Here is a 512751-nt window from a genome sequence, read left to right as displayed (position 1 = left end):
TTCCAGAACATTTTTCTTAAAAAGAGATTTTATCTATTTATTTGACAGAGAGAGATCACAAGTAGGCAGAGAGGCAGGCAGAGAGAGAGAGGAAGGGAAGCAGGCCCCCTGCCGAGCAGAGAGCCCAATGCGGGACTCGATCCCAGGACTCCAAGGTCATGACCCGAGCCGAAGGCAGTGGCTCAACCCACTGAGCCACCCAGGTGCCCTAATTCCAGAACATTTTTATCACCCCAAAAGAAAACCCTGCTCTCAGGAAACAGTCTGAATGCCATAACCAGAACCCCTATAGGTATAGGGGTTCCCCGAAGGTGTTGTATGCATAGGGTTGGGGTTGCATCTTTTGCCATGCCCTAATACTACTACTCAACTTTGCTTTTCTCCCACTTCTCACTTAGGTGCAAACTGAGCAAGTAATTAATTAAATTACCCATTCATTTGTTTGTGGACAGTCATTTATTTTGCACAGGCAGTGGACCAGATGGTGAAGACACAGGGATGGAAAAACTTGCCCTTGCCCTCAAGGTAGTTACACTTGATAGAGGAAACAGATGAAGCAATTAAAACATGGTATATACCAGAGGCCGGCTAACTGTAGCTCTAGGGCCAAAATTGGCCCCCCACCTATGCTTGTAAATAAAGTTTTATTGGAACACAGCCATGTTCATTTATTTATGTATTGTCTGGTTACTTTCACACTGCAAGGGCAGAGTTGAAACACTGTGACAGAGACCATCTGGCTCCAAAAGCTGAAAATATTTACTCCCAGGACCTTTAAAGAAAAAGACTTGCCAACTCTTGGTATATATATAACTATGGCAAATTTGAAGTGTGGACAGAAAGCCTTGGAGACTGAGAAGGGGCAGTTAGCTGGAGGTGGGAAGAACTGCAGGGGTAGGAAAAGCTTTCAGTGCTAAAACTTAGGTCCATAAATACATAAGTCTGAAGTATACCTCTTGATGAATTTTTACACATGTACATACCCATGTAATCACCACCAAGATCAAAACAGAGGATTATCTGCAGCCCCCAGGAGGCTCTCGAAACCTTTCGTGTAAGCCACATTCTGCTTAAGTCATGCGTTTCATCCAGTATTTCACTCTCAGGCTGCTGCTGTGTCGTCCCAGTTTGCCTGCCCTCCTGCTGCCTGGAATCGCACTGGTGGAAAGGATGCTCTCGCCTGCAAAGGCTCAGAGGCCCTGCGGTTCTCACCACGCAAACTCAGAGCCGTGCTGGGACTCCAGCGCAAGGCGCCCACAGGAGGGCACAGGAGATCTGTCCTGGTTGCCGGATTTTCAGCCGCTGCTTCAGGAGGAAAACTGACTTACCCCTTCCTTCCAATTGGCTCCAGGAGTGTGAATTTCTTCACCACCCTTACCTGGATGACCACGAGGATGATGATGGTGATGATGATTTTACATTTTGTTTGGAAGTAATCTCAGACTTACGAAGACATTGCAAAAATAGTGCAAGGAGTTCCATTCATGGGCATATACCCCACAAAGTTGGAAACAAGTATATTGGAAAGAAAAACGGGTACATAAATGTTCACAGCAGCGTTATTCACCATAGCTGAAAGGTGGGAATGCCCATCAATGAACGAACAAAATGTAGGAGATCATAGAATGGAGCGGAATGTTATTCAGCCATGGACACAGGCTATAATGTGAATGGATCTTGAAAACACTGGGGGGGGGTTTGGTGAAAGAAGTCAGACTCGAGGATTCTCTTTATAAGAAATGTCTAAAGTAGGAAAATCTACTGAGACAGAGTAGAAATAGTGGTTGCCAGGGGCCGGGGGAGGTGGGGATGGGGAGTGACCGCTTCATGGATCCAGGTCTTCTTTTGGGATGATGGAAATGTCCTGGAACTAGATAGAGACAATGATTGCACAACATTGTGCATGTACTACATGACTTGTGCACTCGGAACTGGTTAATTTTGTTATGTGAGTTTCCCCTCAGTAAGATAAAAAAGATAGCATGAAGAATTCCCATATATTGTTTACCTCCATTTCCCAAATGGTAACCTCCTATAAAACTAAACTATGATACTCAGAATCAGGAAATTAATATTGATGAGATACTCATATCTAGTGGACAGACTGGTTCAATCCCAGTATTGTCTAAGAAAACTTGGCTAAGGTGGTGTCTACTAGGTCTCTCCACTGTGAAGTTTGTAATATACTGATGGTCTTGCAGAGAAGGAGAGATGCTTTGAGATTTTGCAAATATCCCATTTCTCATTAAACTTCTGATCGCTAATTTTAGCATCTACTGATGGTTCTTGCCTGAAACAATGTTTCCTTTCTACCGTTTTTTTTTTTTTAAGAGATTTATTTATTTATTTGAGAGAGAGAGAGAGCAAGTGAGAGGGCGAGCATGAGCTGGGGAGGGGTAGAGGGAGAGAATCCCAGACTCTCAGCTGAGCACGGAGCTGACTCTGGGGTCCACCCATCACTCTGAGATCACGGCCAGAGCAGAAATAGGAGTCGGATGCCCAACCGACTGAGCCACTCAGGTGCCCCTGTTTTTTCTTTACTCCTCCTCCTCCTCCTCCTCCTCCTCCTCCCCCTCCTCCCCCTCCTCCCCCTCCTCCCCCCCCTCCTCCTCCTCCTTTCTTTTTTTTTATTGTGGTAAAATTTACATAACATAGAATAAACCACTGAAAACCATTTTTAGGGTATAGTTCAGTGGCATGAAGTACACTCATGTCGTCACGTAGCCATTACCACTATCCATTCCCCAGAGCTTTGCCATCTTCCAGATCTAAAGCGCTGTTCTTGTGAAATGCTGACTTCCCTTCCTGGCTCCCTCCCCCTGGCATCCGCAGTTCTCCCTCCTGGCTGTATGAATTTGACTCCTCTAGGGACCTCATGTAGGTGGTATCATGCAACGTTTGTCCTTTTGTGTCTGGCTTATTTTACTTATACCTGGATTTAAATTTATTATTATTTTTTTAAGCAGAGAAATTATATTTTTATTCCCTTGGAATGAACACAGGTGGGATGGGTTGGCCCCTAGGTATGAATTCATATTATGAAGATTTCTCATATTTTTTCCGTGTCTCCTTAGCAACTCTGTTCTCTTCATTATCTCCAATCCCTCTACCCACATGCTGGAAGAACAGAAAAGACAGGTAGAAATAGAGGGAGCCCATTTATATGCTCTCTCTGTAAATTTGAATTAGCTCACTATTTTCAGAATAGAACTAAACGCTTCTCCTTTTGCCCTGGGAAGGGATTTGAAATGGCTTTCGTGGGCACCTGACTGGCTCAGTCGGTTATGTGACTGGCTTCTGCTCGGGTCATGATCTCAGGGTCCTGGGATCAAGCCCCACATCGGGCTCCCTGCTCAGTGGGAAGCCTGCTTCTCCCTCTGCCTCTGCTGCTCCCCCTGCTTATGCTCTGTCTCTCTCTCCAATAAGTAAATAAAAAATCTTAAAAAAAATGAAATGGCATTCTTTCCCCCAAATACCTTTTTATTTGCTTGTCTCATTATGATGGTTACTTGTGATCTTTCCATGGCATTTGACGTTATGATCACTCCTTACCTTTAAAAGTATTCTTTTCTTTCTTTCTTTCTTTTTTAAGATTTTATTTATTTATTTGACAGACAGAGATCACAAGTAGGCAGAGAGGCAGGCAGAGAGAGAAGGGGAAGCAGGCTCCCTGCCAAGCAGAGAGCCTGATGTGGGGCTTGATCCCAGGGCCCTGGATCATGACCTGAGCCAAAGGCAGACACTTTAACCCACTGAGCCACCCAGGCACCCCTAAAGTGTTCTTTTCAAAGGACAAATCAGATAAAGGGTATCCTTTATCTATATTCAAGTATCCTTTATCTATACCTAGTATCCAAAATCTATAAAGAACTTATCAGACTCGACACCCAAAGAACAAATAATCCAATCAAGGAATGGGAAGAGGACATGAACAGACATTTCTGCAAAGAAGACATCCAGATGGCCAACAGACACATGAAAAAGTGCTCCACATCACTCGGCATCAGGGAAATACAAATCAAAACCACAAAGAGATACCACTCACATCAGTCAGAATGGCTAAAATTAACAAGCAGGAAATGACAGATGCTGGCGAGGATGCGGAGAAAGGGGAACCCTCCTACACTGTTGCTGGGAATGCAAGCTGGTGCAACCACTCTGGAAAACAGCATGGAGGTTCCTCAAAAAGTTGAAAATAGACCCAGCAATCGCACTACTGAGTTTTTACCCTAAAGATACAAATATAGTGATCTGAAGGGGCACATGCACCTGAATGTTTATAGCAGCAATGTCCACAATAGCCAAACCATGGAAAGAACCTAGATGTCATCAACAGATGAATAGGTAAAGAAGATGTGGTATATATACCACATCTTGGAATATATACAATGGAATACTATGCAGCCATCAAAAGAAATGAAATCTTGCCATTTGTGATGATGTGGATGGAACTAGAGGGTATTATGTTAAGTGAAATAAGTCAATCAGAGAAAGACAATTATCATATGTTGTCCCTGATATGAGGAAGTTGAAAGGCAACGTGGAGGGTTTCGGGGGTAGGAAAGGAATAAATGATACAAGACGGGATTGGGAGGGAGACAAACCATAAGAGACTCAATCTCACAGAACAAACTGAGGGTTGCCAGGGGGAGAAGGGTAGGGAGAGGGTGGTTGGGTTATGGACATTAGGGAGGGTATGTGCTATGGTGAGTGCTGTGAAATGCGTAAACCTGGCGATTCACAGACCTGTACCCCTGGGGCTAATAATACACTATATGTTAATTAAAAAATTAAAAAAATAATTTAAAATATTATAATTTTAAAATAATGAATGTGAACCAAATTTATAAAAACATATTTTTTATAAAAAATTATTAAAAAATAAAAAAAGTATTCTTTTTCCACCGTGGAGGTCCCTCAAAAAATTAATAATAGAACTACTTTCCAATCAAGTAATCACACTACTGCTCATTTAACCAAATAATACAAAAATATTAAATTGAAGAGATACATGCACCCGTATATTTATGCAGCATTACTTAAAATAGCCAAACTCTGCAGTCAGCCCAACTGTCCATCAACTGATGAACAGATAAAGAAGATGTGGTATAGATACCCAATGGACCATTACTCAGCCATAAAAAAGAATGAAATCTGCCGTTTGCAACAACAACGTTGTTGGATGGGCCTAGAACGTCTAATGTCAGCCAGAGAAAGACACTCACCCATATGTGGAATTTAAGAAACAAGACAAATGAACAAGGGGGAAAAAAAGAGAGAGAGAGAGAGAGAACCCAAAACCAAACTCTTAGCTCTAGAGAACACAGTGGTGGTTACCAGATGGGAGATTGGTGGGGATGCGTGATCCGGTGGAGGGGATTCTGAGTGCAGTTACCATGGTGAGCACTGGGTGTTGCATAGAAGTGATGAATCACTGTACTGTACCCCTGAAACCAATATTGCCCTGTATGTTACCCACACGGGAATTAAAATAAAAAATACAAAAATAAAACAAAAGCATTCTCTTCTATTATGTCTTAGTTTCCCTTTGCTGACAGTTTATTTGGCAAGTGGTTTCAGGAAGCAGTAGGGGAGTTGACAGAGGGAGGCAGGTTGGGAGGGAAAGTTAATATGGGGAGTATTATTGAGTCAGTTCCCACTGGGGGTACCTGGTAAGGACACATTCACCATGGCCATCGGCAGGATGGGGCAGAGTCTCATTCACTGACTCTTCTCTCTCTCTCTCTCTCTTTTTTTTTTTTAAGATTTTATTTATTTATCTGACAGAGTTAGAGAGAGAGAGGGAGAGTCCAAGTGGGGTGAAGGGCAGAGAGAGAAGCAGACTCCCCACTGAGCAGAGAGCCCCATGCGGGACTCGATCCTGGGACTCCTGGATCACGGCCTGAGCCACAGGCAGACGCTTAACCAACTGAACCAGGGGGCAAACTCATTCACTGACTCATTCTCCACTGGCTCTGTGTTCCCACAGGGGGCCTGGATCCCCTCTTGCCTCTGGCCACACCTACATGGAGAGTAGGCTTCCGAGGCTTCAGAAAAGCTTTGAGGCAGAAACAGGAGCTGTCTCAGAGTGCCCTGAGGCGGGAGGCATGGCGGACTCGCAGAACTTCTGCACGGTGATGTTCTGCCATTTCTGGGCTGAAATCGGAGGTGAGCCAAGAGGCCAGGACATGGGGCCAAAAAGGGCCTGGCTCAGCATTTCAACCTACTATCTGTGCAGGGTTGAAGAGCGTCTCCTCATAAGTTGTGTGCCCCTGGAATCTCAGTATGTGACCTTACAAACAAGGTCTTTGCATATGTGATTCATTAAGAGGAAGCCATTGTGAATCAGGATGAGCCTTTATTTGTGACAGTTCTCCGGAGAAACAATTCATAGGCCCCAGTCCATAGCTGTCTCCACTTCTCTCTCTCTCTACGAATAGAGAGAAATCTATCAACAAATATCTGCATCTATATAGGAAGACATATATTATAAGGTGTTGTCTCACATGGTTATGGAGGCTGAGAAGTCCATGATCCGCCATCTGCAAGGAGACCCAGGAGCTCCCCATGTGGCGTTGGTCAAATTCCTGAGACCCCGACAGCCAACGTGTGTGTTCCAGTCTGGGGCTGAAGTCCTGAGAACGAGGAGCACAGAGGGCCGATGTCCCAGCTCAAATGGTCAGGCAGAGAGAGGGAAAGAGCAAATGAATCCCCCACTTACTCCAATTTTTGCAGTTGGGACTTGGTTGCTGCTGGTGGGGGTCCGCTGGGTGGCCTTGACTCACCCTCAAGATTCTCTCTGCAGTTGGGTTCAGCTCTATTCTACCTGTGTCTATTCTAGGGCCTGGGCCAAAGAAGTAGCTCTCGCCAAGATGGTAATGGACAGGAGAGGGCAGTTGGAAACTCTCTCTAGAGGTCTAGGCTGAAACTGACACAGGGATTCCTTTACTATATTTCATTGACTGAAGCTGGTCGTGTGACCCAAGGTCAGGGTGTACTAACCATGTCTTTTTTTTTTTTTTTTTTTTAATTTATTTGACAGAGATTACAGGTAGGCAGAAAGGCAGACAGAGAGAGAGGAAGGAAAGCAGGCTCCTTGCTGAGCAGCGAGCCCGATGCAGGGCTCGATTCCAGGACCCTGGGATTATGACCCAAGCGGAAAGCAGAGGCTTTAACCCACTGAGCCACCCAGGCGCCCCTAACCATGTCTTTTATTGTCTGTATTGTGATGCTCTGACATCTGGGGTCTTGCTGACCTGGGAGGGACTGTGCCTTCCAGGCTTAGCCTATTCCTGGAGATAGTAAACAGTTTGCACCTAAATGCACCTTTCATAGGCAAACCAACCAACCCAGAGCTCACATCCCAGCTCCCCTGCTCTGACCACCAGCCCTAATCACCACCTCAGGGGCAGGTATCAGACCAGAAGGGGCAGCCCCAATGTCCCTCAACCTGCTGAAATTATTCAAACCTGCCAATCCCCAACCTTGCCTCACCTGTTTCTTCCCAGAAAAATCACAAGAAAGGTGCCTGACCTGCTTATACTCTCCATGCCTCTGCCTCCTGGCTGACCCTGGGGCCTCCCCTCAACCCCCTGGTGCCTCCACCCGCACCCAATGCCTTGTGTGGCCCTGCTTGGCAGGTGTGCCCTCTCTTCCTGGAATCTTCAAGTCATAATTGTCTTGTCAGCAGGAATCATCTGATCTATCGGCCTTACTATACGTTAAGCTTTTTTTACAAAGATTTTTTATTTATTTTATTAGGAAGAGAGGGACTCTGCATGAGCAGATGGGAGGGGCAGAGGAAGAGGGAGAATCAGACTCTCTCCTCTGAGCAGGGAATCCTGGATCCTGAGATCACGACCTGAGCTGAAGGCAGACCCTTAATGGACTGAGCTACCCAAGCGTCCCTAAGCTTCCTCTTAATATGCAATATTTGAAAACACAGGGGGCAGGGCCTCTGCCTCCAGTGAGGGACAACGGAAGCCCATGATTCAGGGTGTGGGTCGGGGGGAGGGATGAAGAAGTGAGACTAACAATTTAACCCACCAGTTCTCTTTCCCTCGCTGGACAGGAACGGGCAGAATCCTCTGTGATTTCCAAAGCTTAGCCTAACACCCAGAACACAAGCACCCTACCACGTAGGCCAAAAAAATCAATTAATAATAGGAAGCCCGACCATCTCATGCCCTGGGAGACGTGGATCAGATGCCATAACTTCGCAGACAGCTGAGAAAATGGGCTTGGTCCCCCAGCTGGGTGTTTTGACCCAGATACGGCAAGAGAGGAAAGGGTATATTTTCTTGCGTAGCTTCTGCTCCCTCTTGTCTTCCGTCTGCACTTGACATTCAATCACTCCAGGACATTATAGTCCCCAGCCGACATTTGTCTGGAATGCTGTGAAAGGGCCTTCTGAACAGCTGTCTTTTGGGATGTTGGCTGCGTTGCCTCCGCACCCCTCAACTCCCTCCATTCGATATGTTCTCACAAGGCAGAGAAATGTCTACCTATTGCCAGTGTTGTCTGGGGCTCCTGTTGCAGACGCCTCCACGTGGACATCCCTTTTGCTTCCTTTCCCCCACCCCACCGCCCATCCTGACCCTCTTCCACTCCCCTCCCCTCCACTTGACTCGGCTCTGTCCCAGGACCCTGGAATCATGACCTGAGACAAGGCAGACGCTTTAACCCACGGAACCACCCAGGCGCCCCGACATTGATTCTCTTGAACAGTTACGGTCAAGTATTTTGTAGACAACCCCTGGGTATGGGTTTGTCTGATGTTTCCTCCTGATATACGAGAAGGCACGTTTTGGGCAGGAACGTAGTGGGAGTGGTTCTGTGCTTGCCTCTGGGCTTGATTGGAGGCTTGTTGGCTACTGTGTGTTCTTGGGTTTTGTCTGAAATGGGTATCAGTGAAGATAGTGCTAGTTTAACTATGAATCCAAAGAGCCCGATCTGGGAAGTTTACTGGAATGGGGGTTTGGTAACCTGCCAGGGACATTTAACTCAGTTGCTCTCAGCCTGGGGTGGCCTTTGGCCCCTGGGGACATTAGGCAAAGTGTGGAGACATTTTTAAATGTCAGGAATGGGGGTAAGGGGGAGGCGCTGGCATCTGGTGAGTGGAGGCCAGGGATGCTGTGAAAGTCCTATAAGGGGCGGGCTGGCCCCCGCTGCAGAGAATGATCTGGAACCCCTAAGTGTTGAGGCTGAGAAACCCTGGTCTCTGATTATGTGAAATCTGCAGAGCTGTTTTTCCCCAGGAAGGCCCAGGTGTGAATACTATTCCTTGATATTCCGGTTTAGTAAAAATACAGAAAGTTGGAGACTGAGGCCTATAAGGTCTGAGAGGGAGAGAATTCTAGAGGGTGGAGGAATGGGGTTTGGGCTCCAACAGGATACAACAGAGAGGAAAAAAAAGAAATGAAAACCTATTCAAAGTAAAAAAGCCAACTTCGAGGTATTCCAAAGTTAGATATTCCAAACCAGGTCTTTAATTCATTGGTTCACTCATTCCTTCAACTAATGTGAGCCTAGCATGGGCCAGGTATTTTCCAGGAGACTGAGATACAGGGGTACGTAAACAAAGCTCCTAATCTCACAGGGCTTCAATTTAAGTGAGGCGAGGGATGGACAATAAATACAAAAAAATACACAGTGTCGGGACGCCTGGGTGGCTCAGTTGGTTAAGCAGCTGCCTTCGGCTCAGGTCATGATCCCAGGGTCCTGGGATCGAGTCCCACATCGGGCTCCTTGCTCGGCAGGGAGCCTGCTTCTCCCTCTGCCTCTGCCTGCCTCTCTGTCTGCCTGTGCTCGCTCGCGCTCTCTCCCTCTGTCTCTGAAAAATAAATAAAATCTTAAAAAAAAAAAAAATACACAGTGTCTATGTATGCTAAAGAGGTGGTGAGTGCTATGGGAAAAAGAATCTTGAACTGGGTAAAGGGATCAGGGTGTGTTGGGGTGTATGTTGCAGCTTGGGTAGTGAGACTTCATTGAGAATGTGAGAACTGAGTAAATTTGATGCACGTGAGGGAGGAAGCTGGGAGGAAGAGCTTTCTAGGTAGTGGGGACAGCAAGTGCAAAGGCCCTGAGGCAGGACCATGCCAGGCAGGTTTGGGCAACAGGGAGGCCACCATGGCTGGATGGGATGAGCCTGGAGAGAAGGAGGAGATAAGGGCAGGACGGTGACAGGAGCAGATGGTACAGGAGCTTGTGAACCGTGGGTATGACTTTACACTTTACTCCAAGCGAAGTGGGAGCCATGGAAAATTCTGAGCAGAGGAGGGATGTGCCCTGACTCAGGTGTTTACCAGCATCCTCTGGCTGCTGCAGGGGGAGCACGCTAGGGGGCAAGGGAGGAAGCCAGGAGACCTGGGCCAGGTACCAGCCCAGGGGGACATGATGGACACTCAGACCAGGGTGTTAGCATTTGTTTGGATTATTTTCGATTTCACAGTTTAGTATAATAGCTGCATTTTTATGTACCACATATTTATTGGACTGATCTGGGCAAATGTAATCACATATGCAGAGAAAGTCAGATAATTAAAATGAAGTCCAGTGTTGCTAAATGTAATATATGTACAACTTTAGGACCTGTGACTGAGCTGTTATAATTATTTTTCTTTTGAAAAAAAAAATTTTTTTTCTTGTCCTGCCTCAGGCACTTAGGCATTTACATGAAATGTTTGCATGACAACCTCTCCTATTCTAATGTGATGAATGTGACCTTTCAAACTGAGGATACAACAGCAGACAGGAGAGAAAAAACTCCAAGTAAATTTGGATATAATCAGTTATGTGCACGGAACCATTCCCTTACTGAGGACAGACCAAACATAAGCAAACAGGCCATTTGTTAATTTCAATGAGTTTGTTGGCAGAAAGAGGCATGAGGGTGTTGCCAAAACCTCTGCCAAGTTTAAATTTAGGACAGCAGGTTCCCTAGGAGTGGAGAAGTTTTTAGAAACCTTGCTCCCGTTCACACTATAACCTTTTTGTGATCTTCAGGGATTGTTACTTGAAAGGAAATTATTCCCAAATTTCCTTCCTGCTCTCCTTTCCCAAACTATCCAGAGAGAAATTATAATCAAAGTTTTTGTTTTGTTGTTGTTGTTGTTGTTTTGATAAGAGAATGGATTGCAGAGACTTTTCCATCCAGTCTTCCAGATGGGGAAACTGAAGGCCAGAATGGCGAAGTGACTTATGTGTATCACTCCTGGGAGAGGTTCTTGGCTACATCCCCCTTTAAAGAGACCACTTGGTGGTCACTGTAATAAATGATTTTTCCTCTCTCATGAAAACAAATGGGATCAGCAAAGTGCTGCCGACTGATCTTGGTCCTTCACTAAGTTCCGAAGGTTCTTCTTGCAAAATGAATTACACAAATTGTAGCTGCGGAAAATGAAACGTAACGTCTGTAAAATGTCCCCAAGAATGCTTCCTTTTTCCAGAAAGCAGGCTCGTGAGTCAGTGTGAGGCTTCGTTCAGTGGCAATAACAAACAAATTGGAAACTTCAGTGGCTTCCCTCAGAACAAGCCTGCTTCTCGTTTCTGTAAAGCTGGTTAGCAGGGCTTGCCTCCACGCAGTAACTCAGAGAGCCAGCCTTCCTGCCCCGAGCATCAGCCCCACCTCTCACCTGCCTCTCCTAGCCCCTCCGGACAGGTGCATCGGCTCTTCACTACTTCTGCCCCAGTCGTGATCATCTATTGGCTAGACTGAGTCACGTGGGCCTGTCCCAACTGCAAGGGAGTCTGGGAAATGTAGGAGAACATAGGTGGCGAGGACCAAACACGGCTTATTCTGTCTGTTCTAGAAAAGAGAGACCTGCCTTTTAGTACCATGAATATGGCAAGAGAATGGTATTTGGATATCTCCAGAGTAATGAAAAGGGTCAGAACACTTTCTCTTTTTGAAAAGCAGACATCTAAAGATACCATTGCTCTTAACTGTCCGTAGCAGGCAAACCCTGCCTATCTCCTAAGACCAAGTAAATCATATTTGTTTGAGGCCAGTGTTCTGCTCAGATATCTGAAACCACAGATTTGAGCAGAGGGTGAACACAGTGAGGGCAGGTCTGTCAGGATAGGCTAAATCTTAGGGGCTTTAAAACAACCGTTTGTCTCTCTCCTATACTATCTGTTTGAGAGTTAGCTATAGCTGAGTAAGGATTTGTCTTCCAACGCAGTGGCTTAGAACAATTGCGATTGTAATTTCTCACGATTCTGTGGTTGACCAGGCTCAGCCAGGCAAGGAAATTATATGGAGTGAGAAAAGCCAATCACAGAGGGATACATATTGCATGACTCCATTTATGTAACATTTGTGATAAAATTACAGAGATGGAGGACATGTTAGTGGCTTGAGAGTAGCAAGACAGAGTCTTATAGTGCCGGTACAGTCCAGTTTCTTAATTGTGCTAGTGGTCATACAAGGCTGTGCATGACAAAATTGCATAGAGCTACACACACCCCAGACACACACAAGACACAGGCACACACACAGTCATGAATGCATATTAACCGATGAGATCCGAATAAGCTCTGCCAATTGTAGAATGATACCAGTGATGTCAATTTCTGGTTTGATGTTGTATTATAGTTATGCAAGATGTTGCCCTTGGGAGACGGTGGGTGAAGGGTGCATAGACCCTCCCTGTACACTTCGTTGCAACTTCCTGGGCATCTGTGATTATTTCACAATCAAAAGGTTAAAAATGTAGGCAGTGGGTTTCTAGAGCTTGTCCTGTTCTACAATGATTTAATCACAAGAGCCCCATCTCTATCACCAGCACCACAAAAACAAACAGAGCACGCTGAAGAATGTAGCAGACAGAGTGCAGTGACTGGAAGAAAGTTCCTCTGAAAAAAAGTTGCAATGTTAGTGTAAAAGGATTATGGATATTTTTCTTTTACATTTTTTTCTTCTCCTTTTTCTCCCTCCAGCTCAAGTTCCTCCAAAAGCCGATTCCAAGACGAGGATTGGATCAAGTAGTTTATTTCGGGTGAAGGAGAGAAGACAAGGAAAGGTTTGCGTCAAGGAATTACCTGTGGAGCAAATGAAGCTTCGTCCTGCTGGGGACCTCTGGGAGCCAGCATAGGGCACATGCCTCAGGGCTGTCTCCACTGGTGTGCGAGAGAGCTGGGGTATTTACCCACGCACTTTGGCTTTGTCAGTTACTGCTAGAGAGCTGCTCCCCGGGAGCATTAATTCCGTCGCCTGTGTGTGGCAAAGCAGGATTCGGCAGCAAACAAAAGCCTTCAGTTTGGGCAGTTGGAAGACAGGCCGGTGTGCACTGAAGGGTAAGGACAGGTGCATGGGATAGAATCCCTGTGCAGGAAATAAAAACCAGAAGAAAAATGCAACATGCTTAATGTGTAGACTGCTTGCTTATTACATCCTCAATATCCGTCCTTTATTCTTTGTTCCAGCAGAAACAATCTCATCCCAGGCAAGCATTTGTTGGGGATGACAAGAAGCACTGTGGCCAGGCAGGAGGCAGAGAGAGCAAAGAGAGACATGGGCGGGAGCCTTTATTGTGATTCCTGCAGATGGGAACATGTGAGACAGGACAGGCAGGCTCAGAATTGACTAGTCTGAATAATTTCAGTGGGTTCTGAAGCATAAGAACTGTCCCTACTGGTCTGCTCTTTCACCCTGTGGTTAATAAGGCAGGTAGAGAGTGGCCCAGAGTGGGAGACCCAGGAACAGAGTCGGTTGGGATGTGGAATCTGGGTTGGAGCCCTTTACTAACTCTAGGAATAACCCTGCAAGGGGCAGTCTTTCCAGGCTCAGCCAGGCCCTCAGGGTCAGAGTATCAGAAATGTGGTCCATCCAAAGCCCTTCCCCAGGGACCACCCATGCACCTTCCTGCACTATTTTTCACCATACCAGTTAACAATAGCCAGCAGACCGCATAGTTTACTTCCTTATTATATTGTCGGAGTCCCCGACTGGGGTGCCAGCCCCATAAAGGCAGGAATGTTTGTCTGCTTCAGTCTCTGTGGAAGTCCAGAACCTAGAACAGCGCCTGGGACAATGAACTGAATGAATGAATTGATCCGTATATTCCTCAAGTTAAAGATTGACCGTTCTTCAGCAGTTTGTAGTCAAAGTTCAGAGCCTCCATAGAATTTTAGAATTTTAGTGGCCTCTCCGATGGACCCTGGGGCACTGTGGTTTTTTGCAAACCCAACAGAGCAGGAAATCTGTGTGGCATTCAGAATCCAATATTGAGTGAAACCATGTTGCGTGGCCATCTACTTCTGACTTGAACCATTCACAGGAGTGGGCATCTCTGAGCAGTGGGCGAGGCCCCTGGTCCTGAGTGAGTGAAAGGGGATACTTCTCCCTGGAGGTGACTCTTGGTCACATTTTTCCTTCACCCCCTCCTCTGTCCTAAAATTAGCCAGGATCCTGGGAGCGGTTGAGGCTGCCTTGAGCTATTTTTAACAGATCCAGGAGTTGTGACTAGACTGGGCTTAGCTATGGGGAAGGGATGACAGTGGGAGGTCTCACTTCAGAGAGGATTGCGAGCCTCCCTAAAATGTGCAAGTTCCAATTTCTGACTTGAGAGATGATGTAAACTGAAAATTATGGGGGGGGGCATAGCTGACTCAGTTGGAGGAATGTGCCCCTCTTGATCTTAGGGGTGTGAGTTCGAATCCCATGTGGGATATAGGGATTATTTAAATAAATAAAATTTTTTTTTTCTTTTCTTTTTTTTTTTTTAAGATTTTATTTATTTATTTGACAGAGATCACAAGTAGGCAGAGAGGCAGGCAGAGAGAGAGGAAAGGAAACAACAGGCTCTCTGCTGAGCAGAGAGCCCGATGTGGGGCTCGATCCCAAGACCCTGAGATCATGACCTGAGCTGAAGGCAGAGGCTTTAACCCACTGAGCCACCCAGGCGCCCCATAAATAAAAATTTTTAAAAAGAAAGTTATTAGGAGAGAAGCAGAGGAATGAGTAAAACACAATCATTCATTCATTCATTCATTCAGTGTCAGGCTCTGTTCTGGGCACTGGGAATAGAGGAAGTAACAAAGACAAACAAAGAACCTCTGTGCCCTGGAAAAAAAGAAGAGGTTAGAGTATCTACTCATATCAGAAAGCAAGGAAAGGGCTTTCAGAACTAAAGAATTTTATCAAAAGAATACATGAACTAGATTGATGGGATTCCCACTTGTCACAATTCAGGTACCATTGTACTCTGTTAGTCAAAAACCAGTGTCATTAAAAACCTTGCTTATAGAGTTAAATGCAATTTATTTATTTATTTTTAAAAAGATTTTATTTATTTATTTGTCAGGCAGACAGAGTGGCAGGCAGAGGTAGAGGGAGAAGCAGGCTCCCTGCTGAGCAAGAAGCCTGATGTGGGACTCGATCCCAGGACGCTGGGATCATGACCTGAACCGAAGGCAGCCTCTTAACCAACCTAGCCACCCAGGTGTCCCGTTAAATGCAATTTTCGTTTGCAGGCTGCAGAAATGGGTTTGGTGAGTCTTACATTTAAAGATTTTTATTTATTTATTTGACAGTATATGGAGAGGCAGGCAGAGAGAGAGGGTGGGGGGAGAAGGCTCCCTGATGAGCAGAGAGCCCGATGCGGGACTCGATCCCAGGACCCTGAGATCATGACCTGAGCCAAAGACAGCAGCTTAACCCACTGAGCCACCCAGGCGCCCGAGTCTTACATTTAAAGGATGGGTTAGGGGTGCCTGGGTGGCTCAGTGGGTTAAAGCCTCTGCCTTCACTCAGGTCATGATCCCAGAGTCCTGGGACCGAGCCCCGCATCCCATCGGGCTCTCTGCTCAGCAGGGAGCCTGCTTCCTCCTCTCTCTCTGCCTGCTTTTCTGCCTACTTGTGATCTCCGTCTGCCAAATAAACAGATAAAATCTTTAAAAAAAAAAAAAGATGGGTTATATAGAAATAATATCAGAGTTGCTCAGCATTGAGTGGAAACTGGAGAAATAGGGTTGGAGAAAGGAGAGAAACGGAAGGAGGAGCTCTGGGAGTCTAATGGGCACTAGGAGGGTTGTGCATTGCCGATGATAATAATGCATGGCTGTAACCCTCAGCAGATAGTCCTGGTCCGCATCTGCTTGCCCAACGGCCTTGCCTAAAGTTGCCAAAGGCTGCACAGCAGGCTGGAAGTGCCTGTGAATGAGCAGCTACATCCCACTCCTGCCAACGTCAGCAGCCTTCAGCCCATGACTGATAGCAGCTGGTGAGTCACTGCCCCGACTCCCTTGGGCTCAGGTGGGATGATTCTGAGGGGTGTGTACTGCCTTATCCCACAACATTCCCCAGCAGAACTGGGCCCCAGGGGCCTGTGGGGTCACCTTTTTATCGGTGCACCTGTATGGGCTGCTCTTCTCTTTCTGTTTCACATCCTCAATCCCAAACTGGCATTTCCTGGAGTCACCTCCCAAATAGACGATTTACCCACAAGCCCTTGGGTCAGTGCCAACTTCTGGGGGGGACCCAAGTGAAGACAACTGCATTCCATGGCAGAATTCCCCAGATCCAGGAATTTAGAATCCACTTTGAGAGGAAAGGGCTGAGAAGTGGTGTCAATATCAGCATCTAGAAGTTTCTCCCAAGTTTCCTAGTTGCCTGGAGACAGCAGCCCCTGATATAGGACTTGGGCACAGTGGGTTTCCTCAGGACTGGGAGCACAGCTCTGCTCTGAGTTCCCCTTCTTTCTGTTAGTACTCAGCTACCACTGGACACCCTGAGGAGTGGTTAGGGAGCTCCCAGCCAGGGTCCAGTGCATCCCTTCTCCTGGTCACTTATGTATTATCACAGGATGCCTGTGCCCATTCAGGCTGGATAAAAAGTTTATAGGAAGTTTATCCTCAGCATGTCTATGTTTGATGAGCCTTCCTCCTTGGGGGCCAGCGAGAGGATTCAGAGCCAAGGTCACACAGAAGACAGCTCTCGACACGTGCTACCCTTTCAGACATCCCCAAGTGACTGTGGGCCACTCACCCTGGAGCCAAAGCAAGGAACAGGGACAGGGGTTGGTCAAGCATGGATCTCTTGTCTGCCCCAGGAGGGGCCACTGGTGTTGGAACAGCTCTTATGCAAAGACTACTCTCAGAGGAGAATTTCCTGCCACCACCCCCACACCCACTATCCCCCGATGAAAGGGAAAAGGGGTGCTGATAGGAAAGTAGAAGGTTAGATGCTGGATAGTCAGAAATACAGTCGACATCAGCTCTCCAGAGGGAATGAGGTGCTGTCACCTTTGTGATTTCTTTGTTGCATTTACAACAGTTTTACAGAGATTAAAAACAAACAAACAACCCTTCCCCCAAATCCACAAAAATCATATCTTGCTCCAGCAGATGTCATGGGATCTCCTCCCACCTTGGACCGCCTTGGAATTCACGTGCAAGCCATTCCCTTCTACACCGACAACTGCCTTTGGCCCTCTGGACTGGCTTCCTAGGGCTACTGTAAAAATCGACCGCAAGCTGTGGCTTTATAAACAGAAATCTCTAAGTTCTGGAGGTGCAGTCCAAAATGAATGTGTTAGCAATATTGGTTCTTTCTGGATGCTCTGAGGGAGAGCTCATCCCATGCCTCTGTCCTGGCTCTTCGTGGTTCCCCCAAATCCTTGGCATTTCTTGGCTTATGGCCATATCATTCCAGCCTCTGCCCCTGTCATCACATGGCTTTCTTCTCTGTACCCATCTCTGTGTGTTACCTCCTCTTCTTCGGAGGATGTCAATCACTGCTTTTAGGGTTCACCCGAAATCTAGGATGATCTCATCCTGAGATCCTCAATTACATCCTGAAAGGTCCTTTTTTCAAACGAGGTCATATTCACAGGTTCTGGGGTTTGGGGTGTGGACATTAAGGCCCTGGTTCTCAGACTGTGTGGATATGACAGTCTGAATGCTTGTGTCCCTCCAAAGTTCATATGTTGAAATCCTAGTCCCCAGTGGGATGGCATTTGGAAGTGAGACCCCTGGGGTGGAATTAGGTCTTGAGGGTAGAGCCCTTTCTAATGGAATCAGTACCCTTATGAAAGGACCCCCAGCGACCTCTTTCTTTGGCACCAACAGCCCCTCTTTATACCAACAACTCCCTTCAGCTCTCTGACTGTGTTAGTCCATGTGAAGACAGAACAGGGAGTCAGCTGTCTGCAACCTGGAAGAGGCTGTCACCGAACCTGACCATGCTGGCATTCTGAGCTTGGACTTCCAGACTCCAGAACTCTGAGAGACAAACTTCTCTTGTTTTCAAGCCACCCAGTTTATGGCAATTTGTTGTATCAGCTCAAATGACTTAAAGAGTAGGCAAGTCAGAAGGGCTGTAAAATGAATACCCCCAGAGTGGCCCTCAAACAATGTGGGACCAGCGCTGATGGAAAGATGTTCCTTACGTCTCAGTGGGACAGCCCTGGGGGCATCTCTCAGAGCATCCTGGTGGGATTGAGTCCTCCTTGCTAAGAGAGAGAATGTGCCCGGGACTCATAGACTTTAAGATGGTCCCTAATGGTGCTTGCTTCCTGGTACTCACATCTCATGTCATCCCCTGCCCTATAGGGTGGTTGTATTGGTTTCTAATCAACAGACTGTGGCAACTATGATGGTATGTCAGTTCCCTGGTTATGGTCCATAGATAGTCCCTTCGCTAGCAGGTTCTCTCTTGCCGGCTTTGGTGAAATATTCACTATGGTGGGGATAGCTGTGTGGCAAAGAATGAAGGACCATGCTAGTCAACCACTGGGAAGGAACTGAAATCCCAAGTCTAACAACCCGCAAAGAACCAAATCTGGCCAACAACCTTATGATCTTAGAAGTGGATCCTTTGTCAATCAAGGCTTTGGTTGAGACTGGAGTGCTGGCTGACATCTTGGCAGCCTATTAGAGTCCCTGCCACGGAGGGTCCACTCAAGACATCCCTGGATTTGTGACCTTCAGAAACTGTTGGACAACAAAGTGTGCTGTTTTATTATTTTTTAAAAAGATTTTGTTTATTTATTTTAGAGAGAGAGAGAGAGTGGGGGGTAGAGGGAGGGGGAGAGAGAATCCCAAGCAGACTCTGAGCTGAGCATGGAGCCCAATGTAGGGCTCAATCCCATGACCCTGAGATCATGTCCTGAGCCAAAACCAAGAGTCAGACGCTTAACCAACTGAGCCACCCGGGTGACCCTGAAGTGTGTTGTTTTAAATTGCTAGGTTTGGGGTAATTTTTTATACAACAATAGCTAACCAATATCATGCCCATCATCACACCTTTTATTGACTTTCCTTCTCTATCTTGCTTCACCGCTCCTTTACCCAGCTTCCTGGGATCGCTCCCTAGTAAACTACTTGCACTGAAGTATTTATCTCTAGGGCTGCTCTTGAGGACATTCAGACTAAGACACCTGTCATTAGGACTATGGGCTATCTACTTTTGTTTATAAAGAAGTCAGTGGCATGTTGGAAAATGTCAAAGAACAGAAAGTGTCCTAAAGGTTTTGCTAGTGTTCAGTGTAGGTGGATTCGCACCCAGCATCCATCCCAATGTCCTGATCTGTTTTCTTGTAATGCAGAGGCTGGGCAGCAAAACATGGCACTTCAAAGAATCCCTTGCAGGTAGAATGCTGGAGGCGAATCATGTCCAACCAACTGGAAGCCCACTAGGTTTGGAAAGTATGGTGAGTTGGAGGCCATCTTTTCACGGCTTCGGCTGTTAGCACTGCTATGGATGACTGGAGATATCTTGGCTTTCCATTTTTATTTCCTAGCAGAATTCCAATGCCCAGGGCCTAACTTTGGGAGTTTCAAGAGAAGTTTTGGTCCAGCTTCCTGGTCTCTGAATCATGACCCAGGATTATGGTTTTGCAGTTAACATTTTGGGAAGTGACCTCCAATAGATACCCTTCTGTGTTAATTAAGGTAATAATAGTTGCTGTAACAGCTGTGTTTTAGGGCATCAGAAGGATGATCTTTGCTTATGTGGAGTCAGTGGAGTGTTTGACAAATGGTTTCCCTTGTGAATCTGAAACATCCAAGATGTGGAGGTCAGGATGAGACAAGCTATGTGAGAGATTTGTTAGGGGTGGTGAGGATGTGGGGAATTGAGTGAACAGTGACCTTTCTTTTGCTGGGAGCTTCCCTTGCAGCCAGAGTCTGTTTTGCCCACACTGTGGCAGTTGGAAATGCTGGGGAACCAAAGTCCCCTGAGAGAAGACTTTTAGTAATGACTGACAGAAGGTGGTGGGTCAATACCCCAGTTCCTCGCTCCTCAGGGGGCCATACTCTCAGGGGCATGTTCTACACTGGCTCCCAGACTTCCCCAGAGGGATTAAGCACTAGTTACCCGCTAGTAGTAAGTAGGATACCAACACATCCTTTACTATATGCCTTCTCTCTCTCCATCCTACTTCCCTGTTTTCTAGCGATGCTTCCCAGGGACTGCTTCTTAAACACTTGACTTATCCTCAAATCCTGTCTCAGGGTTGAACTTCTGGGGGAATTCAAATGAAGACACTCTCAAAATAGACTGAATATGTTAAGTCTATCCAACCTGAACTTGGGTATGTGTGTGTGTGTGTGTGTGTGTGTGTGTGTGAAGAAAGCACAATTTGGAAAGGCAAACACCTTACGGAGAGTTGGTACTGCCCCTGCACAAGACTTTGTTTTGATGTCTCCTCTAGCTCCTGGAACAGAATCCCCAGTAAAGCCATGTGTCCTAGAAATGGTTGAGTTGATTTGTGACTTGAAACGGGGAAAGAAAACAAAAGAACTGCATTTGTTATCAACTCAGAATTGCTCACCGTTCTGTTTATATTCTGAAGTGGGTTGAGGAGGATTTGGCAGCTCCTTTGTTTCCCCTTAGCATGCAGCCAGATAGCACTGCAGAATTTTCTGGTGCAAAGAGCAAATGCATACCCATTATGTGCCCAGTGACACCATCCAAGAATTTCCCTCTTCTGACCCTACTTGGAAAATGACAAAGCTGTCAATATCTGTAAGAGTCTGAACAATTTTTTTTTGCTAAACACAACTTCAACTGGAAGAAAACCATTGATTTTCTTCCAGCTCAGAAGCACCTGCAGTTCTTGGCACCACACCTGGCGTGGCTGCTCTGGGGGATAATGGAGTACTGCCTGCCCTCCTGAGTCACAGCCTCTCTGTAGGCACACACCATTGTCAGAGACTGCCAGTCTGCTGATAGGAGTCTCATTGCCTCTGTGCCAACCACTGACTTCCACAGAGCCCAAGACCTGAATCATTGCTTCTTCATGGGGGATGGTCAAGAAATAGAAGCAGAAAATGGATTCTTTTTTATTGTACAGAAGTTGGCTGGCTTTCAAGGCAAATGCTCTTAAGACAAATGCTTAACTGGGCTTTGGGCAGAACTTTCGCGCGTTTTTGCTCACTCTCAGAAATCAAGCAGGGGAACAATCTGGGAGATCAACCAGGTGCTGGCAGTATTTGGGGACCATCTGAATGAAGGTAAGTCAAAGCCCTGTGGTTACCGTTATGGATTTTGTGAAAAATCTGAGAACTCTTTTGGTCCAATGGCCACACTGTGAGAGATCAGAGACTAACTCTGTGGAAATTTTTGACTCTAGCAGAAGACTTCTGCAGCCTGGTATGGAGTGACAGAAATCTGCAAATACACAATTAAAATTTATTTCCCTCAGGGGCACCTGGGTGGCTCAGTAAGTTAGGCATCAGCTTTTGGCTCAGGTCATGATCTGAGGGACGTGGGATAGAGCCCTGACTCAGGCTTCCTGCTCAGTACGGTGTCTGTTTCTTCTCCCTCTGCCTGCTTGTGCTGATTCTCTCTCTCTCTCTCTCAAATAAATAAACAAACAAATAAATAAATAAAATCTTTCAAAAATTTACTTCTCCTGTTAAAAGAGATTCATAAGCTGTTTCTCACTGATACAACACCAAAGTATTAGGAAGTACTTGACCCCAGCTCTGTGTGCCCATCCCCCAGCTTCTTCAAGCTTACCTGCTATCTGTTCACACCTGTGACCTTCAGAGGGTCCCTTATGGGCACTGGAGCCAATCCGAGGGCCAGAAGTGCCTGGGAGTTTATTTTACCTTGCCCCCGCATCCTAGGTGGCCAATTGCTATTGGGTTTAGGAGGCTGTTACGGACTGTGTCCCTGCAAAATTCACGTGTTGAAGCCCTATCCCCAATGGGACTATATCTGGAGATAGAAACTTTATGAGACAATTAAGATTAAATGAGGTATTAAGGGTGAGGCCCTGGTTAGATAGGGTCAGTGTCCTTCTAAGAAGAGAAAGAGAAACTAGAGCTCTCTTCATGCATGCACCAAGGAAAGGTCATGTGCGCACACAGTGGGAAAGCAACCATGCACAACCCAAGATGGGAGCCCTTGCTAGGCTTCCACCCTCCTGGTACCTTGATCATGGACTTCCAGTCTCTGGAACTGTGAGAAAATACAAATTTCTGTTGTTTAATCCCCCCAGTCCCTGGTACTTTATTATAGCAGCCCTAACAGATGAATACAGGTTTCCAAAGCCAAGCTCACTTGCCTGAGGCATAATTTATGCCCTAGAGCTCTCTGTTGGATCAGTCTGAAGTCAGAACTGCACTTGGCATTGCGTATTTGTGTGGCTTCCTCCCTTTGCCTGTCCTGATGCCCCAAACCCTTATTAGTTACCTGGGAGTGCTTTCTTTTCTTTCTTTCTTTCTTTCTTTTTTTTTTTTTTTTTATGCGGGAGGTGCAGGTGCAGAGGAAAGGGCAGAGGGAGAGGGAGAGAGAGAGTCTTAAGCAGGCTCCACACCCAGCTCAGAACCTGATGCAGGGCTTGATCTCAGGAATCTGAGATTATGACCTGAACCTAAATCAGGAGTTGGCACTTAACTGACTGTGCCACTCAGGTGCTCCGAGCACTTCTTAATAAATCACTTGCACTTGAGTTCTTGTCTCCAGTTCTGCTTCTGGGAATATCTGACCTAAGAAATTAGTGATGCAGAACATCGCCAAAGGTAACCTGAGTACTGAGTTGAGGACACAGAAACTGCTTGGAAATGAATTTCACATGCAGAGATTTGGTAGTTTCTATTAGTGGGAGTTCCTTGGGTCAGATTAAGCAATGTCAGCTGCTATGGTACGCAATTCCTGAAATCTCAGGGGCTTTACACAACAAAGGTTTGTTTATCACTCACAGGCACTCTGAGGTAGGTTGGGCAGCCCATCTTCCACCTTCTATCAGCACCAAATGCAAACACATGGTTTCTGAAGTTGTTGGACAGAGGAGAGACCCTAGTTCTTAACCACCTCAGTCTGGAAACAGCATGAATCATTGCTGCTCACAGTTCTTTGCTTGAAACAAGCCATCGGATCCTAATAAAAATGCAAGGGGTAGGGGGCAACTGATTAGCTCAGTTGGTTAAGTGTCTGACTCTTGGTTTTGGTTCAGATCATGATCTCAAGGTTGTGGGATCAAGTCCTAAGGCAGGCTCCCTGCTGAGTGCGGTGTCTGCTTGAGATTCTCTCCCTCTGCTCCTCCTTCTGCATGCATGCTCTCGCTCTCAATAAAATCTTTTTAAAAATTTACAGGGTATTGGGAAATGTAGAGGAGCACATGGGTTGTTTGGGGAATGATAGTGAAAGTGAGAGCAAGAGAGCATGAGCAGGGGGAGGGCAGAGGGAGAGGGAGAAGCAGACACCCTGCTGATCAGGGAGTCCAGTTCAAGACTTGATCCCAATATTCTGGGATCATGACCTGCACCAAAGGCAGCCAGTTAGCTGATTGAGCCACCCAGGAGCCCCTATGGTTTTTCTTACAGTGGAGTTGCACCTTATGTGATGATTTGGTTTCTGAAGGCAATGAAAAAGGCAAAAGCTGCATGTGACCCAAATTGCCTTCCAAAATCTTTTAGGAAGGCAACATCAAAATGATTTGTAGGCTCATATTGTCTTTCATTACCGAAAATAATAACAGAACATGTCTTTATTCTGCATTTGCAGGCAAAAATTAATAAATGCTCCTGAAGTTTTTGAAATTTTGCTAATTAAAGTGAACTAAAATTTGAATATACTTTGTGAATTTCAATGACAAAGCATATGGTTTTGCTTGAATAAGAAGCTGAATTAAACCCCAAATACATGAACTGTAAAATATTGACAAAGTTAGACTTCATCAAGATTAAGAAATTTTCTGGGGCACCTGGGTGGCTCAATTGGTTAAGTATCTGCCTTCAGCTCAGGTCATGATCTCAGGGTCCTGGGATCAAGCCCTGCATAGGGCTCTCTTAGTGGAGATCCTGCTTCTTTTTCTCCATCTGCCCTTCCCCTCATTCACTCTATCTCTCTCAAGTAAATAAATAAAATCTTTAAAAAAAGGATTAAGAAATTTCCTTCATCAAAAGAGCCCATTGAGAGAACATAAAGTCAAGTCATGGAATTGAAGAAGATAATCTAGATGGCTTATTCTCAAAGGACTCATATTCAGAGTATATAAAGAACTCCCACAAACCAGTAAGACAAATACATGAAAACAAAATGGGCAAAACCTTGAACAGGCTGGGTCATTTTGCTTCAGGCTATGGATTGTCTGAACCACAAGTTTAGCTGGTGCCAAATTGAGGACTGGGTTTACTTTTCTCCATGTCTGTTAACTCTGTGCCCCAAGATAAAGGGGAAGCAACTCCCTAGGCCATGCTCTTTTCCTAACAAAAGAATGGCGTGCAAGAGCTAAATTAAATCATACAGGAACATTTAAAAGCTTTGTTCACATCTGCTAAGATCCATTGGCCAAAGCAAGTCATCTGATCAAACCTAGCGTCAGTGAGTTGGGGATATACACTCCACCTACAGTGGAAGGGCACTGTATGGTCACATGAAAAGGGTGTGGATGTATTGCATTTCTAGAAGTGCAATCCCATCTACCTTGGCAGTCATGGTTAGGTTATGGGAAGGAGGGAATTCCTTACCCAATGGACAACAGATGTGAGAGATAGTATGAGTTCCAATGACATCTTTGGCAGCTCTGGCTCTAGTAATTCTTAAAGCTGGATTTAACTTTGGCCTTCCCAGAGTCACCAACCAATACATCCCCCTGCTGCTTCCCTTTATGATAAAGCTATTTTGAATCAGGATCCTGTCACCTACAAACACATGATTCCTAATGTACACTCTCCCTCATGGTAAATTAGAGTGCTCATTTCTTCTCACCAACAACAGCACTGGGTGTTAATATTCTTTTTTGGTTTTTGCCTATTTTCCAGGTGAAGAATGGCACCTTGTTTAAACTTCAATTATTTGCCAGTAATATAAAATCTCTTCCTACACCTATTGACCATTTGTATTTCTCCTCTGTGAAATGAATTTGGCTTACTATTGGAATGTGCTGATTTTTCAGGCTGGAGTTGGGTTTGCAACAGGGATACATTTTCTAAGTGTTTGGGGGTGCTGAAATGGTTTTGCTATTGATTATAATATCCCTCCAGGCTGAGAATGTTTCTACTTTTATGTAGCCAATGTTTCTCGTTGAAATGAGCACAGAATGACTTGTGTCAACTTTTTTATAAAGCCTCAATGAATATTATTTTGGGTTAGAGAGCAAGAATAAGACAGAGGGCGAGACAGCTGTCGCAGTCTCCTGGAAAGTGGTATCATATATCACAATTTTATGGTTACTGTTCTTTGGAAGTGTGGCACCTTCCTGGGAGAAATCTAATCCTTGAAAAAGAATCTGCCTATTAAAAAAAAAAAAACCCTGAATATAAGAATCCAACTAATTTCCAGAAAAGGGGTATGGTACAGAAAGAGGAACATTTTTTAGGAAACAATTATTGTCATGTGTGAGATCTCAGACTAGAATTCGGGCATCTGGACACTTAGCTCCTAATTCTTAGGGAGAGACAGGGGCATGAACTGGTTGAAATCCTTGCTCGGTAAAGTGTGTTTTGTGGCTTAGCAACATCAGCAACACCTGGGAACCTTCTAGAACTGCAAATCTCCACCTCTGTCCTGGATTACTGAATCTGAACTTCCTGGATAGACTCTGGAGCATGATAAACCTCAATGAATTTCAGCCTCTGTTACACATCACTTTTACTGTGATATTTCTCAGTCCAGAGACACTCTCAACGTGCAACCTGGCCACACAGACTGTGGTAGATCACAGGTGCGACATATCATTGCCTCTGCTGTTTGGCTAAGGTGGTTATCCTGTTCTTTGTAATTGGTCAGGAGGGAGACGGATAATATCGCTGTCACCATGGGATTTAGCAGCAGTGGTGAATTTAGAACACTTCCCCATGTGTGGGAGGCTGATTAGCTACATTTGCTAAGTACCTAACAGCTGCTATTAGCCTTTAATGATCTTAATTCCCAAAGTAGCTTGGTGGCAAAGAGAGCCATTGTCAGATTTTTCTGTGCCAAGGTTCCCAAGGGACAGACATTTGCGTTTAGCATCTGTGTGTTAGAGACCCAAAAGGAATGTTTTCTGGGTCCTGAAGATTTCTAACCAAGGGGGTTAGTAACAAAACCCATATTTGGCAGGAGGATTAAACCCTGAGATTGAAATTGCTCTGAATGTATCTCATGGGCAAACAGACTATGTTCTCTCAAAGCGTTTGCCTTTAGAGATGAAGCAAGGAGAAGGCTTTTGTTCTATGTTCAAAAGCAGTGTGCCTTCTTTGTACTAAATTCCAGTCCGCTGCTTTGTGAGCTTTCTTTTTCTTTTTTTTTTTTTTTAAAGATTTTATTTATTTATTTGACAGAGAGAGATCACAAATAGGCAAAGAGGCAGGCAGAGAGAGAGAGGAGGAAGCAGGCTCCCTGCTGAGCAGAGAGCCCGATGTGGGACTTGATCCCAGGACCCTGAGATCATGACCTGAGCCGAAGGCAGCAGCCTAACCCACTGAGCCACCCAGGCGCCCCCTTTGTGAGCTTTCTTGTCCACAGTTCGAGGAATACCCTTAGCATCCCTCCACATAATTGCTTTGCAGGTGAACGCAAAGTTACCTTTTTGAAAATGGATTTTCTTAAGATTTTCGGCCAAAGTTTTAAAACTCCAGCTGTACTTCCTGGCTGTGTGTCACTGGTTACATCACTTAGCCTTTCTAGATCTTAATTTTCCTCTTTTACAAAATGAGATTAATACGAGTAACTAACAATAATAGGATTGAATGGGTTAAAGCAAATAAAATACTTAGAATAGTGCCTGACATATCATATGCAAACATTAGCCGGTATGATTTTACTATTAGTGCGAACAATTTTAAGTCACCGCATGCTTGCCTCTGCCCTCCACGGCAGGATTTGCCATCCACCCCAGGAATCCCTCCCCACTTCATACTTTTGGTAATAGGACTCACTTGAATTTTGGTAGAGGACGTGGTTATGCAGCTTCTCTTACAACTACATAAGGACCATGTGATCAAGGTCCTAGCAACAATAGAATATAGTAGAAGCAATACATAAACTTCTGTGTTGCTTCCAGAAGAGGAAATGCTTGTCCTCCACTTTTTCTCCATACCCCTACCCCATGACAGCTGGAACAAGGACATGGGGATAGGCCAGGCTGGGCATGTGGATAAAGACAGACTCTAGAGATGGCAGAGCTATGAGGTAGAAGGAACTGGTCCCTTGGTGATCTTGTACAGTGAAACTTTGCCTGTGTCAGACCTCCTTCCCATGTCTGGAGTCCTAAGTAAGAGAGAATGAAATTTCTTTGTTTTCCTGGGTCTCTTGGCTTCTATATCTTGTTTCTGTGCTCAATAACACATCACTTACAATCTGTGCATTAGACTGTATCTTAGGGAAATGGATTTAGTGCTGAACATGAGTCAAAGTTTGTTTTAAAAAATTCAGAGCTCATTGCTCACCTAGCAGACCCTAGAAGCAAGTGGGTCAGTCCCAGCTCACCTACGAATACAGATGAGGCCACATTAACATGAATGCTTAAATTTCAACTACTCTTTTATTCTCTGCCCTTGGACCTCACCACTCTTCCACACTGTGTTGCAGAATTCCGAGGGACTGTTTCATTTGTGTCCAGGCAAAAGTTTGCTCACAACAGGTTTGCTGCTCTTACCATCCCAATGGCAGCCATCTTGTTACCTTCTCTTCTGTTTTCCATGGGCACACTGCTCTTTTGGACAACAGGGCCCCGTGATCCTTCCTGATGGTCTTCTCAGCGCTCATGGCCCCCAAGCTGCCAAGGGTCTTTGAGGAGGGGACTGGCTTTTCCTCCAAAGCTGTCAAGATTACATTTCACTGCAATCTGCCTTTCATCACTGCTGTTGGAAAGTCTGTTCATTAACGCTGACCTGCCTTTGTTCGTAGATGATGTGTACTTTCTCTCTGGCTGTTGTAACGATCTCTCTGTCTTTGGTGTTTACAGCTTCACCAAGATGCATCTAGGTTTTCATTTATTTGTTTTATCCCGCTTGGGATCGGTTATGCTTCTTGAACCAGTGGACGTCCTTTTTTCCTAAATTTTCAAAAAATTTGCAGTGAACTCTAAGTGTTGCCTTTCCTCTGTTTTTTCTACTTGACCTTCCTGGGTCTTTGATTAGATGCACCCAAATCAGATGAAGTTTCAACCACCCCACGGAATGGGGGTTTGAACCAGCAATAAAATTGTTACCAAAAAAAAAAAAAAAATTACCGTCTTCCCTTAAGTATCTACTTCAGCATCTGAAATTCACACTTGCAACATTCTCAGGGGTTCAACAGAAGGAAGTCCAGACTCTGAAACCAGGGGTTGACAAACTGTGGCCCACCAGCCAGATTTGCTGACTGCCTGTGTTTGTGATTAAAGTTTTGTTGGCCACACCCACTCACCTACCTACGATGTGGGGCTTTTCAGTGTTACAACACCAGAGTTGCAATGGAGATGGGACAGCCTGAAAAAAAAAAAAAACAACCCAAAATGGTTTATTATCTGGTCCTTATAGTAGTTTGCCAACTGCTGTGTAGATCAAGCTTTTAGTCCTTCCACAATTTAAGACCAGTTTTTCAAATACATACTCCACTGCTTTACCACATAAACTTTCCAGAAAATTCCCACTGGTATGTATAAAGTCCACTGAGCCATTAGCACTAATGTTTTTTTGGTCCCCAATACAATTAGGGGGGAATGAAGACCCCACCTGTTCCCACCTTCCAGTGGAAAACAACTGGGTGGAAAAATGGAGTGTCATCCTAAAAGTTGGGGAATTGTGGGTACATCTGCTTTAGCAATACAAGGGTAGATGATTCCTATTTTCACTCAATGCATACATGACTTAAAGTCTACTTATTGAAAAATTATAGACCAAACATACTGCTGATGCAAATAAGTGTTATTAAGCCCTGTAGGATTTGCCAAACACCCCACAACAAATTACATTGACAATAACAAGCTAAACCCACAATGATTTACCATTAGCTAAGTAAAAAAACCAGCATTTGAAAACCATGGCTGAGGTGCCTGAGTGGTTCAGTAAGTTAAGTGTCTGCCTTCCTGCCTTCGGCTGAGGTCAGGATCTCAGGGTTCTGGAACTGATCCCTGCCTAGGGTTCCCTGCTCAGCCCGAAACCTGCTTCTCCCTCTCCCTCTGCCTGCCACTCGCCCTTCTTGTACTCTCTCCTTCTCTTTCTCTCCCCACTGCTCTCTGTCAAATACATACATACATACATACATAAATAATATTAAAAAAAAAAAAAGAAGAAGAAGGAGAAAAGAAAACCCTGGCCAACTCGGGGCACCTGCGTGGTTCAGTCCATTAATTGTCAGACTCTTGATCTCAGCTCAGGTCATGATATCAGGTCATGAGAGTGAAAGACCAAAAGAACCCCCCTGGCTAGAAGTGCATTTTTATCCTGTTAACCAGCTAGTTTCGCTTCTGCACGAACGCTTGCTTTTTTCGCGCGCGCCGGCTAACGGGCCAGTTCTGCTTCTATAAGACTGCTTTGCTTGTTTCCCGCGCGCGGGCCCCCTGAACCAATCCGCTGGCGCCAAGTATGCCTGTTCAAACTGTCAACCAATCAGCTCAGCCCCACCCAAAACTTGTTTGTGTCTGTCTATAAAAACCCTGCGCCAACCCAGCTCTGGACCTCTCTGCGTTATGGGCAACCAGCGGTGCAGAGGTCCAGGTTCGAACCTGCAATAAACGACCCTTGCTGCTTGGCTTTGACTCACGTCTCTGGTGGTCTTTTAAGGTGGGAGTAATACTCTGTTGGCATTTCAAGAGCAAGACTAGGGTTGGACTCTACCCTAAGTATGGAGACTGCTTAAGATTCTCTTGCCCTGTCTTTCTGCCTCCCCATAAAAAAAAATGGTCTGAAGCTTTTTTTTTTTTTTTTTTTTAAAGTAGGCTCTACACCCAGCATGGAGTCCAACTGGGGGCTCTATCTCACCACCTGAGATCATGACCTGAGCTGAGATCAAGAGTGGGACACTCAACTGACTAAGCCACTCAGGCACCCCACTACCACCACCTCCAAAAGAAAGAAAACCATGGCCAACTCAAGAGAACACAAAGATGAAAAGTTCCTTTAGAACATTATGGGAATTCCTACACATGTTGGTGTAACATGTGTGTATAATGCAGTGAGGTAATATTTGGCAGCCAGAATTTTAGGTGAAATACCAAATTTAAGTGCTCAGTAAACAATAAGGTGTTTCTTTTTTCCTTTTTTTTTTTTTTTTTTACAGATTTATTTATTTGAGAGAGAGAGAGACTGCAAGCAATGGGAAGGGCGGAAGGAGAGGGGAGAATCCCAAGAAGACTCTAGGCTGAGTACAGAGCCTGATGCAGGGCTCAACCCCACAACCCCAAGACCACCACCACAGCCAAAATCAAGAGTCGGAAGCCCAGCTGAATGAGTCACCCAAATGTCCCTGAAGGTCTATGTTTTGAGAGGTAAGTTGACAATGATTCCAATTGTTCAAAACTCTTCCAGACAGTTTCTAGATAGCCCTTGGCAAACATACTTTCCATTCCTTGGGTGTTTGTGTTTGTTTGTTACCTCAGGATACTGTAATAAATACCACAAACTCGAAGGCTAAACAGTTCCTTGGCAGTCAGACTTAGTAGGAAAACCAAATTTGGGGTAGGAGGGATTTGTCCCATGTCTCTTTCCTAACTTTTGGTGATTTATGGGTGATCTTTGCCATTCCTTGGCTTGTAGAAGCAGGATCCCAATCTCTGCCTTCATCTTCATGTGGCTTTCTCCTTGAGTGTGTGGGTCCAAATCTCCCCTTTTCCTAAGGACGCTAGTCCTATTGGAATGGGAACCCACCCTAGTCCAGTATGACTTCATCCAACCTTTACTAATTACATCTGTACCAACGCTATTTCCAAATTAAGATTCCATTCTGAGGTGCAGGGAGGTTAGGACTCCAATATTTTTCTTTTTGCCAGGGGGTACACAATTTAACCCAGAACAGTGCTGCCATGGGAAAAACATGGCAATTCTCATTCACAACTCTCAATTCCATTTTTTTTTTTTTAAAGTAGGCTCCATGCCCAGGGTGGGGGAGCCCAGGGCATGGTTTGAACTCACAACCCTAAGATCAAGACTTGAGCTGAGATCAAGAGTTGGATGCCTAACTGATTGAGCCATCCAGGTGCCCCATTAATTCTCAACTCCATTAAAAAAAAGAAAGTCATCCAAATAGCTGTGGTGCCTCCAGGACACATTTGAGAAAGGGGTCTTCTTTTGGGCAAAGCTTGAATCTCTCACCCACTGTTTTCTCTGACCTCCCAAGTTTGCCTGAAAGCCCTGTCTACCTTCCATTGATGTGGTTCAGTGTTAGCATATTTCTCCTCAGATGGGCAGGAGCCCACTAGATTCCTCCAGGATGCCCCTCCGAGAGCCAGAAATTTAAGCCCAGGTGATGGGGAGAGATTCCTCGGCTGAGCATCCAAGTCGCTCATGGAGGTTTTAATCTTTTTTTTTTTTTTAAAGATTTTATTTATTTATTTGACAGACAGAGACCACAAGTAGGCAGAGAGGCAGGCAGAGTGAGAGGAAGGGAAGCAGGCTCCCCGCTGAGCAAAGAGCCTGACGAGGGACTTGATTCCAGGATCCTGAGATCATGACCACTGAGCCACCCAGGTGGCCTGGTTTTAATTTTTTTTTTTTAAGATTTTATTTATTTATTTGACAGACAGATCACAAGTAGGCAGAGAGGCTGACAGAGAGAGAGGTGGAGGCAGGCTCCCTGCGGAGCAGAGAGCCTGATGCGGGGCTCGATCCCAGGACCCTGGGATCATGACCTGAGCTGAAGGCAGAGGTTTAACCCACTGAGCCACCCAGGTGCCCCTGGTTTTAAATTTTTGATCGTGGTAAAACACACATAACATACAGTTTACCATTTTAACCATTTTATAGTATATGCAATTCAGCGGCCTTTTGTAGATGCACAGTGTTAGGTAATCACTACTTCTGTCTAGCTCTAGAACATGTTCATCATCCCAAAAGGAAACTTGACCTATTAATACTCACTCCCCCAGCCCCTGGCAACCACCTATCTGCTTTCTGTGTCTACGGATTTCCTATTCTGGACATTTCGTCTGCATGAAGTCAATCACTGTGCAGCTTTGCGTGACTGGCTTCTTTCACTCAGCACGCTTTTGCGTTTCATCCCCACTGTACCAGGTGTTAGTACCTTGTTCCTTTTTACTTGCAGAGGTTTTTAAAGACATGCTTGCCTGGCTGTGCTAATCTAGGCGAGTGTTCATCAGAAAATTCATCTGTGGATGGATGAACACTTAGGTTGTTTTCAAGACCTGGCTCTTGTCAATTACGCTGCCCTGAACATGGGGGTACAGACAGGTCTTTGAGACACTGATTTCGTTTCCTATGACTATATACCCAGAAGTGGGATTGCTGGTAGATTCTATTTTTAATATTTTGCCCCAAAGATTTTATTATTTATTTGACAGAGAGAGAGAGAGAGAGAGAGATCACAAGTAGGCAGAGAGGCAATAAGGGAGAGAGAGGAGGAAGCAGGCTCCCCGCTGAGCGGAGAGCCCCATGCGGGGCTTGATCCCAGGACCTTGGGATCGTGACCTGAGCCGAAGGCAGAAGCTTTAACCCACTGAGCCACCCAGGCACCCCTATTTTTAATATTTTGAGGAATCACTAGCCTGCTTTCTATAGGGGCTGCCCCAACTTACCTTCCCAAGTTATTTTCCACATCCTCACCAACATGTTATCTCTTGTCCTTTTCATAAAAGCCAGGCACTTTTCCTTGCTCTCAAACAATTTCAGAATTGCTAGGGATGCCGCCCCTGCTCTCCCCGGAGATCTCAATTATATGAGTCATAAGCCCTCTTTTTTTTAATACCCCCCTGGCCTGTGGGCGCTCCACCTTCACCAGCTTCAAGATCAAGATCAAACTTGGAGCAAGTTTGATCTCTAGGTGACCATCTGCTCTCTAGGTGACCATCACGTATGGTGAAGGAAAGCTGGAACTTTTCTGAGGAAGCTGTGCTCCCAAGGGTGTAGATAGAAAACAAAAAAAGAAAGATAATTAATCCACATAAAAAATCAAAACACAAAATAGAAGTTTCCCATCCTTGGATTTTACCGGAGTTGAGCTGAGACTAGTTGGCACCTCCCCACATGGGTGCAAACCCCTGCCTGGGGTTTCTTACCATTCATCGTCTCCTGGATGAGGGGCCCTGAGTGCCTCGTGCCACATAGCTCTGCACTTGGGCTTCAGGCTTTCGTGGGAGGGAGAGAGAGGCTGTTGGTGCCCACAGATCTGAGAGGCAGGGAGGAAAAGGAGGAGTGGCATGGGTGCTAGTCCCAGGAGGGTCCTTGAACAGGTTCTGAGGCTACATGGATGAAGGGAAAGCTGCTTTCCTGAGACTTTGGGAGACCCAAAGGGCCCAGGCCACACTGCTCCAGGACAAGATGACACAGAGCAATCACAATGTTGGGGAGGTGCCTCCTGTTATAGAAACAGACCTGGGCAGGGATGCATTTTTTTTTTAAGATTTTATTTATTTATTTGACAGAGAGAGGTCACAAGCAGGCAGAGAGGCAGGCAGAGAGAGAGGGGGAAGCAGGCTTCCTGCTGAGTAGAGAGCCCAATGCAGACCTTGATCCCAAGACACTGTGATCATGACCTGAGCCAAAGGCAGAGGCTTAACCCATTGAGCCACCCAGGTGCCCTGGGAAGGATGCATTCTTAGGAACATTGTTGGTCCTACAAGATGTAAAGGACTTCCAAGGATTTCCCCTTGTAGGATAAAGAAGAAGCATGAACTGGGGCAGAAGAGGTCACTCATGGATGTAGATGCCACCAGCATCCCTGCTCTTGGGAAATTGAGCGTGATAGGGATTGGGAGGTCTGGGACTCTCTCTCAGAGGTAAGAGGCTTGAAGGGAGGCCGAGTGGTCCCAGGTCAGTGGTGGTCTTGGCTCCTGGCAGAAGCACAGGCAAACCCACTCTGGAAGGATGCTTCCCCAATCTCAGATTTAGAGCCCCAAAACTCCCACTCAACAAGAGTGAAGGATGGGACTTGTTAATAGGGTAACGAACTGACTACCCAAGGAAGGTTCCATGGCTGCATGGAGATCACTCTGGGAAAGCAGTGGGTGAGCCTTTCGGGAAGCATATCTTCTGGGTTAGGAACAAGGCTTGGGTGAGTTACTCTTTTGTCATTTAGTGCCTTACGATAGGGTAAGCCATCATCCTGAGTTGTCATGGACTTTTCTGGTGTTGGCACTGCAAGCTGAGTGTGCTAGGAGCTCCTTTGGCTCAGGGCAAACCAGAATGGTTGGTTACTTTCTTCCTTAATGATTTCCTCAAATCAGAAACCACAGCAAGTTAGTAAGTGCATATAAATTAGTGAGTTCATTTGTTATATAAATATGTATTGGTTCTTGGTATATTCTATTGGGGACACAGCAATGAACAAAGACCACATGCTTTCTGACTCATGATGCTCACCTCAGGGAGGACACAAGTGGTGTGTAATTGACAATGGTGAGTTTCTCTGATGGAGATGCTGCAGGAGTAGAACCAAGGGGCCTGGTTCAGAATGAGGAGATAGAGAAGGCTTCTCTCCAAAGAAATGTTTTGATCCTGATGATTCTGATACCAATATCCTTGATTTTGTGTGGTTTCCCCCATATCACCAAGCAATTCTGCACACCAGCTGGGTGTCCTACAATTCAACGCAATTCTGACACTGTCTGCCTGAAGACAGCATTAGATTCCTCAGATTAAGGGTTTGGGGTTGTAAGATTGTGCCCACCTCAGACACCAATTGTGACCTCAGGTTCGTATCTGTGCTTCTGATCTACTGGGTATAAATCAGGGGTTCCCATGACCCCCTTCTTTGATGCATTGGCTAGAGTGTCTCACACCATTCAGGAAACTAGTTTACTCATCAGATTACTGGTTATTACAAAGAATACTCAAGGGTATGAATCAACAGCTGGATGACAATGGTTCCATAGGGTGAGGTCCCAAATTAAGAAGCTTCTGACCCTTGGAGTCTGCAAGCATGGTGGTGGTTCACTAACACGGAAGCTCTCTGAACCCCATTCTTTTGTGTTTATGGACGCTGCATCCACAGACCTGATTCCATAAATCATTACCCATTGGTGATTGAGCTCAACTTCCTGCCTCTACCGTCTGCGGAGGTTAGAGGGTGGGACTGAACGTTCAACCCTCTCTGATCACATGGTTGGCTGCCCTGGCAACCAGCCCTCAGCCTTAGGAGCGTTCCAAAAGTCAACCATTTACATAACAAAAGACACCTTGATCATGCTTATCACAGGAAATTCCAAGGGATTTAGGAGCTCTACACCAGGAACTGGGATAGAGACCAAATATGTATTTCTTCTTATAAATCACAGATCCCAAGAGTCCCTCTCTGTCAATCCCAGGAAATTCCCAGCATTTCCTGGCTGTTGATCAAGTACGTGGAATCGTCGATGGCCAGGTGCCTTATTGCCTCAGGAAATCCTCCTGTAAACTCCCCTTTTCCCCACGAGTGAGAAAAGTGGTCTCCGCGGCAGCAAGGCTGAAGTTCTCTATGACTGTAGATCACTGGGTCTTAGTTCGCAGGACAAGGGAAGAAAAAAAAAACCCGACACCTTATACTGATTTCTGTGCAACTCCCAACAATTATGAATGGAGCCCCTCAGGGAAATGTTACTGCTCTATAATAAATCCTCAAAAATATTTCCCTGAAGCAGTGTGGTATAATACCTAAAATTAAAGCTCAAGATTATGGGCAGCCTTATCATCTGGCGAAACTGGGAGGGGCCTAGATGGCCTGATCGCAGTTCTTCCCCGACCTGACTCCCATGCTGAAGGGTTATGGGCCAAGCAAGCCTCCTTATGATGAAGTTCTAGAACCTAGGTGAGGTTCGGTGGGCTAAGGTCCGGAGCCGATGACCAAGAAAGAATTCTTGAGACATCTTTGGTGCCAAATGGTGGTTTATTAAAGCAAGGGGACAGGACCCGTGGGCAGGAAGAGCTGCTGCCCCGGGTTTTGAGGGATGGCAGGTTATGTACCTTGCCTTTGGGGGGGGTGTGAAGGGAAGGGAGATTCTTGGTGGGGTGTTAGGATCCTGCTATCATTTACATTCCCTTCTACCTCAGCCTCCTCCAGTTTATGGTAGGGAGGGAGACATTAGGGCTTCAGGAACTGAAAGTTATTTGCCTCTGGAAATTTGTGCTATTGGTAAGGTAACTTCTTTGTTTGTAGATCTCTAGGACATCTGCAGAGCAAGGGAGATTCCAGTTCTGCAGGATTGTGATCTCTGCAAGTTAACTATTTATCGTTTTATGGCAGTCAGGGGTGCCTGAGGAATGCCACACATATTACGGAGGGGAGCAGGTGGAGAGGGGGTGCAAGGCGCCAGCTTTTGCTCTGTCCTCAGCCAGCCTCTTGCTCCCTCATCACTTATAAACCAGCCCACCCTTGGAATTATTGAAACTAGCCAATCACACCCTCCTGTGGGCAGCAAGGGCCACCTGCACCTCTTGGTACTACAAAACTTGTCCTCCACAGTGCCCGTTGTTTGCTCTGTTCCCTAAGGCAACCCCCCTAGTGCCCCCCCCCCCCCCCCCCCGCAACGTGGCCCTGCATGGCCCATGGTGCCCATCTTTTCCCATGAGTATGAGTGTAAAGTTTTTCCGGCGAGATAAACACAACACCAGGCAAAGTGAGTGCAAGGCAAGATTTATTAAAAACACTCTCTGGCGAAGTTTCAGGGCTCAGGAGAAGGGGAGCCAGGAAAGTTGTGCCGGGAGGAGGTGGGCACCCTCGGGCGAGGTTCCGCAACTCTGGAAAGCAGAGTGGCAGAAGTCGTGCCCAAGGCAGGGAGGAGGGGGCTTTTAAGGGGTCTCGGAGGAAGCTCAGGGGTCTTTTGGAAGTTTCCCTTATTCGGATATTTCGCCTGCTCGTTGGGATCCTATTGGTCCACAGGAGCCTGGGGCGGGGGGGGGGGGGGGTCTCAGATTCCTGCTTGTCAGGGTCCCATTGGTCCATGGGAGCCCGGGGCGGGAGGGTTTTCAGATTCCTGCTTGGGTCTTTGTTCTCCTGTCCGAGCTCAGGTCTTGTGGTGGGAATTTTCGCCATCTTAAGTGGCCCTTTCCACCAGCCCAACAATGAGTATATGAGCTATGAGTATATATGACTAATAAGTCATATACTCCCATGAGCTATGAGTATATATGACTAATAATCTATGTGGGTCTCGCTGGTCCAGTATCGGGGGTTGTGTGCTCGGCCATTCCCCTACCCTAGGGCCAGAACCCCATCCCTCTGTCACTGAGGGCATGAAGTTGATGAAGTTCTAGAACCTAGTTGAGGTTCGGTAAGCTAAGGTCCAGAGCCGATGACCAAGAAAGAATTCTTGAGACATCTTTGGTGCAAAATGGTGGTTTATTAAAGCAAGGGGACAGGACCCGTGGGCAGAAAGAGCTGCTGCCCCTGGTTGTGAGGGATGGCGGGTTCTGTACTCTGCGGTTGGGGGAAGGTGAGGGGAAGGGAGGTTTCAATGGAGTTTTCATATGCTAAAGAGGGCCTACAAGGTGCCGGAGGTCTTGTGGCTTGATCAATGTGGTCTTTTCCCTTTTGGCAAGCCATTAACATCAAGATAGTTGGGAGATTCCTGGTGGGATGTCATATTCCTGCTATCGAGCATCTTTGTCAGCGAGATTTAGGTTCAGAAGAGATTTAACTTTATTTATATTTCCTTCTACCTCAGCCTTCTTCAGTTTTGTTTATGGGGGGGGTGATACTAGAGCTTGAGAAACTGAGTTATTTGCCTCTGGAAATTGTGCTATTGATAAGGTAACTTCTTTGTTTGTAGATCTCTAGGATATATGTAAACCAAGGGAGACTCCTGTCTTGCAGGATTGTGATCTCTGCAAGTTAACGATTTGTTTCTCGTTTATGGCAGTCGGGGTGCCTGAGGAATGTCACACATATTACCAAGGGGAGCGGGTGGAGAGGGGGTGCAAGGTGCCAGCTTTTGCTTTGTCCTCAGGCAGCCTCCTGCTCCCTCATCCAAGTGGCGGTGATTAAAACAACAAACCACTGGGTTTTGTCCCTCCCTCCTCCCGGCCCTTCACCACCCAGCAGACGGAAGGGATAGGACATAGCACTGTTAGAAACACTGTAGTTGTAGGCTAACTGTTTAAAAGGGATTGGTTTGCTCCATGCAGGGTGCATAGTCTTTGTGAGCTTGTGCCTGTAGGATTAAAATGCTCCCCCTGCCCCCCAGGTGGAATCCTATTAGGCCGTAAAAAGGAACAAACCATGAACCCTCGAAAGAACTTGGCAGGATTTCAAGGCATTATGCTGAGTGACAAAAGCCAATCTCAAAAGACCACGTGTGGTGTGGCTTCATTCATAGAACTGGACTCGAGGTGACAAAATTATAGAGATGGAGAACAGATTAGTGGTTGCCAAGGGTAAAGAAAGGGAAGTTTGTGATCACGAAGGGTTAGCCCGTGGGAGTTCTTGTGGGGAGATGGAACGGTTCATATCATGATTGTGACGGTGATTCTACAAATTCACACAGGGGATAAAATCACATGAAACACACACACACACACACACACACACGGCTTCCCAGGCCATGTGCTTCCACACCCCCAACCTGCAGAGCTTCTAACTTCTCAGCTGCCTGGTGTAGGATTGATTATACTTTTACTGATTTTGATTGAAAAAAATCTGTGGCTGTATTGTTTCTAACTGTTATGTCCCAATAATGGGTCTGTGATTAAAGGAGCGAGACTGATACAAAGCGAAGGTCAAGCAAAGCTTTATTTCGCACCAAGCATCAAGAATCTAACCGAATGTTCGGGGCTGCACCTCTTACAAGACAGGGCAACCCTTCTCTGTTTCACAGACTAGTTTTTAAGGGCAAAGGCCATGCGGTCAGGCCTGGCCACGCACAGGTGGCCAATGAGATTGTAACACACACAGGAAACTCCACAGTGATGCTAGGTGACCAATTGAGTTACAACTTACCCTAGTAGACATTTGAACCAGCCTATTACACCTTGATTGAGATTGGCGCCAAAAAGGCTCCCAAAGGGCGGGACCCATACTCCTTGGTAACCAGGGAGACAGTATGCGTCCCCTGCACTGATCCATGTCTCCACCTGTCCTGACCCACCTTTGTATCTGGGCTTTGTTACCTGAAGCTGGTTTCCCGGACTTGTCTCCAAGTAAATCCCCTGGGGGAAGGGGATCAGGGTCAGTTTCTAAATAGGTCCTTACACTAACATCATTGTGGCTCTGCACTTTTACAAGGATCAAAGAAGTTCCATGTGATTAGCCCCTCAGTAAACAAATATTTATTGAGTACTGATGTAGTAGGTGGATAGGTTGACTGTCTGTACTATCTCCTTGGCTTTCAACTTTCTTATACACATCAAAGCCTTTTTGCTGTCCGCAGCTCTGACTCAGCCTGAGGGCTTTCTCGGGCTGCAGGAATTCATGCTGATCACAAATGGGATTAGTTAGATGTGGGAGGAAGTAAATACCCGCATGAGCAGCCCACACCCAGTGATGCATGGAGCTGGAGGATAAATACCCCAGCTCCCTCACCCCTCTGGTGCAATAACTCTGAGGTGCATTTGCCTGGATGTGGACTGGAGGCATGAAGCTCTGGGGCAGCTGCAGCCATCTTGTCACCCTGAGGATGGATGATCAACCTTGAAGCTAACACCATGGAGGGCAGAGCAGAGCAATGGGAAAAAATGAGGCTCTTATTGACATTGCTGTGCTGGAACATCATGCCTGTCTTAGAAACCTACCCTACTTTTCATTTATTATGTCTGCTTGGGCTGCTATAACTCAATACCATTGATTGGGTGATTTCAACAATAGAAATCTACTTATTTTTTTATGTATTCTTATTTTATTTTTTTAATTAAAATTTTTTTATTTTTTTATAGACATATAATGTATTTTTATCCCCAGGGGTACAGGTCTGTGAATCGCCAGGTTTACACACTTTACAGCACATACCCTCCCCAATGTCCATAACCCCACCCTCCTCTCTCGACCCCCCTCCCCTCAGCAACCCTCAGTATGTATTTTTATTTTTAATTTTTTTTAGTAATCTCTACACCAACATGGGGCTTGAACTCATGATCCCGAGATCAAGAGTCACATGCTCCTCTTGGCTGGGAGAACCAGATGTTCCATGAAATTTATTTCTTATATTGCTGGAAGCTAGAAGTCCAAGATCAAGGTCCTAGCAGATTCAGTTTCTTTTTTTTCTTCAAGGCTGTCTTCCTGGCTCATGGGTGACTGTATTTTCACTCTGCCCTCACAATGGCCTTCCCTCAGTGCACGCATGAGACAGAGAGATCTGTATTTGTTTCTTTTCTTACAAGGACACCAGTCTTATTGGATTAGGGCCCCACCCTTATGATCTAATTTAACTTTTTTACCTCCTCAAAGCTCTTCCTCTGAATACAATCATATCAGGGGTTAGGACTTTAACCTGTGAATTTTAGGGGAGCATAATTCAATGTATAGCATCTAATAATTCTCTTTCATGTTCAATTCAGTTTGAGATTTTAGTTATTCCCAATGAGAAGCCTCCTAAATGATGTACTGGAAACTTAAGTGATTTTTAATAAGCCTGTCTCATTTTCTTCATCTGTTAAATGCTTAAGACACAGGAGGTCCCTGCTGGCCTCCTACTGTTACAATGCAGAGTAAGTAAAATAATGTAGTTGTGAATATTTGGGAAATTATGAGGTCCATGGAAGATATTTACGAAAATCAATATACACAAGAAAGCTGCCAGATGAGAGTCAGAGGTAGGCACAGCAAGCCAGGAGAAAAAAGGGAAAGTGACACTCTGTTTTCCCACAGAGACAGATAAATTGCAACACGAACACGCATACTTGGGATATGCATGCCTGACTCACCGATCCAAAAATAGACCTTCAGACCCTATATGGAGGGAGGCTAAATATAGCAATACTAGCCGTGAGTGACAAGCCCAATTAGAGGACAGAGAGATGATTTAGAAGGTCTTCATGCAAAACATCTTGAGTAGCTATAAAAATATTGGATGTTTACAGTTCAAGAAAGGGATGAAAATGCAGGGGAAGGTAGTTCACGATCTGTCTATCAGTTTGGTCACAAGTGCTGTCAGTCCCTAGTACATCTCCTCTGGTTCACAATCATCACACCCTGGTCCAACTTCCAACGGTCAGCACCTGCTTTCATTAGCCTGAGGACTTTTTCTAGCCTTTGAGGTGCACACTGTGATCTACGCAGTTAGGTGGGAAATGCTAGGGAAAGAATGCCTTCCATGAGTGGCCGTCAAGCTGTGGCTGGTGAGAGGTGGTGGATAAATGCCCCAGCTGTCTCATGCACAGCTGGACAATACTGAGGTCTGTATTCTCTGCTGCCTCCTAGAGGTCACCAGTGGGACTGATTTCTAGTTGTCCTCTGCGGGAATTCGCTTATCACACACTGTGCACTGGCTGCCTTCCTCCCCTGCCTCATTTGCCATTCCCCTCCTGGGTCGCCTGTTCCCTAAAAAGAACAACTTCTAGGGTGCCTGGCTGGCTCAGTCAGAAAAGCATGTGACTCTTAATCTTGGGGTCATGAGTTTGAGCTCCACATTGGGTGTAGAGATTACTTAAATAAATAAAACTTACAAAAAATGAAAATGAACAACTTTTCACTGAACAGTGTCTAAGAATTTGTCTTTGAGGGAGCCCAAACTAAGACACTCATCCTGCCACCTCATGCATATATTTTGCCCAGAATAGTAAGTCCCTACGATTTTCTATAGAGTTTCACACTGTTCAAGCTGTCTTCACATACAATGGGACATTATTCAGCAATGAAAAAGAATAAAATACTGAAAGATACAACAGGGATGAATTTCAAACACATTATGCTGGGTAAAAGAAGCCAGACTCAAATGACCACATACTGTATACTTCCATTTATAGGACCTCCTGGGGATGGGAAAAATCATAGGGACAGAAAACAGATCAATGACTGCTAGGAGCTGGGGGTACAAGAAGGTGTTAATTACAAAGGGTCACAAAGGAGCCATTTAGGGGGGTGGAACTGTTCTATATCTTGATCCTGGCGATGGCTTATTGACTATGGACACTTGTCAAAACTTACAAGACTACATAACAAAGGTTGAATTTGGCTGTAGATAAATTATAGTTCAATAAAAAATTATGTATATATACCTCCTTTAAGAACAGAGCATTCACCATCATTGTCTTATTCGGTTGCCATGACAACCCTGGAGCCATCAGGCTTGCTTACTCATTTTTCAGCCAACTGTTTTGAGAGGTGCCTGTACTTTGAAACTCTGCTTCCTCCTCTCTGTTCACTCCAAGCCTTGCCTCCCAACCCACCATTCCTCTCAAATTGTTCTTGTCAAGGTCACTGGTGACCTCATCTTTTGCTCAAGCCCATGGTTAGTTTTCAGTCCTAACTTCCTTGTCCATTTTTACCACTTAGCACCGTAGATCGCTCCCACCTTGGAACTCAGCCAGCCCATGGCTTTCAAGTTGCAGCTCCATCCCGCTTACCTTGGCTGTCCTTGGTGGCTTTGTTTTCTTCTTCCCCATCTGCCTGCCTTTCCTCTACTCTTATTTCTTCCCAAACTCCCTAGGGGGAGCTCATCCAGCCTTTTGGCACCAACTCTCACTCATGATTTCTGAACCTGTTTATATCTTCGCTCCTTCTTGTTCTCCTGGATTTCCAGTATATTGCTCAGAAGTTGATTTTGAAGACTACAGAAATGAGATTAAACCAGGGAATCTTTTTTAAAGTTTCCAAAACAAAACTTATAGTTCTGTGCTATTGCCATAGGTTTCATCCCACTAACTTAACTTCATATTTTTTATTTTTTCATATTTTTTTATAAAAAAATCTACTCACCAGTTGACAGACACATGGTAGTTTCCATGTTGTGGCTATCATAAATAATGCTGCAATGGACATGGGAGCAGAGACATCTCTTCAAGATCCAAATTTCCTTTGCTTCGGGTGTATACCCAGAAGCAAGATTGCTGGATCATATGGTGGTTCTATTTTTAATTTTTTGAGAAACCTCCATGCTATTTTCCATAATACTATGAAACTTTTCTACCAATTTATATTCCTACCAGCAGTGTATAAGTGTTCTCCTTTTTCCACACCCTTGCCAACATTTGGTTGGCATCTTTTGTCTTTTTGGTAATAGTGAAGGCTCATCATCTTGGCCTCCCATGGCTAAAGACACATTGAAGTTCTACTGGGTTCTGATGGCTTCAGGATGACCGGTCCTAGTTCCTCTGATCTTGCATTATCTTCCATTATTTCCCCTTTATCATCATAATTACCCACCACCATTTTGCTCAGACTACCTTTAGTTAATTTCTGTTACATACTTCCAAAAATCCCAAATGGATATAAGCAAGAGTGTTTAGATTTTTTTTTAAGTGTGTTTAGATTTTAAGATAATATTTAATATTTAATTATTACTTGGCTCTCTCCAAAGTTTATAACAATGTATCTAGTTAACAGAGTAAATTAATGTCCATTTTTCCACATCCTAGCCCACACTGGCTTTTATTTTTTATATCTTTTAATGTGCAGGGAAGAGACAATCTTCCTTGTGATTCTCCTAGGCTGGTAAACAAGATTTTCCTGGCACCCACTCCCTAGGGTGTGATCCCACCAGCATCCCAGCTCTCTACAAGGAATGTCAATTCCTATTCACCACCCACTCACCAGGGACATGAGGCCTCGTCCCTCATCCCACAGGGTGAGTAAAACCCCCCAACTCCTATACTTTACAAGTTTTTTGTGTTGCCATCTTGCATCCTTACCCCCTGGCTCTTGGCTGTCTCTTCTCTGATTTCTGGGCAACCCTTTATTTCTTTAGAGCTCATTCATGCATGTGTCTGTGTACGACATCATTAACCATTAGGGAAATGAAAATGAAAACCTCCATGAAATATGAGTATACACCCCCGCTAGAATGGCTATTATCAAAAAGGCAGGCAGTACCATGTGTGAATGAGGATGGGGAGACATGCCCAAGGCTCGTGGAACAGTCTGGTAGCTTCTCCTGGAGTTAAATTTACACTCACCAGATGACCCGGCAATTCCACTCCTGGGTATTTACCCAGGGTAAATGAAAACACATGTCCACACAAAGGCTTCTATGCGCACGTTCATAGCAGTTTTATTCATAATAGCCAAACACCGGCAGCAAGCCAAATGTCTACCAACAGGTGAGCGGACAAACCGTGGGTCCGGCCATAAAACAGAGCACAATAAAAAGGAACAGATACTGATAAACAGACCAATATAGATGAGTCTCAAAAGCATTGAGTCAGAGCAGTGAGATACAAAAGAGGACATATTGTATGTGTCCATTTAGATAAGATTATTGACTAGTTGAGTTTAAGCCGTAGTGACAGAAAACAGATCAGTGGTTGTCTGGGGACAGGAATGGGAGCCTTGACCACAAAGGAGCAGCAGGGAACTTCTGGAGTGACATTAATGTTCCCAGTCTTGGTGGTGTCGATGGTTACATGGTGTATACATTAGTCAAAACTCATCAGACTGGACACTTGAGATAGGTGCCTGGCGTTGTAGGTAATTTGCACCTCAAGGAAGTCGATTACGATGTGTTTTGTGTTACTGAGGATCCTTATCTGATACAACGAGAGGCTTTTCTCCACATCCTGTCCAATGGTTGGCCTCCACCTGCAAGCGTATGTCTTTTGCTAACCTAATATTTTCTTTCTCTTTCTTTTTCTTTTTTTTTTAGATTTTATTTATTTATTTGACATAGAGAGAGAGGGAGAGAGCGAGAGCAAGAGCCTAAGCAGGGCAGAGGGAGAGGGACAAGCAGACTCCCTATTGGGCAGGGAGCCTGGTTCAGGGCTTGATCCCAGGCATCCTGGGATCATGAACTGAGCTCAAAGGCAGACGCTGAACTGACTGAGACACCCAGGCATCCCACCCCATTTGAGATTCTTAACCTATTTTATAAAGAGGAAACTGAGATTCGGATTAAATAACACTTAGGGGTTGAATTTTGTCTCCCCCTTCGTAATCTGTTGGAACTGTTATCACAGAATGTGCAGACTGCCACAGACATTTATTTCCCACAGTTCTGGAGGCTGCAAAGTCTAAGATCAAGGTGCTATCAGATTCCATGTGCAGTGAAGACCGGCTTCCATCCGTGGTCCATCTGTGGCTGCCTTCTTCCTGTGGCCTCATACAGAGGAAGGGCTGAGGGAGCTCTCTCTCTCTCAGAGGTCTCCTTTACAAGGGCACTAATCCCATTCACGAGGGCCCTGCTTCAGGACCTTATCATCCTCAAAGGCCCCATCTTCTCATCCTACCACCTTGGGGGTGAGGCTCTCAGTAAATGAATATTGGGGAAACATTCATTCTATAGCACCTTCCAAGGTCATAGATACTGAAGTCCTAACTCTCAGTCCCTTAGAATGTGACCTTATTTGGAAATGGGGTCACTGCAGATGTAATTAGTTAAAATGAGGTGATTAGGATGAACCCTAATCCAGTATGACCAGTTTCCTTATGAAAAAAGGGGGCATTTTGGAGAGGACACCATGTGAGCCTGAAGGCTGCCATCTGCAGGCCAAGGCAAGAGGTCTGGAGCGGATCTCCCACACACGCCTTGGAAGGAACCAGCCCAGCAGACACCTTGATTCTGGGCTTCTAGCCTCCAGCGCGGTGAGCAGATACATTTTGTCAGTTAAGCCAACCAGTCTGTGGTATTGAGTTCTGGCTGCCCTCGCAAACAAAACAGCAGCTTAGAAATCATGCAAGTAGGAAGTGGCAGAGCACAGGTCTGCACACAGTCGGGGTCAATGTCAGAGTTTGAACATGTCACTGTGCCCTTCCTTGGTTTTAATGATTGGCTCATGCAGGCAAGGAATGAAGACATTTTATTTCGAATTTTGGTCTCTTGTTTTCCTCTCTCTTGATTGCTCTTCCCTCTCTGTTACTTGCCACTGGACTCTGCCCAGGATAGATAAGCAGCCGTTCTCTGGCCTGGGCAGATGGCAGAGGCATTCACTGTGCTGATGGAGGATCATGTCATACGTCCCATCATTGCCGTGCGTGTGCAGCATCAGCTGTTGGATTGAGAGAGACCTCTGCCACCTTGGCATTATAAGTTTGGCCAGCTGTCTGCTCTTTTGACTGAGAGAATATGATCAGGAGAACATAAATAGTGTAGTAATGACCCTTCTTTCTTAGGAGGGCTGGCTCAAAACCAGATGTCATGATGGATGTACACGTGTTAGGTCGACAAGCCCTAAGATTTATTGGGGGTTCCTTGGAGAATCTAATCTTCTCTTTTGTATCTGTTTCCTTGGTGGCTGGAGAAGAAAGAAAATCAGGTCAAGTAGGCTGCTGAGAAAAATGACCCAAATTGCAGGGATTCAGAAAGTAACTGATGATGAACTGATGACTGAACGTTGGTTAAAGAAGAAAGAGATGATGATGATAATGATGGTCGCAGAAGTTAACATACAATGCATCCTCGCTGTTATGTTATGTTCTTAATCTGAATTTTTATTTTTATTTATTTTTTGAATAGATTTTATTTATTTATTTGACAGACAGAGATCACAAGTAGGCAGAGGGTCGGGGGGAAGCAGGCTCCCCACTGAGCAGAGAGCCTGATGTGGGGCTCAATCCCAGGAGCCTGAGATCATCACCTGAGCCAAAGGCAGAGGCTTAACCTACTGAGCCAACCAGGTGCCCCTCCATTAAAAAAAAAAAGATTTTATTTATTTATTTTAGAGAGAGAGAGAGAGCACATGAAGGAACAGAGGGTGAGGGACAAGCAGACTCTATGCTGAGCAGGGAGCCTGATGCAGGGCTTGATTCCAGGACCCTTGAGATCATGACCCGAGCCAAAATCAAGAGTTGGCCACCCAACCAACTGAGCCACCCAGGCATTCCTCAATCTGCACTTTTGATTTTTTTTTTTAAAGATTTTATTTATTTGGGGCGCCTGGGTAGCTCAGTGGGTTAAATCCTCTGCCTTTGGCTCAGGTCATGATCCCAGGGTTCTGGGATGGAGTGCTGCATCAGGCTCTCTGCTCGGCAGCAAGCATGCTTCCCTTCCTCTCTCTCTGCCTGTCTCTCTGCCTCTCTCTGCCTGCCTACTTGTGATCTCTGTCTATCAAATAAATAATAAATAAAATCTTAAAAAAAAGATTTTATTTATTTATTTAACGGAGAGATAGAGTGAGAGCACAAGAGGGAAGGAGTGGGAGAGGGAGAAGCAGACTCCTTGCTGAGCAGGGAACTCAATACAGGGCTTGATCCCAGGACCCTGGAGTCATGACCTGAGCCGAGGGCAGATGCTTAACTGACTGAGCCACCCAGGGGCCCCTGCGTTTTTAATGTAATCTTTGCCATAACTTTCCATGTTAGGCACTGTTATCATCCGCAGTTTATAGCAGAGTCCACTGAGGACCAGAAAGGTAAGTGAGTTGGTGTACTAGCACGAGGTCAAATGAGGATTCAGACTGGCATTTGGAGGATTGCGGATGCCATGCTCAGAATTTTGCCACCCCCAATGTTTCTGCAGATATATCCGGATTTCAATATCTGATTCAGATACATATGGTCAGAGTGTATATAGGATATATTGGCACTGGAACAAAAGTTTAGTATCCACAAACAATGATACAGAAACATTGAGCAGGACAAAAAGTCAAAATATTCACTTCAAACACAGGTCCTCCAAAGAACAGTATGCTTTGGGGTAGATATTAAAAACAATAATTATAGACACTCTGTGTTATAATAGTGAGCACACAGGTTCAGCTGCTGTAACAAAAAGAGCCAAAATACAATGACTCATACTAGATAGAAATTCCTTTTTCCATGACCCCTGGGTGGCTAGTTCGTTAAGTGTCTGCCTTCAGCTCAGGTCATGATCCTGGGGTGCTGGGATCGAGCCCCGCATTGGGCTTCCTGCTCAGTGAGACGCTTGCTTCTCCTCTGCCTGCTGCTCCCCCCTGGCTTGTGTTCTCTCTCAAATAAATAAATAAATAAATAAATAAAATCTTTTTTATGAGAAAAAATTTCTTTTTCTAGCCACCAAAATACCTTCTGGAACTAGAAGGTATTATGCTCAGTGAAATAAGTCAAGCAAAGAAATACCATATGATTTCACTCAAATGTGGAATTTAAGACCAAAACAGAGGATCATAGGGGAAAGGAGGGAAAAATCAAAGAAGATGAAATCAGAGAGGGAGCCAAACTGTAAGAAACTCTTGACTCTAGGAAACAAGCTGAGGGTTACTGGAGGGGAGGTGGATGGGGGGATGGGCCTTAAGGAGGGCACTAGATGTAATTAATGAGCACTGGGTGTTATATGCAGCTGATAAATCTCTAAACTCTACCTCTGAAACTAGTAATGCACTATATGTCAATTGAATTTAAATTAAAAAAAATAAATTTCGTTTTCATGTAATAGCTTGGAGGTAAGTAGATATCTTGAATAAGTAGATGGTTCTGCTCCTTTGAGATCATCCAAGACCCAGCTTCCTTCCATCTTATGGTTTTGTCATCACCCAGGGTATTGTCCTCATATGCGTGGTTAAAGCTGGTCACCAGTACATCCATAATGTAGTCCAGGGGAATGTGGAAAGATCAGGACCAGTGGATTCTCTTTAAGTAGGTCACCTGGTAGTTACAAACATCACTTCTGCTCATGTTCCGTTGGTGAGAATGTAGCGACACCAAGCTGCAAGGGATGCTGGGAAATGCTGTCCTTTGCCATGTGCCCAGCTAAAACTGTTTTACTGTGGAAAGTGGGGAAAATGGAATTTGAGAGACAGCTAGTAGTCTGCCTCAACTGTTCAGTTGGGGACTAATCTCTAGGTAATTCCCAGTGGCCAAAAACGTTGTATATATTCAGGGGTATATATGGAATGTACATGGATATACATAGAGCTAATCTATAGGGCTGGTCTACTGGAGGCTGAAATACCACATGGAGCAGAAATGAGCTGTCCCAGCTAAGCACCCGAGACTATCCTGCCAATGAGATGTGAATGGGCTACATCCCCCAGCCCAGCTCTTCTGGAGCCTCAAATGAAACATGAGTGAGAGGTGGAAGAAAGTTCATACATCTTCTCAAGTTTCAACGAACTTGATGTCAGGAGACTAGCTTGAGGAAATAGGACTTTTCAACATTCAGGTGTCCTGCTTTCTTTTTATTCTTTGGTTTGGACATGACTCTCAAATGTTCTTGGCTGAAATCCAGAGTACATGGGTTCTCAGAGTGGTTTTGAGTTATACAAATAGGACTTTGGACTATAACCCCCATCTGACCTCAATGAGCTTCTCTCCTCACAGCTTCTCAAATCCTGAGAAAGAAATTTTATATAGAGGGGCACCTGGGTGGCTCAGTGGGTTAAAGCCTCTGCCTTTGGCTCAGGTCATGATCCCAGGGTCCTGGGATCAAGTCCCGCATCGGTCTCTCTGCTTGGCAGGGAGTCTGCTTCCTCCTCTCTCTCTCTCTCTCTCTGCCTATTTGTGATCTCTGTCAAATAAATAAATTAAATCTTAAAAAAAAAAGAAAAAAGAAATTGTGTGTATATATATTACAGTGTTGAGTAACTTGTCTTCTTTGAAGAGGCAAATGCTTTCTTGAAATCTGAGTCAAGAAGTTCCCTTGAGACAGATTTTGAGGGTACTTGGATATTCAGCATAACCACATGTGTTTCTCGCCCATTATAAGAAATGACTGGATGTTTAGTTGGTGGGATGAGTCAGAAATAGATGTACTGGGGGCGCCTGGGTGGCTCAGTGGGTTAAGGCCTCTGCCTTTGGCTCGGGTCGTGATCCCAGGGTCCTGGGATCGAGCCCCGCATCGCGCTCTCTGCTTGGTGAGGATCCTGCTTCCCCCTCCCTCTCTGCCTTTCTCTCTGCCTACTTGTGATCTCTGTCTGTCAAATAAATAAGTAAAATCTTTAAAAAAAAAAAAAGAAATATATATACTGGAGAGAAGGAGTGAGAGGGAGAGACAGACAGACAGAGAGAATATAAAAGAGAAAGAATCAGGTAGGGGTGAAAGGAAGCCCAAACTTCTGATACATTGCTTTTTTGGACCAGGACCTGTGAAAGCTCTTGATACAGGACATTTGATAGTTCTAGGTTCAGAGCCATGCATTCACATACTCACACTCACACACTTACACTTTTCTGGAGGTGGATAAAATAATGGGGCAGGGGATACTGACTGGCTATCTTGTATTGGTTGTATGGGTTGTGCACTACACAAATCTAGGGCCTACCCTAGCAGTATACAGCAGACCTGGTGTAATGCCAATCTCTTTCCTGTCTGATTCTAGTTGCCTCATATCCTGGAATAGAGATCTCCAAACAGCGGTTATGGAGAAACTCATTGGAGTATCACATGATCATCTTGGGAGTGATACATTATTGCCATTCTGAATTTTTGGTTGTTTTCTACTTCCAGACTATATGGCTACAAATAGCCACACATTATTTGCACATTTTCCCATCATGAAGTGGAGCCTATTTCCTGATGGCCATGAAGAAATGGGTTGCATCACGTGGCATGCTTTGAACAATTGAATATGGCAAAAATGATGGCATGAGTGTTTCAAGTCAAGGCCTCAAGAGGACTTGCAGCTTCTGTTCTTGCTTTCTTACAACTCTTCTGCCACTGTGTAAATGCTGGGCTAGTCTCCTAGGGGATAAGATACCACATGGAGCAGAGATGAGTTTTCCCAGCTAAGAACCCAACCACTAGACATGTCAACCACTAGACATAAATGAGAACATAATAGATCACCTAGTCCCAGCCAAACTACCAGCAGACTATAGAGATCAGCTGACCTGGCCACAATCAGATGAACCACTGAGTTAACCTAAAAAATTGGGACAAATAATACATTTTTAAATTGTTCTAAATCACTAATTATGGGATAGTTTGTTACACAGCAAAAGCTAGCTGATACATGGACATGGAGGGAGACCATTCTTGTCTATGCTCTGCATGTTGAATGTGATGTCTGACTTGCTTTGGCCAATGACAAATGAGCAGAAGTGGTAGGAGTCATTTCTACGAGGAAGATTTTAAGAGCCAGGGCACAATTCTCCATCTTCCTCTTCATTGCCATGGTGACCAACAGTGTTCTAGAGGGTGGGAACTTCAACAGTCTGGGACCTTGAATGACAATGATGTGGAGCAGAATATGCCATGCAGGGTATTTCACATGAGTGCAAATGCACTTCTACCATTTTGGCCACTGAGATTCTGGAGATATTTGTTATCATGGAATCACCTGCCCTATACTGATTAATACATCTCAGTCCAAAAGCCTGAGATGTCCTTCTCTGTTCCAGATGTGTGGCAATTTGCACAGATCCTGGGCCTGGAGGGAGCTTTACACCATCTTCTCTTTCCTCTTAGAAATTACACGTTCTTCATTTCTATCCTCCCTCAGAAATAAACTTAATCTTCTCTCAGCAAAACCCTTCTGCCTTTCCTCAAGGAGGAAGGAGAGGAAACTTTTTTCGTTATTTAAAGAGATGTAGAACAAAGGAAGGTATTCATTCATTGCTCACTCGCTTGTTCATTTGACAAACATTTTAGAGGAGCTGGTTTTACTCATTCATTTACCCACTCCTGTATTCATTCAGTAAATCCTTATTGAGCACCTACTATGTGATAGCACCTACTATGTGCTACAAACAATTGTGGGTGCTGGAAGTGCAGCTGTGTATGAAACAAAGCTCCTGTCCTCACGGAGCTTCCGTTCTGCTCAGGGGGTACTAAGCATAAACAGATAGCTATATAGTCTAATATCAAGGAGTGAAAGATGCACAAAAGAAAGGACAACAGAGGGAAGCAGGGTAAGGAGGTAGAGAGTGACTGGGGCTGTTTTTCAGATAAGGTCAATAGAAATGTCTTCTCTGAATGGGTAACGTTTCAGCAGAGGCCTGGACAAAGTGATGAAGTAAGCTGGAGAACTAGCCAAGGGAAGGGAATTCCAGGCAGAGGGAACAGCAGTATGAAGACCCTGAGGCCTCGTTTTGTTACTGCAAGTTCAGTGGGGAGAGAAGAGAGAAGTATATTTAGTGAACATCTCCCATCTCCTGGAGACGTTATTGTGTGAGCTCACCACACTTCAAATCATGGTGGCATTGTGCTGAGTGTTCACCAAAATCCACATGTCCTGGCCACCCTTGCTGTCGGGAGCAGCCAGTCCAGTGAGAGCTAAGTGTGGAGCACTTTATGTACTCCTACTGGACCAGCCACCCTCTGTCCTTCCAATTCCTCGATTGGATCAGCCTGTCCCGCTGCCTTCTGAAATGTTTCTCTTCGGGCATCATTTTTGTGAGCAGAATTAGAAAATTAAGTGGAATGGTGGAGAAGGTGTCCAGACTTCAGCTACTGGGCTGACTTCATTCCCTTTTTACTTTGAATTCAGTCTGATTCTGCTTACAACTCACAAGCTGTGTGCTCCCTCCCTGGGTCAGTGACTCAGTGGATTGTCAACAATTATGTTGCTTTATAAATAAGTCAAAGCTCTGTAGTTTAAAGCAATGGTTATAGATCCCCGTGCACCTGTGAGTCAGCCGGAGTTGGCTAATCTGAAAAAGACTCAGCTGGATGACTCTGCTCCATGTGTCTCTCATCCTCCTCCCGGGGCATTTGCTGTCACAGCAAGAATAGAGGTGCTAAAGGGCAGGTGGGAGTCCTTGAGGCCTCTTAAGACCCAGGCTTGCAACTGGTTCATTGCTGCCTCTGCCCACGTGCCATTGATCGAAGCAAGTCCAAAGCCAAGGGTTGGGAAGGTACGCACCACCCACAGTGAGAACATGGCAAAGATAGGGATACAGTGGGGAGTGAATAATTGGGGTCAATTGTTCAATCCATTCAAGATCACAACTCTTGCAAAAGACACAAGAGTTTTAAACGACGGTTGACTCAGGATGGTCTCATTTGCCTAAGGGAAAAAGCAAAACTTTTTGACATTTTCAAAGGACTTCAAAGGAAACCAGAATGGTTATTTATGTTCATCATGACGTGACTCATACAAGTTGTGTGATTTTAAAAATAGGAAAATTCAATGCTAATTACACAGACTTATGGCTTCCGGCATAACAATAATAATATCTTACATTGCACAGCATTTTAGAGTACACAATGCACTTAAATATTGGATGTCTCAGTATACACTCAAAACAACTCCCTCAAGTATTATTATCCTAGTTTTGAACAGGAGGCAATGGAATCTTCCGTGACTTGCCCAAGGCCACACAGCTTACCAGTGGCAGTTACCAATGCTTACCAGTGGCATTTCCAATACTGGAATTGAGAAAAACAATCGATATGTGGCAGAAGCTAAGGAATTTCCATATCAGAGGTCAGCAAACTACAGCCCAGGGCCCAAATTCAGTCTGTAACCCGTCTTTAAAATAAAGTTTTATTAGTACACAGCCTTGCCCATTTATTTACACATTGTGGTACTTCTATAGGCCAAATCGTGTGTATGTCACAGGGATCAAAGGACTGACAAAACCAAACATGTTTATCTCGTCCTTTATAGAGAAAGTGACATACACAATCTTGACATACACAATCTCACTTCTTTTTTTTTTTTTTTTAAGTATTTATTTATTTATTTATTTGACAGAGAGAGCGAGATCACAAGTAGGCAGAGAGGCAGGCAGAGAGAGAGAGGAGGAAGCAGGCTTCCCACCGAGCAGAGAGCCTGACAGGGGGCTTGATCCCAGGACCCTGAGATCACGACCTGAGCCGCGGGCAGAGGCTTTAACCCACTGAGCCACCCAGGCACCCCTACAGTCTCACTTCTTAACTTAATGTTTTAATCTGTACTCACATGTTGCAAAATCCCCTAAATATAAAAACGTAAGCCGAGAAAGCCACCTCCGTCCCTGTCCTCTCGGGCAGGGTCCCCACCCCCATGAGAGCCCCTGTGATTAGTCCTCAGGTGTCTTTCCAGAGATGGATTTAGAAGCCAAAATTCTTCCCACTTTTCAACAGGATTTCACATAATTCTCACAAAATCCCCAGAAGGTGAGACAGATTAGCCCCCTTTTACTGACGAGGAGACTGAGGCTTGTCTGGGGGTGGTGGGCTGGCAAGATGGCATGGGGGCTGTTTGCTGTCCCAGACCACAGGACCCCACGGCCTGTGATTCCCCTTTGCAGGCCAGGGGCTCACCTGAACTGGGGGTCGCACTCACTTGCAGGGGAGCCCCCCGCCTCCTTCAGTTGGTCCGGACCAGGTCCCAGGGCTGCTTTCTCCCTATTCTACCCCACCCCTTCTCTTTAAAAGTGAAAATATCAGGCATACACACGGCAGGGAGAAGACAATGAAAAATACAGTGGGCTTCCTGTCCCCATCAGCATCTTCCTCAGCATCGCTCTGCTTTTTGTGTTTCTCTTTCCCTCCCCTTTTTGGTGGAGTTTTTTTTTTTTTTTTTTGAAATTCCTATCACAGCAAATTAACCATTTTAAAGCAAACAAGCCTGCAGAGGTTAGGACACTGATAGCCATGCCACCACCGCCCCTGTCTAGTTTCAGAGCAAAAGAGATCTTGTGTCCATGACAGTCACTCCCCATCCCCCCCTCCCCCAACCAGAAATTCACTTACCACCTCCATGGGTTTGCCTGTTCTGGCTGTTTCATATAAATGGGATCATATACCAGGTGACCTTTTGGTGTCTGGCTTCTCTCACAACATCCCATTTTCAAGGTTCATCTGTATTCTAGCGTGAGTCAGCCCTTCAATCTTTTTTTTTTTTTTTTTACAGCTGAATAATATTCCGTTTGTATGGATATACCATATTGTCTTCATCCATTTGTCCCTTGATGGATGTTCTGGTGGTTTCCTGGAAACATCTTCTTCTCTCACCCATAAATACTTCAATATGAATCTCTAACCAGTAAGGATCTAAAAAAACCAACACAATGAAAATACCATCAACAGATTTTGAAAAATGAACACTGTTTCCTTAGGATTCCAGAACACCCAGCCTGAGTTCCATTTTCCGTCTAAACCACGCCACTTTCTTAGATATAGATGGTGATCATTTCACGGTGTGTACAAATATCGAATCATTAGGTTGCCCACCTGAAACTGATAAAATGTTCTGCGTCAATTAGACCTCAATTAAAAAAAAAAAAAAAGCAACAACAGTGCTTTCCCCAGTAAGATAGATATCCCTACTTCGGAAAAATATGGGGTCTCTCTGTGCCCCCAGAAGCCTCTTAGAGGAAAAACATTACCCTCTCTAAGAGGGCCCCTTTAAACAGAATCACAGGAGGGTCGGCTCAGTTATAAGTCCTTGCCTGTGGCAGGAAACCCCGGAACTTGCAATCAATTGCCTTTTTTTTTTTTTTTTTTTTTGCTTGGAAGTGCTGTTTTCCTTTTTTTCTGCTTTTCTGTTTAAATAATACAGCCCCTCGGGCTAAGGAGAGGTGGGGGGTGGGTAAGGGAAAGCTGTTTGGAGAATGAACAGAAAGGACTCCGGGAGGGGGTTAGCAGCTGTCTGCTAATGATTGTTTTTTTCGTACGAGCATCAATAATTTAGGTTGCGATTGGCGGAGGGGAGACAGTTAAATTCTAAGCGTGATTCCACAGACTGCTGCTCACGCGTGTTCTACACGCCCCCTCCGCAGACCCCCCGAGTGGAAGAGAGAGAGCCCTCATGTTACCATCTTTCCTCTGCTCCTTAAGAGAAGCCCATCCGAAGGGAGGGGGGGCTGGAGAATAAACAGCATCCTTCTAGGAACTAGGGTCCTGCCCCGTGCTTGCTGGGAGGTCGCCGTGCGGTGCTCAGGGGCTCAGAGAAAACAGCAGCAAATTCATTTTCCCCTGAGGAGCAATGGGGGGACACGTCTTTGGTTGGATCCACCTCCCCGAGCTGGGTCCCGGCGGAGCACTTCGCTGGAAATGATCAGTTGCTGCTGAGCTGTCGGTCCTCCCCACCCCTCCTCCCAGAATCAGGGAAACCTCCTCCTCCTCTTTTTCCCCCTGGCAGCTGGCACAGCAGCCCCACTTGGCGCTTGCCTTTGTGGGGAGCCCTCAGCTCAGAACACGGCTGCTCCTGGCGTCCCCCCTTCTTTCTCTTCTTCTCCTTTCCATTGGATGGGCAATGGGTGCGTGGGCTTCGGCCGGCTCGGCTCTCCAGGCGTTGGCAAGGTGGGACCCTCAGGACAGCTGGAGGACCCGCTGCGCTGTCCACTAGCCTTGCCGCGGGAGGAGCCCCGGAGCTCATGAGATACAGGTGAGTGAGTGGGGGCTTCCAGGGCTGGGGACGCCGGGGCTGGGTCCTTCGGGAGAATCTAGTTCTTACTTCCTTGCTGCAACATTACCTCCACCTGCAAAGGTGGAAACGCGATGACCTCCCTCATCCCCTTCCTGAGAATAGTATTTGGGGGTGGGGTGGGGTGGGGAGAGAGCGTTTATTTCCAGATTTTACTTGTTTCTGTCTCAAAAACAGCTTCCCCTTTCTGAACAGTTTCTCTGCGCAGGAAGTAGGGGGCAGACCCCTCGTCTCCAGTGAGTACTGGTTTCTTAAAAATCCAGTCTCTTTGAACCGCTCTTAGCCACCTTGCCGCGCCTCTGTCTTTGCCACTTGCCCTGGGCTTGTGCTCTTTCCCCAGTGATTAGTTTCTGATCGAAGCCAAATTGTACTTTTTGTGTGTCCTCCGCTCTCATCCCGCCTTCACTCAAGTCTACATGAGCGGCTCTCTGCTTTGAGATCCAAGCAGGCTCTACAAGGGACGGGGCTCGGGATCATGCGCGCCTCCCCTCCCCCATCGCTTCTGCCTTTGGCGGGGGGGGGGGGGGGTCCCTCCAAGCAAAAGTTGCCTCCGCCTGGTGTGGCCCGGCCTTGTTTTCTGTGCTCAAGTTTGCGTGAATGCGTTGGAAAACGGGAGATGGCAGATGGAGTTTAGGCTGTTGAGAATAATTACATCGTCTTAGCAAACCGCTTGCTCCGCTTAATATTTAATATTCTCCCCTCCCTTGCGCCAAATGACAAGCAGCGACAGCGCTTGTCACCCCTCTAGGCCAATCCCTCCCTTTTATTTTGGACACACTTGACTCTCGGGGTGGTTTTTGTTCCTTCAGGAGTGAGAGAGACTGGCAGCGGGATCCTTCTCTCTTCCCTCTTGCTCTAGCGGCCGGACAGCGACAGCCTTGCAGGACACGTGCCCAGGCGGAGACCGCAAGGGGCTGGAGGGGGGAGGCTGGCGGCTAGGTTCCTCCTGGGTTCTCGGGGGCTCCTGCTTGGGAGGCCTGGGAGACTGAGCCTCGAGAAGGAACCTGAATAGATTGTAAACAGGAGGAATGAGCACCTTTCCGGAGGCGGCAGCCTCGCTAGGGCTGAACCAACAGGAAGGGGAGCCCCCGCTGGCGCCCCCTCACTCTTTAGCTGTGAGCCAGGGTCCTGGGGATGGCTTCCACCGGTCGCTTTTCCTGTTCAGAGTTCAGGACTTCAGACCATCCTTGCCATTTCCCACGCAGACTCTTCCAGGGACAGTCTTGGGCCCCTGGCGGGGTGGGGGCGGGGGTGGGGGTGGGGGAGGGTGTTAGGATGGGGAATGAATGGAGGCCAGGGGTCTGTATTGGCTGCTGGTCCCTCCTGTCCTACTTGGTCTCTAGGCCCTAGGATACCCCAAACCTAGGCTGCAGGAAGCCCCCACAACTCCAAACATCTTGAGTAGCTGGGTTTATCCCTGTTGGTATGTTTTTCCTCCAGAGATTTGCAGAAAGGCCTACAGATGTCCCTTAGGGCTAAATGCCATCCTACCTCTTGGAGGGTTTAATAAGTGAGATTTAACTCTGTTCTGCTGTGTGTCTACCGCCTTCTCCCCCCCCCCCCCCCATAAACAGAAAGATCAAGACCAAGATTCCAGAGACAAAGGGTGGATTTGACATTGAACAAAGTACTGGGCAAATGACCCACAAAGTAATGCCCAGGGCAGCTCTGGGACGTCAGAAACTCTGGCCAAGGGTTTTACTTATTTATTTTATGATTCTTTTTGAAATGTTAGCTTACAAGACCAGAGGGCCCTAATGACCTGGGGCAAGAGAGGGGAAATTCTGTTCTAGGATCTTTCAACCCTCTCTGTCTCCACTGTGACAGGCAAGGACTCTTGGGTTGTTCTACCCCCTCTGGCAAGGCTAACTAAGCCTGTCTGAAGGAGGAGGCTGACTGACTTCGCTGCTCATCAGAATCCCCAGACCTTCCCTCTGAAAGAGCCAGCAGCACCCTAGAGGAATGCAGAGTCTTAGGTCCCACACAGCCCTGCCGATTGCAGAGCTGGTAGGAGCATCACAGGACCCTCAGTGTGTCACTGTTCTTGGCTGACCACCGGGTGAATCCTGGTGCCCTCCTCCTAGAGTTCCTGGAAGGCCTGGCTAGCTGACTTTTTTTTTTTTAAAGATTTTATTTATTTATTTGACAGAGAGAGAGATCACAAGCAGGCAGAGAGGCAGGCAGAGAGAGAGGGGGAGGCAGGCCCACCGCTGAGCAGAGAGCCCGACGCGGGGCTCGATCCCAGGACCCTGAGATCATGACCTGAGCGGAAGGCAGAGGCTTAACCCACTGAGCCACCCAGGCGCCCCTTGGCTACTTTTTTAATAAGCAAATTTTTTCTTTTTAAATTCACTTTTAAAATTTGTTTCTTTAAAAAAAAACTTATTTTTATTATTTATTTATTTAAAAAAAAAAGATTTTATTCACTTGACAGAGAACACAGGCAGGGGGAGTGGCCGGCAGAGGGAGAGGGACCTTGATGGTGGGGCTCGATCCCAGGACCCTGGGATCATGACTTGAGCGAAAGGCAGCCCCTTAACTGACGGAGCCACCCAGGCGCCCCTGTTTCTTTTTTTCAAAATGAAAAAAAAAGTTACATTATTTTAGAAAGAGGACATGTCACTGGATGTAGTTACGGTGAGTTTTAAAAGAAAGGCCAAGGACGTTAGGCTTTTGATAAATTGGCTACTTTTAAAGTACTCTCCAGAACGAGGGCGTATGTCCAATTTCTTCTTTTCTTTTTAAATTATAAAATACAGGGGCGCCTGAGTGGCTCATTGGGTTAAAGCCTCTGCCTTTGGTTCAGGTCATGATACCAGGGTCCTGGGATCGAGCCCCACATCCGGCTCTCTGCTCTTCAGAGAGCCTGCTTCCTCCTCTTTCTCTCTCTGCCTGCCTCTCTGCCTACTTGTGATCTCTGTCTGTCAAATAAATAAATAAAATCTTTAAAAATAATTATACACATAATGCACAATTTACCATTTTAAAGTGCATAATTTGGGGGGAAGATTTATTTTTTAAAGTAATCTCTACATCCGACGTGGGTCTCGAACTCACAAGCCCAGGATCAAGAGTTGCATGCTCCCGCTGAGCTAGCCCGGCGCCCCTTAAGGTGTATACTTTAATGGGATTTAGTACATTCACAATATTGTGCAACCGTTCCCTCTCTCTTGTTCCAGAATATTTCCATCACCCTGAAGGGGAGTTTCCTATTGATGAAGCAGGCACTCTGCCTTCCCCCTCCCTGGCAACCGCCAATCTGTGTTCTGTCTCCGTGGGTCTCCCTATTCTCCATATTTCCTATAAATGGAATCATACAGGGGCACACAGTCATTGGAGTGCATGACTTTGCATCTTGAGGTTGTGAGTTCGAGCCCCATATCGGGTGTAGCGATTACTTAAAAATAAGATCTTAAAAAATAGTAAATGGCATTATAAAATGGACTTTCTTTCACTTCTAATTTGTTTTTTTTGTAGTTCACATTTCCCTCTTTCCTGCCTTTCACACGATCCACCTACCCCTGCCCTGAATCGTGCAGGTCCGATAGGAGGTACAGAACCGCATCACTGGACCTACTAATCGCATGTTCATTAGTTACTACGAACAAAGTGGAGGGGGGCGCAGTCTTCAAACGTTTTTTTAAGACTGGGTGCGAGGGCTAACCATCTTTTTCTAAAGTGGCTCCAACTTTTGTATCCAGTTCTGTCTCTCCAGCAAATATCACCACTGAAGTTTCTTGCAGCCTTAAAGGGTGATAGTTCTAGATGATTTTGAGAGTTTTAAGATCCCAGGGCACATGTTAGCTGAATCATGGTGGCGTCCAGTGAGCATTCAGTAAATATTTGTTGAGAGAAAAAAGCCCATCTGCACGAATAATTACCATCATAATGAATCAATGTCATAACATATTAACACACTCATACCACACACAGCCAATGACTGGCCGAAGGGGCAGAATGAGCTAGGGAGACAGTGAAACCCTCACCCGAGGTCGGAAACATGTATTGAACAGGGGGGGAAAAAATCCAAAGATGCAGAGTATGGGCCAAACTACCCTCCTACTCCTGCCGAGGACATTAGAGAGAACAGATGTAGGTTGGTTTAGTTTAAGAAACAACATTGGAGGAACACTCGTCCCTGGGAGAAATTCCCATCCCCGCCCCCACCCTGGCAGTCTGTCCTTTTTACTTTTATTTATTTTTTTTTAAAAAGATTTTATTTATTTCTTTGACAGAGAGAGAGAGATCACAAGTAGGCAGAGAAGCAGGCAGAGAGAGAGGGAAGCAGGCTCCCTGCTGAGCAGAGAACCGGGTGCAGGGCTCGATCCCAGGACCCCGAGATCATGACCTGAGCCAAAGGCAGAGGCTTTAACCCACTGAGCCACCCAGGTGCCCCTTACTTTTATTTTTAAAAAAAGATTGTCTAGGGGTGCCTGGGTGGCTCAGTGGGTTAAGCCTCTGCCTTTGGCTCAGGTCATGATCCCAGGGTCCTGGGATGGAGCCCCATATCGGGTTCTGTGGTCGACAGGGAACCTGCTTCCCCCACCCCCCGCCTGCCTCTCTGCCTACTTGTGATCTCTTGTTGTCAAATAGATAAATAAATATCTTTTAAAAATAATTTTAAAAGTTGTTTGAAGGAGAGAGCGAGCACATGAGCAAGGGCAGAAGGAGAGGGAGAAACAGACTGCCCCACAGCACAGGGAGCCTGAGATGGGTTGAATCCCAGGACCCCAGGATCATGACCCGATCTGAAAGCAGACGCCTAACCGACTGAGCCACCCAGGCGCCCTTGACCTTTTTACTTTTAAACCGTCCAGCACAGATAGAGTCAAGCAAGTTTAAGAGCAAGAGTGAGAGTGAGAGAGAGAAAGAATGATAAATGACAGCGTCTGGATTTTTGGTCTGGCTGCCCTATTCCCCAGCCTGGACAAGAGCAATCACTGATCTACCTTTCGACAAGTACTACCTGTGTCTTTCTTGCAGGCCAGGCACTGAAGTAGATTTGGAGGATTCAGCAGAGAAGGGAATTGCACTGGTAGCCATAGGTGTGAAAATGACAGTATATCTAGGGCTTACCATGAACAGGACACTGTTCTAAGCATGTTACATAGAAAGAAATTATTTTATCGTTTCAACTCTGCCCAGAGAGCTGAAGTGGTTTTCCCAAGGTCACACAGCAGGAAGTGGCAGATCCAAGATCCAATCCCAGGCTGGCTAGCTGCAAAGTTGAGGGCATTTCTCCACCAACTCCCATCAATCACTGGTTGAGGGCTATCCAAGGGTTTCGACTCCCCAGGGCCCCTGGCCCATTCCTCAGTCCTGTGGCCAGGATGAGCCCCAGGCAGGGAGTGACAGGTGTTGGAGGTAGGTAACCATGGGCATGTGTGGACAGATGTGGAGTGTGGGCACTGGCTAATTGAATTCCCTTGGAGGCTTCCTAGCAGAGGCATCTTTTGAACTGGAGTTGGGGTGGGGAGAGGGAAGGGCATTCAGGATGGAGACAGAGAGTGTGGAAGTCTGGGGTGCTCTTAGGATCGGCACAGGGGGAGTCTTTTTGGAAATATCCAATGGGTGACCTGTCTATTCAGTCAATGATGAATTAGGGGGAGGAGATACTCAGGGAGATATGAGTATGGAGGAAGGCATTACAGTTCATCTGAGTGGGCAAATGAGGGCCCAAACCATGGCCAGTGGGATAGGAAGTACTAGGTAGAGTCATCAGCCCTGATGATGAGTAAAATATGAGGTGAAGGAAGGGGAGAGGGGGCCCCACAGCGGTTGGGAGGATGAATTCCATTGCATTTTGAATTTCTTGCAAATTTGACGACCAGAGGGCCCTTGTGAACACGCGAGTCTGGGCATCTGCCTTCTCTGCATAGAATCCGGCATGGCTCCCACCTCACTCAGCAAAGACCCACAAAGCCCTGCACCCTCTGTCCCTGTCACCTCTCTGTCCTCACCTCCTTCCATTTGTCCTCACTCGCTCCACCACTCCAGCCACACAGGCCTCTATGCTGCTCCTTGAGGACACTAGGCCTGCTGCAGCCACAGGCCCTTTGCACTGGCTCTTCCCTCTGCCTGGAATGCTTTTCTCCACCCAGACAACCTCATGCCTCCCCCTACGCCTGTTTTAGGTCTTTACTCCAAGGTTTCTTCCTCAATGGAGCCTCTTCTGGCCATCTTCTCTAAGTGACATGCCACTTCCCCTTCCTTTCTCCTCGCCCGGTTTCTTTCTTTCTTTCTTTCTTTTTTTTTTTTTTTTTTTAAGATTTTTTAATTTATTTGACAGACAGAGATCACAAGCAGGCAGAGAGGCAGGCAGAGAGAGAGGGGGAAGCAGGCTCCCTGCTGAGCAGAAAGCCCAATGCAGGGCTCAATCCCAGGACCTTGAGATCATGACCTGAGCTGAAGGCAGAGGCTTCACCCACTGAGCCACCCAGGCACCCCCTCCTCACCTGGCTTCTTTTCTCTATCTGACATTCTGGATATTTTACTTGTTTATCTTGTTTCTTGTCTGACTCCCCCACTGGAATCTCAGCTCTGCGAGGGCAGGGATTGAGTCCCTTTTGTTCACTGCTGGGTTCCTAGTGTCCAGAACAGGGCCTGGCACACAGTAGGAGCCCAATAAATACTGCTGGGTTAGTGAATAAATATGTGAGTGAACGAACGAGCGATGGGAACATAACAAAGTCATGACCTGAATGAAACTGGGAGAAAGAATTCAGTCTGAGATTCAGTGGCAGAATCTGAGATTCAGATTCTCTCCTTCAGTCCTAGCCAATGTCCTGGGGCTGCCCATGAAATCCAGCCATCCCCAGGCGATCTGTCCATGCCAGTGGGAGGGAGTACGCATGTCCCAGCTGTGCTGTGATCCGCCAGCAAGGGAGAAAGCAGGTGAAAACAGACAGTAACTGTGTTGTGGCTTCTTCTCACCAGGGGACGGACCTTTGCAGCCGTGCTCAGAGTCGCGCTGGCAGTCTGGTCTCAGCTCAGCCTTCAGCCTCCGCCATCTGGCCTGGCATTTTATTCAGCTCTTTTCTCATGTATTTGGGACAGTTCTGGAGTTTTGCTCCAAGCAATGAGAGTTCTTGCTGGCCCTGGCTTTACTTTTCATGTCACCTTGCTCTTTGCGTCTCTGTGCAAAGGTGGGGTGTGGGGTGAGTCCACACTGCTGGAATCGGGGAGCCTTTGTAGATGTCTGTCTCTGCTTATTGTGCCCTACGTGAGTGGGTGTCAGGACCAGAGGCCAGAAGGTTGATACACTGGGGCCACTGGGAATATGTAAGGACCTTTATAAAGATGTGTGGGTGGGCACCTGGGTGGCTCAGTTGGTTAAGCAACTGCCTTCAGCTCAGGTCATGATCCTGGAATCCAGGGATCGAGTCCCACATTGGGCTCCCAGCTCCATGGGGAGTCGCTTCTCCCTCTGGCCTTCTCACCCCTTATGCTCTCTCTCACTGAATAAATAAATAAAATCTTAAAAAAAAAAAAGATGTGTGGGTGTTTTTGGAACACCTCTTAGGATTTTCTTTTCACGCACATAGAAAATTTTAACAGAATACACATAACATAAAAATTTATCATTTTAGCCAGTTTTCAAGCATACCGTTCAGTGGCATTAAGGACACTCATGTTGTTGTGCAATCATTCTTGCCATCTGTCTCCAGAACCTTTCCATCTTCTCAAACGGAAACTCTGTCCCCATGAAACATGGACTCCCCATACCCTCCTCCCTCCCCGGCTCAGCCCCTGGCTCCCAGCACCCTACTGTCTGTCTCTCTGCATTTGACTCCTCTGGGGACCTCATGAAATTGGAATCAGACAGGATTTGTCCTTTTGTGACTGGCTTATTTCGCTCAGCACAATGTCCTCAACGTTCACGCGTGTTGCAGCAGGTATTAGAATCTCCTTCCTTTTTGGGGGGCCACTGGCTGCCTCGGTCGGTGGAAGCGTAGGACTCTTGATTTCGGAGTTGTGGGTTCGAGCCCCACGTTGGGTACAGAGATTACTTAAAAACAAAATCCTTAAAAAAATACTTTCCTTCCTTTTTAAGGGATGAATAATATTCCACTGTCCTATATACCACATTGGGTTTATCCATTTATCTCTGGGTAGACATCTGGGTTGTTTGCTTGTTACTGGTTTTCGTTCCCACCAATGGTGCACAGGCTTGCCTCTTCCATTCACCCTTGCCAACACATGTTATCTCTTGACCTTTCGATAATAACCATCCTAATGGTGTGAATATTTCCGTGTGGTTTTGATTTGCATTTCCCTGATGATTCGTGACACCTTTTTACTTGGCACCTTTTTACTCTCTTGGTAGCCGTTTGGATGTCTTCTTTGGAAAAAGTCTAATTAGTTCATCTGCCCATGAATTTTTTTTTTAAAGATTTTATTTATTTATTTGACAGACAAGAGATCACAAGTAGGCAGAGAGGCAGGCAGAGAGAGACAGAGAAGCAGGCTCCCTGCCGAGCAGAGAGCCCGATGCAGGACTCGATCCCAGGACCCTGAGATCATGACCTGAGCCGAAGGCAGAGGCTTTAACCCACTGAGCCACCCAGGTGTCCCCCCTTTTTTTTTTTTTTTTTTTAATACCGAGTTGTATGAGTTCTTGGCATGCCGACTCCTTATCAGATCTATGATTTGTAGGCATTTTCTTCCATTCAGTCAGTTGCTTTTTCATTTCTCTGACGGCTTCCTTTGCTGAACAGAAGCTTTTCAGTTTGATGTCGTCCCACGTGTTGATTTTTGCTTTTGTTCCTCCCCGTTGTAAGTTTTTACTTCTAGGCAGATCCTTGACACTCGCCCCAAACCTGGCTACCTGCTCTGCAGACTGTTTGTTCAAGGCCTGGAAATTACTTTTACTATCAGCCAAATAAAACATCATCCGGGAGGTGACAAATGCGTTTGAAGGTCGGTTAAAAATGACATTTGGATTATCGTCCTCCTGGCTGTTCAAATCCACAGTCCGCTGAATTTCACACTCGTCAGCCTGGACCTCTGGAGGGGATATGATTTCTGTGGGACTAAGCAACCTTTCTTTGTGCAGGGTGAGATTAAGATGCTTTATTGACTGAGGTTTAAGCACACAGACGAGACAGGAAGGAGTGAAACTGCCCGAGAGAGCCTCAAACAAGAGGAGGAAAAAGAGGAAAGGTCGAGAGAGAACAAGAGAGAAGAGGTGGGGGGGGGTGATTTCACATGGAGATGTTATTTCTTAGCTCGACCTCCCTCTTTCAAAAAAAAAGATTTTATATTTGAGAGAGAGAGGGAGGGAAAGAGAACGAGCAGGGGGAAGAGCAGAGGAAGAGGGAGAGGGAATTTCAAGCAGACTCCCCTCTGAGCATGGGGGCTTGATCCCAGGACTCTGAGATCATGACCTGAGCAGAAATGAAGAGTCAGACACTGAACTGACTGAGTCACCCAGGCGCCCCTCCTGGCTCTTTTTCTTTCTTTCTTTCTTTCTTTCTTTCTTTCTTTGACAGAGAGAGAGAGAGATCATAGGTAGGCAGAGAGGCAGGCAGAGAGAGGGGGAAGCAGGCTCCCTGCTGAGCAGAGAGCCCGACGCGGGGCTCGATCTCAGGACCCTGACATCATGACCTGAGCTGAAGGCAGAGGCTTAACCCACTGAGCCACCCAGGCTCCCCCAGCTCTCTTTTTAATGAACACTTTGGTGTTCCGGACAGGACTCCACACTTGCGTGTGCTCTTCTTGAATGCAAAGCCTTGAGAGCACAAGGAAAACATGCGCTGAATGGAACCAGTGTTGCTTCTCTCAAGTAGTGTATCAGTTAGCGAATGTTGTGGGCTGAGTTGTGTACCCCACCTCCCCCTGGTTCATATGATGAAGCCCTAACCCCACGTGTTGATGGCTTTGGAGGTGGGGCCTCTCCTGGTGGGATTAGTGCCCTTCCAGCAACCTTCCAGCAACCCTGGAAGGCTTGCTCTTTCTGTCTCCTCCATGTGAGGACGACACAGCAAGAAGGTGGCGACTGCAAGCTAAGGAAGAGTTCTCCCCAGGAACTGACTGTGCTGGTCTCAGACTTCCAGCTTCTAGAAGTGTGAGGAAATACATTTCTGTTGCTTAAGCCGCTCAATCTCTGACTTGGTCTGGCAGCCCGAGCTGACTCAGACAAGGGTGTTGCTATAAAAAAAGACCCCTAAGGGACGGCAGTTTAATAAGCACCATGAAATTTTGTTTCTAACACACCTGATAGCCCTGGGAGTGTGTTCCTGGCCAGCAGATGGCTCTCCTTCTCTGCACCATGCCTCAAGATCATGGGGGGCAAAATCCTGACTGCCATGGATTGTTTATGTTTCAGGAGACGTGGGCCTTGCAAGAAAATTGCTCAGGGCCGGACTCTGGGTTGGACCTCAGAGAAAGGTCTTGGGAGTCCCATATCCCTGGTCCATAACCCAGGTCCCATATCCCTGGCCTGTCTGCTCTGTGCTCTGGGAACTTGGGTAAGCCACTGTACCTCACTGCCTCACTGAAGCTCAGTCTTTTTTTTTTTTTTTCTTTAAAGATTTTATTTATTTATTTGACAGACAGAGATCACAAGTAGGCAGAGAGGCAAGCAGAGAGGTTGGGGGACGCTGAGCAGAGAGCCGGATGCAGGGCTTGATCCCAGGACCCTGGGATCATGACCTGAGCCGAAGGCAGAGGCTTTAAACCACTGAGCCACCCAGGAGCCCCTGAAGCTCAGTCTTATCTGTTACACGAGGGAGTAGATTTCTCATCTCCTCTGGGACTTGTATTTAGGAGGGGAGACCCGACCTCTGGCCCTTTTCCTGCCCAACTCAAAACTTAGCTGTTAAGAGGTGGGGCACGTCTAATCCTTCTTAATGAACTTCCTATGCTTCTTTCAACTTTAAAAAATTTTTATGATGTAACATGCAGGAAAATGCTCAAATGATTTTTTACACATGCATATATACTGGGTCCCCACCAGGTCAAGAGTCAAGGAACTTCTATCCACCCCTGCCCCGCCCCCGACCCAGTGGCTTGCCAGGTTAAGCAGATAAAAAATTTTAGAACACCTGGTTGAAATCAAATTTCAGAGAAGCAGTGAAATGCTTTTTCGTTTAAGTATATCCCATGCAACTGGGCATTCTGTATTTTATCTGGAAGTCTCACCAGCAGGCTCCCTTGTGTTCCATCCCAGTCCATAGCTCCCCACCCCCAAGGTCAAAAGCATTCCTCTGATTCTCATCACTGTAGATTCATTCCGCCTGTTTTTGAACTTCATGACAATGAAATGATGCAGTGGGGTCTGCTCTGTGCCTGTCTGTGAGTTTCCTCCACATATTGACTTTAGCACATTCTTTTTTTTTAAAGGATTTTTATTTATTTGAGAGAGAGACTGAGGGAGAGTACGAGCTGGGGAAGGGGAGGGCAAAGGCAGAGGGGAAGCAGGCTCCCCATGCTGAGCAGAGAGCCCGAATTGGGCCTCCATCCCAGGACCCTGAGATCATGACCTGAGTTGAAGGAGGATCCTTAGCCAACAGAACCACACAGGCACCCCGCACATTCTTTTTCATTGCTGCATAGTATTCCCTTAGATGGCTATGTTGTTGTTTATTTCCCCTTTTCTTGTTGATGGACCTTTGGGTTGCTTCCGGTTTGGAGCTACTATAATTTTTTTTAAAGATTTTATTTATTTATCTGACAGACAGAGATTACAAGTAGGCAGAGAGGCAGTCAGAGAGAGGAGGAAGCAGGCTCTCTGCTGAGCAGAGAGCCCGATGTGGGGCTCGATCCCAAGACCCTGGGATCATGACCTGAGCTGAAGGCAGAGGCCTCAACCCACTGAGCCACCCAGGCGCCCCTGGAGCTACTATAAATAGAGCTTTATGATTATGACTTTTGGCAGCTTTATGCATTCAGGAATGCAACTACCTGACTGTTTTAAGTTGTTCCGTTTTGCTTCCAGACATGGGGGAAAGACATCCACTGGCACCGGGGAATCCTATGTCCTTCCAATGTGTAGGACGAGCCTGAGAAGTTTTACAGAACGGTTTTCCTTAGCTTTTTCGCTTCATTGCCATACTTCCACTAATTTTCACAGGAGCTAAAGCTGCTTTACCAGTAATTAGTGCTCGTTTCGCTCATGGGTGGTGACTCCTGGGCCCTAGCACAGCTGTGTAAATGTTCCTGTCCACGTGCAGGGGGCCACAGCAGGCCTCCAGACTTCCCTATGGTCGCCTCCCTCCCCACTTCTTCCCCAGAGCTCTGGCACCAGCCCATATTAATCACAGCATCTCCAGGCGCCATCCGGTTGCCATGGAAACTCAGGCTGGTCCAGGCATGGCAGTGGGGGGTCAGTCCCCCACCACAGGTGCGGCTTCAATTTGGATTCGGAAAGTGGTGAATACAGTGATACCTGGTGCTTTGTAGAATTCTGTTCTTAAAGCATTAACAGTAGAGCTCTCTGTGGCCTCAGGCTTCATGTGGCTTATGTTCTCCTATTGGCTTTTCCCCATTGTCTCCTCTTTGCACCGTCTGTTCGTGGAACCCCACATGCTTTGCCATTTCCTCTGCGCTGTGGTTGGGCAAACAGAGAGAGGGAACAGCACACCTGGCCACGGGGCCCAGCTGGTGCCAGGGACGGACACCCGGCTGGGAAGTGCCCATTGGCTGGGGAGGTGTTTATTTCTCGTGTGTACACATGGGACAGCTGGGGCTCCATTGGAACCGCTCCCCGGAGCATGCTGGATGGTGTGGCTGGAGCAGCTGTCCCCCATCCCCACGGCTGCCAGGCTCTGCCTGCCACAGAATCAACAGGAAAGCCAGTGTTGACTACTACGTGTTTTTCATGGGCTAGTGCAGTGCTCAGGATGTTGCCTTCCCACAGGCTGGCTCGCCGACCCCTCATGATGGCTCTCTCTGGCTCCTATCACCATCTCCGTGTTATGCAGGAGGGAACAGACTTGGAGGGTTCCGTAATTTGCTGGGGACGACACGGCGAGTTAGCTGATCATGGTCTGGGGTCAGACCTGGCATCTTCTTTCCCGCCACCCTTCTTCATCTCTTTCCTACTCAGAAGTCCCGGACCCCAGGCAGTGGCAAGGTGGTTCAGGATGTTTTCCTGGGTTAACCCATTCTTGAGATCATTCATTCAGGCAAGAAATATTTCAGGCACCAGGGACCCAGGAGCAACAAGGCAGATCAAGATCCTTGCCCTGGCAGTGCTGACTTCCTTTGGGGGAGGCAGATGTTATCCAAGGCTGCTCGTAAGTGCCAGTCCTAGAGAGGGACCAGCGCCAGGAGGAAGACCGGTTGGAGGATGTGATGGGGAGTGCCTGGATTTGATCAGAGCCCCAAATGATAAAAGGGAGATGGCCTGCTGGAGATGCAGGGAACAGCATTCTAGGAAGAGGGAACAGCAGTGGCAGAGGTGGAGCTAAGAAGGCAAAGGGGAGAAGAGAAAGGGATGAGTTCAAGGAGAGGGGACAGCCCTGTAGGGTGTGGCTTTTAGTCCTGTAACAGGGGAAGTGCTGACCACAGACTTTCAGGACCCACTGGCTGCAAAGCAGTGTGCAGGGTGGGAGGTGGGAGTGGGAATGGGGAAGCCCACTGCCCGGGAGAGGCAGCTAGAGTTGTCCAGATGAGTGTTGTGGTGGGGGGCATGCAGTGGCCAGAAGTGATCAGATTCAGGATATATTTTGGAGGCGAGTGGTTGGGACACAATGCATCTGATGCAGGGAGTGGAGGCAAGTGAGCCAGGAGTGACCGTTCATTTTGTGGTTTGGGCATCAGGGTAAATTGGGAAACCCACATCGAAATGGGGAGCCCAGGAGTGTGTGCAGTAGGGCAGGGTGGGGAACGGAACATCCTGGCTTGGGGCTGTGGGACAAGCAGGTGGAGGTCTCAGATGTCACCTGGGGTGTATGCCTTAGGTCTCATCTTTCCTGTTCCTCCTCCCAGCTTCCTGGGTATAAATACACCTTCTGCAGACGTGCAGAACTTTCTCCATCAAGGTGCTTCAACTGTGCCTGGTCTCTAGGGTTTTAGCAAAGTGATAGGTAATACACAACACACCCAAACTGTCAGCTAGATTCTTTTTTTTTTTTTTTTTTAATACAGATGCAGTAATAATTTTTTTTTTCTTTGGCAAGAAGGGTCAACCCCTGCAGGTAGAAAAGGAACCTGATAGCAAGGCACGTGAATCTACCTTCTGTCCTCAGCTTTATTTCTGTAAAATGGGAAGGAAAATGCCTTCCGTGTGTGTGCTTATAAAAGGAATAACAGAATTTGTTTTCCACACAAAGAAAACGTACGCAGAAAAACACGAAGACTTTAGAAATACACAATTGCAGATGTTTTAGAGTAAGGTTTCATGAGAGTAAATTGGAGAGGCATCGTGAAGGATAGATCTATTAAACTCCACCATTTGGAAGATTTGGAAAAAACCAGAGGGTAACTCTTGTCATTAAACTGATAATGAACTGATCTGCTTAGAAGGGGCTAGGAGAGCACTTTGGATGCCTCCAGCAGGATGAGAGGAGATAATTGGGGGTTGGGGGAGATAAGCTTCCATCCCCACACCTATTTTATTTATCTGTTTATTTTGGCAATCCAGAGGTGGCCTGAACCCATCTCCTTACACCTCTGGGTGTTAAGGTGACTTATACAACATTTGTGCATGAGATTCAGCCTCCTAGCATTTCATTCATGCTAGCCTTCCAGTGGGTTTGCTTTTCTTGGACAGATGCAGAGTGGCTAGTGGTGGGGACTTTTCAAGTGGCACAAATAAGTCCGAGATTGAAAATATGATGCTGGGTGAGGTGGGCATTCCAAAAGTCATGGACTGTCTCACTCCAGGAGGAAGCAAGTAGAGTCACCCCCGTGGTCCCCAAGGTCCCATAAGCTCTGCCCCATTGCCTCCCCACCCTCATCTCCTCTACCCTCTCCTCAGTCCCTAACAACTGCTAGGGCCTCTGCATTGCTCCTTGAGCAAGTCACACATTGTCTGGCCTCAGGACCTTTGCACCTGCTCTTCTTTCTACCTAGAAAACTCCTCCCTTCAGATACACACATGACTCCTGCATGACTTTCTTATGACCTCTGCTCACATGTCATTCCCTCAGTGGGCCATCTCTGACCTCCTATTTAGTACAATAACCAGCTCACCCAACACTTCCTTTATTATGGACTCAATTAGGTCCCCCATTCTTATATTGGAACACCAATCCCCCAATACCTCAGAATGTGGCCGTATTTGGAAAGAGAACCTTTAGAGAAGTAATTAGAATAAAATGAGGTCATACAGGTGGGCTGTAATCAAGTGTGACTGGTGTCCTTGTAAGAAGAGGTTAAGACAGAGACATACACTGAAGAAAGACCATGTGGAGGCACAAGGAGAAGATAGCCACCTATAAGCCAAAGAGAGGGCTCCAAAGAAATCAGAGCTGCCAACACCTTGATCTTGGACTTGCAAGCCTCCAGAATTGTGGGGAAGTAAATTTCTGTTCCTTAAGCCACCCACTCTGTGATACTCTATTATGACATCTCCCGCAAACAAACACACCTTTCCTGATTAATTACCACCATACTTTGAGCCCCTAATCTCTACATAATGTACTTTTTTTTTTTTTAAATTCAGCATACATCTGCCCCCCAGTAGAACATCTGTTCCACGACAGGAGGATATTTGTCTCATTCTGGGCTGTGTCCCCAGCTCCCAGCAAGGGCTCTTCCACAGCGGCTGCCTCCCTAGCGTTTGTTGAGTGAATAAGTGAGTGAAAAATGGAGAAAAAGATCTAGGGACTCTGAGTTCCTCCAAGTGCTCTCTGGTGCTCAGTAGCCACCTGCTACATTTGTGAGTTTTGGGAACCCTGTTCCTTTTTTCAAAAACCCAGCCAGGTGACAAAGAGTAGGCACACCAGATAGATAGCCACGCCCCACGTGGATTTTTTTTTTTTTTTAATAAACATATAATGTATTTTTATCCCCAGGGGTCAGGTCTGTGAATCGCCAGGTTTACATACTTCACAGCATGCACCATAGCACATACCCTCCTCAATGTCCATAACCCCACCTCCCTCTCCCAGACCCCCTCCCCCCAACAACCCTCAGTTTGTTTTGTGAGATTAAGAGTCACTTATGGTTTGTCTCCCTCTCAATCCCATCTTGCTTCATTCATTCTTCTCCTACCCCCTTAACCCTCCATGTTGCATCTCCACTTCCTCATATCAGGGAGATCATATGATAGTTGTCTTTCTCTGATTGACTTATTTCGCTAAGCATGATACCCTCTAGTCGTCCCACGTGGATTTTAAAGCCGACCCTTGACTTCGCCCTTTCGGTTTTCTAAGTCACTCTGTGACGCTCACAGGCCCGGGAACTGGAGAGCCGTGAACAAACAGGCTCCCGATGACCCATTTTCCAGAGGGGAACACTGAGGGGCCCAGCCATCCACCGTCCCGCCCTCTGTGGTGTGTCCCTCCATCAGGGTGCGGCGGTTGCCGGGCAGCTCCCGAGAACCGGCTTCCCGCCCGAGTTGCCAAGGAAATGCTAAACTCCGCTCAGCCCGCCCGGGGGCAGCGTGAGTGGCCACCCCCGGGCTCCCTTCCCTTCTGTCCCCGTGCACTGCGCGCCGCGCTAACCCTCCGCCCGCCCTCTGCTCTCTCCTCTAGCTGCGCACTGTGCTGGAGGCCGAAGACCCTGCGAGTTCTGAGCGAGGTCCATGGATGTGGAAGGCCTCCCGGGTCCCGGACCCCATGTTCTCCCCGCGCAATTATGACGCTCTGCACGACGGCGGCTCGGGGCCCCCGGGTGTGGACCGCACGGCCAGAGCCCCACAGGACGCGCGGGTCCCCTGGATGAGCGGCGGCTTCCAGGGCCCCCCTCTGAAGCGGCGGGGCGGTGTCGTGGACCACCGGGATGTCATCTTGGCCCACCAGGCGCACAAAGTCCACAGCACCCCCCAGGCCAGAAGGAAAGAATGGGAGTGAGTACGCGGGGCAGACGGGCTGGGACACGGGCGGGGGGCGGCACACCCCAGGGACTGCCGTAAGCCCTTGCGAACCCCTGCGCAGCCCAGCGCGCAGCAACACGGGTGTTGGGGTAGGCGCCCCAGGCCGTCCGCGGAGGTCCCTGCGCCGGGGTCTGCGGCGGTCCCCTCGGACGGGATGGCCAGTAGTTCCGATGGGAGGCATTCCTGAAACCGGCTGAGAAATGCTGTTTTCAGGGAGTGGGAGGGGTGGGGAGCGGGAGTCGCATTCCAACCTCAAGCGCTGAGACCAAACCCGAGGGTTTGCAGGCTGGAGATGAAGTTTATAGTGCCGGAGAGAGGGGGGCTGGGGAAATGTGCTGGCTCTGGGGACTCCCGTCCTAGGCCCTCTCCCTCTTTGTCAGTGACCCCGAAAGCGGATCTTGTCCTAGGAGTCGCCATAGGGAGGAAGGGTGGGCATTGAGCCGGCTCTGTTCTTGTGATCTTGGGCAAGTGGCCTCCCTGGGTTCTTACCCTCACCGTGAAATCGCTCTTTCTAGGAGGACATGGAAGCAGTGGGTGTGAACCTTTCAGTCCCAGGTACAGAAGGAAAGCTGGTGCTTTTTTCCTTTTTCTTCTTCTCAAGAGCTTCTTTGGCAAAGGCTCAGAACTGGGGTGGACTCCTGGACAGACAGACCTTAAGAAGGTGGGATTCTGAATACAATTTCAGGGCGACTGGAAACTGAGGCTGGCCTGGACGCTAATCACTCCTGGGGACCCTGAAATCCCGCCTCCCACCCTCTCTGGGCTCCATCCAGTCTGACCTCTGGGAAATTAGCAACACGGTCTCCAGCGCCACACAGGGCTCTCCACCAGCCTTCCCTGGAGTTTTTGTCTGCTGGGAGGAAGAGCTGCGTTATAAATGCCAGTTGGGTTTGGGGATGTGTTGGTGAGGGATGTGTAAATAGAGAGTGCGATGAAAACTCATAGAAAGGGGGTGTAAGTTGGCCTCTGAGGCAGTTTCCTGAGGTTAGGCTGACATCTGGTGGCATACTGGGGCATCATGTAGAAAGGCCATGTGAAAAAGCTTTATTTTCCCACAGTGTGTTCCTTCTGATTTTCTCCTCCCCACTCACCTATCTAGCCTCCTACCCACCCTCCTATCCTTCTATCCAACCATCCATCCATCCATCCATCCATCCATTCACCTGTCCGTATTTCTATCCATCCACCCACCTACCCATCCGTCTTTCCATCTGGCTATCTGTCCGTCCACCCTTCCTTAAATAACTAGGGTGCATTTAATGTCTGCAGCTGTGATGTCCAACACCCACCTTCTATCATTCCCTCTCCAGAACTTGCTTCTATCCTGTATCTTCCCTCCTGAGTCTCTGTTTATTTCCATTCTCCCAATTCCTTTTATTTTCCTTTTGAAAAGAAATTTGATTCATTCTCCCAGAACCAGGGAGGCTGCTTTAAGGGTTTAAAGTGAGTTATTTCTGCAGACCGCTGAAAAGACACTTGTAGAGAAAGGAAAAGTGTCAGTGAATTAAAGAAGTTAAAAAAAAAAACAGTCCCTTTTGGCCAAGGAAAATGATCATTATAACTTATAATAATAATGGCAGCTACTGCTTGACAGACATTTTATGATTTGTTGCCTCCTCCGGTTCTGCCACGTAGTGGATTGCCTAATTCATGGGTGAGAACCAAGAAGCTGGGAGAAGTAAAGTTATGTGCCGGGGGCCTCCCAGCTAGAAAGTGCAGACCCAGGGTTCGGACCCTAGGGTTGTTGGCCTCTAAAACTCAAGTTTTTTTTTTTTTTTTTTAACCTTTTATTTATCTATTTGAGAGAGGAGAGAGGGAGAGAGAGCACAAGTGGGGAAGGGGGGGCAGAGGGAGAGGGGAAAGCAGATTCCTCACTGAACAGGAAGCCAGATGCAGGGTTTGATCCCAGGACCCGGAGACCATGATCTGTGCTGAAGGCAGACGTTTAACCAACTGAGTCCCCCAGATGCCCCCAGAACCCAAGCTCTTACCTATTGGCCAAAATGGAAGTGGTGGAGATTTACTTTCAAATCACTCAGAAAGAAAGTCATTCGTATCAAGGAGAAAGAGAGAAGCAGCGGAAGGAGGGGTCTTCAGATCAGGAGACATTGGTTACCCTGTCACTTCCACCACCACCTCCTTGAATGGCCAACTCATGCCTCAATCTCCCATTGCTATTGTTTCTAGGACCATATGAAGATTCGCAATCTTTATAGCCACGAGCTCCAAACTGAACTCCTACCCCACCAGTAAAACAAACATGCTTTCAGCACATCATAACATATATATTTTCATTTATTTGTCAATTATGTAAGTATCCTGCTATATTTATCATATGCCCTATACAATTATGTACATAAAATAGAAATGTTGAAAGAATGACACATCAGTGGGAGACATTATTTTTAAGAGGGTTTTTTTTTGGTAATTTTATTTATTTATTTTTAAGATTTTATTTATTTATTTGACAGAGATCACAAGTAGGCAGAGAGGCAGGCAGAGAGAGAGAGGGGGGCACACAGGCTCCCTGCTGAACAGAGAACCTGATGCGGGGCTCGATTCCAGGACCCTGGGATCATGACCTGAGCCGAAGGCAGAGGCTTAACCCACTGAGCCACCCAGGCGCCCCTTTTTAAGAGGTTTTAATTTTTAGAATTTAATTGTACAAAAGCTCCCCTGCTCTTGAAGTTTACTTTCACCTTTTGAATACTGTGTTTGTCAGAGTTCTTTCTTCTGAACATGTTCAAACACGCTAAATAGAACAGTGAACCCCATGTACTCATCACCCAAATTTAATAAGTATCAGAATTTTTCCAGACTTACATCATAAATCCATTTTTGCCTTTCTTATTCTCTGAGCTATTTTAAAGCCAATCCCCGACCTTGTATGATTTCACAAGCTTCAGACGACATCCCTAAACCACACAGACATTCTCATACTCATATCCCATTGGCAGAATTAACAGTGACTTTTAAAAATATCCCCTAATTTCCACTCCCCATTTAAATACCTCCACTTGTCTTTTTACAGCCAATTTCTTTGCATCAGGAAGGTCTGTGTGTTGCATTCAGTCATTATATCTTTTAAAAATATTTTGTATTATTTATTAGAGAGAAAGCATGAGCACAGGGAGGGGCAGAGGGAAAAGGAAACTCTCTGCTGAGCAGGGAGCCTGTTACAAGGCTCGATCCTCGGACCCTGAGATCATGAGCCAAAGGCAGACACTTAATGGACTGAACCACCCAGGTGTCCCTACTTTTTTCTTTTACCAATATTTAGGACACCCTCTCTGTGCTCAGCTCCATGGGGGATCTTGGGGACACATCAGTCAACAGTCTGCTCTGACCATAATGATGCTGTCCACCTGCAGGAAAACCCAACAGGAAACAAATAGTGACCAACAAGAAGAGCACGGAAGAGGGTCTCCCTGGGGAGCATTTCCAGGCCAGATCTCATCCTGTGCCAGCGAACCCCTACAGGGCCTCCTGAGATGCAGGTTCCCATCCAGCAGGGCTGCAGGGGGGGCCCTGGGACTCTCCATTTCTTTTTAACAGGCTCCCACGTGAGGCAGGAGGATGGTCTCAACAGCTAGGTTCTGAGTCATCACCACTGTCATGGTCATTGTCAAAGAACAGAGGGCCCGGGTGGGAGAATGGGGGGCAAGGAGAGGAGAGCCCAACAAACTGCAATGAAAACTGCGAATGATACTTATTATGCTGTGAGGATAGCGACCATAACCAGTATCTGTGGAGCACTTACTATCTGCAGGGCATGGCCCCAAGCGCTTTCTATACATTAACTCATTTAATCCACATCACCACTGTTCTAAATAGAAGGTGCAGAGTGGCATGATTTTCCATGATTTTCTGTGCTCCGCAACTCATCCCGGGCACACAGCAAGCTTGTGAAGCCGTGAGTTGGTGGTGGTATTTCTGTGCCATTAGGTCGCTCCTTATGCAAATGGGCAAGCAGGTCCCCAGGGTTACTGAGGCATCTGGGACCTGTCGGGACAGGGTGACAGGATCTGGGCTCTTAGGCCAGAACTGGCTGTTTCTAGGACGTTGGGATTCAGGCTCAGCCATCCTGCTGGGGCTGGGGTGGGCAACCTGCATCGTCCCGGTCCCCGGAGCCTGAGCTGAGATGAGGGGCCGTGCCCAGTGAGGAAGAAGGCAACGCCAGTTCTTCTAATTCTTCTTTTTTTAAAAAAAGATTTTATTTATTTATTTGACAGACAGAGATCACAAATAGGCAGAGAGGCAGGCAGAGAGAGAGAGGGAGGGGGAAGCTCCCTGCTGAACAGAGAGCCCAATGTGGGGCTCGATCCCAGGACCCTGGGATCGTGACCTGAGCCGAAGGCAGAGGCTTTACCCCACTGAGCCACCCAGGTGCCCCAACGCCAGTTCTTCTAGTGAATCCATTTTCTCATTTATTCTCCACCCTTGCCCCCATCTCTTTCATCTTCAGTACACAATAAGCTAGTTCCAGGGTTTTCGGCGGACAAATTAGGATTATTTAGGATTATAGGAGACTGTTGGTAAAATGACTAGTGCCACTGGACCCCAAGGTGGCATGTTTAACCCACATGTGACCTCAAGGGTTGCTAAGATGGATCTGGGTTTTCTGCGGCTCATAACTCACTTGGGTCAAAACCGAAGTCCTCCCTAAGGCCATCATGGTCCTATGTGATCTGCCTGTCACTTCCCTGCTGTCACCCCTTCCCACCCTCCTCCTTATTCACGCTGCTTCAGCCACCGGGGTCTCTTCACTATTCCTCAAACATATCAGGGCAGGCCTGTCTCAGGACCTTTGCACTGGCTGTTCCCTCTGATTGGAATAGCTTTTCCTTCCACACCCATATGGCTCCTTCCTTACCTCCTTCTAGCCTTTACTTAAAGGTTACCTCCTCAGCGAGTTTTTCCTCACCACCCTGTTTAAAATCAGCCTCTATATGTACCTCCTCCTTCCGACTTACTTTATTTTTCTGATGAGCGCTGTTAACCAGCTCATAGTTATTACACCTTTGGCTTTTTATCTTGTTGATTATTTGTATTTCTCCACTAGTTCCCCGAGGGCAAGAATTTTTGCCTGGTGTGTTCTTTGCCGGGTCCCTAGCTCACAGTGAGGGAGCCCAATCTGACCAGACACCTATTGTATGGCCCAAGGGCTATGAAAGGTTTTCATATGTTTAAAGGGTTGAAAAATTTTCAAAAGAAGAGTAACATTTCTTGATATGTGAAATTGTATGAAATTCAAAATTCAGCGTGCGTTAAGTTTTTTTTGGAACGCACCTTGGTTGGTTTATACACCTGTGGTCCTGAGGCTACTTCAGCATCACAGGGATGGAGTTGAGTCTGTAACACTCTGGGCTGCAAAGCTGAAAATAGGCCATTTTCAGGAGTCTGTGGGCCCCTGGGCTGGAACAGTCGGCCTTGGTGGTGGCCTGGGCGATAGGCCAGGGGAGCTGGGTTCTCCCAGGCAGTCACCCCGCTCGCTTGCTGATGCCACGACTAGCCACCAGGTGGCGCTGTGGTTCCCAAGCAGAGCGTAAGCGAGCAGCCCAGAGTGGGAGGCGGTCCGCTCACCTTCCCAGGTACTCACCTCCTGGGCTCATTCTTCCTTCTCGGTGTTCTTTTTTATTTTCTTTTCTTTTCTTTTTTTTCTTTTCTGTTGTTTCTTTCTTTCTTTCTTTCTTTCTTTCTGTCCTTCCTTCCTTCCTTCCTTTTAAAAAGATTTTATTTATTTATTTGACAGACAGAGAGGGAACATAAGCAGGGGGAATGGGAGAGGGAGAAGCAGGCTGATGCAGGGCTTAATCCCAGGATCCTGGGATCATGACCTGAGCTAAAGGCAGACACTTAACGACTGAGCCACCCCAGCACCCCCCTTCTCAGTGTTCTAAGAAATGGAAGGAAGCCCCAAAGCGTGAATCCAATTTTCATCAGATGATACTTCATCATTACATATATGGCAGTGTCTTTTTTCTTGCAGAAAGGGGCTGGTAAAGATGAATGGGGGGAAGGGATCTTGGGGTTTGAAGGGTTCCCAGAGGGCTGAGGGCTTCTGGTGGGTCCTGGGGTCAAGTGTGGAGCCCATCTGGCCTTGGGCTGGGGTGTGGTTGGCTACCTGGACTGGGAGCCAGATGGCAAGAGTCCACATCCTAGCTCTGCCCTCACCGACTCTGTCACTCGAGAGGAGGGTCATTCTTCTCCCTGTGCCTCAATTTCTTCGTCTGTAAAATGGGGATAATCACGCTTGTTTCTGGAATTCCTACAAAGATGAAATTTAATGTATCATTATATGACGTTTAAAAGCGTTTAAAACAATGCAGGCACGCAGTGAGCCTTGATACCAGTTTGCTATAGTCCCAGGAAGGGTAAACAGTTAAGCACTCAGAGGCCACAGTTTAATAGTTAAAAAAAAAAAAAAAAAAAAGAATAGCAGGTTGTTTAGACATCACAATTAAACCAAATTTGACCTTTATAGACCTGCCTGGAAAAACGGAGCATTTTTTTTTTTTTCCTTCTTTTTAAGGGAGGCAGCTGGACAGTTCTAGCCTACTTGATATTTAAAAAAATATAGGTCTGGTCCCAGGGAGTTTCTTTTTCAGTGCGACTGGCTGGTTTTTAGTGCAGTAAGACCCTCTTTTTGTCCTCTGAAGCAATAGCAGCTTTGGCTGTAGTTAGCCATGGAGGGCCTGGGGAGCATCCCTGCCCCATGGTGCTGTCCCACTCCCCCACGTTGCCCCCCCCCATCCTTTATGATCTATGATCTACCAGGTTTTCCATGCTCATTTTTGGAGCCCAAGCAGCTTGTGAACAAATGACCCTCGAGTTACCTTCTTGTCTATGGTCGATTCCAGTCTTCTTTCCTGCTTCCAACCCTCTAGAAGTCTGTCCTTTTGACACCCCAAGGTTCTCTCAATAGTGTCTGCACCTGTGCTCTCCAGATTGTCTGCACTTCTTCCCCCTACTTCTCATGCCCCCTGCTCCAGGGAGGGGAACCATCGGTTTCGTCTTTGAATAAACTTCCACCACGACTCTTCTCACTTCAGTCTAGTCTCGCTGGCCTATCTTCTATTCCTGGCATTTTCAAGTAGTGTTTGTACCTCAGGGCCTTTCCACTTGCTGTTGCTTCTGTCTGGAATGTCCTTGGCATGGCTGCCTCCTTCTTGCATTCCAATCTCAGCACAGATGTCTCAGCACAGGCCCACACTGTGGATCCCATCAGTCTGTTCATTGCCCGCCATTGGGTGTTTCCATCTAAGCTGGACTGCCAGTGACATGAAGGCAGGACTTTTGTCTTCCTTGTCCACTGTAGTGCCCCCATTGCATAGAAGGTACCCGTATTTGTTGAGTAAATTGATCCCTGGGAACCTGAACATCTATAGTGATGACCTCTCTTTGTCTCTGGCTTTGAGATCTGCAATCTCTTTGAGCCAGTGAACATCTTTTTCTCTTCAGTTCTCAATCCAGGGTATCCTTTAATTCCAAGTCCTGTGTGATGTACCCAGGGGGTTTTACCTAATGGAGGAGGCAGACATGCAGACAAGCGACTGTACACATCACCCAGGGGGTACACAGAGACCAGTCTTCATTTATCCCACAATCACCGTGGGCCTGGCCCTGGGCTAAAGGGCTTTGGCATCATCATCTCTCCAGAAAGAACCACATCAAGTATCTTCTCTTTGTCCCCACTAACCTCTCTCTATGGTTTGCAGCAGGAGTCAGCAAGCTACTCCATCTCTCAGGCCAGATATGGCCCACCACTTCTTTCTGTAAGTAAAGTTTTATTGGTACATGGTCATTCACTTACACACGTTCTGTGGCTTCTCTCACATTCCAAAGGCAGAGCTGAGTCATTGCTGCAGAGACTGTACGACCACATGAACCCCAAAGCTGAAAGCATTCACTCTCTGGCCCTTTATATTAGCTTGCATCCCAGATTTTGAGGTTAGATTTTCATCTCTTAGCCACGAACTCATTTCAGTCTCATATGCTGCTTGAAGACATTGGGGTGTGTATTTATTTTTGTTATTTATTAACAAATTTTGTTATTTATTAAGCAGATGCAATGGGCATCCTTGTAATAGGCATTCTGATACTTTCCTTTAACTTTAAGAAAACCTTAGTGAGTTCTTTAATTACCCTTTCCTTCTTTTTAAATCAGGAAACTAGAGCCTAGAGTGGTTAAGAAACTTTCCCAAAGTCACACAGCTCAGAAATGACTTTCTGGCTCCATTGGGTTCATTTCCAAAAATCGGGAGGCCTTTCCCTCCAAGGCCAGAGAAGGGCTGGGACCTTCTTTCAGTCATTTAAATGTTCACAGCTGTCCCCAAATGCCTCCCCAAATGGGGAAGCATCTGAAGGAGTAACACAAATATGTGGGATTTTTCAGCAGACATGTGTGACTGAAATTCTTTACAAACTGACACGGTGCCCGTGTATTGGGTCTGTTGGCGAGCCCCCTGGAACATTGTGGAACTCTTCTGTTCCTTCTTAGAATGTAGATGCTCCATTTCAAAGAGGCTTCATCAAATAAAGCCAGGCTGGAGAGCTCCTTGGGTTTCTCCGTCACAGAATTCGGACCCTTTCTTGTGTGTTTTCTTTCCTGGCCTTTACCTGACATGCCAGCTTGGCTGGTTCCCACAAGGTCAGCCAATGGGCTGACCCATTCTCTTCAGATCCATGTTCATGATCTCCAGTCCTGAGTCAGGCCTGTGTGCTAGACTCTGGCTGACCACCGCAGGTTAGCAGCATGGTGGAATCTTGGATTTCTTTGCAGGGGGCAGGGTTTTTGGTGACGGTATGGCCATGTGGCTTTGGCTGTCCTACAGGATAATCAGCAGCAGATTTTTTGATTCTGCCACCCCTCATGGCCTTGGCACCCATCATCACCCCTGCTAGAGCATGGATATCACTGGACTCACCAGAGTTTCTCATTTGGCAGCCTGGAGTGGGGCCTGAGAATCTGTATTTCTCAAAAGCTCGCCAGGACGCTGCTTCTGGTGGTCCAGCGTCCACACTTTGAGAAGCATGGCTTTGGGTCAGTGGTTCCCAACTTCCGCTGCACATCAGGATCGCCTGGGAAATTGTAAAAACCCCGATGCCCAGGCCATCTGTACCCCCCATTAAATCCCTCTCTGGGGCTTGGCATTTTCAAGGTTTCCAGGTGATTCTAACATGGAATCCTGCTTGAGAACCAAGGCCCCAAGGTCATCGATTCTCATTTTACTTACGATATACTCCGAGGAGGTTTCTAGGTTTATACACAACTTGGAAACATAAAATCCACTGGGGGATTAAAAAAATAATGTCTAATCCATTCCTAAGCCAACACAGAATTATGCTCATATGATTCACGGTTTGGATTCTTATTCTTTTGGCTTCAATGATCTCTTCTCTGTGTATTCAGATATTCAGCTGGGACACATTGGTACAGCTTATTGTTAAAATATTAACATATTTCCATACCAGTTAGTAAATAGCCTTGAGTTTCCCTCCCCCACCCACCAGGTCCCTTCCTGGGTCTTCCCACACCTCCTGATGATCCACGTTCCAGCGATGGTGCCTCTTGCTGGTTGTTAAGTATTTTAAAATTTTGTCCAGTGCATTTGACCTGCTTGCCTGTATGGGTACCTCGAAGGCAGACAGGGGTCTAGAATAGGTCGGAAACCTCTGAGCCATCAGTCCACATTGGCTACCTTTGAGACCCTCCCTTGCCCTGCAGGATCCCTCCAGCTGGTGATTGTGTCTGAGACACATTTGGGACCCAGGAATCTTTGGGGAGGACTAGAACCTAGAACCCCAGATGCCCCGTGCATCCTTCCACTCTTGGGGGAACAGTCAGTCTGGGATTTGTATTTGGGGGACCGCCCCCTCCACATCCTCCCATTTGCTACTCTCAAAGGCACCTTCCCCCCACCGCCATCTTTGGGCACCTCTGGTATCATTTCCTGATTGAGTTCTGGATTTCCTAAGAGACAAGAGAGGTGTTGACTTCAAGGAATGTTTCTTCTGAGGCAGGGAACCACAGCTTCCTGTAACAGAGAAGGCTGTGTTGGAAGAGAGGGGTGAGCAGAGTTATGGGGGTGCATGGGTAGGAGAAATCATCTGGGGAGTCAGGGGTGGGTCGTAGAGATGGTGAGGAGGGTTTCCTGTGGGTTGAGGATGGGAAGCGGGGCTGGAGAAGCATACCACAGGGGAGGATCAGCAAAGACACACCCACAAGGAACCCTTTGCAGACTGAGGAAGTGCAGGGACCCCTTTTCAGAATTTTAATTTTAAACGCATAAAATCTGGGGTGCCTGGGTGGCTCCGTGGGTTAAGCGTCTGACTTGATTTTAGCTTAGGTCAAGATCTTGGGGTCCTGGGATGGAGCCCACCTTGGGATCCCCATTCAGTGTGGGGGTCTGCTTGAGTTTCTCTCCCTCTCCCACTCTATCTCTTTAAAATATATAAATGTTTAAAAATAAATGCATAAAATCAAACACAAAGAAGACTAATTATAGTGAAAATTAGTAACCAAAATACCTGAACCAGTGGTTTGTCATACTCTTACAAATATGCCTCTTTAATAACACGTGAAAACCGTGATCTAGTGACAGGCCTTACAATTTTGGGTAGTGATGGGAGTAAATGGTATTTCAAGATCTCTGCAGTCATTGTAATGTGACATGGAAGTGTGTTTGCTGTTGATGACAAAGTCACAGGAGTTGTTAACACTGTTAATACTACTGCAATTTTTTGCCTCCGTTCATAATTTCAGCTAGAGGTAGTGACAACTAGGATGTGACTTTTTTCACCAAAGTCACAGACTCCCTGAATTAAAAACAAGTTAAGTCTGGGGTCCTGGGATCGAGCCCCAAGTCAGGCTCACTGATCAGTGGGGAGTCTGCTTCCTCCCTCTCCCTCTGTGTTCCCTGCCCCCATCCTGCCGCAAATAAATAAATAAATAAACTCTTAAAAAAAAAACAAACAACCTACAAAGCAAGTTAAGTCCAACTTCATCTAGGGAACAAAGGAAGAGGTGGTTTCAGAGGGAACTCTGGAGTTTCTTATTTGGGGATGGTTACCCAGGAGGCTGTCAGAAGTTAGAGGATAGAACAGAGCAGGGAAGAAGGAGGTAGAAGTAGGGACTGGAGGAATTGTAACACGGAGCAGAGTGGTTAAGCCTTTGGACTTGGGAGCCAGGGTGCTTGGGTTCAAATCCTGGCCCAACTTCTTACCAGCTTTGTAATTGTAGTGTGTCAACAGCACCCCACTTCTGGTACCAAATCTAGGCTCCTTCAGTTACTGGACCAATATTATGTACCCCGGTTGACACATTTGTAGAATGAGGATGACAAGTGCGTTATCCAGTGTGATGGAATAATGTGTGATGGGACAGGAGTATCTTAGAAAAGGTGGTCAGGGATGGCCCATCTGGTGAGGTGACGTTTGAGTCAAGTCCTGAATGAGGGAGATGAGCCACCCATGCAAAGTTCTTGGGAGAAGGAAGTTTCAGGTAGTGAGAACAGCAAGTGCAAAGGCCCTGAGGCGGGAGCATGCCTGGTATGTCTGAGGACCAGCAAAGCAACCGGTGTGGCAGGAGCAAGGTGAGTGAGGCGGAGAGTGGTGAGAAACGCAGCTGAAGGAGTTGGTGGGCGTCAGCTCCTGTGTTATATGTCAGAGATATGAGGCTGAATACTTCCCCGTTGGTGCCCTCAGTGAAATCCAAGACATAGCCATAAGCTGGTCCAGTGAGGTAAATACTTTAAGAGATGTATAAACAGAGGGATTAGCTACAGCTTTCTAAAGGTCTCCTGAGCTGAGACCTAAGGATAAGCAGGAGGTCATTCCAGAACAGAACAAGAACAAGGAGGCATGATCCTTGGAGCTGCCTGGAAGAACCAGCTAAGGAGGTTATAACCGCATCATGAAGAGCAAGAGAAGCTAGTGTTCCCAGAAGGAGAACGGGGTCCACAGCGTCAGACCCAACTGAGAGATCAAGTGGACAGAGATAGGGAGCTCCAGGGGAGCAGCGGCTGAAGAGCCAGATCCTGGGTCATGTGGTGTGGAGTGGGGATGGGGGTGGGTGGGGGGGCAGCTCCTCTGTTCTCCTAGTCCTGGAGGCCACGTCATCAGGACATGGGAGTCACGTTTTGACTCCTCTCGGTGTGTCACCGAGCATTTTCCATTCTTGCTTTGAAGTGTCTTGCTCATCCTGCATTGGCGGGGATCTAACAAGCCTGGTTCTGACGCTGAGTTCTGGTCTTCCTCAGTCTCCGTGCCCACGGCCAGACCAACGTCCTGGCCATTTTCTCAGACTGTTGCCACCTCTTAGGAGTTCCATTCTTTTTTATTTTATTATATTTATTTATTTTAAAGTTAACCTATAATGTATTATTTGTTTCAGGGGTGCCGGTCTGTGAATCATCAGTCTTACACAATTCACAGCACTCACCATAGCACAAACCCTCCCCAGTGCCCATCACCCAGCCACCCTATCCCTCCCCGCCACCCCCCAGCAACCCTCAGTTTGTTTCCTGAGATTAGGAGTCTCTTACGGTTTGTCTCCCTCTCTGGTTTCCTCTTGTTTCATTTTCCCCTCCCTTCCCCTGTGATCCTCTGTCTTGTTTATCAAATTCCTCCGATCAGTGAGATCATACGATAATTGTCTTTCTCTGATTGACTGACTTCGCTCAGCATAATCCCCTCTAGTTCCATCCACGACGAGTTCCGTTCAATGCTGCCAAGCCTTCCCATCTGAGTTTTCATCAGACATTGACTCTGCTCCTGTGTTGTCCCAAGCACCGAGAGAGCAAGGGGTCCGATGGCGAGTGTGAACTATTTTGCAACAGTTTTGCAAAGTCAGCTTGGCGGAGGTGTTTCCTCTTGGGGAGTTTACAGTCTAATGGGAAGAGCAGTTAGGAAGTGGAGATCATCATAGGCACCGGTGATATTGAACACTGCTGATACGGCTGGCCCTCTGCCTCCTCCACCTCGAGGATAAGCCATTTCTAAGTGGAGTCTTGAAAGTCCATGTGGGTCATGCCATGATCCCTACTTCCTGCTGTGACAAGATGGACTTCTGTCAACCTGGGTCCAGATCCCAGCTTCCTGCTCCCATCTTGAACATGCAGCCGGAACCAGACATGAACGTTGGTTCTGTTAAGCCACCAGGGCTGGGGGGCGTCTGTTAGGGCGGCACCGCTGGGCCATTCTGACTCTGATCGCCGCCTTCCTGACTGCCCCAGATACTGCGCGCTGGTCTCTCTTCTGCTGTGTGTGATCACATTCTTCCCTTCCCTTCTAATTCCTTCCCAAATACTATCGATTCTTTCTATTTATTTATTTATTTATTTATTTATTTGACAGAGAGAGATCACAAGTATATGGAGAGGCAGGCAGAGAGAGAGAGGGAAGCAGGCTCCCTGCTGAGCAGAGAGCCCGATGCGGGACTCGATCCCAGGACCCTGAGATCATGACCAGAGCCGAAGGCAGTGGCTTAACCCACTGAGCCACCCAGGCGCCCCTCGATTCTTTAAAAATAGCTTCCGCAAAGCCTTCTTGAAACTTCCATAACATTTACAGTCCCTGCATCACTATTTAACACCTAGTCCTTCGCTGTGGTTATTTTATTGCTTGTTTCTCTCCACCTGTATCCCAGGACAGCAGCCCTCCGCAGGCAAAACTTTGATCCGTCTGTTGTATCCCAGCATCTAGAACTTCCAGGGAATCCGTAGGTGTTCAACAAATTTTTTTTAGAGATTTTATTTATTTATTTGCGAGTTGGGGGTAGGGAGAGAATCTGAAGCAGATTTCATACTGAGCACAGAGCCCCCATGCAGGGCTCGATCCCACAACCGAGAGACTGTGACCTGAGCCGAAACCCACAGTCAGATGCTCAACTGACTGAGCCACCCTGGCACCCCCTTTAGCAAATATTTTTGAATGAATGAATGGTTAGAGGAATAAATGAATGAGAACTTTTATGGAGTTGTGTTTGAATCCTTGCTATGGCCGTGCGCAGTGCAAAGCCTGTAGTAGTTGCTGAATAAACATGGCTGATTAAATGAGTTGACCTCATGGCTTTCCCCAGCACTGTAGATTCTTGAGCAAAGACTTTTGTTCAGAATTTTAGGCAGAGATTTGTTTGTTTATTTGTTTTTAAGATTTTATTTATTTATTTAACAGAGAGAGAGGGAGAGAGAGATCACAAGTAGGAAAAGCAGCAGGCAGAAAGAGAGGGGGAAGCAGACTCCCCGCTGAACAGAGAGCCCAATGAAGGGCTTGATCCCAGGACCCTGGGATCATTAGCTGAGCTGAAGGCAGATTCTTAACCCACTGAGCCACCAGCCGCCCCGTAGGCAGAGACTTGTTATTAAATGGTGAGATGATTTGGGATCGTATAAAGGAAGCATGGTCTGCAAGGGCGTATTGTGAGTGAATCTGAGAATTATGGATATAGAAAATGGTGTCCAGAGGATTTGGGGTGGGGAGTGGAAAAGCCACTGCTTTGGAATCAGAGGTAATGATTAAGAAGCTTTTGGCTGCAAGTAACAGAAAACCCAACTCACACTTTAAAAACTGAAGTATAATTCACATAACATAAAATTAAGCGCTAACCATCTTCATATGAAAACTCAGGGGCGTTTAGCACATTTACAATATTGCGCTACCATCCTCTCTGTCTAGTTTTAAGAGGTTTTCATCATCCCAGAAGGAAACCCTATTCTCATTATTGGTTTTACTAGAGACATATGGGCTTCAAGCACAGTTAGATCAAGGATCCAGCTTTCTTTGTAATTCTCGTAGCGTTCTCCTCTGGAGTTGGTTTTGTTTTCAGGCTGGCTTCTCTGTAGACGGTTGTAGATGGTTGTTACCCCAGTTAATGTCTAGGAAGAGGAAAAGACAGCTTCCAGCGATGCTCTCTCTTGAGAGCAAGATGCTTTCTTCCCAGAAGACCCTGGTGAACTTCTCCCTGGGTCATACTGACCCAGGGTGGCCGATGCCAGCCCATCCTGGAAGGAGTAGCTAATGATGAGATTAAGGCTGACGGTAATCCAACTAGATTAACCAACTGGGTGACTCCGCCCTGGCCCACTGCCAGAGATGAACCTAGGAGTGCATCCCTACTCCATCATTTCCCAGCTGTGTGATTATGCATCAGTGTTCCAACCTCTCTGAGCCTCAGTTTCCCCAGCTGTAAAAAGGGATCATAATGATACCTGTTCATAGAGTTCTTAGGAGGGCGAAGTGATGGATGGATATAAAGCACCCAGCACAGTCCTTCCCACAACAGACAGCTCAGTGGATAAAAGCATTAATAACAGCTGTCAGCTGCTGCTTTGGAAAACTCTAGGGGTGCCATTTACATAGACGATGTATGTGCTTGTGCCTTCTGGAGTTGTTCTGCATGGCAGATTTGCAAAATGCTTTCAAGGATTAACTCAAGTCACCTTACAACATGCCTGTGAGTTAGGCATTATCCTCGTCCCCATTTTGTCCACGGGGAAACTGAGGGACAGAGAGGTTAGATCACTTACCGTGGGTCCCACAGAGCACAAGTGGCATTTGACTCCTAGCATCCTGACCTCAGATCTTGTTCCATTGGCACCACCGAGCTGTTGGTCTCTGGCATTTTCCGGCCACCAAGCCCGGCCCCCAGCATTTCATGTCGTCTGTTACAGAAACCCAAGGGGGCAGAGATCACTGAGTCTGTTGACAGGAGCCTTGATGAGTCACCCCACAGACCCCAGCAGGTCAGTTGCAAGCATTGGGACTGAGCCCATGTCTGCCTGATGCCAGCGTGTAGTCTCCTAACTAACCCCCATGCCAGGTGGCTCTGGAAGTCCCCGCACCCACCTGAGCTCCTGAGAGACATCTGAAATGGGAATCCGACTCATTATTGTGATGGTTGCAAAATATTGTAGTGAGTGGGTTTCAAACACTGTAAACAGGTTTAGTCCTCTTCCGTTCTTCTGCAAAGAGGCAATTTACTAAGAGCTGAGGAACCTAAGCTAAATTTAACTAACCAAAGCTGGTGAGCTCCTGCAGAGCCTTGAGGACGTGCTGCCTTGGCCGCATCAGATCAGACAGCTGGGAACTCTGGGGACCCTCCTGGAGGCCCCCTCCCTCCCGCCGGTGGGTGAGGGTCCCGAGGCAGGTCTCCGGGTGCCCCAAGTGAAGCAGGATCAGAGGACAGAGATATCCTGGTTGGGGTCTTTACTAGCAGAGCGGGTGCGGCTCAATAGTAGAAGGGGCTTCTTCTTGCTCTGTCTGTCTCTATGAATTTGTATTTTCTTTCTTCCTCCTTCCCTCCCCCTCTCTCTGGTCTTCTGTTTCTCTATCTGAATTCTTCTTCTCCCTGGTTGTCCCCCTGTCTCTGGGTCTCTCTGTCTCTGTCTCTGTTTCCCTGCATCCCGCTCTCACACAGGCGCATCCTTCCTCTCCTGCCCGCTTCAGCCACCCCCGGTTTCGCTGCTCCGTCTACACGACCAAGGCACTGTCCCGTCTGTGAGTTGGGCAGAGGCATGGAAGAGAAATTCTCCGCACCCTCAGTGACAGATCTTGCCCACTGTAAGGGCGTATTCTGCCAAAAGCATGTATCTTGACTCAGGTTCCCTGAAAGCAGAGTCTGAGATGGGGAATCTTGGGCAAGGGATTTCTTGAGGGGGTGTGACCTCTGAGGCAGTGCTTCTCAAGGTTGGCTGCACGTTATAATCTCCTGGGGAGGTTCTTAAAAACCCTGATGGGGCGCCTGGGTGGCTCAGTGGGTAAGCTGCTGCCTTTGCCTCGGGTCATGGTCTCAGGGTCCTGGGATCAAGCCCCGCATTGGGCTCTCTGCTCGGCGGGGAGTCTGCTTCCCCCTCTCTCTCTGCCTACTTGTGATCTCTGTCAAATAAGTAAATGAAATCTTTTTAAAAATAATTTTAAAAATAAATAAAAAATAAAAAATCCTGATAGCTGGGCTTCCCTCCTTATCTATTAAGGCAGAACCTCTGGGGGTGTTTCCAGTTTGAGAACCAGTGGCTATAGAAAATGAGGGATACAGGAAAGGGCAGGGGAGGAAGCGGAATAAGAATGTGGGTTCAGCCCAAGTTCAGTCCCTGCTTGATGCCTGTGGAGAGGGATGGGGTGGGAGCCTGGAGCAGAATCCACCTGGGGCTGGGCACTGGGCTGGGAGCCGCTGGCAGTCCAGCCCAGAGGAGCCTCGGGATGGATGCCCCAGCCCAGTAAAGAGGTGCCAGGAGCCTCCTCTCAGAATCCAAAAACAGGATCCTGGATATCCCAAGGCTAACATTTCTGCATAGGATTCCATGTCTTTTAACCCTCTAAATGATACAGTATTGGGTTATGATCACAATCAAACTAGTAATGATTAGCGTTAGATGTCCATACTGATTAATATTATCATTATTAGAAGAAACAGTGATATTATAATAGCAATGATAAGAATAGAGACAGCTGTAACCTACACGTTAAAGAATGGACAGTGTCTCCAAATGTCTGGGTTTGAGTTCTGACTCTGCTACGTACTAGCTGTGTGACCTTGGGCAAGTCACTTCACCTCTCTGGGCCTTGGTTCCCTCATCTGTAAAATGAGATAATGATCATATCTGTGTCATCAGGTGAGAGAAATGCCTGGCGTGCAGGGGGTGCCTTGAATTATTTCCTATTTATTCTTATTCCTATTCTTGTCACTACTACGAGATCTGTCAAGTTTGAACCTTCCCCGTAATTTGAGATGTATTCTTTGTGCATAAAAGTGGGTAATATATTAATGAATTAAAATAGCTCTCTCAGAATTGCCTTGTTGGATCGTGCCTACACCCCTGAATGGTTTTCCTCCCCTTCTCTTCCTCTCCTGTAGCGCTCCCAGCTCCTCCCCCGGTTCTTAGAAAGATGGTGGTGGTGGTTATTTTTTATTTTTTTTTTTAAATTATTATTATTTTTTTAAAGATTTTTATTTATTTATTTGATAAACAGAGAGAGATCACAAGTAGGCAGAGAGAGAGGGGGAAGCAGGCTCCCCGCTGAGCAGAGAGCCCGATGTGGGACTCGATCCCAGGACCCTGAGATCATGACCTGAGCTGAAGGCAGAGGCTTAAACCACTGAGCCACCCAGGCGCCCCTTAAATTATTTTTTAAAAGATTTTATTTATTTATTAGACAGAGATCACAAGTAGGCAGAGAGGCAGGCAGAGAGAGAGGGGGACAGGAGGGCCCGTGGAAGGCTAGAGCTGAATCTTTCTAATCAAATCTTAGAACACCGAACCCTGCCACAGGTTTGCATCCACACGGGTGGTGGGCCAGGAGGACTTGTGTGTGTTTTGAAATGGTCCAAGTAAATGTCACCGAATCACGGCATCTCAAGACCCCGGACGTCATGCTTCCCGCATATCACTGGCCAAGCAGAAAGACTTGCTTCCAGAAGGTTTTTTTTTCACAAACTGGAAGGACACAGGAAGTAGAGGAACAAGGCAGAGCTGGATTGGCTGAGGGGTCGACTTGAGAACTGTTAGAGAGGGGGTTGAGCCTGGCCATTGGCTGCTTTGCTCCCAGGGCAAGAAGACATCTCCTTGCCTGGGTGGACAGCCTGACTGGCTTGGCTAAGTGAAGCCCAGGATGGCAGGAGGCACAGATTAGAAGGGTCCAGCTCCCTTTACTTCCTAGGCCTGAACAAGCCCACGGGAGGGCAGACAGAGATTTTGCAGACGTGGTTGGGGAACCACTGGCTGCAAACTTGGAATCATGGAGAATGCTAGACAAGGCCAGGACTGGGTGTGGCAAATAAAGCATTTACTTTGCGTACAGAATTTAAGGGGCACCAAAAAACTCGGTCATCAAGGTAAATATTTTAATGCAGTATTGTAAAAAATCAAAAGTCAATGCGAACAGCTTAATGAGCAAAACACTAAAATTTTATTTATATTTTTTCTTAAAGATTTTATTTATTTGTTTGACAGACAGAGATCACAAGTAGGCAGAGACGCAGGCAGAGAGAGAGCAGGGGAGGCAGGCTCCCCGCTGAGCAGAGAGCCCAAAGGGGGGCTCCATCCCAGGACCCCAGGATCATGACCTGAGCCGAAGGCAGAGGCTTTAACCCACTGAGCCACCCAGGCGCCCCAACACCAAAATTTTAAACAGGAGCAAGATCAGTGTTTCTGATTTTTCCTTTGACCTCTGGCTCCAATATGGCTCGGTGTGTGTTATGCGTTGAATTGTGTCACCCCCTGAAGTTCCTACATCCTGAAGGCCTAACTCCCAGGACCTCAGAATGTGCCCTCATTTGGAATAGGGTTGTTGCCAATGTGATTAGTTAAGATGAGGCAGACTGGAATTGGGTGGGTCCTGGTCCAATGTAACTGGTGTCCTTAGAAAAGGGGTAAATTTGGACCCAGAGATGTGTACTGAGGGAGAACACCATGTCATGACTGACTTATGTTGCCCCAGGCCAGAGAACTACCAGAAGGGAGGAGGGAGGCCTGGAACAGAGACCTCCGAAGGGTTTTCAGAGGGAGCCTGGCCCTGCCAGTACTTTGATCTTGGGCTTTCGGCCTCCAGAACTGGGAAACAATACATTGCTGGTGTTGAAGTTGCTTAGTTTCTACATCGTGTCGTGGCAGCCCCAGCCGCCTGTGACCTGGCGGGGCAGCTGTCAAATTCTGGCCCCAAAGTGAGTGGCTTACTCGCCTCCCCTTTTGGCCCTAGTTTTGTCTCCTTCCTCCCTCTATCCCCTGCCCTCCCCTCCCCTCCCCTGCCCTCCCCTCCCCTCTTAGGTCTTAGACCCCAGTCTCCTCCTATGTCACCTGGGATGACTTTTCTGTTTCCCGGTATGTAAGTTGGAAGTGATAATAGTCCAAGTCTTGGCTTGGGTCTCTGAGGCAGATCCTGGGATCAGAGTTCAAGTCCAGATAGTTTCCTGGGAGGTGGTCTAGGGAACACCGGAGGGAATGACGGAGTGAGGTGAGGGAAGGGAAGACGGGTTGTTAATGGACGCTCTCAAGCCAGCGGGCAGCTGAGGCTCACTTCCACCACAGGCCTCTGGGAGGCAGCAGAGAGCATGATTTTTAGAGTCCCCCCCACCCGCCCCCCCCCCCAACAGCCGTCGCTGGGGGGTGGCGGGGAGAGGGAGGGCTGGGTTCTCATCAGTTAGTTGAGGATATTAGTTGCTTCTGAGGATGTTACACTCCAGCATTTCTGGCTGTCCTCCCTCGAAATGGGGGACATTGTGGGTGGAACACCAGTAGTATCTGGCGTAGGGTTTCTGTGAATATTCACTGAAATAATGTATGAAGACCGCAGGTGTTATTATGTCTGGAGCTGTAGCTCCCAAGTTCAGGGGAAAGAAAGAAGGCGGATGTACTCATTAGGGGAAGCCTAGGCTGCTATAACAAGAAGCCCAATACAAATTCAATGTCTTCATGAGGGTAGGAGTTTCTTTCTTTCATTTGTTAAATCTCGTTTGTTGCAGTGATGGGTTGGTTCTGTTTCAGGCAATTGTCCAGGTTCCTCTGTCACATAGCTCTGTCATTGCTGCAGACACTGCCCTGTTCCACACAGATCCTCTGGCACTTTCCATTTCTGGACCTGCCTGCCCCATTCTCAAAAGACAGCACCTGCCTCTCTCAGCCTCAGAGCCTTTCCTGGCAGCCAGAGTTCCCTGTGTGTACAAACAAGGCAAGCCTGAAGTGTTGGGGGAGATTGTCCCCTCCAGGGAGCATCCCCAACCAATGACTGCCGAGTCATGGGATGAATACCCCAGTTCCCTCCCCCTTGGGTAGGATGCTCTGGCGGGGTGCATGTCCTCTGCTGCCTTCGAGAACTCTCCAGCAGGATTGAATCCCAGAAGTCCATGGTGGTACCTGGCTACTTTCCCTACTCTGTCTCACCTCCCCATTCCCCAGCTGGTGTTTTCTGGGGTCACTTTGCAAATAAATACACTAGAATCCTTGTTTCAGGGTCTCCTTTTGGGGAACACAGACGAAGATACCATCCTCTGGGTATCACCATTCACTGGCTCACCAAGGTTTACACCAAAATATGAAGAGACGTCCCTTGTCCCTTTCCTTAAGGTCCAGAATAAGCCCCTAAAACTTCTGCTTGTGAATCACTGGTCACATGACCACGCAGAATGACAGGGGCTTCTGGGAAATGTAGTCCTTCCTCCCGCCAGGATGCTGGTGGACACCAGTGATCTCTTCCAGGAAGGTAATTCCTGGGGATCAGAACTTGACAACCTTTATTCATGAAGTGTGCAGTTCACTTGTGGATAACGTTGTGTTCACAATCATGTCTTTGTCCCTGGGTTAACTTAAAATTTCCTTTTTGGCTCATTCCCAGGAGCAAAGCCAATTCCCAGCCCTGAAATCTTAGTATTTGAAAAGTAATGGAGCACAGATAAATCTTCTGGGTTTTTTTTTTTTTTTCTGCTAGATGGCACATCTATGGATTAAGCATCTGGACCCTGAGATATATGCCCCCACCAAAGACTGCTGACCAGTCACAGAGCCCAAATAGATGCATGCATTTCTTGAGTTAGAGTGACCTAGTATTTGTACCCAATTTTCTTGGGAACACTTTCTGACTAAATATTTTTTAGAGGGTTTAAAAAAATACTTTAAAAGTGAGTTCTATTTTCTTTCCTTCTTTCTTTTTTCTTTTCTTTTCTTTCTTTCTTTCTTTTTCTTTTTTTTTTCTTTTTTTGATGGGGAGGGTAGGTTGTTGGTGAAGCTTAAACATCACGCCTTCTCTTTTCTCTAGAGGAGGCAGGAATGGGTGGGAATGTCTCCAGCTTGCCAGGCAATGCATCCAGAGCCCAGAAGAGCTGGTTCTTAATCCTTTTTGCCTTGGAAGCATTTTTTTCCACCACCCCAGCATCTTGCCAGCCAGTTCTTCTCTGCTCTCCTCTTCCTCCCCCGACTCAGAGCCTTTTTCCAGAGCTCTCAGATTAAAAAGTGCTGAGGCCAGTGTCTCTAAGTGCTCTGGCCTCCTGTTGTCATGGCAAAGGGAGCTGGCGAAGATGTACTAACTCCTTCCTCCTCAGGGACACCAGGACCTGGGGCCATGGTTCATCCTGGGGCTTTGTCCACTTCCACTTCCAACAGCAGCTCTCTACCAGCTAAGCTCATGGCGCTTTTTTAGAATTATTATTTTTTAACATGTTAAAAGTTTTTAAAAATTGAAGCATAAGAAGCACTGGGCAAGATGTGTAACATGTATCTGCTTTCAATTCATAGTGCCATGAATTTTTTCCGAGCTGTACAACTATGTGAACATCGCTCGCATCCAGATGTGGAACAGTCCTGCCCTTCACAAGGTTGCTCAGTGCTCCTGCCCAGACTGTATTCCAATTTCCTATCACTATTGGTTGGGTTTACCTATTCTTGAACTTCCAATAAACAGAAACCCCATTGATTTCTTATTCTTTGTCATAGACAGTTGCCATTTGCCTAGTTGTAAGTGTGAATAAGACATCTTTAGGAAACCTTGCTATTTTTATTGATGTGTGACTTGTGACAGCCATAGCCCGCATTTACGTGGTGCTTACTGTGTGCCAGACACTGGTCTGAGTGCCTTGCTTATATTAACTCTTTTAATCCCTATACAACCTTGCTCAGTAGGTACTAGTACCATGCCCACTTTCTAGATGAGGAAACTAAGGTACAAGGGGTCTACGTAACTTGCTCAAGGTCACATAGCTGGAGTTGGCAGAGCTGGGATTCAAACCCAGGCAGTCCGGCTGTGGGATTGACCATTAAGCCAGTGGCCTCTCAATTCAACTGTGGGGAACTCTGAGATGGTCCCAATGATCCCACCTCCTGATCTCCATGCCCTTGACTATACACTGGACTAACAATTCACTTCTAACAACTAGAATGTAGCAGAGTGGTAGGCTCCACTTCCCAACTAGGCTACAAGAAGCCTGTGGCTTTTGTCTTGCTCTGGTTGGTTCTTTCTTGCTTGCTGGCTTTGATGGAGTGGCTTTCAGCCAACAGCCTGGGAGGAGCTGAATCTTGCCAACAACCATGTGAGTGAGCTTGGAATTGGACCCTTCCTCAGCTGAGCTCTCAGATGAGACCACAGCTCTGGATGCTAACATCTCGACAGCAGTCTCATGACAGAGCTTAAGACAGAGGCACCCGATAAATCCTGCCAGAAACTGTGAAGTCAAGTTTTTTGGTTTTGGCTGTGAAGTTTTGGGGTAATTAGTTACACAACATTTGACAACTATTCAACCAAGTAGAAGCAGTAGTTTTGTTCTGCAAACATGACTTCAAGGCAATATCCCCAGGCCAATCCTGCCAATACCCCTAAGCCTTTTCAGAGTTAAACTTCCAGAGTCTCTTAACTTTCAAGGCCACGTTTAACAAAAAAGCCCCCAAAAAAGCCTCAGCCCCAGTCACTTCATCCAAAATTGTTAAAAGTCTATATGTGGTGGTCTCACACTAAGGGCAATGGGGAGTATTGTATGTGTTATCTTTCTCCCCAAAATATGTTTTACTGTGAAATCAGTGGGTTCTTATTTTTAAGAACTCAATGTTTTAAAAAATGTTTTAAAAACTGAATTTACCCCCCATACCTCTCCCCTCACCTCCAAGAGAATTCCCATTAATGGTGGGGCTGGGCCCACTTGCGTAAAAAGCAAAATTAGCAACCTACATCCCTATTGCTTTGGGGTGTGTCTTTCCTACAAAATAGGGGATGATGATGAGTCCTTATGATGGGGGCTAAGATTTGTTATCAAGCTTCATTTCACATTGCTTAATGAGCACCTACTATGTGCTAATCTGTGTTTCAGGGCTTGGGATCCATCAATGCCTTCATTTGAATATGTTTTTTTTTTAAATTCCTGCTTTGGGGTGCCTGGGTGGCTCAGTCGGTTGTGCATCCGACTCTTAATTTCAACTCAGGTCACAATCCCAGGGTCCTGGATTGGAACAGTGTGTCTGGCTATGTGCTCAGTGGGGAGTCTGCTCGAGGTTCTCTTTCTCTTTCCCTCTGCTCCTCCTTCTCTCTTTCTCCCTCTCTCAAATAATTAAATAATTAAATCCTTAAATGAAAAGACAAACAAAAATAAAATCTCTTCTTTGTCTTCTCCAATATTCTTCCTCTCTCTTTTCATCTGTAAAATGGGGATAATGACACAACCTGCCTCATACATTTTGAAGAGGGTCAATTGAGTTATGCCACGTCAAGCTTTCAGCCAAGCGCCTGACGTGCAGCAAGAGCTATATTTACTAGCCATTGCTGGAGTTATTCCTCCTTTAGACTTTCCCTTCCTTTCTTCTGTCGTGCATTTCTCTGTTTTGCATGCCTTCTCGCTTTTCCTTTCTCATCGGGAGGGAGGGTGGTTGAATGCTGACAGTGTTCTGTGTGGGTCCATTACCAGTGTCTGGGAAGAGAAGAATGAACTAAATTAGAAGATGCGTTTGGCCCACTCGGGGAGCAGTAGTGGAGGCTGGAGCCAGCTGGAAGGAGACGGGCACATCTTCCTCCCTTTCCCCCATCGCATTTCCCCTGCCCCCCTCCTCGGACAAATGATTTCTCATTATTTCCGGGGGATCCAGAGGAGTTTAGCCTGGCAGGTGGGCACTGGAGGCTGGGGCTGGCCACACAGTACAAGATGGAAGGAAGGTCTGTGCTGGCAAGCGCCACCCACTCCTTTATCTGCCTGTCTCCGAGGTCCCTCTGTTCTCTTCCCACACACCTTGCCTGCTATTTAATCAGAGGAGAGAATGCATGCGTCGCTGCCATCCATTAGAGGCAGAGTCTTTTGTTTTCCTTCTTTTAAAAAATAAAACCATTGTCAGAGGAAGGCGACACTTTACTATTTAATCATTCACTTACTCGTTCATTCAACCCAACAGCTATTTGCTGGATGCTGCTGGGGTCAGTGTTTGGAACACAAACATGAAAAGGCCGTAGTGCTCCCTCCCTGGGAAGAGCAGTCTAGTGCGGCTGACAGAGATCAACAGTCACCACAGCGTCACAGGAATGCTGCAGGCAGGCACATTAGGGTGCGTTGGGAGCTCCTGGGTTCGCTCTGTGGAACCAGGGAAGCCTTCTCAGTGGAGGAAGCATTGAGCCAGGGTATGGGTGACGAGCTGAAGTTTGTCAGGGTAATAACTGTGTTGGTGGGGGCGGTGGTTGGAATTCCAGATGGATAGGATAACCCAGGGGGATCAGTCAACATCCTCTTAGTTGTGAGAGATAGAAACACAATGCAAATAGACTCAGGTTAAAAACAAAAAGCGGTGTGTGTGTGTATTGACACAAGTAATTTAACAAGTTTGTTTCAGGAATGGCTGCATCCAGGGCTTGAAATAAGATCAGATTTCAGGAATGGCTGCCCTCAGGTACTGGAATGAGGTCATTAGCTTGTATTATAATAAAAAAAATATTTGGGCTTTGCCTCAGCCCCTAGACAGCTCCTGAAGCTCTTGGAATTTCTGAGTGTCTTAAGTGTGCTAATGAGATGACTCTTGGCCAAGGGCTCCATGTTGCCAGCAACTGTTCTATATTGGGGGGAGTAAAGATTAAGATGCGATCCTTCTTTTCAAAGGGCTTATGTTCTAGAGAGGGGAGGAAGCCCTGGTAAGATGGGGATACCCAGGGACACCATGAGGGACTGGTTGATTCTCTTGAAAAATATTAGAAAAGAATTTATGAAGTGTATGATTCTTGATGTGGGCTGGTGTGGGTCAAACAGTTGAGGAAGGAAATGGCTTCCAGATTCCAGGGTGGAGGGAGCTTGGTACCCGAAGGCTTAGAGGTATGGAGTAACTTAGGTGTTGGAGGAACAGAAAGATTGAAAACAGACACCCACCTGTGCTTCTCCAAGCAGCCTGCCCACGTGACACCAACACCAGGGTCATACCCAAGACCAAGTGAAACAGTCTCTCTGAGGGTAGCAATTTTAAAAGCTGCCCTTCTCTCGGGGATTCTAATAGGCAACCAGTATCTCTGGGCTAGAGTTTGTGGTTCAAGGATGCAATAAGATATGAATCTGGTAGACAGAAGTCAAATCAGAGCTTTTGACTTTACCCAATGGACAGAGGACAGTCTCTGGCAACCGGGTGGATGCTGGGAGGGAGGCAGAGTCCTACAGCAGAGGACTTTAATGTAGAAGCAAAAGTTAGTCATGGACATAATTGCCATATGATCCAGCAATTCCATGTCTGGGTATAGATCCAAAAGAATGGAAAGCAGGGTCCTGAAGAGGTATGCATACCCCATGTTCATAGCAGCATTATCCGCAGGAGCCAAAAGGTGGACGCAACCTAGGTGTTTGTCATTGGGTGGATGGGTAAGCAAAAGGCAATACAGACATACAATGGAGTAGTTATTCAGCCTTAAAAAGGAAGAAAAGTCAGACATAAGCCACAACATAGGTGACCTTTGAGGACATTACGCCAACTGAAAGAAACCAGTCACAAAAGGGCAAATACCATAGGATTCCACTTCCGTGAGCTCCCTAGAGGAGTGGGATTCATAGAGGCAGAAAGTACATGGTGGGGGCCAGGTGCTGGGGGAGGGGGATGAGAAGCTAGCGTTTTATGGGGACAGAGTGTCAGTTTTTGTTTGTTTGTTTTAAGATTTTTATTTATTTATTTATTTATTTGACACAGAGAGAGAGAGAGAGAGAGAGAGAGATCACAAGTAGGCAGAGAGGCAGGCAGAGAAAAAGGGGGAAGCAGGCTCCTCGTTGAGCAAAAGAGCCCGATGCGGGGCTCGATCCCAGTACCCTGATATCATGACCTAAGCTGAAGGCAGAGGCCCAACCCTCTGAGCCACACAGGCGCCCCCAGAGTATCAGTTTGGAGAGGAAAAAGAATCCTGGAGATGCACAGCGGTGAGAATTGCTCAGCAACACGGATGCACTTCTTGCCACAGAGCTGTACACTTAAACACGGTCAAGGTGGTAAATGTCCTGTGATGTGTATTTTGCTACAATTTAACAAAATAGAGAAAGAGAGTCATTGAAGAATTTTGAGCCAGGGAATTTTTTTGATCGGCTGTGTGAGTTGGAAAGAGCCCTCCTCGGGCAGTGTGAGGGATGACTGAAGGGAAATGATACTGAAGGCAGGGGAGTCAAGAGGAAGCATCTTGCAACAGTACAGGCAAGCAGCGATGGAGGCCTGGACGGAGCCGTTGTGGGATGGAGAGGAAGGGATGGGCTAGGGGGGATTTGACGAGTGACTGGTTTGATTAACTAAAGAGGGTGGTAAAGAGAGCTTTGAATCTGGTTAGACCTATGACTAATGCCCGAAAAAACTTGAATCATCTCAACTGGGATTCAGAGTTTGATGCTTTCAAATGCACGGTTGTACTCGTGGCCCTCCTTACTGGCAAACCTGCATGGGTTTGAATTAACAGATAGACATGGGCCTCTGTGAAGAGGGCTTGATGTGAGCAGACCAGGGTAGGGTGTTGGGCTGCAAGTCACAATGAACTCAGGCAGACTGAATGGCAAAGGAAAGCATTATCTTTCATGACCAGAAGGACAGAGGTGGTATGGGCTTCAGGATGGGATTGATCTAGCATTGTTTTAATTTCTCAAGGATCCTAGGTCTTAGGATGGCTGCTATTGTAATTGGGGCTATCTGCTTCCCTGTTCATGCCCAGTGGAAAAAAGGCAGTTTCCCATGGCTCTTGTAAGAGACTTTCATTCTTTGCTGATGTCCCCAGGAAATGTTCTTATGGGCTTTATTGTCCAAATTTACATGGGTGAGGGCAAGGTGAGATATTTTGCTGTCACTGCTCGTGTAACATGGCTTGAGGCAGATTCCACAATGTTACATGGAGGTGGTTAAGAGTTCAGGGGAACTCAGCAGCCCCAGAGGTCAAACACACACATCGTCTCATCACTTCATGGAAAGCTGTGCCAAGGCCTGGGTATCCTGATGAACTGCAGTTGGGGGAGTGTGCAATTCAGGGGGAGTGTGCAATTCAGGACATGTGACCTGACTAGTGGAGAGTGCCTTTAGGTGAAATTGAGGTGCCCCTTCTTCCAGGAGTATACAGTCTACCTCAAAGAGCATCTTTAAGGCCATGTAGATCTAATCTCTTAAATTTTCTCTTTCTTTCTTTCTTTTCTTTTTTTTTTAAGATTTTACTTATTTATTAGAGAGAGAGAACACGAGTGGAGGGGAGGGGCAGAGGAAGAGGGAGAAGCAGGCTCCCCACTGGACAGGGAGTGTGATGCTGGGCTCCATCCCACGGCCCTGAGATCATGATCTGAATTAAGGGCAGATGCTTAATGGACTGAGCCACCCAGGTGCCCCTCCAGTCTTTGTAATTTTCAAAAAATCTTTTTACCATGAAAAGCTTCAAACTTACACCAAATTGGAGAGGATTGTGAAAACGACCTTAGAAATGAATGCATTTCTTAACTTTAATCATTGTCAACATGTGGCTTAGTCTGGTTTCTCTTTACCCCCCACCTACGATCTACACTTTGCTGGATTACTTTAAAACAAATTCTAGACATTCTATCATTCATCTGTTAAACTTACAGCCTCTATCTCTAAGAGATAAAGAGTCTATTAAAAACTACAATGACAATGTCATTGTTTCAAAATAATCTTTGTGTTTTGGAATAATTTTAGATTTACAGAAAAATTGCCGAGATAACAGGGAATTCCTGGATGCCCCTCATCTAGTTTCCACTAATGTCATTATCTTACATTAGTGTGATCCATTACCATGGTACATTACTATTAATTAAACCACAGATTTTATTTAGAATTTACCAGTTTTTTCATTAACGTCCTGTTTGCTGTTTCAGGATCTAACACTAAGTACCACTGCATTTAGCACAAGGCCATTTTCACATCTACCAAAAATGACTAATTCCTTAATATTGTCAAATACCCATTCATGATCCCCATTTCCCTGTTGGCTGATATGTCTTGCAAGCCTCTGGGAATCTACACCAGTTCTGCCCCCTTTTTGTTTTCTTGTCACTTATTTATGGAAGGAACTGGATTGTTTGTCCTAAGACCATTCCAACTTTGGGTTTTGCTGATTGCATTCCCCATGGTGTTGGTTTAACGTGCTCCTCTGTCCTCCGTATTTCCTGTGAACCAGTGCCTCAACCTAGCACAAGGGTTGGTGAAATTTTTCTCTGAAAGTCTCGATAATAAATATTCTAGTCTTTGCAATTGATTTGCTTTCAACTCTGTCATTGTGCTGGGAAAATGACCATAGACAGTAGGGAAACAAGTGGGTGTGGCTGAGTCTCAATGAAACTTTATTTGTAAAATCAGGTGGAGAACTGGATTTGCGTGGGAAATCATAATTTGATGATGCCCGAACTAGAGGATCAGTCAGATTCAGTTTTGGTGGTTTGGTTTTGTTTTTGCAAGAATGAGTTTTTGACAGTGCTAGGTATTTCCTGTTGCCTCATCAGGTGGCACGTCACATCTGGCTGCCTCTTTTAGTGATGTTGAATTTGATAGGGATACCAGCATGGTCCATCTATCATGAAGGTCTCCATCAGTGGACTGTATTTCAGCATTCCTCTTTCTTCTGTGGCTAGGGGCACTTGTGCAGTGCATGCCTTGAGCAACTATACATGGCGGCCTCTCTCCAGCATATGTTATTGCCTCTTGGAATCTCTGTTCTCATACCACACATAAAATAGTTGCCCTGAAGTTTCTTAAAGTACCACAAACACTGCCATTCATCAAGAAAATGTTTCCAGAAGATTTCCCAAGGAGGCACAGAGTCTGCATTTCTCTAGATCAGAGGTTGTGTACAGATTGTAGTTTTCACTTTCCAAAAAAAAAAGAAGCCTCTGCCAACTTTTAAAATCTGGAAGATTTTATGGAAAAATCTGTCCTGTCCATGTCTCTTAGAAAATGAGGGAATCTGGCCACTTTGGACCCACATTCAGGTGTGGCAACAGCCTGCTGGCACTGAGAGACATACCCCCTTTAGATGAGGCCTCTATATCAGGCAGATATTAGGGAATGGTGGGGACTGTGGCAAACTGCAAGGCACATGTTCTGTCATTTACCTGGTGACAGAAGCATTTCCTGAGTACCTATGAGCCTCTCTAGCCATTCGAAATTAATTGCTAATGTTTCAGTAGTTAATACATTTACCTGTCCTACCCCTCCCCAAGTGGGGCCATTCCATCTCCTGTGCCTTGAATGTTCTTGGTTTTGTACATGCCTTTCCAGAGCTACTTCATGCAAGCACATGAAGTGTGTGCAAATACACTTATTTAATTTCCCCTCCTCTCTTACATAAAAGACCATGTGCTTCACGTGTAGCTCAGTGTTTTGCTTTTTCCCCCCACCTAACCGTATGTTCTCAGAGATGTTTCCAGATTAGTTTGGTAGGAGTGTCTTTATTCTTAGAGAGACAGTGTTGCCCGGTTGAGAGAGCAGGGGTAGCTAAGGGAGAGAGAGAAACTGAGGCTCCTTCTTCCATCTCAACCTTGAGTATCTCCTTGGGGGCCTGAGTGTGACCTGAAGGCGATCTGACAACATCCTGCTCCCCTACCATTGCCATACTTTTGGGGTTTTGCCCTTGCAGGAGAGGGAAAATGGCATCTCGGTGCAGTTTTAATTGCTTTCTCTTATTAGGAGTGAAAATGGGCCCCTTGTCATCTGTTTCAGGGCTGTTGTATTTCCTCGGGCACCCAGGAAAGTGATTACTGAAGCAGAGGCAGGACATGCAAAATAGGTGGCGGGTCTATTTTTAAACCCGAGCCACCGCTGCCAGTCAACACACTCTGATGATCATTTGCTTTGATTTTTGGCATGGAATTGGCATTCTCACCTGTTTCATTTTAATTTCAAATGTCTGCGGTCTCGGGTTCAAATGTCACCTCCCCTCCCCTCCCCTCCCCCGAGCCCATGTTGAGTTGTCTTCTTTGTGTTGTATGGTTCTTGCTCCCTTGCCATTATTGCTCACCAACACCTCCCACCTCCCACCCAAGAGAATGCAAGGTCCTTGAAAACAAAGATGAGCAGAATGTGGCCCCATGGTTGTAGGGTTGTTGAAAGGACTGGTTTTCTTGGGACTCAGATTCACAAGCATCATCTTGAGAGAGAAAGTCCTTCATCCATCCATCCGATTATTTACTCAGTGACATCTTCCCAAGCACCTGCTCTGTGTCCTGCCGCAAGCTAGACCCTGCAAACACAGGAGTGAGCAGCACTCAGATGTGGTCTCTGCTGACCAGCATCCCAGTCTGGCAAATACCTGGAGGGCTCTCAATGAAGAGCAAAGCTTCTAATTGCAGAGAGGAGGGAAGAGGTCTTTTGGCTACTTAGACAGTGTCACAAAGGTGTGGAGGTGGGAAAGAAGATGGTGCATTTAAAGAATTGAAAGGAATCTGGGTCAGCTAGAATGGAGAGCATGAAAGAGAGGAGGGCAGGGTTGGGGCAGGGACAAGATTGTGCAGGGCCTCTGGGCCACATTCATGGACCTGGACTTCACCCTGAGATGATGGTGGCCTGGAATTTGAAGGAAGCAGTGGTGATGGGGAGAAGTGGATGGATTTGGGAGGTCTTTGAATATAGAATCAGTACATCCTGGTGACCGGTCAAATAGTGGGAAAAGGGAGAGGGAGGAGTAAAAAATAAATCCCAGTTCTCTGCTTCAGGAACTGGGTTGTCTTAAAAACTTCCATGCTTAGTTTGTCTAGTGGCTAGAAAGCGGTATCACCAAGGTCAAAGTCAGGGGTGTGATACTTCCAATAGCTTTTCAGTCTGTCCCACAGCAGCAGACAGAACTTCTGTCCATGTAGACCAAAACACAGGCATCATTTGCCACGTCTCCTTGACATTCCAGGTGGGGGTTAGCGTAAAACAAGAGCAAGGAGGCAAGAAACAGTTTGCGGGGGACCTGGGTGGGGGGAGGGACAAGAGATGGGGTTGTCCAGGAATTGATGGAGATGCTACATGGGTGGTCTGAGTCCCAAAGGAAGGTGGGACTTTTCCCTCAAGGGCAGGAAAGTAAAGGTTTCATAGCAGAATTGGAGAAAATGTCAACTTTCCTCAAAACGTGTTGGCTACACACACCATTACTGAAAGGGTGTGTTCAACAGGATGAGCAATGCTAGCTGCTGTAACAGATAATCAACCCTGAACACTCAGGGCCTGAACACAGTGCAAGTTTCCTTCTTGCTCACTTTGCTATCCGAGGTGGTGGTGTATTAGATAGGATAAGTAATGCTAGCTGTTTTAACAAATATGCCTTGAATGCTCCACGATTGAACACATTGAAAGTGACCTTGCTCATTCAGCTGTCCAAGATGGATGGTTCCCCTGGCAGGTTTTTTTCCAGATGGTGACTTGGATATCCAGGGTCCTTCTGTCTTATGGTGCTTTTGAATTTGGTTGGGTTAAGGAAAGAAAGACGAGAAGAACAGGGGGACCAGTCTTTATTTTTTATTTATTTATTTTTTTTAAAGACACACAGAGAGAGTGCATGAGCAGGTAGGGGCAGAGGGGGAGAAGAAAAGAGAGAATCCCAAGCAGGCTCCATGCTCAATGAGGAGCCTGACCTGGGGCTTGATCTCAAGACCCTAAGATCATGACCTGAGCCGAAACCAAGAGTCAGATGCTTAGCCAACTGAGACACCCAGGTGCCCTGGGACCAGACATTTTTTATGGGTCAGGCTTGTAAGTGGCTCACACGTCCTTGAACAGAATGCAGTTCCAGAGCCCCAGGCAACTGCAGGGAAAGCTAAGGCATGTCTCCTTGCCATATGCCTAGGAGGAAGAAGAGGTAGGATGGGCCAGATCTGTTTCATTGTCTGTATCACAAATAGCACCAGAAAGACAGGGCAGTTGGATAAACAAAATCCATCTCCATGATTTAAGGTAACTGAAAGAAAACACCCATATGAGAGGGTGTGGCTTCGGTGGTGAAGGATCAGGAACATCATCAGGGAAGACAGAGTTTTAGAGTCAAGTCTTTCCAGTTCATTTTACCAAGATCCCGGTGAACATCAAGACCTACACGAGAAGGGTGCCTGGGTGGCTCAGTCATTAAGCATCTGCCTCCAGCTCAGGTCATTGACCCCAGGGTCCTAGGATCAAGCCCCACATCAAGCTCCCTTCTCAGCAGGAAGCCTGCTTTTCCCTCGCCCACTGCCCTTGTTTGTGGGCCCTCTCTTGCTGTCTCTCTCTCTGGGTCAAAGAAAGAAATAAAATCTTGGAGGGTATGTGCTTTGGTGAGTGCTGTAAAGTGTGTAAACCTGGTGATTCACAGACCTGTACCCCTGGGGATAAAAATATATGTTTATAAAAAATAAAAAAAAAATAAAAAAAAAAAAGAAATAAATAAAATCTTGAAAAAAGAATACCTACATAGGAAGGAACTTTCTTTCTCTCTCTCTCTCTTTCTTTCCCTTTCTTTCTTCTTTCTTCTTTCTCTTTCTTTCTTTCTTTTTCTTTTTTTCTTCTTTCTCTTTCTCACACTCCTACCTTCTTCCTGACCCCAGGGTATCTGTATGTTGCCAGAATCTTCAGACTGTTTTTCTCCAATGCGTGACTTCTAGGCTGATTTTTCTTTCAAATGTCTCCTTAAGTCCTTGGTCCCTTCTCCAGAACAAGTGGTTATTTTCTCTGCCAGCCCCAGGCAAGAGAGAGACTGAGCTGCTGTATACTAATTACTAGGCTATTACTGTTATTATTCAGCTGTGGAAAAGAGCCTTCAGAAAACCCCAAATATAATTCACCTTACTGACATCTCTCTCTGTCTCTGCCTCTGTCTCTCTCTCCATTCTCTTTCTCTGCCATCTGTCTCTGTCTCTCTCCTTCCGCCCCTGTTTTATTGCATCCCGCGCTTTGCTTTCATGGTCCTTGTCAACATCATCATTTAGCTTTTGTTGATGTCATTATTTGATTAATAAAAAGATAAGGGCTCTCTGTCCAGTTTTTCTTTTTTCTTTCTTTTTTAGTTTTTTCTTTTAACGCACCCCTCATCCAGAGCAGGACCTCAAAGATATGTACTAATCAATGTCCAGCTATTAATACCTAATTATTAACATTCCTTTTAGGGCTTTCTCATTCCTCTGGCTCATTCCTGCTTGGCTCCTCCCTTCACCTCCTTCAGGTGTTTGGTCCCTTCCCTGACCACGCCCCCCCCCCCCCCGCCCCCCGCAACCCTGGCAAAGCGGCAATTACACCACCGGCACCAACTCTTAACCGCCCCAGTTTCCCCTTGTTTCTTTTCTCCTGGCACCTTTAAATTTTATTTATTTATTTATTTACATCTTTAAAATATTATTTATTTATTTGTTATTTTTTAAGAGTTTATTTATTTATTTAACAGAGAGATACACAGCGAGAGAAGGAACACAAGCAGGGAGAGTGGGAGAGGGAAAAACAGGCTTCCCGCCGAGCAGGGAGCCCAGCGTGGGGCTCGATCCCAGGACCCTGGGATCCTGACCCGAGCCTAAGGCAGACGCTTAATGACTGAGCCACCCAGGCACCCCATTTGTTTATTATTTTTCAAGATTTTATTTATTTATTTGTTAGAGGGAGAGCGGGAGGCATTGGGCAGAAACAGGCTCCCTGCTGAACAAGGAGCCTGATGCAAGACTCGATCCCCGGACCCTGGGATCATAACCTGAGCTGAAGGCAGACTTGTAACTGACTGAGCCAACCAGGTGTCCCTATTTATTTATTTGAGAGAGAGAAAGAGAGCACACCTGTGAGCATGAGCTGGGGGAGGGGCAGAGGGAGAGTCAGAGAGTCCCAAGCTGACTCTGAGCTAAGTGTGGAGCCTGAGGCAGGGCTTGATCTCATGACCCTGAGACCATGACCTCAGCTGAAATAAAGAGCTGAAATCAAATGATCTGGCTCAACCAACTGAGCCACCCAGGTAGGTGCCCCAGTCCTTTTTTATTTTTTAATCTGGGCTACCACATAGCCGAGTTCACAAATATTAACCTTATGCCTCAGTAGATTTTTGGCTCGTGGATAGCTGTGGAACCATAGTTGGTTCGAGATAAGGAACACTTCCATCCTCCCCGCCCACCCCCACACCCCCCACACCTGGAATATTCCCTCATGCCCCATCCCAGGCCAGTACCCCCACCCCTGAGGCAACTGCTGGTTCCTATCGTCAGGGATTGGTTTTGCGCGAGCCGACGTGTGGGTCGGAAGTTAGGGCTTTTCCACTGCTGTGTAATATCCCACTGCATGGAAACTCCCCAGTTCATTCATAAGCAGAGATCAGTTGTGCTTGCTTTGAACTTCACATATGAGCTGGCTGTTTTACCTTTGTCCTGAGCAATTGCCACCATCGGACATGTATACATTTTACTTATTCATCCTGTTTGTGTTTTTCTTCTCTTTAGAAAGTCAGCCCCCTGAGGGCAGGGATCTTGTTAGTCATGTTTACTGATAGGCACCCAGCATGGTGTATTTGATTCTCACTGTATGATCCAACCAGGGAAGGAACTTTTACTAAAATAAATCGGATTATGCATCACATTTTCATTCTATCATTTTAATGGCCATATAATTTTTTTTCCCTCTAGAACCTACTTAATTTCCCTATCGTTGGACATATTTAAACATTATACAAAAATGCTACCATAAAATCTTCATATACCTTTTCCTTTCTTTGGATTATTTCCTTTGTATAGATTGCCAGAAGTATTTTATTGGGTTAAAAAAAATGGGACCCATTTTTAAAGATTTCTGATACATATGGCTAAATGACTTCTCCGAAGGGTTGTGCCAATTTGCACATTTACCAGCAATGCCTAAGTCCCCATTTGAATGCACACTAACCTGTATCTAGTATTATGTTTTAAACTATTTTTGTTGGTTTAATGGACAAAAATAGTGATGCCTTATTATTTTAGAATTCTGATTCTTTTAAAATGGGAACTGACATTAGTTATTCCACCAATATTTATTTATTTATTTATTTATTTAAAAAAGTTTTTTAATTTGACAGACAGATCACAAGTAGGCAGAGAGGCAGGCCGGGCAGGGGGCTGGGGGCGGTGGGAAGCAGGATCCCTGCTGAGCAGAGAGCCTCATGCGGGGCTCGATCCCAGGATGCTGGGATCAAGACCTGAGCCGAAGGCAGAGGCTATATATAACCCACTGAGCCACCCAGGCGCCCCTCCACCAATGTTTATTAAACACCTTCTCCACACTAGGCTGTGTGCTGGGTCCGCTGCACTGGTGAGTACAGCAGATGTGTGTTTTGTGCCCACGGGGAGTTTAACCACCAGGTGGGAGGTGTCGCTCAAGTTCCAAAGAGGAGACAGAATTCACCCCCTCACCCCACAGTTGATATGAAGAGGCTCGAGAGAGGGAGTGGCTTGAAGAAGTGTGGACAGAGGTAAGGGAGCCCACAAGGGTTGGGGCCACTTGAGAGCTGGCAGTAGCAGTGAGACTTGACCACCCTTGAATTGAAGCAAAGGCAGCGCCAGAGCCAGGGAGAGCTGGAATGAGGGAGGAGGGGCTGCCTGGTAGGAGCCATCATGGCAGACGATGGAGGAGGAGCTGCTTGGAAGGAACGAACCATCATGGTGGAGGGATGCCGCCACTCACCAGAGATGTGACACCAAAGCAGAGAGGGAGTGGGAAAGAAGTACCCACCCCGGCTTCTCCCTGCTCTGGGTTCCAGCAGGTGCCTCCCATTGACAGCAACAGGAATCCAGGGGGCCTGGGAACTGGGTGATATTCAGAGGAGAGAAGGGTAGAGAATGGGTCTGGCGGGGATAGAGTGGGCAGATGGAGAACCACGTTCTCAGGAGGAGATGCTCATTAAATAAATAAACAAGCAACAGATAGTTGTGAAGAGCGCTCTGAAGGAGACCAAGGAGGTACAGGAGCAGACTAGCCACGATGTGGGGAGATGGGATCTGCTTTAGCTCAGGAAGTCAGGACATGATAGCAATGTAAACAGTTCCCAGAACAGGCCAGGTATCATTCTGGATCCTTTAGCTGCAGTCACTAACTTGATCCTCGCAAAAAGCCCCCAGTAGATACTGTGATTACTCCCATTCTGCTGAGGAGGTTTTCCAAGGCTGTAGGAGTTCATTGTGGACAACTGTGGTGGTGGTGGTGGGGTCTCAGATGGTCCCCGCCATGCATTTTGTGGGGACCTTAAATCTGGCCCACTGGTTTTCAGTTGTGAAAGTAGAGCTACTTCACTCATTTGTTAATTCATCTGACATTTCTTGAGGGCTTACAAAGCTAAATAAAACTGGTCTTTGTACTCGAGCAGTCTTGTGTGAAGAAACAGGTAAAGAAAGACCGCTTGTTCAGACCATTTCCACGTAGCAGTCAAGAATTTTATTTGGCTGTATATAAAATAAAATGTGGCCCAAGGACTCCCCACACCCATTATCAGTCTCAAAATGGCTGCTGCAGCCTCAGACATCACATCTGCCTTTCAGGCAAGAAGAAGGTCAAAGGACAAAGGTCATTTGAGGCCAGTGCCCTTATGTTTCACTGGTCAGCATTGTTCACATGGCCATACCTCCCTGTAGAGGAACCCAGGAAATGTAGTTCTGAAAGCTAGAGAAGAAGGCACCAGTGGATAGTGGGTAGGCAACCAGCTGTCTCTGAAACACTTTCTCAGGTGTCTGTTACAGTGTCTGGAATGTAACAGACGCTTCATAATTCGTTGTTAAATGAATAAGTAAACAAGCTACAATATGGCGAACCATTCCACGAACAACAGTGAAAGTAGGAATGAGGACCCTAATCCAGTGTTGGCAGAGGGCAGGGGGCAAAGAGGGAGAAGAGGGGGGCTGCCCGTGGGAGGAGGTGGTTACATTTAGTCTTCTGGTAGACTGAGGAGTCCTCATGCAATCTCTCCTGAAATTGTCAAATACCCTATTCCCGCAATTACTTTGTTTTCTGGACTCCAATCCTTCAGTTTCCTTATGTTTATCTTTATGTTCAGATGATCCCCGGGCTTATAGAAGGGTAGGTGAAGGAATGATAATGTTAGATTAAATAGATTCTCACACAAGGCAGAGACTTCGCCTTTCTCCGTATTCTCCCTGATGGCATTTTATTGGCTTTGATAGCTGTAGAAGCTTAGTTCGGGATTTTTCTGGCAAAATTCCCAGAGAGCAGGGTTTATCTAAACTACCTAATGTGCAGCATTTGCAAATAATTATTAATAGATGTTTGCATTTTCATTCTTTATGAATGCTGCTGTGGGGTGATTCTGTAATTCAAGAGGGACGTGGTAATGTGGCTCGCTCTCCCTTCCCACACCACCCCTCCCTTGGTCTCCTCCATCTCAGCCGATGGCAGCTCTGTCCTTAGGCTGTTTGTGTCAAAATCCCTAAGGCGTCCTTGACTCCTGCCCTTCGCTGCCACCCCATGTCCAATCCATAAACAACACCTGTTTGCTCTGCCTTTAAATTATAAGCAGAATTAACTCTCCACAGCACTCACCTGGTCATGGCTCCCATCGTGTCTCACCTGGACTAAGGCAATTGCCTCTTCTCTGGTCTCCCAGCTTCTCGAGAATTCTTGTCTCTGCTCAGGCAGTCAGAAGAGACTTTGAATACTGGAGTCAGTCCTCCTCTTCTCAGCACCTTCATGGTCTCCAGCTTACTCAGAATAAAAGCCAAAATTCTCAGTGCAATCCGCGGGGCTCTGCACGGTCTGCTCTCACCTACTTATCTGTACACACTGAGCGCATTCCTGAGGGAACTTGCTGTTCCCTCAACCTGGAATGCTTCTCCACAGACTTTTGATAGCTCCTTTCTTTACTTCCTTCAAGTTTCTGCTTGAGTGTTACCTGACTGAGGAGGTTTCCTTGGTCATCCTTTGATGACCATACTTTGGTTCCCGTGCCTGATTTCAAGTTTCTATGCTACATCTGCCATATTAAATAATTCTTTATTTATTGGCCCTTTTCCCCAGTTAGAATGTCAGCTCAGTGAGGACAGGAATTTGAGACCATGTGGTTCTGCGCTGTGTCCCGGGTGCCCAGAACAGCTCCAGGCATACAGTAGGTCCTCAACAAATATTTAATAGATGAGGCGGAGGATATTTGTATGTTCACTCTGGAAAGATACTTGGAAATATGTATCAAGGATCTTGCAAATGCAATAATTCTACATTTGACCCAGTAATTCCACACACCGGACGAGAGGACAATATCTTTGCCTTCAAAACACCAAGACACAGTGTTACTCATTGCCCTACTACTTTTTAATTTTATTTATTTATTTTTAAAGATTTTATTCATTTATTTGAAAGAGAGAGAGAGAGGGAGCGTTTGAGCCAGGGGAGGGGGAAGGCAGACTCCCCTGCCAAGCTGGGAGCCCAGTGAAGGGCTCAATCCCAGGGTCTTGGGATCATGACCCGAGCTGAAGGCAGTTGCTTAACGACTAAGCCACCCAGGCACCCCTGCCCTATTATTTTTAAAAGCATCTAGTTGGAAACATTATTAAAAGTTTGTCAAAGGGAAATAAGTAAGTAGATGTGGCCTTTAAGAGGATGGTTATAATATGATGCCAAGTGAGAAGGTGGTAGAGGAAACCTTCTCTGTTCCAGAATACTTAGTACTAGGAGGAGCTGCTCAGAATGAACCCATTGAAACTCAGAATCCAGGTAGGACTTTGTCCTGTGAAATGAATCCAAACTTCATAAACATAAGTTTGTCTTTCAATCGTGTTGAACAAAGCATAAACAATGATTGCAAATTTGCTCTCATTCTTTTTTTTTTTTTTAAGATTTACTTATTTATTTTAAAGAGGGGGAAGGGGCAAAGGGAGAGAGAGCATCTCCAGCAGACTGCACACTGAGCACGGAGCCCAACGCAGGGCTCCAACCTAGGACCCTGAGATCATGACCCGAACTGAAACAAAGAGTCAGACACTTAACCGACTGAGCCGCCCAGGTACCCCTGCTCCCATTCCTTGAATTAACAAAGAATGAGAGTCAACAGTCAACACATTTTTACATGTGCATCATTTCCCGTTGAAATCGTGTGGTTGGACAATAGACCATCTTTCAGCTCATCTTTGATTTTTGTCATGTGATCATGTAGGGAGTAGTTTTGCACACTGATGCAAGGTCTTCCTCAGTTTCCCCAGAGGGCCTTTAAAATCATGTACACATTAGTTCATTCTTGTTTGAAGCCTTCCTCACTGTCATCCAATTATTTTCTGCTTTGCGGTTGTTGACCTGCTTCCCAGGTTTCTCCTTTGGCAGCGGGACCCTCTACGCTGCAAGTGGCTTTCCTACATCACTTGCATTGACTTCATGAAATCTTGCTGTCTTTTGCAAAGATTTCCAGTTTTCACGTTGCAGTCAATTCACATCATTTCAAGATATATCACTGGATTTCAGACAACCATCAACAGTCTGAGATAAACATTGGCAAACACATCGATCCGATGGGTTCCAAAGCGGTGTTTGTGCTAGTCTCTGGAATGGATAATTGTGAAGTTATTGGTTCATTAGTGAATGTGTTTATGTTAGGATGACTTTTGCTTCCCTAAGCTCATAGCTGTGTGGATATCTGGATAATGAGCCATGTAATGAATACTCAGATGAAGAGGAACTATTATATATAAAACATCTTTATGCTATAATGACCTCTGTCTATGAAATAAAAACACAGTGCTGGGGTGGGGGGTGGGGGAACACCAGGCAGAAATACAACAGAATACCCTTGGGGTTTATATTGGGGTAGTCATAGGACAATGGCTTAAAATATTTTTTTTAACCATGGAAATTACTTTACTTTTGAAAAACATTTTTAAAAAAAATTTTTTTAAAAGGTTTTTTTTTTTTTAAAGATTTTATTTATTTATTTGACAGACAGAGATTACAAGTAGGCAGAGAGGCATTCAGAGAGAGGAGGAAGCAGGCTCCCTGCTGAGCAGAGAGCCCGATGCGGGGCTCGATCCCAGGACCCTGGGATCATGACCTGAGCCGAAAGCAGAGGATTTAACCCACTGAGCCACCCAGGCGCCCCTAAAAGGTTTTATTTATTTATTTGACAGAGAGAGTGAGAACACAAGCAGTGGGAACAGCAGGCAGGGGGAGAAGCAGGCTACCCACAGAGCTAGGAGCCTGATGCGGGGCTCAATCCTAGGACCCCAGGATCATGACCTGAGCCAAAGGCAGCTGCCTAACTGTTGAGCCACCCAAGGACGCCTGAAAAACACTTTAAAGCAAATTATAGAAAGTTTAAAGAAAAGGTTTACGCTTATCTGAAGGGACAGGAATATCTTTGGTAACGAACATGAGTCTAGGTTGGAGGCAGGGAGAGTTAACAGCACCAAGACCCAGGCTCTGAGTCTGTCTGACGGGCTGTGTGGATTATCTCATTTAATTCTCACAACCACCAATTAAGTGTAATTTCCCTGTTTTACAAGTGAACGCTGAAGCCAGAGAGGTTGAGCAACTTGCCCAAAGCCACATAGTTCGACCACACATCATGCTGTCTTATAACACATCTGTGAGCCCAAGTAAATCTCTTTCTTATGATGACGGGATTTTTCTTGATTTGGGAGTTCATGACACCTTTTGACACGTTCCTGAGCCAGCGTCTCAGGTAGGAGAGTAAGTGATTTCTGTCAGCCTAGAATGAAAGCATTTCCTGTGACAAAAGACACAGGCAATGCCAGGGGAATGAATAAAAACGACATAGAAGAGGGGCGCCTGGGTGGCTCAGTGGGTTAAATCCTCTGCCTCCGGCTCAGGTCGTGATCTCAGGGTCCTGGGATCAAGTCCCGCATCGGGCTCTCTGCTCAGCGGGGAGCCTGCTTCCTCCTCTCTCTCTGCCTGCCTCTCTGCCTACTTGTGATCTCTGTCAAATAAATAAATAAAATCTTAAAAAAAAAAAAAACATAGAAGAGAGTTTTAATGTTCTGTCAAGTGAACCCGGATGGTCTCTCTGTTGGACCACATGTGTCTGAGCAACCTGAACATAAATGCATTCTTGTTTCTCTCTGCACGTAATTCTGAGACGGAACTTTTCTTTTTTTTGGATGTATATTTCACTTTTAAAAAATTTTAATTAATTAATTATTTATTTTTAAAATAAACATATAATGTATTTTTATCCCCGGGGTACAGTCTGTGAATCACCAGGTTTACACACTTCACAGCATCTGAGATGGAACTTTTATTCTCTTCGGATGAGTGTTGTTGAGATCTCTTTGCTGCTTCCTTTGTCTGTGTCTCTGATGGGTCCCTGCCTCTGCCTTCCTTATTTTTGGAGCGCTGGATGCCTCCTTTGGACATGAGATGCAATTTCACCCGACATGCAGTAAATATCATCAAGGAAGCCAAAACTCATTTTTTTACTCCCCTGTGCCTGGTGCAACCCAGACCGGTGTCATTTACTCCTGCTGTAATTCCCCAGCATGCATCCTGCTCTCATCCCCATTTGGCAGAAAAGGAAACTGAAGCTCAGAGACAATAAGTGATAGTTCCTCATAATGTATGGAGGAAGGGTATTATTACTGTTGCTGTGTCGTTCCTGAGCAAGGAAGCCATCTTCACGGTGGGGAAAGTCATGGAACTTGGAAGTGCAGAGCTGGGTGGTCACCCAGGCTGACCCTCTTCAACAGAAAAACAACAGCAGTCACAAGTGTAACTTTAAATGTTCAAGTAGCCACATTAGAAGAGGTAAAAAGAGACATATAAAGTTAGTTTTAATATATTTTATTTAACCTAACACATTGAAAATGTCATCATTTCCACCTGTGTGGAATATAAATATTATTAATGAGATATTTTGAATTTTGTTTCTTGTACTAAGTCTTCGAAATCTGGTATGTATTCTTATACTTATGTCTCAACGTCAATCGGTCAAGTGCTCAAGTGGCCACATGAGGCTTGTGGCTACATTGTAAAGACAGCGACTTCAAATCTTTTGACAAGTAATTTTGAGATTTTTCTTTTTTAAGATGTTCTTTCTTGGGGATGCCTGGGTGGCTCAGTCAGTTAAGCTGCTGCCTTCGGCTCCGGTCACGATCCCAGGGTCCTGGAATCGAGTCCTGCATCGGGCTCCTTGCTCTGCAGGAAGCCTGCTTCTCTCTGCCTCTGCCTGCCACTCTGCCGCACGCTCGCTCTCTCTCTCTGACGAAAAAATAAATAAAATCTTTTAAAAAAAGATGTTCTTTATTTTAGAGAGCAAGAGAGCACGAGCAGAGGTTGGGAGGGAGGAGTAGAGGGAGAAGGAAAGAATCTCGAGCAGACCCCACACAGAGTGGAATCCCAATGTGGGGATCGACCTCACAACCCTGAGATCATGACCTGAGCCAAAACCGAGAGTCAGATGCTTAACCAACCGAGTCACCCAGGTGCCCCGGTTCTGGGAGTTTTGTATTATACAGTGGGTCTGGGCAGTACATTTTATCAGGGGTTCCTGATTTATATTTAACTTCTATCCTACAAGCCCCTTAAATATTTTTTGTAGAAAGAAATAGGAAGAGAGAGAGAGAGAGAGGAGAAGGGGAATAAGGGGGAGGAGAGGAAGGAAGGAAAGAAAGAAGAGAGAGTAGGAGGAAGGAAAATAGGAAGGAAGGGAGGAGGGAAGGAACTTCATTTGGCCCCAAAATTTTGAAAGAGGTAACAGACTCTGTCCAACTCCGTTGTCTTAGTTTGGGTCCCCGCCCCCCCCCCCCCCGAAGCAGATCTGGAAGCAGAGATTCAACTGCTTTGGGGGTAGATCCCAGGACACACTGACAGAGGAGCAGAGAAGGGAAGAACCAGTAATGGGTTTGCCATTAGGCAAATCACCAGGAGCAACTGATACTCAGTTACCAGTGGGGACCTCTAGTGGGCGACAGAGAGCACATTTCTCAGAGCGACGCAAAATCTAGGACCAAGGGAGCTGGGGTATTTATTCACCAGCTTCCATCAGTCATGGGTTGAAGGATGCTCCCAGGAACGTTCATCTCCCAGCATCCTAGCCTGCTGTGTGCACACCGCGGTGGCCAGAAAGAGCCTCCCCTAATCCCCCACTAATTGGGGGACTGGCAGTAGAAAGTCAGACCTGCGTGCACTGAAGTGGTCAGGTTCAGGCTGGACGGTGCCCGCCACACCCATGACACACCTACCTTCTCATAATTCAGAAGCTCTTCTTTTTCATCACAAACCCTCCTTAACATGAAGCATGTTAACTTGGTGACAGTCGGGGTGCCATATGGGACGTGAGATTATTTAGCTGTTGTCATCTCTGTAACAGAAAAGGCTGAACAGCCATGGAAGGACATCACAGATATATGCACATATTTCTGTGTAACCCTGTAGGCACGTGTGTGCTCCTGTTCATGTTGTCGCCAAGTTTAACTCTTACCACATTCTTCGTTGTTGTTGTTGTTGTGTGCGTGCTTCCTGCTCTCTTTTTCCGTCACTGGTCCAAAAAGAAGAAAATAAAAGGGGTAAGTCCATGTTGCCCAGGCAAGTAATGCTGCTGTGATTCTAACCAGATGTGAGCACCGGGTTTCTCCCATCTCTGTCCCTGGCCCCCGTCCCTCTCGCTCTCTCTTATGACATTGTTTGTATTTGGTCTGTGGTTTATCCTTTGCTGCTTCTTTAAAAAATCCCAGCAACTGTTTTTAAAATTTCATGTATTCTGTCTCTCTTTTAGAAAGATGGTTCACATTCTGCACTTTTCTGAAACTCGCTCTGTTCCCTTTTTGAGGCAACGGGGTCCTATTTTGACTTTTCTTGGTTGCTGGGGCAGGAGCAGTGAACAGGTTAGGCAGGACCTTGGGGTCCCAGAACTCAAAACATTTTAAGGGACATGCTGTGACTTTATGGGAGGAAAAGTCTCTCAGGTGAGTTAAAAGTATAAGCTGTGTGTTTCGGGAACTTTGACTGTCAGTCGCAGAGATGGCTGATCATTTGAAAGAGTAAAAGTCTCACCAGGGAGCTTTTGTTTCAAATACAAACCCACCAATCCAGAGCCCACACCCCCCACCTCCTTGGGGGGCTCTCACACTCAGGGCCACCATCCACCAGCCCTGATCACTCCAGGGCCAGGTTCCACACAACCAGGGATAGCCTCCCATCCCAGAGCCCTGAAGTTATTCGAACTGGCCAGTCCTAAGACTGTTTACCCCACTCTGTCTCTCCTTCCTGAGGAAACCCCAGTAGAGGTTCTTGCCCACATTTTGCTTTTGCTCTTTTCCCCTCTGAGCAACCTGGTGCTTCCCTCTGTGGCCCTGAGTGACACGGCAACATGGCTTCCCCCCTTCTCTTGGCATCTGTGAGCAGAATGAGCTCTCTATCCGATGGCAGTCAGCTCCTGATCAGTTGGCCTCACCATATCTGAATAGCAATAAAACCTATATTTTATTCTTATTTTTTAAAAGCCAGATGCTTTAAAGAAGGTACATATGAAATACAGTGAGAGCATTTTTTAAAAAAAGATTTTGTTTATTTATTTGAGAGAGAAAGTGTGTGTGTGCACGAGAGAGCGCAGGGGTTGGGGGTTGCAGAGCAGCAGAGGGAAAGAGAGAAACCAGGGCTCAATCTCATGACCCTGGCACCATGACCTGAGCCAAAAGCAGACACTTTATTTAACTGACTGAGCCACCCAGATGCCCTAGTGGGGCATTTTTCTTTAATTAATCTATTTATTTTAAAGTAGGCTCCACACCCAAGGTGGGGTTTGAACTCACAACCCTGAGATCAAGGGTTGCATGGTTCACCTAAAACCTGTATTTGAAAACAGTACATGTTTTTTACATGGGATTACAGCCCTGTTCGCCCCGTCACCTCCCTTAGTTCATTCTTGTCCCCCTCCACTGCCATCTGCTGCAGTCACCACCATCACAGACCTTTGCTGCTGGGGTTCCCTCAGCCTGGCCCCCTCTCCTGATGTCTGCACCTCTGTTCTTCTCTTTCCAAGGGTCTCAGCTTAAATGCCACCTTCTCAGAGCTCTCTTTCTGAAATAACTCCCCTCCTCTTCTGTCTGACACCCTCTCTGCTCCAATTTTTCTTCTAAAGACGATCTCTACCTGACATTTGCTAGATCTACCCAAGTTCACTCATTTTTTTTTTTTTCGGGTTTCTCTGCCGTAGAACATGAATTTCATATTTGTTCTATTCATGGCTGTACGTCTCCTTGCTGCCTGGCAGAGGGCCTGATATAGAAGAGATGCTCAGTAAACATTTGTTGCATGCAACATTTGTTGCAAGGATGAATAATCAAAGGAGTGGACCATTTTTCTTGAGTGTTGCAAATGAAGTAGCATGTTTGGCTCTGTTTTCTTTGTCTTTATCTCCAGATGTGACAGAACTTATTTTTTTTCAAGTTGAGGGGACCTAGCTCAGCTCTCAGTCCAGAAAAACCAAGACGGGGTTTCCCTAAGCAGATGTGGTTCGTTTGATTAAATTTCCCTTTGCTAATGTCTCAGGATACACATGAATATATAAGTAAGCATTTAATCAAGCTCCTGACTTACAGAAGGGTTAGATGCTGAATATAATTTGTAATTGCCTGAGAATATAGTAAGCTTGAGTACTTTTGTTTCTATAATTAAGTGCGAGGTTTCCGTTGCAATGCGAATCAAGAATAATTCAAGTAGTTGACAAGAGTATTTTTCCTTTTGGAAAAGTTCAAACAAATACAAAAGAAGAGAGACTAGAATGATAGCCTACCATATCCGTCTTTCGTTATTTGGTTATTATCCACTCATAGCTCATCTTATGATACTGTATTTAAACTTTTAACATAACCTTACTTTGCAAATAAAAGCAAACCTTTAATTTGCTCTAACATAACCCAGGGTTCTGTTAAAGCAAACCTCAGACATCACATGATCTCACCTGTAAATATTTTAATATGCACTTCTAAAAAGCGAAGGACTCTTGAGTCGCTGGGGAAAGCAGTATGGCAATTCTTCAAAATATGAAACATAAAATTAGCATATGCACCAGCATCCCACTTTGGGACGGAGAATATACCCCAAAGAGTTGAGAAGAGGGACCCAAAGAGTTTCGCATACCCATGTTCCTAGAAGAGTTGTTCACAATAACTGAAAGGTAGAAGGCAGCCCAAGGGTCCACTGACAGATGAGCGGATAAACAGAAATGATACAACCATATGGTGGGATATTATTCAGTCTTCAAAAGGAAAGAAATTCTGGGGCATCGGGGTGGCTCAGTGGGTTAAAGTCTCTGCCTTCAGCTCAGGTCATGATCTTAGGGTCCTGGGATGGAACCCCGCATCGGGTTCTCTGCTCGGCGGGGAGCCTGTGCCCTACCCCCACCTCCGCCGCCTGCCTCTCTGCCTACTTGTGATCTCTGTCTCTCTCAAATAAATAAATAAATAAATAAATAAATAAATAAATAAAATCTTTAAAAAAAAAAAAGGAAAGAAATTCTGGCATATGCCATAACATGGACAAACCTTGAGAATATTATGCTAAGTAAAATAAGTGAGTCATAGAAGGACGAATACTGTATGATCCCACTTTATAGGAGGTCCCTAGAGGAGTCAAATCCATTGAGACAGAAACTAGAATGGCAGGTGCCAGGGGCTGTGGGAGGGGGATGGGAGTCCATGTTCAGTGGGGATGAGTTTCTGTTTGGGGGGATGGAAGAGTTCTAGAGAAGGATGGTGGGGTTGGTAGCACAAGAGTGTGAAGATATCCAGTGCCACTGACCTGTGCACTTAAAAATGGTTCAGATGGTCAATTTTATGCGATGCATATTTTACCATCAAAAAAGAATGGTTCATTTGAAAAGCTGTGACTTTAATGCCATTATCATATGTGTGGCAGAACGAGGGTGGTATTTTCAGTCCTTATCTGGCTTTATGTTTGGCAGCATTTGACACCAGATCCCCCATCCCTGGGGCTTCTTGTGGCATCACCCACAACATTTTCCTCCAACCTCCTTGATGGTACCTTCTCAGCCTGCACTAGAGGCTTCTGCTTCTCTGCTCTGCCTTTAAATGTCAGCCCTTCCCAGGACTCCTTCCTAAGGCCTCAGCCCTCTCTGGGTCCGTGGTCCAAAATTATTCCGCCCACTTCCAAGACCTTCATAGCGATGGTCCCCATGCTGGTTTGCTGGAGCTGCCGTATTTACTACAAACTAGGTCACTTAAAGCAATGAAAAGTTATTCTCTCACCATTTGGGAGTCAGCAGGGCCATAAACCCTCCACGAGCTCTGGGGAGAATCTGTTCCTTGCCTCTCTCTATCAGCTTCTGGTGTTTCTGGCAACCTTTGGGATTCCTCAGCTTATGGAGGCTTCACGCCACCCTCTGCCTCTGCCTCTGTCTCTGTCTCTGTCTCCATGTGCTGTTTCCTCTGTGTCTGTCTTCTCTTTCTCTGGGTCTCTTATAATAGGGACACTTGTCCTCGGATTTAGGGCCCACCCGGATAATCCAGCATAAGCTCCTCTCCAAAATCCTTTGACTTGATCGCATCTGCGGAGATCACTTTCTCCAAATAAGATTACGTTTTCAGGTTTTGGAAATCAGGATGTGGAAATCTCTTAAGGGCTGCCCCCCAAACGTGTCCCTGTTGCAAATTCTCTCCTGAGTCCAGAGCCATATAGACAGCAGGCAACTGTCTCCCAATGAGTCTCCAGTCTAATCATGAGCAAAGAGCAGATAAACCGAAACCAAGGGGCATCTACAAAATCCATGACCAGGTACTCCCACAAATTATCAAGATTGTGAGAGACACGGAAAGAAACGATCACAAAGAAAGGGAAGTAGGGAGACCAGATGACTCAATAGCATGTGGCATCCCAGCTGGGATCTCCAAACAGGAAAAGGTTATTGGTGGGAAAACTAATGAAATTTGAATAAAGTTAGGGCTAAGTTAATAAACTACCTGGGCGCCTGGGTGGCTCAGTCAGTTAAGTGTCTGACCTCAGCTCTGGGCATGATCTCAGGGTCTTGGGATTGAGTCCTGCAGCCATCCAGCTCCTCGCTCAGCTGGGAGTCTGCTTCTCCATCTCTGTGCTCCCCCACACTGTGTTCATATACAAGTGCACTCGCTCACGCTCTCTCTCTCTCTCTCTCTTTCTCCCATTGTACCAGTGCTGGTTTCTTAGTTATGGGTTATATAGGATGTTAACATGAGGGGAAGCTGGATGAAGAGCACAGGGTAACTCTCTTGTACTATCTCTTAAAGTTTTTGGTAGATCCAAAATTCTTCCAAAATAAAAAGTTTGTTTAAAAAAATAAAAATTCTCCAATATTGAAATCAGTCTGGGTCAATGACATACACAGACTCAGATCCCAGGTATGGAAAAGTGACTTACAGTGATTTTTAAAAATAAACTTTATTTTTTGGAGCAGTTTTAGATTCACAGCCAAAGGGAGTGGAAGGTACAGAGATTTCCCATATACCCCACTCCCTGCACACACACAGCCTCCTGCATCATCGACATCCTCAGTAGAAGGTACACTTGTTCCAACTGATGAACCTTCACAGACTCACCATTATCCCCCAAAGTCCATAGTTTACATTAGGGCTCACTCTTGGTATTGTACGTTCTGTGGATTTTGAGAAATGTGTAATGACGTGATCCATTATTGTAGTCTCAGAGTAGTTTCACTGCCCTAAAAATCCTCTGCACTCCATCTGTCTATTACCTAACCCTGGTGACCAGTGATCTTTATACTGTCTCTGTCATTTTGCCTCTTCCAGAATGTCATACGGGTGCAATCATGCAGTGTCCATCTTTTTCATATTGGCTCCTTGAACTTAATAATACACATTAAAGATTCCCCCATGCCTTCTAATTTCTCAAGAGCTCATTTCTTTTTAGCACTGAATAGTATTTCATCATCTGGATGTCCCACAGTTTATCCATTTACCTATGGAAGGACACCTTGGGTTTCCAAGTATTGGCGATTATGAATAAAGCTGCTTATTGGCATCTGTGTGCAAGGTTTTGTGTAGAAGTCTTCAACTCCTTTGGGTAAATGCCAATGAGTGCCATTGCTGGATCCTATGGTAAGAGTAAGTTGAATTTTGTAAGAAACCACTAAACTGTCCTCCAGAGTGGCTGTACCAATTTGCATTCCCAGCCAGCTGTGAGTGAGAGTCCTGTTGCTCCACATTCTCGCCAGCATTTGGTGTTGTCAGTGTTCTGGATTTGGGCCACTCTAACGGGTGTGTAGGGGTATATCCTTGTTTTAATTTGTATTTCCCTGATGACATGTGATGCAGGGAATCTTTTCATGTGCTTGTTTGCCATCTGTGTATCGTTGTCAAGGTGTCTGTTAAGGTCTTTGGTTCATTTAAATATCAGGTTCACATTCTTATTGTTGAGTTTTAAGAATTCTTTGTATATTTTAGTTAACAGTCTGTTATCATACATATCTTTGCAAATTATTTCTCCCTGTCTGTGGATTGTCTTCTCTTCTCTTGACAGTGTCTTTTGCAGAGCAGAGACTTTTAATTTTAATGAAGTTCAACTTTTTAATTCATTCCAAGGTCATCTAGATTTTCTCCTATGTCATCGTTTAGGAGTTTTATAGTTTTGCTTTTATATTTAATCTGTGATCCATTTAAATGTATATGAAAAGCACAAGATCTGTTCAGACTTCTTTCATTTTATGGATGTGTATGTCCAGTAATTCCAGTGCTATTCATTGAAAAGACAGGTTTGCTTTGTATTTCCTTTGGTCCTTTGTCAAAGATCAGTTGGCCTATTTCTGAGCTCTCTCTTCTGCTTCATTGATCTATTTGTCTATTCTTTTGCCAATATTATGCTTTCTTGATTACTGTGGCTTTATAGTAAGTCTTGAAGTTGAATAGTGTCTGTCTTCTAACTTTGTTTTCCTCCCCTCAACATTGTTCATGTTGGCTATTCTGGGTCTTTTGCCTCTCTGGATAAACTTTAGAATGATTTTGTCAATATATACAAGATAACTTGCTGCCATTTAAAAAAAATACTTTATTTGCAGGGGCAGAGGGAGAGGGAGAGAGAGAATCCTTAAGCAGATTTCCCACTGAGCTTGACTTGCTGCAATTTTGATTGAGATTGCAGGGAATCTATAGATCAAGCTGGTAAGGACTGGCATCTTGATTATATTGAGTCTTCCTATCCATGAACATGGAATATCTTTCCAGATGGTGGTGATTTAAACATCTATTTACCATTTCTTGGTTATTAATTGTGTGCTAATTGTGTTATTAATTCATTGTGCTAAGCTTAATCTTAATTAATCCTTTCAGCAACCTGTGGAGTAAGGATATTTGTCTCCTTTTTACACATGAGGAAGTTTTAGTTCAGAGAGGCTAAGAGCTTTTCCAAAAACACACAGCTAGGAAGCACTATAGCTAGGATTTGAATCCAGGTCTGCACGCAGAATGAGGCTCTGCCTCATTTCTTTTTAGAAATTTGTAGGGCATGTACTGCTCTGTAATGTCATGTCTGGAGTGACGGCCACATTCCATCTCTGGATTCACTATTACTGCTACATCATGACCCACAAATGTCTGGATTATAAGATTTGTTTTTTGTCATTTATATTCTCTGTCTCCCAAAGATCTTCGTACTCATTCCCAGACTGGTATCCAGACCAGAAGGCAGAGACCAAATGTCTTTTGGCTGATCCATTTTTGCAACTCAACATGACTGGATTAGCTGGTAATTGTTTTAACAGCCAAATGAATGCGATTTGCAGTTTTTTATTTGGAGAACTTATTTCAGAGATGCTAGCCCTATTCAATTGAATAACATTCTCAAAGCCAGTATGGTAATGCTGCTGCTGATTGATAAATTAAACCTCCAGCTGGCAGATGTGTTAGATTAGAACCAATGGCTGAGACTCATTCCTGGAGGCCTGCTGTTAAACTGCTTCTATCTATGATGCTAATGAGGTTCTATACCATTCTAACTGGTCAACATTAGTAATTTGGATTAATGGGATGCAAGATACTACCTACTAAAGTTATTTGAGGGGCTATGAAGATTTCTTGCCCATCCATCCCATTTCCTAGGTGATATTAAGATTCTAACATTAGGGATTCATTCCTTTGGCTACGTGATTTTTTTGTTTTGTTTTGTTTTTGTAAAGTGAATCTATAAGGATAATGTACTTGGAGCCCTGTCACACTTTAGGGGGCCTGAGTTAAGTTCTTTTCAGAAAAGGCTGATTGAGCAGTTGAGGGGGTTGGAGGTCTTAGGAAGATTCTGAGGAAGAAGAGGTATACTCAGATATTTCGAACTTCATAATCAGACACACTTTGGGAATGCCATTTGGTGAGAGGAAAGGGTAGACTTTCTGCCACTTTGGTGGGGAGAATTTGGAATTGTGTATGGATATCTTTGTTTGGCACAAGATTGGGGTACCATTGACACTTAGTGGGCATGTGCCAGGCATACCAAACAGCCCACAATGCACAGGACAGACCCAAACAACAAGAATTTTTCCACCAAAAATGCCAACAATGCCCCCTTGATAAATCTAGAGAATGCCAAGATAGGGATGGTAAGTTTGCCTTTCAGAGTAGTGATTGCCAAACCTAGCTATACCCCCAAGGACTTGCTGAATGGGAATTTGGGTAGAGGGGAGGGCCCAGGAGTCTGAATTATACAACACTTTGTCAGTGGTTCTGATATATAGTCAACTTGTCTGCTGTCAAGCCATGGATTAGAGCATTCCAGAGGAATGTTGTCTTCCAGTTTAAAATAAATAAATAAATAAAAACCAGTGTTTGTTGTAGGGACTTCACAGTCAAAGTGCACAATGAGAATTACAGGTCACCATGCCAAGTGATGCCACTTGGGACCTACATTCAGAAGCAGGACAAGCATTTTCTTTTGAAGAATAGCACACACAGAAAACTGCGTAACTCATAGAAGTATAGTTCCAGTGTGTGTCTGTGTGTGTGTGTACATTGTGCGTGTATATATATACCACCTCCTCTTTATCCATTTATCTATTTATGGACACTTGTTTGCTTCCATATCTTGGCTATTGTAAATAACATTGCAATGAGCATAGAGGTGCCTATATATCTTTTCATTTGCCCTTGTATGAACAACATATAATAGGAATTATATACTATGTTCTACTATGTGTCTGGCTTTTTTGGCTTAGCATAATGGTTGTGAGATTGGTCCATGCATTTGTATATAGCTGGGGATCCTCTGTTCTCACCTGCATGTATGAACATTCATAAATACCTTATCAAGGAGATGTCACTCTTTCCTGAAAGACTTTGGGGTCTTTGGAAATCTGTGTAGGTAACACTTGTGCTATGAAACTCCACTGTCTTCTCAGGAAAGTCCATAAAAACAAGTTATTGTAAGTTTGCTTTGCACAACATGATCTTCTTACATGACTGGCCTTTGGCATCCACGCACCTGGGATTACTTCTTGTTTTCCACTGGCTATCATTTGCCCTTGAGATATGAAGTAACAGGAAATACAAAAATCATTACTATTTGTCGAGAATCCTATATGCTCCATCTCCTTGCAACTCTAGTTAGTCTTGGTTTTATCATTTTGTCCATACTTTGACAAGTTAGAAAATCTTGAAAATGCTGTAAGCAACCTGTAAAGGATGACTCATAGCACAGAATGGGGAATTTATATAAAGATGTATCTTTTCTAGAATGTTCCAAAGAACTCAAATACTCATGGGGGTGATCAACTCAAATTCAACTAGCTAAGGCTTAAAATATATATATATTTGCCTTCTTCATCCTGTTTCTTAACCCTTACCCTCACTCCTGCCCTCTAAGCCTATACATGGATTCCTAAAAATTCAGTGGTTTCTTGGTACATCCACGTTGGAAGACAGTTTGGTGACATTTTACAAACCTGAAGGTAGGCATACTCTGGGACCCAGAAATTCCATTCCCAAGGCTATTCCTACAGAAATGCATGCTCACAGGCACAGAGTATTTGAGACAGGAATGTCTAAAGCCCCAACTGGGAACGGTCCAAATGTCCATCAGTGGGATAATGGGTAAACAAATTGTGACATACTCGTTCAATGGAATACTATGTAGCAGTGAAAGTGAATCAATCACAGCTACACATGACAACAGATGAGTCTTAAAGACATTATGTTGGACCAAAGAAGCCAGACATCACAGGATATATACTGTATGTATGATTCCATTTATGTAAGAATCCAAAAAGATGCCAAGTAGAACTGTACTATTTGGGAATGCACAATAAGGTAAAAGTATAAAGAAAAGCAAGGTTATTAATAGTATAAAGTCAGAACAGTGATTATGGCTGGGGGAAGACCTGTGTGTGTGTTTCTGGGAAGCTGGCAATGTCCCACTGGTAGCCCTGGACCTGCGTGTTAGTTTCAAGAGCATTGGTTTCACAACCAAGTCTTCAACTGTACTTATGCTGTAGGCATTTTTCTGTGTGTTTATTCAACTTCACAATACAAAAAGGGGAATGGGAAATAAACTGCAGTGGTTCTGGAGGGAAGTGAACACGATGCCCAATATTAGGACCTGGTTTAGTTATCTGCCTCAAGCAGTTAAGATTTGCCACCTCTGGAGTTTTCTCAAAGAGGAGCTGAGCCTTTTATTCCAGCTTGCCCGGGCTCAGTGACTTGAAACTTTGACAGCAGTGCCCCCAAATCGTTTTCCTCAAAAAGTGTGTTTTGCTCAACGGACCAGATTTGTTTAGAGACGGACTAATTGCATCCCTGGACACGAATCTCCTTCTCTTTTTATCATTAAGTTTCTTCCTCTTAACCTCCTCCTTGCAAGATGCTGAGAGCGTCCGGTTGTCTGCAACCGAAATGAAACCCTTTGGAAAACAAGGTCTCCTCCCAGGGGAGGAGGAATCTGTCGTCCCAACTTCCCCCCTGCCTCCCGACCATCCGGCTCTCCCCACTTCTCCCCCACAAACTCCGCTGAGCCGGGTCCCCTCGCGCCTCCGCGATTGGTCGTGGGCCATCATGTGTCGACATTCTGGGTGGGTCTTTCTCCCGTTAAACTCATCAATCGCTCCTCTTTGGAGCTTCGCTGGCCAGTGGTTTAGACCTTTGAGCCCATTTTCCCTCTTCCTTTCTCTTCCCCCACCCCTCCACACCCGTCTTATTTTAGCAAAACCTAGAGGAGGAGGAGGAGGAGGCATTGGGGGGGTGGGGGGGAACGCCAGGCATTGCAGCATCCGGGAGCAGCTACTGAGTGGCTAAGCGAACGGCGCATACCTCTCTCTCTCCCTCTCTCTCTTTTTCCCCTGTTGGGAATTTTCAGGATTTCATTGCTGCAATTTAACCCCAAGATGAGGCACGGTTGAGCGAAAGGCTGCGCGCACACGCACACTCACACTCCTTCGTGAACAGAAGAGGCAGCCGCTGGTGATTCAGGAAGAAAAAAAAAAAAAAAATCACCCGGACCTTGCGGCTTCAAGACTCCTTAAGAGCCCACCGGAGCGTTTCCCTCCCCCTCCCCTTCTTTCCCTTCCCGTTAATATTTTTTTCTTTTCATTTCATTTATTTATTTATTTATTTTGGCTACAGATCTTTCAGCCTTTTTAAGGTCTAGGAACTCAAGCAAGCAGAAAGAGGGATTTTTTTTTTTTTAAATTTTGGGGGCTGCCCTCCCCCCCGCAAGGACCTGGTTTTTATTTTTATTTTTTTAATCAATTTTTTTTCTAATGGGCCGAGCGCACTCCTTTTGCAAGATGCCAGCCTGACCCGGACCTCGGAGGAATTTGAAGCTTCCACCGCGTCCCGGGGGGGCGTCCTTTGCAAACCGTTCGCGTCTTAAAGGGGGTGTGGGTTTTTTTTTTTTTTTTTTTTAAACTGTCTTTTTTTTTTTTTTTTTTTTTTTTCCTCCGGAGTGGGTGGACTGGGGATTGCCTGGATTCCTTCCTCGGTTATTTTTTGCCTCGCTTCCCTCTCCCCTCCCCCTCCCCGGCCCCCGCGCCCCGCCCCCGCACCCTCCTCCGCCCCTCCTTCTCCGGGGTCAGCCAGGAAGATGTCCCGAGCCGCTATCCCCGGCTGGGGCCGGGCAGCCGCCTTGTGAGCCCCCGACCCGAGGCGCCGAGCCGCCGCCGCCCGATGGGCTGGGCCGTGGAGCGTCTCCGCAGTCGCAGCTCCAGCCGCCGTCTTCACAGCCCCGGCAGCATCGGCAGCGGCAGCGGCGGCGGCGGCGTCTTCCGCATCGTTCGCCGCAGCGTAACCCGGAGCCCTTTGCTCTTTGCAGAATGGCCCGCTTCGGAGACGAGATGCCGGCCCGCTACGGGGGAGGAGGCTCCGGGGCAGCCGCCGGGGTGGTCGTGGGCGCCGGAGGCGGGCGAGGAGCCGGGGGCAGCCGGCAGGGCGGGCAGCCCGGGGCGCAAAGGATGTACAAGCAGTCAATGGCGCAGAGAGCGCGGACCATGGCCCTCTACAACCCCATCCCCGTCCGACAGAACTGCCTCACGGTCAACCGGTCTCTATTCCTCTTCAGCGAGGACAACGTGGTGAGAAAATACGCCAAAAAGATCACCGAATGGCCATATCCTTTGCCCGAACCCGGCAGCGAACCCCGGCAGCTGCGCCTCCCCCTCCTCCCTCCGCTTCCCCTCTTCCAGGCTGGGAGAGAGACCCGGGGGTTGATGGGAGGTGGGGGGGTCTTCCAGGGGCTGGGAGAGGGGGCACCGGGGAGGGGTGTGGAGAATCTCTCCACCCCGAGCTGGGTTGAGCTACCGTGGAGGCTTGGGGTGGGGGAACCGGGGAAGTGGATTCCAGAACGAGTGCTGGGCCCTGGGGTCGTAATAGGGGCCTGGGTGGGAGCTTCAGAGCCAGTTCTGGATGGGTCAGAGTTTTCCCAAATGATCATGGACCCGGCCGGGGCCTGGGCCTGGGCTCTCTGGCCAGGGCAGGAGAACCACGGGGGCTTTGGTTGGGTTTCCTTAGGTGGCCCTCGCTGGAATCCACGGGAGCTTCCAGAGCCGGAGACCGAACCCAGCTCACTGGCTTCTCCACCCCTGCCTTCCCCGGAAGAGGGGACTGCTCTCGTAGGGCAGGGCGGTTAGGGGTTCCCAGGGCCAAGAGCTGGTGGAAGAACATGTGGCCTTCACACGGAGGGGCCAGCACTTGCCCGAGCTCATATCCCGGTCTGGGCCTTTGGTCCCCATCTGAAAAAGGCAGTGGTGGGTTGGAGGGCACTTCTTCTCCCCTATGTCTGCTGGTCCCACTTCCTTCAGCCACTGCCCAGGGACCTCATCATCGTTTGGGGTACAGAAAACATCCCATGTGCCCTCTCTGGGGCCCTGACCTGGAAGACCTAGATGGACTATTTCAATAAGAAAGACAGGGCAAGAGGAAATGAGGTGGCAGGTCCTTCCTAGGGTCCGGTGTCAGGCCTTGGGCTGGATTTGCCTTCTCCCATCCTAGGGAACCGGGAGGGGACACCAGGAGAATCAGCCTCCATGTGGACACCTCTGGGCAGGTAAATGCCTTTTTTTTTTTTTTTCCTTTAAATCAAAGATCCAGAGGAAGAAGGTTAAGACCACATTTTCCTCCATTGAGATGCTCTCAAAATGCAGATCCCCCTTGTGTTTCTTTAAATCTGTGCCTGCTTGAAATAAACCTTGAGGAGGGCTTAACATCTGTTGAGATGTAGGCAGGCAAGGATGGGTAATTAGTCGGGCTTTCTAGCAGTTATCTAAGCATGACCCAGATTCCAAGTGGGGGGACGCACCCTGCTCCCCAGGCTGACTGGCCACTGTGCCATGCCCAAATGTGCTGCTCCTTGGCTTGGTTCCAACTGGCTTCCCTCCGTGTACAAATGAACGGGGCTGGATGGGCCCCTGGGGCTCAGCAATGAGCCCCCATTCTGTTGTGTTTGGTTTCAACTGTTATATACTCAACAGGGCTGGGCCCCGGGTGGTCCTGGGGTTGCTTATTTGAGGAGCTCTGTGGCTGGTGGATTCATTTTTAGGGGAACTCAAAATTGAGCAAGCTTTTGGCTTCTGGGTGCTGAAATTGTAAGAGGGCTCTGAGGTGTTGGTGTGAACAGTCTACTTTGAGGGTGGTCAAAATTAGGAGGTTCAGCTGGGGTCTTTCTGGAGGGGCAAATAAGCACGATGTCATCTGGATTGGTGCACAAACCGGGAGCCCGGACTTTGCCTCCCAAGTTCCAACCTTGTGAAGACCCACTGAAATGCTCAGGGGTCTTGTGATCACTCTGCCTGCCTCCCCACCCTCTGCCTCAGGAGTGGTGGGGGCTTGGAGGGTGGCATGATGTTAATGTGTGCGTGCTCAAATAACTCCAGGGGGTGTCCAGGAGGGAATCACTGGGCTGACAGGTTTCCATGTTGAAAATGGCTTTAGATCGCCTTCTGGAGCCTGGATTTGGAGTCTTCTAAGAGGAAAGAAAGGAAGGAGGTGGGAGTCCTAATGTTGTGTCCTCAGCTCACCCCGTCCAGACTGAATCCTGCAGATCAGAGAGCTGTTGGGGAGAGAGAGGATTGCCAGGGACCTCTCAGAAGGAAGAATCTCTGGGGAGGGATGCAGGTGAATCGGGAGCATTCTGCTGGTACTTTAGGTTTTCTTTGGTTTTCTTGCTTTGTGAGTTTGTGCATTTTGTTCTCTGCAGACAGTTTTTATTCTCTTTTTGGCCCGAGGCAGCAAACACATTATACAGCCCCACTCTGGAAGGGAAAGCTCTCCATCCCCCCCAATCTGTCACCCAGCAGGGTAATCCAGGTCTAAGCCTTCTGGGGGTTGGGGGGATGAGAGGAGAGAGGACAGAGAGCTGGGGGCAGGGGCGCTGGATGAGGGACTCGGGGGCCAGCACAAAGAGACGGACTGGAGAAACGCCGACGAGCCAGGGTACCAGGGCAGACGCTGGCTTCTGTATCCAAACGCTTCTGCCATTTAAGATAATGTCTTTCGGTACTTATTCTGAACTTTTAGAATAAAGGCTAATATATGTATGCAAAAGTACTCAAGTCAAGTCCAGTTTAATGTGTGTTCGCAAAGTGACCACAACCACTGCAACCAGTGCCAGGACAAGAAAGAGGCTGGGACCAGCTCCCCAGATGCCCCCCTCAGGCCCCCTCCGCTCCCTCCCTCCCCCCCACCACTCACGCCACAGGGTTAACCACTACTCTGACTTCTAAGCCCACAGGTTCATTCTCCTCCATTTGGACTTCCGGTCAGGGGAGGCACAGGCTGTGTTCCTTTGTGTTTGGTTTCTTTTTCCTCAATAGGATGCCTGTGAGAATCATCGAGATTCCCGCAAGTGGTTGGAGGTGGCTCCTTCTCGTGGCTCTGGGCATTTTACTGTGTGACTCTACCACAGTGTACTTGTTCCCACTACTTGTGAGTTGGTCAGTCTCCAGATTGTGTTGTTAGGAACATTCTTGTACACGTCTTGGGTTGAACATTTCTCTTGGGTCTGCGCCTGGGAATGAAACTGCCCTGCCATTCTTTGATGCATGTGTAGCTGGGTGTGTATTTGGAAATGACATCCACTAAGGGTGCAGAGGACTATGGAAAGGACCTTCTTCACTGTCTCGGGAGGAGCAGGCGAACGTTCCGTGAACTTGGCTATACACTCCATAGGTCCCAAGGGTGTTACTTGCATGTGCAAATTCCAGCATGGCTCACTGGTGGAGGGGGCCGCCTTCTAGTCTCCATGCCTTCCGGCACTTGGCCACAGCAGTGCCTTACCCTTCTGTACCCTACTCTCTTGGCCCCTCCAAGCTTGAAGCCAGAAGTGAGAATTAAGGGTTCTCCTTCATTTTAGTTTTCTCTTCTGAAGCAAGAACACCCAAATGGAAATCTTTGATGTTCAGATTCACACTGCTGCCTTCTTCTTTCGGAGTATGCTGGGCAGCAGGCCGTCTTGACCACACACCTTGGTTCCATGTTTTTGGTGATCAGGAGTCTCATTTCAGTGCGGCCATGATGGGGTCTGGTGCTGGCTTCTAAGGAGCGCAAATCTGTCAGCTTAATAGGGTGCATCTGTCAACCTTACCAGAGCCCCTACTTAATGCCACTCATTCCTTCTGATGTGCTACCAAACGCCAGTGTGAATGTCATCTTCCCCCAGTCCTGCTGATGCCAGCAGATTTCCCACTGAGCACGATGTAAGAACTGGGGCTATTGCAGGAGCCGCGGCCCAGGTCTGTGTGCTGTCCCACTCGGTCTCCCGATTTGGCCGCAAGATTCCAGCTTTTCATCCATGTTTCTGGCCATCTCCATAAGGAGTCGAGTCCCATCACATCAGGTAACCTATGGACATTGGCCGCTTGGTGTTCCCTAGTTTTTTAAAAGAGGAATGTTCTGTATGGGAACCAGAGGGAGCCCTGGGAGAAGTTGGAGCATGTTATCAGCCCTCTGCTCATCCTGAAAAGTAGAATGTGCTAGAAGATACTACTATAGAAGGCAAGACAGTGTGACCCCTATGAAACTTCTACTAGACCTGCACGGCTGGTAATTCCAGAAAAGCAGAATTCTGGGAAGTAAGAATTAGCATGGCTTTTCCATTGGGATTTTTTCTTCCCCACAAAGGTGCGATCCCTCCTCTGTAATCCCCAAACCCCAAAAGCTCTGGAACCCAAAACATCAGATCATGCAGGGGTAAAATCCTACCTGGAACTGACCTGAGTTTATAGTCTTTACATACAGTCTTGACTGATCCCCCATGATGTACGTTTTGGGGTGTTCTGATGCAGAAATGTTTGATATGTTCTGTTATGTATGCCTTGTAGTGTCTCCCAAACTTTCATGTGTGTGAGGACTGGCTCGTTCAGATAGTGATTCTGGCCCAGCAGGTTTGGGGTGGGGCCCAGAGTTTTGCTTTTCCAGCAGGATTCTAGGGATTGCCCCTGCCGTGATCTGTGGGTTCCACTGAGAGTAGCCAGGTCATATCATAGATACATCCTAGGGTCTTTCTCTTCTTGTTCTTGTTCTTCTTTTTTTTCTTCCCCAAGATGAGGTTTATTGAGGTATAAATTAGTTAGCAGACTTCACCCTTTTTTGCATACAGCACTGTGAGTTTTTGACAGACGCATGCAGTCACGGAGCCACCACCAAAACAAAGATAGCAAATGGTTTCAGGGAGCCTAGCCAGCTGTCGGTGGAGTGTGCGACTCTTGATCTTGGGGTTGTGGATTCGAGCCCCATGTTGGATGGAGAGATGACTTAAAAGTAAAATCTCAAACAGTTTCATCATCCCAGGAGATCCCGTAATGCTTTCTGAGTCCGCATTACCCAAGACCCCTGCAAGCACGGATCTGTTCTCCATCTTTATGTTTCTGCCTGTTCCAGGAGGTCATAGAAATAGAATCCCTGTGTATGTAGCCTTTGAAGCCTTGCTGCTTTCATGAAGCCATTTGAGATCTATTCCTTTTGTTGTGCATAGGAGTAGTTCGTTTCTTTTTAGTGCTGAGTAGTATTCCATGGGATGACTGGACCACAGTCTGTTTATCCATTTCCCAGTTGAGTGACATTTGGGATGTGTCCAGCTTGGGCAGTTGTGACTAGGGTCACTATAAACATCGGCAGATGGGTTTTAGTGGGAACATTGGGAATGTATGTTCCATTTCTCTTGGGTAAGTAAATACCCAAGAGTCAGATTGCTGGGGTGTGCGGTTAAGTATACCTTTAACTTTATAAGAGACTGCCAAACTATTTTTTCCAAGTGGCTGTGCCCATTTTACGTTCATGTTCTCATTATCCCTTTAAAAGCACCAAATTCTAAACTCCAAAGCACGTCTGGCATCTAGGGTTTAGGTAAAGGATTGTGGGAGTGTATAGACAGTGCTGGATATGGTAGTATTATGTACCCATCAGAGAAATGGGGAAGAGGGAAGAAGGGGGTCTCCAGTGTGGGGAAAGGGACTCTCTTACTTGGAGTGCGCTGGTTCCACCATTCATGGTAAAAAGTCAGGCTCTGAGGCTGTGAGGCTCCGACCTGTCCATGCCTGTCACCCTTGTCCCTGAAGCCCCACCACAGCTGGCACGAAGTAAGTACTCCGTAAATGTTCTTACAGTGAGTGAAAAAGCCTCTTACCACCCATTTGCACACCCTATAGATCTGCTCTGCCCTTAGTCCAACCTTTGAGGTTTTCAGTGGGTTTTAGGTACAGGGGACCAGTGGGGTAGGGAATCAGAAAGGGGATGTGTACATGAGGTTATCAAACCAAAGAAGGTCTCTGAAGTTACAGTGCTCGAGAAGTTGGGGGACAGTGGCTCTTGAGAGTGAAGTCCTTCTTCAGGGACGTGGAGGGATGTCTCGTGGGTGCTTGGGGCTTATGTACCCCCTCTCCTCCCCGTTCCTCAGTAGCAAGGCACATAAGCCCTCCATCAACAGTGGAAGGCGGCACCGCGAAAGTGGGTTCTATCCAGATATCGTCAAAGTCCCAAAGCCCCACAGTTAATACATTTTGGGGAATGCTAACTCGGCTCTTTGGGAAGGATCGGTGTGGTACCCCAAAATATGACAGAGGAGAGGGAAAGCATCCTGTGCTGTGGGATGGCCAGGCCCAAGTTCGAGCAGCTCCCCGGCCAGGCTGTTTTGGGCATCAAAGCCTCAGTGTCCGCGATGAGGTTAGTGTCTCCCCTTGGAGAACTGGGGAGGTTAAGTGGGTTCACACGTGCTAAATGCTCACTCCAGTTGTGTCAGGCATGAAGAAGCTCCAAAATACATAAGCTGTAATGTTAGAGAGCACTTTTCCCCCTAATGGTCTTTTCTGGAAACTTTGGCTGGAAATCGGGTTCTCTGGGTACGAGTGGCTCCGTGACTGGCCAGGTTGGATTTCTTAATCTGAGTGTGGCACTCTTTAAAGCAACCCTCAGATGTTCTGTATTCGCTGTTCTTTCTGGAAGGTTTAAAGGGGGAAGATTCGTGCCCACTTGACCTATTTTTCTATTCCCTTCGGTCTAAGATACAATTAATTGTCTTCTTGTCCCTTGATCCCTCCCTTTGTGGGTGACAAGGTGAGGGAGTTTTAAAGTATGTAATTAGCTTCCTTGTTCTCTCTCACACCTCATCTCCTTCTTCGGAGCTGGCCAAGAGTCCAGCCCAGGATGGAGACCAAATGCCTTAGGACAGTTGCCGAGGTCACCCCAGGCAACCAGTGGTGGGGTTTAACAGCAGACCCCTGCTCATTTGGGGTTAGAATGTACTTCCTCCCCACCAATTTCCGTCTTTCTTATTTCTCACTTGTCCCTTACCTCCTCGAGAATAGAGAAGCCAAAGAACATTGCAGGAGAGGGAACCAGGAACCAGGGGGTGGGCTCCACAACTTGGGTTTCCAAAACCACTGGGCATTAGTCCTTGTCTGGATAGGATGACCAGATGTCCCAGTTTGCCTAGGACTGTCCTGGTTTTGCCATCTCAGGAAACCCAGTAGTTCTGGGCAAAGCAGGACACCGGTCACCCTCCTGGTGAGTCCTTAACACCCAAGAAGGGAGAGAATAGGGGAATAAGAGGTGGTGCTAGTATGCGGGAAAGAAGAAGATAGGTGGCTTTTCCCCTCTGAAAAGCTGGGGCTTTTTATTGGAATGAACTGTGCTTTCGGAAGCTGCCTGTTTAAGGCAGCTAATGCGAGAGAGATCCCAGCTCTGTAGTGAAATTTCTGAGTTAAGTCCAGATCAAGTTTTGTCGTCTCTCTTGGGTCAGAGATGACTTTTATCTTCTGTTCAGACTGGGAACATCCTCTGGTCTTTCATGGAAGTACTCAGGGCTCAGGTCGGACTTGGAATTCAGAATTAGCGGTCCCTCCCCAGAATGACATTATTGCAGAGGCTGGGCCCTGTGTCCAGAGCTGTGAGGGAAACTCAGCTTTGTCGCCCACCTGCCAGTAAATAATGTTCATGCTGTTAAGCACTGTTCTCCTTTTAGGTCTGTGTGTAAAATATATATGTATAATTTTAAATCAATTTCTAAAGTATTTTTATGCAAGTACTTTTGCACAAGAGCTAAGTCTGATTTCAAGAGTAAGTTGACAGATGCGTCTCAGAGGAACACAGAGGCAGACCTAGAACTTGTCAGTGGGGGGGAAGGGAGGGTAACATGGCTTCTGACCTTCTAGAACATGCCATGCTCTTTTATCTCATTGACCTTTATTATTTTCCTTATTAAAGATAACAGGCATGGGAGGCTATGCCAGCTTTCCTTTGCTCCCGTGAAATGTTTGGCAAGTCGTGGAGTCCGTGTAGGAATGTTTCTCTCTGAGCAATAGCACTAAGGAGTGGAGGAGAAGAGGCAGGACAGGGGAGGTAACTTAGGGTGGAGGCAAAGCATACAGAGCTTCAGGATAGGTGACCCCCCATGCGCAATTCTGCTCCATCCCCTATTAGTGGCGCCTCAGTCTCCTCATCTGTAAAATGGGCAGAGCGACCCTATACCCAGGGAATTCTGGGAGATACTGTAAAAGATACTGTACCCAGAAACCATGTGGTTTATATGATTATGCTGTCAAAAGGATGGCCTTCGGACCCCACAACAGTGAGGGCTACATTCATGGGGCCACCACACTGGCCATGAGCCCAGCGCCTACAGGGGCTGAATAAATATCCGTGGGGTGTTTTCTCGTGCTTTCCATTATGAGCCTGTTGCTTTAATCCTGTTAGAGCTTCACCATACGCTCTCAGTATTATCTGTCCTTCCACTTGTTTTTCCTTATTTATTGTGCTAGGATATGGACATGCTGGTGGACCAGCTACATATGTCACAGACTGGAGTGGTGGTCCTCCAGGGGTGGTCCCCAGCCCTCTAGGGCTTACAACATCATCTGTTGTAAGAGACGGAGGTGCTCACCCTTGAGCATGCATCAGCATCACCTGGAGGGCTCTTTAGACACAGGGGGCCAGACCTCACCCCCAGAGTTTCTGATTTAGGAGGTTTGGGGTGGAGCCTGAGAACCCACATTTCTAGCAAGTTCCCAGGCGGTGCTGCTACTGCTGGTCTGGGAGTGGGCTTTGAGAAACCCTGAACTAAACATATCAGTAACCTAATTCCATTTGTGGTCTCCGACCTCCCTTTTCCTCCTGCTCCTCCCCCACTGCGTTCCCCAAAGCCAGCCCCTGTCTCTTGGATGCTGTCTCTTGGACTGTGTGTGTGTCTTCCTCTCTCCTTCTCCTTCTTCCTCTCTTACAGGTTTTATCACATGCACCTTCACATAAATTTAGTTTTCCTGGTTTCTGAACTTTGTAGCCTTCTGGACCTTGTACTTTTCCACCCAATTGTATGTTTCTAAGATTCATCTGCTGTTGAGTGTAGCTGTAGGTCATTTCTTTTCTCTGCCTAATATTGCATTCTGTGATGATACAACAATGTATCCCCTTCCCTGGGTGATGGACATTTGGGATGTTTCCAGTTTGCATGTGTGTATGAGTGCCTGTGCGTGCGTGTATGTTTGCTATTTTGAACAGTGCTGCCGTGAGGAATAAATAATTTTTGAATGAATGAATTCAAGGTGTTAATTTTAGTCTGTGTACTTGGGAACCTAGCTTCAGCTAGAATCAACTGAGATTCACCAGCGTTTAAGGAACACCAGCCATTTGACAGGCCCTGGCTAAGCTGGTTCTCCGTTTCCTCCTCATTCTAAGGGCTGGCTCAGCCAGATGGCCCCTGTTCCTGCCTGGAGAGTTGGGGTCTTGAACTAATTGAAATAGTCAAAAACATTTATAGACTTGACTTCCCTTTGGAAGAGTTGTTTGAATGCAAAAAAAATTTAAGCGTCTGGCCTGTTCCTAGCCACAGTGCAGCCTTTTAAGTTATGCATCACGGATGGATGTTTCCGGTCTGTAGGGGAGAAGGGTCATCCCATGCAGTCAGTATGGGATGAGTGGATGGATGGATGGATGGATGGATGGATCTGTGGGTGGTTGGACAGATGGATGGAGGGAGGGGGTGAAGGAAGGAAGGAAGGAAAAGAGGGAGAGAGGGAGAAGAAAATGAATGGTGTTGGGTAGGTGGGTGATCAGATGAGTAAGTGGATGGGTTATAGATGAGAGGTTGAGTAGTAGACTGTTGGGTGACCGATGGGTGAGTATTTAGGTGGATGAGTAGATGGGCAGATGACTGCACTGGACTGAAGGGTAAGAAGATGGATGCGTGGAGTGATGGGTGAGTGTGGCGGGGGGATGTTGAAGACAAGGGTGTGTCTGGCAGGGTGGTTGTCCATGTTGGGTGTCTGTGATAGTTGGTGTTCTGATTGGGTTGTTGATGACGAAGTCCCTCCACTTGCCGCCTTCGTTGTACTTTTCTCAGCATCAAATGACTCTTGCATGCTTTTTGTGACAATCAGTGAAAGTGTGTGTTTAGGGCTTGCTTCCCTAATTAGAAGGCTCCTTGAGGGTAGGGGAGAGAACTTCGCCTTCCTCACACCCCCCCAGCAGTGCCGGTGCTGTATCATGCATAAATGTTAGTTAACTGAGTAATGATGAGGAAAATAAACCGTGTTGTTGGCAAAGATGATGAAAATTCTGGGACCACCTGGTTTTATTTATTTCCTCACTGGGACTGGAAGTGGAATTCCTTGGAATTTACCCCATCAGTGGATAGTGGCAGATTGGATAAATGCCCTCGATTCCTACTCACTGACCAGAGATTACAGATTACAGACTACAGATGCATCACTGTCCTATAAAGCCCCACACGATCTAGTCACTGTCTTCTCTTTGTCTCATCTATTCTCTGCCAGTTCAGCTCTGTCTCAGCTTCACTGACCATTTTTGCACACACCCAGCTCACTTGCATCCGAAGGCGAAGGCGTTTGTGCTGGCTCTTCTCTCCACCTGTCTCCCCGGGGTTGACTCCCCTTACTTAGGTCTCAATGCAAGGCTTGCATCCTCCAAGAGGTCTCTCCTCTTCATTTATTGGACATCTGAAGTACAAAGAATATTGAAAATATGTATAGTCTCCTATCTAGAGGGAATATCTAGAGATGTTTTAATGTATTTCATTCTGTCCCTTTTTATAAGTTTTTGTGAACACATTTCCATGCCACTAGATATCCTTGGAAAGCATCAGAGCTCCCATGTACCGTTGCACAGGCTGTACATTGCACAAGGGTATCGTATCTCATAGACATCATGGAGCTGTACATTTATTATTTCAATTTCCCAGCTGATGAAAGCTTAGTATCTTATTCTAGAAAAATGAAGATATTATGACAACTTTCTGACAGATGGACCTAACAACTTGAAAAAGGGGTGTCTTATTTAAATTCACACAGTGGTGCTGTATGGGTTGGCAACAACCCCAGAAAAGACTGCTGTTAATATCTGACAGTCTCCGTTTTATGGATGTATCCTACTTCATGAAACCACCTTCAGTTGTATGTTTGTTTTCCTTATAAACAACAGTGCAGCGAACATCTTGGTGCCTCTTTGTGCATGGCTCTGATTATTTTCGGAATAAAATCCTGCTCTAGATAAGGTGCTGAAGTTTGAAAACTGTCACCTGCACTGTCTTTGAATCTGTAAAAGAGATTTCGAGACCAGGTGACTCAAAGTTCGGAAAGTTGATGGGGAGGGGCAGGGAAAGAACTGCTGTTTGGTTTGGAGTTTTTCCTGGGCTGCATGGAAAGAGTGCTTTCGAACTGGGGGTGATTTCTCCTGCCAAGGGACTTTTGGCAATGTCTGGAGATGTTTCTGGTTGTCGTGACCGTGGAGGGCAAGGTGCTACTGGCATGTAGTGGGCAGAAGCCAGGGCTGCTGCTGAGTGTCCTAAAATGCACAGGACAGCCCCATCTGTTCCCCCCCACCCCACCCCACCCCAGGAAAGAATCATCCAGCCCAAGGTGTCAGTAGAGTTGAGATTGAGAGATCCTGATGTAAAAGATATCACAGATTTCCTGGAGGGGAGTGGGTGGATTTCGGGTTTTTGGGTGACTTAAATTGAATTTACAGTTTCTCTTCCTAGCTGGGTGTCTAAGCCAGCTTTCTGTGAACTTTAGATCTCACACGATCAGCAACAGGCTTGCTACCGACAGATTCGTTGATGTAAATATAGATGAGTATATAGAAGGAAATCTCAGCCGGAGTTGGAAAATGTTGGAATGAAAGCTGCTGCGGCCTTTCCTTCTCTTTCCTTCTCCTTCTGTTGCCCAGTTTTTAAATCGTGTCTCACTTCTCTGGGCTCCTGGTGTGGTGGGTGCTGTTGGTGTAGACCGTGGTTCTCTATTCCTTTAGTCCCAGCATCCCAGGCTGGCCTTGTGCATGAGCAAGAGACAGTGCCCGGGGCAGGTTAGTTTAGAGATGGGAGCGGAGAGAGAAGTGCATTCATTCATTCACAGTGAATTCATTTACTTATAAATGTTTATTGAGCACCTACTATGTGGCAGGCGAGAGGGGGCAGATGAGGTCAGGAAGGTGACAAGATATGACTATTTCCTTAGGACAGAGTCCTGGAAATGGCAGCGCTGGGTCATATGTCAGGCTTTGGGGCCAAATGGCAAGGAGCAGGAAATCCATGTTCTTTCAGACGTGGAGGTCCCCTTTCCTTGGTTCTGTGAACCAATTGGCTTGCCCTTGATTTTCATTTCTACCAGAGACATAAGCGAAAAGTGGGATCCCCTTGGGGTACAATGTGTACTTTCAGGAACTGAAGAAGTAGAACATTTTCTGGGTCTGCGTGGGCCATCTGCATTTCCTTCATGATGTCCCTGGTCATGTCTTTGCTCTGTCTTCTCTAGAGATATTCTGCAGGTATCTTCTGGGGAAATGCACCAAATGTAGACACTCAGGGGTTCTGTGACTCTCTGTTGGGTCTGAGTCAGCCCAGCGCGGTGGTTAAGAGGGAGGGCTGTAGAGCCAGTCTGCCTGGGTTCGAATCTCGACATTTCTTTATAGTTTCATCATCCTGGGTGAGTTGCCTAACCTGCTGGGCATCTTCTTCCTCGTCTGCGAGATGCATATAACATCAGTGTCTACCTCGCGGGTTGTCGTAAGTCTCAAGCAGCACCTAGAACAGTGCTTGGCACCCAGCGGACGATGAATAAGTTAGGCTGCGCTATTGTTCAAGGGGCTAGGCGTTAGCGTTCCCCCTCATCAGTGCAATAGTTTGTGTTTCCGTGGACCCCCGTTGGTGTCTCAGGGCGCAGTAGCCACCATGTGATTTAGAGCAAGCTGTCCAAGCTTGTGTGCCAGCCATGGCTCTTCTAAATGACCAAACAGGATCCTTCATTCGCCCCAAAACTTGATGAGAAGCACCTGGACCATTCTCCACATTCATGATGAATTTGCTGCTCCTCTGCTCATTCATGTCCTGGATTTCATGAGCCCTGGCAAAGAAGTGCCTTATTCTGGGAGGATGTGGGAACCCTGGGTGCTTTTGGACAATGGTTAATAGCTCCTCTTTCTGCAGAGCTTATGACTCTCAGGCTGTGTGAAGACTACTTTGGCTGACTTAATCTTTATACCTGCCCTAAGAGTTCAGTGGGTTTATTTTTGGCCCCATTTTACAGATGAGCACACTGAGGTTCAGAGAGCCAAAGTCACTTGCCGAGATCACATATCTAGAGAGTGGGGAAACCTCACTGGACAGGTATCAGCACAGCAGGGGACAAAGTCCCAGAGGGGCAAAAGCTCAGGTTGTGTCTGGGAAGGCATTCATGCTCCAGAGAAGTTGGAGTGCCCGTGGGCAAGAGCTGGCACAAGGGAGTAGTTAAGGGACAGAGTTTGAGGTCACTCAGGACTGGGTGGTTTCCCTCTGTCAGGGCTGTGACCTTTGGGATGCTACCTAACTTCAGAGATCCTCAGTTTTTTTCATCTGTACAATGTCTGTGAGTAAAATAGTATTTAAGTCCTAGGGAGGCCAGAAGGATGAAATCGATGGTGAATGTCAAAAATCATGCTTGGCACAGAGTACATGCTTTAGCAAGTGGCAGAAGCTCTTTATTCCCTCTTTGGTCTGGGCACTGACACAGACAGTCACAGACAGACACAGGCGGCTGCCCTGATGTGGCTGACATTCTAGCTGGGAAGACAGACCAAGGACCTGTTTGAGTGTAGTAAATGCTATGGTACAAAAGTAAAGTAGGGATAGGAAATACAGCAGGACGGTGAGGGCAGAGACTGCTGGCGCTGAGCCAAGACAAGAGGATACCCAAGACGGGGGTGGGCATGATTCTGGAGGAGGGAAGGTGAGAAGCTGGTGGGGTGAGCCTAGAGGTCTGTTTCATAGGTGGCTTTGTCTAGGGAGTGAAAGGGGTTGGATGGAGAGACCCAAGGGAAGGCTGGTGAAGGGGGCTGGTCAGGGGCCCTGAGCTGGTGGGCAGTGCTGGAGAAGGAAAGATGGAGAAGACCCAAGAGATTCTCTCATTTCTTCCTTTCTTGGAAGAGTGTTTCTCATTCTTAAAGGTGCAGGCAAGGGGATCACACTCCAGGTTATTTTTGTCTCTAGGTTCTTTAGGAAGGTTTTAAGGCACCATTTTCTTCCTAACCGTTTGAGATCCCATTTTTTCCTTTCCTTGGAGATTGTATAGACCCGTGCTGCCCAGTAGAATAGCTAGTAGCCAGGTGTGGCTGTATTGCCTTAAAATTAATTTAAAGTAAACAAGAAGAAGAATTCAGGCCTTCAGTTTTAAGAGCCACATTTCAGGTGCTAGATTGTCACATGTGGCTGGTGGCTACTGAATGACACAGATCTAGAACATTCCATTGCTGTAGAATATAGGATATGCTGTTTAGAACATGCAAGAGCCGCATCTCCTGGGAACTTGTTGGAAATACAAAATCTCAGTCCCCACCCCTAGCCCTCTATCTGTTCAGTCCCAATCTGCATTTCAAGGAGATCCTCAGGTTGGCTAGACTTGGAATCACCTAGACGTTTTAGAAATGCTGATGCCCTGAGCCTCACCCCACAGGTGCTGGTGAGATTGGTCCAGGGCTGCCCCTGGACCTGGTGATCTTAAAAATCCCCAGGTGGTTCTAAAGTTCAGCTAGGATTGGCAGAGAGCCCATCAGGTGGTTAAGAACTCTTGGAAGGCAGGTAGATTGGAGTTGGAGCTGTGTGACTTTGGGCAAGTCACTTACCCTCTCTGATCCTCAAGTTCCAGGACATGCTGGCATCTCCCTCCCTCATTTGGTCCTGTGAGTTCAAAGCACTGAGCAGGGGGCCTGGGATGCACATAATGAGTGCTCCCTACATAAATGTGTTAATTTCTTAAAATTGAGGTCAGCAGCCTTAGAGCTAATAGTTGGAGTGCAGGAAATGAGACCCTTTTTTTTTTTAACCGTTTTTAAAAATTGAGTTAAAATTCACCTAACATAAAATTAACCACTAACCATTCTGAAGCACACCGCTGCGTGATACTTAGCACGTTCACAGAGTTGTGTGGCCATCATCTCTGTCTTGTTCCAAGATATTTTCATCATCCCCCAAAGGAAATTCCAGTCCTCATTAGGCTACTCCCCATCCCCTGCCTTCTCCTACCCCTTGCCCCACCCTTGGCTCTGGCTCCTCTGGTCCTGTCTCTTGGATTGACCTATTCTGGTTTTGGAGTTTGGGTAGTTCCCCCTTCGCCCCCCCTTCAACCTGGGGGGTTGAAGCATCCAAGGGAAACTGTGAGCTCTCTTGGTGTCAGAGTCTTCCTGGCCCCCACCTGTGGCCCCCTTGGGCACCGAGGGCCTGCCATCATCCCAAGTGAATGCCAGCAGCAGGCCCATGTTCTGCTCTCCTGGCGCCGCCACAAATGAGAGGTTTCCTCCCAGCTGGATTTCTCCTAGTTAAATATTTCATAAAGAAGACCTACAACTTGTGACGCCAGGAGTGTTTGATAGTGAAGTTAATGAGGGAGAGAGAGTCGCAGGTGGCCCCCAGGTCCCTGTCTGAGCCCCACCGTCCCTTGTCCCCCAGCTGTGGCCTCCCTCTGTCTTTAGCACTGTGTCTGGCACAGAGCAACCACTTGACAAGTGAATGTTCAAAGGGCATGTGGAGGGGGGCAGGGGTGGCGGAGGAAGAAGAGGAGGGGGAAAGAAATGAGGGGGAAAGGAAAGCAGGGGCAGGATGGGGTGGGGGGAGGGATCTGAGAAGCAGAGACTGAACTGGAGGGAGGCCACGGAGGGTGGTGCTGGGGTGAGGCGGGGGGGGGGGGGGGGGGGTGGGGGAGACGGCTTGCCGATGGGGAGGCAGAGGAATGGGAAATCCAGTAAAAGCGAAGAAAGAAACAAGAGGGAGAATATTGTGTCTTGTATCTCTTCCCCTCCCCATTACCCTTGACAGTCTTTTCCTCCCTCTGTCTCTCCATTTCTCATTTCCTGACTCTTGCTGTCTTGCCCGGTCGTCATCCTTTTTCATTTCCTGTGTCCCTCTTATCTTTTCATTTTCTCTTTGGGTTTTTTGTCCCCTTTCCCTTTCTCTTCATAAACCATCCCTTGGTGTACGTGTCTCATTGTGTCTCGTCAGTCTTTGGCTGAGTGTGTGAGTGTGTGAGAGTGTGTGTGTGTGTGTGTGTGTCCGTGTGCGCGCCTGAGAGAGAGAGACCAAACCTGGGGAAGAATACAGGAACACAGATGGACATTTTAAAGACCAACCATGAAGCAAATGTCCATTTTGCGTGGCTCAAGAGCCAGAGCCACTAACCCCTCAGATTCTCCCATAGGCCCATTCTGGCTCACAAAGCACTGGTGAAGACTGTATGGGAACCATTAGCTTGCTCTTCTTTGTGGTTTCACCACCTAGGTGTGCATCCCTAAGCGATGTAGTTAAACGTTCTGTGGTTTTGAACTTAGTATAAATAATCTTCGGTGATATGAATGGTTTCGTGTTTTGCTTCATTGGTCTGCAATTATATTTGTAAAATTCATCCTTATTGTGGTCTCTGTGGCTCCTTCGTGGTCATATTTGTTCACTGATGATGAACATGTGAGTTTGTTTTCCTTTTGGGCACCGTCAGGAGCCACATTGCTTGCTTTTTATGGATTTTGCTGCATGGGTGCAGTAGTCTCTTGAGGATAGAGGCCTTGGTGCAAAATTTCTGGATATTAAAATTAGTGCATCTTTGATTTGACTAAATATATAAAACTGTGTTGCGAAGTGTTTGTACTGATTTACACTCATGCTGGGAGTGAGTGAATGTTCAAGTTGTTCCACATCCTAACCAACACTTGCTATTGTCAGACTTTAGCTGCAGCCCTTCTAGTAGATGTGTGATTTCTGGTTGTGATTTGCCTGTGCTCCCCGATTACAAAATGGCTGAACGCATTTTACTATATTTATTGGGCATTCAAGTTCCTTCTTTCATGAAGCACCCTACATACCATGTCCACTTTTTTTATTGGGTTGATTTTTTTTTTTTTCCGTTATTGATCTGTAGATGACCCCAGTCTATTCTGGAAATAGGTCATTCATCATTATAGGATGTGCAGTATCTTCTCTTGGCTTGCCTTTTGATCCTTTTTTACGATGTCTTTTGACAACAGTGGTTCTTAATTTTAATGTGGTTGAACTTAGAAATCTTTTTCTTTACAGTTTATGGGTTTTATATGTTATATAAGAAAACCATCCCTATTCTGAGGTCATGGAGATGTTGTATGCTATTTCTAAAAGTTTTATAGTTTTTCTCACCTTCTGTCTTCAATCAACTTGGAATTGATTTTTGCGTATAGTATGCAGTAGAACTCCAATGTCCATAAGAGTTGTCCCAGCACCATTTATTCCAATGACTTGCCTCATGATCTATGAGACAACCTCTCTGACTGTTTAACTCCTACTTCCTTTGGTCTGATCTGTTTTTGTACTCAACGGGTCAGCCACAAATACTTTTTGAGTACTGACTATGTACTAGACACTGGTTTACAGCAATAAACACAACAGATGTGGACAGTGCTCTCATGGAGGTTACAGTTCAGCAAGGATGACAGATAAATAGTTGTAGCTCCTTAGTTTACAGTCACAAATGCTGTAAGCCCTATAAGAGACCACTCGAGCTTGCTCTGTGAGGAGCATGTAAAACCACCATCTGCCCCACCCAAGGAAGTGTGATAAACTGAGTCCTTAGTGCAACTCTGCTAGAGTCAGGGCAGGAGTAATATGAAAGATGTTCTGACCAGAGGAAGCAGCATGTGAAAAGTCCTGGGGCAGATGTTTAGATTAGGAAGGTGGTATCTATCTTAAAGGCACCATCTGGCCACTGAAGCCGTAATATAATGCAATTGTGTCTGTGAATGGCCCCAACTGGCTACTGTGTGGAGAATGGATTGGGCCCTAGGCGAGAACAAAAAGCCAGGAGACCAGTGAGGAACTGGCTGTAGTCCTTCAAGGAAGAGGCCATGTGCCTTGGAATGGAATGGTGGCTGTGGAGATAGAAATCGTGGCTCGGATTGAAAGTTGTTTGAGCTGGCGTGATCTTTTCCCCCTTCCTCTCCCCGCTCTCTATCTCTCTTCCTTTTCTGGTTGAGTTTTCTGGGTGAGAAAAGCAGTTTGTGTTCATGCCAAGGGTATGTGCTCTGGAGGATGTATTTGCCACAGATGGTCTTTGGAATTCTAGCCAAGAGAGTAGCTGGACAGCCCCCGGCCCCCAGGGTTTTCTGGAAGCAATTCAACAATGGCCATTTATTAATAACAATGACAACAATGAGTTTTGATGGTCTTTCCTTCAAAATGCCTTTCATTATTGCTTCATATTTCACCCCCCAGCCCACCCTAGGAGGTGCGTGGTGGAGAGAGACAAGGATTTTAATCTGTTTTATTATAGAATGAGGGGAAGTTAATTGGCACCCCAGAGATCATACAAAAGATGTTGGTTTGGGGATTGGAATCCAGTCCTTGACTTTCAGGCCCCATCTGGTTAATAGGAGGTCACCACCAGCTCCCCATGCAGGTGCTTGCAGACCACTTCCTCTTGGGTGCACCTGAGTAGCTTACAAGACCTCAGTTTCCTGGACTGTAAAGGGAGAATGAAAATAAAATACCTGGTCTGAACTTTAGACCTGACACACAGTGAGGACTCGTCACATTTTCCTACTAAATCCATTAGTGCCTTTCTGTTGCCAGGGGCAGAAAAGTCAAAGGGGCTTAAGCAACAAGAAAAGAATTTAATAGATCAGGGACGGAAGAGTCCAGGGAGTGATAGTGTCCAGCATGTCTGGATCCAGGGATCAGATGACATCATTAGGCCTTGGTTTCCGGGCCCTGCTTTCTGAAGCTAGCTCCATTCTCCCTTTGGCCAGGACATGACTGCCGTTCCAACGGTTTGGTCCTCCCAAAATATCCAAATTAATTCTCTTTCTCAGCCATTTTTACCAGCATTCTCAGCAAATGACTTACTGCTTTTGATTGGCTGTGCTGGGATCAGGTGCTCATGCCTGAACCAATCTCTTCTGGGAATTGGGAGGTGGGAAAGGGATGCTCTGATTGGCTTAGATTTGAGTCACATGATGGGCTGGTATTGGGGGTGGAGCCAACCTCAGGGACTGGGTAGGAGTCATCTCTTTAAAGGTATATCCAGAGGCGCCTGGGTGCCTCAGTGGGTTAAGCCTCTGCCTTGAGCTCAGGCCATGATCTCAGGATCCTGGAATCAAGCCCTGTACCCCTCTCTTTGCTTGGCGGGAGCCTGCTTCCCCCCACCCCCGCCTGCCTCTCTGCCTACTTGTGATCTCTCTCTGTCAAATAAATAAATAAAATCTTAAAAAAAAGAAAAGGTATATCCATGTATGTTAAGGGTTGGAGCAGAAGTAGTAAACCTCTCTTCCTCTTTCTGCCAGCATTCTGTTGGCTAGAAATTCATCCCATGGTGTATCGGTAGGAAACAGAAGACGCTCTTCAGGAATTGAATTAAGAGATGTGGGCAGGGGTGCCTGGGTGGGGCAATTGGCTAAGCATCCGACTCTTGGTTTCTGCTCAGGTCCTGGTCTAAGAGTCAGGAAATCACGCCGCCTAGGGACACTGCACTCAGCCTGGAGTCTTCTTGAGATTCTCTTTCCCTCTCCCCACCCTCCAATGAGTGAATTAATTAATTTTTAAAAAGGGAGAGAGGTGTGGGAAATTAACGAAAACAGAGAGGAAGGAGGGTGGGAGATGGGATGAGAGAGAGCACAAAAGCTGTCTGACTCAAGCTGCAACCTCAGAAAATTGGCAGAATACCCCAGCTTCATGCACTCCCCGCATCTCCTGCCATGGCTCCCCGTTGTCTAAACCCAACTGGAAGCCAGAAGGTAGGGAGTTCAATGAGGCCATCTACGCAGTTCAGCCTCCCCAGGCATAGCAGAAAGAACAGGGGTGGTGGATTCTGGGTAGCTAAAGACAGCCAGCACCTGAAGCCCACTTAACTGCAGGGAACACTGGGACATTTAGTCCATGTGTGCATCTAGGAGGACGAGGCTCAGTGAACACATCACATTGTCTTTTTCACAAAGAGAAATCTAGTTCCTGGGTGTCAAAAGTCTGCTTTGTTGTTTTGTTATTGTTGTTATTAGTGGTGGTAGTGATTACTGGGTGCTATGTGCCCTCCTAGATAATTTTCTTTTCTCTCCCTCATTATTTTCTCACTCTGTGTGGAAATCTTTTAATCTTTGAAAGGAGTTCCTTTCTATGCCAGGAAGTGTGGGGCCCTCTGCTTAGAGAGCTGGTAGTTGGGGTCTTAGAGGGCAGTCTATACCTCTAGCAAGGTCCTCAGGTTAACCTGAGGCTGGGGTGGAGGGAAGTGCCTGAATGGGGCAGCAAGGGAAGCTTCCTGCCTAAAGCAAGTGGCCGTGTTGTGGGAGGTGAAGCCTAGGAGAGGGCCCTCAGCCTGAGCCCAGGAAGGTGGACTCAGGTCCCATGGGCAGGAAGCAATTGGAGGAGTTGCTTCCTGCCCTCCCTCTCTTTGGAGCCTGTCTTGGCAGCCAGAAGTAGGTGCACAAATGAAATTGTAGTCTGGACATGCTAACAATGGCTCTTGTCCACCTATCCCATCCAGCCCAGCTGTGTTAGCAGTGTTCCCGGTATCCAGTCCCCTCCAGGATCAGCCCAGTGGCTGTAACAATGGCCTGTCCCCTCCCAGCCTTGCCCACTTATTTGAACCCTTGTGATGCTAGGGCTGTCACTGGCCTGCCTTCCTCTATTCAACTTTAACTGACCTGTCCTCCCCTCCACAGAGAGCGGAAGAGCAGGTTCATTGTTTCTGGCAGCCAACCTACCAGGTCCCAACCTTCAAACCACCCCACCCTGCACTGAGGAGTGTGGCAGATAGACCCATGTCCCCTAGGCCCAGGTGCTCTGCTCCCTCTGCTCTCATGAGCTCTTGGTTCTGGGTTTTCATCACCTTCCCACTTCTGCTGCATCCCTGCTTCCGGTAGTGATGGCTGCATGGGTTCACATCCCAGCTCAACCACTTGGGCTTGGCCACACAGGCAAGTGACTTCACCTCCCAGTGCCTCTGTTCGAAAGTTCTGGACGATGTGCCAAGTGCCTCACTTGCATCAAATAAGTTTGTCCTCTCAGTGCCTTGAGGGGTAGGTGGCATTGTCATCATTCCAGGTGACAAAGGAGAGAACCAGGACAGAGAGTGGTTTAGTAACTCTTCTGGGGTCTCACACTCCACGAATGACAGAGGTGGGATTTGAACCCAAGCTCTTTGGCTCCAGGGTCTGTTCTTAATCGGTAAGAAACATAATGATAATGTCCTAATTCAGCGAGCTGTTAAACAGATTTAATGCAATAATGGAGGCAAAAAATCTTAGTCCACTGCCCCACATAGAATAAGCATTCAATGTAGTTGTTATATTAGTGATTTTATTATCTTATGTTATAGAGTTGTATGTTAATATATGCTATAAAGACTTAGTGTAGTAATATGTAGTTCTGTCTTTTTGTTATAGTACAGGGGCCAGCAAACTTTTTCGGCAAAGAGCTAAATATTAAAGATCTGAAGCTTTGTGGGCCACAGATCTTTATTGGGGCCACTCAGTTCTGCTGTTGTAGCAAAGGCACCTATGGACAATAAGTAAATGAACAAGTGTGGCCGTTTTCCAATAAAATTTTATTTTAAAAACATGCCACAGGCCATAGTTTGCCAGGGCCTAATCTAGTATGTGTTATTATGTATCAGTGATTTTTCCATATTTCTCTGTTTATATTATTTTCTTACAAAACCAGCTTTTCTTTCCCTCCTTGGCTCCTCCTGTCTTTCAGCAAAGCATGTCAGGCCGCTGGGCTGTTCTAATACTAGGCTTATTTGTCTGATAAGACATGGGGAGTGAGGGTGGCAGATTTTCTAAGCTCAGGCAGGCCTCTCTCCACCCTCTCCCCCTCCCTTATTCCTTTAATTAGTTATTTTTTTTAAGATTTTATTTATTTATTTGACAGACAGAGATCACAAGTAGGCAGAGAGGCAGGCAGGAGAGAGGAAGGGAAATAGGCTCCCCGCTGAGCGGAGAGCCCAGCTCGGGACTCGATCCCAGGACCCTGAGATCATGGCCTGAGCCAAAGGCAGAGGCTTTAACTCACTGAGCCACCTAGGCACCCCATTTAGTTATTTTTAAATTTGTTTATTATTGGGTGCCTAGATGGCTCAGTCAGTTAAGCATCTACCTTCAGCTCAGGTCATGTTCCCGGGGTCCTGGGATTGAGCCCCACGTCGGGCTCCCTGCTCAGCAAGGAGTCTGCTTCTCCTTCTCCCTCTTCCCTTCCCCTCACCCGCTTATGCTTTTGCTCATTCTCTCCCCCTCAAATAAATAAATAAAATCTTTAAAAAATCTGTTTATTATTATTTTAGAGAGAGAAAGGGTGAGAGTGAGTGAGGGGGACGTGGACAGAAAGGGAGAGAGAATTGTAAGCAGGCTCCATGCCCAATGTGTAGCCCAACACGGGACTCGATCTCACAACCCTGAGATCATGAAAATCAAGAGTTGGACACCTAGCTGACTGAGCCACACAGGTGCACCATCCCTCCCTTATTTCTGAGCTCTGGAACTTACCACTCTCCTTGCCCATGGCTGATTTTCCTTGGGGAAACCCATGAGGATCTCTGAGCTCCTCTCCCCGTAGTGTCCCCTCACCCTCCCTGCTACCCCAGCCTCTTTTCTCTGACCCAAACACACCAGGCACAGTCTTATCTCAGTGTCTTCACACGGGCTTTTCCCTCTGCTTGCATCCATCCTACTTTGTGGCTCTTCCCTCTTCTCCTCTAGAACAGCACCTGCACATAAATGTGTTGAGAGAGTGTGCCATATATCTTCATTCATTTTTATTGCTGATTAGCATTCAGTGGTATGGAAAAGCCCACACTTGGCTTATCCAGTTACCTGTTGATGGGTGTTTGGGTTCATTCTCATTTTGGCCATTGCTAATAAAGCTGCTGTGAAATTCTTGGACCTTCCCCCAACTCTTCACTTGGTGAACCCTTAAATATCCCTTGGGTTTTGCATGAAATAGTGCATCTTCAGTGCCTTTCCTGACCCATTCCCCCCTCCCTGGTTTCTTTCAGCATTCCTCATAGCACTTGTCACAACATACAATGATGTGTGTGTGTTACAGGGGTGCAGGTGGCATTCCGGCCAGAACTGTCTGCTTCCAGAGTGAAGAAACGAGGACAAAAATAAATAAATAAATAAATATAATAAAGAATGAAAGGAAAAAATCTATAAAACAGCTCAAGGGAGGAGCTTAGTTCTCTAGTTTCCAAGGACAGAGCGATGAGGATTTGTCTGGGGAGTGGTTTAGGAGTTCCTCATGGACAACGGGGCTCTTGGGTCCTCATTCATCCATAAATCTGCAAACATGGGATGGAAAGAAAACCATCATGAGGTTTCTAAGCCCATGGAGCCCCCTGTCCATTGTGAAGACAGTGGGGCTGACAAGTTGTCAAACGATGTCATGTGATGTCATAGGATGACAAATTGTCATAAAATCTGGCTAGCCTATGGGGAGGTGGCTTAGATCGCATGCCCCCATCAGCTCTACTTAGACTCACATTTCATCCCCCAGAAAGAAATGTTATACAGGGTAGTAGTCATTCCCCCTCCCTCCTTCCAGTTCTTGGCAACCACCAATTCTGGATATAATCTGAAGGTTGACCAGTAGGATTTCTGGACAGATAGGCGGTGAAGGCTTATTGAGTTCATGTGCAAACAGCACTTGGGTGACACATAGTGGGTTCTCATAACTGAAATGGCCATGACTCATTGGCAGCAACGGCAAGTTCTTTCCAGAAGCCTTGCTCTAAAACTAAATGGGCTACCCATCTATTTGGAATTCCCGAATACTGGCTGGCTGTGTTGCAGTCAGAATCTGTCCTATTTCCAGTTCGGCCCTGGGGTTGGGGTGGGCGAGGAGTAGTCAGAAGGGCCAAGCCATCCGTTCTGGAACACCATCAAGCTCTGGTCCAGGTTTCCCAGAACTGTGCAGGAACATGTCTAGGGAGGGACAGTGCATCTGATGGGAGTCCTGGCAAGCCCTGGCCTTGGCTTTCTGGGGCCGCTGTAACACCAACCAGCATTTGTCAGACCTTTGACCTGAGCCAAGATGGCGGCTTTGGGGAACAAAGCAAGAAGCATTCAGGTTCTCTTCATGGTTGTGCCCCCATTTCCCTATGTGGCTTCAGATAAATCTCCTCTCCATTCTCTGTTACTGTTGACCTCTCTGAAAATGGTATGAAACTCCCCCACCCCTCTCCTGATGTTTGTGATGTGTTGTAGTTTCTAAAGATGAGACATCTCTACTTAGGCTCTGGTGTTCACTTTCTGGCTTCTTTTAGCTTTCCCTTCCTCTGCCTCCACTTATCCACTGATCAGCTTCTGTTTTTCTCCACTGCTCTCCCCACTGCCTCCACTGTAAGTCTTATTCTCAGCTTCTGTCATGGGCAAGACCATAGCATCTAAAGAGCATGGGGCCTTGTAGTCCTGACCTCTGATCGCACATCTGCCACCCTTGATGTTGCTCGACTTTGGGCATGTCATTTTGTCTACCTGAGTGGAAATCCTTCACCTTCCTCAGCTAATAATTCTAGTTCTTCTCTGGTTTCACAGTAGAGTGTTCTTTCTCCTACCTCTTTGAAGTCAGGTGTGGCTCTATAACTTGCTTTGGCCAATGAAATGTGAGGACGAGTGACTTGTGTTGCTTCTGGACGGAAGCTTGAAGAATCAGTGTATGTTTCACTGTGTTTCCTTTTGCTGCCTCCACCATCATGCATGCACAGAGATGGAGCCTCCCTCAGACTAGGCACTGGAGAGGGGGCAGCATAGAACAGAGTCCCCATCCCACCGGCAGTGGGCACATAGCATGAACAAGAAAATAGTCCCATGGTGCTTTCAGCCACTGAGATTTGGGAGATGTTTGACTACAGCAGGTTGTAGAATACTGGGGCTAGAATACCTCCTCATCTGGGCTCTGGGACTAAAGTTGAAACACAGTGTTCTTGTGAGAGTTATGTATACTTAACATGCATTTAATTTTTTTAAATTTTAATTTTTTTTAGAGAGGGAGCAGGGAGGGACAGAGGGAGAGGGAGAGAGAGAATCTTAAGCAGGCTTCATACCCAACACAGAGCCTAATTCAGGCCTCAGTCCTATGACCCTGAGATCATGACCTGAGCTGAAATTAAGAGTCAATTGCTTAACTGCCTGAGCTATCCTGGCACCCCAATGTGCATTTAAACTAGCCAACAAGTATTCCCCTTTGCCTGCTTTCTATGGGGCCTGTGATTCCACTCCCTGTTTTTCAGTCTTGAAAAAAGTTAGTGAAAGGAATTGTTTGACTTTTCCTTCAAGCAGATGAATGGTTTCTAAAGCCCTGGGCACTGATTAGGTTACCGTCAACCTTCTTCTTCTTATGACCTTCTCTCTCTCCTTCCCTGATCATTTAGTATCTGCTGAGGGGGTGAAGGAATTCCTGTTTTAACTTAATCCAAGTTTGAATTTTTTTTAAAGATTTTATTTATGTATTTGACAGACAGAGATCACAAGTAGGCAGAGAGGCAAGCAGAGAGAGAGAGGAGAAAGCAGGCTCCCTGCTGAGCAGAGAGCCCGATGCGGGGCTCGATCCCAGGACCCTGAGATCATGACCCGAGCCGAAGACAGAGGCTTAACCCACTGAGCCACCCAGGTGCCCCCCAAGTTTGAATTTTTGCACACTTCTTCTTCCTTTTCCCCACCTTCTCTTTGCCAGTTCTACTCCTGCTCTTTATACCCGAGTTCTAGAACCTGCAGTGTTTCTCTGTTCTCTTTGATTTCTTGCTTTCTTCCCACCCCCCGCCCCCATGGAATCAACCATAGTGCAAATTAACAAATAGTTCTAAGTGCCTTGAGCTTGAAGACATTTTCTTCTGCTCACCTAAGCAGGATCCTGGAGCAATTGCAAATGTCCCGTGCCCTACTGTAAATCTTGCAGTTGCAAGAGATTCAGTCAGGGTCAGTGAAGACCCAAGCAGAAGGTTTTGGCCAAGGCTCCCTGATGTCCCGGCTGTGCTGGGTGTTGTCGTATTGATTAAGCTCCTAGGACTGCTGCCAGCAGCCTCTAGGATTAAATCAATAGAGTTTGCAAAAGTAAAAGCTTCTTTTGGAGGCACAGAATATGTTGCTTTATTTTTTTTTAAGATAAAGCTTCAAGGAGAATCTTCATAGATGGTGGGGCCAGCAGAAGAAAGGGCCAGATAGACCCAAATATTTGGGGATGTGTCCAGGGAACATGTGAAGGAGCTGCAATGGGGGCTTGGGACATTCTGGAAAGTCTGTTTGACTTGGCTTGGCAGTACAACAGCGGAGAGAGCTGGAAAACAGGGTGGAAGGTGCAGAAAAAATTGCTGTTGAGAGGTAAAGAGAAATAAAACAGATGTGGATTCATTTGCTTGTTCAACAGACATTGATTGGCATCCTGCTAGGTGCCTGGTACTGGAAGGGGCGCTGGGAATGTAATGGTGAGCCATTGCTATGGCAAGTGTTCCTAGGAGGGAAGAGAAGGGGAGAGACACAAGAAAGGTCATGTGAAGACAGAGGCAGAGGATGGAGTGATGTGACCACAAATTGGAGAACACCCAGGGCCTCTAGTAGCTGAAAGAGGAGGGGAAGGATCCTACCCTAGAGCCTTCAGAGGGGGCTCTTATACCTTAATTATGGGGTTCTGGCCTGTGTAACTGTGAAAGATGAGATTTCTGTTCTTTCAACCACCCAGTTTGTGGTAATTCACCATGGCAGCCCTAGGGAATGAAAGTAAACACTTCTATGAGGTCAGAAGTGCCTGTCAGAAGGCACAATAAGACACAGCCATCAACAGAACCTGACACTGTAGTGGGGAGCATATGGGATAAAGAAATACCCCAAGTCTTCCTTCTTCCCTCCAATCTCCTGCTGGCGCTTCCCATTGAACAAACCTTCCCAGAAGGTAGGAGATGAGACAGGAGCCAACCTTGTCTCTCCCAGGACACCAAGCAGAATGATGAGTGGATATGTTGGGGGAAGGGCACTCAGGAGAGTGGCAAAACACATCCCAATACATGAGGCCTTTAGACAGTGGATATGGGTAGAGAATAGATTACCTAGGGTTAAGCCCCAGAGAAGACCAATGTTGAGAGATTGAGTAAGAAAGGAGCAAGAAAGAGAGACAATAAGGTAGTAGAAAAAGATAAAAAGAAGCTGTAGCCAAGAAATCTGAGCCTGAAAAGGTCCTGGGATTTGGCAGCCTTGAGGTCCTTGGTGAACCTCACTAGGAGAGTTTTGGTTAAGTGACGGAGCTGGAAGACAGCCTGGAGGAGCAGGCAGAAGAAAAAGAAATCAAAGTGGAGAAGTGAAAGCAATACATGCAGTCAACTTCTTCATGAAGGGTAACAGAGAAATGGATTTGTGTCTGGGGGGACATTTGGAGACAAGGGTGGGGTTTCTAATGATGGGAGAATATTAACTTCCCTAAAGTGGGTCATTCCTAGCAGTACACCAGTACGCACTGACTGGTATCTTCTCCCATCTAGGATGCTAGAATTCTCAAATGCCCATTTTGAGATTTAGGATAATGAATTTAACATCATCAGCCCAGATCATTGATCTCATTCAGGAATGTACCTCTGTACAAGCATGAAAAAGGCAACTGGTTGGGTTCACCAGGGATGGGCTCTCTCCAGAAGCAAAGGAAATGCAAGGAAGTGATATATAGCCAACCTTTGTAAGGTTGACAAGGAAGGAAATGAAGTGAGGAGAGGGTGCTGAGAAATGGTGGAGTCAGTGAGTGGCAGGGTTTCCTGGGAAGGATGTTCATTTGCATTTAGGAGAGCTAGTAAGCTGGGAGGAGGAGAGTAGCGGCTAAAGAGAAGGATGCTGGGAAAGGGTATTTTGAAGATGGCCGGTGTTGCTCCTAGGCATGCATGGCTGGAGTGCCTTGAAGTTCATAAGGGTCATTGATGAAGAGGTAAGGATCTCTTCCAGTGATTAAGAAGGAAGGGGCCAGCATAGGCAGTAGTCTTCCCATGGAAATTGAAGGTCATAGGGAGTAACCGGCTCTACCAGTCTGACTCTCAGCTTTTATTTTCCCGTGGGCCTTAGTATCTTGGCTGCTGGGACTTCCTTTAACTTTGGACTTCCTGCTGAGTCCAGTGACACTGGGAAAGACTTTCATGGCTTCTCTGGTCAGAAGAGGGGGAATTTCTTGGCTTGTTTATACCCTATCTTGGGGGCCTTCTTGTTGGCTGCAACTAGTTTAGAGAGGGCCTTCTTCACCTCTCCTGGCTTCTTGGGTAGTCTTACCATACTTAGATTGAGAGGGTCCTTTTTTTTTCACTTGCTTTCCTGGGGCCCTTCTCCTTGGCCTCACTGGGTTTCCTTGGGGCAATCATGGCAGATATCTGCCTCGGTTTGATTTTCTCTTTGTTCTCGGGGACTAATTTGAAGCTGCCAGTGATCTCCTTGGCCTTGGAGTTGATGGCCCTCATGGAATTTCCAGGTTTGAGTTTAAGCTAAGAGGTTGATGAAATGCTCAGAGAAGATGCCAAGGACATGGAAGATTTCACTGATCACTGCACAGGTTGACAGTACCACACAAGGGGAGAAGGACTTGCCTGGACAGAGGGAACATCTCAGGGAATGTGATTGTGTGAGCAGGTTACTCATCACAGCTTTGTAATAGAGACAAACTGGAAGCATATAAGAAAATGTGAAATGATGATGCATTAACTCACAAGAATACTGCACAGCCTTTTAAAAGAAGGAGATCCAATGTGTCAATATGAGAAAATGGGTCCAGTGCTGTGAGGGGTACAGCAGAGGTCAGAACATTGCATAACACAATGGCATTTTTATAAAAGGAAAATATGATTTCGTATGTTTGTCTTCACTCATTTGGTGGTATTTATCGAGCACTTGCTATGTGTTGGGCAGTAAATCCTGGGGACATAGCTGAGAACAAGCCCCAGATGGGGCTGACATTCCACTAGGAGATCAACGTAATAAAGTAAATAAGTAAAATGCATAGTTTGATGTGATAAGTTGCTAAAATAATTAACAAAAAGCAAGCAGGGAGGGGGATGGCAGTATTGGTGGGGCTGAGACTTTAGACCTGGTAGCCAGGAAGGTCTCACTGGGAAGATAATGTTTTGGTATCTCCTGATGGACGCAAGGGAATGAGCCCTGCCCATATTTAGGGGAAGAGTAACTCAAGAAGACACAGCAGCCAGGGTAAAGAACATGTGTAGGGAAAAATCTGAAAAATAGACAGCAAACTGCTAATGGTGGTTATCCCTGGGCTGTGGGCTGGGGTAAGGGCTTTTCATTTTTTAAATAATACAATATAAATTTTAAAACTAAAAAGAATACAATAAACATGTATTCTTTTTATAACTAAAAGCAGTTATTTAAAAAGAAAGATCTTGAGAGCTGCCTGGGTGGTGTTTCTGTTCGTGGTTCATGGCTCAGAGGAAAGTCAGTGAGTAACAGCATATAATAGGAACTATGAGAATCAAGGAGAAAGAAAAGCACAACCAACAACAATTTTTTAGAAATTGAAGATTTTTTTAAGAGATTCTCCATATCATAATATAATTAGCCATCTTAAAGTGAACAATTCAGTGGCATTTAGAATATTCACATCATCTGGTGACCACCACCTCCATCTAGCTCCAAAACATTTCCTACCCCCAAAAGGAAATCCTGCCTCATGAAGCAGTTGCTCCTGATTTCCTCCTGCCCCTCACCTCCTGGCAAACGTGACTCTGTATTTTGTCTCTATTGAGTCACAGATCCTGGATAGCCAAAAAGGTCGAGATACCCATCTGTGGATGAGTGGATAAATAAATTGAAGTACACCCACACACACATCCATAAAATGGAATGCATTCCACACAATGAAATACTACACAGCCATGAAAAGGAACAAAGTACGTGTACACACCCCTACATGGATGGCCCCCAAATCATTATGCTGAATGAAAGATGCCAGACAAAAAAAAATCACATGTTGTATAATCCCACTTATATGGGATACCTGCTGGAGATTTTTGCAACTTTTTTTTTTTCTTTAAAGATTTATTTATTTATTTATTTGACAGAGATCACAAGTAGGCAGAGAGGCAGGCAGAGAGAGAGGAGGAAGCAGGCTCCCTGCAGAGCAGAGAGCCTGATGCGGGGCTCGATCCCAAGACCCTGGGATCATGACCTGAGCCGAAGGCAGAGGCTTCAACCCACTGTGCCACCCAGGCACCCTGCAACTTTTATTTTGAGCCCAGTATTTGTGGAGTGGATTGCCTAACTTCACTGCCTCCTGTTTGGGGAATGATTTCAGATTTGAGAGAAGGCTTGGTCAGCCCTGATGGGAGTGCATGTTGAAAGCTTCCAGTGAAGGGAAGGGACTGAGACTTGGATGGCAAAAAAGGCATAGGATAGGTTAATAATACTGGTAGCTGTCATTGTCATAAACATAATAATATAAGCACTGATTGCATGATCACAAGGAGATGAACCCTATCTTATGCTTTTATAAGCATGTTAAGTTTCTTTTTTATATAAACATGTTAAGTTTTCTTAATATTAAGATCCAATGCAGGAACCAGAGTAAATAATAGTTAAATACATATGTATTGAGTGCACACTATATCCCAGGTCCTGTTCTAAATGTATTGTGGGTGTCCATTCATTCTATTCACAGCCCTGCAATGTAAGCATGACTTTTTTATTTTATGTATGAGGAAACAGGCTCAGAAAAGGAAATTTTTTTGGCCAACATCAGAACCATGCCTGACCCCCAAACCCTTTTAACTACTTTCTCTATGACTTCTCACGTAGTATTTCCAGTTTTCTGAGCATAAGCTTGATCCAGATGCCCTGGGTAGACTTCTCTCTATAGAACCAAAGTGTTGAAATTTCTTTGATTATATTAAAAAACAAATGACACATCACATCTATTTGGTGTTGGGTTTTTAATTTTTTCTTCATTTGATTTTCCTGGTGACGTAATAAATTTTTTTTTTCTCTACCCTAGATGTGAAATGTAGGTCTTTACAAATGTCTAGAGTGTGTTAATCTTTGACGCTGGTTGCTTGCCCTGCCCCAGGCTTGCTATGTCTGGATGGATGTGAAATTAAGTGTCTCCGCTTGCCGCTGGCCATGGTGCTGAAAAGTTCCCAGGCTGCACCCAGAGTTGCCCTGAGTCGTGTTGTCACCACTAGTCTCTAGCTAATGGGCTGGTGGAAAGCTCTTTTGTAGGCTTGGCTTTTGGCTGTTCTATGCATTGGAGAGTTCAAACTCCATGTCTGAGAACTGGACACTCTCTGGAGTATTGGAAGGTAAAATTTTCGTTAACGTAGCCCGCTTGGGATGGGTTTATGAGGGCATGGATTAGCCTGCGGTTGTTGATCGTGATTACAACTACATTCAGTTGTGGTAGTTGGGATTCAGTTGAGGTCTAATCCATTTGGTTTCATCCATATGGTTAAGGTTCCAGGTGTACCCTAACTCCAATTTTTAAATAAAGAAAAAACTATCCACCTTCTAATAAGAGTAAGCTGCTGGATGGTCTTTGGTTTGCAAGCATGGATGTTGGGGTGAGTGAATGCTCTTCCAGTATTTCCTCTGTGGTCGTGAGCAATTCTCTTAACCTCTCTAAGCCTTGATCTCCTTATCTGGAAAATGGAGCTTGCAACTTACCTTGTAGAACTGTTGCAAGAAATTAACTGAAACGAGTGTAAAATGCTTAGCACGGTGTCTGCCCAATGAAGCAGTTGATAAACACAGCTGTAATTAGGTTGTTGTGCCTGTTAATGGGCCCATAATAGTCTATCATATTGCCAAGTTAAATGCTGGCATTTGTTTAGCGAAGCAAAGAATATGTCCTAAACTCATACATCTAGGACCCTGGTACCCCCCGCTCTTTTCCTGGTAATTGTGAAGAGCATGGAACTAACATGAAAATAAGGTCTGTTTGGCTTCTCTCTACAAGTTCAACTGCCTGGTTGACTCACTGAAGTATCTGTTTCCTCAGAACATCAGGCAGCCCCTATATTAGAGGAAAGGTCTTGATGAGTTAAAAAACATGATTTGATTTTTACAACAATCACAGGAAGTTGGGAACGAGGTAGGGATGGGAGATCATAAGGAGAAGGATGAATTACTTAGACATTCTACAAGGTCTTGCTAAGGAGCTGGAACCATCAGCCATGCCTACTTTGCAAACTGATTTTCTTTGATGTTCTGGATCCCAAGAGCAGATCCTGTTAGCAGATACAGCTCTTCTTCCCTGGGAAGAATCACTTGGTCATTTCCAGTGTCACACACAACCCCTTTCTGGGGCCTCTGTGGTCCTGATCAATCTAATTTGGAGGCGGGGAGCTTTGTGTGTCTGCGCTTGCCTGCAGGGCTGTTTGCTATCCTGACTTCCACAAGCCATTTCAGGAGCCAGCTTTTCCTCCCATCAGGGATGCTTCTCCCCTTTCATCTCTTCTCCCCGCACTCCCTCCCCTTGGCCTCTCGGCTGGCTGATTATTCTGGATCCCGCTGACACAGGTGCTTTCTCCCTGAACCAATCGGGGAGCAGGAAAGCTCAGCTCAGCTAGCAGAAGCATTGCTCACCGCAGCTGTGAGTTAGAACCCAGGATTTCTAAATTGGGAGGAACAGGCACGACTCAGGGTTGGGCTGAGAAAGCCTCACCTCCCCCTGCCTGGACTACCTTTGACTTCTGCCTGGGGTGAGGCATCTCTTCCCATGCCAAGAACACAGTACCCCATCTCTGTGTCCATGTGCCTACCACTTCAATGCATATTTTAAGAAGCTATGTTCTTGACATGGCCACCAAGACTTGGCATACAACAGAGTGGGGAGAGAAGATGCACTAACCAGGACCCACCCACCTTTCCTTCCTTATTCAGGTGTTTATTGAGCACCTACTATAAAAACAGATGCTCTCTTAGGTGCAGAGAACAAAGCAGTGAACAAAGTAGACAAAAATCCCTGCTTGCATGGAGCTTATAGTCTATTAGCGAAGACAAACAGTGAACAAGATAAAGAAGAAAAATAGAGCATATATTTGACCAGGGACGGGGCTGAGGAAAAAAATAAGCAGGGCAAGAGGTAAGGTCTTATGGGGTTGTGACCTTTGAGTAAAGACCTAAAGGGAGTGAGGGAGGGAACCATGTGGGTCTGTGGGGAAAAAATATTACAGGAGAGAGAACAGCAGGTACAAAGGCCCTGGTGTGGGACATGCCTCGTGTTTGGGGAATGTGGAGGAGGCCAGTGTGGCTGCAGCTGAGCCAACACAGGGAGACAGAGGTCATGAGAGCAGGGAGGTCATGCTGGGTCTTGCTGGCTGCCAGGAAGACTGGCTTTTCTTCTGAGTGACATGGGAGTCATGGGAAGGCTGTGACTCCTTCCATGTCAGCTGGAATTTTCTTTTCTGCATATTTGTCTCATGCCAGTTTACTCTTATTTCATCAAGATCTTGGGTTTCTTACCAGCCCCTTTACCTGTGTGCAGCCAGAAGACTGGTCTGGGGCTCCCAAAGTCTCCTCCTAGGGTCAGAATGTGGAGGAGAGAGGGGAGCCCCCACCTCTCTTGAGATGACTCAAAGCCACAATTACCTGGTCTCCTCCTACCCTTGAAATAGATCTAAGGCAAACTTCACTGTGCACACAGATCCCCTGAAGATCTTGCTAAAATGCAGATTCTGACTCAGCAGGTCAGCGAGGGGGGAGGGGGGCTAAGACTTTGCATTTCTAAAGGATGCAGCTGATGCTCTTCTGCGGCCATTCAGTAGCAAGGGTATGAGGTCAATGTTGCCAGTTCCCATGGAGGGGGCAGATCTGTGGACATTGGCGGGGTCCGTGTGTGCATGGAGAGAGAAGGGTTAATATTTGATAGCCAGTATTGCCATGTTTGACAAGAAAAAAGCAGTAAGGTAGGAGTGGGCAGCCTCTTTCCGTTCTCCCCCATGCTGTGGCTTCATTCCTCTATCCGGAGAGCTCTGGGCCTGAAATCCGGTGACACTGGACAATTGAAATCCTGATAATGCAACCCTGAAAGTGCTGCTTGCTGCCAGTCTTCTGGGACTCTTCCTGGAACCTCAGCTCAAGTCTGATGGAGAGGAAGTCACATCCCAGCTGTTTAGGGGCAGGAGGCCACACACCCCCTCTACCCCAGGAGTGAGCCAGCAGCTCCACACAGAAGTGAGCAAGGAGCTAGTTGGCAGGGAAGGGAAGTGAAATCATCAGATTCAAATCATGGCTTCAGAAGCCTCGGCAAGGGGAGGCCAGGGAAGGGCTTGGCGTTGCTTCTCTGTATACAAATATTGTCTCTTATTTTCTGGGCTGCAGGGTGAGGCAGAATGGAATATTTGTGCAACATAGCCCAGCTTTGTTCTCTGTGCTCCTAATGACTGTCAGCTTGGAGGCAGGAAGCCAATCAGAGGCACTCGTCGGCAGGGCCGGCTTTTGTTGGCTCCCCAAATTGCCCTGAGTGTCAGATTTGCTTTTCAGAGTGTGCACGAAGCGCAGCTCAGCCGCTTTCAGCTGGAGGCAAAGGCCGAAGCCGGTGACAAAGGCCTGGTTTTCCTGGTTTACTTAGGCTCTTACCCCCAAGGTTTTCCATTCCAGACTTTCTTTTCCCACCTGGAAAGTGCGTATATACTCTCACTCCACCAGCCTATAAGATCCTTTGGTTTTATGGAGCTTCCAAAAGGCCCAACCTAACTCTAGGGCCAAAGGACAGAACAAGGCAAGTTAGGCTTCCAAGGGAGAAAGCTGGGAGGAGGCCAGGGGTTTCACATGGCCAAGTTCACCAGGGCATGCTCTTTGATCCTTCCACAGAACAGTGGACCCCGGTGTTCCTAGGGGACACTTGGCAATATCTGGATGTCGTTAAGTTTTGGCTGTCGGAACTGGAGAGAAGGAGATGCTGATGTTCATCACTCCCACCACAGGGAATGACCTGCCCCCAGATGTCAGTAGTGCCAAGGTGGAGAAGCTCTACTCCAGACTGACCAGTACCCTGTGGCTTTCCCTTTTGACACTCACTTCTCTACACCCAGATTGACTGGACAGTGCCTGTGTGGGTCTGGCAGGGGGACAGGGGACATTCTGGTTCACCAGCTGATCAGCAGATCAGGTCCTAATGTAAAGTGAGCAGGGATGGCCCTCCCCAAGTAGAGACCCTCCAGCAGGTCACCAGGCCTTGTCCGCCCAGAGCAGTTTTCCCAGGATGCAAGAAGGAGTTTGTGCCTGGAGGGAGAGAGAATGCCACATCTGGAAATAACCACACAGACTACCCTTTCCCTCCATCAGATCTTGAAAGGTCAGCTTCTCAGAGGCCTACCCTGACCACCATATTATTTTCTACTTATTGAGGTAAAATTCTTGTAACAATATTAACCATTCTTAAGTGACTAATTCAGTGGCATTTAGTACATTCAGAGTGTTTGTTGTACATTATCTGTCTAGTTCCAAAACATTAAGCAGTCACTTCCCAACCCCCTCCCCCGGCCCTTGGCAACCACCCATCTGCTTTCTGACTCTGTGGATTTGCCTGTTCTAGACATTTTACACACACAGAATCATACAGTATGTGGCCTTTTATGCACGGCTTCTTTCACTCTGCACAATGTTTCTGAGGTTCCTCCACACTGTGCTGTGTATTAGCACTTCATTTTTATGGCCAAGGATGGTTCCGTTGTCCGGATAGACCAGTTTTTGTTCATCTGTGCATCCAACCTTTTGGCTGTTGCAGTGGTGTTGCTATGAACATGTGTTTCGGTACCTGCTTTTCAGTTCTCTGGGGTGTACACCTAGGATATGCATTGCGGGATCATATAGTAATTCTGTGGGCTTTTTGAGGAATCACCAAACTATTTTCCACAGAGGCTGCACCATTCCACCAGCAAAACACAAAAGTTCTAATTTCTCACATCCTTGCCAATGCTTACTCTTTTCTGTGGGTTTTTTTTGTTTGTTTTGTTTTTGCTCTGTTTTGTTTTGTTTTAGCTCTAGTGGATGGGGAGTGGTACCTCATGTGGTTTTGATTTGCAGTTCCCTAATGGTTGATGAAGTTGAACATGTTTGCTTGTGTTGATTGGCTATTTGAATATCTTCTTTGGAGATATATCTACTCAGGCCATTTGCTCATTATTTATTGGGACTACCTTTTGTTGTTGAGTGACAAATGTTCCTTATATATTCTGGATGCCAGATTTACCAGATACATGATTTGCAAATATTTTCTCTTGTTCTGTTGGTTGTCTTTTCACTTTCTTGATGATGCTCTTTGATGTACAAAAGTTTTTAATTTTGGTGACATCTAGTTTGCCTATTTTTTCTTTTGTCGATTGTGCTTTGGGCGTCAGATCGGAACACTGTACTGCACTTATTTTATAAAAAGATTTACTTAAAAAAAAGGTTTACTTATTTATTATTTGAGAGTGAGAGAGAGAGAGAGAGAGAGCATGAGGAGGGGGAGGAGCAGAGAGAGAGGGAGAGAGAGAATCTCAAGCAGACTCCCTGCCACGCTCAGAGCCTGATGTGGGGATTGATCTCACAACCCTGAGATCATGACCTAAGCCGAAATCAAGACTTGGATGCTTACCTAACTGAGCCACCTAGGCACGCCGACTACCGTACTTTAATGGCAACCCCCAACCTCCTTTCCTGCTTTTTCTCTGTGTAGCATTCACCACCTTGTAATGCTCTATATGTGTGGTTGTCTCACACACTCACTTATTCTCCATGAGGGCAGAGATTTTTGTTTCTTTTACTGTAAGCTGTGTCCCCAGTGCCCTGAACAGGGCCCGGCACCCAGTATGTGCTGAATTAATATTTGCTCTGTGGATGTTGGAGGTGAGATGGAGAATAACATCTACATTTTCCTTAAAAAGTCATCTGCTGGGTCTTTAGAGCAATGATGCTACTTCACAGGACACTCTCGTTGTGGGTGCATGTTATTGTCCAGACTTCTCAGTGTGCAACACCAAGAGTGAGCCATGATGTAAGCCGTGGACTTTGGGTGATAATGTTGTGTTGGTGTAAGTCTGTTGATTATAACAATGCACCATTTGGTTGGGGGGGGGGATGTTGATAATAGGGGGGAGTTGTGCATGTATGGGGGCAGAGGGAGAATGGGGAATCTCTCTACCTTCTGCTGAGTTTTGCTGGGAGCCTAAACAAGCTGGAAAGATTTTCCTTAATTCCTCCATACTCCCTTTGAATATATGATTTTAGCCACCATCATAGCAAACTGCATTGTCCTTGCTCTGGAACAACACCTACCCGATGATGACAAGACCCCAATGTCTGAACGACTGGTAAGTGATATCTCTCTTGAGGGGGTCTCTCTTTTGCTTTAGAGGCAAGTTGTCATGGCTGGGGGTGGTGGGGACAGAGGGCAGAGTGCACTCTCAGTCTTGGAGCCAAGAGCTGGATCATGGATCATGAGCCCCCCCACCTGGGAAGCTTAAATTTCATGAATACCAATAATCTGGAGAGAGAGAGGCCTTCATGACTCATCCCTCCAGACCTGGCAAACCCAATGCCGACCAGGATGACAGTGTTTGACAAGTGTTTATGTGGTCCATAGAAACATCCTATTAGAAACAAAATTCTTGTGAAAGATGTTGAGTATACATGGAAATGGAGAGGATAATACAATGAACCCCTCCACGAACCCCTCAGCTAGATTCAACTGTTTTTCAAGACGTTGCCCTGTTTGCTTTGCTTGTCCCCTTGGATTTCACTGGTTTGTCTTTTCCTGGGCAAAATCGTTGAAGGCAAATCCCAGACAACTTGTCAGTTCTTTGCCATGTAATTACTTAACTCTGCATCACTAAAAATATGGGCATTTTTCTTCCATTACCACAGTGACATTTTTACACCCAACACGACTTGCAGTGGTTTCTTAGAACCATGTCACACCCAGTCAGAAATCAGATTTTCGTGTTTGTCTCAGAAATAGCATTTTTTGGTCAGTTTGGTCAAACCAGGATCCAAGCAGGGCCTAGATTTTGTTATGTTGCTTAAACCTTCTATTTTTTTTTTTAAGGTTTTATTTGTTTATTTTTGAGAGAGAGAGAGAGTACATAAGCACAAGCAGGGTGAGGGGCAGAAGGAGAAGCAGAATCCCTACTGAACAAGGAGCCTGATGTGGGCCTTGATCCAGGGACACTGAGATCATGACCTGAGGCGAAGACAGATGCCCAATGAACTGAGCTACCCAGGCATTCCTGCATAAGCCCTTTAAACTAAAGTAACTGTTTTTACTCCTGCCCTTGACTTATGGCAGAAACCAGTCCCATAGCCCTAAGACATGTCCCACATTCTGATGTTAGCTTGGTTCCTTGCATCTGGTGTCATTTGGCTTGTTCTTCTATCTTCTGTGTCTCCTGTCATGGATATCAGCTCTGGGGGACGTTCACAGTCCTCATTCAAAGTTACTCATTTGGTGAAACTCAGCAGAGCTATAAACTAGCACTAAGATTTTTCTCAATTCCCCTACCCATCCCTAAGCCCCCTGGTTCCTCTCCTGGCATTCTGACAGTGCAAAGAAGGAGACTTCTTTTCCTTTCTATCACCTTTTCAGATCCAGCTACCTCAAGGGTAGGTAGAGGGGGGTGTAAGAATCCACTCATTCCTAATCCACAAAATATAGATGGTTCTCAAGGCACCTAAATGTTAATAGGTATGAATTATAATATGTATTCTAAAACATATCACTAACCTATTAAACTTATGATTTCAAGACTTTTTGTTTTTGTTTTTGTTTAAGGTGAAGGTAAGAGAGTCAGCTGGAAAAATAGAAAGCAAATAGTAGTGTCATGGCAAGCTGATAGGAAAAGAATCATGAAGGCAGAAAGGATTGAAGCTTGAGAAACTTCATAACAGATTGGAAAACATCCATGTAGGGGCTCTGATGGAGTGGAGCTTACAGCTTAATTTAAAATATTATAGACTAGCAGCTGGAAGCCAGAAACTCACGGGAGGTTCAGTGAGGGTCTGGGGACCAGGACACTGGCCATTTGCCAGCAAATGCAGAAGTATCACTCCAGTATTTTAGCAACCTGAAGAGCTGTGCTGGTGCATGCCAGCTGAGACCCTTCACGAGTGTCAGATCCAGGGGTGAGGTTGGTATACAGGGTCTAACCTCAAAGGCCTTGAGTGATCTGTGTGACAGACATAATGAACAAGTGCTTTCCAGTAGAATTTTCTGCAGTGATGGGAATGCTCTCCATCTGCACTGTCTGATATAATAGTCACTGGAATGTGGCTTCTGTGTCTGAGGAACTGAATTCTTATTGTATTTCACTTGAATTAACTTACAGTTAAATAGCTACATGTGACCAGTGGCTGCTATACTAGACATCATGGATCCAAACAAACAATTCTGTTTGACCAAGCAATATGTGAGATTGGCCAAAAGGAAAGAAGGAGGGTACTTTCTCCATGCTTCTGCCTCTCTTGCAAAAGCAAGAGAACTCTGGGAAGGATGCGTTGGGGGGAAATGGGTGCTGGAGGGTAGGAGAGGTGAGAAAAAATGGGTAGAGATGTCTGGGTGGGCAAGGTCCCCAATTATGCCACCCTCTGCCCAGCCAAAGATCTTGACCTTACCTTCTCTCCCTTCCAGGATGATACAGAACCATACTTCATTGGAATTTTTTGTTTCGAGGCTGGCATTAAAATCATCGCCCTGGGGTTTGCCTTCCATAAAGGCTCTTACTTAAGGAATGGTTGGAACGTGATGGACTTTGTGGTGGTGCTAACAGGGTAAGTGTCAGATGCTGTGCTTCTTAGAATTATTTCGAACTATAAAGACTTTGGAAACATCGTGGTTGGTGTGTACAGGCTGGGCTCGGGAAGGCTGAGTCCCCATGTTCTTCACCATGCCTCTGCATCTTGCACCCATCTCCATACTCTGGCTGCATGTTGCAGCAGATGCTTTGGGTTACAATTAGAATAACGGCTTATTAGTGTTGACTGCTTCCAGAGAGCTTTCTGTGCATTCTCTCATTTAATCCTCACAGCAACCCAATGAATTAGGAAATATTAATATTCCTGTGGGACCACGGAGAGATCTGAAGCACAGATATGAACTTGCCTAAGATCACCCTGCTAGTGGAATTGGAATTTGAACCTAATATTATTATGTGATTCCAGAAATCAAGTTTTTAACTGTTGTGTGTATGTGGTCCTTTTGTCTCACTTGGGGATGCCTTTATTCCAAGTTGGTCTTGATTACTAGCTGGTAAATGTTTGTTGAGGACTTCTGAGTGTAATGGTTTATGGAAGGACTATGGAGAAAACCAAGCTAGATAAGGTACAGTGACCGTCTTAGAAGAGGTTTTGGATCTGTATATAGCATGCCACAGTTGAAAGGTGAGTGTGTATACACTTTCCATGAAGGACCCTCTGTATAAGGTAACACTAGCTGTTATGACAACAATAGAAGAAACTGGGTAATATTTTACACATAACAGAAATTTATTTCTCACTCATTGAAAATCCAAAACAGTTGTTCCTTGTTGGCAGGGCTCTCTCCTTCAAGCAGTGATTGAGGGAACCCAGGCCCTTGCCACATTGTGACTCCTCATTGTTGACTCATAGCTTCCAAGAACTCTGTGCTTGTCTACACCAAACCATGGAAGAGAAATGAGCACACAAAGTGATACTAGGAAGGTTTTATGGGCCTGGCACAGGCCTCTTCCTTTCCTGTTCTTTTGGCTAGAATTTATTCACATGACACACATCACTGCAGGGGAAGCTGAGAAACATTTGACTGTGCTTAGAAGAAAGGAAGGTGGATTTGCTGAGTAGTGAGTCAGGCTCTTTCAGGGACCCCAAAGTTCTGTAACAGATGTCAGCATAGACATTACCATTTTGTGCTCATTTCTGGCTCCTCTGCCCACCCACTCTTCTCCTCCAAGATAAGACTGGCTTGTCTTCCAAGACCCCTATTCATTGCTCATAGTTCCCCTCTGTGGGGGTCATAGCTGTCTTCTGTGGTGTCACAGTTCTCTGTGAGGTCAGAGCTGTCCTCTCTGGGATTACAGCTGTTCTCTGTGGGGTCACAGTTCTCCTTGGGGGTCACAGCTGTCCTCTGTGGAGTTCCAGCTCCCCTCTGTGGGGTCACAGCTCCCTTGTATGGGGTCACAGCTCTCCTCTGTGGGGTCACAGCCATCCTCTTTGGGGTTGTAATTCTCTTCGAGGATCAAATTTCTCCTCTAGGCTCTGTTCCAGAGCCCGTCTCTCCTGGCAGATGTCATGGGTCTTAGCACCCATGCTGTGGTGGCTGGGCTCCTGCAATTCAGGTTTTGAGCACATTTGTTGTTTCAGAGCAATGTTGCTTTTCCCAAAAAGAGCTTTGTCATATTGGGCTGTTTTGGTAGAGGCATTCAGATTTGAGTAGTCTGTTGTGGGTACCCTGGGCTAGCTCTAGTGGGCTTGAGTGCTCCCTGAGGGTCCTCTGTTTCTTGTTCCCATAGTTCTGTGGCTTGGGACCTTGGCAAGTTCCAAGAACATGTTGTGATATTGGGCATCTTTTTCTTACCTTAGTAGGAAACTTGTCTGTGAAACATCCTAATAGCTGACTTTGTTATTGTTGTTGTTAAAAGTACGTAACAAAGGGGTGCCTGGGTGCCTCTGGCCATTAAGCATCTGACTCTGGATTTGGGCTTGGATCCTGATCTCAGGGTTATGGGATCAGGCTCCACATTCAGTGTGGAGTTGGCTTGAGATGCACTCTTTCTCCCTCTCCCTTTGCTCCACCCTACCACAGTCATGCTCCCCTCTCTTGCGTGAAGCATTGAGTGTTATATACAAACAATGAATCATGGAACACTACATCAAAAACTAATGATGTACTGTATGGTGACTAACATAATATAATAAAAAATTAAAATAAATCTTTTTTTTTTAAGTGCAAAACAAAGTATTCAGACATTCAAAAAATAGAGAATAATATAACAAATATTCATGTATACAAATACCCATTCAGTGAATATTTTTTGCACACTTATGTGCCAGGTTCTGAGACACAGCAGTGAACAAAACAGATAAAAGTCCCTCCTTTTGTGCAACAGATAGTCAAGTGGTGAAGAAAAACTAAATGAATGAATGAGTGAATGAATAAATATCTAGTGTGTTAGGTGGCAGTGAGGGCTACAGAGAAACAATCAACAGAGAAGACATGCTATGAGCAGGAGGACTGTAAATCAGGGAAGACTTTATTGGGAAGGCAGTATTTGAATGAAAACCTGAAGGAGGTGAATGAATGAGCCTTCGGGATAGCTAAAGGAGGAAAGTGCCACGCAGAGGGAATAGCACATTCAAAGGTGCTGAGGCTGGACTGTGTCTGATATGTTTGATGAACAGTGAGGAAGCCAGAGTGGCTGGAACAGAGTGAGGGAGAGAGTGGAAGAGGTGAGGACAGGTAGGTGATGGAACAACAGCCTACCGTCGGAATGAAAACTTTCTTTTTCATTTTCTTTTCTTTAAAGATTTGTTTATTTACTTGGTGTGAGGGGGGGTGGAGGGGCAGAGGGAGAGGGAGAGAGAAACTCAAGCAGACTCCACGCTGAGTGTGGAGGCTGACACAGGGCTCTATCCAACAATCCTGAGATCATGACCTGAGCTAAAATCAAGAGTTGGACATCCGCTCAATCAACTGAGCCACCCAGGTGCCCCCAAATGAAATCTTTCTCTTACAGTGTAAGTCCCCTGTGTTCTCTTCCCTGTCCTTGTTTCTTTCTCTTCCTGGTGCAGAAACACTTCCTGAGTTTTGTGTTTAGTATTTCCAGTTATGTATTTGCCCTTTTATATATGTGTAAATAAGGGTATAGGAAATATGTAGTATCTTCTTTATATTTTGACAACATAAATATATGAGAAATATAAATAGTGCACTCTTACACAGTTTTAGGTTTCTGTGTAAACATTTCCTTCTACAGCCTTCCTTCTGCACTCACCACGAGATTAATGTGATTGACAAGACTAGGTCTCATTCATCCATTTTCCCTGCTGCATCGTATTCTGCAGTATGAGTATTCTACCATGTATTTATCTTTTTGGGTTGTTTCCAGCTTTGGGCTATTTTGAACCAAGCTGTCCCCTCACTCTTGCCAGTGGATTTCTCTAGGGCAATCTACCTGGGATTGGAACTGCTGAGTTGTGTACTCTGTGCATCCTTGGCTTCATGAGGCATTGCCAAATAGCTCTGCAAAGTGGTTGTGCCAATTTATACTCCCTGGGGGCTGACTTTTGCTGGCAGGGGCTGGCTTGACCTTGCTGGCAGGAAGAAGCCTTAAAATCCTTGTGTTTTTTGTTTTTTGTTTTTTATAACATGGTTCTTGGAATATCAGAGAAGCTCGTATGCCATTCAGCATATCACGAGTCTCAATCAATGGTCATTAAGTTGAAAGGCGGATGTGTGATAAATTAGTTAGCCACTTGGGTATTTGCATTTGCTTTTTGGTTACAACAACGTGGTCTTTTCCCTAGTTTTTTGACATCTGATGAGGCCCTAGAGGAGAAATTTTTTATCGGAGATAGGTCCTGAGGATGAGAGCATTAGAATTAATGGGATTCCTGGATCCTCTGAAATTGCATGCAAAAATTATGTGTGTATGTATATTTTTCTGGTTTGTAGTTTTCATTAGATTCTTAGGGGGTCCTGCTCCTAACACCACAAGGAGCCGCCATTCTGTTCCTTTCTTACCCCTTTTCCTTTCCCTCTGCATTTTTCCTGCCTTCCTTTCTCCTGCTTGGCTCCCTGTTGCTTCTCCCATAATTGGCCACCCTTCTTTATTGTCTAGTGGTTCTATATCCTTCAAATCAAGCACATAACTCAAATTTCATTACTTCAAATTCCAGTGGGCTGTTTGGTCTCCCATTGGGCTGCAAGCAAGGAACAGAGAGTAGGGACTGCAAGCCCTGCAAACTCAGCTTTCTGTGCAATGGCACTGCCAAGCAAAGGCGGTACACTCTTAGTTCTGCATTCCAGGGGGAGGGGATGTGAGGGTATTAATCTGACCTGAGACAACATGGCCCTAATGAGCACTTTTTGATTAACTCATTGTCTTCTCACATTTCTAAGCAAGCAGCAGCATTAAAACACCATTCATTTTTTCATGGATTAATAGGGTTCTTGCCTTCTTCTTTTGTAAAATTTGGCAGGAAATATCATACCAATGGAGTCTGGTTTGCTCTGTGTAGTTCAAGGCCTCAGAGAAATTCTAACTTTGCAATTTTATGAAACCCCTTTGAAGTGGGCTTCTATTGTATTTGAAGGTCTGATCATTAAATTGAAATCGTGTAAGAGGAGGATTTCAGAAGCTTGGCTGTATTTCTGAGATGACAGAGCTTTGACTGTAGTGCTCAAATATATATATGAACATCTGGGAGGTCAAATAATGCAATTGTGCGTGTTAACAAAGGAGATTGTGGACATGACCAGGGTAGGGATGAATACAGTTGTTTTTGTGCTCATAGGCTTAGCCCTGTACCTGGCATAGTTGCTCAGTAAAATAAGTGGCTGCAAAGCTGTAATACTTCTGAGATACAGAGTGTTCAGGAAAATGTACTAAGCTGTTTATGGAAATGGGGATCATTGCATCGATATAGCTAAATAGCCTGGGAGTCTATGACAGATACTCTGATACTCAGGTAAGGCATGGGACAGATGAACTCTCGGTCCTTGCCAACTCTGACATTTCATGACTCTGTAAAAATTATTCCATTTTGGAAGGTCCTACCAGCTACTCCAGGCTTTGGACAGTTTTGTTGAGGATCAGAACTGAAGAAAATACCCAACTACTGGGGGACCATCAGGAAAGGACGGCTTTGCTTTCATAGCATCACTGAATTTTAGGACTCAATGGACTCTGGCAGGTACAAACCCTTTATTTCACTCACAAGAGAGTTAAGACACAGAGAGGCTAAGTTATCTGCCCAAAGTCAAGTTACACTGAGATAGTGGCAAATCAGGAAACTTCTGAATCAGAATCTGTGTTCATGTCAAGGAACCTAGAACCCCAGTTTGGGGGCAGTGAGAGTGGTATAATATAATGCCCTGCTGAGTTTCTGCCATCAGAGCCTTGCATTTTCCTTCCTTCTGTCCAAGTATCCAGCTATAGCCTCTTTCCAGAGAGAGAGAAAGGGAGTCTCAGATAGTAATCCCAGTTCCCCCTTACACAGCTGAAGAAACTGGGGTCCAACAGGGTCAGAATGACTTGACCAGAGTCACACACCTCACACTGTCTTCCCTTTGATCAATTTAACAAACACATATCACCACTCTTCACTCTCTCCTCCTTCCTTCACCTCCATGTTGCTGTTCTGAGTTGCCTGAAAATAAAAACAGCATTCTAAGCACAACAACAACAACAAAACCCAATTGGCACTCTAACTCAGGAGACCAACTAACAGCTCCTGTAAACACCAGCTGCATTTTATTTTAACTTCTGTCTGCATTAATTCCCCCCTGCCCTGCGTTCCACCGTGGATCAGTCATCCTGGGTATCCTAAGAATTCCCTACCATGGCACAAATGCTTCTTATCATTCAGAGTTTTATCATTGAGAGAGCATTGATATTGTTATTGTTCAAAAGTGTTTGGTGTCATGATATTTGCTGAACTGTGTTCCACCAGGAGCAGCCTCACTTCCCAACAGCAGGAGGTAGCTTCTCCATCTTGTAATATGGTGATGGTGATAATAATGCTGTTGGCTGCCATGCTTGTTATTCCCATTATTTATTAAGCATTTACTATGTGCCAGCACTATATTAACAATTTTATGTGTATTATCACATTTCAGTTCCGCAGGCCTTTTGTAGAGATGAATCTGAGGCTCAGAGAGCCTCAGGGATCCTCCAGCTAATAAAGGGTGGATCAGGATCTCAACCACTCTACTGGGACCATGCCCTAAAACTAGGTTAACCCGAGGCCCAAGTTAAATTCAAAGAGCCATATTCACCCCATTATCCCTATGAACATAATACCTGCTACTAGTAGCAGTGGCAACATTGACAAATTAGAACTTAGAAGGCACTTTATATGTTCAGGTGATCTTTATAGCCCTCTGAATTAAGTACCACTATTACTCCCACTTTATAGTTGAAGAAACCAAGGTTCAAAGAGACTAAACACCTTGCCCAATGTCATCTACCTCATAAGTGGTAGATCTAGGATTTGAACTCATTAGATCTGGAGCTAGAATCCATATTCTTGAGTCCTACACCATTTCTTTAAAATGAAGTTTTTCAGGAAAGTCAGGAGGATCTTTATTTTGCTTTCCCATCTTGGACTCTATGATAGCAGGGGGAAAAAATGGGCAGAAGAGATGTCCACACATGGAAGACTGGCCCAGACTAATGGTTAAGACTTGGGCTTCAGAGTTGGAAGGATCTCTGCCAGTGATGAACTTGAGAATGTGCATGTATCCCTCCAAACCTCAGTTTTCTCACCTGGAAAAAGGGATAGCATCTGCCTCTTTGGGCTGTGGTAGGGATTAGAAAGGCAACATTGTAGCCAACACCGTGAACTGAGCCCCTGGACCGTTCCGAGTTCTTCATAAATGGGAGTTGGTGAATTGAAGGGAAAGCAATTAGAACATACTTCTTTGGAGGTGTGTGGTAGATCCTGCAAATGTCCTACTCCATATTCATCCTGCTCACCTCTGAGTTTACCTCTCCTGGGTAGTTCCCATGCAAGCTAACCTCCATGTACCTCCAGGACCAAAGGAGGTACCTCCTTGTACCTTGTAACCTCCAGTACCTCCTTGTACCTCTCATTTTTCTGCATCTGTGCTGGAGGGTCTTCTCCAGACTTGCAGGAATTTGTTCAGCCACATGACAGACATTTAACACCCCCAGGAGCAGCCCCTTAACCAGTGAGAAAGGGAGTCCATGTGTAAATAGGCCTGGCTTCCCTGTTCCTCGGTGAGACTTGGAGGTGTGTTCTACCTCTCAAAGGGCCTTCCACAGGATTGAATACTAGTTGCTCACAATGATACCCATTCATCAGCGCTCCCTTTACCGACTTCATGCTTTCTAGTTTATCCCTGTTAATTCCATGGATCATCTCCCAAAAGTGCTTGTCTTGGAGCCATAATAGGTTGAAGCCTAGCGGGTCAGAGATTTCAGCACCCCGGACAGCGCACAGCGCACTTCACCAGATAAAGACGTTCTCCTTTCTCCCTCCGACCCTGATTGGAGTGGGGAGGGACTGAGTGCGGACCAGATGGCCAGGTGACATTGCTCCATACTGCGCTTCTTGGCCAGTTTCCTTGTGTGGCTGGAGAAGACCTTGCCATCCATCTCTCAGCAGGTTTAGGGGCTGATCGAGGTCTTGTCCTCTTGAATTGCTATGACAAACACCAGCCTGCCTCCAGAGAGACATCTGGCCACTGCCTCTACAGTTTGCAGGGCTAAATGACTCCTCTCTTCGCACCAGGGCAGGGAGGCGGCTGCCTGGCGGGCAGAGGAAATCTCAGCGGAACGGGAAGCAAGTGGGTGCCTGGGGCTGAGAAAGAGGCTGCCAAATGAGAGACACTGTGCTTTGCTTTATGCAGGAGGAGCTACAGGCATTGGAGATGCTCTGTTGTTACAGAGGTTGTAGAAAGTGGACAGTCTCCTCTCTGGGCAGGACCTGGGCCTAACCCAGAGATGACAAGTTCTCACCTTCAATGGGGTCATGTAATAGAATGGTAAAACTGAGGCTTGGGGGGCGGAGTATAGGAATATCAAAGCCCCATTTTTCTTTATTTCTCTGGCTATGATGAGCTTTTTGGTTTTGTCTGCCAATCTAAAAGGTTTAAATACCTTCAGTACCGATGTTCCCCAAACTTAAGTCTTCTGCCCAGAGCTCTCTTGCAGTCTCCACATGGGGAGGAGTCCACAGACATCTCACAGTCAAGATGTCCAAAACTGAACTCCTGGGCATCCTTCTCATATTTCCCTTCCTGACTTTTTACATCATTGGATGGCAGCTCCATCCTTCCAGGGGCTCTGGCTAAAAATCTTGCCACCTTCTCCCTTGTGGTCAATCCTTTTGCAAATTCTGTAGGTTCTGTCTTTTTCTACCTCCCCTGCCACTACCTGAGCTGAGCCATCATCATCTCTCAGCCTTGATGGAGCAGGCTGTACCTAGGTCTCTTTGCTTCTGCCCTCCTCCCCCACAGCCTGTTATCAGCACACGCAGCCAGAAGGATCCTTTTAACACATAAATTAGATCAAATCACTCTTCTGCTCACATCTTTCTCATGGTTCCTGTCTCACTCAGTGTAAAAGCCAAAGTCCTCAGCACAGCCCACAAGGACCTGCATGATCTACCCCATCACCTCCCACCCTCATCAGTAGCCACCCTCAATCACTTGGCACCAGCGGCTCTGGGCTCCTCACTGCTCCTTGAACACTTCAGACATGTTTCCACCTCAGGGCCCTTGCACTTGCAGTGCCCTATACCTGGTATGCTTTTCTCAATCCATTTCCTCATCTTTAAGACTTTACACCAATGTCCCCTGGCTCCTTATCTACAATTCCAACACTTTTGACACTTCCTGTCCTCTTTCTTCTATTTAGATTTTTTTTCTGTGTTCTTACCACTTTCCGACAAACTATGTATTTTACTTCATTTTCTGCCAGTCTCCTCCACTAGGTAAGTTCCCTGCAGACAGGGATTTGGTTTCTTCTGCTCTTGGTGCTATTCCCCCATGCCTAGAATAGCACCTGGCACACAGGAGGTGCTCAATAGATGTTTTTGACAGAACAACTGAATTGATGGTACCTATAACCTGCCAATATGGAGGGAAGTCTCAGTGTCCAATAAACTAAGGCACAGAAGCCCCTTCCCAAGTGCCCCTGCATTTCGCCTGGTCTAGATCAGATGGTGCAGTTTTGGAGGGCAGTTGGAAGTGTCAACTTAACTATCATATGTACTGTGGCTATGATAAGTCTGCCCATTTGCTGTCATCCTGCCCTAGGAATTATGGCGTGTCTTATGCGTTGAGTTCTCAATGGACTAAAACTCCTCTAGAATCAACTTTGTTAGCTACCTTGCAATAACAAAGTGGCACAAGAATGAACAGGATTGTGTGGAAGGGGGTGTGGTCTGAGTAGGGTCTGAGCATTCTCAGGCCTACTGTATAAAGTTGTGCAGGTTGCACACTGAACCAGACAGCTGGAGTGTATTTTCTAAGTGTTTAACTTGTCTACATGTAAACTTCTTTCGGAGACATCACAGACAAAAAAGTATCAAATAATTCATGCCCGGGAGTCCCTTCCACCCTAAGAAGCTTTGATTTTAGGAGTCACTTTTTTTGTGTGGTGCTGAAGAGACATGGTTGGTGTCGAAGGTTATGGGTTGTTTTGTTTTCACTGTTCACAGGCATATTTGGAGGCCACCCACAGAATTTTAGGACATGAAACAGGCAGTAGAAACAGGCAGAAAGGAAACTGAAAACTCTTAAGTCCTGCTCTGGGCGCTAAAATGTGGCTGGTGCTTCTTTCCTTTGCTTTACATTAGTATGCCAGGGATGTGAAGTTGAATCATTATAATATGGAGTGGACAGGAGGAATCAGACTGAGAGGTCTTTGTAAATTAGACCGATGAGTTTTGATTCATAGGAAATAGCCCTGGATGTTTTCAAAGCAGAAACTGCAAAGTGTGTAGCAGAACTGCATTCTATGCACATCTGACTTATACAAAATCATTGTTATGTAATTGGCACCCATAGAAAAAGAAAAAAGATGAATATAATAATTAAATTGTGAGGTCATTTCTACCTGCCATTGCATTTAGTGAGGTTTTTTTCCCAAGGAATGAGTATGATTCATGTTCTTCCTAGAGCCTAGTACCTCAGCTAGGAATGTTTTCTCTTCAAGTAAAAGAAGAGACATCTAGAAGGGGCTTTAGCATGAAGGAGATGTTTTTGTTACCTGATTTAGAAATCCACAAATCTGTAGGCCAGGATTAATTGAATGGCTCAGTGATGTCTTCCTACCCGCCTCAGTGAGTTGAATTTTTACCTCATGATTTGTTGCCCCAAGGTGGCAAAATGGCTGCCACATCTCATCCTCTCATGGCTCATTCAAAAGCAGGAAAATAATGACAAGGAGAGAAAACTCTCACTGGAGGCTTTTCATTTTTATCTAGGAGAAACAAATCTTGCCCAGAAGTTCCCCAGAAGGTTTCCCTCCACATCTGATTGGCTATACCCGGGGCACAAGACCATTTCCAGCTTCAGGGCAGACCAGAAACATGCATGTCTGGTATATTTGCCATTTTCTGGAAGGCTAGTTCTGCTTGTAAGAAAGATGGGGGAGAAGGAAATGGCTGTTGGGACAGTTAGAGGTATCTGTCAAATAAAGCATACTATTCACATTCTTTTATATCACATATTACTGTCCACATTATACATGCTTATTACTGCCCAGGCTTAAATATGCAAAACTATCCATATTGTACTTTATGGATGATTTAAAGTTTTGTCAAAGGTGTTTTTTGAGTCTGCAATTTTTTCTTTGCGCACTTACTTCAGAATCAGAACTTAACTCTCCCACGTAAGACAGAACATCACTTTGTGGATGTGAATTCACATTCCTGGTTCTCATGCTCAGAGGATGTGTGACTTCTGGCACATGATTTACTCTTCATCTTTATTTTACTCATCTGTTAGATGAGACTCATATTAATACTTACCTCATTGGGTTGAGGTGAAGATCAGATGGATAATTTTTAGCAATAAAATGTAGTCAAGAGGAGGGAGAGGGGAAGGAGGATTCCTGTGGTGGAGCTAGTCCTAGAATAGAGGTGATTCCATGTCTGGGATGATTTTGGATGATAATGGAAATAGGAAGGGAAGGATGGATTTAAGGACACTTTCCCAGAAAAAAAAAAACATTCCAGAGCATGATAATCAATGGACTGTTGACTGGTATACTGGTAGTGCCGTTGCAAGAGCACAGGGTGCTTCTAGGGAGAACTTATTTCAGTCATGTTGAGGTTCCTGTAAGACATCAAAGTAGAAAAGTCATTTAGACAGATATAGGTAACAGTTAAAGTCTTCCTGGACTGCCTGGTCTTGAGAGTCATCCACAAAGAGGTTGGTTAAGCCTGGAAAGTGCCTGAGTTCTAAAGGTGTGGTGGTATAAGGGACAGGAACAGGGGGGTCAGGGGAGGGCCAGCACTGAGGGACCAGAGAGGAAGAGGATCAGGGAAAAGGAAACAGAAGGTTCAGGGGACAGGTAGTTAGGAAGAGGCAAGCCACAGTCAGCCACATCAGTTGCAGCTAAAGAGAGGAGAAAGTTTACATTAGGAGGAAAAGAGTGACTCTAAAGAGTTGTCCTAGGGGGAATGGGGACACATGACATCTTGGTGGCAAAGGTCTGATTGAAAAGCGAAGGAAGGAGGAAAAGCTTTGGTAGTTTCTACCATCTGCACCGGGGTTTGAGGATTGAGTGAACTCATTTGGGAACTAGCTTGATTTCCTTAGTCTTTTTCCTCTCCTTTACAAAAGTTTTTTTGTTTTGTTGTTGTTGTTGTTGTTGCTGTTGTTGTTGTTTTATTAGGGGAGTGAAATGCTGGGCATGTTTAGAAAGATGAAGAAAATGGGTATCACATATTGTTATGTATCTCTTGCCAAATAAAATTCTAGTTACATCATACTGGAACATCCAGACAGATCTTCATGAAATGGGGAGGGTACATTTGGGGTGGTTTCACTTGGTGACATATAGGAAATTCGCTTGAGAGGCTCTGTCCTGTAGAACTAGGATATGATGCACCAGGGCAGCAGAAATTGAGGTTCAACCTGGTGTGACTTCTCAGTAGTGATATGTCTGGTGAATTTTGGTTTTGGAGGTGAGTCCTACATCAAAAAGGACTTGGGTAGTAGAGGGCTCAAGTTGCAACCTTGCTCTGCCAGTCAGCTCCTCCTTGTGCGGGCAACTCTAGAAGAGAGGGCAGCCAGTACATACACACACATAGTTAGGACTGTGGGCTCAGGAGTTTGAACAGATTCAACACACAGCTCCATTCCCAAGTCATGTGACCTTGGGCAGGTGGCTCTGCCACCCTGAGATCTTAGCTCATTCACCTGGAAAACAGAGTATCATGCCCTATCTTGTAGAGTTATTTGAAAGGTTTAATGAGCTTGTGTCTGACATGTGGTAGGGTGGGTTTATGGATGGTATTTATGGAAGGATGGTTTGAAGAGAAAGGAAGAAGGGGTTTGGTGCTTCTGTGGGCCTCAGCTTCCTCATCTGTGAAATGGGAAGAAGAGCTGTACCTACCACAAAAGGTAGGATTCCACGAGATAATACATGTAAAACACTTAAAAACTGGCACAGAATAAGTGCTCAGTGCTGTTAGCTATTCTAACACTAATAACTGTAATTATAATGATGATAATAATTATGAGTGCTTCTCCAGGCCCAGCTCCACAGACCGGTTAGTCTGCTGTAGAGAACATTGGCTCCTGATAATTTGGCATGCAACATCTAACCCCCTCTTCCAATCTGGGGAGAGCACCCCTTTGTGCGTAGTACTCCTGGATCACACTTGCTCACAAACCAAAGGTTTCAGGAAGAGGGAGTCGTCCTCTCTCCAGACCTTGGTAATCAGGGCGTGTGATTCAAACTCAACCAATCACACACTCCCTGACCAAGGAACTGGAAAGCAGAATGTTTGAAACACGAAGGGATGGTCTGGGTTCCTTCCTAGCAGCCTGCTGCCGTGGGGATTGTTGGTCTGGCTGCATTGCTCTGGCCCACTTTCCAAGTCCCCTCCTCTGGATTCCAGCTGATTATCTGAGCTTCCTAAAAAATTTTTGGTGTTTGCAATACAGAACTCAAATTGATGCTGGGACAAAGATTTGAAGGCAAGTAGCCTGTTTGTAGATCCCAGGAGACACAGATGGAGACTAGAGGGGTGAGATAGTGAAGAGAAGACAGTCAATAAAGTTTACACTAGGCAATGAGTTAGTGCCACTTGCAACTGGTGCTTGCTTTATCTCTCTGGAGAACTTTGGGAGGCAGGTAGCACACACCCCTCAGAGTCAGCTCACATATGGAGTGATGGCACTGGGCTGGGAGATCCTCCTGGGGCATGGGCTCCCTTGCTCTCCTGTTTTGCCCTGCACTCAGACTGAGCATGCTTCTGTGGCCAGAACATCCTAGATGTTCAGAATGAGCGATGTGGGACACAGGCATAGCACCCACAGTGTCTGTCTTGATGGCTACTCTTAGCTGGTTCTGCCGTGAGTTGTCGCTCAACTCCTTGGCTTTCCTGGTGAAGCATTTTGGGGGTCAGTTCATCTTTAGTCTGCATCAATGAAAGGAAAACAAATCTCACCCTCTTGGCCCCATATGGGGAGTGAGAACAGCGGCTCTGTAGGGAAGGGATAAAGGAAGGGCAGCTGAAAGCCAGACCCTCAACCTTTGGGGAGTTTGGGCTTCAGTGATACTCTAGAGACAGAGGACTCTCTCCCTGGCGTGATGGGCACGGGACTTCTGTGCAGAGAAGAATAGAGATCAGAGTGAATAATAGGAATAGAATGTTGAAGCAGAGGAGCCAAATAGGATCCAGGTGGGATCCAGGGTCCGGGACTAGGGATGAGTTAGCAACATTTTGCATTGTCTTTAGCTGGCAGCAATGAGTAGAATTTGTTCCAGAAAGGCACAAATGAACAAACTGGTCTTCTCTCACTATGAGGTGAGAATTGCATTAGCAGGGTAATCTCGCCACTGAGGATGGCACAGCAACGCATGTGTTCACACCTGAATAAAGAAAAAGTGCGGTTCCTATGTTCCTATTGTGGAGTCTTGCGTGGCTCAGAAATGGCGAGTAACAGAAGATCCAACCTGTGGTGGCTTAAACAAATGGGGGCTTATTTTTTGTCATGTTACAAAAAGTTGGCAGTGGGTGTGGGCTGGTGTGGGCTGGCATCTATTGGCTTTCTCTTGGCCTTTGTCTCATGGTTGCAAAATGGTTGCTGGAGCTTTTAGCATCATGTCCACTTTCTAGGCAGGAAGAAGCAAGGACAAGATGACCCCACCCAGCTCTGCCAACTTTTGCATCACGCAGAGCAAAATCTTTCCCAGAAACCATCCACCAGGCTTCTACTTATATCTCATGGCCAGCAGTATGCTCATGGCCACATCTAGCTCTGAGAGAGCCTGGGAAAGCATATCACTTTTCTAACCATTCTAGAGACTGTTCTAACTTTTGATTTTGTATATGGCTAAAGGGTATATTTAAAGTCAGAGTATTTTATTTTAAAACTGTCTTCATTCACCTTATAATCATCTCTTCTGTGTGCTTCTGCGTATCAGTTATATATTGTCGTGATAGTGCCGTGTAACAAACAGTACCAAAAGCCAGTGGCTTAAAGTGACAGCATTTATTTAGTTTATGGCTCTGAGGGTTGGCAGTTCCTCAGGGTGCTTTATCCGATCTCAGATCAGCACATTCATGCAGCTGTGGCCAGCTGTGAGGCAGCTGGGTGGCTCTCCTGTTTGCGTGTTGGCTGTCTATAGGCTGGTCTACGATGGCCTTGGCTGGGACCACTGTGCTCTGCTGCGCATGGCCTCATCCTCCAGCAGGCTAATGTGGGCCTGTTCATATGGCAGAAGCAATGTTCTTCGAGTAAGAGGGAGTACACAGGACCCTGGAGGGCTAGTCCCAGGAATGTAGTGTCCTCACTTTGGCGACTGATGGCCAAAGTATGCAGTGAGGCCAGTCCAGATTCAAGGGATGGGGCAATAAATCCCATCTTTTGGTGGGAGGAGTGTTACATCATATTGCAAAGGGTGTGTGTCTAAGAAGTTATTCAGTGGGAACACTGAGACCTGATTTCTGTCCCCTGAGGACTTCTGCCCTGACTTCTGTTAGTCATTGGTGCCACACCTTCCCCTTCCTTTTACTTTCTGACTTGTAGCAAGAAACAAGGATGACGTGTTATTATTACCATGTCAGTCATACAGTGGAAAGGAGAGAAAGTGTCAGTAAAGGCTCTGTTGAGAGCCCAGGGCCCATCATATGGCCCCCTGGGAACTAAAGGTGGAGAAGACCACACAACCTTTATCAAATCTCAACTTGATACCTGAGTTCTGAGTCCTCATGGGCAGTTGAAGCATGAGAACAGATTTCTTACCTGCTATGTAAACCCAGCACAGTTCATAGCCATACAGCCTGGCGCCTTATGTCAGCTGGGCTTTTGATTTCTTTCTTTCTTTCCTTTTTTTTTTTTTTTTGAAATGTCATCTGCTCGTAATCAGAGCTGAATGGAAACCTCCTCCAATTCTATCAGCTCATGAGGATAGAAACCAGACTGGCAGGCATCTGTACAGAGACCTTTTCTCCAGCCCTTTTTCATGCCCTAACTCTGTTTTGCATCTGCCTTATTTTTATGCATTCCCTCCACCCCGCCTTCCCTCCCAAAACTCCAGCTTTCTGAGAATGCATGCCAACAGGGGAGGTCAACCTCAGAGAAAGGAAATTGGCATTAGTTGAGCACCTGCCATGGGCCACACCCCTTATACACCCTCATTGCCCTCCAGCTTCCCCATAGCTCCATGAATAGTATCACAGTTGAGGAAAACTAGATCCAGAGAGGAAGAGTCACTTGTCCAAAGTCACACAGATGGGAAGTTCTAGACCAGGACTTGGATGCAGATCCACCCCTCTGTAGAACCAGTTGCATTTTAGAGGGAGAAAATAGGGAGAGGGATGCCAGCTTCCTCCATCAGCAGCATCTGCCCACTCACCCCAGGACCTTTGCAGATGCTGTTGCCTGTATCTAGAATATGCTCTCTGTGTCTAGCTAATTCTGATTCAGATACGATAATTAAAGTATGTAACAACTGGAGTGACACGAGCACTGACCAGTTAGAAAGGAATCTCTCCTTTTGTGCCAAGTGTAGACCTTTAGTTTGCTGTACATAGGAAGGTCCAGGGGACCTAGAGGGGGACAAAGGTGCCAGGGGGTGCATTCATGGGACTCAAGGCAGTATGTATTTATTGATATTAACTATCTCTTCCTCCAGAAAGCCTTCCTGACCTCCCTACACCATGCTTAGTATCAGGCCAGGGTAGGTCCCTTCTTTATGGGATCTGGTGTCATCTCTATACTGGGTTAGTCACCTGTCTTTTTTCTCTGGAGGACAAAGACTGAACTCAGAGCCTAGTGCAGAACCTGAAAGTGGTGCTCAGTAAATATCTACTGAATGAATGAATGAATGAATGAATGAATTCGTAGTTGGCGGTGGAAAGAGCCGTGCCCTTTGGCAGGGTTGCCCAGGCGTTGCTGAGGGATGGACAGTAGGAAGCATGGGATATCCTTAATTTCAGTAATGTCGCTCTGAAGCCTGAGCGAATGCTGCAGACACAGGAGCAGCAAAGTTTCCACTCTCCGTCTGGCCTCACTTGGGGGGCTGTGCCGGCCAAGGGGCATCCTGGGAAGCCAAGAGCAATGGGGTCTTTGGGAACACAAGGGATTGGGGGAACAGCCTCTAATTTTACATTTCCTAGTCCTTTATAAAGGAACAGGTAAGGCTTGCATATTTTTGAGCTGTAGGTTCAACAGCAGAGCTGCGATCAAGAGCTGGACCCTGGAGTCATACCAACGTGAGCTTCCTCAGTGTCTGGTTTAGGGACCTGGGGGCATTACGGATCAGCACTGACAGTCACTGAGAGCTTACCATGTGCCCAGTGCTGTCCTCAAGATCAAGTAGATTATCTCATTTAATCCTCCAAGTATATCCCTCTCCCTTAGGGGAGTATAAGTATACCCCTTAGAGGCTGCCTTTGTCCCTATTATACATCTGGGAAAACAAGAACAGTCCCGAGGAGGGTGCGTGCCGGTCAGGAGGCCGGGTGAATCTGGACAGCTGGGTCCTTTGCACTCTCCTCCACTGCTCTGTTGGCCTCTGGTGAACCTTCTCGTCTCTCTGAAACTCAGCTTCCTCATCTGTGAAATGGGGCTTGTCATACCTCATTTGCAGGGCAAGTAAATGTGTCAGTTATAATGGTGACCACAGGTGAAGAACTGGCTATGGCCGTGTTCTCTGCAGCCAGGACCTTTACAAGGACCATTCCCTTCAGTCCCCGCCTCCCGTGGGTGCAAGATGTCATCCCCATTTTACAGATGAGACAACAGAGGCTCAGAAAAGCTAGAGCATTTGTCTCAGGCCACATGACTAGGAAGTGGAAGAATTGGGATTTCAAGGATGAAGCCTGACTCTTAAAGGCACAGGCAATAAATGGAGCAGACGATGCTGATTCCAGGATTATCAGACCCTGGAATCAGGGATGTGAAGACTGCTTCCAGCCTGCCTGACTTAGCTCCAAGAGGTCACAGCTGGTGGACCTGCCAGGGAGAGTTTAGCTAGATACATGGCAATGTTTTTCTTGCTAATAGTAATAATTCTTCTTATTTACTATGCACATGCTCTGTGCCAGGGGTTGCCTGAGTCCTCTGCATCAGGCCTGTTTGCTCCCCTGTTTCAGGAGGAGACAGCAAGAGCCAGGTGGACACTCTGATCTGCACCCTCAGCCAGACCAAGGCCCGCCTTATCCCAGCACAGGTCCTTGATCCAAGGCTCTTGGTACAAATCAGTTTCCATGTCTCTAAGGATCCATCTCCAGCTGACACATGAGATGCTGAATCAAATATCCCTCCTACAAAAAGCTTTTGTTGTTGTCACCTAGACCTGCCACTGTTTGTCTCAGAATTATCTGTCCAGGGGCATCTGGGTGGCTCAGTCAGTTAAGAGTCTGCCTTTGGCTCGGGTCATGATCCCAGAGTCCCAGGAGTGAGCCCCACGTCGGGTTCCTTGCTCAGCAGGGAGCCTGCTTCTCCCTCTCCCTCTGCCTGTCATACCTCCTGCTTGTGCGCTCTCTCTCTCTCTCTCTATCTGTGTCACATAAATAAATAAAATCTTGGAAGGAAGGAAAGAAGGGAGGGAGGGAGGAAGAAAAGAAAAGAGAAGAGAATAAGAAAGAAAAAAGAAAAGGAATGAAAGAAAGAAAGAAAGAAAGAAAGAAAGAAAGAAAGAAAGAAAGAGAAAGATCCATTCAAGTGCTAGGGTGCAAGCCTCAGGGTCTCTCCATTCCTCTTTTTCTCAAGCCCCCCCACCTAGTCTGTTAGCAAATCTTGTTGGATCCATCTTCAGAATCTACCCAGAAATCCACCCACTTCTCACCACCTTCCTGGCCCCCTCTGGTCGGGCTCCCATCATTGTTCTCCCTGTACTCTGGTCTCTTAACTTCCCCCCTCACCCTCTCCCCACAGTCTGTCCCCCTGACAGTAGCCAGAGGGCACCTGTGAGGACCTGAGGACAGCTGTGTCTGGCCTCTGCTCTTAACACTCCATGGCTCCCACTTCACTTGGAGAAAAAACCCTAAGTCCTCCCTGTAGCCCACAAGGCCCCACAAGCTCTGGCCTATCCCCTGCCCGCCCCCATCTCCCCCTACCCCGCGGTCCTCCTCACTCACTGTGCTCCAGCCACATGAGCTTCCTTGTTGTCCCTTTTTAAAAAATATTTTTAAAATTTCTTTATTTGAGAGAGAAAGAGAGAGCACAAGTGGGGGGAAGAGTGGAGAGAGAGAGGGAGACGCCGACTCCCCGCTGAGCAGGGAGCCTGGCACGAAGCTCAGTTCCAGGATCCCGAGATCACGACCCAAGCCGAAGGCAGACATTTAACCAAATGAGCCACCCAGGGGCCCTTCCTTGTTGTCCCTTAAACACATCAGGCACAGTCCAGCCTCAGCCTTTGCACAGGCTGTTCCTTCTGCCTGGAATGCCCTTCCCCCACGTCTTTGCCTAACTCCGCCCCCATTTGCTTTGCTCAAATATTCTTCAGGATTATAACTTACTCATCTCTCTCCTGACATTCCCACTCCCCATTCTGTGCTTTATTTCCCTCCACAGTCCTGATGAGCTGCTACCAGACCACATTTACTTATCATTGGTTGGTGATTGTCCAACTCCACCACCGGAATCTCAGCCCTATGAGGGCAGGGGCTTCTGTTTCTTGTGCTCAGCGCTGTATCCCAGAGCTAGAACTGGACTTGGCAGGTGCTCAGTAGAAGTTTAATTGTGGTGAAATAGAGCTAACATAAAACAGACCCTTTTAAGCATTTTTTTAATTTTTAATTTTTTATAAACCTATTTTTATCCCCAGGGGTACAGGTCTGTGAATCACCAGGTTTACACACTTCACAGCACTCACCAAAGCACATACCCTCCCCAGTGTCCATAATCCCACCCCTCTTCTCCCAACCCCCCTCCCCCCAGCAACCCTCAGTTTGTTTTGTGAGATTAAGAGTCACTTATGGTTTGTCTCCCTCCCAATCTTTTAAGCATTTTTTTTTTAATTTTCTTTTTTTAAAGATTATTTATTTATTTATTTATTTATTTGACAGAGAGAGATTACAAGTAGGCAGAGAGGCAGGCAGAGAGAGAGAGAGAGAGAGAGAGAGAGAGAGAGAGAGAAGCAGGCTGCCTGCCGAGCAGGAGCCCGATGCGGGACTCGATCCCAGGACCCTGAGATCATGACCTGAGCTGAAGGCAGCGGCTTAACCCACTGAGCCACCCAGGTGCCCCTCTTTTAAGCATTTTTAAGTTTCCAGCTCAGTGGCATTAAGTCCGTTCATACTGTCCTGCAGTCATGCCCACTCTCCATCTCCCAGACATTCTCATCTTCCCAAACTGAACCTGTATCACCACGAAACACCAACTCCCTCCTCCCTCTCCCAGTGCCTGGCGTCCACCATTTACTTCCCATGCCTATGGTTCTGACTTCTCTAGGGACCTCCTGTGAGTGGAATCACACAGTATCTGTCCTTTTGTGACTGGCTTCCTTCACTCAGGATGATGTCCTCCAGATTCACTGACATTGGAGCAAGTGTCAGCGTTTCCCTCCTTTTGAAGGCTGAATCGTATTCTATTGTATGGGCATACCACATTCTGTTTGTTCATTCATCCAGCAGTGGATAGCTGGGCTGCTTCTATCTTCTGGCTACCATGAGTAAGGCTGCTCTGATATTTGCATGAGTGTGCAAGTAGCTCTTTGAGTCTTTGCTTCCGGCTCTTTGGGGTGCAGACCGGAAGTAGACTTGCTGGATCATTCTTCCATTGTTTAAAAATCAAGATTTAACTCACTGGGGCCCTGGAGGTTTCACTGGCTAAAGCTTTTCTTCGACCTTTTGGAGCTAGACATAGGGGTGGGGAGCAGGCAGCTCGTGCATCAGCTGTTTTTCAACACATGGGGAGGCAGATGGGTGAAATGTCTTCCTTCCCACCCTACCTGCTCTGGTATCTCAGGATACCCCTTGTTTGGGGAAGTGGCTGTGGCATCAGAGAGACAACGTGTGGCATCTGAGACACAGTACCGCAAGTGGCTGGGAGCCCAGAGAAACCAGGACAGGCACGCTGGGGATGTGGACTGGAGATGGAGCTAATTTTAGTGGCTGGAGAGGCTGCAAGAAGAGAGCGAGCGAGAGAGAGAGTGTGTGTGTGTGTATGCACGCATGCGCGTGCACCCGCACACACGGTGACAGAGGCCTCATGGGGGAGGAGTTGCTAGATAAGTCAGTTTGGACAAAGTAAAATACTGGGGAGGAGACCCAGCCCCAGCCCAGAGGGTGGTCAGCCTGTTTAAAGGCACAAGTGCCAGGATCAAGGCGAGGAGGGGTAGTGTTAGCCGACACTTGGATTATAGAGACAGTTGTGGTTATGGAGCCTTGATCTACATGAGGCACTGTTCACCCATGTCATTCTGGCAGCCATTCTAGGGGAAAGATATTGTTCCTGTCTCTTTTATGAGCAGGCAAACTGAGGCATGGAACTAAATACCTTCCCCCATCAGAAGCAAGGAATGAGCCAACCAGAGAAGTGAAAATACAGAATCAGGGGAAAAACAAAGATATATAAGCAAGAAGGCTCTCAGGGCAGAGGAGTTAGCTCTGAATTCCTTGAGGATGGCCAGGTTGAAGAGAAGAATGCAGGTGGCAGAAAGTGGCCAAGCACTGGATTTGGGAATCAGGATAGAAGTGGATGAAAATTCTGACTCTTCCACTCACTGGCTGTGGGGCCACTCTGACCCTCAGCTTCCTTATCTGTGAAACAGGATGATGCCACCTATTTTTCAGCATTGTTGTGAGGATGGGCAGTAGGGGGCCTGCTCCAGGATAAATTCTCAGTGTATGGTAGTCATGGTTTTCCTTGTGTTTGGGGACAATATTGTCAGGTAAAGGGGAATTTTTTTTAGGGGGTGGGGGGCAGTGGGAGAGAGAAAGAGAGAATCACAACCAGGCCCCACGTCTAGCGCAGAGCCTGACACAGGGCTCAGTCTCACAAACCTGAGATTATGACCTGAGCCAAACTCAAGAGTTGAACACTTAACTGACTGAGCCACCCATGCACCCCAGAGGGGAAATTTCTTATCAATTCAAAAATTGCTTAAGTTCCTACTTGCTTGAGTTCCTACTGTACACCAGGCCCTCAGGATATAGTGGTCAACAGGACAAGCCTGGTTCCTGCCCTTGTAGAGTCTCAGGATAGCCACACTGCACTCCTCAGCTTAATCATTCTCTGAAATTATAATAAGAATACCAGCCACTGGCACTTACTATGAGCCAGGCACTATTCTGGACCCTTTTAAAATAGTAGCTCATTTAATCTTGACGGAAGAGCCTGTAATCTAAGAGCTGTTATTATCCACATTTTATACAGTAGGGAACTGAGGCACAGAGAGGTTAAGTAACTTGCCAAAGGCCACACAGCGAACCAGCAGGTGGTGGAGCTGAGATTCACATGCAGGAGTATGGTCCCAGAGTCTGTGTTCTCTACCACCGTGCTTTCCTGCCCCTCTGATAGCAATAATCATTGGTCACATTGACCAATGGCTATGTTGCCGTGTCCTTCACACACACTTGATTGGGCCTTTGCAGCAATCCAGTGAGGCTGATTTTTAGTGATCCCCATTTGATGGAGAGAGAAACTGAAACACAGGCTGTATAAGTCCCTTGTTGGGATCCTGCAGTGAGAACTCAGGGTTGCAAATTCGGGGTGGCCTTGGACCCCACACCCCAGCCTCCAGTGGCTCATAGAGGGAAGGCTTTCCTTGGTGCCTTTTTTCTGTTTTCTCTGCTTCTGTGTGAAGATAAACACCCTAAGCCCGTTTGCTGTAAACTGGGATATAATAGAGATGGAAATTGCGGGGCTTTTTTTTTTTTCCTCCCTCATCATTGTTGCCTGCATGCTAATACAGCACCGTGTGTCTTCTGTCAGACATTTTAGACAAATTCTAGTTTCCTCAAAATATTTTGCCAAAGAAAGTATCAAGCGGGAAAGAGACACAGGCAGGGAGAGGAAATCCTCTGTCGGGTTTAAACAGAACAGCAGAGTGGTTCAGAGTACCCGATCTCAAGTTTGGCAGAGGCTAGTTGGGGACTGACTTCTCAGCAGGCTGGGTGCCTCGGTTTACCTATTCATCAAAGGAGCAGGATCACGGGACCCTCTTCTCACAGGCTTCCCGACTGTCTCGCTAGCTCTGTCTGATCTGCCATTAACCCTGCCCATTAGGTTTTTCATCTTGGGCATTAGATTTTTCATCTCCACGAGTTCTACCTGGTCCTTTGAAACCAGCTTCATCTTTTATAGGGGATTGTGTTCCTACAGCAGAATTTCTCCACCTCAGTGCTGTTGACATTTTGGGCTGACAATCCTTGGCTGCGAGGGGCTGTCCTCTGTGCTGTGGGACATTGAAGAACGTCCCTGGTCCCCACCCAGGAGATGGCCAGGAGCACTGCCTGTCTCTCCCAAGTGGTGACAACCAAAAATGTCTCCAGATTGCCAAATGTCCCCTGGGGGTCAGAGTCCCCGCTGGCTGAGAATCGCTTTATAGATATTTTCAGGCATTATTTTATATTTTCTTAAATGTAACATGCAAAGAATTCTTTCATAATGAGGGTCTGATAACTTAAATATTTAAATTCCTTAACGGCTTTTCTTCCCATCTCTTGTTGCTTTGAGTGTTTTCCTATTCTTGTTTATGAAGCTCATTCTCCTTGAGACAGTGTTAGGGGGAATTCTCTGGGGCCTGAGATAAAGGTATATCCTTCCTGGAAAATATGCATTTATTTGCTTCCAGGTGTCTGGGGTGCTCCCATTCCAAGGCCTGCTTCAACTTTTGGACCACCCACATGTTGAGAATTTAGGGCACCAGTGTTTCCAAAAAACCATGCCAGCTTGTGGTTATAATTTCGCAAAGACTTATTTTTCTCCTCTGCTGAATGCCAGAGCAACTTTCTTGAAAATCTCTGGGGAAGAGAGGATGGAGTAAATTGGCTCCAGGTTTCTTACCCTAAAGCAGTAGCTCCTTGGAGCCCTATCCCAATTCGAGGTGGGGAGGTTTCCTTTTAGATTTCTCAGTCTTCGTAGGCCTTGGGCTTTGCTTTTCCGCTCCTGATCCCCAAGAGGCCGTGAACCTCGAGGCAGCTGTTTTCTGGGTTAGGCAAATGTCCTTGGAGCAGAAGTGGGTTTGATGCTTTGCCTGCTTCCTGGAGGCTCCTGGTTTCACTTAAATTTGAAGCCGATAATTATCTACTTACATTGTTGGGCTTTCCATGCTTCAACATGAGGGTCTTTAGCTTTTATGCAGGATTTGTGATTGCTTTCAGCAAGAGGTCCAGTCTGATTACCCAGCCTCCTTTTACCAGAAACAGAGGTCTGTGGATTATATAAATGAGCAGAGCATCAAGCGCAGTACTTGGCATGTGTTGGCTGTTTTGATTGTTACTGAGAGTGTAGTTGAAAGGGAAGGCAGAGCAGTGAAGTCTTGGTTAGGGGCATTTCCTGCAGGGCAGGGCAAAACGGCTGTGGGATGGAGAAGTCAGGGTGGGGGATATAGGTTTTCTTGGGTGGTATTTTAGATTTTAGCCAATATTGGTCCAAAGCCTTATTTATTTCTTGGGGTAGCTCTGAGTACCCAAAACTCCACATTGCTCCAAGAGTTTCTAAAAGAAAATTCTCTTTGGGACTCAGTGCTGGTCCACGATGAAGCACTGACTGCTCCATTTTCCCTCCTCCCCCGTCCCTACCCCTAAGGTATACATTGTGTGTACACACACACACACAGCCCCATCAACTTGGTGTATGAGTTTAGGTGCTACAACTTCTCCCCATTCCTGGCCAGACAGTAAAGAAATGAACTCACTAACCTTCCATCACACATTCTGCCATTCAAGTATGAAGCATACTGACTTGATCTCCTTTCTATCTTGTCCTCCATTCTCTGAGCTCTTTGGAGACAGGGACCAGCTTTGTCTGTTTCTGAATTCGCTAAAGCCTTGTGCCTGACAAGCAGGCAGGACTTCTGAAAATGCGTTGAATGGAGTTGCCTCCTCTTGAGATGCACCTAGAACAGGAATCTTATTGGCCTAAAGCAAATTTAAGGTTGTAAGTCTATATATCAGGGGTTCCCAAGACCACCTTCAGATCTGATGATTTGCTAGAAGGGCTGCCGGGACCCGGAAGAGCTGCAGTTCTCACAGTCACAGTTTATTACAGGGAAAGGATACAGATTAAAATCTTCAAAGCAAAAAGAGCTAAGGAAGCATCTAGGAGAGACCAGGCAGGGCTTTCTGTTTCCCTGTTCCCAGGGGAATCTGAGTGCTCATCAGCAATGACAGGTGACAACATGTGTGGTGTACTGCCAACTGGGGACCCTCACTCCAGCCTTGGTGTCCAAGGTTTTTACTGGGCTCAGTCACAGAGGTGTGGAACACCCATGTGACTGTCTTTAACTGCCCCAGCACCCCCGGGGATCAAAAAGGCACAGCATGCCCCACGGCCCCAGATGAACACAAGCAGACATTCACCATAAATCACACTGTCAGCGTGGACTACCTCACGTGGCCCAAGGCCCCAAATATACAAAGACACTCTCAGCAGGCAGGATATTCCAAGATTATCCCCCAGGAGCCAGTCAAGGGCTGGTCCCTTGGAATATGTATGGTTTGGATTATGGAATGTAAATCTCACCAAGTCATTTCACCTCATAAAGTCCTCCAGAGGGGATCGGTGCTCTTAGCAGAGCACCTGAGACCCTGTGTTCTGTGGCCTTTGTCCATTTTGCCAGTGTCATCTCTCCTCTCTAACACTACCAAACTTCTTTAAGATCCTCTAGCATCCTGTGCTTTCTCTCACTGGGCAGCCTCAGGGGTATTCATCCTTCTCTGTGAAATACTTCCTCCTCTTCCTCTCACTCTCTTGCCTTCAGGTCCCAGAATTGGTATCATTTCGTCCAAAAATCCTTCCCTGAGCCTCCAAAGTCCATAGTCAGAAGCCTCCTTTTTCTCTGAGAATACCTTTCTACCAGATTTCTTATCCTGTTATATTATCTTTGAGATTTTAATGATCTCCTTTCTTCCCATGAGACTGTGGGTTCCATGAGAGCAGGGTCCTACCTGATCAGTCCATTGTCACATCTCCAGTGCTTGCAACATCCTAGGTACACAATCAGTGTTTGTTATATTGTATGGCAAGACTATGTTGTAACAAGAGTTCTCAAAAGAACAGTGGTTTGAAACAATAAAGAATGTTACTTCTTCCAGAATAGCTCTGAGTTGAGCCATACAGATTGGCAGGGGTGCCCCAATCCACAAAGTCATTCAGGGATCAAGGTTTCTACCCTCTTTTTGCTCTACAATCATCAGGGGTGTTTGGCATCATTTGCACAAAGTTGACTGGCAGAAGAAAGGGTAGAGGGGTATCCCCGTCTCTGAAGTCTCAGACCTGAAAGGGGTCTGTGTCGCTTCTGCTCACAGACCATTGCTGGAAACTTAGTCATGTGATCATACCTAGCTGTGAGGGATGCTGGGAAATGTAGTTTTCTTTGGGCAGCCACAGGCTTGGTTGACGTAGAAGGCAGAGGGGGAGGGGTGGGTTTTGATGGGTATTCAGTAGTTAATACCATATTTATTTAATCACCCTGTCAAACAGGATGTCTCTTATATGGAGTTGCTATAAAATGAATGGGCAGAATTGAGAGCAGAGGCACATCACCTCATTTTTGCCTACCTATATTAGTTTCCTCAAGCTGATGCAAAAAGTACCACAAATCTGGTGGCTTAAACAACAGAAATTTATTTTCACAGAGTTCTGGAGGCTGGAAATCTGAAATCAAGATACTAGCAGGGCCATGCTTCCTCTGAAGGCTCCAAGTTTTGTCTCCTCCAGCTTCTGATGGCTGCAGGCCGTCCTTGGCTTCTGGTCACATCATTCCAGTCTCTTTCACTGTGGTCACATGACCCCCTTCTCTTCCCTTCCAAAACTCTCTCTGTCTCTTATAAGTATACATGTGGCTGCATTTCGGGGCCTCCCCCCAATAATTCAAGAAGAAGCTTCTCCTTTGGAAGCCTTTAACTTAATCACACTTGCAAAAATCCTTTCTTTTCCCCAGTGAGGCCGCGCTTACAGTTTCTGGGGATTAGGATATGGAACTTTTTTTTTTTTTAAGATTTTATTTATTTATTTGATAGACAGAGATCACAAGTAGGCAGAGAGGCAGGCAGAGAGGCGGGGGAGGGGGAAGCAGGTTCCCTGCTGAGCCGAGAGCCTGATGATCCCAGTACCCTGAGATCATGACCTGAGCTGAAGGCAGAGGCTTAACCCACTGAGCCACCCAGGTGCCCCTGGACCTGTCTTTTGAGGGGTCACCATTCAGCCTGCTTTGCCTAGAATGCTCTTTGGAATTCAGCTTCTGACCTCTGGGTGTCCTGCCTTCCTGCCCCCAACATTTGCTATACTACCTGGGAAAGGTGACTTTCCTGAGGCTTCATTCTACTTGCAAGGTGCCAGTCACTGTTTTTTGGACTTTACAAGAATTAACTAATTTCATTCCACAGAGAAGTTGAAACACAGGGGTTAAGTAACTCACCCAAGGACACACAGTAATCGACAGAGTCCGGATTTGAACGTGTGTGATCTAACTCTACATATGTGTTCTAACCCCCTCACGAGTGTTGTCCCAAATACTTTCTGAGCTTCCGCTGTGCTAAGTGCCAGGAAGGAAAAGAACATGGGACTAGGAAAGCCCACAACAGAGTGGGGTAGGGGGTCTGCAGCTTGATCTAAGATGCCCTGTGTCTTATTTAACTCCTTTTGCTAAATTGGCTAGAGAAGTCCAAGCCAAGTGCAGTCCCAGAAGACCAGGCATTTGCAGGCAGAGCCGAATAGAAACAGAGATTCTGCTCCTGGTTGTGTGGAACCTGCCTTACTGCCTCCAGAATGGACTGTGGGTGGGCTCTTCCAGTTGGGAAGCCAGGTGCCTCCATTCTTAGCCCTCGGCCACTCTCTCCTGCTGTCGCCACAGCTACTGGGCATGCAGAAACTCGAGCGTGACAGCTTTCCTTCCCTGTCCCTGCCCAGTGGAGTGGAAACCCCCCGGGACCCGGACACCGAGCGTGTGCAGGCAGCACAGAGCAGCACAGCTAATGCACGGCTTCTCTCTAGCCCTCCGGATGCAAGCTGACAGATTGGCATCTGGCTGCCTGCCAATGTCCAGCGCATTCTTGGCAGTTGCTTTCTGACCTGGACAAGTGGCTGCCCACTCGGGTAGGGAAACGCTGGTTTCTTTCGAAAGACCGTGAGTTTTGAGGTGGTCGTTGGAAACATCCTTGGAACCGTTCTTAGCGTTGCCCTGTCCAATTCAGTCACCACTAGCCATATGCGGCTATTCAAATTTTTCTTAATTGTGGTGAAATGTACATAACACAAAATTTCACATTTCAACCATGTCTAGATTAACAGTTCAGTGGCATCAAGTACATTCATTCTGTTGTAAGCCATCACCACCATCCATCTCCAGAACTCTTTTTGTTTTGCAAAACTAAAATTCTGTCCCCGTTAAGTATTAGGTCCCCATTTGCCCCTCCCCCAGGCCCTGGCACCCTCCCTTCTACTTTCTGTTTCTATGAATCTGACAACTCTAGGGATCTCATGTAAGTGGAATTATACAGTATTTGTTCTTTTGCCAAGGGCTTCTTTCCCCTAGCATTATGTCCTCAAGGTTCATGCATGCTGTGGCAGGTGTCTGAATTTCCTTCCTTTAAAGGCTGACTAATATTCCATTTTACGGTTACACCACATTTTTGCTTATCCATTCCTCTACTGATAGGCATCTGGCTTGCTTTCGCCTTTTGGCTACTGCAAACAATGCTGCTATGAACACGGATGTATGGGTGTTCAAGTCCCAGTGTTCAGTTCTTTGGGATATCTACCCGGAAGTGGGACTTTCAGATCATATGGTGATTCCGTGTTTCAGTTTGGTGGTGGTGGTGTTGTTGTTTGAGGAACCACCATCCTAAAATTTTAATCAACTAAAATCAAGTTAAATTTAAAGTTTGATTTCTCAGGGTACCTAGGTGGCTCAGTCAGTTAGGCATCTGCTTTCTGCTCAGGTCATGATCCCGGGGTCCAGGGATCGAGCCCTGCATCAGGCTCCCTGCTCAGTGGGCAGCCGGCTTCTTCCCTCACCTTCTGCCCCTCCCCCCCCCCAACTCATGTTCTCTCTCGCTTGCTCTGCTCTCTGTCAAATAAATAATCTTTAAATAAAATACGGTTCAGTTTCTCACGCACACTAGCCACATTTCTAGTGCCCAGTAGCCACGCATAGTGGGTGGCTACTGGATTGCACAGTGCAGATAGAGAGCAGTTCCACCCCTGCCGGTGGCTCTCTCCGCCCTGCTCCCACGTCCCGTGGGAACCAGCACAAGCAGGAGAAAGTCACAAGCCAGACTCCTCGCACCTGCCAGGATGGCTATTACGGCAAAAACAAAAGACAACAAGTGCCAGCGTGGATGTGGAGAATTTGGAGCCCTTGCCCACGGCTGGTGGGGATGCAGAATGGTGCACCCGCTACGGAAAACAGTGTGAAAGTTCCTCAAAAACTTAAAAATAGAACTATCATATGATCCAACGATCCCACTTCTGGGTATTTATCCAAAAGAATTGAGATCAGGATCTTAAAGGGATATTAACACCCAGTGTTCATTGCTGCACTATGCGCAGTAGCCAAGGTCTGAAACAACAGAGGTGACTGTTGGCAGATGAGTGGGTCAAGGAAACGTGATCCACGCATACAACAGAATATTACTCCGCCTGAAAAAAAAAAAAAGAAGGAAAATCTGCAATATGCAGTCACTCTGATGAATCTTGAGGGTACTGTGCTGAGAGTAATAAGCCTCTGTAGGGTGGTTGCCAGGGGCTGGGGGTGGGGGATGGGGAATGGCTAATCAACATGCCTGAAGTTTCAGCCAAGCAAGATGAATGAGCTCCAGAGATTTGCTATATAACACTGTACCTAGAGTCAACAACAATGCTCTGTGCACTTAAAAATTGGTTAAGAAGGTAGCTCTTGTGTTGTGTTTTTACACCAATAAAAATAAAATAATGGGGCACCTGGGTGGCTCAGTGGGTTAAGCCTCTGCCTTCGGCTCAGGTCATGATCCCAGGGTCCTGGGATTGAGCCCTGCATTGGGCTCTCTGCTCAGCAGGGAGCCTGCTTCCCTTCCTCTCTCTGCCTGCCTCTCTGCCTATTTGTGATCTCTGTCTGTCAAATAAATAAATTAAAAAATCTTTCAAAAATAATAAAAAAATAACAACCACAACAAAAAGAATTCCTAGAGCCAACAGAAGGACATGGGCCAAGCTGATGAGAGACTCATCTTCTAGCTCCAGATCTGTCGTGCACTTGCTAGGCGACCTGGGACAGGTTTCTCAGCTACTCTGTAACTTTTTCCTCATCAGTAAAATCAGGAGACTGGGCTCCAAGTGATGAGACCCTGTCTGGTTCTAAATGTATCACTCACCAGCTCTGGACACAGAAAGGAGAACCTTGTCAGCCCAGCTCTGACATGTGGGCACCTCTGTCTTCACCTTGGGGTAATAAAGCCGGCATATGGAGAATTCAGAGGGAGCTCACAGGGGCTTTCTGGGATTGTGTCCAGTGCCATTCCTTACACACCTTTTAATGTCTGTACCACTCCCTCCACTCCACACCTCACCCTGTCTCTGTCTCAGAGAAAGACAGGATTTTCCATGGCCCCAATTCTGTCCTTACCTCTGCCCCCCTCTCAAGTCACTGCCCTGTCGCTCTCCAGCTTCCTCAGAATGTGGCCCACATTCCACGTCCGTGTCATCCCAGCAGCCTGTGTTCCCACACTCCCCAAGACACTTTGGGAAGGAGAAAAGTCCCCCGTGTGTAGGCCAGTTGTCTTATTCAGGCATCTCAGAACTTCTCGTTCTTGAAGATTTAGAGGCATGCTGACACTCTCTTTTTTCAGCTCACTGATGCTTCTTGGCTTGCATTTCTTCTTTCCTAATGACTCTTTCCCAGTTCCTTTTATGGGGTCATGAGGGTCTTCTGTCCACCTAGCAGACACCCTTCTCAGTCCACACATGATTCCCAAGCCATGTCTGACAGTCCAAGTGTTTAAACCCTTCATTGCCTTCAAGGTACAATCCACAGATTCCTTAGCATGGCTCCCAGATTCAGCCTTACCTGGTGGTCTCCCCCTGCTCCGCTGTCTCCCCCCACCCCACTCACTTCTCCTGTTCTCTCCCAACCCCCATCCACGCAGCCTTTTCATACCTCCAGGCGTGTGCTCATACTGTGCTAGCCCCCTACGTCACCCTCCTCCCTTCTTCATTCAGGGGTTATCTCCACTCCCCAGAGCTGAGCTCTGTTCCCTTTGTCATGTCCCAGAGCAAGTGCTGCATACATAGAGCAGAAGTTAAGAGCCCATACTCTGAAACCCGGCTACCTGGGTTCGAATCCCAGCTCTGCCACTTACCACCTGTGTGTCTTTCAGCAAGTTACAAGCCTCTTTGGGCCTTAGTTTCCTCATCTGTAGAATGGAGGTCAATAAGAGTAGCTTCTTCATAAAGTTCTTTTGAAGATGAAATGAAACAATATGTGGAATAGTGTTAGCTATTATTAGTATGACATTTAATACAGTATTTTGGAAGGAGAGGAGCCATGTCACATTTCTATTTATATCTATGCCCCTGATACTAAGATAAGTGACCAAAAAAAGAAAAGAAAAATGACTACCAAATAGATGCTCGATATAAGTTAATTAAAATAAACTGAATTATCACCTGTTCACTGATGACATCTGCTAGGATAGGCTAATTGCTGTAACAAACAACCCCCAGATCTCAGTGGCTTGGGATTGTTCCTTGCACGTGTCACAGTTTGATCAGAAGGGGGAGGTTGGGCTGTGCTCTATGTAGTCATGCAGGGACCCAGGCTCTATGCACCTTGGATTCCACCATCTGCAAGGGCCATGGAGTCCTCCTCTGGATCCTCTGTAGTTGGATGTAGATAGGAGGAGAGAGAAAAGAGGGTCTTCAGGAGATTTTAGGGGCCAGGCTCTGGGAATGGCTTCTATCACTTCCTCCCACATGCCCCTGGCCACATTGTCTCATGACCTTGTCTTGATGCAAGCAGTGGTGAGAAATAGAACCTAGCAAGATGCCCAGACAAGAATGTGGAAACCGGAGAACATCTAGTTAGTCTGTGTTGTGAGCCCCGGCCCCAGGCCTGTGCTCAGATTTCTCTGGGGAGCTCCATGGCTAATCAGCAGGCAACTCAAATCACTTAAAATCCCAGCCTGTTCTCCTTCTCCTCCTACTCAGTGACACCACACCCACCCCACTCACCCAAACCAGGAACTTGGACACCATCATTGCCTTCTTTCTCTCCCTCCCTCCCCTCATCCACCCGAAATCTGTCAAGCCCACCACCTGAAGGTGTCTGGGAGGCATATGTCCATTTTCCTGCATCCCCTTCATCATGACTTCCTGAGCTCAGGGTTTTCATCCTTACCCGGACCACCTGGACCTGGGGCCACCATCCTGTTGGGCTTCCACCGCCAGCATCCTTTTCCCCACACCCTCACCCACCATCTGAACTTCCAAACAAACTATTGTCATCTAATATTTAAGTTTATCAAATCACTTCCCACTTCAGCAACTGAAATCGTGGTCTTCAAACCCTTTCAAATCAATGGAACCCTTTCTACCAAATTAATCTTACCTTTAAATAAACTTCTGATTTTAGAGGTGCCTGGGTGGCTCAGTCGGTTAGGTGTCCAACTCCTGATTTTGGCTCAAGTCATGATCTCAGGGTTGTGAGATCGAACCCTGCGTCAGGCTCCCTGCTTAGCATGGAGTCAACTTGGGATTCTCTCTCCTCTGTCACTGCCCCCCCCCTTGCTCCCACACACATGCACACTCCCTCTATCTCAAAAAAAAAAAAAAAAAAGAATAAAAGTAAGTAAGTGCACCTGCATGGCTCAGTTAGATATCCTACTCTTGATTTTGGCTCAGGTCATGATCTCAGGGCCATGAGGTCAAGCCCTACATCAGGCTCCCAGCTCAGCGTGGAGTCTGCTTGTCCCTCTCCCTCCCCCCATTTGCACTTACTTTCTTGCTCTCTCTCAATAAAATAAATAAATGAAATATTTTTAAAAAATAAATAAACTTTGAATTTTAGGAGAATTTGGGGTTTATAGAAAGGTTGCAGGGATAGTACAACGTTCCTATCTACCCCTCACCCAGTTTCCCCAGTGTTACCGTCATAACTTACCGTCACAGTACCTTGGTCAAAACTAAGAAATTAACTTTGGTGCATTACCATTAGCTGAACTTCTAAAGTGTTACTTGAATCCCAATAGGTAAAGCAATAAAAAAGGAGTTTTGAAGAAGATAAGGACTTTCCAGAAAGTTCCACCTGCCCAGTCTACACCTCACTTCCCCTTGCCCATGAGGTGGCCCCTGAGGCACCTCTGAGAAACCCAGTTTGAAGTCACTGACCTCAGGAAAAACGACAGATTCTTTGTTGTGGCCACACTGGCCCTTGCCTAACTCACCGCCTTTTTTCTCCTTGTCCTCCTTTCAGTCATTCAACAAACATTTACTGAGCATCTGCTGTGTGCAAGACCATTTTCTAGGTGCCAGGAACATCATACAGTTTCCAGAATTCATGAAGCTGATAATCTAGTAGAGGGAAGACAAACTATGGACAATAACCTTAATAAATGAAATACAGAGTACATAAATTGTGATGAGTGTTATAGTAAAAAAATATACCAAGAAGGAGCAGAGGGAATGTTGGGTAGGGTTGCAACTTTAATTAGGATGGGCAGGGAAGCCCTGACTGAGGAATTAAAAGGATTATTTTGCCTGTTTTGTGTCAAGAATAGACTGAAGGGATTGTGGAGGTGGGGACACTAATTGGGAGGTGACTGGGAAGATGGATTTGCCATTGACTGTGATGGGAAGGGGGGTGGTGCAGATTAGGAGCTGAGCTTTGGACATGCTAAGTTTTCCCTGCCTGGTAAGAAGGGTAGCTGTTGTGTTGGGGTATTTGGAGTCTGAAGTGCAGGAAGAGGAGACAGAGCTGGAGATACAAATGTGACAGTATCAGCCTGCGGAGGTTATTTTTAGCTATGAAAGTGGATAAGGAAGTGGATTGTAAGGGGCACCAAGCACTGAGCCTGGGCTGGCTCTTCCAACATTAAGGAGGCTGGGGTGATGAGGACAGAATAGCACAGGAGACAGAGAGACAGAGAAGGAGCCAATGAGAGGAGTGTGGGTTCTGGACACTGTGCAGTAGGAGGGAATGATCGCTAGTGTCCACCAAGGCCAATGGGTGGATTCAAATGAGAAATGAGACCTCAGCAGAATGGAGGTCTTCGGTGATTCTTGCCAGAGCTGCTCTGAGCAGAGGGAGAAGCAGAGACCCTTGGAGGCATTACTCATGGTTCTAAAGAGTTTGCTGTGACAGGGAGAGGGGGAGAGATGGGGTGTTAGCTGGTGGGAGAAGTGGAGTTCAGGGGTTTTCTTTCCTCAAAGAGGAATTTTTATGCTGATGGGAATAACCCCGTAGGAAGGAGAAGCACAGAGATGCCAGAAAGGAGAGGGCTGGCAGGAGGGATATCTCCCAGTGGACCAGAAGGGATGGGATTGGGTGTGGAGAAGACACAGGTCATCTACACCCACACAAGGAAAGGCACAGTGTGGTTATAAGTGCTGGGGCTGGGGAGGAGACATCAGGTGGGGGCCATGGGAGATCTCTTCTAATGCTTCTATTTTCTCACAGTTTATCAAGGAAGGTTCTTTTTTTTTTTTTTTTTTTTTTTTTTTTTTTTTAGAGGGAAGGAGGGATGGAGAGGAGGGGGAACAGAGGGAGAGGGAGAGAGAGAATCTTAAGCAGGCTCCACACCCAGCATAGAGCCCAACATGGGGGCCCATCTCAAGACCCTGACTGAGATCATGACCTGAGCCAAAATCGAGAGTCAGAAGCTTAACCGACTGGGCCAACCAGGTGCCCTTCAAGGAAGGTTCTTGAACTACAAAGTCTAGTCCATTCAATAATTATTTATCAGGTGGGGAGGTGCTCTGGATCAGGCTGGCACTGGTAATACAGCTGCAAACAAAGGCATGGCTGAGCACCTGCTGTATTCGCACTTCAGGTCCAACAGAGAGGCCACACATGTACCTGTGGGACTGTTAGACCAGCCATCTTAAATGTCAGCCACGAGTGATGTTCACTTCTTCCTCTCTCCCATCTCCCACCACCTCATCTTCCTCTTGCTGGATTTTAAGTCTCTCAACCCCCACTCTTTCCAGAACACTCTTCACTCCACTCCCTACCGTGATCCTGTCCCCACCCCAAGGCCAGCACGCTATCTATCATTCCGGAAAGCAAAGTTCCAAAGAATCAAGATTGTATCAATGGGCCCGTCTCCGTGGCAACAGTCATGAATGAGCCAAGCAAGGTAACCCTGGAGATGGCGTGAATGAGAAGTGGTCCGTTGCCACAGAGACGTGCTGAATGGAAAGGCCCCCACGAGCGGGGATACGTCACTGAGACAGAACAGTCGGCATGAAGTCGGTGTGCCTATTTTCAACTCAAGAGTTACAAAAATACATTTTTAAAAAGCTCACGATCCACCTCGCTCCTCTTCTTTGCCTCCCACCCCTTCTTTACCCGTCATCCTACCACTCAACCCAGGCTCACCAGGCCTCCTTCCAGCCCCTCGAGGACACCCTGGGGACTGCTGCCTCGCCATGCGTCTCCCTCCCCAGGCCAAGTTGGTGCTCCTTTGACCAACTCCTGTCTGACCTTTTGAAACCAACAAGGTCCTCAGAAGCCAAGAGCTGACGAAAAGGACATGAGCCACATTTGGAGGGCAAGAACAGTCCATAAACTGGACCAACTCAGCCTCCATCTGTGAAGGTTACCCCTTTGGTTAGATTGGTTCTCCAACAGGGAGCTGACCTCATAGCCCCAGCACAGACGTGCTGATCTCTGAGGTACTGATCTGATCACGTGGGCGATGGGAAACATGCCCTCAGCACTGCATGGAAGCTGCTGGAGAAACTAATCATTGTGTTTGCCTCTCTAGGGCGATTCTGAGGGACTTGGCAGTAAGTGTGCAGAGAAAATTTACCTTTCCACAGTAAATGCACTATGTTTTCCTGAATTGCATACTACGTGTGTGCGTTATCTTCCACAGAACCAGCAGAGAATGGTCGTTGTCTTAGTTCATTCAGACTCATTTCCAGTCCATAGACTGGGTGACTTATAAACAACAGAAATGTGTTCTTCAAAGTTCTAGAGATTGGGAAGTCCAGGATCAAAACACTAGCAGATGTGGTGTCTGGTAAGAGCCCTCATCCTGCTTCACAGATGGGTCCCCTTGGAGTCTCTCCACCCCCGTGACCTAATCACCTCTTTAGAGAAGGGACCCCCTTCTCTAAATATCATCACATTGGGGGTTAGGATTTATAAGCACAGAGGTGAGCAAAAATATTTTCCTGTTGGGAGAAATGAGGCCCAGAGAAGTTAAGTGATTCACCCAAGTGGCAAAGCCAAGATTCAAAATCAGGCAGTCTGGATGCAGAAATCAGGCAGAAAAAAGAGAATGTGACTGGAGCTGTGTGCATGCCTGTGTGTGTGTGTGTGTGTGTGTGTGTGTGCGCACATGTGCACGGGTGCACACACACATGTGTGCTGGAAGAGAAGAGCAGCAAAAGAAGAATCTGCAGAAGGTCAGCAGGGACCTGGCCATGTTTTGAGGGGTTGGGACTTTAGCCTTAAAGTACAAGGGAGCCATGGAAGGATTCAGACAAGGGGTGAATACAATCAGATCTTTATTTAGAAGGATTACCCTGGTTGCACCATGATAGCCAGAATGCAGGTGTGTATGAAGGAGTCCCCCTGCCTAGGTACAGGAATGTCTACTCACTTTCTCTGCCCTGCACAGTATCAAGGGACAGACCGAACGTGGCCAAGTTGAGCAGCCCCACTTGGAGGTCAGACAGTGGATGTGGAATATATCAGCCACTTGTCCTCCTCAAACCCCAAACTGAGGCAATCCTGAACTAATGAAGGGATCCATTTCCCTGCTTTGTAAAGCTCTCCTGTAGAAGACATCCTCCAGTGGTTCTGGTGTGGGCAGTGAGAGAGGAAGGCAGTGCAAATGAATCCTGACTCTGCCACCTCCTGCCTCTGTGACCTTGGCCAAGTCAGCCAGCCCTTCTGGGCCTCAGTTTCCTTATCTATAACTTGGGCCCAGTAATAGCCTCAGGGGGTTGCAAGTGTTGTCAGATACTCAGAACATCATCGTAACAGTGAGAATGATGAGGACCACCTGGGCTTAAATCATCTCCCTCTCTTGTAAGCTGTGTGACTTGAGGCAGGTTCCTGAACCTTTCTGGGCCTCATTTGTTTCATCTGTTCAGTGGGGATAATAATACCCCAATGTTCAGTGGGGATAATAATTCCTTCCTAGAGTTCTGAAGAGAATTAACTGGTATAATCCATGTGAAGCTCTTAGAAGAGGGCACAACTCCTTGTAAGCGTTTAATAAATATTCGAGCCTATATTCATGATGGGAATAGTAATGCCTTCAGATCACTCCATCATCATCACTGCTACCAGCGGCCTCTCTCCCGCTGCCCTGCGGTGTCGTCAGTTCTTGAATGGAATTCCACACATGTTCCCTCAGGGTGGCCACATTTAGCATCAGCGACCTGTCCCTAGGTACTGTTACCTCATTTCTGGAAAGCACTTTGGTGCTCCATGTGCTTTGCAGATTGGAAAGATCATGGGGCTTACACGATCTTGAAGCCAACGTTAGATCCTTGTGCCAGGCAGGTGGAGGACAGGCAGGGTAGAGCTCTCGCGCTTTCTCCCCCTGACCACCTCTGCTTTGCTCTGGGCCATTTCCTGTCCTGTTTGAGGCAAGCTGGGCCCCTTCCCGCTTTCAGCTTTCCTGAGAGAGGGCATCTTCCTGATGGAAGGCCTAGAAGCCCACGCCTGGTGCCATCATTTCAGCACTGAGAAGCTTGTCCTCAAAATCATCAAGAATCATCAGAAGGCCACTGTCAGCTCTTTAGGCCGCAACACATGTTTCTGCAGGTGGCAGTGAGCCTGGATTCAGTGCAGGGCTCTGCTCTGCACTCAGGTGGCCTGCCCATTCTCCTGAGCTTGAGGCAGGAACTGTGACCTTTATTTCATTCACAGACACTTACACAGTGCTTACTATAAGCTTCACCGTGTGTGTGTACATATATGTGTGTGCCTGTGAAGCTCTCCTGAGCACTTTGCAAATATCAACACATGTTACCCTCCCAGCAACCCATTTGGTAGATGAGAAGACTGGGACACACAGAGGTTAAGTTACCCCTTACCCAAGATCACACAGCCGGTGAGTGAAGGGGCCAGGATTGATCACATGTACCTCCCCACCCTTATAACAGTCACCAGGCACGTTTCTGTGGGGCTTGCCATATTCACAGACCAATATACAACAGGGTGTATATTTTTCAAACAGACTAAATGAACAGCTTTGCTTTAGGATCCTCTTGGGCTTGTCTAGGATATGTCAGCTCTATGATGTGGGCTTGAACAAAACAAATTCCAAAAGACCTAGACCCAAGGACAGAAAACCTGGGTTCAAATCCTGACCCTCCCATTTCCTTCCCGAGTGCCTTCTCTGAACCTACTGTTTGATCTGTAAAGTGGAGATAATTAGAATCTCCACTTTCCTGAAATGCTGTGAGTGCTCAGGTAGGTTTTTACACATAAAGTTCGTAGGGCTTTCTGGGCACAGAGCACTTGACCAAACCAATCCCTCCCTCTCTGTTTACCTATCCATTGATTTACTGAACAGCTACTATGTGCCAGGAACTGTTCTAGGTGATGGGGATACCTGTGACCTATGATCTAGCAGGATGGGGTTTACAAACAAGAACAGGATGCTAGAAGGTGAAGGGTGCCATGGGAAAATGGTAAAGTTGGGTAAGGAGGTTGCCAGTATTGGGTGGGGCTACAGGATGCCGTGTTCAATGGTGTGCGGTCACAGCAGGCATTACTGGGAAGGTGACATTTGAGCACTTAAGCAGACTGAGGTGTTGACACATATTACTACCATTTGTAGGCACTAATATGAGTTTAAATTTAATGTGAGTCAAATCTCACTTATGCCTTTATTTATTTATTTAGAAAGCATGTGCATGTATGAGTTGGGGTAGATGCAGAGGGAGAGGGAGAGAATCTTAAGCAGACTCCATGCTTATCACAGAGCCTGGTGCAAAGCTCAATCTCATGATCCTAAGATCATGCATGACCTGAGCCAAAACCAAGAGTCAGACACTCAACCAACTGAGCCACCCCGATGCCCCCTCGCTTGCCCTTTTAATTTGCCTGAGATCCAAAACTTGGCTAAGGAGCTAGGTCTCTTGGGGTCCTCCTTGTTCCTGTATCTCACAGATCTTTATTAAGATTCTGGCCTGAGGAATCCACCCCCACTGGGAGAAGGGGCTTTCTCCCCTGCCTATCTGCCAGATTGTGGGGGAAGCTATGAAACAAAGAGTTCAGAGACATCTTAAAGCTGGTCAGATGGTGAGGAGATGACGATATTTGCTCGCAGGGAGAACAGGAGCCACGCTGAGGGAAGAGACTGTGTTAGTTAACACCAGCTGCTATAACAGATAAAACCAAAAGCCTCCAGCTTAAGAAAATATATGAAAGAAAAATAAACTTCTTCTAAAGTGCAACTGGTGAGAGATGGTATAGGGTGAAGAGGTAGATGAGAAAATATGGCTCCACACAGTCACTCAGGGATTTGGGGTGATTGAGGCCCTGCCTTTTTCAACATGTAATTTCCAGTATTGCACTAAGAGTCTGCTCCCAGCCAGCAGGTTAGCAGAAAGGGAGAATGGAATGAGACGTATTTGTGGGCTTGGCCAGGGAGTGATGTACCTCCCTTCTGACTCCATTCCATTGGCCAGAATTTAGTCACATGGCCCCACCTAGATGCAAGGGAGAATGGGATGTGTAGTTCCTGACCTAACAGCCATTTCCCAGCCACCCCACAGAAGGAGAATGTGAATCTTCACGCAGCACACCATGCTTGTACCGTGTTTGTACCGGGAATTCAGGCCACTTCCCACCTACCCTCCAACTCTCTATGTACCAGGCACTGTTCTAAGTGATTTGCACATACCACCTCATTTCGTGCAACAGCCATATTCAGTGGGCACTATTATTAGCCACATTTACAGGTGATAAAACTGAAGCCCAGAAGAGTTACATAACTTACCCAAGATCACATAGCTAGGAAGTGGCAGAGTTGGAATTGGAATCCAGGCAGTCTGGCTACAGAACCTCAAGCTTGGCATAAATTTATTACAGTTACAAGGAGACTGAGGGACCCAAAAAACACAATCTGCTCTTTGGTCACTAAGAAATTGGCCACTTGTAAAAATGAGTTCTGACTCAAAATATCTCACCCCAGGGCAACGATGGCCCACTGGGTCCACACCCTTGTTAATCAGGTTCTAGATCAGAGTTTCTCAGCCACCACACTTTTGACATTTGGGGCCAGATCATTCTTTGTGTTCTGTGCATTGTAGGATGCTTAGCATCCTACAATGCGAGGATGTGAGTCCCTGGCCAGCACCCACTACGTGCCCGTAGGATTACCCCCACCCCGTCATAATACTCAAAAATGTCTCCAGACATTTCCATATGTCCCCTGGAAGATGAGATTACCCCTAGAAGATGAGATTACCCCTGGTTGAGAACCACTGTTCTAGATCGTTAAATATCATCCTGCAATGTAATGCAAATTCAAGGCAGACCGCCTTTGAAATTGCCAACCTTGTAAAAAACAACAACAACAAAAAGTAGAATTTCATAAGGTTCAGTAGTGGCAAATTACACCTGGATGGTGTTTATCTGATTAAAAATCAACAGGGACCAAGACTCCACAAGCTCTGTAAAAGAGAATGGTTTGAATATCAAGGGATCAAGACGGGGTGATTGGTGAAACCCCTTGAGGATACAGAAATAAAAATAATTCTCCTGAAAATTCATGATGAAGAAGTGAAGTGTGGGATGTTATGTGCTATTGGGCCGTTTTGTGGCGGAAATTGCACGTGTGCACATGCAACACATCCTTGCTTGGGTATGTGCTTCAGGTCCTGTGCCTCCTGCTGACTGCTGACCTTAGGGGTGAGGTGGGAATGCCTGGGTTATGTTGCTTTTATGAATATCATCACTGCTAATTTGTAGTGGGTACTTACTTCATCTTCACTACAGCATGAGGAGGTGTTTTTACTATCCCCATTTCGTGGAGGAGGAAACTGAGGCTCAGAAAGACAGACTAACTCTCCCAGTGCTATGCAGAGCCAGGATTCAGACCCAGTCTGGCTCCAGGTGTCTTGCTTTCAGCTAGTAGGCTCCATGGCCACCCTGATCCTGAGGGACCCCCACTTCTGGAATCTTCCATTTGCTCCCGATTGTCCTTCACTACCGACCAGAGGCAACATGGCTTCCCCACTCTTCCATTAGCTTGGGAAATGTGATCATGGTGTGTGAATTCCCAGAGGAGCTTGGGGTTTTGTGGGGGAAATGAAGCGGAAGGATGGAGACTTGAGGTGGGTTCTGTTATGATGAGGAACCTACCTTTGCCTGAAGGAAGTAAGAAAGGAGATTGTTGGGGCACGTGTAAAACTCAGAGTACCGTGAGTCTGTGTAAAACGAGAAATAGAGGCATGCTTATTAGGGGGTTTGGCCGATGCCTTGGGACGGGAACTTGAGGACTTGTTTTCTGCTAAGACAAAGAATTAAGTGACTCAGGGCTGCTCTGCTCCTGCTTCCCCCAAGCTCTGCGTCTCTTCTGCTTTTTTCCCTTCTCACTTTCGGATCCGGACTTCTGCTGACTCATCTCTCTGAGCAAGGAAGGAGGGAGGAAGTTAGAATTGTTCATTGACCGTTTTCTTTCTTCAGTGACTCAGCTGTGATTCACATTTTAATTAATGGGGGAGAAAAATCTGATCAGCCTAAGGCATGTGTCCAACCACCCATACCTCCAGGCCGGTTGTAATAAGAACAATACCCCCCAAATGTAGTAGCCCTGAATTAAACTATGGCTCGTTTCCTCCATTAGTCCTGAGCACTCCTCTGGGTTCTCCAAGTTCTTGGGCCCCAGTGAGGCCCTCTGATCCAGAGGCAGCTTCTCCAAGCCCTGAAACAGCGAGTCTAATTCCCGCAGAGTTAGTCTGAGGTCAGGTTGAGAAATGGAGTCTCGAGCCCTCCTGGGACAGTAGAAGGATCATGGGAGTGGAATAGCATTTCCTGAGTTGGTCTTTGGCTATAATCCCAGGCTCAAGCCCTGCCTCTCCCCTCCCCCACCCATACCTCGGGGCCTGAAATTTGTCAGACCTGATGGCAGCGACAGTTTCAGAGTTTGGTTTGCCCAGAGAACAAGAAATGTCCGAATCATCGTGACCACTACTTCCTGAGGGCTTACTATGCGTCAGGCAGTGTGCTCAGCAATTTTCATGAATGGTCACATTGAATCCTCCCACTGCCCACAAAGAGAAAAGGCTTTTATATCATTCTTCTCCCTATGAGGAAACTGAGGCTTGGGAATTTGCCAAAAGTAGACAGTTAGTAAATAATTGGTCAGGATATAAACCCAGCCCCTTCCCACCTGAGAGCCACAGCTCACATCTGCTTTACTCCTATGCCTTCCACTGAGCTGAAAAAAATTGAAGCTGACACCTCAGTCAACAAACACTTACTTATTGAGACCTATCATGTATTAAGGGTCCAACAGGAAACAAGAAACAGATCTGTGGCCTCATGGGGCTGACATTTTAGCTGCACAAGTGTCCTAGTCACTGTGTATTAGATAAGTTAAGATACTAATATGTGTATTGGATAAGTGCTTGCTGCTGTCACAAAGAACTCCCAAGATGTATAAGAGCTCAAACACAATAGAATTTGGTTCTTGCACACACACAAAGTCCAGAATACGAATTCATAAACAGTGGGCAGCTCCCTTCCAAGCAGGGAGGCAGAAACCCAGGCTCCTTCCATATTGTTGCTCCTCATCTTCAACCCGGGACTTCCAAAGTCTCTGTGCCTCTTGGCATGAAGCCACAGAAGGGGAAAGAATGAAGGAGGGCACCCAGGACATGTTTCCGGACCAGGCCTAGAGGTAGTCCACATGGCTTCTGCTCTGTTTTCACTGGCCAGATATTAGGCACAGAGCCATGTCTACCAACAAGGCTGGGTTATGCTGTCCAGCTGAGTGCCTGGGAAAAAGAGACCAAAAACAATGGAAATTGAGCTCCACATCTTCCTGGATCTTCCCCTGAGGAGTTCTACCTTAGGACAGCTCTCAGACACCCCTGTCTTCTTCTACTTCCTCTGTTTCTTGAGCTTCCTATGGAGAGGAATTGCTCTTCCTTTGTAGTGGGGCAAGGCAAGCACCTCGTGGAATATCTTTCTCCCAACTTAAAGACTTACTTGGAATAGGCAAATGGTATCCCTGCCCCTTGAGATTAGGAGACCTGGAATCAAGTCTTCGCTTCTCCAGAAACCTTTGTCTCAGGAACTGGGGGATTTCAGGACACTCGGATGGGCACTCTTCATGGATCATCCATTCTTCTCACCTTTTATTGGTCTAAGCTCTCCACAGGAAACAGAATTCACCCATGAGATGGTTTCAAATGAAGAGTGGTCTTGAAGAAACTCCTTAAAGAAGTGGGGGCAGAAAAAGGAAACAAGTAAGGGATGTTGAGAGCCCATGAGGGAAGCCCTTGCTACCCTAACACTTTTAGAATTCAGCCAAGGCAGGACCACACAAGAAGAACTAGGCTCAGAACCAGGGAGAGAGGGTGGAAACAATATTACACCCTCTCTCCTTCACCTTCTGCTGGGGCCTCCCATTGGCCAAACCCAACCAGGAACCAGAGCAAAGCATTCTGGGAGATGTAGTCCACAAGAATCAACCTTACAGGGCACAGCACAAGCTGGAGAATGGACCTGAGGGGCAAACAGGGAATAATTAGCATACAGCAGTGTGTGCCTGACTGCGTACACTTGTTTATATAATCTACTCTATAATGCAGCTCCAGAGCTGCACAGTACAGCACAGTAGCCACTAGCCGTATGTAGCTATGGCATAAAATATAAATGTAAATTAATTAAAATAAGCTCAAATGAAAAATTCAGTTGCTCAGCCACATTTTAAGTGCTGACTAGCCACACGTGGCTGTTAGCTGCAGTATTGGACAACTCAAAATAAAACATTTCCGCCATCATGGCAAGTCTCTGATGTACCCTGAGCCCCTGCGGATTATGGGATGGAAGAGAAAGGAGTCAGGCATGAGGCCGGACAGTGAAGGAGGCAGTTCTGAGGCAGGCAGAGCTGTGGGTCCATGGGGAGGAGATTCTCTGAATAAAGGAGCAGAGGGGAGAAGCAGGGAGGTTGAATGAGATGCTTGCCTGGCTAGAGGCTTACCCCATGAGGCAGAAAAAAGAGGCTTCAGTTCAAGGTTGGCTCTGACACTTAGTGGTGTATGATCTCAGACAAGACACTTGGCCTTTTAGAACCCCGGTTTGCTCTTCATCAAAATGGGTGTCAGCCTACCTGCCGTGATGACGATGCCCATGAACAGGGCTATGGGGAAGTAGGACTGTATAAGGTATTAGCTGTTGCCATGTTGGGAAACGATCACTGAGGCCAGAATGGCCTCGAGAGAACCAGTGAAGAAGGTTCCTTTCTTTCCTACACGGTGGCTCTTACTCAGATCTTCAATATCCCTCAATATGTCTTCATCTTAAGTCACTGCCTTATTAAATTCACCCCACATCTGCTTCCAGTCTTCCCTCCATTCTTGAGATCTTGCCAACTTTTATGAACTCACTTCCTTTAAATTTCCTCAGGATCATCATCTTTTCTTTTCTTCTCCTCTGTCTTAGCGAAATCCATGGCCTTTTACTTTTCCAAGCCTGGGGAGTGTTGCAGAGTAATTAGAAATGTATGGGAGGTGGGACCAAAGCCCAGCTTGGCCATGTGCCAGCGTTGTGGGCTTGGAGCAGTGACTCAACCTTTCTGATCTGGAAACCAGAAGGAATGACAGGCCCCGCTTCATAGGGTCGTCATGGGATTGATTAAAACAATGCCCGCTGCCTGGCCCCCAGCAAGTACTCCATAAATGTTACCTTCCTCCTCATTCTGCTTTTTCAGCTTTATAATGAAGTAGAACATACACGCAGAAAAGCACACATGGCAGGTACAGCTTGAGTGACTTTCCAGAACTGAACATACTCATGTAACCAGCACCCAAATCCAGCAACAGAATCTCCCCCAACATCCAGAAACCCCTTCATTCTTCTCCAGTCACTGGTCACCCCACCCTGACCTAGGAGGGCAGGGATTAGTCTCAAGAGGTGTTTTTTGAATTATAAACTCACGGGGTCACAGGGCACACTCTCATCGTCTTCCTTCCCTTGCTGTTGTGTGTGTGGGATCCACCCGTGCTATTGCCAGAATTGTGCGGCATTCAATGTCATGGCCGCATGTGCCGCATGGGTGATGGGCATTTCGGTGCGCTGAGCTTTGCAGCTGTTACAGAGAGCTGTCGACGCTCTCATGCTTGTCTTTGGCAGGAGGTGTTCCTGGGACTGGGGTTTCTGGGTCATCAGGAGGCGTCCATTTAGCTCTGGTGGAAATGGCCCTAACAATTCTGGGCTGTGGTGGGACCGGTCTCAACTCCCACCAGCTGTGGGCGAGAATTGAGCTTTTGTTTTTACTTTGACCTGGGAGTGCCTCTCCCTCAGGAGGTACTTGCTAAATGTCTGGGAATTAAATTGAAAATGTACTCGTCCATTTCCTCGAGAGCTTTACTCCATCAAACGTCTCATTTGGACCTTCAGGCTCTCCTTCCGCACTGACTGGGTACACTTTGCTTGCAAACTTGGACAGATCCCCTCCATGTGGAAGCCTCTCGGCCCCCAGAGAGTCCTCCAGTTCTCTTCCCTGCTCTGGCTAAGGTGTCTCAGGGACAGGTCTCCCTTCTACCGCCTCCTTCAGCCTCACGATCAGCGAGCGACCGCGACAGTGCCCTTCAGCAGGCCAGCGAGACCTGCCGCTTCTCCGAACCCACTTGTCTTGGCTCAGCCGCCACCCCTTTCTCCTCCCTCAGCAGCCCCACTTCTCTGGAGGGCCCATCTTTTCTGGAATCACTTAACTCTCTCCTTCTGGGGTTTTTACATCTGTTCCTGCTTTTTATTTAAGAAAACACTGCACATTAAGAGAGCTTCAGGAATCACCCAAAATAGAAACGTGTCCTTTTGTGTAATCCTCTACTTTAAAAGACAAATAAGTGGAAGAAAAGCTCCGTGTGGAGGTTAAGATGCTCGAGAGGACCTTGTGTCAGTGGTCAGAGCTTTCCCTTTACAGGAGGAAACACGGGAGAATATTTGTGTGGCTTGGGGTAGGGGAAGGACTTCTTAAACAGAACTTTGAAAGCACAAACTCTAAGACAAAAATAATACTAATGATAATGGATTAGATGAAAACTAATGTTTTGTTCGAATAAAGACATTATGGGGACAGTTCAGGACCCAAACTGCCCACATCCCAATCTTACTTTCCCGTTTCCTGTGAATCCACAGGCAAGTTACTCAACCTCTCTGTACCTCTGTTTCCTCATCAACAAAATGGAAAGAATAATATCTGCCTATGGGGTTGTTAGGAATTTAAAGCAAGTAAACATTTATAAATTCTATAGAATAGCCTCTGGTGCATAGAAAGAACTTAAGTAAAATTTGTAAATAGTGCCCAGGATGGTAGAAAATTAACTGACCAGAGATTAATATCTCACTGCTATCTATTACATTACCCCTTAGCCACATGCAGCTGTTTTCAGTGTAATGAATTAAAAGTAAACACAACCTAAAATTCAGTTCCTAGGGTACCTGGGTGCCTCAGTCGTTAAGCAGCTGCCCCTCCGCCCAGGTCATGATCCCAGGGTCCTGGGATCGAGCCCCGCATTGGGCTTCCTGCTCATCAAGGAAGCCTGTTTTTTCCTCCCCCACTCTCCCTGCTTGTGTTCCCTTTCTCACTGTGTCTCTCTCTGTGTCAAATAAATAAATAAAATCTTGAAAGAAAAAATAAAACAAAATTTAGCTTCTCACTCCCACCAGCCACATTGCCAGTGTCCAGAGCCCCATGTGGCCCGTGGCTGCCATATTGGGCAGCGCTGATTAAGACCGTACTAGGCAATGTCTGCAAGTCAACAAGAATAACACACAATCCCAATAGGAAAACAGGCAAAAACTGTGATCAGGGAGATTAGAGAAGAGAAGTCTGAAAAGCTAATCAGTATATGACGTGGTACTCAAAATCATTTGTAATCAGAACGATGAAAATTAAAACTGCGAGTATTTCTGTATGCCTCTCGTGGTGGGAAAAATCAGCATGGTGGATGAGCCAAGGGTCCACAGAATGTGTCAACAGAGGAGGCTCCTGCCCCACGGCTGGAGGTATGGCTGGGGGGCTGCTCCATGTGGAAGGTCATCAGCATGCTAAGTTGGGTTAAGTCAGACTCACCACAGTTATCCCCAAGACATCCACCCTAGGGAGATTTTCACTGGGTCTGTAAGGAGTGGTGTGAGAATGTTCACTACACCAGCATCTGTGGACGGGATGCCGGAGGCCAGCTGGTGTCCATCCCTGGAGAACAGGGATGTGGTAGATACACCTATGGAGAGCCCCGAGCCCAGTGAAAGCTCCAGATGGCACATCCAATAGACCACCCAGGATAGGGCTTAAAAACATGGTTCTGGGTGAAAACAGGAAACAACAGAATATGCTTTAACTTCGTGCCGTCAATGTAAGTTAAAAATATAAGCACTCAAAATAAAGCACATGTTTTGCAAGAATGCACTCCAATAAGACCAAATTAAACATTATATTGGTTGTCTCTCAGGAGAGACAAATGAAAGTAGGGCTTGGGGATAAGAGGGAAGGAATGAAGGAAGGAATGAATGAGCAGAGAGGGGCATTGCACAGACCAAAGGTGGAAAGATGCCATGAACTGAGGAAAGCGATTAACTTGACTCTCCCAGTTTGAAGATTTTTTAAAAAGGAATTTTAGAAATACTTTTCCCAAGAGGAGGTAAAAGCCAAGTGATGTAAAAATAAACTTGAAGAGGATTTGCACAATCTATGAATGGCAAGAATATAGAAGGCATGAGAAGAAGTTATGCTTCTAAGTACCCATCTCACGAAGATCTGACCCTGTCAGTCTTGGCAGGTGCTTCTAACCTGAGGTCAGGGGTCCAGAGCAGCCCCCATTCTCTCCTCTGCTTTCTGACTGTCCTGACACCTCCTTGTCCCTCTCCTGTCCTCTGCCCCTCTCTCTCAGCCAGTAACCTCACCCTTTATCATGAGGTCTCTCCAGCCCCAGGGCCTTTGCACATATTTCCCTCCTCACCTACCTGGCACATAGTAGTTGCTCCTCCACAAATATTTATTGACATCGTGACTTTCAGGCAGCAGAGAAAAACCTAGCTCCTTTCTGCACTCGGGTTAGTGGAGGCATGAACTTAGCTAAAGTTCTGAGAGAGAAGAAGGTAGAGTTAACCAGGGGAACTAGAGGTGGCACAACAAGACTCAGGAGCTAGGCACCACATGTTAGCTATTTGACTGCAGACAAGTAGCTCACCCTGGGTCTCAGTTTCCCTGTCAATGAAATGAGAGTAGAACACTCACCTGGTAAAGATTCTGAGGCATGGATCTGAGTATGTAAAGCAGCGAGCATACAACCTGACAAAGGAAGAAAACTCAACGACTTGCCTTTATCAGTGGGGTCTGGTATAACTGTATAACACAAGAATACAAATGATGATGGTGAAGAAAAAAGCAAACATTTATAGAAGACTTATTAACTTCCAAGCACAGTTCCAAGCATCTTGCATAAACCCCCACACCTGTTGGGGTAAGTACAGTCCCCATTGTACTCCTCAGGAAACTGAGGAACGGAAAAGTTGAGTGACTTGCCCAAGGTCACACAGCTCGTGATTGGAGGGATGGGGATTTGAACCTAAGCTTCCTAGTTCTTATCCACTAGAAAAGATGTTTGTTATCCACATTGTAAGAAGTCTGGAGGCCCAGTGGTTGGTTGCAGGATTGGCTCCACAGCTTAGTGATGTCCCCAAGGAATCCTTCCCGTCTTTCCACTCTTGTCATCTCCATTGTAAGGACTCTCCTGGTAATCATTACCACTCATGGTCCCAAGATGGCCATCTTGTTTCAAGATGTCTACAGAAAATGTTGGGCCAGAGAAGAGCAGGGGTTTTCTCCTGCCATGTTACTCCTCTCGGGGGAGGGAGACTCGTCCCCAGAAGCCTCCAGCAGGCTTTCACTCAGATCCTGTTAGGCATATGACCCAATCATGTGACCCATGCTCCCATCGAAGGGAATCCTGAAGAAAAGAGACTATTGGGCATTTTCTGACTCTTTGATGGAAGGCAGACTCCACTGACAAGGGAGGGGATAGGATTGACTATTGAATAAACAAGCATCAGTATCTTCCATGATTCTTTTCCTAGTTTAACGGAAGCCCTGTCATCTACCCAGCCTTCCATCTCTTTTAGAGTATATTAGTTATTACTAGGCTTTCTTAACTTTTAACTTCCTTCCTTCTTATCTATTCAACAAGCATTTATTGAGCACCTATCTATATGCCAGGCACAGTTTTAGGTACCAAGGATACATCTGTGAACAAAACAGATGAAAATTCCTGCCCTGGTGGTGGCGGGTGGGGGGCATGCAAGAGCAGTGCCATCCAGTGGAACTTTCTACGGTGATGGAAATCAACCGTCCACATGTGGTTAGGGAGTACTTGAAATACATCTAATGCAACCGAGGGACTGAATGTCTAAATTAATTTAATTTAATTATATATTTAAACAGCTACATGTAAGTGCAACTAATGTGACTGAGGAACTAAACGTCTGATTTAACTTAAATTAAATTAAGGGTATATTTAAATAGCTGTGTGTGGCTAGTGGTTACCATATCAGGCAGCTCTAAAGGCCAAGGGATACATTATCGACTTCTCTCTCTCTGGACATGTCAACATATTTAGTGTCTCCCACCCTTACAATCTCCTTTCTCATACCCAGGCTCTTCTTTCTGGTTCGTCTTCTCTTTCTTATTTTTTTTTTCAAAGATTTTATTTATTTATTTGACAGAGATCACACGTAGGCAGAGAGGCAGGCAAAGGGTGGAGGGGAAGCAGGCTCCCCACTGAGCAGAGAGCCTAATGCAGGACTCAATCCCAGGACCTTGGGATCATGACCCAAGCCAAAGGCAGAGGCTTAACCCACTGAGCCACCCAGGCGCCCCTCTGGTTCATCTTCTCTTGTTCTCTCCAGCCATCAGCCACCTGATGCTGCTCATCCTTTGCACCTGACTCATCCACAGGCTGCCCTAGAGACCAGCAGCTTTGCCTTTCTCAAAACACTTTTGAACTTGACCCCTGGGGATGACCTCCTCTGCCAGATCTCCTGCAACCTCCATGACTTCCTCTTTTTCACCAAGCTCCTTCCTCAACACCTTCTCTTTTTTTTTTTTAATTTTTAATTTTTAATTTTTTAATAAACATATAATGTATTTTTATCCCCAGGGGTACAGGTCTGGGAATCGCCAGGTTTACACACTTCACAACACTCACTATACCACATACCCTCCCCAATGTCCATAACTCCACCCCCCTCTCCCGGCCCCCCTCCCCCCAGCAACCCTCAGTTTGTTTTGTGAGATTTAGAGTCACTTATGGTTTATCTCCTTCCTGATCCCATCTTGTTCAATTTATTCTTTTCCTACCCCCAAACCCCCTATGTTGCATCTCTACTTCCTCATATCAGGGAGATCATATGATAGTTGTCTTTCTCTGATTGACTTATTTCGCTAAGCATGATACGCTCTAGTTTCATCCACATCGTCGCACATGGCAAGATTTCATTTCTTTTGATGACTTTATAGCATTCCATTGTGTATATATACCACATCTTCGTTATCCATTCATCTGTTGATGGACATCTAGGTTCTTTCCATAGTTTGGCTATTGTAGACATTGCTGCTTTAAACATTCTGGTGCACGTGCCCCTTCAGATCACTACGTTTGTATCTTTAGGGTAAATACCCAGTAGTGCAATGGCTGGGTCATAGGGTAGTTCTATTTTCAACTTTTGGAGAAACCTCCATGCTGTTTTCCAGAGTGGTTGCACCAGCTTGCATTCCCACCGACAGTGTAGGAGGCTTCCCCTTTCTCCCTATCCTTGCCAGCATCTCAACACCTTCTCTTAAAATGTTGCTCTTGCCCAACATTCCACTGGGGGGCCTTGGCTTTTTTCACTTGCCCTGTCTACCCCTAGGATATTTGTTCTACCATAATCCTGTTTTCCACCACTCTTTTCTCACTTACCAGATTTTTACTGAGTCCCTGCTAGGCCATAAACAGTGCTACAGGCACTATAAACAAACAAACAACTTTGTCTTCATGGTGCTCACATTGTAAAAGAAGGGGTGAAGAATAAATGCAACTTAATAAGCTATATAATCCTTCAGAGTGAAGGATCTCCTTAGCAAGAGGAGCCAGGGAGATCCTCGCTGAGAAGGCAAAATGTGAGCTCTGAAGGATTTGAAGAGGGCCAGCAAGGCAAAGAGGGAGAGAGTTGAGGGGACAGGCATTTGCAGTAGAGGAAATGGCTATAACATTCCCATGGCAGGAAGGAGCTCTTCCTTCTGTTGGAGGAACAGAAGATCAGAGTGGCCAGGATGTGGTGGGACAGGCAGTCAGTGGGAGTCAAGTCATGCAAGGTCATGTGGTCATGGTAGAGTTTGGATTATATTCTAAGCCTGATGGAAGCCAATGGAAGGTTTGAACAAGGAAGTTACAGAAAACTGGCATCTCAAACTCATCGTGTCGACAGCCCAGTCTTGATCTTCCTCCAAACCTACCCCTTTCCTATTAAAGTTTACAGAGACTTCATCCTTCAGGTAGCTCAGGCCAAAACGCTGCAGGCCTCTTTGATTCTTCTAGCTCCCACCCCACTCAATCTTTCCATGGGAAACCCTGGTGGCTGCCATATTGTTCTCCATAGCACTTGCCATGATCTAACATGTCATGTTTTCCCATTGTCTCTTTGTGCATGGCAGTGTCCTCAGGCACCCTATAGTAGGTGCTCAATAAACCCTCATTGAATAAATGAATAGCTGTTGCTTAGTGGCCAGTTCAGAACCAGGAAGCCAGTCTTCCTTTCTCCCTTTCTCACCATGGCCTCCACCCCATTCAATGAGCCATGTGAGGTAGAAAACTGGTGTTCTGGAGTCCTGGGGTCCTGGCTTTGAGTTCTTGCTCAGTGGTACGGACCTCCATGCATTAGTAACTTCTCCAGGCTCTAGTTTCCTCTGGAAAATGGGACTCATCCTGCAGACTGCTGGGATGCAGGGAGGATTTGATGAGCCCAGGCAAGCTCCCCGATGCCCAGCAATCAATGGCAGCTATATTTAAATTGGGGCCTCCTTTGTACTCCCACTGCCTTTGTCCTAGTTCCAGCCCTCATTACGCTGGCCTGCTCTCACCGCTCCCTCCTCGCTCTGCCTCCATCACTGCCCATCTGTCCTGTCAGCTGTCAGCCTTGTCTTCACCACGCCAACCCTAATCACATCCCTCCCCTGCTCCGAAACCTTACATGACTCCCACTGTCCACAGGACAAGACTCACCTCCTCAGCCCGCAGTTCACAGCCTCCAACACCAGCCCACCCATTTTTCCCCACCAATACCCTGAACAAAGCTTGTCTTTGTGGGGCAATCTTGGCCACAGAAGCCTCCGCACCCAACCCTGTCCCATTCCCTCTTAATTCCTTCTCATCCTTCCAGCGTGGGCGATGAAAAATAGTACATGTTAGGTGCCAGGTTAAGATTGCCCTGGGCCAGGGGGAGGTCGGATTATCTGCATTTCTGAGGCTTAGACTGGTTAGAACAAAGGCCACACAGTGTGAAAATGTAGGGCCAGGGTTTAACTCTGGGTCTGAGATTTTGTGCTGTGCTCACTCCTTGTACTTGGGCTCCATGGTGATGCTGTCCCCAGCTCTCCTGTCTGTATTTAGGTCCTCCTTATTCTCCAGCCTGCGGCCACAGGGACTCGAGCTTGAACCTCACCCACTTGTGCAGTCCCCTGAGGGTGGGATCAAGTTCTTCTCAGTGCTACCACTGTGTCCAACGCAGCCTGGCCCAGACCCACATGGTTCACTTGGAAGTGTGGTGGCCCATTCCTCACCCCCGCTTCCAACCTCTGGCCTTGCCCCGCAGGGGACCTTCTTGTAATACAGGTCACATCCCATCCCTCCAGTGCTCAGAACCCTCCGTGGCTCCCACGTCACTCAGAGAAGGAACCAGAGTCCGTACCACGGCCCACTGGGCCCTGTATGATTTGCCCATCACCACCCTGCCCTCACTTCCTCCCGCTGTCAGCCTGGCTGGCTTGGCTCTGGCCACCCCGGCCTCCTCACGCTCCCTCAGCTGCACACCAGCAGAGCCACACTCATTGTTTGGTTTGGTTTTCTGTGGGGTTTTTTTTCCCCCTTTTCATTTATTTCCGAGTAGCTTAGCACACTTCCTGTGTGCCAGGCACCATGCCAACCACAGCCCCTGTATCAGTCCATTTCATCCCCACGTCCCTTTGAGGCATCGTCAGTACTATTGTTATCCCTGTTCTATAAAAGGAGAAACTGAGGCACAGAGAGGTGTACTGGCTTGTCCAGGGTCACCCAGGTGGGAAATGGCAGAGCCGGGATTTGAACCCCATGCAGGCTGGGCTTGTAATACTGAAACACTTTCCTGCCAGTTGGTAAAAAGCACTGAGCCCTGAAGGGTCTGCCATGCTCCCTGGATGCTCCCCAGGACCCCTGGGCCTCCCCACGATTCATTCCAATTGTGCATGTGAAATATATTGAATGTCACCCCAACCACGTGCCAACAGGAAGCTTCTATTCCTCTCAATCTGGTGTTTATTACCGCCATGAACCATACACCTTGTTGGGGTCGTTGTAAATCACCTTTTATCCTATAAGGCAGGTACGGTAAACACGGGAGATAAAACTGAGGCCAGCAAGGTAAAGTCACCTGCCTGTGGTCGCCTAGCCAATAAATGACGTCAAACCCCACTCCCGTCTGACCCTGAAACCCACCCTCTGTTTTCCGCTCTGGCTTCTTTCTTCCAGCATCTTGGCGACTGTTGGGACGGAGTTTGACCTACGGACGCTGAGGGCAGTTCGAGTGTTGAGGCCGCTCAAGCTGGTGTCTGGAATCCCAAGTGCGTGAGTTTCCAACCCTGGAAGGGGTCTGATCAGGGGTCCTAGGAGTCCTCAATTTCCCCTCTGCAGAGCATCTCAGAAGCGGCCCCTGAGTGCTTCCCAGCTTGTACCAGGGCCGCCTTCTCTTGGGGGGGATGCTCCCAAGGGACCCCCAGGGACCTGGCAGTAGGTCTCCGTGAGCTTTCCAAAGCAAGCCGGGAGCCTCACCTATAACCACAGCACCTGTTTATTGAGCACCTGCTGTCTATCAGGAACCATGCTGATACATCTCAGTCAGTACTCAAGGCTCTTGAAGTTGGGAGGGAGTGCTGATATCTCCATTTTACAGATGTGGAAACTGAGGCTCAGAGCAGCTGAATAATTTGAGCACAGTCATGTGACTGAAAATGGCAGGATTAGGAGTTAGCAAGTGTGACCCCAAGCCTGGCCACTAACACTGGTGGCAGTGACTATGACCATCTGTTGAGCACCTGCTGCATACTGGACACTGTAGAGAGAATGTTACATGCATTGTCTTATTTGTCTTCTCAGTGGCCCAATGAACCCATTTTACAGATGAAAAGGCCGAGGCTCAGACAGGTTAAATTCTGCACCTGAGCTCTGACAGCCTGACAGTAATGAGCTCCAGAGCCCATACTCGTCCCATCTTCTTGCTTCTCTTCCTCCAAGGGTGCTCTTGCCCCACTGGTTGGGCACAGCTGCCATTTTCAGGGTCAGACCTAGATTTGGCTACCAAAAACCAAACAAAACAGGGCTGACCTTTTTCTGTCCCGCTGCCTCAGTTAGTACTACTACTTCTAATTTGAAAGCACTTACTAAAAAAAGAAAGAAAAAAAGAAAGAAAGAAAGAAAGAAAGAAAGAAAGAAAGAAAGAAAGAAAGAAAGAAAGAAAGAAAGAAAAAGAAGAGAAAAGAAAGCACTTACTATGTGCCAGGCACTGTTCTGAATATTTGCCATTTTAAAAATTCGTTTGTCCTCACGACAAGCCTGTGAGGTAGGTTCTATTATCAGTTCCATTTTACTCATTAGCTTCATTTGTCAGGTTCATTGCCATCTGGATTTAAACGTAAGATCTCCCAGACGACGACCACCAGCAGGGTCTTTTCGTAGAAAGAAGGCACTGTGCTTAGCTGTCCATAGGACTCCAGGAGCTGCTGGCATTGCATTAAGGGGTCATCCCCAAACTAATACTAACAAGAATTTCAGCACCTGTGATGGTACTTTGCCAGATATGTGCTCTCTCATTTAATCCTGAGAAGGAGGTGCTATTCCAGTCCGCATTTACAGATGAAGAAACCAAGATTCAGAATGGTGACCTGACTTGCTGAAGGTCACATTGCTAGTAAGCAGACGACTAGGTCGGTCCCCTCCATGCAGACTTAGCTAGGTGCTCAGATGGCCCTGCTTTATCTGGGGACGGGTGTCAGGAGAGAATGAATGAAGGCAGGAGGAAAGCTTACGAGCAAGGATACAGTCTCGGCCTGATCCTGCGGGAAGCTAAGGAGTGTGTGGAGCACCAAACTTATCCTCCAGCCCGAGGCAGAGGGACGGCTGGCCTTTTATCCTTCTCTGGTCACTTATTGGGGGCAGGGGGTGGGGGACGGTGGGAAGACAAGGGCTGCTCAGGTAAGGCAGCTCTTGAAAACCAAGGGCATTTGTATAAAGAGGAGGGGCAGCAGGGAGCCATTAGCAGCCAGCTGGAAGGGGGGCTCAGCAGAGGGGGAGCCCCCCCACCCCGGCCTGGGCACTCACCGCATGCAGTGTCCAGAGCCCTGGGGCTAATCCTGAGCCATGCAAAGTTCTTCTAATCAGGAAGCAAGGCCTTGGGCTTTTTGTCTGAACCCTGATTTTAACCGTAGACTTTCCTAGTAACACAGTGGCTACAACCACACAGATTTGACATCCCTCAGACCTGGGTTTTAGTCCCGGTCTGTTATTTCTGACGCCCTTGGTTGAATCACCTCTCTCGGACTTGCTTCCCACCTCTGCAGAATGGGGTAATTTTACGCGGGTGCCCACTTCATGGGGTTGTGCTAGAAGCCAATGAAACCATGTCTGGTTTCTCAGGACTGGAATTGGGACATTGACTGCTGTCCCCGCGCAGAGGTGTGGCTGGCTTCGCCGGTGCCTCTGCATGACTTAGGAAAAGACGCCCCCTCTTGGTGGGAAAAATTAGGAAAAGGCTCCCGGCTCTGGGTAAAAGCTTCCCAACACCCAGGAATATGGCTCAGAAAGCAATCAATTTCCACCCCTTCCTTAGCTAAAAGGTCAACAAATGACAGCGTATGTCAGATGCTTTAAAAATATTTTAAAAGAAGAAGTGCCTTAAAATATTAGGAGGGCTTGTTCCCATTTTATGACAACCAGCCTGTGTGGTCCCTTGACATCGCCCCACCCCCAGCCTCGCGTGTGCTCTGGGTTCCTAGAGTTTGGGGTGCTTGCTCACAGAGCCGTGGGGCTCTCTCTGTGTCTTCTCAGGTTTACAAGTCGTCCTGAAGTCGATCATGAAGGCAATGATCCCCCTGCTGCAGATCGGCCTCCTCCTATTTTTTGCAATCCTTATTTTTGCAATCATAGGGTTAGAATTTTATATGGGAAAATTTCATACCACCTGCTTTGAAGAGGGGACAGGTAGGTCTAAGCAGCATGATGTGGTTGGTTTTTGTTTTTTTGGGTTTTTTCCCCAGCCTTCCTCCCTTGGGGACAAGCTCCTGGAAAGGATATGCAGGGCTTTGCTTCTTTCTCCTGGCAGCTGGGAGAACTTCCTTGCAAAGTGCTCCAGGCAAAGCTGGGGGTGAGATAGCCCTTGGGGTCTTGGTTGTTCTAGGGCCTTGCATTGGGGTTCCCCAGAAGCTGTCCCAGGGGTAAGTAGTTTATTTGGGAAGTGATCCCAGGAAGTGCCAGAGGGGCAGTGGGGACATGAGACAGGAAAGGAAGACACCTAGTAAAGGGGTGTAGTGTTATCAAGCAGGCTACCGTTGTGGGCAGCTGGGGTCCGGTCCCATTGTGCAGCCTGGGGAGGTAGCATAGGACACACGCCTCAGACTCATCCCAGCCAGGGGCAAGGGAGTCAGGGTCTTATCCACCAACTTCTGTCCGACACTGACAAGGACTGTCCCTGGGCGGGTGTTGATGTCCCGGCCCGGCTGGCTGACCTGCATGCTGGGCTGGTGCAGGCATGAAGGATATTTTCAGGTGAGAGGGTGAGGAGGCCAGGCCAACAGCAGGACATGGACAGGGTGCCGGCAGCTTCTGCCTCGTAACCTTGCAGGGACCACATCCCATGCTGTGTTCTCAAGCAGGAGGAAAGGGGACAGCCTGGCCATGAAGGAAGGGGTCCGATTGCTTTGTTGGGGGGCAATCCCCATTGCCTGGAGAAAAGGAATAGAGAAGGTAGCCCTCTCGCTGCCCCCCAAGACTGTACCTTGAAGACACCCCAGCTGGGAGGCAGGACACCAACAATCAGAACCTAGCACACGCAGGGTTCTGTGTCATTGGCATCTCCTCAGTGGTTGGGTGAAGAAATGCAAGGTTGGGGGACAGGCAGAGAAAAGCCAGGAAGGCAGGAGGCTCACTTCTGCGACTCAGCTCCGAATCAGCAATGTCACAGGGCGGTGTCCCCCACTATCCACACACTCAGGGGCCCCAGCACCCTCCAGATACATTTTCCATTAAGTGTCCTGCTCTCCAAGCTCCTTCGCTCTCTGAAGCCCAAGAACCATATGGAACCAGATAAGGACAGAAGCCTGGATGTCTGTGTTGGGACCACTGGCCATCTTGGTCCAGATGGGCTGGCTGGCAATGCTGATCATGGGACAAGGGAACCATGAATTCAGGGGATAGACAGCGTGGCTGGTGAAGCTAAAGGGGAACCCCTGTGAGAAATGAAAGGAGTTTTAGGCCCGTCTCTCTGGGAAGAAGATTCTGTTCAGGAGTGGCTTCCCACGCACCCCACATGGTGGAGCCATGGCCCAAGACCACCCCAGAGGGAAGGAAAACTCAGTTGGAAACATTTATTCAAGATGTCCTTTTTCTTCCTCCTTTTCTCTTGCTCCTCCTGACTCCTTCTCTCCTGGGCTTGTGAAGTTTGCTCAATATGGGATGTCCTAATTATTTCTTTCCCCGATGAAGAAGGTGTTAATTGAGGCAGAGCTATTTCTGCGCCTGGCCTCGTCACCCGGGCGGAAACACAGGAGGGAGAGATACAGGGCAGGGCCCCTCGGAAAAGTCAGCCAAGAGCAGAGAAACCAGGACTCCTGGAGCCTAGGTTTTGGGGTTTTGTTGAGGTGATTTTTTTTTTTTCTTTTTTGGTCTTTCTAGTCAAGCAGACACAACTGGCTTAGGTCTGAGTGGGGTTGGGAGGGGGCAGATGTGGGGGGGGGAGCAGCTGGGGGGTTAGAAAACCTCATTTTAGGAGGATGACTGAAAAGCTCGCGATTAAAAATATAAGGCGTGTGAGTAAGAGACAGATATATACAGACACCCAGGCAGCAGGTTAATTTTAAAATATATTTATAACCAAATTCCTCAGACTCTCTGGACGGTTGCTTTTCTAGAAGCAGTGCTCGGAGTGTTTCGTGATGGGGGGGCGGAGGGTTGAGGGGGGATTGAAATCAGGAGAACCACTGGGCCAAACTGCCAAGGAGAGACAGATTTTCAGCTGCGTCTCTTTATCCTCGGGAACCCGGTTCCCGCGTGCCCAGAACCGTGCCAAACACTCAGAGAAATGCAAAGGTAAAATGGAAGGCATTCTGCTTTCCAAGTGCCTCCAAAATCATTTAAGGAGACAAGACTCCTCGTCTCCAATCAGTTTGTAGCCATGAAGGCTGGCGTGAGCTTTATCTCCCCACCAAATATGGACGAACATTGGGGAGCTCTTGTAGCCCTGAGGAAAAGGAGGGACCAGAGTTTACTGGCTGACGCAGGGGGCCGCAGGGGGTGGGAACTGAGCCAGACTTGGTCAGGGGGTGGAGACATAGAAGGTTCTGGACAGAGGTGACCTTCCCGACAAACACTGGTTCTCATTTCTTATAGGAGCCCATGCATTTTCTTCTCCCCGCTCTGAGCCTGATGTTTATAAGATGTTGCCTTCCAATCTATATCTGTTCAATATTAGCCCCCCTGTACCAAATCCAGCATGAATGAGGAAGGCATTTCCAGCCACTTAAACTAGTGGCCGATGTGCTCATTTCTTCTTGAGCAGTGGGTGTCAGCTCTGAGAGTGGCGGGTGTCTCTTTGCGTGACCTACAGTTTTTATTTAACTGACGCTTCAAAGGCCAGTAAGATTCACGCCTTCCGTGCTGGTTTATTTCTCTCTGCTGCATGCTGAGTGGGGGTTGGGAATTTGTGCCCATAGCACATACATTGAGAGCTATTTTTATTTTGTGGAGACCTTGAATTTGCCCACTTGGCTGTTTGTTTTCTTGGCGGACAGTGTTGCTCTCTGAAAACCTTCAAAAGTGTGACTCACTGAATAGGGTCCTCTTGTATCCACTGCTGTGGTCCAGTGGGGACACCCCTGGGTCATTCGGTGGTCCCCTGATGCTATGTGTTTCCAGGGTCTCCCCATCAACACCTTGGAATTCAGACCCCACCTTTGGCACCCAGCCCAACTTCACCAGGAAGTTGTCTTTGGTTGCCAGCAAAAGGGGCATCTGTTGGCATGTGTCTCTTTCCTTGTGGCATTTTTACAATCTGCCTCTTGCTGTTTGGGGAGAAAACTTAGCTCCTGTGCCTAAGGGTAAGTACTGTGTGTACTGGCCTCCCTCGCCCCCAGAACAGCTCCCTGAGCCTAGTACATCTCAAAGGAAAGAAAGAAAAGAAAAGCAAAGAAAAGAAAGAAAAAAAAAAAGGAAGGGGGGAGAGAGGGAAACAGGGAGAGAAGAGGAGGGGAGAAAAGAGGAAAAAAAGAAAAATCAGTCAGACAACTGAAGAACAGCATCACGTGACTCACATATTTGCCCTAATGGAAGTCTGGAGAACGCTGCCCCCAACCATCTCTCAACGCATGTGGCATATTCACCCAGACCCTCTATATTAGGGAACAGAAAGCACATCTCAACAGATCTTAAAGGACCAAAGTATACAAAATATAATCCTCTGACCCCAGTGTAATTAAGCTGGAACTTGGTAACAAAAGGATAACCCTGAAAGTGTTTGGAAATTAAGTTAAGTTAATTTAAGTTTAGTTCATTTAAGTTCATTTAAAGTTAAGAAATTAAGAGGCATGCTTCTTATCTGTGGATGAAATGATAGGGTATTTGAGATTTGCTTTAGAAATATTCTAGTGCAAGGCAAAGTGTGCGGAGAGGATTCAGATGAAACAAGACTAGCCCTGAGTTGGTAAGTGTTGAAATTGGTGATAGGTACATGGAAATTCATTATGCTATTCTATTTTTAAAGATTTTATTTATTTTAGAGAGAGAGAGAGAGAGAGCGTGGGGGGAGGAGCAGAGGGAGAGGGACAAGTAGACTCCATGCTGAGCACAGAGCCTGACACAAGGCTTGATTCCACAGCCCTGAGATCATGACCCAAGTTGAAATAAGAGTCGGACACTCAACTGACTGAGCCACCCAGGTGCCCCTATGCTATTCTGTTTTTGTAAATGTCTGGCAAGTTAAAAAAAAAATAATAAGAAATGCATCTTGGTTATCCATGGGTCAAAGAAGAAATAATATTGGAAATTGCTGAATATTTTACTTGAGTGATAATGATAATAATGCATGACAAGTTTTGTGAGATGCAACTAAACCTGCACGCAAAGGGCAATTTATAGCCTTAAAAGAAATGAATCCATCTCAAAAGTTTAGGAAATGTACAGGGAAAGTAATAAAACTTGGAGAAGAAATTAATAAAACAGAAAACACTGAATAGATCAACAAAGCCAATCTTTAAAAAAAATACTGATAAATTCATTCCAATAGTCATTTTTTCCCAACCATATTGAATCTCTACAGCCCCTATTTCTCAGAGCTGGTTTTCCTAGCCCTTTCCCCTGACTTTTCTCCCCTTCCCTTTCATAGATGACATTCAGGGTGAGTCTCCGGCTCCGTGTGGGACAGAGGAACCCGCCCGCACCTGCCCCAATGGGACCAAATGTCAGCCCTACTGGGAAGGGCCCAACAATGGGATCACTCAGTTCGACAACATCCTATTTGCAGTGCTGACAGTTTTCCAGTGCATCACCATGGAAGGGTGGACTGACCTCCTCTACAACGTAAGTGATGCAAGTATGGGGAGAGGTGGCCCTCCTGGACCAGCCAATTCCTGAGGCTGAATTGGAGGGACTCTGAGCCGGTGAGGTGGGACGGGGCGAGGGGGCAGGAGGCATCAGAACTTTAGGTAGAGAAGGCCCCTTGGGACATGGAAATCTAGAGGGCACTTAGATGCTGCATAAATTTTCACTGTTAAAGTGTTTAAGTATAATTTTAGATTTTTTAATATGTAAATGTGTGATTCACAAGCCCATATGGATAAAAGAGTAATATCCCGGGATATATACAAAGGGACTCTGTGTTGGGACCCTCACGGGCCCTCTGCCAGCCACACTCCTTCTCTGTAGGGTGAGGAGCCCATGGGGCACAGGGGATATATCTTTCAGAAGCTGGTACCAGCTATCCCACTTTCTAGACAACCTTCTTGGATTATCCAGGATTCTGGAATTTTCTGCCCAAGTCCAGATTCTGTGGACTTGCATGAGATTCTTCTGTGGGTCTGTTCTCCAACTGGGCCAGGTGTCCTAGGAGCATCTGTTGGCACAAATGTGACTGAAACTTAGCCATGTGAGCAGAAATGTCCATGCATGTGTGCATGAAGCCCCCTTCCCCGGGCCAGATGGAGCCATGAGTGGGAGAGAAGGCAGGCCAGGCATGGTCCAGGGGCAGGGCTGGATTTGTTCACATCATGATCCGGGGCAGACGTCTAGGTTCTAAATTCCACCCTGACCTTCCCAGTGCTTAGGAAGGTATGTTTACAAAGGCGAAGCATACAGCATATTTTATTAAGTAGCTTTTAAATATTTACACAGAGTATGTGGGCCTCCATCAGTACTCTTGTCTGAGATCTTGAAAACATTAGAGAGAGGCCCACCTGCCCCACTTGCATCCTGTTTCCTACCCCTCCACCAGGTGCCAGCCCTTCAGCTCCTTGGTGTATGCTCTCTGTGTTTATGCAAATATAAGTGTAATCAAATCTATATCCTCCTCCCTCTTTCTTAGCCCAGAGTGTAGCATTCTATGCCTGCTGTTTTATTCTGTGATTTTGGTTGCGGGGGTGGGGGGGGCATCTCATGACAACATATCCTGGAGATCTTTCCATGGTAGGACATGGAACATGACCTCGTCCTTTTGTACAGCTGCATAGCAGTCCATTGTTTGGTGGGCTGTGGTTCATTTAATCAGTTCTCCCAGAGACAAATGCTTGGATGGTTCCCCATCCTCTGACACTGAACTCAGAGCTGCCATGAGCCCTACTGCATTTATGTCTTTTCATCCTTGTGCAGAAATAGCAGGGGTTGGTGGTGTCCATTCCCAGACGTGGGATCACTGGGTCAACAACTAAAGTGTATTTATAATTTTGATAGATATTTAGATGTACAGGTTTTAGAACTCTTTCTGCCCTAAACACAGCACACCTTCCTTACCCACCTGTGCCTTGAGAGGGCCTCACCCCCCAAGTCAGTCACCTGTCAGCAGCTGGAGATGGGTAGAGTCAGGAATACAAGGTGCCACAAGTGTAGTCACCTCCTTGGGCTGGTCCACATATACCTCTGTTGACTCACAGAGGTGTCCTCTCTGCCTGCGTAAATGCTGAAATTGCCAATTAAGGTTCTGCCATATGAGCCAGGGCTTGGCCTGCTGGGGAAGCAACACCATGTTTCTTCCTACATGTGGGGCTGCTGAAGTCTCCTCCTGGTGGCAGTTGAGGTTTCTTAAGGAAGGTTCCCCCTTGGGGGGTACATGGAGATTTGCAAGAACCTATCTATCCTTTTGATCAGTGGCTCATTTTTGGGTGGGGCTGAGAGTACAGCCTGGAAGTGGATTGCAAAAGTGGCATGGACAGCTGAGCATGTCACATACTGCACAAGCCACATCTCAGGAGTGTAATTTGTATTGTAGACTACCATTTTTTGGTATTATTGGTATTACCAAATAATGGCATTTGGTATTATAGTTCACCATTATTACAGTTTTTGACAACTATAAAGAATGTAAGAAGGAGACATGGTGTCCTAATTTGTATGAAGACCTTGTCTAAGCATAGCATCCTAGAAACAGACCACAGATATAAGAAATGTTCAGTCTCTCTCTTGGGCCTCACTTGCAAAGAGCTTGGATCAAAGACTACACCCAATCGGCAAAAGCTTGCTGGGGGATTTTTATGGGTTCTAGATTTTTGCTTTCCAAGGATGGTGTGAGAGGAGGCTGCAGAGGGAAATGAACCCTCCTGGAAGTGAAACAGAGCCCGGGGCCAGGAAGGTAAGGAACTTGGACAGAGAATGGGACTGAGGAACAGAAGCTAAGAAAATTGTGAACATGGGAAAGGGTTGTGTCCAGAGAAAGTGTCCAGAGGTTCAGAGGAAGACACTGGGGATGTACTTAGTAGTGGGAGAGGAAGCATGAGCAGGACGACATATTTCCAGAAGATTCTCTAGTCATAAGCACCATTGTTGGAAGAGATACCTGTCCTAGAAGCTTAGAGCTGAGCTGTCTTTGGGGAAACAAGCTGAGGGGAAGTGGTGAGAACACAGTCAGGAACCAGACTGCCTGGGTCCCCATCCTGACTCTACCACTTCCTTGCTGTGCAACCTTGGGCAAGTCACTTGGCCTCTCTGTACCTCTTTCCACTTGTGCAGTATGAGCAGAAGCACGGTCCTACCTCACAGGGCAGGAGGACTGAGTGAGCTGGGTACATGTGAAGTGTTTAGAACAGTGCCTGGTCCTCAGCGAGCTCTGCATAAGCCTGAATTCTCCACCCTGGTAGGCATGGCTCTCAGAAACATATGAATTTCTTATCATAAAAACCCCAGCAACCCCAGAAGTCTACCCCAGAAGTAGAGTGAGCTGTGGGGTTCCATTTCATTCCCCACCCTCACCCTCAACACACTGGTAGCTGTTCCTAACTCCGAGTAGCCTTCTAGAACTTTACATGTACTTACATCCCACCATCATCCTGTGAGTTGAAACCCCACCCATGATCTGGGCCCGATGTGAGTCTAGAGCAGTAATAAAGTAGCACGAAGTGGTGGCAAAAGCAGCAGACATTCTTTGTCTCCCAGTCTGGGTGCCAGAAGCACCCTATCAAGGCATTAGCCCTCTTGGCCTCCTCCAGTTTCTAGCCAACAATCTTTGGCATTCCCTGGCTTACACATTCTCTGCCCTCCACGTGAACATCCCATCTTCACCCGGCTGTCTTCTTATAAAGACACAGGTCATGTTGGATTAGGGCCCACCCTACTCCAGCACCCTCTGGTCTTAACTAATGACCTCGGCAATGACCTGATTTCCAAATAGGGTCACATTCTGAGGTCCTGGGGGTTAACACTTCGATGTATCCTTTTGGGGGGAGGTATTATTCAATCCATAACACCTCCCAGATAAACTACTGGACCTGAACCCTTGTCTAGGGCTTCTCAAATTAAGACACAAACTTAATACAACCATTAAAGCCTCTCATTGTCAAAGGCAGGGGGCAAAGGTGACTGCCTTTGAGTTTCTGCTGCTGAGGACAGAGCTGCTGCTTTTCTAGGCATTTGGGCTCTGCTGTTGTGTTCTGCCCTCTGCCAGCCCAGCCTTCTCAATGCATCTGGCCACAGGCAGCCACAAGGTCTGGAATCTTTATCCTCTGTATTTGTGCTAGAGCCAAGGCCCGTGGGCATGGCCTCGCTGGCCTCTGGCAGGTGAGACCCAGGAGTAGAGAGTCTGGGTGCACCAGCTCCAGGTTTCTTAGAATCCATGGGCCAGATGGATGCCACCTGCCTGGGTGGGCAGGACTTTACAATCCCAACATTTCATTTCTTTTCTCAATATCATTGATAACCATTTGATTATTCACTAACTGTTGAGCACCTACGGTGTGCTGGGAAATGGGCAGGTGGCAGCAGGGGAAGGAACCCACCACCATGACGAAGATGGACAAAAATCCTCGCTCTGATAGGGGAGATGGACAGAAACATTAAACATGATAAATCAAAAACTTCATCTATGGTGGGACATAGACAGTAAGCAAATGCATAACAGGGGACGTGGTGACATGCCCTGTGAGGACAAAAGAGCACAAGAGGAAGGCGGGGCTAGTCTAGGTCAGCAATCAGGGAGGGCTCCTCAGAGGAAGTGACATTTCCAGAGAGAAGGAGAGCGCCAGACGGATGTTTGTGGGAGAGCATTCTTGGCAAAGGAAACAGCAGTAGCTCACCTACATGGCATGTTCAGCCCCCTTCCAGGTTTTCCCAGTTTTGATTTGTTCCTTTTCTTTTCTGCTTGGCTTCCTGGTTAAATCAAGCGCCTTCTGGAAAAAGCCTAACCCCAGCTAATCAGCAGTGTTGTCAAAGATTTATATCAGGATGTGCATCTCAGCATTATTTGTAAAAATAGAACAAAACTGGAAGCAACTGGTTCAGTACCGTATGGTCCCTTCGTATGATGGAATATTACGTCGTCATTAAAAAGCATCTGTTGGGAGAATATTTACGGATGCGTAGAAATGCACACTGTAGAATGACGAGTGGGGAGAACTGATTTTTTTTTTTTAAAGAATCAAGGTTAGGTAAACCTATGTCTTAGCTCCAGCTGCCATTATAAGAGTATGCAGCAGGCGGCTTCAACAACAGAAACTCATTGCTCACGGTTCTGGATGCTGGAACCATAGGGCCAACACGGTGAGGACTCTCCACCTGGCTTAAGGACAGCCGGCTTCTTGCCAGGAGAGAGACAGCTAGCTAGCTCTCTGGTGTCTCTTCCTATAAAGACACTAACCTCATCATGGGGGCCCCACCTGGGTAACCCCCTCGAACCCTGACCAACTCCCAGAGGCCCCGCCTCCTAACACCATCACACTGGGGCTCAGGGTTTCCACACATGATCGTAGGGGTTGCGATCCGCTTCAGCCTGTCCCATCTTCTGCTCTCAAGTGTGTACATTTGAAAATATACATTAGGGAAAGAAAGGCTGGAACACACTGTACCAAGATGGCCTCTAGAGAGTGGGGTTCAGGAATCTTTATCTTCCCGATTCTTCTCTGTATTATCAATTTTTCTACTGTGAGCACAATTTCCTTTTGTAATCAGGAAAAAAAAAGTAGGTTTGTCGTGTTATAGATTTCAGAGGAAAAAAAGATATTTTTGCTCATTATGAGAAGGGGGGAATGAATATTTTCTGGGTGTGCCCACAGTGTGTTGGCTACTCACCCGTCCAGAGAGAGTGAACACCAAAGGCTCAATTAATATAGCAATAATCAATGCTCATTCTTATTGTTTTACTATTAAATAAGCAAATTAAATGAAGAAAAAGGAAATCTTCCTTATGGAAGAATTCCGTTTAATATAAATGCAGATGCTCCACTTCTAGAAGCAGGGTTGAGTCTCCCCCCTCGTTGGAGGGTAGGCTGGACTTAGTGACTCACTTCCAGAAAATAGAGTAGGGAAGGGAGAGATGAAGTCATTTTACAGTGGGGAAACCTCGCAGACACCACCTGAAGCAAGGGACCAAGGTCGGACGCCCCCCCCCCCAACCACACACACACTATCGTATGACCCCTGACGGATGTGATGGGCAGGGGACCTCACCTCTGGTTTTCTTCCCTAAGATTCACAATCCCAGTGTAATCATGAGCAAAACATCAGACAAACCCAGACTGGAGGGTGTTCCGCCGGATACTGGCCAGTCCTGTCCCAGACTCTCAAGGTCATGATATATGTAAGGGAAGACTGAGAAATTATCACAGACCAGAGGAGCCAAAGGAGATGTGACAACTGGATGTGACGTGAGGTTCTGGAACAGAAAGGAGACATTAATGGGAAACTGACAAAGTTCAAATAAAGTCAGGAGCTTGGTTTATAAATAACCTGATGGGGAGAGAGGACTATCCCCCGTTTTACAAATAAGATTCCGAGATAGAGAGTGTGGCCGGAGGTTGGCGGCCGGGACGTGCAGGACCAGGTGCCCTGAACTGAACCCCAGGAAAGAGATATGGGGGAAGGAAAGAGAGCAGTTTAATTTTTTTTTTTTTTTTTAAGGTTTTACTTCTTGATTTGAGAGAGAGAGCTTGAGTGGGAGGAGGGGCAGAGGGGAGGGAGAAGCAGGCTCCCCACTGAGCACGGAGAGCCATTTAATTTTTAAAGGAGTAATTTCTTCAAACTCTCTTTAAGTCTGGGGCAGAAAACGTACATTAGGGGCCCAAGAGCCTACATTAGAGAATTCAGGGATTCTTTATGGTTTTTGTGTTATTGACATACAAGTTTGAGATGTACAAGATGCTGATCTGACAGATGCATCATTACCCAGTGAGTTTAGTGAACATCGGTCACGTGATAGAGTGGCCCAAACTTGTTTTTTTTGCCCCAGGTGGTGGCGGCGGCATGGGGAAGCTCAGGAGCGCTGTGCTGGCCCAAAGCAGCCTGGAAGCAGCGTGTGGGTGATGGGAACTGCCCTCTCTTGGTGGATACAAGGGAGAGAGCAGGGGGAGAGGCATGGGTCCTTCACCCAGGACCTGTCGTGAACAGCATGGGGGTCCTGGCAGGACCAACACTACCTAAGTCCATTTTTGGCTGCCATTCACTGAATTTACCAGATGCACACATCTTCTTGTACTGTCAGTCAATCCATAAAACAACATTGTGCGAGAGGCATTTTTAGACCCATCATCCGGATGAGGAAACTGAGGTCCACAGAGATAAAGCAACCTGCCAAGGTCCTATAGCCAAGCGTGGTGAAATCTGGATTCGAACCCAGCACTGGAAACTCATCATCCCACCCCCTCCCCTTTGTTTGACTCTCCCCTTCTGTTCCTCCTCCCCCTCTTTCTTTGTGTCTTTTATGTCGTATCTGTCTCTGTCTCCTCCTCCACCTGTTTTCTCCCTCTCCATCTCTCTGCTTTACTGTGTGTCTCTCCCTCTGTTTCTCTCCTTCAGTTAATGTCAGTTAGGAAGCCAGCGAGACTGTGCATGGTTGATGATTATAAATGTGTGTCCCTTAACAAATGGTCACTTTGTGCTTGAAACTGATCTTTGACCCAAACCCTTTTCAATTCGTAGATGCTCCTTTTGGCCAATTTCAAATCACCAAAACTGAGGGGACTTTGGGTCATACATTCATTCAACAAACATTCATTGAATGCCTCCTACGTTCATACACTCTTCCAGGCACTCAGGATATGCAGTGAATGGAAGAGACAAAAATCCCTGTTTGGGGAGAGTTGACATTTTAGTGGAGGAAGCAGGGAATTGGGATCATCAACATAATTTAGAGATTATATATGTATGTGTAAAGGGCAGAGAGTATCTTAAATATTTTAGGCTTGGCAGGCCTCACCATCTCTCTCACAACTACTCAGTCTGCTGTCATAACACAGAAGCAGTCACAGAGAAAATACATAAGAGAATGGTCATGACTGTGTACCAGTAAAACCATAATTTACAAACACAAGTGGCTAGGCTGTGGGCTGAACTTTGAGGAGTCCTGTGTAAGAGAGGAAAGAGAGCTTAGGAGAAAAATTCAACAGGAGAGGAGCTTTGGATTGTCAAAGTGAGGGGTTGCAGTTCTTCTAATAAGCCCTGAAGGAGGTGAGGGGGTCGCCATGCAAGTATGCTAGGGAAAAGAAGCCCAGGCAGACAGGATAGCCAGTGCAAAGGCCCTGGGGCAGGAATGTTCCTGGCATTTATGAGGAGCAGCAAGGTGGGGAGTGAGTAAAGCAAATGAGGGAGCTGGTGAGGCCAGAGGAGGTGACAGGACCAAATAGGCAGAGAGGCTGTGTAATTTATCATCCAAACCGGGACAGTTTTGAGAGCAAATAGGGAAAGGAGGACTCAAAAAATAATTAACAGGCATTGTGTGATCTACAATGAGTATAAACTGGGACATACGACCTCCCTCACAGCCTCTGTGGGACCTTGGCTCTTTCCCGGTCAAACCCGCACCATTTTTATTCAGTATGCTGGGGAATTGGGTGTTCTCCTGAATTGCGTATTTTTTTTCTTAACATCCTCTGTACTTTTTCTGAATGAACCAGGCTCAAAAAAAAAAAAAAAAAAGAGGAAAATAAACCATAAAACAGAAAGCACTTAAGAATTTTACTGGGACTCAGCCATTAATTTGTTTGATGAGTATTTATTGAACGCTTGCTAAACGCCAGGCGCCACGCTAGGCACCAGCAGTGCGGGGATGAATCAGTCTCTCCTTTAAGGCTCTCACGGGCCAACTATTATAAATATAAAATACTATGTAAGTGCAGCGAAGAGGTGAAGTAGAAAAAAAATCTTTCTGTTGCAAGCCAGAAGGACGGTTCCAGCCCCAGCTGTGCTATCCACACCCTGTGCGAGCTGGCGAGTCACGTTGCCTTCCTCAGCCTGGTTCCCCCATCCCCTGGGTATGGAAACTGTGGGAATCAAGGGGTATTTGTCACTAAAGTGACAGTGGTTGTCCTGCCTGCCTCTTTGTTCCCAGGGAAACAGCCTGATCATTTGGACCTGAGATAAGCACAGTCTCCTGTCCATGATACTATTTTTTTTAAAGATTTACTTATTTATTTTGTGGGGGAGGGGCAGAGAGAGAGAATCTCAAGCAGACTCCCTGCTGAGCATGGAGCCTGACCTTGAGATCATGACCTGAGCTGAAATCCAGAGCCGGACGCTTAACCGACTGAGCCACCCAGGTGTCCCTGCCCTTGGTATTATTTAAACAACCCAATCCAGGGACCTCAAGGTTACCTGCATTCATCATGCCACCAACGCTTAGTAAGTACCTGCTGTATGCCAGGTGCCATTCTGGGCACTGGGGAGGTGAGGTTTTAGGAACAAAGACTGTCTACAAACAAGTGAAGGTATAAACTGACAAGGTGAATCAGAGAACAAAGCATGCCAGGAAGAGAACGGATGTCTGGCAGTGCTGGAGGGAGGAACTACTCCTGTGGGTCAGGAGGGCTGGGAAGGCTTATCTGAGCTGGGAACAGTGGAACTGAAGACTGAGTGATGAGGAGGCATCAACCACACCAAGATCGAGGAGACTCTGGGCTCCAGGGGACACTGGGCTCCAGACAGAGGCTCAGAGAACAGATACAACTAGTGCGTTGTAATCTTGAACTTTACCTTTTGGTGTACCGATTTCTCCATCAGACATACCAGAGACATTGTTTTTCCTCACCTGCCTCATGAGATCCATAGAAGGACCAATGAGAAAGTGGCATTTGAGAAAGCCCTGAAGGAGATGAAGGAGCAAACCAAGGAGATATCAGGGTGTGTCAGCCAGGAAAATGTGTCATGCTGCAGTAACAAACATCCCCCAAAGTCTCCATGACATTAACACTAGATCTCTTTTCTTGCTCACACTACATGTCTAGCATGGGTTGGCAGTGAGGGAGAAGGGGCTGTGCTCACCATTGCCACTTGGAAGCCAGCCAATAAAACAGCTAGGACATTGCCACTTGCTGTCCCAAATAGAAAAAAAGCCCCAAGGGTCTCACGGTGACAGTTCAGTGTTCCAAAGTGGCACAGCTGTCTCCACTCACTCCTTATCGGCCAGCACTCAGCATGAGGCCCTCAGCCAACCACAGGGGGACTGGGACGGGCCATCCCACCATATCACCAGAAATACTTAGTGACAGCACTAATAAGAAATAGTGTTCCAAGCACTGGAATGCTTTGAGCCTTTGGGAAAAAGACAGGACTCTTAAGAACCCGTCCTTTTCAGGATTACTGATTATGACAGGTGAGCAAGTTTCCATCCTCCTCCATTTCGCCAACCAGACTCGTGCACACACCCGCCCTTTTCTGAACTGCCAAAGGAGGTCAGACCCAGGAGGGGACGTTTGGACCCCCTACATTGTCTGCTATCAGAATAGCGGTGGCAGCTCTAGCCTTCTTGGGAAACGTAGTTCCCATACTGTTCGCAAGCAGACCCCAGGGAAAGCCCACCTCCTTATCAAAAATTGCATCCACCCCTCCCCCAACTTCTCCTCCTTGAGTTGTTGGCTGTAGAGCATGGACTTGAATAATTTGGGCCATACTGGAAAGAGAACAAGTTCTCTCTCAGTCCCAGGGAGAAAAAGCAAACTAGGGAGGTGGGAGAGGGAGGACAGCTTGGGAACTGATGACGCGGGATGTGTGGGGAACTTGGACCCTCCTCTCATTCAGTCATTCCACAAACATGTATAGAGCACTGCTTGCCTACCTGGCATTGTGCTAGGGAATACAGCAGTGAACAAGAACCAAAAAGAGCACCTTGTGGAACTGACATTCTAGCTGGGGAGATGGACCGTGAGCAGGAGAAATAGGAAAAGTGTAGAGAGGGTGAAGCTAAGGGAAAATCTGGCACAGGAAATGAGATTAGAAATAAAGAGCCATCAAGGAAGACCTTTTGGAGAAGGTGGCATTTGAGCAAAGACCTGAAGAAGAGTGAGGGAGGAACCATGTAGGAATCTGTGGGAAGAGCCTTCCAACAGGGGGAACAGCAGGTGCAAAGGTCCTGAGATGGGACTATGCCTAGTGTATGTGAGGAGCTGAAAGGAGCCCATGTGACTAGAGAAGAGTTATCCAGGGGCAGACAGGGGCATTGGGGGGTGGGATACCTCTGCCAATTAGTAGCTATATTTGTTTTCTGTGGCTGCCATCACATGGAGACCAGAAACCAGAGACTAAGATGTTAGGAAGGCTGTGCTCCGTCTGAGACTCAGTAGAACCCTTCCTCACCTCGTTCTGGCTTCTTCCAGTGGCTGTTGACCCTTGGTGCTTCTTGGCTTCTCTCCACACTCTGCCTCCATAGCCATGTGGCCCATCCTCTCCCCTGCAGGTCCCTGTCTCAACCTGGTGTTTTCCTCTTCTTTAAAAGGACACCAGTCACATTGGATGAGCCCTCCCCGCCCCCCCATCATGACCTCACCTTAACTTGATGGCAGCTGCAGAGACCTATTTCCAAGTAAAGTCACATTCCCACGTACTAGGAGAGTGGGGAGACAAAAGGCAACCCAGAATGGACCTTGGACGTGGAACTTTACTTCTCCTTACCCTCCAAGGAGGATGGGAAGAGTTGTGTACCACCTTTTGGGGTCTATGAGAGGATTAACTGAGCTCAGGTAGACAGAGTGCCTGGCACTGGGTATGTCTGTTATTAGGCTGGGCAACATGTCATGGACCATGGTCCTAAGCCTACTGGGGAGCTGGGTTGGGAGCAGAGTCTGAGATGGAGGGGCTGCCTCAATTCTGAGGGGCCTCTGCTGTTTCTCCCTGTTCCATCCCACCTCTCTTCCCCCACCCGCCACTCTGTCCCCATCCCAAACCTGTTTCCTGAGATGGCCCAGACTTTTTCTTGTGTTGGCTGGTGCGGGCTTTCTCTCCCTGGACTATATTTAGCCTAAGAAATAGGCATGAGAAGCCTCAGCTGCCGCAGCACTGGAAAGGAAAAGCACAAACCCAGTCCTGCCTTCCTGTCCGGCCCTGTTCTGCTGACTCCATTCTTTCTTCCAGAACCTTCTAGAAGCAAAACATCAGAACTTTGGGTGTTTGTTGGAAGAAAGACATGATCGAGGAGCCCTGTCATATTAATTGTTTCCAGAACTTGTGTGTGTCCATGATGAAAGTTGGCTTTGTTTGTTGGTTCGCTTTTGTGTTCCATTTTTTAATGGTGGTACATGACATAAACTTTACCGTCTTAACGATTTTTAAGTGTCCAGTTCTGTGGCAGTAAGTACATTCTCATTGTTGTGCAGCTATCCCCACCACCCATCTCCAGAACTCATTATATCTTGCAAATAGACTGTGTCCCCACTGAACACTGACTCCCTGCTCCCTCCTGCAGCCCCTGGTGCCCGCCATCTACTCCCTATCTCTGTGACTGTGACTTCTATAGGGATTGCATAGAAGTAGAATCATAAAGCATTTCTTTTTTTTTAAGAATTTATTTATTTATTTGAAAGAGAGAGTGCATATAGTGCACAAGGAGGGCGGAGGGCAGAGGGAGAAGGAGGAGCAGACTCCTCACTGAGCAGGGAGCCCGATGCAGGGTTCAATCCCAGGACCCTGGGATCATGACCTGAGCTGAAGGCAGACACTTAACTGACTGAGCCACCCAGGCACCCTCAACCTCTGCCTTTTTATGACTGGCTTATTTCACTCAACATAGTGTCCTCAAGATTCTTCCACGCTGTACCATGGGTCAAAATTTTCTTCCTTTTTAAGGTAAAATTGACCCCAAAAAATATGGTTAAAAAGTAAAGTAAAATAAGCATACAGAAAACCTACAGATCTTAAGTGAGGCGCTTGATGAATTTTCACAAACTGGGCACACCTGTGTGACCAACCCCCAGATCAGGAAACAGAACCTTCTCAGCCCTGAAAGCCCCTTGGGGCCCCCTCCACAAAGGGTGCCCCATCAGGACCTCAGGCATGGTTGACTAGTTTGCCTGCTTTTGTATTTCATAGAAATGGAATCTTCCATACATGTTCTTTTCTGTCTGGCTTCCTTTGCCTGACACTAACTAACTCAGTAAGGTTTCATGTGACAAGTGGCAGTCATTCATTGCATGACATTCCATTTATTTAACCTCTTATTAATGAGGGTTCAGACCATTTCCACTTTGGGGCTATTATGAAGATCACGGCTATGAACAATCTTGTCCATGCCATTCATATTTCTGTTGGGTAACGACCCAGGACTCAGGAGTGGAATTTCTGGGTGGTAGTACAAGTATGTGATTTAATTTTGGTAGAAATTCCCAACCCCTTTTCCAAAGTGGTTGTACCATGTTTTATGGATTGAATTGTGTCCTCCCTCCCCCAATTCATATACTGAAGTCCTAACACCCAGTACGAGAAAAGTGTGACCGTCATTGGACGTGGGATCATTGTCGAAGATAAGGTCATTAGGGTGGGCCCTAGTCCAATATGGCTGACATCTTTAAAAGAGGGGAAAGAATTTGGACAGAGAGACAGACATGCACACAAGGAGAATGTCATGCAAAGATAAAGGTAAAGATCAGGGTGATGTGTCTATAAGCCAAGGAACCGCCAAAGATTGTCAGCAAACCCCCAGATGCCAGGGGAGAGGCATACAATGGATTCAGCCTCAGAGCCTCCAAAAGGAACCAACCAACCCAGCTGACACCCTGGTCTCAAATATCTGGCCTCCAAGAACTGTGAGACAATAAGTTTCTGTTGTTTTAAAGCCCCTGGTTGTAGTTCTTTGTTACCACAGGCACAGAGCACTCATACACTATATTACCCTCCCATGGGCAACATAAGGGAGATTCCAGTTTCTTCAGACTCCCCAACACCTGATAGAATCAGTCTTTCTCATCCTAGTATTTGTGATTGGTGGGAGCAGGGGCAGGAGAAGTAGCATCGTATGGGTGTGTTTAAAGGTGAGCTTTTAAAGCCATGTTCCATAGGTGTCCCAGATCTGATAAACCACCATAAGGCTCCCTCTGCTCCAGCTGCTGACACCAGGGCTTCCCCAGCACAGAGGTTACCTCCATGTGCTCTGGGTCCCCACCTCCTGGATCCAGTCCCATGTCTACCACCAATTGGCTCTGGGACCTTGGACTGGCACTTTTGTCTTTCTGGGCCTCAGTTTCCCCAGTTAGAAAATGGGCATGATGGTAGAATAGGGTCATCATGAGGATTAAATGAGTAACTAAGCTAACATAGCTAATAGAGCGTCTAGCACAAGTACTCCATGAGCACCTGTTTTTATATTTCTCCCTTTCTTTCTCTTTCTAGTCTTGATTTTCATCTCCTCCTCTTACTTCCTTCTTGGCACAGTGTTCTGCCATCCAGGGAAGAATTTTTGACTTGTAGACATCTTCCCTGCCTCTTCGAAAACTGAGCTGGGCACATCTGGGAATTTTTTTGTGGTTCACATTGAGGCTGCAGAGCATAGAGGAGGGAGACCCTTGAGGAAAAGGCTCACCGCCCTGCCATCTGTCTTGGTGATTTAACCTGGCCTTCAGACCCTGCCTTCATGCACTTCCTCTAAGGGAAGAGTGTGACTATATCAGGGAGAAGGAGGGAACCAGGGGATAATTTCTACATTTTGATTGGGTTTTTTTTTCCTTCCTTTTTCCTGGAGTTTGGTCTGGGATATTCTCTTGAGTTTCATGCTGGTTCCTGGGTCCTGTGAGGCCTACATGCTTAAGAGGGGGCTTTGTCTGTCTAATGGTACCTCTGGGGTTTCCCCCACTAATTGATCCAGTTCCATTTCTCTCTCTATGCTTCCAGAGCTCCAGGACTCCACAGGCCAAGGATATTTGAGGGCAGAGCTCCCCCTTCTCCCACCTGTCAGGTCATACTTGAGTCCCATGAACTCTCACCTACTTTCCGTCCTCATTTCCCACAGAGCAACGATGCCTCAGGGAACACTTGGAACTGGTTGTACTTCATCCCCCTCATCATCATTGGCTCCTTTTTTATGCTGAACCTCGTGCTGGGTGTGCTGTCAGGGTAAGTCTCTGCTAGTCTCCTCATCCCACACCCCCTAACCATCTTCTGACCATAAAGAGACCATCAAACCTTTGTTTTCATTCTCCAGGCAGAAAATAGACCTTCCCTTGTCTTGGGTTAGCCAGGAAGTTACTAGCAAGTCAGGTACAGGTGCACAGGTTGTGCACTGCTAAAAGCGCCCAGGAAAAGGACTCATGAGGTCTGGATCCAGTCCAACATTAGCTCACAACATTGTACCCCTGGCATTGAGCAACCTCCACCCAGAGAAAGGGGAGGTTCTTTCCAATGCAGACCTCTCATTCAGAAGTCTTACCCAACCACAACCACCACACAAGAAACTTCTATAGAGCTTTACTTTTTATAACTTAATTTTTTTAAAAAACCAATAGATTGGGTTCCCTCTTCCCATTTTCCAAATATACTGTATATTTCAGTATACAATCAAACACGCATTTTCATGACACATAGTATCTGTTATCCCCAGGATTGAATGTGGGTTTGGAGATTGGGGGGCTTGATGATAAATAGGTGTTTGTTTTTTTTTTCTCATCACAAGAAGTCCAGGGGCTGGAATGGTGGCTCCATGGTGATGAGCCCCGGTTCATTCTAGCTTTCTACTCTGACATCCTTACTAGACAGAGGGTTTCAGTCTCATGGATGCCTCACGGTCTTAAGACAGCTGCCTCACACTCACAAGAGGGGCCACTGCACACTCCAAACATGAAGAAGAGAGAGGGAACAAAAAGTGGAAGGATATATTTATTTCAGGCTAGCCCAGAAATCTTCAGCTTATGTCTCATTGGCCTCACTTAAAAGAGGGCTGAAAATATTCTCCACTTGAGAGTATAGAGAATCAGAGTGGGGTACGCGGCCAGCAGTGGTTGGCATGGCATGGTTCTGTGGCTTTACTTTTTTCCTCTACCTGAGTGCAGTTGTTGGATAACGTGGGAAGCTGGCAGAAATACTCCCAACCCCTGTGGTGTTCTGATATCTCAGGAGACATGATTTCTCATGTTAAAGTCCACTGCCTGCCCTCCAGGGATTTCTGAACCCCCAAACACACACACACACACACACACACTCCCTAAAATGTCAACAACAACCACACCTGGCTCTTTCGTGCTTCTGCAGGGAGTTTGCCAAAGAAAGGGAGCGGGTGGAGAACCGGCGGGCTTTTCTGAAGCTCAGGAGGCAGCAGCAGATTGAACGAGAGCTCAATGGGTACATGGAGTGGATCTCAAAAGCAGGTGAGGCCTTCATTCCGAGAGTTTTGGAGCACACAGAGTCCTGCATGCAGCTCACCAGTGGGGGAAGGGAGGGCCCTGATGGCAGGAGAAAGAGGACCTGGTCAGGTGGCCTCGCTTCTCTGCAGCAGGCAATCGGGAACAGGGTAGAGAAACTTTCAGGGTGACACCAGGATAAGGTGTCACGTAATGGCTGAGGGACTTTTGGTTTACATCCCAGCTCTGCCACCTCCTAGCTGCGATGCTCACTTCTCTGCGCTCCAGTTTCCTTAGTTGTTAAGTGGAGATACAATAGCATCTCCCTTGCAGGGCTGGGGAGTGTGCAGTAAGAGCTTCCAAGCTAAGCCACCGAGCAAGGGCAGGGCCCAACACACAGTGGGTGCGTGTTTATTGGTTCAGCCATTCAGCAGACGTTTATGGAGCGCCTCCTGTGTATCAGGCACTGTTCCAGGCACTGAGGATATGGCAGTGACCAAAAGACCAAATCCTCACCCTTGGGGCTCCTAAATGTTCTACTGAAGGAGACAGAAAATAAACAAGGGCATTTGGTGTTGAGTGTTCCCCAATGCTGAGAAGAAGAATAAAACAGCGTAGGAAGTGGAAAAAAAGCTGGAGGAGGTGGGGTGGTCCGAACGAGGTGGTGTGGAAATAGCTGAGGAGTTGACGTTGGAGCAGAACCCAAAGGAAGCCTTGTGGATGTCTAATGAAGGGAGTTCCAGGCAGAGGAAATAGCAAGTGCAAAGGCCCTGAGGTGGGAGCAGCATCGAGTGATAGCCAGGAAACCGGTGTGGCTGGAGCAGAATATGTGCAGAGGAAAATGGGAGGAAGCAGGGACCGGGAGGTGACAGGGGCCACATCAGGCAAGGCCTGATAAAGGTCACGGTAAGGAAGCTGCGTTTCATTTTGAGGGAGGTGGTGTTGGCTGCAGTGAGACTGGGAGTCTGGAAGAACAGAGCAGCACATTTGTAGCTGGTTGAGTTGCCTCAATCAGCAAGAGGAGAAGGAAGGTGGCTGGGCAGACCCTTCTCCTTCCTGATCCAAGGGAACCCAGCCCAGGAGGGGCCTGCAGGCGCTGGAGCTTAACTATGTGCTCTTCCTCTTTAGAAGAGGTGATCCTCGCGGAGGATGAAACCGACGGGGAGCAGAGGCATCCCTTTGATGGTAACTGCTCTGAACCTGGCTCGGGGTGTGGGGGTGGATCCCAGGGGAGACTACAGCAGCCAGTGCTGGGGGAACAGACTATTTGGTTCTAAGAGGCCTCCAGGGAATAGATACTCAGGGCCCACGTGACTCCAAGAACAAACATAAGATCAGGTCAGGACCAAGGAAGACACAAGCATGGTGCAAATCTGCTTCTTGGGGGCATTTCAGGACCTTGGTGTAGGCTTTACATTTTCTGACCTGCCCTTTGTGCTTGAGTCAGGTGCCTCAGTCTTCCTCATCCATCAAATGGGTACAAGAGTAATAATACCTACCTCACCAGATTGTTTATGGAGATTGCATTAATGCTTGCAAATAGAATGCCTGCTACAGCGCCTGGCCCAGGGTCAGCCCCATCTGTGTTCGCTAAATAGATCAATAGCCAAGAATCCAGCTTACTATTCAGGACAGTCTCCCGTGTTAGAAATTTGGCTAGACAGAGCAAGGACTTTGGATTAAACAATACCAAGATTGAAAAGGAAGTAAAGGAGCTGGAGTTTGATCTCCATAGATTACAAAATTGATTTTACAATTTGGGGGGGAGAGGAAGAGATGGACTCATGGGGGGGTGTATGTGACTGAACTCACTGTCCCCTGGAGAGCTCGTGGGGAAGGAATAGAACTTAAATACTGAGCAAAGCCGTCCACAGTCCTATCCTGCCTAGCAAGTGTGCTGAAGGTGTGCTGCTTTCATGGGAGTCTTTGTATGTCTAGTCCCAGGCACCCCCAAAGGGGAAGGGTGGCTGAGAGCCCAAACTTAGACCGAACAGGACTCGGTTCTCATCTTTACCCCTGGGGCAAAGTCATGTGACATCCATGAGCCTCGGTCTCCACTTTTATAAAATGGGCATATTCTTACTTCCCACCAGCCCGGATGGCCACAAGGATTAGCTAACCCAACAACACATGGCAAGTCCCTGGTCCCAAGAACCCAAGGACACCGAGGTATGGTTCTTTTCTCAAAAAGGGTAACGTCTTTTTCTCTTGTCATGTTTCCATTGTTGGAGCTCTGCGGAGAGCCACCATAAAGAAGAGCAAGACAGACCTGCTCAACCCCGAGGAGGCTGAAGATCAGCTGGCCGACATCGCCTCTGTGGGTGAGTCCCTCCTGCCCCAGCCTGGCGCTCAACTCTCACTGATCGCAGGAAAGATGGGAGCTGGAAGCCTGGGAACCACGTTCCCTCGACTTGGGTCCCTCATCTGACCCCTTTGCACCTGGGTGTCCTGGGGCAGATGATACAATGACAGGAATAACAGCAGTGCCTATCTCCTAATCCCATTGTGAAAACTTAAAATAATCCACATTAAGCATTTAGCAGGGTGTCTGTCAGAGAATAAGCTCCCAGTCATGGTACTAGATGCCATTAGTATTCATTGAGGGGCTGCTGTTATTAGGTGCCCGTTGTGAACGAGACAGGAACCAAATCCCTACCCACGCGGAGCATGCAGTCCGTGTAGCACACGGAGGTTGAACAGATAATTACTGAAATAAACCTGTCATGGTAATGGTGCCGCAGAAGAGACGCCCTGGGTCCGGCCTGCTCTGGAAGAGTGGGGTGTGATCAGGGAAGGCTTCTCAGAGGAGGTGACACTGAAGCTGAGAACTGAAGGATGAGTAGGAGTTCGCCGTGGCAGTGAAAGCAGAGAGGACCATGGGAAAGGCTGTACTCGGTCTGTTGCTGTGGGGGCAAACACAAAGGGCAGTGTTTGAGGGGGAGGAGACATTTACCCTTTCCCGTGACTCTGAGGGGAGAAGTCATTTAAACTGTATGGCTGGAGGAAGGAAGAATGGAGGAGAGAGGGAGAGGTGGAGGAGGGAGAGAAGAAGAAGGAAGAAAAGAGAGACAAGGAAAAACTAGAGGCAGAGAAGCAGGAAGGTGAGGGGAGCCTGGGTGACTCAGTAGAGTACGTATCTCTTGATGCCGAGGTTGCGAGTTCGAGCCCCACGTTGGGTGCAGAGAGGACTTAAAAATAAAATATTCTGGGGCGCCTGGCTAAGTGTCCAACTCCTGATCTCAACCCCGATCATGATCTCAGGGTCCTGAGGTCGAGCCCCATAGCCGGCTCTGTGCTGAGCGTGGAGCACCCTTAAAATTTTCTCTCTCTCCCTCTGCCCCCCCAAAAAAACACAAGGAAGAGGAGAAGGGAATTTAACATACACACATAGCTCTAGTCCACAGGCACCAACTGTTCTATACTCTGCTGTTTTCACGCCACCCCAGTTTTTGACCTGAATGCTAAGTTTTGACATCATTCCCCCTGCAGTGCCCATACTCCAAAAGAGCGCTACACTATAGTTTGCTTGGCTGTGGTTCCGTCATATGGTGTTGGGAGTTGTTTCCAATTTTTGCCCCAACTAGAAGCACCGCGGCGAACATTGATACACAATTACTCCCCCCACCCTTTGGGCGTATTTCCTTGGGGATAATTACAGGATCAAAGATATTAACAGCTTTTCAACTCATTATTCACAGAGCCATTCTGAGTTTCCAAAGCACTGAACCCATTTATAAACCTGCCAAGTACTCATACGATCACGGATCCCTCCCCCCCACACCCCGGCCACTGCGTATTTTCCGTTTCATTTTCTTTCCCAGTGAAGTAAGTCTGTAATGATACCTTAAAGCTTGTTTTAATTTGCATTTTTTATTTCTAGCCAAAACACTCTTTTCCTTGTAATGATGAACCCGTCCTATTTCAACTTGTGGACTCTATCTGTTTCCCTCCTTCCAGCAAGTTCAAGAGCAGGAGCACTCTGTCGGTGCTCTGGGTATTTGATGGGTTCTGTCTGGCCCACACCTTTTGCCAATTAGGTTGCTTCCATTTTTTTTTTTTAACGTTTTGTTGTATTTTGATAGGCGGACACATTTTGTTCAGACCTCTTGTTTTAAATACCAGGTGCTAAAAAAAAAAAAAAATGGTATACTCAAGTCAGGATCTCCCCTATGGATAAGATTAGGCACCTGCTCTTAATTGATGGAGAAATTATTTTCATCAGTCATTCTAGAAAAAATGAAAAAGTGATACTACTCAGTGTTGGCAAGGATGTGGGGAAATGAGCATAGTCATATGCTGTTGGCAGGAGTGTAATCTGCAGTGTTTCTGATATATGGTTTGGTATTATTTAATTATAAATGTTTATATTCTTTGACCTGGCATTTCCACTTCAAAAGCATTTCTTCCATGTGTGCAAAAGGCCTATGCCTCTTCTCAACAGTGTTGTTTCTGGTGTTCAAAAGAGTGAAAACCAGGGGTGCCCGGGTGGCTCAGTCAGTGGAGCATGCGGCTCTTGATCTCAAGGTCGTGAGTTCGAGTCCCACATTAGGTGTAGAGCTTACTTAAAAATATAATTTTTTTTTTTTAAATGAAAACCATGGGGCACCTGGGTGGCTCAGTCGGCTAAGTATCTGGCTTCATTCAGGTTGTGATCTTAGGGTCCTGGGATCAAGCCCCACATCGGGCTCCCTGCCCAGTGGGGAATCTTCTCCCTCTCCTTCTGTAGCACCTCCTTTCTCATGTCTCTCTCTAGCTCTCTTTCTCTCTCTCCCTGTCAAATAAAGAAATAAAACAAAAAAATTTTTTAAAGAGGGAAAACCAGAAACAACCCACATGCCCAGAAATGGGTAAATGACTAAAGAAATTACATTATTTATACATGATGGACTATTACGTGGCCAGGAAAAAGAACAAGGTTTCTACTGGCATGGAAAAATGTTTGAAATCAATTTCTCAGTGGAAAAAGCAAGTTGCACAGCATTATATAAAATTTATGATCCCATTTTAAGAACAATATTAAGTATAAGAGCTACTTAATAAAAATGTGGAAATTGAAAAAAAATTTAATGTGGAATTTGGAGGATTGCAAGGGATTTTTATTTCTATGTGACATTTTTCTAAAACATACAAATTAGTGATGGGCATTACTTTTGAAATGAAAAAAGTAATTAGATAAGTTTAAGTTACTTAAAAGCGACAAAGACTAATTATGAGGAACCTAATGGCTGGCTGTGTGGGCTGGGAGGTATTTTGTTGTAAAGCAAAGAAAGCTTCATGAAGGAGGAGTTTTTAAACTGGGTTTTATGCAGAATGGGGTGCATGTATCCATTTATGAGGGCTGCCATATTTCAATAGCACAGACTGGGGGCTTAACAATAGAAATCTGATTTCTCACTGTTCTGGAGGTGAGAAGTCCAAACTAAAATCAAGATATTGGCAGGGCTGTGCTGCCCCTAAAGGCTTCAGGGGAGAATCTGTTCCCTGCCCCACGTGGCTTCTGGGAGTGTTGGGGATCCTTGGCTTCTATGTGCATTACTCGAGTCTCTGCCTCTGTTGCCACGTGGCCCTCCTGAGCACCTGTGTGGCTCTTTTCTTCTTATAAGGACACCAGTCAAGTGGGATTTGGGACCCACCCGAATCAAGTGTGACCTTGTCTTAACCTGATTACAACCGCGAAGACTCCTTCCAAGTAAGGTCGTGTTCTCGAGTACCAGGCATTAGGAGTTCAGCACATCTCTCTAAGACACACAGTCCAACCCACAACTTAGGCAGGACCTATTTCCATTTACAGAGAATTTTAAGGGCCGGTAAATTACCCAAATCCCCAGATCAAGCCTTGGTGGTGACAGACTGTTGTCCTCACCAGAGAACATTCTAGACTGCTACTGGCCACCTGTAGCTCTTGATCCCTTAAGTACAGCTGGTGAGAACCAAAATGTGCTTCATTCTAATACATCAGATCTGAAGTCCTAGTACCAAAAAAAAAAAAAAAAAAAAAGGTGTAAACTATCTCCTTAACATAGATTTATACTGATGCTATGCGGAAATTATAATATCTTGGATCTGTTGGGTTTCATAAAATCTCTTATATCTTTAAAGGGTGCCTTAAATTTTTAAGGGGCGCCTGGGTGGCTCTGTCATTAAGCATCTGCCTTCAGCTCAGGTCATGATCCCAGGGTTCTGGGTTCGAGCCCCGCACCAGGCTCCCTGCTTGGCGGGAAGCCTGCTTCTCTCCCTCTTCCATTCCCCCTGCTTGTGTTCCCTCTCTCACTGTGTCTTTCTCTGTCAAATATATAAAATCTTTTGGGACACCTGGTGGCTCAGTGGGTTGGGCCTCTGTCTTCGGCTCAGGTCATGGTCTCAGGCTCCTGGCATCGAGCCCCACATCGGGCTCTCTGCTCAGCAGGGAGCCTGCTTCCCCTCCTCTCTCTCTCTGCCTGCCTCTCTGCCTTCTTGTGATCTCTCTCTCTCTCTCTCTGTCAAATAAATTAAAAATCTTTAAAATATATATATATATAAAATCTTTTAAAAATGTATTTTTAAGATCTAAAGATTGCCCACAATTATAATTCCAGACCACAGAGAAAAATAAGAGATAAGGATGGTTCAAGGTGGAGCATGAAATACAACACAGATGACAATGCACAGGTACAATATAGCTAATAGAGACCTAGAATGTAGTAGGTGTTCAATTAACATTTGTTTCTCTCTCCCTTCTCGTGAGTGCTGGGATTGAGGGATGTGTCTCCAGGCCAGTGATCAGGAAAAACTTGCTCTATAAGTTGGTGCATGAACCAGATCCTCACTGTAGCTCTTGGGGTTATAGAAGATTATCATGGCCAATAAGCATACTGTGCCAGCATCATGCTAAGGTGCATTCCTCCCCACAGCTCTGCGAGGTAGGAAGTGTGGTTGTCTCCAGTTTACAGATTGAGACACTGGAGCCCCAAGATGCAAGGTGACTTGCCCAAGGTCATTTGGTGGTTGGTGAAAGAACCAACTTTTCAGCGTGGCTCCAGCAGGAGTAGGGGTGGGGACCCTCTTGCCCAGTGACTGAGCTCTACCCCAACTCTCTTTCTCTCCCTCCTCCCCACGGAGCATTCGAACCTGACCTGAGAACTTCAAGAGTCTCATTTCTCTCTGCCACACCCTGTGGATGCCTGCGGGTCTGGGCACACCTTCGGGAGCTGCAGAGACCGGGGCCAGAAATGTCCCAAGTGGGAAGGCCCTTGAAGAGCCACCCTGGGGTTCTCAATGCCTGTGAGGTCAGGCGGGTGATAGACCTGAGATTGGGGTCCAGCCACCATGCCTGGCCCGCTGCTGCTGAGTAGAATTTGGTGACCAGGAAGGAAGTGGCATCCTGCGAGATGTCTGCTGTGTCCCGTGCCTGCCTGGTGGGATGGGGTTGGTGCACAAGCCGCGTGGACGAACGCGTAACTGGACACATCAGCTAATGGATACGTGGGTCAGTGAACAAGCTGTGAACAGAGGAAGGAGTGAAGGAGCCAAAGCACAATAAACAAACAAATGAGTGCCACTGAACGTTTTCAAGAAGAAATCATTTAGAAGATTAAAACAACTCATCCAAAACCGAGCTCCGAACCGCCCCACAAACCCGTCCACACTCACTGCATGGCAGCTCTGTCCCTCCAGGGGCTCAGCCCCAAAACCTTGGCTCCTCCCTTTCTCTCATACCCACCCTTGATCCCGCAGTGGATGTTGACATCTCCGTTGAGTAACACATCCCTAATCTGCCCACTCTTCTGCTTTCTCTGCCACCTTGGAGCCAAGTGGCGTCATTGCTGGCCTGGACCAGGGCTGTCGCCTCCTCTCTGTTCCTGCCCTGGCCTTCCACAGTCTGTTTCCCCCATGGCTGCCCAGGGGTGCTTGTGAGCACCTGAGTCGGGTCCCGTCCCTCCTCTGCTCAGACCTCTGGGGTCCTCATCTCATTCAGAGCAAAAGCCCAAGTTCTCGGCACAGCCCATAATGCACTGCTTGTTCCACACTGTCCTCTTCCTGTCCTAACCACCTCCTTCTCTCCCCCCCAACCACTCCGCTCCAGCCATACTGGTTTCCAGATGCCACTCCCCAAATATGCCAGGAGGCATATTTCTGCCTCAAGACCTGTTAACTCTTCCTACATTACTGAGATGATTTAGGTCAACACCTTCACCTTGACCGCTTGACTTAATATGGCAGATTGCCCCATGGCCCTTCCTGGGGTTCCCCATCCCGTTACACTACTGTTTGTTTTTCCCCCAAAGTATTTTATAACTTCCCTCACACTACTAATTTACTTTTTATTGTATTTGCTGTCTCTCTCCCCAAATGGAGATTGGACCCAGAAAGCCAGGGCTCTGTCTGTTAACTAGTGTATCTGGAACACCTAGAAGAGAGTCTGGCACATAGTAGATGTTCCACAAGTAAAAGTATATGCAGGCAGATCCCTTGGAGGCTCATTCCTCGGTGATCATGCCTAAAGTGAGGTGTCCATGAAAACTAGGGTCCGATTCACACCTCTTCCGGGAGGCCTCCCGAGCTTGAAGCTCTGCTGCTTGCCTCTGCACTGAGGGTCCTGAGCTCGTTCCTCATCCCCCCCTGTGGTATGACCCCCAGAATCATCAGATGTGACCAGGAGAAGGAGACACAGAAAGTTGACTCCATCAGCGAAGAGCCCTCTGCCTACCCCCGACATCCAGAGCGCTCGTTGGGTATTTCCGCCTTCCTCTTAGCTCCATCTCTGGAAAGCTAAGCCCTGGGTCATGATCATTCCCTCGGGCCAGAGTGCTCACAGGGGAGGCTAATGGATCCCCTGGCCAGATTCCGTGCCTGGGCCGCACATCAGTTAATTTCCTCCACAGGAACACCCTGACATTCTCCATCCTTTCCTTGGCAGGGTCTCCCTTCGCCCGAGCCAGCATTAAAAGTGCCAAGCTGGAGAACTCGACTTTTTTTCACAAAAAGGAGAGGAGGATGCGTTTCTACATCCGCCGCATGGTCAAAACTCAGGCCTTCTACTGGACTGTGCTCAGTCTGGTAGCCCTCAACACGCTCTGTGTTGCTATTGTTCACTACAACCAGCCCGAGTGGCTCTCCGACTTCCTCTGTGAGTACCACCCAGCCCTGCCCCCGCCCGCTCCCTAATCCCTTCCATAAACCTTTTCCCCTTGTCCTTCTCCCGTGGCGTGTGTTCCTTCCTTGGCTCATGTTGAACCTGTCCTTTCAATTGGATGTGTCTGTAACTGCTACCACAATATCAGAGCCCAACTCCTTTGGGCCTGGGGGCTGGAAGCTGGAATTCGGGCCACCAAATACTGCAGTGGTGCTTTTTTAGGAGAGAGCCATAGGGGTGAGAGGGGCATTGGAAGAGAGACAGAAAAGGGTTGAGACCACAGGACAGCCAGATAGAGACAGAAACACACATCTAACTAATGGGCATATTTCTGAGGATGTTAAAATAAGTAATTTGTGGTTGAGAGATGGGGATGCTTTAGGGACAAAGAGTGGCCCTTATGTTGTCCCCAATCTCTCTACTCATTTCTGACACTCCCGGCTTCTGTCCTCTTCTTTCAAACCTTCTGCCTTTCCTCTCTTGCCCTTTTTGACTTCCTTAAACCTGGAATTCATTTCTAGAAGATCTCCTCCAACAAGTGTGAGGGCCTCTTTCTCCTTCAGTGGATACAAGAACCCCTAAGGAAGGCTTTGCCCCACTGGGCCTATTCCCAGATTCCAGGAGTTAGCATAAGACAGTATCAGAGTCAATGGCCAGGTGGGGGTAAGGAGTAGCAGTGAAAGGTAGGGAGACTTCTGACTAGGATTTAAAAAACAAAGAGTTCTGAGGAATCAATAAGAATAGTGTCTGGGCAGTGCGGAAGGCAAGTCCATGCCCTGGCTCTGACTTCTGAACCCTAAGAGAAGATTTCCCTAAACCTTTTTGCCTGCTGGCTACTCTCCTCCTGCATGTTTGTGAACTTAGGTCTGTGGCTTCTTTCCCCTTCTGACCTGATTTGGAATTCACCCAGACAGCCACTGGAGGTAGTCTAATCTTCAGGCTAGAGAGGCCCGGAAGCCTGGTCCAGGTCATTGTTTCCTTGTAACCTTTCTTGTTCTCAGTCACATTTGTTGACCCCTCAGGACACCCCCCAGGGACAAGCTCTCCTTCTGAGAGCCCTGACCTAGTTCCAACCTTAGTAATTGCTTTGGTCCCCCTGGAGTCTTACAAATGAGGACTCTTTACTTCTTGTTTTAACCTCTTCTGTAGTCTATTTTTAATCTCCTATATTCTCCACACTAATCACTTTGCTCTGTCTGTCCTGGTTCAGGAGCAGGGGGTTGGAACTTCCTGCCCTGGGACTCTGTGTCTGTAATGGTCCTCTAATTATCCCCAGTTGAGAAAACTGAGACACAGAGAGGTTAAGTAACTTGCCCAGGGTCACACAGCTAGTAAGTGACAAAGCCAGGATTTGAACCTAGAATCCAAGTTGTGTCTGATGACAGATCCCTTCCCTGGTCACCAGGTGACCTGGATTCTCAGTGTCTGCACTGCTCCTAACTCATCATGTGACCCCGGACAAGTCACTCCCATCATCCATCAATTGAAAGCATCTTCAGTTATAAAGCACCCTTTTTTTTTTTATTTGCTGCTAGGAAATAAAGCAGTGCTACCATCTTAAACTGGGACATGTCAATTTTAAGATATACCCTGAATTCACAGGTGTCAAACTGAACAGAAGTGTTTGTCTTGGAATCAGTGAAATGTGGTAGTTTCTTGGGGTCTTGAATTTCTCATCTGGAAATTGGAGTTGACGGCCCTGAAAGTTCTTCCAGACCCACCAGTGCTATAGACAATTCTCTCAGGTCTTGTGCATTGCCAGAAATCAGGTTTCCATGGTAACTGGGAAGCAAGCACCTCAGAAACTCTTAAGTACTCCCAGAGTTGTTTCTGGTGGTTCTTAGAATACACCAGATGTTGTAGACATATTTCCCTCACTGATATCTTGGCCTGATGATCCTGGAGACCCTGATTTCCTTCAGATCCTAGGAGCTCCCTTGAGTCCAAAAAACTAAGGGGAAGTTTCAATCAGGAATGAGTATGAAGGACCTTGACAGTTCAAACCATCTCTTAAAAGAATGGTATAATAAATACCCTTGACTTTCAAACAGAATTAGTTATGTGACCAAAATTGACATTCTTGGAAGTTTGGGTCCTCCAGCTTCCTTTTTATGTTTTCTTCCCCTCAGACCCCGCCATATCCCCCCTTCCCATCCACTGGGTGAGTATCCATACCCTTCCTGATGACTCATCTTCCCACCCTACCAAGAAAGCTCTCTGAGAAAGGGTCCTGAAATTAGCCATGTCTTTGCTGGAGCAAACAAATTACCCTTATGTTACCTCTCCCCAGGGCATTTACACCATTATGCCTTCTCAACAAAGAACAAGAATGCTTTATCTTGTTCAAGACTTTTAGACATCAGTCAGACAGGATTTTTCCAGGGGACCTCAGATGGGTTTTCCAAGTTGGTAGAAAAGCTGTACCTTAGATGGGCTGCCCTTGAATCTCCAGCTAAATCCCCGACACAAGGATTACTAAAAGGACACCATTATGATTTCTATTTCTATTTTTCCTTTCAAGCTCAGGAATATAAAAGGGGATTGATCATCATTCTTAGATTATGACACACTAGCATCCTGGGACCATTGTTATTTTATTAGCTAGTCAGTTAGTTTGTTAGTTCATTAGTTTTAAAAACATGGTAAGCACCCAGGAACCCACCAGCCATCACAAAACCTAGGTCCTTGGCCATGTCCCATGTCCAGCTGTTATCACTGAACCAGGGCAAAAACTACAAGGTGGAAAGCCACGGAACTTTTCTTCACTCCTTTTTAAGATTAGTCAGGCCATGGTGGGTTGGAGGGCGGGGGGTGAGCAATTGTTGTTCTCCCCTTTAACAGAGGAGAAACTGAGCCCCGTGGAAAGGAAGCCTTGCATAGTCTTTGGCTGAGGCCACCAACAACTGTCCTCTGTCCCTGCCTCCCAGGCCAGAGCAGGACAGGATAGCTATTAACAGGAAAGTCAAAGCCACGGGGAACCACCCCCACCCCACAAACCTAACCTCCTCTCTGTTTCCCCCCACTCCTTTCTAGACTATGCAGAATTCATTTTCTTAGGACTCTTTATGTCCGAAATGTTTATAAAAATGTACGGGCTTGGGACGCGGCCTTACTTCCACTCTTCCTTCAACTGCTTTGACTGTGGGGTAAGTGCTCTGGTTGGTAAGGAATTCATTTCTGCAGCTCCTACCTAGCACGGCTGAGGCCTGGGGACATCAGAAAGGGAAGGATAGGGGTCATCCCTGGATGCGAGAGCCTCAGCTGAATGCAGAAGGAATGAGAGGGCAATCCCAAATATTGGTGGAGATGCAGAGCTCCCAAAATATTTAGCCAACTGCCAGTGGGAGGGAGGTGTGCAGACCTTCCTTTGCAGGGGAGACTTGGCGATTCTAGGGGTTCATGCAAGAGCAACTCACAAGAATGATCTGTGTGGCTGTGTTTGTAACAGTCCCAAACCGAATCATGCAACATCCCTTTACAGTAGCACGGATAAATAAACAAGTTGTGACTTAGCCATATAATCGAATTCTCCACGGGGATGAGAGACAACCAGCAACAGTCACACCCAACAGCTGGGTGAATTTCACCTGCATGGTATTGCACAAAAGGAGGCAGACCCTGACAAAAATCAGTCCGTACAGCATGTTTCTGCCCATGGGAGTTCAAATGGATAAAATTAAAGTGTATTGGCTAGGGATGATGCTTGAAAACTTTAAAAAGGCAAGGACCTCGAAAACATTATGCTAAGTGAAAGAAGCCAGACCCAAAAGGTCACATACTGCATAATTCCATTTAAATGAAATGTCCAGAACAGGCAAATCCATTGAGACCGGAAGCAGATTAGTGGTTACTGGGGCGGTGGAGGGATGGGGGCAGTGCTCATGGGGTTGGACTCCCTTTTGGAGGCGATGAAAATATTTTGGTAACTAGAGAGAAGTGAAGGTCACATAACTCTGTGAATGTGCTAAATGCCACTGAGTTGCGTGCTGCAGATGGTGAGTTTTGTCTTATGTGAATTTCACTTCCATTTTTTAAAGATGCTAGGAAATGGTTATTACAAAATTCAGGATGGTGGTTATCTCTAGGGGTCTCTCGAGGCTTCTGGGGTGTTGACATGTCCTATTTCTTAATGGAGATGGAAGTTACATGGATCTTCACTTTGCAGTTGTGCATTTCAGGAATTCTTTGCTCGGTGTGACCTATTAATCAACTTCAAGAAAGGGATGAGAGGAGTCTGAGACCCTCCCCCTGTTTCCATCCAGGGGCTAGCTTGGTTGGATTCCTGCAAGCTTTAGAGCCAGGGCATGTTTTCAAGGTCCCTGGACACAAGACCAGGTTCTCTGTTCTAGGTTATCATCGGGAGCATCTTCGAGGTCATCTGGGCTGTCATAAAACCCGGCACATCCTTTGGAATCAGCGTGTTACGAGCCCTCAGGTTATTGCGTATTTTCAAAGTCACAAAGTAAGTCCTTGAAGCTCCCTGGCATCCCATCAGGGGTGGGGATGGGGACCAGGGCTGGAGCCCCCTCCAACGCGGTGGGAAGTGGGCTCAGCTCTCCTGTCCTCACCACCCCTCCCCCACCTGGCCGCTGTTGGCAGGTACTGGGCATCTCTCAGGAACCTGGTCGTCTCTCTTCTCAACTCCATGAAATCTATCATCAGCCTGTTGTTCCTCCTTTTCCTGTTCATCGTTGTCTTCGCCCTTTTGGGAATGCAACTCTTTGGCGGCCAGTAAGTGCTGAGCAGATTCCCCGACTTCTGCTTGCCTCAGGTCAAGTGTCCCCAGACCCAGGTCCAAAGCATCCAGAGACTCAGGCTCACCTCCATCCCTCAGACCACCCTCCGCATGGCCTCGATGTCCAATGCACTCACCCCGGGGTACCAGTCAGGGGCCCCGGGTACCAGTCAGGGGGTCCTTCTGGAGAACAGAGATGCTGGAGATGTTGCCCTGGAGACAGGAGGCTGAGCCAAGCCCTCAGAGCACCCAGGGTGGGGCCAATGTGAAATGCGTGTGTCCTCCCTGCAGGTTTAATTTTGATGAGGGGACTCCTCCTACCAACTTCGACACTTTTCCAGCAGCAATAATGACAGTGTTTCAGGTACGGTCTTCACCCAGCCCCACGGGAGATGCCCCTGGTGTCAAAAGTTTAACGCTCCCATTCAGTATACAAGGGGCTTCCTTAAATCCCTCTTTCTCTGCTTTGCCTTGCCCCTCTATTTTAAAATACAGGTTTTATCATTAATTCAGATATGGTGAGGCCAACAGATCAGTGGACCACTGCCATTGGACAGACAGCTTGTTATACTTGCAGAACCCAAGAGAGGGAGTACATGCTTGCCACACAGGGCCACACCGGGAAGCCCCAGGGTGGGTCAGGAAGGAAAGGGAGGGGGAACACGAACCCAAGGCTTTGACTGTGGTTTCTGCAAGAGGGATCGGCGAGGCAGGCTAAGCAGATTCAGAATTGGCTAGTTTGAATGATCTCAGTGGGCTCTGGGCATCAGGGCTGTCTTGCTTGGGTTGGCTGGTACCTGCCCTGAGTGCCTAGGGCAGGGGATTTGGGGCTCTAAGTGTAAGAGCGTCTGGAGAAAGTGGTTGGGAGTACAGGCTCTGGATTGACTGGTTTGCATTTGAGAAGTGTGCTCACAAGCAAGTTGATTACTCTTTGTAGGAATTAGCCAGCCCTAACTCCCTCCAAGGTCAGCAAGCCACGGCCCCCCTTGTCAAAGCATCAGAATAGAGGAAGTAAAAGACAGAAGGTAGCAATAGGCCCATCCTCCTCAGATTGGAAGACATCCTGATCCCATATTCTAAGGCAAATAGACCTTTGAGTGGTCTCCCCAAACCAACTTCTGCACCGACGTGGACATATGCCCTGACATCTGGGACTATCCTGGCTGGGACCTCCAGAGCCTTTCTGGTAGTTTCTGCCTCTTTGGGGTGAGGGGGACAGAGAGTATATGGAAAGTATGACCTCACTCTCTCCCACTTCTGGGAGGGTAATTTCTAAATGAGACCCCCTAGATCAGGGTTGGAAAAGGGCAACCGTCCATGAAGTTCTGAGCCCCCATATGCATGACTGTTAGCAGCTGTAATCACCACCCATGTATTTTTAGCACAGGGCTTCTTGTCCAAGAGGGATTCTGTCCTCCAGGGACACTTGGAAGTTCTGGAAGCACTACTGGGTGTCACAGCTCTGGGGGAGGGATGCTGCAGGCCTCTGGTGGGTGGAGGCCAGGGCCGTGGCTCAGCTCCCCACCGTACACAGGACAGCCCCCCCGCAGAGAGTGACCCAGCCCCAAATGTCAGCAGCACCGAGGCTGAGAAGCCTGCATTAACGGATTGACATTTTTGGACTTCTTTCATATTTACTTTATCCTAATGAAAATATTATAAAGGAGGGAAGCTGGATTTTTTTTTTTTTTCCAATGAGCATGGCTGTCCCCTCAATGCATCCCATAAGCATCTGGGTAACTTATCTTAGTTCCTGCATCCCTGTACCTCATGTGTCCTCTGGTCACTGGCTCCCGCCCTGCCCCCAGGCCCCGCAGTCCAGAAGGACCAGTGACTATGTGGTTTAAGTGACAGAGCTTGGGAGGCTGGAAGTGCGTGACCAGGGCGCTCACGGGGTCTGTTCCTGGGTAGGACTCTCTTCCTGGTTTATAGATGGTCATCTTCTCATCTGGCCCAGAGAGAGAGACAGAGCGTGTTCTCTGGTGTCTATTCTTAGAAAGAACAGCGCCGATCCTATCCCGAGAGACCCACCAGCGTGTGACCTCACCTACCCCATCCCCAAATACTGTCCCATCAGGGCTGAGAGCTTCAAGCAGTGCATTTAAGGGGCACAGCTCCCATCTGTAACAAATCCCTTATCGCACCAGGGAAGACAGAGTTGCAGAAAGATTTGTGGCTCCCCCAAGGTCACCTTTTCCTAGAAGCCGGGCAGAGGGCCCTCAGGACAGGGATGGCCCTTCCCACTCACAAACGAGATGAGGACCCCCCACACACACCTAAGACGAGGGCCCAGGGAGAGCCACCGCAGGCAGGTTCCAGCCCCCCAGCTTCGTCTCCGCGCGAGGAGCTGGCTGTGTGTTTCTCCATCCCCTTTCAGATCCTGACGGGCGAAGACTGGAATGAGGTCATGTATGACGGTATCAAGTCTCAGGGGGGTGTGCAGGGCGGCATGGTGTTCTCCATCTACTTCATCGTGCTGACGCTCTTCGGGAACTGTATCCTCCGTGGGGGGAGGTGGGGCAGGCCTGGGCGGCTGGTGGAGCAGGTGGGTGGCATGGAGAGGGTGCTGGGGTGGGGGGGGGGGTAGTTACCCGGGAGGTTCCGAGTAGCCAGGGTCCCAGTGGCGGTGCTTTCCCTGACTCCAGCGCCTGCAGACACCCTCCTGAATGTGTTCTTAGCCATCGCGGTGGACAATTTGGCCAACGCCCAGGAGCTCACCAAGGTGGAGTTGGTGGGAGAACGTTTCTCCCTGTGGCAAAGTTACCACCCGCTCGTGGCAGATCAGGACTGGGCTGGGCGTGGGGGCTGTGGACAGGGTTAGAGCTTTCGCCCTGGATGCCCTGGGCCAGGGAGGAGGCCCACCCTCTCCCCGAAACAGACTGTCCCGCACCAAGCGGATTCCACAACAGAGGAGGTGGAAGGCAGTTAAGGTAGCAGGTCTGCCGCAGGAAACAGATGGCAGGCTCCACTGGAGTGCCCCTTAGAGGGAGCGGGCGGCATCAAGGGACCTCCAAGGAATGGTGTAGCCCCCCGGCTAGCAGGCACTGTCACCACCCTAGAGCTGAAAGGATAGAACAGATGGACTAGAACCTGCATAGGGTCCTGAGGCTCAATGCCTGAACCCGGGAGCTTGGGAGCTGGCCAGACTTTGCCTCCAAGTGACTGGAGTAAAGAATTAATTGATGCTTACAGTGCCGGGCATTGCTGCCATCTCCCTTTTACAGAAGGGGAAACTGAGGCTCAGAAAGGCAAAGTCACTGGCCCCAGATGGTAGGATAATAACAGGCACTATTTATAGCATCACACAACGCATGTCAGGCACTCAACCCGGTTCTTGCTATACAGTAAGTGCTCAATAAAGGAAGCCTGTGTTAGTCACGAGGCACGATCTGGCCCTAGAGCTTTCACTGGACAGAGCTCGTAAAAGGAAGGCTGGGAATCTAGGCCTGGCAAGCTCTAGAACCTGAGCTTTCTACTACAGGCTCTGCTGGCTTTAGCTGGAGCCCCAGCTGGAGCAGGAAAAGATACAAAGTAACAACCACAGTGAGAGATGGGGATTTACTCTGCTTCCCATTTCATAGATGGGAAAGCTGAGGTCTAGAGGGGTTCAGTGGCCTTGCTGCATAGCTAGGAGCTGAGAAAGGAGAGATGTGATGCCCTCAAGGAGCAGAAATGAAGGAAGAGCAGAGGAAAATGAAGTCAGGAGACAATTTTGGGAGACGGGGCTCAGAGCCATCCATGCGAGAAGTCCAGTTTTCAGTCCTATCAGTAATGTTGAATTGCCCTGGGCAAAACTTTCTGGTGGATGCCCCCTTCGAGCAGCTTCACACTTCACTGGTACTCGGGTCCAGCTCAGCTAGGCACAGAGGAGGCAACATAACTTTCAGTCACACAGCTCACCGCCCTGGGATAGCCCATGAGCAGGGCCCTGGGGAATGGTTATACAGGTTGTGCATTGCACAAAGGAAGCCAGGCACCTATTTTTGCAATTTGAAAGGAGGGTGTTGGGAAACCGCCCCATCCCATTAAGAGAACATGTGCAGAGCCTTCCTGTCCGCCCAGGAGGGCCAGGCCTAGGGCATCCCTCTGCTTCACGGCCCCATCTCCCAAGCCTCGAGGTGTTGAACCGAATTGAGTGGACGCTGCCAAACCCTCCATCTGTTGGCCCTGGCAGGAGGGAGAGAGAGTTTCCCGGGCCCCGCTCCAAAAGGGGGGGGAATCGGAAGTCTCTGCTACCCCAAGCACACGGCCCCGGGCCTGGTCACCATGGTGCTGGCTGGCTGCAGGGGCTGATCAGACCTTGTGCTCATCCAGGTTCCATGAACCTATCCTCAGAGGTTGTCTCCGGGAGCGGGTGCGTCGGGAGGCTGGGAGCCGGGGAGCAAGAGAGGCAAGACGGTCTTTGGAGAACGGACATTCTCTTCCAGACCCACAGTGATTCCTTCATTTATTCCACAAGCATTTCTTGGGTCTTTCATACGAGGCAGGTACCCTGCTAAGCCTCTGGGGTGTTTCATCTCATTGAATCTTCACAGAAACCCCAAGAAGCAAGTTTACAGACTGTGTCATTCATCCAAAAGCATTTATCGAGCACCTACTGTGGGCATGGCCTGTTCTAGGAGCCAAAGACGTGGCAGTGAACAGAAGAAGCAGAAATCCGCCCCCCCCCCTCACTGGGGCTGATATTCCAGCGGGAGAGACAGACAAGAAAGAAATTTGTCAGATGGGGAGAAGTGCCGGGGAGATGAGGAAGGGAGGGAAAGTTGGGGAGAGTAGAAATTTTAGGTGAGGCTGGTGAGGCCTGGAGAGGAGAGGCAACTTGCCTGACACCAACAGTAAGCAGAGGAGCTGGGGTCTGAAGCCAGGTGGGTCTAGAACTTGCATTCTTTGCCACATTCCCGGCTGCTTAAACTTGACCCATGCTTGATACTCACCCGCGCGCTTGTTGAAGATGCAGACTCCAAGGCCCAGTCCGGGCTCTCCCGGGGGCCTGGGAGTCTGCATTTGCAGTGCCACTAAGGCGGGTGGTCCAGGGACTGGGCTCTGAGAAATGCTGAGTGAGGTGCCAAGGAGGAAGGGAGGCCTTATGAGGAGGGGTGGCCGGCCGGGTCCCACCTCCGTGTTGTCACTGGCAGAGTGTCCTGATCTGACCACTTCCCAGGTGGTAAGGTTGCTGCTTGCCCCAGAGACCCCCGCACAGGGGGAGAGGCGCCCTGCCGTCAGCATGACTCTTCTTACGGGTGGGTTCATCTCTGGCCATTTCTTTCTCGTTGCTTTTTCTTTGCTTTTTCTTTGTTGGCTTTTCTGTTTTACGAATGAGGCCCTGCATGAAGGCTGAAGAAGGATTTAAAGCCCCAAAACATCTTTTTCTGTATGTATTTTTAAAACCTCTTCCCCCATCCTCCTCCTGTCTGAACCTAACCGGCTGAGAACATAAGCTCCTCTCCTGATTCCCCTTCTGGAGGCTGTCGGCGGTGCATGGGATGGGCCATGGGACTCCGGGGGGGGGGATTTTCTGCACGTGGGGGCTAGTCAGTGTTTTTGAAAAGTCTTGGTTCAGAGAGCACAACCCAGAAGGTAAAATGAGAGGAAAATCTCTGCCTTAATTTCTGGCTCACTGAGACAGGGCGCAGAGAAATCCCCGTTGTGGGGAAGGAAAGGAGGTCTTTTTTCCTTTTGTTTTCTCCTGGCTGTGTGCCAAAATAGGGTTAATAACGAGCTGGATGTCAAGGCTGCCCATCAAGGGGGTGGCCGTGCCCTTGACCAACATTGGGCTCTATGCCTTTCTGTGGGCCTCAGCTCTGGTGGGTCAACCCCCAGGCCACACCTGCTTCTAAATATTCCATGTGTTGCCACTCATTAGCTGTAGGGTCTGAGCGGAGGCCCCAAGGCCTAGTTCCTGTTTTGTGAAGGGGGACTCCGTGTGTCTTTTAGGATGAGCAAGAAGAAGAAGAAGCAGCCAACCAGAAACTTGCTCTACAGAAAGCCAAGGAGGTGGCGGAAGTGAGTCCCCTGTCGGCAGCCAACATGTCCATAGCTGTGTAAGTGCCCCCAAGTCCAGAACGCTCTCCAGGCTCCTCAGCCCATACCCCCTCCCCATCCATGATGTGGGGGAAGGGAGCAGTCCCCAACAGGGTTGAGCTTTAGAATGAGGGACTTCTGCTCTCCCATACCCTTTTACTTGATGAATAGTTAATAAGCACCTCCTTTGTGCCAAGCCCTGTTCTAGCTGTTGGGGAGACAGGTTAAGGGGTGGAGGGCCTGCTAGAGCTGGAGAGAGGTGGACTTTTAAATAAAGTTGTTGTCAGGGCAGGCCTCCCTGAGAAGGCAGAAGGAGGTGAGGGAAGAGCCTACCAGGCAGCAGGAACAGCATATACAAAGGCCCTGAGGCAGGAAGAGTGCCTGTTGTGTTTAGGGAACATGAAGGGGGCCATGGTGACTGAAATAGAGGGAGGGAGGCAAGAGAGTGGGAGGAAGTGAAGACAGGTGGCAAACATCGTGCAGGGCCTTGTGGGTAATGGGCAGGACTCAGACGTTTGCTCTGAGTCAGGGGGAAACTATAGACCGTTCTTGAGCACAGGAAGGCCAGGACCTAACTTGGGAGCTCACAGACGCCCTCTGGCAGCTCTCAGGGAAACAGACTGTGGGGAACAAGGTGGAAGTCAGGGGACCAGGTTGAAGACCACATTGGTCCCTGCAAAACAGATAGGGGGACCGGATTAGGGTGATGGATGTAGCCGAATTCCAGACAGATCATGAAGGCAGAGAGGACAGAGTCTGCTGGTGAAGCAGAGGTGGTGAGGCGGTGGGAGTTGAGGTGTCTCGATTAAAGGGAGATTTGTTGACCCCAATACTCCGAACGGTGCCTATGTCGGATGTCCCAGGGACTTTACACACTGTGGGGTGGCGCATCACGTGATGATGGGAAGGGGGCTTTCTTGGCCAAAGCGGAAGGAAGTGGCTCTGAAAGGGGAGCCTAGGAAAGCAAATAATCAGACCAGTGAGTTTTGGAGGATGGTCTGTGGATGGTCTGTATAAAACTATCAGTGCGCACAGAAACCCTGGAAGAGTCTGTAATCTCCAGGCTGCGCTCTGGCCTGGCCAGCAGTCCGGCAGGGGCCCTGTGGGTAAATTGGCAGTTGCAGGTAAAGAGGTGCTGTCCCCCAGACTTCCAAGTACCCAACCCGGCTCTCCCTGGGACCACCCAGACCTCCCAGAACCCAGAACCGAAGGCTCCTGCAGACCCCGTGGACAATTCCAGAATCTGCTCCAGGTCAATGTCGTTTTGATTGGCTGTCTCAGAAGTTAAAATATTTTTAATGTCAAGGCTACACCCCCAGGGGTTCATGTGCTACAATTTGAAAAGAGTAGAGGGGACAACAGGGTCGCCCATCTGGGCTGAGAGCCCCCATTAGACAAAATATGCAGTCAGACCAAGACCCCTTGCTGAATGGAGACACCCACCTGGGCTAAGGCACTTGCTAGGCCAGGATGTCCAGCCAAGTTGAGTTTTCTGCACAGGCTGGTTGGGCGGAGATAACCAAGCCAGGCCAAGATACCCTTCTGAGCTTCGAAGTGCCTCGGGCCAAGACCACGTGGGCTGAGACGCCCCCTGGGCTGAGACTCCCATTAGTGGGAGCAGCCAGAGGAGGCCACAGTGCCAGCGGTGCTCTAAGCCCCGCGCGCTCCCCTTGCAGGAAGGAGCAACAGAAGAACCAGAAGCCCACCAAGTCAGTGTGGGAGCAGCGGACCAGTGAGATGCGGAAGCAGAACCTGCTGGCCAGCCGGGAGGCCCTATACAACGAGATGGACCCTGATGAGCGCTGGAAGGCCTCCTACGCCCGGCACCTGCGGCCGGACATGAAGACTCACCTGGACCGGCCGCTGGTGGTCGATCCCCAGGAGAACCGTAACAACAACACCAACAAGAGCCGGGCCGCCGAGCCCACGGTGGACCAGCGCCTCGGCCAGCAGCGAGCCGAGGACTTCCTCAGGAAACAGGCCCGCTACCACGACCGGGCCCGGGACCCCAGCGGCTCGGTGGGCCTGGACCCCCGCAGGGCCTGGGCCGGCAGCCAGGAGGCCGAGCTGAGCCGGGAGGGGCCTTACGGCCGCGAGTCGGACCACCACGCCCGGGAGGGCAGCCTGGAGCAGCCGGGCTTCTGGGAGGGCGAGGCCGAGCGGGCCAAGGTCGGGGACCCCCACCGCAGGCACGTGCACCGTCAGGGCGGCAGCCGGGAGAGCCGGAGCAGCTCGCCCCGCACGGGCGCCGACGGGGAGCCGCGACGCCACCGCACCCACCGCAGGCCAGGCGAGGAGGGCGCGGAGGACAAGGCCGAGCGGAGGTCCCGGCACCGCGAGGGCAGCCGGCCGGTCCGGGGCGGCGAGGGCGATGGCGAGGGGCCCGACGGCGGCGAGCGGAGGCGGCGGCACCGGCACGGCCCTCCGGCTGCATACGAGGCGGATGCGCGGAGGGAGGACAGGGAGCGCAGGCACCGGAGGAGGAAGTAAGTGGGGATGACCTCGAGGCTGGCTGGTGGGTGACAGTAGTGGTAGTGATGCTCGGAGCCGAAGTGGCCCCTGCTGAGCATCTCAGTCTTCCTCGGCCCACCCCATTGTCACAGATGCGGAACCGAGAGGCCTTTGGGCTGCCGGCCCAGGGTTCTACCGCCACTAAGGGGCCTGAAACTAGGCCTTCTGGCCGCCAGCCTCTGCAGGCTCACCATTTCCCCCTTGTGCATCTCAGGGATAATCTATAAGAAATCCTGCCAAACCCCCTACCCCCAAATTCTTCAGCTTTTCCATGTACTTGCTGTGTGATCGCGGGCAAGTGACTAAAGATCTCTGGGCCTCAGTTTTCTCAATCTGTAAAATGGAGATGGTGGGATCAAATTGGGTCATGGCTGGAATTCAAAGAGATAATTCATGCAAAAGGCCCAAAGAAGAACAGCTGACACGTAAGTGCTGGGTAAAAGTAGACCATTTTTAGCTGTTAATGAGTCAACCATCTTTTTACCTGATGCTATTCCTGAGGGATCTGAAAAGCCCCTCTGGGCCCTCAGAATTGAAACGAGAGCAAGGCGGAGGCTTTCTGAGGCCCTTTGCAGGCCAGCACCCTACCCAGTAGCAAAAGCGTCTTTGTTTTCTTAATATTTTGTAACTGTCCTGTAGTAACGCTACATACAGGAGCCCAACCATGTTGAAACAGAAGTTGTTCTTATTTTCACTGACATCCTGTTTGTCTTCATTTATATCACCACGAGGGGATCATATTGGCTTTTTAATGATGTGTTTAAGTGGCTCTGTTATATGACATGGGCACTGGGCCAGCACTTACCAAAACTGAATGTGTACATGAATCCCCAGGGATCCTATTAAAATACAGTTTCTAAATCAGTGGGTCTCAGGTGCAGCTGAGATTCTGCATTTCTAAGGAGCTCTCAGGTGAGACTGATGCTGGTCCAGGGACCCCACTTTGAGTAAGGAGGGTCTAGAGGACAGAGTAAAGTGACACAGGGCCCTGTGTGCAGAGGCACCACGAATGAGCGTGACAGGTGCCGACACTGGCTGGCTCTGGGTGGTGTGGGCAACTCAGGTGACATGAGGGGGTTGCCACCAATATGGAGATCTTCCAAACTGGAGAATACCTCTTGGTGAAGTTCCCTGTGAAATAGTCTAGTCTTCCTTCAATGTGTCCAGTAGTTGCATTCCAGGAAAATAGGGAGTGTATTTAAAACATACAAGAAGTGTCTGGGTGGCTCAGCCGGGTGAGTGTCCAGCTCTGGCTTTGGGCTCAGGTCATGATCCACGTCAGGCTCTGTGCTCAGTGGGGGGTCTGCTCGAGATTCTCTCTCCCCTTCCCCCTCCACCCAGACCAGGCTCCCAACAGGAGCTATCTGAGAAGGGAACAGACTGTTCTGGGCTGAGAACAGCATGTGCAAAGGCCCTGAGGTGAACCAGAAGGAAGCCGGTTTGCAGTTTGGAAGATGAGGAGAGAGTGGCAGACAAAAAAATAGAAAGAACAGTGATGGATCAGCAGGACCTTGAATCCTCCCAGGGCAAGGAGAGGCCACAGAAAGGATTTTTAGGTGGAACACAGTGTTTAGAACATGACTCAGTGATTAAGGACCCGTGACTCACCGATGCTGTTCTTCTCCCTCCTGCTGGTATTACTATTACTTGTTGCTATATGACTCCTGTGATCGAAGGAGGCTGAGTGACAGGGATGGAATGTCAGCACAGCCTGGTGGCGAAGGGCAAGAACTCTGGAGCCAGAGGTCACACTCCTGCCTGTCACCTCCCAGCTGTGTGACTTGTAGCATGTCCCTTCCCATCTCTGCACCTCTGTTGGCTCATCTGTAAAGTGGGTATGAGAGCGGTCCTACTGCCGAGCGTAAGTGGAAGGTTCGGTGGAGTTAATGTATGTAAAAGGCTTTGAATCATGCCTGGTGTATAATAAGTGCTCAGTGAACGTTAGCTATTATCACGGTGAATATTATTACTATGTACTCAATATATGTTAACTATGTGTAGAGGTGGTAACAGCAAGCATTTTGGAAGTATTAGCTATTACTCTTACTATTATTATTTATACTGTTAAGATTTTCTCATAGAGGCACCTGAGTGGCTCAGTCGGTTAATTGTCCGACTCTTGGTTTGGGGACATGTCATGATCCCGGGGTCGTGAGATCCAGCCCCACGTTGGGCTCCGTGATCAGCACGGAGACTACTCTGGATCCTCTCTTTCCCTGTCCCTCTGCCCCCACCCCACCTCTCTCCCTTCCTCTCCCAAAAAAAAAAAAAAAAAAAAAAAAAAAATTCTTTTTTCTCATCAACAGACATAAAAAACAACTTCATATCCATAGCCTGTAGAGTGATCACTCCAGCCCCTTCCTTTCACAGATGGGGAAACTGAGGCCCAGAAAGAAGAAGAGATTTTCCCAAGGGCAGCTCGCAGATAGCAGTGGTGTGATAAGAATGCAGTGTTCCCAAATCCCACAGATGGTCCCTGCTCCCCCTCCCCTTTGGAGGAAGAAACTACCTCCCACTCCCACCCCAGACCTGCACCAGGGGGCCGCTCCTATTACCATGTTAATGGACGCCCTGGCCAGGAAGACATTATTCTCCTGGTTTATGAAAAGGGTCTAATGCTCGTTGGAAATAGAGCTTCATGAAGATTCAAACACTTTTAGAGAGAAAAAATGCAAGACAAGGCATTCATCTGCTTTAAAAAAAAAAAAAAAAAAAACTGGCCAAGAGAAAACTTTAATCACGAATGTAATATACTAAAAAGACATTCAGTTCTCCATGGTGACAAGCCAGTGGCCCTGCCTAAGGGGTCTGCCACCTGCCTTTTTCCTTTTTATCATTTCTTCGGCCTTTTCCCAGATCCACGCTGTGTATTTCATTCACCAGAACATGGATAATACACATATAAGGGTTCCCTTTCCATTCCCTCTGCCTCTTCCTGGATTACACCCTCTCCTCCCCAGCTTTAAATGGCCTCCCGTAGCTCTCATAAGCTCACCCCAGTGAAACGTGGACGTAAGCACATTCTGTCATTCATTCTACATCGTTCTGTAGCCACTGACCCCAGATCCCCAACCCCAGGTGGCTGAGCCCAGTGGCACCCCAAGGCCATCAGAGCGAAGGTGGAGATGTCCCCGACTCCCAGGAAAACGCTGCGGGTCGCAGAGTGGCTGCCGCTCCCGGGTAGCCAGGCAGTGCCTCCTGCTGGACGGGGCTGAGCAGAGGCATCTCTTGCCAAGACCTGCACCACCCTGGAGTTAGCATCTGGGCTCTCTCCGCCCTCATTCCACCTGCTGCCGTCACCATGAAACCCACTCCCCAGAAAGAGCAAAAGGAGATCCTGGACCCCTGAGCCTCACAGAATCTATCCTGCCTTAGAATCTGTAGGACCAGAGTCCAGTCCAGCGCAACCCTTTCCGAGCTGGGTGACATCTGGCCTTTGCCTCTCCTGGCCTCAGTTTCCTCCTCTGTAAAATGGGTCTGATCCTAATCCCATGTCCAGTGGTGGTGGATATGGGGATTAAATGAGCTAATACACAAAGGTCCTTAGGACATAGTGGCACCAGGAAGCAGAGGAGGAGGCACCATCCTCCTCTGCATCGGGGGCCTCTGCACGCCCAGGAAAAGGTGTCCATAGCCCTTGGCAGAAGGACGCTGAAGTGATTAGCTGGCAGAGAGATGCAGGGCGGGACAGGGTTATGCAACCGGCTGCCTATTCTGGGCAGCTGATGCACATCCCCAAGAGGGAAGGGGGAAGGGGCCTGACTTCAAAGTTTTCTGCCCCTTTTGAGTTCTCCTTGGAGACGCTTGGCAGTGAAGCCTCCTGGAGACTGAGGTGCGGCCACTGCGGTTGAGCTGGCTCCAGTTTCTCAGTAGACCAAGCCGGCCGAGGGAGCCAAGGGCTCCGGGTCCTGGGCACGAGGCTGCCATCCCTGCGGATGCACCAGGTCTCAGCTGTGTGTTCTTTAGTGCTGGCCGAAGGATCTAGGTTCTCTCTGAAGTGGTAATTTACCCGAACCTGCTTTGTGCTAGGGATGGCAATCCCCCCCCCCAAAAAATTGATAAGAACAATGAGAAAATACTCCCAACCAGATTTTCCTCTCATGAACAACTTCTCAAAAAGGACCAGGAGTGGGTTCGAAATAGGAACCTATTTGTGGGCTGCATGAGACATTGGGGAAATACGGGTGGAGACTTGATTTACTCCGTGCCATTACAGTTGACGCACAGTCACTCTCCGGGCACCGTACGAGGTTCCCAGGGCTGCTGGCGTCCTGGAGGCTGGGTCCTTCTTGAACAACAGGTGCATCCCTGCACATGTGACCTCCAGCTTCATTCCGCACGACCCACCCCTTGGCCCCTGTGTCCTCTCTCCTTCTCTTCCAAGACCATCCAAGACCTCTCTCTCCCCCTCTCCAGACCTTCCAAGGACTGGTCATGGCATTCAGGGGCCAGCCTGATCCAGGATAACCTCATCTCATGATCCCTTTTTTAAAAAGATTTTTATTTATTTGAGAGACAGAAGGAGAGAGAGCACAAGTTGGGGAGGGGCAAAGGGAGAGGGAGAAACCGATGTCCCGCTGAGCAGGGAGCCCAACTCGGAGCTCGATCCCAGGACCCTGGGATCATGACCTGAGCTACCCAGGTGCCCCTCATCCCACGATCTTTAACTCAGTTATGTCTACAAAGGCCCTTTCTCCAAATAACGCCACATTCACGGTTTCGAGGTGGGCGTATCTTTTGAGAGGCCAACATTCCGCCCATTACAGTCTGCCCTCTGGCTCCTCCCCCCATGCCAACATCCCCAGAAGTCTTGGCCTCTCACAGTATCAGCTCAGAAATCCTACATCTCATCATCTAACTTGGGTATGGCTGAGACTCTGGGGCTGAGCCACTTAGAGGCCAAATTCCCTCCCATCTGTGGACATGAACTAGAAGACAAATTCTCTGCCTGTAGAATACAGGGGTAGGATGAGCACAAGGTAGACAGCCCTATTCCAAAAGGGAGATGCTGAGAAGGATAAAGGATCACTAGTCACAAGCAGGTTCTAAGCGAGGCAGGGCAGATCCCAACAGGTTCCGGGCCCGGGAGTTGCCTCATAGAGACCCAAGGAGGTTACCACGCCCGTGTGTCGGATGGAGAACAAGGTTGAGTAACTTGCCGATGGTTTTGCAGCCGCGCAGCTCCAGGATCCCCACTTTAGCCGCCCGGTCATAGGGAAGGCTCTGCTACTTTATCCCCAATATAAAGACAAGGGACTTGGGGCTCAGAGAGGTTAATCGAACTACAGAGGGTTCCACAGCTGGTGAGGGGCTTTGCTGAGACTCAAAGCCAGGCCAGTCTGTCTCACTCACATGACTGAGAAGTGAGAAAACCGGCTGGGCCCGCCCTTCTCCCCGTGCAGGCTCAGAGACGCAAGTCTGAAAATAAAAACCCCTCGTCTCTCTTCCGCTTCCCAAAAACACCGTGGACTTTGGCAAGTTAAAATGCAAAATTAAGACGAGGAAGTGTTAGGTGGATTTAGAGTTCCAAACTGGGCGTGGGTTTTCGTGCCTACCATCCTACCTGACCTCCCAGCTGGTCAATGAACGTGTGCAGCCTGAGGACATAGTTTTCTACTATGCCTTGGCCTCTCCAGGACTCAGTTTTCCTCACCTGCATAATGGGACTAATAGCACTGCCCACTTTCCCCAGTGATTCTAAGGATTAGATGATCTGTGTATGTCTGAGAGGCATGTTATGTCTGGCCCACAGCAGGTGCTCAGTGCGTGTGAGCTATTATGAGCTGAAGCGGAGGATACAGGAAGCAGAATTGGGGTTGCCTTTAAGAAGAGCCGGAGAGATAAGTTTCAGATTGCAAAGCCCTCCAGGGAGAGACATCGTTGAGATTATAAACAATACATGTCCTGGGGTTCCCAGGGCACAGGCTTTGCTGGGGCCAGCGCCCAGGAACTAGGGAAGGACAAGACCCCTCATCTGAGGACTCAGGGTCTAAAGGGTGGTCTAAAAGCAAACAGAGCATATTGGGGTCCAAACCCTCAGGGAGGTGACTGGGAGCCAGGTCCGCTTGGCACAGGCAGGCAGAGCTGAAGCCAGCTGAGGATGGACATGCAGCCAGCAGGCACCAGTCAGGACCCAGACCCCCACCACCCTCACCGGGGCCACAGCTCCTGGGGGTACCCAGCAAGCTAGGGGTGAGTCTGCAGATGGGAGGAGGCGGGGCCTGATGGGAGGGCTGGGACCGTGGGAGTTCAGGGCTTCGGTGTCCTCATCTGAAAAGTGGGGGCATCTACTTATTACTTGACAAAAAGTGACCAAGCATTTGCCGTGTGCCAGGCCCCATTCTGGGCACTGGAATCACAGCTGTGAACAGAAAGACAGAAATAAACCACTTGCCTCCCAGAGCTGATGTCCCAAACGGCGATGGGGTAGAAAAAGCCCAGCCAAGACCCTTAACATGTTTCTCTTCTCCCCAGTTGCACCGAACACTCAAGACTTTTCTGTCCGTCTGCACGGTGTTAATTATTTGAGTAGTTGAGGCACCAAATTCCTACCCGCCTTGTCTCCCCCACTCTCCAGCTGCAGCCATACCAGCGTCCTGAAACTCCATGAGCTTGTCCCCGTTTCAGGACCTTTGCACTGGCTGTTCCCTCTGCCTGCAATGCTTTGGCCATCACACTTGTATCCCCATGAAAAATTATCACGTTCACTTACCAGCTGTGTGGCCTTAGGCAAGAGACTAAACCTCTCTGAGCTTCAGTGTCCTCATCTGGAAAATGGGGCTCGTTATCTAGCTGAGGATGACGGGGTTATTATAAGCCAAGTGCTTAGAGCAGCCGCTGAGAGCTTTGTTACTAAAGTGTTTGCTGTTATCGTGTTTATGATGCTTATTTGGGTGTATAGTGTGCTCTCCCGAGCTGGGATATTGGGAGGGGACATAAATATATCAGGCATGTAAAGCCATGAGACAGTTTTATCCCTAAAAAGATGGTGTCCCCCTATCAGTTTTAACCACCCCTGAAAACACTATGGGCCCCAGTCCCACCCAGGAGCTCGGGGGGGCGGGGGGGGACCTATAGGCGGAGGCAGGGGGCTTTGGTTTGGAAGAAGGCAGGCTCTGGCAGAAAGTTCTTTTACCCTCAGGTCTCTCCCCACAGGAGTAGCCTCATCCCCGAGGAAACAAAAGAAGCACCACACTGAATTCTGGGGGGCCGGGATGTTACTCTTCCATGGGGTCATGATCTCCAAGCAGGAGTCAGCCAGGCCTCTCTCGTGTCAGGGCCTGGGGATCTCCAGGCCTCTGGGTCCAGGTGTATACCCCGAAGGGTGGAAGCTGAGGCAGGGTCTAGAGCATTCGTCCTATTATTCTCACTCAGTTACGGGTCCTTTCTCATTGGCCTACCTTCTGCAGAGAGAACCAGGGCCCTGGGGTCCCCGTGTCAGGCCCCAACCTGTCGACCACCCGGCCAATCCAGCAGGACCTGGGCCGCCAAGAGCCACCGCTGGCCGAGGACATCGACAACATGAGGAACAACAAGCTGGCCACCGCGGGGTCAGCCGGCGCCCACGACAGCCTCGGCCGCCCCGGTCTGCCCCAGAGCCCCGCCAGGACCGGGAACAGCACTGAACCCAGACCCACGCCAGCCCCGCCCACGGCCACCAACCCCCAGAATGCCGCCAGCCGCCGGACGCCCAACAACCCTGGGGACCCGTCTGACCCCGGCCCCCCCAAGACCCCCGAGAACAGCCTTATCGTTACCAACCCCAGCAGCACCCAGACCAACTCAGCAAAGACTGCCAGGAAACCTGACCACACCACAGTGGACATCCCCCCAGCCTGCCCGGCCCCTCTCAACCACACCGTCGTCCAAGGTGAGACCCCCACCACCCCCAGCACTGGGAGGGGCACCTGATGTCCCTGGGGCCAATGAGGTGAGCAGGGCCCAGTCCCGTCAGCCTTGGCCAAATGACCCTTGACAGTGAACCTACTTCCGTGGCCTCAGTTTTTTCCTTTCCAAATGGGTATAGATGCAGTTCCTGCCCGCATGGGACTGCCAGGAGGGCTAAATGAGATAATACACCGTGACCTGGCACATGGCCTCCAAGAAGTTCAGCGATATTGTCTGCCTCCCAGATTCTCACAGGGAAGCCAGGAAGCCACCGTATTTGACAAGCAATGGGTCCTTTTCATGGAAATCAAGGAGGCATCAGATGATTCCCCAGACCAGCGCTGTCCAAAAGAAATGCGACATGGGCCACGTGTATAGTTTTAAATTTTCTAGTGGCCCTATTGAAAGAAAGAAAGGCGAGAAGGAGGGAGGAAGGAGTGATTTCAGAAAAGAGGGGCACCGGGATGGCTCAGTCAGTTAAGCATCGGACTCTTGCTTTCGGCTCAGGTCATGATCTCAGGGTGGTGAGATCGAGCCCAGCATCAGGCTCTGCGCTGGGATTGGAGCCCGCTTGGGAGTCTCTCTCTCTCCCTCCCTTTAATCACATTTAACCCGAAGTGTTATTTATTTGTATCTTAAAAGCTACCATTTCAACACGTAATCAACATTTTTAACAGTAACGAACTACTTTACCTTCTTTGTCTTATACTCGGTCTTAGAAATTCAGTGTGTTTTACACGTACAGAGTATCATACTCTTCAAGTGTTAGTGCAGGTCTAGGCCCTTGAGGGATTGGCATTTTGTGACCTCCCTCCAAGTCCCCCAACCATGTACGATTGGGGTCAGAGAAGCAGTGAGAATTTAGAGATGACCCACTGAGCTAGTTATTTCCAAAGATGGTAACAATAGCCCTCTTGGTAGTGCCAGCTCTATGCAGGAGAATTTCATGAATCTGCTTGTTAAATGCTCACCACAGCCCTACAAGGAGGGTCTTGTAATTGTGCCCGTTTTATAGATAAAGATACTGAGGCTCAGAGAAACTCAGCCTGCCCAGAGACGCAAAGCAAGGCTGCAGGATCAATGTTTGGGAGGGTAGTGGCTCTTGCCATCGAAAGAGAGGTATTCATGGTGGTGGGATCAGGGTTACCATCTGTGAAATGGGTCTATTGGAGCTCATGCTACCTGCCTCCAAGGACAGTGTGATGATCCTACGGGATGGGGGTAGGTTTGTGTTACCATCCCATGAACGTCCACCAGCCTCAGGGTTGTTGAGTGGTTGAGAGCAGGCACTCTGGGACCAGGTTCAAATCCCAGCTTTGCCACATCCCAGCTGTGTGACCTTAGGCAAGTCACTTCACCTCTCTGTGCTAGTTTCATCCTCTGTAAAATGGAGAGTATAAAGTACCAACCTCACAGGGTCATGTGAGTATTAAATGGACTAATGTGGTCCCTGGCGCACTGTGGACACTTTACAAATCTCAGCTGCTTATTGTCTGCTCTGGGGAGCGGACGGGAACCCCCAGAGGCTTATGGGAAATCACGGAAGGAGCCCTGTGTTGGTTCTTGTCCCCACAGTGAACAAAAACGCCAACCCAGACCCACTGCCAAAAAAGGAGGAAGAGAAGAAGGAGGAGGAGGACGACGATCCCGGGGAAGACGGCCCCAAACCCATGCCTCCCTACAGCTCCATGTTTATCCTCTCTACGACCAACCCGTGAGTATGGCCTGTGGCCAGGGCAGGGTGCCTGGGGCTTCCACTGGGTTGGTGGAAGTCAAGCCAGACAGCAGGCCCACCCAGTGGGTACTGGGGAGAATGGTCTTCAAGATCACCATTAGGCTATAGGGGATTTTTGAGCAAATTTTAAAATGATGCCCTTTTCTTGAGTCCTGTAAGAAATTTCTCATAAAGATAAAAATCTCATAAATTTCTCATAAAGTATTGATGTAGGGTGAAAGACCCTTTCCAACCATCATCTAGAAATTGTTGTCATAAATATTCAAATCTACACCACCTGTAATATGAGAGGCACCCCTAAGAAATGTTTGCCTTATGCGGTGAACAACCTATGTCATCATACATGGCGACCCTGGTCCCTGAGCTCTTTCTCCTAACCTCTCCTCCCCAAGGATTTGGATTCTAGGCAGATGGTCTCTGAGTTCCGTAGCCCTTTGTCTTGGGCATCCTTGAGGAAGATAGATTATTTAGGAGAGAAATTTATCACGTGCATCTCACTGTGGCTTCTTTGAGGATTGCATTTTTCCAAAAAACATTTCTTGAAACCCTGGTCCGTCAAAATGCTTCCTGACAAAAATCATGTCAAAGAAGCTGGTCGGTAACTACTTTCTATTACCTGCCTCTTGAGATCTTTGAGTCTCATCCTACATGCTTCCTTTTTTATGTGGTTGAAATTATCTATTTTACTAGGAAAACACTTATGTGGTATTTAGTGCCAGGCACTGTTGTGAGTGCTTTACAAAAAAAAAAAAAAAAAATTATCCTAATAACCCTATGAGATTGGTACTGTGCTTATGCCCATTTAACAGATGAAGAAACTGAGGCCCAAGAAGGTGAAGTTACCTGCCCAAGGTCATACCGCAAGCAAGTGGGAGAGCCCAAACAGACCAATGCCAGCATTCCTGTTCTTAACTACACACACAGCCTTGCTGCCATCCACACAACTTTATGACATATTTATAAATATTATTAGCTCCACTTAAGAGGTTAGGTACTTATGTATTATCCCATTACCACATCAAAGGCTCTGATAAGGCCTGCAACCTATAATTTCAGTAGCTTTCTGGAGGCCCCTACTATGTGCCAGGCACATATTAACATTTTTGATCTTCACATTATTTTAAGGTAGGCGCCATGATTATGGCCATTTCACAGATGAGAGCTTTAAGGCACAGAGGGGATAAGTAACTTGCCTAAGGTCACTCAATTAATTAAAAAAAAAAAAATCTCTTTAACCCAGAATTTCCCTGTTTTTTTTGACCATGGGACATTTTATGCATGAAAAACCTTTACATCTCCTGCAGAATTGGGGAAACTATCAACTTATCAACAGGGCCTGTGAATATCTCCCCTGGCTGAGGGCCCCCCCACCTTCTTGGGGTTCCATGACCTCCATGAAAGTCCCCAGGTGGAGGATCTTGATACTTTGTTGGGCATGGGACCTTGGGGAGTGGTAGGTGAAATAAGAAGATTACAGAAGGAAAGGGTTTGGAAGCCCACGATCTGAGTAGACCTTTGCACACCCACGTGTCCCCAACAGCCTGCGCCGCCTGTGCCATTACATCCTGAACCTGCGCTACTTTGAGATGTGCATCCTCATGGTCATTGCCATGAGCAGCATCGCCCTGGCGGCTGAGGACCCTGTGCAGCCCAACGCACCGCGAAACAACGTGAGTCCCACCCAGCAGACCCCTTCCTGGCTGCGCTCCTCTGTTCCGGGCTCCTTTGTCCTGCATCCCTGAAAGCTGATTGCCATGGTGGAAGGAATGTCAGGGGTACCCCTGGGCACAGCCCTGGGTGCACCATGGCTGCTGGTTGGGAGGGGAAGTTCTGATTCCTGGAGGAGGTGCTTGGGGGCCAGCTGTTACTTGAGGGGACAGTGGCTATGTGTACGTGGCAGAGGGGAAATTGGCTGACAGTGGGTAGGGCTAGAAATTGCTGGCATCCCTGGTAGAGGGAGTGAGGCCGAGTGATATGGAGGGATGCACGCTGTGCATGGCAGGTATGGGGGTACTCAGGCAAGGGGTCCTCCACAGCCAGTCGCCTGGACAGCCAGGTGTCACCAAACAGACTTCTGGGTTTGGACCTGAGCTTTGAAAGAAAGGACTATTTTGACTCAGAAACACAGCCGACACTTTTAACTTTTGGGAGGGCTAAAAAACTCTCCCTTTAGGGGTCCAGGGTCTGCTAGCAGTTCCTGTTAATTGAGTGCTTGCTGTGTTCCAGGCACAACCTCAGGCATTTGGCACGTAAGCTCTCCCAAATATCCCCACATGGGACAGATGGGGAAACTGAGGTTCAGGGAGGCTAAGGGACCCAACCAAGATCACACAGCACAATTCCAGCTCTGCCTCCCCTAGGGCTCCCGCTGCTTCCTTCAACTGTCTCTTTATTGAGCACCTACTGTGTGCACAGCTCCCCTTGTGCCCTGCCAAGCAAGAATGAGTTTGTGCTTGTGGCTGAGACGGGGAAGCAAGAGATTGGCAGACGGGCACGTAGCAGATTCTGGACTGGCAGCAGCAGCCCCTGCCCCAGCTCCTTCCTGCCCCCCATCGCTGCCCCGCCCCCACTCAGAGCCAAAGGAACATTTCCCGCTGGGAGCTGGGCCCTGCTGCCCTCGCTAAGTAGGTTAGGAGCCTGGCGAGACTAGAAAGCCCCAGAAGTCAAGGCTGCATGACAGGAGCTTACCTTGCACTTTCCCTTCCTCTGCAGGCCTGGCAGGGCCCCTGGGGACCCGATGGGGGAGTTACAAGGAAATAATTAGAACAAGGCTCCCAGAAGAAACTAGTACCAGGGCAGGGCTGGGGCTGTACCCTGTTATCTCCTGCTGCCTGCTCTCCCCCAGGGACGGCAGGGAGCCAGGCCCACGACGGGGCATCCTGAGAGGGGTCGGCAAACCCCCTGCCGCCTATAGGACATAGGAGAAGGCTCGGTCGCTGGCTGGCAGGGGTGCTGCTGCGGTGCCCGGGCTGAGGGAACCCAGCCAGGCTCGGACCAGCCCCCGTGGAGCATTTGCAAAGCTTCAGATCCTGGTCCCTTCCGGCTGCATCTCGCAGCTGAAACTTCTCTCCTCAAAGCCCACCGCCTTCAAGGACACTGTGGCCCCGCACTGCCAGCTGATGCCCAGGGACCCCCTCCCCCCATTCTTTTGTTGGCTGAACTAGAACAGACCTCAGAAGAGTGCAGGAGACACGCATGATCCATCTCTTCAAGGATTTAAAGCACCCACAACCCCTCCCAGGGGCAAGAAATAGAACAAACCACCCGTGACCACGGCCTCCCCGGTGCACCTGTTCTCTCTGGAGTCGAGGTTCACAAGCGGGGACAACGTCTGCGGGCACATTTCGTGACTTGGGGCGGGTGGCAGGGAGCCACTGGCGTCTGGAGGGCGGAGGCCGGGGGTGTTGCTCGGCCCCCTGACGGTGCACCTGGGCGGCCCCTACCACAGAGAACGACCCTGCCCTGAGTGTCCGTCACACCGACCTTGGGAAACGAAGCCTGGAGGTAACCATGACACAACACCCCCTCCCCCACTTCTGGAATGAGCTTAACTGCTCTCATTTTCCCATGGGCTTGTGCTTTCTTAAGCACTAGATTTTGGTTTTGCTCCTCTCTGACCCTCAACAGATAGAATCCTTCCATGCCTCTCTTCTGTCACCCGACATCGTGTCCCCTGTGAGAGGAACACATTGTGGCAAGGAGTGACGGTCATTCTTTTTCATGGCTGTTTCGTATTCCTCTGCTGATGTCTGTTTGCATCATTTCCAGGTGAAAACACTGGCCACACACCCCACCCCACCCCACCCCGGGTGCGTCTCAGGGGGTACATGGGCTTGACTTTCTTCAGGGTAGAGAACCAGAAGCAGAGTTTCTAGATCAGAGAAGCTGTGTGCAGTCAGGCTTGCCAGCTGCAGCCAGGTGTTTGCTGGACGATACGGTGACGCTCGCACGGGCGGCGTGGGGGGCTCCTGCTGCTCCACAGGCCTGTCAGAACTTGGTGCTGGAGACTTGTGTGCTTGGCGGACTCCGTGGCTATGGAGGGGAATCTGTCTGCGACTTTGATTTGCATTTCTCTGGGATAAATGGGTCTGAGAACATCGTCGGATTAAACTGAGCCACAGGAAATTGCCATTCATAAAGGTCAAAGGATCTCCATATTCAGTATAGTCAAAGCTAATTTGTTGGTCTCTTGATTTTCTCTTGCCCCATCTAATTCATTCCGTTCTCCAGAAGTAGATTCCTCTGACCTCCCAGGCTGCCCTTCCCCGCTCCCTGCCTTCCATTTTCTCTCTCTGCTTTTCACTCATTGCTTTGCTTAGTCACTACTAAATGAGCAGCCAGTATTGCCAGGCAGAGAGCTAAGCATCAAGGATTGACAGGGTATAAACCGTCCCCCAGAGATCACAGAACACCAGGTCTTGGACCTTGTTGAGCCCTCTACGCAGTGCAACCGGAATGCTTTCTCTGCACCCAGATACCCCCAGCCCTTTGCACCTGTTGCCCCACCTCAGGAAGCTGGCCATCCTGACCACTCTGATCCCTACTGGCCCTTTGAGCACCACACAAAATGGGAATGTGAGTTGCGACCACATGGATCACAGAGCCCAGCACCTACAGGACCCAGTACAGTTCCAGTACTCATGCCTTCATTCAGCAAATTTTTTTTTAAGATTTTATTTATTTACCAGAGGCGGGGGGAGAGCAAGCACAGGCAGACAGAATGGCAGGCAGAGGCAGGCTCCCTGCCGAGCAAGGAGCCTGATGCGGGACTCGATCCCAGGACGCCAGGATCATGACCTGAGCCGAAGGCAGCTGCTTAACCAACTGAGCCACCCAGGCTTCCCTCAGCAAATATTTCTTGAGTGCCAGCTCTATGCTTGGACCTGGATATTGACCCAGAGGGGCTACAGGGACAGCCAAATGTTCATGCCTTCATGGGGCTGACATCGGGTTGGGCACATGGACAATAAGATCACTAATGACTATAATAAATTATAACAAATAGTTTGCCAGGGTGGGTGGTAGGCTTGGTAAGGGAAAGTGCAAGTAGGACTTGAAACAGGCAGTGGGGAAGGCGGCACTGAGAAAGTGATGTGTAAGCCAAGCCATAGAGGAGGAGAGAGAGAGGGCATCCAGTGGGATGTGGGGAGGAGCATTCCAGGCAGAGGTAGCCTCCTGTGCAAAGGCCCTGGGGTGAAGACAGGGTGACAGGAGCAGAGAGAGCAAAGAGGAGTGAGAGGAGGTGAGGGCATAGAGGTGAACCCCCCAGAGTGCTCACGGCTTTGGTTGGGGGGCGGGGGCGGTGGCAGGAGGATTATGACTTTTACCTCAAGTGAGATCAGAGCCACAGAGAATTCTAGAGCAGAGAAGGACCTGAAACTGACTCGGGTGTTCACAGGCGTCCTCTGGTGGTGGGCCTCAGGAAATATCAGCTCCTTTCTAACGTGAGTGTGATGGGAGTCAGGCCCCTGTATTTGCCACCTTCCAGACCCTTGCACTAGCCCAGTCACATCCTCACACTAAGGTTACACCAGAGGTGTGTGGTGACAGGGCCTGAGAGGGGACAGGCTGCAGACTGCTGCGCATCTAGGCAGAAACCTCCCTGCCTGGCCCTATCTGTGTACGGCAGGGGGTGCAGGGCAAACCACCCCACCATGGTGAGGATGTGGCTGCAGAGCTGGGAGAGAGACCACAGTGGTGAATTTGACCCCCTGGGGTCTGACTTAGGTGGTCATGTTTAAGAGACCCTACAGTTTCTCACCTAGGATGCCCAAAAGGTCAAAGGCATTAAGAGGTCAGACTCATCCCCAACAAGGACGCAGTCCTCCCTGAACTCCCCCAAGACCACCTTCAGTTTATATTTCAGCTTTGGGCAAATAAAGAAACCCTTCCCGCTGGTAGACCAACCATCCTGAGTGATTTTGTTAGGACGTTGCTGCCATCTGCTGGAAAGTTTCATACACAACATAGAAATCTGTACTAAGGATGGGATGGGCCCTTGTGCAGTGCACACCCTGCCCAACTGTATGTGGCAGCCATGTTTCCTCTCTGCTTCGGAGAGTGTGTTCCTTGGGGACTTTTCTGGAGACGACACACCCCAGTGGGCCGTCACTTGGTTCATGGGGACTCTGCTGGAGCAAGCTAGTGATCTGTTGCCCCCTTGCTTTTATCCCCTACAGGTGCTGCGATATTTTGACTACGTTTTTACAGGCGTCTTTACCTTTGAGATGGTGATCAAGGTGAGTGCTGAGAGAGGCAGGGATCTAAGGGAATCTTCAACCTCAAGAATGCCACCCTGAGGCGGGTGGCTTACCCGGGGGATTAGAAGTGCTTGGTGTGTTGGAGCAGCAGCAAGGACTGGAAGGAATGAGTGAGAAAAATGGGAAACCAGGGCAGGGAGATGAGAACAGGGTGACAGGACAGAACCTGCAGGGCCTTGTGGGCCACGGGGAGGACTTTGACTTTTGCTCCAAGTGAGGCGGGAGCCATGGAAGATTCTGAGCAGAGAAAGGACTCAACTCATACCCATGCCCACGGTACCCTCTGGTTTTGCTGGGGAGGACGACAGACTTGAGGCAGGGGCAGGACAGATGGGAGCCAGGAGAACCAGGAGCAGGCGGCGATCATACTAATCCGGGCAGAGGGTGATACGGGGCAGATCAGGGTGATGGTGGACAAGGTGGGCAGATTCTGGGAAGGTTTGCTGATGGATTCCACGTGGGGAATAAGACAAAGAGGAGTCGAGGGGGACCCCGAGGTTTTGGGCCTAAGAACCAGCAAGTCAGAACTGCCTCTCATGAGATGGGGAGATACTTTGGGCTCCCCCACGACCTCGGGCTGCTGTCCCATCCCTCACCATGTCGCCTCCTGGTGCCCCTCCCCCAGAGGCTGGAAAGGTGGGTCTCGATCCCCAAGGTGGGATGCGGGATCTGAGCACCATCTCTTCTCGCCTGTAGATGATCGACCTGGGGCTCGTCCTGCACCAGGGTGCCTACTTTCGTGACCTCTGGAACATTCTTGACTTCATAGTGGTCAGTGGGGCCCTGGTGGCCTTTGCCTTCACGTAAGTCTCCTCTTGAGGCTTCTACTTGCCTCTTTGCCCCCTGCCCTTAGTTTGGGGCAGCCCACTGGATCAGGGAATATGTTCTCAGGGTGTAGAGATGGGGAGAGTGGGCTCTGGGGGGTGGGAGACATCCGCATGCCTCCAGGAAGAGCTTCAACTGGCTTTTGCATGACGTCCACTGTGCAGGAAGAAGGAGAAGGGACCCTACCTTCTACCTCCTCACACAGCCGCGTCACCGAATCCTTGCTCTGCTGCTTTCAGTAGAATAGCCCCGCCGGGACATCTCATCTTCCTTCTGCTCTACAAACTCCACCCCAACCGCTGTCTCTCTGAGAGCCCCTTAAAAAGAAAACCAGGAAATGAATGTGCATGAGAATTCAACCCCCACCCTACCCTGTGCCTGAAGGCCCTGTAGTTGTAGACCTGTGACTCCCTTCATGTGTCTTTTACTTCTCCTGGCAGTCCTAGGACTCTCTGCCTCCAGAAAGGTCATGCATCATTGTGCAACTCCAAGATGGCACCTGGGTTGTGGGTAGCCATTCCAGAATGGCACCCAAGGGCCAAGCAGCCATTCCATCCAAGATGGCACCCAAATTGTGGGAACCCGTTTCAAGATGGCACCCAAGGGCTGGGCAGCCACTAGATCTTAGGGCCTTGATAGCAAACTTAGCAGTGCTTTCCTCAAATTATAGATGTTTGGAACAGGTTGAGAAGACCCAACCAGCTCCTAATCCAGAAACGAACTGTCTTGGGGACCTGTCTGGGCCCAGCACCATGGATCATTCCCAGAAAGGAAAGTCTCGGAGGGACTGTGACTCATCTCACCCTCATAGTGAGAAATCAGAGGCTTCCTTTGTGCCTCTGCCCCCTAGTTTCCTCCTCAGGAGATTTTTAGGGGTTCTTGAATGTCCCCCTAACCAAATAACAAAGACTTGGTTTGTCAGGAGGCCAGAGTGGTGGCTCATTTCCAATTTAGGGACTAACGTGGGCCACTCTCGGATTCTTCTGTGGGAAAACAATGAAGTCAGCTTATGTCAGAATAGCCAGAAAGCTCCAAGGTTCTGGATATCTCCAAGCTGGTGGAGAGGTACCATAAGGGTCAGGAGGCTGATATATTTCTGACTCTGACCAGACTTCCCACCCCCCACCTTTCTCTTCTACTTTCTTTTCCTCTTTCTATGTCTTCTCTCCTTCTACCTTGTCTCCTTTGTTTCTCCTTCCTTTCTCCTCTCCCTCCTTCTCTCTTACCCTTTTTTAAATGAGTACTTAAGTATTAGAACAATGGAAAAAACACTAAAAAACCACAAAATTTGACTATGTTATTAACATGTTCTGAAGTTTCAAAAATTAAATAAGTGCACGGTGAATTAGAGGAGAAAGATTGCCACAAATAAGACAAAGAACTATTGGCATTCATATATAAAAAGCAATTGCAAATCAACAAGAAATATGAACCTCAGTAGATAAATGGATGAGGGATATAAACAAAAATTTTGCAGAACGCTGACAACTAAAAAAAAAATGGGGAAAAAAAATCAGCCTCCTTAGAATTCGGAGAAATGGAAAATACAAGTAAGATACAATTTGTTTCCTACCAAGATAGCACCAGTTGCTTCCAAAAAGATTTTTAAAGTGTATTTAAGGATGTCACGAAATATGCTCGTTCCTCCCTCCATCAGGTATTTGAACGACTCCTACAAGGTATCTGGTAGGCACCATGCTAGGTCCTGAGAAAATTTCAATTCTGAGGAGCCAAAATATTTTACTGCCCTCAGCCTGAGTGATTCTATCCCCTGTGGAAATTATTTCCGTGCTGTCTGTCTCCATTTCTGTCCCGAATCCCATCCCTCGTTCCTATTTCATTCTGCCTCTTTCTCTTACCCCTTTTTTCTCTTCTTCCCTCTAACTGCCTCTCCTGCTCTTTCTCCTTCTCTGTTTCTCTGCATCCCTCCTTCCCTCTTTCTGTGTGTCTCTCTCCTTTTTCATCCTTTTCTCCCTTTTTTCCCCAACCCTGCTTTTTCTCTTTTCTGTTATCACCTTCTGTCTCTCTGCTTCTCTTTGCCTACCCAGCCCTCCCCAGCACATACATGTCTCTCTGTCTCTGTCCGTCTGTCTGGTTCATCTCCTCTCCTCTCTCTTTCTCTCTCTTTCTCTCTCTCCTTCCTCTGACCCTGGCCCCCTGGGCCTGACCATCTACCTAACCTGTGTGGCCTAGAGAAAGGGGACACTTCTGACCCGGGACAGCCTCTGCGGCAAGGGAGGGCAAGTTAGCAGGCACCTCGCTCAGAATTCCTCTAGCCTTCCAGGGTGATTTCCTCCCAGCAGCCATCGAGTCTCCTAGAGCTCGGGAGATGATAGGTCAAGGCGGACCCTGTCAGCCACATCCATCTGTCCACACACAACCACTCCTTTGCCAGCTCTGCCTGGGGTGGGGAGTTTTGCTCTCCATGGCCACCACTGGGTATAGAACAAAAGAAGTGATGACAAGGGCCCATCAGCTAACCCTTGGCCTTGGCACTTTCCTCCCAGACCTCTGTCGGAGCCAACATGCTTCAGTAAGAAGGAGGGGGACTCCACAGTTGCCCTGCCTCGCCTCCATCCCCCAATTTGACCTCACAATTTGGGGAATGGGTGGTGTTCCAAAGACGTGGGACTTTCAACCAGAGAACTTTCGCCATAATAAGCTATAGTTGACAATATGCTGTTTCTAGGATCCCTGGAGCTATAATTGGGCTCTACTTTAAGCAAACAATTTGCAAAATCAAAATTATTTTTCCACCAAAAATCAATCAGCAGTATGATTCTTTGTGTTGCAAAAGAATCTGCTAGAGGGAGCTGATTTTTTTTTTGAATTTTCATTTTATATATGAAATTATACAAGGGCATTCAAAATGAGCCTACAACTCACAGAAATCTGGCAGCATATTTGTAGTCAATCTTTTAAACTGCTTCTATGAAGTTGCTACAGGCATAAAGCCAGCCAACCCATGACCTTGAAAATCCCCATTTTGTATTTTTTTTTTAATTCGTATGCAAGGAAAAGGTCCAGACTGGGATTTAAGGACATCCTCTAAGCCTCAATGGGCTTGTAGATCATGCAGGAACTGGGGGTGTGAAATTTTTCCAGTGGGATCCTGACAAGTGCTGGCAACTCTCAAGGGGTTTTGGGAGAGCTGACATCTATGCGAGTCCCTTTGTATGATGGTCATGGGGATAGGAGAGGTAGACCCTGAGACCCCCCTGCCAAGACCCTCCCTACCTTGCTGCAAGGAATCCATCTGGTGCTGCCAGGGTTTCTCTTTCAAGGCAGGGTTGCAGGCTTGGCACAGTTGGCCAGGCACCTTGATCAAGCCACTCCTGCATGCCCAGGGCTATATCTGCCCAAAATCCAAAGCAGGAGTCCTCAGGAGGTCTCCTCAGCAAGGTCTCAGAATCCTGCCCCTGGCTGCAGGTTTCTGGCCTCTTTTGCCTGAGAACATTTCTCGCCCTATGAGGACTTTCTTACTATCTTTTCTTGTTACTACATGGATATCACATTGGTAGGAGTGGGAAGTCTCTGAGGGTCTCAGCCTGAGAGCCCAACCCCAGAGTCCTTTGCTTCTTTCCTTTCTGGTCTTTTAGCTCAATTTATCAGTCCAGTGCCCATCTCCTCACAGACAAGGCTGAGACCCCCGAGAGGTGTTAATTAGTCTTATTGCTTTAGAAAGAGCCTCCTGCAAGTCTACAAGTTTGTCTCTTATATGCATGTCCCATCGCCATTCTGTGCCTCAGTTTCCCCATAAAGCCAAAAAATTTGACTGGATAGTCCATCACAAACTCCATATAATTAATCCCCACCGGCAACCTCCTGTGGGAAGTTGTCTCACTGTTCCCATTCTGTAGAGGAGGAAACTGAGGCCCAGAGGTGAGTCTGGCAGGATCGCTAAGGTGGGGCTCAACCAACAGATTCCAGGGTGCTGCCCATCTCGCAGCTGTGAACGTGGAAGCTTTCACAAATCAACAGAAGGACACTTGACCGCTTAGCCACCAGGTTCCTCGAAAGCCTGGGGAAGGGGGCACAAGGCTGCTCCTTTCTTCGTTGAAAGGAATCTTGCTGGTCTGGCCTTTTGGGGAGGAGGCAAGGATTCTGCTGTGATCGTGGCCCCGTCTCAGATGTAGGAAAACTATCCCTGTGGTTCTCCAAGGGATGTGTTGAAGCTCTGCTGATAGTTTCCACCCCTCCTGCACCTCACCCGAATCTGTGTGTGTGTGTGTGTGTGTGTGTGTGTGTGTGTGTGTCCTGCTCCTTCCACCGACTGTGTGCCGTGTCCACGCGACCACCATTAACACACCATCTCATGAGCCGTCACACGTGATCTCATGCTCTGTGCCCATGCATCGGGGTGGCCAACTGACATGTCTCAGCAGCTGGCAGGTCGTGATCCTGCCCTCACTGCCAAGAGTCCATCTGGTGCTGCCACTCCTCCCTCAAGGCAGGCCAGCACAGCTGGCAGAACGCCTTGATCAAGCTTCTCTTGCATGCTCAGGAGCCGAACTGCCAGGAAGCCAAAGAAGGAGCCCTTGGGCTGCCGCATTTTTAATCCCATCCTCAACCCAGCCCCTGCACTGAAGACATGATTTTTCTTGTGTGTGACAAAATGGAAAAGAAGACTTGAGTGCAAGATACACGAACCGGGCTTTGAATCTCAGTCTGCCTCTTCTAAGCTGTGTGACCTTGGGCAAGTCACTCTCCCTCTCTGGGCCTCAGCTTCCTCATCTGGAAAACAGGCATGATGGTGCCACAGGCAAACATAGTGACATTCAGAAGGCTCACATTTTACACCTAAAGTCAGGAGGTCAGGCAGAAATCACTGTCATTGAAAGATCTATAACAATCCACCGAGGAGAATCTACACGAGTCCATGTATATGATAAGTCCTAGACACCTTGAGCTTTGAGAACCTGGAAAATGAAATCAAAAGGTTGGGGGGGGGATGAAAAATCCAGCAGGAATATCTGTAGACATTTAAACCATTCTTCATTTAGAAATATCACTAACTTTGAATAAAATGTTAAATGGAAAGAAGAAAGGAAGGTAAGTCACTAGCTTGGAAAGAGGCAGCAGACAGGAAGTTCCACAGGGTACCCGCCTGGTAGAAGTTTCTTTTTTTTTTTTTTTAAGATTTTATTTATTTATTTGACAGAGAGAGAGATCACAAGTAGGCAGAGAGGCAGACAGAGAGAGGAGGAGGCAGGCTCCCTGCCAAGCAGAGAGCCTGATGCGGGACTCGATCCCAGGACCCTGAGATCATGACCTGAACCAAAGGCAGAGGCTTAACCTACTGAGCCACCCAGGTGCCCCTATGGTAGAAGAGTTTCTGATGACAGTCAAGTTCCTCTGGCCTTGACCTCCAGCCATGGTTGGAGCGTTGTCATGAGACCAAGCCTGATTCCAAAGATAAGTGCGGGGGCTGAGTCAGATGTCAAGAGCTTCGGCTCAGGACCCCCAAGACCTATGTCTAACTACACCCCAAATTGGAACTCTTTGCTGACCTCCCTCTCCTTCCTACCTTAGGGAGTAAAGTCAAGGCCATAGCTACCAGGTATCAAGCATCAGAATCCCCAAGGTCTGTTTTACAGATGAGGATGATAATTAGGGGCAGAGCTGGGATTCAAACCCCAGTGCCCCACCCCCGACTCCAAAGCTCACAATTTCCAAGCCATTCTAAGACCTTCCAGCCCCAGAACCTCTGGAGAAAAGGGGTTTCTCCAGCTCTTGGCAGTGACCTTCAGTGGTGAATTTGCCTTTTCTTCATTGACAACTTTCTGGCTGTCCTGCTACTTGGAAATTTGGCTTTCTTGGTGCTGTTGGGCAGTGCCGGGAGCCTGCCGAGGGCAGGGGACTGAACGGGGGGCTTCCAGATGGAAGGCTGGATGTCGGCCAGAGCCACAAGCCTGAGGCTGCCCCTCCTGGTGCCCGGGTAGGGCAGGGGGCGCTCAGGTGTGTGTGCGTGTGTATGTGTGTGTTCTGTGTTCTTTCTTCTGAGGCCGCTTACGATCTGTCTCTCCTTCCGATGCCACCTCACCAGGAGCAGTACACGGTAAAGTTTTCTCTCTCTCTCTCTCTCTCTCTCTCTCTCTTTCTCTCTCTCTCTCTCTCTCTCTCATTTTGTCTCTCGTTCTCCATGCCCTGGTGCAGCTGTGTTGGTTCTGGGCCTGTTTCCATGGCCTTCTGTTTTTGCTGCCGTCCGTTGCTTGCAGTGACCAGAGCCCGCCCTCAGTCTCTCTGCGGGGAGGAGGATCCCTAAGGGGTCTTGGCCACTGCCTCCCACCATGACCCACCATGAGTCCAGTTCTTGGCAGAGAATAGAAAGGACATGGGGAAGCGGGGCCTCTGCAAGGTGTGATTTCAACAAGGCAGACAAACGTGGTGGGGTGGTTCCTAGAGTGGTAAACGTGTCCAGACCCCAAGATGGGACAAGCCACACAACCAGGACTTGGGCTCTAAAAGGAGAAATTGGCCTCCCAAGGAGCATCTACACTTTCAGCAAAGCCGGTTCGAAGTCGGGTTGTTTCTGTGAGCGCGTCTTGAGCCAGCCATTCCTGCATGCTCAGAACCCAAACTGCCAGGGACGCTTCTCACTGCCTCAATAAACAAGACTGTTTCTTAGCCTCACCTGAGGCCAAAGTACCTCGTGGGGGAGAGGGCCCCGCAGGGGGGAGGCCAGGGAGTCCTTTTCAGAGAGTGGGTATGCCCATGGGAGTCATGCTTCCAAATGTCAGCCATTCAGCGCTTCGATTATAGCCGGTTCCACATACAACCTAGACGTCCACCTGCTTGACATTTTTTCCACCAACACGTAGTCTAAACTGTGCTTCAGTTTTTGCTGGGAAACTAGATCATCCCGTTACAACCAGTATTGTTAGCCTCAGACAGAACCACGGCTGGAAATGTGAATCCCACAGGCATGAAACAGTGACAATGTGACTTGTCACATTCAAGGTGGCTTCTAGGAATTCCAGAGAAATTAGTGAGTGTTAGGGAAACATTACAGACCTCCTAGCACATCTTGGAGACCTTCCACTCTTACCAAAGCAAAAGGCCTAAAACATTCTTGAAGAAGAAATCACTGGTTTCCCTGTGTGGTCTAATAATTTCATTGTGTCCCTGTTCTCCCTCTCATTACCTCAGTGACTCTCTTGACATGTGTCACTTCAGGGGCACGGCCTTGAGATAACAATGATGACCTTGGCTTTAAAAAGGGAAAAGCAAAAAAAAAAAAAAAAAAGGTTTTTGTGCCCAGATACCCAGACACATCATAGTGGGGGTCCCTGGGATAGCTCTCCATGTGACCCACGAGCTAACAAGAGAGAGAGATGTTCACTGCAGGACCCTCAAAGAACTCTGATCTAGATCCATTCATGGGCGTCCTGAGACCACACGCCACGCACATGATGGGGGCTGGGACAAGAACCAAGATGAAAGGGAAAATGGACACGTAGATGAATAAATCACAATTCGAGCCTTTGAGGGGTTGTCTGTCTAAAGCCTGAAGCCAAAGACAGAAGCAGAGGTGACTGTGGAGCAGCAGTAGGGGCCGGTAAAACCCAGCGGCAATCAGGGAAAGCTGTCAGATAAAGGACCATCTAACTTGGCTTTGGGGGCTGCGTGGTCCTGTGAATGGAGAGGTGGAGGAAGGGCATTGCCAGCAGCAGGAACAGTATGTGCAAAAGCAGAGGGAGACCAAAGAGTGTAGCTTTTTGTGACCAAAGGGTGTGTCACAGTCGATGGGAATGCAAAGGCAAAGGTAAGTTGGGTTAGATTTCCAAGAGCCTTGAATGCCGCGCCCGAAGTCTCCACTTCTAGTAATTCAGATGCTCCAGGATTCTGAGAGGGAGAGCGAAATGGTCATTGACTTTGACCACTGTGTGCAGAAAAGATCAAAGGAGAGAGAGACAGGGAGTGAGGGTGTGGGGGACTGGGAAATGGGTAAGGAGAGTCCAGCATAAGATGGTGCCCAGGGACGAGGATGGAGATGTTATGGAGGTAACCCACTGGGGATGGAGGACAGGAAGCTGAATGTGACATTTGGGTTTCTGACTTGGGAGACTGGGTAGATGGTGAGTTCTGTTAACCACAAGACCTTGATGGCTGCACCCAATGCCCTCCTCTTGGGGGACCCACATCATGGCTGGGTAAGGGTAGGAAGGCATCTGCAGGGGCCGTAGGGCAAAGGCTCAAGTCCAGTAGACCCCGGACTAAAAAACCTCTATGCAGCTCTCTGGAAAAACGGGCTAAGGGATCCTGGCAGAGGTTCAACATGGGCATCTGAAGTCTGGTTCTTTCCCTTCATGTGGGCTCAGGGAATACTGGGGGAGGACCACATTAAGTACTTCCTGAATCCTGTTGGAAGAGCCCACCAAGACCACCCCCAGTCAGCATACAAGGGCAGCCAGCTCTCCTCTGCTAGGTCTGAGCACCCCCCTGCCACCCCTGCAGCTACTCAGGCCAGGCCAAGTGGTGGAGGACCTTAACAAATCCTGAGACAAGAACCACAGAAGGCCATCTGTTGATTATCTCTTGAGCTCAAACATAGCAGGAATGCTTACCACGCTTCCCCAGAAAGGGCAGGACTGTGCCAGGCTCCCCCCAGACCCTTAGGCCTGAGAGGGTGGGGGGGGGGTCACATGGAGTTGTGGGCCACCCACCACCCAGACTGACTTCTGCTCCCTCTCTTCCCCTCTTCGTACCCTAACATCCCTCCACAGTGGCAATAGCAAAGGAAAGGACATCAACACAATTAAATCCCTCCGAGTCCTCCGGGTGCTACGACCTCTTAAAACCATCAAGCGGTTGCCAAAGCTCAAGGTGAGATTGGGGCATGTGGGAGGCCTGTCTGGGTTGCCATGTACAGTTGGACAGGTTGCATGCTGCTCAAAGACACGACTTTGAAAGGGGTGCTGATAACATCACATCCGTCATATATGGATATATTTATTATTAGAACTTTCCAGCAGATGGCAGTAAAGTGAGTTGATCTAACAAAATCTGTGTATTGTGACAGTTTTCCATTAGATGAAATGTCTTAAGGTGGAGATCCCTTTTCCTAATTCACAAGAGGACATCATATGGATAAAATAGGGCACAACCATAATGTGGGAAGCCAGAAACTGGGTTTCTGCTCCCACACAACTTTTTACTTTTCACCAGTCTGTTCTAGGCTCTATTATCTCCTGTTCCAAAATAGTATGAACCAGTATTTCCCAAGCTTGTCATTCAGGAGAAACGGGAGAAAAGAAAAGGAAATGCAACCCAGTCATTCAAACACACTTTTTCCACTGATGTTCCACCCGAAGGCCACCTGTATTATCTCCTACTTCATGTTAAAGTCCTCGCTTTTTTTTTTTTTTAATTTAAACGAATGTGTTTTAAAAGGAAATGCTATGCCAAGGTTCTCAAATTGGAACCCAATGTTAACAGAAGGTAAAACTAAATACATTCCCCCAAAAAGACACGGTTATTAAAATCTAGCCAAAAAGATTGCCTGAAAAAGGCTTCGGACATGGGTACTTGCTCTTCCCAGGTTAAAAAGAGAAAAGTATCAGGGTTAGGCGCTCACAGTAGCAACAAAGCAAGACTTTCTCCTTCACCCAAAAGGACTGAGGGAAAAGTGGAAAGTGAATGACTTTGTTACCATGCAGTTCAGCACCACTTAGCGTTGGGCTCCTGCAGGACCTAAAGGAAGGTCCTTTGTCGCCCGGGTGTGCCCCTCCCCCATGACTTTGGTACTTGTGCTCCCAGATATGTGGCAGCCCTTTGGGCAGGAAAGCTTGCGCTGAAACACGTACGCTGCAGTCCAGCCCTATTCGGTGCTGTGGTTCTTCACCCTTTTCTGGGTGGCAGCCCCCTCCCCAAGCCCCCTGAAAGCTATGCACTCTACCCCCTTCGCCGCCCCCCCCCCCGGGAAAGCTGGCCTGTAGTTACAGGGGGCTGGAGGACCCTTACCCACTTGTGGTTAGGACCCACTATGGTTAGAAGCAGAACGGGGTGGGAGAGGCTGCGAGAGGAACCCCTGCCTTCTTTGGGAGATGATGGAAAGATGCCATCTCACCCAGGATGGAATCTCCTGGGCCTGGGAGGTCAGCTCCCAAAGCCGGAGCGCCCCCTACTGCTCAGTGGGCAGAAGGAAGAGAGGGAGACAGGGACCCGGAATCAAGAGGAAAGGGCTTGTCTGTGAGATGGAACGTGGGCAAACGGACCACACGTTTGGTACCACGGGCTGCTGGAGGCAGAGGCCGGGCAAGCCCACAGCCCCTCATGCCCTCTCTCCTCTCCGCCCCCCGCCCCCCAGGCCGTGTTCGACTGTGTGGTGAACTCGCTCAAGAACGTCTTCAACATCCTCATCGTCTACATGCTGTTCATGTTCATCTTCGCTGTGGTGGCCGTGCAGCTGTTCAAGGGCAAGTTCTTTCACTGCACTGACGAGTCCAAGGAGTTCGAGAAAGATTGCCGGTGGGTCTCTGCTCTCCTCGGTGTGTCCCCGCGGGGGCGGGCCGGGGAAGGGCTGGGGAGGGGCCAGAAGCGCCCCTGGGCTTGGAAACCCCCTGGACGTGACCCAGGTGCAACCTGCTTGGGACTGGAGTGGGAAGAAAAGGTTTTGGTGTTTGCATCTGCCGTGCATTGCTCCGGTCCCCACCTTTGTCGCGTGAGGGCTATTCATATTCGTCCACGTTCCGTTTTTGGAAAACCTTTACCGGCAGATGGCGTTTCAAAGTGAAAATGTTTTGCGATTTTAGAAAGATCAAATAGTGCGAGTTACACATAGGACATCAGTCGCACCCTCAGCTGGGTCTAAGGCATCCCTGTAATCAAACCGATTTTTTGTTTTTGTGTGTTTGTTTGTTTGTTTGTTTTCTGGGAACCATGCAACTTGTTTGCACTAAATGGGGCAAATGACAAGGGTGAAGAGCTTCAGGTCCAGTCGGGTCAGGTTTTATTGCCAAACAAATTAGGTCAGAAGTGGACAAATTTTGTCTGCCAGGGGCCGGATCCTATGTGCTTGATCTCTAGGGGGTCTACAGTCCTCGGTAGCCGTGTCCGCTCCCATCCTAATGCAAAGCAGCCACACAACACGGGGACAAACGGGCATGTCTGTGTTCTTATTTCTAGAAATGAAAATTTTGAATGCCGGACAAATTTAATTTGTCACAAATGCATTCTTTTTATTTGTTTTCAACCACTGAAAAAGGTAGAAAACCGTTCTCACTTTGTGGACCATACAGAAACAGGTGCACATCTGGTCTGCGGGTCATAACTTGCCACCCCTGACTTAAGAGAAAAGTGTTTAGTTTTCATAATTTTCTAGATTCTGGAGTCATGGAGGAGAAACTGTAAACCAGAAGTCGCCCCCATCTTTGGGTCAGCCTCGTGATAGAAATTGCTAAGCCTTTAACTAAGCTCCCTGTAAATTTTACCATCGCCCGGTGTAAAACCTGACTAGGCAGGGAATGGCAGCCTCTTGTTTTGGTGGCTGGGTCTTGACATTGGAAGGACCCCCACACACTTGGCCACGTGTCTGGGGCTGAGCCTTGTGTCCTGCCCTGAAAAGGAGCGGCAGTCGCCCCCTCCGGCCTGAGGAACCCAGAGGTGTGCCTCTCTCTCGTCCTGCTCTCAGCCCCCCAAGCCTGAGGCTCCCACCTGCAGGACCGGAAGTTTTTGTGTTACAAGAGAGTGCTTGGTCCTGAGTCGGCTCGTGGCTTTGAGTCCGGCCTCATGTGGGGGTTTGTCTCCAAGTGGACGCACACAGACGTCAGGGAGACCCGTTGGAGGCTGCTGCCTGGGCTGAGGGACACAGTGGGGGCGGGTGGTCCCCTCTTCCTCTTTCTTCTCTCTCTGACTGCTGGAGATGAGTGTCCCCTTCTTCTGTTTACTCATGGCCCCCATTTTCTGTGGCAGCGGCAAGTACCTCCTCTACGAGAAGAACGAGGTGAAGGCACGGGACAGACAGTGGAAGAAATACGAGTTCCATTATGACAACGTGCTGTGGGCTCTGCTGACTCTCTTCACCGTGTCCACGGGAGAAGGCTGGCCACAGTGAGTGGCCCACCAGAGAGCCCCACGGAGGAGCTGGGGGCGGGGGGCGGCTAGGGAGCAGGACGGGGGAGGGTCTGAGAGCCCAGTGCTGAGGAAGGCCTGGCTGAGGAGAGGCTGGCTCCGGCTCCCCAAGGTGGAGACCCCGCTAGGGGCGTGAGGGGCTGTCACCGGAACGCCAGCCTGCGCAACATGTGGCTGGGCCTGTGGGACAGGAACCCAGCCCTCACTGAGCTTCGTCTGCCAGACTCTGATTGTGGAATAGGCATTGCTTCTAGTTTGCAGGGAGGCTTCCTAGACACAGGTAGTCCCATCTCTTACGCCAGCCTGCGCAACGTGTGGCTGGGCCTGTGGGACAGGAACCCAGCCCTCACTGAGCTCCGTCTGCCAGACTCTGATTGTGGAATAGGCATTGCTTCTAATTTGCAGGGAGGCTTCCTAGACACAGGTAGGCCCATCTCTTAACCCTTCCTGTGCCGGTGAGTGCAGATCGCCAGGACCAGGGTGTGTGGACATGACATTTCCCAAGTCCCTGTGACCACAGGATCATTCTTCGCCCAGAACAGGGCAAGGGCCTGGGTGAGGCTGAATCATGTGCAAGTCCAGGGCTGGACCTGTCTTTACTTCAAATGTTGATTTTTTTTTTTCATCATAGGTCTTTTTGGCATTTGTAATAATTTGCTTAAATATTGCAGTAAAATGATATTTCTCCTGATGACTGAGAGGTTTGGCACCTCCTTAATTTGTGTCCAAGGCAAGTGCCTCACGCTCCTCACCCAAGTCCTGGCCCTCCTCCCAGAGGTCTCAGAAATGCAAGTGGACTCCAGTGCACCCTCTTCGTCCTCGCCTCTCTCCCTCCTGCTCTCAGGAAACACACCAGCCCTCCTGTGCCTCTCCACCCACCCACACACACACTCAGTACCCACTTACATGGGGCCAGTGCTAGCCCATACGGCACCTCGGAGAAAATTTTTTAGACAGCCCTTCCTCAGCAGACTTCACTTCCATCTGTCAGAAAATCATTGCAATATACTTAATGGTTTTGTTCAAATGAGGTATTTCATGGCCACCTGCCCAAAAGTTGTCATCATAAATACACAAATCTATCATGACTACAGTATGAATGGCACCCCTTAAGCACAGAACCCTTGAGCAGTGCACAATCTGTGCAACTGTTCAGAGCAGCTATGCACATACACACCCACGTTCATCCCCACTACCCCTTCTTGGCTCCGATCACCAGCTGTGCTTAAGTGCCCCCACACACACTCGTATCTGTCTCCATGACCCTATACACCCTCCCATCCATCACCACCAACCTGGTTTCCCATCCCAACTTGGCCAGACCTTAGTGGGTGAACTTCAGGAGGTCACTTTAATTTGTTACACCTTAATTTCCTCATGAGCAAAAAGGAGCCAGTGGTAACCTCCCTGAGAGGGTGGCCGAGAAAATAAATAAAATCATGCCCAGCACTTAATAACCTTCCAGAAGCGTTGATGCAGGTAACGGATGCTGGTTTTGATCCTCCCCACAGACAAAGGAGGTGGGAAGACTTCTGGCTTTGTAAAGTCACCACAGTCATTGGCATCTGAAAACAATGACTACTCTCATTTCTTTGCTGTTTTCTCTTAACATCTCCCTCCATTCCTGTGACCCACCCACTTGCCCCCTCTCCCCACCCCACCCCTCACAGAGTCCTCAAGCACTCCGTGGACGCCACCTTTGAGAACCAGGGCCCCAGCCCCGGGTACCGCATGGAGATGTCCATCTTCTACGTCGTCTACTTCGTGGTTTTCCCCTTCTTCTTCGTCAATATCTTTGTGGCCTTGATCATCATCACCTTCCAGGAGCAGGGGGACAAGATGATGGAGGAATACAGCCTGGAGAAAAATGAGGTGCTACTTCCCGCCTGCATCCCTTGTTTAAAAATTGAGGACACCCCCCATACACACACATACATGCGCGCATGCGCACACACACGTACGCACACACACACACACACACACACACACACACACTGAGGAAACAGCTTTGGGGGGCATCTGGGGTGGGCACAGCAGCATCCTGCAGGCAGAAGTCCATCTGCTGGACAGCCCGTCCTGGGGTTCCCAGAGGAAGACACACCGACCGCAGGTGTCTGTACCAGTCAGTTTGGAATAGTTTTGCCGTTCCAGAATCTCGGCGCCAGATACCCACAAAGGGATTGATGGAGTTCTTGCTTAACACCACATGTCTCGGGGGACTCTGGTCCACGTCATCTTTACTCTGGTTACCCTCTGAGTCTCTGCAGATCAAGAAGAGAGAATGGCAAACCCCGGTCCAGTTTTTGTGCTCTGTGCCCCGAAGGGACACGTGTCCCTTCTGTCCACATCTCATTAGCCAGAGCAAGTCACACATCAATGTCTGATATCAGCGGGGTGAGGGAATATGATCTCCCCGAGGGCAGGGTGGTGAATATTTATGAATGAAAATCCAGTCCTCCAGAGAGGACAGACCTGGCTCTTTGCCCTTCTAGAATCATCCAAGCTAGGAAGAGGACCTGAAATCCATCCTTCCTCTGCTCTTTTGGCCCCTAAGACTGAGCAGCCATTATTCCTCCTTCCTGTAAAGCAAAGGAGGAAAAGAAGCAAAATATTCAGTAGGAAAGAACAGTCAGACTTCAAATCAGACTCTGGTTCAGGTTCAGGTTTGGCCCACTTGGCAGCTGTGCCGCGTCAGGCAAGGGGCTTAACCTCTCTGAGTTTCTGTTTTCCTCCCCTGCAAAGTAGGGTTATGGAGAGCACCCACTTCCCGTGTTTGCTGCGGGGATTCGGGGAGGTCACAAGGGGCATGTTAGCGCAAGATCAGGCAGACCATGACTTCTCAAGGAGCCGCAGCTGCTGGCAGAAGAAAGTGGTCTGGTGAAGGGCTTCTGGGAGAGGGCAATCCCGGCTGGGGACAGGCTCGAGCAGATGTGCCCGAGAGCCGTGGCCAGTGAGATGGAGGGTGCACTCCTACTCCCGGCCCTCACACCACCGGCCTCTCTCCTGCAGAGAGCCTGCATCGACTTCGCCATCAGTGCCAAACCGCTGACCCGACACATGCCCCAGAACAAGCAGAGTTTCCAGTACCGAATGTGGCAGTTCGTGGTGTCCCCGCCCTTCGAGTACACCATCATGGCCATGATCGCTCTCAACACCATCGTGCTCATGATGAAGGTGAGCCCCCAGCCTGCGTAAGCCCCATGCGTGCCCGCCCCTCACACCCGCCCTCCTCTGGCCCACTGGGGCCATGTGCCCCAAGTTTCCCAGGCAGACCACACTCCGTCACCACTGCAGAGCCTCTGTTCCGGCTGTTCCCTCTGCCGGACACACAGTTGCCACCCCTCGGCCTGGCTAGCTCCTTCCACCTGCATCTCCAGGAAGCCATTCCCGACCTCCCATGACTGCACAAGGCACCTGTCTTTGCAAGCACCAGTGATCCCATGAGCCATATCATATCAGCGTCGGGTTGCCCGGCACGCTCCCCCACCAGCCTGTGAGCTCCGAGGGCCCAGGCAAGTCCCAGTCACCCCTGAATTCCTGGGGTTCAAGGAATCCTTGCCTTAAGGGCACAGGAGGCCCTTTATAAATGTCCTGTGGCTAAACTGAGGAAGGAGGGGCAGGCAAGGACCTCGCAACTCTTGGGGCCACAGAGCCTCTTCAGGGTGAAAAGTCAGAACGTCTCACCCTGTGGTTTGGAAACCAAAGGGCCGGATATAAGCCCAGCTCTGCCATTTATCTCAGCATTTAACTTTGCGCAAGGGACCAGCAATGCTCGGGCCTCAGTTTCCCTGTCAATAAAATGGGGATGACCATAATAGCACGCTCCTCCCGTCCCCGGGTGGGGACAAGGATTGAATGAGGACATTGAGGCAAAGACACGAGCACATCTTTTGACAGTTCAAAAACACTCGATGTTTAAGCTATTCATTTTTGGATTGGCAAAAAAGCAGTGCCTATTTTTGCTTGAAACGCTTCCCCATAAGCAAGTTCTTTTATGTTTTCATTGTTAGAATCATGAGCAGTTTCAAAGAGAAAAGAATAGTATAGCACAGCGCTTCTCAGGCTGCCGTGTGTTCACGGATCATCTGGAGGTCTCATTAACATGCAGAATTCGGTTCAGCAGAATCGGGCTGGGATCCTGACATTCCAAGTCAGGATCCCCCAGGATACTGAGGCCGCGGGTCCCCAGACCCCACTCTCATGAGTACCTAGTCTCCAGCACCCAGAGGTGCCCACGATTCTAAGGTTGCTTCATCTACTTTCTCTGTTTTCTTGAGGTGAAATTCACATCACGTAAAATTAACCATTTCAAAGTGTGCAGTTCAATGGTACATTCACCAGGTTGGGCAACCATCACCTCTCCCTACTTCCAGAACATTTTCATTGCCTCAAAAAGGGACCCCCCCCATCCTTATGACCAGCCACCCCTACCCCGGGTCCCTCCCCCAGCCCCCAACAACCACCAATCTGCATTATGTTTCTATGGATTTGCCCGTTCTGGACTTTTCATCTATTTTTAAAATTATTTTAAATGATAAACACCACAGTATTTTGCCCTTAAATTCTTCAGTATGTATTTCTAAGAAGAAGTTTTCTTACATATTCTTTTTTTTTTTTAAGATTTTATTTATTAGAGGGGCACCTGGGTGGCTCAGTCAGTTAAGCAGCTGCCTTCGGCTCAGGTCATGATCCCAGGGTCCTGGGATCAAGCCCTGTATCAGGCTCCGTGCTGAGTGGAGAGCCTGCTTCTCCCTTTCCCTCTGCCTGCCACTCTGCCTACTTGTGCACCCACCCCCATCAAATAAATAAATACAATGGTTTTTTTTTTAAGATTTTATTTATTAGAGAGAGCAGGAGAAGGGGGAGTGGGAAAGAAGCAGGCTCTCCGCTGAGAAGGGAGCTTTACATGGGGCTCGATCCCAGGACCCTGAGATCATGACCTGAGCCAAAGGCAGAGGCTTAACCCACTGAGCCACCCAGGCGCCCCCTCCTACATATTCTTAAGCTCAACAAGATGAGTGACAATTCTCTAAGATACATCCCCAAAATGTCTTTTACAGCAAGAGTTGGGTTTTTGTTTGTTTTTTAGAAGTGGGGAAGGGCAGAGGGAGAAGGAGAAAGAGAATCTTAAGCAGACTCCCTACTGAGCTCAGAGCCTGACATGGGGCTCGATCTTACGACCCTGAGATCGTGACCTGAGCTGAAATCAAGAATCTAACGCTTAACCAACCACGCCACCCACGTGCCCCAGGAGTTGTTTTTTGAGCCAAAATACAAATGGCTACCCATTTTCTCTGGTTTTTGTCTTTTACAACTCCATCTTCGCCCTTCCTTTTTGTCCCCCATGCTGTGGACTTCTTGAGGAAACTAGATGAGTTGAATGAAAATGGTCCCCCCGCCGGGTGCATGGGTTTTCTCGTGGGGAACTGTAACCTCTTCCTCTACCTGCCATGTCTCCTGTAACCTGGTACTCAGGGCTCAAGGTTATAAACTTGAACGTTAATTAAACAGTTTGGGCAAGAAGAGTTCAGAGGGAGTCAGAATAGAAGTTACCTCTGGGGTGGGCTGCTGACTGGAAAGGCATACAAGGAACGATTTGGGGGTCCTGGAGGTGTTCTAAGTCTTGGGCTAGGGAGTGATCTTATGGGAGTTCACAGGTAAGGATTTAAAGAGAGAGAGATCTGAAGGGAAAAAAACAAAAAAAAAAACCAGAAAGTCCCGCAGAAAGATGCTACAGATGTCCTCCTTCGTTCCCCCAGGAGTGCCATCAGGCAGGCAGTCCTAGGATCTGGGATGCTTGTTTTGCTGTGAAAAGATTAGCCTAGCCCACAGAGGGCTTGCCTGGGACCTGGGTCGCCTCCACAGGATGTTGGGAAGCCCAGTGTCCAAGTCCCACCTGCCCCGGGGCAGGATAGTCGCGAAGCCACCTGCCTCCCAGCCTCCGCCCTGCCCGCTGACTCCACTGTCTGTCCTCTTCCCATCTCCAGTTCTATGGGGCCTCGGTGGCTTATGAAAACGCACTGAGAGTATTCAACATCGTCTTCACCTCCCTCTTCTCTCTGGAATGTGTGCTGAAAGTCATGGCTTTTGGGATTCTGGTAAGCACGGCCTTGGGGCTAGAGCCGTGGGTTGTGGGGGACGTCCAGAGGGGCACTGGGTCCTGGGGTGTTGGTCTCCCCACCTGCCCCAGGACCCCCAACCCCAGCAGTAGCATGAGCATCCCTCCAGTGCCCACAGACCCCACGGAGGTGTTTGCACGCTTGCCGAGTGACAGCAACGAGACCCAACATTTGAGGGTTCTTGGGTCCTCTGCGCATCCTGGTGCAGTCATTCCTCGAAGTGATCCAAAGCGCTGGGCATAATTACCATGCGCTTTAAGGAAAGCAAGATCCAGACAGGCCAAGCCCATGGCGTTCCAGCCGTTCTAAACCACAATCCACAGAAATACGTACATTTTACAAGGGAGGCAGCAGGCAGACATCCAAACACAGCAGAGATGATTTGTGCCCTTGTTGTGTGTCCTGTGCGCTAAGCTGTGTGTCCACTGATGGCCCGGCCTTTCTTTTTTTTTTTTTTTTCTTTTTTTTAAGATTTTATTTATTTATTTGACAGAAAGACAGAGATCACAAATAGGTAGAGAGGCAGGCAAGGGGAGGGGGAAACAGGCTCCCTGCCAAGCAGAGAGCCCGATGCAGGGTTGGATCCCAGGATCCCAAGATCATGACCTGAGCCAAAGGCAGAGGCTTAACCTACCAAGCCACCCAGGCACACACACCCCTGCCTTTCTTTTTTAAATGCAGTCAGGGCCCCACTAGCTTGCCTTCATCTCCCACTAATACAGGAGGTCTTAGCCAGAGGCCCATTGATCAGTGTGGGGAGTGTGTGTGAAATCAGACGGGGGTGGAAAAAAACCACATCTTTATTTTCCACAAGCCACTAATCGGACTTTCACATTTCCTTCCATCTTGAAGGCAGACAGCCCCCTGCCATGTTACCCTCAGTACAGCCTGGGTTCCCGATAAAAAATCAGATGTTTTCTTGGGGCGTGATAAGAGATCACAGGCACCTCCAAATTTCTTTTATGTTCACCCTCACTTCAGATGCTGATGACTCTCAAACCTATAGCTAGAAGTTATGTAGTGTGTTAACAAAGAAGTGCATTAATTAATTAGATTGTTGAAAAAAAATACTGTGATCAGCGTATTTTAAAGATAACAGGGGCCCTTGCCATCCTGGGTATTTTGTTTTATGCATTTACAAAGCTTCCTCTAAGAAAGTCTTCCCAGCCAAGGAGGTTCAGAGCCAAAAAAAAAAAAAAGAAAAAAAAAAAGTGGAGAAAGCCTGAACTGGTGGGGTTGTGTGTTGGGGTGACTTCAAGAAGCTCCCCCAGTGAGTGGCCGAGCTCAGACTCGATACAAGATGGCTTCCTCCCCACCAGCCGCTGAGTCCACCTCCCTGAGGAGAGGAGAATGGTCTACAGTCGGTGGCCACAGCCAGGCTCTCAATGGGGTGGAGGCTGGCTCCTCACCATGGCTTCCTGAGGCAGCAAAGAGTGTCATTGTTGGGACCAGAGAGCCCTCAATTCAGATCACATCTCGGCTGTGTCACCCCCCGCCCATCGCAAGGGCCCGTCCTCTTCCCCTTCCTCAGAAGAGCCCGTGCAAACCCCAGCACAGATCAAGTGTGTCTGGATAAAAAGTGAAGCCTGGCATGGAGTGTCCCGTAAATGCCAGGAAGGGTCACAGGAAGCCTCGTCACCCCCACCCCTCTCCTCCAAGGCAGAGGCTCCCGACCCTCTTACCTATCAGGACCGCTTGGGGAGATTTCTTAAAATTGAATGGTGCCCCCGAGCCAACCCCAGAAGTTCAGATTCCCTTGGTCAGGTGGGGATCCCAGAATCTGTATTTTTTTAAGATTTTACTTATTTATTTGACAGACAGAGATCACAAGCAGGCAGAGAGGCAGACAGAGAAGGAGGGGGAAGTGGGCTCCCTACTGAGCAGAGAGCCCCATGCAGGGCTCGATCCCAGGACCCTGAGATCATGACCTGAGCCGAAGGCAGAGGCTTAACCCACTGAGCAATCCAGGCACCCCCGGAATCTGTATCTTTAACAAATAGCCCAGCCAAGTCCAAGAGACAGCCTGGGCTCTCAGGTCCTGTGCTGAACACCAGGCAAGCGGGGGAGGTACCCTCCATCCTGAGCAGTGGCACCAACTCAGCATTGGGGTCCCGGGGTTGCCACCAGGATGGATGGCAGGACATGCGTGGGGGATGGGGATCGGGCTCTGGTGTGCCCGCATCTGGGTGCAAATCCTGCCCCAGCTTCTTTCTAGCTACCTGGCCTCAAGCGAGGCAACTCTAGAAATAGGAATGCTGTATGCCAGCCTCCCAGGGCTGAGGGGAGCGTGGTGTGGGCTCAGGCACAGGACCTGCCCGATGCAGCTGTGCTGTGCAATTTCTGAATCCCCAGTCCATCTTTTGGTAATGAAAGTGGCTCTGCCCGAGGGCTGGGGTTCTAGCTCCCCCAGCCCTGACCATCCCATGGGGGTGGAGCCTCTCTCACCAGTGTAGATGAAGCCCCAAGTTCACCATGTGCAATTTAGGCGATGGGGGGAGCTTCCTAGTCCAGGGGCTTGAGGCCTGTGGCCAGACACCTAGAAAGCTGCCTTCACTGAGACTCCCCAGAACAGAGCTTGAGATAAGGAGTGAGTGCAAGGAATTTACCTGAAAAGCTAGGAAGTTCAGCGTGGGGGGTGGGGAGTGAGGCAGGAGCCAGAAGGCAGCCAGTACAGGGGGTATTATGGGACACAGTTCCATTGAGGGTCAACAGGAGGCAGCAGAGAGCACATACGTCACAGTTCTTTCACTTGAGGGGAGGAGAGAGCTGGGGTAGTTATCCCCCAGTGCCCATCAGTCAGAGTCAAGGGCTGCTCCCTGGGGAGCTTTTAATTTCCCACAAAGAGAATTTTAATTTCCCATCCAAAGAGAATGCCCCTGGGCAGAGTAACTGAAGACGTGTAGTCACAATATGAGGGGAGGTGGTCAGGGCCCTGGCAGCATCTACGAAAACACTAAAAGGGCCTGTAAAACCTGAATTCCTTTCAGCTGAGTATACAATAGCATCCATTCATTGAGCACCTACTGTATAACCAAACTTCACGCTTGCATTCTCATGCCTGATCTGATTGCTGTTATACCCCTGGCTTCCAGGAGGGGGCTCTAAGGCCCAACCAGTCCAACTCTGACGACATTTAACTCAGGCTGAAAGAATTTGATCTTGGAAAGCGCAGCTCCAAAGCCGGGGTTCTTCTCTCTGAGGCAGAGGGCTGCCACAGGGTCAGACACTCAGAGAAGGAACGGATCTCTCAGTATGGGACCCGAGCCAATTGTTGGCCTCTGCTTTGTAGGATGCTGGAAAGGCCTACGTGTCGTGTGGGTCGCCCTGAGCCTTGAGAGCAGGACTCTCTGTTTCAACCAGACCCTTGGATTCAGACAAAGGTGCTGCTCAGTGTGAACTCAAACCGTGGGAAACATTTCAGCATTTTCACAGCAGTGTGCTGTCCCTGTGTGGCCCGATCAAGCCAGCACCCTGCCCGGGGCTGTGCCAGTCAGGATAGATCAAGTTTACGTGCAGAAACAAACAACCCCCACATCTAAATCCCTTCGGTCAACAAATGTTTTGTTGACATTCAAAGGGAGGAGGCTCTTTGCCTCATAGTTACACAGGGACCCAGGCCCACAGAGCAGCCACCACCTGGAACATGGACAGTCACCAAGCCCAGGGTTAAAAGAGTTTGGTGAGCCCGACACTGGCCATCTCTGCTCAAAACCCATTGGCTATAATGAGACACGTGGCCCCACAGAACCACGAGGGGGACCAGGAAGTGAAGCCTGCGGTGTGCCAGGAAGGCCTGTGTGCTTGTTACTATCTCTTTTTCAGATTAGGTAGTGGAAGAACAGAGAGGTTAAGTCACTGGCCCACAGCCGCACAGCACGATGGTAGCAAAGCGGGGATATGAACCCACAACCCACTCTTAGCGAGCGTGCTATAACGAGTGGGGTCTTGAACACAAACTCTGGACTCACCCAGGCCTGGGTTCAAATCCTGATTCTTCACATCTGTGCTGTTTGCCTCAGATGGGCAAGTGGCCTCACTCAGCTTCAGCCACCTTGTAAAAAATGGTTGATAATCCTTTTCTCTGAGGGTCTACGTGAGGATCCCAGTGACATCATTTATAAAGCATCTGGGGTGTCAGGGAGCTATATGTCAGAGGGACAGGCAAGCCCACAGGGTAGCCCTCTCTCTAGCAGAGCTGACTCAGGCTGCAGAGGCCCCCCTCTGGGGCCGGGAGATCTGTTTAGTCCCAGGGAGGGGGAGCTCAGAGGAGATGATACTGAGCAGCCCACACAGCATTTTGCCATTTGAATGACCATAAATGCTGTGGGCACTCGGGATGATAGGCAGCTGTTCCCCTAATGTACCCCGGGGCTGGTCGTGACAGCTGGGCGTGGAGCCCTGCGTTGGCATCCCTGTCTTGTGGGTCCCCATTCTAGAATTATTTCCGCGATGCCTGGAACATCTTCGACTTTGTGACTGTTCTGGGCAGCATCACCGACATCCTCGTGACGGAGTTTGGGGTAAGTTTCCCACCAGCTTCTCTCTGGGTAACTCCTGGCTGGGTGGAGAATGGGGGAATCTTCCAGAAGCAGCGGTCCCAAGAGCCACAGCTAACTGGGGCCAGCACTTGACCGTGACCAAAGAGGGAGAATTGGGGACCCCAGGGACAAGGGCAGCCCCTCAGGAGGGCAACTTAGGGAGACGGGGGAGCCCAAAGCCACAGTTCTGGGGCCAGCTCTGCAGCGTGAACTTCCCTGCCTCTTGGCTGTTGATTTATGAATATATAATATGGATGAGTGCATTGGGACAATTACAAGACCCCAAGGCTGAGCCCTGCCCCCAAACACCACACAGTCTTGGGACCCAGAAAAAACCAGCTTCAAGTCCATTCTGGTTGAACTAACCACCTTCTGGTTCGTGGGGGGAGGTTCAGGAGGGAGCTGTGGCCATTGAGCCAACAGGGGACACCACTGCCAGGACCTTAGGAAGGTTCCCAGGATGTCCACCCTCTTCCATCCCCAGGCTTGGGAGACTTGTGACTTGCGGGGGTCTCTGGGCATCTCTGCGGTGGCCCCAAAGCCACCTCGTCCTTCCCCCTCATCTGAAAGACTCGGGGCCCCAGAGCTCCTACCTCAGACCCCTTCCTTGGCCATTTGCGAGTGAGCACAGGCTCGGGAGCCCTCAGGAGACTAGGGGGAGGGCAGGAGATCCTCACAGGGAGAGCAAAAGGGCAAAGACTGTTGGAGCCAAGGGCAGGGTGGGGCGCATCAACCTCATCATAATAGCAATAAATATAATGGCTGGCGAGAACGGCCCACTCAGATGCACGACAGGTGCTGTGCCAAACAGTCACGTGAATTAGCCGGTGGTCCAGGTCAGGGGGTCAGGACAGCAAAGAACTCCCTTGGAGGATTCAGCTGAAGGGATCAGAAAAGAGAGACCGCTCACAGAAAGGAGGCGAGGGAGGCAGAACAGGATGACAAAGTGCCCAGCACGTGGCCACCATGGGGAGATGTTACCTGCCCAGGTGCTGAAGCCGGAATGAGGAGGGTCCACCTGCAGGAGCCAAGGACCTGGAGGGCCTCATTGCTGTCTTGAGTTTCTAAGGGATCCAGAGCTCCCGTTGGCAGTCACAATATCTCACCATCCAGCTGAGCACACGACAGTTTTGAACCAGTGGCCCTCTGGGTTGAGAGGTCGGAAGGGTGGCCCAGCACCCCAGCCGCACAAGTGGAGGAAGTTAGTTGAAACCTCCAGGCACCAATAAAAGATCCATCAGGCTGGACCCCAGGGGCCCATCCTCCAGGCTGGCAGGTTAGGGAAGGACAGGAGGGTGAGGCACCGGGCCCCGAATTCAAGAACATCAGGACTAGTACAGTGATCAGACACCCCTCCCTACAAGCTGTTCACTTCGACTGGCTTGCCTCGCCACCTCTCACGTAGAATGGGTCCAGTGGTTGCAGTTAACCTCACTGGGTCCCTGCAAGGTCCACGTTCACCCATGCATTCAGTAGGCATTCACTGAGCGCCTGCTGCATCCCAGCCATTGCTGTAAGTGCCCGGAACTGACAAAGCCAAAACAGACAAGAATGCCTGTCCCGCCCCCAGGGGACTGATGATCTATCTAGGGAGGGAGTCTCGGCAGCTTTCAACAGGTGTGAGCAATCCACGTGAAGGGTTTGGCACAGAACCTGCCAGGAAATAGATTGTTTCCAAATGGTGGTTACTATTATTGCTATTATTACCGTGAAGGTATTTGGGTCTGCGGTATTTGGGGTTTGGGCCAACCACCTCCCTGGCCCCATCTCCCTGGGGCCCTGAATTAGAATCATCTGGAGGGGAAAGATAGAGGGTGGGTGTGTGGACACTTTTAGGATGTTAATTTTCCCAACCTGCGGGGCAAGGAGCCCACAGCCTCCCCTTTCTGCCTCCCAGGTAAGCCCGCTAGGTCAAGCCAGAGCGCAGCTCAGGCTGAGGCAGGAAGAGCCAGACCCTCGCGAGGCCAAGTCCCCACGGTTTGGGAGGGAGAGGGCTCCGGGGACCCCCTGGGCCTCAGCTGCCGCCCCCAAGTGGCCGGGTGACGTGGGTTTGCCCTGCGTTCAATGGATAATGACTGTGTTTCTTGTCTTGTCTCTTTTCATGCCTGCTCTTTAAACTGTATATTGGCACAACGCCGTCTGAAAAACTCATCCAATCAAAATGCACTATGAAATTCATTTGTTCATCCATGACGTGGTCTGTGTGTTCATACACCAATGACTATCTCCCAACCCACCACCCCCACTCCCCGCCCGGGAACCGAAACCCATTGGTTTTTTGGCACTGGTTACAAATCAACCTAAAAAACGCTGAACACGCCTCCCAACTGCCCCCGCCCGCCCGCTCCCCCTCCATCTTCAACATCTGCATCTAGAATCCGGTTGGTCTTACTTCTTTCTGAAGTCTAAATGCCTTACATTAACTGTGAACGCATCTTCTCGCGTCAGCACTGCACGTCCTGCCCTGGGCTTTGGACTTGGGTTGCCTGATGCTCCTCCCCAGCCGCCTTACCCCATCTCTCTGTCTGTCTCCCCAGCCCACTCCCACTCCCTCCTCATTCCAACAGCCCCTCCTTCCCTCCCTCCCCTGCCACCCCCCTTCTCATTGTTTTTATGGGGTTCTGAATTGGGGTTTTCTTCATGGGTTGGTTTACAGCTTTTGCCAAGAGAAGACTGGGTTTGCCCTGTGTAACGCCTCCCGCAAGACTAGTCAGCTGGCTGGGTCTCCCACCCCATCCCTTACCCGCTTCCCTACACTCGGAGCCCTCAGCCAGCCACTCATCGCCCCTGTCTCCTGTTCAGCTTCATGGAGCCCAGGCACCGGGCTAACTCACCCCACTCCAGGCCCGTGGGTCTGACTGGCTAAGACGTCAATTTCCAAGTCCAAGGAGGAGGTCATGCACACCATCGCTGAACCCATGTGCCCGCCCCCCTTTCCGACACCCACACTCCCCCTTACTCTCTTGTTTGGGTGCTCTTCCTCTCTGTCCTCTCCGCTCCAAACATATCCATGCATACCTGTCCCTCTCTGTTCCCCCCTGCACACCCACGCTCCTGCCCCAGCACGCACCATCTCCATCGCTCTCCCTCCCTTCCTCTTTGCATACTTGCACACTCCTTGTTCCTGCACACTTGTCATTCTCGTAAATTCTATCTTCCCCTGCCTCATCCCCACCAACTCTGCGCCCCTTTGAAGGACGCCCCCCCCGTACCAGGATCCCTCCCATGCTCGCAACACCACGTGTGCTCATCCCCTAGACATTTCATGATTCTGAATGTGGTGCCGCAAGCGGAAGTGGGTTGAAGGGAACACCATCACTGCCACCCTCTCGCCTAAAGCCAAAGTGAGGAAGCCAGGCATTGATCAAATAACCACTCTCAAACTCACCTGAAATTACAACTGTGTTATGAACTAAAGGATAAGCATTGTTAACAAAAGAAGAGGGGGGAGAAGAGCGTTCGAGGCCCAGAACAGCACGTGCAAAGGTCCGGTGGCAAGAGGAATCCTGCAGGTGTCTGGGTCTCCCAGTGAGGGGGTGTGGGAGCAAAGAGAGTGAAGGAAGGCTGACCCAGGGAAAGTGAAAACGTTAGGAGGGGATAAGCCCTTGGGGCCTTGTGGAAGCCTGAGAGGATTTGGAGCAGGTGCAGCTACGGAAGTGTGATTAGACAAGATGGCTGAGGCCACGAGGGAGCACCAGGATCCCCTCGAGAGGGGACTGGCCACCTAAGCAGGGGCTTTTCCAGGACCTGGGGATGGGTTGGGTCTGGGCTGGGGGAGAAAGATACCTGGAGGGATCTGGGTCTGGCTTGCACCGGGAGACAGAAGTTAGGGAATACCAGAAGAGGACTAGGTTGGAGGAAGAGCGCAGATGTAGACACAGAGTTTGAGGTGCCTTTAAGGGCACCCCGGAGGAAGTCCAGTAGGCAGGTGGTTACGGGATCTGGGGCGCAGGGGCAAGGTCTGCGGAGGTGTGGTCTGCAAATGCTAGGATTTCTCTGGACCCTTCAATGGCTGGTTCTCGTGTCTTCCTGAGCGTGACAAGCCTTCCCGGGCCTGCATCCCACCCCATCACCCTTGAACCAGGGCGCACGGGGCATGCTTGGAGGAGAGCACAGCTGCTCCTTCCTGGGCTGTGGATGAAAAGATGGAAGCTAGGAAGAGGGAAGTCTCCAGAAGTTCTGCGAGCACTTGAAGGACTTGATGCAGAACCAAGAAGACGACGGAGGGGTGGATGAGGGCACACAAGTACCTTCCCCTGCCCCCACCCCCTGGACCTCTCTCATCTCCACCCCTACTTCCCCCATGTGTCTCCTTCCTCTGCTCCAAGAAGGGCAGCATGCTCTCTGCACGCGTCCCCCTGCGAGACCCCCTGCTTCTCCTGCATGGTGGCAGGCTCCCCCGCTCTACCCTGAGTCCCCGGAAGCTGCTCCAGGCCCGCCTGCCTTTGCATGCTGGGCAGAGTCCACATGTTATGACCCGCCCCGTGAAGGGATGGCTTGTACTCTGGGGATGGTCGGGAGGGGCTGGGGACACCTGGGCCATCGGCCCCATCCCCAGGTAGAGCTGGGAAGCCAGGCAGGGCTGGGAGTCAGGTCAGCTGGGCACAGGGGGCAACTCTCAGCTGAGCTGGGAGTGGGAGCTTGTTTGGGGCCCCTGGGAGCTTCTCACAGTGGTTGGGCCCAGGATGGTCAGGATAGGCTCTCCCAGTCCCCTCCCCCATCCTAGAAGCCCAAGGGCCAACTGATGGGTCCCAACGAGCATCCTAGACTTTGCCAACCAATCCAGAGCCGCCCCCCCCCCCCGCCATCAGCCCCAGAAATTCCTTGAACTCCCACCCCTGACTCTCAGCTCCCAGGCCAGACCTAGTAGCTGGGGAGCCCCCAGGAGCCACCAAGTAGGATGCCCATATAGAATTCATCAGCCGAGCTTTTGAGAGCAAAAGGAGTGCTGTGATTGTCAGGGCAGCCTGTATGGTCGCCCCTGCCGCATGTGAAGGGTGAGGGCGAGGCCAGTGGAAATCTTGCTACATGGCCCATGTCTAGGGCTCTCTAGATCCCCTAGAGCAGAACCCAGGTAAAGGTCCTCCCCCTCCAGCCTGCGGGCAGAGTGACCAGCGGAGCTTTCCTGGTCTGCCCAAGGCGGAGGTCTCGCACCCCAGTGCCTCTGGCATCAAAGCCGGTGCCATAGACCAGGAAAGCGGGTGCCATTTCTAGAACGTGGGGGACCTCGTCAAACTAGAGGGCACATGGCCCACTTCATGGGGGCTGCCATATCTAAGCCCCAGACAACTTTTGCCAGCCTGGAGGCAGGTCCAGAGTTGCCAGAATCACCATATTTGGTGGAGACATCTGATTTTTAAACACTGGCAATTCTTCTTAATCAGAACAAAACCGCTCAGGCCCAACGAGAGAGCTTCGCCAGTCACATTTGGTCCATTTGTGACTTTGAGCCACGTGTCCCCCACCAGCGACGCTGAGGCCCCAGCAGACCAGCCACCCCTCCTCCCCGACCCGGGGGGGGCAGCCAGGGGCCCACCTCCCGCTGCTCTCCTGGCCCCCCTCCCAGCTGACCGCGCCCCCTTCCCTGGGGGTTTCTCCCGGCTTGGGTGGGAGGAGGTAGAGGCAGTGACTAGTCAGGGGGTTTTTGAGCAGAGGCAGGGCCCACGCAGGGAGGTCCTGGGGGCAGGGACGGCCCCACCTCCAGCACCGGCCCCTTGGTGGGCCTGGGCTGTTGGCGAGCTCACCCACCCACGGGCGCTGCGTACTTCCTGCTTCCCGCAGGCCTGGTCCCGTGCTACTCCACCCAGCCCCAGAAGCTGAGAAGCCATCCCTGAGAGGGGGGAAAAGGGCCCCAAATGCATCTTCTCCGACTCAGCGGGCAGCGAGGACTCGCCCTGCAGCCGACCAGCCCCAGCTCCCTCCCGTCCTCCCCATTCCCGCTCGCCAAGGGGGTAAGAAAAGATGCTCTTCCGCTTCTCCGATTGGCTCGAGCCGCTGCTCCTCTTGGCCGTGGGGTGAGGTCAGGGCGGGCAGGAGCGGGTGGGCAGCTCGGCAGGGCAGGGCAGGGCAGGGGGCCCGTTGAGTCCCATGACAGATGCATTTCTGGCCCGGAGCGTAACATGCCCTGGGAACCCGCACATGTCCACCAGGCCTGCGCGCTGGCTACCCCGACCCTGCCCTGGTGTTTGTGCATCGTACACGTGTGATGGATTCGGCAACTTGACCCGCTTGTGTCCTATCGTCTCAGTGCATTTGGTTGTTGGGAGAAACAAAAACCATCTCGATTTTTTTCCTGATTGGATGATTCGGATATATTTTCTTTCACTTGTTCTTTGGTTATTTTTCCCCACCCCACCCGGTTCCTTTCTCTTCCTTCCTTTTTCTTTCCTTTTCCCCATCGCGGGTGGGGCTGGCAGGGAGGGTTTATGCTTTTGAGTTGCCTTTTCCTCCCTTCCCTCCCCCCCCCCAACTTTGTTCCTTTTTCGACGTTTTTCCTCCGCACCATTGCATTAATAGTGCTTTCTCTCCCTCCTTATTTGGGGTCTGGCTTGCTTTTCCTGTTGGTTGGCTTCATGTAGGGGCCTCTGTGAGTGGTGACGGCTCTGAGCCCCCGGGGGTGGGTGGATGGTCACCCTTTTCTCTCCATCTCCCCAGAATAACTTCATCAATTTGAGCTTTCTCCGCCTCTTCCGAGCTGCCCGGCTCATCAAACTCCTCCGTCAGGGTTACACCATCCGGATTCTTCTCTGGACCTTTGTGCAGTCCTTCAAGGTGAGCCCCTGCCGCCAGTCTAGGGCTGAGAAGATTTTTACCCCCACCCCTGCTGTGGCTGAAAGTAGAAACGAGGTGGAAATGCCTCTGTGGTGCCCTTTGCTGAGAGTCTGTGATCTGTAGAGCTCTTCTCTCAACTGCGGGCCCCTGGTATAGCTTGAGAGTCCCCCTGATGCCTTCTTGCCACTATGACCTCAAAAAGGCCCACCGATCCCTGGCACCACTCTGGCACAGCTCGGGGCTGCCCGGCCCAGTGGGGCAGAACCCTGGGACGGGGAGGGAGATGGTTTGGGTAAGAGGCCCCCTGGCACTCTCTTTTATTGCCTTTTTCCCCACCAGGCCCTGCCGTATGTCTGTCTGCTGATTGCCATGCTTTTCTTTATCTATGCCATCATCGGGATGCAGGTGAGTGCCGATCCCCTAGCGTTCCTAGAGCCCTCCCTGGGAGGGCCACCATCCTTAGGCAGGGTTGGGTCAGGGGAACCCAGTTTGGAGAGACAGCCATGATGGTTGAGTGGAGTTTCCCTGAAGCCACTGGGGGCATGGGTGCCCCTGGTCATTCATTACCTTCCTATTCCCCAGGTGTTTGGCAACATCGGCATCGACGTGGAGGATGAGGACAGTGATGAGGATGAGTTCCAAATCACTGAGCACAATAACTTTCGGACCTTCTTCCAGGCCCTCATGCTTCTTTTCAGGTGAGCGGGCGCATGTGCTTTCCTGCTTCTCTTCTGGTGGCGGTGTGCCCTCTTCCTGTTGGGGGCGTGTCCTCTCCTTTCTCCTCCTGTAGGGGGCGTGTCCTTTCCTTCCTCCTCCTGTAGGAGGCGTGTCCTTTACCCCCCCTCTTCCTGTAGGGGGCGTGTCCTTTCCCTCCTCTTCCTGTAGGGGGCATGTCCTTTCCCTCCTCTTCCTATAGGGGGCGTGCTGTCTTCCTTCTGCTCCAATGAGGCTTGGCATGGGCTTGTGGGGGGCCCAGGGAACCTGGCTGAGCAGAAGCTAAAGGTCCTGGGATACAAGCATGGAAGGCGTTTTCAGGCATTACATCACTGAGTCCTCCTGACCGTCCCTGAGTCCTCCTGACCGTCCTGTGAGGTGGGGATTCTTGGCAACCCCATCTGACAGGTGAGGAAATTGAGGCTAATTGGACCCTGAGGCTTGATTTCTTAATCCTGGATGCGCATTAGAGTTCCCTCCTTCATTTATCCGTGGGTGGTTTATTGAACACCACTGTGTGCCAGGCATTGCTGAAGGTACCGTAAACAAAGCAGAAAGAGATATTCCGTGCCCTCCAGGTGCTTCTATTCCTGCACCGGAGAAAGGCCATCAGTAAGCTAGTGATGGAGAGTGCAGGAGGGGGTTGGATTCAAGGTTAAGAGGGAAATGGAGGCACAAAAGAACAAATAATGTGTGGGGGTGCCTGGGTGGTTCAGTGGGTTAAGCCTCTGCCTTTGGCTCAGGTCATGATCTCAGGGTCCTGGGATCGAGCCCTGCATGGGGCTCTCTACTCAGCGGGGAGCCTGCTTCCCCCTCTCTCTATCTGCCTCTCTGCCTGCTTGTGATCTGTCAAATAAACAAATGAAGTCTTTAAAAAGAAAACCCACAAAAAAAAAAAAGAACAAATAATGTGTGATTTCACTTACATGAAGTGCCCAGAACAGGCAAATTTCATAGAGGTAAAGAGGAGGACTAGAGATTGCCAGGGACTGCATGAGTGGGACGCATGAAAGATTCTACAGGTGAACAGTGGTGACAAGTAGGTGCACGGTATTGTGAATGTACTGAAGGCCACTGGACTCTAGCCTTAAGAATAGTTAAAATCAATTTTTTTAAGATTTTTATTTATTTATTAGAAAGAGAGCGAGAAAGCACAAGCAGGTGAAGGGGCAGGCAGAGGGAAAGGGAGACGCAGGCTCTCCACTGAGCAGAGAGCCCAATGCTGGGCTAGATCCCAGGATTCTGGAATCGTGACCCAAGCCGAAGGCAGATGCTCAACTGACTGAGCCACCCAGGCACCCCTAAAATGATAAATCTTAGGTACACTTGGGAATGAGAAAAAAAATTTTTTCCTTAATTTAGCAACAACATCTAAAGGAATGGAGGGCTGGTAGGTCATGCCTCCCTGGAGGCAGATGACGCGTAAGAGAAATAGGTGAGGGAGAGAATCTTGTGGCTATCTGAGGAAGGGCAGGTCAGGAAGAAGTTATAATGAGTGCAAAGGCCCTGAGGCAGGAGCATGGCTGGCATGTTTGGGGACAGTGAGATCCCAGTGTGCCTGGAGCAGAGAGACCTAGGGAGAAGGTAATAAGAAGTGATCATAGCCTGGAGGAAGAGGAGCCTTTAAAACATACCGAGCTATGGGGCGCCCGGGTGGCTCAGTGGGTTAAGCCTCTGCCTTCCTCTCAGGTCACGATCCCAGGATCCTGGGATCAGGCCCCACATCGGGCTCTCTGCTCAGCGGGGAGCCTGCTTCCTCCTCTCTCTCTGCCTGCCTCTCTGCCTACTTGTAATCTCTGTCAAATAAATAAATAAAATCTTTAAAAAAAAAAAAATACCTAGCTATGTCCCCAGGCCCCACCCCAGACCAGTTGAAAGCAAGTCTGCGAGAGTGGGGCTTTTGCATCAGCATTGTTTAAAGTCCCCCGGAATGAACTTTAAAGCACACCTAAACAATGAGAATCATCTCTCTGAGCTCCCAGAGCAAAAAGGTGGCATATCTAGAACTTGAACTCATGCCAGTCCAACTCCGGACCCCCATGCAAATATCCCCAAAGGATATCCATGTCCAGGCCTGGTGCCAAGGTCCAGGTGCCCAGGTCCCTGATGGTTCCCCCTCTCCTTTCCCCCAGGAGTGCCACTGGGGAGGCTTGGCACAACATCATGCTTTCCTGCCTCAGTGGGAAGCCGTGCGATAAGAACTCGGGCATCCTGACTCCCGAGTGTGGCAATGAATTTGCTTATTTTTACTTCGTTTCCTTCATCTTCCTATGCTCGTTTCTGGTGAGTCTGTGTGCATGTGGGGGGATGGGGCAAGCAGCATGGGGTCGGGGGGGCCTCCCTGACCTGGCTCCCACTGCGGGGCATAGGTTTCTCTAGAATACGGCTGTGTCACAGATTTGTTCCCTCCAGAGCGTCTCTGCGCCGGCTGGGGATTCAGTTAACCGGGGATTCTCAGCAGCGACACTGCTGATATTTGGGCCTGGCTCGGTCTCTGCAGAGCGTTAGGGGGGCTGTTCTGTGCATTGCAGTGTGGTTAGCAGCTTTCCTGGCCTCCAGCCTCAGGTGTGATAAGCAAATATGCCTTCTGACATTGACAGTGACCCCCTGGAGACTGGGGGAAGGACAGAATCTCCCCTATCCGAGAGTCACTGGGTTTTACTGAGGAAAAAACTAGCGGAGCTGAGAGCTGGTCCCCAGGACCAGTCGGTCCCCACGGCCAGTCTAGTTCCATGGGATACTAATTATGTCCCTCCTCTTCCTGGAGCCACAGAGCCAAGTTAAGAGAACAGAAACTCTCCAGATATCTTAGAGGAGACTTAATACACGGATTGGCTACATGGGGTTGAAAGAGAACTAGAGAACCCTGGAGTCATCAGGGATTCCTGGCTTCGGGAATTAAAAGGAAAAGAGGGCGGACTGACTCACCCCCAGCCCGCCCCTGGCACCCTGGCTGTCCATGGCCCCAGGACACTTGTACACAGTTCCTGTGGCTGCTGTGACAAAGGACCACAGACTTGGTGGCTTAAAATGACAGAAATTGACCCTCCCACGGTTCTGGAGGCTAAAACCGATCAAGGAGTTGGCAGGGCCATGCTCCCTCCAAAGCCTCTAAGGGAGAATCCTTCAAGGCCTCTTCCAGCTTCTCTGGATCCCGGTGTTCCCTGGTTTGGGTCTGTCCCTCCGGCATCTTACCTCCATCCTCTCCCCTGTGCGTCTGTGTCCAGATTCCTCTTTTAGAGGAATAGCAGTCAGATTGGGTTTAGGGCCCCCCCCCAATCCAGTACGACATCATCCTAACTTGATATCACGAAGACCCTTTTTCCAAATAAGGTCAGGTTCACAGGTACCGGGGTTAGGATCTGAACATGTCTTCTGAGGGGGACACAATTCAACCCACAAGACAGATCCACACTGGAGACAGAAGGGGTCCCTTCGCCCATCCTCCCTGGTCTGGTTTCCTGACCGTGGATCCCCCCAGCAGGATATAGGAAGCCAGCTGCCAAGAGAGCGTGAGATGAGCGCAGACCCTGACCAGACGCCAGCATCTGTCGGCGAAAGTCCAACACCCTCACCCCCTTCAGACCTGTGGCCTCACACTGAGAGACTTGTAGCCTCTGTCTCTCAGCCCCCGAGTCCAGCACCCGCAGCCGCTGACCCACAAGCTCCATTCATTGCCCCATTCCAAGTTCCCAGGCGAGAGAATCTGAGTGGACCAGCCCACCCCTTGGTCAAATAGCCACCCTGTCCAAGCAGCTATAGATACATGTGAGGACAAGATCCTATAATAGAGCCCATCTGAGAAGGGCAGGCACCCTAGAAGACATCTCTGCTTGACCATCAGCCCCCCGAGGTCAGAGATTTCTGTCTTGTTCACTGCCACATCCCCAGCACCTAGGACAGTGCCTGGCACACAGCGGGAGCTCGTCAATATCATGAAGATGAATTAAAAATTGAGTCACTGAAGTTAGGGACGCCTAGGATTACGGGTTATTTGTTAAGCACCTACTAGGCTTGCATCTATACCTTTGTTGAATACCTACTACATGCCAGACCTGATGCTAGGCACTGAGGTACAGAGACAGAACACAGGTGTCTCAGGCTTCGGGGGTAACCAGCAGACAAGTCAGCAGGTAATGGCTACGTGGCCTGATACATGCTGTGATGAGATGATTCAGACCAAGGGAAGGAAGATTTCAAAGAGTGGCCTGCAGGGACCACGAGCAAGAACTAGAACACGTTAGAGGTAGCAGAAACTTCCCTAATGTAAGCAGCACATACAGTTCACTGACTTGTGTACCCGAAAAGTCCACGTGAGGCGGGATCCTGACAGCAGACCCCATCCTCCTCCCTCTTCCCGCACTGGCTTCGCTCTCAGACTTTCTCCTTGTTGAGTCCAAACGACGGCCAGGGTGTCAGCACAAATCCCAGGGAAGGGTCGCATTGACCACTTTGGGTCATGTGTCCCTCCCTAAGCAATCACAGCTCTTCCTGGGTTGTCTGACCAGTGCCTGGGGAGCCAGAAATTGGGGGTTGGCCACACCCAGGTCCAGCCTCTTAGAGATAAAAGAGGGGGGTTCCCCAGATGCTGCTCCCCACAGGGAGACAAATCCTGATGTTTACTAAAGATGCAACATTTGCAAAGGATTGGAGGCAAAATGATGTAATCTCCCGCTGTGCTAAGGGCCAGAAGGACATGTGAAAACGTGCTACTGGGTGCAGATGAGGGCAAGAAAATTCATTCATTCATTCACTCATGCATCTGTCCATCTGTCCATCCAGGAAATAATTGCTGAATGCTTACTTTGTGCTGGGGCTGGGAATACAATCCACATGGAGCACTGACTTTGGCCTTGTTGGGGGGGGCTGGTGTGGGAAGATGTGGGGTCATGGTGGTCCCTTGGGGTTGGCCCCCATTTCACACAGCGTCTTCCCCCTCTCTCTCCGGCTCTGTCTCTGTCCATCACTACTGGTCTCTGTCTCTTTGTATTTCTCTGTCTCTGTCTTTGTCTCTCTGTCCCATCTCCATTTCTGCATTCATTTCTGGGGTTCCTTGTGTGAGGGTGTGTCTCTCCTCCCCATCCCCCCATCTTTTTCTTTCTCTGTCTCCCTTTTGTCATCTCGCCCCTCTCCCTCCCTCTCTCTCCGGGCCTCTGTGTACGTGTGTTTGGGTGTGTCTCGCTCTCCCCCACTCCCTCCCGGCCCCCGGGGTCCCCACAGATGCTGAACCTCTTTGTCGCCGTCATCATGGACAACTTTGAGTACCTCACTCGAGATTCCTCCATCCTGGGTCCCCACCACCTGGATGAGTACGTGCGTGTCTGGGCCGAGTACGACCCCGCAGCGTGGTAAGGAGTCGCCCGCCCCTTCCAGCCACATCGCCCACCTCTCCCTGGCTGCTAGAGCCCACGAGGCTAGGTCAGGTCCCGGACTTTGGGTCTTTGGGTCGCTGGGGAGCTAGCGGGGATCTCCGAGGGGTCAACCTGGAGGAAAGAGACAAGGATCAGCGCCCTCACGTGCCACAGGTGAAATGGTTGGGGACCGCCTGCCCGAGGCCCAGGCTTTCTGGGAGAAGAGGGAAGGAATCAAACATTGAGGTTTCAGCCTCCTGTGATTCTCCCCGCAACTGAGAGGCCTCAGGATGGTGAGGACAAGCTAGCCAGGCCAGCCAGACAGAGGACGGGGGAGAAACCAGAGGCCTCTCAGCCTCTGCTGTCCTGGGAGTGATGGGAACACAGGGTCGGTCTAGCTCCCTTGGCAGGTGGCATTGGTTGTGAGATCAGACTGGTGTCGGACAGCTATGACAGGAGGCCAGAGCCAAAGATACAAAGCCTCAGGGGTTCTCGCATTTTCGCGGCCACAAAGGGAGCGAGCTCTCCTACCCTTGGGCACCAGAGTGCTCCTGGTGGTGGTTCCAAAGGGTCGTTCTCTACCCTGTGCACCTGGGGACCAGCATGGAGCTGCTCAGAGAAGCTACCCCGAACCTCAGCGCCCACCAACCACTAATGGAAGAGTCTAGTTCGAGCCGGGCTGGGGGCCTGAGAAAGCATTAATGGGGGCCCTTGGCACCCCGAGTGCTGGAGGGGAGGTCTCCAGGAGGAGGAAGGTGGGGAGGACTCCATCCTTGCCATTCCCACAGCCCCAGACAGGTCCTCCGTGAGACCAAGAGGCTGGGGTGAGCCACGGGTCTGGGGCCTTGACTTCTGGCTGGTTCCTAACTCTTCCTCTTTTGATTTTAGGTCACAGCAGTTGGATGCTGTCCCCCTATTCCTCGAGCTCCCCCTCCCTGCAGTGTAGCCTGTGCAGATTGGGAAGAAGGGAGTTACAGAGAGAGCCCTGGGGGGGGGGCCCTCCTACCCCCACCCCAGCCCACCCTGGCCCAGAGCTTTCGCACACCCCAACCGAGACCCTCTTCCCCCGGACTGTCTGGGAACAGTTCAGGGACCGTCCCTCATCCCTGAGTCTCCCCAACCCCTTCAAAGCCGGGGGTCCCCAGCCTCTGGCATCACGACCTTGCTGCGTGCACAGGGAGCTAGCGTGAGCCCAGACCCCTGCCTCCACTAACCCCTGTCTTCTCCTTTCAGTGGTCGGATTCATTATAAGGATATGTACAGTTTATTGCGCGTGATATCTCCCCCTCTCGGCTTAGGCAAGAAATGTCCTCATAGGGTTGCTTGCAAGGTTTGAATTCCACTAAAACCTGCTAGCATCCATGGAATGAGTGTGGCTTGGGGTTCCTCAATATATATATTTCATATATATATATATATATATCTAAAAAACAGAGCCATCTCTCTTTCTTGCATTAAACTAGAGAATTCTTAGCCAACAGAATGCAGTCACGTAGACTCGATGAAGCATGGGACATAATCTCTCTGTTCCCTTCAGCCATTTCTGCTTGCTCTTAGCTGAAGCTGCCCATCCCAGGGTCTCAACGGCACCCCAAATCAGACACATCGGGGGGTCGGAGCTGTGCACTGACCCCCCCATCACCTCCACTCTCTCCCCCTCCACCCTTTGCCTCCCAAAGCCCCCAGCCCTCCCCCCGCCGCCCTGGCCCCCCCCTTCCCCTTCTAGGCCCCCTCAGAGACCAGCCTCAGCCAAACCAGAGAACTTGACCCAATTTTTAAAATAACACTGAGCCAGAGCCTTGTGCCAGTCCCTCCAAAATGAGACCCCGCCTTTCCTCCAAACCCCACCAGAACCCTAGCTCAGAGTCAAAACTGAATCTGACTTTTCTCTTTTCTCTCTCTCTCTCCCTGCTCATGAGCAGTGAAATGATCTTTTTTTAATGACCTTTTCTTCCATTTTTTTTCCTCCTGTTTTCCATTTATTTGAAACACCTATTTTATTGTTCTCTGCATCTTCCTCTCTCTATTTTTTCGGCTCGTGTGGTTTTTTTTTTTTTTGGTTTGGTTGGATTTTTGTTTTGGTTTCTTTTTGTTTTCCTTTTTTTGGTGTTTTGTTTTTTATCTTTGTTGTTTTTTTGTTTTATTTTTTTAATTTTTTTTTTTTCGTTTTGTTTCTCCCTCTCCCTTCACCCACCCCTTTCTTTGGTTCTCCGTTCCTACCCCGTTTTGTTTTCGGTGCTGCCAGGGGCCGCATGCCTTACCCGGACATGTATCAGATGCTGAGACACATGTCTCCGCCCCTGGGTCTGGGGAAGAAGTGTCCGGCCAGAGTGGCTTACAAGGTAGTCTACCCTTGCCGACCACCGGCGTCGGGCACTGGGGATTTTTCAGCGCTGACCAGGAACAACCAGCCGAGTCTCTTTTTCTGGAGTTACTCTTCTTCTTTTTTTTTTCTCTCTTTTTCTTTTTCTTTTTTTCCCTTTCCTCCTCGAGTAAATGGATCATGACCGTCCCTTGACTCTAAGCAGCACACTGTGTCCGTCTTTTCTGATGAGTGTGTCTTGGTGTTTTGAGACTCCATTATGGCCGACACGCCGGGGGGAGGGGGAGGGGCGCCCCCAGTCCCCTCGCACCTGGTCCCCTGGGAACCAAATTGGACACAAACATGTTTCAGAGGGAATGCCGCCTCGCCTCCTTTCTGCTCACCCAGAGCAGCCTCCACACCCAGTCCCAGGCCGGGGCAGGTACCTCACAACTTGGGGGGGTGGGCTTTGGCCCCAAAAAGGCGAGGCCCTGCCCCCCCATCTTTCATATCTTGAGCCCCCAGGTCCAGCAGCACCCCTCCATGCACCTGAAGCTGATCTCTGACCTAGGGCCTTGGGGGACTCGAGACCTCCCAAGGGGTACCCGGAGCCTCTCCTCCCTCTACCTCTCCCTCCCCCCCAAAATTGCTTCCCAAGCCCCAACCCCTATGCCACCCATTCTCTGCCAGACACCCCCAACATGCCTCTCCATTGTTCCAGAGTGGTCAGGCAGGCCGCAGCTGGACCCCTGGACCGTGGCACCCTGATGCAGGCCATGCACGCTGCCTTGGCGGGGGCCTGGGGCGGGCAAGCACCATGGCCGACCGGGGGACGGTGCATGCTGGCTGAAGGAGCAGGGGTCCTGCCGCCAGGCGGCTGGGCTGGGCCACCCCTCCAGACCCCTGTCCCGGAATCTCCCTTGGCACCCAAGGACAGATGCTCTGTTCCCTCCAGCTCATCCACGAGAAGTTCAGGGATGACCTTTAAAAATTGCCGCCTGCTCTCCCAGAAAGTCGCCCCATCATCCCAGCCACCTTGCCGCCCTCGTCCCCTGTGTCTGTGAGAGTCCTCCCTCCCCTTCTGCTCATGCCGTTCCTTCCCGCCTCAAGCCTCCTTCTCCCTGCAACCTCGTCCCTCCTCCTCCCCAGTCAAGACTGGGAAGAGGCTGTCCCACCAGCCTCTCTGACAAGCCTCTCTCAGCACCTATCCTTCCTCTAGCTTTCCTTTCGTACCTTCTCTTGGTCTCTGCTTGGCTGCCCGTGTGCTTGTGCGTGTGTGTATGTGCGTGTGTGTGTGTGTGTGAGAGAGAGAGAGAGAGAGAGAGAGAGCGTGAACCCCCTTCCCTTCCTGGTCTGTGTGCAGGGCCACCAGGGGTCCATAGGCACCTTTGTGCAAATTTGAAAAGGACACCCTTTCCACAGAACATTTTGTCTGCTGGAAAATTGTTGTAATCCACCCATCTGGCAAAAACAAGATACTTCTTTGCTATCTGCTGAAAAGTTGTCATTTAAATATACAAATCTATGATTTCTAAAACGGTTAGCCCTTTGTGCAGTGCATAACCTGCACAGCTGTGCACAGCAGCCCAGTCTGTGTGTGTTTCTCTGTCTACCACCTCCCTCCCCACCCTGCCCTAATCCCTCTCTTGTGTTCTGTTCTGGGTTTGCCATCCCTCTCCCCATCTCCAGCTCTGTGTTTTCCTGCTGACGTATGTCTGAATCCCCTAGTGAGCGCCTAACTCACCCTCAACCCCATCTCCATGCCACCTCCGCCTGGGCTGGTGCCCACCAGTCCAGCAAACCTTCCTACAGTACCAAGCACGGGGGACAGAGCCCCTGCTTGGGACACGGGGAGTCTTTTCTTCCCTGGGCCACGGGAATGCCCTCTCACCCTTCCCCTGCCATCGCACAGAGCCAAGATCTGGACATGCCCCTGAGAAACACTTCCCACGGAGCTATGAATGAGTCTCGAGATTCCGTCTGCATGCGCACCCCTGTCTGCCGTTCTGTGTGTCATGGCCTCGCTGCATGTCCGTGAGCGGCTGCCCCGTCAGTGGGGGGCCGCCTGCCTGCTGCTTCTCAGAGGAATGATGTGGTCTGTGCCCATCTGGTCTGGTCTGGGCCGAGCCGGGGGAGGAGGCGGGAGCCGGTGGCCCCCCCGGCGGCTGTGGCCCGGGGACCACTGTGCCTGGCTGCTGCATGATCTGCCGCGATCTGCCTTGCGCTCTTCTTCTCTGGGGTCAGAATGGCGTGGAGCCGTCCAGAAGAACTCTGGGGCAGGGCAAGGAAGGGTCTGGCCAACCTGGGAAATGCCAGCTCTGGGATCCAGCATGCGGGAGAGGGAAGGGCGGGGGCTGGTGGCCTAGGAGAGCCCCAGAGCTCTCCCTGTGGGCCACGAAGGGAAACCGGAAAACAGCGCAGGGGATGGATAACCTGAGGGTGGGGAGCATCCTCAGCCACCGCCTTCAGAGTTCTTCCTAGGGCTCCCGGGGTAGTGTGGGTCTGGCTCACGGGGGGGACTGGGAGGGGTGCCTGGCAATGACTGCCCCCGCCTTTGGTTTTCTGTAGAGGCTCCTTCGCATGGATCTGCCCGTGGCGGACGACAACACCGTCCACTTCAATTCTACCCTCATGGCTCTGATCCGCACAGCCCTGGACATCAAGATCGCCAAGGGTAAGGGCAGGAGCGGGAGCAGAGAGGTAGGACAGGATGGAATTGGGGCCTGGGAGGGGAGAGCTGTGGGCAGCCAGGGATCCCACTCGCCACGTGAAACCAGATGCGCCACTGCCTCATCATGAGCGTCATCCCACTCCCCACTCACTCGGCAGACATCCGGCCGCGCTGCCTGAGCGGCCGGCGCTGTGCTCAGCGCTTCCGCTTCCTGTGGGAGGGGCTTCCCCCAGGAGGGTCTGAAGGAGTCACATGGACCCCTGGGGCGAAAGTGCCCAGGCCAGCAGGTACAAAGGTCCTGGGGTAGGACGCCATCCATCCACCAATGTGTTGAACCGACTTGCCCTTTGAGCAAGGGGGTGCCTGACCAGACTCACATTTGAAAAGGTTCCCTCTAGCCACAGGGCAGAATTGTCTGGAAGGAGGTCACAGTGGAGGCCACTACCCCATGAACACAGGGGGACTGCCTAGACTCAGGGGATGTGGAGTGTTCAGGTTCTGGATATTTCTTGGGAGCTGACCCGGCCAATGACCAATGGAGGGGATGAAGGAAAGAGAGGAGGAGTCCAGGCCACCGCCAGGGGCTGAGCCCTAACCACAAAAAGGACAGAGCCATGTCTCAGTTGCCTGAGACAAGGGAAATGTAGGAGGGGTAGGTTCCGGGCTAAGGAAGGGCAGGAAGTCAGTGTCAGCCTAGAGACACATAGAAGGCAGGGGGGTCTCCAGCTTAAATGTCCTATGTGGGACACAACCCAGGAACATTCTGAAGGAGGCAAAAGAATGAGTTTTCCTGGCTGGGCTGAAGGTGAAAAGTCGGGAGACATCAGATGCTGATAGGAGACTGGACAAGCTCTCCCGGGAGATGAGTGTGAGCTGAGGGATGCCCCCAAAGACAGCCTGAGGCCACTGCAGGGTTAGAGGCAACAGAGAAGGGGTGACCAGGGAGGTGAGTGAGGGCCAGGGCAATGTGGGTTTTTGGAGGGTGTCTCCAGCCTATCAGGCACTGTCCAGTAACCAAGGAAGACAAAGCCCAAGAGTGACTGTGGATTTTGTGACAGGCAGCTCTGGGGGAGTGGTGAGGGCCCCTCCTCCCCTCCACCTGGAATGGGCTTTGGAGGCCTGACAGTAGACCCGATGTGACTTGGCAGCTGGTGGGACAGGAGGACAGAGAAAGAGGTGCACACAGGTCATCAGGGGGCACAGGGGCTGACAGAAGGCTGAGTTCCTCGTCCAGCCCTGGGCTGGAAATCAGGGCACTAAAGAGAGAGGTTAGGGGTCCACCAGCTGAAGCCACCAGGAGGTGAAGAGGAAGGAAGACAGAACTTCAGGGACCCAGGTTCCTTCCAGGGTCCCGAGGGAAAGAGGATGGGGAGGAGCCAAGGCCAGAAGTTGCTGGGGAGGTGGAAGGTTTCCAGGAGGGATGTTAGCAGCTTCTACTAGGACACTGCCCGGCAGAGGGGAGTAAGTTGAGGACAGACATAGTTAGCCAGGAAACATGCAGGTGAAAGTTCCGAGAGCAAAAAGAGCCTCCCAGTATAGCAAGAGAGAATCAGAAAAAGCAGAGATAAGGCTCAGGAGAGGACAGAAGTTGGGGGGTGGGGGTCAGGCCCTTGTCTGGCACAGCCTGCAAATTCTTTCTCCTGCAATAAGTCAGAGGTGAGTGGCTCAGGCCTGCCAGGCAGCTCAGTGCTCAGCAGAAGTCCAGCCCAGGTTCTGGCTATTTGTGGCTCTATGCTCCCAAGACTGTTTCTTTTTGTTTGTTTGTTTTAAGATTTTATTTATTTATTTGACAGAGAGATATCACAAGTAGGCAGAGTGGCAGGCGGGGTGGAGGCGGTGGGAAGCATCCTCCCTGCTGAGCAGAGAGTCCGATGTGGAGCTCGATCTCTGGACCCTGAGACCATGACCTGAGCCAAAGGCAGAGGCTTAACCCACTGAGCCACCCAGGCGCCCCAAAGACTGTTTCCTTATCATTGTGGTTGAAGCTGGTCCAGGTCCCAGCCTGGGGAGGTGAGGAATCCGAAAGGCAGGCAGCAGACTTCTAATCAGGTGGAAGAGTTATGTTCCGTGGGCTCATCTTCCCCACCTGCCCTGCCCTGTCCTTGCTGTAAACCTGGGCAGATCACACCCTCTCCGAGCCTCAGTCCACATATTAGCTAATTAGGCCACATAAAAAACAACCACAAGCATAACAGCTTAAAACACCCACTTAATAGCTCTCAGTCGTGTTGGTCAGAAGTCTAGACAGGCTCAGCTGGGCTTTCCAGGATCCCACAAGGCCGAAATCAAGCTGTTGGCCTGGCTGGACTCTTCTCTGGAAGCCCTGGGGGAAAATGTACTTTCAGACTCATTCAGGTGTATTCAGTGGCCTGTGACCATCGGCCTGAGGGTCTGCTTCATTGCTGGCGTTTGGCCAGAGGTTGCACTTAGCTCCCAGGGAGGCATCTCATCTTTTGTGTACTCCAAATCTGTCTGACCTCTCCTGCCACCAGGTGGAGAGAAAACTCAGCTTTGCAAGGGCTTACCTGATTAGGTCAGGACCACCCAGATAAGTCATGTATCTTACAGCTGGCTGACTTGGGACTTTAATTACACTTGCAGAAGCCTTTCCTGGCAGTCCCTAGACTAGCATTTGATCGAATAACTAGCGTCTTGGGGCAGGAGGTAGGGGCAGCTTCAGAATTCTGCCTGCCATGTTACACTCACCTTTAAAATGGGTCTAACTGTGCCCCCACTCTTGGTCTGCAATGCCTTTGTGATCCAGCTGCTGTTTCTCTCTGGGGACCTGTTCAGTAGTACCAAGAGAACTCCAGACTCAGATTCAGTGATTACCTAGAAATTCTCAGAACCAAGAGGCACTATTGGACTCACAGTTATGGTTTATTACAACAGAAGGATACTGGTTAAAATCTGCAAAACAGAGGCACAGAGGTCAGGGTCCACGGGAGACCAGGTGCAGACTTCCAGGTGAGTCATGTGGGCAGCACTGATGTCCCGGCAACAGGATGTGACAACCCAGATGAAGTGTGGCCAACTGTGAAAACCCACTCAAGCCCTGGTGACCAGAGTATACGCTGGAGGTTGGACGTGTAGGCCTGGCTGACTTAGTTACTCAGACTCCAGCCCCTACAGAGGTCACACTAATGGTGGGTCACATGGCCCAAGACCCCCACCACATATCCCATTGTTGGGGTAAACTATCTCACGTGCCCAAAAGACACTTTCATCATGCAGGACACTCTAAGGACATAGAGGTGACCTCCCAGGAGCTGGTCAGAGAGCAGTCCTTTCTTTCAGAATGCCAAGTTGTCCTTTATCATGAGGATAGCGTCTGTGGGACTCCAGTCAGGCCAGTCTCTATGACACCCACCAGATGCCCTACATGAGGATTTCAAAAGCTCCCAGGGATGTGCCTGACTTTGTTGCTGTTGTCACTCATACTCCAGATGCTACTCAGTCCCCAGAGGGTCACTCCCCTGACATCTCTGTGCCAGGGACCTCTCCCTATCCTGACTTTGGTGAGGGCACCAGGCCCTCCCAGAGCTCCACGGAGAATAACTGATCCAGTTTCCGGGGTTAAGGAAGGTTCGCTGAGTGCTTGGGGACAACAGTTAGAACAGTGATGACAATCACAGCCTTTTTAGTTGACTTGTGTCTTAGGAGGGCTGAAAGTATAACACTTATTTTTTTTCAACAACTCCATTTACTTCTAAACACACTGAACTCCTTTCCAGCAGGCAGGGGGCAGCATATGGGAGAATGGACTAACCTCAGTCATACAGATCCTCCAAAAATTGGGAGGTCATTCTTAGCCGGATACTTGGAAGAGAGAGGGCAGGTCCCTCCGCTCACCTATTTGTCCCCTCTCTGTCCGTCCCTCTCCCTCCTCCGTCTGCCCGTCCCTCCTCCCCACCCCTCTGTTCTCTGCACCCAGGAGAATCTCATCTTTGAGGAAAGTCCTTCTCTCATGTTTCTCTTTTTCCTGGACGTCGTGTCTGAACCCCTGAATTCTCCCTCCAAGGGACTCAGTCTGTGTCCTTTCATTGCCCCCTTGTCCTCCTGCTCCCCCTGGCTGTGCACTGAGGGCAGAGCCAACCACCAACCCAAACAGAAACCCAGTTAGCAGATCCAAACCCCCAGCCACACACTAGTACTCCAACTTCTGCAGAGAGCACACGAGAGCTGTAGAAACGTGGAGCCACCGTGCACTACCAGCCCAGACAGGTGTGGGGGGGGGGGTGCACGGAGAAAAGATAAACCAGAGCCAACTATTACCAGACATCTCTGCACCTGTCTGGCATCCCCCGTGCCCACATGGTCCTCAGTCCTGACATGCAGGGGACCTCAGCTTCCCAAAACAGGAATTGTCTTAGAAAGGGCCACAGCCCAGGCTATCCCCACCCAGGGCCAGCCTGGACACTCATTCAGGATTCCACAGGGCTGACTAGCCAAAAGACCACTATCCTGCCCTTTAATCTCCCCCAAAGATCAGACTCTCTCTGCATGTGGGATCTGCCAGAACGTGGAAGGTTCTGGGATGGGCCTCATGGGAGCTAAGTGGCTTTGACCCAGGTGCACCAGAGAGGGTGACCTCCTGGCATGTTATTATCCACCCAGAACTGCTGGCCACGTTGGCCGTGGCTCACTGAACAAGAGCATTCATTGAGTGCCTGCTGTGTGCCCAGCCCTGTTGTTGGTATGTGGGACACAGACCTGAAAGACGAATGAATCTCCAGCCCTCATGGGGCTGCAGGCAAAAAGGCGACAAACAATAAGCATGATAAATTCGTGGAGTATGTAATGTGTTGGAAGGTGAGGCATGCAGGGGGAAAGATAGAGCTGGCGAGGGGTAGGGGCTGGGGATTCGGGTGGGGGGAGGGGTAAACCCTAGGTCAGCCAGGGGCTGATCCTGCCCCCAAGGGTTGTTGGCACTCTGGAGACATTTCTGGTTGTCACATCTGGGAGGGAGCTGGTGCCAGTGGCATGTGGGGTGTAGAGGCCGGGGCTGCTGCCAAATGTCCTCCAGGGACAGACTCGGAGCCCAATGTCACACAAAACAGGATACAGCAGGGGAGGACCCAGGATGGTAAACCCTGGGACACAACTGGTTTGTGAGGGACTGTTGCCTGCGTCCAGGAGGACCTCCTGATCCTGCCCTCACCCCACCCCGGATGTTAGTAATTCTGTCCCTGGAGGAGGAATAAGTCTGAAGTTCAGCCTGGAAGGGAACCCCAGGACCCCAGCAGAAGGCCACCTTGAAGTCCCCAAAGGATTCTCCCTTTGTTTAAATGTGAAATGACAATCCCGAATGGGAGACTTCCCAGTGAATTGAAACAGAAACAGTTGGAGGTGGTGATTCTTAGCCAAGGGACAGTTCTATCCCCTCGGGGACACTTGGCAATGTCTGGGGACAGTTTGGTTGTCAGGACTTGGGAAAGGAGGTGTCACTGGTACCAAGAACGTGGAGGCCAGAGAGGCTAATCACCACCCTGCAGTGCATGGGGTGACCCCACACCCAGAATGATACAGCCCCAGGCATCCATGGTGCTAACTAGGTTGAGAAACCCTGCCCAGATCCCTTACCTAACCCACATGCCTAGAGCGAGCGCAACAGTCCGCTCGGGCATCGTAACAAAATACCAGAGACGGGACGGCTTAAACGATTTATTTTCTCATGGTTCCAGAGGCTGGAAGTCCAAGATCAAGGTGCCAGCGGGGCTGGTTCCTGGTGATGCCTTCTCCTCGGCTTGTAGATGGCCACCTTCTTGCTGTGTCCTCGCATAGCCTGGGGTCTCTCGCTTATAGGAACAGCAGTCCCCTGGGATCAGGGACCACCTTTATGACCTCATGTAACTCTGATTACCTCCTAGAGGCCCTACCTGCAAATGCAGTGACACTGGGGATTAGGGCTCAAACATGAATTGGGGGAGGGGGACACAATTCTGTTCTCAATGGCAGGTGTGTTCCTTTTCTTCACAGAAACAGGAAACCTATAAGCTAGAAGGAGAACGTGACTTTTACTAGGAAATGCCACATTCTCTTTTTTCCCTCCCTGGGTCTCTGAGAAGGAGCCACACAGCACCCCCCCCCCCCCCGCACCTCAATTAGCTACAGCGGACAGCAGATAGAGCTGGTAATTCCATCTGCTTCCCATAAGGAAAGAAAAACTATGAGTTAGTGTCAAGGGTCTTGAGAGCTTAACAACACGGGGGATTTTCCCAAGGGTCTCCCATGATAGTCCTGAACTCCCAACTTGAGTCCTAACCCACGAATCAACCCCACCCCCATGCAGCTTGGCCTGAGTGACCACACACCCCTGCATCACCAGTGGTGTAAAGACAGAACGGACTGTGGAGTTCGCCCTCTAGTGGGTGAGATGGGGAACAACATCACGAAGTGATTTGAAGGAATGCGAGAGGCAGAATGGCATCCAAGGGAATGGCGGGAGGCTGTGTCAGGGAGGGAGGCCAGCTAGAAGACCTGTTTGGGTTTGGGAAGGGACCTGAAGGAGGTGAGGAAGGAAGCCACATGGATATTCGTAGAAAGAACGATCCTAGCAAAGGAAATAACCTGAGCAAAGGCCCTGAGGCAGGACCATGCCGGGCATGTGTGAGGCACAGCAAACTCAGTCTGGAACAGAATGAGCAAGGGAGGAAGTAGAGGAAATAAGGGCAGATGGCGCAGGGTCTTGTGGGGTCACGGTGAGGACTTGGGGAACCACAGGAGTGAGGGAACAGAACACGGAGAGCTCAGAGCAGAGGCATTGGGGGATTGACTCCAACCGGGCCGGCGCCCTCTTCTGGTGGAGGCGGGGACGGACACAGATTCCTGAGCAGAGGCACCTGCCCTTCTGCAGGCAGATCAGTCCCGCGGGGCCTCACTAGTCTCACTCCAGAACAAGTTCTGAGCTTTACCTGTGCACTGGTAAAAAGGCCCTTCTGGAGGATCTTTCTCAGAGTAAAGATGTGTGTGTCCAGGGGCACATGTCTGAAGGTGAGCGAAGGCCCCAGAGAGTGTCTGGTAGACGTTTATGCTTTGACCCACATCTGCTGAGAAGCTGGACCCGGGCTCCAGCGGCGGGGCAGGGGTGGCCCGGGGAAATGGAAGGGCAGGGAGGACAGACGCTGGGCAAGGAGAGGTCCACGGGGAGTGGAGGCAAAGTGGGATGTTGGGGGTGCCGAGGCTAGGAGCTGCTACTCAGCCAGCAGGCCGATGGCTGCTAGAGTTCTGAAACACTTCCCTGCTGGCTGGTACTGGCCCCTGCCCTTCCCCCATCTCCGGGACCTCCCCCACCCCACAGTCCAGCAACTACAGGGTTAATATTTGGCCCAACAGGGGGCCTTGTGGGCCTTGCTCTAGCTGTCCCTCCATACCTGCTGGTAAAAGTTTGGAACAGCGCCCCTGTGCCCAGAGTTGGGGAGTCGGAAACAGTAGTAGAAGGGGGGTCGGGCTGGTGTAGCGGTCAAGATGGAGGAGAACGTGCCCGTGCAACAAACAGCCCTGAGTTCTCCCACCGACCGAGATTTGCTTCCCACTCCTGTTCTCTGTCCTTCGTGGGTGGGCAGGGGGCTCTGTTCACCAGCCACCGTGACAGAGTTTTGGAAAAAGAACACAGGAATGCCCCCTACAGGCCACTAAATCCCCTGACCCTGAAGTGGCCACTCAGCACGCTCATGCTTCATTGGAAAGAAGTCATCACACAGCCCCCTGGCCAAGCCCAGGGGTAGGAAGAGCCAGGCTCCTGGGCAGTCAGGCTGGACGGACCAGGAATCGCTGGCAGGGAGCCTTAATGACCTCTGTGGGCGGGGTGAGGGACCGAGGATCAGCAGTGGCTGAAGGTCACATCCGTGGGAGGGGAGACTTGGTTGAGGGAGAAACCTCCCCTATCAGGGCTCCTCTGGGACAACCCAGCCTCTCCGAGGCTTAGCACGAGGCTCTGCCTCGGACCTGTGGGCTGCTGTCATAGTCATTCTTTGGCAGGACACTGTCCTAAGGCTGCACACATACTAGCTGCTTTGATCTTCAGACCATTCTGTGAGGTAGGTCCTACTGCTGTCATCCCATTTTGCAGATGGGAAAACTGAGGCACACAATGGTAGCCTAACACCTGAGCCATGCAGTGGGTAAGTGGGAGCCAGGCTGGGACCTGCGCCTTCCCGCTCCTCCTGATGCTGCCTGTCCCCCCCACCCCCAACATAGCCCCCCCACGGACCAGAGCCCACATGGTCATTTGTCCTCTGGGTCAGGCCTGCAGGGAACTGGTGACCCATGGCAAGCAGGATTCCAGGGCCTGAGTTGGCAGGAGCTGCTGGCTTTCCAGCTGCCCCGGAGTCTGGCTGACCCCCAGGCAGGCAATCAGGGCCTCTCTGTGCCCACGTTGCAGGCGGAGCTGACAAACAGCAGATGGACGCTGAGCTGAGGAAAGAGATGATGGCCATCTGGCCCAACCTGTCCCAGAAGACACTGGACCTGCTGGTCACCCCCCACAAGTGTAAGAGCCACTCCTGGCCTGGCCCCGGGCTCTGCCCTGCCAGGGTGGGAGGGGGGCAGGGAGAGAGGAGGCTGGAGCAGGGGCTAGGCTGGCACACACGGGGCCCACACCCACGGCGACCTCACCCTGTGCCCCCAGCCACAGACCTGACCGTGGGCAAGATCTACGCGGCCATGATGATCATGGAGTACTACCGGCAGAGCAAGGCCAAGAAGCTGCAGGCCCTACGCGAGGAGCAGGTACGGCCCTGGGCCCTGGCCCCCTCCCCACTGGTGCTCTTTCCCCTGCGGGCCCCACAGTGACAAACCAGAGCAGCAGGGCATGGCCAGGACGCAGGACAGGACACCGGAAAGTAGGGCCGGGCCGAGGAGGCGGCCCCGATGAATTCATCTGTTCCGCCAACACTTATTGGGCACCTACTGTGTGCCAGACACTGTTCTCAGACCTGGGGGCGGCGGGGGGGGGGGGGGGGGGGGGCGGTGCAGCTGTGAGCAAAACAGACCAGAATGACTGGAGAGCGGACGTTCCAACAATAATAAGTGACTAACATGGCAGAGAACAGTAAGTGTCCTAAGAAGGCATGCTGGGGGAGAGGGGTGCAGTCTGAAACCGGTGATCAGGGAGGCTGCCTGGAGGAGGTGATGTCGGGCAGAGACCCAAAGGAAAAGAAGAGGGAGAAAGCCACGTGGATGTCTGAGGGAAGAGGGCTCCAGGCAGAGGGAACAGCAGGGCGGAGGTCCTGTGGCAAGCCTTTTGAGTTTGGAGAAGAGCGATGCGGCCAATATGGCTGAACACAGCAAGCAGGAGGGGCGGCAAGGGGGCGCCTGGTCGCTCAGTCGGTGAAGTATCTGACTCGTGATCTCAGCTCAGGTCTTGAACTCCGGGCGGTGAGTTCAAAAAAAGAATGGAGACAAGGGTAAGAAAGTGAGAGGGCAGACTGAGGAGAGCCTTGGGGGCCCTTGACACTGTTTTGTCCGGGTCTGATGGGAGGCCCCGCCCCCGGAGAGAAGGGACCACACACAGGTGGTCGCTGGCGCCCTCTGGTGTCCGGGGTGGGTTAGGGCTGGAGCGGGGAGCCAGGGGAGGAGGTGAGTGGCACAGTCCAGGCGAGGCCATAGGGCCAGAGCTCGGTGAGAAGTGATCCTGTTCTGCACGGACTTGCAGGGAAGAGTCTAGTGGACTGGCTGATGGAGCGAACCTGAGTGTGTGTGTGTGTGTGTGTGTGTGTGTGTGTGTGTGTGTGTGTGAGAGAGAGAGAGAGTGTGTGTGTGTGTGTGTGTGTGTTGGGGGTGTCAAGAATGACTGCACTGGGGGGCTGGGGCTGCGGGGAGAAGCATTGAGTGTCCTCTGCACAGCTGGCCAGACCCGGAGCCTCGAACACCCTCCCCAGCCTACTCACTGCCCCTGCCTGTCCACCCTGTACCCACACACTGTTCTCTGCCTCTCCAGAACCGGACACCACTCATGTTCCAGCGCATGGAGCCCCCGTCTCCAACCCAGGAGGGGGGCCCCAGCCAGAACGCCCTCCCCTCCTCCCAGCTGGACCCAGGTGGAGGCCTGTGAGTGTGGCTCTGGCCAGGAGGTGGGGATGGAAGAGCAGGGGGGCACCCTTCCCCAGTGCAGACACCCCTGGAGTGCCCACCGCCACCCTGTCCTCTGTCCCCCCACACACAGGATGGCTCATGAAAGCAGCATCAAGGAGAGCCCATCCTGGGTGACCCAGCGAGCCCAGGAGATGTTCCAGAAGACAGGAACATGGAGCCCAGAGCGGGGGCCACCCACCGACATGCCCAACAGCCAGCCCAACTCCCAGGTGCCTCTGTCCCCCCCCACTGCCTCCCAGCTCCCAGGCCTAGGCAGCCCAGGAGGGAAGGGTGTGGGCCCCACAGCCGCACACCCACCAGGCCACCCCTGGGGCCCAACGGTCGGGCCAGGAACTCAGCTGGCCTTGCCCTGATGCCCCACAGTCTGTAGAGTTGCGAGAGATGGGCAGAGATGGCTACTCGGACAGCGAGCACTACCTCCCCATGGAAGGCCAGGCCCGGGCCGCCTCCATGCCCCGCCTCCCTGCGGAGAACCAGGTGAGGGCTTTCACCCACCCCCCCTGGGGCTGGACTCCTGGGCCCCTGGGGTCCAACACACAGCCCAGGGCATCTCTTTCCTCTGGGACCCGGGCTTGGCGGGGGGACCCACCTGCGCTCTCCGCAGCAGGGGGCAGGCCCATCCTGGAGGGCCCAGAAGGCCTGGCCCTCTGAGCATCTCTGATGGAGAGCAGAGAAGGGAAGGGGCTCCCCTGGAGCAGGACACAGTCGTCACTGCCAAGTGCTTTCCAGCTATCCAGGTTGGAGGGGCCAAGGCAAGGGGATGTGGAGGTCATGTGGGGGTGTTGGGAGGAGGTGGTGTGTCGGGGCTGGGTGAGCTGCGCGGCGCGCACACACACACACACACACACACACACACCATGTACGCATATGCTCACACTGCACACACACACACACACACACACACGCATGCACATAGGTCTGCTATCAGGAATTTGGCAGGTCCTAGGACCTGGTAGCAGAGTCTGGGGTGGGCCTGGAGGCAGCTGGGGTTTGTATTTCCTGTCTGGTCTTTGTGGGGGCCAGTGGGGGGAACAGGGGCGTATGCCTGGTGTGTGTCTGTGTGTGGCTGGCTGCTTTGCCCAGCTGCAGAGGCCACTTGGTTAGCGGGGCGGGTGGAGGGGGGAGGGTGGGGTGGGGAGATGCGTGATCCCGCTGCCCCAGGCTTGCAGGGACAGAGGGGCCAGAAGCCAGAAGCATGGCTGGCTGCCCGCCCAGCCTGAGAGGCACGGTGGCATGTGGGGCCGGGGCGGGCTTCCCGTGTGCTGTGCCGTGGTGTCTGCACGGAGGGGTCAGCGGTGGGGGGAGGCTGTGCTGTGCCTGGCGGGGCCAGGGTGGCTCAGGGACCTGGCTGGCCTCTGGCTGCAGAGAACCTGGGTCGGGGGGCACCTAGCTGCATGTGGCTGCCAGCCTCCTTACCCCGTACACCCCCAGGACAGAGTCGCTGGGCCCCAGGAGAGGGTTGGGACAAGCCAGCTGACGGCCGCCCCCTCCCCAAGCTTTGAGTGTCAGCCGGAGCCAGGGCTGGGGCGCATTGCATGAAGCAGAGCCCAGGGCCAGGGGCCTGTGGCCACGCCATCCCATCTGTCGGTCTCGTGCCTCCGCCATCTGTCTGTCTGTGGTGTCTCCTGTCTGTCTCCTCTGTGCCCGTGGGAGGCTGGCCAGCCGGGCCTGGGGTCACCCACGCACCAGGGACTTTAACCTCTTTCCCTGCTTCCCTTGCTCCCCTCCCCCACACTGCCCAGGTTTCTCTCCCCAACCGTGGCATCTCCGTGTACCACCTCTCCCTCTCCCTCTTGGCTTTTATATTTATTTTCTTCTTTCTGTTTTTCTGTGTGCACCATCCCGTGGGGCTGTGACAGAGGAGAAGGGGCCGGCCACGTGGGAATAACCTCAGTGTATGTACCTCACCGCCCGCCTCCCAGCTGGGCTCCGGCCCCCTCTTCCCGCCCACCCCCCCTCGTGGGAGTCCTGTCATCTCTCCACCCCTTGGACCCCGCCCCTTCGTTGCAGACTGCACCCCCCTCGCCCATGAAGCCCCATCCTTGTGTGTTGTGTCCTCTGTGTGCCCTGCCGGGGGGGCGGGGTCTGCCCCCCCCACCCCTCCCCCATCTTCACCCCCAAGCCCCCAAGCCAGGAGGTGCCATCTTTCCAAGAAACCTGATCCGCAGCCCCACCGGGCCCACGCCTTTTCAGAGGCTCTTGTTCCCCGGACGCACCTCTGACTCTGGTGCTGAAGCCTCATGTCCCTTAAAACCGAAGTGCCACTGAGCACTCAGCTGGGCCAGCCCCGGGCACCATCCTCCTCCTCCCCTCTCCCAGCAGCAGAGAACCACAGGCTCCTCTCCGGGGCCTGACCTGGGAGGTGCAGCTCCCACAGGCTCCCAGACTGCAGGCCAAGAAGAGCGGGTCCCCCCAGGGCCTCAGGTGCCAGGGCAGCCCCTCCAGGGCAGGCTACAGGAGCCAGACTTGGGGGACCAGGAAAGACCGGTCCCAGCTCACCCGAGGAAGGACAGTGAGCTGGGATTCTTGGTGCCCGGCCCTGGGCGCATAGGAAGCCTGACCACTGCCGCCCCCCCTGCCCTGCCGTGGGAGGAGAGTAGGCAGGATTGAGGGCAGGGCCCTGCGGCCCCGAGGCCCCAGGGGACACTCTGGATGGGAGAAGCTGTCCCCTTCAGCTTGCCTGTGCGTCTCTGGCTGAATGGCCAGGGCTGGGTGGTGGTACCTCCGGGAGTGGTTTTGAGAAGCAGCAGGAGGGATCGGTCGGGGCCTCCCAGCAGGAGCCCAGGATGGGCCTGGGAGGAGGCAGAGGCATCCTGGGATCCTGGTGGATCGGAAGCCGAGCCCCATGGCCCACTCGGACTCTGCCCCGGGTGGTCACACCTGGTCACTGAGGGCTGATGGGGCAGAACGGACCGGGACCACTTGGTGCAGGCGGCTGACCCTGGCCCGCTGGCCTGTCCACCCTCCCAGACCATCTCAGACACCAGCCCCATGAAGCGCTCAGCCTCCGTGCTGGGCCCCAAGGCCCGGCGCCTGGACGACTACTCCCTGGAGAGGGTGCCGCCTGAGGAGAACCAGCGGCACCATCAGCGGCGCCGGGACCGCGGCCACCGAGCCTCTGAACGCTCCCTGGGCCGCTACACAGACGTGGACACAGGTGGGCTGCCCTGCGGGCCCCAGGAGACAGAGGAGGGCAGGAGAGGAAGATAGGGCAGAGTAGGGCAAACATGGAGAGAGAAAAGGAGTGGCCTGGGTGTGGAACAGGACTCTCAGGGGACAGGACCAAGGGACCCCAAGCTGGGCCAGGGGCTGCTCAGAGCCTGGGGACCAAACAGACCTCCTTGGTCCAAGAGAAGAGGCCCCTTTCTAGAGCCCGCACCCCCCCCCCAGGTGACCTCCCGGGTGCACATCTCACCCACTCCTCCCTCACGGCCATCTGTTTGTCTGACCCCCACCCCAACCCGCGCCCAGGCTTGGGGACAGACCTGAGCATGACCACCCAGTCCGGCGACCTGCCATCGAAGGAGCGAGACCAGGAGCGAGGCCGGCCCAAGGACCGAAGGCACCGGCAGCACCGCCACCACCGCCACCACCACCCGCACCCCCCACCCTCCGAGAAGGAGCGCTACACCCAGGAGCCGCCTGACCACGGCCGGGCCCGGGCCCGGGACCAACGCTGGTCCCGCTCGCCCAGCGAGGGCCGTGAACACATAGCGCACCGGCAGGTGGGTGTGGTACTGGGCGCCCCAGACCTGAACCCCTGGGAGACCAGTGTGGGGGCGGGGGGCATACCATAAGAGCCCCTCCAGGCAGGGTCCTCCCTCCCCACTGTGACCTCCAACCCTGCCCACCATGGGGGTCCCCAAGCTCCCGGGGATGGGGAGAAGCCCCGCAGGGGTAGGCACAGGCTCCCCACTCTGCCCCCCCAGCCCCCCTGCCCGCCCGCCGCCCCCTCCCCTGCCCCGCAGCTGCTTCCTCTTTGGTTGTGGATCACGTTTGAGTTTCTGGCCAGCGCGGTCCTTATGGCTCATGCCCCCGCTGGCTGCCTGCTGCCTTTTGCTTTCCTTTAACCCGGCTTCCGTTTTTGTTTCGATTATGATTTCTGTCCTCTGGACGCCTGTGAGTAATTTTTGAAACTTCTGCTATTTAACCCCGAAACTTACAAAACTCCATTTCTCATTTCTCTTTTCACTTTGTTGTGTTGGTTTTCGACTTCCCTCCCTCCTTGTCTCTGACTCCTCCTCCCCTCCTCCTCCTCCCCCTCCTCCTCCTCCTCCTCCTCCTCCTTCACCTCCTCTGCCCTGTGGCTGTTGCTTTTCTCCTTTTTTTCCATTCAAATGTCCTGTGTCCCCCTCTCCTCCTCCCCCGTCCCCCCTCCGTCCCCTTTGGTATTCCTCTGCCCCTCCCTCTCTCCCGCCCGTCCCCTGTGTCTCCTCCGTCTCCTTCTGGTTGATTTTGTTGTATCTTTTTTTTTGATTTCCTTTGTTTCAATTTTCGTGTAGGGCAGTAGTTCCGTAAGTGGAAGCCCAGCCCCCTCAACATCTGGTACCAGCACTCCGCGGCGCGGACGCCGCCAGCTCCCCCAGACCCCCTCCACCCCCCGGCCACACGTGTCCTATTCCCCCGTGATCCGTAAGGCCGGCGGCTCGGGGCCCCCGCAGCAGCAGCAGCAGCCACAGCAGCAGCAGCCGGCGGCGCGGCCGGGCCGGGCGGCCCCCAGCGGCCCGCGGAGGTACCCGGGCCCCGCGGCCGAGCCTCTGGCCGGGGAGCGGCCGTCCGCGGGGGGCCACGGCAGCAGCCGCTCGCCCGCGATGGAGCGGCGGGTCCCGGGCCCGGCCCGGAGCGAGTCCCCCAGGGCGTGTCGCCACGGCGGGGCGCGGTGGCCGGCGTCTGGCGCGCACGCGTCCGAGGGGCCCCCCGGACCCCGACACCATGGTTACTACCGGGGCTCCGACTACGACGAGGCCGATGGCCCGGGCGGCGTTGGCGGGGAGGAGCCCCGGGCCGCGGCTTACGACGCGCCACCCCCTGCGCGACACACGTGCTCGCCCAGGACTCCCCGGGCCCCAGGCCCGGCCTGCGCCTCGCCTTCCCGGCACGGCCGGCGACTCCCCAACGGCTACTACCTGGCCCACGGACTGGCCAGGCCCCGCGGGCCGGGCTCCAGGAAAGGCCTGCACGAAGCCTACAGCGAGACCGACGACGACGACTGGTGCTAAGCCCGGGCGAGGTGGCACCCGCGCCCGCCCGGCCCCCCCACGCACCCCACGCACACGCCCCACGGGGAGGAGCCGCGCACAGGCCGCGGGGCCACCTCGCTGCCACCTGCCCAGCACACAGGGGAGGCCCGGAAGGGGCCCAGGAGAGGACCTGCCGGACGACCCCGGGCTCTGGAGGGAGTCCCCAGGACCCGGACACACCAGGGTGTCCCGCAAAGACCCTCGGCCAGAAAAGCCGCTCCTGGGCGGTGATGCGCCCCCCACCCAACCCCGACCCTCCCCCGCACGACGGGGGCCCTCGGGGGGGCAGACAAACCACACAGCCAAGGGATTCGAATTAACTCAGCCATTTTTGGAGAACCTTGGGGAAAAATGGAAATTTAAAAAAAAAAAAAAAACATTTTTAAAAGAAAAAAGGGGAGAAAAAAAATCGCTTCTATTGATGAGTTTTATCATCTCAATCGAATCTTTCCTTTCCCTGGTGAACGCGAGCTGGTGGCCCGTGTGGCGGAGAAGCCAGAAGTGAAGCTGAAACCCAGCGTCCCACACAGACCTCCACCAGACACTCATACCCCACACACGTTCTCAGACACACACAGGAGTGCTTGCTGGTTATACCAAACCCTACTATTACTGCCTGCAGAAATCAATTTAAAAAAAATAAACAATTTTAAAAAGGACAAAAAAATTAATGATTGAGAAAAGAAGCATTTTTTCTGACATTTGGTCCTGCTTGAAATAACAAAAGAAAAAGAAAAAAAAAACACCACCACCACCGATTTCCTTTGCTTCTTTTTTCCTTTTTCCTACCTTGTTTGAAAACTGTGGGCTTGGGACTGTGAATTACTGCATGACATTCAAAAAGAAAAAAAAAAATAAAAAAGTTGAATCAAAGGGCTTTTGATTGCACTGGTCTTTATCCCTCTGCAAAGCGCTCCCTAGGTCTCTTTGGGGGAATGGTAGAAGGAGGCCCTTTGAACGTATTTGAAAGTAGCCAAGGAAGCTGTGACTCTCTAGGCATCCAGTCTTGGCGATGTCTGGGTGTTGCTCCAGAGCCAACAAAGAACAAGGCAGACAGGCTCTGTGCCTCACCGCACTTAGCGGCCAGAGCTCTAGAAATCCTGGCTACCTTAACAAGCCCAGGAAAGCCAAGGCCAAAAGCCAGGTCTTTGCCAGCTATTCTGGCTGGAAGTTAGAGCGGTGCCCCCACTGCCACCCCACACCTCCATCCTCAGGCACCCAGGTCTCCAGCCATCTGCCTGCAAAACAGGTTCTACCTAAAAGCAACCATTCTGGAAGATCAACCATCCTGCATGACCATCCTGCATGACTGGGCCAGTGGGACCCCACAGAGCACCTGTGAGGTCCCAAACATTAGCAGAACTCCTATGGGAAACACCCTGGCAGTGGGGAGTCCTAGAGCTCAGTCAAAGCAGCCCACCCATGGGTGCGAATGAATGGTCATGGTCAGCTCTAGATGCCAGCAGTGTAGCAGACGTATGGGGGAGGTGGGGTGCTTACAGAAGGGACTGACAGCCCACCCAGGGCACCTGTCTATACCCTCCCACTCCAGACTTATGGAAGCGACCCCACAGATGGAGATGGTAGAAGACCCCCCTCCCTGACCCCCATCCTCAGGGCCTCACCTCCCTGCCTGTTCTGTGAATGCCTCTGTGAATATGGCCAAGAACTACAAAACTGCAGTCAGTGAGGTTAGAAGATGAGAGGGCTGTGTTGATTCAGGTGAGCAAAAGGCCCATTATAACCCCTTGTTCAAGTTGAGCTAAGAGGCTTTTCTTTGGAGCACCTCCCTAGAGAGGGTTTCAGAGAACCCCACAAAATCTATAGACACAGAGAGGGGGGTGGTCCTCAGGGAACATCTGGGTAACAGAAGAAGGAAAATCAGAGGCCAGGCAGCGGGAGACTAACCACAAACATCTACCACACCCCGTTGGAGACAGTCACTGGACCTGAAGAGCTTGGCCCTGCCACCCTCCCTAGAAACACTCCCAGCTCAGCTCCAGCCTCACTGGAGCTCACTGTGTGACCTTAGGAAAGTGACTTAACCTCTCTGTGCCTCTGTTGTTCCATCTGTAAAACAGAAATAATAATAATAAGACTATGACAATTAAGTGCATTAGTCTATATCAGCTGCCAGCAAACTTTGCCTTAAAGGATCAAAGAGTAATATTTTCAGCTCTGTGACCCAGACAGTCTCTGTTGCAACTCTTCAGCTCTGCCTTTGTACCAGGAAAGCAGCCAGAGATAATAGGTTAATAAGTGAATGTGGCTGTGTTCCAATAAAACTTTATTTATAAACAAAAGCAGTGGGCCAAATTGGGCCCTTGTCCTACATCTGGCATTCCCAAACTTTTTGGTATCAGCGCCTTCTACTTTCTTTTTTTTTTTTTTTTTTTAAGATTATTTATTTATTTATTTATTTGAGAGAGAGAGAGAGAGAGAGAGAGCAGGGGGAGGAGCAGAGGGTTAGGACAAGCTGACTGACTCCATGCTGAGCTTGCAGCCTGACATGGGGCCGGGGCCCACAACCCTGAGATCATGACCTGAGCTGAAATCAAGAGTCAGAAGCTTAACCAAATGAACCACCCAGGTGCCCCTCCTCCTTCACGTTCTTAAAAAAATTGGGGGGGGGGGCGCATCTGGGTGGCTCAGTTGGTTAGGCGACTGCCTTTGGCTCCAGTCATGATCCTGGAGTCCTGGGATCGAGTCCCGCATCCAGCTCCCTGCTCGGCGGGGTGTCTGCTTCTCCCACTAACCTCTCTCCTCTCATGCTTTCTCTCTCTCTCTCAAATAAATAAATAAAAATCTTTTTTTAAAAAAATTGTTGGGGCACCTGGGTGGCTCAGTGGGTTAAGCCACTGCCTTCGGCTCAGGTCATGATCTCAGGGTCCTGAGATCGAGTCCCGCATCGGGCTCTCTGCTCGGCAGGGAGCCTGCTTCCTCCTCTCTCTCTCTGCCTGCCTCTCTGCCTACTTGTGATCTCTCTCTGTCAAATAAATAAATAAAATCTTTAAAAAAAAAAAATTGTTGAGGACTCCAAAGTATATCTATTAATGTGGACTACAGTCACTTATGTTTACCATTTAGGAATTAAAACTGAGAATTTTTTTAACTATGTATTAGGTTTGTGGGGTTCTGTAAGATTTTATTCATCTATTTGAGGGAGAGAGCAACACAAGCAGGGGGAGCGGCTGTCAGAGGGGAAAAGCAGGCAGAGGGAGACACAGGCTCCCCACCGAGCAGGGAGCCAGATGCAGGAGTCAATCCCAGGGTCCTGGGATCGTGACCTGAGCTGAAGCCAGATGCTCAACCGACTGAGCCACCCAGGCATCCCTACATACTAGTTTCTAAATCACAATCAATAATAAACTTACCAATAGTAATAAAGTAAAATAAACCTTAGAGTAATAATATTTTTAATGAAAAATAACAACTTTTTCAAGGAAAAAAAAACATGAAAAAAGAGGCTTTCTTTTACGTTTTTTGCATCTCATTCATGTCAACTCACAGAAGACAGCTAGCTTCTCACATCTGCTTCTGCGTTCAGCTTGTTCCAATATCCCACATCTTCTGGAAACTTGACCACACACGTGTGAGAGAATGAAAGTATTAAAGGCACAGGACATCTTAATAGCATTATTAATAGTATCATAATATATAATGTGTTCTCTGAACCTCCCCGTCTCAGAGTGAGCAATTGCTTACCAATGACATTATCACCATGGCACCAAAGCAGAAAGTTTGACAGACCTTGCTCTAGACCCCAACCACCCTTGACCTTACCTTGGGCTAAGAAGGCTGAGAGACTCCAAACGGCAAGGCAGGCAGACCTCCTTCTATAATCATGACATCTAGGAAGTGACCAGTCCCGCAAAAAGCTAAATAGAGGGTTTTGACTTCCTGCCCAGGCATTTTAGCCAATCACAACCCCGGCAGACTTCTAGAGCAGCTGCCTGCCCAAGGCAGGGCTGGCCTCTGGCAGAGGTCCACCTCCCATGGTGCCGAGGCTATTTAGGAGCACGTGGGCCCATCTGCAGCCAGGGAAGCCACAGCCATCTGTCCATGAGGGAACAAGGCCCACTGCCAGAGCCCCCCAACGACCCCAGGACCCAAAGTCCAAACCTGTGGCTGAGTGTCAGGAAGCTGGACCCCAGGCCTCCGCCACCCACACCTTCAGGCTAGAGCAAGTGTAAAAGGCCCAGGAGACTCAGAAGGAGGGATCAGGAGAGGAAGAGGGAGGGCGTGACTTGGCTTAAGCCCTGGTTTCAGAAATCCCTCAGTCCCCGGGGACTTAGCCACAACATCTGGAAGGCTGACAAAGGGGCAAGGAAATGGAGACTCTGAAAGCCCAGCCTGCCATGCAAATGCCCTGGGCAGCACCCCTCCTGGGGAAAACAGTCTGAGAGACCCAGGCTTATTACAGATGTGTCCTCAGTGCTTCAAGGAACTGCTTCCCTGTAATCCTCAGCCTCCAGTTGCTATCTCTCTGAGCCTCAATGTTCTGTCTGTGAAATGGGAACTTACCACTGTGTCAGGGAGGCAACACATTGCCTCTACCCTCTTAGATTCAGTGACTGTGGCCTGTGAATTAAGCTAATGAATGACAGATTAATAGGGAAGAGGCATATCATTTTTATGAATATTTACATGCATAGAAAAGCAGTGAATTTCAAAGAAGTGATTAGACCCAGGGGTTTAGATACCATTTTAACAAAGAAAAGGGGATTTGGGCTTCCAGGGACGATAAATGGTGGGGAAATGACTAGGAAATGTCTGGTAGAAACGAATGGAAGATAAAGGTTATTTTCATAAGGTTTGTTGATGATACAGGCTCGTTTTGGTGCCTCTCTATCTTCAGTGATGAGTCACTCTTCTCTTCCTGATTTAGGAGAAAAGGGGACATCTTCAAAAAGGGAAATTTATGTCACTTTCTTAAAAGGAAATGTATGCCCTGCTTTTAGGTAGAAAAGGGGAGAACAGAGGCCTCTTCTGCATCTCACTTGCCTTCAGCTTAAAATAATCCTTTCGCTAAAGTGGCATATTTGGGGGTGGCAAATCTGACCCCCATCAGCTGTCATCAAAGGACCGGCAGAGTGTGGATGGGTGACAGCGCTTGGCTCGAAGACTTGTGGGAAAGCCAGATCCGTGTGTGGGCGCCAACCAGAGCACCCCAATATGGGAACTACTAGTTCCTCAGGAGCTCTGTACAGCATTGAGGTGAAGTCCTGATTTTCGGAAGCAACCAGAAGGAAGAGGACTGGGACAAGATGTGCAGCCAGGAGGCTGCACATTGGAAAAGCTTCACGGACGCAGTGAACCAGGTATCTCACAGAGATGCGCACTTAGAGTGATAAAACAGATAGGTAAGAAAAAGTAAAAGGAAAACAAACGGCTTAAAAAAAATTAAAGACATAGTAGCAATATTGCTCTCCTAGGACCAATATAACAAGTTACCACAGTCTGAATGGCTTAAAACAACACAAATGTGGGCGCCTGCGTGGCCCAGTCATTTGAGAGTCTCCCTTCAGCACGGCTCGGGTCATGAGCCCAGACTCCTGGGATTGGGTCTGCATCGTGTTCCATGCTCGGCGGGAATCCTGCTTCTCCCTCTCCCACTCCCCCTGGTTGTGTTCCCTCTCTAGCTGTCTCTCTGTCTGTCAAATAGATAAATAAAATCTTAAAAAAAAAAAAAAAAAAACCAGGGACCTGGGTGGCTCAGTGGGTTAAAGCCTCTGCCTTCGGCTCAGGTCCTGGGATCCGCATCGGGCTCTCTGCTTGACAGGGAGCCTGCTTCCCCCTCTCTCTCTGCCTGCCTCTCTGCCTACTCATGATCTCTGTCTGTCAAATAAATAAATAAAATCTTTTTTAAAAAAATTTATTGTCTTACAACTCACAAGGCAAGAAGTCCTAAAATCAAAGTATTGGCAGAGTCAGCTCCCAACTGAAGCCTCTGAAGGAGAATCAGTCTACAGCTTTCGTCTAGCTTCTGGTGGTTGCTGGCAATCCTTTGGCATTCCTTGGCTGTGGCTGTGTCACCACAATTTCTTCCTCTGTCTTCACCTGGCCTTGTCCCTGTGTCTCTGAGTATCCTCTTCTGTCTCTTATGAGGACACTTCTGCTGGATTTAGCAGCACCCCCAATCCAGTATGATCTCATCTCTGTCCTTAGCTTAATTACATCTGCAAAGATCCTATTTCCAAATAAGGTCCCTGTGATTTAATAAAAAATACATTTGGGGACGCCTGGGTGGCTCAGTCAGTTAAGCATTTGCCTTTGGCTCAGGTCATGATCCCAGGGTCCTGGGGTCAAGTCCCACATGGGGTTCCTTCCTCATCGGGGAACCTGCTTCTCCCTCTGCCTGCCACTCCCCCTGCTTGTGCTCTTTCTCTCTCTCTCTGACAAATAAATAAAATCTTTAAAAAAATTATATATATATATATATATATATATATATATATGAAGAAATATATTTGGTCTTTGTCCCCAGTTCCTTGTACAGATCTTCTAAACCCCTTAGAATTTCCTAAGTCATAGGAATGTCTTCTATCATTCATAAGGGGTCCCCCCAACTTTTTTAAAGGATTTTTTTAAAGTCATCTCTACACCCAATGTGATGCTCGAACTCACAACCCCAAAATCCAGAGTCACGTACTCCACTGACTGAGCCAGCAAGGCGTCCCCAGAAGGAGCCCCTTTAGATCACACCTGAGTTTATGCTAATGAGCCAGGATTAGGGGTACTCTTATGCCCCTCACTCCCAACCCACCGCCTCGACTCCTCGCTCCACCCCGCGGGTTACCTGATCAGTTACCCCATCACGCCTAACCATTCGCCCTCTGGCCTCTAGGTGGCGCTGCCTATCCGGTGCACCTTGACCCTAAGAAGCTTCAGGATCGGGCTGTTCACTAGACAGACCTAGTCATTAGAAGGGGGAGCTTTCAGGCCCACCCCAACCTCCGTCGCCCTCTGTGTGCCCTACAGGAGCTAACTTCACCCTGAGGCTCTGTCTCAGCCACAAAATTACTGTGATGAGGAGTCGCCCACACACTTGCCAATGTTGGCCATTGGTATGGACTGAATGTTTGTGTCCCCCCCAAAATTCAAAGGTTACGATCTGGTTCCCAGTGTGGCGGTGGTTGGAGGTGGGGCCTTTGGGAGATAATTAGGTGATGAGGGTGGAGCCCCCATGAATGGGATCAGTGCCCTTGTAAAAGAGACCCAGGAGTGTTCTCAGCCTTTCGAGAGCGTGAGGACAGAGCGAGAAGGCGGTGTATATGAATCAGGAGGCAAGCGGACCCCGCCAGACACCAAATCTGCCAGCGCCTTAATCTTGGACTCCAGCCTCCAGAACTGTGAGCAATAACTCTCTGTTATTTATAAGCCCCCCGGGCTCCGGGATTCTGTTACGGCAGCCTGAGTGGACTCAGACAGCTGAACACCTGCTGAGGGCCCAGGGGATATCGCTGCGGAGGATGACGGGACAAGGACTGCTGGCCGGAGAAGCATCTTCAGAGGGGGTGGACACGGAACCGCTCTCATTCCACCCCTGCCCTGGATCTGCCATGACAGCCTCATCTGCTAAACGTAACACCCACGTTCCATCTGGCCTCCTGTGCCTGCCTGGAATAGCAGCCCGAGCCCCCCTGCAGTCTTCCCAGCGTGCCCACTACCTCGGGCCCTGTGAGCTTCCCAGAGCTCCAGGCCCCCTCCCAGCCTCCCACACAGTTCTGCCCAGGCCCACCCCCCCTTCCCCCCACCCACCCTGCCCCGGCCCTTAAACATGAGAACAGCCTCACCATGTACAACATATCTTCCAAGACTATGTTTCCTCTGTGAAAATGAGCTGGAGGGGGGCACCTGGATGGTTCAATTGGTTAAGCATCTGCCTTTGGCTCAGGTCGTGATCCCAGGGTCCTGGGATGGAGCCCCACATTGGGTTCCCCTGCTCGGTGGGGAGCCTGCTTCTCCCTCTCCCTCTGCCTGGAGCTCCCCTTGCTAGTGCTCTCTCCTTCCTGAAAATGAATAAATAAAATCTAATAAATGAATGAATGAATGAATGAATGAAGGGACCCAGATGCCTTTTTCTCCAAAAAATGCCTCCTGAACTCCACATTTCCCTGTAAGATTAAAGGCCACATTGTAATAATCAGCCGATTGGACAACCAAAAGGCTCTCAGAGGTCTGCACCTTGTTCAAGGTGGTGTCCCCAGCCCAGTTGCAGTTCCTGGCCCCCCAAGGAGGCGCAGGGGAGCTATTGTGGAGCTAAGGTTGCACCCGCAGGACAGGTCAATGGAATGCGCAGGTGCATCGAATACGCAGCGCCACCTAGAGGCCAGAAAGCGAATGGCTAAGGCGTGATCCGGGAACCGGGGGGGTGGAGCGAGGAGTAGAGGCGGTGGGGGGAGGGGCATAAAAGTACCCCTTATCCCGGCTCCAGAGACAGAAGCTGGACCAGCGGGGACATCACGGATGTAAATGCCCGGCCGCTCTATGGGAAGAACTTTCTAACAACTACTCAGAACAGGACAGATGACCCAGGAAGACGGGGGGGGGGGGGGGGGGGTCAGGAGCCGGAGAGGCTGGTCTCCCTGTTTTTGCCTCCACTTTCTCAGGAAGAGCCCAGGGGAGGCGGGAGGGCGGGAGAGGAGCTCTGGGAGCACAGTGCGAGGAGGGGCTGGCTAAGAGAAGTTGAGGAAGACACCTGCAGATGAGAAACCTCTTCAATCACTTGTCCAAGATCTTGCCCAAAGTCACACGGGGGGAGAAAAGGAAGAACCTTAAAAACTCACCCAGCTGGTTTCCCTCCATTTGGTCCTGTTGCCTCCCACAGGGTGACACCGCACCCCTCTTGGCTGGGACATAGTGACCTCTTGCCCTGTCCATCGTGCCATGACCCCTTTTTCTGATTCTTTTGTCCTTCATCCTAAACCACTCCCAAATGCTGCCTCCCTGCCACCAGGGTCACTGGGCGTGCACACCACTAAGCCACCAGCGAGAAACAACAGTCTCCAGGTCTTTGAACTTCAGGTGGCCAAAAGTCCAAGGTGGACCAAACTTTGCACCAATCTCTATCCACCACCCCTCCCCACTGGCCACAGACAGTGAGGTCCTACTGCCTCAAGAACAGAAGACAATCAAAAGCCCCCTGGAAGGGGTGCCTAGGTAGCTTCGTCGGTTAAGCGGCTCGGGTCATGATCCCATGGTCCCGGGATTGAGCCCCACATCAGGCTCCCTGCTCAGTGGGGAGTCTGCTTTTCTTTCTCCCTCTATTTGCCTCTCTCTCTCTCTCTGTCCAATAAATAAATAAAATCTTTTTTTAAAAAAGTTCAATTCCATGACACTTAGTACATTCACAACATTATACAACCTATCACCTCTGTCTAGTTTTGAAATCAACCCTGTCCCTGTGGGCAGTCATTCCCCACCCCACCCCCCTCAGCCTCTGGCAACCACCAGTCTACTTTCTGTCTCTATGGAATTGCTTATTCTGGGCATTTCACATGGATGGGATCATACAATATGTGACTTTTTAGTCTAGCTTTTTTCACTGAGCATAATGTCTTCAAGGCACACCCACGTGTGGCACGTATCAGGACTTCATTCCTTTTTATGGCTGAAGAACGTTCCATGGTAGGGTTCCACCACACTCTGCGTATCCGTTCATCTGCTGATGGACATCTGTGATGCTTCTACCTTTTGGCTGCTGTGAAACAAGCTGCCGTGTACAAATATTTATCTGAATGCCTATTTTCAATTATTTTGGGTTTATACCTAGGAGTGGAATTTCTGGGTCCCAGGATAGCCCTTTGTTAAGCTTTTGGAGGATGGTGAGGTTATATTTTAAATAATACATTCATTTAATGCCACAAATCCAAAATACAACCATTACAACATGTAACCACTATAAATAGTATTACAATCTTTTTATTTTTTTTCCCCTAGGAAGTTTTTAAAACCCAACCTGTGTGTTTTCCTCAGAGCACCTCTCGATTTGGACCAGCCATGTTTCAACAGTGCTCAAGAGCCCCATGTGGCTCGTGGCGACTGTCCTGGATGGCACAGGTGTGGGTTCACACTCCCAGGATGGTACTTTTTTTTTTTTTTAAGATTCTATTTATTTATTTGACAGAAAGACAGCAAGAGAGGGAACACAAGCAGGGGGAGTGGGAGAGGGAGAAGCAGGCTTCCGGCTGAGCAGGAACCCCAGTGCGGGGCTTGATCCCAGGACCCTGGGACCATGACCCAAGCTGAAGGGAGACACTTAACAACTGAATCACCCAGGCACACACACACCCCAGGATCGTTCTTGAGCTCTGTTGTGCCCGGATGATCACCCCCTCCACTGCCCATGAGTGGCTGGTGCAGGAACCCCCCATCTCTGGGCTTGGATCTGGGGAACGTTGGGGATGCCTGCAGAGACGGGGTGGGGGGGGGCAGGCTGTCCTCCAATCCCTGTCCTGCTGCGTCTAGCCCACACAGGCACACATCCTGCTATGACTGTCCCCACCACCACCCCCAGTTCCTGTGTCGATGCCCTAACCCCCATGGTGACGGTACTATGAGATGGAGTCTTTGGGAGGTGGTGAGGTCATGAGGGAGAGCCCCTGGGAATGGCAGCTGGGCCCGCATAAAGCTCCCTCCGCCCTTCTGCCTGGCAAGGACAGAGTGAGAAGATGCCACCTATGAACCAGGGAGAGTGCTCTCCCCAGCTACATCGCCTGCTGACTTCTTGATCTTGGATAGGCCTCCAGACCTGTGCTGGACAGACCGATGTCTGTCGTTTAGAAGTCCCTCACTCTGTGGTCCTTTGTGGGAGCAGCTGGAGCTGACGAAGGTCCACCCCACCCTGGGACCTCAGGCTTGTAATCCACAAAAAAGGAGTAAAACCGGAAGGATGTGAGTGAGCAGAGCCAACCACGGTAGCACGTGATGACGCCAGAAAGCCAGGGAAAGAAAGGGGTTGTGCGCCCCCCCTCCCCCTCCCGCTCCCCGCCGGGGGAAGGAGGAGGCAGGGGCCTTGGGAATCCCACAGGAGTTGCTGGCTGGGAAGGCCCCTGCAGGAGGCCAGGGAGACCCTTCGGGCCTTCTCCAGCCGCCCATGGGGTCCCCCTGAGTCTCGGGGGTCATCCCCTGGGCTCTGGTATGGAGCTCGGCCAGAGAGACCTCAGGTCAACAGGCAGCCAGCCGGGTCTGCTCTGGGATCGCTTCGTGGGGAGAGGTTCCCAGCATCTAAGGGCACACCCGGTCAGGCCTGAGGCCACACCAGGCCTCCTTCTGACTCATTCATCCTGGTGAGGACCCCGCAGCGGAGGCGGAGAAATCAGCCTTTAAATATGGCTCAGCACCATCTGATGCTTCGGGACTGATGGAAGGAAGCCAGCGGCCGCCCCTGACCCAGCCGGCCTCCCTCCACACTGGGTTCAGGCATCCCCGCCTCTCCGCCTTGCCGCCCCTTCCCTCGCAGGCTCAGACGTTTTAGGCTCCCTGTAAACGTGAGATATAAAAAGAAGCGTGGGGAGGGCGCCGGGGTGGGGAGGGGAGCGGCCACTGGCTTGCTAAGAGACACCGCCCCCATACTGCCCCAGCATGGCAAACACCCCACCCCCCACTCCAAGAGGTGCAGGCGTGTGCCTGCGTGCAGACACTGTGACAAGCCAACATTTAGCATCAGGCATAAGGAGGCCAGCCAGCTGGGGGAAAGCCAAGTCTGACTTTGAACAGGCCTCTCTCCTTGGCCAAAGCTGGGCCCCAGAAAATGCAAATTGTGCAAATGCCCCCCCTCCCTCAGCCAAGATGGGTCAAGCCTGCCTGGGGAACTTACCTCCCATGGAGGACACAGAGACATCCTGATAGGGCTCCAGCCCTGGACTGGCCCCTCACATGCAGGATGGGCCCAGATACAACAGCATCATCCGCCTGCCTTCCTAGTCCCGCCTCTCCTGGACCCCACTTCCGGCCTGCGCTTCTGCCCTGGGTGGGAGGGTCCACCTCTCCATGCCCCTTGCTTCCTCCACCCAGCTGGTCCCCGCCTTCTGCTCATCCACCCACCCATACTGCAGCCCTCGAGCGCCCACACCCACCCAGAGCCTCTTAGCATCCATCTCCTGCCTCTGTCCGCTCACCACCCTGGGCAGCTGACCACTCCCTTTGTCCCGCTGCACCCGCACTTTCTGCTGTGCCTTCTATGATATATTGAGCACCAGCTATGTGTCAGGCACAGGCCCAGGAGCCGGGGATGCATGGTACTGAGTAAAATAGGCATTGCCCAGACCCTCCAGTCAGATGGAGGAGGCGGACAGCACACTCTAGTCGGATGGAGAAGGCAGAGAGCACATCCAGGGACCTACATCAACAAACCAAAGGACAAAGCACGGACGTAATGAATTTTAACTAGGATGTACGCTGCGAGTAAGCAGTCCAAAGCACTGTAAGGAGGCCAGCCTTCCTCAGAAGGGGAAGGGAAGGTGTCCATGAGACTGAGGAGCAAATTGAGGACCAAGATGCAAAGTGCATCCTCCTTGGGACTATTTGGTCTCTGAGGGCAATAGGGAGCCATTGAAGGCTCAGGAGAGCTGGCATGCTCAGACTTTCATTTGTAAAAGCTCACTGACTTACAGACAGAAAGTGGATCAGTGATTACCGCGGGCTGCAGGAGGAAAAAGGGGAACAGAGGTTCAGTTTGGGAAGATGAGAAAGTTCTGGAGACCGATGGTGGGGATGGCTGTGTGACAGTGTCAGCGTAGGCAAAGCTACTGACCCTTCACTTTAGAATGGTTAAAATGGTAAATTTTATGTGTCTTGTATGACAATTTTAAAAGTAAAAATAATTTATAAAGCAAAAATATATTTATTTGACACAGAGAGAGAGGGAGGGAGCAAGCCCAAGCAGGGGGAGCACCAGGCAGGGGAGCAGCAGGCTCCCAGCTGAGCAAGGAGCCCAATGTGGGGCTCGATCCCAGGTCCCTGGGATCATGACCTGAGCTGGAGGCAGACACTTAACAGACTGAACCACCCAGACTTGCCTACAGTGGTAAATTTTTATATTATGTATCTTTTTTTTTAAGATTTTATTTATTTATTTGACAGATAAGAGATCACAAGTAGGCAGAGAGGCAGGCAGAGAGAGAGAGGAGGAAGTAGTCTCCCCGCCGAGCAGAGAGCCCGATGTGGGGCTCAATCCCAGGACCCTGAGATCATGACCCCAGCTGAAGGCAAAAGCTTTAACCCACTGAGCCACCCAGGCGCCCCTATTATGTATCTTTTAACACACACACATACACAAAAAGTTATTGGCTAAGGGGAAATCAAAACATCCCACATGGCCATCGATGGATGAATGGATAGACAGACTGGGTTCTAACCATACAATGAAGTATTCAGCCAGAAAAGGAGCGAAGTTTTGATTCACGCTGGGACACAGATGAATCACAAAAACATGCTAACTGAAAGAAGTCAGACACAAAAGACCACAAATCCATGATTCCACGGATATGAAATATCCAGCACGGGCAAATGATCCACAGAGACAGAGAAAGATTGAAGCCTGAGAGAGGGGGGACCAGAGTAGCGGCTAATGGCTACAGGTTTACCTGGGGCCATGGGAAAGTTGTGAGATGGATGGAGGGGATAGTCGTGTAGCAGGGTGAAGGTGCTAGATGCCGGGCAACTGTACACTTTAAAATGGTTAAGTTAGGGGACGCCTGGGGGGCTCAGTCGTTAAGCATCTGCCTTTGGCTCAGGTCGTGATCCCAGGGTTCTGGGATTGAGTCCCACATCGGGCTCCCTGCTCAGTGGGGAGTCTGCTTCTCCCTCTCCCTCTGCTGCTCCCCCTGCTTGTGTTCCCTTTCTAGCTGTCTCTCTCTCTCTATCAATTAAATAAATAAAATCTTTAAAAATAAATAAAATAAAATGGTTAAGCTAGGGGCGCCTGGGTGGCTCAGTCAGTAGAGGGTCTCGAGTCTTGATCTCAGGGTCATGAGTTCAAGTCTCACACTGGGTGTAGAGCTCACTTAAATAAACAAACAAACAAACAAAGGTTAACCTAATGTTAAAAGTATTTTGTTGGAAGGAAGGGAGGGAGGGAGGAAGGAAGGAAGAAAGAAAGAGGGGTGCCTGAGTGGCTCAGTTGGTTAAGCGTCTACCAGCTGGGGCAGAGCCATTACGATGCACCCCATCTGTGCCTGCTGCCAGCCGACCCGTTCCAGTGCTCAATCCCACTCCACTTTGAAGATCCAGATGTCTCCTGCCCCTGGGGAATGTCCTTATACTCCCCTTCTCGGTGCGATTATTGATCCCCTGTGTGTCCCACACCCACTCCACAGAGACTCCAAATCCTGCCCACCTCTTCACTTTGGAAGCATCCCAGGCATGTTGCCATTGGGGTCCCAGGCCCTGTAGAGCAGAAGGGTCTGCAAACTTCCCCCAAAAGGCCAGGCAGGAAATACTTTCTGCTTCGTGGGCCAGGGAATCCCTGTTGCAATGATTCAAGCCTGCCACATGGGATAAAAGCAGCCACAGGGGCGCCTGGGTGGCTCAGTGGTTTAAAGCCTCTGCCTTCAGCTCAGGTCATGATCCCAGGGTCCTGGGATTGAGCTCGCATCTGGCTCTCTGCTCCATGGGGAGCCTGCTTCCTCCTCTCTCTGCCTGCCTCTCTGCCTACTTATGATCTCTCTCTGTCAAATAAATAAAATCTTAAAAAAAAAAAAAAAGCAGCCACAGATGATAGTGAATGAATGAGTACAGCTGTGATATCAATAAAACTTTATCGATGGACACCGAATTCTTTCATTGCGAGGTACTTGATGTGCAACACTGTGTGAATTCAAGGTGTACAACATGCTAATTTGATATATTTAAATATTGTAATACGATTGCCGTTGTAGCGATAATTAGCACCTGTATCACATCACATAATTATCATCTCTTTTTAGTAGCTGGCATAATTAAGACTTCTAGTCTCTTAGCAAGGCTGGTGGTTATAATACAATATTGTTGTCTATATTCACTCTACTGTGCATTAGCTCTCCAGGACTTATCTCCTACTTCTTGCCAGTTTGTACCCTTAAACAACATCTGTCCCATCCCTCCAACTCCCTTGGACACCGAAATTTGAATTGCATCTAATTTTCACATCGTGTTTTTTTTTTCCCCCAACCATTTAAAAATGAAAAGGCCATTCTCAACTTGCAGGCTGTGCAGAAACGGGCAGCGGGCTGCGTTTAGCAAAACAAGCCTGTGGACGGTTCCAGCACCACCTCTCGCCCCATATCGGCTCCTTCTAATACTGTATCAGGGAGTCTGGAAGGAGGATCCAGCTTTTTATTTTTATATTTTTTTAAGATTTTATTTATTTATTTGTTCAGAGAGAGAGAGAGAGAGAGAGAGAGAGAGCAGAAGCAGGGGGGAGCAGCAGGCAGAGGGAGAAGCAGGCACCCCCCGGCAAAGCAGAGAGCCCGATGCAGGGCTTGCTCCCAGGACCCTGGGATCATGACCCGAGCCAAAGGCAGAGGCTTAACCCATTGAGCCACCCAGGTGCCCCCCTGATCGAGATTTTTAAAAATATGTTATGTTATATAATGATCATACAAACCCATGTTGTTATAAGCAAAAAGTCACGTGGTACAGAGTCCTCCCTCCCCACTCCCCACCCCGGCCCCATGCCTCCTTCTCTCTCTGCCGTCCTGCACCTGTAGCTTTATGGGAAGGTCCCTATGATCAGTTAAGGAGGAGAAAATTCAGGCAGGGATTACAGATGGTCCTTCCCCAGGGTTGCAGGCACCACCTGAAAGCAGACAGCTGCAGCACCACATCCCTTCCTGGAACATTCTGGAAGAATGGCTGTCCTGAAGGGAAACCCTCCCTGCAGGCGGAACTCCCAGCAGGGCACCTGGCTGTTCGTTTTAGCTGGAAGGAGAAAAGGCCGGATGTGTGATCATATGCTGATTCGTGGGCTGTGGCCAAGGTTTGGCTGGATGGTCAGTGACTTGAAGGGAAAATCAGTGCTGGGGAAGCCTGGGAGGGAGGTGTGTGCAGTCCTAACCCCCAAAGTAATGGTACTAGGAGGCGGGGACTTGGGGAGATGCTGAGATCACTGGTCTCTGCCAACAGGATTAGTGCCCTTACAGGGAGACCCTAGACAGCTCCCTCGTCCCTTCTGCCACGTGAGGACGCAGCAAAAAAATCCAGTCTACGAACCAGATATGCCCACGCCTTGGTGTTAGGCTTCCAGCCTCCAGAATAGTAAGAAATACATGTCCGCTGTTCATAAGCCACCCAGCCTATGGCATTTTTATCATATCAGCCTGAAGGCACTGACACTCACCAAAGAGTGACCTTGGGACAGGAGGATTATTTGAATAACTAAGTGAATACAGGATGACCCATTTCTACCGATCCCTTGTCATCATTCCGTGGGCTCATGAACAAAGGGGTCCTCTGGCCCCGTCTCCCCTCCTGCCTGGGTGACAAGTGTTAGCACCTGGTCTGTGTGGTGACTCTGCTCCCCCCACCATCCTGAGACATCAGTTTCTGAGTGGCTCCTAGGGGCAGGCCCTCGGGAGGCACCCTCCCCACAGCCCAAAGGCCAGCTGCCCTCACGCACACAGGGCTGCGGGGAAGGAAGCCTCATGCGCCCGCAGGAGCGGAGGTGAATGCCGGCAAGCTCCTTCCCTTCGCTCGGGCACTGCCCTGCCTCCCACCACACACCACTGTAAATCTTTTTCTTTGAAGCCAGGGCGGAAGCATGAAACCCAGCATGCTGACGTGCCTTTGTCTTTTTTTTTTTTTTAATTGAGATGAAATTCACATAACATAAAATTAACCCTTAATCGTGTATGATTCAGCAGCATTTAGCACATTCACACTGTCGTGCAACCGCTAGTCACTTTCTAGTTCCAGAATATTGCCATCATCCCCAAAGGAGAGCTTGTACCTATTAAGCAGTCACTCCTCATTCCCCCTTCCCCAGCCCCTGGCAGCCACGAATTTACTTTCTCTGTTGATTGGCCTGTTTTGAATATTTCATGTAAATGAAGTTATAATACGTGGCCTCTTGTGACTGGTTTCTTTCACGGAACACAATCGTTTGAGCTTCATTCCTTTTTATGGCCAAATAATATTCCATAGTATGGATGGACCATATTGTTGACCCATTATTTGGGGGGGAGGGGGTGCCTGGGTGACTCAGTCGGTTAAGCGTCTGCCTTTGGCTCAGGTCATGATCTTGGGGTCCTGGGATCGAGCCCAGCATCAGGCTCCCTGCTCGGTGGGGAGCTTGCTTTTCCCTCTCTCACTCCCCTTGCTTGTGCTCTCTCTCTCTGTATCAAATAGAGATTTCATTATTTCATTTAATGTATTTATTCACTGAGAGAGAGAGCAGGAGCTTGAACAGGGGAGAGTTAAGGGGGGGGAGGGAGAGAATGTCAAGCGGACTCCATGCTGAGGGCGGAACCCGTGGTGCTCAGTCCCACGATCCTGAGATCATGACCTCAGCTGAGATCAAGAGCCAAACTCTGAACCAACAGAGCCACCCAGGCGCCCCAGATTTTAAGTCATCTCTACACCCAGCGTGGGGCTTGAACTCCCAACCCTGAGATCAAGAGTTGCACGCCCTACGGCCTGAGCCAGTCAGGCGCCCCCATCCCTCTCTCCATCCCTGGATCCTTGGGTCGTCTCCACCTCTTTCCAACTGTGAATCACGCTGTGACAAACACAGGCATGCAGGGATTTTTTTGAACAATGCTTCTGAATCCTTCAGGGTCTGGCGACTTGAGCTTGTCCTCACCAGTACAGCAAGGACACGGCCACGAGGGCGGCCCTGCACCCAGCCCTTGACGGTTTGCCCCAGAAGCGCAGCAAATGTGTGAGAAGTGAACGAATGGGATCCATCGATCAGTGCATCAACGTTCAGAAGAAGCTTTCCTCAGCAGCACCTCAGTTTTTGTTGACAGAGAACACCCTCTGGGGACACCTGTCACCCTCTGGCTAAGGTGAGCGCCTGAGCCGCCACAGTTGGTGGGGTGGGGGGCCTGTAAAGTCAAAGAAGCCCAGTAAAACCGAGGCAGGGCCACAGCCGCCTTCTTCCAGAACGCTGGGAAACTCTAGTGGTTTTCTGCAAAGGTCCCACATGTTAAGCCCAGCATTAAGGGGACAGAGGAACGGGGTGCGAGTTCTCCCGAGACAACCCAGAAGGTGAGGCCCGCCAGCCAGGCGGCTGGGATGGTATCCCCAGCAAGGACACGCCCGCCGTCCTGCGGGGCTCACTGCTGGCCTGGCCCCCTGCTCCCAGCCCACACTGCAAAAATGCGGGGGACGGGAGGACCGAGGAGAAAGAGGCACTGGAAGCAGGACAGGACAGAACAGGCTCTTGTGGTTAAGGGTTAGAGACCGTGTGCAGGAGGCCGGCCTGGCCCCGCGTCGGACTGGCCAGCGCCGGGAGACTAGGCAGAGAATGGCACAGTCCCCAGCCCCCTTTTCTCGTCCCTCCTGCCTCCCCCCATCTGCCACCTTCCAAATCCCCAGGTCAAACTGCCCCGAGACACCGTCCTGAACCCAGACACAGTCAGAAGACACACATGCCAGCACCACCCTGCTGAGCCAGCAGCCACTGCGGGCCGGGCCTCTCCCAGCGGAGAGACACAGGAGTCCCTGAAGACCCCGAGGTACTCCCCAGGCCCCCGGCTGCCTGAGAGAAACGGGCCGCAAGAGGCCCGATCAGGGGTCTTTGCTGCAACACACACAGACCCGACTGCCTGGCCTAGGATGGGGAGTTGTGCATTCCCATGTGCCCCCCACAACAGGCTGCCTCCGACTGCTTTCCTCAGTGAACCACTACTCTCTCCCCAGGACCCTGTCATGTGTCCTCATAGTGCTGATCTGTAGCTGGCTCGCTGGCCACCTGAGACTATGCGACATGGCCTGTGCCCCTGGCCCCATAGAAAACAAGGTCTCGGGGCACCTGGGTGGCTCAGTGGGTTAAGCCTCTGCCTTCGGCTCAGGTCATGATCTCAGGGTCCTGGGATCGAGCCCCGCATCGGGCTCTCTGCCTGCCTCCCTGCCTACTTGTGATCTCTCTCTGTGTCAAATAAATAAGTAAAATCTTTTAAAAAAAAAAAAAAGAAAAGAAAAGAAAGAAAACAAGGTCTCCAAGGATAGGGACCACCCCCCATCACCTGTCCAGTCCAGGGACTGGCAAACATCCGTAAAGAATGGAAAATAAGTTTGCCTTTGTGGGTCTCCATTGCTACAAGTGCGCTGCTGGAGGCCAGACACAGCCAGACACCACCACCCACCCATCAGGATGGCTACCATCCCAAAGCCCCAGACAGGTGTCGGCAGGGAAATGAGGAAACCGCAGCCCCTGCACACCGTTGGTGGGAATGCCAAAGGGTGCAGCTTCCATGGAAAACAGCATACCGATGCCTCCAAAAATCAAAATAGAATTACCACGGGACCCCAGCAATGCCTTTTCTGGGTATATCCCCCAAAAGAACGGAAAGCAGGGTCTTAAAGAGAGAGCTGCACACCCATGTTCCTAGCACCATTATTCACAAGAGTTAAAACGTGGATGGAAACAATGCAAGTGTCCATCCACGAACTGAGGGACAAGCCAAATGAGGTCCATCCATAGACAAAGATCGGAGATTTTGACACCCGCTTCGGCATGTGACCCGCTCCGCGTGTGAACCTGGACTGAGTGAACTAAGCCAGACACGGAAAGACCAACACTCTCTGATTCCGCTTTATATGAGGTCCCCAGAGGGGCCAAATTCAGAGACAGAAGGCAGGTGGTGGGTGCGGGGTGGGGTTGGGGGGGATTCGTGGGAACAAAGGGTCAGATTACAAGAGATCTGGCAGGACGGCTTGCACAATGCAAAAATGCACTTAATACCACAGAACTGTATGCTTAAAAATGGCTAAGATGGTAAATTTTTTGGTTGCATGTATTTTAACTTCCTTAAAAACGAAACAAACAAAATAGCCCAGAGGTGAACGGGCAGGACGGTATGCACAGAAGCTGTCATTTCATTTGATTTTTTTATTTCACAGAATATTCTTTTTTTTTTTTTAAGATTTTATTTGTTTATTGGACAGGTAGAAATCACAAGTAGGCAGAGAGGCAGGCAGAGAGAGAGGGGGAAACAGGCTCTCCACTCAACGTTGAGTGGAGAGCCCCATGCGGGGCTCAACCCCAGGACCCTGAGATCAGGGCCTGAGCCCAAGGCAGAGGCTTTAACCACTGAGCCACCCAGGCACCCCTCACAGAGTATTCTATTCCTTTCGTTTTCATCTGTTTAATAACTCAAAAGCCATCTCTGAACTAGAGGGTCGTGCCAAGGACAAGAGGAGGCAGCCTGCAGGTTGGGGTCTGGAGACCCTGGTCCAGTTTGCCTGGTCTCCTGCGGGCTGGGCCTCTGGACTGGGACCCGAGCCCTGGCCACGCAGAAGAGCTCCGTGAATGAATGGATGCTGGTATCTAGAGGGCAGCAGGAGACCCGTTTTTGTAGCCAGCAGATCAGCAAGCCGACCCGGGTCCCTTTCCTTCCTTCCCGAGCAACCTCGCGAAATTCACCTCTCTGGGCCTCAGGTTTTCAGCGGTAAACGGTCTTGTCTGGCGCTGGGCAGGCGCCTGTCTCCACCTTTAGAGCCTCATCTGGCTCTCCCTGCTCTTTCTCTTTGGCCCCTGGGAAACCAGGAAGCTCTGTCTTTAGGAGAGAGAGAGAGAAGACAGAAGCCTCCCACCCCAAGCCGGCGCTGAGGTCTGCTCTGTACAACTGACACTCTCTCTCCCTCTCCCTCTCTCTCTCTCGTCCAGGCCTAAATATATTCCAACCTCAGAGACATTCCATGCCCCACACTCATTTCCGCCTTTCTGCCCCAGGATGGTGCCAAGAACAGAAATCCCACTGGCAGGTTGGGGGGCACACAGGGAGAGGAAGAGAGCCGGGGTGACCAGTCTGAGAGGTGGCCTCAAGGGTCCTGGTCAGGACAGGGATGCTGGGGAAACTAAGAATGAGGGGGATCCCCCCCACCCTGCCCAGTCCTTCTCTCCTCCACTTGGCCATGAGTCATCAGAGCGGCATTCGCTGGCAGGGAGCCCGGGCTGGGCGGGCGGGGAGACCTACTTTAGCCTCTGGTTTCTCCTGCCCGCCCACAAGGGCCTTGGGTCTCAGAGCACACACCCCAGCACCCACTCAGTAAGTCCAGGGGCCGGGTCGGGGCTCCCCACTCCCTCTGGCTCCGGGGCAGCTGCTGCTGCCACCGCCCACCCCTGGGAACCAGGAAGGAAGGGCTGCCTGTCTCCACCCACCTGGGGCACTGCTCAAGCCACTGCCTGGGCAGGTCAGGCCACCAGCGGCCTGGGAGCCAGCACCCCTCCTTCCAGGGACAGAGGGGACGTGACCTAGAACTGTGGCCCTGCTGATCCCCCCCACCCACCAACATGCCAGGACCTGCCAACTGCCTCCATCTCCAGGACTCAAGTCAAGGCTATACCCTAAGACACACACACACACACACACGTGCACACGTGCACACGTGCGCACACGCAGTGATGCTCTGCAGAGGGCAGTGAGCTTTCCCCTCCCCACCCAACAGTCAGCCACATCTGGGAACAGTTCTGATTGCCACCACCGCAGGAAGACACCCTACTGGTACCTAGTGGGTGGAGGCCAGCGCCCACGTGTGAGATTCAGCCGCAAAAGCCAAGAAATGCCAACATAGGCCCAGGTGCGAATTCAACCTGCGGTACTTTTTAGTCATAAAGACTAGACATGGTAGGAAAGCTGTCTACCCGCAGGGTGCCTCCGTCTCCTCAACGTGAAAATGAGAATGCCAGTAAGTCCAAAGGTGAGGATTCTGAGCGAAGTACTTTAAGTAGCCAGCTCTGGCTTACTTACGATTGTTGCCATTCTTTTTTTTTTTCCTTTAAGTAATCTCTATGTCCAACGTGGTGCTCAAGCTTACAACCCTGAGATCAGGAGTCAGAGGCTGTACATAATAAGCCAGCCAGTTGGCTCTGTTGTCATTCTTTTTTTTTATGATTTTATTTATTTAGGTGAGAAAGAGAGTGAGCGAGCACTAGCAGGGGGAGGGGCAGAGACAGAGGGAGAAGCAGACTCCCCGCTGAGTAGGGAGCCCCACACTGGGCCCGCCCAGGCTCGATCCCAGGATCCTGAGATCATGACCTGTGCCAATGGCAGACACTTAACCAACTGAGCCACCCAGCCTCCCCACCCCCAGCCCCGGTGGCCCCACTGTCATTCTTAAGACCTCAGACTCCAAGTCCCATAGACTTGAATTCAAATCCAACCCTTGCCTTGGGGCACCTGGCTGGCTCTGGCGAGTTCAAGGCCTAAGTTGCACGTAGAGCTTATGTAAAAACAAAAAACAAACAAACAAAAAAACCCAACACCTGACACTTTTGAGCTGGATTTGTCTCAGGAATCAGGAGAAAAGATGAGCTGCTGGGCACACAGCCCCAGGGCGCGCTGGCGACCCAGGGCTGCTGGGGGAACTCTTGCTGAGCTCGGAAGTGTCTGAGTCTGGAAGGGGCATTAGGGGACATGAGACCATCTGGCTTCTGGGCTCCAGGATGCCATGGCAACGGGACAGGATGGGCTCAGGTGCAAGGGACTCGGAGAAGGTTGCAGGGAGGATTCATGCTGGCCGTGAGCGGAGCAGGAAGCATATGGCTCCGTGCACGTGTGAGACCCTGGCCAACCTGGAGTGTGGCTGGCAGGAGCTTTCTGAGGAACTCCCTCCCCAGCTTTCTAGAATGTACACCTTTGGTGGAGAATACCCGGGAGCTGCGCGCGCGCGTTTGTGTGTGTGTAACCCACAGCCCCTAGACTGAGTTCTGGCCGTTGAGGAGACTGAGACCACCCTCCCCGTCTGACCAGAAACCCAGATCCAGGGGCGCCTGGATGGCTCAGTGGGTTAAAGCCTCTGCCTTCTGCCTTTGGCTCAGGTCGTGATCCCGGGGTCCAGGGATGGAGTCCGGCTTCCGGCTCTCTGCTCAGCAGGAAGCCTGCTTCCTCTTCTCTCTCTCTCTCTCACTCTGCCTGCCTCTCTACCTACTTGTATCTCTGTCTGTCAAATAAATAAATAAAATCTTAAAAAAAAAAAAAGAAGAAGAAGAAGAAAGAAAAGAAACCCAGGTCCAAGCTGGAGACACGATCCTGGGGATGGATCCTGGCTCTGGCCTTCCCAGCCTTACAGTGCACCTGCTGGGAGGTTGGACCTGTCCATGGATGCCCGCACCCCTCCCAAGGCTGGACACAGAGCCACAAGAAAGGACAGGCCTGAGGAGAAATGAAGGAGGCATGGGAAAATACGACCAGGCAAAGACACAGAAGCGCTGCTGATGCACACACATATACCGAGTGCCCCAGGGCCTCACAGCAGCCACAGCGGCAGAGCAGAGCCAAACCAAGCGGCGGGGAGGGGGAAGACCCTGGCAGGAAGGAGAGCTTTGCTGGTCCCAGCGCATGCCCCTTCTCGCAGCCGGCTTCTCGGTTTTCTTCAGAACTGGCTTCACACCCACCCCTCGCAGAAGAGAAGGCCTTGTCCCAAACCACACGACAGCACTTTGAAAATTCCAGGATCTGTTTATAAGGCAGCATCTGTGGGGATTTCGAGGGTAGCTGGGGGAATAGGGGAACTCGGTGCTGCAGACTCCGGGCCCAGCTCCGACACAGAGCCTGAGAGGGGAAGGGTCTTAGGACCCCGTCACCACACCCCCACCCCGATGAGTCTGAGCACGGCAGCCCGCAGGGACCCAGCAGTGAGTAATTGCAGGCTTGCTTCGCCTTCTTGGTGGCCAGAAGCCAGGACAAGGTTCATTCCGGAAGGGCGGGCCACAGAAGGGAGATGGGGGAGGGGACGGGGCCTCAGGTGGAGGCTTGGCGGCAGTAAGCTGGCGGGGCGCCCAAACCCCGGTGTGGCCTAAACCCCAGCTGCCAGGCCTCCAGCAGACCCTCCTCACCTGCCCTCCGAGCTGAAAGGCAAAAGCAGCGAGACACTTCCTGTTCCAGACACCAGCAAGGGGCCCTGGCAACGTCCTTTCCAGTCTAGAAGTTTGGTTTTGCTCAGTAAATAATGATTACAAAAAAAACCCCAAAAAAACAAAACAAAAAAAAACCCCAAACCAACTTTGTCCTCATCAAGCCCTTGGGTTGAGTGTGCACATATTGGCCCTTGGGGGGCTTTTCGCCATCAGAAGGGGGAGAAAAGATGGTACCAAGTTACCCAGCAAGTGGTTCTGAAAAAGCTGAAAAGGGCATTTGGTGGGCAAACCTGGGGGCAGTCTGCTAAGGATGGAGGGAGAGAGGGAAAAGGCCACCCAGTGATGGCAGGAAGACGTGGGGCACTGGTGTGGACAAGGGCCCCTACCTAACACCTGCCTCCCCAATCCAGAAGACACAGATAAACAGTGGACTCTGTTTTACTAGACACAGACCTGCTCTGTGCCTCAATTCCTTTATCTGTAGAATGGAACCAGTGAAAGTGCCTACTTTAATTCTGACCTGGGCTTGCACAGGGGAGGAGCCAAGCACCATATCGTACGGGCAGGTGGGAGGCCCCTGAATGTAGCCTCTTCTTAAAACAGGGCTTATTATCTGGTCTGTAACAACTGGAAAGCCTCCAGGGCCAGGTGCTGTCTCGGGGCCACTGGGGAGGCCCTTAGAGGCTCACGGAGGCTCACAGAATCTCTTGAGGGTGAACTTCTCAAGCTAGCTCTGTAAACAGAAGGGACTTCGCGTGCATCCTCAGATTAACACAGCAGCTAATTCCCCAACATGGCTTCCCGGGGCTCCAAGGAACAGCAAAAGATCTCCAGGAGCTCCGGCTCAGGTCCCTCTGGCCCGTGAGGACCACCTTGTGCTCTTCTCAGGCGCCTGGGAGAACTTCCCAGACAGGGAAACTGAGGTCCAGACCACCCAGGGAACTGGCTCAGGGGTCAGTGACCCCTAGCTCATCTGACAGGGTGGCAAACGTGGCTGTATCTTGGATTCACCTGGGTCCCTCAGCCCAGCCATGCCCGCCACCAGAGATCCTGGGATGGCTGGGTGCTCCGGATGGAGGATTCTCCCAGACTAGCCATGCCCTGTCCGCTGGCTGTCCAGCCCTCAGCTCAACAGAAAGCCGAGAACCAGGCTCTATGACTCCATGGGGGAAGGCAAGGTCTCCATTCAGCTCACCGTTTCTGATCACTTTTGAAAACAAGACCCGCAACAGGAGAAAAAGAGCTGTGTGTTTGCTTGCTTGCTTGCTTGGTCAACGCCCTCCCTCCCTGTCCCCTCTGCAGTCCAGGGCTCTGAGATGCTCCCCAGACTGCAACCGGAGAGAAGGGTTAACAGGAAGCCCCTGGCGTCGGGCAGCTACAGAAGTCCATTGTTGTCGGCCAGTCCCCTCCCCCTCTGGGGAGCCCCTTCAAAAGGGCCTGACCGGTGTCTCCAGGCTGCTGGCCAGGCTGTCGGGAGAGTGAGCACAGGAAAAGGAAGCCCGCCGGGCGCGGGCTGGGGCACAGCTGTCACCGCCACATCTCAGGGGGTTTCCGAGAAGGGGGGTGCTCAGCTTTGCCTGCCCCTGGGTGGGGGCGGCCCTCCCTGCAGTCCCCATCTGGAGGCCAGAAAGCTTTGATCTGAGCTTTTTAGGTAAAACTTAAACTCCTGCCTCCCTCCCACCACCCCTTTCCCCCCTCCACGCCGCCCCCCCCATCTCTGGTTCAGAAAGTTTCACACCCCACCCCTCCTCCATCTGATTTCAGATCTTCTCTTCTCCAGGTCCTAACTGTCAGCTTTTTCCGATTAGCAGACTCCGGTGGGGGAGGGGAGGAAGTCTGTGCTTTTGGTGGGGCGTCCCGGATTTGAGGGGCGCAGGGAGGAGAGCTGTTAGCAATTCACTGGGAGACCCTGGGGGCGGGCAGGGCGAGGGCGAGCAGCTGGCCACCAGATGTGGGTGGACAGGCTGAGGAGGAAATTAATTGGTGCCAGTCGGTAACAGGCGGGAAAAGGCAGGTCCCCAAGGGGGCCCGGGGGAGCAGCCAGGGTGCGGGAAGGAGCTGAAACGGTGGGGGGTCAGAGAACATTGAGATTATTTCTTAGCTGAGAGTCAACAATGTGCTGGGGGAGGCAGGGGATGGGGGGAGTCGGGACCGATGAAGCAGGGAGGTTGGAAGGCCAAAAGAAATAAAAAGATCTGGGCGGGGGCCTGGAACCCAGGGAGATTTCTGCTGAGAGGGGCTGCGTTAAAAAGGATCAGGCTGGGAGGTGGCTGTGGGGGAGATCTCAAGCCTGAATCAGTAGGTAGAAGGCCTTAGATCTTGGCCTCAGCTCTCCTGGACACAAATCTCGGGAGACCTAAACTCCCCTTAACACAGAGCCTGGCGGAATAAAAGCCCTAGGCTGAGCCTCAGGAAACAGAGAAGTACCCTAGCGAGAGCAACTCTGGACACGGGTGGGCAAGGTGCGGGCTCCCCTGAACTTAGGTATGTGGATCTGAGCTCCACCAAACACTGCTGCGGGGGCTCTGGTCCCCCCGAACGCTGGTGTGGGGTTCTGGGCTCCTCTGGACACATGGGGGCTTCAGCAGCCACCACGACGACGGTGGGGAGCGTGAGCCTCAAACCCTGGCAATCCCCATTTCCCTTCCGCTTTTTCCGCCGTTTACCTGATTCCGAGCGGGGCCCCCAGCCCCAGACGCCCCCGGCGCGGCCTCCGCCTTCCGTCCGCGGGGCGTGCTTGGGAGTAGGGGGCCACGCGCGGAGGGCCTGGGCGGGCTCCGGAAGGGACCGGTTTGGGGGCGAGGGGCGTGGACCCGGCTGCGCACTACCCGGCGAGTTCTTGGAAGTCACTCGGGGCAGCGCGCATGGGCGAGACCGGAGCAAAGCACGAGACCCGGTAAACTCGCAAATCCCGCCCCCGCCTGTGATTGACACCCAGATCGCTCCGCCCCGCGTTGTCTAGTTACGGACCCGGCAGCCCGGCCCGGAAGTCAGGTTTCCTAGCCGCGATCGAGTGCGGTCCTCGCCCCGCTTGGCCAGGGCCTGCGTTTCCTCCTCTCGGACGCGCGGACCTCGCCCAGGTTCCTGGAAGCGGGTAAACCGGTCTGGGTGCTGCTTCTGTGGCCCGGCCCCTTCCCAGCTCTGCGGAGGCTTCAGCGGGGCGCCTGTCCTGCACAGCGGAGAGGGGAGGGGATTTGGGGATGGCAAACACGACTAGAGCTATTCCCTAGTTGCTCTCCTGCAGGGCGAGGCGATCCTCTCTGGCCTCAGTTTCCCGATCCGTAAAAAGTGGAGTTCAAAGGACCGATCTCCTAGGAGAGTTCCAAGTGATCATTCATTCACAAAAAACCACTTAGTACGCACCTGCTAGACTTGTTTCTGCGCTTGCACGGAGGCTAGAGGCTAGGAGAGACAAACCCAGAAACGAATGTAAAATTGCAACTATGATACTACCAGGGAGAAAAAAAAAAAAGTAGCTCTTGATCTGGATGTCCATAAACAGGAGTCTTGGACTAAAATGGGGGTGGGGTGGGGTGGCATTTGTAGCTTTGTCTCTTTCAGAAGCAGAATTTTCCTAACTCCGTAATAGTGGACAAAGTGATGTAATGCTAATATTTAAAGAAGAGAATGAATCCCTTAGTTTCTCTCTTTTCAGCTTTCGGTCTTTCCCTAGTCTTCTGACTAAAGATAGGCCTCTTCCTATCCTAGTCATGTGTAACTTGCTAATCTCGCTTTCTAAGTAAGAAAGCTGTCTGTTTCAGCAGGATCTTATGACGTTTTGTTTTCACCGTAACTTTTATTAACTGTTACCTTCTAAGTATGGTTAGTGATTAACAAGTGAGTTACAATAAGTCAAATTTTTAGATAAATAATAGTACAGTCGGTATGCAGATATGACAAAAATCCTGCCTGTCAACTGTCTGAAATTTGAGAAATTCTAAGAGTCATGAGAAGCCATTGATTAAATGAGACAATAAATATTTAGCACTTAGCACTTGCTTACCCCAGACAGCCCCATTCACTCTTTCAGGCCTGTGTTGGGCATTCGTGGAAGTGATATTCAAATGAGGGCACAGATGCTAATTAGAACATAAATGTACTCTTTCGGACGGTGAGCAGTGACCTAAGGAAGTTCAAGAAGATGGGTAAAGGAGCTGAGTGGCAGAATGGGGAGGTATTTTAGATCAGGTGGCCAAAGGCCACTCCAAGGAAGTGACATTTCAGCAAAAATCTGAAGAAAGAAAGGTTGGGCATCTGGGAGAAAAGCATCGCAGGCAGAAGAACAGCAAGTGCAAAGGCCCTGCGCTAGAACATGCTTGGCCTGTTCTCCAAGCAGGAAGGAGGCCACTGTGGATGAAGCGGAGGGGAGCCAGAGAGTGAAATGATCCAATGTGCATTTTGTAAGATCTGTGTAGCTGCTGTGTAGAATGGACTGTGGAGGCAAAGGCAGGGAGGAAGCCACTGCCCTGACGTAGGAGAGAGGTGATGGCCGCCACTCACATTAAGATGGGAGTCCTGAAGGTGGGGAGAGTGGAGTGGGATGGGAAGTCAAGTGGACAGCACCTGGGACTGGGTACCGTGCGAGGAAAGGAGAAAAGGGTATTCAAGGAGGCTCCCTCAATCCGGACGCTGGCAGGAAACAGCAAGAATTCTCTTTGGGTCCCATCAGGTTCAGGATACCTTAGTGCCCCACCAGGAGACATAGGGAGGGGGCTTGAACATAAAGTCTGGGGGCAGGGGTAGGTCCAGGATGGAGAGGGAAATATGGGCGTCAGGGCAGAGCGGCATTTAGAGGCCTAAGACTGAATGAGACTACTACCAAGGGCTGAGTGTAGACAGAGCCCCGGGGCTTGAGAAGTGTGCCCCCAACCCCCACAAGGGAAGAGTCAACCCTGTCAAGTCACTAGGTTGAGACCAAACTCCAGAGCTGAGGAGGGGAGGCTGACCCTCGCTCACAGTGAGCCACTGGAGGGAGGAACTATTTGTCCCAGCTCTCCAGGATGGATGAGCCCAGCATCTGTGCACACGTGACATGTATGTCCGTAGGGCTGTAGGTGCCTCTAAATGGCAGCACTGTTCTCCCCCTGGGTTCCCACGATAATAAAATAACAACACTTCCGGTGTGCCAGGCATTCCCCAACCACTTTATACTTAGTCTCTCACTTCCTCTTCCTGATGAATCTGAGCGGTAGGGACTGCTAGTCTCCACAATTTATAGCGAAGGAAACTGAGGCCCAGAGAGACAAGGTGACTTGCCCAGTGCTGCACAGCCAGCAAACAGAGCTGATAGACTGGCTCCAGAATCTGCGTTCTGACCCCACAACTCCGTCCTGTCCCCCTCCCGCGGTTTCTTCACTGGGGAGGGACCAGTTCGGTTGCATGATGAGCATGTAGGTTTTTTCCAGTTTGGGCCTGTTTGGACAGTGCTGTAGTGAACGCTGTCCTGGAGCCTCCTGCGGGCGGCCTGAGGCTCCCTGGAGGATCCACTGGTCTAGGGATAGGTGACATTTTTTGTTTTCACAGCTATTGTCCCATCAATGACTGCCCCCACCCCCACTCCAGGGCCTATCCCAATAATCCAATGCCATGTAAAGGTGTGAAAACTGCAAACCTCATCAGAGTTGGTTATTGTGACAAATGTTGCCTATTCTGAAAGGTGAAATGGGGGTCTCGGGAAGGGGCGTATCCTAGAGAGGCTTGGGGGGGGTGGGGATCTCCTGTCTCCCACCGCATCACCTCCAGCCCTCAGACCGGAAACCGCCCCCCACCCTCCTACCCCCGGGAGGCAAGGGCGGGGACCAGCCAGGCAGCTTCCCGGGAGGAAGGAAGGGCCAGGACGTTCCTGCGACAGGATGCGCAGTGAGGGCCCCCTCCCCAGCCGCCAGGGACTTCCCGGGGTCGGCTAGGTTCTCGGGGGAGCTGCTCCCACGCGAACGCACTGAACTGCCACAGCGGGGGTGGAGCTCCTGTCCTCCCTCCGACGTCCCACTGGGGTGTTACGGGTCAGGACTCCAAGTGGGTGGCGCTAAAGTCTCCCATGTTTCCCAGGAAAGAATCCGGTGGCCGTGGAGGCGAGCGGAGCTAGATTCCCCAGGGAGCACCCTGCGGGAGGCGGGGAGTGGGGATCGGGGTGGGTGGAGGCGGCAGGAGGGGAGCCGGAGGCGGGCGTTCCGGAACCGGCCCGCCCTCCACCGCACCCTCCTCCTTCCACCCTAGGGCCTCGGGGTCAGGTCCCTCGGGGTCGCAGAAGCCTCGCGGCGCCGGAGCCAGCCGTCTGGAGGGGGGGCGGCAGCTTTCCCGGAGCCTCCCGCGGTCCTCACCGTCCGCACCTGCGGCTCCTTTGTCCTCCCAACAGCCACCCCGCCACCCGCCCTGGGGCAACGCCTTACAGGCCCTCTCTTAAATCAGCGGTGGGTGAATTATGAGCGTTTTGGGCTCTCGGGTGACTGAAACGGAGCTGGGTTGGACCCAAACCAAATAACTAGGGCTCTCACGGGTATTTCTAACTCTACAGCCGCCTCGAGGGAAGGCCCACTTCACAGATGAGGAAAACTGAGGCTGGGAACTCACCTTTCAGCCTGAGTCACACAGTTATACCAAGAGAGATCACAACAGGGGTGTAAAGAGCGCTCCAAAGCTCACAACCCCGCAACCCGTGGGGCCCCGGCCAAATAGGATTCAGTTGATCAAGCGGGGCGGGAGGGTGGGGGTTAGATCTGCCATTCTTCCGAAGTCTCCGAAGGAGGCGTGGCCCTCCCAATTCGCCTGGGGCACTGAATCCAGCAATACCCCCCCCACCGCCTCAAATTCGGCAACCCCAACCCCCCGGAGTTGTAGAATGTCGAAGAAACTCCCAAATATGGGGGAGCTTAGGCAGTCGGAACACCAGGGCACGGAAACGCTCTGGCAAAGAAAAGGGGGCCCAGCCCCATCCCGCCCACTCTGCCCACGTGATAGCCGGTCAGACCGGTTTCTGGGGCCCCAGCAAGCCGCCGCCAGCTCCTGACCTCTTAACCCTGCCCCTCCCCCACCAGGGAAGAAAACCAGACAGGCCGCACAGACTTTATTCAAATGGTCTTTATTTTATCTGGCGTTTCTAGCAGAAAACCAGATAGATGAAATTAAACAGAATCCACCACAGTAAAGGTAAACAGGCCTCAGGACGCCCTGGCAAGAATCTTCCCCTCCCCAAACTGGCCCAGTCCCACCAGGAACTGGTCCCAGCTCAGCGTTACAGAGCTCTGAACACCCGCACCGATTTTTATGATTCAGACCAGGACCGTCTGGGTTGTGTCTGTGTGTCTGAGAGATGGTCACGCTTGAGACAGTGAACATATTCCCACCTCTAACGCACCAGATGAGAAAACTGTAACCTGAAATTAGATCAGCACCCCCGCCCCCCGCCGCTATTCACCCGAAGGTTCAGGGGCGCGGGGCACAAACCCGCAGTAAGCGGGGCGAGGTGACTCAGGAGGCCCTCCTCCCATTCCCCAGGGCGGTCCACACCCCAGACCCTCCTCCCAGGCCCCACACCCACGCAAGGCAACAGGAAGCTCCCCACGTCTGCCCCATGACGCAACGATGACCGCTTGCACAAGTATGTCACTCGGTGGGGGAAGGGGAGCGCCTGCCTGGAATTATTTTCTGAGGTTGGAAATGCAAACACCAACTATTGAAAAACCTTGAAAGGGCAGCACAGCTCCCACTGAAAAATAAAGTCCGACCCTGAGGAGTTTAAAGAACCAAGCCTCCCTGCTCCCAGTCCCAGAAGGAGAGAGGGAAAGGTCCACGTCCCAGTCCGTTAAGACAGCACCTGTGGGCGCAGCAGGTCTCGGCGGAAGGTGCTCGCGCTCCCGGCTCGGGCTCCTCGGCGCCGCCGCTGCACACAGGCGGCGACGGCTCCCCGGGGGCAGAGTCCCTCTTCAGGCCTCTCCGCAGCCTGGGGGAGCAGCTCCTCTCCACGGTTTCGGCGGGCACTCCCCCGGGGATGGACCTCGCCTCGGGTCTGCGCTCTGCGGCCGACGGTTCGGCCCGCGCTCTGGGCTCCGGTGGCGCCGCTCAGGGACCCTCAGAAGGCCACCACGGCCCGCACGAGCACGTTCAGCATGCTGTCCGCGGGGCGGCAGGCCGGTTTCGCCTCGCACGCCGGCGGCGCCGTCGGGGGGGCGGCGGGGCTGCAGTTCAGGAGGCCGGAGAAGCGCCTCTGGAGGACGCGCGCCAGGTTCGGGAAGGCGCCCTCGGCTTGCGCGGGAGGTGGCTGCAGGCGATCAGAGACCTCCGCAGAGGCTCCTTCCCCCTCTTCTTCTAGACGGGCTTTCTTGCTTGGGACCAGTCCGACGTCCCCGCCGTCACTCAGACTGCTGTTTCGCCGCTTTCGGCTGACTTTGGCGGGGCGTGAGGCACAGCGGGCCGGGGTCTCCTCGGCTGGCGGCGCCTCCCGCGTGTCCATGGGCTCCGGAGAGGGCTGCTCACCGTCGGGGGGCGCTGCCTCGGCGACAGTTTCCACTTCCCGCGACTGGTGCAGGCGAGGATCAGGGGAGCGGACAGGCGGCAAGGGCACCTCGGGCTCGTGGGCTTCCACCTTGGCTGAGAGGTAGAGCTCTCGGGCGCTGCGCATGACCAGCGATAACTGCAGACTCCGGTGCAGCCGCAGGCCACCGCGCTGCATGCGGGAATGGTACATCTTCCACACCGACAGAGTCATGATGCGCTGCGCCTCCTTCTGCACTTCCATGGCGGCTCGACGGCGGGGGCGACGGCTGCGGGGACTCCCTGGCTGGGCAGGACAGGTAGCAGGTGCACTCCGGGCAACGCGCTCGCTCACGCTCCTCCGCTCAAGCCAACCCACGCTGTGACACTGCTAGGACGCTCTGCCCCGGCGCCCGCCACCCGGGCCCTTTTGTACCCGGAGTGAAGTCACCGAGACGCCCCGCCCAATCAGAGAGCCGCATCCGGGCTTCCCAAGGCACCGCGGCGAGAGGCTCCTTAAAGCGACAGGGTGGGATTTACCGAATGGGGGAAAAGGGACGGGAGTAGGGGCGAGGAGGAGCGTCCCCCAGTCCAGGCGGAGCTCTCGGGGTGGTCTCCTTTCTCAGGGCCCTCAATGCGCTAGCGCGCAGGCCCCGAAGACGGGGGCCGCGGAAGCCGGGCACAGTCCACCCACGTGCTTGCGTCTGAAACCCCAGCTGGTTGTAGGCGGCAAGTTTCCCTTCGCGCCGGGGAAGACCGGGGTTCGAACCGGTACATCCCCCGTGGGCACAGTTCCTAGCATCTACCAGGTGTCTAATGTTTTTTTGAATCAGTAACCGATTAATGTTTTTTTTTCGATTAATGTTTTTTTAATAAATAACCGTGCTAACACTAGTAAGTCCTACCCGCCAGGCGCTGTTAAGGGTTTCCTTTACAAAATACCTCATTGATGCCTCACCTCCACTCCGCAAAGGGTACTGTTATACCTGATTTCTTCAGGCGGGGCAATCGAGACACAGTGACTCGTTCAGTATTTGCTAAACGAACAAATAGACCACTGGGGCCTCCAGCTCCTGCGTCTCTCTAGCGTAAGCCAGCCCTCCTCAATCCCCTTGTAGGCAGCGAGGCGGCGGGCAGTGCTGTTGGCTCCAGGGCATAGCTGCCCACTCCACGGGCAGCGGATGTCTGCAGACGCCAGCGCAGCCCGCGCTGCCATTCCCGCGTTCCACACGGAACACACCCCAGTTTCCCTCTACAAGAGCTCCACGGCTGGGCTGGGTACTCGCAAGACGAAGGACCCGGCAACAGGACGGGCCGGGAGAACACGTGGCAGCGCCCCCTGACTAAACGGCCCTGCTCCGCCTTTGCCCCCCGGGACGCGAGGTTGGGGTAGGAGCTGTAAACTGAGCAACGCACAGAGCAGACAGATGGAAAACATCGGCCCCACCCTCCGCTACGCCCTATCCCTCCAAGAAAACCTATTTCCAGTTTCTCCAAAATAAGATGCAAAATTGTTCCTACAGATCCATTCATTCGTGACAAGGGCCCTTTAAGGAAAGGCTCCTCTCTCTACCCCCCCCGCCCCTCCCCCAGCCGCCGACGGGCGGGCAGAATCTTCCGGCCACTGGAAGCGCCAGACTTCCACGACTAAATTTGGATATAATGACGTAGGGCAGGCGCGCGAGCCGCTTCCGGCTGCCCATATAAGGACAGGGGCCGGGATCTCCACTCTGAGCTGTGGCGGCCTCCTTCCGGGCGGGCGGGGGCGGTGCCTTGGCCTCCGGGCACGCCCCTTCCCTCCTCCTCCCCCTCTCCCGGCAGCTAGGACTGGCTGTAGTCTCCGGCTTCCGGACCAGAGTCCAGCCTGGCGGGCTCCTGAGGCCAAGAAGGCGTGGCCGCCTCCGGGAAAACCCCCGCCGGCACCTAGGGGAGACCTAAAGGCTTCCACTGACACCAACTCTGAGACCCTCCACAAAGACCTTGCCAACACAACGGGCGATTCGCTGAGGATCCCTTCATCCTTGTTCCGCCATAGAGACCCCACAAAAATTTCTCCCTACAAGGTTCTCTCCCAGGTATTCCTGCTCTCCCCGCCCCCGGGCAAACCACGCAACCTTGGAGAACCCTCACGCACCGCCATCCCCCTGGTCGCCCCCACCCCCGCACATGGGGACTCAGCAATTATTTGCTCTTAAAACTGTGCCTATTCAACGATCCTGCTACACTAGGGCAACCTGCTGAGGACGCCCCCATCTCCCCCTGCACCACCTCGGCGAATCCACAAGGACATCCCCGGCCCAGGCGCTATCTCAGACTCTGGGCAGCGACTCTGAAGCACAGGGGCACACAGACTCTCCAAGAACTTAAGACATCCCGCCCCGATCTCTCCAGAAACAGACCACGACCCCACTCAGGTGATGGCTCACCTCTGAAAAAAATGCATTTCCGGAGACCCCACACAGAGCGCCTTTGTCACACAGGGGTCAACTCTGAGTCTGTCTCCAGGCATTCCTGGCCCCTCCCCAGATGGAGAACCCACACGCAGAGGACTTCCTTGTACCTACAACCCTCAGAACCACCACCACACCCCCTCCCGCGACTGCCATCTTCGCACCCAGAAAGACTTCACACACCCCAGGAGCATCCCTGGGGCCCCCACTCAGCCATCCCGCCCCAGGTCGATCTCGAGGCTCCCTTCCTCCGTAGGAAAAAAAAAGAGGAGGAAAGAGCCCAGTAGAGGAGTCCAAAAAGACTTCGCACCTCCATCCCCGCGGGAGAGTGGGGAGGACCATCATTTCCCTTCCCAATCCTAGACTGGGGAGATCTCCCAGGTCAGGATCAAGGTGCAGACTCAGCAAGTCTCTGAAGAGGATCTCTGAACCGAACGATCCCTTTCCCCAGCTATAATCTCTGATTTGAGGAAGGTTATTATTCACAATGCCCCAAAGGGAAACAGGTTGCGTAGCAACAATCCGAAGGGCTGGGTCTCGAACTGAGTGATCAGGAGCTCCGATCCCCCAAGCCAGCCAAAGGTAACTGGGACATTGCCGGTGGCGGCGGGGTACGCGAACGCGAAGTCATCTGTGCCCACAATAAAAATGGCCGAGAGAAGGGCGGAAGTTTCCGCACGTTGGGCCTCCGAAGCCTCTCTTTCTACTCTGGCGTACCCGCTCTCGATGGTGGTACGGATCACGTGACGGGGGCGGGGGTAGTGGCACGTTCCCCACTACTGGGAGGGAACCCGCTACCAAAGCCGGGAGGGGAGGGGGGGCTCGGCCTCGGGCGGGGGGAGGGGGTGTGACATGTCTCTCGAAGACCCATTTTTTGTTGTCCGAGGGTGAGTGACAGCAATGAAGGAGAGAGGAGGGTGCCCGGGCCCCGTGCTAGCTAGTGCCCGCGTGCCCGCCAGAGCGTGCTAGGCGGTCTGGGCACGGCCGTCAGGGTGCGCCGGCCAGAGGGTTCTAGTGGGAGGGGTACGCAGGAGGGTATCAGGGTATCCTGAGACGCCCCACTCGTTCGGGGGCGCAGTGGCGGGCGGGAGGATCGCCGGCCCCCAGCCATGACCGCTGTGTGTGTCCCGGCCCGCAGTGAGGTGCAGAAGGCGGTGAACACGGCCCGCGGGCTGTACCAGCGTTGGTGCGAGCTCCTGCAAGAGGACGCGGCCGTCGGCCGCGAAGAGCTGGACTGGACGACCAATGAGCTGCGGAATGGCCTTCGCAGCATCGAGTGGGACCTCGAAGACCTGGAGGAGACCATCGATATCCTGGGGGGGGGCATTGCAGGGCGTCCTGGGAGAGCCCATTGCTGTGGCCGGGGGGCGGCTGGACTCCTGGGAGGAGTTAAGGGCTTGAGGCAGGGACAGGGTTGTGTCTGACTTTGGCCTTGACTCCTGACTCCGGGTTTACGCATAGTGGAAGCCAACCCAGGAAAGTTCAAGCTCCCAGCCGGAGACCTGCAGGAGAGAAAGGTGTTCGTGGAGCGGATGCGGGAGGCAGTCCAGGTGAGGAGAGTTTCCTGTGGCCTGAGTGCAGGGAGGTTGGGGTGTCTTTACTCATTCATGGCGTCCTCTCCCCAGGATATGAAGGACCATATGGTCAGCCCTGCAGCCATAGCCTTCATGGAGAGGAATAATAGAGAGGTAAGCCATCCAGACTCAATATCTTCACCAGAGCCTCTCAGAGAGACCCTCCCCTTTGAGAGTGATCCTGACCCTTCTGTGTTAGTTCACCTGTCCCCCTTGCATTGTCTATCCTCTCTGCATGCACTTGTCTCCTGGCTGTCCACCTGCTAGCTCTTTCTGGTTATGTACAACTGAGCCCTCTCTGTGTATAGAGTCCTTCCTGCCTCTTGGTGTGGGTCTGGATGTCTGTTTCCTTTCTCTTTTTTTGCTTGGTGTGTTACTGTTTCCAGGATGTATGCCTACTTTTCTGTGTATGTACCCAGGCATCTGAGCGGGAGAACTTGGCCTCTGAATTCCCCGCTGTGGTTGGCTTGCATACCATTTCCCCCCATGAGTGTGCCTGCTCATGCCTTTTGTGGCCACTCTCCCAGCCGCCTCTGTTGGCACACTTTTTCCTTCTGTGTCATGCGGCCATTCTTTGCATGTTATGAAACCCACCAGTCTCCATCCCATTGTGGGATCTGGGAGGGTGGGGGGCTGAGTTTGGAGCCACGTATCAGAGCCCACATGTTTTCCAGGTGTGCTGCCTGGAGGGTTAAGGTCTAAATTCTTAAATACATCTGTTTATATGATAAATGTTTTCCATGGAATAATTTGGTCAATCCTCATTCCAGCCCCAGGAATTTCCCCCATTTTACAGATGAGGAAACTGAGGCACAGGGAGGTCAAGTGATATGGCCTTGGGGTCACCTTGCTAGTAAGTGGTGGGTCAGGGGAATCCAGGCTATCCCATTGCCAAGACTACCTTCCCAACAACCATCTAGATTTGCCACAGACCTGTGTCTGGCTCTGTTCTGAGTGGCTGCCTCTCCCTGAATCTGTGCCCTGTGCCACCATAGATGCTGACGGGCAAGCCAGCTGCCCAGAAGCCATCCAGCGATCTGCTGGACGCCAGCATGGCCTCAACCGCCTCCCGTTATATTGAGGAGCAGCAGGCCACACAGCAGGTTTGTGTGGGTGGTTGGGGAGCCCTGGGCGGGAAGAGCCTGGAAACGGCTCAGGACCCCTTGCTGATAGCAATTCTCATTCCTTCGATCTGCAGCTGATCTTGGACCAACAGGATCAACAGCTAGAAATGGTGTCTGGGAGCATCCGGGTTCTGAAACACATGTCTGGCCGTGTTGGGGAGGAGCTGGATGAGCAGGGCATGTGAGGCCAGGATCCTGCTGGGGCGGGGGTGGGGGTGGGAGGGAGGCGGGGCTGGGAACCCTCAGTTGGCTGCACCATTGTGCCCAGCACTTTTGGGGATTTACACCATCTTGGTCTTGACAGCATGCTGGATGCCTTTGCTCATGAGATGGACCACACCCAGTCCCGGATGGATGGGGTCCTCAGGAAGATGGCCAAAGTATCCCACATGACGAGTGGTAAGACCCCTTGGGGAGGCAGCTGAGCTGGGGGGTGGCAGGGGTGGTACCCCATCCCCCTGTAACCTCTGACCCTTTTGCCCCCAGACCGCCGACAGTGGTGTGCCATTGTGGTGCTGCTGGGGGTGCTTCTTCTGGTTCTTATCCTGCTCTTCTCTCTCTGACCCTGGCCCTCCCGAGGGCGCTCGTCCCTCTAGGTGGGAGAGCTGTCAAGGTCCTGCCCCCACCCTGGGAGAAGGGATTCCTTCCTGGGAAGCTGTCCCAGGGTTCTCATCCAGAGCCAGTGGGACCCTCAGGGCCACAGCCCCTGCCACTGGTCCTGTTTTAAGTGCGCTTAGGAGGTGGTACAGGTAGGGGAACCTCCGATACACCCCTCCCCCTTTCTACTCTGGTGCCCCAAAGCCATTTGCTCCTGTGCCTTCTGCATGTGCCAATTTGGAAATAAAAGCCCAGCCTTTTTTATACACGTTTGTATCCTATGGTGTGTTGATTTGTGGCTCAAGAAGTGGGACTCCTGTTTTACGCGCCCCACTTGCACACACTGTGGGGCCCAGGCACGTGCATGTGCATATGCGTGTGCATACGCGCACACACGCCTTTGAGGTATTTCAGTGGTCAGGATTTGTGCGGAAAAGGCCATTCCAGTTTATTTCTGGGTTTCACCATGGATAACGTTGAGTAATGCCAACCCTGATTCTTCCTTGACTCAGTGAATCTTCTGCTTGTTCTGGGCCTACTGCAGGCCAACCCCTTTGACACAGAGCTGAGCGGTCGCTTCTGAGGGGCCCCAGTAGCGCCGGGCTCCGTGGCTCACCTGGTCCCCGAGGCAGCGTTTGTCAGCTCTGGGGTTCCCGAGCTTGTCTGGGTGTAAAAGGATTCCTGTGAGCTGGGAAAACTTAGCCAGCGTGAACCTTAGCCAGCGTCTCAAGAGGTTCAAATCCCGTGCAGCGTGTGGTCAGACATCAGAACCACGCCTCTCGCTCGCTCATTTACACACCGGGAAATACTGCCTGTTACGAGAATGTCCTTACATCAGGCTCATCTGTCCGATCTTAAAAAGAACCGAATACGTACAGATTCCCTTTCTGATGCAAACCCATTGATGCTATGGCTTGGGTTTGCTTGATCTTTCTATAGTTAGTTCCAAGTCTTCCTGGGGTTCAAAGACAGGACTTCTGGAATCAGATGGTGCTTCCACTTACCTGGGGCAGCCTTCCTGTTTAGAGACTTCCTGTTACCTGAAGTGACTGGTCTTTCTGTTGATGCCACTGGCTCTCAAAACCCTACTTTCTGGCAGCTGGTTGGGGCGCGGGGGGGGGGGGGGGGCTGGTTTTCTTGACACATCCAGGCCTCCTTGGGAACTGAAATCCCCTCTGATCATCTCCCCATGATGTCTGGATGTTCCCCTAATTGGGGAGTAGACAGGCCTGGCCAGGGCAGGGGATGAAGCCTCCTTTCCCAAATTATCTTCTGACTTGACAGGACCCCTAACATTGATGAATAACCTTCCCACGCTACTAGAAATATTTCTGAATCAGGGTACCTTACCGCCCATCTGTGTGTTTTCCATCAGACTTGAGAGGACATTTTGTCCTTCCCTATCCTCAGGACCCACAGCTGTCCAAGGTATTTTAAAGGACACTGGCCGAATCTGACTCACCATCCCCACTCATGTTCCTTCCGATGCAGGAGTGCATGGGCGCCCTGGCTCAGCCATGGTGACGGGGATGGGTGTGTTCAGGATGCAGAACTGGGACTAGGGGTGTCAAACGGCCACAGAAGGGGAGCGAGCCAGTCGGTCTGTCCTACAGCCAATTCAACAGAGGCCCTTCTTGGGGGTGATCCCGTGGGACCCTGGCACAGGACCGAGAGCCCATGCATGTGCAGAAGAGCTCCAGGGCATCGTGTCTATATACACTAGGGTAGCCAGAAAGGTGCTACTTAACAAGCCCCAACGTGGGGCTTAAACTCACAATCCCGCAATCAAAAGTCCACACTTGCGAGCGAGGGGCCAGGTGCCCCGTTCCAAGGGGCAGCTACTGGCAGCTTGGGTTTGAGCCTCTGAAGGAGGGAAACTGCCCCTCCCCCCCCCACACACAGAGGTTCTGAGATGCAATGGCTACAACGGCAGTTCCCCAGCTCAGTTCCCCAGCGCACACTGAGCCGGCGGCGAGCCCCTGTGCATCTGTCCCTCCCTGGGCCCCGCCCCCAGAGAGCGGCATGCGGCTGAGCTGTTACAAAGGCGTTTAGTTTATTCTCCTCATCAGTGTCACTGATATTCTCATGGTTCACATTTCCCAGTGCGGCTCCTCTCCTTACAGTAGTTAATGTGCAATCTCACTTACGGGCCCGGGGAGTGGGGGGTCGGCCCAGGGCGGGGAGGCCGTTGGCACTTCACACGGACAGGGCGGGCGGTCTGTCCTGCGTGAAAGAGGCGGGTGAGTGGGCGGCCAGGGGAGGTGAAGGGGGGGCCCCCACAGTCTCTCTTTTTTTTTTTTGCGTTGGTTGGTGATTCTCCATTCGTGCTCCTCCCTGGGCTGCCCGGGGTTGGGGGGACCATGCAGCTCAGAGCAGGGCAGGGCAGGGGTGGGGAGAGAAGGAAAAGCAGCAGGCCGCCCAGGAGGTGGGGAGGGCAGGGCGGGAGGGACGCAGGGGTGGCTCCTGGGGTAAGGCACAACCCTGTCTTTGGCTCTCCTGGTGAGGAGTTTCCTCCCCTGCACCCCTGCCCACCCCCCCTCCCCTCCCTTCCCCCCCAACACAGTCCCCGGGGCCAGGGGCACCTCCTGGGGTCCCTGAAATGAGGGGGCTCTCCCACCCAACCCAGTGCTGCAGGGGCTCGGAGGAGGGACACGGGCAAGCCCCACCCGGGGACAAGGCAGGGAGGGGCTGGGCAGGGGCCTATCCAGGACAAAGGGCTAGGGAGGGAGAAGACCCCAGTCCCAGAGAGCTGGCCCCTGCTAAGGCCTGGAAGGAGGGCAGCGCCTAGGACTCCTTCCTTGTGGGGTCTGGCTGGAGCCCCAGCCGGCCCCTCGGCCTTGGCCGGCCCGGCAGCTTGCCAAGTGACCAGGATATTGTGCTTTGGGATCGATGCTGGGGTAGGATGTCAAGGCCAGGACAAGGGTGTGGGGGAGGTGCGACTAAGGTGCTTGTGCTTTAGCTGGGGCGTCGACTCCCCCCATACACTGGGCCGGCTGAGGGCTAAGGTGCGGGGGCCAGGCCAGGAAAGCAGGGTGCCAGGACACTGGCCAGACCAGACACCCCCACATCCCCACAACAAGATGTCAGGAGCGACCCCCTTGCAGATCGGTGGGGGCTCCTGGGTGGTGAGGGAGGGCTCCAAGTCAGATTCCAAGGGTCCAGTCAGGGCTGGCCGCCACCCCCCTCTCCCCACCTCCTACAATCCCCCTGCCTCTGGAAAGGCCGCTGGGAGCAATGGGAGGAATGGGCCGGTCAGATCTGGGAAGAAACGAGAGGCAGTGGGGACAGGGCTGGAGAGGAAAAGGTGAAAATTGTGAAAAAAAGGACACCCAGTGTGGGGGAACAGGGAGTAAAAAAAAAAAAGGAACCCTCCAAAGTTCACATGTAAAATTAAAAAAAAAAAAAAAAAAAAATCCCTCGCACTGGGCGAGGATAGAAAGAGGAATGGTTAGAGAAAATTCTGCAAACTGCTAAACAATGGAAGCGGGCCCTGCCTTGTCCCCAGAAGCTGGGCTCAGCCAACAGGCTAAGGCCAGGGCCACCCCTCAAATGGAACCCCGCTGGGGAGCAGCGGAGCAAGGGGGTCCTGGTCAGACCCACAGAGCCCAAGCAGAGGCCTGGCCGAGTCCCAGCCTCAGAACTGCGCACCCACACTCCATACACACGCACGCATTCACCCTGCCCCCAGCCCCCACCACGTTCTGCCTGTCACGTCCCCCAGGACCGAAGGGGACATCAGACACAGTCCTGTTGGTTTGAAAAATAAAAGGAATCTTATACTTCAATATTTCATTAGCTAAAAAAATGCTTTAAAAATTATGTACAGGGGCTGGGGCCGGGGACTGGGGTGGGGGAGGGGGGCAAGGGCAGCAGCCCCCCAGCCTGCTCCCCTGACTTCCAGCCCTGGCCCTACTGCCTCTCATATCTTCATTTGTTTAAAAGCAAAAACGTCTACACACACACACACACACACACACACGCGTGCGCGTGCACACACGCACACACTTCTGTGAGCCCAGGAAACCTCTCATTCTATTCGCAGAGACCCCTGGCCTGCCTCCAAGAGCCCCCCACTTAGGACCTGCCCCTCTCAGGCCCCAGGGGACAGATGGGGGCAATAGAGGTGGGCGCAGGGTTGGGGGGGGGGGAGAAGGGCGCCGGGCCCGCCACCGCCCACCACCTTAGGTCAATGGTGGAGTTCCTCTGAGCCTGGGTTCCCTCAGCTGTGAAATGGGCAGTCCCCTCCGCCTCGCCTACCCCAGCCCCCAGGTGCAGGGACAGACGAGGGAGTCAGGAAGGCGCTTTTGGAAACATGGAAGCACTGGGAGGTGGTGGCAGGAGGGGTCCTGAGAACCCTGGGGCCCCGGGCCTGGGGAAGGGGCCTTCCTGAGCCCCCCAGGCCGGCCCCTCCCCATACCTGGCCTGGTGAGTGGAGAGACCACTGCTGGAGGTTAGGGGAGGGGGAGCGCAGGCTCCCCAGCGGTGCCCGAGCATGCTAGAGAGGCAGCGCAGAGCTCGCACCGGCTGCCGCCCTCTCCTAGCCCACTCGGATGGTGGCCGGAGGGTGGGATGAGGAGGCAGAGGGGCTGGGAGCATGCAGCGCCCCCCGCGGGTCCTGGGGAGGGACAGACAGTAGCTCGTGACCAAGATGGTGGGGGGGTGTGATGGGGCGGATGGGGGGAGTGTGACGGCCCCGCGGGGAGGGTCCGGTGGTAGTTACTGGAGGGCCTCAGCCGAGGGGCCGGCCTCGCCGTCGTGGCTGGCCGTCTCGAAGCTGTGCTCCACGCCCATCATGTCCGGCTCTATCTTGCCCGTGTCGCTGATGAAGGTGGTGTAGGCGTCACCCTCGGCCATGAGCACCTTGAGCTTGGGGATCCAGCTCTTCCGCACGACACGGCGGGCATTGGTGCACATGTCAGCTGCGATGGCGTTCATCTCGCTCTCCTTGAAGTTGGGAGCGAAGTTCTGGCAGTAGTCTGTGAGGGCGGAGCGCACGGCTCAGGCAGAGCGCGGCACTGGCCTCTGACACGGACAACACTCAGCCACGTTGCACCTTAATCCCCCCCCACATGCATGTGGCACCTCTGAACCCCCCCTTCTGAGGTAAGAGAATGGAGGCCCCACAAGCCAGGACGCTAAACCGTACCAGTTGGCCCCATGCCTGAGATCGGCCAGGTGTGGGGTCAGAGAGGGTGCCCCAGTGCTCTTGAAAAACCTGGGTCATTTGCCAGAATTTAGGAATGGGGAGATTCCAGGTAAAAACCTAGACTTCTCTCCTGAACACGGCTGGAAAGGCTGCTTCATCGCTCCCATGACTACCCAAGGACCCTTCCCCTGCCCCCCACCATCTGACACAGGCTTACCTTCAGTGTCCACCCGCCCCTCCCCCAACAGCCCCTGCAACTGTGAAGAAATCTGTAACCCATCCCAATCCTCTTCCTAACAAGTTCAGACTCAGCCTCAGAATCCTTCTTAACACCAATCCCCACCCATCAGGGTCAACAGCGAAGAGGACCACCTGCCTGCCCCAGACCCCACCCCAGCCTGACTCCAGAAGGCCAGACACTCACATTTGACAGCATGAAGGACACGACTGTCCAGCGGTTTGCGACTGGGGTTGTTGGAGGAAGAGCGGATGCCGGTGCCACAGCTGTTAGCCAGCGTGTTCCTGAGGTGGGGAGCATGGGTGTAGGATGGAGTCAGGCCCTCTGCAGTGGGGGGCGGGGACAGCCATCCTCCCCTCCATCTGGGCTCTGTGAGGGCCTCACCGGTCAAAGAAGGAAGCCAGGAGGCGCCGCAGCAGGACCTTGTGCCGCGTGCCCGCGCTGACGTGGCAGTTCATGAGCTGCGCCCTCGTGATGTACACATTGGTGCCTAGAGTGGGGAGCAGGAGGGTGGCCGGGGGGCCCCAGACTGCCCCGTTCCCCACTTGGCCAAGCCCTGGCCTGGGCCTGGCCAAGATGCCCCCTGACAACTCGCCCCGGCATGGCCTGGTCAGCGATCAGGAAAGGCCAGCTGGTGGTGCCACTGTCCACGGGGCACCTACAGCATGCCGAGCCCGCTCGCGCTCGCATGGCTTCTGCCCACACAGCCACCTGGGCACCAGAAAGAACAGGCAGTGGAAGCTCACACCAAGGCAACCTGACACCAAGAGCCAAGATTCTTAACCACCGTGTTAGTCAACCCTCCAACGGCCCCACGGAGCCGCTCATCAGCCCGTGTGGCCAACAGTGCCAGTCAACGCTCATACCAGCCTCTGGTGTGGAAACCTGGAGGCCAGTCTCGGGTACATATAATGCAAAGGGGGGTCAGCTGCCCTAGGGCAGAGCAAGTGGTAGCAGGGGTGGGGTCGGACCCCAAGTCCAGCTCCTAACCACCATCCCACAAGCCACTAGCTCAGAGGACACAGAGGCCTGGGGTGAAACAGGGAATCTGGGGAGGAAGTGATGCCGGCCCACCTGTCACCAGCTCCAGCTTCTCGGAGGGGTCACCCTCATCGTAGAGCTTGGGGTGACAGCGGTTGCCAATCTGGTTGATGAGCTCAGCCGGGAGAGACGCCAGGTCCTGCCGCACCCGGATGCGATTCCGGGACTCAGGGGCCACCTGCTCAGGGAGGGCCTCCACCTTCTCGGCTTTGGGGGCAGAGAGCAGCATGTGTTGCGGAAGGGGGCTGGCTGCGGGGGGGAGGGGTGTAGGGGCAGGGCAGGGGTGGGGTGGGCAGGGCAGGCGCCTCACCTGTCTGGCCGACATTCATCATGCTGTACATGGTGTACATGTTACAGATCTGCCGGTACTGCTCGTCCGTGCCCTCCTCGCCAGCATCCTCCTCCTCGTCCTCCTCGTTGTGGTAGGAGCCAGGGCTGTCGCTGGTGTAGGCGCTTGAGGTGCCCGGGCTGGTCCGCTCTGACGTGCTGGGCCCGCTCACCACGCCCCCTGCTGCTGCTGCTGCTGCCGCTGTGGCCGCCGCCCCCCCCGCTGGCTGCCCAGTGCTAGCCCCTGCAGCCGCTGCCACCGCCACCCCGGCTGGCTGCGCCGCTGCCACCACTGGGGCCTGCTGGGGTGGCCGGTTGGCAGCCAGGTCCGGCGTGGAGAACTTGGCCATCTTGCGGCTGCCATTGCCACCGCCACTGCTGCCGCTGTCCCACAGCCGCTTGGCCACCGGCGTGCACTGCACGGAGTCCGACTCCTGCTGCTCCGTCTTGACGCGGGACACAAGGGGCAGCGGGGTGCCACAGGCCGGCCAGCTGGATGTCTGGGCCACAGGGCTCTGGGGCTCGGATGACGGGGCCTCCTCGGCGTGCAGGCCCTGCGAGTCGCAGCTGGGGGAGCTCACCTTGAGGAAGAACTCAGTGCCCTTCTCCATGATCTCCTGGATCTGTAGGAAGCCGGCCGTGTACATGAGCAGGAACTGGTCACCCACATTCATGCTCAACCGGCCCGTGTAGCAGAAGCTGAGGATCCGCTGGAAGGACTGGGGTTGCACGGCGGCCGGCAGCTCCACCACCGCGCTCCGGCTGCTGTTGAACAGGTCCCGGAAGTAGGAGCTGCTGGCGGCCAGCACCGCCCGGTGGGCTTTAAAGGCATGGCCCTTGACCACCACAGACACGTCACAGTACAGGCCCTGTAGCCGCTGCTCATTCAGACACTCCAGAATGCTGTTACCGAAGTTCGGGATCTCCATCTGCAGGGTCTGGGCCATGGCGGCAGCTGCACAGGGGACAGGGACAGAGAGACAGAGGGATGGGGTCAGGCAGCACACTCAGTGCCCCCCCGCCACTCACGAAGCTCACGTGCGGCAGGGAGACACGTGGGAGCAGACATCCACATGGTGGGATTTGCCGTGGTGGGGAGATCTGCCGGCAGCCACCCACGCCCTTGGTCCCAGCACAGAATTGCCTCTGTGACAGACTGTCCAATCAGGCATGGCAGCTCCAGGGCCGGGTGGCCACAGCAGCCCCTTCCAGTGGGGGTGTGGGGGCAAAAGCGTACTTACACATGTGTGTTTGAATACTAAGTGAGTCAACACAGTGAGAACTCTGTGAGTGTTAGCCATCGCTAGCACAGCACACACGGGGGAACTCTGAAGGGGACTGGCATCGGGGTCTTCGCACCGTGGCCGCAGTGCTGAGGACATGACCCCCGATCACGTTGGCTGAAGGACTAAGGGAGCACTCAGGGAACTCTGAGGCTGCACGAGGACAGTACCCGTCGGCAGGGAAATGCAAATGCAAACCACAAGGAAACACCATTTCGTACCAGCTAGGCTGGAGAGAATCAAAAAGACAGACAACAAGTGTTGGCAAGGAGGAGATCGGAAGCCTCCTACACTGCGGCTGGGAATGTAAAATGGTGCAGTTGCTATGGAAAACAGTCTGGCAGGTCCTCAAGTGATTAAACACGAAATTATCATATGACCCAGCAATTCCATTCCTCAGAATTATACCCAGGAGAAACGAACACCTGTACCCACAGAAACACCTGTACGTGAGTGTCTATGGAACCACTCGCAAGCGCCAGAAAGATGGGAACCCAAATGACCGTCAACTGATGAATGGCTTAAAACAAACAAACAAAACAAACAAAAAAACCCCAAAAAACCCATGGTCTGGTCATATGATGGAATATTATTCACCCATATAAAGGAACGAAGCACTGATACACACCATTCTATGGGCAAACCTTGAAAACATGCTAAAGCAAGAAGATGGACACAAGAACTGTGTATTATACGATCCCGTTTATGTAAGATGTCCAAAACAGGCAAATCCGGAGCCAAAAAAAGCAGGCTAGTGGCTGCCAGGGGCTAGGTGGGGTGTGGGGTGGCGAGCAGAAGGATGCGGGCATTTCTTCTGGCCGTAACTTAAAATGGTCTAAAATTGTGGTCACGTGCACACAACTCTGGATAATCGATCTTCAAACACCACAGGCTGGAACTGTGTGGGTCCACTTATACACAGAATTTTTTTCAATAGTACAGGACTGCAAATGCTATTTTCTCTTCCTTATGATTTTCTCCCCCCTCCCCTTTTCTTTAAAGAAATTTCTACACCCAAGGCGGGGCTCAGACTCACAACTCCAGGATCTAGAGTCGCCTGCTCTACTGACTGAACCCGCCAGCAAATCTTATTATTTTCTTAGTAACATTTTTTTCTCTAGCTTAATCACACAGAACACATACAAGATACAAAATATGTGTTAACGGTTATCAGTAAGGCTTCTGATCAAAAGTAGGCTGTTAAATTCGGGGTGGGGGGGGGACTTGAAAGTTGTACATGCACTTTTGACTTTGTGTGCGCACTGGTGGGAGGCGTTAGTACCCCTAACCCACTCGTCATTCAAGGGTCAACTGTACTGAAAACCATTCAACTATATGCCTTCAATGGAGACCGTGCTACGTGCAACTCAATAAAGCCAAGGAAAGAGAAAAGAAAGAATCCACACTTGCCATGAATGCTGTGGTTCCTTTGAATTTTGAACCTAGTGAGCCTACTGCTTATTTACAAAAATAGATAATATTGGGGCGCCCGGGTGGCTCAGTGGGTTAAAGCCTTTGCCTTTGGCTCAGGTCATGATCCCGGGGGTCCTGGGATTGAGCCCCACATCGGGGTCTCTGCTCTGTGAGGAGCCTGCTTCCCCTTCTCTCTCTGTCTGCCTCTCTGCCTACTTGTGATCTCTGTCTGTCAAAATAAATAAATAAAATCTTCTAAAAAAAAGATAATATTTCCATGCTCAGAACAGAATCTGCTTGGGATTCTCTCTCCTTTCCCCCCTCCCCCACTCTCCCTTTCTCTAAAATACACAAGAATAAAATTAATCTTTAAAGGAAAAAAAAAAAAAAAGGAGGGATGTCTGAGTAGCTCAGTCAGTTAAGCATCTGCCTTTGGATCAGGTCACAATCTCAGGGTCCTGGGATGGGCCCCATGTCAGGCTCCCTGCTCAGTGGGGAGAGCCTGCTTCTCCCTCTCCCTCTGGAAGCCACTCCCCCTGCTTGTGCTCTCTGTCAAATAAGTTAAAAAAAAAATAATAATTTTTTTAAAAATAAAAATAAACTAAAAAAATAAAAAGGAACTGTCCGTGACCGTGCGCAGTGAGTGCAGACACCTGTCAAATGTGAACTTCTGCTTCACAGCCTATTCCATCACTGCACATTCCAGCACATTCCAATCCAGAACTGGGCATGTCCAATAGTCTGAGTGCCCTCATAAAAGGGCTCTAAAGGACAATGTGGCTTTACGACTGTACCCATGGTAAAAGTAAGTCCCCTGCAGTTCTATAAAATACAGGAGGCAGTGGTCCTGAATGGGCAGGATGGGTATGAGAAGAGTCGGGCTGGTGAGGAGAAAGGAGGAAAGCATGTGTGCAAAGGCCCTGGGGCAGGTACCAACTAGAGACCCCAGCTGTTTCCCCTCATTCCCAGATTAGCTTTCACGCGTCTTTCACATTTTCCACTCACTATTGAGTCCCTCCTGAGCCGCCTCCACAGGCTGAACACTGGGACACAGGGGCCCTACCTGGTACCACTGAACTCAAAATTATGCTGCACAGACTGATAGGCAAGTGCTGGCTCCAGAATCAACTCCCTCCTGGGAGCATGAACTCCAAACCTCTACTTCTCCATTTGGAAACAAATGTTGCTAAGACCAACCCTACCACACAAATTCAGGCTGTCCTCTCGAACTTGCTGCATGTGGTGGAACCCTGAGAGAGACACCAGCAAGCCCCACCCCTCCCAGCACCCATGCTTCCAAAGAGCTGACCGGTGCCGGCAGGAAGTTCTCTGAACCCTCTTAGCAAACCTATGGGGCCAATTTCATACTCCCAGTTCTCAGATGGGAAAACTGAGGCCACAGGGAAGCCAAGAACTGTTCCAAGGGTCACTGGTAAGTAAGTAATACGGACAAGAGTCTGTGTAGGCACTGAAACTTGTGATTTCCCTTGGGTATGCCCTTTGCCTCCTTGTCATCATCAAAATCACGGTCACTGCCAGAAAAAACAATTTAGGGTCAACAGGGTCTAGGCGGAGACAGGGACTCTCCCATCAGAAGACAGCACACTTCTTTCAAGGGCTCAAACTCAGTGCCAGGTGGGCTCGGAGCTGACCCTGTGTGTGGAGACAGGAGAAACTGAGGCACTAAGATAAGGCAAAGGACAGAATCCAGAGAGTCTGCTCCAGGGGACTCGCAGCCCCAACCCAACTCCCAGGGCTGCCAAAATGAAGCTACTCCAGGTACTGGAGCCCAAGTGACCAGAGTCAAGGAAGTCAAGGGAAAGGTTAGCTCCCATCCCTGAAAGAGACCTCTAGACCCCTCAAGCTTGGAAAGCTCATACCGGAAGGGGGAGGACCAAGGCAGGAGAGGCCAGCAGTGGAGTCAGAGCAAACCCCTACACCACACCTTGTTTCAGATGCCAATTCGTCCCCTCTGTGCCTTGGTTTGTTCATCTGTAAAATGGGGACTCATTTAACCAATCCACCCCGATAAACCACAAGGCACGGGGGACAAGCTCTAAAGAAGACTGGCTGTCCCCACATGCTGAGGTCTGGGGGGAGACACAGGGAGTGATACAACCAGGAAGAGTGTGTCCCTGAGGGGCGGACTGGGAGTGAGGCGCAGCCTGGAGATTCCCAGGAGGCCGGTGTTGGCTTGAGGCTGGGAGTACAGGGGCAACGGGGCTGCTGGGAAGGGTATGGACAGGGGGTGCCTGGCCTGGTGAGGACAAATGTTTCTGAGGGAGCAGGGGGGAGCCTGAAGCAAGGGAGGTGCAGGCCCAGACCATCCTGGGGAAAATTCGCAGGAGCAGTGTGGAGAACGGAAACAGGTGAGACGCTGAGGGCTGGGCTAGTGGTGGGGGCAGGCAGCGGTGGCAGGGACGGGGAGAGAGAGAGAGAACGCTCAGATCTGTGAGTGCGTGGCTAAGAGGGGGCACCACGATAGGAATAAATGACTCCAGGGGCACCTGGGTGTCTCAGTTTTTAGGCGTCTGCCTTCGGCTGGGGTTACGATCCCCGGGTCCTAGGACGGACTCCCTGCTTACTGAGCCTGTTTTTCCCTGTCCCTCTGCTCCCCATGCTTGTGCGCTGTCAGAAAAACAAATAAATAAAAACTCTTCGGGCGGGGAGAGCGCAGTGGAAATAAACGACTCCAATTTGGGACCCAGCAGCTGGTGGGGGCTGCAGGGGGCACTCTGAGGAGTGCTCCCAGCTGTGGTCTTCATGCCAGGTGCTGCTGCAGGAGCTGTCCTTGGGGTTCCCTCGGGGGGGGGGCGGGTGCTAGTACTGCCCCACTAGATAGGTGGGGGCCGACAGCCAGCCTGCAGGGCCTGGCCCCTCACTGGGAAACTGGCACAGGCTGGCCACTCAGAGCAAGCTCAGCCGCAGGAACACTGATGTCCCTGTGGTAACAGGAGGGAACATGCACAGGAAGGGGCCCCCGAGGGCAACAGCCACTCCACATTCAGGCTGGGATCCCCCAAGCCTTGTGAACCCCAGTCTCAGAGCCCAGCACCCAGGGCTTTGAAGCCTTTGGGAGGGGGAGGGAGACAACTGGTACAAAGAACTCAACCAGTCAGTGCTGAGGAACCCCCCGCCCTGCCCCCACAACAGTGCAGGGGAGTGGGGTGGCAGGTTTTGAGTTGCAGAAACCCTGCACGGCCCTGCTGCCCCTCCAAGGACAGGGGAAAGCAAGGCCTTGGCTGGTTTCAGAAGCACAGTGACAGGCCACCCCCAGGTTCCCCACCTTGCGCTCATCCCTGGGCAACTACCCCAATCCGGTCCTCTGGACTCCGAAGGAACAGCTGACCTGACTCTGCGTGAAGCCCCTATCCCACACCAGCCCGGGGTGGGGGGATGGGGGGCAGGGAGACGACGACCACGGAGCCCTCAGGGGCTCCCAGAAAAAGCAGGTCTAAAGTACCAGGTACCTGGCCTGGGTCAGGGTCACCTGCTACTGATGGAGCCAAGAGTTGGGGGTCTCTAAAGCATCCTACAATTCCGTGCCCAGCAAGCAACTGCACGGCTCTCCCACCCCAGCCAGGCCTTTGGCCAAGCTGTGCACGCTGCCCGGAGTCCCCTTTGCTCTCACTGCCCACATCCTCCTCTTCCACCCTCCGTCCCCCCGGCTCTGAGAATTCTCAAGACTAGAGACACCCCCCTCTGCACGCTCTCCCCACGGCCCATCCAGAGCCCTTATGCTTACCTCTGAGAACACTGAAACGCACTGGATTACAGACTCCCTTAGGGCACACCACCATTCAAATCCTCTCTCCTCAGAAGCTGGCATATTTGCCTGCCCATCTTCTGGGGTCCTCAGACCCCCCAAGGGAAGGAGCAGCAGCCAGTCCTAAAAAGGGCCGAGTGGGCCCTCCTAGCATCGTTAGTGTCCTGGTCACAAATATAAGCAGGTCTCCCAGTGCGATGCAAGGGCCCAGCACACGGTTTCCATGACCTCCCAAGTCACTCAACAAATATTTGCCAAGCGCCTGCCTGGGGGCATGAAGAGCCTGGGAGCCTGGGGTACGCCAGGACTGAGACAAGGCCAGCCTCCCAGGGCTCACAGTCCCATGGGGAACGTGGCCATACATTCAGAGTCACACAGATCAACGTGCTGCATACCTGGGCCTCTGACTGTGCCCAGAAGAGGTGACATTAGAGCTGGTATCTGGCGGGGGTCGGGGGACGGGCGAGGGAGCAGATCTAACCAGGCAGTGGTAGACTGGGAGCGCAGCCCTCAGTGTACTGGGAAGTTGTGCAGAGCCCTGAGGGAGAAGCAGCCATGGTCCTTCCAGAAACTGAAGGTAAATAAAAGTGGACACTGAGCTCTATCCTTGGTCAACCTCTCTCCTCCCAGGGATCAAACCCAGACTCAGGGCCCTGCTCTGGACCAACCTGTGCCCCTCACCCCGATGCATATGTTGAAATGCTAACCCCCAATGTGTCTGTTATTTGGAAATACAGTCTTTAGGTGGTAATTAAGATTAAACAAGGACATAAAAGTGGGGCCCTCGTCTGCTGGGACTGATGTCCATAGAGAAGAGAGACATTTCTCTCTCTGTGAGCATGCGCACCAAGGCCCTCTGGACCTGATCTCGGGCCTCCAGCCCTGACAACCTTGAACAGTGTCTGTTGCCTGAGCCATCCCGTCTATGGGGTTTCTGTCATGGCAGGCGGACTCGAGAGAGGCTGGAAGTTCCATCCACTCACGTCCAACTCCCCCACGGAGCCCCGGACCTGGACTGCCTGTGGATGTCCTAGATACCAACTCTGCCCCGGTCCGGCAGCCGTAGCTTACAGCAGCTCCAGCCCTCCTTGCTCGGGGCAAGACCCTCAGACTCGACCCCAAACTCTTTTAAAACCAGTTTTCACCGCCGGTTCTTAGACTTCCTAGCACACTGTCCTCGACACGGCCACGGCTCTTCATGTCCTCCCAAGCCATAACCTGGCTCGAGCTTCCCAAGACAAGCTCTCCCAACCCCGACCCTGCGCTTCTCTGGCTTGACCTTTCCTCGCTGGCACTTCCCACCGTCCAGCTACCCAGGTGTCTTCAGCTTTGTGTCACCTCCACCTGCGCCTGCCTCTCTGGTTCACACTGTGGTGACTGCTACCCCTAGACGAGATCGGCACACAACGGGTGCTTAATAGTTGTTTGCGGAATGAAGAATTACTGCAGTTACTACCAACCTCACTCCCTGTTTGGTTCCACTTTAATGTGACTCCAACAGTGGGCCTCAGCAGAGGTCTCTGAGCTTGGCCTGGAGTGCCATCCACACCACGGGGGGAATCCTCAGGGCCAGCGTGGAGGGGGCTGTGCAGACGGGTGCCCTCCTCTGGTGGCCGCACCAGCTGGGCGGCCTGCAGTCAGGGTCCTGCTCTGGGCTCAGCATGGATTCCCATCAATTGCTCACACTACTGTGGGATCACGCTGGGGACGGCAGGCTTGAACCGGAAGTGCTTTGTGTGGCTGGGTGATTCCTAGGAGTGGGGGTGGAAACTGCCAGTGGTTTGGAGAGGGAGCCCCACATTCCCGGGGCAACAGAAGCTAGCGGTACAGGTGTCTGCCACCGCCACATACCACCCTTCCCACTGACCTTCCAGGGAACCAGTGAGCTGCCCGGGGACATGCAAGCCAATTAAGGGAAACCACCAACCCCAGCAGAAGGACCAAAAGCCCTTGGGAAGCCCCCCACTCCTTCATGTAGCTCAGCATGAGGTCAGAGTAAAGGAGGGGGTGGGGGACACACCCCCCAAGGAGCCTTCCTGGCCCAGAGCCATTTGGACCCTCTCTAGAAGCTGAAAGAGAAGGCAGCTTAAGTAAACATTTGCTAGCGAAGAACAAAGCATTATCTGACTGTACAGATCCCTATGTCGGCATCTTTTTAAAAACTTTTTATGTATTTTTTTGGGGGTAGTATCTACACCCAACGTGGAGCCCGAACTCACGACCCCAAGGTTAAGAGTCCTGAGACTCAGAGTCACATGCTCTTCCAAATGAGCCAGCCAGGGACTGCCCCCTTACAGTTGACATTTTTAAAGTATGTGCTCATTTAATTCATTTAATTCATTCTCTTTTTCTCCAAAAAGCTGCCATTAAATCCACGGCAGGTGACAGGATTGTGACAGGGGGATAGGTAGCAATTAGCATCGCCCCTTCAATGCGTGGCACCTGGCAAGGGCTCCATGACACTTCTCGCTAGTTTCTGAGGTAGAAATGACTCTTCGTGCCATTTTCTGGGTGAGGACAGCAAGGCCCAGGATGGCACTGAGGTAGTGTCTGGCTCTTCTCCCAGAGTCCGGTGGTAACAGCAGCTGAGGCTTCCTGACCAAGGCCGGCCCATACCCACCTCTCACTCTACATGGTCCCATCACTCCCCAAGGCGTGCAGCCACTGTGACCAGACCCATTTTGTGGATGGGAAAACTGGGGCGCAAAGAGGCCAGAGTCAAGAAGGGAAGCCAAGACAGGCCAACGTGAGATGGGGCTCTTTGTCCTCACTGGATGTGTCCTCCCCAGAAATGGGGTGTTGGGTGCCCTCTGAGGGCCAGACAGGGTGCTGGTCCTTCTGCTGCTCTGGGAGAGGCCTTCTCCTCCGCCCAGCCTCCCGCAGCCACTCTCCGCCCTTCCTCCCCGCCCTGCCACCTCCCTGGAACCAGCAGTCCAGCCCAGTGCTTCTCCCTCTCGCCGCCCACTCTCTTGCAGCCCTGGGGAATCTGGCCTCTGTCTGCAGCAGCTCCTCAGAGAAGGAGATGGGCAGCAGCCCTCCCCCTCCCCACTGGCCCACCTTCCTGAGTTAACACCCTAATCCCCGCCTGAACCTTCAGACTTGAAGGACCCGGTGGCAACAGCCACACCAAGGGTGGTGAAGGGAGCATCAAGCGTGAAGGCCCCGAGGGGACACCTGCGCAGCCCAGGAAGGAGGCTGGCAGGGCTGCTGGGCACGTGGCTGCTGGGCTGGGGCTTGTTGACAGGTGCTGGGAGACCATGCCAGGGCCTCTCGGCAGGGCTTGAGAATCCGAATCCTTTTATCTTACCTGAAATTCAAAGCTTCCTGCTTAAAATTGTGCTCCCCTTCCTCTACACTGACAGAAAACATTCACCCACAGCAGTACGTGCCCCCGACATCAGTGTTCCCAGCTATAAAATGGACTGAATGGCGGCACCTGCCACACAAGGCTGTTTCAAGGATTAAACCAGCAAGCAACACGGATAGACTGATGCTTACCCTGAGACGGGTGCCCAGTAACACCAGCTGTGATTATTAGGTTATGTCCCCTTCTGTTTGCCCCGGAAGCCCCTTACAGTCTCAGGCAGCAGCAGAGACATCCTACACCACTTGCTGGCTCCCGGAACCTCATGCCATTTCGTGATAAATCGGGCAGTACTTCCTGGGGGCTCCCCGCCCAGTGCCTTCCCAGTATCATCCAACATCCTGGACACCAAACTCTGCGTTCCTCCTGGTAACAACATAACAAGGATCCCCTGACCTTGGCCCTGCAGCCACTGGGACTGAGCATTCCTTGGGGAGGGGAACCGCCCTGTACATTTTTTATGCTGCCGAATGGCATCCCTGGGCTCTACACCCACCAGAGGCCAGGACCAGCCCCAGCTGTGACAAATAAAAATGTTTCCAGACATTCCCCAAGCATCCCTTAATAGGAGGTAGAATCATCCCTGATTGAGAACCACTTCGGCAAACGTATGCCTGCCGGTCCCCACTATCAGAGGAGGAAATGGGAGATGCCAAGGTTACAACCTAGGCCCAGGGAGTCAGGGCCGAGCAAGCGGTGCTAATGGTGGGAGCAGACTGCCCATTAATACCATGTTTGCTCACCTTTACCCAACCCCTGCTTAGTTCAGAAAACAGAGTCGCTGTCCTCACAGAGGGCTCTCTCAGATCTCTCCAAGGATGCTGAGGCCTTCACCGAAGGAGGCAGCACAGCACAGAGATGGGACGGCGACCACAGCCAAACACTGAGCCCAGTCTGCAACCACTACAAGACAGGTCCCACTTCACAGCCTCTGCAGCTGCAAAGTCTCTCCGGGGGAAGATGGAGGGATGGCATTCTCAGTCAGGAGACCCAGCAGCAGAGGCAGGAGATGGGCCTGCACGCTCCTGCCAGGCACAACAGACCCCAAAGGCCTGGGGCAGGGCGGAAGCGATCAGGGCGATGAGGAGCAGGAAGGACCCGAGACAGGGAACAAAGGCTGTTCAAGCACCGCCGACCTGTCTTCAAGCCTGGGAAAGAGGTTCATCGTCGCCTCCAACACAGGCTCCCTTCTCCATCACTCGCTCTGGCACCGAACCTGATGCACTCCGAGTCAGACCTGGCTGGAGCAACCCCCCCACAGGTTCTCCAAGACCGACAGAAATTCAGCCGTCCTCACAGCCTGGCTCAGGCCCCAGACTTTAAAAAGCCTGGATGCAGGCCAAGGGGTATGGACTTTCATCTAGGGGCAGTGGGGAGATCCAGGAGACCCTGAGACTGGGCGCTTTCCTGAAAATGGCACTAAGGGTCTTCATCTCCACACTAGGGTCACCCCTCACTCCTTCCTTATGAGGACAAGATATTTAGAGAACTTAGCAGAAAGCTGGCACAGGCTCAATAAAGGCTTTCAATGTGCTGTCCCCTCTGCCCAGAACGTTCGCTCCTCCCTGCCCCAGCTTCCCCCCACCAGGCTGACTCCTTCTTATTCAGGGCTCAGTTCTCCCACAAGCCTTCCCTGACCACCCAATTTGAAATTCTCCATCCCCCTCTCCCCACCAGGATGTTATTCAGGACTGCTCCCTTGGCCCCAGCAGGTAGCCGACACCCTAGGGATAGAAAACTGTCCCACAGGTCCTTTTACTTGTAGTACTTGCTATTCTGGCTTTCTCCGACGCCCCAGGTCTGTGTGCCTCTACATCCTCACAGAAAAGTAGCTCCTGAGTGCCTCCTCTAGCTCTAGACGCAGCTAGCAGCCACAGCCCTCCTCTGCCATCCACACACCCTGGTCAGCAACGCCCCGCCCCAGCCTCTGTGACCAGAGGTAGCCACCCCCCGCCTCAGGACGCACTCCCGAGCCCCAGAAGCCAACCTAGGCCCAACCAAACAGGGAAAAAGCATCTTTAAGTCGGGCTGCAGCCCAGTTCCTCCCCCTCTCAGAGCCAGGAGGCCAGCCAGGGAGAGGAGGAGAGCAGGGCCCAGGTGGGGTCAGTTCTAGAACTACAGGGAGACTGGGGGGGAGGCAAGGAATGAGGGTTACAAACCAGGCCTGGGTAATACCGCTTTACCCAGCAGTCTTTGGCTCTTGTCTCAGGGGCTCAAGATACAAAATCCGTACCCAGGACACGATGGTAACAATTAGCCCAGGGAGAAGGAGAGAAAACTGTGGTGGTCTGACCCAGGACCAAAGAAGGGAAAAGACAACCAGGCAACCAAAGCAAGATGCAGCTCTGGAGCCCGGCCTCATAACTGCCTCCCACTGCAGGCCTACAGTGACCCCTGACTTCCTGGCTCCCAGAAGACCAGGGTGGGGTGGGGGGGCTGTGAAATGAGATGTGACCAAGCCTCTGAGAAAGAAGCTTCTGCTATTCCAGCCCTCTGGGACACACCAGAGTGTGTGGGACACCCCTTTGTCCACAAAGGTACAACCCTATCCCTTGGGATGGGCAAGAGAAAAGGCCTTGGGCACAGAATTCCCACCAGACAATCCAGAACAGTAGGAGTTCCTCCGGTCATGCTCCTCAGAGGCCAGCCCAGGAGACTGTGGGTTTGAGCTGAGTGCCAGTCAATCCTGGTCTGCCAATGTCTAGCTGGGTGACCTGGGACAAGCCACCCGGAGCCCTCACCTTCCTCCTATCAGGGAGACCTAAGCTGACCCAGTGAGCAATCAGTGAGCTCATCCTGGGGCCTGACCCAGGAAGAGCACCCCACAGGCAGAGCCCTGGGGCCAGTAGCCCCAAAGGCCTGGGCCAGGGTGTAAATACTGGTTTTGATCTCCTCAGAGGCCTGCCTTCACCCCATCAGGAGCATCCAAATACAATAAACAGAGCTTTATAGGCTCATCTCTGGGATGCTGGTGCCTGGGAGGCCATGGTATAAGACGGTGCCTGTGAGGTCCCATCCCTTAGGCTTGAGCCCCAAGGCTCTGCTCACAAAAAGTGAAGTATCCCACGATACTCAGGTAAGGGCCGTTGGGTTGCCCCTCTGCAAATACATATGCCCGAGCTAGGTGTTCTGGACTTTCTCAAGCTGCCCACACAAACACCCACCGGGTGGGCCAGCACCTCGGAAAAGCCACCAGAGGCTTGCCCAAAGGGTAGGTCAGAGAGCCAGAGCCTGAGTGGGATGAAGAAAAGAGGAAAAGACCCCAGACCTGGTCCAGAAGTAACACCTGGTGGGGGAAGAGGGGGCATGTGCCTTTTGATCACACTAGTTTCTCGGGACGACCCGATTCGCATTTCGCGGCCACCAGCCCAGCGTAAAGGCGCTGCTTTCCCCCTTTCTCAAAGCTCCTACAGCAGTTCCTCAACCTACCTGATGGCCCCAGTATCTGGCCTCCCCCCGCCCAACACCTCTCCAAGCCCTAACCTCATATGACCCCTGCAAACATCTCTGGGATCTCCTATCAGCCCCCACCCGAACTAACTCCGCCCACACCCACCCTGCCCCACTTCCTGGGCTTCTCCTCAGCCGCCCCCAGGCTTGTAACCTGACCCACCCACCTCCTCCGGCGCCCGGACACTACCTGCGAGTCGGCCCCTCCCCGCCCCCCCTCCGGGCCGTTTCCCTCCGGCCGCGCCACTCTCCCCTCCTCCCCCACTCCGCCGACCCAAAGCCCGACTCCTCCTTCCCCTCCCCCCAACCCCCGGCCTCCCCGGGCGCCTCCTCACTTTTCCTCCTCGGGCCCTCCAACTTCCCAGGCCTCCGGCACCTGCCCCGGCCCAACCTTGCGCCTCCCCATCGCCGAAAGCGAGGTGGGGGGAGGTCTGGGCCCGATCTCACCACCACCCCCAAACCCCACGGCCCGGCCCGGGACTGGACGCTCAAGGCCGCTAGTAAGGGCCGAGCCTCTTCGCACTCGCCGGTCCGGGGACAGTGCAGGTTGCGGACCTGGCTCCTTTTCTGTCGGAGGAGAGCACCCCCAGCTCTCCCCGCTCAGCCCTCAACCGGCCCTCGGATGCCCTCGGGCCGCCCCGGCGAGACGAGGCCGGAACCGGGCCTGGGGCGAGCCGCCTCACCTGCGCCGTGGCCGCGCTCCGGGGGCTCCCGGCGGGCTCCGCAGCGGCGGCTGGGGCCGGGCCTGGGCCCGGGGCGCGCCCCCCTGCGCCGGGGCCTCGGCCTCCGCCTCCGCGGCCTCCGCGGCCTCCGCCTCAGCAGCAGCGGCAGCCGCGGCGGCCATTCATTGTGGGCCAGGCCGCCCCAGCCGAGCGCCGAGCGAGCGCAAGCCGCGCCGCCGCCGCCGCAACCCGGCCGGGGAGGAGCGGCCGCGGCCCCGCCTTCTCCCCGCCCCCCTGCCCCGCCCCCGAGGCGAGGCCAGCTGAGCGCCGAGAGACTCCCTTCCTCCCATCTCCGTTTTCTCCCTCCATCTCCCGTTTTTTCCCCTTCGCCCTTCATGGTTTCCGCGAGTACCTTGGCTTTGCAGGAGAGTTCGACTCCCGACCCTGCCACTTTCTACTTCCGCGACCCTGGACAAGTCTCTCTGCTTTTCGGAACATTCATTTCCTGTAAAACGAAAACAACAATGAATTCTACTTACTGTGCCAGGCACCGTTTTAGACTCTTTATGGGAATTACCTCGTTTAAACTTAACACCAACATTTTTAAGTCGAAATCATTACACACACACACTTTATAGAAAGGGAGGCACAGAGATGAAAAAGACCTGCTCAAGATCACCAGTAGGTACCTGGTGGCATGTGTCAGGAATCAAACTCCGGCTCCAGAATCGACAATAAAAGTTAACGATTTTATGTATATGCCAAGCCAGATTCCGTTCTAGGCATTTAACCTGCACTAACTCGTTTAAAACTCACAACCACCCCCCAGTAGCGAACGTTAAAAACTTCTGTCCATTTTGCAAATCGGCAAACTTAAGCATAGAGAGGGATAAGAACAAGTTGTGAGGCGAGCTGGGACTGAGAGACCCAGGCAGTGCAGACCACTACGCTCTCCTCCTACATCAGTTAGAACCTACCCAGCGGTTACTACGTAAGAGGGGCTGCTTTGCACAGTTTCCAGGCATTCTGTAGTTTGATCTTTGCTCTATATTGGAAGCTAGCATTCTTATTTAGCAGGTAAGGAAAGTGAGGCCCAGAGAGTTTAAGTAACTTCCCAAGACCATGTGGTAGGACTGGGATTCAAACTCAGTAAATCTAGCTTCAGTGAAAGCCTTAATTGTTCCCGCAGAGTGCCCTGAAATAATGTGCTCACAGCACTCAATACACAGAAGCCGATCAGTAGGTGAATTTCTCCGCTTACCGCCCCCTTTCTGAGCCTCACCTTCCTCATCCGTAAAATGGGGCGAATGATGCGTCCCCTCCCGGGGGTGCCGAAGTGATTGAGGTTATCCACACTACTTTCCGAGCGTTCCGCCGTGCATTTTGATCCCGGCCACCCACTGTAGGTAGCATCACTGATTGGCTAACATCTATCATATGACCTGCCCTCCCACTGTGCCAACATGGCGACGCCCAGGTCCTAATCCGGGAAACGTGCACCCGGACTAATTCGGTCCTCTGGACCTCGAGAGAGGGTGAGAAAGGCGTGGGCGACGCGGGGAAGGATACAGGTCGGGGTTGGGCCAGCTCGAAGGCTTCTGGCTTCTCAGAGGCCGGTCTCCCGAAAATGGGGTGTGGTGTCACCTTACCGAGGCCGCAGGGTCTTCTGAAACTTTATCGATGTATAGGCCACCTGGCTCGCGGACACGGCTCTCTGATGCTCTTCCTGTGCCCTCCCCCACCCCCCCGAGACAGGCTTGGCGGGCAGAGGCTTCCGCGGATGTCCCGTGCGAGAATCGTTCTGTGGCTAAGATTGACTCTTCGCCCCGCCTGCAATCTCTATAGAGCCCGGTTTATGGAGGAACAGACGCAAGGGCTACGGAATCCGGGCGAAATGGAGAACGGGACCGAGCCCTGCGGAGAAGAGTGCGCATCCGAGGCTCAGGAGACCACGGTCACCGAGGGGGCCGCCAAGATAGCCTTCCCCAGCGCCAACGAAGTCTTCTACAACCCAGTGCAGGAGTTTAACCGGGACCTGACGTGAGCAAGGGCCTGGGGTCAGCTTGGCAGAGGGCAGTGGAACTGGAAGGATGAGGGGATTGTGAGCTAACCCTCCATCTCCTGCAGATGTGCTGTGATCACCGAGTTCGCTCGCGTTCAGCTTGCGGCCAAAGGAATCCAGAGTGAGTCGAGGTCCAGTCTCCTGGTGGGCGGGGGTCACGCCGAGCTTTCTCCCTGCCCCGCCTCCTTTCCCTTAAAGTCCTGAAATGCTCCAGCCACACAGCAGGCCCTGGCCTCGTTTCCTTCAGGCTTTCCCCAGGGGCTTTGAGAAAGATTTTCTTCCCTGAATCTTCTGTTTCCTGAGAAATAGGGGGAGCTTTCTCAGGGAGAGCTTCACTATCCCCTGACTTGTGCTTCTGGGTGGCTGCAGTCAAGGTGCCAGGTGAGAAGGACGTGCAAAAGGTGGTCGTGGACTTGTCAGAGCAAGAGGAGGAAAACGCTGAACTGAAAGAGGGTGCAAACCTGGCCCCAGGAGACCAACCTCGAACAGCTGCCGTGGGGGAGATCTGTGAGGTGGGGCCTGAGCACAGGAGGTGGCACCCCCAGAGTCCTCCAGTAACGGAGCAAGGAAGGCTCCTGTGGCGGAAGAGCTGTAGGAAGTGGGTGGTGGGGGCTCCTTGGGGCCCAGCGGAGGATGGAGGGATCCATGTGAGCGGGGCTTCCTGGTTACTCCAACAGGAAGGCCTTCGAGTGCTGGAGGGTCTGGCAGCCTCGGGCCTCCGTTCCATTCGTTTTGCACGAGAGGTGCCTGGGCTCCAGTCTGTGGTTGCCAACGATGCCTCTGCCCGAGCCGTGGATCTCATACGCCGCAACGTGCAGCTCAACGGTGTGGCCCACCTGGTGCATCCCAGGCAGGCAGACGCCCGGTAGGTTTGGGGCAGCTGAGCCTGATGGCTGGCAGGTGCATGCTAGAACAAGGCTGCCTGGTCTCAAATCCTAAGTCTGTCATATTCTTCCTGTGTGACCTCGGGAGGGTGCCTTAGTCTCTCTGAGCCCCAGTTTCCCAGTCTGGAAAATGAGAACGTTAGTATTACAGGAGTTGTAATACTAATGCTGTGTTGATTAAATGAGATAATGCTGTGTAGCCAGAAGTGTGGCATCATGGTTGCCGATTTAGACTCCCAACCTCTGGTATTTCTACTCATTCAGACGCACTACGGGCACCAGTGCAGGCGCAGATATCCGGTCCACCCTGTGCCAGGCAGCAGGAAACAAGACGGACAAAATCCCTGACCTTGGGGCATTCATATTCTAATTCTGGGGCCCTTCAAACAACCGGCTGTGGGGCCAGGTTTTTATAGAGCCCACCAGCTAAGAATGATTTTGCATTTTTAAAGGGTTAAAAAGGGTACCAGTTGCAGCCCACAAAGCCTCAAATGTTTACTATCTGACCCTTTACAGAAAACAAAAAAGTCTTTGCTATGAAAATCATTTGCTTTCCTGGTTGTATTGAAAGCTGATAGGAGGGTCGCCTTGGTTGGCTAGGTCAATTAAGTGTTAAGTGCGGGGCCTCTGGATCCCAGGGTTTGGGGAAAGAGCCTTGCCTCGGGCTCCCTGCTCAGCGGGGAGTCTGCTTTTCTCTTCCCTGGGCCCGGCTGGAGGAAGATGGTGGGTAGGCTACAGTTTCAGGCTCCACAAGATGGGAGAGTTTGTCTTTGGTCACTTACAAAGGGAGCTATCATTCCAAATCCATATTTGATTACATGAGTTAATAGAGCTATAAGCTGCTTGAAACGCGGCTGGCTGGCCTTACTGCCACTGCTACACAGGAGTCCACCAAGGCCCAAGGAGGAAGAGTCATGAAGTTAGCAAATGGGCCAGCCAGGATCTGAACAGAGGCAGCTGGCCCCTCGGTCCGGGCCGGAACGGTCACACCGAGTGGGAGAATACGCGTAGGGGACCGAGCAGGTCCCTGGGGCAGGGTGCTGAGGACCTGGCCTTCTCGCTCCCAGGATGCTGATGTACCAGCACCAGAAGGCATCAGAGCGGTTTGATGTCATCGACCTGGACCCCTACGGCAGCCCTGCCCCCTTCTTGGATGCTGCCGTGCAGGCCGTGAGTGAAGGAGGTGAGGCCACGCTGCTGCAGGGGTGGAGAGCCTGGCTCTAGGTGCCGCAAGAGTCCTCACGGCTCGGGCCCCCCTCGCAGGGCTGCTGTGCGTGACGTGCACGGACATGGCAGTGCTGGCGGGCAACAGCGGGGAGACGTGCTACAGCAAGTATGGGGCCATGGCCCTCAAGAGTCGCGCCTGCCACGAGATGGTGAGGGCGCTCCCCGGCCTTTGCCACCCCCTGCAGCCGCTTAGCTTCCTCCCGATAGGTCCCAAGGCATGGATGACACGCATGTCTACAACCAGTGCAGCCCTAAAGAGCCAGGGCTGCCAGTTCTGGTCATCTTGGGGGGCTGGGGTGTTGCCTGGGGTAGGAACCGGTGCTTCGGTCATATTTTCCCCCCAGTATCGTCTGTTTTTAACAATTTTCCAAAATTGCTTTTTAAGGCAGTTTTCAGGTCTGGGTCTGGCTTTGGGCTCACATCCTAACTTTGCCGGTGTCTTTGGACAACTAATCCCCTCTTTCCGGGCCTCGGTTTTTGCATCTGTGCAATGAGCATGATGGTGGGTGATGGGTTGGCGCGGGGATTCGAGAAGGCAGGGGCTGCCCGTGGGTGGCCATGGGCTGGAAAGGAGGATGTCTTGTCTTTGTTCCTTAAGGGTTCTGTCATCAGGTCAGTCTGGGAAGCTGGAACACTGGTCTTTGGAGCACATCGTACAGCTCAGGGCCCGCGCGGTCAATGATAATCAGAATACACTGGGCTCAGGGGCCCGAGCATCCCTTAATTGTGTGGTACCAAAAGGGCCCTAAAGAGACACAGACTGTCCCGATTTCGTAGATGAAGCAACTGAGACATTCCCTTGGCAAGGGTCATGCCGCCAGGACATGGGGGACTGGGCTTGGGCCTGAGGGGGTCGTGAGCCTCCAGGGTAGCGGGGAGGCCATGGTGGGGGCGCAGCTGATGGCCAAAGCCCATTTCCCACCCCCCAGGCCCTGAGGATCGTCCTGCACAGCTTGGACCTCCGAGCCAACTGCTACCAACGCTTCGTGGTGCCGCTGCTCAGTGTCAGTGCTGACTTCTATGTGCGTGTTTTTGTCCGTGTCTTCACTGGCCAGGCCAAGGTCAAAGCCTCAGCCAGGTTAGTCTGGGGCAAGGAAGAGTGATGGATGGAAGAAGGCAACAGGACATTTTAGGGTATGGGGGGGGTCATGCTCCCGCCCCAAAAAAGGGGGTGTGATGGGGATGAAGTTAGCCTGAGGGAGGCGTCGGGGTGTGGTGATCATGCTGGGAACTTAGGGGTGCCCCTGCTCCCCAACAGCAAGCAGGCACTCGTGTTCCAGTGCGTGGGCTGCGGGACCTTCCACCTTCAGCGCCTTGGCAAAGCGTCAGGAGCCTCTGGGGGCCGGTGAGCAAGAGGGAGCCGGGTAGGAAGGTGAAGACGGGGCATCCCAGGGTCACTGCCTGCCAACCACTCCGCTCTCTGCAGGGTCAAGTTCTCTGCAGCCTGCGGTCCCCCTGTTGCCCCCGAGTGTGAGCACTGTGGGCAGCGACACCAGGTGAGGCAGGGCAGGGGAAACAAGGGGGGCACTGGGGTCGTGGCTGTCTTGACCCCTCCCCTCCGGCTGCTGTGTGTCTGTAGCTTGGCGGTCCCCTGTGGGCAGAGCCCATCCATGACCTGGACTTCGTGGGGCGTGTCCTAGAGGCTGTGAGCACCAACCCCGGCCGCTTCCACACCACAGAGCGGATCCGAGGGGTCCTGAGCGTCATCACTGAGGTGGGGGCCAGGCCGGGGTGCGGATGGGGGTTCCCCGCCTATACCTGTCCATCCTTCCAACGTCTGCCCCATATCCACCCTGTTGGCACTCGCAGGAGCTCCCGGATGTGCCTCTCTACTACACGCTGGACCAGCTGAGCAGTACCATCCGCTGTAGCACGCCCAGCCTCCTGCAGCTGCGGTGAGCATCCCCCGGGCATGGGGCCTGCTCCTGACCTCGGGGCTACTGGGCAGGTGCAGCCCCTCTCAGACCAGCATGCCCGTGTGCAGGTGCTGAGAGCAGGGCACGGAGGCCATCAGCCTTGGCAAGGGGGATGGGCTTATGGTTCAATAACCGGCCTCACACAAGCCACGTAGACACCGCGAACCATTCAGCTGCACCAGTCCCATCGAGGGGGCGCAGCTCCCCACCCGAACCTGCCCTACCCCTCCCCTGGCCAACCGCGGCCCCTCTTGGTCTCCAGGTCGGCCCTTCTCCACGCTGGCTTCCGGGTCTCCCTCTCGCATGCCTGTAAGAACGCCGTGAAGACAGATGCCCCCTCTTCCGCCCTCTGGGACATCATGCGCTGCTGGGTGAGGGCTTGCCTGGCCGGAGTGGGGATGGGAGCGCCAGACAGTCAGGCCCGGCGTCCCCTGACTCTGAGCTTTTCCTCCCAGGAAAAGGAGTGTCCGGTGAAACGGGAGCGCCTGTCCGAGACCAGCCCGGCCTTCCGCATTCTCAGTGTGGAGCCCAGGTATGGGCTCTGCCAGGGCTGCCCGGAGGCAGGAGAAGCTCCCGTGTGCGCTGACAACACGGATGCCCGCCCCCCGCCCCAGCCTCATGCTCATTCAAGTAGGATCCAGAATCTTCCCACTTGCCCTCCCCTTCTGCCCCCACCCTGGTCTGGCCGCATCACTGCCCACCTACCCCAGAGCTGTCGTCCCTGTCCCGGTCCCCTGGCCGCCCCGCTTGCCCCTGCCCCATGCCCAGCAGCCAAGGTAGCACCTGTGAGCCCCTGAGTCCGCTCCCCCTGTGACTTCTACCTCACTCACTAGTGCACGCTCGGCACCACCTGGCTGCGAACTCCTTTGGCCTCCTTTGTCCCCTTCTCCCCACCTCCTTCCCTCTGGACCGGGCCTCCTCGCTCAGACTCTGCCAGGCACAGCATTTATGAGAGCTGTTCTCTCTGCCTGCAGTGCCTGTCCCCAGGTCCCCTGATGGCGCTTCCCTCACCCCCTTCACTCTGCCCTGCATGCCTTTCCCCGCCCCTACCCCTGGGTCCCCTGCTCTGCTTGTTTCAAAACTCTTACTTGTACCCAAACACAATGTGATTTGCTTGTTTGTGGTTCGTACCGTTGTCTCATGCACTAGAACACTGGCTTTGCAAATGGCAGATTTTAGGCACACAGTAGGCCCTTGATAACCATTTTTTTTTTTTTAAGATTTTATTTCTTTATTTGAAAGACAGAGATTACAAGTAGGCAGAGAGGCAGGCAGGGAGAGAGGAGGAAGCAGGCTCCCCGCTGAGCAGAGAGTCCGATGTGGGGCTCGATCCCAGGACCCTGGGACCATGACCTGAGCCGAAGGCAGAGGCTTTTTAACCCACTGAGCCACCCAGGCGCCCCGAAGGCAGATGCTTTAACCCACTGAGCCACCCAGGCACCCCTTGATAACTGTTTATTAAATGGCTGGGGGACCTGAGTCTTCCCAAGGCACGTGGCACCGCACTGAGGTTGGCAGGCGGTCTGTGCTCACCCGCGGGCACCTGCCCCTCAGCCCCGACTCCTGCCTTCCTAGGCTGCAGGCCAACTTCACCATCCGGGAGGATGCCAACCCCAGCTCCCGCCAGAGAGGACTCAAGCGCTTCCAGGCTAATCCTGAGGCCAACTGGGGCCCCCGGCCCCGCGCCCGGCCGGGGTGAGTGAGAGTGTTGTGATGGTGGGGCTTGTCCAGGGCAGGGGCAACGCAAAGGCCAAATGGGGTCCCAGCCCCTCCTCTCCCTGCACAGGGGCAAGGCAGCTGGTGGAGCTATGGAGGAGAGACGCAGGCTGCACCAGAATAAGAGAAAGGAGCCAGCAGAGGACCCAGTCCAGCGGGCTGCCCGGCTCAAGACATTTCCCTGTAAAAGATTCAAGGAGGTGAGGCACCCCTACTTCCCCCTGCAGCACCCAGGGATCCCCCTCCCAGCAAGAGGTCAAGGCCAAGGGGCAGGTGGGTCTGGGAGACCTGGGACAGGCGAGATGTGGAAGTGAGTTCCCCATCCAGGAAAAGGACCCAGCAGAGGCTGCTGAGCTCTGAGCCAGGCTTCACATACCCCATCCTCCCACCAGGGCACCTGTCAACACGGGGACCAGTGCTGCTATTCCCACAGCTCCCCAGCACCCGAGGACACTGCTGACGAGGACCCCGGTGACCGTCCAGAGACTCCTTACCAGAACCCGCCTGGGCCTGGCATGGCCACTGGTCCAGGAGTAGACTGAGCCAATAAAGAGACGTCATCCCTTTGACTGTCATTTGTCTGAATGAGAAGGCCGCTTGGGGTCTGTCCATCTTGGGGGCCCTGCCCGTCTCTCCAACTGACACGTCTGGAAACTCTTCCTCTCTCCGTCTTTTTTTTTTTTTTTTTAAGATTTTTTTTTATTTATTTGACAGACGGAGATCACAAGTAGGCAGAGAGGCAGGCAGAGAGAGAGGAGGAAGCAGGCTCCCCGCTGAGCAGAGAGCCCAATATGGGGCTCAATCCCAGGACCCCAGGATCATGACTTGAGCGGAAAGCAGAGGCTTTAACCCACTGAGCCACCCAGGTGCCCCTCTGTCCGTCTTTTTTAACTGCCTGGAGAGCCCTGGGATTCTGGGGGTTTATCCCTGCCTGACTGAAGTGTCCGTGTTTCTCTCTGGGGTGTTCTGTCTCGGAGGCGCGCCTGGCCAGACTATCTGCAGCAGGAAGCCCTGGGCCACCCCATTGCTGGTCCCTGCAGTTCCCGATGCGGCCACGGGGCGGCAGCCGTGTGCTTGTGCCCTTCGAGCCTTTACCCCGCCCCCTCCACTACCCGCCCCCCGCCCCACGCACACACACTGCCGGTCCCGCGGATGCAGACCGGCTCTCCAGTCACCCAACCCCTACCCTGACCCGCGTCGCCGCCTGGTTTCTCTGGCGGAGCTCCCCACGGGGCCGCGGGGGCGGAAGCCGGACCGGAACCAGGCGCCTTGTGCATCCGCTCCAGGCCAGGTGCTTCCTGCTCTGCGGCCCCACGGACGAGCGCACTGAGGCCGGCAGGCCTGCTGCTTCCCCTCGCCTGCAGGACGGAGGGTTAGGAGGGTTAGCAACGTTAACGGAGAGCCTTAGGGCACAGCCCCCACCCCCAAGTGGTAGCTGTGGGGCCTTCCCAGACCCCATCTGTAAAATGACCCTAATCCTAGAACCTTGCTTGCAGGGGATCATCAGTGAACGCACAGGCTCAGAGGAGCCCCTGGTGGGGCTGCTGGATCGTTGGTGGTGGCCTGGTTCCCCGGCTCCACCAGATTCCTGGGAGGGCGGTGGTGTCATTGGAGCAGCTTCTGCTGTCACCCAGATACATCTGAGGCAAAAGCTTGACTGGCCCCAGTGGGAGAGCCCTGGAGGAGGGGACAGTCTCGTCCCTGCTAGGAAGCTAGCCGGGAAGCTAGCTAGTCCGGGAGGACCACCCCCCCCCCTTTGGTGAGGCCAGGCCGGTGAGAAGCTCCACCCCCACTCCCAGATACTTGCCCATCGCCTCTTTATCACTGTCCTCCCCTGCACCCCCAAAGTGGCCTATGACGGGGGAGGAGGGCCAGAGGCCACCAGGTTGGGGCTCTGTGCTCCCTCCTGTGGCCTAGAAGATCTGCATCCTGTGGGGAAACGTCAGGGACACCTATTGTGAACTTGGCCAGCCCTGGCACCCTTGGAAGTCTCTCCCAGCGGTGGTACTTCCTCTCATCCTCCTGGGCCTGAAAAGGTGGTGTGGACAGCAGGCCTGGGGGCCCAGGACACTGGCCGCCGCTGGACGCCCAAAGGCAGGCCGTAGGAACTGCCCTCCTGCCAGTGCCCCTAACCGGGGTGGGGGTGGTGCACAGCCCCAGAGGGGTGGCGTAAAAAGAGGAACCAAGCAGGGTGAGGAGAGGAGGAGCAGGAGAGGGCCCCTGGTCACGAGGCCCCCGCTCAGCCGGAAGGGGCTCTCCTCCACCCCCATCAGCACGGACACTTGGGCCAGGGCTGTTCAAAGCCGGAGGCAAAACCCGAGCGCTACTGGAGGCCGCACCTTCCCTGCCTCAGTTTCCCCTCTGCGTGCAGCTGCGTACCTCACTCCCAGCTGCGTAGTGGGTCGGGGTCCGCAGAGGTCCCGGGGGACCGCTCCGTCCCTCGCCGGCCGGGGGCGGAGCTGTGAGGCCAGCGCTCGGAGATCCCCGCCCGCCGGTTTCCTCCGGGGTCAGCCCGGCTCCTTATCAGGCGCGGCCAGTCGGCCAGGCTCTTATCTGTGCCGGTCCAGCATCCTCCGGCGCGGCCGGGGGTGAGAGGGAGGAAACTGGGCCGCCGGGGGCGGGGAGAGGGCGGGCCGGCCGGGAGCTGCTCACTTTCCCTCGAGGGATCCACGCCGCCTTCGCCGCGGCCTTCGGGAGCCCGGGAAGAGGCGCGGCCCCGACGCCGCTGCCGGGAGGGGGCGGCAAGCTCCCAGCGGCGGTGATTGCAGAGGCCGGATCGGATCGGGGCCACGGAGCCTGGCCTGAAACCCAACCGCATCCCGACCCTGAAGGACAGAGCCAGGGCACTCACCAAACAGCAGGACCAGTGCGGGGGTAAGAGGGGAGTCCGCCTGAAGGTGGGGGATCCTGGGAGTGCCTGTATTCATTTGATCATTGGTTCGTTCATTCATTCATTCATTCATTCATTCATGGGGGCACCTCCTTAGTGGGAGTCCAGGTCAGCTTCCCCAGGGCCTATCTACCTAGGAAGAGGGGGCAGGGGAGCCAGGAGTCCCAGAAGTTGCTGGATACTCCAAGCCATGGGGCCAAAACGTTTAAGCCAGGGTGCAAAGGCGTGGGTGGCGATGGGGATAGGAAATGGGGCATGGGGGACAGGAAATGGGGCATGGGGGACATCAGGGAGGGCCAGAGAAGGGTTGGGACGTGACTGTAGGTACTAGGCAGTGGGGTCAGGGTTTGGGGATCCTGGGTCAGCATTTTTTATCACAGCGTCAGCAGTGGGGTTACAGGTCTAGTAAGGGGGATGTTTTCAGTGGGGGTGGGAGTCAATGGAGCAATTATGGGGGACTTTCAGGGTGTGATATGGAGGCAATGAGAAGAGCCCTCAGGGTCATAGCTGAGTGCCTCATGGTCAGCTGAGGCGGGGTATCAGTGAAGGGTCAGAGTCCATTATAGAGGGATTCTAAGGTCACGTGGTATCAATGAGGGTCTCGAGATCAGATCTGAGGGTTACAGGGTCATCCTGGGGACACAGGCTCCATCCCAGCTTCCTTCCTCACCCCTCTCTCCAGACTCCAGCCGAGAAGGGATTCTGGAATAAGGGAAATTTGTTCAGAAGCTGGGCAACTGAGGTCCTCGTGGGTCACAAACAGCTCAGAGATTGGCCCTGCTGAGCTCAGGGCCACCCAGAGACCCGCTAGTTACCTCTGGCCCTTGTGTCACATCCTCCTCACATGTCCTGGTGGTTTCTGAGCCCACCTGCCTTCACGCAGGGAACCCCCCCACCACCACCACCCTTTCCCTCTCCTTTGAAGGCTCTGTTGGGCAAAGGGATGTGCTGGCACCTGATTCCTCCCTCCCCACTAGCTTCCTTCCCTCCCACAGGTGAGCACCCCCTCGGGGTCCATGTGCCCGCCCCAGGCCCAGGCAGAGGTGGGCCCCACCATGACTGAGAAGGCCGAAATGGTGTGTGCCCCCAGCCCAGCACCTGCTCCGCCCCCCAAGCCTGCCTCTCCTGGGCCGCCGAAGGTGAAAGAGATGGGCCACCAAGGCTCCTCACCCCCAAGACTGCCCCCTGGTGTGCCGGTGATCAGCCTGGGCCACACCAGGCCCCCAGGAGTAACCATGGCCACGACGGAGCTGAGCGCCCTGCGACCCCCACTGCTGCAGCTCTCTGCCCTGGGAACTGTCCCACCCCCCTTGGCCCTGCATTATCACCCTGACCCCTTCCTCAACAGGTCAGTGAAGGGCTGGGACCTGGGGGGAATCCAGGGCCAGGGTCCTTGCCCACAAGGCATTAGTGACCCACGACCCCTTACAGCCTCTACATTGGGCCGGCAGGAGCTTTCGGCCTCTTCCCCAGCAGCCGGCTGAAGCGGAGACCGAGCCACTGTGAGCTGGAGCTGGGTGAGGGTGAGTATGACTTTGTGTGCACAGACAGCCACCTGCCGGGACTCCTGTCTGCCACAGCGACACATGCAGGACAGCCCACATGAGGCCTCCAGTACTCAGGTTACACCCACGTGCAAAACCGCAGACCCGCGGCCAGCCCCACACAACCACAGCCACCCAACCAGCCACCAAGAGTCGTGGCAAAATGCACCATGGCATGGGGGCCACAAGATGACAGCCCCCACTAGAAGGCACAGCCACGCAGGAAACAGCCACAGGATAAGAACCACACAAGGAACAGCCACACAACCACAGTCACTTAGGACCATGGCCCCACAAGCATCAGCCACAGAACCACAGCCACATGACCACAACCACCTGGCAACGATCAGACATGACCACAGCCGTTTAGGTATACCAGGAGTTCTCCCAAGACAGGACCACGCTGGCACCTAGGGGACCTCTCAGACCCACGTGCACCTCCAGCCACATATAGGGGCATGCTCCAGAATGAAGACCACAGGGACAGCTCCCCAGACTGACAGCCACAGGACACATGTCCCTCCGAATCTCAGCTGTTGACAGGAAGGTGTGGACAGAGATACAGAAGGCCTCAGTTGTCTGCAGCGGGGACCTGTGATGTGCTCATCTAGGCTGCGGGGGGGTGAGGCGGGTGGTGGGAGCCGTGTTGCTCACTAGCAGGGGAGATATGCCTGGGTCCTGCCTGTGGATCCCTTGGATGGAGGGAGCCCCAGCCCACCGCCTATGTGGAAGTCCCCTCCCGAGGGCTCTGGGTGCCTGAAACGTGGGCAGGAGGGGGCGCCTCCTGGGCCACGGCGCCAACCCAACCCCTCCTGTTCGCAGGGCACCAGCCCCAGAAGGTGGCCAGGCGCGTGTTCACCAACAGCCGGGAGCGCTGGCGGCAGCAGAACGTGAATGGTGCCTTCGCAGAGCTCAGGAAGCTGCTGCCAACGCACCCGCCCGACCGGAAGCTGAGCAAGAACGAGGTGCTCCGCCTGGCCATGAAATACATCGGCTTCCTGGTGCGGCTGCTGCGCGACCAGGCGGCTGCTCTGGCCGCAGGCCCCGCCCCGTCCGGGCCCCGCAAAAGACCCGCGCATCGGGGCCCCATCGATGGCGCCCGCCGCGGGCCTTGTCGTAGGGCCGAGGCCGCGGTGCGCTCGCAGCCCGCGACCCCGGCCGTCCCCGACGGCAGTCCCGACGGGGCGGCCCGGCCCATCAAGACGGAACGAGCGGCCGTGAGCCCTGAGGTGCGGTGACCTCCGCAGCGTTGCTTCTGAACCGAGGGTCACCGGGAACTCAGCCCAGGGCTGTCGAGGAAAGGGCGGATGATGCCTTGCGCCTGCTCTGGGGCGAACTCCCCCAAAGAGGGAACAGTGAGGACGTCCCCAACGGGGAAAAGGGTCCCAGGGGTCTGGAAGGGCGACTGTCGCCCCCAAGGGGCCCCCCAGCAGGCCACCTTCTTCTTTTTTTTTCTTTTTAAATCACCCACCAACCGCTGGAAATAGCCTTTCCCGCGTCTCCCTCCCAGGGACGAGGTGCGGGAACCAACATGGCAGACAGCTCATCGGACTAAAGTGGTGCCTCTTTTTTCCGGGCTGGGGTCACCGAGAGAGGTGGGGAGGGACGGGGGAGTCTTTGCCCTTCTCACTGGCGCCCCCTCCTGGAGACTCATGGATACACGCTCCTTGACCGCGTCCGCTGAGGCGCAGAACCGACGCGGCAACCCACCCACGGATCCCGAACCAGTCCCCGGACGAAGGCGTTAGCGAAGGCTCGGGCGCTCTTACTTTTGTTTTTCTTTATTTCTTTATTTCACATACACATTAGCCATTCAATGGAGAAGCCGGAGAGAGTCAGGCAAAGATGGTATAACAGAAGCGCAGTGACGGGGGCGGGGCGGGGCGGGGCGGGGCGGAGAGGGAACATACGGGCTGGCTGCCTACTTGCATTCCGCTAGGACACTGAAAACCCAGAAAACAAAACAGACAGTAAACTACCCTTGTTTCTTATGTATCTCAGTGCAGAGACGGGGGTGGAGGGCAGAGAGAGGGGGAGACCAGGCTGAAGGAGGAGGAGCGGAGGGACAGGGGACGCTAAGGGGGAAGCACACCAAATCCATTAGTACTATATATAGAGATACTCGTATATACTGCGTTTCTTAGCCTAAGAAGAAACTTGTTTGACGGGACGGGCGGCCTTTGCGGTCCGCGATGCTGGTGCTGGTCGGGCGCACGGATCTCCCGGGAGGGGCCGAAGCGGGGCTGGCCCAGGCTGGCTTGGGGGGGAGGGGGGCGCCCCGAGGGTGGGTGGGTGGGGGGAGCAGAGGCGGGGCTGGGGTGCCCCTCGGGCTCTCGATTGGGGGACGAAATTTCTCGTGACTTTATTGCTCCTTTATTTTCTCTCGTGTGGGGGGTCCGTTCAGCACGGTCGGGGTGAGGAAATGGTGGGTCGTCTGAGCCACCCGGCCCCTCTGGGACCCAGAGCGCGGCGTCCGCTCCGCCAGCACGGGGGTGAGAACAAGGCACTAGGTCGGCCGGCCAGCGCGGGGGCGGGTGTGTAAGGCAGTCGACGGGGCTGGTTGCAGGGTAGGGTGGGGCTGTGTGCGGGGCCGTGTGCGTGCGTGCGTGCGGGCGCGGGCCTGGGCGAATCGACCTGTCAGCTTGGCTGGTCCTGTCCTGGAGCTTCGAGCCTTCCTCGTGCTCCCCGGTGGGTGACGGGGGTAGGGGTAGGGGTGGAAGGAGTGATGTTGAGTCGGGGGCGCCGGGGAAAAGGGGGGGTAACTACCAACTTGCTGAGCGCGCTCCTGATAATGCTGGTGAGGGTCAAGTTGGCGTCTGGCTCAAAGAAGGGCGCTCGGGGCGGAGAGGGAGGGAGGGAGGGGACGTTTGTTCGTTGGCATTGACCTCTGCGGGGGAGGGGCTGGGGACCCCCCCGCCGCGCCCCCGTGCCCGGACGGGGATGAGGCGAGGAGGGGGCGCTGGGCCCTGGGGAGGGGGCGCCCGGGGAGACCCGCGGCCAGAGCAGCCCAGCCGCCGGGCGTATGCCGCTGTCCCGTTCCGTTAAACTCAACAAAGAAGGGATATGCGTGTTCCTAACAAGTGCAGGATATTTAATTGATTCATAAACTTATGTATAATAGTTTGTGGGTTTTTTTTTAAAACGTACTTTATAATGTAAGAAGCACCAGGGTTTTTATGTTGAATTATCTTAAAAATAATTTTCTCTCGTCCTTTTCCTTTTTGATCTTGTGGTTGTTTTTTTTTTTTTTTTTTAATGTCCAGGTGTTTTTTTTTTTTTAACTCTAAAATGTGAACGTTTCCTTCAGCCCTCCCACCGAAACCGAGAACGAACGACGAAACAAATAAAAACCCCAGATCATCCTCGTCAACGCAGGAAAACGACTTAAAAAAAAAAAAAAAAAACTGAAAACGAACGAAAAAAAAAAAAAAAAAAAGGAAAAAACACTCAGCTTTCGTTATCCCCGCGCAGGGCGGGGCAGGCCCAGTTCTTTTAGCGTCCCCAGAGCCGCGAGGACATTACAACAAAAATAGAATTTTTCTTAACAATCTCTTAACATACAAAGATAGGAAAACTCTCTGATGCATTGCACTTGGTTCAATGAAAAAAAAAGTTCATTTCCCCCATATATATTTTTTGTGGGTTTTTTTTTTTTCTCTTCTAACACGTCCCCACATCTCCTGTCGCCCTCGTCGCCCCTCGCCTGCCCCCTCACAACGACACTTGGGAAAGGAGCGGCCCCCACCCCCCTGCCCGCCCGGGCAGCCCCGCCGGGCGCGCTCCCGCCCCGGCCCAGCTGGCCTGCAGCTTCCGACCTCGCCCGGGCGGGCGCCCCGCAGACCCCGGCTCCCGCGGGCCCAGCGCGCCCGCGGCCCCGATTGTCTTCGAGGGAAGGGGCGCGTGCGGCCGGGCAGGGGGTCCCTTCCGCTCCCCTCTCAGCTCTGACCCTGTTTAGCCAACCAAACTGAAAAATCATTGCACTTTGACCGCGCGTCACGCCCGGCCCACCCGGCCCCCCACCCCCCCGCCCTACTCCCCACGCCCCCCCCACCCAGGCTCCCGCGGGATCCCCTATCCCCTGCTTCTCAGTCCCGGTCTTCCCCAGGGGCTGCACGCACACGGGGGAGGGCCTTCGCTCAACTTCCAACAAAAGCCACTGCTGGGGCCAGCCACCTGGCGGCTTCCGGGTGAGGAGACGCCACTCGCCGGCCCCTTCTGGCCCAGGTCAGGGCCCTCTTCGCCTCCCCAGCCAGCTGCCCCCCCTCCTTCCTTCCCTCCCTCCCTGCTGGGGCCACAGCCTCACAAACTAGATTCACAATAAATAAAGCCCACAACCCACCCCTACGGTGCAATGTTGGGTTGACTGACTTTCAGAGGATCCTGACCTGTGCTTTGTGTTTTCATACAGTTAAGAAAGAGAGAGAGAGGCACGAGGACTCCAGAAGGGGGCCGAGGAAGGGAGATGCAGGGAGGAGGGAGTAAGGCACAGAAAGACAAGCCAGAGGGGCCAAGTCACACCCTGGAGGGGGGCTGGGCATGCTCTTGCTTCCCTCCCTCCCAGGGGGCTTCGGAAGACCCTCTGGACAGGTCCCCAACCATCCCTTGGTGGGGGAGGAAGGGGCTGCAGGGGGAGGGGGGAGAGCTACTTCCTGTGGTGTGTTACCAAATTGTCCCCAAGTTGCTCAAATGGAGGAGTTCCCAGTTGCGACGGCAAAAGACCCAAACAATGAATGCCCCACCCCTAAAGAAAGAGTAAAGACATTACAGCTGAAATCCAGAGAGAAGTGGCCAAGAGGCCCATATGGTGGAGAAAGTGGGGTTGGGGGGGGGGGACAGAGAAAGCTCCAAAAAAACTTTTGAAAAAGGACAACACCCAACACCCTCCAAAGGAACTGAAAGTCGGCGACGAGCAGGACGCCTACCTAGCGCAGGTGGGCGGCTTAGCCGGTGGCAGCGGCGGCTGCCTCGTCCTCCTCGCTCGGCTCCGGGGTCCCCTTTCTGCTCCACTCTCCGGCCCGGCCACAGCAGGGCTGTCTGCGTGAGGGGCAGGGGCAGGGACCGGTGGGGCGGAGCGAGGGCACCTGCATGCGGGGCTGGGGTGTGGGGGCGACCCTGGGGCCCACCTCCCCTCACTCGTGGCGCGGCGAGAGAGTGATTTTCCCGGCCTGCAGAGGGCGGGAAGAGGGGGCCTGTCCCAGGCTGGGACGGGCTGTTGTAGCATTCCGACTTTTTCCTATGGACTGTACAGAGGGGTCTGGGGCCCTGAAACTAACCCCGAAGCTCAGGGTGGGGTGACAGGACACCCTCCATTGCAGGAGCAAGAAACTAGCTCCAGGGGCCTCTCCCTGCCCCCCGCCCCAGGGGCTTGTAGCCCGAAGGTAGGGCAGGGAAACCAGGAAGGCACCGGCCTCACCTAGTCCAGAGCAGCTGGGGGAAGAAGCCAGAGGCCAAGGCAGTGGGGGCTGGGGGGGGCGGGTAGACAGGCAGGGAGGGGGCGGAGTCTGGAGGGAGAAACCCTCTGGATCTGCCCCCCATCATTTGTACAAGCTTGTCCCCCGGGCTCCCTAGTGAAGCTCCGGCCCAAGTTGGGGGTGGGGTTCCCCTAAAAAGGGTGAGGGTGGAGGACAGGCCCCTTTAGAACTGTGCTGGTTTCTTTGTTGGGTTGATTTTGTTCCTTCCCCGGAAGGTCGGGCGGGGTAGGGAGGGGAGAAAGGCAGTTCTGCTGCATCCTTTCTTTCTTTCTGTCCTCTACTTAACAGAGTCCGTTTGCATGTTTCTTTCTGCTTGGCTGCTGGTGCACAGCTCCCCCGAGACCTCTTCCGAGGGCTCTCCGAGAACTGGGCTGCTTCTGGGGGCCTGCAGGGCTCCCCGGGCTGGAGGAGAGAAGGGCTGAGTGGCTGACGACGTCTAATTTTTGCTTTTCGGTGGGGCTGGGCTGGGGGATTTTTCCACGTCTCAAAATTTCTTCTCCCCCCGTTTGAGGAACCTCTTCTTTACATTTTGTCATTTCTTTTTGTCGATCTTATCAGAGGAACCAGGACTGAAATGGGACAAAAAGAGGCCGTATTGAGAATAGCAGGGGCAAGTCTCTTCTGCGCCCACCTGGTCCGCAGACTGCAGGCTGGAGCTCAAGGCCCCTGGAGGGCTCACCTCCAGCAAAGCCAAGGACACCAACACCCCACGAAGAGGTACACCCCCCTTCTGTCGGTACCTCCTGTGGGAATCCTGTTGCCCCCAAGAGACCCTGCCCCCCAGTGCTAGGGTCCAGCTGGCCTTCCCGTGGGCACTGTGCCCAGCGGGTGGGACCCCCATGGCTGGAGCTGGCACAGGCACAGACCTGGGATCTGGCCATGTTTCCAATTGTTTAGGTTTTTGTATGGGTCCTGCAGGGTGGGGAGGATGCCAGGCTGGAGCTTTTGTCCCCAGAGGGGTTTTGGGAGTGGGGTGGGGGTGGCTCAGCTTCTTGCTGAGTTTTCTTTCTGTCTCTTTGGATTAAAAGCAGAAATTCCCGTCTGTACTCCCCAGCCAAGGTCCCACAGGCTGAAAGGCTGGGGAGGGGGGACAGCACATGGCTTCAGTCCCTAGCAGTCCCTGGCCTGGGGGAGGGGCCCCATAGCCCACTGTGCTTGATCCTCTACCCTAGGGCACCTGGCGCAGGGGAAGGACACGAGTCTCCCTGCGGCGGGAGGCGCTTCCCTCAGGGTGCCAGCAGGGGGAGCCGCCTTCCCACAAACCGGTCTCCGTGGCTCCTCACCACAAAATACACCTGACCGGGAGGCTGGGCGGCCTGGCAATGCCCTCCATCAAAGGCTCTGGCCCCACCTTGTGGCCAAGGGGCAGCGGGGGAGGGGAGGGAAGGGAACTTTTCTCCTCTCTGGTCTACAGGACCTGTGCAGAACTACTAGTACCCTTGGGGCCAGAAAAGGGTCCCTGAAAATGTATATCGGGGCAACTCCCAGGCTCTGGGTCACAGATCTGAAATGCCGAGCAGGGCTAACCACAGAGCTGGCACTGGGTAGCAGCCCATCCTACCCGTGCTCCAAGCCCACACAGAGCCGGGTGGGGAGAGTGGGGCTGGCCTGCCCGAGGCTACATGGTCTGCCCACACAGCCCAGCCAGGACTCGCTAGGACTCGGACACAGGGGAAGGTTCCAAGTCGATGTTCCTACCCGCCACACGTGGCATGCTCTCAGGGAGCCCAGGGCCAAGGCTGCCACACCGGAGTGAGGCCCCTGGGGCAGCGAGATCAGCCAGCTTTTCAAAAGAAGCCAGAAGTCCTGACGGCATCCCATGTGAAAGCTGTCAGTGTTTAAAACCACTTGTTTGAGGCGCACAGATTATGCCCGCTGGCTGGACCCGCCCCTCAGGCTCTGGTCTGGGACCATGGGCAGTCTTCTACTGAGGGATGAACACATGGAGTTGTAGTGTTAAAAAGGGCCTGGAAGATTACCTAGAACCTTCTTCAACAATGGAAACGTTCCCTGTTTGCCCTATCCAGTGTGGTAGCCACGAGCCACATGTGGCGTCTCAGCAAGTGAAATGTGGCCGCCGTTACTGAGGACTAAAGTTTTCTCTAGTTGGTTATTTACTTTTTAAAAAAAAAAATTAGAGATAGAGCGTGCGCACAGGCAGAGGGAGAGGCAGAGGGGGAGGGAGAAGCAGACCCCCCACCACTCCCGCTGAGCAGGGAGCCTGATGGGAGACTTGATCCTAGGAACCTGGGATCACGACCTGAGCCTAAGGCAGACGCTAAAGGGCTGAGCCACCCAGGTGCCCCTCTAGTTAGTTATTTAATTTGAACTTCAACAGCCACACGTGGCCAGCACCTGCCCCGCTGGATGGTGCAGATGGAGGACATTTGGAGGAATGGGGGCTTGGGGTTGTCACAATGACTGGTGCTGCTGGCATTTACTGGGTGGGCAGAGATGCCCAACTTCCTGCCACGTGCTGGCCCACACCCAGAGACCTGCCCTCCTGTGGCCGAGCTCCTGGAGGAACTGCCCAAGGTCCAACCCCATCAACTAACTACAGGTCTTTAAAGGGAGGCTCACGGGATACCTGGCACTGTGTAGGGGAAACCCAGGCCAAAGGCACCCCGAGTTCGGCAGAAGCTAAGTCAGCAGTCAGCCCCTAGGCTTCCAGTCCTGGCCTGAGAAGGGAGCCGCCTGGGGGAGCCCCTATCCCTGCGGTCTAAGGCCTCTGTGTTCTCTGGGACCCCCTTCGCAAGGGGAGACAACAGAGGAACCCTTACAGCGCCGCTGTGTAAGCCTGGCCCGCCCCCTCCCTGCAAGGGGAAGGAGGCAGGGGACAACGAGGACACGGACACGGTCCCCTCTTTGTCAGACCAAGCCAAGGCTCCAGGCTGGTTCCCTCGGAGCTGCACAGGAGGGGGGAAACCACCAGTGTTCAGATTGGGAAGCCCCTCCTGCCCTCCCCCTCCCCGCCCCGCAGACCAGGAAGACCCCAGTTCAAGGCCTGGAGTTGCAGACAAAGGTGGTTCCAGGATAGCTCCCCAGTGCCTCCCCACAGGTCCCAGGAAGGGGGGGGCATCTGCTGCCAAGCACAAAGTGGCTTTTTCTGCTCACCCTTTCTGCTTCCTGAGCCAGGTCCAAAATTGATTAAAACTAAGTAAAAAGCGCTGCCCAGGGAATGACAAAATTGCTAAAATTCTCTTTTCTTCCCTCATTCTATTGTTCTCTCTCCATCTGGTGCTCCAGAGATCAGCTAAAGTCACTGGTTACTGTGGAAACCGCCCCCCACGGTACCCCCTGCGCCCGCTGCAGCCGCCTGCCTGCCCCCAGGCCCAAGGGCTCTCGGCTGTTGTGGGCCTCGTCCGGCTCCAGTCTCCCCCACCGTCACCCCCAGACACACCTGCCTGCTGGGGCCCGGGGCTCAGGCTGCTTTGCAAAACAAGGGGGAGAAAAACTGTTTCCCAAACTTGCCTCCAAGTCTGCCTTGGCCCCAAAGTCCAAGCAAAGTGAGCCGAGAAAGTGAAGAGAAAGCACACGGAGGCAGGCGGAAACAGGGTGAGCGGGGCGGACTCACGGCAGTGGTCCCCAAGAGCAAGCAAGCAGCGGGAGCTCGGAGTTACAGGCGCTGAGGCAGGGGGAGGGAGGGCGGGCGGGCGCGATGGAGCCCTGCCGCCTGGTGCCAGCCCAGCGCCAGGAGGGGAGGCCCGCCTGCTGTCCCTTCCTCTGGCACCCCCTCCCGCCCTCTGCCAGCAGGGCTCTCTCGGCCTCCCTGGCACAGAGCAGCGGAGGGGGCTGGCTCCAGCCCCTGCTCGGAGCCATTGTTTTTCTTCTCAACACCCCCAAGTTCAAGTTCATCTGGGTGTTACATCATGTCTGGTTGCTCCTGGAAACCAGACGGGTCAGACGTGACTCTGGGGAAAGGGGGTGGGAAGCTGGAGGGGGTTGAAGTTCCCCTCCCCTCCCCTCCTTGCCACTAGGGAGCTCTGAAGTTTGAAGTTTGACAAAGTTTTTTGGCTTTTTTTTTTTTTTTTTTTTTTTTGAGGGAGGGAAAGGAAAAGGGAAAAAAAAACAAAACCTCAAACCACACACACAAAACTTGCATCCACCGACTTTCTCTGGACTCAGGCCTCAGAGCAGTAAAGGAGCAGGAGCAGCAAGAGGTGGCCCTGGGGCTCTGGGCTGGGGTGGATTTCCTGGGGTGGAGAAAGCCTCCAGGCCTTGGGCTCACAGGATGGTGTTTTGGTAAAATGCGCAAAAGAGAAAGATTATTTGCATGTTCCTTTCCGAGAAGCCTGGGGCTTTGTCAAACGGGCCTCCACCCTGCTCCTGAGGTGGGTCCTCCCTGCACCCCAAGGCCCCAGGGCTCTGTGAGCTAGTCGCAGCCTCTGGGGGACAGGCACAGGGAGGAGGGGGCCCACGTGCGTGCGAGAGCACAGATGCCTGGACAAAACCAGATCCAGGGCATTCCAGCAGGAGGGCTGGAGTTTTCCTTGTGAGAACTGGGGACGGGCGGGCGGGAGCTGGACTGGAGGTTCCAACAGCCCGGCCTCCCCTCTAACGGGATTCATGGGGACCTGAGGGAGGGGCCTCCAGGGTGGCAACAGGCCCTGCCCTACCCTGGGTGCCAGAGTCTCTGGGCAATCAGCCCACCAGGATGGCTCTGTCCCTCCTCCACCCCTTGCCCAGCCCACCCAAAGCCAAGGAAGAAGGGGAGGGCTGGGGGCCAGGGCTTCCAGCTGGAGAGGGAGCAGAGCAACAGGCAGACGCTGTCCTATTCCTGACGGGGCCTCGGGCTACCACCAGGCCTGGCCCAGAGCGCCTCTAGCCTCAGGTCTTTGGCCGCCTTCCCCAGGGCCGGGGCTGTCAGAGCTAATTATCCAATTAGCTGATTAGCTAGGGGACCTGGGGGCTGCCTGGGGAGGCAGGCTCAGCTGGGCTTGCAAAAGCCTGGGCCCTCCAGCCCTGCCCTAGCCCCTTTCTCCCGGATTGGCCTCAAGGAGCCAGCGTCTTGTCTTCCCTCCCGCCCGTGATGCCCCTGCCCCTGCCTCTTCCCCCTGTGCCCACATCCACCTCGCAGGTCGAGCCTCCTACCTGAGACTGCTGTGGGATGTTCAGAAAGTTGCCGTCCCGGGGTCCGATGCTGACAAACCGGTTGGCAGAGGAGGCGCCTGTCGTTGCGAATGCTGTGGGGAGCAGGGAAGAGAGGGAGAGACCCCGTGAGGCCTTGGGGCCTGCCTGGGCACTGCCCTTTGGGGCTGCTGAGAGAGGGAGAGACTGGATTAGACCACGCTGCCAGGGCTTAGGCTGGCCGTGGGAAGGACAGGCCAGAGGGGGTCCCATCTCCCGCTCACTGACCAGGAGCACACACTGTCCCCCACCCCTAGCATTCCACCTCAGCCAGATGTCCTCTCTCCTGGCCCAGGGTGTGGGAGGGGCCCTGGAGGCTTTAGCTTGAGGTCCCATAGACCCTGTTGTGTCCCCAAAGCAGGCACCAAGCAGGACTGAGGCTAGCCCTCGTTGAAGCAAGGCACCCGTGCTTTCCCACGGACTCTCTTGGGTCTTGGGAAGAGGGAGCCTGGGAGGGCGGGATGCTGGGGGCTCAGCCGGACCGGCCCCACCCTGCTCAGGGAAAGCTGGCTCAGCCAGGCCTCCTCTCCGACCAGGGCAGCTGGGCCGGTGCTGCATCACAGAACCACGCCGGGCAGTCCCAAGGATGGGGCTGATGGCTCAGGGAACTTGCAGGGGTCCAGTGGAGGGCTGAGTTGGCTGGGACAGGGGCAGAGAGAGGACCTGGCTGCCAGCTTGGACCCAGCAGGCGTCCTCCTCTGATGCATGAGCCAGAGCCTGTGGTCCCGCGGTCCCCAGGGCCTGACACAGGCTGTAGCACAGGAGGAGGTGGCAAAGCCCCAGGGCTTGGGTGCCCATGAGCAGTTCTGGAGCCTGAGGGGCAAACGGGCAGCCCAACACCCCTGAGCTCTTCTCGGGTTTTCTGGCTGGAACCCTATGGGAGGGAATGGGTTGTGCACCCCCAGCAGGGTGGATGTCCCCAGAAGGAACAAGAGTGTCACAGGCTGCCAGGGATTCCCCCCCAACACACACCCTCTACCAGATACACCCCAGGGACTGCATGCTCACCAGATACTGTCCAGGGCCCCCCCCCAACCCCGCCCCAGCCACTCTGCCGCCTGGCGCCTCCTCTCCCACCCTGCCCACCTCCAATGACCATGACCATGACTTCGTGTCTTATGGCGGATGCAGATGGGAAGATGGCATGAAGAGGATGGAGAGGGGAAAAGAACTCAAACCATGAGAAAGAAGGCAACAGAGAGCGCAAGACGGAGGAAAGTGAGATGGGCCGCCCCTCCCACTGCGGACCAGGCAGTCCTGGCCTGGGGTCTGCCGGCCCCCAGCGCGCCCGAAGCGCAGCCCACCCTCTGCCCACAGACGGCACACCGCCCACCCTCCACCTCTCCTGTCCTTCACGCGTCGGGTCTACCTTGGGCCTCTCAACTCAGATTTTTTTTTCCCTTTAACAAAATTTGTCATTGGTTAAAAGAGAGAGAGAGAGGAAGAGAAAGAGATGAAGTAAGCCGAGGCCCAGAGCCCTCCCTTGTCCTTGGAACAGTCAACCTGGGAAAGGGAGAGGGATGGGAGGAGGAAAAAAAAAAAGAAAAAAAAAAAAGAAAAAAAAAGAGGAACAACGAGAAACCAAATGTGAGATTGAAGGGGAGGAGGTCAGGGGCCGGCCTGCTGTACGGTTAGAGGCCCAAGGGCCCCGGAATGGAGGTGAGGGGGCAAGGCCAAAAGGGGATGGCAGTGGCGTCACCTTGTGGTCACATTTAATTTTTTTTTTGGTGTAGCGGGGCACAACGAAACAACAAAAATCAAAAAACAAAAAAACGAAAAATGAAAAAAAACAGCAATCAGGCATGAAGATGGCATGGCTGCGCCTCCCCGCCCCCCTCCCACCCTGGCCAGCACCCCTGGCCTGCGTGCCCCACTGTGCTCCCCCTCCCGCCCCCGGGAGGGGCCTGGGCCAGGGGCCCCCCGGCTAGGAGCCGCGGGAGGGCAGGGGGGCTCGTGGGGTGCTGGCTGGTGCAACTGAGGCCCCGGAGGCCATGACTGGGGGCTCAGCTCTGCTCTTGTCCGGGTGGGAGGCTCCATGGCGCTCTGGGTTGGGGGGCTCTGGCGGTGGGCGGGGCAGGGGTTTTTCTTTTTGCCGTGGAGACTGTTTGGATGGGCCAGGGATGCTGGGCGTTGTGGTTTCGGTTTCATCGTCCACTTACAAGGTGATGGAGGAGTCAAGGCGGCGCCGTCTGGGGCAGTGCTGGTGGATTTGGAATCAGGCATAGGAAGGGGCACAGGTCTGGCCACTGGAGGCGGCGGCGGTAGCAAAAATGACCCCGGGACTTTGCCCTGGCCGCTACCGTTGGGCTGCGAACAACATAAATAGAGTGACGCATGAAGGCACATCCCACACAGACACACGCTCCCCTGCGCGGCCGCGCCAGCTCGCTCCTGAGAGCGCGCGCTCCCGGTGGAAGATGCAGGACGGGGTCGTCTCCTCCGGGGCACGGGGTGGGTGAGGGTGTGAGGCTTCTATTTGGTCTCTCAGGTGTTTCTCTCTCTCTTTTTTTTTTTTTTTTTTTTTTTTTTTTGTGGTCCTCTTTTGAAGTTGTGGGAGGGACGAAAGGGGGTGTCCGACGAGTGGTTTGTTATTTCTCAGGGAACATGTTTTAGGTATCAAAACATGCCACCTCGCCACCTAAGCAGCTGCCCCTAGCACGCTCGTGCTCTTGGAAGACCTGCCTCAGCAGGTAAGATGCGCCAGCTCACCCCCCACCGTCCCCCGAAAACACACGCAGGCCGCCCTCTGCGGGCCCCTGGGGTGGGGCTGGCCGACCCAGCCAAGGACCACAGGCCCTCGGGCCTCTACCCCACATCACAGCCCAGGGAGACGCCGCGTGCTGGGGGTCTTGCCCCGGACTCCGGCAGCCTGAGGACTGTGGGGTGCCGGCCCATTTTCTACAGAACGGCCCAAGAGGAAAATCCGTCACTGCCAGCCACAGTCCCGAGGCTCTTAGAGAGGACTTCCCTGTACGGGGCTCTCAGAAGCCTGGGAACCTGGCCGCCAGCTCCATTGCTTGGCTCTATCCCGTCTTCTGCCTCAAACTTGAATCTCCTCCCTAAGCCTCGTGTATGCCTTGTGCGCATCAGCCTTTGGGATTCGGGGACGGAGGCCCCACAGGGAGGGGCAGAGGTCCCTGGCCTCCTGCAGGCACAGCTTTCTGGAGCTCTGGGCAGTGCTCTCGATGACCACCTGCAGCCTGGGCTCAGGGTTAGGGGGCTAGAGCTCAGAGTCCTAAATGGTCCCCTCTCCCGAGGGGCAGAGCTCTGCCCCCCCAGCCACCCAGGTGCAAGGCTCAGGGAGGCTCCCGTGCTGCCCCTTCTGTTGGTGGGCGAACCCCACGGAGTCCACCCCCTTGATGTCTCCAGCCGACCCAACTTCTATCCTCACTGGTTCCACTGGACTAGGACCACGAGACTTCCAAAGGGTCTCCCCTGTGCTAACAGTGTCCTCTAAGGACACTCAGCGTCTCGGCGCCCGGCTCCGTACCGCATACCTTACCCAGGTGGTGGCCGATGCTCCCCCCACCCCACCCACCGTGAGGCAGCAGTTTTTGCCTGGGTCGGGGGTGACAGGGTGGATTCTGCCTCGGCAGGGGGCACTAACAATGTCTGGAGACATGTTGGGTAGCACCACTTCTGGGGGTGCTGCTGGCATCTGGGGGGGTGGAGTCTGGGGATGCTGCTAGACACCCCACAAGGCACGAGATGGCCCCCAGGATAAAGGCCCAACAAGCCAAACGTTACTAGTGCCGTGGCTGGGAAACCCTGATTCAAGAGAAACTTGATTCTCCCCCTTGCACAACTGGCGAAACTGAGGCTCTGCAGCTGAGTGGTTTATCCAAAGTCACCCAGCTGTGACTGGTGAGGCCGGAAATTCACAGCCATGTCTCTCTCACTCCAGGGATCCTGGGGATTTTTTCCAGTGGGCTCATCCCAGCCCTCATCCCGAAATCCAAAAGCACTCAGGCTACTGCCCTCCCCTCCCACGGATGTGACTGCGTGTAACATCAAATAAGAGCCCCCTGGTTGGACCTTCAAGGCCCCTGTGGTGGAGCCCGGATGGGGTCTTCCACCACTCATGCCTCTATGTTCACCTCCTTCCAAGTACTTCCCATTGCAAACAAACTGGAGTTTCCAGAACATAGCCCAAGCAGTTGGGGGCTGCACCCATGCTCACTGCAGAACCCTCTGTCTACAACACCCCTTCCCATACCCCTTAAGTCCGGCTCAGAAAACACCATCCCCAACCTGGGACCAGCCAGATACCCTAAATCACCATCCGTCTCTCTCTCTCTGCCTTTTTTTCCAAGGGTGGTCGTGACCTCCACCAAAGCCTTTGAAGCAGGCTGCCTCCCAGGCTCCCCAGCAAGCCCGGGGACAGCCACCTCTGTGCGGCCCAGGCATGCTGCACTTTCAAACCATCGAGCCCCATGTCTGACCTGTGCCGGCCACACCCTTCTGAGCTCTGGCCACCACCTCCCATCACCTCTAAAGACCAGCGCCTAGGTCTGACATTGTCCCTCCAAATGGTTCCCTTGACTTGCTCTTTCCTGCCCACTCAGAGGTCCCCTGACAAAAGCAGGCGGGGGCTGCTAGTCTCTGCGTCCTGGGTCCTTTGTGCCAGGTGCCCTTTCAGAAATAGGCAACTGCCTTCCTCCAGCAGGGCAGGAAACGCAAGTCTCGAGAGATCACAGCCTCACTCCTTTACTCTGCGCCATCCTGTGCTTGCCGCCCCCCTCCCCCAGGGGCTGGGGCCCACGGCCCTCCAGGTAGCCCTGGCTCCTACAGGGCGCCCTGTGCCTCCTTCTAGTCCTCAAGACCCTATCTCCCCTCAGGAGGACCTAAATCACTCATCGCTCTTGATGAAGCCAATCCCAGCCCAACACGGCCAGTCATCGAACACCGCTGGTTTACAACATTTTAGTTTCTGGAAGCTACTTCCAACCAGGCTACGGTATCTCAGCTCTGATTGCAGTACAAGTTGAGGTTTTAAAAATCTCTCGAGGTCTTGTGATTTTGCAGTGCCTTGAAACCTCACGAGTTAAAAGCTAGAAGGAACCTGGAGATGGGATAGCTCTTCACTTTCAACAGACAGATGAAGACGAGGCCTGGCGGCTCCAGCGCTGATGCCTGAGGCTGACCTACAACCGGTCTTTCTGCCTCCCGGGGTCACGCTATCCCATCGGGCCCTGTGACTTCTCCATCGGTTCACTTGGTGGCCTCTTCTCTCTGCCAGAAACACAGCTAACCAGGCATCTTCCTTCGGCCCTTCGTGTCTCCTCTGAGTGGCGTGTCCACTTGGCCTTGGCCTTTACCGATCTGGCTCTTCTCAAGTAGGGCCTCCTGCTGCAGTCCGAGGATGAGCACAGGGTGGTGCCTGGAAACCCTTTTGCAAATCGTAAAAATTTCGTATGCGTACTTTTTTCTTTCTGCAAAGATGCTCTGTAACTTCACATTCTCAAAGAGGTTAGGAATTTACTCCTTCAGGCTTTAGATCAATGGTTCTCAAAGTGGGTCACCTGACCAGAAACAGCATCGGCTGGGAACTTGGGGAGAAATGCAGATTCTCGGCCCCACCCAGGTCTGGGGAATCAGAATCAGGGGAGGCCCAGGCACCTGTGTGTTAGCGAGCCTTCCAGGTGACTCGTGCACGCTAAGGCTGAGAACCTTTGCTGTGGAGGCAGCCACGGACCCGGAACAGCCTGGTACTGCCACTGGCGGTCACCAGGTCAGCTGCAGAGCCTGGGGCCTCTGGCTCCCTCCTCCAGAGCCTGAGGCCGAGCCCCAGAGAGCAGGCTCACTGAAGACACGCCCTTCTCCTCTCTGGGCACAACAGGCCAGGAGAGGAAACCCAGAGACTGCTCCCCAGCTGGGCTAGGCTCTTCTGTTTAACCAGATTGCCTGCTCACCCTCCTGCCGGCAGTGTTTTATCCGCGGTCTGCTCGGAGCAAGCATCTGCCTTCTGGACCAGATGAGCCCTTAATCTTGAACGCTCAAGTCAAGGGAGAGGCTCAGGACCCAGCCATCATCAGGAGGCTTAAGGACAGACTGACCCATACTCCCGAGAGTCCTGTGCGTTAGCTTTGGCTCTTTGGGCTAAACTGGCCCCTCAGGTCAGTCTCATTTTGGTTCCAAACCCCAGTTGCCTCTGTGGGTGAGAAGGCAGGCAAGGTGGGGTTCCTGCTCTCTCTGATCCATATTCCAGACCCCAGGGCCTTGGGCGCTGGGACATGGGCTTGTAGCTCCCGTAGACTCTGCTGTCATCTCTGAAGGAACCGTAGTAGCTGTCGGGGGTCACGGCCACTTCCCCCTCCATGCCCCTAGAAGTGGACAGAGCTTGTCCAGAGAGGTAGGCAAGGCTCTGAGTGAGCTAAGGGGCTGCAGAGCCAGCGAGAGAGAAGCTCACAGGGAAAAGGAGACGAGGAAAGTAGAAGGAGGGAGAACAGGAGAGAGGGAAGAGGACCGGCTTCCGTTCTGGACAGCAAGAGCGAGGAGGCTGAGCCGTAACCCTGCCCCAAATCCATGCACCAGCACTCAGCAAATGCCCATTCTGTACAGGCCGCCCTGAGGCAGCACTGGGCTGTGTGGCCAAGGGCCGCCCACAGCTCTCCCTGGGCCACCTCTGGCATGGGGTTCCGAACGCCTCGCCCCACCACGGGCCTTTGAGCGACCTCCCCCCTGACTTCTCACAACGGGTTTCCAGCCTGGACCAGCTGCGGAAAGAGGGGCTGGACCTTCTCACAGCGCCGTGTGCTGCTGGGACTCTAGAACCTTCCCAGAGGCCTAGAGACCTCCTTGTCCCAACCCGAGTGCTCAGGGACCCAGGGACTAAGAGAGGACCACTGTCCCACTGAAGGGTCACCTCTGACCCACCACTGTCTGGGATAAGCCCTTTGCTGAGTGGCCTGTGTTTCTGCTCATCAGGGCCTGGGCCCTAGGGCTTGCTGACAGAGAAGGGCGGTGGGGCAGCAGAACTCCATGGGCAACCAGCATCTCTCCTAGGCTGAGGAGCAGAAGGGCTTCCCTCCAGAACAAAAGCAGACCTGGGAACCTCTTGCTGAGAGTTCTGCCAATGGGAGACTCCATGACCGCTCAAGGGGAAGGAGGGAGGGCCTTTGCTTCACCCAGGGCTTCTCACCAGGGAATGGTGATGCCCCCAGGGCACGCTGAACTCTAGAAATATCCATCGGGACTGGGAGTGATGGTGCCGCTGCCATTGAGTGGGTGGGGCCGCGGATGCTGCCCAGTACCCCACAGTGCCCAGGACGGCCCCGCAGAACACAGAATGGACAGCCCAGATGTCAATAGTGCCAAGGCGAGGAACTCTCCTTCTAGCACCTACACACTCCTTGTAGCCCTGAGGTTTTAAGAGGGCTGCTACGAGGTCAGGAGCCCAGGCTGGGTTGGATAGATCACGGACACACTCTTAGGGGGGAACAGAGACTGAGGGGAGGGCAAGGAGCCCGAGCAAGAGCAAGGCGGGCCTGGCCACTGCCCTCGTCCCCAACTCTGGACGGTGACAGGCCCTGGCATTACACATGGACCCCTACCCCCAGATCCAGAAGACGGAGGTGTTTGGCACTACCGGCCCTCTGCTGCCCCAGCCCTAGGAGGGCTCCCGGCTTTTGGACCCTCTCCCTGTGAGCCCCGAGACAGACGGACAGATGCAGAGATGAGCTGTGGCAGGGCTCCGGGGGCCTGTGGACTCACCTGTCCGGTGGCCTGGCCCGAGCCGTCCGAGCACACGAACTGCACAAACTCCTTCAGCGAGTCCTGCCCGTGGTGGTGGTGGTAGCGGATGGTCGGGTGCGTGAAGTACGGGCTCGACTGCTGGATGATGGATGTGGAGGGGAAGTGCAGCGCCGACGCCGTGGCCCGGGGGCTCCCTGCGTGCATGTGGGCAGGAAGAAGAGGGCGTCAGGGCTTAGGAGGCAGAGGGGAGCGCAATGGAAGATGGGGTTGGTTGGGGGGGGGTGCTGGTCAGACAGAGCCCTGAGGTGCCAGAGGAGAAGGGAGAATGGGGTTAAGATCAAGGCCAGGACCAGGCTGAGGAGAGTGAGGCACCGGCCTCCGGTGAGAAAGTTAAGGCAGCACCAGATAATTCGACAATCGACAATGGAGGTAAGCAATGTCTTAACACAGTACTTTCACAAGCCGGACCGGCGGAGCGCCCACATGGCTCAGTCGGTGAAGCATCGGACTCTTGATTTCGGCTCAGGTCATGACCTCAGGGTGGTGATCTCAGGGTGGTGACCCTGAGCCCCACGCCTGGTGCTTCACTCAGCGGGGAGTCAGCTGGAGATTGTCTCTCTCCCTTGGCCCCTTCCCGCCAAACTAAGTAAATAAATCTTTTTTCTTTTTTTTTTTTTTACTACTTTTTTAAAATAAAAAGTCAAATTGGCAAACCAGGGCTGGTCAGCCAGCTGCTGGTCTTTGTAATCAAGTCTGATTAGAACCAGGGCTGGAGCTTGGGTGACGTGAACACAGCAAGGCTGGGCAAGTGCAAGGCCAGCCCCATCTTTTGTTTAAAATGCTGATAGCTGTTCCTCGCGTGTTGTTTGCAACCGTTTCAATTATTACATTAAATATTATTTATCTTGATGACTAGGGTTTTGGGGCCTCCTGGGAGTCTGTCGTGGGGAGGGCCTCACTGGCTTCACCCTGGTCCAGGGCCTACGGGTGAGTCTGGGGGAGGGAGAGAAGGGACTAAGGGGTCCCAGGCTCTGGCTGGAGACAGGGCCCCGGCCCCTTTCCTGTGCAGGACGAGCCCCTGAAACACATAACACCGGCTCCTGCACGCACAGGAAGGTGGCTCTGGCCGCTGCTGCCCAGGCCGCGTTCCCGTGCGCTCAGCCCCGCGGTCCTTGCACACGCATCCTCCCCACACACAGCTCACACCCCGGCGCCGGCCCCAGCTCTTCCCTGGGCCGAGTCCTCCCCCTCCGGTCTGTTTCCAATCAGCTCGCTCTTGCTCTCAGTTTCATTAGGGGGCTGAGGAAACTTGGCTTCTCTCTGGAGTTCATAAAAGCTGAGCGGAGCTGGGCCTGCTGCCCTCCTGCTGCCTGCACGGAGAGGGCCTGGGGTCCCCGCCCCCACCTTGTGGCCACCACGCCCTGCCCCAGCACAGGCTGCCTCTGGGCTCTCAGCCAGGAGGCCCCGAGGAGGAAGCCGGGAGGGTAAACCTCACTCTTCTCTGTGTCCTACAGACGAGCCCACAAGACGGCAGGCAGGCAGAGAAAAAGTCCAGGCCTCTTTCTGCCAGAAAGGTACCAGGGGAGGGAAAAAGCAAATGAGGGAATGGAGAGGCTGAGGACTCAGCTGCTACCACTTCCTGCCGGATGCTGTCCCCTCAGGAACACTGAGATGTCCCCCCTACCCTGCCCCCACCAAGCACCCGCTCCCGAGCAAAGCAAGAGAGCCCACCAAGGCAGTGGGCTTGCTCCTCTCCCTGGAGAACAACCCAGGTGCTACCAGCCCCTGGGCCCAGCCCTTGACTTTTGGCAAAGGGCAGGGAGGGCCTGAGAAGGGAGCCCGGGCTCCCCTGAGTGCTCTTGTCAGCCTGTGCCCCACAGGGACCAACCCCGGTGCTGGGAAATCGGACCCCAGGCTCAGCCAGGAGCTCGGAGGGAAGAGGGAAAGAGTACAGAAGGAGAAGCCTTGTGCTTTCCCGCCCTCCCCTGGCAAGAGGCAAGGAGAGGGGGCAGGAGTGGATCTGAGGCCTCTGTCACCGAAGGCAGGTCGGGGAGGGCCTTGAGACAGACCCATGCTGCCCAGCACACACACATGCACCCATGCACAGACGTGCACATGGGGAGTGAGAAGCAAGCGGGAGGCTGCTTGGGGACAAGGCGAGGAGGGGCTGCCGCAGAGGGAGGGCCCACTCCCGTGCCCACCCTCCGCCGGACCGCCGCCGCCTACTCAGAGAGCTTGGGGCTGTCACTCGGGCTGTCACCCCAGCTCCTTCACCTGGCCAGCTGCCCCTAAGCGCTCCACCGCCTCCCCCACTGCCCCCCGCCCCGGCCAGGCCCCCCATTTCTCACCTGGTCTGACTCCAGCAAGCACAGGCAGCGGGTGGTGAGTGAAAGCCATGCGCGGGGAGCTGCCCTGAGAGGAGAGGGCACTGCAGAAGTCCAGCTTTCCTGACTTCTTTAGAGAAGCCGGGCCTGGGGGGAGGAATCAGCAACACAGGGCAGGTTTAGCTGGGCCGGGGTGAGAGCAAGGGAAGGCGGGAAGCCAGCAGCCAGCTCCTCTCTCCTCTGCCCCCTCCCTGCTATGCCTTCCCCCACACACCCCCTTCCTGCCTCCTTTCCCCCATTCTGGCTCTGGTTCTTAGGCCCCGTGTGCCGCCTGGCCAGCTACAGGTGCTCTGACCCGAGAGCAAAACGAGACCCTCGGGTGCACAGGGTAGGAGATGAGCAAGGAGGCCCATCTTGCTCCCTGATGAGCAGATAATGAGCTCGTAGGGCACAGGATGAAAAGGTGGGATGCGGGGGGGGGGGGGGGGGTGTGCAGGAGCAGCCCCGGGGAGCCAGCTTCAGAGTGAGGGGCGACCCCGAAGAGCGATGGGCTGGGGTCTGCTCTGTGGGGCCCTGGACTGGGGGAGGCTCTGGTAGGAAGAAGTCACAGCCCTTGGGAGGGACTGTAGGGGTGACATGCTATGTCACCCGACGAGAGAGCAGGAGGACCTGGGGGGACCGGAGGACCTGGGTGGCAGAGCAAGACAGGAAAGGAACCCCCTTCCAGGGGATCCAGAGGCTGGGCGGCTGCCTCTGCCTCATTTCAGGGCTTTGCTCTCCTCCTGGTGCCAGAGATGGGTGGCATTCACTGGGACAGGGGCACAGAGTTCCCCCCCCGCCGCCTTGCAGCTCTATCTGAAAGATCCTGATGCTGCCAACCGAGTCATCTCTGCACCCTGAGAGCATGATGTCCCATGGAGGCTCTGACACAGCAGGGGCCCTGGGCCAGGTCCTCCAGGCGAGCTTGTCCCCTGTCCTAGGCTGAGGCTGGAGGGCTCAGATGGAGTGGAGCGGATGCGCGGAGCGTCTTTCAGGCACAGACTCTGTCTGAGTGGGAGTGGGGTGGGGGCTGCAGTCTTAACCGCGGAGGGAAGAGGTGGGGGAAGGGCGAACTCCCAGCCGCCAGCAGAGGTGTTATCTGGCGGCAGCTGTGTGCCACCTGATAGCTGGCACGGTGAGGGGGTGGGGAGCACCCCCACCAGCTGTGCACAGCTGTCCCCGTGGCCGCACAGCGCTTCCCCAGCTGTTCCCTGTCCTGCAGCTGGGCTGCTTAATTGGCGATTTGTCGCAGCACGGGGAAACAACACCGCGGGGGTGGGGGGCGGAGGAAAAGAGGGGAAAGCAAGGGAGCTGGGGGGGCTGCAGGAGGATGCTGGGGGCCGTGCGTGGCAGGACAGCTGGAAGGAGCAGAAATGGCAGGCACCGGAGCAGACGGCTGAGAAAAAAGAGTGGGAGCCAGAGAGGGGACAGCTCCTTGGGCACCAGGTCAGGGCAGAGGGACGGGGAAGCTGAGCCCCAGGAGGCAGCTACAGATGCAGCTCTCAAGGCACTTGAGTCCTTCAGAGACAGTCACTTAACTGAGGCCCTGGCTGCGGAGTCTTCAAGGCCTTTTCAACCCCTTCTCTCTCTCCCAGAGAAGTATCTGGGCTGTGTCGACCCAGCTCCCTGCTTACCACACAAAGCCCTGTGAGAGGCACCCAAAGACTGCCCGGAGAGCTGTTCCACAAAGGTGAGCTTTGCTCTTGGTCTATTCCCCCGGCCCAAGGTCTGGAGATGAGCTCTCCTCCACTCGTCCCAGGGAGCTGAGAGAGGGTCCCTTGGACCACAGCAACGCAGAAGCCCTCCCCGCCCCTCTGCCTTGCTTTTCCTGAACCCCTGCCCGGCCCATTTGCTTGGCCCATCTCTGTAGAGGCACATCTGGAAAACACCAGGCAAAGCGACAGCAAGTCAGGCCTTCCTCTTCCTGCTTCCAGAGCAGAGCTCCCGTCCCCAGGCCTGACCAGAGCGTACAAGCCCCGTGTACAAGCCCTGCACACGGGGCTGCGCTCCCCAGCACCGCGACTCGCACCTCAGGGACACACTCAGGTTGCACGAGCAGTGTGCCCGGCCGGAGTAGCCCCCGGCCAGCCTCTTCATGCGTGTTATCGGGCATGCAGACACACAAGTGGGAGCACACATGCGCACTCCCCCTCCTTCCCATCTGGGTTCTCTGGGTCTGCTCAGGCCTCCGGTCAAGACTGGAAGTGAAGGTGGGTGGGTTCACAGAGAAAGGGGCAGCCGGAGGGTACTGGGAGGACTGACCCGGCTTCCTTTAGACCTTTTGCCCTTCCCTAGCTTTCCCGCTTGACTGGACAATGATTTGGTCATCCTTTCCTAGACTCTGCTCCTCTCTGGGATCCCGGGCCTTCAAACGAGCAGTTCTCAACTCAGGGCCTCTCCCCTATGCCAGAGGATATTCAGCGACATATCCGGGGACGTTTTTGGTCATTATACTTTGGGGAGGAGTGGGGAGTTGCTGCTGGCTGGTGGCTGGAGGCCAGGGCTGGTGCTCCACGCCCTCCAGTGCACAGGACGGCCCTGCCTCAGAAAATGATGTGGCCCCACATGTCCATGGTGCCCAGACTGAGAAACTGCTTCACACCAGGGGACCACAGAGCTGGGGTGTCCTCTCTAGAGAAACAGCAAGAGAAGGAGACCACGAGAGCTCGGGGCTTGGGGCCTCTGCTTTCCTTCCATCACACCCATGGCTCTGCTGCCCATGTAGGGACAGCTCAGCTCCTCGCCTCCACCCCCCCCTTCAGCCTGGTCTGCCCGCCTCTGGAAGGTCAGGAGGCCAGAAGACAGGTAGCGCCACCACAGCAGGGGAACCGGAGGGAGGCTCGCCGTGGAAGCTGAGCAGGAAGAAGAGGCTCCGGCTGCCCTGCTCTGCGTCGGCCCTGCAACGCCCATACCTGCATCCACATCGTTGGGCCAGCCACTGGACTGGCTGCTGCCGGCTGCTGGGGAGCGGCCTGTACCAGGATAGAAGACATCATCGACAGGGCTCTCCATCTCACTGTCATCGATGGACTTGGGGCGCTTGGTGGTGCTGGGAAAGAGGAGAGGGATCAGGTAGGCCAAGGGAAGACTGAGCTACAGCTACTCAAGCCGAGGCTCCCTGGCACTCACTACGTGCCCACCCCTGAGACTAGACCGGCCCTGGGAGTCCCTCAGGGCCCAGCCCACCTGTTCCTCCTCCTTAATCCCCTTCTCAGTCCATGAAACCCTCATCCACTGAGCTGCTTAGGTCAAAGAGGGGGCAAAAGCCTCCTCCCTTGCTTCCCTGGCCCCGCCTTCTATTTCCCATCAACCCCCAGGGCCAGGGCAAGTTGAGAGGCACTTGCCAGGAACAAAAATCCCAAAGGGGTGCTGCAAAACTCAGACATCAAGATACTAGGTTATTTTATATGAAAATAGTACTACCACGAAGCTACTATAGTATTACAGCGTAATATTCTAACAAATTAAAGTGAATGCCAAAAACCTCACAATGAACCAGAAGTCCAAGTTTTTTTTTTTAAAGCACAGGATCCCTTCCGGTCCTGAACAACTGGCCCTGACAAAGGCTGAATGTGTCCACCCCCCAACACCTCTCAGCTCCCACCCCCCCCCACGCCTCTCCCACACCCAGCTGAGGCCTCCCTCTACTCCAGCCTCTAACTGGCCGTCCGTCCTGCCCACACATGCTGTTGCAAGGGGCACTTTCTGGAACCCATATCCCCTGCATCTCCTGCTTCAAACCCTTCAGTACGTTTTAAGTCTAAATATCTTCTAGAGCCTTCTTTGGGGGGGGGGTGCGTCCCACCTGGCTGTCCATCCTTGGCTGGGATGGGGCTGCTCTACTTGGAGCCTCCATCCCAGGCCTGTCTGGGCTCAAATGTCACTTCCGCAACAGAGAGGCCTTCTCAGATCCCCACTGGGAGTGCCCTCTGGGCAGACCCATGCCTTGTTTAGGCTTATGTCCCCGGCACCAAATGGCCAGCGACAGCACAGCACGAAGCAGGAAGCTCAGGGGATTGGTAGCGTGGCAGGCCCTGGAGCTCCGGAGCCCACGCCCTCAACAAGGGGTGACCTTCTAAGGCTCCCAGGCCTTGGAGGTGCAGCTGGCTGCAGCACCTGAGATGGCCTGGGGCTGGGGGGGTGGGGAGGGTGCTGGGCTCACCTGGTGGAAGGAGGGGAGGTGATGGACCGCCGCCCCAGGGTCACCTGGTTTATGTTGTAGTAGCTGGGACTCTCCAGGTCGGCCAGTGAGAAGTTGGGCCCTGATGCTGTCGCAACAGGAGCTGGGAAAAGGCAAGAAGGTGATAAGGTTTGAGGGGTGGAAGCCCCAGCGGAGCCTTGTTTTATCGTCCTAAACAACTCCCCAAAAGCCTCCTCCTGGCTGGGGCGTCTTTGGGCAAGAGCCCTCGGTGGTGATTTTTCTCCTCCGAAGCAGTGGGGACTAGAGACTGGGCTCGCCAGGTGCCTCTGCTCCACCCGGCCCAGGACCAACGGGCAGAGCATCCCAGGAAACCCTGTCTGCCCCTCGGCCAAGACCCCACCAGCGTGGGGGGGCCACACACGGGGTCCGTGTCCCACCTCCTTACACCCCCAGTCTGTTGAGCTCGGCCCTGGCTGGAAGAAAGAACTCACTTTGTGATACTCTCACCAGCTCTGTCACATTCCAGACCCCGGAAGTCACAAAACAGTCCTGGAAACTTAAGTGCCCTGAAGAGGGGAAAGAACAAGTGAGTGAGTCAGGTAAGGTTGGGGGGTGCTGCCTGCCTGTGTCCCTGAAGCTCTCCCCACTGGGAGTTGATTCCCTCCCCTCCATTCCAGACCCAGGCTGGCCCTCAGGGGCCCTCATGTCTACACAGAAGGGTGAGTAGGCTCCTGGTGAGCTCCTGCCCTTGGGGCATCAGCTGAAGTTCAGCTAAGGAATGGCTGAGTAAAGGGGAAGAAATGGAGGAGACGGGCTGCCAGTTTGGCCAGGGGGAGGGAAGGCAGGTAGGGGCAGGGCAAGCCACAGAGGCTAGACGTGGGCCCACAGGAGCGGGGTCGGAGGGGCACTGACCGTTGGGCAGTGGTTTGATGTCCGCATCTCCTTGCTGGTTTGAACTATCTGATTGTCCGGATTCTGCAGGAGACACAAAGGGGAAAAGGGGTCAAGATCAAAGTGTCCCCCACACACCATCCGAGCAGCTGCCCCTCCAGCCCTGTAAACACCTTCACAGCACCCTCTCCTCGGAGGGAAGCAGCCTAGGGACAACCTGAAGAGAGAAAGAAGGAAGTCCTATAGACACCGGAGCCAGCTCCTTCTCGGTGGCGGGGTGTCCTGGGCACTGTGGGGAGGTTGGCCGCAGCCCGGGCCTCCACACACTAGATCCCAGTAGCGCCCCAGTGCGACAGCCAGCACGGGCTGCGGACACTGCCCCATGTGCCTGGTGGCAGAGTCGGCCCCAGGAGAGTAGCAGCGGCTGAGGACCAGGGCGAGGACGATACCCATAAGAGAAGCCAGGGATCACCTCTTTGCACAGCTGGGATGAACCCAAGGGTCCCCCCTCCTTCACTCAGCTCCAGCTCCCAGGGGAGCAGCCCCTTCCTTCTCGCACTTCATTAATTACAGCCATTCCTACACCTCACCTTTATGCACACAGGCAGTGCCTGGCAACCCCGAGGGGGGAGGTCTGCCCTGACGCTGTCGCCCGCTCTGTGCCAGCCTGTCTGGGCTGTCTCATGCCCCAGTGCCACAGCTGCTCAGAGGGAGCCCCGAGACAAGGGCCCATTGTGCGGCGGGAGCTCACAGAGGGCTGGGGCAGGGTGGAGTGTGTGTGTGAATATTTTGCGGAGCTTGGGAAAGCCCCCCCACCCCCGCCCCCCAGGTCCTCAAAGCTTTGTGTGCCAGGGGCACAATAGGGACCTCCAGAATGCCTGCCCAGGCACGACAGCTGGCGAGAGGGTGGCAGAGGGGGGCCAGGGCAGGTTGGGGGGCAGGAGGAAGGCGAGGCATTTGGTAAAGAATCGACCGCTCAAGGGAAAAACATGGGGGTGGCATCAGAAAACCGCACCCTGGTATCGGCCCAAGGCTCTGCCCAGCTCTCTGACCCGGCCTCCTGGGTCTCACGCACCACCCCACGGTCAGCCTGCCGGCCTGAGAGCCCGCCCACCTCACTGGCCTCACAGCCAAGCTGCTCACACTTGGGGGGTGACCAGCAAGGAAGTTCCTGAAGAACAAGGCCTAGGCCCAAGAGACTGCAGCAAGGTGGCCTGTGGCCGCTCGGCCACTCGGGTGGAAGGGAAGAGGGATGGCTGAGGGGGGCTGATAAGAAGAACCGCATCCCCCTGAGAGCAAAGGCCCAGGCATGACTCAGGCCAAGTTCTTGTCCACCTGCCTCAGTGTGACCAGCGGGAAAGGACAGGTTGCCTACAGTTCCAGTCCCCACTTGCCCCATTCTTTACCTTGTTCCGTTTTTTTAAGTCCAAAAAAAAAAAAAATCTCGTCACAAATCGAGAAAACAGAAATCTATAAGGAAAATGTTCATGAGGTCCCCTCAACCCCTCCAATTTGGGGCACATCCTGCTACACCGCCCTTTGTGCTCACGCCTGTGGTGTGTTTAGGGACGGGGAGTCCTACCCCAGGCCGCGTGTCTTTGCTAGTGGCACTCTCCACTCTGGAGAGAACCTACAGGACCTCCTCCCAGGCTCCCAGGAGGGCACCCTCTCTGTGGCACAGAGTCTTGCGGGTATCAATTTTGTCTTTCTCTCCTCCTGGCCTCTTTCTGGCTCTCTAGGTCTGATTCAACCCCCCCTGCCAGTCCAGGAAGACTCAGGTGAGGGGCTGAGGGTGTGCGCGGTCCATTCTACGACATCCCTAGACTGGGGGTGCCGCGAGCCTGCTTCATCTCCCAGAGCTGCCCTGTGCGCCCCTCAACGCTTCGAAAGGGCCAACCCACCAGCCCGGCGCCTGCCGCTCCCCTGCGGCCCCGGGGGGCGCCTGCTACTGACCCCACCCATCCTGGGACCGACTCCGTCCCCACTAGCCTTCCAGGTCCGGGTCCGTGGCGTTGGGAGAGCCAGAGGCGTCCACTCAAGGGTGTGGTCCCGGGCCCCCCTGAACGCGGCCAGGTGGAGACAGAAAGCTGCGCGCATGCGCACATCCAGCCCAAGGACAGCAAGGCGAGAGAGAACCCGACAAAGAGATGGAGGTGGGCCAGCGACTACGGCAGAGACAAATGGGGCTCCAGGAGAGCGCGATAGACAGGAAATCCTTCTAAACCAGGACACTGTCCCGAAACGTTATTGCTGTTATTACTATTAGCTAGATGTAAAGGAGCAAGCGGGAGCGAGGATCCAGCGCGGGCGAGGCCCGCTGCCACGCGCCTCCAGGCGCTGCTGGCAGCCATCTTAGCCCTTGGCAGCCATCTTACGGCTGGCGGCCCAGCCAGCGTCCCCACAATGCCACCCCCGCCGGCCCCCGGCATGCTCAGCTCAGCTCCAGGACAAAAGGCAGAAACGCTGGAAATCTGGACCCAGCCAGCCCTGCAGCAGGGGCAGCTCCGGCCAGGGCCCCACCGGCCCGCTCTAGCAGCAGCCCCTGCACCCTCGCGGCCCGCACGCAGCAGGAGGGGAAGGGAGGGTTAAAGCAGGAGCCCTGGGGACACCATGGTCTGCTCAGAGGCAGCTGAAGCCCCTGCAGGCCAGCCCCAGGCCCAGGGGCTCAACTACGAACCCTGCCCAGACAGGACAGTAAGGGACGTGATGGGGCAGACCCTTGTCCACCCGGTGGGCAGACGGGGTAGGGGGTTGGGGTGTGCTGACAGGAGCCCATAGAGCAGCTGCAGGGCCAAAGAGCAGCGGGCCCTGATGGACAGGCTCCTAGGGAGGGTGAGGAGACCACCCGTCCCCCACCCCCAGAGCAGGGAGCCAGCAGCCTAGCTTTCTTGAGCTTTTCCAGGAGCCGTGCCTCAGCTCCGGGCCTACTCTAGACAGCCCTCTGGGATCAGAAGCCGCACCACAGGCCAGCACACCAGGGAGCCAGACACCCCAGCATCCTGACTCCTTTCCTTGTTGGGCTCCCCGGGGGAGGGGATAACCCCAGGCCTCAGGACAGACAGGAGGAAGGTCCCTTTATGACACCCCTCCCCACGCCCCGCCTCATGGCTGCTCAGCTTTTATCTGGCAGAATGGGGCTTATCAGAGCCACCAGCTGAACAAACATACAAATCCACGGTTAGTGAGAAAAAACCCTCTGCCTGAACTCTTTATCTCCTGTTCACAGGCCCCACGCACTGCCCCCTGCCAACAGCGCAGGAGGAGACCTGACTGCTGCACAGCGGGGGCTCCTCTCTGCGCTGCCCCCCTTCTCCCCTTGCCTCGGACCCAGAGCGGAGCGGCTCTCCCCTGGCAGTCCCAGCCGGGCGGGTTTGCATGAGTGAGCTGCTGCCACGTGGGAGCCTCCCTCCAGTGTCTGCTTTCTCGCCAGGGATAATGGGCCAGCTGGTGGCCTGTGGGCCAGTGGAGGGGCAGGGACAGTGTTGGCTAGCACAAGGCAGACAGGTGCCCAACTCCATCTTTTATCCTCCCCCCAAACCCTCCCCGGGCCCACGCCCCTGAGGCTGTCACTCTGATTCCCCAGCCTTCCAGGGCCACATCCCCTAGGAGCCTCTCTGGCCTCGCCTCTCCTCTGCCTGGCTGCCAGAGCGGTGGGGCCCCTAAGTACACACCGCCGGTTTGGGCCACCCTAAGGTCAGCAAAGCAGCCCTAAGCTCCCTGCCTGCACCTCTCATCAGAGGCCACTGCTGCCTTCACGCCCTAGCGACTGGAGATGGGAAGCAGCCGCCAGGGGCACCGCTTTGGCCCTGACCCAACTCAACCTTTCCCTCTATCCTGGCCTGGAGGACCAGAGGGCATCATCTCTGGTTTTAAGCTTCCTCGCATGAGGCCCATCGAATATAGCCTCCTGAAAACAGTCCAAGCCTGTGTCCTATGCCTGGGCTTGATGCCCTGTGCAGACCAGCATCAGGGTCCCTGAGCCCAGGCCAGGTTTGGGGTTGGAGAGAATCTCAGAGCCCACAGTTTATTCTCCACGCTGCCGGTGGTTAAGCCAGCCCACACCACCCACGGAAGCATGCTCAGCTGACTGCCCTCTGCGTGGGACCTGTGCTACTCATGGGATCCACACCTCAAAGGCAGAGGCCACCTGCCCATAGTGCCTGAGGGCCCTGGCCACTGTGGAGGCTTCCGGAAGGGGGGACTATGCAGGGGGCAGGTAATCGATCTGGACTCTGTCTCAGCATGGCTCCTGGGTCTGGGGCGACTCCCTGTTTATCTGCACACATGTCATCAGTCAACCCCCTTGCAAAGATGGCCTGTGGCCTTCTGCAGTACCCAGACCCAGGCCAAGCTCAGCCAACAGCTGGCATGTGGGCCCCCCTTCCTTAGGTCCCTCCACAGCCCTGGAACAGCCACAAGGCTCCCCTACCCAGGACTGCCTTTCTCTGAGCACCAGCTCTGCCTTCTCTGCCCTTGAAGGCCCCTTCCTTGCTTTACAGAGCTCTTCACCTTTTCCTCTGGAATCCCATTTCTAGTCTTATTTTTCTCTCTGTTCCACACTCCTCTCTCTGTTCTTCCTTCTCCTTCACAGTCCCTTTCTCCAACTTTCTTTCCTCTCCCAACCTTGCCTGTTTCTCTGTGTGTGTGTGTGTGTGTCCCCAGAAGGGCTCTGCCTCTTCGTGGGAGCCCTGGAGGGGAACCTGCAGCAGCCAGCAGGGGCCCAGTGTTGCACACGAACCCCGACTGACAGCACGTTATATATGTGTACGTGTGTTTCCAGTCACAGACAGACGGGCAGATATTTATGGCTCCCGTTAGGTAAAGGAGGAATTCCTGCTTGCTGCCGGGAACGCTCTGCCTCGGCTCCCACCCGAAACAAGCTCCCTCTGTGAAAGGGGCCACATGGAACTTGCTGGCCAGCTGCCTCCACGCACATCACTGACAGAGTGAGCGCTCAGGTGGCCAAGAGGAGGAAAAGACCCAGCTCAACCACACCCACACGGGCACACACTCAGGCAAGCACAAACACGCACACACGTGCACATGCCACCAGCAATTTCCTGCCGTCCCACAGGGGTAGTTTGAGAGGAGGCACTGGGAGCTGCGGGCCCACTGTGCACAGCATGCTGGGTGCTTAGCACTGGGCCGCAGAGGAGCCCACCTCTAGCTCTGCTGCTCCACTGACCTCTGGGCTGGAGTGGGCAGCCCCCAGAGTTCGCAGTTTGCTTGCCCTTCCCCAGGCTCTCCCAGGGGCTGAGATTCGAGAAGTAAGGCAGCGGTGTGCTCCGCTCCAGGGATGCTGTCCTCTGAAGGACTGATGCAATTCAGGAGCCGATCCTGGCCCTCCCCAGGGTGGCACTCCCTTCCCCCACCTGTCTCCCCCACCCCTTCTGTGATTCCGGAGCATCCAGGGCACTGGAAACCCAATCTCAAGGGGAGCCAGAGGCCTGGCCCACAGCAATCAGAGCTGGAGAATGTAACTATTGTGCCTCTTGAAACCTAAGTCTGAGAATCTGAGACATCCTGAGGAGGGGAGCGGTGGACAGATGGGGGGCTAGGGAGATGGGTCACAGAGGGGTTCTCCCCATCTCTGCAAACAGGCGACTCAGGGACTGAGGAAGTCCTAGAGAGTGTAGGGCAGCCAGAGGGCGAAGAGAGGAGGGGCTCGGCCTCCGCCAGGCCAGGTGTAAGGAGCTTCTAGGATCTTTCCTTCCCTCTTTCCTCTCTGCAGACCACCCCCATGAGCCAACCAGCTTGTGCGTGTGCACACAGACCCTGGAGCCATCCCGAGGTAACCTAGAACCCCACAGGGTGGGACACAGCAGCATGACCAGGAAGCACCGCCCTGAACATATGGGCAAGGGTGCGGCCAGGGACAAGATGCACACACGTGTCGTGTCACTCCCCCATTACCTTCCATCTCCCCTTTCCTCGTTTCCCCTCCACCCACAGATCTGAAGGGGCTTGAGCCTGTGCCTTGAGTCACCTGTGCAGGGGAGGAAGGCTGAGGGCCAGGGAAGAGACTCAGTCACCCCTGCACGATCTAGACCTGCTCTGGCTGTCTGTGGGGCCTGCGCTCAAGAAGGCCATGGAAGGAGGGTAAGGCAAGGCCAACAGCACGGGTCACAGGGAACACATGGGTGGGACCTTCCACTCTCAGTCCCTGGCCCTGGCAGCACTACCTCTCCCACCTCAACCCACACTGCCTCCACCAGCACCGCCTGTGGTCCTCGGGGAGCCAGGGCCAGATCTGTCTGCCGCAGGGCTCCCTGCCCAGCCGTGCGACCGCAGAAAGGGAGAAGGCAAGTCAGTGGGCTCCTCTGGCGCCCAGGAGACCAGCAGAAGGGGCCCCAAAGGCCAGACCCAGGCACATAACCCTGGTGCCTCCAGGGTGCTCCCGTGGTGTGAGCTGCTCAGCGTTCTCTGCCCTGCACCTGACGGGAGAACCTTCCTCGGCACTACCTCCCGCCCAGGAAGAACGAGAGATGGGGTCTGGTCACTGAAGCCCGGGGGAACCAGGGGCCCAGTTGTTCTTCCCCATGATATGACAGACAGTGGCCAAAATGGCGGAGAGAATGATGGCTGCACTGGGGTGCGGAGGCCAACACCCAGCGGGTGGAGGGAGGAAAAAAAGCCCAGTCAGCCTGTTAGGGGCCTCTCCAAGCCCAGGCCAGCAGTTAAGCAGTTAATTCCCAGCAGTGAAGCCCTGGGAGATGTGAATTGACATTCAGGCTCCTCCTGGGTCTGCCCCTTTGCAGGAGACCCAGCACTGACCCCCAGCACCTCTGTCAGTGATCCACAGGCTCTCTGTGAGCAAGCAGACCCGGGACACCTTACATCTGGGGGGTTCCAGAGGTGCCCAGGGAGAGGAAGTCCCGTCAGAGCAGAACTCCCAGCAGACAGGGAGTGGAAGTGAAGTGGCTGCTACTGAAGGAAGCCAAAGGAGGGACCTGCGGAGAGCTGGAGGGAGGCAGGGGCTCCCCACCCCAGGCCTGCCCTTGGCCTACCCAGGAGATGTCCTTGGTCTAGACCCCATGTCCACTCCAAGGGCGGGCCTCACCCCAGCACAGAGAGGGTGAAGGGGGCACACCAAGGGCAGTGGGGGATGGAGGTGGACAGCCAGCAGCGGTGGAAAGAGGCTTCCCTTGGTTCACATCCAGACTCCAGAACCTACCAGCCCAGTGACCTTGGTCAAGTTCTGAGCTGTTTCCTCCTCTGTAGAATGCAGATGCCACCTGCCTTCTAAGGCTCTTGGGCAAGGACTAAACGGGAAAACAGGTGTAAGGTGCTCAGCCGGGGCCGACTCGTCAATGTCACCGTCCTTGTCCTTCCACGTGGACCAGCATTAGCTGAAACTCCTCCTTCTCCCGCTCAGCTCAAAGGCTGCCTCAGGGAAGGAAGTATGGCTAACCTTCAGCTCCCCCTACCACAGAGGCGCATTATGACACGTTAAGAATGCCTTAGATTACTGGTTTTTGGTGTCTCGGCCTAGAGAACGCGGCCAGGAAGCTGATGGGCTCCCTCAGGGCCTGGCCTGGCCCATAACCATCTCCAAAGAGGGGCAGAGAGGTTCCTCTGGACATAAAAGAGCAGGATGCCTTCTACGGGTGTGTCCCTCTCCGAAGTCAGTCAGTGGTCTCAGGATGGTCCCCACACTGGAAACGGTCGGGGAGAGGCAGTGAGAGGGAAGGCCAGGGGATGGGTAGGCCATCTCCCCCAGAAGGGGGAGAAAAGCTTTTGTCCCTGGACTCTGAGGGCGCTGGGCCCTGCCTCTCCTAGTCCAGCGCTAAGGATACAGAGAGCCGGGGACACCAGAAGCGTGGGTGCTGCCCCACGGGGTGGCCAGCCGCCTCTCCTGGGAGTGCCAGCTGGTACCACAGCTCGCCAGCAGCTGCAGCCACCGTTTCCAAGAGCGCCTGGGGCCAGGAGTCATGTAATAGCTGGGTCCATAAAAGTGCCCGCACCCCTAAAGCTTCTGTCCCCTCCTGCACCTAACAGAAGCAGACAGTGGAGAATGCCCTCCATATCGGCATGCCAAGAAAAGACTGGGCCCTGGGGAGGGGGCACCCCCATCCAGGCTACGGGCATGCAGAGCTGCTCCCCAACCCCTACCTGCTTTCTGTTTCCAGCACTGCCCTTTCTGACCCTTTGAGCTGCCCAAGCCAGGCCTGGCCAGACAACTGCCCCCACCTCCAGCTGCTCTTAGGACTATTAATAGTGTCCCCACCTCCCAGGGTCAGGCCTCACCCTCCCCCCATCCCCTAAATACACTTGCCCTTGGTCTAATTACTTGTAAAAGGTACAGAGTCCTCCAGGCACTAACGCCAACCGGGGATGAAAAGGCCGGGGGAGGGGGGTGGTTGGTGCAGAAGTTCTGGAGGCCACCTGAGGGACATGCCTGGAACAAGCGGGAGTTTGGGGAAAGGAGGGAAGGAATCCGTGAACCCCAGAGCAAGAGAATGACAGAAAGACAAAAATAAAACTAAGAGAGAGGGAGGGACCAAGATAGAACATCAGAACCAGAGTAAAGTGGTTCAAAGCAAGAGGGCCGCAAAAGAGAGAAGTAGAAGGTTCCAAGACGAAGGAAGACAGTGGAGAGGAAGAAAGGAAGACAAAGGAGAAAGTGGCTGCTTAACAAACAAACAAACAAAGGAACACAAGGGGAGACAACATTCCTAAGAACACTCAGCAGTGGCTTCCTAAGCGCAGCTCAGCTCGACCCAAGCCAGCTGCCAGCACCTGATGGGGGGCTCAGCGGGGTGAGGGACTGGAGTGGCCCCAAGCCAAGGAGCCTCTACCCACACACCTTTGCAATGTTCCAGGGAAGGGAGGTGGGGGGCAAAGGATCAGAAGAGGAGGCAGAAAAGGAACAACTGACCAGGAAAAGAAGGTGGGAGAGGCGAACCCCCTCAGAGAGTAAAGTCACGCCCAGCCCTGGGCAGAGGAAGGCTCCTACACACGGAGCCTCCTTGCTAACAGGGAGAGGGTCAGGCTGGCCAGAAGATGGTGGGGATGGGGGAGAACATCACAGCTCCCTGGGCTCCTCGCATTCTAGGTTACCTCTCTGCCATGAGCAGAGTCCTACCCCCGCCCTGCCTCCCACTGACCCTTTCCTTAGGAGAACCCAAAGGGTCTGGGGAAAGAGAACCCACTAGGCCAGAGCAGGCCAAGGCCACCTGGCTCCCGTCCTCAGGTGCTCTGGTTTCCTCAGCTCCATAAGGCACAGCACCTGACACCCAGGCTGGTCCCTCTAAAGGAGCCTCCTCTACCAGGGAGGCCTTCTGGGGAGACACATACTTGGGCTCATGGAAGAGCAGCAAACACAAGCACAAGCCATAATCAAAGGTCTAAGTGCAGAACTTCTGCCTGGAGGTTGGAAGCCAAGCAGCCTTTCCTTTAAATCCCATCTACACTGGGAGCCTCTGGCTGGACCAGGGCTGGGGGATGGGGAGACTCTGGTTCTGGAAGGCTCAAGAGCCCCAAGGGGGACATCTGGGTGGCTCAGTCGTTAAGCGTCTGTCGTGGGCTCAGGTCATGATCCCGGGATCCTGGGATTGAGCCCCGCATCGGGCTCCCTCCTTGGTAGGAAGCCGACTTCTCTCCCACTCCCCCTGCTTGTGTTCCCTCTCTTGCTGTGTCTCTCTCTGTCAAATAAATAAATAAAAATCTTAAAAAAAAAAAAAAAGAGCCCCAAGGACTTAGCCACCAGGCCTCCCAGACCAGGGGTTCCCAGCTGGGAGCACCCCACCAAAGCATCAGTCCCCTGGGGTCAAGGCCTGCCAGTGTTTTGTTCACTAGTGTATCCACCACACTTGTATATCCTCCACACTTGGAAGTACAGTTGGAAAGAATAACGAAACTCTAAACATCCTTCTAGATCCTTCTTCCAACTTCTGACCACCCAGGGGATAGAAGCACCACGTGGCTAGCACCTTCCCTTCTAAAGAAGAGAACATTTTTCCTGCAGGTCCATCCTCAACACTCAACACCCAAGGAATTGATGTGGAAACCTCAGTACCACTAATTCTCCTGCAAAGCCCAGCTAGGCCCGTGCCGCAGGACTGGTCACATGGACCCCCACACCTGACGGCTGGACTGACCAGAGAAAGGACGCAGAGTCTCCGTGTGGAGGGCAGGGAAGGGGAGCACACTTGCAAGCTTGCTCTGCTCCCTACCCTCCCCCACCCACAAAGACCTTATGGCAGCCACTGTCCAGAGCTACCCAGACAAGACCTGAAGAATTTGGACCTCTGACATCAAATCCCCAACTTACAGCATGGAAAGCCCAGGCTGGGTTGAATAACTGTGTAGGCAGGTGGCCTCCTGAGGGCATGAGATGGCTCTGGGTGTCAGAAAGAGTCTGGGATCCCAATCCTAGACCTGCTGTTTTCAGGTACCCAGTGTGTCTCCCAAGCCTCCTTTCCCTCCCCGAGCCTCACTCAGACAGCACAAAGTGAGCTGTGGGCAGGAATTTTTAGAGAAGAGCAGAGGGTAGTTTTATACGCTCTAAAGCGCCAAGCACACATAAGGAGGGCATAGATGGAGCAAGGAGGCTGGCTTCCGGGACCCAATATTTCAGTTTTGCTGGGATCTTGAATAGCAGCTGAGGGTCGTCTTCCAGAAGCTTGGACCTGCACACAGTACCATGGCGGGCCACCTGGTAGGAGGCAGCTACCCAGACTCGGGGCTGGGACCGTCTAAGCTGCTGAAGAGACCGAAGGATACCGACCCTCCAGGTTGGCAGGTGCCAAACACCCACGTGACAATGCCCTGAAGGGCCAAAAGGGGCTTTCCCCTAAGCGGAGCCACGGGGGCAGCAGGGCTCAGGGGCCGCGCCCGCACGGACCGGCGCGCTGCACTCCCGGACGCCGTAGCTAGGTGGCGCAGCTAGTTAACACTAGCTGCCCTCCGCCGGCAGCCGCGGGGCCCGGGGCGGGGGCGGCCAACCTGCGCGCGGCCCGGCGGGGGCTCCAGGGGCCGGGGTTCCCTCTGCTCGCGCAAGGGGCCTAAGTAGGAAGGAGGAGGCCCCGGCCAGACCCAGACGCTCGAACCCCGGGCTGTACTGCCCGAGGCGGCGACTCCCGTTGCTGCCGTTACCGCTGCCAAGCACATCCCGTGATGTGATGTGAGGGCCGAGCTTCCCGTTCTCATTGATTAGGAACAGCTTGCGGTGCGGGGGCCGGATGGAAGGGGGCCGGGGAATGGGCGAGCGAGGAGCGGGGGGCGGGGGGGAGCTGCCAGGTGCATGGCTGTGGGGGTAAACCAGTGAGCTCGGGCCCACCCTGCGCGACGCCACCGCGGCTCTCGGTCCCTACCTGCCTCCCCCAGGCAGCGGGGCTGCCCTGGGTGTGGGTGAGTCTGCTGCCGCGTGACCCCAGGGCTGTTCCCAACACTCCCACGACGCCCCCACCTTTTGGCAGCACAGACCTGCCCCTGCACTTGATAAACGCTTGAAGAGAAAGATTTCCTTCCGCCGCCCCTCTCAAAAAGTTAAAAATGGAGACTAAAGTCAGAGATCAGGAACCAAGGAGAGGGAGAAAAATGGAGAAAAGTCAAGAAGAAGAAGAAGAAAACAACAGCGCTCTCTGCAGTGGCGGCAGCCGTCGGGCAGGCACACCCTCCCAGGCGGGTGTGGAGAAAGGCCCCTTTGTTCGGCAGGGAGGTTAGCCGAGGTGAGGCCCGCTCCCCCCACCCCCCCTGACCCTGGGCCTTGCAGATCGCTTCTCAGGGCTCCGGACTGGGTCTGGCGGCTTCTCTGGCCCCCCAATCCTTCTCCCACTCCTCCTGCCAGCCAGCGGAGTAGCCCAGCAGTGGGGAGTGTGTGGGGGGGAGCACTGCTCCTTACCCCGGGGCCTTGTCCAAACACCAGTGGTCACACATGTGGGACACCATTGGGCTGGGTCCTCCAATGGGCCTTCTGGACGGGGCCACTACCAGCCACTAGTGATTTGCCCAGGCAGCTCTTAAGCTGCTGGGTTTTAGGGGGCAGATTCTGCATGCAGCAGTCCCCCAGAAAGACATGGCCAGAGAGGGTGGCACATGCTAGAAGATGGCACTCCAGGAAGCACAGGCTGGCTGACCACGCCCCTCCCGCCCACAGTGAGGCCCTGGGCATCTCCTGTACCCATTCTAGACACAGGACCTTTCTAACAGCCCCGGTCTCTGGGCTAGAGGTGGCTCGTGTGGAGCTTCCTCAAAGTGAGGGCTGGGATCACCCTCAGATGAGAAGCAGGGCCTGAGCTCCTTCTGTTCCCCAAGCAGGGGCTAGAATGGGGTTGTAAAGGGGGACTGAGAATAGGCCCACCTCCAGAGCCTGCCAAAGCAGAGGCTGCAGAGGGAGCCTGGCAGCAGTGGGAGGGAAGAGACACTGAAAAGTGTCCCCTTTGCCCCGAAGTACACCCCATCCCTGGCTCAGGTTGGGGAAAGGACCTGAGGGAGGGCAGGCCCCCAAGCGCTGTGTGCCCTCTGCCCATTAGGGCAGGGGTGCAGGCTCCCCGGAGCCCTCCGGCCTCTCAGGCAGAGCTGGAGGGCTCTAGGCTCAGCCAAGAAGTGCAAGCCTTTTCCAATCAGCGGCACCCTCGCCCTCCCAACCCATGCATGGGCAGCAGAAAACCGAATAAGGGACTGGCCTGGGCCAGTCTGCTCCAGACCGTTCTCTGGCCTCCAGTGTGGGGGATACCTATTTTTCAGGAGGCCCCAGCCTCCTAGCCGCAGTACCACAAAGCAAAGCAGTGAGAGCAGGGAGGAGGAGCCTTGTGTCGCTGGCCTGGCCCTTCCCAGGCCTCTGGCTTGGAAAGTGGGGGAAGGAGGGAGGGGAGAGGGGCAGCAGCAGCTGGACTCGCAGGGAGCCTGAACCATCCTGTCCAGGGCTGAAACGGCGGCAAGAAGCTGCAGCTCAGATACACAATGTCCTGCCAAACCCCAGTCCTTTAATTCAATTAAGCGCGGGACAGACTTCCCAGATTTTTCTGTGTGTGCGAGTGCATGTGAAAACCCTGATGCGTGTGAATCCCGGGAGCCGCGAGCATGTGTGCACGCATGTGGATGTGTGAATCCTGAGGGGAGAAGAGGAAGATGGAAAGAGGCAAATGTTGGGGGAGGACAGAGGTGGGCCCGGATGGCTCCTGGAGAGAGTGGGTAGGTGTCTAAATCTTATTCTTGGAGGGCCGACCTCCAGACTGGGGTTCTCAGCCCCTGCCCCATGGACCGCTCTGTGGTGGGGCCGGCCTGTGTGCACTGCACTGCAGCACTAAGCATCTCTGGCCTCCACCCACTAGATGCCAGTAGCATCACGCCCCCTCAGTTGTGAGAACTAAAAATGTCTCCACCATTGCCAGATGTCCCCTGGGGGGAAGAATCAGCCTGGTGGGACCCACCACTCTGGGGCACAAGATACAAACCGAGACTCAGACTCGAGACTGACTGTGTATTTACTACCGGTGCCTTGCCTCACCTCGCCCCCTTTGGGCTTAAATCCCAGTCGATTGGCTTCCCAAGTGTCTCAGGTTTGGCTCTTTTTTTTTTTCTGAGATATTCTCCCCCACTTACACATCTGGCCAGAGCGACTCAGGCTCAGCAAGGGTTTTATCAGCAGCAAGGTGCTGGAAAATGACTTAGCCCCCGCCTCCAACAGGGAAAGGGAAAGCTGTCACGGCTAAAGTCATGAGCCAAAGTCGTGCCCTGGGCCAGATCTGCAGCCTGAGCTCTACAAAGGCGGGGTGGGGGTGGGGTGGGGAGAAAGGCCGCAGGCAAGGTACCTTGCTTAGCCCCTGGAGGCCAACAGAAATCAATGCACAACCCTCTCACCACCCTACCCTAGCTGAGCCCTAGGTCAGGCCTAACCCAGACCAACTCCCCTCCCCTGTTCCTGGGGTCACCTGTGGCTGTCCTGGCAGGAGTGGGGGGGACTCCGTTTCAGCAGCCCTTCTCCCCACAGGCCCAGGGTGCTTGCCTCTCTCCCTAAGCCCTCCTGGAGCCTTGAACAGCCCCCTTCTGGGAGCAGAGCCAAAAAGATGGGAGAAGGATGTTTATAAGCTGCTAAAAGGGAAAAAGGAAAAAAGGGGGGGGGAGGTGGGGCAGAGAGGCCCAGGCCTCCAGGTAGTATAGACTGGGGACCCAGGTGAGGAGGGGAGTGGGGGGAACGCCTCCCCCAGTGAGCCAGACACCTAGCTAACCTGGCCGGGTGCTGCTTCCTGCACTGTCCTGCGGGACCACAACCCAGCATCACAGCCTCGGCTCACAGGGGCCTCTCACTCACCTGCCGAATGACAGTTTCCTGACACTCTTATCCCACCCCAAGGATGCTGAGACCCTACCGGTTTTAGCTCGCTTCTTCGGCTCAGCCTGAGAAAGGCAGAACCAGGGAAGGGCGCAGGGCCCTGGGGGAGCCCAGGCTGGGGGTGTGGTGAAAGGAGCCAGGCTTGGCGGGAGCTAAAGCCGAGTCCCCAGCTCGTAGGGCTCGGCACACAGCTAATGGGAGGCTGGCAGCGGCAAATTGTTGTTTACTTTTAATTAAGTAAACAATGTCGGCTTTCCGCCTCCTCCCCTGCCATCCCAGCCAGTAATTTGGGGGATGACAATGGGGTTGTTTCCTTCCTCCTGCCTTCTTCCCTCCCTCCAAGCACTCCTGCTCACTCCCTGCTCTGCACAGTCTTTACAACTTGCCAGAGCCGGGTGAGGCCCCACCCAGGGGGTTGGGGGCACAGGAAGGTCCAGGGTGACCGGTGGCCTCTCTGGGGAGCAATCCCATGGTCAGGTTCACCTCAGGTGGCAAAGGCAGCTAAGCACCTGGATGTGGCCCATTCTCTCTCTGCCTCCTCCCTCCCCCACAATCTTCCTCCCTAACCACCAGAATCTAGGAAACAGGGGATCCAGAACCTCCAAGCGAAGTGGCAGCAGAGACCAGAGCCCCAAGTGAGAAAGTATTTTCCCAGGAGTGGGATGTGTCTTTCCCATAGGTAACCAGAAGGTGGACCTTCTGGTTCACTGGGGCAGGGCAAGGGCACGCCCGAGGCTGGTTAATCCGTGGGGCTGGAACTCACTGAGCCAACTGGCAGCAGAACAGTAGGTCCCAGCTTTCCTCAGAAGCGGGGCTGGCTTCGTGGCCTTGGTTTCTGCTATTCCTGTAGGTGGTTCTCCTGAAAGGCCAGAGTGAGTAACAGAAGCAAGCTAAGCTGGCCTTTCACCGACCGGGTCCCCTAGCCTGGGGTGCGGGCACTGGGCTCTTCCTGAATGGAGAAGCAGGCAAGAGGGGCCAGACCCTAAGTCTTCACATTACTCCAGGTGGGCAAACTTGCGCACAGAACCTCTGTGGAAACACAGCGCCCCTCACACCCTTGCTCAGTAAGCCTGTAAATGGGTCCACCTCCCTGAGAACCCCTGCAGGCGGTGGGGGCCCCACAGATTCAGCGGAACTGAGCAGAAGGGAGAGAAGAATCTCCCAGTCCCCTCTCCTGCCTCTGCCTCCCAAGGATCAGGCAGCAGGGTCCGGAGCCAAGCCTGGCCCCGGAGCTCACTGGAGTCCCTCCTCCCCAAAAGGCAGAAGACTCTCTCCAAGGTGTTGGGCGGGGGGGTGAGTCGTGTGCAAGCCCCGCTCCTCCCCCTGCCCCAGGCGGCTCCCCCACCTCCTTCCGAAGGGCGGGACTGCGGCCGCAGAGTTGGCTCGGCCTGGATGCAATTTCAGCCGCAGAGCTGGGCTCCCTGGCTGGAAGCAATTTTCTCATTAGGACCCCAGGCCTGCCTGCCCGTTGGTTCTCAGCCCTCACTCCCCTTCTGCGAAACCGCACCCCACAGGCCTCCCCACAGACCACTCACACGCACAGGGAGCCACACGTGTACCAGTCAGAGGGGCGATCATGGGGTCACCACAGTGGGGCCGCGTGCAGGAGAGAGGTGCTGGCCCAAAGCCATGGCCGGGGAGGCCCCAAGGGGAGGTCAGAGCTCCTCACCCACCTCCTAGCCTTCTACTTCAGGCCCCCAAACCCAGACAGCTGGCCCCTCCTTGCTGCCAAAGGGAGAGAGAATACGAGACCCTGGACCGGGAAGGGAGGCTCGGAGACCCTGAGCCCAGTGGAGCCTCTGGGTTGGTCTCCTCGCGTAACACTCCCGAGAGAGACCCGAGCACTCAGCCGGCTCCAAGGCCCTTCTTGTTCAGCTGCGCCGGCAGCAGCGAGCAGATGGGCTCCCGGGAGGCGGACCCCCTCCCCCAGCCCCGGGGCTGCTACGAGTGGAGGGTGGTCTCGGGCGAGGGAGGGGAGCCGAGGCCCTGCGAGGGGCGGCTCCTTGCTCCGCAGACACATGTGGTTGGACTTAAAAAGCTATTAGGGAGCGAGGCGCTGGCGGGAGTGCGGCCGGCCCTCGCACCAGGGAGGGGGAGGGCAGATGCCGAGGCGGTGAGCTCAGCACCTCTCGCCTCCTCCCCGGAGGGGCCCCAGGACTCCAGGAGGACTCGGGGGACCCTCACTCAGCAGGAGAGTGGGGCAAGCCCTGGGGGAGCGCAGACAGGGCTGGGTCCTGGGGCAGATTCTGGGAAGAGCTGCTATCGGAGGACTGTAGGCCCGCGCGTCGGAGACCTCCGCAGGCAGGGGAGGTGGTGCCGGGCCTTGGCTGGGGCCTAGGAGGGCACAGACAGGTCCTCAGCCTGCCTTCAGCTTTCTTGGGGTGACAGCTGGCTGTAGGTCGCCTAAATAGTGTGTGTGTGTTTGATGGGGCTGGGGAGAGGGGATTATTAGGAGAGCACGAGAGGGGAAGGGAAAAGTGGGCCCCACCCATCACGAGGCCAGAAAGAACCCGACGGAAAGTTCCCTAGAGCCGCCAGCTTGTAAAAAGCTTCTTTTCTTTCCAAATTATGAACATTTTTTTTTTAACAAGGGGGGGGGAACCCCAGAGCAGCAATCTAGGACTTCATTAGGACCGTGTGTGACCATGAGTAACTGGTGACTGGAGGTGACGGGATGTATCTGCCGACTTTCAAAGCGGGCTATGCCTGAAAGCCCAGCTGTCCCTCCCCCTGGCTCCCTGCCCTCACCTTCCTCAGGTCCTCTTACTCAGAGATCTGGCCCCTGCCCTGCCCCATGTTTCGCCCAGATGGTGTCCCCCAGTGCTGTTCCAGCTTGAGGTAGGTGCCAGGAGGGGCACGGGCACAGAGAGCAGGAGCGTGCCTAGAACTGGTGGGCCACTTGCTAAGGGTCTAGCTCTGTTCTGGGTGGGGGGGAAGGACTCCCCTAGGAGTGAGCCTTAGGTTCTGGGTCTCCCAAAGGACTGCAGGAAATGTCTTGCTCAAGGCTGTGGAGACCCTCTGAGCTCCTTAGCCATCCACCAAAGTCCCCACCAGCTCCCCCCGCCCCCCCCCGACCCCCACCCCGGGGTGCATTGCCCAAGTGGGGAGCTCGAGTTACTTGGTGCAGCCACTGTGTGGCAGGCAGGAGCTGGGTGTTTGGGAGACAGTTAATCTGCCCCATAGTCCCATGGGGTAGTTATTTTCCCCATGTTCACGGATGAGAACATCAAGGCTCAGTGGAACTGACTGGGATCGGTCAGAGCCCGGAGGGATGGAATGTCCACTTGCTTCTGATTGCTCCGCAGGCCCAGAAGGCTGAGCTCCTCAGGCTCAGGCTCTCCCTTCTCAGCCCAGATCTGTTGACATGAGGGATCGGAGCTGTGGGAGGACCCTGGGCAGGGCAGCAGAGAGGGGACTGCTCTGAGCCCCGAGGAGTTGGGCCAATGGGGGAGGAGCTGACCACTGAGCTGGGATCCGTGCTCAGGAAACACGCAAAGAATGTGGCTGGCAGCGGGCCAGTGGGCCAGGACCACAAAGAGGCCTTTGTTTTAGAAGGTGTCCAGGGAGTGGATGGACAGAACGGCAGAGGTGGGGGCAACACCCCTTATGGGTGAGACCGGGGGAGGACAGTGGTGTCTGCACTGTCCCCACACACCACCCCCTCCTGCCTGTCCCCCTGCCCCTGGCTCCAGCAGTACTGGGTTCTCATATCAGGCACCAGACTACAGGGGAGGGAGCCCCTGGGGCCAGGTTACCCCTTTTCTCAGCTCCTGACCTCACTGAGCTTGGGGGTGCTCTGTCCCCAATCCAATCCTGAACCCCAGAAGTCACTTCCTTTGCAATGTGATGCTGCACTTCCTAGGAGCTCTTCGGACATGACCCTCTGCTTCTGCGTCCCCACACAGGCTGGGGGCTTTCAATGAGGATGGGGGGGGGCTGTTGGGGATGGCAAAGCAGCCCCTGACTGACCTTCAGGTGGATTGTCTGAGGCACCAAAGTCACCCCACTCCCCTAGTTTCCATCCTTTCCACAGCAAGGCAGTGGGGTGGGGAGGCCTTGAAACATACCGCACCCCTCACCCCAGCCCTGCAGTTGCAGGGTTTCTCTGGCCTCTTCTTGGCATCTGGAAAAGTTTGGGAAACTTAAAAAAAAATTTTTTTTGAAGAGTTTGTCTATTTCTCCCCAGCCTTGCCAGGGAGCCACAGCCAAGAGGAAAAAGGGAAGGAGGAGTCTGGGGGAGTGGGGCACAGAGTAGAAAGTCATGAGAGAATAAGAGCACTAGGGAAAATGGGGCACCCCGTGGGTGACCCCAGCTGGATTTCTTGGACCTACCAGTATCTCAGCCAACAAGAAAGACCTCCACAAAATGTTGTCAAGCCCACCCATGCACACGAGGCCTTTGGTGGTCTCTCCCTCTGCTGGGGTCCCTCCAGCACCTCTGGGGTCCCCTGTTCAGCACATCCTGGGGCCATCCCCGTCACCTGCATGGACACCCAGTGGGAGACGCAGCCTGTGACTGTGGCCCCCACGGAAGGAGAGGTCGCGTTAAGATGGGCGACCAGGGGGCTCTTGGGTGGCTCAGTGGGTTAAAGCCTCTGCGTTTGGCTCCAGTCATAATCCCAAGGTCCTGGGATGAAGCCTCTATAGAGCCCTTGAGCCTGGCATTGGGCTCTCTGCTCAGCAGGGAGCCGGCTTCCCTCTCTCTCTGCCTGCCTCTCTGCCTACTTGTGATCTCTATGTGTCAAATAAATAAATAAAATCTTTAAAAAAAAAAAAAAAAGGATGGGCCACCAGGGGCCATAATAGCATCTCAAAACAGGGATAAAGGGGGAAGGCAGGAGAACTCTAGGCCTGTGGGATTTCTCCTTTCTGGGTTTCCATCTTGCTATGAGCAGGATGAGGGCAACATGGGAATCCTGACTTCCAGGTGCCAAGGCCATACTAGACAATGACAGAGGTCAACGTCCCTGAGCCCAGCTTTCTCCCTCCGCCAGTTGTGTGTGTGTGTGTGTGTGTGTGTGTGTGTGTGTGTGAATTGGAGGGGGTCCTCCCTACAGCACAGAGCAGTGGAGGCTGGGCTGAGATGGCCCACGGTTTCATCAAAAGGTAGGGGTAAGGGCACATTATAAGCAGAACTCTAGGCTCATTCCAAGAAAGGGGACCCATGTGTCAGATGCCTGTTTCTCCGAGAGGACCCAGATTGTCTTGTCTAAGTCAGGAGGGTGGTCCCTCACCCTGATGTGCCCCCCCCACCGTCAGCGCCAGGGCAGGTTCCTTTGCGTGACTCCCAAGAACCCATAGTGGGTCCCACATGGCAGTCCCTGCAGTATCTTTTCCTTTCCTTTTTTTTTTTTTTAAGTAATCTTTACACCCAACATGGGGTTCAAACTCATGACCCCAAGATCAAGAATCGCATGCTCTACAGTCTGAGCCAGCCTAGCACCCCAGCTTCTGCACTGTCACCAGGTGACCCACACCTGCTGCTCTGGAACACAGCAATGGCTCAGTGAGGGTTCGTGCCCCATCGGGAGGACTCCCCTCTGAGCATCCCGTCAAGGGGGCCAGAAGTTCGCCTCCTCAGTGTCCCAAGGATAGCTCCATCCCTGGAGACAAAGGTGCAGGCAAGCCTGGCGGGGAGTGGGCAGCCAGCGGAGGCTGGGGGCGGGGCAGCCCGGAGCACGTGGGAACCAGCGGGAAATGCAGATGCCCTGGGGCAGGCCCAGGGATCCATGTCGCATCAAGCCCTCCTGGGGATTCTGATGGTGGCTCTGGTGTGAGACCCGCTAGCTAAGTGGGAGGATCCTGACTGGGATGGAGAATGGGAGTGAGGGGCGGGGGCACAAGGGCAGCCCTGCCCAGTCGGGAGGGGGCATCTGGTCCCATATCCTAAAAAGCAGGGTAGAGAGCAAAGAAAAGGCAGAAGCAAAGTGGTGGCAGGGAGGAGGGGACCGTGGGCTGGAGGGTGTCTGTGGGGGAAGAAGAGAATCCCAGAGAGCAGGAAAGGGGGAGCAGGAGGGCGGGGTGAAGTGGGGAGGAGGCGGGGCTGGGGACGCTCCTTTCCGCCCGCCGCACATCCAGGAGCCACCCTGCCCCCTCCAGGCACCTGCTAAGGAGGCAGCTCGCGCCGGTTGTGTTTCTTTAACCCCTGGGGCCTGTTGACACAGATTAGTATCGCTGGTCAGGGGTCAATAGGGAAGGCTCTTGAGGTCAAGACCTGAACAACTGGAGTTGTAATGAGCCACGTGGGGAAGAGGCCCAGCGAGAGGAGAGGGCTGAGGAGGGAGGCGGAGGAGGAGGAGGGCCAGGCTGCGCCTAAGAAGGCGGCGAGTTGCCAGGAGCTGGGCCACTAGGCGTCCAGCCTGCCTGGGGAACCTGCCTGTGTGTGGCTGGCTGACTAGAGCTAGACGCCCAGCTAGGAAAGGACCGGGTAGGATCCAGCTCCCGCGGGAGACCAGAGGTGAAGGGCGGCCTTACCTGACTGACTGATGCAGACCCCCTCTGGTGCAGACAGCATCAACCCTGCTCTGGCCCTGAGTGACTGCACCCCTGCTCCTCCCTGGGCCTGCAGGGGGGTGGCTGCGGCAGTGCTGTGTCCCCTGAGCCGCCCACCCATCTGGGCTATCTGGCAGACCCTGGGTTGGGCCGGTGCAGGGGCCACGCAGTGTCCTTTACACCTGCTAGGACCGCCTCATTCCCACCTTCTGTGCCAGGATCTGGGATCCAGCCACGCCTGGGGCAGCTGCCTCCGGGCTCCTTGGCTCCACCCCTTCCCTGGCCTGGGGAAGGCCCTGGGGCGCAAGAGGCTAGTCCACAACACTCAGCCAACAAAGGCCACTCTGGGATCACCTCCAGACAGGCTGGTTCAGACCAGAAGGAGAGAACAACCCCTCTGTGCTAAGAGGAAGAGGGGGGGGACAGCAAGAAAGGGAGAGACCGGCTCACATGTGACTTGCTGTTCACCTGTTTAGGCAAAAGGGGGCTGGGTTCCCTCTGAAGCTCCTGGCCTCCTGGCCTCCACACTTACCCTAATTGGTCCCAGGAGGCCCTGGAGAAGCAAATGTGAGGACACTAACACGCTGGGCCCCAGAGGGGGGTGGGAGGCACAGCGCAGGAGGACATTCATTCGTGTGTCCGCAGGGTCACGCAGGTGGCTCACCTGCAGGTCTGCGACAGGCCGGGAATGTGCACACCATGCCTTAATGTGACTCTAATCTGTCTGCTATGTTTGTTAAGCACCTATGACCTGCCAAATGCCCACGAGTACAGAACCCGAGAAGCTGCCCTGGGCAACGTCCCCTGCAGTTGGAAGGCGGTGCCTAATGAATGACGTGCAGAGCCTCCCAAAGAAGGAGCGCCAGGCTGTGGGGGTGAGAGGTGAGAGAGGAGAAGGCTGCACCAAGGCGGGGGGGGGGGGGGGGGGGTGCGGTGAGAGCTGAGCTGCCTGTGAAAGACAGTAGTGTTTGGACAACGGGAGAAAGAGAAAGGGCGATGGAGAGAAACAGGAACTGAAGCCCAGAGGCTTGGACCAACCCAGCACACTCAGGGCCCACAGAGGGGTCCGTCTGCTGGAACACAGCACGGGGGGTGTGAGGGGAGATGATGCTGGAACAGTCGGCAGAGGCTAGAATGTGAGCGACTCCGGGAACCCAGCTAAGAAGGAGACCCCTCTGGGAGATGGTATGACCAGCTGCCCGTTCAAGGGTGGCCGCAGAACTCTACAGGAGAGAGTTATTTCCCCTCCTTGGTATACACTCAAGAGCATCAAAAACATATGTCCACGTAAACTCCTTGTACCCCCATGTTCACGGCGGCACTGTCCACAGTCGCCCCACAGTGGAAACAACCCATCAACAGAAGAATGGATTAAAGACAGGGGTTAGATCCACGGTGGGATATTATTCAGCCAGAAAAAGGAATGAAGTCCTGAGCTCCTATGACAGGACCTTCAGTGAAAGAAGCTAGGGACAAAAGGCTACAACATGTCTGAGCCCCTGATAGGAAATGTCCAGAACAGGCAAACCATAGAGACGGCAAGCCGACCGGCGGTTGCCAGGGGCTGGGAGGCAGGAGTGGGGACAAACTGCTCACGGACATGGGGTTTGGGCGGGAGTGCAGAGGTGGAAGCTGCACAACACTGAATGCACTAACTGCCACTGAATCGTATACTTTGTTTTTAAGATTTTATTTTTACGTAACCTCTACACCCCACGCAGGGCTGGAACTCACAAGCCCTGAGATCAAGAACCGTATGCTCTTCCGACCGAGCCAGCCAGGCGCCCCTGAAACGGACACTTCAAAATAGTGACTTTTATTATGTGACTTATATCCCCCTCAAACAAATCTGGAAGAGAGGGGAAGAAGCTGAATTTGGAAAGCAACAACGGTGGTGAAGAGACAGGGATTAGAGCCACCAGAGCGGCAGTGACTCGCTCCCGCGGGCTCCCAAGCTTGGGTGGCTGGGGACAACCCCCACCAAGCCAGGCATGGAATGGACAGAAAAGGGAGGAGCAGGGAGTGTCGTGAGGTCACTCTGGGTACTGTATCAACTGGCTGTTGGCCCAAGAGCTGGAAAAGAAGAGTTTGGAGAAATCAGTCCTGAGATGAGCCCAGGGATCAGCGGTGGGCGGGGGGGAGTGGGGGGGGCGGGCGGATGTCCAATGTGCTCAGTGAGGGTGGCCTCCAGCAAGGTTCTTCTGTCCACGGGGCTCTCAGGCATAACTTGGGGCTTAGAACGGCGTGTAGTTCATGGGACTGTCATGGGCTTCAGTGAGCTGGGGCTCAGTGACAGTGACAGCATCACCAATTATGAGGAGAGGAGAGGTGAGTGGGCAGACTCCGGGGAAACCAACCTTTACAAGGCAGATGGAGCCGGAGAACCTGGGCAAGGTAGCTGGAAAGAAAGAAGGCTGCATGCCGCAGGGCAGAGAGGGGGCTGGTCTTACTCTGGGTCCGGGGACCAAGCCGACCACAGGCAACTGCATATGGAAAGCCAGGCCTGGGAGAACAGGCCAAGTGGCAAGTTCTTGGGTCCTTGACCAAGGAAGGACACACCAAGGATGTGTGGGCAGCAAGGCTCTCGCCCCCAGAGCCTCCTGAACCCATGCTTCCACCCTCCCTGCCTGGAGCAAGAGCCTTGCCCATGGTGCTGGGCCCCGGAGCTCAACACATGGCACCACTCTATGGTTTCTGGCACTGAAGAGGAATTTATTTCCTGGACGAAGCAGCCAAAATCGTTCTGCACCTTTGTTGGCGAGCATGGTACAGTCGGAGCCGACATTTTCTAACAGGGCCGGGGAAGAGCAACTCAAAATGGATTCAGGGAGGGCGTCAGCTGAGGAGCAGCTGAAAAGAGGGAGAGTTTTCCATGGTCTGGAAGGCTGATGGCGGGAAAACGGATGCAGCTGAGTCTGTAATGTCAAGTACACCAGGGCTTTTAGTGAGTTTGCTCTAAGTCAAATCCTGGGATACGCAAGCCACCTAAAGCTTAAAAGGGGCCAATCTACAGCAACAAGAAGTCTTAGTTTAAAAAAAAAAAAAAAAAAAAAAAAAGCAGACCAGTGGGGCTGGCTTACCCCAGTCGGGAGAGCATGCGACTCTCAGTCTCAGGGTCATGAGTTTGAGCCTCAAGCTAGGGGTGGAGGCTACTTGAAAAAAATTAAATCCATCAATCAATTAATTAACTTTAAACAAACAAACAAACAAAAAGAGTCCTGGGAGTGGCTCTGCAGACAATTACCTAAGAGAGAGCCTCATGTCCAGGGAAAAAAAAAAGGCTCCCATTTATGGGTGGAAGACCGCCATTGTTCTGGAGAATCTAAAGTGACCCGCAAAGCCTGCGCAGGAGGGAGGGCTCCCTTCATGGCCCATCTCTCAGGGCCTCAGAGCGCCGGCTCCCTGGATTTACAGGCCCACTGCCCCATCCCAACTCTCTGAACAGCCAGCCCAGAACCATGGGGGCTTCTTTTCGGACGTTCTCCTTGGCCTTTAGAGGACTTGGGCCTCGGGCCCTCTCCTGATGAGGGCTCGTGATGTAGGCCAAGGCAATGTCCCAGAAGGAAGAGAACCAAGACCCCCAGAGGCCATCCCCCTCCTCTCTCCTCCTTCCTTCCTTCCCTTTCTCTCTGCTCTTGACATTCACACGCACGGAGACGTGCACAGACACAAAAAGACGCTCTAGTGCACAGGGATCCGTGTAGAATTAATGCCTCACAGCCTATTTACAGACATTTTACCAAACAAAACATCAACTCCCAATGTTTGACAGGAAGCCCCTCCCCTCTTGTCAGGAGCGATCCCTCCTAAAGGGGGTTCCCAGAGATGAGCAGCAAAAACCCCAGGAAGGGGAGAGGGAAGAAAAGGAGCGATTATGAGACGGGAGAAGGTAAAATTATAAGGTTGGAGCTGTCAAGGCAAAAGAAGGAGGGGGGGGCGGTTAGGCAAAGTGACTCCACTATTAGAGACTCGGTGTGAAGCACAGAATTCACAACAGCCGAAAATCTTGGCGCTTTGTCTGTGGAATAACAGAGACTCGGCGGCCTGAGGGCTGAGAGGCGTCAGAAGCCACCCCACACACAGCCCGGTCTGCTCACAAGCAGCGCACATCCCCTAAGACACATAGGACTAAGTAGCACCCACCACCCCCAGGGCCACCCCCGCAGGCCACTTCCTACTGTACCTCTATCCCACCATCCTGTCCTCTCTCCCAAGGAGCACCTTGGAGGAGACCAAAGTTGGGAAGGAAAAGCGGAAACTGAAGTGGAAAGGGGGCAGCAGTGTCCCCATCATGGACAGGAATGAATGGTGGAGGCAGGCTTCCTGGGCCCATCCAGAAAGGAACGAACTTGGGTTTACTGCTCATGCCTCTGCCTGCTCTGCTCTGTGCCTCAGAGGACCAGATGTGCATTCTGGAGAAGCCAGGGTGTGCCTGGTGTCCCTGCAGGGGAGCAGGAGGGCACAAATCCCTTCCGATCCCTGCACGCCCTCCCCCCGACTTCCCCCACCCAGAGGGGCCTGTCAGGCTCCAACGGCAGGAAAAGGTCTGAGTCCCTCATGCCCAGGCGCCTCGGTGGGCAGTGAGGACAAGGGCAGGGGGGCAGTGAGAAAGGACAAGTGTCCCAATCCATGTCCAGCTCTTGCTGCCAGAAAAGGGAGGGAGGGGAATGCACAGAAATGTCCCCAGCCTGTGGTCCCTGACACCCACCAGTAGTCAACACACCGGGGTCGCTGGCTTGGGCTGCCTGTTCTCTCCCACTCCCGCCCAGGGACAGACTTGCTAAAGTCTCCAGTCCTAGCACCAGGGAGTCCTCGGGGCCTTCCTTTGGTCTGACTTGCCCACTGCCATGCCTTTCCTTTGCTCTGTCCAGGGTTCCCCACCCTGACACCTCTGCCATCGGGACAGGATCGTTCTCTGCTGGGGGGGGCCACACTGTTCATTACAGGACAGTTAGCAGCATCTCGGGCCTCAGCCCACTAGATGCCAGTAGTGACACTCCCCCTAGTAGTGATGACCAAAAATGTCTCCAGACATTGCCAGAAGTCCCCTGGGGACAGAATCTTTTACACACACACACACACACACACACACACACACACACACACCCCGCTGAGAACCGCTGTGCTCTAGGATCACTTGCGTCCTCTCCCAGGAGCAGGTCACACACGGCTCCGGGCTGGCACAGACCAGGTGCTTCTGTGTGTCCACACAAATCTATGGGGGGCTGGGGGCTGCAGAGTCCCTTCGGAAGAGAGCCACCACTCCATCCAGACAAGTACCACCATGTCTATACCCGCAAAGGCCTGTACCTTTGGGCATAGGGCCGCGGAAGGTCAGGGTGCCTGGGGGCCCTCCCCGTCCTCAGCCCTGTTGACCTCCCTTGTCATGCCAGCACCCACAGTGGGAACTCAGCCCCCGCCCCCCAAACCTGCCCAGCTCCCGGGAAGGGCTGTTGTCCCTGTGCCATATCAAAACATGGGGCTTTTAATAGCAGCTTCCTGTGGGGCTGGACTCCCCCCACCCCTCGCCTCTCACTCAGCCTGGCTCCTGACGGTGCAGCCACAGCGCCCTGTAATTAGGGCAATTGTAATCTCTTTTACTAACAGGTAGATTAATAGCAAGGCAGGTTCACAAAGAGCCCTAGAAAGGAGCTGCTCACTGCGGAGCAGGCAGGGAAGGGCCTGACGCTTTGTGGCAAGTGCACTTCATGGCCCCACTTGCTCCATCTAAAGCGGCTCTGGGCCTGGAGTCTGCTGGCTGTGCCCCTGGGCGACCCGGGTACTCACTGGGTGACGGGGGCTGGGGGGGGGGGCCGGGAACTGCGCTCTCCTTGGGCTTCTGTGGCCTCATGGGAGCACCAACAGTTGGAATCCAGTGACCCTCCAAGTTTCCCCTTCCGTCCCAAGGGTGTGATTCGCACTGACTTTTACACACACACACTCCAACCCACGCTCATACACAGACACCCACCTCCTGACGCTCTGACACACACGCACAGACACTCACAGGGTAACACATGCTGCACACTCGCAGCGGAAAAGAACGGACAAAGTTTCATAAACACGCATCCCACCCACGATGGCACGGCCAAGGGCCCTGGAGGCAAAGGATGCCTGGCACTGCCACACGCAGCTGCCGCCGCAAGAAGAGGAGGGAAGAAAGGCTTCGGGGGACAGGCCTCTCCCCGTCCGTGGCTCTCTCCACCGCTGCACCTCCCAGGCCTCCTGCTGGGCCTCAGGGGTCACGGGGCGGCCCCCACCTTGCGGGGTGCCATGGGACAGTCAGGTTCTGGGCAAGATTGGAGCACCGAGCAGAAGGGCTGGGGGACAAGAGGTCTGAGATGCTGCAGCCTCAACGGACCAAAGAGAAGGAGACAGTGACACGAGGCCTGCGTTCAAGGTGAGTGAACATGCGAGCGTGCACCGGCAGACGCAAGGGGGACGGAGCCCGAGGGAAGCACGCTCACACGCACGTGCCCCTGGAGACTTGCAGGAAGAGACCGTCCTGGCTCCGGGGTAGGGCACAGGGGGCTGTGTGTCCCAGCCTGCGTGGCCCTGGGGGATGCCACCTCTGGGGCACAGGATGGATGTGTTTGTGTGTGTCCCTAGCCCAGAGTGAGGGACTCGCCCTCCCTCGGCCTCCCCTTCAGTCACAGGAGGAACGCGTCTCCCCCGACAGGCCGGGCTCCTGGCAGCCAACGGCGGGGCCGGCCTCAGCGGTCAGCAGCAGCTGCGTCCTCGCAAGCTCTCACTGCTTGCACCTCGGCAGTGGTGCAGGGAGGTGGCTGCCACGCAGATGCTGTGTCCCACACCTGCTCACTGTCAGGCAGCCCCCGGGGCTCCCAAGGGAACGGACACCGCCATGCCAGAGCTCTGAGGACCCCTCCCCACCAGCAGGGCTACCAGAGAGGCCTAGAGTGACATCCAAGATTAGCCCTTACAGTGGACAACAGCATGTGTCCTTTGGGGATACGGGAGCCGATGCAACACACATCCGTCGGTCGGGAGAGCATGCAAGTCTTGAATCTTGGGGCTGCGAGTTCAAGCCTCACGCTGCAGGGTAAATTGTACTTCAGTTTGTTTTGTTTTGAAGGGGCAGCCTGATGTAATATGTACGTGAAGTGTGTGTGATGTGTGTAAATGAGCGGAGTGTCTTTCTGGGGCTCTGGGTAGCATGAACGGGGTACAGCTGAGGATGTGGACAGAAAAACCATCCCACGTCGTCTGCAGGAGCCAGATTTCCAGGCGGCAATTTAGCAATCCATATGAAGCATCTTCAGAAGAGTGTGCACCCTTTGCCTGGTGACTCAGCTGCCAGCAAGTCTTGTCTGAAGGTCAGACACAGAGCTACCGCGCTCGGTGCGTCAGGATGTCCATCCCAGCAGAATGCACGACATACGGGCTTCTTCCCAGAGAAGGGAGGGCATCAACTCTGGCATGCTGAAGTCTCAGGCAGCCATTTAAAAGGCATGTTTCTATTTTTTTTTTAAAGTTCTATTTATTTAAGTAATTTCTATATCCCACGTGGGGCTTGAACTCACTCCCCCGAGATCAAGAGTCAGGCTCTTCCGACTAAGCCAGCTAGGCACCCCTGTATTTTTTTTTTAATAAGCATCTATTTCATTAATAACAAAAGGTAATTTCATTTACTTGTTTATTTATTTAGAGAGCGAGAGTGAGTGGGGGTGGGGGCAGAGGGAGAGAGAGAATCCCAAGCAGTCTCTATGCCCAGTGCAAAGCCTGAAGTAGAGCTCAGTCTCATGACCTTGAGATCATGACCTGAACCAAAATCAAGAGTCACGTAACCAAATAAGCCTCCCAGGAGCCCCATAGAAGGTAGTTTCTCATTTCCAAAATGAAAAGGGAATAGAAGTCATTAGAAATGTTGAAAATTAGGGGAAATACAGCTAAGGAAAGATGCTAAACCACCAAAATTTAGTTTTCGAAAAATTGTGATGGGGTAGGGCACACGGTGGTGTTAAATTTTAAAAGCAGCACCCGGAAGTGTTTGTATCATAAACTCCAAATTTTAAAGAATGAAATATGTGCATGAATAGGTGCAAAAAATGCAACAAAAGGTGGTTATTTAAGTCACAGAATGTTGACTTTTTACTGATCTCCCTCCGACTTCATGCTTCTCTGGTGTTTTTATGATGAATGTGCACTAGTCTTATAATCAGAAAAATACCTGTTTTTATTTTATTTTATTTTATTTTTAAATACCTGTTTTTAAAACAGAGGACCGATGAGCAACGGCACACCTGCGACCATCGCCTCATCATAGAAGAACAACATGAGGCCACGGGAAACCACAGCCCCGTGAGTCCATCGGGATTCACGTGGAACTTTCCCGCTCAAGTGGACTCTACGCCAAATGACCCAGAGCAAGGAGGAGGGTGACAGGCCCAAAGCACGGTCACGCTGCAGCAGGCCACGCTCCTGCGACTGGGCCCCAGGGCTGCTCTCCTACTGGACACAGGGGACTTTGGAAAGGAAACTGGTCTCCAAGAAAGTAACAGGCGGGCACATGGGGCCGAGGAAGCAGGTTCACGGCCGGGGAGGAGGAGGCTGGCTAGAGGAGCTTAGGGTGGAAAGGGAGAGCTGGGAGTCCCCTGAAAAACTAATGAGACCGACTCTGAGGTCTGAGATAATCAAAGGGGGCAGCAGCGGCCAGAACAGACTTGGGGATTGGCTCAGAAAAGTGACCGTGCGTGTGCCAGTGTGTGAGAAAAAAAATGTTCACATTTCTTTAATAATTTATTAAGAACCACACGCAGCCACCAGAGCCGGGTGCACGTGTACCCGCTGGGGGACAGCAGCCATCTTGGACGGGGGAGGCCAGGGCTAGAGGGGTCTCCAGGAAAGAGAGGCCTGGAGAGCCAGTCATGAGTCTACACCCACACAAGAGGACTGGAGGTGGGGGCTTCTGAGGAAAGAAGAGGGCGCAGGGTGTGTGTGGGGGGGTGCCTCGGAGCTAGAGGCAAACCGTCCCGATGTCTGATGCTCCTGCAAAAGGCTCAGGGCTGCAGCCGGCCCGCGGGTGTCTCTGGAGAGGACGTGGGCTCCGGGGACCACGCATCCCTTCCGTCTCGTAGGGCTGGCCAGAAAGACAAGAGCAAAGGCCTGGGAGTGGGGGCAGGGTGAACCAGGGCCAGTGGCCCACCCCGTGGTGGCCCCTGTAACAAAGGGCCAGCAGAAGGAGGGGGCCAGGAGGAGGGCTGCTCTTTCCCTATCTTCCTGACACCTCAACAGCCACAAAGCAGAAAAACACATTTTCTTTTTGAGAAAGGAAGTCTCTTTCACCCCATTAACCCACAGCTTCTCACTTGCCTGCCACATTCCTTCCAGCCCTCCAGGAGCTTCTGCCACTCCTCATCTGTCAGAATTCTCCCCTCCTGATGCCTACTCGGCACACGGGCCGCTCTCCCGTGCCTTCACTCCCTTTCCTCATCAGCCCTTTTTCTGATTTTTACCCCATTCTGCGCCTTTGTGTCATTTCAGGGATGGGCACAGGATGCTTCCCAGCTGAAGGTAATTCGATATTCAAAATGGGTTTTGGGGTTGTACAACACTATTACGCTGGGCAAGAGACAGATGCGAGGGCAGATAAAACACAGTCCTAGTTCCAAGATTCCAGAAGCAGAAAAACCTATACAATTAAGTGCAAGTGTCACAGGGAAACGAAACTACCTAGCCACCAGCCGAGCCCCGGAGTCGAACTTGTGTTCAAACGGGGCCTCGCCCGGCTGACTGTTCACTTCTGCCGCAGACTCTCCAGAGGAGCCTGTCTCCTAATGAGACACAGAAAGGCAGGACTCGCCGCCTTGGGATCATGCAGCCTCTCCCAGAGAGGGTGTGCCAAGGAGGCCAACACATGCCTCTGCCCACAGTCCACAAACCAGCGAGTGGGGCTCTGGCACACCAGGGGCATCCCTGCAGCCAGAGCTCTTTGTTGGAAAGGAACACAATTCAAGAGACCTTGCCAAGCCAGGCTGGCATCTGAGTAATTATATTAATGAATCTCTGAGTTAAAAAATCTAATATTAAACGGTGGCTTCGGGACCATCATCCTCAGTTACCGACCCACGTGGCCGAACAGTCCTGGGCAGCAGCATGGCTTAAACAGTCCGTGCGTGTGCATGTGTGTCTGTGTGCGTGTGTGTCTGTGTGTGTCTGTGTGTTGTTTAATTTAAAAGAAATGCTTGTATTTGAAACGGTGCCCAGAGATCTGTGTGCCGGGCCCACTTTATAAACCACAATACCATAAATAAGCGAGAGAAATCTGGCCCATCCTCAGGGCAGGGGCCTCTCATTTGGCCATACTCTCAGGCTGGCAATACCCTGAGGGTTACTAGTCCACAGAGCAGCGGCCTTTGTGTTCGAAGCCAGCGCTGCTCCCCACAGAGTTCCCCCTGGCGCTGCAGGCAGGGCCTTGCTTGCAGACTTCTGGGCCCTGCCTCCCCAGTCCACGCTCGCTAGCATCTCGATCCCGAGTCCAACTCAAAAGTTGAGCTCCACACATACAAGGGACAGACTGCAACCAGCTGATCCTCCTCCGGTTCTGGCCAACTACCTGGTGCAGAGCAGACCAATGAGCCACCATACTGGCCGCCGTCTGTGGGTACCCCCCCCCACCAGCAGAAACAATGACCCGAGTGGCCACACTATGCTTGTGGTCAGGGCCGGAGGGCACCGAGTAGACTACAGCCACGTGGTCCACTCAACAGGCACTAAACACAGGTGAGAAGAAGGTGCTGTGCTCTGCTGATTACCTTTCCCGTGCGCATGCAAAATGTAATCTGCTACAAGTGACATCGGGGAAACCCGATTTCTGTGACCTCCGTGTGTCGGCAGAGGCTGCAGCTCCCTCATCCTGTTCCACCGGTAAAGTCTCTTCTCAGTGGCAGAGTCCTGCCCTAGTTGCTGGGCCTGGGAGTGGGCTTCTCAGGAAACAAGTCCTGGCTCTGGACCCGGTACACTTGGGGGACCCGTTGGGCCGGCAGCCACAGCCACCTGCTCAGGTCTGCACAGGAAGTGCTTGCCTGGAAGGCGAGGGAAGCAGGCAAGCTTTGCCTCTTGGAAACTCCTCGACAGGCAATAAGGAATTGCTGTTTAATGATCTCTCCATTATTATTATTTTGTAATAACAGGCAAAAGATCCACACCAGCACCAGGCTGCCTAGCAAGGCCTTACACTCGACACTGTCTTAGCCGCACAAGCCTCTGAGCTTTGAGGGGGAAAGACCCTCTCGGAAGCCTCATGATTCCCTAGAAAAAGTCTCCCGGCCCTAGAGCCCTACACATAACCAAGCAAAGCACAGGAAATAGAGCTGCAAGATATGCAGAGCGGAGGCCGGGGGTGTGTGTGGGGGTGCCCTCTCCGATGCCAGAGGCAAGGGCTCTCTTGAGGAGAGGCACAGAAGCTCTGCTTACCCTCTCCCTCATGCCCCATGCCCCCAGGCAGGGCTTCACGGCCTCACCACCTAGTGATGTTTGAGCCAGACGATTCCTTGTTGAGGGACTATCCTGGGCATGGGCTTCTACTCACTAGATGCCGACAGCATCCTCTCCTGGGTGTGCGAACCAAGCGTCTATAGACCTGGCCAAATGTTCCCCAGAGGTCAAAGTCACCCCTGGTTGAAAACCACTGTTCTAGGGTGACCAACCATCCTGGCATGCAGAGGACAGAGGGATTTCCTGAGACAGTGGACTTGGAGAGCTGAAACCAGAAAACTACTGGTCATACTGTGACAACTTGGTCACCCACCCTTCCTTCCTCCCAACTAACCTCCATCCTGCCACCTGCCAACAAACGGATTTCTTCCTCGGGAATGAAAAGAACACCTCTTCACCAGCCAACAGGAAACTACGTCTCCTACACCAAAATAGAGGACAGCCCACCCCATAGCTTCTTCTGGGGCCAAAATATTATCCTCGCCTCCTGTGTCTTCCCAGGCGCCAACTCCCAGTGCCATGACTTCCAAAAGGCTCTCTGAAACGTGCTCCAAATTGCTCACATATTTCTTATATTACTAAGGCCAGAATTGGCCTAAAACCTCGAGTAGGGGAAGCTGTCCCGCCCTGGGGAGGACACGACTGGGGTGCAGGGTTCTGGTTTGCCCATGTTCAGCTCCCCTTAAGCTGGTGGCCCTAGAGCCATGGAGAGGTCACCGAGGACAGGGGAGAATGAAGAGAGACCATGGGCTCCCCCGTTCTCCCTAACAGGCAGCTGAGTCTCTCACAACCTGCTACACACGAGGAGGGACCCTGAGACCCTCTAAAGAAGAGATGAAAGAAAATGGAGTTTCTTGCCCTGGCACTGGTTGAACACCGAAGGGTGGATGGCCCGCCCTCACCCCACGGACCCCACCCTGCTCAGCCCCAGGCACGGTAACCACCCCCCTCCCAGCTTTCTAACCATTTGCCTCCTCCCTTTAAAGGCCTCTCTTTGCTTGGTCCCCCAGGGAGCGTTCTTATTACTATGGAAACAGTGATGTCAGGTGGCCGGGTGAGGCTGCAGGTCCCTCCCACCACCTCCTAAGTAGGTACCCTGTCTGCCTACGTCACCACTCAGAAATTTATAGCCCAGCGCCGGGTATTTATAAGGTGGCTCTGGTGTGACCACAGATTCAGTGCAGGGCTGGCAGCTATTTATAGTCAGAGAATATACACTTATTACACACACACATACACACACACACCCCCCGTATTCTGGGCCACGTGTTATATAACTGCCATTATGCAATAACACCCATTATATAATAATTATGCGCTAATGGGGATATAATCTGCAGGCATAATAAGGACACACTCCTCAAAGGCCGCACTCAGTCAGCCTCCTGCAGGCCGCCTCCAGGGATCTCCTGATCTCTTGCATTTACTCCGCCCACTCCAGAAGAGTCACCAGGTGTCACCCTACTCCCGGCTGTCATCTGCAGCTTCCCCTAGACCAGCTGACCCAGCCACAAAGCTCTCTCCAGATTTCCTTCTCCCAGTCTTACCCGTGCCCCTGGCCTGGAGGGAACACTCTTCTCTCTGCCATAGTTTTAAGCGCGACGCAAAGAATTATGATGTGATAAATCCTGGAAGGCTGAGGTACACTTCAGCCCCCCCATTTAAAAAAAATATTGTATTTATTTATTTATTTGAGGGACAGCGCGAAAGAGCGAAAGAGAGAGAGAGAGAACAAGCCGGCAGGGGTGGGGAGAGCAGAGGGAGAAACAGACTCCCCGCCGAGCAGGGAGCCTGACCCAGGACTCAGTGTCTGGACTCCAGGATCATGACCGGAGCGAAAGGCAGATGCCTAACTAACTGAGCCACCCAGGCGCCCCCACCCCCATTTTAAGAAAGGAAAAAAGCAGTAGCCGCCTGTGACCCTGGAAGGAGCCTGTAGGGTCTAGAAAAGCCTCTGGGATGCCAGGCTAGTTGACGAAGAGTCTACCCCACGCAGAGGTTCACTCTGGCCCTCCAGGAAAGAGCTGGGAAGCTGGCTCCAAAGAGGAGAGGCTGCGGCCAAGCAGGGCACAGCCAAGCAGGCCACTTCTCAACAGCCCCTCTTTCCCTCAGTGCCCCTGCCACACCCCCGCTCCCATGGTGGCTGAGCCTTTGGCGGGGGTCTCAGCACAGGCTGGGGCTCAGGCCCTGACTTCCACCATCCGGGTTACACAGCCGATAGAAATGCACCCCCACACACACACAGGATCTTGGCTGCTCAGACACTAACGCACATCCTGCTGGTCACCCAGCTCCCAGAAAGGACAAGCAGAAACTGTCACCTAGGGGGAAAAGAGGTCAGGGACGTTGGCTCCACACCTAGGGTGACGGAAGACACGGGTAGAATGGGCAGGGAGTAGGAAAAGTCAAGACCGCAGTGGCACTCCATGGACCCAATCCAATTAGCCCAAACGTACCACTGGCTCTTAAAATAGTTATCTCCATATTTAAGTTATTTGATCTACGAATTGATAAAAAAAAAAAATTAGAAGAGCCTACACAGATCAGGGAAGTGAGTTTCCCTCTGGCGCAGGAGGGTTGTTTGGGGAGCTTGTCTGTCTCTTTCATTTCTCTATTGTTTGAATTTTTTTTTTAGAAAGAGTGTGTTTTACTACCGCAATAAAAAAAAAAAAAAATGAATCCATCATTTAAAAAGAGTAGCGCGGAGGCTCAGGTGACACTTCTGGTCTCTGCGTCCCACGTTGCAGAAACGAATGCCTGCTGTTCCTCGGGGTCTGGGATGGCCCTGACAGTGTCACCAGCTTGTCATAAAGGCCTGCGTCGGCTGGATAGCAGACCCCCTGCTCTAGTCCCCAGATCAGCACCCCCAGGACACAGACCACGACGCAAGATACTAGGAGGAACATTCAGTAGGACACTCCTAGATGGGCTCCTGATTCTTACAAGCGAGAGGAGCCCCCGGGCTGCTTGAGGCCAGGCTTCTGATGCCCAGGAAGGGAAAATGGCATACCACATGCAGAACAGAGGGGGCTCAGAGGTTCTGTTGCCACGAGACTGAGAGCAGAGGCAAGAAGTAAATGCGGGCAAAGTTCTGAATCCCTCTGTTTCTTCCAGGCCAGAGGCTCTCTGCTGGGGCAATTCTCTCCCCATGGAAATGTCTGGAGCTACTTTGGTTGTCACACCTGGGGTGGGGTGCTGCAACTGACATCCAGCAGGTGGAGGCCAGAGATGACGTTAACCACCCCACAGGGCACAGGACCTTCTCCACGACAGAATGGTCTGGCCGGAAAGCCAGCAGTGTCGTGGTTGGGAGACTTGGCTCTACCTACGGGAGCTGTTGTTGGTGGCTGAGAGGGTATGTCTCCTTCTCACTAGCCACAGAAACAGGAACATGTCTAGCGGGCGCTAGCCTCTCCCTACAACCCCACCTCTCCACATGCTGGGAGAGTGTTTATGCACACAGACCTAAAGTTTTCAAACTTTAAGGAAGAGGTAAGGCGAGCGTTTACGTGAGGGAGCATCAAAGACAATGTAGGGAAGATTACTGCAAGCGTCCAGCAATCATCTGGTTAATTAGGATAATTACATTCATTTTTATTTCAAACATTGATTCCAAGCAGACTCCCAGGAAAAGGGCGTGACAGAGCAAGGATCAGGGATCCCAAGATCCAGCCGAGCTGCCTGGCCCCAGGCCTGGACTTTCTGCCCACTCTACCTCCCCTGCCCCACACTCCAGGGAGGGGTGCCAAGAAGCCAAGCTGGCCACTGCAGGGTGAAGACATCCAGTGGACTCAACCCGACCCATATCATGCTGCCTCTCAGGTCGGAGGCAGGGGGCCAGCTGGTGGGGAGGCCAGTGTCAAGGACAGGCCAGGTGCCCGATCACTGTCTCCACCCCACGTGCTCAGCAGCTGGGGGAGCCCTTGAGCCGAGCCACAGGCTACACTCCAGCCCCACGGTCTCAGCTCCTAGAGAGCAAGGGAGACCATGGGGACCCACACAGCTTTCCCCTGTGAGACTCTGCCAAGGCCAGCAATCCCCATGAAGTTCAAGAAGCAGTAAAGTCCACAGGTGGAAGTGCTCAGTGACCCGGATTCTGGGGTCCTTCTGCCGGCAACTCATCGCGTGATCCGAGTGCCACGACACCTCTGTACTTGGGTTCCCGTCTCTGTACGGGCCCAGGGATAATAATTCCTGCCCTGCCTGTATCACTCAACCATTGTGAGAAGGGACTCAGCTTCTGGCGGCTGAAAAGGCTCAGCCAGCTGACAAAAATGAGCTAATTCCTCACTGTCTTTCAAGGTGTGGTTCAGACAGGTCATCTTCCAGAAGACTCCCAGGCCCCCCGGATCTGATTCACCGATCCCCCCGCACACAGAGACTGCTGTGTGTCACCTGAGCACAAATACATTCAGCCAGGAGCACAGATTTAAAACTAGAGTCGGTGTGAGAATCTGGGTGGTTAACACACACAGACAGGACTCAGCATGGTGCCGTAGTCAGAACTGGGCCTTTGAGGGAAAAAAAGGAATTAAAGCAGGGAAGGGAGAGCAGGGGTGTGCCCCTTCCTCCATTGGACAGGGAACAAGAAGTTGTTGGGAGCCTGAACAAATGGATGCCCCTTAAGTTACTGGATGTCCCCCAGATAACAGCGAACAATGGTCCTGACCTGGGGCAGCCGCGTGCCAGGCCATCATTAAGACATCAAAAGTGAAGACAAGAGCCAGAACACCCCCCCTACACACACACACACACACACACACACACACTCCCCAACAGACGGGCCACAGTGGCTGGTGGGGGGACACGTCACTTGGGAGACAAGCCCACAAAGAGCAACCCCAGAATATATTTTTAATCCCCAAAGGGCCAGAAAATCAGTTAGTAGTTATCCATCCGACAGAGTGAAAAACACAGGCACCCAGGAGGTGAGGCCCGTCCAGCCAAACCTCCCTGTGCAGAGCAGCCCCTCCGCCCACTGGGACCCTCTTCTAATGCCAGCAACCCCTCGGCTCAAACATGCTTAAAATGGCGACGGCGGCCTGTGGGGCCGGCGTTTGTCGTGCTGTTTTCCACGGTGCCCTTGGTGCCAAGAAAAACCTATCATCAGAAATGCCATCAGCTATATTTATCTATCTCTCAGCCCCCCAGCCTCCTCCTCCCGTCTGCCAAGCAGGCCCCGCGGAGCCCCCTCACCCAGTGGGCACGCTTCCCCGTTGCTGACGCCCGTGACCACCTGCCCAAGCCTCACGCTCCAGCGTTCCCTTCCCGAGCCGTGGCACTGAGGCCTCCACACAGACACAGCCACCGACGGGCCGCCCCTCTCCTTACCGCCTGCTGGGACGCACCCACATGAGCTACAAGCAGGCACCCCGACAGGCACCGGTCCTGGTGTCTCTGGCCCCAAACCACTGGCGAGGGCAGCCCTCTGTCTCCTTTTGGCCTCAGCTCCCTGTCCTCAAAGTCCTCCAGGAGCCGGGGGCCGTGTCCTCTGGGAGGGGCACCATGGCTGCAGCGTCTCACAAACCAGCCATCGTGGAGAGACAAGAGGTACGGGGTGGGGGTCTGGAGCGGGAGGGCAGTGAGAGAGTCAGCCTGGAAGGAACGGGGCTCGTCTCAGGCCAGGAGGCTACAGGACGCCAGGCTGCTGCGTAGACCTGTCACCCCTCCACTTCACTCCCTGACGGAGAGCAGGGAGACCCAGCCTGTATTTGAAGACACTTAGAATCTCCAAGGAATGTGCATGCTGGAAGGATCCTCATTCCCTTCCCATCCGAGGGAGGAACGGCATAATCTGGGACACTAAAGGGAAAACGGCAAAGTCAAGGTTCAGGACTACTCGAACCCTACAGCTGTGCCAAGGCCTCTACTAGGCACACGCGGGACGTACGGGGCCAATACAGGACTGTCCCTGGGTGCCAGGCATGTCAGACCTTTCCCTACCCAAGCAGCGGGCTCTAACCTGACCCTTCCCACCCTGGGGCCTAGCACTGGATGTCTGAAGGTGAACCAACGACCATATCCTAAACCCCCACACCTCCTCCTCTCGCTTCGTGGGGGCAGCCCCCATGTCCCTCGTCAGCCCTCTCCCCAGAAGACCGCCCATTGCCTCCAAGCCCCCAGCTCAGGAAGGAGTTCCAGGGAACGGACCCCTCTAAGAATGAAGCAACCCAAATAAAAATTTTAAAACCCAGAAGCTCTTTCTCTCCAGCCCCCTCCCCCTCCACTGGCAAATGAAAACAAACAAGAAATCAAAGAGGCCTTTTGTGCGAGCACCGCGCTGACACGGCTGGGGCCTTTGAAAGGACTTCTGAATCGGACACTGAAGGATAAAATAACTGAAGCGTGGCAGCTCCTGAGACAGGGGTGGGGGGTGGGACCGATGGGGCAAAGAGAGAAAGGGGTGGGGAGGGAGCCACCCTCTCTTCCTTGGGCAGAAAAGGGGATGCTCAGCTGGGCCCTACTCTGCGCAGCTGCTGCAGGACACCAGAACAGAGGGGGACCGTGGCGCTGCCCTCCGCCCCTCTGGCCCACCCTTCCCGGGCGCCCCAGGTCTCTGCAACACTAGAAGTGGCAGAGATGAGCCCTGCCTCCCTCTTCACGGCCCCTGGTGAAGCCTTCGCGGGTCTTCCCTCCCCTCCAGCATGGATCACTGCACATTCACGCCTACGGGACAGCGCTTTCTAGAAGTCATCATGAGGCCCTCGCGCAAAACCTGCCAGCTGCAAGCAGGAGACTCTGTTCTTAGAAGGGCCTCGCTCACAGTAGGTTCACCAAGTGCGGATTTCATGAAAAAAGTAAATTCGACCACCCTGTGGCAGTGCCAAAAAGTAAACTGAATCCTCAGGAAGTAAGTCCTTCTGGGTGTCTGAAGCCCAGCCCTCCTGCTGCAGAGCGGCCCTGTTTCCTCTGGGTGGTGGAGTACATTTGGTCACCATGCTCAGGCATCCGGGTCCCCTCCGGCTTATTCACAGCCCAAGCTCTGCCGGTTCAAGCTCAGACAAGGGTGAGTCTTTCTTTTCCCTTGAGCTACAGCTTCCAACTGAGCCAGCAGAGTGAGCACTCCACCAAGAGCTCTGTGCATCGTGGCCAGTGCGGACCCCTGACCAGCGGGGCAGACAGACAGGAGCAGATAGTCAAGGGAGTCCTAGAATGAGACCGAGCCAAAGGACTGGGTCTGGGTATTTCTGGTCTCCTCTTTGGGGTCACATCCCCTCTTGAGGCTAGCCTGACCCCCTATCACTCTTTCATCCCACCGAGCAAGACATCAGCATCCCCAGTCACATTAACAGAGCACAGGGGGCTTGGGTCAGCTTCACAGGTGTGCAACCCGGACAGTCACACATGCCCCATGCTTGGTTTTAATGCTATCACTGTTGTCACACTGTTGTCCCTAAGCGTTTCGAACTAGGAGCCCCACACTTACATTTTGCACTGGGCCCCACAAATCACGGAGCTGGAAGGCCGGGCAAATCCTGTGGCTACCATGGGATCTGATCGTGCCCGGAGTTTGTGTGTTCTGTAATAAATGCTCCAGTTTAAGAGGGCCTCCAGGAAGCGGTAACCAAAATGGCAAGGGCTCGAGGAGCTGCGTCCAGTGTGGGCGGTGCGAGGGACTGGCAACGTTTGGCCTGGAGAAAGAACAGCTTCCTGGGGGGAACGGTGGAAAGGAACCCTGAGAGCGGGCTTCGGCCCCTAAGAGCCTGCCATGTTACAGAAAACTTGGCTCTCACCTTGCGTCGTCCCTTACCAGAAATAAGGCTGGCAGGTGAAGGTGACAGGGAGGCAGTCTTGGGCTCACGAAGTCCTAACAGCAGTGACGGCGGCCGCCGTGAGCCATGGCCTGCTCTGTGCCCCGTGCCCGTCTCTGCACATGTTAGCTGCTTTCATCCCCTTCACCAGTCTCTGGGTTGGACCAACAGAAGAATTTTACAACCGAACTTGACCTTTGCACGACACTAACGTCTCCTCCAGGGTGTTCTAAAGGGGACCTTACGTTGGGTTAAAAGATGATCCGCAAATCTTGCAAATCTTAGGAATCTGGTTCCCGGCCCCTGCAGTCTCCGCTAGCCCTGGTACCAGATGGTGCTGCCTCAACGACACAGACCAGTGGCATTTGTGGGCCTTGAAAAAGGAGGCCGTGGGTGAGGTGGCACAGGGGCCACGCTAGGGGTCAGTCCCCCGGGGAGCATGGCGGGTGCTCCTCGGGCCCCTCCCACGCATGGACCCCAGAGCCTCCAGATGGGCCGAACGTCCAGCAAAGACTTAGGGGCGTTGCTGGCATCGGCTGCATCTTGGCAGGGCTAACATGGCCAAATGATGCCCTCTCCCACCAGGGAAGGACCCAGATGAGCAATCCTCCGTCGGACCTGGAAACCAGTGCTCGTGGCAAAGCCCTGAGCTCTGACGCAGAGAGCAAAAACCAGGAGACTCCTACACCTGAGCAGGGTGACAACGCACTCGGAAAGGTTCACTTAGACAATTTGTTAGGTGCTAATCCACTTTCCGTGACAGGTTCGCTCCAGCCGTCCCGGGACCCGGAGGTGAGGAAGGAGGCAGAAACTCCTTTCAGAGCACTGCACCAACAGCCGAAGGGAGCGCCGGCTGCAGAGTCCAGACAGAGAAACCCTACAGGACAAATGACCCAGGCCCTTCGACAGCAACGACCCAAAAACTGCCAGAAAAGAAACCAAGATGGAAGAGGAGGACCACCTAGAGATTAGAAGTCTTGAAAGACCTATCGACCCACTGCACTGCCTGCACCTGATTTTTTGTTTGTTTTTAGAGCTCTAGGCCTAACATGGGGCTTGGACTCACGACCCTGAGATCAAGAGTCGTGTGCTCTGTCGACTGAGCCCGCCAGGCGCCCCTGCGTGCCCCTGGATCCCGATCCTGATCCTGACCCAGACAAACAAACAGAATTAGGAGATGATTAGGAAAATGTGAACACTGACTAGCCTGACCATACTAAAGAAACTCTTGATTATTTTTAGGTGTGACCGTGAAATCGCAGTTACGCTCTTCACAATTCCTTATCTTTGCAGATGTGCACAGATATATTTACAGCTGAACAGCTACAATGTGGGGCATCTGAGTGGCTCAGTCGTTAAGCGTCTGCCTTCAGCTCAGGTCACGATCCCAGCGTCCTGGGGTCGAGCCCCACATCGGGCTCCCCGCTCCGAGGGAAGCCAACTTCTCTCTCTCCTGCTTCCCCTGCCTGTATTCCCACTCTCACTTTCTCTCCCTCTGCCAAATAAATAAATAAAATCTTTAAAAAAAAAAAAAGGAAAGAAAGAAAAGCTACAATGCTTGGATTTTCTTCTAAACAACACAGCGTGGGTGGGCAGTGGGGGTATGGATGAGTCGAGACTGGCCGTAAGTTGGCAAACTACTGGCCCCGGTGAAGGGGGTTCCTTCTACATGTGAAATTCTCCACAGTGAAAGGCAAAGATAAAGGAAAGAGCCAGCACCCGAATACCTGGACTCCACGGGCCTGTACTACCGGCCCGTCAGAGGAATCTGACAGCAAGAAGCTGCCATTTCCATTCAATAAAGCATTTTATCACTTACAGATTTTTTTTTTTTAATTTTTAATCAATCTCTCCACCCAACGTGGGGCTCGAACTCACAACCCGAGATCGAAAGGCACATGCTCTACCGACAGAGCCAGCCAGGTGCCCCAGATTTTTCTATTTCCTAAGGCCGAAGCCTAGATCAGGGCAGGTCTGAAGATACCAGTCCACCCTCGGGGCCCCGTGGAGGGTTTGTAAAGAACTGAGCCCACCACCAGCCCAGCCCCGCCATCCTTCCCCACACAAGCAAGGGCCTCCAGGACCCACGCTTCTGGCCTATCTGCGACCGCCCGCCTTAGGGCCACCTCTCCGGATGGCAGAACATCACCAGGGATACACCTCTCTTCCCCATGACAGTGCTCTCTGACCCTGCTCTTCCTCAACATCCCCTCCTAAATGGAACAGACACATGGCGAGATTCCTTCCCAGCAGGAAGGCTAGCCCTCATGGAGGCCGGAACAGACTCTGGGTGGTCTTTGGGACCCCGCACACTGGGAGTGGAGCTCCCGACGTCACACAGCCATGTCCTTGATTCCTTCCCCAACCACAGCTCCTCTTAAAGCTTCATGTGGGCAAAACAAGAGCACCAAGGGCCACGGATGACGACGGCACCTGCAGGTGAAGCGGCGCTCCCTAGCTGAGGACCGTGTCATACTCTTGCCATCAAACCGGGCACCACCGGCGCAGCCCAGACCGGGTCCTTCGGCCCAGTTTTAAGGAAAGAAAGGTACTTCCTTTAGAATCCACAGCAACTGTTGTCTGAGCCCTTGCCACCCCAGACCGCCTTCCCAGGTTCCGGTGGGAGGAACAAGTGGGGCGGGCTGCTGAGGGCATCGGAGCGCAGGGCATGGAGAGGGCTATGCTGTCCCATCGATGCTGTGTGGGGATTTAGTCAGAAGAAGACATCTTCTAGCAAACTGGGGTGGCCTGGGAGGAAATCCGTGCCTGCTCCTCGCATCCTCGAGACCATCTACCCCGGGCCCACTGCGGCCCGTGCTCCAACGACTCACCCCTGCTCCTGCAGTGAGGCACGTTTGAATTAAAGCCATTCCAGCAAGAAATCCTACCTTGATTGAAATTATCTGGAGTCCAGAGAGCCGGAGTAGGGATGAATTATTTAAAAATGTCCTCAGTTCTCCACTCAGCTTTTGTCCAGGAACTGGACCTCAGCCGGGACAGAAATGGCTGCGGCCACATTCGATGGGGCATGAATTCTCTCATATTCCTGGGCAAATGATCTCATTATGGCTGGGGGGGCGGGCGGGGATGCCTCCCTTCTCCCGACACCTGCCTGGTTAGTCCAGGAGCCAGCAGGCTGGCCACAAACCGTCTCCTTCATCACACACACTTCATCCTAACTCAGCCCCATGCTGGCAGCAGTCAAGAATCTGGCCTACAATAAAAGAGGAAAGGGAAACAGCTCAGCTACAGGGATCTAGCTAGAGAGCAGGGCAGGGGGGAAGCCAGAGAAAGAAGAGTCCTGATTTCCGTCTTAGAGGCCCCAGTGCTGAAGTCAGAAGGTACCCAATCCCCTCTAGAAGGTCTGCCTGGCAGACACAAACTCAAGGCTCCAGGCTCCCCCGAAGCTACAGCACCACCAGGCACACACCCTCCCCACTCTGACTTGCTGTGTAGACAGAGAATGAGAGGATAACTTTTCAAATCTTTCTTTAGTTTCTTTTCCAGAAGGAAAAAAGGGCGAGGAGTGGAGAGGATGCGGTTGCGCATTCTTCACGAGGGGTCACGAGAGTCCCACAGGGCCAGGTGCAGGCCTAGAAAGATCCATGGAGGGGGCAATGGCTTCCGGCCAGGTCAAAGGTGAGGGGGTTTGTTCCCTGCTTCCAAACAACCACCAAAGCCACCTCTCATGAGAGAGAATGTGAACCAGCAGGGACAGAGGCCTCCGGCACCGCCTCTTCTTCCCCAGAGTTGTCCAGCACAGAAACCCTCAGCACTCATTCTAGTCCAGGTTACCTTCCTGACGCAGTGCTGAAAGCTCCCCAAAATTTCATGTCTGGATTAAGTCATGCCACTCCTCCCAACTTCCCAAACAGGCAAGTGAGTGACCACAGCAGAAAAGTGAGTTGCTTTTCTTTTTTATGAATGAACAGGAAGGAACACACACACACACACACACACACACACTCACTCACTCACACACTCACACACTCTTGCGGGAAAGAACATTCACCAGAGTTGAAGTTAAGCCACATTCTGTTACATTTGCATAAAGAGAGAAAGAAGGGAAACAAGGGGGAAAAAAATACCGGAATGGTGGAAAGGAAAAACACACACATACACACACACACACACACACACACACACACACAGAAAAAGGTTTGGTAGCCCTCTCATTACAAGTTGGTTGGGCATAATGTAAACACACTTCTGCCTTGCTTAATCACAGAGTGCCGCCCGTTTAGGTTTCAAAGGCGGCAGTAAATTGGGCGTAGCTGAGTGGAGGCTAAAAATTAACCAGCCATCTCTGTTTCAATTTGTAAGAAAACAAAAGCGGAAAGAAATTATAAAAAGGGAAAGGGTGGGGGGGGGTGGCGAAAGGAACGGAGGAAGAGAACGGCACCATCCCGACCCAAAATGCTGCGTAAAACTGGAAAAGCCAAGAGGAGAACTGGAACTACTCGGGACACAAAAGGAAAAGGAAAATTTGCAGAGTTTGGGGACTGTTTCTCGCAGACCACCGCTGCCCCTCCCTGCCATGCCTGTGCCTGGGAGAGCCTCTGTGCTTCCCAGCAGAGGGGTGGGGAGCCTTGGGGTCTCCCCACTGGAGCCAGACTGCGGAAGGGACAGCGCAAGGAATCCCCTGCTCCTTTTCACTTTCTGGGAAGTCCAAGGACTTTCCTACTCTCCGGCAGCCAAATCCCAGCCATACCAGCTCCCGCCTGGGCATCTGGGCCCCAGAATCGGCCCGCCTCTGCCTTCTCTCCTCTTTTCTATTCATTCTGGCTCCTAACCGGGGGTTTTACACGCCCCTCTCTCCACCGAACTGCTGCCCACCCCGCTTGTGCCAAATCCCGCTTTTCCCCAGGACTTAGGAGGAAGCCGCAGGAAAGCCAGCACCTGGCTCCCGATACTTCTTCTGACTCATTTTAAATCTCTGCAACGAGTGATATATATATATATTTTATGTGTGGTAATGTTCATCACCAACTCTCACCATCGTGGATAATTCTGGGGCAGCCTGGCCCCGGTCCTAAGACCTGCAGCGTCTTTTGGGTAAGACGAGTCCTCCAAAGCGGGAGACGCACGGCAATCCGGTAGGTAGGGTGGCGAGGGAGCGAAGGAGGAAGAACCAGGAGGGTGGAGGGAAACAAAAAGGAAGAGGGGGCCTCCGCACGGGCTTCGGCCCCAGGCAGGACGGGCGCGCTAGTTAGGCCCAGGGCATGGGTCCTTTGGAAAGAAGAGGCACCATACACAAAACCAATGCCGGCAGGTACACTAAAACGGGGAAGGGGCTTGAGAGTGACCTACCTGGAGTGTGGACAAAGTAAGCCAGATAAAGATCCAGTTCTTTGATTGTGACTCCAATGTGATGTGGCTGGACGCAGAGGCCGGGGTTCGAGCACTGGGGCGACTTGTAGAGCCGCTCCCCATCAGTACTTTCCAGGGGGATCCCCTTAAACAAAATCACCATGACCAGGTCCAGCCGCCACACCTTGTCGGCCTGGCGCAGGCAGTCAATCCGCCGGATCTTGCCCTTCTGGTCGGGGTTGGAGAGCACGCAGCAGGGGGGCTTCTTGCCGGTGATGGTCAGCACAAAGTCCTCTCGGAACTCGGGCCGGATGTCTTTGCGCAGCTTGGCCAGCAGCCGGGATGCCCACTTCTGCTTGATCTCGGGCTTCTCGCCCAGCAGCTCGTCCTTCACCGCCCGCTCCTCGTCCTTCGACATCCGCTTCTCGTGCTTCTTGAAGTACTTGCGCTTCCGCGCCTGCAGGTTGAACCAGGTGTAGGAGAAGGCGCGGACGTGAGGCAGCAGCGCCTCGATGAACGGGTGGAACTCATCCTGCAGGCGGCAAGCCGGGAGCATGCGGGGCGAGGGAGGACGGGAGGAGGGGAAGACGGGGTGAGGGGGAAAGAGAAAAGGAGAGAAGAAGCGTTAGAAGGGGGGCACGAGAAAAATCGCCGCCTCCTCCTCCGCCGCCCCCCCCTCCCACGACAATGTTCTGTCGTGATTGTTCTACGAAAGTGTGGTCTGGAGCCGCCACCAGCCTGGCCAGCCGCTCGCTCCCATGTCAGCCTCGGCAGCCAGACAGAGGCACCCCGCGCCTGAGCACACACCTATTCTCTCTCTCTCCCCCTCACTCACTCACACACACGCGCGCACAGACAACGTTGCCGTCCACACACACACGCTGCTGGTATCCCCGCCAGGCTCTGTCGCGCCCATGACATCTCCATGTTCTGTCGCTGCCGCAAACTCCTGTCAGCTCGCCCCGACGCCGGGTCCCGGCTGCCCCGACTCCCGCGGACGCGCAGGCGAGGTGTGCGGGGGCCGCCTCGTGTCCCGACACCGGTCGGCTTTTGGCCACCCCCAAAAAGAGAGAACATGACATCCAGGAGCCGGGCGAGGAACCGGATTTGGCGTTCCCCTCCCCGAGCTGTTTGCATTCTCTTTTCTCCTGCTCCAATTGGAACATCCACCCCAGCATTTTTTTTTTTAATCAGATCTAAATCCTAAATATGTGATTTCAGCTTTGTTACCGACACCGATACTAATGTTAATCACAGTAATAAGGAACAAAACACTTCTTGTTAGCACAAATAAGGTGGTTGCCTCGGCCACATTAGGGTTAAAAGCTACGTGGGGCGTCCTGCAGCCCCTTCCCCACTGACCCCTTCACCCTCTTTCCCACTCAGGTGACAGAGGGCTGGGCTCCCGCTTTTTGTTTTTGTTTTTGTTTTTTTTCTTTTTGCTTGTTTGCTTGTTTGAAGTTTAAATAATAATTGATTTCTGTTTACAAAAATAAAACTGGAAAAAATTAAATAATTACCATTGATCTGAAGCACCCGGCAAAGCCCAACGCCCGATTCTGAGCTTCTGGACTCAACAGAGTTGTGAGTTGGGGGCGGGTGGGGGGAGGGGGGAGGGGGAGGAGCAGGGAGGAAGGTAAATGTTTTAAAGGGGGTTATTATTGGTGTTCTGGGGAATAGGGGCCGGGCTTGGGTGGATTCTCAAACCCTTCCCCCTCCTCCCCCCTCCACGCTCCATTGCACAGAAGGGGGAAATTAATATTTTTTTGAAAAGGAGCAAAAAGAAAGAAAGGTCAGGGATAGCAAGCAGAGAGAGGGAGCGAGCCGGTTGCCACACACGCCAGGTAAACAAAAGCCAACAAAAAAAAAATGTTCAATTTCGCCTCCTGTGCATCCTCTTTCAGTTTAAAAAAGGGAGAGAGAGAGAGAGAGAAGGAAAATATGCAAAATTTAAAAATCAAAACCTACCTCCCAATCACCAACCCCAACACACAGCACACCCCACCCCACCCCCCACCCCACCCCACCCCCCACCCCCCGTGCAAAACAAAACAAAAACAAAAACCAGGAGGGGGAAAGCAGCAGCTGAAGAAAAAGGCTTTCGGCTTTGGCAGCGGCACAGGGGTGTAAACTTCGCGCTGCCTCCCTCCGCCTCTGAGCCTGATCGCAGGCAAAGGGGGAGCTCGCAGATTCCCGGGGAAGAGGACGAGTTCGGACCGGCTGCAGACCGTCGCTGGCAGACGCGTGCAAAAACAGAGGGAGTAAGGGAGGGAGGAAAGGAGAGAGAGAGGGAGAGATCGAGGGAGGACGTGGATGGGATGGTGGGGTGTGTGTGTGTGTGTGTGTGTGAGAGTGTGCGAGTGAGAGAGAGAGTGTGTGTATGTGTGTGTGTGTGTGTGCTGGTTGGGTTTTGGATTTTTCTTTTTTTTTTTTTTTTTTGCTTTTCTCTCTCAAACTCCCTCTCTCTCCCCTTTCATGCTCAATCCCCATCCATTTGCCTGTGCCAAAGCCAGTAAAAAGGGGGGGGGGGAGGAAGAGAGAGAGAGAGAGAGAGAGAGAAGGATCCACCTATTTGGCAGTGAGACATCCTCGAGCAGCCAATGGCTGTGTCCAAGGGGAGGAGGGAACCGGGCGAGCCGGGAGGGTGGGGAGAGCCCCCGGCAGTTGGAGACCAAAAACAATTTGCCCAATCGACAAGTTCACGTCTAATGAACAAGCAAAGTCCAGCAGTTATGAATTTTTCATTCCAAGCTCCCACTCGGGTCCATTGGGCAGCAGCAGCCAGCAAATCTGGGGAGGGGGGTAGGGCTGGGGGGACTAGGATTGAGGAAGACACGGATTTTTTTTTCCTCTTTTTTTTTTTTTTTTTAAGCCAGAAAAAGAAATAAATAAAGGCCTGGCTCGGGCGGGCGCCCCAGAAGGCCTTGGGGAGAGCAGCTGCGCCTTCTCTGTGTTTTGGTTTCAGTCTCTTTCTCTCAGGCCCTCACACTCTCTTTCTGGTTCTATTTCTTTTTTTATTTATGGAGCGCACAGGGGCGAGTGGAAGTTTTCCTCCCTGGCCATACACGCGAGCCTGCGGTGCTATGAATAGAAAGAGAAGAAAAAGAGCTCGGAAAGTGTCCATGCCAGCAGCACTTCCAGGGCAGGGACCTGGCGCCCAGGGTGCGGCCACCCCTTCCTCCCCGGGCCCGGCTGCCGCTGGCAGGAGAACTCCCAGACCAGACGGCCCCCCCCACCCACCCCCAGGCCCCCAGCGAGCTCGACCGCCTCCCTCAGCCCACACCCAGCCACGCACGCTCCATTAGCGGTGACGAGGGGTGCCAACGCAATGCAGCTCGGCTCGAGAAACTGCAACAGTTTATTAAAATAGCCTCCTGTCACAGCACTCCGCTGACAAGCACTACATGCAGCCACAAACACAACAGCCAATCCCAGGGAGAAGTGACAAAGGCAGGAAGACGGACACTACTTCCGAACAGTGACTGAGTCTTGCGCGAGGCCTCCCCCCAAGCCCCAGCCACTCCATTCTTGGCTTTCTCCAGCTTCGCCCTCTCCACTTGATCCTTGTTTAGTGTTTCTTGGTTGGAGGAGAGGCAATACTCACCTACCCGCCCCCCCAATTCAATTCCGAAGAAAGGGCCCAAATCCCTACGGAGGAGCAGGGTGCACCAGCGTGCAAAGAAACCCATACGAAAGGGAGAAATCGAAGGCAGGAAACAGCAAAACGGAAAGGAAAGGGCTCTAGCTGGAAAAGCGGGACAACTCTGGGGAAACCGAGTCATGGGGAAGGGGCCTCCCTCCCAGCCAGGTGGGAGGGTGAGTCCGGGAGAGGGAGGCCTGGGGTGAGTGCCATCTCCATGGGGTTCTCTCTGCCAGGGGCTACAGAGCAGCCTGCTTTGGGCCTTGCAGAAGCTGTAAGGAGGAGACAGTTATTAAAAGAAGGGCAGAGACCTCGAACAGACAGGGAGAGGCTGATCCCGCTCGGAGCTGTCTCTACAGCTGCCCTCTCCCCAGGCGAGGCTCAGCCCTCAGCTGGCATGGGGAGGGGGAAGAAAGGTCACTGCTCACTCCTGCCCCTTCCTTCCCCATCTGAAACCCTGTGCTCCGTGGCCTTTATGCTGGCAGAAAGGTTCCCGGAAGAACACCTGGGGTGTGAAGCAGCCCTGGGCTGGTGCTGAGCCCTGACAAAGGGAAAGACGCCGGCCAGCACCTGGGACCCCGGTCTGGGCTCCAGGTCCTGAGCTGAGTGGTCTGAAGTGAGCTCACAGCTGACACCAAGAGAAACAGAGGTGAGCCAGCAGAAGGCAGGTGTCATTGCGGACAGGCCTCTTAGAGTAGCGTTCAATAATTAACATCATGTTAATAACCAGCTTCAGTCCAATTAGCCAAAGATGTTAACTGAGTGACATAAGATACCAAACCCGGCCTCTCCACCTTGAGAGAAGCACTCTTACTTTCTAGAGTGGAGATGAGATGGTAAAAACCAGAAGTGAGTTTATATTCAGCACATGGGTGTTTTTCTGGCATTCTGATTTATACTAAATATTAGACACCAAACAGAAAATGGCCAACACGGGCCTCCTGGAGGATTCTGGCATATTCCGTCTCACAGACCACGGAGCCGGCTGGAAGAGATGCGCTCAGCATGGGTTGATTCCGAGACCCGTGGTACACCTGAGTGAGTGCTGGGGAGATGGCGGATGGGAGGGTCCATGCGGAAGTTAAGGAAACCGGACAAGATCCTCGATTCACTCTGGGATGGAGGGAAGGGTCAAAGGTCGGGGGAGTGGCAGAGAGATTGGACAGAGAAGCGACCCAGGAGAGCCAGTGGAGTTTCTCAATAGAGCCTCAGGGATCTACACAGAGCACAGTGCGCCCCCTCAAATGCTCCCTGAACAGGAGGAGCAACAGGCCCTTCCCAGGAGAGTAACACGGAAGGAGAACAATCGTCAATTGTCCTTCTCCTGCCAGTTGTCGTAACCTTGAAGGTGGGCAGAGTGGATTCCCAGGGAGCACTCTCCGCTCGCCCTGTTCCCACAGGGGCCACTGTCTGGGGTGTGTGGGGGAGTTTTCTGGAAGAGAGGCCTGAGGCCAGGGTATTCCTAAGGCTTGGGAGGGAGGGGAGAAGGTCTCTCTCTCTTCTGTGGGCACACACAGAGAGGACTCACTCAGGTTCCATTAGAAACATTTGGTGTGCCCCTACCGCTGCAGCCTCCTCCTCCATGCCACTGGTGGTGGCTCTAGGCCCTGGACACGCCCCTCAGGAGCCCCAGACAAAAGGGGACTGTCCCCCTTTTGTTAAGAGAGTGCAGGCTCTGTTAGAAGATTACCTGTCCCAGACCCAGCCTCCTTCCCTTCTCCCCTCCCGCCTGGGTTGAGGGCTCAGAGGCTCTGCACCCTGCACGCGGACAAGAGCCAAGACACAAACCTTCAGACAATTCAAGGCTTCTCCAAGGGCTGAGTCACCCACAAGTGCAAGGGTTCAGGGGATGGAGGAAGCAAGGGGACAGGCAGGCCTCTGAGAAGGAGAGGGGAGGAGGGAAGAGAATGAGGGAAAAAAAACCAGGGAGAGGGGAGAGGGAGCCAGTGATACTGGTGAGAGCAGGGAGCAAAGAAGAAAACTAAATACAAGGGGGGGAAATAATGTAAAAGCAGACAAATTGAGGGGAAAGGTATTTTCTTCACTTAAAAGAAAAATCAAGAAGCCAGAGATAAGACTTTTAAAATTAACATGGGGTTTTTAGTTTGTGGAAAGGAATTTTTCTGCCTTTGGGAGAGAAAGGCCTCTCTTACTGTCAAGTATATAGAATATGATTTTTTTTAAAGCAACAGTTTTCACTGAAACATTTCAGAAATACTCATGGCACTTTCAGCCATCACTAGCAATAATGTGCCTCCAAAAGAAAAAAACTGATCAGACCACAGAAAAAGAGGAAAAGAGCGAGTGAGCGAGAGAGAGAGAGAGAGAGAGGAAGAGAAAGAGAAGAAAGCCAAACCTGGAGAGAAAAAGCCAAGTTGGACCCAAAACTGCAAAGAAAGAAAGGCAAAGATGGAGGGAGAGAAGACAGGACCAAAAAGGAAAATGAAAAGAAAATTAAGAAAAGGAAAGGAAAGGAAAGAAAAAAGAAAAAAAAGAAGAGATAAAAAAAAAAAAGAAAACAAGGAACAAGGACAAAAGACAAGGGCTCTGGGTCAGGGGCAAAAAAGAAAACCTAGCTAAGGAAAATGACTGCTTCTATCACAAGAAAGTAAAATGTGTGGTTTTCCAAAACTCCACAAAACAAATGAAGTGTTGTGGATTATTTAAGGGAAAATAGGAAAATTCATACAGAACTTCACTCAGTATTCAAAAGTCTTCAAGGAAACAAAATAATTTTCCCAGCTTGGGACAGGTTTTGAAAGCGACCATATCTGCCAACAGTGAAATGTCCAGAAGCGTAAGTTATATCTTTAAAGACAGGGCCACTGTTCCTTATGTTTACAAAAATCCTATTTGTCCACAAACTACTTGCTTTGAGACCCAGATTTATTCTCTCAGACGACCCTGGACACATGCTACACATATAAATATATATATATTTACGTATGTATGGCCATGCTAATTTGGATAACTATACACAGTGAGTGCAAATAAAGCCTTCCTAGGACCAACCAGATATTTCAGTAACCATTTTACTACTGCCTATCTGCAGCCTGGGTGAAAAAGGAAGCAGGTAATTTTAAAAAGCCACAAATAGAGCCCTGATTACTCTGCCCAATTCTTGGGATTTTATAATTCATCCTTGGCCCCAACAGAAAGGGGTCAACTTTGTAACCCCAACATCTCCCCTCTTGTCCCACAGAAGAAGGGTCACAAGAAGGCAGGGAAGAAGGCAGTGTCCGGACTCTGGGGCAAAGGTGGAAAGAGAACTGTAGGAAGCAAAAGGAAGGGGCCAGGCTGCTTATCCTAGAGGTAGGTGGGGCCTCCCCTCTCTGGGCAGGGGTGGGGGGAGGCGGGATGGGGCTCTGCAGCCAGAGTAAAATCATCCGAGAATCTGGAAATGCCAGGCATGGAAACCAGAAAATGCACATTGCGAGGAGGCTCACAGAATTTGGACAAAGCGGGTTTTTGGCTGACTTGGGCCTGTTTTCCTCTGCTCAGGAAAGGCAGCCCCACACGATTTTTCTAGCGTCCTCCGGCTTGCTGAATGGAACTGCCCCACACCCCCATGCTGGGTCTAGGACACGGCCTGCATCAGAACCAGGCCGCACATTCCTCTCCTATAAAACCGCCTCCCTTTCCCTTCTTTTTCTCCTCCTGTCTACAAACTGGGAGCGGTGGCCTGGGATCGGGCCAACAGGCAGCCTCGTTCTGGCTCCAAACACTACCCTGCTCCAGGCACATCTCCCCTCACCCTCCTGGCACCAAATAAAATAGGGTAGGAATACAGGTATTGGGAAGACCATCTATTCTCTTTAGTGCATCTGGAAATGGACTTTCATCCTCTACAGATACTAGAAAACAAAAACCCAAGTCCTTTAATTCACTATTTAGCTTGAAACTTCCTTGTGTCACCAAATAGAAATAAAACCGGGAAGGCCAGAGCCCTGCCCTCCAGCTGGAGGGCTACGCGGGGATCCTCCTCCGCGGGGCGCGCATGGCAGAGGACTGCCACGGGCTTTGAGGGGCAAGAGCAGGGCAGAGCCTGAGTCTCACCCTCTACCTGGTGCGACTGGAAAGTGTCACTCCACGATGGCCAAGGCCGCCTGGAAGAAGGAAGAACCCCACAAGCCAGCTTTACAACTTTCGGGGAGAACTGAAAATACTGACAAAAGCATGGCAAGGGGAAACCAGCCCGTGAAGATGAGGTCGGTGCGGGATCCGCCATTCCCAGTAAAAATACCCAGAGGGCCAGAGAGAAGGCTAGAGCGAATGGCAAAATGTTGACTGTTTGCCCGAGGCCAGCTGTAACCCCGGACCCCACAAAAGGCTTGGGGATCCTCCAGAGAAGGTGCTCCTCTCCCTCCCCTGCCCCTCTGAGACCCCTCTCATGGGCTTCCCAGGCCCTCTTCAGGAGCTCCGGATCCGAAGGGACACCCCCCTGCTCTACCTGGTCCACTCCGCCTCCCCAACTCCCGGCCACAGGACAGAAGGCAGAAGGGCCTCGGCAAGAGGAGAGTTTCTCCGATCCCCGTCTCCTCCACCGGGCTGCACTGCTCGCACCCTTGGCCCACAGAAAGCCTATTTCTTGCAGTTGCTGCGGCAACAGGCAGTGCCCAGAGCCGGGGGCAGAGAGCAGGGTGGCTAGGAGAGAAACAGCCTGGGTTTTTCACTGCCCGAGGGCTCAGGGGAGCTGGGCTGGCCCTGTCTGGGCAAGCGGCTTCCCCAAAATGTACCATTTGAGGAGTTGGAAGGAAGACATTTTTCAATCCCTCAAAATGTGTTGCTCCCCCCAACTAATTTATTATCAGGATCATGGCCAAGAAAACTCGAGAATCCTCATTCCCCTGGTGGCTAGCCTCTGCGGAGGCTGGCACCGGGGTGCCGGGAGCTCAGGACCTGGCCACCCCTCGGCCACAATCCGTCCCTCTCCGGCTGGCTTTCTTTCTCACCCTCTCTCCCCCTCTGTGTCCTCCAGCTCCAACACAAACTGTTTGCACGGGAAGTCTCCCTCTATGACCCGATTCAGCACACACAAGAGAAAACTGTGGGCGACAGACCCAACGTCCTAACGAACTTGAGTTAATTAATGCTAAGGAAGAAAAGAGGCGCCCTCGCTCTGTTGAATCACGGTTCACTAGCCCTTTCAGTTTGCTGTGGGTGGAGGAAAAAAAAAAGAGGCTTTTTGGTTCAAATATTTTTGGGGGGCGAAGGGAAAACAAAAACACCGCAGAAGGGCCGTGGAGGGTGAAACTATAGTACCTGCCCAGAGGAGCAGAGGCGAGGGCAGCCGAGAGCGTTCTCCCCGAAGCTTCTGGCCTAAACAGTCCTGGGAAGGCCGAGAAGGGGAAAGAACAGGGAAGGGATTATCAACTAATGGACAGCCTGTTCAAATAGATTGCTCCAAAAATTTTACTGTCATACTAGGAGAGACATATAGGTATTTTTTTTAAAGCCCAAACCCAACAACTCGATTTGAACAGACCCGTGAAGATGTTTTAACAGAGCAGAAAACCGAAATATGGATGGCATGCATACAAAAATTTAAGTGTGCAGAAAAAAAGAAGAGGTGGTAAGGGGGGGCAGGGAGAACAGCTGCAATTTTGCTTTCCAGATGTTGACAGCAAAATGTAATTGGCAAGTAACTTCTCCCTTACCACTTTTCATCCTTTGGTCCTGAGATGTTCAAAATCCTACAGCTAGACCTGAGTCTGCCGGCAGTTTCCTGGCACTCGGTACACGCACGGATGGGTCTGGAAGCCTCGTGGGCCACACGCCTGCGAGCTTTTTTATCAGCCCACTAATTTTTACAAGCCCTCCCACCATTCTTTAGCGGGAGACCTAAGCAAAGCCGGCTGGAGGACATTCTTATTTAAATCATCATTTATTATCATTATTATTTTGTTAGGGAAGGCCTTTTCTTTTGAGGCTGGGTCTTCCTTTTTTTTTTTTTTTTTCCTTTTTAAATAAACGTCTTAACTGAAATGCCTAAAAAGTAGAGAAGATCGCACACTTCTAAGCCTGGCGCTCGATACATTTTCACAAAGTGAACACACCTGTGTGACCCCACCCAGATTAAGAAATAGAACATTTTCAGCACCGCTGAACAGGACTTTAGCTTTTAACTTTAGAGTTCTCGGAGTTTCTAGGCCTTAGAAACAGCACCTGCCCCCATGTCAAGTTCGAGCACCTACGTATACACATGTGTTAACAGAGCAGCATACGCTACTCATGTGACCACCAAAAAAAAAAAAAAAAAAAAAAAAAAAAAACTGCGGTGAAGAGAAGCCCCTCAAATTCTGCAGCGGGGTTTCGTGCCTCTCTGTCTCTGTCTCTCTCTGTGCCTGCCCGGCTCTGATCCCATCAACAGGGCAACCAACTGTGCAGCGGGGTAACAGACCAGCCGGGCGTGTGTGTGGTGGACAAACAGGGCCCACCGAGCTGAAAGCCAACAGTCATAGTGACCAAGGGGGGAGTGAGAGACTCCCCGTGCACCCCGCCCCGAAGGCAGAGACCTGGGCCCTCAGGGGTGTGGAGCATAATGGGTGAAAAAGTGGCTCTGCAGAGCCAGGGATTTATAGCCAGGGATTCCCGGAGGGTAAATGAGCACCCCATCCAGGCAGGCTGCCCTCATTCCAGTCCCCAAAAGTCTATCAGGGAGAGGAGTGAGGGGTTCCTGGGGCAGAGCTGCCCTGGAAGGGAGGCCCAACCCTGCTGCATCTGCCTCCCCCTTTCCCTGGCTCCAGCCCCAGCTGGCTCCCCCCTCACTTTCACTCGCACTAAATTTACTTTATAATTTTAAAATTAAATTTTAAAAAAAGCAGGAAAGAGAAAGCACTGAAGGCAAAGTACCTCCCACAATATCTCTCCAAGGAGGGGGGGGGGTTCTGCTTATGTAAAAAGACAAAATGCAAGGGATCGCGGAAAAGTCTAAGCACCAAATAACAAGGAAAATAAAAGAGAAACACATTTAATTAAAAACACCTGAAGCAAATAAATAACTCCTTTGCAACTGGAAGCAGTGCCTGTGGGCACTAGTCCCTACCCCCATTTCTTGCCTACTTTTCCCTTTCCTTTCTCACAGGGAGCTGCGACTTCCCCAAGCACTACAGAAACCCCCTTTTCTGAGCCCATCCACCCCACAACTGGGGGAAGGGCCAGGGCAGCCACTTTGCATCCCACCAGCCCGAAGGAAACCTCCGAAGCCCTGATGAAGCGCCCTTCCCTCAATTCCCACATCTTCCCAAGCGATGCCCACCACTGGCCCTGTACTCCGCTCTCCGGCCTCAAACCTAGGCCCGGTAGGTGGTGGTAGCACTGTCCTGGGGCTGGACGCCAGGCCCAGCCCAAGTGGGCAGTTCTCTCCCCTACCACGGGCTGCGGGGCTGCCAAGTCGGGCTCAAGGACCGAATTTTCACTTCCTATTGCGTATGGGGCCGAGAAGAAAGAACTGTTCAGCTTGATTTTAAAATATGACAAGGGATCTGAGCCCTCTAATCCTTCGATCTTTAGAAATACTTGATTCTTTTTGTGGGGGGGGGGAGCGCAGAGTAGGCATCAAGACTGCCTCTGAGACCCCACACCCCCCACCCGGTTTGACTTTCCCACCAGCCCGCCGCCTGGGAAACGCGCCCTCGGCTGGCACAGGGGTACCAGAGCCCGGCTCCTTTCTTCCTTTCTTTCTTTTTTAAATCGCTCTAGCGCAAACCAGGCAGTGGGTCAGGGCCCAGAGGCGGGGGAGGGAAGAGGAGAGGGTTGTCTCTGAAAGAGGGGAAAAAAGGAAAGCGAGGCTCCAACTCCAGGAGAAGAACGGCTGCCGCAAGTTTCCCGGCTTGTGCCAGTTTGGGGATTTGCGAATCAGACCGGAGCGGAGGGAAAGGCGGGCGAGAAAAAAAAGCCCGCATTAAAACTAACCAGCTCTGCCTAAAAGCCCGCTTTTCACCCTTAAATAAGACAATGACGAGGGGAGAGAAGAGACGAGTTATTTCTCACTCTTTAATTATTCCAATGCTTAGCATTATTTAAAAAAAAAAAAAACCACACACATTAGCCAATGATACATTCTAACCCTCAACAAAGCTGGTATTTTTCTCTGATTACAGACTTTGCCGCGGCAAACCCGGGCTCCGACGACAGAGGCAGCGCAGAAGCGCGCTCCTAAATGAGACACAATTTTATTAAAATCATAATAATTCCTTGCATTTCTATAGTGCCTTTTCAGCAGTGGATACCCCAGGTGCCCATGCCCGGTTCTACGAGGGAACTGGCGACCAAAAACTCAGTCGTGAGGCAGGCGAGGCTCGCCAGCTCCACAGAGTGCCACCGGCATGTATTTCTTTCTTTTTTTAACAGCCCGTTTCCATCAGCCTCTGTCTCACGCTTTAAAAAAAAAAAAAAGAAAAAAAGTAACAAAACTCTTAAAATCTTAAAAATATTTTTTTTTTAAAAAAGGAGGGAAAAGATGACCTGTAATATAAGGGGAGGAGGGAGCCAAGTGTGGTCTGGGAGCCTGGGGCCAGGGAGGTGCTGCTGGGATGGGCCGCCTCTGGGTTCAGGGTGCAGGGTCAGCCGCTGCCCAGGTCACCTCCCCAGGCGCAGCTGGAGTAGGCTGAGTCATCTGCACATGGAAAAGTAAAAGGACCTAACACCACCAAAGCACATTTAAGTAATTTGGACAATGAGAAGTCGCGTTAATGACTGGTTTCCGATGGGCCGGCGGGAGGGCCCCCAGGGCACTTTCACTGAAGGCTGGGGTGCTGCTTGAGTTCCAGAGGGGCCGCTGGGTGACTTCCTCGGGACACCAGCCTCCTCCAACGGGTTAAGTCGGGCCCACTCTGCGCACACGATCCTTTCCCGCTTTTCCATCCTTTACCCCCACAAACCAGCCCACGTTGTGCTACAGAATGGCTGGGAGAAATGGGAAAGGGGGGGACTTAGCACCCCAAATTCAAGAAGTCATCCGTGAGAGGAAAGGCAGTATTGACCGGAGGGGATCTGAGGGGAATTTTTTTTTTTTGAACGTTGTTGGAGACTGCGCAACTCCCGCGGCCTGAAGGCAGGGGAGAGGGGAAGGGAAAGCACATTTTCTGCCACTTAGTCACATTTCTTCCCGGTGCCTGCTGGAGGCCAAACGCCCCCAAACCCAGCCAACCCTCGAAACAAACAAAAATCTCCCCTGCTAAATTTCCCCTCCCTTACTCCCCCCCAAAGGAGCAGCGGCTGGGAGAGAAATGGGAGGGAGGCCTGGGGTCTGGAGGCAGCGACGCGCGCACGATGGCGGGCAGAGAAGGGACCCTCTCCAGATTGGCGCCCTAAGGTTGCCTGCAGATTCTGGGGGCATTTCGCCCCAAAAGTCCTCCGCGCGACTAAAGAATTACAGGAATTATCAGCATCGCGCTCATTCCAAAGCCTTCGCGCGCGTTAGCCCCTGTCGGGGATCCGGATGGGCACGGAAGAGGGAACTTAAGCAAAGGCGGCCCACGGCCCCACCCGGAGCGCCCGGGGACCCAAGAGGCCGACGGGCCAAAACGCCGCCATTTGAGCCCCTTCTGGCGGCGGCCTCTGCTGCTGCAAATGGCGAGGGCCCCCGAACGCTACGCCGGCAGGCCCTCGACGCCACGCGGGGTCACTTTGGGGTGGTCGCCGCGAGGGGTTAGGCCGTGCGCGGGTGGAAGGGAGCCCTGCCAGCTGGGCGCGGGGCAGGGGAGGCGAGGACCCCCGCAGGAACCGGGCCTGAGGCCCCGCAGAGGCGTCATTCTCCGCTCTACTCCTTCACACCTGTTCCCGGTCTCCCGTCACCTGCCCGCGGAGGCAGTGGTCCTCAGTCCTCGCTCAGCGCCTGGCGCGGTTCCGCCCAAGTGACCCAGCCGTCGTGCGCACAGGAGCACAGACTCTCGTCTGGTCGCATGACGACGACGACGGCTTCCCGCCTTTTTGCCTCCGCGCGCACGCGCACGCCCACGCCCAACTTTGCGCCCGGCCAACGGTCCTCTGGTGCCCCAGGGCCGGGGTCATCCGCACCATCGAGGGGTATGTTGTCCCTGTAGTTTCCACCCCGTGGTGTGCAGTGCAGGTGACCGTGACTGTCAGCACCCGTGTCCTGCCTGCCGCGTGGAAAGAACACAGCCCTCCCTCTGCCTGAGGCCAGGAGAAGGCCTCCCCACGACCCCAACCCTCCTGTGCCCCCACCCCCATTCCCAGCGTGAGCTAATTGTAGCAGGTCCGGGAATGCCACAGAACACCTCGGAGGTGACAATGAGACAATGAAAGGAGTTTGTAGGTGGTGAGCACCTGGCAAGGGGTATATGCATGTGCTGGGGCTAATGCATGGCCCTGGGGGCAACTTTCTGCAGGGGTTTGCAAAGGCACATGATGGGATGCACCCACTTAAGGTGGGGGGGTGCCGGATATCTTCTGGGTGATGTTGGAGGTGGCCTGGTTGGGGCATCAAAGCGCTACCGTTGGGCAGTGGGACCATCTAAGGAGTCCTGATACAACCCCTGCCCCACCTCTGCTCAGCAATGTGCTTCTATTTTAAGATACCTCCCACCCCTCCAAAATCCACCCACTGGCTCCTGCGGTCCCTGGTGGGGTGTCTAAGGGGAATCTGCCTCTGCCCCAAGCGCACCTGAGGGGAAGGCCAGGAGGCCAGGGCAGGGTCTGAGCTACCAAGCTGGACTCAGGGGGGCAAATGGAAGTTTCGCCCGAGGAGGGGGCATTAAATGGCCTCTTTGTGGAGAGGAATTGTGGGCCGTCACTCAGGATTAATTTAAGCAGCAACAGCAAACACACACCAAAAAGCAACGTCTGGCCGCCAGCACCCACCCCCGCGATTGTGTTTCGGGGAGTGCTGCAGGATTTGTTGGTGTGGCCCGGCCTTTAAAAAACGTGGGGCGTCCACAGAGGGAGGGGGGAAGGCTGATGCTGCCTGGCCCCATGTCCCTGCTTGGTGAAAAAGGGTTTGCAGGTTTGGGACCAAGCCGAGTGGGGGGATGGTAAAAATCCAAGTGCAAACGTGGAGCAGGAATGGGGGGAGGTTCTATGTAAACTATATATATAAAGTACAAATTTCCAATATATATATATATGTCACATGCAGGGGTGCCACTGAGTAGCAGCTCTGGGGCTCTCGCCTTCACCCCAGGGACATTTGGGAAGGCGGGTGTTCTAAGAGAAATCCGGCAGGGCGGTGGGGTGGGAATTAGGCCTCCGCTTCCCGGTCTCCTCCCCCAACAACCTGAATGCCGCTTTGGAGCCAGGTGCCCTGGGCGGCCTGGCAGGTGTGCAGCTCACGTGAAACACACGCGTGTGCAGGCTGGGGAGATGTGTACCTGCGTGGGCCTGGAGCCACGTGTGCGGGCATCAGCAGTCCTATAGGCTTGCCGACTCACCGGAGCCCAGCACACCCATGGGGGCACAGGGCAGTACCAGTGCTCAGAGCCAGGTCTGGGCAAAAAGCGGGGGAGAGCATGTGGTATGTGTGCAGGGTGTGTGTGTGTGTGTGTGTGTGTGTGTGTGAGGGGGACCCCATCTGATGTCGGGCAAGAGTGAGTTTATGGGCTTGTGTGCTCCTCGAAGTCTCACTAGGGGTTAGGCCTATGCGTGCATATGAACTGGTGGTGCCTGGGATCCCCCTGGGGGACCACGTCTAAGCCTCTCTGAGAGAGCGTGCTTATGCGTGCCCTTGAGAGCCCGCCTGCATGGCCTGCTGGGTTGTCAGACACGGGCATTCGAGTGCCAGAGGGCACCGGGATGCTGCCCCGGGGGGCCGCCCGCTTGGGTTTTCGAGCCCCCTAGGAGCAGCCATGTGTGCTGGGGCCACCGTTGAGGCCAGCAGAGCCTGGATGTAACCCCTGAGCAGGCCAGGGGGCAGGGCCAGCTGCCCAGCCAGCCTCAGCGGCGGGAAGTCACTGGAGGCGTGTTGGTTTTGGCCAACGCAGCTCAAACGGGGGAAGCCCCGGGGAGCAGCAGGGGTGGAACAAAGAAGGGGAAAGTGAGGGAAGGCCGGCAGCCGGGGAGGAGGAGATTCGTCCTGGAATGCAGAGAGCCTTGGGGAGCAGGGGTGCTGGGCAGCCCTAGACTCTGGGCCCTGGCTTGGGGTGAGGGACCTCGCCAGTGCCCACAGCTGCCAACTTCCCACTCCCCCCAACTCATTCTCCCCCTCCCCCACCCCATGGACTGAGACCCTGGCCCCAGTCAAATGCTCCCGCACCGGGAATCCTGCAACCCCATGCGCGCGGGTGAGGAGCCAAATAGCATTTGGGGTGGAGAGCAGGGCTCAAATTTCCGCAGCAGAGGGCAGACAGTTTGAGGCCCCTTCCCTGTTTCTTGGCTGGACTGCTTAGAACCTCAGTTCTGCCCATCCGGGGAATGGGAAGGGAACTCCCACAGGGAGGGCCAAGAGGGGGAGTCTCCGCTGAATAGGAGTGAGTTGAAAAGTAGGGTGACCTGTTTAAGCCTTGCTTGCCCCTGGGGGCCTGACTGAGTAATTTCTCCCTCCCCCACTTCCAGCTCCATGACCTTGGCACTTGACCTTGTGGCCTCTGTTGCCTCATCTGTAAAACAGGTTACTCATACCTGCCTCACATTGGGAGGGTTACAGGAGGTCATGTGCGCGCACATGCGCACACACACACACACACACACACAAGCACACACGCGCGCGCGCGCGCGCGCACACACACACACTCCGCCTGCTGCCCAGGCATAACTGCTGTGGAGTTGGTAGCTGTTATTTTTATTGTGAGGAGTCTATGGCTGTGACAAGCTGTGACGCTTGGTGTGATCGCGTGAGGCTGGCTGTGCGTGCGACTGTGCCGCTGTGTGTGTGTGCGTGTGTGTGACAGGTTGTGTGTGAGACTGTGCGTGGACGACAGATTGTGCCGGTGTGCGCACTGCCTGTGACAGGCTGTCACTGCGCGACAGACTGCGGGTGGCGGGGTGTTGCGGGTACCGACTGTGAGTGGAGATGAGGCGGTGTGTGGGGCTGGGGCTGGGGGACTCCCGAAAACCTCCCTCAGTGAGGCTCTGGCTGACAGTGGGAGGGGGAGGCTCTCAGGGTCCAGCGGCCCCTCAGGCCTTGACCTTTCTGTCGTGTCCAGTGGGACTCCACTTGCTTGCAAACCTTAGTAGGTGACCGGTCAGAGGGGCCCTATGATAAAGCCGCCCCTGCACCCGCTGTTGTCAACTCGGGTCCCCCGGCCCCCCGCTTCTTGCTTGAGTTCGGAAGACCCCGGGATTGGTCATCAGGGATCTCAGGGCGTGAAGGACCCCAGGTCTGGCTGGCTTCAGTGGGGGGCCTACACCCCAAGCCTATTTCCCACACTTTCCCTGAGCTCCAGGCCTGGACAGGGATGGTGGAGACCAAGAGAAAGGAGGGATATGGGGAAAGCTCCAGAAAAGCCAGGGGGAAAAATGGAGGGAGAAGGTGAGAAGACCGGAGACTTGCCTGGGACCTGGAGAACCCGGAGCTGCTTGAGGTTGGGGCCTCCAGTCGGGCTGGACACACATCAGGTTGTGTGGGTGGGAGGTCAGGACTGGCAGAAACACCCACTGATGCGGAAGGGCACTGTGTTCCAGGTTCTGCGCTCAGACCCCTGATCTTAGGGACGCTGCATATCAACCCAGCCAGAGGGAGAGAAAAGCCGGGGATTCTCCTAATTTGTGTGGGATTCTACTTCTTTTACCACCCCGGCCCACCTCTTCCCTTTACAGCTGGGGAAACTGAGGCTGAGCGAGGGGAAGGGACTTGCCCGAGCACCAGCTCGCGCCCAGGAGACCTGAGGATAGAGGACTTCGGGTTTGGAGAAACCTCGCGGCTGGAAAAATCCCAGGCCCTGTGGGCTGGGGGCAGCCCCTTGTGAACCCCGCCCGCCTCCTGGTGTGTCAGGATGTGTAGGTTTTGTGCGTGATGGCATGGGCTGTGGTCCACGGCTGTCGTGTGTCTGGTGTGCAAGCCACAGAATGATGTATGTGTCCCTCTGTCGGTACGGGCCTCTGTGCGTCTGTGTGTCCATTCAGGGCCAGCCCCTGCCACAGAGTGGGGAGAGGCATCGAAGCAGCCCCCACCCCCCCGAAAGTGTGTCTTTGATACTTGCAGCCTCGGCAGCGAAAAACAAGTTTCCACAGGGCCGCCTTGGGCTGAGGCCAGGCCGTCCTCAAATAACATTTGAAGTTACTTAGCAAACTTTGTTTAGTGCCGAGAGAGGCAGAGAGGCCCGGGCAGCGGGCTTGGGGTGGGGTGGGGGGAGTAAACCGGTTCCTCCGAAGTCCCTTGCCCCTCTTGGGGCACGAGTGCCCAACATGGGGCTTAGTTCCCCTCCCCAAAGCTCCAGAGAGAAGGAGCAGGAATCCTGAAGGCCCCGGGCGACCCGGGTTGGGGGGGAGATCTGGGCACCCCACAGAGAAAAGCCTTGCTTTTGCCAGTCCGGGCCCTGGACTTTGGCAAGAATGCCCACCCTGGTCTCCGGGTGGCCCAGAGGCTGATTGTCCCTGGGTCTGGTTAGAAATGGAAGGGTCTACACTCTTCTGTGCTGCCCCCTTTCCAGAGCCCAGCTCTGCCAGCCTTGAGGCAGGTTGTACAAGCTGGCTCAGGGCCTGTGTCCCCCTCCAGACATGCACACACACACACACACACACGCACGCACGCACCCAGAAAGCCCCTGGTGCCCACAGAGCCAGCCTTCCCAAACCCTCATTTCCAGGGTCCCGGCCCCAGGCAGCAGAGAAGGCCTGAGAGCCAGCAATGGCGGGTTTGGAAGTGAGGTTGGTGCCTATGGGAGGGGGAGGAGGAGGAGATGCCAAAAATGGTGAGCCATTACAGGCAAGCAAGCAAGCAAGGGAGGAAACGAGCAGGGAAGATGGAAGCCAGGCGGGCATCCTTGCGGAGCTCTGGGCTGCAAAAGGGGAGCGAGAAAAGCAGTCTTGGGCCTTCCAGGGAGCAGGCATGGGGGGACAAGCCCCAGGTGGCACGGGACAGGCAGGGGGCCGGGAGGCGCCCAACGCTCCCCCACCCCCACCCCAAGCTTTGAAATGGAGACTGGCAGCAGCAGCCGCTGGGCTCTGCCCGGGCATGGGGTGGGGGTGGCGGGCGGGCAGGGCGCCAAGCCAAATGCCACCAGGCTGGGCACGGTGGTTGCCAGCCGGCAGCGCTGACCCCACCAGCCCCAGCCCAGAGCCCTCACATCTAGAACTTTGGGGGTGGAGGAATATGGGGGCCCCGCAGAAATCAGAGGTCCAACGGACAAAGCCAGGTCCCCTCGAGCCCATGGGCAGGTCCCCAAGACCCTACAAAGATGGCGCGGCCTGGCACTGCCAAAGTGACGGGCTGGGGTAAAAATAAACTGGGCCCGCCCCGGGGGAGCTAAATCGAGGGGCCCAGGTGGAAGTGCCACTCCGGGCCACCAGCTGCCCCTGCCCCACCCCCAGCTCAGAGCAGCAGGGCAGGGCTGAGAACACCGGGTGCCCATCGAGGCCCAATTTCTGTACAGGAGAAACCCCAGCCATCTTGTCTCCCCGTCTTGGGCGGGCAGCATACGGTATATCCACAAACACGGATAATGGATGATCTCAGGCTGCACCAACAACAGGCCACGCACGGAGGCAGACGGTGGGGGCAACCAGGTTAAGCCTCATACCCTTGACCTCCGGATTGCCTCCTCTCGAGAGGGAAAAGGGCCTGTGAGGCCATGCTTGAGCTGTGGTAGAGCTACGCTGAGTGGCAGGTCAGCGACGGGCCACGAGGCCTCTCAGACCGCCTCTGCTAAAACAGCAGCTGCCCAGCTCTTCCGAGGGCCCTACCTGTCCTTCTCCTCCTCCGACCTATCACTGTCTCAAGTACTGGACACTCCCTTGTTTTTCAGGTTCACTGTCTGCCCTCCCACCGGGGCTGGCACCTCTGCTGATTTTGCTCTCTGCTGAGCCCCCAGGGCCTAGAACAGGGCCTGGCACCGGGGAGGTGCTGAGTAGATATTTGTTGAAGGAATGCACAGGCCCCCGGCAGCACCCCCAGCACTCGGGCTCCAGCTGGGTGCCCAGCAAGGTGTGGGAGAAGACATCACGCCCCGTCGGGGGAGTGAAGGCAAGCCGGGCCAGTGGTGGTGCAGAGTGGGTGAGCCGACCACCCACTCTCACTCTGAGTCCTGGATGGAAGAAGATCTGAAGGTCAGGGTGGTAAGGAGGGTTCCAGTGCTGACAGCTGGGGCAAGCTTCACATGGTGGGGGTGGGGGTGGGGAATGTACAGGCTCACTCTGAAATTTGGTAAAGGCCAGAAAAGAAGCTGCGATTCTGTCCCCATCAGGAGGATTTGGAGTGGTGGCAATCAGAGAAGAGGCTCAGGCTCTATCACCTCCTAGCCCTTGACCCTGGCGCTAGATATCTCTTCTCTTAGCTTCTCATCTATAAAACCAAGCACTTACTTCGCATTAAGCACTACTTTAAAGCACTTCCTATAAGCCAACTCCTGTCATCCTTACCATAACCCTGTGAGAGGAAACTAGAGGCACAGAGAGGTTGAGTGAGTTGCCCAAGGTCACACAGCTATTGAATGAGCCAGGATTCAAACCCAGGAAGTTGGCTCAGAGCCCCCGCTCTCCTAATAACGTCCAAGTGTCCCAAATGCCAACAGTGCCAAACTGAAGAAACCCTGCCTTATTATACTGTCATCCACACACAGAGTAGCACACACACAGCCACAGCTAACCCCTGCCACGCCTGCCTCACATGGAAGGATTCTGGGGACAAGCTGGGAAGGCACTTAGCACAGGGTACAACACAGCAAGCATACAGCACGCTTTAGCTATCACTACAGTTTTTAGGACATCTCATTATAATCCCATAAAATGCTTTCTCCCTGTGCGAATCTGCCAGCCCTCGCTTTTCTTTCTCCAGAGTCAGAAATGAAGAGTCCATGGCCAGAGGATTAAGGAGACACCCTCATGGAGGACAAGAGTTTCAGAAATTAGCCTCGCCTCCCTCCCGGACTGTCTTGATGGCTTCCAGAAGCAGGACAGTTAGAGTGGGGCCGCTGGGCCAGAGGACTGGGGTGTCTTGGGCCAGCCCAGGCATGTGGGTTCGCACGCTTCTTCCCCTCAGGTGTGACAAACCAGCACAGGGATTCAGAGTCCCAAATTCTATCTGGAGAGGTCAAGGTAGTGGAATTAGGGGCTCAAAGACAGCCAGAGGGCAGGCAGGCAGAGGGGAGGCCCGAGGAGGGCAGGTTCCAGCGCTCAGCCACCATTTCCAAACAGAGCCAGGTGTAACCCTGGCGTGAACGCCTGTGTGGTTGTGACGCTCATCCACACGCACTGGGGCAACTCGGGACTGTAACTCCACACCGTCTGTGCCTGGGCTTATGTATGGGGATGAGGTCGCATTTGTGACAACACCTGGGTCCTGACGAGCAAGACTGTGTGTGCGGCACTGACAGCATCTTGTCCGTGTGTGTGCACACATACGTGCACCTGCGTGTGTGATGAGTATCCATTGTGCCCATGTGTGTGTGACTGTGTGTGTCTGAGAGGATTCGGGCTGAACGTCGCCGCTTCAGCACTGTTGACATCAGGGGACTGGATCACCGTTGGTGGTGGTGGGGGCGTCTTGTGCGCTGGAGGGGGCGGGGCAGCATCCCTGGCTTCCCCTCGGAAGGTGCCAGTAGCCAGCTCCCCTCCAAGTGTGATGACCAAATATGTTCCCAGACATTGCCAAGCGTGTGTGTATTGCTGTGTGTCTGTGAGTGTGTGGCTGTGTGCATGTGCTCCTCTGTGATGGTGGGCGGGAGTGCATCCGTGCTCGTGTGTATGTTTCTGGGAGTCTGACAGTGTTAATTCGTGCACGTGCCATGTGCTTCTCGCCGAGTGTCTGTGGGTCCGTGCGACACTCCGTGGTCCTGTGTGTTGGGCCACAGCGAGGCATGTGTCTGTGCTGTGCGGCTCGTGGCCTGTGATTGAAGGACCCCGTGTACCCGTGTGCACGTCCCCGCAAGGGTAGCCCACGCTGACGCGTTCGGGTGGGGCGGGCATCTCTAGGTGTTTGTGTGGAAAGGCAAGTCCCTTTGTGTGGGGCCGCCCGTGTCTGTGCGCTCCTGATTTAGGAAGGTGTGCTATGCCCGCGCGTGCCGGTGACAGTGTACGACTTTGTGTGAGACGGACCCAGAATAAACCCCTAAGATGATTCTGCGGAAGCCAGTATGGGGGTGAAATCTCCCGGATGCTTTGCCCCCCACCCCTTGGTCCCAACTGTCCCGGGACTGAGAGCCGCTTCCCCAGGCCAAGGGGGTAGGGTGCACCTCTGAGTTGCCCCTTTCTCCGTCTTGGCTCCCACAGATTCAGGTGGAGACGGACCCCTGCCCATGCCCGATCTGTGCCAGGGAGGCTGGCACAGAGCTTTCTGCCAAGGGGGGCAGGGTCCTCAGCAGTGATGGTGGCACTGCCCCCTGCCCACTGCTGGCTACCACCCCCAGCTCCCCTCAGGGTGGGGCCCCAGTAGGGGGAAAGCTCCCCAGTGCAACCCTGGCTTCCGATTGGCTACGGATCGCCGCAGTGCCCGCCACCCGCCTCCCCCCTCCCCGGCTGGCGCAGCCACATCGGTAGTGGTGGCAAACACAGCTCCGAGTTCTGGGCACAGCTGCGCCTCACAGAGGCCTGCCAGCCCCACCAGAAGCCAGACACCCCAGCTCCATGCCCCCGACCCCTCCCCACCTGCCCGCCCGGCCAGCCAGGCAGCACGGTCACCCTGGCTGCTGGCCCCCCTCAGGCTGCCAGGCCCCCTCCACCCAGCCCCCTCACCCATCAGGCCTGTGCCCCCTTGGCCAAGCCCACTTGGGGGGCCCAGGCCCCTACACACGGCCACTCCCGCTCTCGGAGGGGCTCCTCAGGAGGGGGGAGGCGGCGAGGAGGGGGGGCAGGGAAGGGGGGAGCTAGCCCTTCTTTTAGTGAACGCGCCCAGAGCTGGAGCCAAAAATCGAGGAGGAGAGATATTCAGACGGAGCCAAGACGCGTTTGGCAGGAGGAGAGAGAGAGGGAGAGAGGGAGCGGGAGGAGGGGAGGAGAGAGGGAGGAAAGAGAGAGAGAGAGAGGAGAGAAAGAGAGAGAAAGAAGGGGGGCCTCGGTTTCCAAATCTGAGCTCTCAGAGCCTCGGAGGGACAGCGGGTGGCATGGGAGGTGTGGGACCCAGGGCAGGCTTGATGGCGGGGGCAGCGGGGGCGGAGGGCTCAGGCCCACAGAGACAGCCGGACACCCCAGCTGGCCAGGCCAGGACGGACATAGGCAGAAGCCAAGATCAATGCGCACCCGGCAGACAGAGGGAGGCCTGTGGGCGGCCCAAACACACACCCGCACCTCGCCACACAACGGGCTTCTGTCCATGCCGGGCCAGGGGCACGGGCGGGGCCCACAGCGGGGCCACCGCGGCTGCCCGACCTCATGGGAAGCCATGGAGAGGCCGGCCTGCTCCCAGCCGCTAGCCTGGCCGCCATAGCAGGCATTTCACACGCTGCCAGGAAGCCAAAGGGGGCCAAGGAGAGGCGGCCCTCGTGGTGAGATACACTTTGGTGGCCACAGGGACAAGCCCAGCACGCAAAATGCCACAGGCAGGTGACACCCGGAGACCCAGGCATTGATACGTTCGCCAACATAGGTCGACGTGCATGGGAAGCCACACCGATACAACCTTGGCTGTGACCGTCAGACAGCCAGAGAATACACTTAGTGGCACACTGACATGCTACAGGGGCACCATGACACAAAGACGACACCAGGCACCCGATAAACACAGGGACACGCACCGGCAACTCTATGGTTCCCAGATACGGAGAGATGGAGCTTGGGATGACCCCTGGAGACACAGGCAGGCGGCACCCAATTACGGCCACTTGGAGACCTGGGGAAACTGGCAGACGGACCCGTGCTGACGCTTGCGCCACATGGCCACCTACAGCAAAATGGTGGCTCTCAAGCCCGACACACCAGTGAACACACGCAGATCCAGAAGAAGCCAGTTAGCCATTCACGGCCCTCCTCCTGGCTCCTTTGCCTCCACATCTGGGGCTTCGGGGATGGGAAAATGAATACACACCCTTCTTTCCCCTACCCCAGCTCAGTGGGCGGTGGGGGGGGGGGAGGTGCAGGAGCCCATCCTCTGCACTTTGTTGGAGGAAAACACAGGTGTCTATGCATCCTCTGCCTCTCTTGGTCCAGCTGGAGGGAAGTGAGAGACCCCAAATTTGTGCTTCAAGGGCAGATAGAACAAGGACCAAGATGAAAAAAAAAAAAAAAGGCCAGGCTCCCAGCAGGTTGCAGATGGAAGCCAGCGATCAGACACTCGCTACCAGGGGAGTTACACTGGCGGCCACAGCTGTGTGCCCATCCCCTATGCACACCCCCAGTGGCTGCCTGACCCTGCCAGGTGCCCACATAGGATCCCCCATATGCGTCCTAGCCCTATGGTGGACTCAGGTGATACCACTCATGTCCAAATGCAGAAGCAGCTCTGGAGCCATGCAGACGTCCCTGAAGTCATCAAGACCCACCCCCAACTCCAGGCTCTTTGCCCCTCTCATGTTTGGATGCTCCTACATGCTCCAGAACAAGGCCTCAGAGCCCAGCCCCAAAGTGGGCCTGGTTGAGGCTAGGGTCGAGACTAGGGAAAGGGTCAGGGTAACCAGTGGCCCCCAAAAAGGTATCTGGTCCCTGCGGGGCATTATAGGGCTCGTCCCTCCCTTCCTGTCCCCTGCCCACCCCTAACATCCCCTCTCCCTGCTTGAACCCCTGCTGCCCTCTGCCTGGCTGATAGGACTCCACCCAAGGGAAAGAGCTGGGCCATGAACCGGCTTCCCTCCTCCCAAACTCGTTTCTGGCTTCCTCCTCCAGGCAGTCTTCTAGAACTTCTATGGTTGGGAGGTGCTCCTCCCTGCCTTCCACCCGCCTAGAAGTACTCTTCCCTCAGTTGGGAAGGCCTAGGGGAGACCTAATGATGATAACCAAGATGACAAGTCATTCCATTTCCTGAACATGTGCTACAGGCCAGGCTCTGCGCTAAAGCCTAATCACAGTCCAAGAGTTAGGGGCTCTTATTACCCATTCTACGGACCAGGAAAATCTGCAGTTCAAGTCACAGGATTAGAAGATGTAGACCCAGAGTTCAAACCCTGTGCCATCTAACAACAAAGCCCAATTCTTGACTTCTGCACCCACAGCCTCCATCGGGGACCCTTGAAGCCTCACAAGACATTCCTGGCTCAGCAAAAACCCTTGACTCCAGCACCCAGCAAGAAGAGAGCATCCTGCCCGCCCCCCACCATTAACCCAGCAGAGCCCTTGGCCCCAAGCATGGCCTGCCTGGTCCAGCCTCAAAACATCTGAGTCCAAGCTAGCCCCCAGCACGGCCTGCCCCATCCCCGCTCATGCCTACACACACCTCCTATCCCAGAAGCGGGCATGAAGCAGGTAGGGCCAGAGCCAGGGGGAAAAGGCACCATTAAAAGGGGGCGCTACACTGTGCCAGGACAGGGAGCAATAGCATTGTGGGGACAGAAACGTGGCCACGGTGCCCCAAGGAGCGAGCTGAGGTGGGGGCATCGGGGAGGCCCCAGCCCACAGCCCCTGCCCTGGAAGGATTGTGTGTGCGGCTTCACAAAAACAGGGGTGTGTGAACATTCTGCTGCTCGCGTGGCTGTGTGGCAGGAAATGTCGGCCCGTGTGCACGGGTGCATGCACACCCAGGTGAGCCAAGAGGGTTACGTCTTATATAAAAGCATGTGTCTGTCCATCTATCTGTCCTTGAGTCTGTGTGAGCAAGCGGAGGGGTGAACACACATTTGAGTCGGCGTGTATCCGAGCGTATCCGGGAGATACGGCTGTGTCTTCGTAAGCCTATGTCGATACACATATCCCATCTCAAGGGGGGCGCGCCTGTGTGTTTATGTGTGTGTGTTGGGGGTGGGAGCGAACACAGGTCCACCGTTTCCTGTGTCTGCAGGCTCCTCCATGGCCGTGTGTCTGGATGATCAGCCTGAGCGGGTCATTCATGTCCCCATTTTGGGGGTGGCGGTGATGTAATGTATGTCCTCATTCTAGTGTGTGTCTGTTTGCTGGGGAAGGGGTCCCATCCATCCACCCCCTCCTGTCTGCCGAGGACTCAGGCCTAGGGCCGCAGTGGGCTCAAGCAGCGCCAGCAAGCGCCCCGCCCAGCCGCCCTGGATTTCGATGCTTTTTCCAGAAGGAGATTCCCCCCCCACCCCCCACCCTTCCCCCTCGCCCACAGTGCCTTTCCCCGCCAGGGCCCCGCTGCTCCAAGCTCGTTCCTGCTCAATCATTTATTGACTTTAAAATCGAAGCCAATTCTGGTTTGAAAAAAAGGGGGAGAGAGAGCGAGAGAGCGAGAGAGAGAGAGAGGCCAGAGAGACAGAGAGAGTCCGAGACTCATGGCGGGGGGTGGGGGGAAGCAGAGACGGGACAGAACCAAAGTCAGAGACAGAGACAGGGAGAGACAGGGACAGTCAAAGATATGGAAGGACAGAGGCTAAGAAAGAGAGACAGAGAAAGAGAGAGAGACAGAAAAGGGGCAGAGCAAACAGATATAGAGACAGAGACAGAGAAAAAGACAGAGACTGGCTGGGCAAATTACGGAAGCAGAAAGATTTGTAAAAACAGAGACTCTGGATCCAAGAGATGTGACTGTCGGGAGGGGCAGACAGACCCTGCTGACCAGCTGACAGCCGCCGCCTGCTCGGAGCTGAAAGGTGCCACCCAGAGAGACCATGCGCCCCTTCCTCCCCATCCACCCTGACACACTCAGGCCTGTGACACAGAGCTGAGCCCTTGCTCTGGGGTGTCACAGACTCAAGCCTGGGTCATGCCCCTGCGTCCGGTTGCTACCCCAGACCCTTCCTGGTCTTATCACCAGTGGACTGGCTGGCATTTTCTTTCCCAGGGTACCAAGTCTTACCCAGGGCTCAGGGGGCAGGCCAGGCTGCTGGGCGGGTAGCTGGTGGGGAAGGGGCGACTCAAGCATGGGGTCTTGACCCCACTAGGCCCCCGAAACACCAGCACGTAGTCCAGCCAAGCATAGCCCCAAAGGCAGCCACAGCTCAGACCCCGCTGGGTGGGCAGGGTTGTCATGGGACCCAAGATAGAGTGATTGGTCCATCAAAGGCACAGATCTGGGGGGGTCCCCCAGGCTGCCACAGTGGCCAGAGTGCCTGCTTACACCTCCATGCATACTGTGATACATACATGTACCTTTGTATCCTCACCAACACTCACACCCAGTTTTGCACAGGAAAACCTGCTCCCTGGGCCACACACATGTCGGTACCATGAAGGCCTGCCCCACCACCACCGCCAACTCATAGAAGCCACATGCAGACCCCAAGATTGACACACACATACGCACTTGCATCTGTGGATCTAGGAGTGTGGTGCGGCCACGGCTGACACACAACCCCGACCAACTCGCTCGCCCCTCGCCACCCTCTGCCACCTGGTAGCAGCCGTATTCACTTGGACTCCCACTCCCATCTGTGGGCACACTTGGCAGAAGGCTGGCAGGACTCAGGCTGGGCAGAGGAGACAATTAGGACCCCAGGCCTAAAGATTCTCCTTACACACGCAGGCCCTACTGGCAGGCAGGGCTAGGCAGTCCCCAGGTGTCCCCTCTTCTGAGTCCGCAATGCCCGCAGTAGCCTGGCCCCCCGCAGGCAGCACTGCCAGGGCCACTGTGGGGCTCTGGATAGTTCTTGTGCCCTCTCAGAGCCTGGGTATCATGGCCCAGGGAAGGTGGAGTGCCAGGGCAGGCATCCCCCGCGCTTTTGCCGCGGCTGAGCGCCGCTCGGGGAAGTTCGCTGGAGGCGGGACGCGCTCTGCTCGCGCAGCGCGCCAAGGTCGGCTCTGTTGTGCCCGTGGCTGACCCGACGGCGTGGCCGCAGCACGGTCGGCGGCATCCACGGCTGTCTCCCGCCCCTCCCGCCTCCGGGCGGCGGGACGGGATTCCCCCGGCCCGCCCGGTCCACTGCGCCGCAGCCAGGGTAGCTGGGGCCGGAAAGTTTGCGCCGAGGAAAGTTTGGGGCGGTGGGGGGGCCGGGGCTGCGACGTCCAGGGTCGGCCGAGAGGCGCGGCCCCGGCTGGCAGCGCGCCCGTCCCTCCCTCCCCTCCCCTAACCCTCCGAAATTTGGGAGCCCCGCCATTTTCTTAGCCCCGCTCCCATGTGAGGCCTGAACAAAGACTTTGGGGCGACGCCCGGGCCGCTCGGCCGGCCCCGGGCACCCCGGCTGCACGCAGGGGCCGCCGCCACGCATACCGGCCGCTGCCACCCTCGGAAAAGCTGCGCCCGCCCCACAGAGCGCCGCGGGACCCAGTCCCAGCTCCGAGCCCTCGGGACCACCCCCTGCCACTCTGTCACCCCTGCAACCACTGCCAGTGGCCACGCTGCCCGGGTGCACGCCACAGTCGCCCACCGGTCGGCGGGAGTCCACCGCACCCCAGTCGAGCGCGCGCGCACACGCACGCACCACACACACACACACACATACACACACACACGCACTCCCGCTCCTCGCTCCGGGGGCAGCGCCACGCACGCAGCCGGCCACCCCCAGAGCCCCCACCAGGAGTCCTCCGGGTGGCCAGGGTCGCACGCGCACCCTGACGCCCGCCTGCGTGCAGGGACTGCCCACAGCACGGCTTGCACCCCTCGGCCGCCCGCAGTCTCACTCCCCCCCCACCCGGCCGCCGCGCGCCCCCTCCGTCCGTCCTCCCGCCCGCCCGCCGGCCTCCTGCGCCCGCTCCCCTCCCCGGTCGCCCAGGGGCGGCGGCCGGTACCTGGGTGAGGCAGTACGGGGAGTACATAGCTGGGCGCCCAGGCGGGAGCGCGGCGGCCGGCCGCGGCGAGGGGAGGCCCGGCAGGCGGCGGCCGCGCTCGGGCTCCGGCTCCGGCTCGGCTCCTCCGGCCTCCGCCGCGCTGCGCCCGCCCGGCCCGCGGCCCCGCGCTCGCCGCTCGCAGGCTCGGCCCCGCCGGCTCCGGGGCCGCCGCCGCCGCCGCCGCCGCCGCCGCCGCGCTCGCCGCTGCCTCTCGCGTCCGCTGCTGCCGCCGCCGCTGCGCGTCTACTCCATGCCGCCGCCGCTCGGCCGGTCACCCTCGCCCGCCGCCGCCGCCAACGCCGCCGCCGCCGCCGCGCTGTGAAAGTGAAAGTTTAGACAAAGTTTGGAAGCGGCGCACTCCGGGGAGAGGGAGCGGGCGGGCGGCGCGGGCGGGAGGAGGGGCGCGGGGAGGGGCGGGCAGGGCGGGGGAGCGGCGGCCGGCGCGCACACACACACACATGCACACACACATGCACACACGCGCGCGGGGGCGCACACCGACACAGCCACCCCGACACGTGCTGGCCCGCGTTCCATCGCAGACACACGCTGACACACAGCAGGGTTCGGACCCCGCCACACATGTCACG

General features: G+C 51.5%; 7 protein-coding genes and 2 long non-coding RNA genes across 45 annotated transcripts; 6 read left to right on the top strand and 3 right to left on the bottom strand.

Moving 5' to 3' along the window:
- Positions 1–56190: 56190 nt before the first annotated feature.
- Positions 56191–342422, top strand: CACNA1A (calcium voltage-gated channel subunit alpha1 A). Of its 23 annotated transcripts, none has more exons than XM_032312798.1 (51): positions 56191–56754; positions 73437–73750; positions 129859–130152; positions 167170–167275; positions 169588–169727; positions 223636–223727; positions 226207–226359; positions 230753–230946; positions 245267–245370; positions 246502–246617; positions 247719–247775; positions 248822–248911; positions 255487–255696; positions 258736–258848; positions 260052–260164; positions 260302–260433; positions 260729–260801; positions 262815–262932; positions 263092–263159; positions 266372–266478; positions 268135–268944; positions 276379–276839; positions 278432–278570; positions 280132–280261; positions 284771–284830; positions 285548–285654; positions 291723–291734; positions 294403–294502; positions 295986–296146; positions 297590–297727; positions 299419–299620; positions 300758–300922; positions 303736–303846; positions 308304–308387; positions 310781–310786; positions 315060–315176; positions 315516–315581; positions 315759–315874; positions 318023–318173; positions 321111–321238; positions 322475–322571; positions 326112–326217; positions 334598–334705; positions 334844–334944; positions 336155–336264; positions 336380–336518; positions 336673–336786; positions 338169–338204; positions 339280–339466; positions 339781–340034; positions 340812–342422. In XM_032312798.1, the coding sequence occupies exons 2-51, from the start codon at positions 73491–73493 to the stop codon at positions 341526–341528; spliced, it is 7773 nt and encodes a 2590-aa protein (XP_032168689.1). In that variant the 5' UTR covers positions 56191–56754; positions 73437–73490; the 3' UTR covers positions 341529–342422. The 23 variants fall into 23 exon arrangements, with proteins under 23 accessions (XP_032168689.1, XP_032168678.1, XP_032168669.1 ...); XM_032312787.1 differs by having other exon boundaries at positions 248819–248911; XM_032312778.1 differs by lacking the exon at positions 322475–322571 and adding an exon at positions 323487–323583 and having other exon boundaries at positions 248816–248911.
- A 30191-nt stretch (positions 342423–372613) lies between these two features.
- IER2 (immediate early response 2) lies at positions 372614–374449 on the bottom strand. Its single transcript, XM_032312729.1, has one exon. It carries the CDS (start codon positions 374285–374287, stop codon positions 373622–373624), a length of 666 nt encoding a protein of 221 aa, XP_032168620.1. The 5' UTR covers positions 374288–374449; the 3' UTR covers positions 372614–373621.
- Positions 374450–377218: 2769 nt separating this feature from the next.
- STX10 (syntaxin 10) lies at positions 377219–380035 on the top strand. 2 transcript variants are annotated; one of them, XM_032312714.1, is made up of 8 exons: positions 377219–377359; positions 377611–377780; positions 377928–378022; positions 378098–378160; positions 379042–379149; positions 379245–379347; positions 379475–379569; positions 379657–380035. In XM_032312714.1, exons 1-7 carry the CDS (start codon positions 377325–377327, stop codon positions 379561–379563), a joined length of 663 nt encoding a protein of 220 aa, XP_032168605.1. In that variant the 5' UTR covers positions 377219–377324; the 3' UTR covers positions 379564–379569; positions 379657–380035. The 2 variants fall into 2 exon arrangements, with proteins under 2 accessions (XP_032168605.1, XP_032168596.1); XM_032312705.1 differs by having other exon boundaries at positions 377221–377359; positions 379245–379351.
- A 1764-nt stretch (positions 380036–381799) lies between these two features.
- On the bottom strand, positions 381800–401856 carry NACC1 (nucleus accumbens associated 1). 4 transcript variants are annotated; one of them, XM_032312595.1, is made up of 8 exons: positions 401740–401856; positions 400870–400962; positions 386503–387474; positions 386226–386399; positions 385536–385641; positions 385338–385435; positions 384488–384743; positions 381800–381990 (listed from the first exon to the last, which is right to left on the bottom strand). In XM_032312595.1, the coding sequence occupies exons 3-8, from the start codon at positions 387464–387466 to the stop codon at positions 381894–381896; spliced, it is 1695 nt and encodes a 564-aa protein (XP_032168486.1). In that variant the 5' UTR covers positions 387467–387474; positions 400870–400962; positions 401740–401856; the 3' UTR covers positions 381800–381893. The 4 variants fall into 4 exon arrangements, with proteins under 4 accessions (XP_032168486.1, XP_032168495.1, XP_032168481.1 ...); XM_032312604.1 differs by lacking the exons at positions 400870–400962; positions 401740–401856 and adding an exon at positions 400479–400685; XM_032312590.1 differs by lacking the exons at positions 400870–400962; positions 401740–401856 and adding an exon at positions 392961–395111.
- A 44-nt stretch (positions 401857–401900) lies between these two features.
- Positions 401901–408837, top strand: TRMT1 (tRNA methyltransferase 1). 3 transcript variants are annotated; one of them, XM_032312574.1, is made up of 17 exons: positions 401901–401992; positions 402213–402497; positions 402585–402640; positions 402889–403031; positions 403197–403384; positions 404471–404586; positions 404667–404779; positions 405560–405708; positions 405889–405975; positions 406057–406126; positions 406210–406344; positions 406440–406525; positions 406809–406917; positions 407002–407078; positions 408122–408241; positions 408333–408462; positions 408655–408837. In XM_032312574.1, the coding sequence occupies exons 2-17, from the start codon at positions 402238–402240 to the stop codon at positions 408802–408804; spliced, it is 1989 nt and encodes a 662-aa protein (XP_032168465.1). In that variant the 5' UTR covers positions 401901–401992; positions 402213–402237; the 3' UTR covers positions 408805–408837. The 3 variants fall into 3 exon arrangements, with proteins under 3 accessions (XP_032168465.1, XP_032168455.1, XP_032168474.1); XM_032312564.1 differs by having other exon boundaries at positions 402829–403031; XM_032312583.1 differs by having other exon boundaries at positions 401907–401992; positions 402294–402497; positions 402829–403031.
- Positions 408838–411046: 2209 nt separating this feature from the next.
- Positions 411047–416099, top strand: LYL1 (LYL1 basic helix-loop-helix family member). Of its 2 annotated transcripts, none has more exons than XM_032312693.1 (4): positions 411047–411136; positions 412130–412500; positions 412584–412675; positions 413519–416099. In XM_032312693.1, the coding sequence occupies exons 2-4, from the start codon at positions 412169–412171 to the stop codon at positions 413932–413934; spliced, it is 840 nt and encodes a 279-aa protein (XP_032168584.1). In that variant the 5' UTR covers positions 411047–411136; positions 412130–412168; the 3' UTR covers positions 413935–416099. The 2 variants fall into 2 exon arrangements, with proteins under 2 accessions (XP_032168584.1, XP_032168576.1); XM_032312685.1 differs by having other exon boundaries at positions 411048–411136; positions 412148–412500.
- NFIX (nuclear factor I X) lies at positions 415934–512247 on the bottom strand. 7 transcript variants are annotated; one of them, XM_032312640.1, is made up of 11 exons: positions 512123–512247; positions 483670–484201; positions 438406–438468; positions 437985–438059; positions 437515–437635; positions 436265–436401; positions 433338–433460; positions 431008–431183; positions 425454–425601; positions 423259–423350; positions 415934–418736 (listed from the first exon to the last, which is right to left on the bottom strand). In XM_032312640.1, the coding sequence occupies exons 1-11, from the start codon at positions 512147–512149 to the stop codon at positions 418722–418724; spliced, it is 1509 nt and encodes a 502-aa protein (XP_032168531.1). In that variant the 5' UTR covers positions 512150–512247; the 3' UTR covers positions 415934–418721. The 7 variants fall into 7 exon arrangements, with proteins under 7 accessions (XP_032168531.1, XP_032168539.1, XP_032168563.1 ...); XM_032312648.1 differs by lacking the exon at positions 512123–512247 and adding an exon at positions 485190–485586; XM_032312672.1 differs by lacking the exon at positions 512123–512247 and adding an exon at positions 484546–484596.
- On the top strand, positions 417538–424835 carry LOC116573082. Its single transcript, XR_004278600.1, has 3 exons — positions 417538–417627; positions 418726–418884; positions 421414–424835. It is a non-coding gene; the product is annotated as an uncharacterized LOC116573082 (long non-coding RNA).
- Positions 432191–436335, top strand: LOC116573088. 2 transcript variants are annotated; one of them, XR_004278602.1, is made up of 3 exons: positions 432191–432563; positions 434948–435042; positions 435648–436335. It is a non-coding gene; the product is annotated as an uncharacterized LOC116573088 (long non-coding RNA). The 2 variants fall into 2 exon arrangements; XR_004278601.1 differs by lacking the exon at positions 432191–432563 and having other exon boundaries at positions 434337–435042.
- Positions 512248–512751: the final 504 nt, after the last annotated feature.

This window comes from Mustela erminea, chromosome 1 (assembly GCF_009829155.1).
Source record: "Mustela erminea isolate mMusErm1 chromosome 1, mMusErm1.Pri, whole genome shotgun sequence".
NCBI lineage: Eukaryota > Metazoa > Chordata > Mammalia > Carnivora > Mustelidae > Mustela > Mustela erminea.
This window is presented reverse-complemented; position numbering and strand designations above follow the sequence as displayed.

Coding starts and splice junctions, on each gene's coding strand:
- CACNA1A (XM_032312778.1), top strand. CDS start 73,491: ATGTGGAAGGCCTCCCGGGTCCCGGACCCCATGTTCTCCCCGCGCAAT. Junction 284,831..285,547: donor CCTTTGAGATGGTGATCAAG/GTGAGTGCTGAG, acceptor TCTCGCCTGTAG/ATGATCGACCTGGGGCTCGT. Junction 303,847..308,303: donor TCATGGCTTTTGGGATTCTG/GTAAGCACGGCC, acceptor TCCCCATTCTAG/AATTATTTCCGCGATGCCTG.
- IER2 (XM_032312729.1), bottom strand. CDS start 374,287: ATGGAAGTGCAGAAGGAGGCGCAGCGCATCATGACTCTGTCGGTGTGG.
- STX10 (XM_032312705.1), top strand. CDS start 377,325: ATGTCTCTCGAAGACCCATTTTTTGTTGTCCGAGG. Junction 377,360..377,610: donor CCATTTTTTGTTGTCCGAGG/GTGAGTGACAGC, acceptor CCCGGCCCGCAG/TGAGGTGCAGAAGGCGGTGA. Junction 379,352..379,474: donor GAGCTGGATGAGCAGGGCAT/GTGAGGCCAGGA, acceptor TGGTCTTGACAG/CATGCTGGATGCCTTTGCTC.
- NACC1 (XM_032312590.1), bottom strand. CDS start 393,015: ATGGTGGTGTGCCCTAAGGGAGTCTGTAATCCAGTGCGTTTCAGTGTT. Junction 385,642..386,225: donor GAAGCTGGAGCTGGTGACAG/GTGGGCCGGCAT, acceptor TCCCCACTCTAG/GCACCAATGTGTACATCACG. Junction 381,991..384,487: donor CCCTCGGCTGAGGCCCTCCA/GTAACTACCACC, acceptor TCTTTCACGCAG/GACAGACCGCCCGCCCTGTC.
- TRMT1 (XM_032312564.1), top strand. CDS start 402,238: ATGTCCCGTGCGAGAATCGTTCTGTGGCTAAGATTGACTCTTCGCCCC. Junction 405,709..405,888: donor AAGGTCAAAGCCTCAGCCAG/GTTAGTCTGGGG, acceptor GCTCCCCAACAG/CAAGCAGGCACTCGTGTTCC. Junction 406,127..406,209: donor ACTGTGGGCAGCGACACCAG/GTGAGGCAGGGC, acceptor GTGTGTCTGTAG/CTTGGCGGTCCCCTGTGGGC.
- LYL1 (XM_032312693.1), top strand. CDS start 412,169: ATGTGCCCGCCCCAGGCCCAGGCAGAGGTGGGCCCCACCATGACTGAG. Junction 412,501..412,583: donor CCTGACCCCTTCCTCAACAG/GTCAGTGAAGGG, acceptor GACCCCTTACAG/CCTCTACATTGGGCCGGCAG. Junction 412,676..413,518: donor TGAGCTGGAGCTGGGTGAGG/GTGAGTATGACT, acceptor TCCTGTTCGCAG/GGCACCAGCCCCAGAAGGTG.
- NFIX (XM_032312672.1), bottom strand. CDS start 484,596: ATGGAGATGTCATGGGCGCGACAGAGCCTGGCGGGGATACCAGCAGCG. Junction 433,461..436,264: donor GCCCAACGATGTGGATGCAG/GTATGGGCGTTG, acceptor TCCTCCCCCCAG/GCCCGGCTTCTCTAAAGAAG. Junction 425,602..431,007: donor CGGGCCAGGCCACCGGACAG/GTGAGTCCACAG, acceptor TGTTGTTCGCAG/CCCAACGGTAGCGGCCAGGG.